General features: G+C 41.7%; 13 protein-coding genes, 4 long non-coding RNA genes and 8 other non-coding genes across 50 annotated transcripts; 10 read left to right on the plus strand and 15 right to left on the minus strand.

Annotated features, from left to right (window-relative positions):
• Positions 1-15,156: 15,156 nt before the first annotated feature.
• OPRD1 (opioid receptor delta 1) lies at positions 15,157-47,635 on the minus strand. Its single transcript, XM_031464509.2, has 3 exons — positions 47,268-47,635; positions 18,151-18,500; positions 15,157-15,698 (listed from the first exon to the last, which is right to left on the minus strand). The coding sequence occupies exons 1-3, from the start codon at positions 47,492-47,494 to the stop codon at positions 15,157-15,159; spliced, it is 1,119 nt and encodes a 372-aa protein (XP_031320369.1). The 5' UTR covers positions 47,495-47,635.
• Positions 47,636-75,897: 28,262 nt separating this feature from the next.
• YTHDF2 (YTH N6-methyladenosine RNA binding protein F2) lies at positions 75,898-102,207 on the minus strand. 2 transcript variants are annotated; one of them, XM_031464506.2, is made up of 5 exons: positions 101,862-102,207; positions 101,341-101,365; positions 100,690-100,769; positions 96,328-97,914; positions 75,898-79,776 (listed from the first exon to the last, which is right to left on the minus strand). In XM_031464506.2, exons 1-5 carry the CDS (start codon positions 101,886-101,888, stop codon positions 79,753-79,755), a joined length of 1,743 nt encoding a protein of 580 aa, XP_031320366.1. In that variant the 5' UTR covers positions 101,889-102,207; the 3' UTR covers positions 75,898-79,752. The 2 variants fall into 2 exon arrangements, with proteins under 2 accessions (XP_031320366.1, XP_031320368.1); XM_031464508.2 differs by having other exon boundaries at positions 75,898-79,778; positions 96,331-97,914; positions 101,862-102,206.
• Positions 102,208-111,988: 9,781 nt separating this feature from the next.
• GMEB1 (glucocorticoid modulatory element binding protein 1) lies at positions 111,989-139,557 on the minus strand. Of its 4 annotated transcripts, none has more exons than XM_064493868.1 (10): positions 139,444-139,557; positions 133,385-133,542; positions 127,796-127,878; positions 126,980-127,104; positions 125,789-125,892; positions 123,662-123,819; positions 121,857-121,988; positions 120,723-120,860; positions 117,823-117,945; positions 111,989-115,004 (listed from the first exon to the last, which is right to left on the minus strand). In XM_064493868.1, exons 2-10 carry the CDS (start codon positions 133,510-133,512, stop codon positions 114,304-114,306), a joined length of 1,692 nt encoding a protein of 563 aa, XP_064349938.1. In that variant the 5' UTR covers positions 133,513-133,542; positions 139,444-139,557; the 3' UTR covers positions 111,989-114,303. The 4 variants fall into 4 exon arrangements, with proteins under 4 accessions (XP_064349938.1, XP_064349936.1, XP_064349937.1 ...); XM_064493866.1 differs by having other exon boundaries at positions 127,796-127,908; XM_064493867.1 differs by having other exon boundaries at positions 127,796-127,908; positions 133,385-133,539; positions 139,444-139,466.
• Positions 139,558-150,727: 11,170 nt separating this feature from the next.
• Positions 150,728-150,861, minus strand: LOC116156986 (U11 spliceosomal RNA). Its single transcript, XR_004140951.2, has one exon. It is a non-coding gene; the product is annotated as a U11 spliceosomal RNA (small nuclear RNA).
• A 307-nt stretch (positions 150,862-151,168) lies between these two features.
• TAF12 (TATA-box binding protein associated factor 12) lies at positions 151,169-179,728 on the plus strand. 3 transcript variants are annotated; one of them, XM_010981663.3, is made up of 6 exons: positions 151,169-151,495; positions 166,825-167,076; positions 168,746-168,823; positions 173,231-173,345; positions 177,759-177,847; positions 179,247-179,728. In XM_010981663.3, the coding sequence occupies exons 2-6, from the start codon at positions 166,909-166,911 to the stop codon at positions 179,280-179,282; spliced, it is 486 nt and encodes a 161-aa protein (XP_010979965.1). In that variant the 5' UTR covers positions 151,169-151,495; positions 166,825-166,908; the 3' UTR covers positions 179,283-179,728. The 3 variants fall into 3 exon arrangements, with proteins under 3 accessions (XP_010979965.1, XP_010979964.1, XP_064349939.1); XM_010981662.3 differs by lacking the exon at positions 151,169-151,495 and adding an exon at positions 154,648-154,762; XM_064493869.1 differs by lacking the exon at positions 151,169-151,495 and adding an exon at positions 166,028-166,114.
• A 2,237-nt stretch (positions 179,729-181,965) lies between these two features.
• On the plus strand, positions 181,966-191,264 carry LOC135322895 (uncharacterized). The gene is made up of 3 exons (XR_010383910.1): positions 181,966-182,370; positions 184,427-184,543; positions 189,716-191,264. It is a non-coding gene; the product is annotated as an uncharacterized LOC135322895 (long non-coding RNA).
• Positions 185,541-187,911, minus strand: RAB42 (RAB42, member RAS oncogene family). The gene is made up of 2 exons (XM_031464505.2): positions 187,648-187,911; positions 185,541-186,970 (listed from the first exon to the last, which is right to left on the minus strand). The coding sequence occupies exons 1-2, from the start codon at positions 187,887-187,889 to the stop codon at positions 186,547-186,549; spliced, it is 666 nt and encodes a 221-aa protein (XP_031320365.1). The 5' UTR covers positions 187,890-187,911; the 3' UTR covers positions 185,541-186,546.
• A 6,086-nt stretch (positions 191,265-197,350) lies between the features above and the next one.
• On the plus strand, positions 197,351-200,162 carry LOC105090384 (uncharacterized). Of its 2 annotated transcripts, none has more exons than XR_837253.3 (6): positions 197,351-197,653; positions 198,075-198,130; positions 198,670-198,768; positions 199,040-199,118; positions 199,459-199,499; positions 200,055-200,162. It is a non-coding gene; the product is annotated as an uncharacterized LOC105090384 (long non-coding RNA). The 2 variants fall into 2 exon arrangements; XR_010383911.1 differs by having other exon boundaries at positions 197,351-197,644.
• Positions 198,176-198,310, plus strand: LOC116157029 (small nucleolar RNA SNORA16B/SNORA16A family). The gene has a single exon (XR_004140991.1). It is a non-coding gene; the product is annotated as a small nucleolar RNA SNORA16B/SNORA16A family (small nucleolar RNA).
• LOC116157040 (small nucleolar RNA SNORA44) lies at positions 198,816-198,945 on the plus strand. Its single transcript, XR_004141002.1, has one exon. It is a non-coding gene; the product is annotated as a small nucleolar RNA SNORA44 (small nucleolar RNA).
• On the plus strand, positions 199,146-199,275 carry LOC116156982 (small nucleolar RNA SNORA61). Its single transcript, XR_004140947.1, has one exon. It is a non-coding gene; the product is annotated as a small nucleolar RNA SNORA61 (small nucleolar RNA).
• Positions 199,911-199,984, plus strand: LOC116156991 (small nucleolar RNA SNORD99). The gene has a single exon (XR_004140956.1). It is a non-coding gene; the product is annotated as a small nucleolar RNA SNORD99 (small nucleolar RNA).
• A 671-nt stretch (positions 200,163-200,833) lies between the features above and the next one.
• TRNAU1AP (tRNA selenocysteine 1 associated protein 1) lies at positions 200,834-216,753 on the minus strand. 2 transcript variants are annotated; one of them, XM_031464501.2, is made up of 9 exons: positions 216,625-216,752; positions 215,993-216,090; positions 211,332-211,431; positions 210,668-210,720; positions 209,538-209,669; positions 208,404-208,523; positions 205,251-205,413; positions 204,872-204,905; positions 200,834-201,201 (listed from the first exon to the last, which is right to left on the minus strand). In XM_031464501.2, exons 1-9 carry the CDS (start codon positions 216,649-216,651, stop codon positions 201,065-201,067), a joined length of 864 nt encoding a protein of 287 aa, XP_031320361.1. In that variant the 5' UTR covers positions 216,652-216,752; the 3' UTR covers positions 200,834-201,064. The 2 variants fall into 2 exon arrangements, with proteins under 2 accessions (XP_031320361.1, XP_064349940.1); XM_064493870.1 differs by lacking the exon at positions 208,404-208,523 and having other exon boundaries at positions 216,625-216,753.
• A 2,418-nt stretch (positions 216,754-219,171) lies between these two features.
• On the minus strand, positions 219,172-234,658 carry RCC1 (regulator of chromosome condensation 1). Of its 10 annotated transcripts, none has more exons than XM_031464493.2 (11): positions 234,574-234,658; positions 226,654-226,735; positions 226,014-226,121; positions 224,965-225,152; positions 224,616-224,795; positions 223,726-223,822; positions 223,505-223,627; positions 222,896-223,051; positions 222,532-222,651; positions 222,036-222,188; positions 219,172-221,180 (listed from the first exon to the last, which is right to left on the minus strand). In XM_031464493.2, exons 2-11 carry the CDS (start codon positions 226,724-226,726, stop codon positions 221,005-221,007), a joined length of 1,374 nt encoding a protein of 457 aa, XP_031320353.1. In that variant the 5' UTR covers positions 226,727-226,735; positions 234,574-234,658; the 3' UTR covers positions 219,172-221,004. The 10 variants fall into 10 exon arrangements, with proteins under 10 accessions (XP_031320353.1, XP_031320352.1, XP_031320354.1 ...); XM_031464492.2 differs by lacking the exon at positions 234,574-234,658 and adding an exon at positions 233,881-234,147; XM_031464494.2 differs by lacking the exon at positions 234,574-234,658 and adding an exon at positions 233,881-234,146 and having other exon boundaries at positions 226,056-226,121.
• Positions 227,918-228,051, minus strand: LOC116156980 (small nucleolar RNA SNORA43). Its single transcript, XR_004140945.1, has one exon. It is a non-coding gene; the product is annotated as a small nucleolar RNA SNORA43 (small nucleolar RNA).
• Positions 234,659-243,019: 8,361 nt separating the features above from the next.
• LOC116156803 (uncharacterized) lies at positions 243,020-245,580 on the minus strand. Its single transcript, XR_004140664.2, has 3 exons — positions 245,452-245,580; positions 244,407-244,440; positions 243,020-243,514 (listed from the first exon to the last, which is right to left on the minus strand). It is a non-coding gene; the product is annotated as an uncharacterized LOC116156803 (long non-coding RNA).
• On the minus strand, positions 243,589-243,792 carry LOC116157021 (small nucleolar RNA SNORA73 family). The gene has a single exon (XR_004140983.1). It is a non-coding gene; the product is annotated as a small nucleolar RNA SNORA73 family (small nucleolar RNA).
• Positions 244,550-244,753, minus strand: LOC116154537 (small nucleolar RNA SNORA73 family). Its single transcript, XR_004138512.2, has one exon. It is a non-coding gene; the product is annotated as a small nucleolar RNA SNORA73 family (small nucleolar RNA).
• A 4,364-nt stretch (positions 245,581-249,944) lies between the features above and the next one.
• PHACTR4 (phosphatase and actin regulator 4) lies at positions 249,945-345,000 on the minus strand. 5 transcript variants are annotated; one of them, XM_010981649.3, is made up of 15 exons: positions 339,953-345,000; positions 337,666-337,785; positions 312,427-312,480; positions 274,051-274,221; positions 273,426-273,506; positions 270,431-270,595; positions 269,657-270,046; positions 265,488-266,091; positions 263,934-264,121; positions 262,488-262,641; positions 257,965-258,020; positions 256,749-256,810; positions 255,333-255,470; positions 254,653-254,729; positions 249,945-252,225 (listed from the first exon to the last, which is right to left on the minus strand). In XM_010981649.3, the coding sequence occupies exons 2-15, from the start codon at positions 337,676-337,678 to the stop codon at positions 252,210-252,212; spliced, it is 2,169 nt and encodes a 722-aa protein (XP_010979951.1). In that variant the 5' UTR covers positions 337,679-337,785; positions 339,953-345,000; the 3' UTR covers positions 249,945-252,209. The 5 variants fall into 5 exon arrangements, with proteins under 5 accessions (XP_010979951.1, XP_064349945.1, XP_031320345.1 ...); XM_064493875.1 differs by lacking the exons at positions 337,666-337,785; positions 339,953-345,000 and adding exons at positions 295,491-295,530; positions 324,900-325,083; XM_031464485.2 differs by lacking the exons at positions 337,666-337,785; positions 339,953-345,000 and adding an exon at positions 324,900-325,082.
• A 5,156-nt stretch (positions 345,001-350,156) lies between these two features.
• MED18 (mediator complex subunit 18) lies at positions 350,157-356,204 on the minus strand. 4 transcript variants are annotated; one of them, XM_031464489.2, is made up of 3 exons: positions 356,004-356,204; positions 355,245-355,322; positions 350,157-351,068 (listed from the first exon to the last, which is right to left on the minus strand). In XM_031464489.2, the coding sequence occupies exons 2-3, from the start codon at positions 355,315-355,317 to the stop codon at positions 350,515-350,517; spliced, it is 627 nt and encodes a 208-aa protein (XP_031320349.1). In that variant the 5' UTR covers positions 355,318-355,322; positions 356,004-356,204; the 3' UTR covers positions 350,157-350,514. The 4 variants fall into 4 exon arrangements, with proteins under 4 accessions (XP_031320349.1, XP_031320348.1, XP_010995201.1 ...); XM_031464488.2 differs by having other exon boundaries at positions 355,991-356,204; XM_010996899.3 differs by having other exon boundaries at positions 356,146-356,199.
• Positions 356,205-385,915: 29,711 nt separating this feature from the next.
• On the minus strand, positions 385,916-403,996 carry SESN2 (sestrin 2). The gene is made up of 10 exons (XM_010996898.3): positions 403,554-403,996; positions 396,016-396,081; positions 393,925-394,122; positions 393,373-393,555; positions 393,052-393,264; positions 392,328-392,478; positions 391,645-391,763; positions 391,109-391,299; positions 388,375-388,519; positions 385,916-387,767 (listed from the first exon to the last, which is right to left on the minus strand). The coding sequence occupies exons 1-10, from the start codon at positions 403,614-403,616 to the stop codon at positions 387,681-387,683; spliced, it is 1,416 nt and encodes a 471-aa protein (XP_010995200.1). The 5' UTR covers positions 403,617-403,996; the 3' UTR covers positions 385,916-387,680.
• A 5,068-nt stretch (positions 403,997-409,064) lies between these two features.
• On the plus strand, positions 409,065-413,847 carry LOC116156802 (uncharacterized). Its single transcript, XR_004140661.2, has 2 exons — positions 409,065-409,232; positions 413,463-413,847. It is a non-coding gene; the product is annotated as an uncharacterized LOC116156802 (long non-coding RNA).
• A 2,248-nt stretch (positions 413,848-416,095) lies between these two features.
• ATP5IF1 (ATP synthase inhibitory factor subunit 1) lies at positions 416,096-418,190 on the minus strand. The gene is made up of 3 exons (XM_010996897.2): positions 418,026-418,190; positions 417,840-417,931; positions 416,096-416,366 (listed from the first exon to the last, which is right to left on the minus strand). The coding sequence occupies exons 1-3, from the start codon at positions 418,110-418,112 to the stop codon at positions 416,219-416,221; spliced, it is 327 nt and encodes a 108-aa protein (XP_010995199.1). The 5' UTR covers positions 418,113-418,190; the 3' UTR covers positions 416,096-416,218.
• A 1,979-nt stretch (positions 418,191-420,169) lies between these two features.
• Positions 420,170-440,322, plus strand: DNAJC8 (DnaJ heat shock protein family (Hsp40) member C8). The gene is made up of 9 exons (XM_010996896.3): positions 420,170-420,295; positions 422,678-422,779; positions 430,617-430,673; positions 433,050-433,116; positions 433,636-433,730; positions 435,293-435,364; positions 437,739-437,830; positions 438,727-438,802; positions 439,831-440,322. Exons 1-9 carry the CDS (start codon positions 420,218-420,220, stop codon positions 439,951-439,953), a joined length of 762 nt encoding a protein of 253 aa, XP_010995198.1. The 5' UTR covers positions 420,170-420,217; the 3' UTR covers positions 439,954-440,322.
• An 18,970-nt stretch (positions 440,323-459,292) lies between these two features.
• On the plus strand, positions 459,293-480,522 carry PTAFR (platelet activating factor receptor). 2 transcript variants are annotated; one of them, XM_031464482.2, is made up of 2 exons: positions 459,293-459,450; positions 477,289-480,522. In XM_031464482.2, the coding sequence occupies exon 2, from the start codon at positions 477,305-477,307 to the stop codon at positions 478,361-478,363; it is 1,059 nt and encodes a 352-aa protein (XP_031320342.2). In that variant the 5' UTR covers positions 459,293-459,450; positions 477,289-477,304; the 3' UTR covers positions 478,364-480,522. The 2 variants fall into 2 exon arrangements, with proteins under 2 accessions (XP_031320342.2, XP_064349947.1); XM_064493877.1 differs by lacking the exon at positions 459,293-459,450 and adding an exon at positions 471,878-472,535.
• Positions 480,523-518,949: the final 38,427 nt, after the last annotated feature.

The raw sequence follows: 518,949 nt of genomic DNA on the forward strand, positions 1-518,949 counted from the left end.
CTGACTCCTCCACAATCAAAAGGGCGGGGCGAGGAGAATCCCGCAGCGACCCGGACCGGCTATTCTGAGGAGTTGCCGCAGGCCCCGCCTCCTCCCGGACTGGGGCGGGCTCTTGGCTCCCCTGTTAGGCTGGAGCTCCCTGTGAGTGACTCAGCAGCGCCTGCGCCTGCCGGGGCCTGATAAGTGTGCGTGCCTGGGAATCTGTGTGTGTCGGGGGTGACCATGGAGGGCTCTGTGTTTCTGAGTTTGTGCGTGGGGAGTGCACGTGGGAGTGTGCTTGTGATCCTGATCTTGTGTGTGTGTCTCATCTCTGTGTATTTGTGTGTGTATGCGGGGGAGGTAGGTGCCTCTATGGGTGTGACAGTGTGCCCTTGCTGGTGAGTTTGCATAGAGGGTGTGACTCTGTTTGTGTTTGTCACTATGTCATATAAACAGGTTGCCACCACCAACCCAGGCACTGGGGCCCTACAGAGCTTTGCCCTGCCCAGGGCCTCTTCTGCCCAGACAAGCCTGGGTTTCTTGTTGAGGTGACTTGTGCACTTGTGTGGGTGAAAGTGGCTTTGTCTGTCACTGGGGGGTGAGTGGGTGGGGTGCTGTCACTGACGGGACTTCAGGCCCCCTGCCCCACTGCCTCTGCCTGTTAAGTCTCCACCTCCCTCTCGAGACTGCAGGGAGGAGTTTGCTCCCTGAGATGCTGGCTGGGGTGGAGGTCTGATCCCACTGAATCTTTACAGCCAAAAGTGTTCTGAAGAGGGTCTGAGAGCAGAAGTGACAGCCCAGGATCACACAGCTCTTAGGTAATGGTAGGCATGAAGGTTACAGGCAGGGGGCCGATCTCTTCCCCAGACTGAGCACCCAGTTTGCCTGGGGCCTGTGGGGCCTGATAAGCTTGGGGGGCAGGGGAAGGAACCTGTTTGTGTCTCCCCTCCTCCTCTGAGTTCCCTGGGCCTCCAGCCAACTCCTTATCCTGCCGGAGCCTGGGCACTGCCACCAGCTTCAACTAGGTGATTGGGTCTTGAGTGGGGTGATAAAGAGACCAGGTGACAGGCTAGGGGCTTGGGGGCTGGGGAGGCAGGGCTGATGTGGGAGCATCTGCTCCTTCCACAAAACTTAATTGGGCACGTTACTCAAAACTGACCAATATCCTGCTCAGTCTAAGAGGGGAAGGACATCACAAGACCAGCCCACAAGGGATGGTGGAGACAGAGCTGGAAGCTAAGGGGTGTGGCTGGAATCTGTTTGAATCCTACCTCCACCATTCACAGGGAAGGTGTGGGATTCAGCCTATCATATTTCTCTCCTAACCTGTCTCCTCAACAGTCAAATGAGGTAATGGCGCTCATCCTGCCTGCGTTTCCCGACTCCGGAACATTACAACTCCAGGATATTAGACTGGAAAGCCATCTGTAAACTGAAAGTTGCTCTCCACACATACTGGATGTTCCTGTTATCATTCATGGCTTCCTAGGATGAAGGCCCTAAAGCAACTGTTACCCAGAGCCCAGAGAGGGAAAAGGACCCCATCTGAGGGATTAGGGAGATTGCCTGGAGAAGGTGACCTTCCAGGGAGACTTTTAAGGATGAATTTATTATATGGAAATGGAAGAGGGCATTCCAGGCAGAGGGACGGCCTGTGCAAAGGCCTGGAAGTAGACTAGAGAAGGTGTGCTCTGGGAACAGAAAATGGTCTCAAATATTTGGAGCACAGAGTGAATCATGAGACAAATTGTGGAAGGCCTTGAATGCCAGGTTAAGACCAAGGCAGGTTGGAGGGGGGAAAGGGGAGATACTGACATCTGGGGACAGCCAGGGAGTCTTTGAAATAGAGACAGCCATGTGCTGGCTAGGGTGTGGCATTCATTTGGGGGCACGTGAGGTGGAGAGAGAGAATTGGTGAGCCGTGGTTCAGGGACCCCTCCCCAGAAGGATCCATTTGAAGCCTGGGGAAGACCCCCAAGATGACATCAAGATGGACAAGGGGCTGGAGAGCCCCCTCCAAGGGAGAGCTGAGGGTTGGCAGGGATGGAGGAAAAGCCGAGTCAGGTCCCCAGGAGGGATCCACAGAGGGTGCCCACTGATAATACAGAAGGTCTCTGGAAGGCCCCGCTGCCCAGGAGGGCCTCTGGGTTTGCTGCAGTGTGGGGAGGGGGCCAATCCCACCAGGAGAAACCCTTCTCAGGGAAGATGCCACCTCCAGAAGCCCATGTTCAAACAGCAGCGGTTGCTAATTATCTCTCTGCTGGGGACTTCACTAACCTCTTCCCACGAGATCCCTCTAGTTTATGAATGAGGCTGAGAGAGGTGACGTGATCTATCGGCTGTCACACAGCCAGTCAGCAGCAAGGCCAGGACTTGAAGGCAGCATTCCCTGTTTCCCAGAAGGGCAAAAAGAGCTGATGGAGCTGTTGGAGAGTAAGGCTGATTCTGGCTATTTGGGGCCATGGAATCTGGGAGGAGCAGGCTCTGGGGAGAAGGAAAGCTGGTGTCTGCCGCCCCCTCGCGGTCACAGAGCCACCAGGTTGGAGGCATAGAGCCCAGCTGCCCAGGATGCCTGCAGGGAGCTGGGCCAGGAGCTCAACCTGGGGTAGGGGGCTGCTTTGGGCGCATGGGTGTCACCTCTGAGGCAGGTGGTTGTGGTGAAAGAGCATTCAAGTGAGACTCGTCTAGATTACCATCCCAGCTCACCAGGACCCGCGAGGCCCCTGGCCAGTCTCTCACCTCGGTTCCTCTCAGTGCCTTTGACAGGATTAAGAGATCACCTTTACTCCTGTGAAGATCCTTCACAGCCTTTACTCTATTTTTGCAGGTGGGAAAACTCAGGACCCAGTGGGCAGATCCGGGATTGTGGGGCCTGAAGCTTATCTGGGGGCCTCTTTAAGAAAACGAATGCAAAGTTAAGGAAACAAAAGTGCCTGGAGCCACTCAAAGCCAGAGGAAATGCAAAAGGAAAAGAGAGCAAGTCGGAGTGGAAAGGCAGTGGCCTTAACCAACTGCAGTTCATGTATTTTACTTTTGCAAATTTTATGGACACATAGGACCTTGTGAACACAAATCCAGGGTACTTCCTAGGGCCCGTGCAAGTGTGAGGCCTTGACCGACACATAAACCTCATGGTGAGTCCACCCCTAGGCCTGGCGAGGTCAAGTATGAGGTGCCTGTGGGAGATTTGGGAATTCTGGAGCCAGAGCAGGCTCTGGATTCATGTCTCCCAAGCAACACTCCAACCCCCATCCCCTATACCCATCCTCATGCCCCACAGGCAGGCCTTCCACCCAGATCTTCCAGAGCTTCTGACCTGGTGTCCATACTCAGCATACCTTCTGTGTGGCCACATCCTAACAGTTGGGTTGCTCCAGCCAGGACTGCTCAAGGATCCTGTTTTCCATCAATCAAATCTTCCTTTGCTTTCCAGGCTTGGCGGTCCAAGCCCATAAGCCCCAAGAAGCCTTCTCTGCCTGCCCTTGCCTCCCCAGGCAGCGCCAGCACTGCACTTGGCACTTTGGTCAGCGCAGAACTACTGTCTGAGTCCCTGCAGTGCTCAGTCTGATGTCACGCACGTGCAGCCAGTCTAGATGGGCACATCCTGAGCCCCTCCTCTTGCAGCCAGGCCTGGGGGATGGGGGTTGGGAGACAGAGAGACATCTCAGATCCAGTCCCAGCCCTCCTTTCCTTTTGCTCATAATCTGGTGGTCAGGTAAGACGTGCACTAAGTCTTAAAACTTTTAGGCCTAAGAATAACTTAGGGATCAACTAGTCCAAGTGCTTCTTGAACTCATTTAGCCACAGAAGCTCAGTGTAGGAAATGGAGGGAAGCAGGGCTGTTCTGAGTGAAGCAGTGGGCGTGGGGGGAATGGGGGATTCTGTTTGCCTGGTCTCCTCCAGCCTTCCTGAGGAGCTAGGATTTGGAACCTCTGTTTAAGTTCAAGCCCTTTGTTTTAACAGAGGCCTAGCAAAGGTAAGAGATGTGACCAAGGTCACAAAACAAGTTAGTGGCTGAGGCTGGATTCGAACCTGGTGAAACTGTGCCCTATAGGGTTAAAAGAAGAGAAAAAAAAAAGCATCCTGAAACCATGCCCCACAGGGTTAACAGAAACCGGTGATTAACAAATTCTTGAGCTTGTCTTACACAGCAGAAGGTGGGGAATAGCTTGTCAAAAATCCCTCTGCTTGTAACCTGCCTCCACTGACCACGCTCACCTTAATTCTTTTTTGAGTACTTAACCGAGCCTCTGACATGGGTCACTACAGCAATGGGGGGCTTACATTGTTTGCCAGGAACTTGGAGTCAGCTCCTGTCCAGGTCCAGCCAGCTAGCCTGGTTGGGACCACTGACCCTCAAACTGGGCCTGCACAGGTGTCTGATGAATGACCTTGTTACATCAGAGGGCCGAAAGCTCCACCCTCAGATCATGCTAAGCACCTGTGTTACGGAAACAACAGGCCAGCCAAGAAACAAGCACCACTCGGAGGGTTGGAGTACTCAGATTTATTACGCCGGCGGGCTCAGAGGGGCTTCTGCTCCGAAGCTCTGAGCACCTCCAAGACGTGCACATGAGGTTTTATAGGGTTAATTACAAGTATGGGGCTATTAGCCAATAAGGTTCAAACAACAAAAAGCAAGGAATCAGTACACTGGAGCTTATCAATTTGGAACAGATCACGTTAATGACACTTGTTGAGCTTGGATTTACGAGTTAGCTTGTTAGCCCAGTAAACTGACACTAAACTTTAGATTTACGAGTTAGCCCAGCAGAACTTATATCAGTAAACCGACACTTATCACACTTAGATTTGTGACTTAGCTCATTGGCCCAATAAACTGACACTAAACTTCAGATTTACGAGTTAGCCCAGCAGAACTCAGATCAGTAATCCGACACTTGTTACACTTAGATTTGTGACTTAGCTTGTTAGCCTAGCTGGGCTTTTCCTTCACACCTGCACTGTTGAACACACATCCTATAAACAAGCAGGCCATTCAGATGCACCTGCGCATAACCCTGATTACCTCACCTTTCCCTACGCCTAAGACCCTGCTTCTTTATCCCACAGTTATCTCCAGCCCCTTGCCTGTGGGGAGGCAGATCTGAGATTTGTTCTCCTGTCTTCTCACTGCCTTGGGAATAAACCATTTCTCTGCTGCGCGTAGGGCAGATGAACCTGATTCGATAACACCAGGTCTGCCTGACTCCAGATTTCAGGTTCTCTTTGCTCACCCTCAGTCCCGGACATTTGGGGCGGAACCATCCCATCCCACCCCTGGCCCTCCTCTCCCTCCAGTCTCATTCTGGATCCTGCATCCACTCAGCACAGCCAGGATGGTGAAGAGAAGTGGGATGCCAAGGGCCCATGGAAGTGAGACAAGGAAGGGGCCCTTTGGGAGCCCTACACTGAAGGAGAGAGACACTGGACTTTTGTGTTTGTTCACTGCTCCTCCTCAGCTTGAGCAAGAACCTGCCACACTGTACCCAATAAATATTGGTTGAATGAATGAGTTTGAGGCAGCAGCTCAGAGCAGGGGAAAATTCTTGGGTCGAGAAATCATTCCTCCAGCCTGACCATATCCACCTCTGGGAGCTTCTCCTAGTCCTCTGGGGGGTGGGGATCCGGGCTGGGCTGCCTGCAGGTCTCTGTAGAGATTTCCATCTTCGCTGCATCCTCCTTTTCCTTCTCTTCAATGTCCTGACTCTCAGAGGAAACTGTTGTATGACTTTGGGCAAGTCACTTCCCCTCTCTGAGCCTTGTCTCAGTTGTTAACAATACTCACTTCAGTGGGGAGGGTATAGCTCAGTAGTAGAGCGCATGCTTAGCATGCCCAAGGTTCTGGGTTCAATCCCCAGTACCTCCCTTAAAAATAAGTAAATAAATAAATAAACCTAATTACCTCCTCCCACCCAAAAATATCACTTTAAGGTGTTTTTAGTTATTTGATGGAAATAGTTAATTATGATTTTTCATGTGCCTGGCACTGCATAAGGCATGTGGGATTGAGAAAATAAATGAGAAAATAGCTTTTTTTAAAAAATTTTTAAACATTTTTTATTGAGTTATAGTCATTTTACAATGTTGTGTCAAATTGCAGTGTAGAGCACAATTTTTCTGTTATACATGAACATACAAACATTCATTGTCACATTCTCTTTCGCTGTGGGCCACCACAAGATCCTGTATGTATTTCCCTGTGCTACACAGTACAATCTTGTTTATCTATTCTACATTTTGAAATCCCAGTCCGTCCCTTCTCATCCCCCGTCCCCCTGGTAACCACAAGTTTGTATTCTATGTCTAAGAGTCTGTTTCTGTTTTGTATTTATGTTTTGTTTTGTTTTGTTTTGTTTTGTTTTGTTTTTTAGATTCCGCATATGAGCGATCTCATATGGTATTTTTCTTTTCTTTCTCTTTCTGGCTTACTTCACTTAGAATGACATTCAGTGAGAGAATAGCTTTAAAGGACAGCAGAACCTGACACACGGTGAGTCAGAGATAGCGCCCCACGCTCACTCAATGTCTCCCAGCAGGATGTCTCCCTCATTCAAGACCCTCTTTCAGGACCGAGTTCTAGTCCACAGCTTCCAGGGCTGAAGAGAGGGCGGGGCAGGTGGATGAGCTGTAGATCGCAGAGCGGAGGAGGAACCAAATAAGGGTGCTACTGCCAGGCATGGCCGGTAGGCGGCAGCAGCGTCCGTGAAATGAGCTCGATCCCCTGCGGACTCTCCGAAATTTCTCCCCGGGCCAAGCTGCGTTCATAGGCACGAACACACATTAATGCAAATAAGTGTGTGTCCCGGTGGGAAATGTGTGTACAAAGAAGTGCGTGTGAATGCCTATAGTATGAACGCATGGGTGCATGTGTATGTGAACAATATGTACACAGGTGCCAGGAGTGAGTCTGAGGGGAGAGAACAGAATGTACCCAAAGGTGTGAAGGAGCGTGTGTAGGGAGGATGTTTAGCGCAGAGTCAAGTGTGTGCTTCTGTGGCCTCTGGGTTAGATCTATTTGCATGTGACTGGTGTGTGTGGACCCCACACCCCCATCCTCATGCAGCACCTCTTAACCTTTTGGGTCCTGGACCCCTGCAGCACCCAGTGAATCTTTGCAGCAAGGCGCACAGTTGGCACACAGCACAGACCCCATTTCAGAGAGCTCTGGAATCACCCGTGGATCCCTGGAGGGTTGCTCTGGGTAAGGGAGTACATTCAAATGTTACCAGAATGGGAAACTCTGGGCAGTGTTTTTTCCCTCTTCTTTTCAAGCTTATTCTGTTTCTACAATGAACACTCTATAATGACCATAAAAATCACTGAAGAAAAAATGCCCAGTGTTCCCATGTTGCCTTCCACCGGCCTTTCCTCCTTCCCACCCTACCCTATCCCCTTCCGCCTAAGAAGCAGCTGGGTTCCCCTATGTCTGGGTGATGCTGTGGGGGGCCCAGCAGCCTACTGAGAAAGGACAGGTCTTGCTCAGCATGGGGCTGCTCTGACAGCAGCTGCGGAATATCTAAGCAGGGCAAAGGGTCAGCACAGAGCAATCAGAGAAGTCTTCCTGGAGGCAGAGGAAGTGGTGCTGACCTGGAAGTGTGATGAAGTTGGCACCTGATGGGAGTCTGTCCTGCTGCCCCGCCCCATTTCTCTGAGAATCACCTGCCCTTGGGCTAGGCCTTAGTAGTCTCCTTCCTGTAGAGGGTCCCCTTCTCTCTCCAAGGGAGTTTGAGATGGCAGGCAGGCAAGACTGAACTTAGGCCACCAGAATCCCCCATTGAGAAGGGGCATGAGAAGTCATCTGGAGTTTTCAGGCAACCAGACACTACCGAAGGTTAAAAACGGAGCGTGTTTCCCCATCAATAATAACGTGCCCCCGTTACCATGCACAGCTGCTGTCTTGTTGGGTCCTCAGGAGAGTCCTGGTAAGTTAGTTATAGTCACTGTAATCCTATTTTACAAAAGAGGAAAGTGACGCCTAGAATAGTCCTACAGATATGCTTTTCCTCAGGGCATGCCCAGAGCTGAATAAAAAATCTCTACTGTGCATGGATTCACATGCATAGACTCCAGCTCGTGCTTCCCTCCCCCCACCCCCCTTCAGAGCTGAGCTTCCCAGCCTTGGTGAGAGTTGGCTCTGGGTAGAGCAGCGGGGCCTCTGGAAGGGCTCCTTGACATGAGTAGGGTGAGGAGAGGCACCCAGGGTAGTCTGGTGGCCCTGCCCACTCTGCTGCCCACACAGTCTGCAACTGGAGTTGGATGGGGAGCCCAGTCTGGATCAGGCCAGCCCACCTGTGCTGGTGCTCATCACCTGGACACAGCGGGGCCCCAGGTGGGCAGCCCCAGGCTGGGCTCTGTGGCTCTGAAAGGAGGCTGCCCCAGAGGGGAAGAGGGGCTCCGAGCCTTGGTGCTCTCTTAAGGACCTGGTCACACATGATGGGGAGGCAGATCCTGGGTCAGGAAGTTTCCCTTCCAGAGAGTGACTTACTAACCATCAGAGCCAGCAACTATTTGAGGAGAACATTGAGAAGGTGAAGAAGGTCTTTTGAGGCATCAGGCTCTAACTCCTGATCCCCGAGCTGCCTTAAATGCACACAGGAGATTCAGGGCTTCTGCGGCCAAAGGCAGGGTCATTGCAGGGCAGGGGGATGGAAGGGAGGTGGGAGGAGAACGGAGGGGAGAGGAAGAGGTTTATCAGGAGCCTCAGGAGGCATGTGGGCAGGGCTCTGGAGGACAATTAGGGGCATGGGCCACAGGAAAGAAGGAGGAGTCAGTTTGGAGGGGGAGTCCAGAGGCCTGGTTGGGTTGGCGCGGGCTCTAGGAAGTGGCTACAGCTGCCTGGTGTATGTCTCTCCCATCAGCTGGGCTTCTTAAAGACAGTGCTGCAGCTCCCTCCGAGACAGGTCCTGAGGGTAGGGCTATCCTGTCCACTCAGTGAGGGCGAGCAGGTCCGTGTCACCACCCCCTCCCGCAGACTGGGGGCCCCCTAATGAGGAGACCACAGATGGTGAGCAAAAGAAACAGCCAGAGATGTGGACACTGAGAATCGGGCTCACTTTATTGGAAAACAGAAGGTTGGGTCCTAGGTCCCAAAATGGGACCTTCGAGAGGCAAAAGCCAGCTGTTTGAGTCAAGCTTCGTTTTTGACATGCCTGCCTCCCTCAGCCGCAAAGTGGGGAGCTGCTCCAATTACAAACACCAGACCCTCAGGAACCCTTTTCCCAGCCTCTGGACAAATGCCCAGGGGATTTTACCAACAGATTTCTGTTTCTGGGATGAAGGAACTTGAGGAAAATGTCTCTTTCTCTCCCAGGATGGCAGAGCTCTCAGAACCCATCAACTCCTACCTCTGTCCTTCATTGTGCCAAGGCCCAGAGAGGGACAGAGCTCTGTCTGGAGACACACAGCCAGCAAGTGGAGGTTGAAGAGTCACACCCACATTCCCTGTCTCCTGGCTTGGGACTCATTCCAAGAGGAGATTCTAGAAGATGAGCCCCATCAGATAGACCTGCACGGACACCTGCCAAGGGACTCCATCCCCATGACTCAAACACCCAAACCAGAAGGCCCAGGTCAGTGCCACCCAGGGACCTTTCTTCCCTCCCAGGCTGTGCCCTTCTCTTGGGTCCCTGGGAAGGCAGTCTGGGTGAGGACAAAAGGGGACAGCTATGTTGAAGGTACTTAGAAGGGATGACATCCTCTTGAAACTGCTTTTCCAATGCATGCTGTCCAACCTTCTGAAACTCAAGGAGATGGTTAAAAAGGAAAGTCCTTTGCTTCTGACCCCCTACAGCATTCAGAGACAGGATCGGAGCAGGTATAAGTGAGAACATTAGACAATATTAAAAAGCTCTGTTTGTCGAGCACTTACTATGCACCAAGCACCACATCCATCCACTTGGTAGAAGAACTGCCATGTGCCAGTTGCAGCATCAGTTGCTGGGAACACTTGTGACCAAAACAGACCAGGTCCTCATAGCCTCTTTGTAAATCTTCACAACTTCCTACCAAGTTGTCATCCATTATCGGAGAAATGGGCTCAAAGAGTGAAGTCACTTGCCCGAGGTCATACAGCAAAGACAAGGCAGGCAGTCAAAAAATCACAGAAGGAGCAGGTCTTCCAAGGCAGGGAGGGACTGGATGGGAAAGGGACCTGCCAAGGTCACAGCAGTTTCTTGGGCGGTTGGCATGTGCCTCTGCTGCCCAGGTGAGGAGGCACAGAGCCTGGCAGGGGTGGGTGAGTCTCCCTAGGACCCTCCATGTCATCACGGAGCCAGGAGGAGGAAAGCAGAGGAACTGGACGTGACAGACCCAAGACAGCATACTAGCCGGCCCAGCAGTGGACAAACCATGCGGCCTTGGGCAAGTCATTCTCTCTGAGCCTCAGTTTCCTCATCTGTAAAATAGGGCTAATAATAATGCCTACTTCAGAGTCATGCTGTGAAGGTTAGATGTTACCCCGAGTAAAGGGCCTAGAACAGTGTAGGGCATTGGGTGCTGTCTGTGTATTACCTATTATCATTACACTGGCTGCTGGCTGAGACAGGCACGTGAAAGCACTGTGTCTGGGAAGGGCTGTGCGCAGGTGGGGCTTGTGGCAGGTGGTACTGATGGAGCCAGAACCAGAGCAACCCCCAGCCTAGTGCTTCACTGTCAGGAGGTCCATCCCGAAGGCACCTCACCAGCCCCCTCTGGCCCCCATTTTGAATTTCCAAACTGCCTGCCGCCAGAACCACACAGCCCACTGTTTTAGCCCCTGGTCTCCCAACACCTGCAAGCTCAGAGCTGGGGTCCAGGCCCTGACCCTCTTGCATCACTCCCTCCAGCTCCCAGCACTACGTGCTCAGTGCCCAGAAATGAAATAAAGGATGGAATAATGACGAGTAAACAGATGATGAGAGAAAGGTGGGTGTATGTGTTTTGTTTGAAGTGCTGGAGCCAGGATCCGAGGGGATCACTTCCTAGGGGTTTTGGAGCCTCTGAGCTGGCTCCCAGCCTGGATCTGCAGTAGTTGCTGGGCAGGAAGGCAGTCAGAGGCCAGGCTAAGGGCCTGCTTCTTAAAACAGAGGGGCTGGGCTTTGGGCGGAGGCTCAGCAGGGGCCCAGCCTGGACTGCTGCTCCTCCAAGTCCTATCAGTGCATGATGATCCCTCTCCACCTTGAAGAACATTTCAAATTCCAAATCAGGCAAACCTCCTTAGACGGCAGCCTCTGGCATCCTCATTATTATTACTGAATCACCCTGTATTGGGGGCCTACTATGTTCCAGGCAACATCTCTATCCTTCAGAGAGGGCACTTGGAGGTGAACTGACTTTGCCTAAGATCACACTGCCAGCCAGTGGCCAAGAATCCAGCAAAATCAGGACTCTGATTAGAAACAGCATTATATTAGAGACTGACTCATTCCCTTGTCTTAAATCTAGGAGGAAACAAAAGCTCAGAGAGGGCAAATCCCTTGCCAAGGTCACACAGCCAGTTAGCATCAGAGCTGAGACTTAAATTCAGATTTGGGGCTTCCCAGGCCATGCCCAAGATGGAACTTGAGGGCTCTGGTTTATTCCCATCACCCTCCTGCCCTCCCCACCTAACCTCTCTTACATGACACTTGACATTATCCATCACTCCCTCCCTCTGGGAACGCCCTCCTCCCCCAGTTTCCATGGTAACACATTCTCCCCATCCTCCTCCTGCTTCTCTGGCAGCTTTTAACTAATAATGGCTACTTACCATGTACTAAGAGCTTGCTTATGTGCTGGGCCCTATACTTACATTAACTCATTAACTCCTCACAATAACCCTATGAAGGAAGTCCATTCTACAGATGAGGAAACTGAGGCACAGAGAGGGAAAGCCAAGATCTGACTCCAGCCTTAACCACCACTTCTATTACAAGAAAAGGTATGAAATTGTAGGACATTTTGAAACCAGAGGCAAAAACTTTCCTCCCACCTCCTAAAGAGGGGAGTGGAAATTTGGGAAGAAACCAGACCTACTCCACAGCTTTAAGAGCCTTGTGATGATCTAGAATTACACTGTCAATCTGGAGCTTTAAAATGCACCGTGCACAATACACTTTGAAACGTGAAGATTTGGCAAGCTTCAGGAGGAACAAAAGTTCACAGAAAATTGCCCTTTTCCTTCATATTTTTCTATTTAGTTTTAAGTCTTCAAAAACCTCATCCCAGGGTGCCAGCTACTAAAGCTCTTCTACTTCAACGATACCTGGAATTCACTGGAAATTGGGACCCTGGATTCCACCGACTTGAGTTCTGCCACCACTAACCGGCTCTGTGACTTAGAGGTAAGTGGCTTGACCTCTCTGAGCCTGACTTCTTCACTAAGGTAAGGGTAATACTATTTCCCCTACTGGGCTGTCAGGAGGCTCAGAGGGATAATCTGCATCAAGCACTTGGCACGGGGCTGGGCACACAGAAGCATTCAGCTGAGCCCTATGCTCCAGCTGCACACAACTACTCGGGTCTGCCAAGCTTCTGAATTTCCATGCTTTGGCACACACTCTCTTCTTGTTGGCCAACTCCCAGTCATCCTTTAAGGCCCTCTGACCCTTTCTACCTCTTTCAAAATTGTTGCAAATATGTGTTTCAGTAAAAATCTAGAAAAGGCGCGTCCCTGCGACACCTCCACCCCCGTCCCAGGGCTCCCTGTCACTGCACATGTCCCACTGAGGTGCAATGATCTGTTTATGCTTTGGTCCCAGTCTGGGCTTGAACTTTCTGAGGGCAGGGCTGTATGGACTCATTTCTGAGTCTCAGTGCCTAGCATGCACATGAAGTGGATTTCGACATGTTTGCTTTACCTTAAATGCAAGTGGTCTGGCCCCAGCCCCTGCTGACTCCCAGACAAATTTATATATGAGAAGTGGGAAAACGCAGGCAGATCTGTTATAGCCGCAGGAAATGGCAGTGAGTAGATCCGGAGCAGCCTCAATACAGGCCTGTCCTGGGAAGGATGGAAGGGGACACAGGCTTTGCAAGGAGAATAAACAGCCCTGGCTCCAGTAGCACCTCCTTCAGGAGTCTTCCCTGGTTCCTAAATCGTCCCCTTTCTCTGATTTCTCCCCAAAGCATGAGCAGGAGGGGTCTCAAGTGATGAGTGTCTAGGAGGTTCCCCTACCTTGCTGACACCTCCTCATTCAGACACAGAGGCCTCTATAGTGATAGAAACAGCATTATATTAGGGCGGTGAAGGTGATCTGGGTGGGCTGGGACCCGAGGCCTTGGTAGCTTAGCAGCCTGGGTCTGACTACTGGGCACAGTCTCACATCTTCCAGAGCACTGGTGAAGCCATTTCCTGAAGGACGGAAATTCCCAGGTCTGGGACTCCTGGGGACCTCACCCCAAGAAAGGGGCTGTGCTTTGCCCACCAAAGGCATCCCTACCCACAATGTGCCCAAAGCCCATCTTGGTGCCTAAACCCCCACGCCCCTGAATGCTGGTTCAGCCTCTGCTGGAGTGACAGCCTCCTAGACAGGAGAAAGGCTTTTGTTCCAAGGAAATGACTGTCAAAGGGAGAAGAGGTATATCTTTTCCTTTTTTTTTTTTTTTTTCTGTTTGAGACAAAGACATCGATTTCTTTCCATCTGTCCCAAAAAGGGAAGAAAATTAATTTGTTTTTACAAAGATGTCAGCACACTGCTTCAATAGGGAGTCAGGGGTGTGTGACAGAGGCAGTGTCTCTAGAGAGGGGAGAGGTGTAGGGGGGAGATGAAGCATGGGAGAGGCACAGGGAACAGGCCAGACCCTGATACTGGGGAAGCAAAGATCTGGGAATGGCTAAATCAAATGCCAAACAAACGAAGAGAAAAACTTCTATGCCTCACACTTAGCAACCTGAAGGAGACAGCTAGAGCAGTTGGGGGACCTGGGGACCCTGGGGCAAGGGAGAGGGGAGCACACACTGATGCTGGCATGGCAGTTATAAAGACTTCTTCCCCCCAGCTCCTTCAAAGTCAGGTCCTGGGGGAGGGAGGGCCATTTCCGGCTCACTGGAACACTGGACACACAGGGTGCAGCCACACGTTGGGAAAAGGAAGAGAGGATTTCCCGGAGGGTCTTATCAGGCACCGGAGACTGAGAAGAGGAAAAGTCCACCCTGGTGCTTCAGATGCCTCCACCACCCAGTCCCAGGGGCCACCTACATTCATGGAGCTCTAACTAGTGTGGTCCTCTGTCCCCCAGCACCTGGGCCAGAGAAGCCAGGGCCGTGGGGACCTCCAAAGCATCTGCCCTCCGGCTTGAGGACCTAATAACCTCAAAGCAGAAACCCCCTCCCTCTGCCTTAGCCCACGCCCACCAGCCCCTGGCACAGAGGCCCACTAGCAGCTCTGGTGTTGGATCCACGGGACCTCCTTGCTCCTCTCTGTCAGGGACCCTACCCACTCTGAGGTCCTGTCTGGCTACCCTATCCTGGAGCCCCTGGCCTTGCTCCACCATCCTGTCCCAAGGCTCCCTGAGACACAGTGCTGGGGACACTGCTTAGATGCTGAGGCATCCCTGCCCACTCCAGGGGAACAGCTGTCAAGGAGAGAGAAGCTATATTGTTTCTCTCTTTGTTAATGAAGATGTCAAGTTGGACCTGGTCCTCGGAGAGCCCTGCCTCTTTCTGGAACTCCGGGCTGGGACTCCACCCCAAGTTGAAGCTCCATCCTCTGCCCTCAGGCCCTATCTTGTGGTCCGGTCTTGAGCTGTAGCCACAGCCCCACTGTCCTGTCCGTCTGACTTACCCCCAAAGAGGCCTGTCCGCACCACACAGAGGCCCAGTCTTGCAGCTCAATTCCATCCCCTCCACTGCCTCTCCTGGGTCCCAGGCGTGGTAGCGGGCTAGGCCCGCACTCCTGCAAGCCCTCCTCCAGTTAGGACTCGAGGCTGTCTCAAAGTCGAGGCCCCGCCCCACCGCAGAGGCCCAGTTCTACAGCCACAGGTCCCACTGCCCAGCCCAACCCAAAGCCTTGTCCCCTGAGCTCAGCCTAGAGGCACCGCTCCACCGTCCTGTCCCCTGCGCGCCCCAATCAGAGGTCCACCCCACTGCAGGGGCCCCATCTCCAAACCAGAGGCCCCCTTTCGCCCCACTCTGCGTCGTGGCCCCCGCCCCCATTAGAACTTGGCGCGACCCCAGGGTCACTCCCGAGGGGCGCGCGGCGGGCCGGCTGGGCCGTGTCAGGCGGCAGCCCCGCCGCCGGGACCATCAGATGGGGTGCAGGCGGTGACCCGTTCGCGGGCGGTGGCTTCTCGGGTGCGGCTGAAGCTGCTGGCTTCCGGGCGGCCGCAGGGCGTGCGGCAGAGCTGGCGGAAGCAGCGCTTGAAGTTCTCGTCCAGGAAGGCGTAGAGTACCGGGTTGAGGCTGCTGTTGGCGTAGCCGAGCGCGATGCACAGGTGCAGCGCCGCCACCACGAACGGGTCGCGGCGGTCGATGTCCACCAGCGTCCAGACGATGACGAAGATGTGGATGGGGGCCCAGCACACCACGAAGGCGCCCACCACCACCAGCACCATGCGCGTGATGCGCCGCAGACTGCGGTCCTTCTCCTTGGAGCCCGACAGCAGGCGCACGCTGCGCAGGCGCAGCAGCATGAGGCCGTAGCACACGGTGATGATGAGGATGGGCACCACGAAGGCGAAGAGGAACACGCAGATCTTGGTCACCGTGTCCCAGTACCAGCTGGGGCTGGGGAACTGGAGCATGCACACCACTGCCCCATCTGGGCCGGAGAAGCAAGGAAAGATAGACAGGGGGTGAGAGGCTTGTGGGCCTAAGGGACCTACATGATCACCCACCCTTCTCGGCTTAGTCAAGTCACACTCCCTGCTCCTGGCCTTTGCTCAAGGTGATTCTTCTACCTGGAATGTCTTCCTTCACATCTGCACTTGGTGAACTCCTACTCATCCTTCAAGATCCCAGCAGGATTGGCCCTAATCTAAGAGGTCACCTTTCTATATTCTCTTCCATCTCCTTTATAAACCTCTGTGTCCATGGGCAGCAGTGATGATATAATTTAGCCCAAGCCCACTAAATGCCTGTCATTATGTTAACTCAAAACACCTCCACATTTCCAGAGTAACTCCAGTGGGGACAATACTGCTAAGATTGACTTAGCATGAGTTAAGAGCAGGACTCAGGCCCTAATAACTGTGTGGTGTAGCCTTGGGAAAATTATTCAGCCTCTACAAGAGCTTCTGTAAAGTGGGACTAGTAACAGTACCTAAACTTCATAGGATTGCCGTGAGGATTAAATGCACCATGGCATGGAAAGCATCTGTCATAGTGGGTTGAAGCACTTGGTGCACTCACAGGGCAGAGGGGCAGAAACATGTGGGAGTCCGGAGGTCAGAGCAAGGCCAGGGAGGCACATCTCAGCTTAATGTCAAGAACCTTCTGATTGCCTGACTTGTCCAAAGATAAGAGGGGAACAGGGATGGAATGAGTTCCCTGTTCCTGGAGTGTGGGCTTGGTCTGGATGAGCATCTTAGGGGATGCTGTGGGATTCAGATATAGGGCTGAGGTTGGCCCAGGGGACTCCCAAGACCTCTTGGGATTCTGGAATCTGAGAAGCCACACAGTGGACTTGGAGCCGGAGAGCTGTGAGAAAGGGACTGGGATCTGCAGACATAGTGCGTCCACAAATCATCAGGCTGGCAGGACCTCCCGTGATGACTGAACCCAAAGACTGCATTGTACAGATGACAGAAGCAGGCCCAGAGAGGAACAGCACTTGTCCAAGTGGCTTACAGAACTAAGTGCCAATGGCACACACCAGGGGAGTGTGTGTATGTGTGTCTGTGTGTGTGAAAGGTAGAGTATGTTGGAGGGGGATTAGGAGGCCCATCTGGCCCAGCCCCCAGGAGGCCTATAGTTAATGGCCCGTAAACTGAAGGTTGACAGTGAGGAATGGGGCCCGGCTGCTGAGTCAGGACTAATTACTCAGAGACTACACAAGGGCTCTACCCTTGTGAGAGTCCAGGGTGGCCAAGAAGTCTCCCACCAAGCCTGTTCCCCTTTCCCACAACACCCACAATCTGCAAACCTTCACCCTGGGGGGGCTAAAAGAAGCAACAGATGTGGGGGCAGGAACTTCACATTCTAGGCCAAATTCTACCAAATGTTGACTGTGTGACCCTAAGTAAGCCACCTGACTTCTCTGATTCTCAGTTTTCTTACAGTCAAATGGAAGTAGGAGTGCCTGCATCGTCTATCTCACAGGCCTAATCGTAGCTGCTATTTAATGGGCCTTGGCAATAAGCCAGGCGTTGTCCTAAGTGTTTCACACATATAACCTCATTTAATCTTTTCAACACCCCATGGTATAGTGTGGCTCAGATAGGTCAGTGACCAGTGTCTTTGGCAGCCTGCTAAACCACTTTTCCCACTTATTTACATCAAGTTGGGGTCACGTGACCAGCTATCATTAGGAAGAGACGGGCCATGATATTTAAAAGTGCTTGTGCTCTCACAATTCCCATAGTCCTCTGCTGGCTGGATACTAGCACACTGCATCCAAAACCATCATTTGGAGCCTGGATTCCTGAATGACTGTGTAGAATAGAGCCCCTCCTCCTCTTCTCCTCTTCTCCACATTGGATTGTGATGTGAGTGAGAAATAAACTTCTACTGTGTTAAGCCACTGAACTTTGGAGCTTGCTACAGCAGCCACCCAGACTGATACAGGTAGTTACTATACCAATTACCACTTTACTGTGAGGAAATGCACCTGTCATTCTATGCAGGCCATTCTCTAGGCCTTGCTTTGGTCATCTGGGCCAATGGTTTTCCAGTTGGGGTGGAAGGGAGTTTGGGATGGGATTTCAGGTCTTGTGGCCTTCACTGGTCAGTGACACCCTCATCCCATTGGTCATCCATCTGTCTCCCTATAGGTCAGTCACCTGTACACTTCTGGCCATTCATAATCCCATTCATAAAATTTCTTTGGCCAGCAATCCATGTGACCACTGACCAGTCATTCATCCTCACAACAGTCCACCACTCACACTCTCATTGGTTGGCTATCCACAGTCCCACTAGCCAGCTATCCACACGTTCATTGGTCAGCAATCCATACCTCCACCCATCCTGGTAAGTGGCCTGCAAACCCACAGAGGCCCGTGTGCTGCCTCCTGTGGTCAGTGACCTGTACCAAGGCCCACTCCCTCACTCACCCCGGGGGCGGGTCACGGCCATGACCATGATGGGTACGCCAACACCTGAGGCCAGGACCCAGATGCAGATGTTGATCAGCTTGGCCTTGGCAGGTGTGCGGAAGTCCAGGGCCTTGACGGGGTGGCAGACGGCAATATAGCGGTCGACACTCATCATGGTGAGTGTGAAGATACTGGTGAACATATTGTAGTAGTCAATGGAGAGCACAGCTTTGCAGAGCAGTTCCCCAAAGGGCCACGTCTCCATCAGGTACTTGGCACTCTGGAAAGGCAGTGTGCTGGTGGCCAGTGCGTCTGCCAGGGCCAGGTTGAAGATGTAGATGTTGGTGGCCGTCTTCATCTTAGTGTACCTTAAAAAGAAGTGCATGTGTAATTGCACCGTTTCAGTTTCACAGGAAACTCAGGGAGGTGAAATGACTTGCCCAAGGTCACACAAAAGGCCAGGGGCAGAGGTGGAACTATAACCCTGAACTATCTGATTCAGTGTCACTCCTTTTGACTGTAAGAGATACGAAAGGATTTCTCTGGTGGGGGTGGGTAACTTTGGCAGGAAGTATTTGAGGAAAAACCCTTCTCTTCCAAGGAGTTCTAAAGATAAAATGACTCCAGAGGAAAACAGGTCTAGGTTCTAATTCTGTCTCTTCTATTTATTAGCTGAACTCTAAGCCCCAGTGTCCAGAACTGTAAAAAAAAAAAAAAAAAAAAAAAAAGAGTGGTACTTTGACCGAACTCCTAGGGTTGTTATAAAATTTAATGAGATGATATAGTATTCAGCCCTGAGCCCAAAGCATGGTAAGTACTCAGTTAGGACAGCTGTTATTATTCTTCATACATAAGAATGAAGCTGGGGGCTAGTCCAGAGTGACCTGACCCTTTGGCATCTGCCACTGACCTGGTCTTTCAGGAATACAATTAGCCAGCTCTGAGGAAGCCAGGGCAGACTTGCTGGGGCCTTAGACAGTCTACGGTGGTCTCCATGGTAGACCAGGGCTCCCAGTCCTCTCTGTGGTCCCATCCAGGCCATCTTATCCCCACTCAGCTGGACTCACCCAGCTGTAGGGAAGGGGAGAGGGTGACAGAGTCACACATCTGACCCAGGGCATGAGCCCAGGTGTCCAAGCCAGACGTCTGCAACAAGCCGGGCACTCAGAGCTCTTCCATGTCCCTCCATGCTCAACGCTGCCGCCCTGCCAGCACAACAGCTGGCCCCTTGTTGGGCTCACATTTACAGTCTTACAGTCATTGCCCCTTCTGTAGCAGGGCCTGGGCTGGGCACCCAGTAGCCTAGAGGAGGCTAAATACACTGAAACAGACCATCCAAGGGCACTGTGATCATTGCAGAAACACATGCACAATGAGGCACTGGTGAGGATGCCTTTCATGCCCCTGGAATGATCTGAGAAGGGTTGCATGAGCAAACTCCTCAAATTTCAGAGCAGGAAGAGCCCTGAGAGATGGAAGGAAGTAACTTTACTAATGTGGGTCCCAGGATCCCTTTCAGAATGACCAGAAGAGCCTGTGAGAAGTGCAGATTCTGGAACTCCACCCCAGACCCTCTCAATCTTAATCTTTGGAAATCAGGCCTGAGAATCTTCATCTGTAACAAGATACCACACACCCATGATTCTCACGGACTCTAAAGTTTGAGAAACACTGTGTAGCCTAAAGCTCACACTGGGGAGAGATGGGAAATTGACCCCAGGTCACAGAGCAATAGTGGCAGACTCAAGGTGAGAACTTAAACCTCACCGCTCCCAGACAGCACTCTCTCCACCCTCCACCAAGGGTGGAACCACACTGCGTGTCTCCAGCCCCCTGAACTGGAATCCCCCTGACAACACGCCGAGCCCCAGGCACCCAGGATGGGCACCCCAATGTGTTTTGAGTGACTGAACAAACTCATAGCAGGTAAGGCTGTTCCTTCAAGGAGTGACTGATTTGGGGAGTTTAAAAAAATGTTTGACTCCTGCATTGTCCTCCAGGGCCAGCATCTTTCCCATTCCCTACCGAAATAGCTGTCATTTGCCCTGGGGCTGGAGAAGCAAAAAGTTTTGCTGGGAGGCAGCAGAATTGCAAGTCTTGGGAAGTCTGCCTTCAGCGGGTGTGGGATCACAGCTGTGTGGGAGGCGGTCTCAACCCCACAGCTGACTTCTAATTTCACTTCTTTTACGCAGAACAATTAGAGGCTGTTCTTTGCCTGCTATTTTGATTTGTGAAGGATCCTTCAATTCCCAGAGGGGGCTGGGATGCTGGGAAGTGGGTGATGGAGCTGCGTAGCTGGTCCAGGCGGGGCTGAGGCACAGCCGACTCCCACAGACAGGACGCCCGCAGAAGGAGGGGGTCCTCTCCCTGTGGTCCACCCCTGACTCCCACTGCACCCTGGCCTCCAAGCCCAGTCCTATTGGCCTGCTCAGACAAATCCTGGTACTCTCCTGTTCTCAGCCCCCCAGGGGCTCCCAGAAGTCCTTGCCACTGTCCACCAACTGGCCCCTCAGCTGCCAAAACCTTACCCTTGATGGATGTACCCCCAACCTACTGTTTCTTGGACACATCAAGCCCATGCCACCTCAGGGCCCGGGGACTGCTGCTCCCTCTGCCTGGAACCCTCAGCCCCCAAATTTGCATGACTTGTTCCTTCACTTAATTCAGGACTCTATTCGAGCATCACCTCAGAGAGGCTGCCCTGGCCTCTCTCCCCCATCTCCTTACGCTGCTTTGATCTTCTTTACAGCAAGAACCATCACCTGACTTTATCTTCTTTCATCTCCCTTTGTCTCTCTTACCCGTAAGCTCCCTGAAGGCGGGGCACTTTGCCCATTTCATTCCCTGCCAGATTGTCAGGCCCACCAGTGGCATCTGGCAAACAGCAGGCCTTCAGTACATTTACTGCACAGATGTCTGGGTCCAAGCCTCCAGCTCTCACGGGGCCACTGCAGCAGCCTCCCTGCCCCTCAGTTCATCCTCCATATGAGTCAGGGTGCTCACTATAAAGGGCAGCTTTGCTCACACAGATTTGACTCTACCGCTCACAATCCTCCCATGGCTCCCCATGGCCATCCGGACAAAAGCCAAACTCCACACACCAGCATTCCATCTGGGTCCCCTCCTTCCCCGCTGTGCCTCCCCCTCACATCTAGCTGCATCTGTAGTTCCCTCAGACATTCGTTCTAGCATACCCTCCTTTCTAAGAGACAGCTACTGTAGTGGTTTGGCAGGAATCCTTCCAAACCGCATATATGTGGTTTCCACCAATGTAATACAATTAGTATGAAAAGTCACATAGTTCGATAATGAAAATCGTTGCCCCTCTGCCCTACCCTTCCTCACTTCTTTGTCCTGCCCCTAGAGGCAACCATTTATTTTATTTTATATTTTTTTGCTTTTTGGGGGGGATGGGTGGTAATTAGGTTTATTTATTTATTTATTCTTAGAGGAGGTACTAGGGATTGAACCCAGGACCTCATGCATTGCTACCACTTGATCTATACCCTCCCCCACTGGAGGCAACCGTTTTTAATGTTTTTTGTTATTTTTCTAGTGATTATCATCATAATTCTAAATAATAGGCTTAGAAAGAGAAAGAAAAATACCATATGATATCATTTATATGAGGAATCTAAAAAAAAGACAAACGAACTTATTTGCAAAACAGAAACAGACTCTCAGACATAGAGAACAAACTTGTGGTTACCAGCGGAGGAGGGGTGTGGGAGGGGATAAATTGGGAGTTAGAGATTTGCAGACACTAACTGATATATATATAGAATAGATAAACAAGTTCATGCTGTATAGCGCAGGGAACTATATTTGATATCTTGTAGTGACTTACAGTGAAAAAGAATATGAAAACGAATATATGTATGTTCACATTTAACTGAAATATTATGCTGTACACCAGAAATTGACACAACATTGTAAACTGACTATACTTCAATAACATATATGTATATACACGAATAAATACGTAATAGGCTTAAATGTCTATTTCTTGATTTATCTCTTTTAGACACAATCTGTTGAAGTTTGTATTCGGGTAAGCCAGATTATGCAGCAGTAACAAACAATCCCAAAATCTCAGTGACTTAATACAAAAAAAGCCTGATTTCTTACCATTCAGTGTCTCCAGGACAACCATATTCCATGAGGCAAGTCCAGCCTGCTTCAATCCTGTGGCTCTGCTATCTTAACCCAAGGCCTCCTTGATCACCACAGAGGGAGAAGGGACAGCCACAGGGCCATGTAAGCTTCTTTCTAGCTGCAACACAGCTCTTTTACTTAAAGTTGACTGACCAAAATCAGTTATATGGCCCCACTCAACTGTAAGAGGCTGGGAGGTAGTCTTTTATGTGCCCAGAAGGAGGGAGAACCAAATATTAGTGAATACTGCTAAGGTCCTCCACAACTCTCTAATGCGATTAGATTAGATTAACTCTCTTACACTACCCAACTTCCTCTCTCCATCCTTCCAATATAGTTTAACCACAATTTTAAAAAAATTTTAGCTAAACTGACATTCAGGGTTTATATTCTTTTTTTTTTTTTTCAAGGTTTACATTCTTATGACTTTGTAGATGCTATCCACTGCTGAGCCAAATAGTATACTATAATTACATTTATTTTCTAATACTGATTTTTGTTTTTCCTGGTGTTAATAATTGCCTCTTTTTTTGTAAATCCATAAATACCTAAAACATGATTTATTGCAAGCTTGACATATTAAAAAAAAAAAAAAAACTCTAGACCTAGATACCTTAGAGTAAAACTCCAGAACAGAAAGGTAAAAATATTTTAAAAGCAACTTAAGAGGAAAAAATTATCTATAAATGATTGGCAATTTGACTGACTGCAGATTTCACAATTCAGTTTAGAAAATACGTTTATGGATAATGTTACCATACAAAAGTTTGTGTGTCCAATGCACAGTGAGGCCAAACAAACTGAAACATTGGAGTTTGAAGCAGAGAAGGGTTTATTGTAGGGCCAAGCAAGGATAATGGGTGGCTCAAGGTCAAAGAACTTGAACTCCAATTGTCTCTTTTTTTCATGTGTTCAATTCTGTGTACATATTGCTAAATCTCCTCAAACACTCCAGCAGACCCATAAAATGCCCTTTCCATGCAGTCACATAATCCATCAGTTCTTCTTGTTTTTCTAGTGATCCACTTCCTGGAGCTTCTCTCCTCCCCTTTCCATCTGGGATGGGTTGCTTTCTAGACAAGTTGTACACCTGTCCTCCTGCATGAGAGCACTTGTTTCCTGGCTGGCAAGCCTTTTTTTTTTTTTTTTTTTTTTTTTTTTTAATCTTGGTTGATGTCCTCATTTTGGTGGAGCACATCCTCTAGTCACTTCCTAAGAAAGGGCACATAGGAAATAAAATCTTTACATCCTTGCATGTCTGAAAATGTCTTTCTTCTATCCTCACTCCTGATTTCTTACTGTACGTAAAATAGTAGACAGAAAATTGTTTTCCATCAGAAAATTGAAGGCATGGCTCCTTCATCTTCTAGTCTCCAGTGTTGCCATTGAGGTATCTGAAATCATTCTGATTCCTGATGTTTCGTATGTAATCTGTCTCCCTACCCCTGAAACTTTTAGGAGTTTCTCTTTATTTCTAGGATTCTGACATTTGTGATGATGTGCCTTGGGGTGGCACTTTTTCATTTTTACTAGACCCTCTCAGTCTGAAGGTTTATGCCCTTCAGGATGAAATGTCCCCTCATCATTTCTTTGATCATTTCCTCCCCTCTGCTTTCTCTGGAATCCCTGGACAATCCACTAGTCAGATATTGAGCCTCCTGGACTGATTCTCTAATTGTCTTATCTTTTCTGTTTTCCAGCTCTTTCTCTTTTTGGTACATCTTCTGGGAAATTTCCTTTTCATTATCTCTCAACCTTTCTATTGATTTTTTTTTCACTTTATTTTGGCTGTCATGTTTTATATTCCCAGTGCACTTTCTTCTCTTATTATTCCTTTTTTATATAGCATTTATAGCATCTTATTTTATGGATACAATATCTTATCTCTCTGAAGATACTAATAATTTTTGTTTTGTATTTTCTTCTGCTTTCTACACTGTCTATTTGCTTCAAACGTTTTTCTTTATTTGTCTGCTTTGGCCTTCCTCTTTTATCCTGCAGACCCCCTTCAAATATCTGGTGATATGTGACTAAAGGTTGATCTTTGAAGCACTAAATAACTAATTGGCAGCTCTGTGTGTGTGTGTGTGTGTGTATGTGTGTACACGCATACTTGTAAGAGGGTCCTATCAACTGGTGGGCTTCATTCTAGGGGGACTGAACGAAGATCCGGCTTTTACACTAGGAACATCTAAATATCAGTGACTGTAGGTCTCTTCTTTGGGGTCTTCAGAAAAGAATCCTCCCATCTCCTGCCTGGGGAGCACACTTCTGGCTGTCAGGATTCTGGTACAAGAGCTGGAGTGGGGAGCTGGGAAACCTCCATTTTTTCCTTCAGTATCATTCTCTGACCCTTTCTGTGTCTGCTGATCCCAAGCTCAGTTCCCCTAGGTTAACTTCTCCAGGGAAAAAATCCGGACCTCTTGCAGAGTGGAGGGGTGGTCAGCTGGCTGAGCAGGGTATAAGAGATAGTGGGCTAAGGGTCTCACTGCTCCGTCTCTGGATAACCCATCCTTGTGCCTGGGTTCAGCCCCATGCCTCACCCCTGCTCAGCCTGTCCCTTCTCTTCCAATTGCTATCCATCACCCAAATATGTGTTGACATCCCTTAAGGAACCTAAACTGAGATACAAGAGGTGATGTGATTTGCCCAAGGTCATATGGCCATTAAGTTGGCAGAGCTGACATTTAACCTAGGCTGTCCAGGGCCAACACCTGGTAATGACTTTGCTATTCTGCCCCTCAGTGCTTGTTACCTTCCTTTCTCTGCCACTACCCTCTCTTCCTTGACCTTTTCAAGGAATGTGAACTTACTATAAGCTGAGGTTTGTTCACTCATCCAACAGGGATTAATCTAGCACCTGGTATGTGTCAGGCAACTGAGCAAGGGATATAGGAGTGAAGATGACAGTCTGGCTTCTTGAAATTTATGATTGTAGGGAGGGTGTAGACACTGAACAAATTGCTGCACTTTTTAAGTAGGGCAGTGACATGGTTTGTTTCATGTGTGTTTCTTAAAAGGTCATCTGACTACCATGTGGAGGCTAGACGGAGGGGAGAGCAGGAGTAGGCAAGAGAATGAACTTCCTAGAAAGTTAAATTGTTTATTTCCCCACACTTCAAAATCCTACACTGGTCTCTTAATTCTTTTTTTTTCTATATCAAAAACGTGTAAATATGACAATGGACCCTTATCTTACGCCATATTAAAAAATTAGCTCAAAATAGATGAAAGACCTAATGTAAGAGCTAAAACTGTAAAACTCTTAGAAGAAAACATAAGCGGAAAGCTTCATGACACTGGATTTGATTTCTTGGATATGATACCGAAAGCACAGGCAACAAAAGAAAAATAGATAAACTGGATTACATCAAAATTAAAAACTTTCATGCATCAAAGGACACTATCAGCAGAGTAAAAAGGCCACCCACAGAATGGGAGAAAATATTTGCAAATCACATATCTGATAAGGAGTTAATATCCAGAATATATAAGAAAAGATGCTCAACATCATCAGTCACTAGGGAAATGCAGATCAAAACCACAGTGAGATACCACATCACATCTATTAGGATGGCTACTATCAAAAAACAAAACAAACAAACAAACAAAAAACAAAAAATAAAAAACCCAGAAAATAACAAGTGTTGACAAAGCTGTGGAGAAATTAAAATCCTTGTGCACTGTTGGTGGGAATGGAAAATGGTGCAGCCACTGAGAAAAATAGCATGGCAATTCCTCAAAAGAAAAAAAAAAGGAAATAGAATTGCCATATGATCCAGCAATTCCATTTCTGAATATATACCAAAGAGTTAAAAGCAGGATCTTAAAGAGATACCTGTACACCCATGTTTATAGCAGTAGCAGCCACAATAGCCAAAAGGTGTCCATCGACGAATGAATGGATAAACAAAATGTGGTCTGTACATACAGTGGAATATTATTCAACCTTAAAAGGAAAGAAATTGGTCAACTAATCTGCAACAAAGGAGGCAAGAACATACAATGGAATAAAGACAGTCTCTTCAGCAAATAGTGTTGGGAAAACTGGACAGCAGCATGTAAATCAATGAAGCTAGAACACTCCTTACACCATACACAAAAATAAACTCTAAATGGATCAAAGACTTAAACATAAGACAAGATATAATAACCCTCCTAGAAGAAAACATAGGCAAAACATTATCTCACATACATCTCAAAAATGTTCTCCTAGGGCAATCTACCCAAGCAATAGAAATAAAAGCAAGAATAAACAAATGGGACCTAATTAAACTTACAAGATTTTGCACAGTAAAGGAAACCATAACCAAAACAAAATGACAGCCTATGGAATGGGAGAAAATATTTGCAAATGATGCAACTGACAAAGGCTTGATCTCCAGAATATATAAGCAGCTCACACGACTTAATAAGAAAAAAACAAACAACCCAATCCAAAAATGGGCAGAAGACCTAAATAAGCAATTCTCCAAGGAAGAAATACAAATGATCAGTAGGCACATGAAAAAATGCTCAATATCACTAATTATCAGAGAAATGCAAATCAAAACTACAATGAGGTATCACCTCACACCAGTCAGAATGGCCATCATTCAAATGTCCACAAATGATAAATGGTGGAGAGGCTGTGGGGAAAAGTGAACCCTCCTACACTGCTGGTGGAATGCAGTTTGGTGCAGCAACTGTGAAAAACAGTATGGAGATTCCTCAAAAGACTAGGAATAGACTTACCGTATGACCCAGGAATCCCACTCCTGGGCATATATCCGGAAGGAACCCTACTTCAAAAAGACTGCACCCCAATGTTCATAGCAGCACTATTTACAATAGCCAAGACATGGAAACAGCCTAAATGTCCATCTGATGACTGGATAAAGAAGACGTGGTATATTTATACAATGGAATACTATTCAGCTATAAAAAATGACAACATAATGCCATTTGCAGCAACATGGATGTCCCTGGAGAATGTCATACTAAGTGAAGTAAGCTAGAAAGAGAAAGAAAAATATCATATGAGATTGCTCATATGTGAAATCTTGAAACAAAGAAAGAAAGAAAGAAAGAAAGAAAGAAAGAAAGAAAGAAAGAAAGAAAGAAAGAAAGAAAGAAAGAAAGAAAGAAAGAAAGAAAGGAAAAAGACAAATGAACATAAATACAAAACAGAAACAAACCCGTAGACATAGAATACAAACTTGTGGTTGCCAGGGGGGAGGGGAGTGGGAAGGGACAGACTGGGAGTTCAAAACTTGTAGATACTGACAGGTACACATGGAATAGATAAACAAGATTACACTGTATAGCACAGGGAAATGTATACAAGATCTTGTGGTAGCTCACAGTGAAAAAAAGTATGTGACAATGAATATATGTGTTCATGTATAACTGAAAAATTGTGCTCTACACTGGAAATTGACACAACATTGTAAACTGACTATAACTCAGTAAAATTTTTTTTAAATAAAATAAAATGAAATAAATAAAATAAAAAAATTTTTAAAAGGAAAGAAATTCTGACACACGCTACATGGATAAACCTTGAGGACGTTGTGCCAAGTGAAATACACCAGTCACAAAAAGAAAAAAGCCTCTGTGATTCCACTCATATGAGGCACTTAGAGTAGTCAGATTCATAGAGGCAGAAAGTAGGATGGTGGTTTCCAGGGGCTGGTCGGGGGAAGGAAATGCGGAGTGATTATTTAAGGGATACAGAGTTGTTTCAGTACAAGATGATAAAAAAGTTCTGGAGATAGACGCTGGTGATGGCTGCACAACAATGTGAATGTACTTAATGTCAGTGAACCGTACACTTAAAAACGGTTAAAATGGTAAATTTTATGTTATGTGTATTTTACCACAATAAAAAAAAAAAAAAGAAGCTGTGGGTAATCAAGTGCTCTCACTGTGTCTGTTTTCTAAGCTAGAGAATTTGGTGAGGGAGTTCTTTAGAGCCATTCATACTTAGCTGTGTGACCTTGAATAAATTACTTCACCTCTCTGAAGCAGCTTTCTCATTGGTAATTTCAGTGCAATCATGCCTTTTAGGAGCCAACACACGTGAAAGCATCTAGCTTACCAGCTAGCACATAAACAAGAATTAGCAGCACTTTGGGGTTTATTTCCCCTGATATTTTTCTGCTTTTTTTCCCCCTCATAGAATTCAATCCTCTATGGATTGGCCCTAACCCTGGGGAGGAATTCTCTTGACTCTGAGATGCCTTGAGAAACCCGTTGCTTTTTCCCTAGGTCACAATCCCCACTAGCTCATCTTGACTTATGCTGGGAAATTTGCTCCCAACCATCCTTCTCAGACCTCAGTGAGGCTTCCTTTATACGAAACACCAAATGGCCAACTACGTTGGTTTCAGAGCCTAAACGCATTCCATCATCTGTCAAACAAGCCCCGCTGGCAGGGAAGAACACCACCATCTCTATTACTTCTCTTTCAGTCTGATGGAGGTTTGGGCAGGCTCTGTGACTGCAGCAAACCAGGGCCACATGAAAGCCACACACGCTCCTGGGCCTCCGGAGAGCTGGGCTTCTCAACTGACAGGTAAGCTCCTGGTAAGACTTTCCTCCCCTAGGCAAACCCATGCAGTTAGTTAGACTGGCTGACGTCTTAATGTGTGGAGCCCAGAAGAGGGCTAAAACATTCCCTCCTTTCTACAAGACCTTGATGGGACTGGTCTGACCACTTTGGGTGGGTCGTTTGTTTTCTTTAAGTAATATTCTCAAAGTCTCTTTTCTTTTGTGTCCCAGGCACTACACCAAAAGCATGATTTGATTTCATCCTCAATGCAACCCTGAGTATTGAGACCATGTCCCCCTTCTACAGATGAGCTAAGTTAGATGGCTTATCTAAAGACAGGCCGTTTGGAAGTAACAGTGACAGGATTCGAACTTAGACCTGGTTTCCAGAGCCCACGTTCATAACCACTTGAGTCCGTGCCTCACTGTTCACTGTCCCCCAGCCACCTGCCACCTGCACTAGCTGATCACACACTGGCCATAGAGGGGCCCCAGTCGGGAGGCCAGAACCAAAGGGAGGGAACTGGTCCAGAGGTGGGCTGGCTCCAGAGCATTCACCTGTTTTTACGCATTCCTCGACCCTGAGACGGTCCCAGGTTTGGAAACGATCTGCTCACAGTCCAGGTGGGGTCCAGGAGAGACAAACTTATAAACATCAGAACAACGTAACAGGCACCATGACGGGGCCCCAAAGGGCAAAGAAGAGAGGTCTGTTCAGAACAAAATGTATACCTCTGGTCACAAGTGAAGGGCAACCCAGATTTGTGGTACAAGCACCACGTGCCAGGTCTTTCTCAGGCATGATTTTATGTACTTCTCACACCTGTGCTTTGTTTTTCACTAGAAAATAAACATTTGTTGGACATGGACTCTGTGCCAGGCACTGGGGAAAGCATTTTACATCATTCAGTCTTCCCAGCACCCCTACAGGGTAGGTAGTATTTATTATTCCCGAATTACAGAGAGCAGTCAAGGAACCTGCCCAAAATTGCAGAGTCAGAAAGGGGCTGAGCAGACTCAAAGCCCATGCCTTCCTCTTGACTGCAGTTCCAGCTTCTCCCCTGCAGACCCAAAGGGTGTGCCCCTCACAACTCTCTTTCACAATGAAAATATAAGCTCCCAGAGGCATGGCAGTGTCCTGGTCACCACTATGCAACTGGGACTTCCAGTAGCGCCCAGCTCAGAGTAGGTGCTCAAAACACATTTGTTGAATGAATAAATGTCGATGTGTCTGTCCTCCACGCTAGACTGGGACATCCTTCAGGCAGGAACTGGGTCCCCTTCACGCTGTGCAGAGATGACACAGTGTTTACTGGAGGACGCCCTGTGGGACGGAGGGTCAGATGCCGTGATCCCTGGAAGCAGCCAGCCCCAGATCAAAGAGCTTTGGGACAGATTAGGACAGTTCTCCCCTCTTCCCTGCCCACTTTCTTCCTTCCTCCCCTCCTCCCTTCTATCCTCAACCCAGACCAACCCAGGTGTCCTGAAGGACACCTGGGTCTGCCCCCGTCTGCCCTTAATCTGAAGTGACTCAGCGCTGCTGTGGCAAAGAGAGATGTGGTCAGATCATCTACCCAAAGTAGCTCATTTGTTTTTAACTAAACTGGTATTCTTCTTTCCTCTCATGCACAACAGCTCATTGGGGTCAAAGTCAGGCCAAGAGACCGAAAAACAAAAACAACAGCAACAGCAACAAGGCAAGAGCCCCAGCCCTCAGTCTGATCAATCTCATGGCATCTTAGGAACCAATTCGAACAAAATGGCTTCAGCCTGGATCAAAACTCATTTGGTCCCAAACAGCATGGATTGCCGGAGTGTTTAGAATTAATTTTATTCCCAAGTGCGTTACGAGATCTCAAAAATAACAGCTGCTCACTATAAAAGATCCAAACAGTACAGATTTGTTCCATAAAGAGAGTTTAAAAACCACCATCAACAGTGCAGGCTATCGTTAACAAATGACAGGCACGCACTCGTGGCCGTTGTATAGAAACGGGATCCTGCTCTAACACTAGTTTTTCTGTTTTTGTCTTTTAGTTAATAGACTATTTTCTAGAGCAGTTTTAATTTTTTTTTTTTTTTTTGGAGGGAGGAGGTAATTAGGTTTATTTATTTTTTTAATGGAGATACTGGGGATTGAACCCAGGACCTTGTGCATGCTAAGAACACACTCTACCACTGAGCTATACCCTCCCCATGCCATACAGTTGGTTATATAACCTCTTTCCTCTCAAAAATATTCTATGACCATCTTTCTATAGCCATAGATACAAATTAATATAATTTTTGGTGATCGAGGAGAGTCATTATTATTCTAGTCCAGAAGTCAACAGACATTTTCTGTCAAGAGTAAGAGAGTAAATACTGTAGGCCGGGCAGGCCCCGTAAGGTCTCTGACGCATATTCTTGTTTTTTGTCTTTGTGCTTTTTGTAACCCTTAAACAGTGTAAAAACCATTTTTAGCTCAAGGACCAAACAAAAACAGACCACAAGCTGGAGTTGGTCACTTACAGATATTAAAGCACCTGAATAAAGTTACTTAATAAGTCCCCTATTGAAACTGATGCAACATTGTAAACTGACTATAACTCAATAAAAACAAATAAATAAATAAATCCCCTATTAAAAGATATGTAGGTTGACATATATAAAATAGATAAACAACAGGGACCTACTGTACAGCACAGGGAACCATATTCAATTTCTTGTAATAATCTATAATGGAAAAGAATCTGACAAAGGAAAAAAATACATATATAATAGATATAAAATTGACTCACTTTGCTGTACACCTGAAACTAACACATTGTAAATCAACTTTACTTTCACTTAAAAAAAAGATATGTGGGTTGTTTCCACTTTTTTGTTATTATAAATAATGGTGTGATAAAGATCTTTGTGCACACAGCTATCTGATGGTCTCCTTGGGGAAAATTCCTAGAATCTCCAAGCTAGAAGGCAACCTCACAGTGAGGGCATGCCCTCTGTGGCACTCCAGACAAATGGCCATGCAGTTTCTGCTTGAGTAGGTCCAGAGACAGGGAGCTCACCACCTGATGGCACAGTCCATCCCATTGTTGGGACAAGCACAGGGTAACAAGTCCTTCTTTTATTTGAGCTGAAAACTGCCTCCTTCTCATTTGGCACCATTTTTTCTGGTTCTGCTCACAGAATCACAGAATCTAAACCTAAAACCCTTCTCTCTTCCATGTGTTGGAAAATAAAGATATTAGCAGTACAACCAGCTGGAATGAGACCTGAGTTAATACAAGTAAGGGCCCAGTGCATGTTAGGGGTTACAGCTGGTTGGTGAGCTGCCTTCTCACACTGTGTGGCCATTCCTTGGAGCCCCTGTCTCCGCGGGTCCTCATGCATTCATGAATGTGATTAGCAGTAAAGATGATACCACCCTCTTAGGTTAAGGGAGGGACTCAGATGATGCAGGTAAATCACATCACAGGCACTCAGGCCAGGCCTTCTCCCATCTTTCCAGGCAAGTAAATCAGGCCAAATCCATTGTCTGTGGCTTCTATAGCCTCAAATCCATTAACGTGGACAAGGCCACAACAGGAAGAGTGGCCTCTGTGGACAAGTTTCCAGGTTTCTGCCCCATGGCTGGCTGATTCCACCACACCCAGCTGCAGGTTTTGTGTATTCATTACCTCACTGGCATCACTGCTGGTGGAACATCAGCTTAACCCACACCCTCTGGTCACATATGCCCCCCAAACTGGCCTCCCCAGCTCACAACTCTGTTCATCTTCTCCTTCTAAACCACTCCAGAAATTCCCCACTCCCTGCACCTCCAGCAGACCCTGTTCCCACCAAGGCTTTAATAACTATAGTGGGCTGAATGGTGGCCTCTGAAACACAAGTCCCTGTTCCCACACCCACTACCTGTGAATGTGGCCTTATTTGGAGAAAGGGTCTTTATATATGTAATTAGGTTAAGGATCTCGAGACCATCCTGGATTATTGGCGTGGGCCTTAACTCTAATGATAAGTGTCCCTGTAAGAAACACACAGGGAAAAGCAAAGGCCATGGGAGGATGGAAGCAGAGATCAGAGTGATGCAGCCACGAGCCAAGGACTGTGGAGCCCCCCGAAGCTGAAGAGGAGAAGGATTCTCCCCAAGAGCCTTCAGAGGGAGTGCAGCCCTGAAGACACCTTTTTGGACCTCTGGCCTCCAGAACCGCAAAAGAATACATTTCTGTTGTCTTAAGCCCTCAAGGTTGCAGTAATGTGTTAGAGCAGCTCTAGGAAACTGATACAGTAAAAGTGCAGCCGAGGAGAAGTGTGGACTTTGGCACCGAAATTTAAGCCCCAGCTCTGCTTCTAACTAACTGTATGACCTTGGGCGAGTTCTAACTTCTCTGAGCCTCAGTTTGCTCCTCTGTGAACTGGGTCTAACCATCCTGCCTCCTGAGGGTGTGGTGAGTGTGGAATGAGTCCACGCCCATGGTGTCCCCAGCACACTGCCTGGCACACTTATATCGTAGTGGCTTCTCTTCTTGTCCAGATGAGGAAAACAGGCCCCAAATGACACCTGGTGAGCTGCCCAGGGGTCCTAAGGCTCCTGACTCCTTTCCTTGCCCTTGGTAACCTACCACTGTTGGGGTGGGACACAGAGCCCTGTGCTGGAACTTCAGCACTAGAAGAGGCTCTGATCTATAACACTAAGTTCAAACCTCCTCTCCCAGTTTACAGATGGGAAAACTGAGGCATGGAGAGGGAAAAACAATTGTGCAAGGTAACATAGAGCATTGGTTCCCCTGACTCCTGGGAACCCAAGTTCTTTCTGCTTCTCCAAGCTGCCCTCCCAGGAGCTAAGTCTCAGATGAGGGTTCAAGGTGGCTGAGGCCAAAGGGAAACAGGGGCTCCTGGTGTTCCTGAGAAGGCCCTGGGCTCTTAGTAGATGCCTACATTCTACTGGACCAAGGCTGGACCAAGGCTGGGCCAAGGAGAGAACCATCCCCATCACTGTCGTCATTTCACCCCATCTCCATCACAGAAGCTCCACTGACTCAGTGCTTAACGCGGGCCTGATGTATCTACTGCGTTCTGTCATGACATTCACATAGATTGTCTCACCTAATCTCTCCAACAATCCTATGAAATTGCTACCCTTATTATCCTGGTATGGAGGAGGAAAGAAAGCCTTGGGGAATGTACTGGGTTGAATAATTGCCCTCAAAATTCACACCTGCCTCAAGCCTCAGAATGTGACCTTATTTGGAACTAGGGTCTTTGCAAATGTAGTTCATTAAGATGTAGTCATACTAGCTTAGGGTTGGCCCTAAATTCAGTATGACTGCTGGTGTCCTTATAAGAGGAGACACACACAGAGGGACACCGCCGTGTGAAAACAGAGGCAAAACTTGGAGTGATACAGCTGTTAGTCCAAGGGACGCCAAGGACTGCTGGCAACCACCAGAGGCTCGGCAAGGAACGATTCTTCCCTAGAGCCTTCAGAGGGTGCATGGCCCTGCTTGATTTCAGACTTCTAGCCTCCTGAACTATAAAGAATACATTTCTCCAACATTGAAAAAAAAAAAGAATATATTTCTGTTGTTTTAAATCACCTAGTTGAGGTCATTTTTGACAGCAGCCCTAGGAAACTAATACAGAGGGTTAACCGTTCTTGCCAACAGTGGCCCAAAGCACGGAAGAATGTCTGTTAAAATCACTCTACTCCCCAGCTCTCCCAGTAAAAGAACTATTTTTTTGCTAGGAATATAGAATGGTGGCACTGAAAGGAAAGGTGACTGGTATTTACTGAGCACTTACTATGTGCCAGTTGCTCTGCTAAGCACCACATATGTGTTCACTATCTCACTGAATCTGCACCACCACCACAGGAGGCAAGCATTAGTCTCCCCATTTTACAGGTGAGGAATGTTGAGGCTAAAGTAACTTACCCAGAGTCCCATGGCCAGGAGTGGCAGGGCCTGAGTGAGGCCCAGGTTGACTCCAGAACCCAGTGTCGTGACCTCTACCTTATCTTCTCCTCCCTACCTGTCAAGCTCAACCTCTTTCTGTTGTCTTAAGCCCTCAAGGTTGTGGTAATGTGTTATAACAGCTCTAGGAAAGCTGCTTTTACAGCTGGTTTTACAAACGGGGAAACCAAGGCACCGCTACTGCAGTGATCACAAAGTCTCTGCCCACGCCGGGGGAGGAACAGCTTAAATAAAGCAACTGCCAGCCAACCAGGGTCCAGCTGGGGCTCCCCTCTATTTGTAGACAAAGGGTGGTTGCTCTTCCGACTGGCAAAACATGCCCAGCTGGGAAGCAAGGGCTGTGAGCTACAACCCCACCCACCCTTTAACGGGAGTGGCAAGTGGCCAGAAATTAATTAGCAATCTCAGTTTTGGCAAAGTGTGAGGAATGAAAGTGGTTAATTATAACAAGGCCCAGTGAGTGTGTTGCAAGAGAAGATTAATGGCTGGAACATGGAAACACAGGGCCCCAGGGCTGCCTGTGAGTGGGGACGCTGGCCAGGGCACATTCGGCAATAAACGGGGTGACACCTTGCCCAGTTCAGTTCAAGAACCATAACGTGCTCATGCAAGGGAGGAAAGAGAAGCTCTTGTCCATCACTTCCAGCATAAGGATGGCTGGACCAGGGGAGGGGGAAGCTGGCCAAAATGGAAGCCCCAAGAAAGCAGATTTCCTTAAGTGTGGCAAGTCAGCCCATGAGTCTCCAGAAATTGGACATGTCCCTCCTACAAACACCTATTGACATGCTGCCTGGGTGTCAGACCCTAGACTGGGGCTCCAGCTAAGAACAAAGGATGCTCACCCCACCCCACACGCCCTCATTCTGGGAGAGAGAGAGAAATGAGCGATCAGGAGTTTGAAAAGTATGTGGTCTCTGCTCTGATGGGGATACATAGGACACTGTGGGAACACAAAGGAGGGATATGTGTTGGCCTAGGGGCATCGGAGAAGGCTCCCTAAAGGAAAGACTTACTAAGCTGAAAAGCAAGGGGCTGCCCTGCAGGGAACAGGCCTGAGGTTCCTGCACATCTTAATTCCCTCTTGTCTTGCCATTGCAGGGTTTTTATTATAGATCCCAACAACTCCACAGAGGGAATCTCATTAACCAAGGGCCAACTAGATATTTAAGAAATACTTAGGGATGCTGCCTCAGAGTCAGGGACTGAGCTAGGAAACAGGATACAAGATGAATGGGATGCAGCTCCTACCCTCCATGGGCAGCAGGATAAAAAAGATAAACACAGAACAAGTGATTACACTGCAACGGGAAGACACTGTTTCATGACCATTGATTTTTCTTCTGTGTCTCCCCTCTTTCTGTGTAACAGGCACTGGATGAAGGTACTTGATTTACATCATTGCACTGAATCCTCATGACAAATGACTATGGTAAGCACTATCACTGCATTTGGCAGACAAGAGGACCCTGAGGCTCAGAGAGGCAGAGAAACTTGCCCCAAATCACACAGCCTATAGGTTATAGGACTAGAACCCAAGCCAGGGTCAGTCTGACCCTGATGGTAATTAGTTCTATGTGTCCATTAGCTCTGCCTCAGAATAGATCTTACTGGTTCTTTTGTTCTGGTAGGACCCTGACTGACACAGACCTGAAAACTGTGCTCCAGGCTGAGGCTGGTGCCAGGGAGCCACACAGTCTCCTCACCTAGAAAGGACAATGACAAACACCGCCACGATGGGTTGTTCGGGAAGGGGGAGGTGGGTCAAGTGTGATGAGAGGCAGCGTAATGAAACGGAGAGGGGGCTGGCTCTGCCATCAAACACTTAATAACCACGGTGTCCTCAGGCAAAAGTCTTAAATCTCTGAGCCTCAGCTTCTTCATCAGTAAAATAAGCACATCATATGGTTCCTACTTCACAGAAGTGTTGTGACAATTACGTGTGCTTTTGCATGGAAGGTCTCCGGCATGGACCCCTATAATATGGCTGCAGCACATGCTCATTTTTGCCACAGTTGTACTTGGTGGACTTAATTATTTTGAGTCCTTGTTACTGCCAAGTAAAGGTTCCAATCCCATAATTCCATGTAAAACAATTGCCCACAAGTTTATCAATCTTAGCGACCTTATATGGACATTACCCAGTTTCTCTAACCTGTCCCTCCCCGCACCCCCAGCCCCAGGGCCGCTCCTTGAGGACAGAGGGCGAGGCAGGCCCTGTGCAGAGCCGTCCACACACAGCCGCTCCTCCACTCACACCCGCCCTGGGACCTGGGTATCAACACATTCCCGTTTTGAGCACAGCAGGAACATGTGGCCCAAGGTGGGGGGGGGGGGGGGCTTGTCCAGAAGAACAGAGTGACCAGAACTGGGACCTCAAGTCACGTGTTCCAGAAAGTCCAGGTTGCCCTCCTCTAGGCCCTTGGCCATGCAGGGCATGACTTATTATACCTCCTTCTACCTGCCACACCACAGAGTTTCACTTTTGTTTTATTTACTAACAATTTTAGTAACTGCATAAGTCAATCTATCCTGCTCCATGGCCTCTCCCTGGCTGTACAAAAAGTCATCTCGCCACACCTGGAATCAGAGTCCAACCTTCTTCACGAACATTCCTTCGTGGACACTTTGCACGAGAGATCTCTGGGAATCGAAGGGCCTCGTTTCAAAGGCCAACTCTGCCGGGTACCAACTGTGGCCTGAAGCAAGTGAATCATCACCTCTGAGCGTCAGCGGCTTCAACTGTCAAACGGAGAGAAACCTGGTACCAACCCGATAGAGTCAGGAGAATTAAATGAGATGATATACGTGAGGTGCTCAGCTGGACACAGAGCTGCCCACCTCGTCAGCCCTCAAGAAAGGTCAGTGGTGCTATTTTTGGTGTTAAATCCTGACAAGTCAAAGTGCCGGGCTATGCTGTAGACCCCTCTCTTATCTGAAAAGACCAGGCCTGAGCCCGTGGAGGGAGTATCTTGTGGCCACCTGCCCTGCCCAGCAGGACAGCCCCCTGACCACGTGTGGGCTCTGCTCCCTCCTCACTGGGAGGATTGGAAAATCACTAGATGCGGGGCATTTCCTAGCACTTCAGGAGGATGAGTTTTTGTAACCAAAGGAAACAGATGATCTCCATCTGTCCTGCAGGGGCATCTGGCCTGGCCAGAAGAAGCAGTTTCTTTCCCCTGGCTTAATCCCTGCCTCTGTTCCCAAGTCCTAGGCAACCAGCCAAAAGGCAGCATTATCACCGACAACTTCCTGTTGTGGGCCAGGCCCTGTACTAAGGCCATACGTCATCTCCCTTAACCTTTGCCCTCACTGTTCCCTCTGCCTAAAACACTTCCTCCTAGCAACTGGCCTCTGCTCAACTGTCTCCACCTCCCCAACCTCCCCACCTACATCTACAGCCCCGCCACACACTCCCCCCATGCCTTCTTGGTTGACCTCACTGCCTATAGCACTAGCCTTACACCTATGTATTTATTGTCTATTTTTCCCCACTAGAATGTCAGCTTCATGAGGACAGGGGCTGTGTCTTGATCATTGTTGCATACCTCGCACCTAGACCTGTGCCTGGAACTTAGGAGGGGCTGCTGAATGTACATCTACCTGCAATGTAGGTGTTTTTCTATCATCCCCATTTCACAGGTGAGAAAACAGGCTCAGTGAGGTGAGCCCAAGGCTGGAAGGCCCGCAAGAAGCAGACCTGGATTTGAACTCCAGTCTCTGAAGGATACAGCTGCCCCGCCAGCTGCTGGCCCTGCTCCAGGAAACTTGGGCTCTTTGGGCCTGTTAGGGGTTGTCAGTGGCCCCCAGGCTAGACTGCCTGCTTCTCATGCTCCCAGCTACTCCTATTTCCAGCCACTCTTTGGTTCTCCCTGAACCCAGGTAATCCCAAGCATGGAAAGAGATGCAAGAGGGTGCAGGGGGCAGGAAAGACAAGTTCCAGTCCTGCCTCGGCCACTGTCTCAAAAGACACAGAACCTCTCCAGGCTTCAGTTTCCTAATTTGTAAATCAGAAGGACTGGAACTGACATACAAGATGGCAGAAGACAGGGCAACGGTTAAGAATGTGGGCTCTGCGATCAGAATGACCTGGTTTCAATCTGACTCCGGGACTTTGGGCATGTTATATCGAACATTCTCTGAGCCTTTAATTTCCTCGTCTAGAAAATGGGGGCAACAGCCCTCACCTCATATGGATCTGTGAGGATTAAACAGGATAACATACATACACCTCTAAGCAGAGTGCCTGGCACAAAATAAGCATGCAACAAAGACAGGCATCATCCATGATTCAAAATTCTATGCCTTGGTGAAAAGGCTACCTCTGCAGGGGAGGAGGCCACGGCCATTTCTGCCTCTCCCTGTGTCATGTTTATTGAATGGGACTTTTGGACCTCACAGGACTCTGGAGTCTGAGTTCCTTCCACTTATCAAGAAAGACTCAGAAAGCTACAGAAGACACGATTCCTTCTGCACACACCCACCCCAGCCAGAGACAAAGCTGCTGATTTCTGCAGCTGCACGGTGAGCTATAAATCAATAGAACACAACCCAGACATCGCATCCCACCCCACACCCCCCAGCTGGTAATGGGGCTGTTGCAGCCTGCAGGATGGTAAATTGCTAATTCAAGCCGGGCTTTCTGCTCTACCCCGCGATTATCCCTCTTCCTGTGCGTGTTATGACATTCTGGGGAGCCAATTAGATTTAGAGGTCCCAGGACTCTGAGGTTAATGAAATCATGCCTTGCCCTTGCACAGCCCCCTTCCTATCAAAGTTCAGGCATCATCATCTGCCAGGAAGGGGAGAAGGGAATCTGAGATCACAGAACCAGAGACACATTCTTCCTTGAGTCTCAGCTGTGGGGAGAGGAGCCTGAAATTATGTCTATCTTTTCTTCACCCTAGTCTCCAGTGCCAAACCTCCTCACAGTGGTTTGTCGGCGCCCTCTTGCATACCTTCAGTGACAGGAAACTCCCTACATTACACAGCAGCCCATGCCTTCCTGAAGAACTCTGACAGAAAATTCCTTCTAGAAATCATATGCGATGTGGACAAACACGTGTTCAGGAATGTTCACAGATGCATTATTTAGACTGGCATACTACAGGAAACCACGTAAGTCCCCCATACAGAAAACATTCCTACGAGGCAACCATCAAAAATCATGTCTTCAAAGAATGCCTGATAACATGAGAATACACTCAGAATGTTATGTGAAAAAGCATCTTACAAAACATTATATATGAAGTGATCATTATGTTAATATAGTATGATCCTGGTATCATTAAAACACACACACACACACACACACACACACACACACAGAGTGAGAGACTGGTATCATTAAAACACACACACACACACACAGCGAGAGACATGGAAAGAGATGGGAAGGAAATACACCAAAATGACAACGCTTTTCTCTTTATGGTATGATTATGGGTAATGTTTGTCTCTGCTCAATCGTCTCCTATTTCTTTTTAAATTGGGGGGGGTGATTAGGTTTATTTATTTGTTTGTTTGTTTGTTTAATGAAGGTACTGGGGATTGAACCCAGGCCCTCATGCCATGCTAGGCATGCGCTCTACCACTGAGCTGGGCCCTCCCCTCTCCCCACACATGGCACCTCCTATTTTCTGAAATAACTACAGTGTTACTTGTAGTGATTTATGTTACTGTGTTCATTGTAAAGGCAAATGTCTAATATTGAGCTGATAAAGCTCCCTGTGGCATCCACCCCACAATTCTAGTTCCTTTGGGGCCCGATAAATGTCGATCAAATGAATGAGAAGCAATGCTTCCTCCTCTTCTAAATATATATAATAATAGAAAATGTTTACAGAATATTTATCAAGTTCCTGGTTCTGTGCTGAAGTCCTTCACGTCAAGCCCCATTAACTTCTCACAACCACCCTATGAGGGCCTATCACTAGTCCCGTTTCACAGATGAGAAAACTGAGGCTCAGAGAGGTTATGTGTGTATCGGCCAAGCTCACTCTTAGTAAATGTGATCCCAGGTCAGTCTGGCTCCGATGTCCAGGCTCTCAAGTGCTGTTACCCCACGCAGAGGCCTTGGAAGTTTGCAGACAGCAATCTGCCCTCCTCCCCGGCCCTGGTCCTCCCGTCTCTAACTAGACAGCCCCAGCTCTCACCTCCGTTCCTCATGTGTCTCACGGACAGCAGCGGCAGAGTAGCCATAGAGGGGTTCTGGAACCAGAAAGACCTGGGTTTGCCCCTTTCTGGATGCGGAAGCACCTGCTCCCTCGGAGCCCTCCTGTCCTCATCTCTTGCCCCCTTGCAGGGCCATCATGCAGCTTGGAGAAGCCTCTGGCACGTGGCAGGCACTCAGGAGAGGCTCTCCAGCGCCCTCAGTGACTCCCCTGGATTCTCCTCAGTGTGTCTGTGAGTCACACACACTCCACGAGGAATGAACCTGAGACCTGGGAAATACAGGCCCCAGGGTGTGGCCAGGAGATGCAGCAGGGGACACCAGTCAGAGCTGCTGCCTGCCCTCCCTGCTCAGCCTCACCAGAGGTCACCTGGCCCAGCCCCTTGCCTTCTGGTAGGTCCGACAGCATTCCATTTTAGAAAGGGGACAACTGAGGCCAGGGTTGCCATGGCCTGTCCAAGGTCACCAGCATTTTTCCATCACCCGAGCTGACGCCATCTAATCCACCCCACACCCACCCACATCAAATTTGTCCTCTTGAACTCCATTCTGCACAGATTGCTCCAGTCTTCTTCCCCAAGGCCTGTGACCCAAAGCTCCCTCGTTTCCCAGCACGGCTGCCTTACCGTGGGCCAAGAATCTGTCTAATATCACAATTCCAGCCTCAGCAGGGCCTCTTGCCCCTAACGTGACTCAGGCTGCTCCTCAGCCCTCCCTCCCCGCCCCATCCCCAACCCTTCCGCACCAGAATGACTCCTCCAGTTATCAGGGGCTGGTCCATGGAGTTCCTCTAACATCTGCACCTCCCCAGGAATTGTGGAAGGCAGAGACTTATCGTCGGGGTTCACCCCTGGCTGCAGGGCCTGGCCACAGCCCAGCACACAGCAGGCGCTCCTGACAACCACGGTGAGGAGGGTGTCCACTTGCAAGACCTTTCCTGCTTTGGTCCCTGAAGTTCTGCAGCCTCACAGCCACCCCAGCTGGCACTCTCAGTTCAGCCACAGTGAGCTTCCCTGCCCTCTGCAGCTCTGCCATCTGATCATATGCTGAAGCTTTCTTTGCTCATGCTGTTCCCTCTGCCTGCGATGATCCACCCCCACCTCTCCATGGAGCCAACTACTGCTCCCCCTCACGACTCAGCACAGACATCACCTGCTCTGGCTGGCTCAGGTGCACCCGCACCACCCCCCATCCCCGCATCTCAGGGAAGCGGCAATTGTCCCTGGAGCTGTAACTAACTAGGGGGTCCTGGGGGCATGGCTGTGCCAGAAGCCAGAGGCCACACTGAGGCTTAAGCTGAGAGTCTGGGCAGAGAGAGCTGAGGCTGGATGAGCCTGGCAGGGGTCAGCATCAGCAAACGCTGATTGAATGAGTGGATGTGCAGCCAATACAGGAAGCAGGAAAGGACCCAAGGTGGAAAATGTAGACAAGCAGGCCTCCTGGCTACCCGTTCTGCCTGTCTGGAGCAGCTGCGGGGGTGCTAGCTAATCTCAGCATCCCGCTTACTGAGGATCTACTATGTGCCAGGTGCTGTGCTATGACCTTTACATGCATGACCTCACTTAATCCTCCCAATAACCTACCCTGATCACCCCAAATTTGCAAATGTAGAAATGAGTCTCTGGTTAAGCCATTTGCTCAAAGCCACACCACTAGGACATGGTAGAGCCAGGATGGAGACCAGCACAACCTGATCCCCAACCATGACATTTACCACTGCACTGTGTCCCCTCACTGGGATCCCTCCTGGCTTAGGGGCCCTGGGTCCACAGACCCCAACCCGGACAAGAGAAGGGAAAGAGACAAGAAGACAAGGGGCTCATGCTGGAACTCCAAAAAAAGACGGGGACTCAGAGGTCCCATCCTGAGCACCTGTCCCAGCAACCCCTGGCAACTTGGTAGAAGACAAGGGACAACCAGAACCCCTCACTTGCCTTTTGTGGCCCCACCCCAGCCCAGGCTGCCCGGCCCAACCTCCCCCACCCTGCTCTGTGCTGCAGTCATCTGAGATGGGAGAGAAAACATGATGCTTTATCAACATCATTCTGTCCTCTTAAGGACAAAGATGCCTATGAGACAAGTGCTATGATCCACATTTTATAAATGGAGAAACTGAGGTGCAGAGCAGCCATCCAACCTACTAAAGATCTTAGCAGGTGGCAGAGCTGGCATGTGACACAAGGAGAAGAGTCAGGAGAGACACTGGCCAAGGGAGAGCTCAAGGGGCAGAGAAGCACAAAGTCTGAAACACTCACGAGGAGGCTGGTGGGCTGGTAAGAGGCAGGGAGGCCAGATGGGGTGATGCGAGTGGTGAGACACACAGCAGGGTGCAAAACTGCTGAAACCAGGGTCAGGGAGAGGCAGAGTCAGGGGACAGGGCAGGTGACAAGAGGCCAGGTGGAGAAGCATGGACTCCAGTCCCCTACCTGGATTCAGGGCAGGCAAACCAGGAAGTTCTGGGCCATGTAGAGAGAAAATGAGGTCACCCATCAGAGATGGCTAGAGGCCTCTCCACCGCGCCTAGAAGGCTGCCAGTGGCAGCTCTGAGATGCCAGCCCTGCTCAGGGCACAACTCCACCCAGGAGGAGGGCTGTCCAGTATCTGCTCTAAAGACCCACCAACCCACCTCTCTGGCCGAACTCACCCTGCAGGGCAAGGGACTGGGTGTCTGCCTGGGAACCAGACATCCCCAGAACTCCTGCTCCCACTTCCTGGGAGCCTCGGGAACCACTGGCTGTTTGCTAAGAGTATATTCCCGGAGGTCTCTTTCAAGAATCCAGAAGGATGAGCGGGCTTCTCAGGTGGGTCCATGGAGGGGGAGAGGGTCAGATCTGGCGGGGGTAGAGGGGTTAGGGAACGGAGAGTGCTTAGTGCTCTGGGATTCTGAGATTCCTGGGTTATTTTTTTTTCCAGCCCCTCATCCAGGTCAGGCTTCCTGTATTAGGCTCTTCCCTCAGCTTTTTGCTGAGTTACCCCCTCCTCATCCTTCAGCTCCTTCCTCTGAACTCCCTGACCAGGGGAGACCCTCCCCTCATCATGGGTCCCCACAGCCCACACATACTCTTCCATAGCCCTCAGGTCAGCTGCCGATATAAGTTTGTTGGATGAATGGCTGATGAATGTCTATTTCTCCCAGACCCTGAGCTCCATGAGGGCAGGGACGGTGTATTGTCCTCCCCACCGCTGTATCTCAGCACCTAGCACACAGGGCATCCATAGGATTTTCCTTGAATGAGTTCTTTTCATTCCTTCACACAGAGACCCTCCCTGTTCTCAAAGGACTTGAAAGGCTCAGATACAACATGTCACCTCATTTAATCCTCGCCATAACCCCAGATGCGTTGCTGTTACTTTCACTTTACAGGTGAAGGAATGAGCTTCAGAAAGGTGAAGTCACTATTCAAATGCACAGCAAGTAAGTGGCTTTGAACTCAGGATTTGCACGTAGATAGGTCTGGCTTCAGAGCTGCAGCTCTACCACTACACTACCCTGCTTTCCTGCCCCAAGGTCCTCTGGGTCTTCCTTTGCAAACCTTCCCCTGCCCCCAACACAGCCTGAACTCAGAACTTTCTGACAGGCAGAATTTATTTTTTCATTCATTCAACCAATCAACTCATTCACTGCACGGGGTGTCAGGAAACCACAGACACACCAGAGGCTTTTCTCCATCCTGGCCCCCCTCCCCCACTGCTTTTGGGACTTTGCCAGCAGAAGCCGAGCCCCAGGCAGCTGCCCTGTCCCTAGGCTCCCTCGCAATGGGGAAGAACCAAGGGCAGGGGCCAGTCACTCCACTCCTCTGCGGACAGCAGCCTAAATTACCGGTGCTGAATAACGATGGGTAGGGTCATGGTCTTTTTTCTTCATCATTCTCTGAGAATCCTTGGGCCAGAGGAGGGACAGGATTCTGCCCCCTCCATCCCCTATCGCAGACAGCTCTGGAAAAAGTTCTGGTCAAGACTAGGGTTCTAGCTCTGGGTCTGGGGGCAGCTGTGGGACCTGAGGCGAATAAGCCACCGTGCCTCCCTCTGAACCACAGATTCCTCACCTGTAGAATGGAGGCGACAACAGTGGGGATTCTAATGCCAACCCCACAGGGTTGTAGGTGAAGATTAAATCAGTCAGACCAGAGACACAGTGATCACATAGATGGCTGGCCTGGGAAATGTCTTAGCAACACAGGGACCTACAGGGGCCGGCTGCTGGCAAAGGATGCATCTGACAGTGTGGTTTGGGGAAGGTTGGTTGGGGGCGTCCTCGTGGGCGGAGGCCAGGGCCTTCCCTGAGTGGACCATCAGAAGTGAGAGGGCCTATCCTGGCTCAGTGGTAGTGGGGGAGCTGTGCTCACCAGCCCACCAGCCAGAGGCCTGAGGGAAGTGGAGATAGGTCGGAACACCCTGACAGCTCAGCTTTCCCCAGACTGGAGGACTTACAGCCCTCTAAAGAGCACGTATGCTGGGAACCTGGGACTCCCAGAATCAGAGCTACTCCCAGGCCCATCTTAGGACAAACACTCTCACTGTCCCTCTGTAATAGGCACTGGATTCTAATGAGTCTGGAAAGTTACTCCTCTTTATCACACACACAGCTGCCATGTACTGGGTCCAGGCACCAAGCCAGCTGCATTATATATGCTTGCTCTTTGACACTTCACAAAAACCCTGTCAAAGAAGGTTCATTATCCTCCCCCATTCTACAGATGAAGAAACTGAGGCTCAAAGAGGCTAAGTGGTTTCCCCAAGACACAGAACCAGCTCGTGGCAGACCTGGGATTGACACTCAGATTCACCCAACTCTACAGCCCGCACTACTTCTAAAGGTAAAGTGGGGGAGAATCACTGACAAAAACGCAGAGAAAAGATCACTCTTGCCTATGCTGCCTGTGCTTGGGCGAATTTTCCCACTGTAGCGGGTGATGAGTGACTGAAAGCACAGGAAATTCTTGTGCCCTCCGCTCTTCCTGGTGGCGCAAAGCCTCCCCTGGAGTCAGCAACGCCAAAGCTCCCTCACTGCCCACACATCTACCCAGTGCCCCAATACCCTGTGCTCTGCCGGGCCGAGACCCCATACTCAGGAATTCATGCTCCCAACTGAGGAGATTAAGTCTCTATTCTTCAGAAAGGGAAACTGAGGCAGAGGGGGCAGATAGTGGAGAAGGGGGAATAGGGTACCCACTGTGACAGACATCAGTGACTGTCACATCTCCAACCTCTGAATCCACAGTCTGCCTTCTGCCTTGCCTGGTGGCACTGGAGCCCAGAGAGGTGTAGGGTTGTGCCCTTGGTCAACCAGCATGGATTACTCATTTCTAAGTAACAGTAAATACCAGGGCATCTTTGTTATAAAGGTAGGAGTTTTCCTTCAATCCCTTTTGTCAGGAAGGCTGCTTCTGGATAAGCCGAGGGTATTTTAGACTCTCTGAGATGGTCCAGCACTAGATAAAAATACCAAGAAGAGACCTTTGCTTCCTGAGGTGAAAGCACAGACTCCACAAATCACCTTTGCCTTTGCCAGGAAAAAAAGACTGTTAGAGGAGAGGAGGAGGAGATGAGAGGGGGCATTTGTGAGGAGGATCTGAGTCCCCTCTGAATCACCTCCAGAGCTCAGGACCGGAAGGCCACCGGGGAAGGAAGCATACAGCGACTGGCCGCCCACTGTGCCCAGGAGCCATGGCTCTCCGCTAGCCAAGGCACACACAGGGGCACAAACACAAGTGTCAGAGCCACTCTGGACACTCTCCTCCCCCTGGGGTTTCAGGGGTCTGACAAGGAACAAAACGTTCTCATACGGAGAGAATCACAAACTGACGGTAGGGGACAAGCACACAAACCAACACTGGGACCCCAAGAGATGATCTCCAAATGTGACTTGGTAAGTGCTCCTACAGCGTGATGCAGACACACAAGCACTCGGGTGCCCCCCTCAACCCGCACAGACAATCCACACACTGCTGTCTCCCCCGAGGCCCACGGCACCTCAGGCATCTCTGCTCACCCCTAACAGGTTTTTGGAGGTCCAAAGACACATTTGTACTGTCACAAACAGAATCACACACTCACAAACTGTGACAGACACACAACTGTCGCTAAACTGTCACACACTCTCTCTCTCACACACACACACACACACACACACACACACACACGCGCGCGCAAACGCCAGCGTACCCCTCGCGATGGAAGTGGTTTCCCCCTGAGCCCTGGACGCCCCCTACAGGAAGTGCGGAGGCCCAGGGAGTGCAGGGTCCGAGGTCAGGGTCCCAGGCCCGCGGTCCCCACCCTCACCCCGGGGCCGGGGCCCGCGCACCAGCCTGCAGCGGACTCACCGGACGATGCCGAACATAACGAGCACGTTGCCCAGCAGCCCCACGGCGCACACAGCGGAGTAAAGCGCGGTGATGGCGATAGCCAGGGCGAGGGACGAGGCGCTCCGAGCGCTCGGCGGCCCCGACGCATTGGCGCCCGCGCTGGGGAAGGCGCTGGGGAAGGCGTCCGACGCGTTGGCGAGGAGCGGGGACCGCGTCTCGGCGTCCGGGGAGGGGGTCGGCTCCATGGCGGCCGAGCGGTTGGCGCTGCGTCCCTGCCTGCGGTGCGCCCTGGGCGCAGAGATCCGGTGCGAGCGGCGCGCCAAGGGCCGAGGCTGCGGCCCCGACGCCGCCGGCTACTGCGCCCCGGCCGCCCCGCTGCCTCCGCGGCTCCTCCGCCCGCTTCTCCTCCCGCACCGGCCCGGCCCCCAGCGCCCTCCCGCTCTACAAGCCCAGAGCTCTCTGAGCCAGGAGCCGCTGCGGGCTCCTCGGACGCGCCCGCCGCGCGCACCACGTGGCCCGGAGGCGGCCGCCAGTCTGCACCCGCGACCGGGGGCGGGCGCTGCACCACCGGCTTGGAGCGGAGCCGGGGAAGCTGCCCACTCCCTCCCTAAGGGATGCTCTGCGGGCTCCGTTGCACCTCTACCCCTGCCGGGACTCACCTCCCCACCCTTAGCCACTTTGGGGTCAGAAGGACCTGGATGTGAATCCCACCTCTAACCCCTGCACTGACAGTGACCTTGAGCACGTTACTTAACCTCTCTCAACTTCATTTTCCTCTTCTGTAAAATGAGGATCATCGCACCACCTCCCTCAGAGGGTTGTTGGGAAGATTAAATAAGATGATGCGAGTAAAGAATTTAGCTCAGTGCCGGGCACACAGTAAGTGCTCCATAAATAACCATTATTATCCTTGGTTTTCTTGCACCGCATTCATTTACTCAACAAATCTTTTTTGGGTGCCGAGTATAACAGCCAGATACTACTGGGGAGCCTCTAATGCGCAAAACCGGCCCCTACTTCCTTACAGACCCGTGGAGGAGAGAAACATCAGTCCCAAGATCACACTGATGAAGTTGTAGTTACACACTGAGGAAAGTGAAGGGAAGCAAGGCATTCCTGTGGCAAGACCTACAAACCCAGAGGTCAGGGCGCCTTCCCTGAGGAAATGACACTTAAGACGTGAAGTTCGAGGAGGAACTGACTTGGGAAGAAACTGGGAAAGAGCATTCCAGACAAAGGAATCACATGTGCAAAGACCCTGTGGTTAGAGGGGTTAAAAAGTTGGGGGTGGGGAGGGTCTAGCTCAGCGGTAGAATATGTGCCTACCATGCACAAGGTCCTGGGTTCAATTCCCAGTACCTCTGTTAGAAATAAATACCTAATTACTTCCCCCAACAAAAGGAAAAAACAAACTAACAAAAAGGACAGGAAGAGAAGGCAGAAAGTGAGTGTGGGGAAAGGGGATGAGGTGGTGGTCAGGGTCTCAAAATCCACCTTAAGGATCACTCTGTAGGTACAGATGCAAGGGGGCCATTTCTGACACCTTCTCCTAACCTGACCAGCCCAGACCCAGAGCCATCCTCCTTCTTGGGGCTCCTGTCCTTCCCAGAACATTCTCCCTACTGTTCCAGCACTATACTGAGGGCTTCATCCATGCATCAACACTTTGGAGTAGAGTCTGTTATTAGTGTCCCCAGTTTACAGAGGAGACGACTAGGCTAGGTACTAAATTATCCCATAGGTAATTATTTCTTATCTAAGTTTGTTTCCTCCTTGGGGAGACCAGGCCAGACTGATCCCTGGACCCAGAAGAGGACTGGGATCACAGTGGGTGCTCAGGCAATACTGGTTGGATGAATATAGGTACCAGGGGAAATGGAATGGGACAACATTGGGGTCCCCGAGCTCGAGGCTCTGAGGTGACACTCTTGGCCCTGTGAGTGTCTGGGCAAGGACTCCTCACTCATATCACTCTCTGGCTTGTATCATCCATCTACATGCAAGGCTCTTACTCTTTCCCAGAAAGAACAAAGCCAGAATTCCTGAGTTCATCCTTCTCTCCATTCTCTTTGTCCCTCCTAGTTGCTGTCCAAGGCCCTCAACCACCCATAGCAGACTCCCCACCCCAAGGCTTTCCCACTCAACAATCTAAGGACTCACTAAACGGGTGATTTTTGCTCTGTGGTCACATCTCCCTTGTCCCAAAGAGCCTGGTATTCAAGAGACTTTTCTGGTGCCGGGGAGAGAATCTGAGACAGAAAGAAGGAGGGCTATTTTACTAGAGTTCTCCCAAACCCTCCAACAGGCCAAATTTTTTTCCAGTCTCGGGACATTTACATATTCTATTTCTTCCACTTGGAAGCCTCAGCCATGTCCCCAGGCTAAATGCTATTCATCCTTCAAGTTTCAGCTTAATATCACTTCCTCCATGAAACCTTCACTGATCGCTCCCTTGAGAAATTAGACCAAGTGCCCTTGTTATTTGTTTTCGTAGAATCATGTACCTCTTCCTTACAGAATTTCCCACGTTTGTTTGCATAATCACTGGATTTTCTGCAACAGGTCTTGTGCACTTCTGTACACCCACCTTAGTACAGTCCCAGATACTCAATGAGTGATTGACTAGGAAGCTCAATTCCAACTCTGGTGAGCTCCCATTTTCATGAAGGAGACAGAGGAGATAGAGCTTGATATAGGACCTAGGAATTCTTTTACGCAAGTAAAACCCTTTGCATAAACTCTGTAGTCACATCCTATTTGGAACTGAAATACAGATCTTCCTCAACTCACGATGGGGTTATGTCCCAATAAGCCCATTGTCAGTTGAAAATATCAAAATATTGTTGAGTCAGGAATGCATTTAATACATCTAACCCACAAACATCATCCCTCTACCTAGCATCCCTTAAACATGCTTAGAACACTTACAGTAGCCTGCAGTCGGGCAAAACCACCTAACATAAAGCCTGATTTATAATAAAGTGTTGAATATGTCATGTAGTTTATTGGATTCTCTACTGAAAGTGAAAACCAGGATGGTTGTGTGGGTGCAGAATGTTGTAAATGTATTGGTTGTTTACCACTGCGATTGCAGAGCTGTCTGCTGGGATGCCCAGCATCATAAGAGAGGATTGTACCGCATACCTCAAGACTAGAAAAGATCAAAATTCAAAATCCACAGTACGGTTTCTACTGAATGTGCCTCACTTTTGCACTATTGTGAAGTTGAAAAATCATAAATCAAACTGCTGTAAATAGGGACCACCTGGACTAGTTCCCAGCTCCACCCCTACCTTCACTTTTGGCTATCACAAAGCTAGTCTACGCTCACGCCTTGGCATTGCATTTGGAGCCCTCCCCAGTTGGTCTTAAACAGGGGTTACTGCTGCCCGCTTCTGATTCCAACCCCTATCCCCCACCCTAATCGCATGCTCCAGCCATTGGGGCTGAAGGGAATCTTTTAAAATTGCATTCCACCATGTTTTTTGAGTTCCTCCTGGGTACCAAAATGCTATGATGAAAAGCCATAGCTATGGTGGAGGCAAAAGACGGAAAAAGAGCTTTCCTTAACTTCTCTGAGTCTTAGTCTTCTCACCCATTAAGTAGAGAGAGCTAGGACTGGGGTGAGGAGCTGATGAAAAAACAGATGCTCTGCCAGCTGAGGAAGGGCTGCATGAGCACGCATTATTAAACCGGGAGCATGAGTAAGACCACTGCTCTCTCAAAGGAGCTCACAATCAAGATGCTGCGAGAGATGTAAATGACCAAGTCCATGAGCGAAATAATTGCCAAGATAGCACACGGGCTATCATGGACTGCCCCTTTTCAGAGTTTGCTTGCTGTCTGTGCTGTCTCACGTGAGGATACAGTAAGAAGGCAGCAGTCTGCAATCTGGAAGGGTTTCTCACCAGATCTCAACCCTGCGGGCACCCTGATCTCAGACTTCCAGCCTCCAAAACTGTGGGAAATAAATGTCTGTTGTTTCTAAGCCACTCAGCTATGGTACTTTGTTATAGCAGCCCCAGATGATGCAGGCACACGCCAAGTGCATGCGAATTGCGCCCCCTGAGGCCGTTGGAAGGACACATGGTACCTTGAAAGGCATCTAAAAGAGTTTCCCCAATGGCCTCCCAAAGCAAATACTTTGAAGAGATTAACTCTCACTCAGATGTGAGCATTCTAGTCTACTCATCTTTAAAAGGCAGTCTCATTTCTATGGTCGCAACTCAAATAATCCTGTTGGCTACTATTTAGAGAGAGCTTGGGTACTGGACCAAGTGCTCTGTGGATTATCTCATGTAATCCTCGGCAGCCCTAGAGGTGGGAGGTCCTACTACTGTTATTCCGTGTTGCAGAGGTTAGGTTACGTGCCCACACCAGAGCTGGGATGCCAAGCCAGGTCTGTGTGACCCCCAAAGCCACTCCTGACTACCATGCTACTGCCTCCCAGACAAAGTCTAGAAAGTCACCCCCCGAAAACACAAGAACCCATGGCTTCCATCTTTGTTCAGCAGAGTTTCCCCACTGTGGAGGGTGATGAGTCACTTAAGCTCTGGGGATTCTTGAGTCCATCCCAGGTCTTGGAGGAACAGAGTAGACCCAGCCCTCCACCCCTGGGCTATCAGACAGTTTGGTTCTGCTTGGCCCCATCCATGATTTTGTTCAGGTTAGAACAAAAACAAAAACAAAAATGGATGGGAAATCCTGGGCCAAGCCAGGGCATCAGAAGGTGTCAGCGGTAGAGAAACAGAAATTACTGAAGGAGTCAGAGCAGAAAGGAACTCCCTGGGGAAGCTATTAACAATTTAGTACGTGGGAATGTGACTCCCACCTGCCAAAGAGGCACTGCCTGATGGAAATACCGTGACTGCCTCTGAGTGAGAGTGAGCGAGTGAGCGGGCAGCTTCTCCCCTGGGTTGCCTTTAGTCTGGCTCCATCTGCAAGCCCGGGGGGAGGGAGGGGGAGGATCTTAGCGATAACCATAAAATAATAACCACTTGCATTTGCAAAGTACTTTTGACTTTCCGAAGCACTTCCAGATTGATGATTTCATCTTATCTTGACACCATCTGGATAATGGGGGGGGTCAGATTTCATTATCTTCATTTTGTAGCTAGGAAGACAGACAGCTAGAGAGCCAGGATAAGATGATTTCAGAGCAAGTCAGTGAAAGAAATAAGTTTGGGACCATCCGTCAAGTTGCCCAAGCCAGAAACCTGAGGGCCACTCTTGACACCCCCACCCCCACCTCTAAGCAATCACCAAGTCCTGGCCATTCTTCCTAATAATCCCTGAATCCTGCCATTGTTCTTTATTTTTACTACCATCTTCTTAGTCTGACGCACTGTCATTTCTTGCTGAAATGATTGAAATAGCCTCTGAAACAATCCCCCAGCACCCAGGCTTTCTGCCTCCAGGCGATAATGTGGCTGTAGGATTCCCTGCACCTGCACCTCTCTCTACCTCACTAGCCTCTTTTTGTACCATCTGCCCCTTCACACGTTTATATTTTAGCCAAAGGAAACTGCTTATGGTTCTCCAAACAACCTGCTTCTCTCAAATCTGGGTTCATCTAAGTGGTCAAGAGTAGGGTTTTAGCGTCAGGCTGGCTGGATTTAAAATCCCGGCTCAGCAACATACTAGTTGTATATCTTTGGGCAAATTACTTCTTCTGTAAGTTTCATAAAGTGGGGACAACAAAAGTACCTGCTTTATGGAAGCTGGCATGCAGGCAGTGCTCCATGTGTGTTAGCTATTGGTGCAACGAGGGTGCCTCTGCTTGGAACACCCTACCGCAGGCTCAGCCCGTCCGTCACCTAACTCACTCCTACACCCCTGTGATACCTCAGCTAAGATGTTGCTTCCTTCCCTGCTCCCTCAGATTAGTTTATATCCCACACTGTCTGCTCTCCTGGGGCACATCTGCCTCCAGGAAGCACAGTCAGGTCCCGAGTTCCTAGAAAAGCCATTCCACCCAGACATTGCTGCGAATGTCTGAGTCTGTCAGGAAGAGGAGGGACTGGAGTTGAAGAGGAAGGGTGGCCAAGGCAGGAGAGAGTTGAATTCTTCAAGAAGGAGAGGACAGAGGAATCTGGAGGTTCTTCTAGTGAAGATTTTGATGGGCAGTAAGAGCCTGGGAAACTTCTCCAACAAGTTCAGGGTCAAGATAGCAGTGATGGAGTCTCGTGCTTTTGAATGGACCCCTGGGGCTTGGACAAAAGCACTTCAGAAGTGCTTGACAGACCTTGAGGGACCAAATGCCAGAGGCTTTGCTTCATGTTTCCTGGATCATGCAAACCTCAGGCAGGAGGAGGCCTAGGTGACCCCCTGGTCTGCCCTCCAAGGACTGACACTGGAATTTCCCACAACCCTGCTGGTTGGGGCAGAGGTAGAGTTCATCTTATTTATTTATTTTTACAGTTGTTTTTGCATCTGAGTGTCACGGAAATGCATATGCCTTTCAGAGGAACCATTGTGAAGCCCAGACCAAGCATCAACAAAGGACAGATGAAAATTACTCTCTTTAGAAGAGGGAAAGTAACTTGGAAAAATTGAAGCTGCAAAATCTCTCACCTGCTCCTTGTGTCTGGGATTAGCCTCCTACCCAGACACCATCAGTGGTCTGCCCACAAGCCATGTCCGCCCCTTATTCCCTGCAATTGTACCCTGATCATGAGTAGGGGTATTCCCTTGAATTGGAGAAGGGAGCCCCTTCCCTGCTTCAGGAGATAAATTGGCTGAACTGAATCATGGTAATCTGCGGTAAGTTGCAAAATGTTCACAATTCCTCATTACTCTCTGCATTGATGCCCTTTGCAATATGACTCTGCAGCTCTTCCCACCAAGCAGTGGAGTCTATTTCCCCATCCCTGTACCTGGATCAGCTTGTAACTTGTTTTGCCCAAAAGAATGGGATGGAAATGACAGCTTTCCAGACCAGAGTCCAGGCTTCAGGATGCCTTGCCTTCTTCCACCCAATCTCTTGGAACCCTATCACTGCCAAGGAAATAAGGTTGGGCTAGCCTGCTGGATGAAAGACGTAGTCACTCCATCACCCCAGAAGGCAACCAGCCGACACCAGGCACATGAGTAAGTAAGCCCATCATAGACCAGGCAACTCCCAGCTGATCCAACAGCTGACCACAGACACATGAGGAAGCCCAGCCAAGATCAGCCAGGCCTGGCTCACATCAGCAGAACCATTCAGCAATCTCCAGACTCACAGCAATAATGAATGGTTGTTGTTTCAGGTCACTAGGTTTTGGGGTGAACTGTTAAGCAGGAGCCAAAATAATACATACTTTCCTACATCAGTGATTGGTCCAGGGATGGATATGTAACCAGTGAGATATGCAAAGAGAAATCTGCTGACATCCTTTTATCCAAGATAAAAAGCAAAGCTGCATCAGAAGAAAACTGTTTGCCCAAACCCCTTGGGATGCTGGTATGATGTCTGGAGCATGGCAGCCATTCTGCAACCACAAAGCCATAAGCATAAGAATGAAAAGCCAATACAGTGAGGTTGTCAGTGGACAGACAGAACAAGCCTGGGTATTTGGTGATATTGCTGAACTCTAAATATACCAGTTCTGGACTGCCTTTTGTTTAAGCTACTCCTAGTCATGTTTATTTGTTTGTTTGTTTGTTTGTTACTTGTAATTTAAAGCATTCCTAAAGGATGTACCAGTGTGTGGATAACAAACAAAAAGAATGACACAAGAGTATGCAGACATGGTTTATTGGCATGAACACAACTTTATTTTGAGACTGGGAGGTAGAATCCTCTAAGAGACAAACTCTGAGGGGTTTGGACAGTGGGTCGGTCGCAGGCTAGTTACATGACTTTGGATAAGTTTCCCAACTTCACCAAGCCTCTGTTTCCTCATCTAGTAAGAGGAAATGATACTAGTACATATTTTATAGGATTAGGAAGGAGATAAATGAGGAAACGCAAATGCAGAACTTGTTGCAGTGCCTGACACATCAAAAACATTCAATCAGCTCTTGCCTTAGCTGGGACTATTATTACAATAATCTTGTCTAATGTTAATAACAAGCCCCACGCTTATGTTACGCCTCCTTTCTCAACCTGGTGAGGCAGAGTGATCCCAGACTTAGGGGCTCACCCCTGGCATTTAGCCGGTGTTGGGTGCGTGTGCTGAAGAGTGTGTTGGGTCCCGCCTGGAGTGTCAAATGGCAGGATTTGTTTGTTTAGAGTGGAACGTGAGGAGGGGAGGGATTAGAAGGGACTTGAAAAATGAGTGAGCAGCAGCAGGGCTGGGAGGAGAGCGTGAGGCAGGCTCAGAGCTCCCAGCTCAGTGCCAACTAAATCTGCACGAATAGAGGCCTCGGTGCTACAGGCAGAAGGGAGGGGCATCGGAGGCGCGGGGCCCAGCAGCCCAGCCCATCAAGTGTGGCCCAGTGGGGAGAAGGGCCTTCTCCAGGCTTCCCCTCCGCGAACAGTGCAACAGCGCGCAGTGCCTCCCCGCCTGCCTCCTGGTGGAAGTGAATATGCTCCGTCTGTCTCCTGAATTTCTACCAGTCTATCATTTTCCTTCAACAAAAGGCGGTTCTCCCCTTTCCCTTCTCTTTTGTTTCTTCTCTTCTCATTTCCTGCGGCTCCCTATCCCACCCCTCAGCCCCTCCTCCCCCGAATCTGATTCCCACTCCCGTCCACTGGAGTCCCTATTGCCGCCCACTCCCTTCTCTCCTCCTCGTCTCTCCTCAGTGATTACTCTCTGGAGCATCCAAGCTGCCTATCTCTCATCTCTACACTCTGATGCTGAGGTATTAAATATTGCTTTCAGTTGACCTCGTCGGATAGGTGTTCCCCACCACAGCTCCCCAGCCTCTTTCTTCCAAGGCATCCTTCCTCCCCATCCCCCCATCCCTGTCCTCCCCATGAAGCTTGGGCAGGACTCTGAACCAGAGGACACTGGGGAGCCAGGCCGAGGACTGACAGCCCCAGCCCTCATGGAAAGTTCCTGTCTTCAGGGGCATCTCTCTGTCCCACAAGGGCCCTGGGGCTCAGGGTGCTGACCTCCTGCCTGGGTCCCAGGGCAATTTTGGTGGTGAGACAAACACAGCTTTAGAGCCCAGGGACTAGCATTCTGTCACCAGATGCACAGAGCTGTAGGACTAGGGGAAAAAAGGCTTAGACATCGCCTGGTCCAATCCTCCTTTTGTTTACAGAAAAAGATGCTGAGGTCCAGAGTGGTGACAGGACCAACATGCAGCAAGTTAGTGGCAAAATCAAGACCAGAACCCACGTCTCCTGAATCCTGCAACAGTGCATCTTCCCCAACACTGGGCAGGTTGACCTTGGTTGGATAAGTGCCTCTATTCACATACCAGGCCCTTTGGAGGCACTTTTATGCATATGATATGACTTAACTCCTCACATAACTCTTTTAGGGAAAGAGTGTCATGATCCCCAGTTTACATGAGGAATCCAGGGCTCAGAGCAGTTCAGGAGCTTACTCAATGTCATGCAGGGGCCAGACTGGAACCCATGTCTCTTTGACTCCAGAGACCCTCCTGGCCATGGCACAAAACCTCCTTGTGAAACACCAAGCACCCTGAGCCTTAGTTTCCTCACCTGTGAAATGGAAGAATTGGACTCCCTGGCCCTAAGACCCACCTGCAAGGCATGGAAAGGAATTGTGTGAGAGGCAGGCTGTTTGCTAGTTGCCCACATTCATGGGAGAATTTCTCTGTTTTCCCCCATTGGCTTCAAAATAGCTCGCCCCCAGGTTTACACTGAGAGGAACTGGGGAAGGTGCCATGGCAACCACAGTGGCTTAGGGAGCTGAAATCGCCTGGCTTGGCCAAGCTGGCAATCTGAGAGACCTAAGGCCTGCCCTGCTGGAGGGGGTCAAGGCAGAGCCAGGGCGGGCCCCATGGACTTGAATCAGACCACAGTGGGCCCAGGGGAGGGGCTGAGCAACCTGCAATCTGCCCTGAGACCCTGGCAGGGCAGAGAGGGCATGCGTTTGCAGTCTGAAAATAAGGTTCTAAGGCCAGACCTGTGACATGTAACTTTGGGAATCTTGGGCAAATCATGTACTCTCTTAGCCTCAAGTTGAGTTTTTCCCCCTGACCTAGCACATAAAACGTGCACAAAATAAATAGCAGCTGCTACTACTAATATCCAAATTTTGAAGAGTTGGATGCCTATGAGACAATGAGCTTGAAAATGCTCTCCATACTGCAGCCCTGCACAAGTGCAAGATATGATTGCCCAATAAAAACAGTCACACTCCCCTGGCTGTGTAAAGCCCCTTGTTGCATAAAATAACTGAACCAAGCACTTTCTACACAAAAGCCACATTACACACTACATTTGGGGAGAAGTATAAAGATTTTTCATACATGAATCCCTTCAGACTAGAAGGCGACATATAAGATATTAGGGAGGAATGAGTGTTATGAGTGAGGGTCAGCTGAAGTTGTTGGGAGTTGAGAGACAGAGACCACAGATTGAGTTGGGGAGGGCTTTCCTGGGGATGTAGCCAAGTGGGCAGTCCACATCATCACTGGACCAGCACTGTACCCCGGACTGCAGACACCTCTGTGAAGGCACACACCTCTTGGGTCACAATTATTTACAGCCATTGTCTGTATCAGCTAGAGCTCTGTGGTTGCAAGTGACAGAAACCCACTGCAGCCAACTTAAGCAGGCAAAGATTTAATGTAAAGGAACAGGGGTATCTGAGAACCCATAGTCAGGGATGTAGACTGGCTCTGGGAAGACCCAGGAACTAAACCTCTGTTTCTTATCTCTCCTCCATTCGTCTCTCTCTCCAGACCAGCCTCCTCTGCTGCTCCAAGACATATTGAGTCAAAATAGATAAACAAGTTTATACTGTATAGCACAGGGAACTATATTCAATATCTTGTAGTAGCTTACAGTGAAAAAGAATATGAAAACTAATAATATGGATGTTCACGTATGACTGAAGCATTGTGCTGTACACCAGAAATTGACACAACATTATAAACTGATTATACTTTAATTTAAAAAAATACAAAACAAGAGAAATAACTGCTGACTGAACAATCAAAATTTTAAAAAGTCATAAAAAAAGACATATTGCGCTAACAAACGTTCTAGTGCCAGCTGCAAGCAGGGGTAGTGTTTGAACCCCCATTCAGTGGTTCTGGGTGAAGGAAATCTGCTTGGTCCTGTTTAAGTCAGGTGACTCCCCCCCACCCAATCAGCTGTGGCCACAGAGTACAAACATGGCTGCCGGGGGGCAGCAGCTGTGGCTGGTGAAAAAGTTCCAGGAGAAAGTAGGGGGTGAGGTCAGTGGTTCATAATCCAGGTAGATCTCCGAAAGGCTGTCAGCTATCATTTCTGTCTTCCCCCCAAATAATGAACTCTTTAGGAGAAAGGACCATGCCCTATTTATCTTTGTATCCCCAGAGCCTAGCACATGGCTGACAGAAAGTAGGTAAAAAGTACATGTTTTTTTCTTTCTGTTCTTCTAACACATCAAACTCGTCCTACCCCACATCTCGGCACTTGCTGTTCCTTCTACCTAGAATTTTCTTCCCCCACTCCCCAAGTGGCTGGGGTCTCACCTCAAACACCAGCCCTGAGCTCCAATCTAAATTACATCCCTCCCCCACCCTAGCACTATCTTTCTCATCAGCCTGTTTACAACCTGTTCTTACTTACTGGTTTTCTTCCCAGTGCTTATCACCACCTGAAATTATCTTGATCACTTACTGGCTTGAGTTGTGTCAGTTTCCCCAATACTAGCAACTAGCATGTGAGCTCCAGAAGGGCAGGCAGATATCTTATCTTTCTTTCATTATGTTCCCATGCTAAGTCCTCCTACCTGCCGCCTTGTAGGTGCTTAAGAAATTTCTGTTGAATGAATAAATAAACGGATGAAATGTAGAGTGGGGGGAGGAACATTCCAGGTGTGATAACAGCACCAGGTGAAACATAGCAGAGGGAATTAATTGCAGAGTCTGTACCTCGAACAGGAAGTAGCTTAGTTTGGCTTAGAGTAGCAAGTAGCAGCACAAAGGGAAGCAGGCAAGGATTTGATGAGTAGGTCAGTGGGTTAAGGCTAGAGCTCCACACCAGAGCGTCTGCTCTTAGCTTACTCATGCCTGCAGGAGAAGGTTTTAGGTGAGGCTCTCCTTTTTGTAAAAAAATAAATTCTTAGTTGCTTCACGTCACACAGGTAGTGAAAATTTCTATCAAAAAGGTCCATTTTGTAAAAATGCCAGACAGGAGTGTTTTGTAATGATGCCAGCCATGAGCAGAGACCTTTGTGGAATGTAAAATGTTTGCAGGAGAACGTCTTCTGTGCTCTGACAACAGCCCTAGGGACCACACAAGCCTGGCTCTGGTCACCGTTCCAAGAAGCCTTGTGGTAAGGTAAAAAGAATAGCTATCTGCATCACATTTAGAAGTTCTGGGCCTTCTTTTTGCAGATTATGTGACCCAAGCAAGACTCTCACCCTCCTTAAGCTCATTCATTCATTCACTCAGCCACTTACTCAACAAATTATCATGTGCTTATTGTGATGGTTAATTTTATGTGTCAACTTGGCTGGGCCACAATGCAAAGATTAGTCAAACACTATTCCAGATGTTTCTCTGAAAATGTTTTTGGATGAGATTAACATTTAAGTTGGTAGACTTCGAGTAAAGCAGATTGCTCACCATAATGTGGGTGAGCCTCATCCAATCAGTTGAAGGGCTGAAAAAAAGACTAACTTCCTCCAGGCAAGAAGGAATTCTCCAGCTTGATGGCTTTCAGACTTGAACCACTCTTCCTGGGTCTCCAGCCTGCCAGCCCACCCTACATATTTTGGATTTGCCTTTGTAATCCCCTGAGCTAGTTCCTTAAAATAAATATTTACACATCCTATTGATTCTGTTTCTGTGGAAAACCCTGAGTAATACAGCCTACTATGTGATGAATTCTGAAGACGAAGCAGTGCAAAACACTGTCTGTGGTATGACTGAAAAATTGTGCTGAACACTGGAATTTGACACAACATTGTAAAATGATTATAAATCAGTAAAAAATGTTACAAAAAAAAGAAAGATAATCTTAAAAAAAAAACACTGTCTGTGGCTTCACTGAATTTACCTTCTGAAGGGAGGAGAAAACAATAAATGAGAAACACAACATTAAACACATTAATTAGAGATGTCCGCAAGTGTGTGCAACCCCACAATAGCTCTGACTGACCCGAGTTCTGGCCAGGGAAAGAGCTGGGTAGAGCAACTTTAAGGCTAGAGTCAAGACTCATTTTGGTTTCCTCTTTTGTAAAATGCAGGAAAAAGTATCGGTTCTGTTGTCACAGAGAATGTGTAGAATAAACTCGTTTTTGTTAAAAAAAAAAAAGATGTGTCTAGCAGGATGGAAAGAATTGTCATCTTAACAAATGGCAGCTGGCTCCTTGGGGAGAGAATTGTCTCTCTTTAAGATAACACTTTGATAAACCACTTGAGGGGGAAGTGTGCACCCAAGGGCATTAACTCTGACCAGCCTGTAAGAGAGATGCACTGGGAACAACATGAACTGGGAGGAAGGAAGAAAGGAAAGGAAGGCTGGCGGGATGGGTGCCCTGACAGAGGACCCAAGGACTTTTCTTAACAGTATGTCAACATTCAATTTTAAATGGTTTGTATTCCCCATCATTGTCTGTCCTACCTAAAGAATGTTTGCAGTACGTGTATAGGGGCTTCTTGTGAAGGGGATTTTTCCGGAAATAGAGGAAAGGAACTAATTTCAGGTTTCAGTTACCACCTGGTCGTGTTGCCCCAGGAGTTACACAGCAGAACAGCCAAAAAAGATGCAGAGCAGAGATTAAGAATTTTGGTGGAGTTGGGAAAGTAGGAGCCAGAGGTGACTGGGCCCAGGTTGGCCCCCTGGAGAAACTCAGTTTTGAGGAGGGAATTGGAATTTCCAAAGAGTATTGGATAAAGGGTTCAGGCCCATCTTAGCTCCATCTTAAGACCCCAGCTGACTTCTGGGTGACCTGGATATGGATGCGTAAGAAAACAAAGTGTGGAAAGCTTGACCCCAAAATGCTAATGGGGCATATTTGGATGATGGGATGATGTGGGGGTTTTTCCCAGTTAGAGAGAGAGATATACAATCTTTATGCAATTGTCTAAATGTTTTATAATAAGCAGGAAAAAAAATCCAACAAAGCTACTTTCGTTTTCTCAGAAATCAATAAATCTCCTCCCGCTCCCAATCCCTCTGAGGGAGGGGGAGGGGGCCGGGAAGGACAGAGGCTGGGTCTCCTTCCTCCACTGCATTTGGAAACATGACTCATCTTGCTCTTCAAGCGTCTATGAAAATGAGCTCCCAAGGAGACTCACAAATCACCCATCTCTCCTTCTCTCCTTCCACAGTGAGAGCCAGAGGAACCCCACTGTCCTGCTCTTCTCACCGGAGAGCAGACTCCTGGCCCTTTGCTCTGCCAGCCCAGAGCTGCCTCCCACTCGCCCTCAAGGCCAGCAGATCTAACAAGGTGGATGTTCATTTCCATCTGTTTTCCCTCCCAGCTCCAGTCCCAGGCCTGCGACCCAGAGAAGGCCTCCTCTCTCTGCAGCCTCCAGCACTCCTGAAGCACCCAGCCTTTCCTGCCCACAGGCCCTCATGTCAGAGAGAGCTTTAGCCTGAGGAAGCCAGGCTTCCCCCATCCCTCCCTGCTGGAGACCCCACCCCAACCCCCACCCTTCCTCTCCACAGCCCATGTTTCATCAGACTCCTCCTCACCCGCCACCACAGGACCAGCCTCCTCCTCAAATTATGGTCCAGGTAAAATCTGCAGAGGTGGGGGTTTGAAAGCGAAATACAGGTTAGAAACACCTGGAGTTAAACACCAAGGTACAGTTAGTAAATGGTCCAAGCAAGAGAAACTATTATCAAGATGGTAACAGTTGTGACCTGAGAGTCCCCGGTTTTCTAATCTCCCAGGTGGCTCCCACTTCCCTTTAATATCAGAACCAAATAGTTCCATCTCCCCTTCTGAATGACTGCAGCAAGTCCAGTCTTCTTGCCAATATTTCTGAGGGTTTCTGGAGAGGAGGGACTTTAATAATAATAATAATAATAATAATAGCAACAAAATAAAAATAATGTCCCGTGTTTATTGGGTCCTTATTGGTCAAACTATATGAATTTGCCTCTCTTAACCATATCTGAACACTAAGCAGCAATTTCAGAGAGTTGAGCTGAAGTCTGTGTGGCACGCATTATACATATAGCACAGCAGTCCTTGTCCTTGGGAGATACACTCCAAGATCCCCAGTGGAGGCCTGAAACTGAGGATGCTACCAAACTAAATATATACTGTGTTTTTTTCCAATAGATACATACCTGTGATAAAGTTTAACTTACAAATTAGGCATAGTAAGAAATTAACAATAACTAATAAAAAATAGAACAATTATAATGATAGACTGTAATAAATGTGGTCTATCTCTCTCAAAATATCTTATTGTGCAAACCTAATGCTTTTCTCATCTTAACTAAGTGCTTGTCACCTATCGTGGCCATAACTTTTGCAGCTTGAGGTGTGACAGCAAGGGTAGCACAAATTTCTTTTTCCTTTTTCACAATTTCACAAAGAGAAGATTCGTTCTTACTGTAGATCTTAGCGACGTCAGCATATGAATTTTTTTCTTTCCTTATTAAGTTTAGAACTTTCACTTTTCACTTAAAGGAAGCACATAATGGCTTCTCTTTGGCATATTCGATTGCCAGCATCATTACTCTTGTGCTTTGAAGCCATTATTCAGTAAAATAAGGATTACTTAACACAAGCAATGCGACACCTCAACAGTCAATCTGATAACGAGGCAGCTACTGAGTGACCAACAGGTAGGATGCACTGGACAAAGGGAGGATGCTTGGCCTGGGCAGGACAGAGCTGGACTGCCCGAGATTTCATCATGTGACTCAGAACAGCGCACAATTTAAAACCCATGAATTGTTTATTTCTCACATTTTCCACTTAATATCTTCAGACCGTGGTTGGCCGTAGGTAACTGAAACCTCAGGAAACAAAACCTCGGATTAAGCGGGACTATTATATCTCCTTTCATCCCCACATCATCCCTGTGAGGTGAGGGACTATTTTTCTCATTTAACAGAGAGTAAAATTGAGGCTCAGGGAAATTGGGTCACTTGCGCAAGGTCACACTGATTGTAAGGTGCAACCAAGCATCAAAACCAGTCTGTCTGAATCCGAAGCTCAGTGCTTAACCATAGTCACATATCTTGTTTCCAAGCAATCTGCACAGCTGCTCTGGTTGCCTCCTGATCCTTGCAGGCTGTCTTGTAATCACTTTTTCAGGCTGCTGCCACCCTCCCAAAGACAGAGCCTCTGTTCTTCCCTCCATTCCCAACGCAGCACTAGCCCCAGGCTAATTCTGGTTGGGGTGGGATCAAGCCTTGCTGACAGCTTGGGGAAGTTGTGGGGAAATTGCAATTCTGTAAATGAAAACTTGAAATTGATGTCCTGCCAGAAAACCCAAAAATGGACGTCTTCCGGCTCCTCAGCCACGCCCCTCTGGTCCCTTCGCCTCCTCCACTACCTGCCTCGTTAGCAGGGCCTTCCCTGCTCAGACCACAGCCTCCGGTCCCCGCCTTGCCTTTTCTGTGTCCAAACTGTGCCCCACATCCATTTCTCGCGTCCTCCAGAGAAAGAGAACCAGAACAGCCTCTCTAACCAAACAAAAACAAACGCAACAACAAAACACCAAGCTAACCACCTCTCCACCCAAACGACTCACCCTTTATCTCCTGGTGCAAAGTGTTCAGCTCTTTTGGTCTCAGCGTCTCCCTCCACATTCATTCTGAGACTTGTTTGGCATCATTGAAGGCCAAGTAGGTATGTTGTCCCAGAAAAGGCTGTCTTCAGCGGACAATGCTTTCTTTTCCGGTCGTCTTTGAGAATAAAGGAAAAGACTTCAGATGCAGTGGTTTTGTGTAGCAGCTTGTCTGTCATGCTTTATAAATACTGGGGAAGCTGTGACTGTTTGACTTAGAGATGGAATGTAACTTTGCTTACAAAAATTGCTATTAAACTCCTGCGTAACATATTTTAATCTTCTGTGAGCACACTAAAAGCAAAAAATAAATGTGAATAAAATGTTAAAAAAAAATTAAAAAGGCAGTCTTTCACAAAGATGAAATGAAATCTGGCAGCTTTTTTTTCTCTTGTCAACTGTACATAACATAAACATTATCATTTCAGGCAGCTTTTTAAATAGCATTTTTTTTCTCATCCCCACTGTACCCAGCAGGTAGCAGGCACTCCTCCCTGGTACCCCCTGAGTTACTGCTCTGCCTGGCTAGTGGCCTCTCTGCTGGGAGTAACTGGTGATGAGACTGAGAAGGTGGGTTGAGGCCCTGCTGTAGCAACCTGAGATGGTACTTAATTAATGATGTGCTATGTTTCTAATCCATGGGGAGCCATTGAAGGTTCTTGAGCATGATCAGAGCCACACTTTTCTAAGATTCATCGAGTGCGAAATTGAAGAATAGCAGGCGAGGATCCCCAGGGTGGGAAGATGTGTTAAGAAATGGCAAGGGGGTAGCTGGGTCCAGGTTCTAATGACACAGGGCAAGGAGATAGAACTGAGACCCTCACATAAACCAGGACCCTCAAAGAACTACACCTTTGGTGAAAGAGATGAGGAAAAATCTCTCCTCTAGCACAAGGAAAAGAGGAAACCTGTATGTCTCGGCCTGACTTTAGAGTGGGAGGGTAAGTATTTCCCTAGAAATTTATAATCCAAGCTCAAGTTTGGAGTTTGGCTTTACACTATTCATATTGTCTTGGAATCTCAAGCTGAAGAATTAAAATAAAATGTGTTTCTCCAGAACTCTAAGCCTGCTCTGGAGAGACACACCTTCTTCCCAGGACTGTACAGCCTGGGGGCAGCACTAGAATTCCCCTCGAAGGTGAAGGGATCTTTAGCAGGACTTCCAAGGAACAGAAGGCCAGCTCAAGTCTTCTTTTTGGGGGGGGGGGGTGCGGGGGAGGAGGTAATTAGGTTATTTATTTATTTATTTATTTATTTTTAGAGGAGGTACTGGGGATTGAACTCAGGACCCCATGCATACTAAGCATGCACTCTACCACTGAGCTATACCTTCCCCACCACCCCCATCCCCGCTCAAGCCCTCTGTCCGGGTTCTGCCTAGTTTGGGTGGTCTCAGTGTAGGCACTGCCTTTGGAGATTAGACTGAAGGCCACTCAGCAATCTCCCCAGATGAGAGGCAGAGAGAGCCAGCCTCAGCCCCAGGGCCCAGGAGCTCCTTGTGAAGAGCCCCGGGCTAGATTCTGGAGGAGATGCCAAGGAGGAGGAAATAGGCCTCTGTCAGGTCTCTTTGGAAGACATACCAAGTGAGGAATTTTAAATCACCCATGGAACATGTAATACAAACATTCAGCACGAGGCTATGAAATAACCCAGTAATGGGGCTCATCCACGGACAGCATCTCAGAAGAGACATGTCTAACTAGGATCGGGAAGGAGAGAGCCCTGCACGGGGCAGAGGAGATTGAGTTTCACTGTTGGCTCTGCCTCTTGCTGGCCATGTCCTTGGCTAGTCCCTTCCCTTCCCCAAGCTTTGCTTTGCCAGCTAAGTTCTCTTTAGATGCTAAGAGTCTGTGTCAGGCTAGGGGAAGAGGGAGGTCTAGAGGGACTCAGCTTTGAGGCAGGGGAGGCTGAGAAAGGGGGTAGGGGGCCCAGAAGGAGCCGAGGGCAGTAATGGGCTGGACCAGGTGATGGAGAGCTTGGATTTGAGACCTGTGTTCTCATCCGCCTGAAACCCCACACCCTCACACCCGCTCAGTCCCTCACACTGCACACTGGCCTGACCACACCCTGAAACTGCTTTCTCCGTGGTTCCTAGTGACCCAGGTGCCAAAGCCCTTTCAGAGTCCTCATCCTCAGTCTCTCAGGAGCAGTTGACAGTGTTGCTCACTATGTCAGGTGGTCTAGGTCCAGACCCTTCCTGCTTCACACAGTCCTCTTGTGGGTATCAGGCTATTCTTCCTAAACTGCAAATAGAATGTCTCATTCCCTTGCTCAAAAACTTCCAAGGATCTTTTCTACCTGCTGGTTCGAGTACCATCTCATCACCCAGACATGCAAAGCTCTCCAAAGTAGAGTCTCAGTCTCCCTTCCCAGCTTTATCTCACTGCTCGCTTGCACAAACTGCCCCCCAAGCACACCCTCACCCCCCTTTCCTACCTCCCTGCCTTTGCTGGTGCAGCGATTCCCTCCTGGATTCCCTCCCTCCCTTCCCTGCTGGTCGAATTACTTTCTGTCATCCATGCCCATGCACTGCTTCCTTGAAAATCTTTCTCCATCATCCTCAAATGTAACTGTGATAGTTAAGTTGCTGAAGCAAAGACACCCTCAAACACACAGGCTTAAATAAGCCTTCCTTGATCAGGACTTGAGTCAAGGATGAATCACCTATTTTCTGACCCTAGTTCTCCAGTTTTCCTTTGATTCCGTGAGTTATTGGATAACCTCCCAATACACCCCTTATCTGCTTAAGCTACCCAGAATTGGTTTCTGTTGCTTACAATCAATAACCGTGATGGGTTCCCCTGCCTCCCTCCTAGATTTCTATCACCTTTGAGACCCTGTATACACGGGTGCTCTGTGAACAGCGAAACAGTGAAGAGGGGATTTATGATTCCACATGGTGTTCCCCCATCCGTTGTCTCCCATCATCCAGCAGCCTCCGACAGAAGAGAACCAGCAGAACAACTGGCAATCACATTAGCCAAAAGGAATGAAGGGCCAGAAGAGCTAGCAATGAGGCCAAAAATAGAACACTCATGTTACACTTGATAATTACCTCCCTGACTATGACTTTTGCAATTATATAATCCTAAACTTGTTTTCAATGTAAACAGAGAGCAAATAATCTCCAAACCCACTTGCTGATGATTCCTGACTCCATTTAAGTTTAAGTGCTTTGTTTAGATGCTCTGTTACTGAGCTACCGAGAGAGAAAGTGACAATTTCCCCCCTGCAGCTCCTTCTCCAGGCCACACCACCTGCCCTGTCCACTTAGCTAGAGGAAATTGATCCCTTCTCTAAACCCCTCTGAAAGAATTTTTAAATTTACATACACTTTCTGTATGTAAGATTTATGCAAATCTTAAGTGTCCAGTTGGATGAATTTTTATATATTTTGCATACTCCCAGGGGTCCGCTCCCCAGATCAAGACAGAACATTTCTAGAAAATTCCACAGCAGGAACCACTCTTCTGATCTCTAGCACTATAGATTGTTTTGCCATTTCTAGAACTTCATAAAAATGGAATCATGTGGTAGGGACTCTTTTGCTTCTAGCTTCTTTCATTCAACAGGTTTTTGAGTCTCCTGTGTTGTTGTTTTTTTTAAATACCTTTATCACTTTGCACATGAAAGCTTCTTTACTTATGTACATGTGTTCTCTCCTCTGTTAGACTTGGGAGTTAGGTCCATGTGATTGGTACCCCAACAAGATGCTCCACAAATTAGATGCTCGATAAATTCCCAAATGAATTTGCCAGTAAAGATCAGAGCTGCGGACCCACTTTCTGTGTCCCCCCCAGCCGTCTCTGTCATGATGCTGTGAGCATCTTTTGAGCACCCCTGCATGTGCCAGGCTCTGGGCTGAGACTTTATACACAGGGTCTTGAAGGTCATGGTTAACTGGCTTGACTTTTATGTAGGGGAAAGGGGAAGTATTTGAAGATTGTTGAATCTTGGCATGATCTTGCATTTTTTAAAAAGTCTCTTTGGCTACTGAGGAGAGGATGGCCTGCAGAGGGGGCAGCTCGAGATGATAGTAGGGGTGGGAATGGAGATCAGTGGAAAGATTCAGAAGATAGTGAGGGGGTGGAATGATTGGAGTCATCAGGGCTTGAGTCAAGATGATTCACACTCACACAGGCCTCCGGCTGAAGCTACAGGCTGGGTGATGCGGCCATTCACCATGATAGTGCAATAGGTGGGGAAGATGAGGAGTTTTTGTACAGGTTGAGATTAAGATGCTTAAGAAACATCCAAATGAAAAAGTCAAGCAGGCTGTTGGATGGGTGGGTTGGAGCTCAGAGGAGAGCTACAGAGACAGCCCCGAGGATAGTTGACATCTAGATGGTAGCTGAAACCATGGGGAAGAATGAGATCACCCAGGAAGAAGATAAAGCAAGAGGAGGCTAGGGTCAAGAACTGAACCTTTAATGGCTACAAAGAGGAATAAAAGAAGCTGGCAGATGAAGTCCAGAGGAGAGAGGCAGGAGGCAAATGGGAGACCACAGGGTGAAACAAGTAGGAAGGAGTCCTCTGAATTAAAAATGAAGATTGAGATATTTCCAGTGGACTTAATCAGTATGGAAGCCATGGATGACATCAGCTGCTATAAAAATACAAGCAATGATTACTGTTGTCTCAGCCCTAAGGAAAGAGATTATATTCTAGGGACAGGACTTGGGAATCCTCTAAGGAAGGCTCTGGATGCCAGGGGCTTCAGGTTATAGCAATTCTTTCCCCTTTGGGGTCAGGATTTCTTGTCTTTGGAGGAAATAAAAACTGTCTGTGAAGAGCTTCAGACACAGGAAGAATCTCGGAAAACACACTTTTAAAGCATCAACAAGGACATGTGATTAAGCAAGGAAATCACCAGAATCCTGTGATTCATTCATTCAATCAACAACACATTTATTTGAGCCTCTGCCATTTACCTGACACGGAAGTATCAATCCATTGACTATTTCATGAGCAACTACTGTATGCATGGTATTAATCAATTCCAGAAGTCTTTTGTCCTTTCATCAGAGCAGAACGTTTTCTTTATCCATTTTTCTCCCACCAAAGTGGGATAACCCCATTCTTGGCAATTCAGTCTCTCAATTTCCCATGAGTCCATTCCCTCTATCTAGAATGTCCTCCAGCTCATAAATCCCCGTTTTCAAGGCCAAGTTCAGATGTCATTTCCTCCATGAACTTTCTCTAAATGCCTCAAATGTAATCCTCCCTTCTCAGGATTCCTAAGGGCCAGAATAGCTCTTGTCTTCCTATACAGTGTTGATTTCTGTGTGAGGCTTCTGTCTCCCTGGCCAAGCTGTGTCTCTTCTTATAATCCTTAATGCCTAGTAGAGCCCTTGGCAAATTTGTCAAAAATCAGCTCCCCCTTCCCCTGGTCAAAATAGGGCTCTGCACCCCAGACGGTTAGGCAGAGCAGGTATCTCAGAAAATGCTCCTCTAGTGCCACCTCCTGGCTAGATGGGGTATGACAGCTCCTGAAGTCAGGCTTTTTCGGTTCTGGAGTCCCAAATCAACTTTATTTCCTTCCTTCTTTCATTCCTTTCTTCCCTCCTTCTTTCCTTCCTTCCTTCTTTTTCTTCTTTCTTTCTTATCTCCTTCCTTCCTTCTTTTCCTTCTTTCTTTCTTCCATCCTTTCTTCCTTTCCTTCTTTCTTCCCCTCAATGACAGGCTCTAAGTATACTGGTAAGCAAGACAGACTGTTTCTGAACTCAGAGAGTTTAAAATCCACTGAAGACAGTCTCAGACCTGGAGTGTGGTAGGAGCTGTGATCCTGAATGTTTTGACGCCTCAGGAAAGGGGGCAGCTTTGCCTGTCCCTCAGGCTGCCATCCGCAGAGGTCATGATTGGGGTGTGGCTACCTGGACTCTCACTTGGGAAGTGGACCTGTACCAGGAAGGTCCTCCATTTTCCACCCACCACACACTCCCCTTCATTTTTTTTTTTTTAGCTTATTGACAACAAGAAAGAAAAACAGTACACCACATTACAAAACAATTCTGTGTCACTTTTCAATGCCTCTAAATGGCTGATCCTGGAATCCATGTCTTATTCTTGAAACAGTAAGATTGGAATCACAGTGTTAGAGCAGGAAGAGGCCTTCATTCTTTCCTTTGCTCAACCTATAACTACTGATTGAGCACAATTAGGAGCCAGGCACTGTGTTAAGCACTGAGGACATAGTAAGGAGAAAGGAAGGACATGGTACACACACTCAAGACATTGGTGTTCTCTTCGGGGAGACAGGAAACAAAGCAAATACACAACTTTTAAATATTTAGTTATTTATTTTTAATAGGTGGTACATTATATGATTCAAAACACAAAAAGATGCACAGTGAAAAGCCTCCCACTCCTGCCCCTAGCCACCTGGTCCCCTCCATAGAGGCCAGCAGTGTTACCAGTTTCTTCTCTACCCATCCAGAGATAACATATGTATGTACAAGCAAATAAATTTCCCCCCTTATTATACAAATGGTGGTATTCTATACACTCTGCACTGCACCTTGGGATTTTTTTTTCACTTAACAATATATCTTAAGAAATTGTTCTATATCAACACATAGATTTCTCTTTTTTACAGTTGTATGGTATTCCATTGTGTGAATATTGCATGATTTAAAATGTTACATTGCAATAAATGTTATGATGTGAACAGAAAATACGTGGAGAGCTGAATTTTAAAACAACAAGGGAAAACTGGCTTTAGGTAAGATGGTCAGGAAAGGAAGCTCACACTCAGGAAATGACATTGAAGTTAAGTCCAAAAAAATGAGACGGAATCCACCAGGAGAACACGAGGAAGAACGTGCAAGCAAAACAAAGGGTTGCCAAGGCAGGAATGAACTTGGCTAATTGGAGGCACTGGAAACCACTGTGGCTAGAACCAGATGAGGTGGAGGAAGCACAGAGCCAGATGGCAAGGGGCCTCGTAGGCCAGGGTAAGGAGCTCAAGGATGATTCTAAGCGCAACAGGAAGCCACTGAAGGGGTCAAGAGAAAAATGGGCATGCTCTGATTCATACTTGTAAATTCACTTAGGCAGCTACATGGAAGTTGGATTAAAGGATGAGTGAAAAAAGATCAGTAAGGAGGCTGATGCAGTAGCCCAGGCAGGAAATAAAAACAGCATGGAGAGGAGGTGGTGGCAGTGGGGATGAGAAACATCAGCAGTGTTGGGATTTATTTTGGAAGTAGAGTTGATAGGATTGGAGAGTTAACTTCACATAGATCATTTAGGCCAGTTCCCTCGCTTCCCAGACTGACCAAGCATAATGAGTTGCTTGCCCCAGGTCACAGAGCTTCTTAGTGATAGATCTGGCCTGGAATCTAAGGTTTCTGACTCCCAGGTCAGTGTTCTTTCACTCTAGGAAAGCAGGAATTGGGATTGGAGATTAGAAACTATTTTTTTTAATTCTGTTAACCAGTAATTACAGATACATTCAATTTTTAAAAATTGTTTGACAGCTTTTGATTAGCTTCTTTGACTCCTCATCTCAGAGTAGAAAGAGACAGATCTGGGGTTGGTGGAATCTCAGGTCCACCACTGCCTATTGTAAACCCAGAGCAAGGGAGACAGGTAGTGTGGGAGGTGGGATAGTGAATGTCAATAGGATAGTCAGTGGAGACCTTGCTGATAAGGGAACCCCTGCTGAAAAAGGGGTGAGTGGGCCTTACAGATATATAAGGGAAGGGTATTCCAGGTGGAAGACTTAGGTAGGGTGAAGACTGTGACAGGAAACTGGCATGTTTGAAGGGTAGCAAGGAGGACAGAGTGGGTGGAGCAGATTAGAGTGGAGATGTGAGCAGGGAGAACAGGGAGATGGAGGTGGAAAGGGGGGTCAGATGGCATAAGGATTTGTGAGCCGTCAAAGGCTTTAGCTTTTATTCCAAGTGAGATGGGAGCCAGGAGAAAGTCTGAGCTGAGAAGTGACATGATCCGATGTACATTTCCCCAGGATTCCCTGTTGCTGTGTGGAGGACAGACTGTAGGAAGCAAAAATGTAAGAAGAGACCAGCTAAGAGATTGGTGCAGTCATCCAGGTGAGAGAGGATGGTGTCAACCAGTAAGATTTGTTGACACACATGATACAGGATGTGAGAAAGAAAGTCAAACATCACTCCCAGGATTTTGCCTGAGAAACGGGAGAGATGAATGTTATTATATAAGATGGGGCAGGTGAGAAAGGAAGAGGTTTGGGTTGGGAAGTGCTAAGTTTGAGATGTTGGTAAGACATCAGCAGAGAAGGTGAGCTGACAGTTGAATATACCAGAGTTCGGGAGACAGACCTGGATTGATTCTACATTTAGGAGTTGTTGGCACATGGATGGTGTTTAAAGCCACAGGACAGATGAAATCCAGCAAGTGTAGAAGGTCAAGGACTGAGCCCTAGATCACTGTGGCATCAAGAGAACAAGAAACAGAGGAGGAACCAGCCAAGGAGACTAAGCAGGAACCAGTAAAATAGGAGGAAAATCAGGAGGTATGCTGTGCTAGAACCAAGTGAAGAGTTTATCAAGGTCACATGCTGTTTGTAGGTCAAATAAGATGAGAGATGAGAATTAACTACATGAAGTCACTAGTGACCTTGACAAGACCAGTTCCACTGGAATGAAGAGGCTGAAAGCCTAACTGAAGTGGGTTAGAACAAAGAAGTGGAGCCAGTGAGTAACAGCTTCCTCTCTGTGGTCTTGCTGCAAAGAGGAGAAATGGGTGGTACTGACAGAAGAAATGGGAAAAACAGCATGTTTTTATGCTGATGGGAATGACCCAAGAGGTAAAATTGGGATGCGGAAGAGGGAAATTTGATGGAGTTGCGTTCCTGAGTTGGTAAGAAACTGAGTTATGGTGCGCAAATGGAGGGATTCTTTCTAGACAGAAACATCCATAGTCCCAAGAGCACTGGTTCTCAAACTCTTAAGGCTCACCAGAATCACCTGGAGCACTTATTAAAGCACAGATTGCTGGGTCCCACCCCGAGAATTTCTGATTGAGTAGGTCTTAAATGGGACCAAATAATTTGCATTTCTGTTAAGTTCCCTAGTGGCGCTGATACTGCTGGCCAGAGGACCAGGCTTTAAGAAACACTGACCTACAATTATGTGAGGCTAAGGAGATGTAGCCGAGGGAGTTGGTAATAATTCATTCTGATTGCTTCAGTTTTCTCAGTTGAGTAGGAAGTGAAGTCGTTGAACATATGGTGGGATATGAAGTATTGGAGATTTGAGGGAAGGGAGAAGGTATGAAACAGTTGTCTTGTGATAGGAAAGTGAGATGGGGCAATGTTGATGAGTCCCCTCCTGAGGTTGATGATCATGAATTTAAAATAAAACAAGTTGAGTGGTTTTCCCCAGCCACTCTAAACTTTACAGGTGCAGGTAGGTGGAGAGTTGTAAGTAACCAAGATTGTGGTTTGTCAATTAAAATAGATGAAGCAAGAGAAAGGGGCAATGGAGTTGATAAACAGGTGGGGAGGAGGATTATGATGGACCATGGAACTTAAAGCTGGGGGAGAAGAGGCATGAGGTATGGGGAGGTAAAATGAAAAGGTGATGACACACTTTTTTCAAAAGTGCTCTTTTCAAAGCCTTACCCAACTTGTCTTCATCTCTCACCTCTCTGGATTTGTTAGCATGACTCTTCCAGCCTCAAACATTTATCTCGTGTTGTTTCTCTATAGCACTTAATCACATCTGACACATTTCTCTCCACCAGAATTGAAGTTCCATTGAAGGCAGCTTTTAGTTTCCTGCTGTTGCTGCTGCAGTGCCTAAAATCATGCCTGACATTTAGCAGCCCTCCCCCACACTATCCTCCCTAACCAATCCTGGCCCACTTACTCTTCAACCACATGCCCAGGACTGCCCTAAACTTCTGCATCCAAATGATTCTATTTAGAATGACATTCATCTAAAACCAGAGTGCCTAACTCCAAGTTGAAAGGCTTTGGGAAAGCAGAAATCTGGAAAGTTTGGGTTCCAGTCCTTAGGAGGAACAAGATCACAAGGTTAGGGTTCTGCCAACTTGCTTTTGATGACAGAGACCTAGACCTGCTTACCCCAGGATCTTAGAAGGCCATCCATATTAAGCTGTTGAAGACCTGTGTCCTTCTTAAGCAGATTGAAATAGAAAAATTCATGGAATTGTGACTAAGCTGGGGAGGGGGGTTAGTATTATTTTTGTAAAATAACTTAAAATTTATGTGGGTTATATTCAGGAATACACATGCTATATATTATATACTGAATTTACATATATCATAAAGCAAGTTTTTTAAAAGGTTTAGGATAACAAACTGTTATACCAGTATATACATTTTTAAATTCTACATATGTAACTGAACTGGTTGTTTTGTTTTTTTAATTAGAAAAGCACTAGTAGTTAAAATGAACTTAAATCCCTGCAAAAATCATACATCAAGTGGCTTCAGAGGTCAATTTCCTCTTTCCAATGAGGAAACATGTGCACAGAGCAACTCCCTTACTTGCCCAACATCAGACATCTCATTAATGGAGCAGAATGCCCAAGAGGCAAGGGGCTCATGTGGTTTCTCCACTGAGGTAAGAAAAAGCTAGGAAGGAAAATCCAATATTGAAAAAGCCATCTTCTGGGTAGATGCCACTCTTCCCTTCTTATGCATTCTGTGCATATCTCCCACAACTCTAAGCCATATTACAGTGTAATCCTTAAGTTCTGAAAGGACAAAATCTTGTTCATTTCTCTTTCTCCCAGTGCCCAATACCATCAACAGGGGCTCACAAAATGCAGACTGAATGTTTGAATAGATGGAAAATTTACAGGAAAAACTCGACAAAGTAGCAAAACTGGGAATTTCTTCAGGGAGCAGCACCTTAAAGGGCAACTCTAGAGTAACTTTCTTTTTTAAGCACGTGAATAGTCCCTATGGCCAGCAGGTGGGGCCACAATAATAGTTTTCCAAACTTTAAGCCAGCCACAGATTTGAGCATTATCTCAACAGGTAGAAGAAAGCAGTAAGCCATGCATGGCACTGATGTCATCTCTGCCCTGCTGGCAGGGTAGTGTGAAATCCGTTTCCCGTCCCTCAGGCAACCTAGCTCACCTGTGAAGGTAAGGGATTTGGCACTGGCAGAGGCTTTTGCACAGGTGCAAAAGCAATGGCAACACCATCTTGAACCCATATTTCTGACAGTAAAGTAATTGTTTGGTCAGGGCAGGAAAGGTGGACAAAATGAATGGGTGTGCAGAGTGGCCCCCCAAGGCTGCAGCAAGCTAGAGTTGGCGGAATGCGGGAGCATGGAGAGAATCAAGTAAGCAGGACAGAGGTTTGCCTCCCTGTGGGTCACGATGCTGGCTACCATGCTGCCAGCCCAGGGGCTGGGCAGGAGAGGCCATCCTAAGCTCCTAGGCAGGCGGGGCTACAAAACCAGTCCAGGAAACCTGCGAAGCAGAGCCCAGCAGGTAGGTGGAACCTTTTCCAACCCACTCAATTTTGCTGTGGATGGCTTTCCATGTGCAAACTCAGCAGCTGTAATTAGTATTAGTTTCAAAGAAAGGCTTCTCAGGGGTAAGGAGTTTGACCAGCTGCCCAGAAACCACTAGCAATGAGTGATACAGTCAAAAATAAAGTGGCAATACTACCCAAGGCAAAAAACAAAAACAAAAACGATTGTAAACCAACTTTATCAGATCTGCATCCTAGGGACACTTTCACTCTCATATTCAGAACAAAGGTCCTACATTCATACAAGACTACATTTCAAATAAATCGTTTTTCAAATAAAGGTCAAAATAAGTGGCAATATTCAAGTGCTATCAACTTCATAAAGAAAAGCAGAAAACTTGAGTACACGACCATTTATTTTCTCACAGGCAGAAAAAGCTCTGAACCCCTTAATAGGTTAGGTGGAAACCACGACTTCCAACATTTTGGGTCTCTATTTACAAGGCTAAAGATAGAAATTACGGAAGGGTGCAAACCAACCCACATTCATTAGGGCTCACTCTAGGTGAAGTATTATGCCAAGTGGAAGTCCTCTCCACAACTCCAGAAGACTGATCTATATAGTCTATGAAAATGGAGGAAGAAATGAGGTGGCCAGGAGTTTTGATTAGATAAGTAAGTCTCCACCTACATGAGGAATAAAAACCCCACTTTAATAATCTGTTGTAAAGAACTGCTTTTTAAAAAACACAAGGGGTGGTTTCTATCTCCAATAAAAAGAACCTTTGTTCCTTGGAAAAATGGGGCTGGGGCACTGAAAATACAAGACTAGCCAGGAACATCTTATAGTACCAGAACATTAAAGAAGGGCTCCAAAAAACATTGGGGGCATGTCAAAAAAATACAGAAGCCAACTTGAAGACTAGTCCAATGGCCAAAGCTGGGACAGTATGAGCAACAAAATAAGTGACAGCATTGACCCATGGAACAAAATACCCCTGAGTCCATACTGATACCACTGAATAAATAAAATGGGGAGAAGGGACAGCTCCTCCTTACAGTAGAATTCCAATTAGTATAAATGCAAAAATAATAGACAATAGTGAATTAACATTTGGCAAATGCCACAGTAATACTTGTTCCAGGGAATAACAATCCAAAGATGTCAAAATTAGTGAACCAAAGATTGATAGTTTTAAAGTATATCCCTCCCACAAGTTACTTATTACAAAGGGAAATTCAGTAACTTCACAGTGGAGAGAAATCCCACAAACACCACCTCACCCAAGTGATCAAAGTTAACATCACCAGTAATACATATGGACACTATGTGTCCTGATATAATGCACTGAGAAGGGCACATGATTTTAGCAGTATTCCTACCAAAAAATAACTTCAACCTAATAATGAGAAAATATTAGGCAAGTTCATTTCAAGGGTATTCTATAAATAACTGGCCAGTACTCTCCAAGTGTCAAAATCATAAAAGATGAAGATTGAAGAACTCAGTCTACAGACTAAAGACAACTAAAAGCACTATGAGATCCTGGATTGGATGCTGAGCCAGAAAAAAAGACATTGCTTGAGCAACTGACACAATCCAATAAGGTCTGTAGATTAGTAAATAGCACTGTATCGATATTTACTGTTTTTTGATAACTGTCCCATGTTTATGTTAAATGTTAACATTTGGGGGAAGCTGAGTGAAGGGCATATGAGAACTCATACTGCTTTTGCAAAATAAATTTTCCTTCAAATGGAACATGTTGGGGGAAGATAGCCAATCAAATATAACTAAGACCAAATTAAGTGAATGAGATTTATACATGTTTGCTGACATTACAGGTTCAAAATGCTTTGAATTAACACTGATAGCACGTGGTAAGATTGTTCAGTTTCCCCTCATAGTCAACAAAGGAGAAAAGTAAACAACAATGGCTATCCAAAGTCTTACATTAGCAAATGACAGAACAGAACAAAGCATTAAGGGCAAATAGTCAACAATTTCCACTGAGAATGTTGTCATTAGCAGTTAAGAGAACTAGTTTTGCTCCATTTTGGGATCTTCACCAAACCAACTTTTGGACCAAACTCTTAAGAGTGAACATAAAGTTTTGTATACTACATAAAAGGCCAATATGGTTTAAAAAAAAAAAAACAAAAAACAAGCAAACAAATCCAACATCCTGACTCCCTCAACATTCAGGGAGAGCTAGGTGAGCAGCCTTATTAAGGGATCCAAATTCCTTTCAGTTTGTCCTCAAAGTCACCAGTATTTTCTGTGTGATGTGAAAATAAAGACTGGGAAGCACTGGCTTTAAACACTGAGGCATTAAAATTTCAAGCTGCAAAAAAGTGTCTTGAATACTCTCATATCCAACCTGAATTAAAAAGGTAGGGAAATCTAGGTTAAGAATGCTTCTGAATGTTTTTCTCAGAATTATTTTCCCTTTCAAAGGTGAAATACTAAACCATGAAGCCCATGGGAATCCTCTAAAAGTCACAGAAGTGTCAGCTAAAATTGAAAACCATGAATGTTACATTTCTAATTCAAAACTGGGCATCTTCAAACTGATGAAAGCACAAGACTCCCCAATTTGAAAAGAATGTATTTCAAAAAGCCTGGCAAATAGGAATATCTAGGCATATTGTACCATGCCTCAGGCAAAGTTCTCAACTCAGTGTCAACAATAATGCTAATTACAAACCAGCATTAATTTTATCATGCCCTTGATTTAGTAGCCTAGGCTACTGTAGAATACGACAAATAAAGTCATCCGATGGCAAAACACTGCCCAACAGCATTAAAAACTCATTTTCAGAAACTTTTCTTATTATAGAAATTTTCACACATTTAACTAACTCTCCAAAATTGGGACATCTTAAGGGCTAATAATCTTTTAAGGCAGAGAAGCCCCAAACCTTAGGAAATAAACAAGGGTGAATCAAATACCATTATGGTTATATGGTTCACAAAGACCCAAGCTCACTGGAATTCCTAATTCTTGGACCTGCACCAACGTGGAATTCTGTCTAAATAAGTCATATTTCAGATTAAACACTTATACCCTTCATACTGGGCTCTACCTACTTTGCACATAAGATACCTGGCCAGGTTTCTACAGGGTTATTACACAGTGCCTGGCACCTAGTAAGTACTCACAATCAAATATTTGTTGAATGATTTAGCAGCGGCTCTACCTTCTCTGGGAAGTACCCACAAATAAAGAATTAATGAATATTGGCCCACCTTGCTTTGCACCTCAGAGGTCGTGGTTATCCAGCCCTGGGTACAAAAGCAAGCCTGAACTACTTCATCTCAGTGAACTTTCTAAAAATGGATGCTGTCTCACCTCTTAAAACTCCTTATACTCCAAAGCTTGCATAAAATATAGCAGATCAAATAATACTAATAAATGGTACTAGAAGTGATGCTCAACAGGATCTCACGTTTATTGAGAAGTGATTAATGGTAAAAAGAAAGGCAATGCCCTTTCCTCATTGGCTGAACAGGAAACTGAAGAAACATTCACTACACGTTTTACAGTATTTTTCTCTTCCAAAATGCATTTCTGTAAACAAGTTTTTACCACTGTTCTTAGCTTTGAAATCAAATTAATCCTGACTTAATCAGTATAATGTACAACAGAACATTTCTTAGGACTCCTAGTACTTTACTTTGAGTAACAAAGGGTCAGAGAAAATGAACCACCCTTGAAGACACAACCTTGGGTAACACTGTTAAATTCTCCAAGACAAAAATTCTTCATAAAAATGTTCTTCCAGTTCGGAAGGGAAAAACCAAATTCCCACTTTCTGGGGTGGAGGCCCAAAACCTTCGAAACTCAAGTGTTCTCCAAGTGCAAATGTCAAAATGGGGGGAGGAAAGGGTTTAAAAATTAGAGAAAATTGTATGCACTTACGGACTTTAAAATCCGAAAAACATAGTAAAAAGACAAAAAAACAAAGCATTATGCTCTGAAATCACAACCAAAGCCAAAATAAAAGGGACATTTTTCACCTAAACTACCTAGAGGGATTTTTTGTTTAGTTTTTTCTTTTTCTTTTTTTTTTTTTTTCATTTTCCAGTTAAGTCCTATGTCTTTTGTGAAATTCCAATACTTAAACTGCAAGTCTGCAATTGTCTCTGAAGTCAATGAAATTAAGAAAAAAGTCCTAATTCTCTTGAAGGTCATTTTTCCTCTTAGGATATGCAGATGCAACCGTTGCTGCAGTCTGTGCAGAACTGCCTTTTATTTCCCACGACCTTGACGTTCCTATAGAAGTTAAAAAAAAAAATTGAAATGGTTAGTTAAAACTTATCTGAACATGTTTAAGAATTAAAACTTCATAGAATAATCTCAATAGAAATTTAATGATTTGTGCTAAATAGAATATTTCCCACAAATAAAAACTGACTTTTACTTAATATTTGAAACCAAAGTAACTAACACTCAAGCATCCCAATTAATACAAAATTATTTTTCTTTGACTTTAAAATACTTAATTAACTAAACAGATTTGTCCTCCTATTGCAGTTGGTTTAGGCTGATGTGTTAGTCCCAAAAATATGGGCCTCAATAACTCAAACATGTATCAATGGCCTACAGAAGGGAAGCAGAATATATAGTACACAAACAAAAAAACCTAACCGTACTAGAATCATCCCATATTAGTCCCAAGGCCTTAGACATATTTATAAGCCTCAATTTTGCTTTTTTTTGTGAAGTGAGGATATGTATCTGGGCTGTGGGAGAATTAATGAGCTGACATACAGAAAGCTCTTAGTCCACAATAGGCGAGAAAATCCTCCTCTTCCCCTACGAAGAGTTTAAAATCCACTTAAAGATGGATTTTGAAACTGACTGCAGTACTTTAGTTTTCTCTGAAATAAATCTAAATGCTCATTTTCTTATTTAGAATCATTCTTTAGGAGCCTTTCATAAATTTATCCTAAACAGCTTTCCACTCTACACTACCTCATGTATTGCAATTTTTAAAACTATGACTTAATCCATATGCCTTTTAAAGCAAAAGTATTAAGTAAGGAGCACAAAGACCTGAACTTATACACAACTCATCAATCTACCTGAGTAGCGTCATTTGCTCCTATTCATCCTATGGTAACTACAGTTCTGAAGTTAAGTATGATTCCTACTAAAGAATAGCAACTACACTTATGAGTTTCCTTGTTCCAGGCAATGGATCCTCATACCACCTGGCAAAGACTGTATTATTCCTGCCTTAGAGATAAGAAAACTAAAGCTCAAAGCTCAAAAAAGTTACCTGACCAAGGTTACCTAAGAATCAAGAATTAAACCTAGGGCTGTATGGCTCTTTTCCTACACTATGTCATTATAAATATTTATGTAAAAGTCAACAAAGTGAGGCTTTGTGAGGAACTGGCTATCCTATCACTAAATTACCCTATGTATATAAAAACAACTATTAAGAAAGAACAGTTATCTTTTTGTGATGTCCCACTTCACATATCTGGAATTCAGGGATAAACTCATCAACATACAAAGATCTGGGACATTCTTTTTAAAATAAGTCATTTTGAAATTTCAAATTTAATAAAATTAACTTAATAAAATGATTCACTCACACTCTACTTCTGGAAACCAGTCAATTCAGTAAGAAAAAAAATTCAATCCAACATAAAAGGGATCTCAAAAGTTTTGATGCTCCTGGGCTCCAGTACTGACTCCCCTTTCTGTCCTTCCTATATACTCTCCCAAAAGTTTCGATAATAGATATATTATATTATTTGTATTAGGAAAATCACAATTAAAAAAAAAAAACCTCCAGCATCCATCACAATGAAACTTCCAACAGCACCTCGATTTTCGTAACATTCTTAAACTCATCTACCTAGTTTTGTCCTTCATAATTTGGATGGATACCATTTATCTAACCTCTCTTCTATTGCTGATCAAACCTACTCTGAGGTTTAAGATAATCTGGACTCTGCTATGTGTTTGATTAAGTCCCATTCTTATGTTTTTAAGCCAAGAATGCCTAGCCTTCTGTCCTTCAAGGTACAGTTCCAATCCCTTTCCTTCTTTGAGACTTCCTTAACCACTGCAGCTTTCAATGTCCTTCTAAATCTGCATCCACAATTTAAAAAATTAAACTGTACTGTATTGTTTCATATGAAATTAGTCTCAACTAAACCAGAAGCTCCTAAAAGCAAAGAACAGGTCTTCAACTAACCTCACACACAAACTTGTGAGTTTAGCAGAGGATGGTAAGTTACAACTGACTTTTAAATAAAATTCTGGTTCTCATCACAAGAAAGAAAATGGTGATGAATGTTCACTAAACTTATTGTTGTAATCATTTCTTAATGTACACATATATCAAATCATTATGTTGTACACCTTAACGTTATGTCAATTATTTCACAAAAAAAACTGAAGAAAAAATTCTGCATATCATCTTTTAATGTAATAATAACTTCAGAAATACAAATAAACTTATATGCCCCAAATGATCAAAAGAAATTAAAAACAGCACTGTGAAACTGCACTTACTACATCATCCCATTTTTTTAAACACAAAATTTATTCCTCTTTATAATGTGATACTACATCCCACATATATCTGTGTTCGATTCTGCCTCAAACGTAACATCAAACTATTTCTGAATCTTAACTACACAATAATAACAGGGCAAGTACCACCTATGTCCTAATGAAACCTGTATGACAGGTTTACTTTAAATTATGGAAATTACAAGTGAACAAATGACATCAGCTGCCTTTATCTCCTGATCAACAAAGAAAATATCACATTGATACACTTCAGCAAGCTGACTAAATCGCTCTATTTCCAAATACAATTTTGATGTAGACACAAAAAATAAGCTTATATATTTACAAATAAAAGATAATATCCATTTTCTCAGAGATTTTAAAGATACTCAAGCATTCACACCATACTATTTTAAAGGTAAAATGAATTTGGCACCAATTTAAAAAAACTATAAATGTTTCACAACATTTTAAATACTAAATACTTCAAACATTTTTATTTAAAAAAAAAAAAGGGTTGGAAACAGGAATGAATTGGAGGATCCTGCTTAAAGGGCCTCCCAACTGTCTAAATCTGACAATTTGAGCATTGCATAATCTTAATAATAAGTAAACAATTATCACAGTAATATCTGAACTAGGCAAGAATTAGCAATGGATGCTATATCTAAAGGGTGAAAATTTGATGAGGAGCAAGATATTAAGAGTCTCAATCTATTTTCCCACTTAACTAAAAAGAAAATAGTACCTTTACAGTGGAAAACCTGGCAAATACCTTAAATAGGTGATCAAAGTTAACATTACCAATAATGGCATAAACAGACATCTTATACTTCCTAATGTGATGCACTGAGGACACAAAATCACTTGTGTTCCTGCCAGAAAAGCATAATCTGAATGTACATAATGAGGAAAACTTAAACTGAGGGATAACTACAAAAATAAATAGCATATACTCCTCAGAAAGTCATGTCATAAACAAAATGGGTAAATGGGTGGAGTGTAGGTGTGTATGTGAGTATAGCCACTGTAGATTAAGAGACTAAAAAGACATAAAACTTAGAAGATCTTGGACTGGAATCTGGACCACAAAAAAATTGCTACCAAGGACATTAAGACAACTGGTAAATATGAATGAGATCTACAGACAAGACAATATTGTGTTAATGTTAAATTTCCTTATTTTGGTAACTGCATTGTGGTTATAAATGCATATTCTTATTCTTAGGAACTACACAGCAAAATAAAATATTTAGGAGAAAAGGGCATGAAGTCTGGAATTTACTCTCACATGGTTCAGAAAAAAAATACCCATCTTCAAAGAGAATAATAAAGCAAATGTAAAATATTACATTGATAAATCCGGGTTAAGAGTATATGGGAGTTCTTTGTACTATTCTTGAAATTTCTCCGAGTTTGAAATTATTTCAAAATAAAAAGTTAATAAAATGGAGGAAAATATGAGTCTTCATTTAATTCTTCTGCAAAAATTGGTTGTATTATAAAGCTATGTTTGGAGGGGAGGTTACAGCTCAGTGGTAGAGTGTGTGCTTAGCATGCACAAGGTCCTAGGTTCAAATCCCAGTACCTCCATTAAAAAAAAAGAATAAACCTAATTATCTTACCCCCTAAAAGAAATGAAAAAAATTATTTTAAAAAACCTAATTTATGTTTAACAACTCGTAAAACTTTGAAATGTTTATTTCCTCATACCTACACTAAAAGTCATCAAACACGAGGGGATTTTAGCAAAACAAACAAAAAATCTGCCTTGCAGCTTTTTATAATGAAAGTCTTTTAGAATGAGAAAAGATGGTACACAGAGGGAGATTACACAAGGACCATTATTTTAAACCACTTCTGGACATTAAAACCTTTCAGGTTTCTACGAAAGACTTCTCTTACAGCAGGTCTTCTTTCACTTTTGTGACTATTTCCTATTACCACCGGGAATTCCACTAAATACTTTGACCGTTTATGGTCAAAGGATTTCACTTGTCAGCTGTATTTATTAACATTTCCAATCAATCAGTTGTACTGTGGTAATAATTAACAACAACAACAAAAAAGCTCGGGAGGTAGGGATGGGACAGGAGAATGATGATGGATACACAATAAAAGGAAAGCAGTAGAACATATAAAAGCAAGCTGGGACCTCCAATGGGTCCAAGCCCTAACCAAAATTGCCAAAAGCACAACATGTATTTGTGTCTTGGTAGACACACTCCAGCTTTCAAACAAGATGCTACCGACACACCATACATAGCAGAGGAAGTGGTACAAGCTGGTTTTCCCCATGGTGGTGTCACATGCAGCATACCTACCACCTTTTTTAATCTAGCGCCATGTGTAATAAGGCAGCTACAGTGAGATCTGTGGTAGAACAGACTGGAGTGGCCAGTCTAGGTTAAGGTCCTGTGTAAGATCTTCAAGCACAACACAAAATTAATCATGAAGTCCCAATTAACCAGAAAACAGCCCAAATGCTAAAAAGAAGGAAAGATGCATTCTGAGAGTTTGAGGAAACTATAATGGTAGTTAAGCAAAAAGCAGAGGAAAACAGCAAGGCAAGATTTTACTGAATTCATACTTCCTCCCAAAATTCCCACTAGAACATTGATCCTAATCTTTAAATCAGTCCACAATCTCACTGTTCACTGTTCAACTGTCACTGTTCATTGAAAAGACTAAAGAAAAAAATCTTAAATAAAGATAAATTTAAAGATATTAACTAAGAATGTATGAACCAGGCAGGGGAAGAAGTCTTTCAGCCTCAGTATCTTGTCTGTCACTTAAACAACTAGAGGTGATACTCATACCATCCATCCATCCCATCTCAGCCCCTCCTCACTTTACATCTATGATTATAAAATACAAAAGTTCATTTGTAGAGGAAATACCTAAAAGCCACAAGGTGGCAATGTTAAAGTCTGCACACTTGAAATCCCTTCCTATAATATTGTAAATCCGTTTATTTATTATTCCTCTATTTAGCTTAATATCCCTTCATTTCAACTACCACCCCTCTCCCCGACTTTAAAGTGGGCCATAAAATACAACTGAGGCACATTTATATTTACCTGTTGGGTACAATTTTACTACCTTTAAAATCAGATGTTTAACACCCCCCCCCAAATCAAACCTACTTAATAGCCTTAACTAATTCTTCCTATGCCCCCATGGGCCTTGATACAAGAAAACACAAACTCCAATGCCCCTGGCTGAAAATAAGAGAATGCTTAGATAGGCTAACATGAAAAAATACGACTACACTAAATTCACTTTCAATGCCTTATATAGTTTATGAAAGCAATCTTAATAGTCTCTGATGCTTTATGAGACTGTATGAGTTACATGAGTCTACTGCCAGAAAGACTGAGTTTATGTATAATTAATACTGTCTTCCACAGGTGAGGGAACAAAAATATCTCCAATTTAAAGCAGGTCTATAATATTTAAAACATATTCTATCTTCTCACTCCCTTTTGAGTTTTTCTAGGTGCAGAAATAGACGCTTAACTGGAATGAACTTCTGAGAACTGACGTAGGAGCACCAAGATGAAGTAAATGCACTAACCAATAACTTTGCCTAAGGAAATTTCCAAATTCTGTTCCAAGACTGTTAATTAGTAGCTGAAATCCTATGTACATTTCCCCAAAAGGGTCTGAAGTAAAAAGCCTACATAACCTACTATTTTCAAGGCCCTGAAAAACATCTAATGACAGAACAAAGGGTAAGATAGTAAGACAATGGTAATAAAGTACATTAACATTTTTTCAGCTATTCTTTGAATTACTCCTTGGCTCTCCATTAAGAATTAGATTTGAATCAAAACTAATTTCACAATAAAACCAATAAGAATGAATCAATCATTATAATATGCTTTCAGCTATCTGATAAATGATATCATAACCTCCAGTTCTACCTTCAAAAATTTCCAGTCAAACCATCCTGAATACCTCCAGTGATACCTCTCTAGTCCAAACTACTGGAATCTCAATAGGACTTTGCCACAGCTTCCTCTTAACTGATCTCCCTTTCAGTCTTGTGCCCTCTTCAGTCTATTCCAAGGATGGGATGCCAAAACAAAAACCCAGTAGCATTAAGTACCACGCCAAAAGTTACTGAAGAATTTGATGATTTATCCAAAATAAACACAGGCTATGTATGTATTTATATATATACATAAATTTACAGGCCTGAGATTATGGTTCACCAATAAGCATTCATAAAAGACGTATCTGTAAACACTTCACTTGTATATATAAATTTAATCCTCCTAACAATCCAGTAAGTTTTGTCCCCTTTTTTCATAAAATACTAAGGCTCAGAAGTTTATTTGCTCAAATCAGTGACAGTAGCAGATATGATACCAGGTCTTCTTGTAGAGCTCCTGGCCTTTTCACTACTATGTTAACTAGTCCATGGAATCTAGGATTCATGCTCTATTGATAATGTCAACCTAATGTATACATAAACCTAAATTTTTTTAAAGGCCCATTATACATACTTAATAGAATTCGTTCCCATATCGCAAAAAAAAAAAATTACTTTTAAAAAGTAGTTAACATCTTAGTTTGGGCAACTTCAGTATGGCTAGTAGCCACCAAATCTTATTGCTTAAAATTACCTAACTCTCTAAAAAAAATTACTGTGCTCACAGAAAGGAAGATACAATAAAAAGAACACTAAATATTATGTAAAACTTGAAACATTAAGGCTTCTTAGAAGTAGCCATAATGCCTATGAGGAGATTACAGCATTAAGTTACACGTGTAGGATATTAAGCCAAAGACACTGTCACCTTTTAATGAACAAATAGTACATGTAATTAATTCTTGGCTCATAATATTGATACCTGATAAAAAAAATACTATTACAAAGACCCTTTCAGCTTTAAGGTAGGCCACAGTATAGATAGGTACAACCAGGCTTATCAGACACGTGCGAATTCTAACACTGTTTCCAAATATGAAGTTTTGAGACCAGTAAGTAGACCAGGTGGAGGACTGCAGTGCAAGGAAGAAACTGCAGGAAAAAAATAAACATGAGGAATTTGAGGTGGGGGACACACAAAAACTACCTAATGACATCCATAATTTATACACAAGCGAAATCACCTATAGAGCTGTAGATAAAATGCAGATTCTAAGGCCTCACCTCCAAAGATGCTCACTCAACAGGTGAGGAACAACAATCTGCAGTGTAAATACTCTCAAGGTAACGTGTACAAACTGACAAATTTCTCTTCAATTGTTTCTAATCATTTTAATACCTAGGAACTTAATAAAATTTCAGTTTAGCAAATTGAGGGGTGGAGCCAGTTACCAGTATTTTTGTAAATACTTTCCAATTTTTGGTTTTTTTGTTTTGTTTTGGAATTTATACTGATGCTCTCCCATCAGGTCCATCCTGCTCCCCTCCGCCACCCTTTGCAGGTTTATGGACTCCAAGTACGTAACAGCTGTCATAAATGACTGAATTACCCAAGAACTTGTCTAGGATTGTAGGTCTGCCATTAAAATGTGGTAATCTTGCAGTCTGTGTACAAGAGTTAGGTAGCCTAAGACTTTCCCACTCACATTATAACCTTTAGAGTAATTATCCAGAGCTATGTGTTCTCCCTTATTCCTGCTACCTGTCCTTAGTAGCAGATCTCACAAGATTAGGTAGGGTACATCCAATTCATTCCATTCTGATGCTTGTGATGAGGGAAGTTTTAAACCTAAGTGTTTAAATAAAGGTTCATTTTTCTATACATTTCCTATATACAAACTCTTCTAGACCCAACTCAAATTCAGTCTTCCATAAAAATGCAATCTCCAGTCCTAAATGGTCTTGCTATTTTCTTCTTCTATACTTGGTCTCATACTGTAAAATCAGCACTTTTAACATACACTATCCTATACTGTTTCACTTATATTCCCTCCCTATGGCTAACTGGAGTTAAATCAGTTCAATTAGGGATTACTTATTTAGCAAGGGATGAAAAGCACTAGGGTACTATTTATTGAGCCAGTTGTTACAGTCTGTATTACCTAGTTGATATAACTAGAAAAATTTGTTCTGAAGGAGGTGGCAGCAGGATGCTAATTTAAATTGAATTATCTGTTTCTGTGGAGAAAGACAGAAAGGATGATCTCAGTCTACCACACTCAGCCTTTCTCCTTGCTCATTTGCAGACTTACAGGATTCAATGATGAAAGTGATCACTTTTATTTGTCCTAATTCAGGGAACAGAGCTTTTCGCCTCCTCTACATGGAACTCCTGAGCAGTGCAGGTATCAGTCCTTTATCATACAGTTCTTTAGGCAGTCAAAGCCAATGCTGTAGCCTCCCCAGCTCCTGTGAGATGTCTTCCTAAGCCCTCCTTCCCCCAAGACTAAATAACCCAATACACCTAGATGACATGCTGAAGCGGCAAATTCCTTGTATTTCTTCAATTTCAAGAGATTCCCTCACCCCTACTTCCATGCAACATTCCTCCATTCAAAAAAAAAAATTCATGTCATCTAGTGGGTTCTAAATTATGCTTAATAGTAGAGATGCTTCAGAGATCTCCCAGGGAAAAAAAAATTACATTGCTGAAAACTGTAACAGGACCAAGCTTTACTTCTTGCAGATAAGCAGAATAGTTCATATCTGAATAATTCTTGGTTTAAACTATTCAGAGTAAATACTGAATGATTCCAGAATTGCTAACTACCCCTTGTCCCACAACGTTGTCCCCAAAGTTTAGAAAAACAGCATTTCCCCCAGATCAATTTTAGCCGTATCAAAAACAGAATACTGACATTTTTAATATCCAACTGTATTTCAGACATTGTTACATGGCCTAATTTACCAGAACAGCCCATACTAGCTACATAAAAGCTGGTCTTCACTAAATCTCTTTAAGGCCTAGAAAAGACAGCTTGGAAGACTTTGCAGGTCAGGAAGGGCTGGAACAATACAGAAACAGCAAATACAGAGTCTGAGGAATGATGCAGAGCCCAAAACCTTCAAACCCCTAACAAAGCATTCTCATGTTACTTTTATTCAATAGACAGTGGTTGGCCATTTGCAGTCATCTGCTACCTCTCTGCAGTTTCTAAGCTGATTATATCCCACTCCCTGAAATTCTACTCAAGATATAGCCCTTTCCTTGTTCTCTTTCTCAAGCTCAGATTACTCCCTCTCAATCTTTCAACTGCTTCCTTCTTTAACTCATCTTTTAAACTGTTATTTCTGAGGGTTCTTTCTTTGGCCCTCTTCTCTGTGTGCTGACTCTCGACTGCACTGCGGAAGTAGAACATCAACTCTGCTTCTTCCTTAGCTTATGTAACTTTGCAAAGGTAATTACTCTTTTCTGTGCATCTGTAAAATTGAGATAGTTGCATCTATCTCACAATGACAATGAAAATTTAATATATACATATATATGTATTAGACACTATATACAGAATGTTCAATAATTTGTCATTATTTTTATTACCAATGTTCTTGAGTATCAAACTTGTCTTCACCCTATACTGAGGGCTGAAAACTTCGAAATTTCTATCAACAGATCTCTCTCCTGAGCTCCAGATCCTCTCACTTTACTGTCCCACAGGCAATCCAAATACTATTTCCAAAAGCCAAAATATCTCCAAACTCTAACCTGCTGCTCATCCCATATTCTCTAAGTTTTCCTAAATAACTAATCAGCAAATATATATATTACATTTTTCAACGCTAACTTCCCCATTCCCATTATCTCAATTGAGGCCCTCATTTCTCCCAACTATTATAAAAACTTCTCATTTAGTCGCTGAGTCAAATACACCTTTGACTTTATCACTTATCATTCTTTTCCATGTTAAAATTATTTTACCAGCTAAGCTTCCACAAGACCCACTCTTCTATTTGGCAAATACCTATCTCCACATATCACATAGTGGTCTATGGGCTTTAGAGCTAGAAACACTGTGACTTTGGGTATAGTTCCAACATATTTTCACTTATCATTTATTTAAGACAAAAGTAGAATAACAAAGATATATGTCAGAACTTTACTGGCTTGACAATAACTTAAGCAACTTTCTTGCTAAATTGGATAATTTTTAAATTGTAGAAGACTACTTCCTTAAATTTTTGTGTCATTCAAAATGTCAGGAATATAGACGTGACACACTCAAGTTTAATCTGCATTAATATTTTCTCCATCACTTTAAATCTAAACAAATCAAGAAAAATTAACTCCTGATTTGAATATAGCATGTCAATTCCCACGGCATCAATAACATGGTTGATTTCTAACTACCAATGGATATCACTGAACATGAGGCTTGGATATGCAACAGAACATCATATATTGATATGGCTATAACCTCAAAAGTGGTGAATTTAAATATCACAGTTTAATGGTAATAACAATGGTATTCTAAGTTTATGGAGTTTAACTGTAATTTACATTATAAACTGTAGTTTATAATGTAATTCAACATAAACAGAAAGGCATTTAAATACCTTTTAACACAATGTATTTATTTTTTAAGTTTAGGTTAATTTGTTTAATGACTGCATTTAACCACTAGCTTGCTAACATTCTCAAAAGCTGAACAGCTGGCTCACAATTAGCCAGTTCCAGCACATCATCGGACTTACGGTGAAATAACAAATCCACCACTTGTTATCTATGAGACCTCTCTGAGCCTGCTTTCTCATCTGAATATGAGAATGATGTATTAGATGAGATAGCTAAACTTTTATGTTTAGCTATGACGCTATGTGCCAAGTACTGTGCACCATTTGAATGCTTATTATCCTCTTACTCGTTCTATTTGACATATTTCAAATGTTATTTCCTCCATGAAGTCTTCCTTAATTTCTCCAAATTTATCACTTCTCCAGAAAGCAAAAACATTTCTGCATCCATCTACTACAGCTCTTATTTCATATTTTATCCATTTTGTTGTCCTAACAACACTGTCTGGTACTAAGGCAAAGATGGCACCTTGTTTATCTGTTCTAGCCCAGCAATTAATATAAACATTCGTTGAAAGATGGATACAAAGGGCATGGTTCAAAGAGACCCAAATTCATGTCATCTATTCTCTTCTGGTCCTCCTTTTAGGGAGGCTACAAAAAGGCATTTTATCTACCCACAAAGAAGGCAGATGATGAGTAATACAAATAGAATTTTCTCAACCCTTTTGGCAGAGAGACAAGTAAATTCAACCACAAAAGATATAGACGGCCTTAGAATTTTACAAAAAGTTCAGGCTTGCCATCCGATTAAAACAGGATGCCTACTCACTAGTTCTGAAGAAGCAATTTAAAACAGTGGTGGAGTGAGGAAATGTTAAAAAGATATAAAAGAGAATATATTTGGCTAAAGTAATGTTTTCTTCCTTTCTGATTTTTTGTATCACTAAAATTTGGATAATTAAAATTTTTTAATAAAGTTGAAAATGGAGCCAAAGTGATTACCTCAAATATTTTTTAACAAGGGACTAAATGTCCAGATTAAAGGGTCAGGAGGGAAAAAAAAGGCTGTAAGAAAAACACATAAACAAAAAACACTTCCTTATAAAGAGAAATATTAATTTGTGTCAACGTTATAGGAAAACTAGATTTAAAAAAAAGGAAGAAACATTTCTCTTGAATAATCCCTTCTATGTTCCTTTACTAAGTCTTGTACTAAAGGTACAAGTTTAGGTAACATAATAAACAGTAAACACATTAAGAAATAACTACCTAAATGTCTCATTTATACTAGGATTCACTGAGAATCCACCAATCCTGTCTGTCATCCAAGTCCCAACCTCAAGTCCTTTCTTCTATTTTTTTATGCAATAAGTATTTAAGCCAGAAATTAAAGAACACAAACAAAAAGGTTCTCCTTAAAAGACCTGTTAGGTACCATCAATTCCTCTCTATTAAATTCAAATGTTATCTTGGGCCATGGGACCCTCTCTTAATTCTTGGTTTCTCTGATCTAAACTGTCCCATGTGTGAATCTTCTCTATATTTTCTAGTAAAAGTTCCTTTAGTCTCTTCCTGAAATCCTATGACTAAGAACTCAACTTTTAGAAGTTCTTTTTATTTACAAAAATCTTCCTCCCTATAACCTGTATTCAATGGTTCTAGTGCTGTCTTTGGCATGGAGAATAAACCTATCAGAGTTTTTAAGCATCTGATAACAGCTATCATTCCCCTTCTAAATCATCTCTACTAAGCTAAACATCTGCTAAACACTAGGATGAGAAATAAGATAACATATACGAAAAGGAAGTCAGCTGTATATACAGAGTAATGATACCTATTATTACCAAGTACTGGTTCACCCTTACTTCAAGTTTCCCATTGCGTTTCATGGAAGGGTTACATAAAGAACCTCCATCCCAATTCAAATCACACCTTACTTGTCATTCTTTTAAATTCTACTTTTTTTTTTAAGCCAACTTTATCCCTATCTCAGTATATTCCTTCTACACCCAACAAGTTGCATAAACATTTCATTAAACTCCCTTTTCCTAATCTACTCTCCAAACTTCCCTTTTGGGAAACCCATTTCACAAACTCCAATTAGACTTGTTCTCAAACTGCATGGGAATTCCTGTTTCAAGTTATTATCTATACAGTATTATTATCAATATAGATTTGGGCTGTTCTGAACCCATGTTCACTTTCCTCAAAACACCTCTGGCTATATTCTATACATCTTTCGAGGCTCAGTTCAGAGATCACTTCTTTCAGTATTCTTCTATGATCAATCCACCCACATCCCAGGCTGAGTTAGGCAAATTGGCACCCTGCGCATACCTTGAGAAAACACTTTGTTTTGTATTGTTACCTGTCACTAATGTAAGGCTCCCTGACAATGTACTCCTAGTTTCTCTGTAGTGTCCAGCACACAGTAAAGTTGTTCAAAGAAAAGATAAATACCTTCATTTCAATTCTTAAAACACCATAATAAATTTTCAGTATATCCAAACACACTCTAAGTCACCATTTTTAGGTCTTCTGCTTGAAAATAGTAATTTTAGAGATATTTAAGAAATCTTGCTATTCTCACTCAATAATGAAATTTTTAAAAATATACACCTTAAGCTTTTGTCATGATAATCACATCTTCTCTGTATCTGTCTCTCTTCCAAACCCCCATTAGCTTTCCATTTATTCAGAAAAATCATTTACCCAAGTGTCTAACCAAGTCTAATGCTGGGATAGGCTTTAAGAGAATTAGGCAGTCCTCAGTCCCCTCTACTAGACTACTCTTATTTTTACCTAGAGTTAAAAGGCAAAAACTAAACTATTTTAAATTCTCCCTTTAAGCCAGACTATTTCAAAGTTGAGACAGAGGGAAAGGTTAATGGACTATTTGTCTTCTTCTGAATAGCTGACAATAATTCTCCCAGCAAAAAAAAATTTAAGAAAAAGGTCCAAATGGCAATATGTATCACAGTCAAGACCTTCAAAAAGCATACATTCTTTCACCTAGCATTATCATTTTAGGGTAAGTGTGAATCAATGTTTGTATTTTAGGATGTTCACTACAGTTGCTATTTTACCTGGAAAAGAATTATAAAGAAGCTGACATTCAATGACATGGATTGGTAAATAATAATAAATCTATGACAGAATACTATTAAGCCATCAAAAGCGACATCACAGAAGAATATTTAAAAACCAGGGAGACGTTCTAAATAAATGCAGAAAGTAGGTTACAAAATAGTATCTGAAGTATTTAACAAAGTAAACCACATATTAAAGATGTCATTGAAATCTGCTGGAAGTTTCAAGCCAGAAAGATCCAAGATATCCAAGCCAGACAGATCTTGAAGGTTCTGTTACTGAATTAAATCATATGACAGAACAAGGCAAAAATGGCTGCAGTTCTGCTCAGTGTGTTCTGCCAAGAAACATGCCCAATCATGGAACTTTAGAACAGCTGTGACATCATTTTCAGGATGAAGTTTTAAGTATTTCCTTACTGACTGAGGTACCATTTGGCAGGAAGATTTTTGCAATCTTGTACATAGTACCAAGGCACGTATATAAACACCCCACCTAAGGGAATCTACTGTCTCAATGAGCTAACAGTCTCATTCTCCTGAAACTTGTCTTGGAAGCCTTAAGACTGGGAGAACAGTTTACAGTCAGTTATGTAAGGATGTTAAAAGAAAACAGTGGGCGACAGAGAAGTAAGGCAATACTGACTGAAATGGTAACTGGGTTTAGAAGCAATCATGGGCCGTTCCTGAAACCCTGCAAGCTCTTCTTACAGAAGGTAAACTAAAAAGTAATCTGACACAAGTATAATCGAAGCTTTTATTTTTTATTTTTATTTTTGGTGGTTTATTCACCAGCCTGAGAACAATTAGAATACTCATTCACCAAGTCTTTATGGAAAGGTTTTAAGACGGATTCCATTAGTTGGCTTAACAAAGACCCTAAACCTTGATTATTATTACACTCACTCAATGAGAACACAAGGCTGGTCAATTTCAACATATGAATCTTACATCTACTTAAGAAGTTCAATTATCACTCGCTGAACCACTCAAGTGAATTTAATACAAACATATACTTAATTAAAAGTGTACATAAATTAAATCCTCAAACTTGCTACTTCATTTTTAAATCCAAGCTTCCCCACTGGCTCTAACAAATACAAATTTTCATAGCAGCAACACTGTACATTCCAAAAAAAGTCCTGTCTTTGTCTTCCTGCTTTTAAATCACAAGATGTAGGACAGAACGATGCAGATGAAAGCAAGCAGATTTACAATATGTGATAGATTATTACGCACATTTCAAGTAGTTAAACCAAGCACCTGGATGTCCCTCACACGTTAATAATCTGCTATGCCACTACAGGATTCCTAAAATGTCACGATCCTCTTCCTTGTTCCTCTAGAAACAGAAGCCTATGAAGACATCCTTAAAGCTGTTCAGATGATTGGCAAAAGTAATCAATAAACTATCTTTTTCTACAAGATTATGGAAGACTAAGTTAAACTGCTAAATCCTGGAAAAGGGGAGAGTTTAAAGGACTAAAAAAGAGCAAGCTTTTGACAGTCAACTTTCCAATAATCTGGCTCTACTTCCCCAATAGTTTCATCATCACTGACAAGTATCAATTCCTTACTTGTACACACTGGAAGATAAGAGTCAACCATTCTGCTTTAGTCAGACAAACATGGACTTCTGATTCTGTATTACAGAGGTAGAATCTACCAGAGTCCTCCCCCCACTGCTCAAAGGACCAAGTTTTTATAGAGGTGCAAATGCTTCCGATCCTAGACTATACAAGATCCCTATGAATTAATGACAAATTCATAGGAAATATATTTACAGAAGCTTGTTTTGTTTTTTATTTTACATTTGAAACTAACCACTCAGAATTCTATCACTAATATATACATGCTTTTAAAAACATTTTCTCCTTGCCATTATCTTTTCACCTACTTCCTATACTTAAATATTTAAATGTCTAAGTTCTAGACAATAAATGATCTGCCCCAACCAGTATTTTACCATTCTCTTATTGTCCTATAGTTTACACTCAACACACAGAACCAAGCATTACCAACTCTTTAGTGTGGAACTATTCTCCATCACTCTGCCCAAGATTCCTACTTGTTAACAGAGGAAACAAGAAGGCGAATCTTAGGGATACAACAAAATGTTAAGAGCAAGAGGTCAGCTTTTTCTGGATTATCTGTTTTCCAAGTTTTATATAATAAACATTAACTTTCCTAATGGGAAAAAGATATTGGGAAAAAAGTAATTAAGCAGAACACTATGAAGGACAGGAGCAAGGAAAAAAGTTGAGAAACATCCTCTTAACACTGCCAGTAGCAGAAGACAGGCAGAAAAGAAATGTCAGGGCTTGGTGAACACCAACTCTTGAAAATAACCGCGTACCCCAGTTAGGCCAAAAGTTAAATCCAGTTTTTTTTAATCTTCTCTGCCATATTACAGCCTAAATCTATTCTTACTTTCATTTCCAGTTCTGTCACTTCAATCATTCCCTTTGCATTTTTTTCACTCATTCTTCATTCTGTATCACACAAGGTCAGTTCCTCTATGCTTTCTGCTTTCCTTTAATTTAAACTCACACTTCTGTCCTACATTAACGTTCCCACATTCCTTCACACTAACGTTCAAATAGTAAGACCAATTATCCTTTCATAAAGGCTTGAACTGTTAAGTGATACTTGTGTTATTTAAAGAGCTTTCTGTTACTAACGTTTCAGTATACTTCTCCTGCTCTCTAGCTCATACTCCTTCCCTAAAAGTCTTAAGAAGAGTAAGCTGGTTACCTTTTTAACACTTTCTTCTTCCTCTTGGCGTTTCTCATAGTGTGAGAAGTCATCAAAAATGGAAGTGGTGTGCTTGTAGCTGGCTATGATTTTCAACACCTGCTTAGCCTTTTCCAGAGGCACTTCCTGAGTGTCCCTGGAGTTGGTCACTGGTTTATTCTCATTGTTCTCTAGGCGAATGTGTCGCAGTTGGCTATTGGGAACGTCCTTCACAAAAATCCACCTGACATCAAAACGACCCTTCCATTTGTCCTGGGACCACACACCTGCACATGTGTTGTAGTCCACAGCAGATTTCATTTCTGCAACGCCACAGAAGTGTCCACTGCCGTTGACACTGAAAAGTAAGTAAACGGGGCCTTTCCCGTTCATGGAGCGATAAGCAGCATCCAGTCTCTTGTTACCATGCTCTGTGCTGCACCAGATATTATACTTAATGGAACGGTGGATATCGTCCTCAGAGTAGCTCTTAATGATGAAAACCCGGCCATGTTTCAGATTCCAGTCAAAATCCTTGGGGTTATAGTTATTAATAGATCGCAGCTTCTCCAACACTGGATGAGGTTCTGAAGGAGTAGATCCAGATCCAGCCTGAGATTGTCCTACTCCATTACCATCCACCCCATTATGACCAAACCCACTGCCACGGTTCCGAGGTGCTACCCAGCGGGTTGGCTGAGCCGCCTGTTGCTGCACTGAGAGCTGAGCAGGCTGTGGTGGAGGTGGGGGCAATGGCTGTGTCTGTTGCCCTACTGATGCCTGAGCCACTGGTGGGCTATTGTTAGCCTGCTGACCAACAGGCTGGGGAGACCCCTGGGTTGGCTGCTGACCTATATTCTGAACCAAAGCCTGTGAGGGTGCTTTTGCCACAGGACCCTTGTTATCCCAAGTTCCAATATCCATGTTATGCTTTATTGGGGGTGGTGGAAGACTCGACCCTGCAATGCCATTCTTGGTCTTCAACTTGGGTTGCTGTTTTGCAGGCTTGCTAGCAATATCAGCCCAAGATGCTGGTTTTGGAGGCGCAATGGTAGCTGGAGGCAAACTATTGGAAGCCACGATGTTGCTAGTAATGGAACTACTACCAACAGCAGAGCCTACAACTTTTGGAACATTGCTTGCAACTTCTGTGCTACCCAACTTCAGTGCTGCCATCCCTTGGTCTATAGTATTCATGCCAGGAGCCTTATTGAGGGTCTCACTGGCAAAAGCTGACTGTCCATCAATCATGGCTCCACCTAAGGAGCTAGGTGCATAAGCATAATTGCTACTATATCCAGAGCTCTGAGTAGACTGTCCCTGAGAACTGTTATTTCCCCAAGCTGAGAAGTCAATCCCACTGGGAAAGAAATTAAAACCATGCTGACCAAGAAATGGAGTGCTACCTAGAGCTCCTGGTTGTCCAAACATTGCATCTGGTAAGAAGTGAGGCTCTCCGTTGCTCAGCTGTCCATAAGAAGTTAGATAGGGCATGGCTGTGTCACCCCCAGTAGACCAAGCAGCTTCACCCAAAGAATAGGAGAAGCCAATGGAGGGACTGTAGTAACTGGGTAAGTAGGAATCTGACATGGCAGTATATGCATTATTCTGTGGAAAGAAGGAAAAAAAGCCAAATTAAAACTAAACACAAAAGTAAATAAAACAACAATCAGGACCATTTCCTCTCCCAATTATTCTTACAATTCAAATGTTTCAACTATTACCATAAAAAAAAAAAGCAGAGTGATCTTTTCAGATGTTCTCTTCCCATAAATTTGCTGATATTTTTATAGTCTAAGATATTTGGTTTAATAATTGAAATGTTTAAACATTTAAAATTATACTGACATACAGTGAACATAGATAGGCTTTAACTTTAAGCACACTTTAGAAAAGGGAAAACCCAGCACCTCACCAAGTTTAAGCCCTGCTCTACAGAAGTGTTGAGATGATGCCTTTTTTAAAACCACCATCTCTGGACTGAAGGACTGGAAATATTGGCAGAACAGGAGTGTTGAAGAGTTTCTTATTAACACAATACTATATAACAGAACAAAAAGAACTGGAAGTTCTTTCAAGTTCTATCCCAAAAATCTCTGCAGCCATTCCTCAACCATAAACCAAAAAGCAATGTTCAATACATCTAGTTTACAGTGTAGCCTCTTGACAAATCACCTGGGAACATTTACAGATGCCACTATTTAATTATAACCTGGAAAGGAAATGCACAGTGGCTTCCAGTAGATTCAAAACTAAAAAAAAAAGTGTTGCTTTCTGTTCTGCTTCACATATAGAAGATTTAGCTGTAAACTGAAATGCACACCCAAATTTTCCATTAAAAACAGGAATGTAATTCTAAAGACACAATACAATCCATATCTTTAAAAAAGGAATCATCCTTCAGAATAACCACACAGTTATATGTAACTAGAAGATAGATTACTTTATAAAAACATTTTTAATCTTACGTTCATTTGTGCTGACAATATTTTACCTCCTTTTTAATAATTCCTATAGCTCACAGAATAGGCCCATAATTGAGGAGCCAGAATAACACAGAATGGGTCTCTACAGATGCAGATACGGCTCAACTCAAAAACAAAGTACTTTACCCTAACTTCAAAATAGCTCTGGTATCCTAAAAACCCATTAACTAGTCAAAAAGGGAATTTTGTTCTGAAGAGACTTGAATGACCATAACCATGTTAGGCTGTTAGTCTGTATTACCAAAGCCATTAGTACTTCTCCCTAACCACTAAAACACATCTTCTAGAGATGAAATATTTCAACTAATGCAGTTTGTTAAAAGGTGGTGCTTTTCTCTGCCAATTTAAAATTCTCCTCTAAAAAACTAGGTCTTTCACGCATACCCTCAAGTTTAAGAGAAATCTATTTCTCGAAGATAGTGTTATAATTTTAACAGCCCCAAATTCATTATTCACCCTATACTTAACATGTTAAGCCTGGAAGAATTATTCCAATAAGGTGATGAAAAACTGGTTAAAAAGTAGATGAAATACTCTTGACATAAACTAAAAAGGACAAAGATTCTCTACTCAAGATTTTTAAAACCCTCCCAATTTTTAAAAGACATTTAAGCTTTAGTTTACTTAATAAAAAACAAATGCACTTAATATCACAGGTTATGCCATTATATAGCTGAATGCCTACACCTGAACTGGCAGGTTCCCACATGCCCCTGAGCTCAAAAATGTGAATTACACAATGTTTCACAAGGACTACCTAGAATTATGTTTCCAAATGCTCCCACTCTCCCTGTTACAATGATTATGTAAGCAAACTACTTCAATAGCAGGAACCCATTAAAAGTTCATTCCTCTACTTCCTTCCCCACTTTTCCTGATTAGCTGGTTGTCTTCTGCAAAAACTTTTTTTCCATCATTTCCTTAAGTGGTTTCTACAGTTTTTAATATTATATAAGGGATCAAAAGTTTTATGTAAGAATTAGGCCCAAACATGGCCAAGCACTAATATGTCAAGTTTTTCAAAACTATTATACGTATCTTTTAGGATATTTTGAACAAGTTATTATCAATTTTCCTTCTGGTTTATTCGTCTAGAAATTATATTTATTAGCTGCAACTTTGTGACTATGTCTTTGGGGGCAAAAATTATTAATACAAAAGAACTGCCAAATCAAAGAAATTTCTATGTGCCTATGTCATGCTCATATATGAACCTATATGCAACTAATCTTCACATTACTAGACACATTAATTGCAAAAGCTAGAATTCCATCACTCTTGATCTCTGTACTAAACATTATTTTATCTTTCTTTTAACTCCATTTTGTAAATCCTATAGCTTAAGTGAGAAGCTAAACATATATAAAATTAGTCTTCAAAGATACAGATACAGCTCAACTTGAAGAAGAGTACTCAGCTCCAAAATAGTTCTGATAACCTAAGAACCCACTAACTAGTGACCAGAGGAAAGGAAGAAGAAATCCAGTTCCGCAGCACTAAATAAAGTTCAGGTGATTTTGTCAGCTTTTCCCACCATATAATAATCCAATTTTCCTAAAAGAAAAAAATGTTTTGGGGGTGAAAATTCAAAAGAATATTTAACACTGGGAAGTATCAAGTTTGCACTGTTATATCCTTGGTGAGGAGGAATTACTCAAACAAGTGTTGCTGTTTGCACTACACTGCAAAATGTTATCAGTACTAGACTCAAGAGAATGGTATGTTTGTTAACAACAGAGATGAAAATCTTAATGGCCTGTAACGTTTGCAACAACTGCTTTTATAACGTATTAACTGGTATGAAGAAAATCATCCCCTGAAAATGAGATTTATTGATAGAGCAAAGAATAATGGTATGTTTCATCCTGATCAAGAATGTAAATGGTTAACTACTCACGGGCCTTGCCTGTGGACTCAAGTAAGGTTCAAAATCATCATCATTTAATCCATCCTTTTGATGTACAGATCCATTTTGTACTAAAAGAAAAAAAATTCAAATTAGGAGTGTCTCAAGCGTACAACTCACTCTCCAAATTAATCAAATACCTCCTAACCAGAAACCTTACTAAACGGAGTAAGTTTGGATTTCAAAAGGATAAAGATGAGAGTGAATGCTGAGCAACTGAGGAATATCCGTCAGTGAAAATGTGTTCCTCCACCCGGAGCAAGTTGATCTAAAAAGGTCATTTTATTGGCTCCTCTGGACTTCAATTCCCTCCCGCTTCCCCTCCCCCATCACATGTGAGTACTTCCAGAGTGTGATCCACGAGGATGAAAAACAAAGGCCTTCTAAGACCTACAGGAAACTAAAGACCTGGGACATTTCAAAACCGAATCCACCCCCACCCCTAATGAATTACTCCTTGTTCACGAAAAAGCTGTTCGCCAGCTGCAGGAACACACCGAAAGGGTCAAATACTCCAGTGTGCGGCACCTGCAAACTAAGAGGCTCCCGAAAGGTCCTCCCCGGGGCGCTTCCCGAAGACCCCGCCCCCAACACCGGGGGTCCCCCCTCCCAGCCCGGGGCCACCGGCGGAGTCGGGCTCACCTTTGTTTCCTTGACCTTTTGGTCTCTGCGGGCGAAGGAAACGTCGCCGAGAAGCAAGTCGTCCGAGGAAGAAATGGAAAAGGAGAGACAAATTAAAGCCGGGCCCGAGAGGGGAATAAAGGCGCAGGCCTGAGGAGACGCGTCAGGAACGCGGGTGAGGGGAGGCTGAAGATGGGAGGCGGGGGAAGCGCGAGGCCGCCGGGGCCCGCGGAGAGAACCGGGGACGCGCCACAGACAACGCGAGGGGACCAGAGCTTCAAGGAAGGGGAAGGAAACAAGACGAAAAACGCGGCCGGCTGAGAGGAGAAAACGCGGGGCGGCCGGCGGACGCTGAGGCCCGGGGAGAAGCGCGGAGAGCGGACCGAGGGCGAGGCGCTGGGCGCGGCCGGCCTGAGAAGCTCGAAACCCGGCCCGCGAGAGGCGCCGCCTCAGCCCGGCCCGACCGGGGGCGGCGGGCCCAGGCCTAGTCGGGCTCCCTCTCGCCTCACACAATGGCCGAGGCATGCGGGCCGGGCCTGTACCTGCTCCAAGAGGCTGCTGGCCGACATGGCTCTCGGATCCTCACGGGTGGCGACGGCGGCGGACTCTCCTCAGGGCAGCGGGCGGCGGATGAGCCCCGGCAGCGGGAGCAGGCGGCGCGGCGGTGGCTTTTGTCCCTGACACTCGGGGGCCTCGGCGGACGCAGCGAAGACACAGCGCGCGGCTCGGGCTCCGGCTCCGACTCGGCGACGCTCTAGCCCGAGCGCTCAACGCCCGTCTCTATGCCTTTACGCGCGCGCTCGGCCCTCGCAGCAGAAATAAGGGCGCCGAGCGGCGGAGGCGGACGGCGCGCGCGGAGCGACGCTGACTCTCACATTCACTCACCCACGCGGAAGGAGCCCGGCGCGAAGCACCCCGGGAAGGAAGAGGCGGAGCCGCAGCGCCCTCTGGTGGGCTGGAGGAGCGGAAGCGGCGCGCGCGGCCTCCCCGCCCCCACCGCGTCGGGATTGGGGCCTAGGAGGGTCGGGGCGGCCAGGGTCGCTCCACGAGGTTTTGACTAACCCCCGGAGGGAGTAGCTTTAGCTTGAGAAAACCCACAGAAGCTGTATTTTCACTGAGGAAGCGACCCCCAAAGGCTGAAAGACCTTAAAATAAACCTGCATCCCAGCTACAGATGGCACCCCACCCCCATATGGGAGGGATCCCGAACAGGGGTCACCGAGCCATGAGGGAAAGTTCGTGGGGGCCCTGCCCCGAGAAAGACACGCCCCACCCCAATGTGGTTGTCCTCCTCTATTAGCTGACTACAAAAACACTGCCCAGAGGATAAAAATATCTACAAAAAATCTGATCCCCTGAGAAAGGAACCCACTGTTTTGCATTGCAGGGAGGAGAATCTACAATTTTTTTTAGGGATGTCGCTGGCCCCCTTGATTGTTAAAACTGTGGACTTTATTTCCAAGAAGAACGCACTTCACACATGTAACACAAAATTTTGCAAGTTCTTTCATCGAGTCCAGAGAGTCTATAAATCTATGGACTTCTAGAGGGATTGTCCTTATCTGGGGAAGGAAGGAAATTAATGCTATTTGAATACCTGCTATAGGCTTTGTTGTTAGGTGCTTTCAAATATATTAAAGGTTTTCAGCATCTTCAAAGTAACTTATCAATCTATCCCTTTTCCAACTGAGGAAACAGAGAGGTTAAGTCATGCGCCCAAGGTCACAAAGCTATTAAATAGGTGTATCTGACATTGAGAGGAACGTAATAGTGTCCCTCTGCCCCCCAGGAGAAATCCTGTATTCAGAAACCAGAATCCAGAGGAGATCCAAAGGAGAGGCTAAAGCATTTTTAATCAGAGGCAAACCTAACTCCTACAGGGATAGTTGATCCTAGGACAGCCCATCTCCTAATAGCTTTTGTTATTGCAAATAGTAGTAAACAGATAAATAATACACTATTAAATGTCAACCTGATACCATCCACTCCCTAGATAGGAGGCTTTGATGGACTCTTTGTAAAATAAATAACACAGCGTCTTGGATTTTACATCATAATTTGCTTAAAGTGCACAAAGCATTTTTTCTGCCCATGAACACATTTATGGTTGGAATGAATAAGGTCAGGCCCCAAATGTGATAGACTTCTGTCAGAGTCCAATCTCAGAGCATAGATCCCATCAAGGGAATAAAAGAAACTTAGTAAGCCTTTTTTTTTCTTTTACAATACTCATCCAGTTGACCCTACGGCCCAGATTTGTGTGTAGCACAAGCAGTTGCCTACACTTACCCTTGAAAGCAGAAGTCATATCCTGGGAGGGGGAGGGACTAAACACTGGTGTACCCAACAGATTTGCAAAATTATGTAAATTATTAAACCTTTCAGAGATTCTTTTATTTGATATAAGGGATAATATCTACCTAATTTGTCGCAAAGATAAAGTTCAAAGAACAAAAAGCCAAACATTAAAGCAAATCTGGTACCTTGTAAGTTCTTTTCCTACAATCTCATTAAGGGATGATAGTGAAAATTTAATATTTTTGTAGTACCTGAAATTTTTATTAGTTCCTTTGGGATTACATTTTGTCCTACAGGAGTTTCCAGTTAAAATGCAGATATCCTGGGGGAAGGGTCATCTCTAAACCTGAATTTGTTCACTAGATTGGCTTTAATGGGTCCCTAAACAGAACACACAAGACAAATATTTCATCACTGGGAAGAAGGAAAGGAAGCTTAGAGTGTGGGATATCATTTTAGGGAGACAGACCCCTTATGGTTTGAGAAAAGAATACTGTACTGGAAATGGGTTTGGCTTCTAGTTTCAGCTCTGCCACTGGGTGCATAAAGCACTCAATCCCTCTTTTAACAAGTATTTATTGAGGGACACTCATTGTGCTGAGGAAGTCTTAAGACTTCACTTCCTCCCATTCCTGAAGCCTATAGTCAGAAAAACTTGAGAGTAATAAAATAGTTATTTAAATAGTTATTCGATTACAGTTGTGCACAGTGCAATAAGAAAGCATAGACGACCTCACTTAGGAGACCAAGAAAATTTTCCCTGAAGTCCTAAGCTTCAGCTAAAACCTGAAGGATGATGAGAAATAGACCAGACAATGAGAGAAGGGAAGTGAGAGACAATATGTGCAAAACACCTAAGTGGGGAAGGAGCTTGGCACTGGTGAGGAACTGTAAAAAGGCCAGCATAACTGGGTCATAATGAGAGGGCATCACCAGATGAGACTTAGACCAGAATAAGGCAAAAAAGAGAAAAATAGGGACTTTAATTGTTAGCTATAAATGATGATCAGCTAGTAAAGGGTTAATAGGAGCATAGCATTCTCAGGTTTCTGTTTTAAGAAGTTCACTCTGGTTGCAGTGTGGGAACTAGACTCCAGGAGAAAAGAGCAGACTAGGAGTTAGAATACTGCAGTAAATCCAGGCAGAAGTTAATTGTCTAATATGGTGGTAATGAAAACCTTGAGAGATGGACAAGATGGGTATCTTAGGAGGTAAAATGAGAGGTCTTGGTGATTGATTGGGTTGTGGGGAGGGCATTACATGGGGGGATATCAACACAATATTTAGTTTGATTTGAGCAATTGGATGGGTGAGGTGCCATTTTCTAATGTGGGGAAAGGGAAAGATCATAAGCTTATCTTTGGACTTGCTGGGTTTCAGGAGAACATAAAACATCAGTTAGAAAAGTTCTATTGACAAAAGCTTTGGGGCTTAGAGAGTAAAATCAGGGCTGGGAATACAAATCCTGGAGTCTCTGATATGGGGATGTTCATTGAAGCCAAAGGAGTCCTTGAGATTTCCTCAAGAGAGAGGGAGAAGAGCCACAGATCCGGCACCAAACCGGAGAGATAGAAGGGAGGGGAGACAAGGAGAGAAAACATTTCCCCACTCGAAGTCTATTTCCAAGACTGTAATATAGGGAAGTTGGACCCAAATAACTTCTGAGGTTCCTTCCATTTCCACCATTTTAGACCTCTGGAAATTGGAAACCAAGGAGATCCTTCTGGATCTATGAAGGGGGCAGAGAGGATGAGAGAAAAGTAGGAAAGGAGGACAGTTTTTACATATTCTAGAATTTTGCCATGGGCTGGGCTGGGCTGGGTCCCAAAGCTCTAGTTCTCAAACTTTTCCAGCCTTTTGGAACTGCAGACCTCATAGCCCAAATCCCTCCCTTAGTAAGGCAGGAATAGAAGAGAATGCCCTTGAGAAATGTTTATCTACTTCACACAACTGACAGTATAAAAACCTATTTTTAAATATTTCTGCTGCTTCCCTACAGTCCACACAGAGCACAAAGCTTATAACTCTCTCATCCACTATATTTCTCACTGTCCACCCCATGCTCCAGCCACATTGAATTTTTCCCAAATACACATTTTTTCCCTAAGATCCATGAATTTGCACACGCAGTTCTTTCTGCCTTAAATTTCCTTGCCATCTCCCCTTCCCAGCTTCTATGTGTCCTTCAAGACCCTGGTCAATGAAGCCATATTTTTCCCCCAAGCAGAAAGCCGGTGCTCTATTCTTTGTTCAGCCATGATATTGGTCATATTTCCTCATGGTAACTTGTTTTACTGTATTAAAACTTTCTGTTTACATCAGTATTTCTTTTTCTTTTGGAAATTTTGGATTCAGTGGAGAGTCTAATGATGGCAATGAAACTTCTCAGAAAAAAATGCACATACACCCCCAAAATTTCTTAATACTCTTATTTATTTTTGTCTGTTTTTTAGGGGGAGGTAATTAGGTTTATTTTTTAGAGGAGGCACTGGGGGTTGAACCCACGACCTCGTGCATGCTAAGCATGCACTCAACCACTGAGCTATACCCTCCCCATCGTACACCCAAGTTTTTGTCTGCAGTCTCATTAAGCCCTCCCTTGCCCAAGCCCACCCATCCCATGGACCCCAGGTTAAGAGAACCAACCCCCTGCTTACACATTGCCTCTCCAGTAAATCTATGACTGCTTATCGGACAAACAACATGTTTATTATTGATCTCTATAATCCAATGCTAAGTAAATGTCAAATTAATTTATCTTATTCATTTTCAAAATTCTCCCTACTAATGTCAAGCCCCATTTTATTAAAGAAAACCTGGTGGGGCCAATATTTGTGTTAAAAAGTTAAATGTGCAGATTTAACTAGGTTAATTGAATGTTAAAGGAAAGGCACTGTGGAAAGCCCAAGATAAGTTTATGACTGGCTTTTAACATGCAGGTGTGTTTTATGAATGGCGTTTTGAAAAGAGCAAAGGCTAAAGGAAGAAAAGGCCTACAGCTGGGCCAGGTGGCCTAAGGACACTAGGAATTCTCAGCTGTGTATATACAAGGGTAGCTGTTGGAGATGTTAAGGGCAGAAAAGAACAAGAACCAAGAAAGAGCCAGCAGTAAAGGAGGCTTGAAGATTCACCTCAGAGTCTAGAGGGGAAAGCTGAAATTTTCACCAGTCCCCCCAAGAAATAAGAAAGGTAATTATAATGTAATGAGCTTTTCATAAAGCTCAACTTGTTCAAGGTAGAGGACTGTTCTTTATTTCTTGATTATCTCCCTCCTACCTTTTTGATGTGAAAATTCCCTTTATTCTCCAATGATGCCAGTAAGAACTAATCATTTTTTTAAATATCCTTACTTGGTAAAATATAATGTTGGGAACCCCATATTGGTTCCTAAGAGCTCTTTTCTTTTCATTTCTTTTCTTTTCTTTTCTTTTCTTTTCGGTCTCTTTTACTGATATGTGGGATCTAAAAGTCTGAGTAGCACCGTGCTAGGGAACAGCTTACAGTCTCCATCTAAGACAATAGGCCAGAGAGAAAAATAAAGTGTAAACAAGATTTCTAGAGATAGTGCCAAGGGGAAATGAAACCAGGGAGCCCCTGGAAGGACTGGTTCCATTTTAAGTCTGTGCCAAGAAAAAATATTTAAACCACTGAATGTACGTCTAAACTATGACAATGCTTCACAGATACATCCTTCCCTTTTAGTCCCTGGTGGCAGCTGCAGAATATGAGAGGCCATATCCAGTTTGCTCAGAATGTCTCAGTCAATGGAAATGTTAACTTAGCATTTCTGAGGCATAGTGCTTCCATTTTTGTTCTTGGAGCGGGGAATATCTGCTTTTTGCTCAGTTGGCAAAGGCTTTATTACAGTATGTTCTATGGAGTAGATTCCTTGTGTAAAAAGGCACATAGGGCGGGGTTCTACACAGTAGGAGCTTAGCAAGCAAATGATGGCGTTCTAACCAGGGCCCCTGACATCAGCATCATCTCAAGCAGGACCATTAACAAAGTGATAAATCAGTACTTCCTGATGGACAGATGATCTGGGCTCTGAAATCCTTTCTCAGGTGAGTGGACATTCCCTCCCACCACTACTCCCTTTCCAGTACTCCTGAAAGATGGTGAACAGAACTTGCTGCCCATCGCAGATAGCAAAATCTGATGGCTGCCACTGCCCCAGATCTCTGAAATCCCAGCTAAGTTGCATCCCAATCCAGGCCCAGTCTTTCAACTGAAAATGTTGAGAGACTAAAAGTTGAATGTAAACAAACACAACTTAAGAAGTGACTAAACATGTTATAAATAAAACATCATCATTATAAAATGGTTCTTTGAAGGGTTCCTTTTCGGTATTAAACTTCTCTAGTATATTTCAAGGTATATTTGATCCATAGACAATGCTTCAAATGTATCTATTGTTTAGAGTAGACTATAAATGTTAGTTTCCTCATTGTAAAATGAAGTAAATAATGCTATCCACACGTAGGATTGTCTTGAGGATCAAATGGATTGACATATGTAAAGTGCTTAGAACAATGCTTGGTCCATAGTTACCCTTCAGTTAGTATTGGCTACTATTGTTATTGTCATTCATGCATCAAATATCTATCCAGCTTCTACTACATTCCAGGTACTATTCTAGGGACTATAGAAACAGCAGTGACTGAGAGACAAGAAAGGTCCCTGCTCTCATGGAGCATCCATTCTAGTTGGGGGAGAAAAAATAAATGTATGTCAGGTGATGATAAGTAAAACAAAGAATAATAAAGCAGGTGAAGGAAAATAGGAAGCATAGTGCGTGAGGAAGTTACCACTTTTAATAGGGTGGGTGGTCAGGGAAGTCCTCTCTGATAAGGTAGCATGTGAACAGAGATGGAGGAAGTGAGGTAATAAGCTTGGCAGTTATCTGGGGGGGAAGAGTGTCCTAAGAGATTATTGAATCAAGAACTAAGCTAACCAAAATAAGTAGGTCTGCGTTTGTAATAGGGAGTGACAGAGTCCGTGAAGAAGCCATGGCCCACCTAAGATAGGCCTCAGTTCCAGTCATGTGTTGCTATGAGGAAATGTGGACTCAGTGTTGTCAGGTCTTCCGGATTTTTTTTTTTTTTAAGAAAAAATTGTTGAGGGGGAGGGCATAGCTCAGTGGTAGAGCACATGCTTAGTATGCACGAGGTCCTGGATTTAATCCCCAGTACCTCCATTAAAAAAATAAATAAATAAACCTAATTACCTCCCCCCAAAATTAAAAAAAAATTTTTTCAATTAAAAAATAAAGAAAAACTGTATCTTTAATTTTTCACATGAACTGTCCTAAAGTTTGAAACTCTGTGTAAGCATAAATGCATATATATGTTCATCAAAAGACATGTACAAGAATGTTCAGAAGCATTATTTATAATAGCTCCAAACTGGAAGCTACCCAACTGCCCATCATTAGAATGGATCAGCTGTGACATAGTAACAATCTCTACACAGCAATGAGAAGCAACCAACTATACTTCACACAACATTATGGGTAAACCTAAGATATAATGTTAGAGACCGACAGAGTGGTTACCCTGACTGGGTGAGATGCTGGGGTTTTTTTTCTTTTCTTCCTTGATCTGAAAGCTGATTTCATGGGTGTGTTCATTTTATCAAATTGTACAGTGATTTGTGCACTTTCCTGTATGCATTTATATTTCAATAAAAAGTTAAAACACAATAAAACAAAAATGTGGACCAAACAAAATAAATCTTAAGGCTGAATCAGAGCTGTGGTCTTCCAGTTTGGTCTATAATACATAGATTTCTTTAGAGAGAACAGCAGAGAAGATTTTTTAAAAAACCCCAAACCCTTATAACTTGAAGTGCAGGTAACACTTCCCCACCCGTCTTCACCCCTCCACCTTGGTGTGTGCTTTCCTCACAGAAGCACCTACAAAGCCCAATGAGGAACCTGTCTTTCCTTCTGAGTCATTACCCAGCCTCACGTTTACCTTTATGTGTATTGTTCCAATACTATTCTTTATTCTTATTCTCAAACTAGAAAAAGCAATCCATACATACCATATTATAAGCCATGACTACTAGTAAAGGTACAGAATTGGAAACCTTAGATGCAGGAGAGCCCAGAAGCAATTTCAAAGTAGGGTGTGGCCTACTTTATGTTGAGTCTTCATGTTGAGAGGCTCATAAGACAGAAATTTCAGGTAGTTGTGAAAAGCTACTAGGAATCACACTGGGCCGAAAAGACTTATCTAGGAAAGAGGCATATCTTAGCCTGGGCCACAGACCCACAGGCAATCAATCGGGTGTAAAAGTTAGGTTTTAGAATATGTGTGTTCTGGGGAACTTACCTATACTCACTGCACAAGCACATCCCAAAGGTGCTTTAATTCAGTTGATGGATGGAGTTAAGAAGGCTGTTTTAGGTAGTGAAGACTGTAGTCTATGCATATATGCTGAGGTTTGGGTCTTGGGGTTTCCTTGAGAAGAAATGATTGTCTCAAGAGTTAAGTTACTGACAGAGCAGAAAGGTAGAGTTACTAACATGGCAGAATTTAGGAACTAAGTTACATTTGGTTCCGTTAAGCAAGGGCCAGAGAAGTAGGAGTATGGATAAAGATGTTTGAGGAAAGTAGAACCTTCTAGAGGAAAGTCAAATTGCATAGCTCAGGACTAAGAAAGAGTTGGGAAGGACACATAGAAATGACTCAAGACTGTATAAGGAGAGAAATTTCAGGGGCAGAAAGTCCCCATCTAGCAGAAGTGACCCCACCGGATCCCTTGGTAGAACAACCACCTTGGTTGTTATTGTAGTATGTTAGACTACACAAGAATTTCCCAAGGAGGAGGTATCCAAGGTGTGAAGGATCTGTGAACAACTGTACGAGGTAAGTTGTCTGGAAATGCAGGGGCTAGCCTAGTATCTCACTTTTTATCTCAGAGAGGACTATTTTCTCAGGAGTATTGCCCTAACTGAATCATAACCTCATGCCTATTTTGAGAATTCAAACTTTTCTTTGTCCTTTCTACTTCCCTGCTAGAGTGAACCAGTTATAACTCAATGAACCAGTAGTTTTGTACTTCATGCTTGATATTACTATGTTTATCATCAGATGTTCTCAATACTTCTCAACATACACTTACCTTTAATGTTTTTCATGATGTTACCTTTCATGCTTTTCATGAAATGGGATAAAATGCCACCACTAAAGGGTGTCAGGCCACCTGAACCGAACATTAATTTCCAACGTATTTGGATTAACTCTAGTCCTCCTTCCCTAATATGGACAGAAGTGTGAAAGCAACTTCACACGAAGTAGCTCTAAATCGTGAATATTCAAGTCTATTGTCCCTTTTTTACTTTGGAATGATAGGAAGTTTTTTTTCTGAGGTGGGGTAGAAGGGCAGGGACAGAGCCTGGAAACTGAAAAGGGGAAGAGAGCAAGGCAGGCTTCACACAAGGACATGGCCAAGACGTGACAGTTGAACAGCTGACCCTGAGGCCTTTGTGGAAAGCACGTGGCAGAAATATTTGGAGCATTTATTTGCCTTCTAAACTCTAGTCCTGCACTAGATTCACCTGATGGAAACTCAAAGAAGCTGACACACGATTCAGCTTTCTCCGGTGGGGTGCTCTTAGGAGACTGCCTGTGCTGCTGACTCTACCTTGCTCTGGAGGCAGAAGCAAAAAGAGACTAAGGACATTTCCCCCCTCTTGTACAAATAAACCCGACTACTTGAAAATGCAGTACCAAAAAAGTAGCCAAAATGTTCTCTCCTAAATCAGCTTAGGTATTTCTCTAGAAGTACTCCCATACTTGCTGACCCCTGCCTCCCAGCTGGGTTAGGTGCTTGACCCTTTGCTCTCTCTGCTCCCAGCCGATAGCACTATCACTGTACTTACCCCAATGTGATGATGTTTCAGTATCTCACTAGACAAAGGCTTAACCTTTTTGTATCTTTGGTAATCAATCTGCTGGCGCTATGGACCAATTCTTGGAACAATGTTTTTCAACACATGAAATAAAATACACAGGATTACAAAGGAAACTAATTATATTAAAATGTAGTTCTTAACTTCAAACAACGTCTGGAGAATGAATTCCTTGAGTGCAGGGACTGAGTCCTCATCTCTGTACTGCCAGTGCCTAGCACAAAGCCTGGCATATAGATGGTACTTACAAGTGTTTACTTAATGAATGAACAGAAAGATAGATGGCTACTGCCAAGGCAGCCTGAGGAATGATTCATTGCAACTGCTTGTGCACATACCAGTGGCTTGCATGTGTCTCAGCCCATCTGAGATCACCTAGACCACGGCCGTGAGGAAACCTACACTCAACAATGGGTGCATTGCATCTAGAAATAACGACAAGCTACTGGAAGACCAGGAAAAAAACAAAGCTCATGTATTTCCACCAGCTGGAATATTCAGACAGTGAAAGTAAACAGGCTCAGTCTTTAGGAAGCGATCTCTTGACTTTGGAAGCATGACATCACACTACTTTAAAGCACTACCAACATCTCTGATGACTCTGATGGAGGAAAGAAAGGAACCTGAGCTAGCATGTAGGTGTTCTCCAGGGCTCCTCCTGTGTCCTGAATTGGGCCTTTTGTCTCTGGGAAAGATAAGTGTACCTAAAAACCACAATAGGGATATGTGCCTTTCTAGGTTCCAGTAATAGTTTTAGGCTTACATAGAAATTTTGTTTTTGTTTATGTACCAACAGAAAACCTAGAGAAGCAAGAAATAAAAGCTACTTCCCTCACTAATGACATATAACAGGCCAAAGGTTTGTTCTAAGCTGATTGCTATGTCTATTAGATACTTTGAAAAGAAAAATAAAACCCAACAATTATAAAGCTGAAAACCACAACTGTATGGGGTTTAGAAATCTCACCCTTAAGGCTTTTAAGATTGACCCTCCCAAGTTAGAAGGCTTCTCTAGCTATCCACAGCCATCTGAGGGATGACAGGACGCAGATTTCACCTGCCTAACAACAGGGTTTCCAACATCTGTTGGAAGAAACTTGGCTTCAGGTGGTGCCTTCTTCGGATTAAAAAAAAAAAAAAAAAAAGGAAACTACAGGTCAAAGTTTTGCTTTTAATTAAAAAAACCAAAAACCAAAAACAACCCTCCCACTCTTAAGGTGTGTGCTTTCTCTTTTCTGACCTATTTTTCTTTTGTCTGCAGTTTCTATATTTCTCCTAGTGCAGTAAACAATGCAATCAAAGAAATAAAAACCAGGGTCCGCTCTTGCCCCAAACACTGAAGATGGTCAAAGAGAAGAAATCACAGCATGAAAAATGGGCCCAGCTCTAAATATACAAAAACATTAAAAGAGAAAAGAAAAAAAAACCAAAATAAACCCCCCAAGACATTATTATTGACATTCCTGGTACATTTCCTGTAATGTAATTTTGCAAACAATGCTTCTTTCCCAGAGAGTCCAGCTCGCTCAGGAGGAGACATCTACTTGGTGCCTCAGGATAGGCTAGGGTATTGAGTCTTCCCTGCTAAGCCTAAGGCTTTTTTTATGAGCTCAATATCTCACAGAAACATCTGTGGTATAAATGGCATAAATGAATCTAAAAGAGAATGAAGGCAGGCAGGCACCTGTCACTGTTGTCTGAATCAGCCAAAAAGCTGAAGAGCGTGGGATCCAGGAGACACATGCTATAAACCATTGAGGGATGGAGGGTAGAACAAGAGGAAGCACCAAATGAGTGAATGCATTTGGTTCCAAAGCCAAAAAAGGGCCCCACCAAAAAGGGCAGTTGGTCTGGATGAGGAACTCCCTTGCTCCTGGAGTCATGCAATAAAAATGATGGCCTTGGAGCCCCACCCCCAGAACCAGAGCAACGTATGCCACATCACACAGTTTGCAAATGAATGGACTAATCCCAGTTTAGGAGGGTAAGTGTTCTGACAAAGTAGGGGGCAAGGTGAGCTTGAATCCCAAAACACAGCTGTGACATTTCTGGATTTCTACTTCTGCCAAGCCACAGGCCCCTGCTGCTGCTTGCTCTGTGGAAATGTACCCTTTTGCTTATGACTGGCCTTGCCTCAAAATGGCACCCATGGTGGTAACCCTCAGAGATATCAAGAGGCATCAGTTGCACTTCTGGAAGTGAGATAATTTCCTTGCCCCATCCTGGCCAAAGCACTTCCCTTTTTAAGCTGCTGCTATGCTACCTTCCCCTCCCAGCAGGGTTCAACTTACTTTTGTGTGAGAGTTTTCATTGGCCTCTGAGGGCCCTTTCCAGGATACAAAATAAAGTATCCTTCTGCATCCACATGTGAGTGCTTTGCCTTCTAATGTCAAATCTGTGTTCCAGAGTTTGGTCAATGTAACTTTATGAGAATAAAAACACATGCATACAGACTAGCCTGGAAAGGGCTTTCTGGATAGGGTTTCTGGTTATCTTGATGTCTCTACTAAAAGAAATAGCTTTCTTGCTGTAAGAGGATTAGGACATTGAGTGACCTACTCTCAACTTCTGGAAGGGCAGCTTGTTTTTGTCCATTTTTCAATGAGGGAGTGGAAGGGACCCAACATGTTCAGTTACAACAACGAGATTTTGTTTAAAAAAAAAAAAAAAAAAGGATCCTATGTGGAAATGAGTGGGACAATGATAAAAATAAACAAATAATTAAAAATTCCAAACCGAAACATATCTCCTGGCCCCCAGATCCCCAGTCAGTCCTCCAAGACCACAATCTCCACATTGTGGACTTGATGCTGGTGTTCTTCCATCTCAGCCACAACTTTCTCCTCAGTCCTCAGCTCTGTCTCCAAAATGACTGCTTTGCCCTCAGTGTCCTCAGCCTCTGGGTCTGGGGCTGGGTCAATTTCAATGATGGTCTGCCCATCCTCTGAGGTGCTTTCAACAGCCTGGATTGCTGAGGTCAGGCCGGACTCCATGGCCACCAGCTCTACAGGGCTCACCATGGTGGTCATGTTGCCCAGGGTACTCCCATCCTGCATGGCGGTGGAGCTTAGCAGTGCTAAGCTAGACGAAGGGTGGATGGTCACTGTGTCTGGTGAGCTGCTCTTGGCGGAGGAGACCACTGTGGCATAACGGAAGAGCTGAGGGCCAGAAGGCAGTGTGTGGACAGTCACAGGACTGGAGCCCTGGCTGAGGGTGGCCACTGGAATATTGCCCATGGAAAATGACTGACCCACTGGGGTGATGGTGATGGGGGAGATGACGGTGAACTGAGGCTGCTGGACAGGAGGAGAAGGGCTCAGGACTGTGGTGGAGGCTGGCCGCTGGAGCCGGGGCCTTTTGGGAGGCTTAGGAGTGCTCACAGGCATCAGTACTACATTTTGAACCGTCTGGGATTTCAGCCTGTGATCCTGAGCTTGCTTCTTCTGCTCTTCCAACTGGCGTTCCAAGTCTATGGAAAAAAGACAGACTTTGTGTGGAAGGAAGTATAATCTTGGGAACAGTAAACTGGGAGTGACTCCTTCTGGAGTCCTGTTCTGGTTTTGCCACTATGTAGCCTCAGGCAGTCACTTCATTGTTTTCAAGAAGAAACTAGACTGGATGATCTTTAAACTCCCTCCATAATTACATTTCATTGTGTGATTATAGGCAGGGCAACGATTCAGAATCTTTTCAGGCTGTGATCCTACTATAGCTCAACTCCAAAAGCTCCTGTGGCATTTTGTCACCTACCACCAAAGTGTAAACCAAAGAAGTTTCCAGTTGGTCTAGCAGCTTACATATGCTCTGCCTGGGTCTACAGATGAAAATATCTGCACAATCCCTTTGCAACTGCCATAGACCTACAAAGGAGCTACAATGGCCACTCCGATAAACAGTGATTTACAAACCATCCTTCAGGGTAGGATCACCTGCTAGTGACCTGGATGGCTTTCACCTATCATTAGCCCCAGAGAAGGCTAGACAAAGTTATAGAGGAAGTCCCTAAGAATTACAGAACCGAAGGAGGTCTTAGAGGTCTAACATATTTGTTTTGACAGAGATCCAGAGAGGTAAAGTGACTTACTTAAGGTCAGAGAGCATAAGCCAAAATAAGTCTTCTGATGGCCAACTTGGTGGCTTTTCCACCCCAATACACCTACCACTATCCCTCTCCCAAATGTCCAATCCAACCTTGATGACCACTGGTGAATCTGGTTCTACACCGGCAATTCTCTGTTGCTTAGTACCTGATAAACATCCAATAAGTAACCAATTACACCTGTAGAGCACTTTGCTCCCTGTGGAACACCAAGAGCAAGTCAATTCCTTGCTTGGAATAAAAGAAGTAGGTAGGGTAAAGAACACATTCATACACCAGAAATTGACAAAACATTGTAAACTGACTATATTTCAATTCTCTCTCTCTATATATATATAAAACAAAAAAAAAACCACATTCAAAAATTTTAAAACACTGCCTTTTAAGGTTATAAAACACTGTATTTTTTCCATCTTCAGCAATAGTCAAAGAAATGTGAACCTAAGCAAGATACCAATTAAATCTATAATTTTTAGAAAGTTAAATCAGGGTTGATGGGTTCAAACTTGTAAATCGGTATAAGCTTCTTGGAAATTTGACAATAGGTCACAAAAACCCAACAACAAATTATCAATATCATTTACCTCAAGCTTAGTCCCGTGAAGTAGTTTAAAAGGACTTTTTAAAAAAAGTTATATTCATAAAAGTTCACTGCAACGAAATAAGCTACTGAGAAAAACCTGGAAATTTAAATTCATCCCTGGGAGAATGTGTAGGTAACGTACTATGTAGCAACTTGGAAAAATATTAGCATGTCATAGTGAAAAAGTAAAAAACAAAACTTTATGTATACTATGACTATAATTAAAATAATACAGACAAGGAACCAGAAGCCTACATTTCTAACAAAAAACATTTTTCAGATGGTGTAAAGTTTCAAGGTGGAAGACAGCACTGGACTATGAATAAGAAGACAGAGTTCTGCTCTGGGCTTCACTGTCAAGTAGTGATGTGGTCCCAGGCAAATCATTTATCCTCTCTGTGCCTCTATTGGGTTATCTGTAAAATAAGGATAAGAGCCTATAATATTCCTAGAAGGATCAAATGAAAATGGGCATCTCCAAGAATACTTGGTAAACTGAATTTAAAATATAAACTGGGTATAAAAATAAGTTAAAAACAAAACAAAACAAAAAGCAAAAGTTAAAAACAACCTAAATTGTTCTCTTACCAAATGAGCTTTCTTGCCTTTTGCCTTCATGACTGACTATTATAATATATTCTATAGCATTCAAAGAATGATAATCTATACTTTTAACTTGTTTTGTATCTTTCACCTACCTTACCTCCTCCAAAAGCTTCTCTTTGATTCTTTCTGGGTATAAGTGATAACTCCCTTCATTCCATCACCATACCTGCTATATGCCTCTGTTAAAAAGTTGACTACTTTCTGTACTTATTTGTAAGTCTGCTTTCCCTTGAGTTCCTTGAAAGTTCTCAAGAGACTGAGGCTGTCTTATTCAACATTATATCTCTAAAACATAGTTTAGAGACCAGCACAATGTAAGTACTTATTAAAATAAGTTAAATTACCCATGTGCTCATAATTTCTGATTACCAGAAATAATGAAGGAAGTGCTAAATGTGTATCTATCTAAAGACTCAGTATTAATGTAAAAAAGACAAAGGCCAATTTTTTTCTTCTGCCACTTATAGTACTGGATTAATAGAGCAATCTAGCAGATATCTTAATCTTCCAAAGTATAGAAGGAGGACCCTGTTGCTGGCTTTCTTTTCTTTTCGTTTTTGCCTCCTCTGCTTCCCACCACTCCACCTCACCTGGGGCTGTGTACAAAGAAAAAGCTAAATCTGATACTATGTGAACTGGAAAAAAGAGAAATAGAAAGAGAGACAGAGAGAGAAGGAAGGAGGGAGGGAGAGAGGAAGGAGGGAAGGAGGGGGGAGGGAGGGAGAGAAGGAAGGAGGGAAAAAGGGAGGGGAGGAGGGAGGAAGGGAGGGAAGGAAAGAGGGAGAGAAGGAGGGAGGGAGGGAAGCAGGGAGAGAAGGAAGGAAGGAGGGAAGGAGGAAGGGAGAGAAGTAGGGAGAGAAGAAGGTAGGGAAAGTGGGAGGGAAGAAGGGAGGGAGGGAAGGAAGGAGCAAGCCAGTCCCCACAGAAGTCAACAAAGAAATGGCAAGACTCAAGGATATTAGTATAATATCAGCTAAGAAGAGAGAGAAGTTTACATACCTGTCAGAGTATAGAGAAACTGCTCTTCTCCCTGCTCTACTTGGCTCCTTCTGTTGTCCAAAACCTTCTTGACCGTGTCCATTAGGCCAAATGTATGTGCTACGTTGTTGAGAACAGCAGCATCTATTTAAAACGAAAGACATGTCTGTTGAGTTAAAACAGAAATGTACCACCAACTCCCTACTGTGCTGCTTATAAATACAAAACAATCCAGAAACTAGAATATTAATTGTATTTTTAAAAAATTTTAACAAAGTATTACATATGTAATTAAGTTTCATTAATTATTATATCTTTATACATTTTTCCATACAAGTAAATACAAAAATAAGGCGGAAAAAAATCTTGCATCTGGTTATAGGTTCTGACTTTTGGTTTAGAAAACATGGTCATTGTACTAGATAGAGCTAAATTTGAACTTCAGTTTTGATGTTTCCTCCTGTCTGTATGACCTGGGGTGAATCATTTCACTCCTCTGTTTTCTTATCAGAAACAAATGGGACTAATAATACTTACTCTGCAGGATAGATATGAAGACTAGAAATACCATATTTCAAGTGCTAAAAATGGGGACTGACATGCAATATTATTATTAATAGTATTATCTTTGTTCCTCTCTACACAAAACTTTGTGAAAGAACTGTCAGTAACTGTGGTCATTACTTCCCTAACTCAGACAACTTCTCTGCCTACAACTCTCTTCCACAATCATCATGACCAGTTCCACGGTTTTAAATATCATGGACATGTTAAGAACTCACATGTAGATCTCCAGCCCTGACCTCTTTCCTGCATTCCAGATTCATACTTCTGTTGAGCTGAGTGACATCTCCATTTGAAGGCCTCATAAGCATTTCATTTTAACAAGTCAAAAAGCAATTCTGATTTCCTCTCTCAGTGGTTTTCATCACAGGAAACAGTATCAAAACTCATAGCTCAGACCAAAAATATATGAGTCATTGTGAATTTCTTTCTTTTTCACCCTATACCTAATCCATCAGTTCTGCATTCAAAATACATCCCCAATATGATCACTTCTTCCTAGGTCTACACTACCCATTTCTAATCCATGCTACCATCATCTCTTGTCAAAAGTCTCCCAACTGGTCTTCTTGTTTCAACTCTTGCTCCATATAATCTATTCTCCCCACAGCAATCACACTGATCTTTTAAAAATATAAATAAATCTGATTACTTCACTCCTCAAAATCACTATAATGGCTTACCATCACTTTAAAATAAAACCCAAAGTTCTGACCAAAGCTTATCTAAACTGTCCCTTCTGTTCCTCTCCAAACTCATCACTTTCTCCACTGCCTCACTCCACTGCAGCCACACTGGTGCTTCAGTAATTCTTTGAACCCACCAGGCTCATTGCCATTCAAGATGTTTGTTCCCCTTGACTGAAATGTTCCTTGTCCCAGCTTGCCACATGGCTAGCTCCTTCAATTCAGGTCTCTACTCAAATGCCATCTCCTTAGAGAGGGCTTCCTTGACCACCCTTGTCTAAAATAGTCACTCCTGCTTTCTACACTATTTACCTTTTTTAATTCCAGTAAAAAAAAAAAAAAAAAAAGGATTTTGCTGTAAAGCTTGTTTTAAGTGTATTTACATAATGTACAAGTTATAGATGCAATAAGACACAACTAACAAATCTAAGTAAAAACTCATTAAATGCACAAGCTTATGAGATCTCATCATGACCCTTTTTATATCAGATGATTATTACATTATTTTACACTGTGCACAATAGCAAGTACCCTGTAAGTACTGACACTGAGGAACAGCTTAAGTGCACACAATAGTTCTGAAAGCCTTAAACTAACAGAATATAAGAACTGTCTAAAACCAGGTGGATTTCTCCAATTTTCAGACCCCATGTATCTATCTATTTATATCTATATCTAAGAGAGAGAGAGATTGCTTTCTGGAACCATTTACAGAGGCAAAAATTACCTGTGGAAAAAGCACTGCCAGACCTGAGTTCAAAACTATTTATGTAACACAACATTGTAAATCAACTAAACTTCAATTAAAAAAAACCCAAAAAACCTAGTTATGCTAAAAACAGAGCTACCATATACGATCCAACAATCCCACTCCTAGGCATATATCCAGAAAAGACAAAAACTCTAATTCAAAAAGATAAATGCACCCCAATGTTCATAGCAGCACTATTTACAATAGCAAAGATGTGGAAGTAACCTAACGGTCCAACAACAGATGAATGGATAAAGAAGTTGTGGTATATATATTCAAAGGAATATTACTCAGCCATAAAAAGAATGAAATACTGCCATTTGCAGCAATATGGATGGACCTAGAGAATATCACACTAAGTGAAGTAAGTCAGACAAAGACAAATATTATATCACTTACATGTAGAATCTAAAAAATAATACAAATGAATTTACTTGCAAAACAGAAACAGACTCACAGACATAGAAAACAAACTTATGGTTACCAAAGGGAAGGGGGAGGGATAAATTAGGAGTATGGGGTTAACAAATACAAACTATTATATATAAAATAGACAGGCAATAAGGACTTACTGTATAGAACAGGGAACTATACTCAAAATCTTATAGTAACATATAATGGAAGATAATCTGAAAAAATATATATAGCTATAACTAAATCACTCTGCTATACACCTGAAACTAATACAATATTGTCAATCAACTATACCTCAATAAAAAAAATATTTTACAATACCAAAAAAAAAAAAACAACCTAGTTATGAACTTTGGATAGTAACTTAACTTTTATAAGCCTCAGTTTTCTAATCTGTAAAGTGGGGATAATAATACTTTATTTCAGTGTTTCATGAGGCTAATGGGATCTGCTACAGTTGTTACTCTTCAATAAATGACCATTATTGTCAGGATTAGTGCATTTACCTGTGACCTGAAAGGGAGCCTGGATGAGCCGCTGCTGAACTCCCCTGAGTAGCTCCTCTATTTCCTTCTGTATATTGCAGACAACCTCTTCCATCAGTCCTACATCAGCTATTCCTTTCCAAAACATCAAAGTGTCCTCTGGCAAAACAGGCGTAAGACAGAGGGTAAACAAGGGATGCTACATATACTAGGCACATTTCTACAATGTTAAATTCAAAATTATTTCCGTTTGAAATGATTTTTTGTTGGGCTACTTCTGGGAAAAGAAAAGAAGCTTTTGGAACACTAGCTGCCTCCCTGAATTGGTACCTTAATTATTTGGGCTCGTCAGCAAAACAGGGACTTATGATAATTGTCTCAATTCGTCATGGCTCTGGCTTCAGGGAACAGGTATCTTCCTCCAATAAAAATATTAAAACACTAAATAAATAAATACTAAAATATTCAGTTAAACAATTTAATTTAAAATTAAATAATATTTTACATTTTAAAGTTAAATAATAATGACATTAAATTAAAGATATACTCCCTCTAATCCTATACTTAGAAAACCAAAAAACAAAACAAAAACAGTTGAATAGGTGGTTATAAGCTCCCTGAGGGCAGAGGCTATGTCTCTTCATCTATCTAGATCTAGCAACAGTACCAGCTAAAAATAGGCAGCAATAAATATTTGTTAAATGAATTAATGAATGGAGGATGATGTGATGCTTCTCTTGGTCCTTTCTAAGTGAATCATCATTAATCACCATCCTCTACATCACCCACTACCTAGTTTTTTCTTCTAACATCTTGCAGCTTGGTTTTTTCTAAGAAATGTGCCAAAGTTGGAATCAGTGTGACAGGATAAAAAGCTTGGACTCCAGAGTTAAACAGCTGAATTCAACTCTGGCACTTATTAGTTGTATAACTACTCTTACACAAGTTGCTGAACCTTTTTGAATCTCAATTTCTTCATAAAATGTGACTCTGCAGGGCTATTGCACGTTTTAGAATAAGATGTTTGCAGCTATACTTAGCATTAACATGCATAAGAAAAACCAGCACAAGTAACTGAGGCCTTCTGTGTCTATAACCATAATGGTGATAAGAGTTACAAAACCCTACAAGATATCTGAGCCCCACAGAAAGTACCTGAAATTTCCTCTGGGTCTTTCTTCGTGCCCTCCTCCGTGGCCATGGTGACAGCAGCAGTGAGAGCCGAGTTCCATTCCAGTCCTGCCTCTTCCATGCTCTCTTCTGAGATGGCAATCTGTGTGATGCTACCTAAAAGCAGTCCATTAGAGGTAAGGCCAGTGAATTTCATGAAAAAGACACAGCTATCCTCTATCTCATACAGCCAGAGACCCTGTTACTTTGCCTTTCTGGCCCTTTGCCTGCATTAAAAACTAGAATCCTAGGTAAGCCAGGACGAATATTGGATTTTTTCAAAGAACCTGTCTTGCCAAAGAAAAGGCTTTCTTCTTACTCTGAATAGAAAGTGAAAGAAAACCTATAAAATCACAAAAGAACAATCTGCTTTCTGAGCAGTTATGTTTTTGAAAGAGACTGACGGTGGGTATGATAGCCAGGTTACCTGCCCTAGACTTAGTGAGGATGAGGAGGCCCTGAAATAATTTAAAAGAAAAGTGTGATGTTTAGTCAAGAGCCCTACTACCAACCATCTAGAGTATCTGAAGTTGCAATAACTTACCTATCAGCCTATGTAAGAGAAAGCAAGACTAATGAGACCAAAAAAATTAGGTAAGAGATCCGTGCATAGCAGGTTCGCAGAGGAAAAAATTTTTGCTATCGTTTTTAAATGAAGATTTTAAACAAAGAGAATTAAGGAAAATCAAACTGATCTAGACAGAAATATAGACAAGTGTGTACTCTCCACACTGGAGAATATCAATAATCAAGAAAACAAGTATTATCAATATGGATAATCAAGTAAAGAAGTTTTGATCAAATAAAAAGGAAGTAAAGTTATGTTATTCATAAAGAGGAAAATGGCAGCAAAAAAAAGGTAAATAATTTCACAGCATTTTTCACTTTTCAAGTGAAAGTGTCACATGACCAAAAATTCAAATTGCTAGATATTTTACACTTTCATGAAAGCAACTTAGGTTCTAAGAGATTTGGCTTCTACTCTCCCAGCAGTTACCAAAGAGTTTTAGGGCTGACCAAAAGAAATCTCAAGAGGCCATTTAAAAAAAAATAAAAAGAACTTCTCTTATACCTTTTAGCATTCTTGTGACTCTGTCAGGCATATTTATAAGTCTTTTGGAAGTAGCTAAGACATAGTCTATCTAAGAATCTTAGCTGTGCTAAGTCTCCAGCTGGACTAAATGAATCCTTAATTATAACCTCACAGGGCTATATCTTTCCTAGAGATGAGCAGAGAGCTCTAGTCCCAAGCTCAACAGTGCCAAAGTTCAGTGTGTGCCCATCCTAACTCATATGTGAGGAAGCTTCAGCTTGGTTATCTGAATCCCTTCCAGGCAGAACTGTTTGAGCCTTACAGCAGAGTCTCCAGAATCCAGCTGGGCCAACGATACATTGTCTTTGACACATCTCAGTTCAACAGCTGAAAACCATTCACCATTCTAATTCAACTTCCTGCCTTGATCACTAGTAGAGCTAAGGATTTTCAAAACAATCTGATTTCAAAGATAAGCCAAGTGGCACGAAAGTGAGACCGTTAAATAAGCATTATATGAACCATCTTTCTAATGTTTATCAGGCATTGTAATCAAAAAGCAAGAAAGAAGGTTAGGCCAATAGGAATCATTTGAGAGAATACCAAATTTGTTTCTAAAGCATGGACTCCCACCCAAGATTACCATACCTTACATCAATGCTCATGAGAATTAAAATCAAGAAACACAAAGGAGAAATGAGGAGAAAAGTGTTACTGAAAAACACAGTGGGTTTTCAGGTGGTTTCCTACCCCCTACCATCAGCCGAAGTGGGTGTCTGCACCACACTTGTCTGCTGTCCTGGCACTGGAGCTCTTGCACTGCTGATCAGAAGATCAAATTTGGTGCTTCTGCAGGTATTGGAGCAAACCTTGTCATGCTGGTAAAAATCAATCTGCCCAGAGTCCATCATTTTCCTGTGCAAAGGGAGACAAAATGTACCAGTTCAGCCTGCATTTTGTCTAGAGGGGACAAACAGAAACAAAGTTGCTGAAACTAGTCTGTAGATAAGTGAAGCCTAATGGTATTAAAAATCATTGGATTGCAAAAATTCTAATTGGGACTATAAAATTTTCCCTAGTCCTGCCCACATTTACAAATACTCTTCTTCCCTCTCTAGTCTACTTACTATGAGTACTCTCTTTTATTTCTGGTTATCACTAAGTTTTAGATATATACTCCTGACAACACCTAAGTTTCCCCATGTAATCTCATTGAAACCAAACCCAAAAGGAGAAATGACAGCTCACATCCCAACACAGGTGAGAAATGCCACAGGGGAATGAGAATTCTGTGATAAGATTCTGATATATCAGTACTTGTAGACCAGCAAGCTCAGTTGCCACTTCTGGAGACATAAAACTTCAGCATATTTCTTTCCTTAAAAAAAGTAAATAAAAGATAACTCTCCTATAAATACAGAGCAAAGTTGATTATACTAAACTCTCCTATAAAATGTCCTTATAACTGTATTCACAAGACATTGTTATTACAGGCCATGAGAAAAACCAGAGGGTATTTTAATTACAGTAAACGCTGTGTTACAATGTTACGTGGCTTTCACTAAAGATTTTTTAGGCACTCTGAGTCCTTTTTACATTTGGGGAAAGTTGGCATATGCTTGTTTTTTTTGGCAAATAAAACAAGCCAAGAACAACAAAAAAGAAAGTTAAATGTATTAAACCTCAATTTCAACTACTAATTTCTACATACAAATCATCTGGAATGCACTAAAAAAATTATGTCTCTGACTATAAAAATAATATGCGAAGAAAAAAATTAACATTTTATGTGGAAAATATAGAAAACTATAAAGAAAACAGCTATTCTTTAAAGAAATCTCCAACACAGAGATAACATCAACATTTCAGCATACTTCCTCCTACTAAATTTTACTTACATATGTGTGTACTTTTTAAAACAACAAAAATCACATTGACGATTGATATTACATATTTCGTTTTCTTTCTTACATCATAAGCATTTTTCCACGTAAAAACTCTTTAAAAATATTTTAACGACCACATAACACCCCATAGTATATACTCATATACATTGAGATGAGCCATAATTTACTTTAGATATACTTTGACTGTATATTAAAGCAGACTGTAATTTTCTCCATAATAATGTTGCAGTGAACCTCTTTATGCTTGAATGCCTACAAGCACTATAGATTTTTCTTAAGACAGATTCCCTTAAAAGATGAAGACAAAGGGCAAGAAATTTTTAAGGCTCTTGATACATGTTCTGTGGTGCACTTTTAATTCTTGACCATATTTAAAAATTTTCTTTCAATAGGTGAGTGTTCAAGGAAAACTACTAATGTTAATTTTCACCAGAGGGGAAATAATTACAAGAATAAAGTTACTGCATAGAGAGATGGGGGTGAGGATATTATACATTCTAAAGTTTATTTCTGTGGTACAATGGTGGCAAGGATTGCATTGCTGGGCATAATTGTTACTCATGAACAGCACCCTTCTACTTTACCAGATTATCCCAGGATTTGTCGGTCAGCCTACATCTTCATGGTTGTCACGCTTTCTCAGCACCAGGCTTAGCTTTGCCTATGCTTAGTGATCTCAAGCAGGACTGTCACTTATTCCTGAGATTCTCTGCCCAGAGAGGATCCTACCCAACATCTTGACATCAGAAAAATTTGCCCTAGATGCTGGGAAGAGTCAATTTAATTCAATCTTCCTTCTCTCACAGGGGTTTTAAGAACAAGTTGATAAAGGTCAAATAATACATGGATTGCTCAAGTCAATCCTTCAGACAGAATAAAAATTCAAATTAAAGAGAAAAGACTAGATTCTCTGGATTTTACCATGATTTAGTGCCCCCAAGTCAGTTGAAAGGTATGAGCTTGCTATTAGAGCTCACCTGAGCATGATGCCACCCAGACGAATAGCTCTCTTCCAGTCCTTCAGGGTGGACTTGCCAGCCAGATGAACAAAATGCTTGGGGCTGATCAACTGATCATTGAACTAATGTAAAAAGAAAAGTCCATAATAATCCAATGTCAATTTAGGCAGGCCAAGAGGGAAAGAAAGAGATAACTCTACTTGTTATATACTAAAAACACCCAGATAACAAGTCATAGCCTTGTACTCTCCATTCTCCTGCCCTATTGTGCCAGAGAAGATGATCCTTCTCTGGGCACAGTGCCCTGTCCTGGTACAAAGCTACAGAAGACATGAAGAGGTTCAGAGATTAATATACTGATTAGCATCTAAAATCCATTTATGCCCTGAATCAAGCAGGTGGGTCCAATGTTACAAAGGTTGTTAAAATAAACTTAAGTACTCTATCCAGCTCTAATGTCAAGATTCAGGATGTGGCAGAGTAAGTCTGGTAGAAACCAACAGCACTGCAGAGTGTTGAAACTCTAATCCTCACTGATTCTAGGATGATGCCACTGATGGTGAGTATCATCTATGGGTACAGCTGTGGCCACCAAGAGACAGAAAAAGCAATTATTTCCACATTGTGCTATCATGAAGATTATTTATTTTTATCAATAGTAATTTTTTTAAACATTTTTTATTGAGTTAGTCATTTTACAATGTTGTAGTAGTAATTTTCAATAAACTCTACCCAAATGCACATCAGTGTAAGGCATTTTATGTATATTATCTCATTTCATCTTCTAGCAGCCTTACAGTGTGTCTATCTGTATAATTATTTGTATTTTGACACATGAGTCTCTGAAATATTAAATAACTTGCTCAAGGTCACCCAGGTAGTCAGTGATAGAGATGGGACTCCATTCATTCCTTCATTCAACAAATATTTACTGGTAAATATGCCAAACACTATTCTAGGTGCTAAAGATACACTGGTGAACAAGCCCAACAAATTCTCAGCTCTCAAAGCAATTGTATTCTGGTGGGACTTCAATCCAGGTCAATTTTACTCCAAAGTCCTTACATTTTTCTATTGTGACACAAAGGGATTATAGACACAAAATTCAAAACACTGATATGGTGAAAGAGAGAGAAGAGGCATTGAAACCATATCCTTTGAAAAGAAGGAGCCCCAATGTTGGCCCCAGCAAGGAGAAAAAACAATTACCTTGACACACTTTACATTTATTCCTGGACATACAAACTTCTTCCAAAGGAGAATGGCTTTGCTCTCCCCACAAGTTATGGGGTAAGCAATTTCCATATCCTCATTTGCTTCTATGGTGCTTGCATCTGAAAATGGATAAATTAGTAGTCATTTATCAAACACTCTTCCCCAAAGCTTAATTCAAAACCTCTAGTCTCCTGGTTCCTCTGAGGGGCTAACAGTTCATATCATTTAGGAATCTTCTGAAAGAAGTCTGGCATAACAGCTTTCTTACCAAGCTCCAACTATGTGCCAGACACGGGGCTATGTGCTTTTATAGGCTTAATCTTGTTTAGTTATAAAAACAATCCCATGAGGCAATGATTGTTTCCTAAGTATACAAGTGGAACTCAGAAAGGTGAAGTGACGTTCCCAAGGACACATAGCTTGTGTGAGAAACTGGGATTCAAGGTCAGGTTTGTCTAATGTCAGACAGAGTTTCTTTTCAGTTTATTTCCACTGACTGCCTTCCAATCAACACCTCATCAGTCCTCATCAGCAACTTATTTAATGACAGGGATCAACCTTGAGGCTCCAATTTCTCTGAGGGATTTTTATAGGTGAAAAATATTTTCAGCAACCCTAGCAAATTGATGTTAAATGTCAGAGACGGCCCTAGCGTCTTAGTGGTGTCTCTAGATTTGCCACCATCAAATTAACGGCAACAACACTGGTAGGGCATACTGGGTGGAAGGGGAGGGCAATAAGGCACAAAAGGCAAGAAATCTCAACCAAGGAAGCTAAGGTCAAAAGTACTAGAACAGCACAAAGACTTACCAATCCCTTCTTCAATTTTATGTATCGTGTGAGTTTCTACTGCCACAACTGCTGTGTTGTTCTCGGACCCAGTTTCATAAATCCTGTTGTAAAAGTGTCCATCGATAAACAAACTATATAAATCATGAAAAAATTAATATTCACAACATGGGGTTAAGAAATTTGTTTTAATCTATCTCAAAAGGAATAAAATAATACACTTTACAACTCTATGTTAGTGCTCTGACCAGCTCCCCATTGCATTTAAATTCCAAGTTGCCCAGGACTGCTGAGCAGCTACCATGGAAATAAATCAACAGCTTTCCTCATCTCAAGAAAAGTCCCTCTTGCTACTGTGTTGACACTGCCACTTGCTACTATTTTACACCAGACTTTTCCCTTCCTAACTTTAAATGCTCATGACATAAAGTGTTACTTCATGCATAAGATTAAGTCATATTACATAATTATCCTAAAAGTAGTAGTGCTAGACAATTCAAGCCAGAAAGGACCTGCTGACCACAGAAGTTGATGTCCATTGTTGGAATCTAGGCATTTCAGCCATTTTTACACTTTAGAATTTTGTAAGGCACCATAAAAAAAACAATTGTCATGAGTAGAGACTAGTAAAAAAAAAAAAAAAGTAAAAAAGATATTATGCCCAGAGTAACTAAGAAATGGGCTCAGATAACCTAACATGATACACTGACATCTTCTGTTTAATTTCCATAATAAACCTAATGTGTTAATTATTGCATGTTATAACTGCCTGAATAATCTCCTTTGCATCAGTGATTACCCACCCCCATGGTGACACCTCTAGCACAGAACTCCCTTTTGAATTCCACACCAGGACACAGTTAAATGCTAAATAAATACCTCGGGATGTCCCATAGGACTTTGTTGAATTCATTATGTATAAAATGAGCAAGTTCTCCTTCCTCTCCCACTTTCCAAACTACTCTTCTTCCTATACTCCCCATCCTTGTTAATGGCACCACCCAGCACATAAGCACATACTAGACAAGCCTGGGGATTACACTAGATTTCTCCCTTTTCCTCCTCCTCAACTCCCACACAGTCAGTCACCAAATCCTGCCAGATGCATCTCTTTTAACACTAGCCACCCTCTCTGTCTCTATCCCCACTGCTACAGCCTTAACACAGCTGTATCATCTCTAGTCCAAACTGGTCTTGCATCTACCTGATCTTCTATATTCCTGCCAGAGTGACCACCTAACACCCTCCCTAAAACCCTTCAAGAACCCTCCCCTTGTAGCTAAAATAAAGCCCCAAATCCTTAATATGATATTTAAGTCCCTCCAAGATCTGGCCTGTGATTTCAACTCACATCAAACCCCACCTGGCAATCCACGCCCCAATCATACCAAACTATTTATAGTTCCCAAAATTGCCATCTTCTTTTACACCATCTAACTTTGTTCCTCTCCCTCTTCCCAGAACATCCTTCCCCATCTGTTTGTTTTTTCTTTTTTTAATGAATAGCCTCCATGATGCTTCTCCTTCCATTTCAATCCACCAGCATAATCACCCATTGCCTCCTTTGTCATCCAACTGTACTTTAGGCTTTTGTCACAGCAACTGTAGCACTTAATACTGTATACTTGTTTACCTCTCTGTTTCCCCTTGGGCATAGTCTAAGAAGTCCCTGAGAGCAGAGATTATGTTTATTCATTTATTCAATTTTTTATGGCTGGCATGTTATATACTAACTGGAACAAGGCAAAGTATCCAATAAATGACTGGTCAATGAACTAGGAATGTGATAAACATGAGAAACCACCGCTTCAGGTAAGTTTGGTAAACTCATTCTAATTTCACTAATATGTGCAAAATCCTTTAAAAGAATAAATTCTTGTTTATACATAATTTCAACAACCAGTAAATTGCACCTGGGGTGGGGAAGCAAGGACACAGTCTATATTTTTATGAGCAAACAAGGTTTTATCAGGGAAAAATTTTGTAAAGTAACTCAGGATAGTGATGGATTTAGCCTAATTCTCTGTACCTACTACAACTATAGTCTAAATTCGTAAAATATGGGCGGAGCCCAGTGGGGCGGGGGGCAGGGCAACCTAGAGCACCTCAGGCGTGAGGGTCCCCACTTTCCCAGCGCGGCTGCCGGGTCAGGGGTCCTGGGGGGCCCGAGGGGGAGCCGGGATATGCTTGCCTCCCTGCTCAAGGACTGGGGTACCAGGCTTCTGGAATTCATTATAAATGCACCACAAATGATAAACGGTTAACTTGAAAAAAAAAAACATAAAATATGTTCAAAATGTTAAGGCACTGTAAGATACTGAGATGCCATTTGAAACATCAAAGGAAGGAAAACTATGTTTACTACAGCTCTGACGTTAAGTCTACATTATTATATTCTAATTCTCTGAAAACTGAAAATTCACATATAGTTAAGTTCTTTTTATCCAGAATGTTAAGGAAAGACATTCTGATTAATTGAATATTGGATTATTACATAAACTAAGGGATACCCTACTGATCTGAAAGAGTTTATAATCTTCCTAAGGCCTAAACTTTCTACCAGGGAAGGATATGAGCACGAAAGGGAAGGAAGGGCCACTACTCCTCAAATTAAACAATTCCATTCAGCACACTGAGTAAATTTATATAGTACTAAAATCACCAGTCCCTGATCCCACTGTTAAAAACTCTTATTATGAATCCAAAATGAAATGGAAAGGCAAGAATGGTAATGGAATCTTAGTACCTTCACTCCTCCTGAGAACTTGTTAAGTATGTTATAAGGTTTTATTTCGAAAAGTTAACAACCATCTTTTCTCCTTTTAGAGGAAGCATATGTTGAACAAGTCTATGCTGAAAAGCTCCCAGAATTAAAAGTTTTCTTAGTATCTTAGCACCTCAGTATCTGTTTTTAAAAAAAGTTGAATGTGGACATATTTTAAAGCCAATCTAATATTATTATAAAAGTATCATCTTATACAAGGTATCAGGTTCTATGTATTCATACTAGACTGTTACCAGACACTCTACTTTTGTTTCATAATATACTCCTGAAAATGCATATATGATGACTATTTGATAAAGTATAAAATGCCATATATGTAAAAGCTAAAAAGATGGATGAGAGGAATTATACGCTGAAGTCTAAAAATACTTATAAAAAACCCCTAATTATTTCTCGTCTTGTGAATATAATTTTGACCACTGTATTCCCAGCAATTCATACATATTCTTTCATTGTTTCTTTCCTTACACTTGAATTGCAGCCAATCAGGTTAAGTGTGATGAGACTGATGACTGTCACCTGATGGTTTCCAACTTTGTCTCAAGTATATTAAACTTCTGAGACCTGTACATCTTATCAATAGTCAATGTTTTTGTTCCCTGCTCATTTTTTATAAAATGAGACTAAAATGCAATAAAATACTCAAATTAGACTAGAGAAATCAACTGATAAGCATCTCAAAAGGCAATACCTCAAAATGTTTATTCACTAGCTCATATACTAAAATTTGGTGAACAATGGATTGGGGAGTCAATATATGTTGTACAAAGATACCTACACCTACTCAAGCAATGAGAGGTTTCTGGAAAACGCAATATCATTTAGAAAGAAAAAGAGACAAACAAAAGAAAAGTAAGTGGAACTAAATCTTCAAAGTAATTCTCTAAATAGAAGTGTTTGCTGTCTCTACCAGGGATAGGATAAGTGACAACTGGAGTTCTTTAGGAAAGACAGAAGTGATCACTCCATGAGAAAATAAAGCTACCAAGAACAAAAGAAACTGCCCTTTAATTCTTCTTGATGTTACCCTACCTCAAAAGGTAACAACTATAAGTATGTGTATGTATATCAAATGAAATTCCCAAACAAGTAAATCTGAATAAGCTTGCATAATCTGTTGGTGCCAATAAAAATTTAAACCACTCTACATACTATATGTCGGGTATTATTTATATCAACTTTCCCTTACAGAGCTTAGACTATTTCCTTTTTGCTTAACAATATCCAGAAATGTCACCAAACTATGGTTATATTTTAAAATCTAAAAAGAGGAAGTCCTTATCTTTTACAGATACATACTAATGACTAGGATTTGCTTCATAAAATTCAAGAGTGGGTAGATGCAGAGATGAAATAAGACTGACCATGTGTTGTAACTGTTGAAGCTGGGTGACAGAGACTTACATGGGGGTTCATTATCATATTTTCTTTATCTGGGGATGTATTTGAAATTTCCTATACTAAAAAGTTTCTTAAATTACCAAGAGAGGTTAACTGTCTTCCTCCAGCAATGTTTAAGACAAGGTATATTACTTAGTAGAATGGGATTCAATTACAGTCCTCCCTTGGTATCAGTGGGGGGATTGGTTCCAGGACACCCCCACAAATACCAAAATCCACTGATGTTCAAGACCCTTATAAAGTGGCATAGTATTTGCTTATAATATATGCACATTCTTCCATATACTTTAAGTCATCTCTAGATTACTTATCTCATACAATTTAAATACTATGCAAATAGTTGCCTGTGTGTGGCAAAATTCAATTTTGCTTTTTAGGAATGTTCTGTTTTTGGTTTTTTTTAATATTTTACATCCAAGGTGGTTGAATCTGTGCATGCGGAACCTGCAGATACAGAGGGCTGATATATGTTTGCCCAAGAACACTTCTGATGCTGTGAAGAATCTTTCATACAGTCCCCAAGATAAAAATAACTACCCCCTTTCTCTCTGTAGATCTAATTCCTATTTAATCTTCAAGACAATTTTAAAATCTTTTTTGTTGTTGTTGTTGTTTCAGTTTTTTTGTTTGTTTTGGGAGAGGGGTAATTAGGTTTGTTTGTTTGATTGTTTGTTTGTTTGTTTGAACGGAGGTATGGGGGATTGAACCCAAGACCTCATGCCTGCTAAGCAAGGCACGTGCTCTATCACTGAGCTACACCCTGCCCCCAAGACTGTTTTAAAATCTTATCTCTTCTTTCAAATTCATAGTGGTCCTCTGAATTCAAAAGCATGTCCTAACCATGCCATTTGGCACTAGGATTTTGCCATGTAAGTGATCTCTTTATTCACATTTATGTATTTTTGGTTTGCACAACTAGATTGCAAGCTCCATGATGGTGGGAACCATGTGCTTTATTTCTTCCAACACCTTTGTAATACATTGTATAATGGTAGGTAGTTGATATATATATATTTTTTGATAGACTAAGCTTGATAATTTGCCCATCCATGAGGGACCAGAGAACGTCTGCCAGGATTACTTTTATAGTTGCCTTGCCTAATCTCCTCTGACTCTAACTACACTGTCTTTTGGTAAGCATGTACCAGGACCTTGTGCTAAACAGTGTGGATAAATAAGATGAAAGAACCATGTAACTTACTTTCAAGGAACTCAGCGGAGAAGGGGAAGAGAGACAAGGACATGGCAAATTGTTGTAATAAGTATTAAATGACAAATACAGCACACAATACTTATAGAGATGAAAACAGCTCTGAGAGATTGAGGTTGAATGTTCCATTGTGCTAGGCCACCTTAAAGTTATAACTTCCCCGCTCTTTAAACCTCCCCAGTTTTTCTGAGTATCTAAATCTCTAGTCACTTACCCTTGTTGCACAGGCTGTAACTGCAAGATCACTTGAGTTTTAGTGTCTTCAGGGTTCTCCCCTTCATTTCCTTCAGTGGGTACCACAACCACATCCCCCACTGGGACACTCACTTCTGCATTAGCCATCTTTCACATGAAGTCAGATAGCTGTGACTGCTGTCAGAAACAAGAAGCACCAGTAACTTTGGTTTGAAAAGATGGCAACCACAGGAGAGGAACACTAAGATAATAACTATTAATTCCAAGGGCATCTTGGAGATCAGAGTCCTCTGAAAAGGATGGGAACTGTGAGAAGGGGCTGACATAGGTTCTGATCTTTCCAGAAATACCTTAGTACTCACTTGCTACTGTAGGTTTTCTTAGTATATGTGACTCACCCAGTGGTGTGCTGGAGCCAGCTCTATCAGCTCCTGAGAACTGACTGTGCACATTTCTTCCCAACTCCAAGTTTACTGACATCAAATTGGGCAGCACAAAATCAGTGATGCTGGGAGTATATACACCATAGAAGCTGGCAAGCACTACAAATCAGGGTATTTTTTTCTTCTAGAGAGCTGGTTTACAGCACAGCACCAGTTCCATCTCCAACAGTAAGTGCCTAGAAAGTAAGAATCATCTATTTTCTTGGCAACCAGCCATTACACCTCATCAAGTGCATTGTCCTTTGAGTTCTTAATAAGTATCTGCTGGCTAACTAAACTAAGCTCAAGGGAAGAGAAAGATGATTTGCATTGTGTGGTTGTTTAATAAATGCTGAATCCAATTGTATGACCTCTAGGGACATCTTACTACCTCTTTGCCTCAGACTGAATGGAGATATGATCTTGCCTGACATCTCCCTTGCAGAGCTGTTGGGGAAACTACTGTCCAGCACCACAGAGTAACTCAGAGAATTATCTCAATCTTAATGAAAACTTAGAGGGCCCCAAGATACTCTGCAGTGTTAGTCTTCACAGTTGAAAAGAGTCATTTTAGAGATTATAGATAAGAGCACTGTATTTACTTAGATATTCGAGTACTTAAAGATGATTAGGACTGTGCTGAACTGTGTGTAGACTCACAATGGGTGCAAGTTTGAATATGTAACTGGTACTCAGACAACTGCTTCCACATCTCATCTCTGCCACAGCAATTCTTTGCCTACACCACACACACTTAAACATAGCACTCAAAGTCTCCCTCATTTGGCCCCCAAATTTTTTTCCCAGTTTTATCTGCAACTATAATACCCCAAGAATCTTAAGTTCCAGCCATGCCAACTTCCTACTGAATTCTGAACAAATAATACATACTTTCAGGTTTCTGTACCTTTGTTATTCCATAAGCCCCAAACTCCTTTCTTCCTCATCTCCTCCTCCCTTTGAGGCTCAGTTCAAAAGCTCACTCCTCCACAAATCCACTGCCAAACCATTTTCCTTTCTGCAGTACCTCAGTACCTGGCCTGCAGTTCTCCTCTGGAGTTTATCACGCTGTGCCTTACATTGCAGGTAACTAAACAGACATCTACCTTCATAGCTGCACTGTACACTCTGCGAGGGCAGGTGCTGCTTATCTAAAAATCTTGCCTCCCACAGCCCTGCTATTCACACTGATATATGTTGGTTCAAACAATTCTTGTTTGTACTTGACCTAGTTAATATTCCTCATATCTGACTTAGACTTCTGCTCTTATGATTCTCACATTCAAACCTTTTTTCCTTAATTCAACACTTCTTATATCCAAAAGCCTCTTAAAATATCTTGTAGGCACCTTAAACTGAACTCCTGTTTCCTTTCAAACCTGCTCCTTTGTTTCCTGCCTCAGTTAATGGCACTACCCTCCACCCTTTTTCTCAAGCCAGAAACTAAGTAGATATTTTTAACTCCTCTTTCTAAATTCACCACATCCTATCCATTCTATCCCCTGTGTATCTCATTTAACCAACCCCCTACTCTCCAGCTGCCACCACCACATTCTGAGCACACACTGTTACCTGGATTTTTCCAGCTGCTTCTCACCACTACCCTAAATCTCTGGTCTTGCTGGACAATCCATTATCTACAGAGCAAAATGATCTTACTAAAGGCAATTTCCCCCACTTAAAAATCCTTCAGTGCGTTCCCTTTGCTGTTAGAATAAAGTGCAAACACCTTAATGTGGCTTACAGAGCCCTCTGAATCTGTCCCCCACCCACCTTGCTAGTCTCATTTCCCATAGTTTTTCCTCTCACTTTGTAGGCTCCTGCCATTGCATTTTTTCCAATTTCTCAACCGTGCCATATTTCCTCACCTGAGCCTTCATACTTGTTTGCTCTATGTGGAATTCTCTTTTCCTTCCTCTTCGGCTAGTCACTGCTAAACTTTTGTGACTTATTTAAAACATCACTTCCTCAGAGAGGCCGTCTGTGACTTCTCTGACTAGATCTGAGTGGTATTCTTGCTCCCTCAGCGCCTGCAGCACCCTTGTCACAACCATCATCCCACTCTGTCAACTTCTCCCCACCGGACCACATCCTGGGAGAGCAAGGATAGCTCTTCTTTTCCAACAGGCTCCTCCATGCTAACTCAGTGCTCAGGACACACACGTGTAATAAATAGTTTCCAAATATCAGACTTCTAGTTACAAAACCACCTATCTAAAACTTTCTAAGAAGACCTGGTACATAGCAGGTATATAATAAATTTTTGTGCAATGAGTGACTCACCTTACCCTAAAATACTTCTAGAAGTTTCTACGTTTTTAACTTAGGGAATATAAATTTGCTCAGGCTAAGCTGCCTTGCTTATTGCCCATCACTATGGCCAGTTCAGCAAGTATTTATTGCATCTCTACTACACATCACACAGAATTAGGGCCCTTGGACATAAAAAGGGATAGTTATCAGCTCATAAGGAATAGTATCGGCTCATAAGGAACTATGGAAGGGAAAGAGATGCATGACATTGTCACATGCTAGAGAAAATTGCAAGATATTACAATACACAATCTGAACTTCTGTGAATTAAAGGTTTAAAGCTAGGGGGTAGAAAAAAGAATCAATGGACTGGGTTTGGCTGGCTGCCAGCAGTAAAACTAAAATGATTAGGACCCTTGAGTCTAGAAGCCAATAAAGGATATGATGTAGCATAAAAATGCTATCAAATCCTAGGATAATTGAACCAACAGATATCTTCAAAGCTTGAAGCATAAAAATGTAGGGTGAATTTAAATAACCACATCTAACATGTGTTGAACAACTTGTTTGCTGTCAGGGACTATTCTGTTACTTAATAAATTTAAAAGATGTAATACTTCAGCATGTATCAATCGTAGTGAATTTATTATTCCAAAAAGTGGTTTAAATGTTAAAAAATTAATAGCTTAGATAAATTAATGAGTTAGAGGAGCAGAATTAGACGGATGCTTCTAGTTTCAACCTTCTACCTTAAGGCTGAGTCCTCTCTACAACACCCTTCATAAGTGGTTGACTTCTTGATTAATACGTTCCTCAATAGAAACTCATATTTTACTCCTTACCCCTCCCACACCTTGGAACTGAAGAGGAATGTTCTGGCTGCTTCTCTAACCTTCTGAGAGTTTATCAGAGATGATTATAATCATTCACAATGTCTCCCAGTGTCAGTTAGAGACACAGGTCTGATCCAACATGGCAATTCTTACATTCTTTGGAGAAGCAAGTTTGGGTTGAATACCTCTTATTACCCTAAATACAATATTCCTAGCAAGTAACCTGAACCAGCTCTGCAGACTACATTGGCTAATTGCAAGGTCATCTCTTTGAGCTGAATGTAAACTGAAAAGAAGCTCTTGTTTATAGCAACAAAAACTCCTAAGGCAAGATGAGTTGCTCTTTTGGGTATTTTATGGAATGAGCCTAGAGTATTCATTGTGGAATCACACAACATTCTGTAATTCTAGTACACACATAAAAGAAATACGTCAAATCTATGTGAAAAGGGAGAATTATTTGTAGTATAAGACTCCTTGAAAATAAGCACATGACTAGTCACATAAACTATTGAGAAATGAAAGAAGTGACATATGACCTACTCTGGATTAAACTCATTTTGTGTCCCCCAGTTTAAATATGGCAAGATGTAAGCACAAATGCCACACAATCATTTGAGCATCAGAGTTGGTAGCTGAAAAGGAATAATAGAAATACCAGATATTCTGAAATTTTCTAACCCCAAAATGCATTTATTCTATATTGTAATTTTTGTAGACTGTGTAGACTGTTCTTAAGAAATTTCCAAGTTAAAATTTTATTGAGGCCAAAACTCCTTGATTTTTTATTTTTTTTTTCCTTCTTTATTCCTTCTTATGTATTTAGTAGGTGATCAAGGGTGCTACTAGATGTAATGAAGCCAACAAGATCACTACACAGGGCCACTGTAAGGGAAATATCCAGAGCAAACGAAGTTTGGGATAAATCACAAATTGGTAACTACTATGTAGGTGTTTGGAGAAGCAACAGCATAAAAGGGTTTTCTATAGTCGAGGGAACTTCAGCTTAGGACAAGATCAAAATATGGCCCAAACCAAACCAATGAAGTTGAGTACAAGTTAGCTATTAAATATGTTTGTTGAAGTAAATATGAGTAAGTGGTTGACTAGCAACTAATGAAAAAGTCATCAAGTCAGTAGACATTAAATATACATGATTGGTAAAAAGCTGACTAATCAGGGGAGTCGGTCCAAACATTTAATGGAAAAGTCCCCCCAAAGCACTTTGGTAACCATTAGCAGAGGCAAACCAACCCTTCTGTGAGACTACAATTATCTGATCCTTTCCTTAGTCCTCCAGGTTAAGGTAGAAAACCCCACTTTTTGGTTCTCCTAAACAGACTCGAGTCAAAGCCCCTTTTGTGTGTGTTGGGATGTGTTTTTTAATCTTGAGAGGAGAATGCAGGTCTCCACCTGCTCCTTTGAGAACTAAGCTCTCTCATGATCCCCAGGTCAAGACTTGAGCTGCCTTAGTCTGGGTGGATCACACTCCAGGATTCTCAAGTAAGAGTCTGCCCTCACCTTTCCTGCCCCTCAGTGAGGAGACACCAGGCCAATTCCCCTGTCATTTCATAAAGAAGGAGTACTCTTCTCTTTGGTCCTCAAAAACATGGGTTTCCCTACCCCCTGACATACCAGATTACCCTGTTCTCTACTTATAATATCAGGAGGTACTCAAATCTCTAATTTATTCCCTCACAGATCTGGACCCTTTCCATTCCTTCCTCCGGAGACTCAGGTGTCGTCTTTATTGCCCTCTCGTCTCGGGGAGGGCAAGGCCTGCTAGCTTCCCTCAGGAGCCCTTCTTCTTTGTCCCCTGTTCCCATCATCCAGACCTGTCACCAAGCCTTGGGGGAAACACCTGCCTCTCTTCCCCTGAACTGAATAGCCGAGGCCTCTAAGGCGCCCCCGAGTGAAGCCTGGAGCCTCCTTTCCTCAGCAGAACCCACTCGCTGCTCTTAACAGCTCCTCCGCCAAGGCTCCGAGGGGTCCTCCTGGGCAGGCAGCGGACTTCCTTCACCTTTAGCCCCCCTTTCACCACCTCTCGACCCCGAGTGACCCAGGCCTCTCCCCAGCTCCTCATTGAAGGGCCTGTTGCTCCCCTGATCTCGCCTGGGGGGATACCCCAGGATCCCCGGACCCCTCGCCGAGGTCCTGGGCGTCCGGGCCTCTCAGTCCAGAGTCGCTCCGGCCCCTCGGCCGAGGACTTCCGGGCCCCTAGGTCCGGGGGCCCCGGGCCCCCCCCAGTGCCGGGCTCGCCGGCCCCCGCCGCTCTCGGCCGGGGGCCGGACCCGGGCGGCGCGGCCGGCCGCGCTGGGGGCGGCCCGGCTGCTCGGGCGGACCCAGCGGCAGCGTCCCCCCACCCCCCCGCGGCGCCGCGACGTCCGCTCGCTCCCCGGCGGCGGCGGCGGCACGCACAGGGCGTGGGGAGGCGCCCGCGGAGGCAGCAGCCCCCCGCCCCCTGCGCGCCCGCCCGCCCTCGCCGGCCGCCGCGCGGCCCCCGCGCCCGCCCCCCCGCCCCCACCCCACCCCGCGCCCGCGCCCGCGCGCCCACCCCTCCCCCTCCTCACCGTCTCCGTCGGGCGGGCGGGCGGCGAGCGGCCAGGGCGGGCGGGCGACGGAGCATGCGCAGAGGCCGCCACGGCCGCTACCGCCACCGCCGCCGCCAGGCCGGGCTTCAACACTTCCGGCCGCCGCCGCCGGCGAGCTGTCTCCTTAAAGGGGACGCGTCCCTATTGCCGGCCGCGCGGAAGATGTACCTCAGCCGGAGGATTTCGGGCCTTTATCCGAGCAAAGGTCCCCTGCCCTGGAAAATCAGTGTTGGGAAAAACGCCTGGGACCCTAATAACTCTTCTGACCCCACCTCATGGATGAGAAAAACGATGTCTAAATTAAAGATTCACTACATCTACAGTCGGGGACAAAGGCAGGTCTCTCAAAGGCATGACTCCCCTTGTCGACTCTGCCCCTCTTACCTCCTCAGATCCGGTTTTGAAGCTTACATTTAACAGACCTTCAGAAGTTATGATCCAGCCATCAATGTGAAATCAGATCTGGTTGAGTATAGTCAGTAAGCAAACTCCTTTACATTCTCTGTCCCCTGTGTGTTTGCGGCGCATTTTCTTCCTGATTGTGAGGTTCTGGGTTCAGGTCTTAAATTCTTAAGGGTTACTTAACAGCTCTAAGCCCCTATTCCGCATAAGGCATAAGGTTGTTGTTAGTGTTAGGAGAGATGATACATTAAAATGTTTAGGAAAATTCCTGGGGCCACGGATAGTAATTAGCAAGGTATTAAGACCTTTCCGTGGCCGGTCCTTGAGGAAGATGTCTTTGTCTCTCATATGATCCTCTTGGCAGCCCTACTAAGTAGCTTCTTTTCATTCCCGTTTTACAGATAAAAAACAGGAGGCCAAGAGAAGTTAACCATCCCTCAAAGTCACATAACTTGATGATATAGCCAGAATTTAACTCAGGCCCTTCTTTGTCCAGAGTGTATGGTTATCATCAAGATTGTTGCTATTATTAAGAACAGATGAGATGGTGGTATGCTGGCACTTTTTTGAGGGGGAAAGAGAATTGCCTTCCCATCTTGCCTCCTCCTATGGGTTGCATCTCTGCTGTCTATCCCCTCTGTCATGAAGAGGTGACAGGCAGTTTTACAGGTTCTTGATTCAAGAACAGGTGAGGCAGCCCAGGAGTCAAACAACGAAATAGAATTTGGGGGTCAACTCCAGGTCAAACCTGGATTTGAGGCTTGGCTCTGGCAGCTCAGGGATCCTGGTCAAGTCACACCTTCTTTAAGCCTTTATTTCCTCATCTGTAACACGAAGATGATTTTTGTACAGTGCCTGCCTCTTATGGTTGTTTCCAGGATCAAGTGAGGAGACTTAGTATCCATGTTTGTATCTGTTCTTATGATTAGGAACTTACACATTAGCAGATGATTCTGAATGTAATAGGAGCTGGTCATGACTGGACTCTTGACATATGTGAACTATTCCATAGTGAGATCATCTGTAGCTTTTGATTATGCATCATATGCTCGTTGAACATTTACTAAAATCTTGTCCCTACCTTCCAGAAGCTCTCAGCCCACCTTCTATAGAGACATCAAGACAGTACAGTGTGATAGATGTTAACTGAGAAATATAAACAAAGCACTTTAAAAAATCCAAAGGATTCTCTCCGGAGGATTCCTGAAAGACTTTACAGAGAAGGGGGCATTTGTGCCTGGTCTCAAAGGGTGAATAGGAGTTCATCCAAGGGAAAAGTGGGAAAGAGCATTCCACAAAAAACAACATGTACAAAGAAGTAAGAAATACTGGGAAATGGGGCTGAAGAAGGAGGCTGAAACTAAATGGTTCTCATAGGAAGGAGGGAAGGAGTGGAGGAGGGGGGGACAAGAGAAGTTGAAGCCCTCTCTAGCTCCACTGCCAACACCCAGGACCAGCCCACAAGACTTACCTGGACCACTGAACTAATTTTCCAGTACTCAGCAACCTTATCCACCCCACCCCCAAATGTTATCCACCCTAGGCACCTAAGAGGAATAATCTTTTAAAGAAATAAGTCAAATTATGTGATTTCCCTGATAAAAGCCCTGTACTAGCTTCCCATTAAACGTAGAATAAAACCCAGACCCCTCACGAGGGCCACCGTGTGATCTCCTTCCTGCCTTCTCTTCTCTGTCCCTCCAGACACAGGATGTATGCCAGGAACTCCTCTCAGGAACTTGCCACTGGCTCTTCCCTCTACCTGAGCTCCCTCAGGTCTTCAGAGCTCACTCCCATCTTTCATTCCTCACAGGCCTTCCCTGGCTTAAAGCAGGGTTCCCAGCCACATTCTTCCCTATCATTGCTGCCCCGGGTTCCATCAGGGCACCCGTCAGTTTCATTTAGGGGGCTATTCCAAGGCACCACAGCTGAGAAGACTCCCTTCCATGTCCTAATTCCTTTCACTCACCACTCCCCCTTGCTTACCTTCAGAGCCAAGCCCCCGATTTGAATTCCTCAAGATTATCTATTTACCTATTTTGTGTCAGTCTTTAACACTTAACCCACAGTACCTGGGGCAGAGTTTTGTCCATGGCAAATGTTTGTTGATCGAATGAATGAATGATCAGAAAATTGACAAGAAATGGACTAGAGAGGAGAGAGACAGGGGAAAAGGAAACTGTGGAGGATACTGCTAGGATCATCCCCAAAGACAGAGAGAGGGCCTCATGCAGGGCAGAGTTCACGGCCAGACATGGTTCCCAGTTGGACCAACAGGTGTTAGTGACCAGGTGAATGTGGGGAGTTGAGAGGAAGGGACAAGGATGAGCCCAAGTGAAGGAACAAAGCAGGAAGAGTTAGGTGGGGACTGAGGGAAAGTAATGATGATTCCACTCGGACTGCTTGAGTCTGTGGTGTTTGAGGGACATCTGCACAAAGACGTCGAGAAGGAAGTTGGACTGACTTGTCTTAGTCAAGACAGGGCTGAAATTTGGGACCTGTCGTGTAGATGGGAGCACAGAGGCCAAGAGGAGATGAGTCACCCAGGAAAAGTGTACAGGGAGGGAGGGTTCTAGAAGCCCAAACCTGGGGAATATTAGGCCTTGAGGAACCCACAGGAGCCAACCAGAAATGGCTGGAAAGGTTAGGTCCCTCGACAGAGGAGAGAGAAGCCCAGAGAGCAGGCAGGGAGCTTCCAAAAGAAGGGGATAGGCCCAGCAATGTCAGATACTGCAGAGAGCTCAGCCAAGGAAAAAGGAGAAGCTGCTGTATTTGGCAGCTAAGAGGTCATTGCTGATCCTTCCAGGGTGAGGTCACCTCTGAGGTTAGGGAGGAGGCCAGATTGTAGTGGAGCAAGTGGTAAATGAGAGGAGAAGTGACAGAAATAGTGAGTGGAGACCATTTTAAAATTTTTGACAAAAAGAAGGAACTAAGACGTAAGACAACAAGGCGATTAATTAAGAGGAGAACAAGTCAAGGGAAGGCTCTCATTTTTTATTTTTTTCACTTAATTGTTTTTCCTGTAATTACATGTTCACTGCAGAAAATTGTAAAATGCATAAAAGGATAGAGAAGTAGGGAAAAAAACACTCATTTAACATGTAGTCTATTTCCTTCCAGTCTTTTCTCTATGTATTTTTTCCTTTACCTTGGAGAATTATCTTGAATGTGCAATTAATTACATGTTATACTTTTTTTCTGCCATTAAACACTGTTTCCTAAACATGGAAGAGAATTTTCCGCCTCCTCTTCTTCCTCCTTCTCCCATGTCCCAGTCCACCCCATCCCCTCTTCCTCCCTCTCCTTTTCTTCTTCTTTCAAATATGAGACACACTTGAGAGGCCTGTCTGGTTCTAAATTCCCCTCTAGCATTCTTGGGGTCTCTCTGATTTCTGAGAAAACAATTTCGTTTGGGAGAGAATTCTGTTCACTTTGGGTGAATAAAAAAGTTGAACAGTGGAAGGGCCAAAAATAAATTTGGGGGCAGCTGGCAGGGTTAAGAAAGGCCCCTGTGTGGGATGTTCAAGGCATCCAGTCCCTCTTGGGAAGATTGTAGGTGTGAGCTGGACATAGGCCCACGGTTTGGAAAAAGCAGGGAAACTGAGGGGTAGTGGTACATAGGCCTGTGGAGAGCTTGCTCTGAGCATGTTAGATCTATACACCCTCCCAGGTCCCGTTATTAACCCAGTGTAACGTGAGAGGTTAGAACTCCTGCAGTTCGTACATCTGTTTATTGACTGGGTTGTTTTTGAACATAGGCAGTTGCACTCCAGAGCCCAGGCTCCTAATTACCCTGCCACTGTGGAGCTCCTATCCCTGGCTACACATAGAATCTCTTGGGGAGATTTGTGAAATACAGATAGCGGAGCCCCACCCCAGAAGAATTCAAGCAGGATCTTTGAAGGTAGAGTCCGGAAATGAATATTTCCTAAAATGTCCCTAGATGACTCTAATGGTAGAAGAATCATGGCTCCACTGGCTCCTTTTGTTGTTGCTGTCATTTGAGGGGAGGGGCAATTAGGTTTATTTATTTATTATTTATTTTTTAACAGAGGTACTGAGGATTGAACCCAGGACCTCATACATGCTGAGCACATATTCTACCACTGAGCTATACCCTCCCCTCTCTGCTGGCTCGTGACTCTGTTTATTCCAAGCCAAGTAACAACAACAGCAGCACAAATAATAACAGCTAAAGCCTACAAAGTGCCATGCCATTTCAAACATTTTGTATTAACTTATTTAATCCCCACGAGATAGGGACTAGTAGTGCCCCCATTTTACAGATAGAAAAACTGAGGTTGTGTAGTTGGTATGTAATAGAACCAGAATCTGGGCTCTTGACCTCAGCCTATCTTATGGCCTAACCATTCTGATTTCCTGAGACTAGCTGCTTATAGGATTCATGGGAAAAGAAACTGACATTGCTTGAACCCCTTCTCTGTGCCTGCCAATGTGCTAGGAGCTTTCCTGTAGATAAAATTCCAGGCAAGAAATTTCATTTCCAGGTAGGGAGTATTTTATCCCCATTTTCTGGAAGAGACAGGACAGGCTCAGTGAAATTAAGTGGCACACCCTCTGGTTACGAGTCTGACAAGTGGCAGAGCTATCACTCCCAGTGGGTCTGTGCAAAGTCCAGGCTCTGTCCACTTATTTGAGGTGATAAAAATAGTCCAATTCATAGGGGCAGAAAGTAGAATAGTGGTTACCAGGGGCCAAGGGGAGAGGGGCTTGGGAAGTTAGTGTTTGTTTAATGGGTACAGAGTTTCAGTTGAGGAAGATGACAAGGTTCTAGAAATGGATGGTGGTGATGGGTGCACAACAGTGTGAATGAACTTAAAGCTGCTCAACTGTACACTTAAAAATGGTTAAAAGTGTAAAATTTAAGTATATTTTACCACAATTTAAAAAATTAAAATAGAATAAAATAAAATTTAAAATGTTTAAAGAAAATAAAAGATGGTGAAGAGCAAGGTTTGGGGCATGCCTATGATATCCCTGGCACTGGACTGGAAGCTGGTCGCCAGCTGAGGAAGCTTACGCTCTAGTGGGCATAACAGTGCATATTGCCAGGTCCCTGGTAGAGAGCACGTACTCATGAGTGTAACTACTAATGGTCCCCATCACAGATGGGGAGACTGAGGCCCAGAGAAGGCCTTACCCTAAGGCCCTGTAGTCAATGGAGGCAGCTGAGTGGGCTCTGTTCTGAAAGGCAGGTGGGTGGTGCCAGTTGGAGTATTGATAATAATACCAGCTGGCATTTCTTGAGTGCTTATTACATTCCAGACATTATTCCCAGTCCTTCTGTGAGTGTGAATTACCTCATTTACTCTTCATAACCCGCTGTGAGTGAGGTACCATCATCATCTTCCTTTTCAGATGAAGAAACTGAGGCTGAGACAGAGACTGATTCAAGGTCAGAGAGCCAGCGGGACTTGAATCTTGTCCACTCTGACTCCAGAACAAGAAAGGCCACCTTTTTGCTTTGGTGGTGGACGGTGGGGGAGGGTGGGGCTAGGGTTGGGGAGGAGGTGATTCACTGGAGTGTGTCTGGATTGACCCCAGATTTTTTTTTTTTTTTTTTTTGCACCCGCAGGCAGAATTTCCTCCTTTTCTCTTTCTCTGCCTCCTTTTCTGATTCAGTCCCCATCTATTAGTGGCTTCTGGCTTCCGACAGTGTGATGCAGAGGGTGGGGTGCGCTGTGGAGGGGTGGGGCAGTAGACACAAAAGTACAGGCAGTCTTTAGTAAACAAATATTTTTTTAGTGCTACGTACCAGGCAGTGTTCCAGGGTCTGGGAGTCCCGAGTGAATAAAATGGATCTTGGGGAGTGGCGGAGGGAGGTGGGAGGAGGAGAGTGGATACAGACAAGGGACAGGATATGTCACTTATCTGGTAAGGGCCGTAAAGCAGACGTGAGAGAGAGAGTGATGGGGGAGGGGACATAACTGGACACAGTGAGAACAGGGAAGGCCTGGCTCAGGAGCCAAGAGCTGGAGGATAAGAAGATCTGGAAGCAGAGCATTCCAGGATCGTATGGGGAAACAGCACAGGCTGAGGCCATGCAATCCATATGTTGGAGGGACTTGGAGAAGGCCCGTCAGGCTAGGGGAGACCGACAGAAAGAAAAGGAGCCAGGAGAAGATCCTAGTGCCAGCTCATTAGACCCTAGGAGGAGTTCAAAGTTAATTCTAAGGGAAAAGGAGGCTATTGGAGGAATTAAGAATGAAGACTAGAAGGCAGCATAACAAGAAGTCAGACCAATTAGGAGGTTTTGGCTGTAATGTAACAGAGCAGGTGATGATGGTGCTCAAGACCAAGTGGGGATTCAGAGAGGAGGTGGTTTTAGAGCAGTCTTTGGGAAGTGACTACATGATGGAGGTGCCATTCATTTAGGTGGAGGAGACAAGAAGAGAAGCAGATTTAATGAGAGGGGATGGGATTCTATAGGGAAGTGAGAATAGCAATTATGAATTCACTTGTAGACATGTTGAATTTGCAGAGTTAGTAGCTCTCCAGGCAGCTGGAGACCATACTGGCCTGGAAGTAGATACCTGGGAGGAGAGACGAGAGGCTGCACGCTCTGGCCATACCTCTTCACAGATGGATAATGAAGAGCTCAGAGGATGCCTGAATTCTTTTTTTTTTTTTTAATTGGTTATCAACTACAAAACCAGAGATATCAAATAAAAGTCAGGATTTCCACCTCCTCTTCCAAATTGGAAGCTCTGGTCACGCTGGGCCCACATTCTGGAAAAGCCACAGTAGGCTGGTAGAGGTGCCCACTACTCCAGATGGGACATAAAGTTTTCAGCTAGTCCACCCCAGCAGGCCTGCAGCAGATTTCACTCAAGACCTGGTCCTGGTGGCCCTGGAATTTCAATCTCGGGCGTAGGCAGGGGTGATATCATAGTAGGGGAAAAAGTTGGTCTGGGACACAGCAAATATTTTCTTCCATCCTGAGGGTTGCCTTTTCATTCTCTGGATCGTGGCTACTGAGACACAAAAGTTTTGATGAAGTTCAATTTACTTATTTTTGATTTTGTTGCCTGTGCTTTTGGTGTCATATTTAAGAAATCATTACTAAACCCAATGTTATAAAGCTTCCCCCTGTTTTCTTCTAAGCTCTTTATAGTTTTAGCTCTTAAGTTTATTTAATTATTTTATTTTGGTGAGGGGAGGTAATTAGGTAATTTTTTTTTTAGAGGAGTTGCTGGGGATTGAACCCAGGACCTCATGCATGCTAAGCATGCCCTCTATCACTTGAGCTATACCCTTCCCCTTAGCTCTTAAGTTTAGATCTTTGATCCATTTTGAGTTATTTTTTGTATGAGGTGTAAGGTAAGCATTCAACTTCATTCTTTTGCATGTGAATATCCAGTTTTCCCAGCACTATTTGCTGAAAAGACTGTCCTTTTCTCATTGAGTGGTCTTGGCACTCGGCAAAAATCATTTGATGCCAGGGTTTATTTCTAGACTCTCTATTCTATTCCACTGGTCTATATGTCTGTTTTTATATCAATACCACAGTGTTTTTATTTACTTTGCTTTGTAGTAAGTTTTGAAAACAGGAAGTGTAGTCCTCCAATCTGGTTCCTTTTTAAGAGTGCTTTGGCTATTCAGGGTACCTTAAGATTCCATGTGAATTTTAGGATACATTTTTCTATCCCTGCAAAAAATGTCATTGGGATTTTTATAGAGATTGCATTGAATCCACAGATTGCTTTGGCTAGTATTGACATCTTCACAATATTAAGTTTTCTAATCTGTGAACATAGGATGTCTTTCCATTTATTTATGTCTTCTTTAATTTCCTTCAACAATGTTTTGTAGTTTTCCTGTGCAAGTTATTTTCCTCCTTGGTTAAGTTTTACCTCCTTGCTTAAATTTATTCTTTAGTATTTTATTCTTTTTGATGTTTTTGTAAATGGAATTGTTTTATTTTCCTTTTCAGATTATTTGTGTATAGAATACAATTTTCGTGTGACCTTCATTTCTTATTAGTGGTCACAATCCCAACATCTCAGATATGGACCAATAGGGGAGCTCAGGGACTGGGTTTGGTTGTTTCAGGAATGGAGCCATGCTTGCATCTTCTCACTTGAAGTATGGAAACTTGCTTTTCCCCTCTGACAAACTGACACTCTCTTCCCCTCCATCCTTCCAAATGCCAAAGCTTCATGGCCTCTCAAAATCCATCTCCCTGAACCACCTCCCCTCCCCCCACTCACCTGCAGTAAACCCATCATATTGGGAGTCTGTGATCTTATTAGAAATACTTCCATTTTAGTTTTAGAAGTTTGGCTACTTTCTTGCAAGTAGTATAAGCTTGAATACCTGTGAAATTAGAAGCTTTTTCTCATCCTACATAGGAGAGTACAGTCAACTCTCTAGAATGGACAGAAACAGCCTATCTTGTTTACTCCTATATCCTAGGACATAGTTGGTGCTTAAAAAATAGTGGCCAATGTAATCATATATACACAATACTTCCTGAATTATGAAATGCTCTACAAATATGTATTGAATGCCTATTACGTGCCAGGTACTACACAAGACACCAGGGATGCAAGTGGTATACAAGACACAGATAGGTTCCCTGTCCTCACATAAGTGACATTCTGGCTGGAGAACATTGATATTGAACAACTAACTTTACAACTAATGCATTAATGGCAATCATGATAACATTCTGCAGAGAAGTACATGGTGCTACGAAAGAGTGTAACAGAGTGGGGGGGGCTAACCTAGTGAGGTTTAGGGGTGCGTCAAGGAGGGTCTCCCTGAGGAAGTGACATTTGAAGTGAGATATGAAGAATGAGGAGGAGTTAGCCACTTTGGGGGAAGGGGGGAGGAAGACAGGCTGTTGAAAAGGAGTATTTCCAGGTGGAAGAGAGAAATTTCGGGAGGCCCTGGGTTGAGAGTATTAGCTTCCGAGAACAGGAAGAAGACCAGTGTGGCTTGAGCCCTGAGAACAAAGAGGTTGATGGGTCACTTGAAATTTACAGGATGTTAACCCAAGTTAGTTAGGTGCCATTAAAGGGTTTTACTGAGGGAGTGAGTGACAAGTTAGCACGCAGAAGCTCAGAAAACAGGAAATCCACTAAGGTCAGGTTTCTACAGCAGTGAACTTATTCCATAAACTGATTATAGATTCTCAGGCTCCTAGTTGACTGAAGTTTTCTCTTTCCAGCCCTTGATTTTTTTTTTACAGCTTTATTAAAGTATAATTTACATACCATTTAAGTGTACAATTCAATGATTTTAGTAAATTTACACAGTTGTGCAACTCTCTCTGTAATTCACTTTTAGAATATTTCCTTTACCCCAAAAAGATCCCTCATGCGTATTTGTAGTCAATTCCTGCTCCCAACTCCAGTCGCAGGCAACCACTAATCTGCTTTCTGTATCTATAGATTTGCCTCTTCTGGTTGTTTTGTGTAAAAGGAATTGTATAATATGGTCTTCTGTGACTGGGTTCTTTGTGAGTGTGATTTTATTTTTCATCATTTGTCTTTCAGTAACTATGTGCCTTCATTATTTCTCTAATCTTTTCATATACTCCATATTTTCTTAGAAAACAGGGGTAAAGCTTCCCTCTCTCAATAAATCTTACTTCTCTGACAGATTCCACTGTAGTTGACATTCTCCTTGGATTTACTGTGCAGTCAGAACAATGGGTTCCTGTCAGAAGACCTGGGTTCACCTCTTGACTCTTGCTACTTTCTAGCTCTGTGATCCGGGCCTCTCAGAGCTTTTGTTTTCTCATCTGTTAAATGAGCCAAATAATACAGCCAGCCCTCTGCTTCGGGGTTGGGGAGGGTGGGAGGCTGGGGTTGTATCCAGATTCAACCAACCGTGGGTCAAAAATGTTAAAAAAAAAAAAAATTTTTTTTCCATAAAGCTCCAAATAGCAGAGCTTGAATTTGCTGTCCCCTTGCAAGTATTTACATAACATCTACCTTGTAACAGGTATCATAGGTAATCTAGATATGATTTAAAATACAGCTGAAGGATGTACATAGGTTATATGCAAATACAATGCCGTTTTATATGAGGAACTTGAACATCTGCAGATTTTGGTATGGGGCGGGGGGAGGGTGGTGGCGGATTCTGGAACCAACTACCCCACTCCCCCACCCTGGGCAGATATGGAGGGACCACTGTGTATTTATTGGAGTAAACTATACCTTTGTTGTTAGAATGAATTAATCCTTATAGCTAAATCACCTCTTTACATGTGAGGATACATTCTTAGGACATTAATTTTTTGAAAGTTTTAGATTTTTATGTCTGTTGCCGAATTGCTCTGCAGAAAGTTGTTGCTATCAGCGATAAGAAAGTGCTACTTAACTGGTGTTTTAAATTATTGCCTCTACGTTTTTAAAGGACAAAAGCTATAGAAAGAACACCAATGCAGCTACAGAAAGTAACATGTGTATCTGGTGAAAGAGCAATTTTTACAAACTCAGTTTTGCATGATGATTCCATTACCCTCGCAGGCAAGCAGGCAACTGGGAAGAGTTCTGATATTCCTCATGGCTGCATAATGCACTGTGCCCTTGGATAAATGCATCACCTACTTCAAAAATTTCCACTTTATAACTGGGGAAAGGTACCTGCTGTTTTTACTTCGTAGAAAACTAATTTCTTAGCTATGAAAACAGTCCTCTCACATACAGAGTACTACGAAGATCCAGGTTATGCCCACATCATTTCCCCAAACTTCTTAAAAAGCAGCTAACGTACACTACTAGAAAACATGGTTAAGAAATTCGGACGAACACCCGAAACACAAAGCCACCTAAAAAATTACTAACCAACCATCACTATGCTTCCTTCTTGTTTCAAACTTAAAAGTAGGGGCGCCAGGACCAACGATCACCAGCTGCCCAAATACCAAAAAATTATGCTTCCGAAATCTCTTGATGTCGATTCCGCACACAGAGCAAACGAGCTGCCCTGCGTGTGCCACTCACGACAGAAGCCCTTTTTGCTTTATCGTGTTCAAAAGCAAGGTGGCAGTGTCTGCAAATCCCTTTTTGGTAAAGGTGAAAACAAAGCCCATGCAATTTTCTATTTCTTCTTCCTGAAGTTGAGGGGGCTAATTGCAGAACCTTCTGGTCCGGAGGGAAGTCTTCACAAGGAGACTCTATCATTTGTCTTTCGATTTTTATCTAAAACTAAAGTCAGGAACAGGAGTTGGTATGCAAATATGCGCATTGCTTGCTGGGAAGATGCCAGCGGGCATGGAGGGAGGGGCGGGGAGGAGTTTGAGGGAGCGAGTGGGAGAAGCTCTCCCTTCCTGTACTGGGTCCGCCGTGCTGCGAGATCTGCTTCTCCGCAGCTGTGGGTACCTATCCGGGGAAGACACAAATCATATCTATTAGAATTGAATACGCACAAACTTATGTCACTCAGCCATCCACCCTGAAGCTGGCCCAGCATGGGGGCACGGAAGGCACCTTATCACCGGTAAGAGCGGAAAAACTGGGAGCAACCTAATCGCTACACAACAACGGGTTAGCAGAATGCGGCGGGTTCATAAAGCTCGGAGTGCCATCTGCTGCGCTTCCAAGGAGTGAATTAGACATCAAAAAACGTTGCGTGATAAAAGTTGCAGAATAAGGTACGGCATGATACCATTAACGTACACACAAAAAAGTAATAGTGCACTTTATAAACAGATATTGAAAAATTGTGTGGAAAAGGTGTTGAATAGGGTCCTGCATGATACCATTAGCCTAATAAAGAGCACACACACATGTGCACACAAAACCCAGAGCTTTACTTCCTACGCCACGTACTTGTAGATATTAACTTATTTTTAAAAGATCTGGAAGAACACATATCAATGATTACCTCTATGAAGGAAGGAGGGAATCTGGATGGGGCAGAGATACACGAGGCTTTAGATTTACCTGTAATGTTCCAATTTTTAAAAAGCATAGTGAATTATTTTATTATTGTGTACTATGTTACTTGTGGAATTAAAATATTTTTTAAAATATTCCTTTCTATATTTTCTCTGTATATTTCATTTTTGAAGTCAGGTTTATTGAGGTATAATTTATATGCAGTAAATTCACCTTTTTTTACCCTATAGTTTTGTGAGTTTTAACAAACGCATACAGACATGTATCTGTTACCACAGTCAATCAAAACATTTCCATCACCCCCAAAAGTTCCTTTGTCCCCTTTTCTAGTCTACCCCCAACCCCCATTCCCAATCATGGCAACCTCTTCTCTGGCCCTGTAGTTTTGCCTTTTCCAGAAAGGCATAAAAATGGAATCATTCACATATGCTTCATTTTTAATATAAAAACAATATGTGCTAATTGTAAAGAAATTGAAACAGTTCAGAAATGTGAGAACGCTTTTCCCAAACTATTAACAGTTTAGTGTTTATCTTGCCAGACTGTTCCAATGTATATATACATTATATACATAGATTTAAGCAAAAAATATTACTCTTCTTAATATATTTTAATAATGTATGGAGGTCCCTAACCTCTATAAACTAGAAGCTGAAGAGAAGTAAGTCACATAAACAGCTTACACTGTAATGGAAAGTAGATGTGGAGTATAAACTGGCGGGAAGCCTAAGCCTGGATATAGGCTCTGTCAATTGTGTCTGCTGGGGGCTCCTCCTATAATCCACCAGTTATTTCTTAAAAGCAAATAATCATTTCCTGCCTCTGCTCAACGCTCCAATGCCTTCCCATTGCATCATAAATAAAATCCCATGTCCCCACTATAGCCTACAAACTCCTGCCTGAGCTGATCCCTACCTGCCTCTCCAACCTCATTGACTGTCACTCTCCCTATTACCTACTAAGCTCCAGCCACTTTGGCCACCTTGGTCCTTGAGTAAGCTCTTTCCTAGCTCAAGGCCCTCCATCAGTCAGCTATGTAAGTTTGGTTTATTCTGATAGTTTCTCCTCTTAACACTTTTGTGTACTTGCTAGTGGTCCATTTGTCTACTCCAGATTGTAAACTCTTGAAGGACAAGGATATTGTTTATCTACTATTGTGTATACAGCAAAAGACTTGGCACACAGTGAGCACTGTGTGGAATGAATGAATGTATATTTAAACTGGGTCTTAAGTTGGGGAGGAGCTCAGTGGTACAGCACATGCTTAGCATGTATGAGGTCTTGGGTTCAATCCCCAGTACCTCCATTAAAAATAAATATGCCTAATTACATCCCCCCCCCAAAAAAACAAAACAAAATAAAAATAAATTGAGTCTTAAAAAGATGGATAGGGGAGCAAAAACAAAAATAGTATGTCAGACCTTTAGGAGTGGCAAAGAAATAAGACTAGGAAGGTAGCTTGGAGCCTAATGGTGAAGGGGCTTGGAATTGAATTTGTGGCAGTGTAAGTGGATTGGGAATGTGGTGGGATGAGGATGGCAAGATATAAGCACAGTGGGTGGGGGTGGTGGCAAATTGCTGCACCAATCCAGGTGAGAGGCAGCTTTTCCTGCTGACAGTTACTGCAGCTCACTCTGGCTTGTCATAGCCTTTTGCACATTCCTTTATGTTTGCGGGTTCTTCTCCATCTTAGTGTGGGGACCCAGGCTCCAGATGGGACTTAGGCTGGAATCCCATCTTGTTTACATGTCTAGCATCTAGCACTGGATAAATACAGCAGTTCTCACTGCTACAAAAAGAAGTTCTGTCCCTTGATGCAGAGCGAGGCAAACAAACCGAAATGCCGGAGTTTAAAGCAGAGAAAGGTTTATTGTAGGGCCAAGCAAGAACAGATGGCTTGTGCTCGAAAACCCGAACTCACCGACAGTTTTCAGGGAAAAGTTTTTGTAGGCAAAATTTTGGGTGAGGGCTGCAGGGTATGTGACTTTCTTTTGATTGGTTGGTGAAGGTAAGGGGGGGGGGTGTTCCAGAAGTACTCAAGGATATAAGAAATCTATTTCTTGAGGAGGAACCAGATCCCTGCCCCAAGGGTTCACTATTTTTTCTTGACCATTCCTCCCTTGTTTCTGCATTCCCTCCCTTCCTTGATTAGCAACTGTTTAAATCTGCCTATGGAGCAGAGAAGGTCAGGGAAGCTGAATGAAACCTATTTCCTACAAACAAGAAACAGAGGTCACAGAAAGGATTTGGACCTAGGAGGACCAAACAGGGTCCTGCCCTGTTTCATTACCAAGCATTTGCTGTATTACATAATCAAAAGCATCAGCTTAACCTGTCAAGAGGACAGGTCAAGCTTACAAGTGAGAATCCTGAGTTCAAGCTGAGTCTCTGAACTTACTAGCTAGAACTTGCTTAATCTCTCATAGATTTCCTGTAAATCATTAAATGATTTACCAGAAGTAAGGGGCTTAGAGAAGTTACTGGTAGATAGTAATGGTTCTATTATTAATTGCCAATTCACAGCCACAACCGGTGTCTCTTGTCCCCAGGTGTTTCCTGTTGGGGTCCAACAGTGTATCTATGGAGTGTTGGTGTCCCAGGATACATTACTGTCCTGATTATCACGACAAAAACACCAAACAAAAATGGGCGACCTCGAAGGCATCCGAGGGCGTCAATTACTGGTCATGCTAGCCATATACACGATAGGTCGAGTAGCAAAAAAAATAGCAAGGGTAGGGTTCCTAACGCCGCACACCGCCAGTCAACCGCAAGCCGGAAAAAGCCGAAACGCCAGACCTAGCGACAGCGCAGAACCTCGACCGCGTGTCGGGAGGCAGTGTGCGCCTGCGCAAGCCAGGCGCGCGCCCGCCGGCCGGAAGATCCGCGCGTTTCCGGGTTGGAGGCGGGGAGCGGTGCCGGAAGTACTCGGGGAGGGCCGAGCAGTCGGACCGGCTGCTGAGACGAACGCTTCACTGGGGCAGTCTCCGCACATCATGGGGAGATAGACGCTGCTGCCTGTGAGTCTTGGGCCCTGGCAGTTGAGGAAGGAGAGCGGGAGGAGGGAGTCAGGACCCAGACCCACAGTGGGCAGTGTTTGAAGAGCCAGGTAGTGTAGGAGATGGGGCTGTGTGAGGAATCAGGCTCTTGGGATGGGACTGAGGGGCTCGGGGCTCGAAGAAGACGTGGCTGTGGGGACCTGGGCTCCAGACCGGACTTAGGGAACGAGGACTGATGTGAGTTCTCCGGCACCCGAGGGAAAGCGGGCTGAGAGGGACAGGATTTTGAGGACCCGCGCTCCTAAGAAGAGAGGGTCGGAACGGAACGGGGCGTGAAGACACGGGCTCCTAAGAGGTAAAAGCGGAGCTGTGAGGACTTAGACTCCTAAGAGGCAGAAGCGGGACAGTGAAAACCTAGGCTTCTAAGGGTTCGGAAACAGGGCAGCGAAGACTTAGGTTCATGGAGAGGCAGGAGCAGTAAGAGAACACTTGGGTTTGGGAAGAAACAGGAGCGGGCGGTGAAGACCGGCTTCTGTGGGGATGGGATCGAGGCTTGGAGACTCCGAAATACCTGAAGGAACAGGACTGTGAGGACTCGCGCTCCTAAAAGTGGAGAGTGTAAGGGGCCATGGCTGTGAGGAGATCAGCTTCTAAGGGAAAGGGAGAGAGATATAATGATATAATGATCAATTTTTCTCATATTCTTTGAACCGAGAGTGGTAAAGGATGTATTCAAGGGAAAGACGACTCCTTCGCGCTGCCTACTTGGCTTTTGGCAGGCGTTTCTTGTGTCAGATACATTCTAGGAAGCCCGCTTGCAAGCATCTTCGTTTTCTGCTTAGTTCTGGAGAAGCACTGGTGTGAAGTTGAAGTTTGAACTCAGTTATATACTTGATAAGTGCTTTCAATCCCATTCCACGCAACTCAACACAGATCTCTGCATCTCAAATAAGAGGATGTCAGATGGAAGAGCCAGGAAAGATGACCCTTTTTTAAAAACTCGTGTTTTACATGAAAGGAAGCAAAAGTCCAAAGAGGCAATGATTGATTGGATCATGGTTTTGATACAGGACCCAGCTCTGCACGTATATAGGAGATGCTTGGTTAATGTTCCTTGAAAACATGCTTCTAGAATCTTTGCTTTAACTTCAAACTCAAGAGGAAAATTTTTATGGATTCTAGTACTTTATTTTGAATATTGATACTGTATTGACATTGATGCAATGAATGTCACCAGCTAGGAAACCTTTATAAGAAGCCCCTTCTCAAAAATTTTAAGTCATTTAGAAAACTGCAGATAAGTAAGTTGTATTCTGTATTTTTAACGTAAGGATTTACTGGAGATGGGTGCTTTTAGATAAGAATGGTGGAGAGACTTGGACCATTCTTCAGTAATATAGGTTTATTGAAACTTAGACTAACCAGACACCATCATAAGCACTTTCAAATATTAAATCATTTAATTATCACTTACAGTCCCACAAGTTAGCTATTGTTATTCCCCTTGTACAAATAGGGAAATCAGTGCAGAGACGTTAAGTACCTTGCCTGAAATCACATGGTACCAAGTGGCAGCTCCAGTCAATTCCAATTATGTGTTTGACTAAAACTTTTTTCTGCTTTTCTAACTGGATTCCTTGCAATATCTCAGTTTGCCCATCAGCAAAATAGAAGTAATGGTTATAGAAAGCATAGCATTGAATGAACAAAGCCCCTCCTCAGGACTCCTCTTAATGTTAAGTACTATAACTTATTGGGGTACTTATGTGGTGTGGTATTTGAGGAGAACTAAATTCCTGTGTTTTTAAAGAAGCATAGATATTCAAGATAGAAAAATGGGACCTGAATACAACTTTTCCTCACAAAGGAATAAGACATTTAATTTTAAATTTAAGAGGCCAAGAAAGACCAATTTGAAGAACAAGTGCTTAAATTGCATTAACTTTTTTCTTAAAGAAAGGCAAATATTTATTCATCCATAAACTCTTCAAGTTTTGTGGGTTTCTTGTTTTTTGGTTTTTTTTGGTGGGGGGAGAGGCAATTAGGTTTTTAAAACTTATTGGGGAGGAAGGGTATTGCTCAGTGGTAGAATGTGTTCTTAGCATGCATGAAGTCCTGGTTCAAGGCCCAGCACCTCCATTAAAAAATACATAAACCTAATTACCTCCCCCCAAAAAACAAGAAACAAAAAAAAATTTACTTATTTTAATGGAGGTACTGGGGATTGAACCCAGGACCTCCTGCATGCTAAGCACACAGTCTACCACTGAGCTATACCCTTCCCCCACCCAAATTGGATTAACTTTACTACAAATTGTAACATGATATAGATGATTAGGGAAATTGGGATAATTTAGTTCCCAATAGACTAGCCTGTACTATTTGCAAGTGCCTATACTGTATGCAAGTGATCAAAACTTACACCAAATTATGAGGTAAAGCATCCCTATACCACAATTTCAAAGTACTTGGTGGTTTAAGTAATGATAATTTATTCCTGAGTTAGCATCCTCATCTGCATTTGCAAAATATACTGCTTACTTCACTCATTTGTGGCTCTAGGACTGATTGTGTTATTATAATAGGATTTCTAAGTATGTACCTGATCGGAAAATCATTTGTTAGAGCAGGTATAAATAAACATAGAACATATTGCTTTTGACCTGAGGTCTTTGTAGAAAGCCCCAAAATACTTTGGAAGCAATACGTGAGCAGTGTTTATAGCCTGCACTGTGAAACAGGAGTGTTGGAGGCAGAAGACAAACTTTGAAGTCTATACATATGGACTTAATTTTAAATCTGATACTAATTGTTAAAGCCGGAGGGGGCTTTAGAATTTGCCTGGTCCGTCTAATTATAGATGTGGTAATTCTGGTCAAAGGGAGCTCACATAACTCAGTGGCAGAACTAGGATGGCACCCAGCCCAAATGACTTAGGCCTTCCCTGTGCTGCATGCAGTACCTCTCATCAGCCTCTTGCTGACCATTTGGCACCACTATTTTTTTTTAAAATCCATTCTTCTTTTTTTTAATGTCTGTAGTAATAAGAATAGATAAAGAATGCCACCTAACAAAGCAGGATGGGTGAAATCTTTTAATTTTAATATGTTGTCTTTTATAACTGAAATTTATTTATTTTTCTTTTTAGTTTTTTGACTTACAATGTTATTAGTGTCTGGTATACAGCATAGTGATTCATTTATACATATATATACATATTCTTTTTCATTATAGGTTACTACCAGCCATTGAATATAGTCCTCTGTGCTATACAGTAGCATATAACTAAGATTTAAAAGAGGATAGCATATATATAAAATTAGCAAACATTTTAAATTGTACTTACCATATGCCACACTCTCTTCTAAGTGCTTTAGATACATAACCTCAGTGAATTGTCAGAACAATCCCATGAGGTACACTCACGTGGATGAGGAAATTGAGGCATAAAGAGATTAGGTAACTTGCTCAAGGCCATAAAGCTAATAAGTGGCATAGTTGGTACTTGAATGCAGACACTGCGACTGGCATCCATCCCTTGATCGCTGTACTGTATTACCTTTCTGTTAAGTCAAAATTGCCTAAACAGGATCAAACTAGTCAAAAAACTAGTGGAAAAAAATCCCACATTTCTGGTGCTCTCAGGTCTCAGAGACTGCAATTAATTGATTATTTTTTATTTATTTAGGCTGGGAAACATGAGCTCGTTTAGATACACCTAGGAGCCAGTGAGGAGAGAAACAGCCAGATAGAAAACCCAAATCATTAAGTCATGCACCACAGTGATAGGGCTTTTATGCCATAAGGTTGGTAGTCCCCTTCACTACACGGTTTAAAGAATAAATTCCTAAACATTTCATAGGTAAAAGGGTTTTTAAAGACAATCCAGTCTTCTGTTCCCTTAGCCTAAAACCTGTTCAGAGCAGATGCCTAGAGAAGGCCACAGTCTCATAATTACTGCAAGGTCTCCCCCATTTTCCTATCCTCTGAAAAATCAGATCCTCTTTTTTTTTTTTTAAATCTGTTTATTTATTTAAATGGAGGTACTGAGAATTGAACCCATGACCTCGTGCATGCTAAGCACGTACTCTACCACTGAACTATACCCTGCCCACCCCAGCTTAGTACAGTAATAATAGAGTTGCAACTGTATTTCTGTTTGAGGTACAAGATTGTTAAAAGGAAAAGCAATTAGGGCTTGTCGTCTTCAGCCTGTCAGCTAGGGTTTAAGTGTGATGGGTGCAGGGAAGGAGGATAGTCTTGATTATTTAATTGAACTCCCAGCCATACCTTTTTTTTTTTTTAAGTTTTTTTTGGAGGGGAGGTAATAAGGTTTATTTCTTTATTATTTTTTTTAATGGCAGTGCTGAGGATTGAACCAAGGACCTCATGCATGCTAGTCATGCACTCTGCCACTGAGCTATACTCTCCCCCCACCAGCCATACTTTCTTGTTTTGATAAAATCATTAAGTGTTTTCTACTGTAGATAACTGGGGCATGTACTTCCCCTGACTTCCTTCTTGAATCCCACAGCACATATAGTAGGGGCTAATAAAGGGTTTATTATTACAATTGTGCTCTCAAACTGTCCCACAGTTAATGCCTCTGTTTTTACTCAGTAGTTCATTCCTCTCTCGGCCTGAGAAAATGAGAGTTAGAAATTTGAGTAACCCAAAGGCAACCATGGTACATTACATAATGGAATTCAGGTTATTAACGGTCACTTCATTCCATTGTGCTTGATCAGCCTCATCCACAATTGAGCTAATGAAAGTTGTCAGTAAACAGGTATTTTAGACCATTTTGATCAGGTTGTGATTTTTTTTTTATTTTATTTTTAAATTTACCATAAAATTCACCTTTTTGAGGATGCAGTGCTATGAATTGTGACAAGTGTGTATTGTCATGTAAGGATCATAACACGCAAATTACTTAACAGTTCCACCACTCCCACAATTTCCCTCCTACTGTTCTTTTGTAATCACAGCAGTCCCAAACCCCTGGCAGTCACTGATCTGTTTTCCATCCAGATAGCTTTGCCTTTTCTGGAGTGTCATATAAATGGAATCTTATAATAAGTAGCCTTTGGAGCTTACCTCTTTCACTTAGCATAATGCATTTGAGATTAGCCATGCTGCTGCATGTATGGAGCAGTTCTTCCTTTCTATTGCTGAGTAGTAGTCCACTGTATGGATATACCCATAGTTTATCCATTCACCAGTTAAAAGACATCTGGATTATTTCCAGTTTTTGGTGATTATGAATAATGTTGCTATAAACATTCACATACTGATTTTAGAGTTTTCATTTCTCTGGGATAAATACCTTGTAGTGGATTGCTGGGTCATATGATGTGTGTATCTTTAATTTAACAGTAAACTGTCAAACCATTTACCAAAGAGACTGCACCATTTTACAGTCATACCAGAAATGTATGAAGATTTCAGTTGCTCCACATCCTTGCTAGCACTTGTCTGTTTATTTTTAATTTTAGTTATTCTAATAGGTATTTACTGGTATCTTTGCAGTTTTATTTTGCATTTCTATAATAAATAATATATTTGAGCATCTTTTCATGTGTTTATTTGCCATCTGTGTATATCTTCTTTGGGGAAGGATCCATTCAGATTTTTTGCCCATTTTTTGTTTGGGTTGTTTGTTTTCTTATTGAACTTTGAGAGTCCTTTATATATTCTGGATGCAAGTTATTTGTCAGATACGTGATTTGTAACTATTTTCTCTTAGGGATTTGTCTTTATTTTCCTTTGCAGAGCAGACGTTTTATATTGTGTGATTAAGCCCACTTTATCTGTTTCTTTCTTTTGTGGATTGTGCTTTTGATGTTGTATCTAAGAAACCCTGCCTGACTCAAAGACAGGGAGATTTTCTCCCATGTTTTCTGAAAGTTTTATAGTTTCACATTTTTACATTTAAATCTATAATCAGTTTTGAATTTATTTTGTATATGGTGTGAAATAAAGGTCAAGGTTCATTTTTATTCCTTCTGCTGTATTGTAAGTCATCTCCCACCTTGTTCCCATGGGTCACCCAGATTCTACTTACTGTTCGCCTGTACCCTTTGAGACAACCATTGTTATCAGTTTCTTGTGTATCTTTCCAGGAATAATTTATACATTTACAAGTATTTGTCTTTTTACTAAATGATAAACTATTGTCACTATTCTGTACCTTGCATTTTCAATGAACAGTGTATCTTGGAGAGCATTTCATGAGCTTCCTCGTTTTTTAGAAACAGCTTTACTGAGACATTCACATATCATACAATTCACCAATTTGAAGTATGCAGTTCATTGGGTTTTTTGGTACATTCAGTGCTGTGCAGCCATCATCACAATCTACTTTAGATTATTTTTGTCACCCCTAAAAGAAACCCCATACCCATTAGCATTCAGTCCCTGTTCCTCTCCCCCACTCCTCAGCCCTAGCAACCACTAATCTACTTTCTGTCTCTATAGATTTGTCTATTCTGGACACTTCATGTAAATGGAATCATACAGTATGTGTTCTTTTGTGACTGGTTTCTTTCACTTAGCATGATATTTTCATGAGTCTCATTCTTTTTTAGTGTATTGCATTACATGGTTATATCCTAATTTAACTCTATCACTTTTGATGGATATTTAGGTTGCAACTCCTTGTATGTATGGTATTCTATTCACATACAAGTTTAACTATAAATTGCTAAAAATAGAACTGGGATCAAAACAATACATGCTTTTCTTATTTTGGTAGATACTACCAAGTAGCCCTTTCTAGAGACATCTAAATAGTTTATATTCCCTCCACTCCAACAACATATGAAATGATTATTTCTCTGTAAAATTATCAAACACAGTTTATGTAAAACTTTTCATCATTGCCAAATGGGGCCTTGTATACTACTATAGTACCCTGTAGTTTTAATTTGCATTTTTTTACGAATGAGAATAAGGATCATTTCATTATTTTAAGAACTGTTTGAATTTCTTTTTCTTGTACTGTCAAATTTTTTCACAGTATTTCTTTTGGGTGTTTTGTGCTTACTGACTTACTTGTAGGTATTTTTTATATATAAAAGAAATTAGTCTTCTGTCTTTGATATATATTGCATATATTTTTGCCAGTTTGTCTTTTGCCCTTAAACTTTGTTTGTTGCCATGCAGACATTTTTATTTTTGTGTAATTGAACATATCAGTGTTTAAAAATTTTTTTTTTTAATTTTTTTGGGAGGGTTTTGTTTTGATTTTGATTGGTTGTTTTTTTTTTTTTTTTTTTTAGTGGGGGAAGTAATTGAGTTTATTTATTTATTTTAATGAAGGTACTGGGGATTGAACCCAAGACTTCATGCATGCTAGGCACACACTCTGCCACTGAGCTATAACCCCCACCCCCTGCTTTGTTTTCTTTTATGGCTTCTGAGCTTTGGGTCATCTTTGGAAGGGCTTTATTTACTCTCGGGAATATTGCTTTTCCAAATTTTAAACATTGAGATAATTGTAGATTTATATAAAGTTATAAGAAATAATACAGAGATCCTTTGTATATTTTGCACCACTTGTTTTCCCCAACAGTAACATTGTCGAAACTGTTGTGTAATATGACATTCAGACTGTCAACATTGATACAACCCAATAGTCTTATTCAGATTTCCCCAATTTTGAACTTGTTTGCTTGTGTATGTATATTAAGCCCTATACAATTTAATCACTTTTATGTGTTCATTTATCTGTCACCACAGTCAAGATGCTGAGCAATTGCATCACAAGGGCCCCTCATATTGCCCTTTTATAACCACCCCCCCAGTCCCTGACAACCTCACTATTTTGTCCTCTATTTGTAAACTTTTGTCATTTCAGAAATTTTATATAAATGGAATCATACAATATATGTTCTTATTGAATTGGCTTTTACTCAGCATAATTCTCTTCAAGTTAATCCAAGATGTATTTATCAATAGTTCATTCTGTTTTATTGCTGAGTAGTATTCCATGGTGTGGCTATACCATAGTTTGTTTAATGACTCGCCTGTTAAGGACATATGAGCTGGTTACAGTTTTTGATTATTACAAATAAAGCCACTATGAACATTCATGTACAGGTTTTTGTGTTAACATTAAGTTTTTGTGTTAACAGTAAATCCTAGGATAAATGCCTAGGACTGCAAATTGCTGGGCCACATAGTAGTTGCATTTTTTTTTAATTGACTTTATTGAGGTATATTTACATACAATAAAATGTATACATTGTAAGCATATAGTTTGATGCGTTTTGATAAATGTAGCAGCTGTGTAAGAATTACCCCACTCAAGATATAGAATGTTTATATCCCCTCAGAAACTTCACCCTCTGCCTCTGTGCAGTCAATCTCTGCCCATCTATCACTAGAGATTAGGTTTTAGATCATTAGATATTAGAATTCCATATAAATGGAATCATACAGTGTATTCTTTTGAGACTGTTTTTTTTTTCACCTAAACATTTTAAGATTCATTCCTGTTGTTTTGTGTATTAGTGATTTGTTCTTTTTTTCCTTTTCAGTAAACTCTTTCTTAGATCACTTTTAGATTTACAGAAAAATTGGGACAATAGTAGAGAGTTCCCATATATCTTGCACCCAGTTTCTCCATTATTAACATCTTATATTAGTATGGTACATTTATTACAACTAATGAACCAATATTGATACATTATTAACTGAAGTCCATAGTTTATTAAGATCTTAGTTTTTCTAATTAGTCTTTATGTCTCTTTAGGCTCCTCTGTGACAGTTAATGCTTAGATTTTTAAGAAACTGCCAACTTTATAGAGTGGCTATACGATTTACATTCCCACTAGCAGCGCGTGAGTGATCCAGTTTCTCTGCATCCTTGTCAACGTCTGCTCTTGTCACTATTTTTTATTTTAGCCCTTCTGATAGTTGTGTAGTTCTATCTCATTGTGGTTTTAATTTGCCTTTCTTTAATGACTAAAGATGTTGATTGAATGTCTTTTAATATGCTTATTTGCTATCTGTATGTCCTCTGTTGAGATGTCTGGTTGTTTCTTTTGTCCATTTTCTAATTGAGTTATTTTTTTAAATACTGAGTTTTGAGGGTTCTTTATACATTCTTGATACTAGTCTTTTGTTGGATATGTAGTTTGTAAATATTTTCTTAAAGTTTGTATTTTGTCTTTTCATCCTTTCTACGTGGGCTTTCACAGAGGAAATTTTTAAATTTAATGAGGGCCAGTTTATCAGTTTTTTCTTTTATTGATCATGCTTTTAGTGTCAGGTCTAAGAACCCTTGTCTAGCAAGAGCCCTAAGATTTTCTCCTGTTTTTTCCTAAAAGCTTTATAGTTGTACATTTTACGTTTAAGTCTATGATCCATTTTGAGTTAGTTTTTGTATAAAGTTTAGTTTTCAGAATATTTTTAAAAGATATCCTATATTTTATCTAGTATATGGTTTTATATTTAAAATGTAAATATTTGGGAGAAGGGTATAGCTCAAGTGGTAGAGCACATGTTTAGCATGCTAAGGTACTGGGTTCAGTCCCCAGTACCGCCTCTAAAAATAAATAAACCTAATTACTGCCTGCCCCTGGAAAAGATTTTTTTAAAAAAGATGAGGTTAAAATGTAAATATTTGATCCATCTGGAATGGAGGAGTGTATGAAAGGATTGTATATACTCCCTTTTTCCAGATAGATCTAATATTTAAATTTTAAATGTGAAACCAGCTGTTTTCCAGATTACTCAGTCATACACCATCATTTATCCAATAATCTTATCTTTTCCCTGTTGATAGATGCTATGAATATTGGTTTATAGGTTTGTGTGGGAACGTAAGTTTTCAATTTTCTGAGATAAATGCACTGGAGTGCAATCCTTTACCTAATTTAGGGGGGAGTTTGATTTATTATCCTTAGTTGTGGCATAATTTACATACAGTGAAATGCACAGATATTAGATATTCAGTGTGATGAGTTTCACAGTTGAATAAACACATGTAATTATCACCCACCCAGATATGTTACAGTGTTTTAAATCCAACCAAATAAAGAAACAGTCTAGGAAACTCAGAGCAGTGTCATTCTGGTAATGGGTGTCTGCTTTGTTTGTTTTGTTTTCTCTCTCTCTCTTTTTATTAGTTTAATTTTTAATTTTTTGTTTGTTTTGTTTTAATGGAAGAAGTAGCTCACTTACCCAAAATTATTGAAAATTCGGAAGTGTTTCTTGCTTCTCAACAAAATCAGTGAGTATAGTCTAGTTTCCTAGAGGGAAATTTTGATTTTTGTTACATTATACGGATTCCACTTATTTCATTAAAGCAGTTTATTTTATTGATAGCCATTGGAACTATTCCTTAAGATTAATTCATATTTGTATTATGTAGATAGCTATTTTTTGTCTCCAGGTCTTAATATAGAAATTATTACACAGAAATCTCTACTACAAAAAAAAAACAAAAACAAAAAAAACCTCTCACGCTTACCTTGAGCAATACGCAGTTCTATTTGGGAAGTCCATTGGAGGTTGTGGGAATGTTATTTGAGACATAGTATGTTTAGTGTGGTGAACACACTGATAATCTTTAATAAAACTTTTTCATAGAACTTGCTCTGGGAAAATAGTTTGCTTTTATAACAGTAGCACTACTATTACCATGTTAACAATCTCTTCCTTTCCTGATTCTTTCATTGCTAACATTTCTGGGTAAGGGAAAATCAGGTATGAACGACATATGGTTAAGAAAAAAACCGAGTAATCCTGATGCTGTTCTGTGCCCCGACACCCTCAGGTGGCTCTTGGCCAGCAAGTTTCTCTTTGTCTTTGCATAGTTAGTTGCTTTTATTAAGGGTAAACCAGGAGGAGATTATTTCTCATGTTAGAGAGTTAGACCATTTGTTAGGGAGGAACTCAACAATAGGGACAAGAGTAGAATAGATGCAGATACTCATTTGGGTTGCTAAGCTTTGCTAAGTTCTGAAAATCATTACCATGATTCCTGCAGGTTCATATTCCACAATTTTGGCCAATAAAGTGTTTCATATGCTGCTACTTTATCCCTAACAATAGAACATTCATTTCATTGGAAGAGAGTCTTATGTTACTGTAATACCATTAATTTAAAAAGTTGTATATGAAAGAGATGGGAGATGTTTTTCTTGGTGCCCAGTAGGAATAAGAAAATGTTTCTCTGCATCCAGTTTGCCTGGAGCCTGGTCATTGAAGATGTGCCAGGTCATACTACTGAAATGGTTCTGTGACAAGGGTGGTGCTTGATGCCAGTTGTTCATTTACAGGTAGCTTTTGAAAATGGCTGCCTCTCATTTCACCGGGCTCACAGCTGTTGCTGATGTAATTAAAGATCTAGACACTCAGATAGCTGTAAGTAAGCTCCTTGAGGCCACTGTGGGCAGAACTTGATGAATGTGCTTCTGATCTTGATGACACCAAAGCTGATGTCTACGGAATCAATCTCATGGCTCTAAAATTTAGAAGTCTTGGCTACTCCAGGCTAGGGACTCTGCACGTACTTAAAGATTGCTAACACTCAGAGAAAATTTGCTCTTGATGACAGTGAAGTGCTTACGTTTAACAGTTGCTAAAAATTGTGTTTATTGGGCATAGCCCTGACATAGACTTAAGCATGTTTTGAAATGCCAGAATGAACTAATCTGATTTCTGAAGTTTGGTGACTAGGTTTCAAGTGTGTGATTGTGCCGTGATTTATTTGAATTTAACGTTATTTGATGTTCAAAAATAATGCATGTACTACTTAACAAAGTATTCTGTTTTCACAAAGTCTTCAGAAATGTCTTGCTCATTCTAGTTTATTTTTGTACACAACATTCCCCATTTCATTTACTTCCTTCCTTATTTCATTTGTGTGGACTATTTCATTTAGCTTTTGGAGAGGAGATGGTTTCTAAATATTAGGTGGGAACAATGAACATTCTTCATTTCCTCCATTTTCAGTGTGCAGGTATCAAATGAAGACCCTTCAAAATCTGACAGATCGTATAGAATTTTACTTTCAAAATTCATCCTTTATTATAGGTGCTTCCAGAGCTAATTCTCTTGTTTTCCTTCTACAGTTGATTGGCCTTGGTCCTCACAGCTCCAAAAAGAAACAGGATCTCGATAAGCTCTATGAGCTGAAGTCCAAAGCACGGCAGATTATGAACCAGTTTGGCCCCTCAGCCCTAATCAACCTCTCCAATTTCTCATCGATAAAACCAGAACCAGCTAACACCCCTCCACAAGGCTCCATGGCCAATAGCACTACAGTGGTAAAGATCCCAGGCACTCCTGGGACAGGAGGGCGTCTCAGCCCTGAAAACAATCAGGTATCATCCTCTCTTTGTTCTCTGTGGGCACCTCTTATCTGTTCTTTGAAGCGGTAATACTTTGAGAGATGTCCATCTCAGATGCTGCCTCTTCCTCTCAGCTGAAAAAGAAGGTCTTTTTCCTCCTTTGGACTTCATGTACATTTATCCGTTCTTACTTTGTAGTATTTCTGTGTGTGTGTATGCATATATACATACATACACACACACACACTAACACCACACCTTGCCTATGACAGGTTTTTATATATTTATATACAAATATATGTGCTATATAATTGTTAAATAAAATAAAATAGTTAAATAATTAATGGATTCATTATTCATTATTCCTATAATAAAAATACTCTTGCCTCCAGTCTTTTCTCCTAGTTCATCTGGCTGCTGCCATTATTAATTTTCTGCAGTGATTCTAAAATCCGACCCCTCTTTCTACCCATGATCCTGATTCTGTCTTCCAGAGCCATAAGAAATAAGTATAATCTCTTGACTTGGGTCTTGCAGGCTGGATAGAATAGGATGAGGAGACAACATTTCAAGAGAATGAGGGGAGGGACCGGCAACAGTGAATGGGAAGGGTTGGGCAGATAGTCAGGAGGCTAACCCATGTTGAATGTGGAGGTGAGGAGATAAAATCGTATGGGTAGAATTACGGCAGAACATCCTGGGCCGGTGCCAGTTAGTTTCCACTGGAACTTTTAGTTAATAAACAATTTTTATTTAATGATGAGTGAAAGTAACATAATAAAGCTAATATGCCTTAGGAGGATTAATTTGACATAAGGGGACAAGAAAGATAGGAAAGGGAGCAGACTTTTGCAGTAAGTCAAGTCTTAAGACTTTCGCAGTAAATCAAGACGTGGCAAAGGCTTGAATTAAAATGATAATGGTAGAAAGGATAGCTCTGAGACATCATTAACAACTATTTTTTAAATTACTTTCTTTTTTCCTTATTTCCAGTGTTATACACGCTTATCATGATACTTTAGAAATACAGAAAGAATAAACAGCCCATAATTCTACCACCACCCACAATAACTTATGGTTAGCATTTTAGTGTATGTCTTTTGATCATTTTTTAGCGGCATATATATGTGATATGACATTTCCTTTATGAAACAAGGATCACAGTTTTACATACTTATACAAATATTTAGTTACGCAGAGATGAACCCATGTTCGCTGCCCTCAAGGAACTTTCATTAGTAAGTCAGAAATAGCCAAGTTTGTAAATGTATACAATGATAGAAGGGTACACAGGGTATAGTAGAGGCCAAAAGAGGAAGTGATTGGTTTTACCTGGGTGGGCTGGGAAAAGCATCAGAAAGGAGGCGCTGTGAGCTGAGCTACATTGTAGGGAGAAGGGTAAAAGAGCGAGTCCAAAGGCAGCAGAGGCACTGTACAATTTGTGGTGGTCAGAAAGTTGCAAATTAGTGTAGAGTTTAATAAACTAGCCAACAGATGTTGTCCTTTCGTCCACACTGCTCTTTCTGCCTTTCCCCAGGCTACTTCTGTCTGAGAGTGTAGCAATACCAACAGGTAGGCCTGACCAATAATTCTTTGCAAAGTAGAAACTAAACCCAACAAATGGACAGCCTTTCATTATAGGGTCATGAGTTGTTTGTTTCTTTGATACTTGGCTGAAAAATCTTCTCCCAATTAACTTTAGGTATTGACCAAGAAGAAATTACAAGACTTAGTAAGAGAAGTGGACCCTAATGAGCAATTGGATGAAGATGTAGAGGAGGTAAGGTGGGGTTGGGTATCCCAAATACTGTGTCCCTGAGAGGTAATATACAGTAGCCATTAGACTTTAGAGACAAATCTGAATTTGAATCTTGGCTCTGTGGGTGAGTCAGTTACGCTTTCTGGGACTCAGCTTCCTCCTGTGTTGGTAGGGTATGACAGTATTTATCCATAATTATTGTGAGGGTCCTATGAAATAACATACAAAGCACCTACGAGAGTGCCTGGAACTTTATACCTAACAGCCACTGCTATTTTTGGCTGTCAAAAAGGGCATAGTCGTCTCCTCAAGGCAATCCCTGGCAACAATGTTAATTGTTTCTAGAACATTCCTCTATTTCTAAATAATTACTTACACAAATACTCTTTGATTCATTAATTTTGTAATAGTTGTAGACTTCCTACTATGGTAGATGAGAATTTGTTAAACCACTCACATGTGCCATACACACCTTCCTTGCCCTCTTTTCTTCTTTTTTTTGGCAATCTAACATGTTATTTTATTTTATTAATTTTTTATTCCCTCATTTTTCCCATATGGTTTTGTCACAATTTTTGGATAACTCAGAAATCAGTATTTATATTATTCTGGCTATTTAATTATTGTTCACCACTGTGATTACCTTTCCTTTTTGGTACAACTTACCTTCCTGAAGTTGATAATTGACCCATTTTTATTTACTTAGTTTTCTATGTACCTTTTCAGCTTGACTTCTGCTATCAGCTCTCTTATAACCTCTATCAGCATTATTTTCCAAATGGAAAAAAAATCTATTGATTTGGGTTTTTCCCGTCCTAGAGATTTTACTCCCAGAAACCTCCCTCCTCTTCTGGTCGGATTAATTTTAGACCATGTACACAAACCCTTTATGGGCCTTCCTTTTGCTCCTTTTCTGTTCAGATCTCTTACTTACTAGATTCCACATCCTCTTTACTCCCTCTTGTTGTTGGAACATTTTGTTGTTGTTGTTATTTCCTACAAAAGGATAGATGAGAGGTAAATGAAAATACCTTACACTTAATTTTTAGTTTGGCTGGGTTTAGAATTCTATTTAGAAATTGTTTTTCCCTTTCAATGGGGAAGGCATTGCTTCTTTGTCTTCTAAAATCTCCTGTTAAGAAATGTGGTTCTGATCCTTTTAGGGACAGTTTTTTTCCTGTTCTGAATTTTCATATGAGATTTCTATGTATCTTTTTTCATTTGTTGTGCTGAATTCTTGGAGGCTTCTTTTAATCTGGATACTTCCCGTGTCTCTATTCAGGGATGATATGGTATGATTTGTTTTGGGATTTGGGGGAGGGGGGTGTGCCTTTTCTGAGGAATATGTAATGATAGGTAAAGGAAATGCAGGTTACAAAAACAGTATAATTCCATTGTTATTCTTATTTTATTTAGTTAGTTATTTTAAGCAGAGGAAAAATATTTGCCCCTTATATGTGTGTGGGTATTTTAGGTAGTAGCTTTATTGAAATATAATTCATGTACCATAAAATTCACCCATTTGAAATATAAAGTTCAGTGGTTTTTAGTATATTCACAGGATGTGCAACTATCAGTACAATTTTAGAACTTTTTCATCACCCCCAAAAGAAACCCATATCTATTGGCAGTCACTCCCCATTTTCCCCCAACCCTCATAGCCCTCAGTAACCACTAATCTGCTTTCTGTCTCTGTAGATTTGCTTATTTTAGACATTTCAAATGAGTGGAATCATATGATATTTGGTCTTTTGTGACTTGCCTCCTTGTACTTAGCATAATGTTTTTAAAGTTCATCCATGTTGTAGCAGGTATCAGTACTTCATTCCTTTTTATGGGTGAATAATACTCCCTTGTATGGATATACCACATTTTGTTTACTCATTCATCAGATGATAGGCATTTGGGTTATCTCCACTCTTTGGCTATTATGAATAATGTTACCGTGAACATTTATGTGCAAGTTTTTTTTTTTCTTTCCCTTCTTTTTTTAAATTCACATAACAAGTTATTGTATGGGCATACATTTTCATTTCTCTTGGATATGTACCTAGGTGTGGAATAATTACTGAATCATATGGTAACTATGTTTTTCCTTTGAGGAACTTCCTGTTTTTACAAAGTGTTTGCACCCTTTTGCATTCCCACCAGCACTGTATGAGGGTTCCATTTTTTTAATCTTGGTTTTTTGATAATTTCTTCTCTATTTTTGTTCTTTCTTTCTGGAATGATGGTTGGTTGGATGTTGGATTTTCTGCATTGATCCTCTTAGATTTTTTGATCTTTTCTCTCTTATTTTTCATTTCTTTGTAGTTCTAAGTTCTACTTGCTGGGGAGATTTTTCTTAGTTTATCTTCTAAATTTTACCTTTTTTTTAAATAAAAATTTTCATTTCCATGAACTTTTTCTTGCTGATTGGTTCCTTTTTTTCTTTTTCTTCTTCTTTTCCTAAGCCATTCTGTTCTTATTGTCTGGTTGTAATATCTTCTCTTATCGTTCTCTCTGAGGATATTAGTTACATTGTTTGACGTTTTCTTCTCTTCCCTGCATTGTCTTTGTTTCCTCTGGGCCCCTTTTTTTCTTCTTTGGTTTGTTTATGTTTTTTAGTGTTGGAGACTATCTACAAATGTCTCATGATCCTGGCTATCCATTACTAAATGATGAGCCACTAAAAAAACTGATTTAAAGCAGAACTTTTTTTTTTTTAAAGCAGGTCTTATTGACTGATGGTCTTCACCCAGTAATGTACAGTAAATGTTTAACAACCATCTGTGGAGAAAAAGGCCCTGATTTTCAACATTTCCTGATTTCTGTGGTGTAAATATTCCCACTGTGTAAATATTTTAAGCTATTGACATGTTGTCACTGAATACAGAATTGGGAAGAAATGCGTATAATGGGCCTTCATGAACTCATCTAATCTGGCTCCAGCGTACCACTGGCCTCACTTCAGAAGTTTGTCCACAGTCATCCTTCTTAATGGGGGATTCCCTAAATGTCAGAATCTGTAAGTCTTTTCTCTGGAATCATTTAGTATCACCAAAGAAAAATACTTTAGTCTCCTATCTGGAGGGTTTATCCCTAGCTTCTAACACTCTGGAAGCGAGGCAAGAGAAAGGGGCTGTGTCTCCCTTATCTCTGCTGTGTCTGGTGTACTAATCCAGAGCCACTTCTGTTTAGTTTTTCTAGGGAATAAACCTACTGTGCTGTGGGTCAGGTATGTGTGGGAAAAAGTCACTTGGCTGCCTTTGGAGTATGGGCATTGGGGGACCACTCTGTATGTAGACATAAACAATTCCCCAGTTTTTAGTTCCATACCTCAGACCAATCTTCTGTGATTAATAACATCTCCAAATCCTGGATCTCTTAGGAGCTGCAAAGGGCAGATCAGTTCAGTTCTCATTGGTGTCCCCTCTACAGGCACTTGTTTTATACCTTCTGTCTGCTAGGTCAGTTCTCACTCTTCCTTTGTTACCTCTTTACCAAAAATTTACTTTAAAGGTTTATTGGAATCTGTTATCCATTAAGATTTTCTCTCTTAGTCTTGTTCTCTTTTTGGATTTATGTCTTTTTAAAATTTATTGTTATTTTAATGGGTTTAGGGAAAGAGAGAAGGACATTTTTGGAGTCAACCTACCATGTTTAATCAGAAATCTTTCATTTAGATGGCATCCTTTTGGTTCCATAGGAAAGATGACAATGCATTAATGGTCCAACAGAATAAGAAATGTTTATAACTATGTTTTTTTTAATTTAATTTAATTTTATTTGTCAGCAGAAGAAGCCATGAGGAATGTATTCACTGATAAAAATTTCATTTTTTTTCATGTAGATTTTTAGCTTTAGAATTCTGATTTTGCTTTTCACAAGGTCTAGGAATAATCGATAATAAAGTGGAAAGATCCAGGATATGGACTCAGAACCTAGAGGTTGAATCCTGGTTCCACTGCTTAGTAGTTACATTGCCATGAGTAAATTAGTCTTCCTGAATCTTAGCGTTCTCCCCATTAGAATTACGGTCAAATCCACGCCCCATTTTTTTTCCACAGGGTTATTTATAAGCACTAGGTGAGATAATACAAATTAAAATGTTTTAAGAGAAGATGAGGGAGTGAGGATTGAATGATTCACTTTTATTTTCCTACCTAATTCAGAAGAAGGTATGATGGGGGTTTGGTTGGGCCGCTTGATCCCTGCTTGGTAGAAAGTACATCCTCAGAAAGGTGTGAGTTGTGCTCAAGCTGGTTAACACTGAGTTGATGTGTTTCTGTTGTTGTCTTCACTTCTCCCCATCTTAGCTCAAATGCCGATTCCAGGCCTTCTAATAGAAAGCCTGATTAAATGTGATTCAAGCAGATACAGTTGTCCCAGCAACAGGAGCCTACCCTGCCAATGTCATGGTTACTCTCCCCTACTTCCTTTCCCCAGATGCTGCTTCAGATTGCTGATGATTTTATTGAGAGTGTGGTGACAGCAGCCTGCCAGCTTGCTCGGCATCGCAAGTCCAGCACCCTGGAGGTAAAGGATGTCCAGCTGCATCTAGGTATGTGGTCTCATTTCCCCTTGAGGCATCCACAGTATTGCTCCTTCAGGAACCTTCATACCAGGATCAGACTTTTGGGCTCTAGGATTTATATGTTCATTCAACAGCAGCATTAAACGGAAAGAGAAATCCATCCATCGTGGGGGAATGAGTCCTGGCATTGGGTTTGCCACTTTTTGATGGTACCACCTATCCTTCCTACTTGCTTTCTCTTGGAGCCTGTTCCTAATTCGTAAATTGGGGATTATAATGTCTTCTTTACAGGGTCATTGTGAGAGTTATGGATTATGTTTGTAAAGTGACTGACACAGGATCTGGCACAAAGTAAGAGCTTAGAAAACGTAGCTGTTATATCTCCACCGTTCATGTAATGGTGTTTTCCTTCCAGTTTTTAGCCTATGATACATTTTCCCCAAGAAAATTATATTCATAATGTACATATAATTTTGTATTCTGCTTTTCTACTTAATAGACACTAAATTCAGGCTTGGGTTTTTCTGGGAGATACTCATCTAACATTGATAACTGTAATCACTTGGAAATGAGTAAGCAACCCTGTGTATTAGCTGCAGTGTGATCAGAAGAAAGGGAACAATCTGTGACTACAAAGACAGTCAGGCCAAGTCAATAAGGCAGAAGATATTAAGGGATTCAGTGCGGATCAGCCCATGACTGATTACTGAAAGGCTTTCTTCCCAGTGTCAAGGAGATACTGCTAGGCCAGTCCGGTGAGTCACTGGTAGTGGAGGTGGAATAAATAACACACTTCTGGTTAACGTTGCTGGTATTAATAGCAGAAGACAGATATTTTGATTATCTATTAATATGTAACAAACGTGGCTCAAAACAGTAGCAGTTACTCATTTTTTTCATAGGTCTGAGGGTTGACTGGGCTTGGCTGGGCAGTTTTGCTAAGGATCTCTCGTGTGATTAAAGTCAGGTGGTGGCTGGGGCTAAGACTGTTTTGAAGGAACGGGTATTAGTCTCCTAGGGCTGCCATAACAATACCACTAACTAGGTAGCTTGAAACAACACAAATTTATTCTGTCACAGTTCTGGAAGCCAGAAGTCTGAATACAGGATGTCAGCAGGGCTATGCTCTCTCCATTGCCTTTGTTGAAGAATCCTCCTAGAATCTTCCTAGCTTCTGGTGGTAGCCAGCAGTCCTTGGCATTCTCTGGCTTGTAGCTGCATCACTCCAGCCTGTGCCTTGGTCTTGGTCCCCTGTGTGTCTCTGTCTCTGTGTCTCTTCTCATAGGACACCAGTCATAGTGGACTAATGGCCTACCCTGCTTCAGTATGATCTCATCTTAACTGAGTACATCTGCAACAGCCCTATTTCCACTACATTCTGAGGGGAGTTAGGGCTTCAACATATCTTTTTGGAGGATACAGAGCTTCATCATGTCCATGTCTGATGTCTGGGCTAGGAACACTCAAAATCAGGGACTCCACAAGTCTCTGTCTCTGTGGTTTCTCTCCATGGTCCATATCCAGTCCTAGGATAGCTGGACTTCTGCATGGCAGCTGAAGGCTCCCAGAACAAGTGTCCCATAATCACTTGGCAGAAACTGCATGGCCTTTGTTAACCAAGTTTCCAAAGTCCCTAGCATTACTTCTGCTGAATTCTGTTCTTTGAGGCAATCACAAGGACCTGTCCAGGTTCAAGGGAAGGGAACACAGACTCCACTTCTTGATGGGAAGAGTATGAAGGAATTTACAGACAGATTTTAAAATCATCACAACACAAATTCATAGAGACAGAAAGTAGAATGGTGGTTACCAGGGTCTAGAGGGGGAAATGGGAGTTAGAGTTTCGGTTTGGATTGATGAAAAAGTTTTGGAGATGGATAGTAGTAATGGTTGTCCAACGGTGTGAATGTGCTTAATGCCACTGAACTGTACACTTAAAAATGATTACAATGGTTAAGTTTTATATTTTACCATACCAAAAAACCCTCACAACAGATTGTATTACTTTGAGAGTTTAGCATTGCTGTTTTATACGTGTGTGTGTGTGTGTGTGTGTGTGTTTTAAACAGAGGTACTGGGGTTGAACCCAGGACCTCATGCATGCTAACCATACACTCTACTACTGAGCTATAGCCTCCCCCTACCATTGCTATTTTAAAAAATATTTTGTATTTTAATTACTGAGAATAAAATTGGGATGTCAATTTATTCATTAAGGATAAGAAATAATTATCACAGAGACATGAATACTCAAAAGTCTGCATGACCAGAATAGCTTCTGTAGCAGGCCTAATGGAACCTGAATCATAATCAGAAGATTGCTTGGAGGGTGTGGGATCAGAGCATGAGGAGTCAGGGAACCTGGTGTTAAACCATCTAGGTCTGCTGCACACACAGTCCGTCTCCCTCCTCAGCAAGGATAAGCTTGCCAGTGGAGCTATAAACTCTTAACGCCTCTCTTCTGGACAGGTTGGGATGGATACTGTCAGTGTTTGCTTCTGACCCGGTTTTTTTGTTATACTTGGCCAGAGGTGAATAACCTCCCATTCTGATTGACGTGGTCTGTCTGTCTGCCTTCCTTCCTTTCTTTATTTCTTTCTTTTCTCCTTCTCTCTCCCTCTCTCTCTCTCTTTCTTTCTTTCTCTCTGTTTCTTTCTTTTCTGTTAAATATATTTATTTGTAGAATATATATAGTCATACTGGTTCATTATCTTTAATTTAGGCTTAATGGAATGTTTGTAAGTATCGAGGGGTTACTAAATTGATTAACTTTCTATGTATCTCCTAACCCATTTTGCTTGAATATGTGTTCAATATATATTTTTGAGACAGAGTCTTTCTTTAGAAATATGAAAGTTTAATGAGATAATGTACATAGAATGCTTTGCACAATGCTGCTTTGTACCAGCCATTTTACTACACATTTTACTCACTAAATAATTGTTGTTGCTATTATATTAATGTTACGTAAAACTTAAGTGCAGTTGACCCTTGAACAGCATGGTTTTGAACTGTATAGGGCCCACTGATACACAGATATTTTTTTTATAGTAAATATTACAGTACTGTATGGTCCACAGTTGGTTGAATGCATGAATACAGAGGAACTGCACATGTGGAGGAACAGCACAGTTGGAGGGCTGCCTATAGGTTATATACGGGTTCTCAACCACAGAGGGAGTTGGCACCCCTAACCCCTTCCTCGTTCAAGGGGCAGCTCTACACACTTAATTAAATATATAGCTACACATACTTACACATGTATATTCATGCCTGGTAACTATTCTTTAAAGTGACTTTGAATATCCATGTCCTGATCCACTTTGTGTTGATGCAAAGGTTTTTAATTCCCAGAGAATAGTCTTAGTGTCACTTTCAAGTACTGACAACAAATATTATTAGCAGAAGGTTTCAGACATTTTTATCTTCATTTTCAAAAAAATACTGGAAGAGAGCTGTATATAAATTTATCCTAGAACAAATCATGAATCTTTCATTCACACATTATTTGCTATGCATTAGGCACAAAGAAACCACTAATATTCAATTTGATTTAAGTAACTGCCTGCCTGGGGGCAAATCAAATTTGCAAAACAAATGTTTTCAGTGATTCGAGGAGCTTGATAAAGACGTCCCCATGTAACTCCTTTTGAGTAGAGACCTAGTCCTTAAATAATCTCTTGTAAGTATAATTTCTTAATGTTGGGTATACTTAAAGTGTAGTACACTTTTATTTGTGGATTTAGGGGGCCATGTAGCTATGCCAATTACTGACAAAGTGAAATAAGCCAAATCTCTGCCCTCTGGGAACTTGTAGTGACAGTCTTACAGGGATGATCATATCCAGTAGCACAAGGACATGACGCTGTGGCGTGGACATACCTGTGTCTATATCAGTATGTCTGTATTTATCCCAGGCTGTGGGATTGCATTATGCCATTGAAGGCTCTCAGTCACCCTGTCAGGTGATTATTACTGTTGCCACTACCATGTAAAAGATGGAGAAACTGAGACCCAATGTCATACAGCTTCACAATGAAGCAGCAGAGCTGGTGCTTGGCTCTTAACTCCAGAACGCTAGAAGTGCCTTTCTGTTCCTACTCCTTTGGTTTTGAGAGGGGTTACCTTGAGCATAGGAGTAAGATGATTGAAGAACAGATAACTTTCCTTTTCTGAAGAGCTGCATGGAAATATTAGGGCCCCACACTCAAAATTTTGACTCACCTCTTTTTAAGAAGGTCAGATGGTGTCCTTTCAAAACCTCGGAGGCACCATGTGATTTCCCCCACTTGTGTCCCAAAGAAGCTCTCTGAGGGTTACTGTTAATTCTTCCAGTTGATGTGCCCAGATTAGTCCTCCCTGACCCTTGTCTGAGGGTCACACTGTACCCTGATGCTGCCTTCCTGGTCTCCTTACCTCTGTGTGGCCTCTTCCTTGCAGAGCGCCAGTGGAACATGTGGATCCCAGGATTTGGCTCAGAAGAAATCCGACCCTACAAAAAGGCTTGCACCACAGAAGCTCACAAACAGGTGAGAAGCCTTCAGAGTCCCAGCTGATCCCTTGAGCTGTGTCTTAGTGGGAATGTACACAGCTGCCATCACTGCGGTTGTCACTTCCCCCAAATGTCAGAAAGGGCAGGAGGCAGCAGGGCTCCTTGGGAGGTCAGCCAGGTATTTCCTTGGTGCTTTACTGTTCCCACACAGGGTCTCAGTTTTTTCTCTTAACTCTAATGGGTGTCACTTAAAGCTGTTGATTCTAGGTTCTTCTAACATGAATAGATCTCCTTAATGAAACTTTGTCTCATTGTTGCTGGTTTGAACATCATATATGGCCCTCTGGCTAGAGGGCAGTGTAAGGAAAGCTGGGAGGTAGTACCCAGGCTGCTCTGCTGGGCGTTCTGGCCTCTGTCCCGGCTTAAAGGTTGTTCTCTGTCCCTCCTACTGCAGAACAGGGGTCAGTATGAGAACCTGTCTCCACTTCTGCTGGGAAGCAAGCTGTCCCTGTCATTTGTCAGTCTCAAAGCAATGCTGGCCTCCATTTGACAAAGCCTTAATTTAACTAGCTACTCTGATTTGAAAGTGAGCTTTTCCCCAGCCTCATGGCTACAATTGGGTGATCCTGGCAGAGTGTACCTTGCTTTTCCATAGCCTGGGATCTCTGGAGTAGGTATGTTTACAAAGTTCACAGAGGAAGCCATACAAGGAGGCTGCCAGTGGCCTGAATCAAAGGACCGCAGTGTTCTTCAGAAGGGAATCCTAGGCAATGGACGGTCATTTTGGCTCTGCTCCCAAATTATCCACTTTTCAGCCCTATTTATTTATCAGTCAACACATACATATCGTAATGTTGGGACAATCTGTTAGTTAAAAAGAGTGAGCAAAAGCAAGCTAGTAATTTGGCCAGTGGCTGATAATAGTAAAATTTGAAACCCATGATCTAAATGTTTCCCTGATGGGCTGTGGTGGAAGTTGTTAGAGTCTTTTTCCTTCATCGCAGGTCATCAGGTATGAAATGTCAGCTCCCTTTACGTGTGGTAACAGGAGTAAAACAGAGCCCCTTCCTAATTTTCTCCATCATCAGAGAAAAAGATTAGGGGTGGGGGTAGACCTAGAAAACACATACTTTGATGGCCTGTCTCTTAAATCCCCAAAAGGCAAGAGCTGTCGCCTTCTCCTTTTCACTTTATTTGCCATCCTGCTAGCATAGAGCAGTTTGGGTCTTTGGGTCAATGAAATGGGTCCACGGGCCTTTCCAAACATCTGTTGGGGTCCCACAAACTGCTCTTGAATCAGAAGGAACCTGCTGAGCTGCCCTGTACCTGTAGGTTCCTGAGGGCTCTAGCCTCTGGTGCAGACCACGCTGTCTGCTGGCCATTCCTGGATGTCCCAGAAAGTTCCTGTATAATTGCTTATTTCTCTCTCCTTTCAGAGAATGGCACTGATCCGGAAAACAACCAAGAAATAACACACAGAAAGGTCAGGGAATGGACAACAATGTATTTGGAGATACTTGAGCTGAAACCTCAGCCATCTCATCCTTGGATTTTTTTTTTTTTAATGCTTTACAGAGAAGCATATATTTTTTATTAACAGTACAGCAATATCTATAATGACTGAGAGGATCTGCCAAAAGAATAAAGCCTCCTACCCTAACTTCCGGTCCCTTTTCCCTGCCGTCTCAAAGAGGAGCAATGTATCTTTCAGAGAAGACTTTATTTGTGGTTTATTATATAAGTGATTGAATAGGGGACAAAGGATTATGGCCTTGTTTGGTCAGGCAGTATTAGCAGGATTTGTAGAGGTTTTCTGTTTCCTTCTCCCTTCCTCCTTTCCTTGTACTTTGTAATGTCAGTGTTTATATGAATATGACTTTCATTTGCTTTTCCAGAATAAAGAAGTTATCAATCAAAAGACACAGGGTGCATGGCTTACAGCCTTTGAAATGCCAGAGGAGGACAGGCAGGGCTGGGTGTAGCTCTCTGGTCAGCAGATGGCAGCACCATTATTTATGTCTGTGATGGAGGAAAAACCCGGGGACTTTCCCATTATTTTACTCCAAGGAAGGCCATACCATCACTAGGACTTGAAGTCCAGTCACTGCTATAGAAATGATCAGGATGACCTTCTCTCATGAGCCCCAAACTGAAGAGGCATCCTGGTTTGGGGAAATCCTTTTTTGACTTGCTCTTCTGGAACTTCTGGAGATCATCCTTGACCCTAAGAAAAGATGGCAGCAGCCTTGGGGAACGGCCTTTCTGTGCAGGTCCCCGTGTATTCTTAGTATCCCTGGTCTCAGTGCTTTCACCATCGTGCAGAAGAAACCAGGCCCATTGAGACCTCAGAGTCATAACCTTCAGTGGCACCTAGCAGCATCCTGTTCTATGCCTAGTGTGGCCCTGGTGGCTTGTGGGAGTTCCACGGGCTTCAGGAAGCATGGCTGTTCCACCTGTGGGTCACCAGCATGGGCACATCCACCTTGCCCTACTCTGGTCCTCTACTTCCTGAGGCTTGGTCTGAGGTAGGACCCTGCTTTTCATTCCCTCCCACTCTGAGTTTGGTCCCATGACCCCCCTCTTCACAGTCTCATAGATCTCTTGAGTGGATAGCTTAAAGGCTATGCTGAAGTCACCGCTGCTGTTGGCTGAAGTCTCAACATAGTGCTCAAAGAGGCAGCCAGCTTCTCCCTTTCCTCTGGCATCAGCTGTCCCTCAGCCACCAGTGACTCTTGTGGCCTACCACCAGGAAGAGGATGTTGAAGGGTTTTGCTTTCTCCAGAACCTCCTGATGCCACTGGGAGATGCTCTCAATGGATGTTCTGTTGCTGATTATGAAGCCGCAAAAGGCCTCCCGCCAAGTTCCAGTAGTAGGAACACTCGCGAGCCCCTGACCTCGGCGGCCAAGGAGGAATAAGGATTAGTTTTGAATCCTCCATTGAGGACAGAATGGGAGAAGGGAATTGGGGCAGTTTAATGGAAAGAGCTGGGTAGAGTCAAAAGACGTCAGTTCTTGATCAGCTGTGTGACAGGTGAGTGGCTTCATCCAGCTGAGTGGTCTTGTCCTGTGTGCACACTGGTTTGTTTGCTCAGCAAGTACCATAAGCTCTGCCCCTGCCCGTGCCAGGCATGGGCTACAACGATGAATGAAAACGGGGAGTGATCCTACCATCGGCTGAAATGAAAACTCCTTTTATGACAAGGGCTGCAAACAAGAGGCTCTCAGGCAGGGCATCTGAACAGTTGAGCTGTAATCTGAGGGACCCAGGGGCAAGGGTCCCTCCACTTCAAGGAGAACTGCATGTGCCCTGAGACAGTGTGGTGAGGAGAGATGGGCCAGGTCATGCAGCGTCTCGTAGGCCCCAGCATTGAGTAGGCTTTACCCAAAAAGTAGCAGGAGTCATTGAAGGATTTTAAGCAGAAGCATGACGTGGTCAGATTGGCATTTTGAAAGATCACTCTGGCCAGGCAGTGGAGCGGGGAGAGAGGGCACTTGTGGAAGCAAAGGTTCATGAGAAGGTTGTTGCCTGGACTGAGATGGTAGTGACAAAGTGGAGAGAAGGGCGGCATTTGACAGCTGTTTAAGTGGTGCCCTCCCAGGCCTTGGTGACTGGATGTGGGAGTACAGGAGAGAGGGATGTCACCAGTTGATCTGTAAGGGGTCTTCTGATTTGGTATCCACATTTCTGGTGCAGCTCAGCCCCCTAGCCTGGACACAAGGCCTTCTACCTCGATAAGCCAACTAACCATGCCCACTTGACTCCCAGAGCCCAGCAGAGTCTGAGTGCACAGAAGACTTAATACATGCTGAGGAACCCAAGGGGTAGCAGCCTGGTGGATTTGTGTATTCTAGTATCTTGGTAAGAGTGCTTGCTGGGTGCCATGTGCTGTCCTAAGCACCTTCTGTGGATAAGCTCATTGTGTTTTCCCAAGAATCCTAAAGGAAAAAGTGTTTGTCAAGCACTTTGTTTGCAACATCTCATTTAATCCTATTTTCCAATGAGGAAACTAAAATTTAGAGTTTACATAATTTGCTCAAGATCACACAGATAAAGGGAGGGTATAGCTCAGTGGCAGAGTGCATGCCTAGCATGCATGAGGTCCTGGGTTCAATCCCCAGTGCTTCCACTGAATATATAAATAAACCTAATTACCCCCCCACCAAATATACAGTGCTGTATGTCAGTTGTATCTTAATAAACTGGAAGGAAAAAACATTTAAGGGGGTATAGCTCAGCGGTAGAGTGTGTGCCTAACATGCACAAGGTCCTGGGTTCAATCCCTAGCACTGCCATTAAAAATAAATAAACCTAATTACCTCTCCTAACCCCCCCACAAAATAAAAGATCACACAGATAGTAGTAGTGATGGTGCTCAGATTTCAGCCAAGTCCCTTTGACTCCAGAACCTACACTCTTAACTGTGCCCTAAACTCTCCCCCAGGTCCTGTGGGAACAAAGACGGGAGTGACAGCACATGCAAAGGCATGAAGAAGTCACTGCATCAGTGTGGCTGAAGCACAAGGTGCCACAGCAGGAGAGAATGGCAGAGATGAGCAGAGTAAGCTTGGGGGTGGACAGCCCTCAGGCCTGGGGGTGGGCTCCTCCAGTGCCCATGCTTTGGAGGCCACCATGTCTGTGTCTTGCAGGGGGTGGGAGAGTGTACTGTGTAGTGTGTAGTGTGGGAGGCCTAGCAGGCTGGCTCTGGGGCTTCCCACCCCTTCACCCTGAGCAATATCTCTCTTTGTGGAGTATTTTAGGGCTGTGAAAAAGACCCCATCTGACAAAATTCTGTTGCCAAAAGCAGGCATATTAACAAAAAGTTTGAAAACGACGCACAGGTAATGGGAAGCCAGTAAAGTTTTCGATGGAGGACTGATATGATTATATTTGCATATGAAAAACCTTGCTCTGGCTACCAGTGTAGACAGCGGAATTGAAAATAGGCAGGAGGGGGACCAGCCAGGAAGTTGCTGCAGTTAATTTGAACTAAAGGTAAAGAAATAGGCTTGAGGTTTTGCTGGGGAAGAATGAACCAAAAGGCAGGGGTAGGGTGTGATCACAAAAATGGGGGTGAGTTTAGATGACACAGAAGGAGCCATGTGGGCTCCGGAAGCCATCCTGGAGAAGGTCCCACTGCATGAGATGAAGCAGGGAGGAGGGAGGCAGTTACCTGTAGTTAGAAAAGAAAAAGCCCCTAGAGTCACCCAGGGTTGCCTCTTATTTTACAGGTAAGAACATGGAGGTCTGGAGAGGTCATGTGGCCTGCCCGAGGTCACTGGGCAGGCCAGGACTCAGACCTGTGCTCTTGATCCAGAGTTCATTTTTCTCGTGGCCTCCAAGGCCCCTTCTCTTGCCCCTTCCCTTCCTGATGGGTGGGCTCTCCCTCTCAGGGGTGGGTGGTGTAGAAGGTAGGGCAGGAGCCAAGCCCAGGGCCCATGTACTGGAGCCTTTCCTGGCTAGCTATGTCCTAGAGCTGGAGCTTCACCTGGACGCCTAGGCTCTGCCCCAACAAAGTGCATAGAGAAGTCCACTCCCACTGTCTGGGAGATGCCCTTGACAGAGATGTCCTCTGTGTAGTGCCTCAGCAAGGTTGATTTGCCTATGGTTGAGTCTCCTAGTAGGGAGGGAGTGTCCTCCTTGAGGAAGATGCGGACCCTGTACTGCCAGAGAGCATCCACGTAGTGCAGGAGGCCAGCCAGGAGGAGAAGCGAGGAAGTGAGGCCAGAGCTGCGGCACAAACCACGCGACTGGGGCTGGTTCAAACTTGCAGTGAGAGACGTGAGCCAGAACCCAAAAGCGATCAGGGCTTCCCGGTCTAGGCTTCTCAGGACATGCCCAGACCCAGGCTTAGTGAAGCCTCTGGGACACCTCTGGGACACGTCAGAATGCGCCATTTGAAACCACGCTGCAGAACTAGGTCCCTTCAAGACAGAAGCAGAACTTCCCTAAAATAGAGGCCCTGATCCTATACCCATCCTGAGATGTTCCCAAGTGGGAGCTTGAAACACCGTGGGCAGCAGACCATAGTGCCCATATGCTGCTAGAATGTCCCTTCTCTCTGCTGGCCTGCGGCCCAACCCAGGGCCTGTACCTGCCGGAGCAAAGGCTATGCAATGCGAAGCTTGCCTCTTCCAACACTGGGGCTTCTGCAGGCCATGTCCCAGCCTTTAAGAACTTTGTTAGAGTCTAGAATCCTTTTTATTTCCCCAAAGTGTATAATTTGGTAGTCTCTGTTCCCTAACTGATTAATAGCAAAACCCTCAGGGGAAGAAGGAAACTTCCATCTTGTGAATTCCCGCTATGTGGCAATTACTGCCTTTGATTTCTCATCTAATTCTAAAAACCTGTGAATTAAGTAGTAGTATCCCCATCTTACAGATGAACCCACTGAGGCTTAGATGAAGTGAGTTCCCTAGGATCCCACAACTGTACAGAGTGGACCTGGGATTCAAACCCAGGTCTGACTGCAAAGCTTGCCCCATTTTTGGCAGCTAGGATCCCAGGAGAGAAGGTCTGCTTCTGAACAGTGGTGGAGGTAAGGCTCAGCCCTCCAGTGGGCCTGCCCCTCTGACTTCTTCCCTACTCCCCACTCCTGTTGTCTGCCTTTCCTCTAGCCGCTGGGCAGGGCTGCTTCCTACTGCTGGGCCAGAATCACACCCATCAAAGTCACCAGAGGTTTTTACCGCACTGAGGGAGCCTGTGAGTGTGGGACCACAGCCTTGAGGCATAAGGTAAGAACTTCTGGGCCTGGCCCGAGGTGGTGGACAAGGCTGGTGGAACACTGAGCTGACCCACATTTACTGAATGAACCACATCTGTTTTCCATCCTTCACTTACTGGCTTCACTTAAAGTCTCTGGATCTGTCTCCACATCAGTAAAATGGAGTAATAGTATCTACCTGTCTACCTCACGTGGTACATAAGTGCCCACTCAATGTCAGACGCTGTTCCTTCTGCATAGATCTCTGTTCTTGGCTCTTCCTCCTCCTCCTTCAGGTCTCAGCTCAAAGGGTATCTCTTCAGAGAGGCCCTCCCTGACCACCTGCTGTAAAGGAGCCCCATCGCCCTCAGTTCACCTCCTGGATCTGTGGTCTCTGGAGCACTTACAACTGAAAATCATTTAGGTCCACTTACTAGTTTTTTTCTCTTTTCCACTAGAATGTCAGCCCCAGGACAGCTTTTCTGTCATGTTCACTGCTGTTTCCTCAGAGCCCAGATCAGAGTAGATGCTCATTTTAAAACATTTTTGATGAAGGAATGATGATGTATTCTAAAGCAAATCATTTCCCTCTCCTGGCCCAAGCTTTCCCATCTGTGAAATGAGATAATCGTGCCGACCTTGCAATATTGTCAGAAGGATGAGTGATGTTTTAAAAAGAGGAGGCAGTGCACAGAGGCCCATCCCAGCCCGGTTGCCATGGGGAGGAAAACAAAGACACTCACCCCGATTGAAATCCTCCCAAGAGCCCCAGGAAGGAGGGATTTTCAGTCACATGTTACTGAGGAATCTGAGACTCAAGGCGGTAGAGTCATTGGTTCCAGGTCACAAAGTGAGTTAAGTGGTTGTGCTCTATTGTGTGCAGCTGCCCATGCCCTACCCATGCCCACTGGCACAATGACATCCCCTCTACACCTGCTGAGATTCTTCCCTCCAGGAAGCCTTCTGTGATTGCCCCTGGACAAAAGTGCAACAGTTTCTGTTGCAGGTTAAGTTCCCCAAGAGGCAGATTCTGAGAAGGAGATCAGTGTGCAGATATTTATTGGGGAATTTTTGAGATAAACATATGCTTTAGGGGGAAGGAAGGAAGAGAAGCAGGATTAAGTAGGAGAATTTAGCTGTGATGTCGTAACAGTGGCCTCAATCCACCCCGTGGAGAGTGATGAAGCTGGGTCTGACCTTCAGAATTGTCTAGAGTTAGGGAGAGAGGGCCAGGCCTTTGAACACTCACCACCCCCGCCCTACAGTAGTTCCAAGATTGACATGGGTTGAATATGGGTTGCCCTGGGGGGAGCTGTAGGCTGAGCTCGACCACCGGCAGCACTCTCAGCAGCTGGGAGTGCAGTGGGGAGTCGGATATGGGTTCTTCAGCCCTGACGGGAAATCTTGGTGACCAATCAGTGTCCTCTGTGTGCCCAACACAGGAGCTATTCACGGTCATCCCTGCCTTCCAGGGCACTGGGCAGCAACCTGGGCCTGAGGGCACACCTTAGGACTCATCCAAACCTGAGGACCTAAGGAGGCTTGAAGGCTGGCTTGGGCTGAAATTCCCTGCACTCACCCTCGCCTGTACAGCAGCGTCCCCACACTGAGTGGCTCAGCTTCCGCATCCAGGGATGCTGCCAGAAACGGCCGCATCCTGGCAAGGAGAGGAAAGAGCGGTGATGACAGTTCTTGCCATTTGATTCTCACTGTGTGGGAGGCTGAGGCTGGGCATATCCCATCCGTCAGCTCATTCATGCCCAGAGCCCCCTGTGAGGTGGGGTCTTTTATGAGCTCCTCTGACAATGGTGGAAACAGGTGTAAAGAAGCTGCACACCTGGCCTCTTAGACCTTTCTAGTGGAAAGGGGATAGCTCTGAAACCCCCAAATCCAGGAGGCATGACTGTGCCAGAATACTGTTTATATTATCCATTTGGATAGATTCTGCCATTTGCCCTCCACAGAGATGTTAACACTCCCTATTCCACCAGCACTTCTGAGGTTGACACTGCTTTAACCCTTTCTCTCCTGGAGTCAACACTGGCATGGACCTGGGTGTTGCTTCCTGCTGGGGGCCCTAGAGATTTGGATGTTGTGAATGAGCCGGACACCCCCCCAGTCCTCCTCCAGCTTGATGTCCCCCTGCTGCAGGGCCTGCTGGATGGCTTCAGCAAGGGTGTTGAAGGCCAGGTCCACATTGCAGTTATTTTTGGCGGAGGTCTCCATGAAGGCCATGCCCAAGGAGGCAGCCAGTTCCTCTGCCTCCTGGGCTGAGACACAGCGGGAGCTCTGCAGGTCACTCTTGTGGCCAACCAGCAGGAAGATCGCCTTGTCAGGGCCCTGAGTGGCCATGACCTCCTGGTGCCAGTCTTGGATGTGTTCAAAGGACTTCCTGTTTGTCATATCAAAGACCAGCAGGACACCCACCACATTCCGGTAAAAGGATCTGGTGATGCACCTGAAGGTGGGGGGAGTAAGCTGGGAGAAACTTATGCCTTCAAGACACCGGAACCCCCCATCCACTGACTTCCTCACACCCCCCTTTATAAGCTCATTTCACACTGCCTTGTGCTTCTCTTTTCCTAGTGTCTGTGTCTCTCCCAAGAGACTGTGTGCTCCCCAGTTAGGGGCTGGTGTTTTTGGTTTGTTTTTTGTTTTGAGTTATAGTCAGTTTACAATGTTGTGATGGCCGATTTTTACTCCCATACTCTCCTGACTATTCCTTCATTCCTGGAGGACGCCTGATGTTTTCATGATTGCAGGTCTTTGCTTTCCCATTCTCTGCCTGGCAAACTCCTAGGGATCCTTCAGGGCCAACACAAATCTCTGTCTTCCTTTCCCATCTCCTTGACACCTTCCTTTCTGTGTTCCTGTGGACTCTGTCAGCATCCAGGTCATTCATTCCTCCAAGTCTCACTTGTATGTGTAGAATGAATTGACTCAAGGGTGAAGGACCCAGATCCAGGGACTCCAAGACCTCTACTTGGGCCACTGAAGCTGTCGCCTCTGAGCGATCGCCATGGCCAGGTGGACAGGCAGTGACCCCGCCCCAACCTGGGGTTCCCTCACCCCAGCCCCCTTCTCGCCCCTCCCCCACCCCACCTCCCAACCACCGCGTCCGGCCCTGCCTCGCACCTGAAGCGCTCTTGGCCCGCCGTGTCCCAGAGCTGCAGCTTGACGCGCGGCCCGGCCTGCAGCTGCAGAGCGCGGCTATAGAACTCGACGCCCACCGTGGGCGCCGACTCGAGCTCCGGCTCCGGCTCTGGGATCCCGGGAGCACCCGCCACATAGCGACGCAGCAGCGACGTCTTGCCCACGGCCGCGTCCCCCAGCACCGCGATCCGAAACTGGTAGCGGCAGCTGGCCCCAGTCTCCATGGCCCGCGTCTCACCTCCCGCGGGTCCCACGACCAACTATCCGGGCCCTCCCGGCCACCCCGCTCGGGGCCCCGCCCCGCGGTCCCGCCCCCGCCTCGGGCTGCCTGCTGAGCTGCCGGGACCGGGACTGGACCGGTGGAAACACCTCGGCGAGTCACTTCCTCTTTCTGAGCCTCAGTTTCCTTCTCTGTAAAAAGGGGATAACAACACCGACTTCACAGGAAGAAGAGATTAAATTAGACATTGCGGGGAGGAGCACTGGGGAAGAACGGCTAACCGGCCTGAGGCTAACAGCGCCAGAACATCCACTTCATTCATTCGTTAGAGTGGTTTCTCTCTGCAGCCCCACTATTAGTCTCCCCGTTGGGCCCCTGCTGCTGGACCTGGAGACACTGCTCTAGAAAGCTGATGGTATATGGGTGCTGTATCCCCACCCAGGTGCACCTTTCCTGGAGCCCCACTTGCCCTCGACTGGGGCCTCCCGTTCAGTGCTCAGGTTCAATGTTCAACAGCCTCCACTGCTTGCTCCCTGCCTACCTGTGCTGGGTCTCAGGACCCAGGGAGGGACTTGGACGCAGTTGGGTAGAGGAAGCAGAGTAGACAGACAACTGCAAGTACAGAGGCTTGTGAACTGGACAGCTAACATTTATGAGACAATCAGTTCCTTATGCTTTGGGACAGCAACCCTTTGAGAGCGCCCATTGTAGAGCTGAGGAGACTGAAGCTCAGATGTGTGGCTTGTCTCAGGTCACAGCAGAGTTAGGACTCATATCCAGGTTTGTCTCATTCTTCATTATCTCCTTGATGCCACAAAGAGGGACTGCAGAACAAGTCGGAAAAGGACTAGAACAAGGTGGTCAGGTCCCACTTGGGTTAGGGGCAAGGGTAAGGCAGCATAACTGCATCCAAGATCCACTCCACTCTTTCCAGTCTGGCCTGGAAATCCAGAGCATCAAGGCTAGAGTTCTGACTGGTCCCAAACAGTTTGTCAATGGTTTAGCCCCACTGTCTCACTGTGGGTGGATGTTACCAGTTTAAGTGTTTTGGCAAATTGGAAGTGGGAAGCAGTCCTCACTAATGCAAACCATCATATCACATTTCCTCCTTACATAACATTGCGAGTAGGTGTTAGTCTGCCTGGTTTTTTATAGATTAGGAAACTGAGGCTCAGAGAAGTTAAGTAACCAGCCCAAGATCACTCAGGAAGGAAAACTGAGACTAGCTGCCAAGTCTGTTTCTGGCTGGACAGTTTGGGGACCTGGGAAGACCCTGGTTTTCCTGTGGCTAACTCTAAATAAATCGGTGAGAAGCCATTCTGTCAGGTCTCCTAGTAACCCTGGCCTCTGGTCACCTGCATGGTAGTACCTGAAGGGGCCCGAGCCTCTGCTCTACCCCCACCTCTAGGAGGAGAGAGAGGAACATCAGATAGGGTGTGTGTGTTGGGGAAGGAAACCTTCCTGCCAGTGCTGCCCAAACCAGGAGAGTCTACCGCACTCCCACCCGTCCCACTGATTCTTCCATCAGGATGTTCTCCTCACCTTACTCTGTTCAGCAGGAAAAATAGTTTTTGCATCAGGCCTGTGCGGATCTCTCCCCCCACCCCCCGCCCCTTCTTGAACCACCACTGGTGCTCTGAGCTCCAGTCATGCTGAACATCTTTCCTCTTCTCAGCCCTCTGCCAGAAACACTCCTCTTCTGCCCTTCAAAGGGTAACTAACCCCTACTCCAGGCCTCAGGTTTGATCCCCGTCCTCAGGAAGCCCCTCACTGACTGGTCAGTGATGTCACAAGCCCTTTTGTCCACTGTGATGTCTGTCTCCCTTCTAGGCTCAGGCCCCTTGTGGACAAGGACCAATGGCTGTATCCTCAGTGCTTGGCATAAAGGAGGAACTCGGTAAATATTTATGGTTGAATGAGTGACTGAAAGTAGATGAGTGCTATTCATTCATTCATTCATTCTTCATTCAAATACCACAACAGAGCTGAACTTGGGGAGCTACAGAGTCAGAGAAGACCTCTTGGAGGAGGTGATGCTGAAGCTGGGTCTCCAGGGACAAGTGGGAGCTAGGGAGGTCAGGGAAGAAGGGCACTGCAGGCAGAGGCAGCTGGGCAAAGGCAGAGAGTCATGAAATAGCTTGAAAGGCAATTTGAACCCAGATGTCCTAAAAGCCTTTGCGGTCAGCACATGTGGGCAGAGTGCACTGTCAGCATCAGACTCCTTGAACTTCCTCTCCTAACACTCCTACTGTGGGCAGGGGTCATGTGTCTGTCCCTGAGTGCACCTGGCACCAGAACCCAGATGTCAGCTGACTTTGCCATAGACTTCCTATGTGACCCAGGGGGCAAGTCATTTCCCCTCCCTGCTCCCCCTTCTGCTAAGTGAGGCAAATCATGGCCCCTACTTCACAGGGAAGTTCTGGAGTAACAGTGTTACATAGCAGGTAACATTATGCACATTTGCGTTAGACAGATCTGAGTTTTAGTTCCAAGTGATTCTTACTAGCTGTGTGGCCTTGGCCAAGTTTTATTCATTAATTAATGCATTCACTCAGTATTTCAATAAGTGCTGGCCATCTTTTGTATACTGGACATTTATAGAGCAGCGGGGAAAAAAGACACAATTCCTGTTCTTGGGGAGCTCACATTGTAATGGGGAAGACAGAAAATAAATTTATATATGCTATGATAGGGAGGAGTTAAGTGCTATAAGTAACCGGTGGTAGGGTGCTATATTAAAATAGGGGGGTCTGAGGAGGTGGCATTTGAACATAAACCCAGCGGAAGAGAGTGAGTAAACAGTGTGGTTGACTGTGATATCCAGGGAGGACAGTTCCAGGCAGGAAGAACAGCAAGAGCAAAGGCCCTGAGGTGGGAGCAGGCAAGGGGTGCTCCAAGAAGAGCTGGGAGGCCACAAGGAGGGAGAAGAATGAATGAGGAGCAAGTGGTAGGCATTAAGAACAGAGAGGAGGATGATCCAGATCACATGTGGCTTCAGAGGCCACCATGCGGACCTCAGGTTTTATTCCAAATGTGTTGAAAAGTCAGTGATTTGGGGGCAGGTGAATGACATGTTCTGAATTTTCTTTTGCTTACCTTTTTTTGAAAAAAAAAAAAAACTTTCTTAAGATATAACTGATACAATAAATTGCAGATATTAAAAATGTACAATATGAGTTTTGACATAAGTGTATACCCATGAAGCCACCAAAATCAACATAATGAACCTCTATTATTCCCAGAAGTTTCCCCATGTCCTTCTTTAATTCTTCTCTCCTGACTCCCACTCCCAAACAGCCCCCATTTGCCACTAGAGATTAGTTTGTATTTTCTAGAATTTTATATAAATGAAATCATACAGTATGCAGTCTTTGACTTCTTTCACTCTACAATATAGTCATTCCACTGTGTGAATATACCACGAGGTGTTTATCCCATCCCTGTTGAAGGACGTTTGTGTTGTTTCCACTCTTTGGTTGGGTCATATGGTAGGTGCATGCTTTACTTTTTTCAGAAACTGCCAAACTGTTTTCCAAAGTGATTGTACCATATAAAAATCCTGAATACTGTAAAAGATTTTCAATTACTCTATTTTCTCATCATCACCTGGTATTGTCAACCTTTTTAACTTTTGCCATTCCAGTGTGCTTGTAGTATGATCTAATTGTAGTTTTAATTTGCATTTCCCTAATGCCCAATGAGGTTGAGCATCATTTCATGTGTTTATTTACCATCTGTTTATCTTTGGTGAGGTGTCTTTCAAATTCTGTGCCAATTTTTTTTTTCCAGTTGAGTGGCTTGACTTTTTATTGTTGTGTTTAAAGAGCTCTTTATGTTCTAGATGCAAGGCCCTTGTTCAATATATGTTTTGCAAATATTTTCTCTGAATTTATCTCTTGCTTTTTATTTTCTTTTTCTTTTTTTCTTTCTTTTTTTTTTTTCTGAGAGCAGGTTCAACATTTATTCATTTTTAATTCATGAAAGCTATAAAACCTATTAACTAACCATATACATCACAGTTCCCTTGCCAACATCTGCTGAATCCTGTTTGTGCTGAGCTGGCAGTCGTCATTAAGTTGGCCCAGCTTTGGTGTAGACCAGAGAATGACAGGAGTTTAAGAGCCCACATGCTCAGATTAGGAACATGTTCGCCGTTTATGGGGCAGCCTAGTCTATTTCTCACTGTGTGAAAACTCAGATACATTTTAGGAAAACAGAGGGTGAAGATTCTGCCTTAAGGACAATGCTATGACCTTACACCTAGATAGCTCCTCACAGTTTACAGATTACTTCCATGCACACCATCTCATTAGATCCTTTTAAAGCCCCAGGAGAAAGGCAGGACAAGAGATACAATCACCATTTCAGAGGTAAGGAATTTGAGGGTCAGAAATGGGTGTTTTCCAAGGTAGTTTGGCAACTACCTGGCAGGGCGGGATTAGAATTCTGGTCATCTGACTTCTCATCTAGGGTCCTCCTCAGCGGTCCTCCTTCCTTGGGCTTGGGGCAGGATTGGGGCAGGGGTCAGTGGGGATGGAGACAGAGGCAGCAGGGTATGACACTTGCAAAATCTGCATTCCCTCTGCCTCATCAACCCTTTTATCCAACAGTTAGGAGTCTGGGGAGTGGCGCAGACATGTCCCTGACTGATGTAATGAATTTTCCATCAATGCATGCATAATAGAACTTCACACAAAACAACTTTTTTCTTTCTTTTCTGAGCCGGTTGATGTTGGAGTTCATTCACAGCCTATTTCCCTCTGCTCCAAGGGAAAAGTAAAACTCAGTTTTCTCATATATATTTGAAGAAAGCCTCTCTTGCTTCTTCAAATGTGCAGACTTCTTCCTTGTGTTTACACTCAATGTTGCCCTTTCTTATCTCCTCAAAAAGTCCATTAGCTCTTGGGTAGCATTTTAACACTGACTTGGCTTTTTCTCCTGTGAGGAAAATTCTCCCCATGTTTTCTTGTGGTCTCGGGAAGGTCCCTGGATGATGATTCCCAAGCACCCCGCGCCGCTACTCCACGCTCCCTGAGCCGCCAGCGGCCAACGGCGCCTGTGAGCTTCCACTGCTGCGGAGCTCTGTTGGAGCCCAGATCCAGGAGCAATCAAGAAGGGCCTCTTGCGTTTTATTTTCTTAACAGTGTCATTTGAAGGTCAAGAGTTTTTAATTTTGATGAAATATAACTTATTAATTCAACATTGTACTGGAGGTCCTAGCCAGTACTATAAGACAAGAAAAAGAAATAAAATGCATCCAGATGGGAAAAGAAAAAGTAAACCCATTTTTATTCTTTGACATGTGGACAAACCTAAGGAACTTACAACAAAGAATAAGTGAGTTTAGTAGGGTCGCAGGATATAAATCAACATACAAAAATTAATTCTTTATGTGTATACTAGCAATGATCATTTGGAATTTAACAAAAGTAATACCATTTACAATAGCATAAAATATATGAAAAACTTAGGGGTAAATTTGACAAAAGATATGTAAGATGCAAGACTTGTACACTGAAAATTACAAAGCACTGTTGAGAGAAATTGAAGATGACTTAAATAAATGGAGAGATATACCATCCTCATGAATGTGAAGACTCAATATTGTTAAGATGTCAATTCTTCCCAAATTAATCTATAGATTCAATGCAATACAAACCAAATCCCAATAGGCTTTTTAGAAAAATATGAGTTACCTGATACTAAAATTGATATGGAAATGCAAAGGACTGAATAGCTAAAAACAATTTAGGAAAAGAACAAAGTTGGATGATTTATACTGTCCTATTTCAAAACTTATTAAAAAGCTATGGTAACCAAGATAGTATAGTATTGGGTACAGAAACAGACCTACACATATGGCCAACTGATTTTTTTTGTTTATGACCAACTGATTTTTAACAAAGGTGCCAAAGCACTTAGATGGGGAAAAAAAAATCCTTTCAACTAATGAAGATGTAACAATTGGGTAGCCAATATGCAATAAGCAAACCTTGATTCTTACCTCACGTGATACACAAAAATTAACTCAAAATGAATCACAGATCTAATTATAAAAGCTAACACTATAAACTTTTAGAAAAAAACATAGAAAACTTTAATGTCTTTGAGTTAGGTAAAGATTTTAAAAATAGGGCACAAAAAGCACAAACTAAAAAAGAAAAAAATCTATATATTGGATTCATCAAATTTAAAAATTTTTGCTCTTTAACAACCTGACTTGTGTGTTGAGACCAGACTGTAGGGGCAATGGCAGAATCAGGGTGACTAGTTAGAAGAGTTCTGGGTCAGCAATAATGATAGCATCAGAGGAGGTGAGGCATCTTTTTTGTTTTGTTTTTTTAACAACTTTATTGTGATATGGTTCCTGTAGAGCAGACTATGCATATTTCAAATATACAATTTGATGAATTTTTTTTTTCAATTTGATGAATTTTGATAGATGTATGTATACACCCATGAAACCACTACCACACTCAAGATAGCTCACATTTCCATCACTCCCCAAGAGATGCAATTTTTGAACTCCCAGTTTATCCCTTCCCACCCCCTTTTCCCCCTGGTAACCATAAGTTTGTTCTCTATGTTTGTGAGTCTGTTTCTGTTTTGTAGATAAGTTCATTTGTGTCTTTTTTTTTTAAGATTCCACATATAAGTGATATCATATGGCATTTTTCTTTCTCTTTCTGGCTTACTCCACTTAGAATGAGAGTCTCCAGGTCCATCCACATTGGGGCAAATGGCATTATTTTATCATTTTTTATGGCTGAGTAGTATTCCATTGTATACATATACCACAACTTCTTTATCCAGTCATCTATTAATGGACATTTGGCTATTGTAAATAATGCTGCTATGAGCATTGGGGTGCATCTGTCTTTTTGGATTATATTTTTCTCTGGTTATGTGCCCAAGAGTGGGATTGCTGGATCATATGTTAAGTCTACTTTTAGTTTTTTAAGGAACCTCCATACTATCCTCCATAATGGCTGCGCCAATTTACACTCCCACCAACAGTGTAGGAGGGTTCCTTTTTCTCCACACCCTCTCTGGCATTTATCGTTTGTAGACTTATTAATGATGGCCATTCTGACCAGTATAAGGGAATATCTCATTAAAGTTTTGATTTGCATTTCTCTAACAATTAGTGATGTTGAGCATCTTTTCATGTGCTTGTTGGCCATCTGTGTGTCTTCTTTGGAGAGATGTCTATTTAGGTCTTCTGAACATTTTTTGATTGGGTTGCTTGTTTCTTTTTGATATTAACGTGTATGAGCTGTTTGTATATTTTGGAAATTAGTCCTTTGTTGGTCACATCATTTGCAAATATTTTTCTCCTATTCTGTAGGTTGTCTTTTCATTTGGTTGATGGTATCCTTAGCTGTGCAAAAGCTTTTAAGTTTAATCAGACCCCAATTTATTTTTGCTTTTATTTCCATTACTCCAGGAGCTGGTTCAAAAGATATATTGCTGTGATTTATGTCCAAGAGTGTTCTGCCTATGTTTTCCTTTAGGAGTTTTATAGTATCTGGTCTTTCATTTAAGTCTTTAAGAGGTGAGGCATCTTAAAGGTGAATACAGGATTTGCTGATGGATTGGAAATGGGATGTTAGAGTAGGAGTCCTGGGTCACCCTAGGGACTTTGAGATGGGGAAAGGCAGGTTTGGAGGAGGAAAGGCTGTCTTCTTTTTCTTCTTCTCCTTATCCTCCTCCATCTCCTCCTCCTCCTTTTTTTTTTTTACTGGAGGGATTGAACCCAGGACCTCATGCATGATAAGCATGTGCTCTACCACTGACCCACACCCCACCCACCAAAGGCTGGGTTCTGAGAAGCTTAGACATTCAACTGCAGCTGTCATGGAAGCAACAGAATATAAGGTCTGGAGCTCAGGAGAAAAGTGGGGCTAAAGAAACTGCTAACTAAAAAATTGGCACTTGCCATCTGCTTAACAAGGGTTGGATCACGTTGGCACTTGCTATCTAACTCTGCTTGGATTAAATCATGAGCCGCTGCAGCTGCTGACTTCCAACACTCTCTGAAAGGAGTTCAGGATCAAGGTCAGGAATGAGTTGCTCTGTGCTCTGGGAAAACTGGCTGAATAGGCCTTCAGTTAAAAGGTATCTTTTAAGATAAAGATATCTTCAGGAGATTTTATGACCCCAATTCTTGCATCTCCTCATATCTAGAAAAGCACTAAAATCATTAACGGTGACATCTGCTCCTCATGACTAGCAACAAGCCTCTGCCTAAGTGTGTGCTTGACTGTACGTACCCCCTTCACCGAAATCATATATAATACTGAGTCTTCCCCCTGCCTCTTTGGAACAGTTTCTCAGAGCTTTCTGGGATGATATCTCCCATGCTATAGTCCTCATTTGCCCCAGTAAAACTTAACCCACAACTCTCATGTTGTGTGATTTTATTTCAGTCGACAAAACACATTTGGAAGTCATCAGAGTTTCTTAATCCTCTTAGGGTATTGCTTTCTCTACATTTTAAACAGTAACATCTATTTTTCAAAGTGTATGTAAGGGGGTGGGGGTATAGCTTCGTGGTAAAGCACTGTACTTAGCGTGCATGACGTCCTGGGCTCAACCCCCAGTACCTCCCCTAGAAAACAAAAAGTGTATGTAAGGATAAAAATTAATGAATAGATTAAGCACAGAATAGGTGCTTAATTCTTGACAATTACTATTTGTTTTTATATTGATGCTTGCTCATTCCGTGGACAAAACTTGCACACGGCACAGTGATTATGAGGGTGGTATCTGGGGTGGGCTCCGGGATTCCAGTCCTTACCTCGTTTGCTAACTGTGGATGCCCCATTCCTCAGTTTCTGTATCTGTGTAAAAAAGGGCATAATTATAATACCCACACACAGGGTTATTATGCAAAGTAGCTGAGATAATCGAGCATAGTGCACTCAGTAAAGTTGTTTATTAGCGTAAGGGATAAGCCTTGAACAAATAATGCATTCATCTTACGAGTAATCAGTCGCCTCTTCCTAAGAAGCCCTCCCCAAACCCCCTCTCCAAGAGAACCGCACAGAGCCCCTCCCCAAAATGCATTCAGTCGCTGCTCCTCCACGTGCCCACCGTGGTCTGATCTCTGATTGGAGCCCTTTCCCAGCTCACAAGGTTAACGATTAACTCCCCGATTTTGAAAGTCTCCCTGGACTGAACTCCAGAAGTCACGGCGGGACTTATGAGCCCAAGACCTGGTACTGGACATCCACTGAATGCCAAACCAAGGCGGAGGAGCTTCTTTGGAATTCAAAGAAATCACTTAGATGGTTCCTCCAGCTGAGAGAAAAAGGTCCCGCCCCACAGGCGCTTGGGGCTGGGAGCCAACGCACCGCCCCGCGCTGGAAGGCGGACGAACTACAACTCCCAGCGGCCTGCGCGCGCGGCTCCAGTTGTCAGGCGCGGCCGCGGTAGGACTTATATAAACCCCTGCCGGCATACAGCCATCCTTTTTGCCTGCTGCCGTGTGTCGCGTGTCTCAGCTCCTGCGATTCTTGGCCTGCTGCCGTCCACGCCCATACTCCGCCGCACTCGGCCTTAACCTCGCAGCCACCGGCGCCGCATTCGGCGGGGCTGCCTCCTGAGGCTGCGGGATGTTGAGCGCGGCACGGAGGACTGGGCCTGCCGGGGCCGAGGTCGGGAAGGCAACGTTGGCCGCTTGCGCGGTGAGAGCGGCCGCAGCTCGTGAGGGCCGCGCCCTGCTCGCGTCTCGGCCTGGGCGGCCCTGCGCTCTCGGTAGGACAGGTGAGTGGGGCGGTCGGGCGGCCGTCCGTGTTCACGGCAGGTGTGGGGCTGAAGTGGCCTAATTGGGTAGAACACGTGGTGAGGTCAGCCAGACGTTGAATATGCCTGTGACAGTTGCTTTGTCACCTTCGGCAAGTGACTTCCCTACTTTCATCTAAGTTATCTGGCTGCACGACACATGTTAAGTTGGTCACCCTTGTGGGTATAAGGACAGCGTTTTCTGAAAGACGGGGTTACTCAGATTCTATTTTGAGTCCCCACTTAAGTCAATTTCTCCATTGATAGGCGACTTTCAGCAATTAACTTAATTATGTAAATTGAGGTAATGATTAAATGATCCTGTGAAGGTAAAGTGAGACAAAACACCGGCAGATAGTAAAATGGTGATTGAGACCTATAGGATGTCTGTTCTCTCTCTTAGTCTCCAGAATGTCCCAGTAGATGTATTGGTGACACGTCCTGATGCACAGGATTTAGGTGAGTCTGGACAGCTGTTGAGGCTGTTTCATGATCTCGGTTGCCTGTGGCCCTTATCGAAGCTGCAGCTGCTTCCACATAGCTGCTGTGGTCAAAAAGGAGCCCAGAGTGACATTTTTCCTTGACGGTCGCCGTTCTGTTTGCTGTAACTGATCTGCAACATTTCAGGAAAAGACAGCTATTGTACCTGTCATTTCTCAGGTATAGCCAGAGACCCTTATTAAAACTGAAACGTTTCCAGAGGCCATCAGAAATGTTCCACTGGTGGGTTCCTGCATACAGAGTTAACAGAATGAGGCATTTGAGAAGTTGCTTGCAGAAGCCAAGAACCAGCATAGAGGGGCAGATGGGAGTGGGTTAGATATCTGTACTGGGAAAATCCAGCGGCAAGCACCACAGATCTTGGCAGTGCTTTGGGTCATTGCCCTGAAAAGCTTATGACATCAGTACTGGGACCAAAGACCAGTCAGAACCTTGGTTCTGCAAACCAGATGAAGGGAGCAGTAAGATCATTCAGGACAATTGTGTTCTCATCTTAGCTGTGCCAGATGGAGAGTCCAGTATGACTGAAGTTGGTATTTCTGGTGAGTGAAGACTCGTCATGACAGTGATGACAGAGACTAGAGTCCCAGGACCTGGTAGGTTTCTTGTGGAGACTTGATTTGGGAGCTAAGTTGGGTCAGTACAGCATGTTTCCAAGGGCTGTGGCTTGTTGTGGCCATGGGATCTCCAACTGCATGCAAGAGCAACTTGGAGAGACTTTGACAGCGCAGGTCAGCTTATACCTGCAGCTGCCACTCGCCTTTCCTATATTATCTCAGGGCCTGGGTCCAGCTGTTTCCATCAACTTCATGTAGATGGGTGTACTGGATCAACTTTTTGGTTTAGAACTTCACTTCTTTCCTACAGGTTCCCCCCTGGATTTTACCGGCAGTGCCTGATACTAAAAGATACCAGCTTGTTTCTGGAGCTGAATCTCTAGAATAAGGTAAAGTTGGATGTTGAAGATGGCTTGACCCTCCTGTTCCCTTTCCCATCGGATCTGAACACTGGTCTTGGTGGTCGTAAAAGGAGGAATAGTAGTACTGAAGCTGTCCACACAGTGCTAGTATCTGCTCTAGTATGAGGGCTAGTTTCAAACAAGGTTAATTATCTTAGAATTTGTTCCTCTTCCCCTGTAAAATGGGCTAATCTTAGGTTTAAAGGGAGGCTGTATGTGAAAGTCTGGACAGTTGGCATAGTGGTTGCTGACTAGTATTTCTGTATTTGGGAGGGATTGATTGGTAGCTTTCTTGCCTCTTGATTGAGAATGTTTTTTCTGTTAACAGTGAAACTGTCTTCATCTGTGATTTTGGATCTGCAGAGTTGGGTGAGTTGAATGTCCACCTGAAGTTTTATCACTACTATGACCCCTAAACATAGCAAATAGATAAGGCTGTTCAGGTCTGTATGTAAAAGTCTTGTCTTTTTAATACCTCATTTACATCTGGCCTTCCCTGTGTGCTTTGTTGGCCGTTCGTAACCTCAGGACAAATAATGTTTCCAGTGTGGCTTGGTCTGTTAGATCGCTAACCCTAAAGGCTAAAAGCACATTCTGCTGTGAGTGAAATGTAGAAAAGGACAGCCCTGCATTTTACAGCAAAGGGCTGGTTGCTATGAAAGTGCAGTGGTGGCTTGAGCTAACGTGTGATTGTTCTGGGTAACCTCAGACCATGGAGTCTAAACCACATCTCCCTGGGGAGAGTGAGTGGATAGAAACAAAGCAGTTCATTTCAGTCTGACTGGTCCAGGATGAAACCTAATCTGAGTGGACATCTATGGATGATAAATGCGGATATGGGACTGAGACCAGCTCTTAGGAAAATGCCTCGATGGCATTGATTAATTGAGGAAATACTAACACTGGCTTACACTTCCTTTTCAGGGGAGAAACACTATGGGAAGAGACAACAGGCTTTTAAGTGGAAACCATGACTTTTTTTGGCTAATGTTTGTACCTGGCATGTAAGTGACCAATAAACTCCTGCATGTATGTTTGTGTCAGTTTTCTTCATGTCCCTCGAACTGTTGGTTATCCTCTTATCTAAATGATCCAGAGACCCAGAATGAACTATAAAAAAAACTAAAAAATGTTGATCTCTGAGGGGCAATATGATCAAGTCTAAAATTCCAATTATACCTAATTTATTTGCACGTCACAGTAGGAATGTGTAAAACACTAGCATGGAGATCTGGTTTGGTGCTGGTTGACACTTCAAGGTCAGGTTATCTTTCTGAATTACCATCCCTTGTATGTAAGTGGGTTTATACCTGTTAGTGCATTTAGTTAAGAAACAAGTGGGCTTGGTTACACAGGCCTGTCCCTAAAATTATGCAGGCCTTTTGGTCTAGACCAAGCTGGCCCCAACACTTACATGGGGCACGCAACTTCCCCAGTTCTAATAAATTCTACCTAGCCACCAGACTTGAAGCAAATTTGTTGGAGGGAGTACCTGAAAGCAAATAAAACTGCCCAGTTTGGGAGCATGACAGTGGTTACCCATGTACTCTGACCCCAGAGAATGTTAAGGATTTATGTGCGTGTCACCTATGAAGCTGATTCAGTAGCTGTTAAGATCCATTCTGGTTGTTAATCCCAAAATGTCCTTTTCTCCAGTAGTGTAGCTAACCCCCCTACCTGGATAAATGATTATTGTTCAAAGATGAAGATTGAGGTTCCAGTTTATCTCAGAACAACTGGTCCCTTGGTTTTCAAACTCAAATTGTTCAAATGAAGGCAGCAGTGTCGCAGAAATATTCATAATTTCAGGAAATAGTTGACTACTAAAATCTTACAAAACATTTCAAAAAAGGTAGAAGTTCTTGCAAGTGACTTTTAAAAAAGGAGTCTCTTATCTCCTTTACACAGTCTTTCTGGCTTGTCCTTTGTCCTGGCTACATCATGGCAGGGATCTCTGAAGACACTGTGTCCAGAGGCTGCCAGTGACAGTCCATCAGTGCATCATACAGCTCCTCACTCTGCTCCATGAACTCCTTGTTGGCCTCAGTCACATCCAGCTGCGGCATGGGGTCTGGAAGGGAAGCAAAAATTGGTTCAGGGAGTGCAGAGGGGAGAATCACTCAGCAGTCCCAGGAGACTCAGTTCCCTACTCCCTGCCAGAGTTCTCTCCTTCCTCACCAGCTGACAGCACTGCCTTGAAAGGTTTGTGAGGATGAAAATTGGGTGTACAGTTCACATCTGAAAGCATGGGTTTGAACTGGGTCCACTTGTATGCGGATTTTTTGAAGAGTAAATGCTAGTCTTAGAGAATCTACAGTTGGTTGAATCAGGATGTTGAGGAACGAAGGAAAGGTTACATGTGGATTTTCAACCATGTGGTTGGTAGGGGCCCCTAATCCCAAGTTGATAAAGAGCCAGCTGAACTGACAATGTAACGTATAGTCAGTACTCAAAATAATGGTGGCTGTTACACCTCTAGCTGTCACATGACCTGGATTTTCTGGTGTGGTCCTTTCAAATTTGTGCTTAGGAAGTTGATCAAAATTACTAAATCATGAACTAATGGAGTGACTGTCTAATGAAGGAGTTACGGTCAAGTCCTGATGTAAACCTCACTTTCTTGATTGCAAAAGTGGTATTTGTTAAATCATGACAAAATACATGATAGTATTTTTAATAAACCCAGAACAAGTAAACTTCTTAGAAGGGACTATTACAGAGCATTGAAAATGAACCTCAACCACATCCAACTTGGAAGAATTACACAAAATGCTGAGTGAGTGTTGAACGAAAGAAGCAGGCCAGTACATTCAGCACAACTGCATTACAGAAAGCTCAAAAACAGGCAAAACTAAACCATACTGCTCAGGGATGCATATGTATGATAAACCTATAAAGAAAAGGAAGGTTTGTTACTATAAAACAACAGTTTTCTCTAGTAGGGTTGTGGGTTGTGACTAGGGGAAGGAGACTGGCAATATTTTACTTGACCGGAATGAAGGTTTCATGGGCATTTTATAACTACATGTTAAACTACATTTTTTGTCTGTACTTTTCCAAGTGTTTATATTTCACAAAATTCTAAAAATTCCTTAACTACTATGACTGATAACACTTTATATTTTCCTTTTAATCTTGCTGGTTTAAAATGCACGCGCACACCCATTCATGGAAACAATTTAAAATTAACTGGAGAAATTGAAGAAGACCTTAATAAAATACGAACACATCCTTGTACTTGAAGACAAATACAGATGGTCCTCAATTTACGATGGTTCATCTTAAGATTTTTCGACTTTACAACGGTACAAAAGTGATACACATCAGTTAGAAACTGTCTTTGGAATTTTGATGGTTTCCCAGGCTGCGATACGTGGTAACTACACTCAAGTGACACTGGGCGGCAGCAGCTCCCAGCCAGCCACGTGGTCAGGCAGGTAAACAACTGATATCCTTGAACTGCTCCAATTAATGAGATAATCAACGCTAATAAAACAGGGTTTATGTTAGATGATTTTGCTCAACTGTAGGTAAATGCTAACTGATCTGAGCATGTTTAAGCCAGGCTAAGCTATAATGTTCGGTAGGTTAGGTGTATTAAATGAATTTTTGATTTAACGTTATTGTCAACTTATGATGGCTTTATCAGGACATACATACTAAGTCAAGGAAGGTCTGCATTAAGATGGCAATATACTCCCCCAATTAATCTACAGAGTCAATGCAATCCCTATCAAAATCACAGCTGCTTTTTTTTTTTTTTTTTCATAAATCGACAAGCTGATCATAAAATTTATATGGAAATACAAGGGACCCAGAATAGCCAAAACGATCTTCAAAGTTCAAGGACTCACATTTTCCCATCTCAAAACTTACTAAAGCTACAGTAACAGGCTGTGGCAGTAGCCTAAGCACAGACATACAGATCAGTGGAACAAGATTAAGAATCCAGAACTAAACCTATACATTTAGAGTATATTGATATTCAAGAAGGGTACGAAGACAACTCAATTTGTAAAGAATAACCTTTTCAACAAATGGTGCCAGGACAACTGGATAACTACATGCAAAAGAATGAAGTGAGAGCCTACATCACAACTTATACAAAAGTTAACTAAAAATGGATCAAAGTCCTAAATGTAAAACCATAAAACTCTTAGAATCAGCAACTCAACAAAAACAAAAAAACCAAAAACCAAAAAATAAAGAAAAAAAGTCTCTTAGAAGGAAACAGGTATAAACAGGCAATGGTTTCTTAGATATGACACTATGATCCCAAAAGAAAAAATAAGTGGACTTCATATAAATTAAAAACTTTTGTGCTTCAAAGGGTATTATCAAGAAAGTGAAAAGATAATTCATAGAACTGGAGAAGTAATTTCCAAATCATATATCTGATAAGTGACTAGTATACAGAATAGAATATAAAGAATTCTCACAATTCAACAATAAAAAGACAACCCAATTTAAAAATGGGCAAAAGAATAGACATTTCTCCAAACACATGGCCAATAAACATGAATGAAAAGACACTCAACATCATTAACCATCAGGGAAATGCAAATCAAAACCAGAATGAGATACAAACCAGGATGGTTAAAATGTAAAATAGTAACTATTGGTGAGGATACGGAAAGACTGCCAAATGGCTCTGGCTGAGTCTGCTCACCAAGGTCCACCCTTGCTCCTAACTCACAGTGGAACCCTGAGCAGATGAGGTGATGGTCAGCTCCCCATCTGTCAACTAGAGCTCCTGTATCTTGCCCAGCCCACTCCCCAAGGTCACTGCTGTTAGAATCAGAAGACAGCATGTATGTGAAAGTGCTTTAAAATGCTACAAAGCAGAAAGTCTGTTCTTTGCAGGTGATGTTTCTTTAAAGGATATTTGCTTACAGATCACACTTTCCCTGTGACCTCTTGAAGAATAATTCTTAAAATAGATTTTAAACTTTGAGGCTTTTACCTTAAAGTTTTATGTACACAGAAATCAATAATGTCTGATTTTATGACAACTGTTATTTTACTTCTTGAAGACTTAACATCTGTCCAGAAACACGGTGAAAAAAACTTTTAATTGGTTTTTATAGTTTTTCCAAATCTTAGTGAATCCTTTAAGATGTATGAATATCTCATTTGGAAAAACATTTGTCTGAAGGTTAGCAATTCTTTCAGTTTTACTTTTCTTTCTTTTTCTTTAGTTAAATTCAGTAAAAATGATAATAAATACTTTTAATTTAAAAAATTAATGATCGCTATTACTATGTAGCAGAATTGGGGTGATTTTCAGTTTCTTCATAATACTTTACTGTATTTTCCAAATTTTCAATCATAACTGTTACTTGAATGAGAAAAACATGTAATTTAAAACAGATGGAAGGGGGAGGGTATAGCTTAGTGGTAGAGCACATGCCCAGCATGCATAAGGTCCTGGGTTCAATCCCCAGTACTGCCATTAAATAAATAAATAAACAAACCTAATTACCTCCCCCTCCAAAAGAAAAAAAGGAAAAAAATTAAAACATGAAAAATGAATTTTACAAACTGAAAAAAATATAAGGCAATGGTATTTTTGCCACAGACCTATATCCTGGGGTAGAATGCCACACGTCTAGGGAGTGACAGGCTCCCTCCCCTGTTAGCGAAACCCCCCACCCCAGGCTCTTTGGGAGCTGCACTTCCACCTCAGGTGACACATCTTACTGTAATGATGTGTGAACTGAGTGAAGGGACTTCTTTCTTACCTTCTAATGCATCATCTCCAACTTCTTCATATGTCTGCCAAGAGACCAGAGAGGTGCGTGAGAAGCATAGTGAAATCCCGGCCCGTGACTAAGATGGTGTTTTGTTTTGTTTTGTTGGTGGTGGGGGAGATAATTAGGTTTATTTATTTCAATTGAACCCAGGACCTCGTCCGTGCTAAAGCACGCGCTTTACCACTGAGCTATACCCTCCCCCCAAAGATGGTGTACTTTGAACAAGAGGAACTAGGTTGCTTCATCTTTCCCCCAGTTTTTCCTGAAGCCCAAGCTCCCGTCCTTACCCATCCCTTCCTGGAGAATGACTCAGGTCTCTACAGGATGATGTAACCCAAGAGGGCCAGACTGGCCAGATCACAGTTACCTGCATGGTGCTCTGCGTATAGCCATACTGGGGGTAACTATAGCTGTAGCTGCCTGTGTTCTGGTCGTAGCCCCACTGGGCATAGTAGTTCTGGTACTGCTGGTAGTACTGGTTGTAGCTGTAACTGTACATCTGACTATATTCCACTGGCTTCACACGACTCCTTAAATGAAGACAGAAAAGTCAACAAACAAATGTAAGCAAACATTTCCATAACACTATGTGACCTGAGACTGTTTTAAGTGCTTTAAGCAGATTAACTCAGTTAATCCCCACAATACTGCTATGCAGTAACTATACCATTATTCCTATTTTACAGATGAGGAAAGTGAGGTACAGAGAGGTTACATAATTTGTCCAAAGTCACATAGCTAACAAGAGATTCAAATCCAGGCAGTCTGGTCCCAGAGTCCAGCTTTAAAGACAAGAGCTTTCAATCATTAGGTTTGTCTCTCTAATCAAACCTTGTCAGTGCTGACTTCTCCCATTCTCAAGATCTTGGGGGGCTGTTTTTCTGCCAGCCACAAAGGCTCAGGTGAACATGGCCTGGAGAATCTGGATTTAGGATGATCTAAGAAGCATTTCAAACTACAAAATATCTAATCACCTCTTCTCCTCAAAAAAAGGGGGGGAAAAAAGCAGCATTCCAGTAGACTGGAGCTGTAGTCATAGCGACCATTTATGGAGTAGGTACTTGGGACTTGTGCCCATTGTTTTTCATACATGGTGTCTTATTTTAAGTTCTGTACGACCCTATGATAGAGCTATTATTTATTATTCCCATTATACAGATAAGAACACTGAACTTCTCTGAAAGGTTAAGTGATTTACCCAAGACCACAGCTACAACCAGAACCAATTTTAACTCCAGGGCTCACACTCCCACCACCCCATACACACTGCCCCGGCACTGACAGACTCAAGACAGCTTGCCAGTGTCCCACATCCTGCCTTCACCAATTAAGGCTGAGGCCCAGGGTCAGTAGAAAGCTTTCTTATCCGATTGTACAGTGATCCCAGCCACTGCTAACCAAAACCAGAATGTCAAGCTTGCAAAGGATCTACTGCTTTCAAAAACATAAAGAATCAGGTGTGGTGAGCTCTTCCCAAATTCCTCATGAGTTCAATGTCTGCTTGGTGAGCAGGACTCAGAACAGTCAGAGAGACTCCACATCTGACTGCGTTCGCATCACCTCCCAATTGGGTGGCTCGATGAAGTCTGATGGCAGATTCCCTCTCCCCGGCCAGCACGAGGCTGGAAACTGCTAATGTTCGTTTCCATGACTCCACCTCCACGTGTCCAAGGAGTCTGTCCCCCTCCTGATATGTTCAGGCCACTGAAGGTACATTTCTCTTCTGCTTCTCCACACTCAGCTCCTACAGTCTAACTCTCAAAGGGGACTCTTACTTTATCAGCCTCAATTCCTAGTGCTTGAGGGCACCTCCCCAGAGGCAGGCATCAAATACTGATGACAATGTTCAGTGAAGAAACAAATATAACAGAATATAACCTCCCTGCAGAAAGGACTTTGTTTCTTATTTACAGCTATAATTTCAAAGTCCAGGACAGGGCCTGCAGAGTCATAGGAACTCAGTTATCATTGACTGAACAATGGTGACACATCAGAAACAGCCGTAACAGTCAACAACAGAGGCTGCTAGACAGAATATACAATCAAAAGAACATCCTGCAGCTGTTAAAAAATATTATAATGATGACAGCTGTTCAACTAGATGGCAAAGTGAGTGTGTACACTGAGTAAGCTGGGAGGAGAGAAGAATAAGCACTGTTATTATAATCAAAAATGAATAAAGAAATGAATCTACCACATGTTAACTGATCCACGTGAAGTGTGTGCGTGTCCATGCCCATGTCTATATCTACATCTATACATCACAGAAGTTTATGGAGAAGCTTGGAAAGGAACTCAGAACTTTTAATTAGTCATCTTAGGGTAATGAGGAAATTTCTCTCTTCTAAATGTTTTCTTTATAATGTTCTTATACATATAATAGAGTTGAGAACAAACAACATTTGGAGGGGGAGGAAGTACTCAGGCTGTATTAAACATGGGTTAAACTGTGAAGATCCTCCAAATCTTTTGCTGTTTTAAAAACCAAGATCAGTTGGAAGTCCTGCCCTAAGAGTGCAGCCACTCCTCTACTTGTAACAGGCAGTTTCTCAGTCTTTGCAAAATTGACTGTTGGGGGTGGCAGCAGGTCATTCTTTGTCATGGGGAATGTCCTGTGCACTGTAAGATGTTCAGTCGCATCCCTGGCCTCTACTCACTAGATGCCAGTCGTAGCCCTCCCCCAAGTTGTGACAACTAAAACTGTCTCCAGGTGCTGCTAATGTCCCCTGCTGAGAACCATTGCTTGGGCCAAAGAATGGAAGATTCTGTGCAAAGAAAGGCTGTCTTACATCTGAGTGAAAAACCTGCTTGGTGTTGTAAGGGACGGAGGGTTTTCGGCCTAGTGTGACAGGTAACAGTGATGTATTAATATTCTATTGTGGAGTGCATCATTAGAAAACTCAGTGTAACAAAAACCCAGGACATTTTTGGAAATTCTGTTTTCTAGCAACTTTGTGTGAATTTTTATACAAGCACTGTTTTATGAGTTATATTAAAATAGAAAAATAGAAAAAAATATGGAAAAAAAATTCCGTTCTGTTTGGAGCATTAATTCTTAGCCATTCCCATAGCAGGTGACATTCATAGGAGGTTTGTAGGTTTCACTGATATAAATAAGGCTAAAACTGGATGTAATTTTTGTCTGCTCAGTTCTTATGAATTCCGTGGATAAATTTTTAACAGCGGCACTACTGGGCAAAGAGCAGAGACAGTAACTGTGTGTAGCCAGACTGCTTTTCCAGCATTGCTACCAGTGACGTCTGAATGTATCTGCTTTCCCCAGTTAGAGCTCTCTCCTCAACCAGAAACTTCTGGAGGGGCAAGGTTATATTAGTTCCTCCCTAACACCCAGCACACAGCCTGGCAAATATCAGGCACTCATTATTTGCAGCCTGAACTGAATCTCCTGGCAGCCTCCCATTCAGCACATAGGCGATACCCTGATTATCAACAACAGACGAGGCGCATGCAGGTGGGGGTCGGTCCAGAGGCCTCTGCTCCCCAGCAGCGCAGGACTCACGCTTTAGGGATCGCCACACTCAGCCGCACTGGTTTAGACCCCAGGCCTACTGCTCCCTGGCACTCTGTCAGGGCTCGCTTCTGTTCCAGTTCATCTGTGAATTTCACAAAACCATAGCCCCTGCAGGGGGAAAAATAAACAACCCACACTATTTAGAACACAAATGTGATGAAGGTAAAGTCTAAGACTGGGAAAGGGGCTGAGAAGGGAGAGTCCATCAAATGACGTGTGAGAGCCCCATCAGTGGAGGGGTGCCACAGAGCTACCCTAGATTCAGGCACACGAGGATCCTGAGATCTGTAGGAACCCCAACTTTCACCAGTCTCCTCCATACTGTCTTGATGGGGCTTTTTCCCAAATAGTAGCTTCCCTCCCATCTACCGGCAAGTACTAGTAGGAGCAGTAGTAGTAACAGTCACAGAAGGTCAGTCAGCAAATATTTACCAAGTCTGCCCTGTGTGCCAGGTGTTACACCTGGCCCTGGGACTCAGCAATCACAAGCAGACGAGGTTCTGTTCTCCTGAACTCACATTCTACTTGGGGGATAAATGAATGATGGCTAACACTCAATGAGCACTTATTTCATCTGTGCTGAGCATCTTTCCATGGTTAACTCACCGAACTATCCCACAGCTTGATGAAGGGGGTACCCACATTTTAGTGAAGACAGAATCAAAGTTCAGAGGTTTACTAACTTGCCCAAAGTCATAGTGGAAGCAGGATTCAAATTCAAAGCCCAAGATCATAACTACAACTCAGATCAAGAATGACCCTCTCGTGAGGTCTTTCTACTTTTGAAGTAACAATAATAAATAAAAGAGGAAACACCTAAAAAGCATTTCCTGTTGCTTTATTTATATTACGTCACTTAATCCTTATGCTGCCCCCTGAGAGACACAGATACTACTGATCGGTCCCATTTCACAGATGAGGAAACAGGGTCAGAGGTTCAGTTACTCGTCTGCGGCATAAGCCCTGGGCAGCACTGAAGCTGGGATTCACACCAGGCAGTTTGGCTCCAAAGCCTGTGCCCTTAACCACCGTGCAGCATGGCCTCACTACACCATCTCCTTTTCTGGGAAAAATGCTGCAACCAACAGGGTAGGCATCAATCAACAACAGGTAAGGCCTTACTTAGACACGCCTGTCTGGTCCAAAACCACCTTGCCTCCCCGACAGGAGGGGTAGACCTTGACAAAGAATTCATACAGCATGCCATCATCCACATCTGGGGTCAGGTCCCCCACAAAGAGGGAGTACTCGGGGCTAAGAAGAGAAAGCGAAATTCAGAGACAAAGAACAAAACTTTTGCTCTTAGCCCATTCTAGTAAATCTTTTCTAGGTCTTCTTAGAGAACAACCTCTGATGCGTCCTAATTTGTTTCACTTGGCAGTCCTGGCAGAAGAGTTATGGAAGGAGTCCCCTGTCCCAAATCCCTCACCCCCTGAATAAAGCCTGTCTAGCTTCAAGTATTACAGGAGTGCAGATGGAGGGCAGGGCTAGAAGTGCTCAAAGGATAAAACCAGATATTCTGTCTATTTTTAATTCAAATGGTGAAAGACAGAGAGAATAACTGGACCTTCTCTCCTAAAGATGAGCTAAAATGAAATCTCTCAACTTTGAGGACAGAGGTCAGTAACTTCACAGAAACTTTACTATCTGGCACTTCTGTGAAGTGCCAGATAGTAAATATTTTAGGCTTTGTGGGGACACCTGTGGCCTCTGTCACATGCACTCTACCACCATGCACCCTCCCCCCAGAATATTATTCTTTTTAATTTTTATTTTGTGTGGAAGTAGACTATGTCGAATATTGTAATATGTCAATGAACACTCTTGATGTTAATCTTTATACACATCCACGAATAAGTTCTGAAAAGTAGAATGACAAGTTCAATGGCCACAAATCTATCTAAAGCCTTTGATACATTGTTTTAAACCTTTCAAAAAGCGATCTTAAATGCTAAATCAATTTATGTTGCTACAACAGGTCAGTTCTTACCTAATAAAACACCAGTACTGTGGGCAGTAACAGGGCTGGGGGAGGGACCAAATATAGAGAAGACATGGGCCTTGACAAGAAGCATCCTGGGAAGGGTCCACCAATGGGGGTGGGGGATGTCATCCTTCAGAAGGGAGGTAAAATGGGGCCAAACTCAGCTCCCCATCTCCCTCTTTGGGAATGACAGGCACAGTGACACATCTTGTCTCTATCTAGACATTTCCTGGGGCTTGAAGCTAACTTAGGGCTACTCTGTACTTACCTGTTGTCTGGTTGTTTCCCATAAGTGGCATAGTTCAGTTTAAAACGTTTTGCCTGGAAATTTAAAAACAAACAAACTAAAACAGAGAAAGGTGTTTCAAGAGTCAAACAATATTTGAGAAAAACTGAAATAAATTACCTTGGCCAAAACATCTCCCCCTTTCTAAGCCTCAGCTTTTTCTCCTGTATAAAATGAGGGGGTTGCACGGATGACCGCTAAGGGCACTGCCAGCTCCATGGTTCTATGAGCCCAGGTGTGCCAGCGCGGTGCAGCTGTAAGCTAAGTAACTGTGGGAAGAGCAGAATGTAACTCTCTTGAAACGTGTCCTTACTGCTGCCAGCCTGTTCTACTTTCTCAATCAAGCAAGCGGTCTAGATTTTCAAGTCTTCCGTTAAGGGAGGCAGCGGTGCAGAGTGGAAAGGGCATGGATTTTAGAGGCAACCAATCTTCAGTTTGCATCCTGGCTCTGCCACTACCTGTGTTGCCTTGGGCAAGTTATTCCATTTCCCTGAGCTTCAGTTTCCTGGTCTGTCAAAGATAACAATGCCTACTGTTCAGCGTTGTGATAGGATTAAATACAGTAAGTATACAGTAGGGACTCAATAAATGACAGTTATCAATGACAATAAAAATGGCAACATCATGATTATCTAAATGTCCTTACAGGTGTGGCTCCTGGAAGGGGTTTCCCATTGATTTTATGCAAACACTTCTCAGCTGTGGCCAAATCTGCGAATTCTACAAAGCAGTAGCCAGCTGGGATCCTGGAAAGAACAGAAAGAGTAAACTGTTAAAGATGTGATATCTATGTCTTTTCGCATTAGAGTTCCCTCCGGATATATAACCAGAAATGGGATTGCTGGATCATATGCTAAGTTTATTTTTAGTTCTTTGAGGAATCTCCATACTGTTTTCCATAATGGCTGCACTACATTTCCACCAGCAGTGTAGGAGAGTTTCCTTTTCTCTACACCCTCTCCAGCATTTATTGTTCATGGAATTTTGAATGATGGCCATTCTGACTGGTATGAGGTGATACCTCACTGTAGTTCTGATTTGCATTACTCTGATAATTAGTGATACTAAACATTTTTTCATGTCTATTGGCCATTCCTATGTCTTCATTGGAGAAATACTTGTTTAGGTCTTCTGCCCATTTTTGGATTGGGTTGTTTGTTTTTTTATTAAGTTGTATGAGCTGTTTATATATTCTGGAAATTACTGACTGTACTTCAGTTAAAAAAAAAAAAAAGATGTGCTATCCAGATGGGAGACTGAGTCTGGGCCTGAAGGGAAGAAAAAATGTTTTCCTAATCAGACCCTGTACTGTTTTTGCTCCCTGCCATAATCCAGTTCAGAATTTACAAACCTGAGTATAAGGACTGCCAATTTAGGCCAGTCCCAGACTCATTTATTTATGTGTTGTATCACCTACGAAGTACTTTTGCCAAAAATGTTTAATGCAATCCAATGAAACCTTTAAATCTAATGTCCAGTTTTCAGGAAATATTAGGAACAAAATAAGTAAACCACCACCACAAGGAAACAAATAAATCCAGAAAGCAGGACCAGAATCCAGAATGTAGAACCTTGTATGAAACAATTAATCTTACCTCTTTAAAAAGTCAATGTTGTGGGGAGTGTATAGCTCAAGTGGTAGAGTGTGTGTTTGGCATGCACAGGGTGCTGGGTTCAATTCCCAGTACCTCCTCCAAAAATAAATACATACATACATACATACATACTCTAATTATCTGCCCTCCACCAAAAAAAGCTAAATAAATAAAGTCATCTAGAAAATGTAAAGAAAAACAAATTTTAAAAAAAGTCACTGTTAAGAGAAAAGAAAGAAGTGGGCTTTTCTACATTAAAAAAAGAACAAAAAAACTAAATGCAATGGAGAATCTGATCTCTGGATCCTAATTCATTAAAAAACAAATAAAAGCTATAAAAATACTCTGGGGAGAATTATAAAAATTTAAATGTAGACTGGCCATTGTGTGATATTAGGGAATCATTGTTAATTCTGTTAGTGTGATATGAGCATTGTGGTTGTGTAACAGAATGTCCAGGGATTGGCAATGTAAGCTCAAATATTTAGCGGTGAAATGTCTCAATGCCTGTAATTTACTTTCATGGTTCAGGAAAGAGAAAGTATCTACCTACCTAAATCTATCTTTATTGACAGACAGGTAAGGAAAATATGGCAACATGTTACCAATTTTTGAAATTAGGTGGTAGCTCTATGAGAGTTCATTATGCTATTCTTTGAAGATTTGTTTTAAATTTTTCATAATTAAAAAGGTTTTTTGATCACCTTTCACAGGCCAGGCTGATACAGAGTTAAAGAATGTGGTTCCTATGCTTAAGAAACTTACAATCTAGTTGGACAAAGTAAACCCATAGGCCTTACCTAACTGGGGGATGTCTGTGCGATTCCTGGTGTTCTATTTTTTAAAGCATCACTGAGAAACATGAGTAGGAGGAAGTGGCTAAACCCTGACATCCTTTCCTACTTAAGAGATTTACACTGAAAACATTTAATTTTCCTTAACATCAGCCTTAAAGCTATCACCAGTAAAATAAACCAGTTTTCTGGAAATACAATATTCAGTGCAGATAACCCTACAGACACCCAGCCAAGAAGGTACAGGCAAGGGCAGTACCCAAGCCCAAGGATCTCAGAAGACAGTCTAAGAGCTCCATAAGTGTTTGCTGATGCTTAGAGGAATGGCTGGCCATTCTGTGCCTTCTGTCTTGTGTGTGCTAGAACCTTACGGCTCACAGATGTAAAGACCACCACCAGTAAGAGCTGAGCATTACTGAGCCAAACACCGTGCTGGCCACCTCACCTGCACCGGCTCATCTACTCCTCATGGAACTCTATGAGGGAATGAAACTATCCCTCCCACTCAGGTATGGAGACCGAGACCTAGGATTTTACAAGATGCCTTAACCCACACAGCTGGTGTGTGCCGAAGCTCGAAGCTGGGACTTGAATTCAGGGTAGTCTGACCACATTCTTTCCGCAATACTTTACTATGAAAACTTCCAAATATAAAAACTGAAGGAATTGTACAGCAAACACCATATATATGTACATACACACACACACACAGCCTACCCTTCAATTAACACTTTTTAGATATATGCATTTCCATGTTTATTGTAGTTCACAATAGTCAAGACATTCTATTAACACTTTATCAGCCTTATTTTATCACATAGCTATTCATCTATCCATGCCTCCACCCATTTGTCATTCTTATTTTCTGATACATTTTGAAGTTGCGGATATTGGTGTACTTCCCTCAATTACTTTAACATGCTTATTAACGAGAGTTCAATAACTATTTTTTTTCCCTTTTAAGGTTAAATTTACATGCAATGAAATGTACAAATTCTTCCAGAGGCTGAGTTATTTCCATCACAGATTAATTTTGTGTATTTTAGAATTTTAAATAAATGGAATCATATATTAACACCTCTTTCACTTAGCACCATGCCTTTAAGATTCATTCATGTTGTCACTATATTAGCAGTATGTCTCTTTTTATTGCTAAGTTATTCTATTGTATGAATATACCAATATTTATTTATCTGTGAATACCTGGGTTGCAGTTTTGGGCCATTGTCCAAATGCGTTACGCACATTCTTTTTCAAGACCTTTTCTTTGGTAGATGCATGTTTCCATTTCTCTTGGGTAAATACCTAGGACTAGACTTGCTGGCCCATATGGGAAATGTATATGAGAAATTGCGAGACACTTGCTCCAAGGGGCTGTACCATTTTATAATCCCACCAGTGATGAATGACAGATGTGGCTGCTCCACATGTGATGCATTCTTTTTTTTTAATCTTTGTTGAATTTTTAAAATTGTGGTTAAATATACATAACACAAAAATGTGTCATTTTAACCATTTTAAGTGTACAGTTCTATTAAGTACATTCACACTGTTGTGCAACCAATGACTGCATTCTTAAACACTTTGCTCTATTGCATATTATTCTTCCTTGTGTCTTTTCTTATTCCCCTATCTTCTCTGTTCTTGGTTTTTAATTTACATTTATTTATTTTACAGTATTCTTATAACCCACTTCAAAGTCTTTGTCACACAAGGCAGAATGTAAATGTAATATGTCTGTAACTGCCATCATTAAGACGCAGCTAGAGTTTAGTAATCAAGTGCAGGAAACAATAATTCCAATTCTTATTTCAATTAAGATGAAAACGTGAGAACCTATGTCAGTGTTTTAAAAAGTATAACGTATTACAGAAAGTATTTTCACACCAGTAGCTGATGTGAAACCAGTAGGGTTTTCCATCTACAAGAACAAGAGGAAAAATATTTAGGCCAGCATGATCTACTAGTCAGAAAATCTGTCCCTGGGTACAGGGGTTCTGAATATACAAAGTACCTGTTCACCACACACCCAGAGTTGGCCATATATTGCATCTCTCATCTCTATTTTTCAACTATTTGACATTGTAGCAAGCTGCTTTAGTACTTGGCACAGAGTAGATGCTTCGTAAACACTGTCAAATTGATAAAGGAATCCTGTTATTTCTAACTAGGAAACCTAAGACCTTAAAAAAGAGAAATAAGAAACTGGAGGCAACAGAGCACCACTAGCTGAAAATATACTCTGCATTTTGCTGTTTACATATTTATTGTCTCATTCCACTAGACTGTAGTAAATTCCACGAGGGGACAGACTGGCTTGTTTCAGTCATGTACCTCAGAGATCTAGAACAGTGGCACATAGTCCTGTCCCCATAGCATTAAGGGCACTCATGAGCTTTGAGAAAAGACCTGAATTAGAGTCCTGGCTTCCCAATTAAAAGCTGTGTAACTTTAAAAGTTATTAAGCTTCTCTAATAATAGTACTTAGCTCAGAGGTTTTTGTGATTTTAAAGTGCTTATTACCTAGTAAATCATAATGTTTTTATACTATATGCCAGGCAACTGCTCTAAATGCTGAATTCGAATTAACTCGCATTTAATCTTGACCAGAACTCTATGAGGCAGGCGCAATTATTATCTCCATTTTTATAGTCAAGGTGAAGGAGAGAGGTTAAGTAACTTGCCTGGTTAAGGTTACACAGCAGACAGAGCTTTCAAACCCAGACTGGCTTCAGAGTCCAGTCCTTAAGCAATATGCTATATTTCCTCTCAGTAAACCCCCAAATGTTAGTTTATATCATTATAATAACGGTTACTAGGGGTGAGAAGCTCTGACTACTATGTTTACCTTCTCCTGAATGACACTTGCAGCACGATTTATTAAGGGAGAAGTGAGAGGATGGAAGGAGAGAACATACCCAGTGAGGCGGTTTCGGATAATTTTGACGCTCATCACGGTCTCCCCCATGGTGGCAAAGGCTCTGGAGATGAAGTTCTCATCCATGTAGGGCTCCAGCTGCGTAAATACAAGAGCAGAGCAGCTCAGGCCAGCATCCAGGCTCCTCATTCCTGGATCCGGGGCCCCTCCTGGTCAGCCCAGGGTCGGCGGCACGCTGCGGGCCGGAGTGGTGTGGGGGTGAAGAATTTCCATCTGCCGAGTGATCTGAAGCCCAACTTCTGCTTCTCAATCCCTTGCCTTCCTTCTTTTCAAATTTGCTCCTTTTAGGGAGCCTTCCTCATGGACTCAGGAACTCCATCCCTTCAGTCCTGGAACCAAGGCGCCCTTCAATCTTTGGGATTCTTCCCATTCTATCCGCCCAAAGAACCTCCCTTTCCCGTCTGTGAACCCGAGCGGGGCCCCACGACGCATCCCCCTCAGACTCAGCCCCTTCACCTAGATGCTGGAGCTCGCTTTGGCGTCTCCTGAAAGAACTCCCCTCCCCATTCACTTCCACTCTTTTGGTATCCCAGGAACGCCCCCGTCCCGTCCCTTTCTTCTCATGACACTAAAATTCCTCCTCCGCAGACCAGGGCGGCCGTGCTCACTCACGTCACCCATCCATAGGCTGGCCGCCATGCCCGAAGCCCCGCCAGGCCTTTGCCGGCCACCCTGGCGGGCGCGGTGGCTAGTCAGCGGGGCCGGGACCTCCACGGAGCATGCGCCTCCGACGCTTTCTGCGCACGCTCCGCAACTCGGCGCCCAGGGCCGCGCCTGCGTGCCGCTCAGGATTTTTCCGGATCCCCGAGGGCGGGACTCAGACGGGAGCCAGCAGGGTGGGGCGGGGCAGGCGCCGCCTCGCGCTGGACCTTGGGTGGCGCGGCTGATAGGCTTTCTCAAGTTTCTGACTTTATTTAAACACACACGTACATATAAAATTAGAAAAGTAGTATATGCTCATTGTAGAAAATTGCAAATATAAGCACATTTTAAAAAAAAGTGAAAGATCCCCTTTGGGAGCCTGAACGATCCAGTTTCACTGTGTGCCCTCGAGCAGTTTACTGACTGACCGGTCCATCCCAGCCACCCCTTCACCCCGCGTTTCCCAGTTTGCAAGGCTTATGTGTGATTTCTGTTGAAGCTGGAATGGGGTTCTTCCATCATTCCCGTGTATAGCCTTAGGACGCGGGGAGGGGAGGGTTAAAGGGAGAGTAAATTCTATCACCTCAACTAATCAGTCCCCAAGCCTTGTTACTCTTTCATGCATCCCATCTCCTTACACGGGCCCAAACCTCCAGGAGCTCTAGTCAGTCCCAGAACAGTGACCTGCCATCGAAGGCCCTCAGTAAACACGATTTGATGATTAGATAACACAGACGGTTTGACTTCCTAGTCCGGGTGTCCCTGTTTGATGCCCATTTCTCAGAATGTGAAGCTTCCCTAGGTGATTGTCATCTCCAACAGTGAAGCCCCTCCCAAATGCTTGAGGATCTGTTTCCTGGGCTCCCTTTGCACTAATGGGCCACTAATGCCCTTCCTTTTCAGTTTACACATCCCAAGCTTGGGGTCTTGGGCCCCAAAGTCAACCACTCATGGTCTAAGATCCGACCATGGTCTTGAGATCCAACCATGAAGTGCCAAATTTCCAGCTTTATCCCATCCACTGCAGTAGTGGTGTATGGTTAGGTGTTTTGGCTATAGACTTGAACAAAAGGGAGCCCAAATCCCAGTCCCCTTTAATTATTTTGGCAAGTTATTTAAACTCTCTGAGTTTAAATGTGGGTAATAGCAGTGCTTACCTCATACCATGTTTGTTGTGAGGAGAAAATGTGAAGTTGGGAAAGCACTTGGCCCAAAGCCTGGCATCCAGTAAGTTGTCCAACATGGCAGTTGAAGGCATTCAAGTTATAACTGAGAACAATTTACTTAGTACTATTTGCCAGCCTGTGTGCTTTGCTCTTTGTTTACTATTTTTTTTAATTGATTTTACTTGTGGAAGACTTTCAAATTATTTATTTTTAATTTAGAATGTAAGCCTCATCAGAAAGGATTCCTTGTTCACTTTGTTTCTAATCAAATTCCCAAAACAGTATTGGGAACAGGGTAGAAACTGAAAAAAAAATTGAATTTATGTCACAATCAATAAACAGCTGTCCCTTACCCCTATCTATCCCTACTCCCAACTCCTAGTCCCTTGAAGCAAACTTCCAAATCTTCCCCCTAAAATTTGCATATTTCTAAGTAACATTTCTCATTTGCAGCTACAGATATGAGGGACTGCCCCTCATACACACACTTTTCCATCTTCTGATTATAATTTCTGTCAAAACAATATTGAACATTTACATTATTATGACTTTGTAAATATTATTTATAGCTGAGCCATACAGGGTTGATTACATTTGCCTGCAGTAACCAATCCAGGTTGGAGGATAGGGGAAATCATAAAATTGAGAGTACCTGTGTTTGAACACAAAAAAGCTCCTGAGACATTGGCAATGAATTAATGATACTTATACCAAAAAACTAAGCATGTGAAAAACAAGGCAGTTATTAAACACAGGGGAGTAAAAAATGTGCAATAGTCATAATAGCAGAGACGTATAGAGCATTTACTATGTGCCTGACACTGTTCTAATACATGTAAAGCACCTACAGAGAGCTTTATAACTCTTACGTGCAATACAAGGAAAAGGAATTGAAGTTCTGGTCTTGGGTGGAGGCTGATTTAAATTCCAGCCTAGTCTGTGCACTTGGTAGTTTCTGGGCCTCAAGTTAGTCACTTGAACTCTCAGGGACTATTTCCTGAGGGACAGCAATTCCTATTTCACAGGGCTGATGTGAGGATTTAATGGGCTATTACAGTATGTAAAGTGCTCAGCACAATGCCTGGTTTTAAGTCCCAACCCACAAGGGCTGTTACTAAGGATAGGGTACTTTCAACCTGCTATATTGTCAAAGGGAAAATTTCAGTATATCTAAACCAAATGGATTTTCTGGGGGAGTAGGCGTCAGGGAAGAACAGACAGACAAGTGCTCTTTTACAAAGAAAACATCAAAATCAGAAGTGTGATTTTTTCCCCCTTCTAAGAAGTCAACTTCTAGTCAGTATAGTACCTGCATCAAAACTAAAACTTCAAGAAAAAAACAATCACAGAATACATTTTAAATTATTTTACATCATATTCATTTTTTCAAGAGCCACTGACATCCAAAAATCTTCCTGGCACTAATAAAACTTGCCTGTCGTACATATACAGACCTTCTATAGAAATCAGCACTGTCCACTACAACTTTCTGCAATTATAGAGATGTTCTATATATTTCTATAATTGCATAGCCCAATACTATAGGCACTAGTCACATATGACTACTGAGGACCTGAAATGTGGCTAGTGCAGCCAAGGAAATTCATTTTATATTTTTTACAAATTTAAATTAACTGTAAATAGCCACATGTGGCTAGTGACCATCACACTGGACACGTCAGCTCTTTATGATTTGCTTGCTCAAATGAAAATCTTGCCTGTGAAAATCTACATCATTATGCTTAAGTTGTCTTAAGAGTTACCGTGCAGTTAATCATGTTTAATCAGTTACACCAGCTGCTGAAATGATACATCATCAAACTTTGTAAAAGTGTTTTTAGAGATGTACCGTACTCAGAAATCTTGGTTTGGGATTAGGATATTAAAAGATCTACCCCGTGTCTCTCATTATGTAGTATAATTTTTTTTTTTAAATCCAGTGATTCATAAACCATAAATACCTAAACAAAAGTCAATCAATTCTTCTTTTCTTTTTTGATTTGTCTAGAAAAGCCACTGTTCCATATAAAAACACAGCTGACTGGCACACACCAGGACCTCTCAACATCACTTAATTCCTAGTCTTCACCAGGTCCACAGGCATAGATTTATTCTGCCCTTTCCAATACAGCAGGTACTCCCTTAAAAAAGCAGGGAGTGTGTAGAAAACAAGTGGCCTGTTTTATAAAACTCTAAATTTATTCAAAGTGTTAAAAGATTTCACTCTTCCCTCCAAAATACTTTACATTAAAAAAAAATTCAAAACTCTTTTCTATTTTTTCAGCCACTGTACAAGCTGCTGCTTCCCTTTCTGGCGACCAGCCTCTGCCCCTCTAACCCTCTTCCCCTCCCTCCCTCCCTCACTTCACTCTCAGTATTGCTATAGGTTTATTTATAAAGCACTCCTTCCCTCTCTCCCAAGGTCCTCTCCTGCAGGCGTAGCTTTCTTTCCAGATTTCAGGCCCTTGGCTGCAGGTGACTCAGGTTGGTTGGGTGAGATACTGCAGTCAATGTTTGAAGGGAAGAATGCTTTGTGCTTCTGGGAGAAAGGCTGATTGGCTTTTTTCTTGATCAAGTGGAGAATCTTTTTTTTTTTTTTTTTTGCCTCATGGGCACCTGTTCAAGGCCAAACATTTGGCTTGGGGTTGCCCATGGCTGGGTAGTCCTGCCCCTTCTCCAGTTTCCCCCAGGCATAGGTCCATGACAACTGGATCTGACGACTGTACCATTTGTCTGCCTGTGGGCTGTGAAGGACAGGAAGAGTGGCACACGACTACTAGAGAGGGCTTGAAGGAGCCCCAACTCCTCAGGGTATGGGCACCAAACACCCAGCGGAGGAAGTTTTGGTTTTTGGTAGGCAAAACCAGGGTCAGCCAGGACCAAGGGAGGTAGTGATGAGGGGGAAAGGTCTAACCACATAGCTGTGGGGTGAGCAATATTCCTTCTGACAAAACTCCCTCCCCTCTGCCATATCCCCCACCCTCATCCTGTAGGTCCCAGGATGATCCCAGAAAGGAGGGGAAAAAAAAGAGGAGGAAAAGGATTCTGTTCTGCTCTAGGGGAAAAAGCAGGAGATGACAGAGTACTTGGGGCTGGGGGAGGTCTGCTGGAATATGCAGTCATCGCAGCTTCCCTGTTCTGGGAGGGAGGTGGGGGGCCGGCAACCAGGCCCTCAGAGGCTTCATCAGCTCTGCTCCTTGTCCTTGACTAGTAAGACTGTGTGCTGGCCTCCGCTGGACACAGATAAGACCACGCGGTTCTCCAGCTGCTTGCCTGTCATCTCCACAGGGCTCCATGCATCCTCTTCCTGTCCTGTGCCCAGCTGGTAGTTGGTGCCCATGCCCCAGGCAAAAACACGTCCTACAAAGGAGAGAAATGGGGGCAGCTGTCTCCAGGGTCCCTAGCCCTACCCTTCCCAGCATTCAGTGATGCTGGGAGAAGACAAGGGGGTGACGGATAAAAAAAACCTTTGTCAACCAGAGACCACAGTCCTTACACATTGCCAAAGACTTCTCCCTGCTCCTAGGCATGGCATTCAAGGCCCAACAACGACTGGCTATTCTCCAAACCCCCTTAGCACCCTCCATTCCCAGGACCACTGCCTTTGATGCTCTGGATATTCCTGGACCCGAGATGCCCTCCTTTGCTTATCATAAAGGACTGAAACTTCGAGGTGCAGGACAAGCCCCACTTCCTCAGGAATTCTTCCCAGATAATCCCTGTTCAAGCACCTCGGCCAGTCTGACTTCTCAAGGTCCCATGGCTGTTCCACTCAGGCTTTAGCAATCAATTGTCCACATCTCTGCTGTGCCTGCCAGGACCCCAACTACTAAGCCTTCTTTCTCCTAATAAAATTCTAAGTACAACTCCCTGGGAAGTTGGCACCTACTAGGTTGTAAATAAAAGGGTCACCGTGGTAGAAAATGTAAAGAGAAGCCTGAGTTAGGAGTCAGGAGACCTGGGTTCAAGTCCTACTGTCTGTCTGGTCCTCAGTGATATATCCCCCTTTGCTGTTTTCCTCCTCTACAGAACAAATCATCTCTATTAAAACAATCTGTTTACTCATTTAACGTCATCAAAGCCAGAGCTCCTGACAATCAGGATGAAAGCAATGTCATCACAAACACTGCTCTCAGTATCTCAGCTCCATCATATCAGAGCCTGAATCACAACCCTCAGACCCCAACCAGACCGACTGTGGGCAGCCCCACTCACCATCCTTAGTCACAGCATATCCCACAGAGGCCCCACAAGCCACTGAGGAGACAGGGGGCAGCCTGGAGATGAGGGTGGGTATGCTCTTCTCCTCAGCGCCCTCCCCAAGGCCCAGTCGCCCATACTCAGCCCGGCCCAGGCTGTACGCTCTTCCTGTGGGAAGAGGGAGAGAGGAGTAGCAGAGGACGTGCTCCAGGTAGGCCAGGTGAGTGTCCACATCCATGGGAACTGGTCCCCCGTTCCCAGGGTGGTGAGAAGGTCTGCAGTGTCTTTTTCAGTTTTGGGAGAGGCCTGGGAAAACAACCCATAGGCCCCTATTGCTCATATTTGGAAGAGCACCAGAATGCTGAGGGATGGGGGTGACCCTCACAGACCCACAGCTAGTCCAACCCTTGGAGCAGGCCCAGGTTCCAAGAACCATCACTCAGGAGTGTGGCCAGGTCTGTGCCCAGGGAACACTCCACCCCCGACCCAGAAATGGGCCTGGAGGTCCCACCTTCTGAATCCATGCAGACAGTATGGTGCTGGCCACCAGAGAAGCCCACCCAGGACTTGGTGGAGTTCTTGAAGGATGTCAGGTTCTGAGGTACAAAGCAAGATTCTGTGCCTGGGGTTCCTGGGGAGAAAGGCCCGGATAGAGCTGTCAGGGGGGAAGGTGTCCAAGGAGCTGTCCTTCATCCCTTCCCACAGTGTGGCCACCCGCCCTGCACCAGGGTATTCACATTCTTATTTCACAGATGACAAAACTGGGGCTCTGGAAATTAGGTGACCCCACCAAGGGGGCACAACAATGAGTGGTGGAGGCAGGACTGGAACTCAGGTCACTCTGGGCTACGTTGGGTGCTGGGCTTGCGACTCACCAAGCTGATGGTAGTTGGAGAGGCCAAAGCCATATACATGGCCCTCAGAGGAGATGGCAAAGGTGAAGTAGGCGCCACAGAAGGCATCCTGGAATCTGACATGGCCCCGGCTTCCCCTGGATTTCAGCATCACACACTTGGGGACCAGGAGTCGTTCTACAGGCAGAGAGAAGGCTTAGGTCAACGGCAGACACACATGGCCTCTCCTCTAGGCCCCAGCTCTTTCTCCTCCACTGCAAAAGCCCTCACAGGGAGGCTGAGCAGAGACTCTTCTCCCTCTTATACAGAAGAGGAAACTGAGGCCAAGAGAGTCCATTCAGACTCCCACAACCATAAGAGCTTAACATTTACATGGAACTTACCATGTGCCCAACATTCTTCTGTGTTAACTCATCTAACTTCACAACAACCCAATGAGATGAGGAAACTATGTCTAGGGTCCCCTAGCCAGTGGGTGGTAGAGTCAGGATTCAAACCTGGGCTAGTCCGGCTCTAGAGTCAGAGTTCTCAACCTGATGCAAGCCTGAACACAGAAAATCCCTTCTGCCCTTGAGCTTCACCAGGGGTGGCCTGCCAACTTGCCCCACCAGAGGGACCTAAGCCACCTACCAAGGCCCTGCCGGCCACCACGATTGGCAAACAATTCAGGCACACGGCCCAGCTGGCCCTGCTCTCCACAGCCCAAAGTATAGAGGTCGCCATCAGCTGTCAGCATCACCAAGTGGTCATTTCCTGAGGGTGAGAGAAGGCAGGGGATGCAGGGCTTGTATATAAGGCCCAAGGCTGGGCCAGCCCCAGAACAAGGTTCTCCAACTACTGCCCAGACTCACCTGAGGCCACCTTCACCACCGGCGTGCTCAGCTGCACCTGCACAGGCACCATGCTCTTTTTCATGGGCTCCAAGAGCCCGATCACACCGTTGTTGTCCTGCAAGGGAGGGATGGAACAGTTTTCAGCCTAGTACCAGCCAGATCCAGCTTTGCAGGCAGCCACAAAGCTGTCTGGTGAAGGGCACTGGTGCCAGGTAGGGATGGAGAGGTGGGCAGGAGCCAGGCCACATAGTACTCTGTGATTTGCATTAAAATAACAAAGGAGTTGGGGATGAGATGGGAGTGAAAAGGAAACAACTTTAGCCACAAGCTGATAATTGTTGAAGTGAGTAAATGGAGTTCAATATATTATTCTAATTATTTTTATGTGTTTGAAATACTCCATTAAAAAAAAGTAAAAATAGCCCCAACGAGGAAACATCAGATTCCTTTATTTTTGACATGCCAAAATAAATTGAATACTGAAGTATCAAAGCAATTTTAATGCTGAATCTCCTTTTAAAACCACTCTCCTGTCTTGGAAATTCTGTGATATGCCCCCAAACCCCTAAGAAGTGTGGAAGAGGGGTGGGAAGGGGAAGGGGGAAGTTAAAAGTAGGGAGATGGGTGAGGACAGCAGGCTTCCTGGCTCAGCCTCAGCCCAAAGGCATCGCTGACCCACCCCTTTCCCAAGACACATACTTCATAACATCAGCGTCAAGCAAACAGCCAGTGTTGTGGACAGGCCTAGAAGAAGCAGCCAAAGACCTGGGTCTGGGCCCAAGCTCTGCCCAGGGCCTTGATTTCCCCACCAGTAAGTACAACAGGGCTGTGGAGCTGAGTTATCTTTGGGGTCCCACCAGTTAATTCTGCTTGCCAGCCCCCATGCAGTTCTCCAGACCCAGTCTTACCCGGAAGGAGCCCCACAGGAAGACTCGGCCGTCCTCGGTGAGGGCCGCTGTGTGACTGTCTCCTGCTGACACCTGTACCACCTTCTCTTGCAGTTCCACTTTCCCGGGGACCATCTCTGAGCCCTCTGCTGATGTGTCCCTTCCCAGGGCACCCTCATCATTGCAGCCGAAGGAGTAGACCTGCGTCCAGGATGGCCCTGTTAGTGCAAGGTCTGGCCTCTCAGTCCACTCTTGTTTAAGCCACTCCCTGCTCATCTAGCCAGCTCCATCTCCACAGAATGTGGCTCAAAGCTCTTCCCCAAGCCCCCATCCCCAGGCCCTGTCCCATCCTGTGCCACCCACAACTTACCTGGCCACTTTTGCTTAGACACACGGTGTGCATGCCCCCAGCTTCAGCCTGCACGATGTCCTCTGGAATGGGCACCAGGGCTGGCTTCTTCCTCTCCATCACATTCTCGCCTAGCCCCAGCTGGCCCACATCGCCCTGGCCCAGTGTCAGCACCAAGCCCGGTTCTGTGCTGTGGGACCTATGTGAGACTGAGGGGTGAAGAAGACAGCCCCTGAGTGTGTAGGATGACAGGAGAGGAGAGGTCTCTGCATGGGCTCTGGGATCACACAGACCTGGATTCAAGCCCCTGCTCTGCCACAGACCATTAGCCTGACCTTTCCAAGCCTAAGTTTCCTCATCTGAGAAATGAGGATAACAAAAGTACCTATCTCATAGGGTTTTTGTGAAGATGAAAAACAAAGCATATTATTAATGTGAGTGGAAGGAAATGGAAACAGTGAGATACTGGATATTGTGAAATAAATCTTAGTGGGGAGAGAAAAAGAACAGTGAGGACATAAGATACTTTCCTTGATTGGCTGTAAGGTCTTGGTCAGAAACACAGTGACAACAGTGAGGGCATAATAACATCTACCCCTTTACTGACTGCTTACTCTACTAATGTTGAATTGCTTTGCACATTGTTACAGACCTTCCATATTTAGGATCCCATTTTATAGGAAAGGGAATAGAGCCTCAAGAGAGGTTAAGTAACCACTCCAGGGTCAGAGCTAATAACTAGCAGAAGAGTTTGCAGTGAAGCCTATGTGTTCAGGGCACAGTCCCTAGCCTCCATCCTCAGGTTGTGACTTAACCTCTGGTCACGAACAGTGACCCTCACTGTGCTCCTATCTGGGAGCAGACAAGCAGCTGAAGAGGAACTGGCAGGCCTAAGACACCGCACAGACATTTGAGGAGAGGTACATGCCAACAGGTGCGCGGCACAGGGCCATCTGCTGGCCAATGACGGCGCCCGTGGCCCCAACAGCCAATGGCATCCAGGCCCTCCCTCTGGGGGTGTGGCCACAGCTGCCCCGACTGCACAGAGGGCTCCCTGGGCAGGCAGCCACCTGGTCGGGCTTTCTGGTCAGGAGGGCTCTGCCCACAGGCACCTTGGCAGGAGCGGGCGCCTGGAATGCGGCGGGAGGCAACGGCCCTCGCTGCCTGGTTACGAGAGTCTGCAAAAGACAGACACTGTCTGAGAGTGGGTCCACATTCCCCCCTCCCAGATTAGGCGTGGCTCTCTCTCCTCCCTGACTCCCTCCAGGGTCCCAACAGAGAGGAAACCACAGCCAGCTCCCTGGAGTGCTACCAGGACACTGTCTCACTTTCCTCACAACAGCCCAGTGAGGTTGCCCATTTTATGAACGGGCTAGTCTAAGCTCAGTGAGGTTAGTGATTTGACCAAAGCTACACAGCTAGAAAGTGGCAGAGCCAGGACTTGAACCCAGTCTGGAGGTCAGTGGTCTTAACCATATTATTGCCTGGGGCAAAGCCCTAGGGTCTAGTTTTTTGGCCAGTACCTGAGTGCTTTTAGGCAAGTCTCTGCACTGTTATAATTCCCAGAAGGTGGGATTCAATGAGCTACAGGCGACCCTCCAGCTGGGTGGAGTTCCTGGACTTCCAGACCCCTCAGGAAGGAGCCCAGTCCCAGATTCTGGGGGCACCAGGAGGCCACCCATACTGAGATAGAGGCTAAAGCCAACTTACCCTTCACCTTCTTGCTTTTCGGGAGGGCATCTTCTGGGGGTGACCTTCTCTTAGCTATACGCTTGGGTGGCATCTTCCTGTCCTGAAAAAAACAGGCAAAAATGGCAATCATTTTCCTGCTCTAATTAGGCAATATTTATCAAAAACTTTAAAAGAGGTGAGAAGAAATTCCCAGCAATTCCACTTCTCAGAATTTATCTGAGAACCAAATAATAAATATAGCTAAAGACTAACTTCCACAAATATTCTCTGCTATATTCTTCTTAATATTAAAAAAAAAAAAATGGAGCAACCCATGCACTTGGGAGGCTGGCTAGGTAATATGTAGTATATTGATGATAAAACAGTAGAAAGCCATTAAAAGTGATGTTTCAGAGATTTACATATTGAATCATCGCCAAATAATATAAGCAGACTGAAAAACAGCCCACCATCCTATTTGTGGGGGGGAAGCATACATATAAAAATGTGTGGAGGAAAACATATTCAATGTTAATAAAAGTAACCTCCGGGAAATTTCGGGATTATGGACAACTTTTACTTTTTTCTTTGTATCTTATTATACTATCTAAGATACAAGGAACGTTACATTTTTTTTTTTTTTTTTCCTGAGACATGGAATCTCATCAGTGAATCCCCCCAAACCATGTTTTTCTACAGCAGGTTTGTCAACCTCAGGCCTGCCAGCATGGGGACCCCTCCCTCCTGCCCACTGCCACATGCCCTGGGAGGGACACACTGGTTGAGAGCGTCACCTACAGCTTTTGTTCGACCCTCAACAGTAAACTGAGCCCTCCACCTGACAGGGGGCCACAGTCCCCTCTGCCCCCCAGGGCCCTGGTCTGGATGATCATTGGCCCATCGACGGGTTCCACACAGGGGTCTGACCTCTGCCTCACCCACAGGGCCAATGCCAGGAGCAACCCTTTGGCGCTCCTTCCAGAATGACCAAACCGTCTCCTGCTCCTTGTCAAGGGTCCTCACAGCACAAGTGCTCATAGACCAGGTGGCTCCAGACCCCGCACAGGGAGTAATGGGTCTGGACAGGACACAGGCCACTGATACTGGCTCAGCAGCTCTCAGGCAGGCAAGCAGGTCACACCTGCCCAACGCTTTCTTCTACAAAGTCTCCCCCAGACAGACCTACTGAATGACCAAAGGAGACCCTCTCTGAGTCAATCCCACTGTGCCCAAAGCTTGCCACGTGCTCATACATCTCATTTAAACCTCACAACGAGCCTTACTCTATGGAAGAAGAAAATCGTACTGTCTGGCTACAAACCATTCTTAATGCCCACTGTTCTGAGCACTGAGTGTAGAAATAGCTGCTTCCTCTGTGCCCCGACGTCACGGGTGCAGCAGGGCAGCTGCATCCGTGGTGCTGGTAGGTCCGCCATCCATGGGGCAACATTTTTTTTTTAATATAGAAAATTAAAACACTGAAGAACGTTAAGTGAAATATCCCTCATAACTCTTCCCAACCCTAACATAACCACTAGTAACTCTAGTGATGCATCACTGTTATAATCAAACCACATGCAAAAAAAAAGCTACTTTCATTAAATAAAACCAAACTAAACCAAACCATTTGTACCCTTTGATCCAAAATGCCACCACTCCTGGGAGGAGCCTGGCTTTCCTCTAAACAGTCCAACAAGAGACAAACAACGTATATACACACACACTAACATACAAACAAGAGGTGTTACAACATGGGAAAAGGAAATCACCTACAGGTGACAAGAAGGGGATGATCCAGGGGCCTCAGCCCTGAGCCCCTTTTCTCCTTTAACTGCTGCTGCCTCCCCAAGGCTGCTGAGAACAGACATTCCTCCTGGCTCTCACAATTCCAGTCCAGCCCAGATTGTGTCCAAGGCCTTTTTTCCTCCACATATGCAGCTCTGGAAATAAACCTTTATTGAGCCCTGGTCTTTAAGGTTATGAAAGACAGTTAAGTTGTTTAAACTTGGGGCTCCCAAATTCTAAACTGTGAACCCTCTGGAATGGATGGCTAGGGTCAGGGCAATTCACAGCTATCCAGATACAAATGGTAGAGTCGTGGTTATGAAGGGCCAGAACATGTGCTCAGCTACTTTCTAGCTGTTTGACCAAAATCATTTAATTTCTTCATGATTCAGTTTCCTCCTCAGCTAAAAAGGGATAATAATAGCACCTACACCCTGTTGTAATGTGGAGGATTAAATGAGCTAACACTGTAAAAGTGATTACATAGTAAGTGCTCAATAAATCAATACTGGTGTATAACAGCAGGAACCTGTCCCGGGAAATGCTCAGGCACAGCTCTCATCTAAGCTAACCCACCTCTCCTCCGTTTTACAGAAAAGGGGTGGAGGCTTCTACCCAAGGCTACAAACAGAAAGAGAACCCCAAGAGCCCTTCTCAGGCTTCAGTGTGGCCCGAAAGAGCACCCCCCTCCCTTCTTCCTTCCAGGAGGTCCTAGAGACCCAGCCTCTCCAGCTCCCATGGTACACAAACACAAGGTCAGTGGCCTCTGCATTTCTGAGCACAGTTCTGCTGACTCTCCTGGGGGAGAACAAAGTACTAAAGACAAGGAAGCAGCCAAAGGCCTAGAGTGCCAAGCCTGTGCAGGTCGAGCCTCTGCAGGTGGAGCTTCTTCTACAGGCTGTGACGGGCCCAGTTCTCACTCTGATGACGTGGTAGTTCTGTGTCTCACCCAACTTTTATTCTCCCAGGGTGGAACCAATCAGCCTCTCTGAGACCCCTCTTCCCACACTAGAAATGCATGCTCTGGGAGTCGAGGGAACTGGGTTCATCTGCCAGAGCTTGGCTTGCCCACCCCTGCTTCTGTGACCACGGGTGGCCTCTCTGGCAGCTTTAACCTCTCTGAGCTGTATCCTCACCTGTAAAAAGGGACACAATGACTACTTCCAGGGCTGCTGTCAAGACTGAATGAATTGTTTGTAGAGGACTTTCCAGTGCCAAGCACACAGTAAGTGCTTAATACATGGCAGCATTTATTCATTCATTCCAAATATTTACTGAGTGCCTCTAACCACCCCTTGACTTTGGGCCAGGTGGAGAACAGAAAAAGGAAAACGAATCCTCTCCCTGTTCTCATGGAGCTTATGTTCTAGTGGGAAAGAGACACACACACTGGTATTACAGATGGCGCTGCATGAAAAATAGGCAAGGTGATGTAGTAAGAAATAATTTGGGGCACAACAATGTAAATGTACTTAATGCTTTGAACTACATATAATTAAAAATGGTTAAAATGGTAAATTTTGTGTTATGTATATTTTACCACAATTAACAAAAAAAGAGAGTAACTGGGATGGGGGAGGAGATATAGATCAGATAAGTAACATTTGAGCTAAGACTTGAAATACCAGCAGGGGAAGACCTGGACAAAAGCATGTGATCTGCTTAAGGATCCCGGGAGGCCAGGGGGCCGCAGCTGCACAGTGCCAGGTCAATGGCACAAGGGAAGCAAGGGCTGGTCATACAAGGCCTTGCAGGGAAACTGAAAAGGTTTAAGGAGAAAAATGTCTTCTGAATACTGTAAAGAAAATGGAATGGATTGGAAGAGGAGACAACTGCAGGCACCCAAATGAGAGAAGCTGGTGATTGATCTGGTTTGAAGCAAGAGAGAAAAGTAGACAAAACAGATTAACTTAGGAGACAGGCTTGATTTGCCCGTTGGTTAGGCGCAGGGAATGAGGGAGAGGGAGGAATCTGGAATGACATTTTCATCCTCAAAAATCCAGGGGATCCTGGGCAGGCCTCCCTGGCTTTGGCTTACTGGACTAGGTAGGTGGCATACTTCCAGTTAGGGAGATGGAGAACACTGTGGGACAGACAGGAGAGATGAGACCTAGAGGTCCATTTTGCCAGGTGTTTTTGTTAAGTCTGAAGTGTGTGGGAGCCAACCAATAAGGGATGTTAAGTATGCAGAGCTGATGGGTTAAGGGGTGTGGGATATGACAAGTACCCACTGTTTCCGGTAGACAGCTTGTACCCCTGGCCAGGTTGGCAGCCAGTTCATTGTGTCCAGGGCCCTGTCCCACCAAAGGCACATTTCCAGCTCATCAGAATGACCTGTAGGAGTTAGCTGTGCTGGGGAGGGAGACTGTAATAACATGGAAAAGTACTCACAACAAGAAGTTAAGTGAAAAAACAGGAAACAAAATTCTGTCAGCACACTGATGCTGATGTTGGGTTGACCTGTAGTCGTGGGTCATTAACAAAAAAAAATGTGTTAGTAGGGTTTGCAACTGACCCAGACAACATCCCCTTAGCCACCTGTATTTTGGCTAACAATCTGGGGCATCTCACTGCAAGCTAACCACACCAATTCCACTTTACAGACGGGGAAACTGAGGCTCAGAAAAATGAAGTTTCTTACCCAAGACTGGAAAAGGAAGTCAAGATCTGTACCAAGCTGGTCAGACCCCAGAACTGGTGCCCTTGCCTACTTCCTCCCCACACCCCCGGTCTCTCAGCCTGCCTGAGAACTCTCTCATACTCTCTCTGCTAGAAAAGACAGCAGCTTTTCTCTGGTCTTCATCCTCCCCACCCCTTTCCCATCCCATTCCACAAGCCATTCATGATCTTTTTAAACCTGGAACAAGCTGCTTTCTTGCTCAGACTTCTCAGTGGTTCCCTCGGCCCACACTTCTTGATCTGGTGCTAAAGACCTCCAGGGTCTGGTACTGACACAGCTTTTGGCCTCATATCCTACCTATCACATCCTCCCTTCTCTCCTCACACAATCTCAGACTGCTGACTATTCTCTCTATACCATGTGCATTTCTATACCAGCCCATCCCGTATCCCACTGGAAGAACTTCTACTCAAAGTCACTGCCATAGGTAAACCACCTCTGGTCCCTCTCAATCCCAAAGGAACCATTCTCTTAGAGAAATCAGGAAAGACTTTTGAATCGTAACTATTTTATTTACATATCTATCCACCATACCAATCTACTCCTTCAAATGAGTCTCTTTGGAGCACTGGCCACTCCTACCTTCTATATGCCAACAATCTTTGATGCCTCACAACAAGCTGAAGAAGGCACTGTCACTCCTATTTCACAGTTGAGGGAACTGAGGCTCAGAGAAGTAAATTTACTTGCCTAAGTTCATACAGCCAGATAGAAGAGCCAGGAATAAAATCCAGGTCTATCTGAATAATTAAAAACAAAAACAAGAATAGGTTGGCTAAAGGCAGGCCATGATCCAGGCAGGGGTGGAGACAGCCTGGATAGGCCTCCCCAGGATCCCCCATGAGCTTGGCCAAACGCAACAAGCAGGGGGTAGAAGCCCACTGAGAAGGGCAGGATGGTGGGACTAGAGAAGAGACATGGAGGTAGCTGGGGCCTGGGAGGGTGAGCCAGGTGGGCGATGGATCTGCTGAAGGATGTGCGGAAGGACAACGGGTACAACTCTGTGCTGTGGTGGAGACAGCAATGGATTTCAGTGAGTTCCCTTTGAGCCTGAGAATCTACACCTCTCTGATGGAGGACTTTAGGCACTGCAGCGCCCTAGTGTTGTGAGCAATCCTGGAGGCATGGCAGGGAAAGTGAGGGCACCTTCTAAAAGGTACAGTCCTGCACCCATCACACCCCTGCATATCCTCTACTGCACAAATCAGTCCTTTGGAGAGACATCCTGTCTAACTGCTCTGCATTTGTTTTCTTAACCAGTGAGTGTCTGGGCTGGGAACAAATTGTAGTCTCTTGTCCCTACCCCACTCTCCCCAACAAACACAGCTTCTGTCCTTTCATTTTCCAGGAATTTACAGTCTGGGAGAAGAGTTAGACACAATCACAAATAATAAGTCAGATAGAGTCAACTTCCACTAGTAGGCAACTACGATGTGCCAGCTTCTCCTGAATGCTCACACCTGCCCTCTGAGGTGTGATTATCCTGGCTTTACAGATAAGAAAGTGGAGGCTCAGGGGAAGGTGTCCCAGGCCACACAGGTGGGATGACAGCCCAGGTCTCCTGACCACTCCCCCCAGAGCCAGAGCTTCCCCTCTTCTCCCTGGATCTCAGTTTCCTCATTTGGTGAACAAAGGCACAGCAGACAGGACAGGCTACCAGGGGCCAAGTGTTTCTGCTGTGACCCCGTGACCTCAGCACAGTTTCATTTCTGCAAAGGGAGACAGAGCCCTCTCTGACCACAGCAGTTGTCCCCACCCGCCCACCCAAGTCAGGAGGCAGACGCTTGCCTGCCAGACGCAAAGGCTGAAGAATCCCTTTGTGTGAGAGGTCCCCAGGAGTGAAGGGGAGAGAGAGGCTCATCTGGCAGCAAACATTTGCTGCGCTCCTGCCGCTCCTGCCTCTGCGAGGCACAGAGTTGGCACACTTCACCCAGGAGTTCCTAGCCAGGGGATCCCCCTTACATACAGCGCTGTGCCTCGGCTTAAATGTGTTCATTCTTCCCAGGGGAAAAGGGCCGCAACTTCCCCCAGATGCTAGAACCCCAGCTTTAAGGAAACAGTAGGATATTAGGAATCCTCACCACAGGTCACTTACCTGTACAAGTAAGGAAAACAAGGCTCAGAGGAGTTGAGCGAGTGGCCCCAGGGCACCCAACTAGGAAGTTGCAAACCTGAATAGGATTCCTGCTCTTGGGATGTCTTTGCAATAAGAGAAGAACTCTTAATTCATCTTTTCAGACTCCATTCTGATGCTGTTCTTGGGTGAAACCATTGCTGCCTCCTCCACCCCCACCCAGTGTTGCTCTTTTGCACCCCAGACCTTTCAAGACCCAGCCCCTGTTGGATCGTCCTGGTCCTCCCCTCCTTGTACCCTGCGCTCCAGTCAGACTCAAACACTCGTGGTGTCCCGGATCACAACACTTACCTACACCTCCACACCTTTGCATGTGCTGTGTCCCCTGCCTGGATCACCCTAACCCCTCCACCCCATCTGTCTGAATAACTCTACTGCTCCTTCAACTCTGGCCAAGAGTCACCTCGGCTGGAAAGCCATCCCTGACTCGCCTGAGCAGGCTTGGGTGACCCCCCCAGCGTTACCCTTCACACTCCATACACTCTCCACTTCTGCTGGGGCACCCAAGTCACATTTCGTTGGAGCACCTCAGTTAGTATCTGCCAGCAGCAGCGCCCCAGCTTCACGGGCATACTCCGGGGATCACCCTGGACCGTTAATTGTGGCCCCACATGGGTCTCCCCAGGGAGACCCGGGGCTCCATCAGGGCCACAGGGGGCCCTCTCACCATATTCCCCGCCCTGCTAGCGCGGTACGGAGTGGACAGCCAATAAATAATCTGTCGACACGTGAGTTGATGCGGAGTTCACAGCACACTCTTCAACGGGTCGAACAGTTGTCGTTGTGGTGCCCGTTGTCGCTGAGATTTCTCTTCCTGCGCAGACCTTGAGCAGCCTACCCTCGTGCTCCTAAAGCAGACCTCCGTCGGGCAGGATTCCGGCCCCACTCTGCAATCCACGTTCTCCAAACCGATGCTGGACAAAGTCACTTTTTCGCTTCGGAAACGCGGCCCCCGCCAGGGTGGCTGCCCCGGCCGGGGAGGCGCGCGGATCTGCGTACCGCGGGCGCCGAGGTCACCGCGGCCGCGCGCACCTCGGCCGGCCGCGCTCGGGACGTTTGAATCTCCCGCCCGAGCGGGCGGCGCGGGCCGGGCGTGAGAGGCGCGGCGGCAGAGGGGCCGCGCGGCCCTCGCTCGGGCGAGGCGGGGCCCGGGCGGCTCCCGGCCGCCCCGCGGGGTCGGGAACCCGCGCTCCCGCACCCGCGCCTCCCGGGCGCCCGGCTTCACGTGGGGCCGGCGCCGCGCGACACGGGCGCGCGCAGGCAACGTCTCCGGCCCACCACGACCGCCGGTGCCCCGGCTGTGCCCGCCCCGCGCGCCGCCCCTCGCCCGGACCCTCGGCGCGTGACGGGCGCGACCTACCTCGCTGCAGGTCCGCCACAAGGAACTCCTCCGCTCGCCGGCCCGGCCGCGAACTGCCCCAGAGCATGCGCTCTGCAGGCCTCCGGCCCCGACCCCGGGCCAGAAAAGAAAACAAAGAGCCCGGCGACCCCTGGCGGGCACCCCGGGAAGTGCAAATGGCGTGCTCTGCTAGGACGCTCTTGACCAGGCTCTCTCCACCCTAGCCCGGGTTCAGTAGGTGTGCATTTTGGAGACCCCAAATCGGTGCAAATGAAATGACAACCAGAAAGACTACTAGGAATCACGGTTTGTTTGGGAAAATCTGGTGTGGAAGGGACTGTACGGGCAAATGAGATCCTGATCCTCCCTGCTCTCATGAGGTTCTCCGTCAGAGAAAGGTGAGAAATCAGGCTATCAACAACTACCAGGGTTGTGACAAGGGTACACACAGGGTTATCTGGCTCAGCCAGGGCTTAAGAAGGGCTTTCCAGGTTAAGGCTAAGAGGGCAGGGCCTCCTAGAAGAAGCATCACTTGCAATGACAGCGAGCGATGAGCGCCTATGGTGGTTATGAGAAACTCGCAGGGTCTCACTGGGGCAGAGAGTGCCACAGGAGTAACGTGGGGGAGAACTGGAGAGGGAGAGACAGGCCATGGGTTCAGGGTCTCTAAGGACACAGCCTCTACCCTGAGGCAGTGGGGAACTATGAAAGGGATTTGAGCACGTGAGTGACATGAGCAGATGTTTGCTTTAGAACAAAATGGAGAATGGACTTGAGGGAAGGGGAAACCAAGAGTCGGGGAGGGAGACCAGATAAAAAAGAAGATGAGGGTGTAAATTGAGGTTGGGAGCTAGAGATGGAGAACAGGCACCAAGCCGACTATGCTGTCTTGTTAACACACTCCTTCTTCAGGATGAATACAAACATTTCTTTAGGATTTCAAGGGTTTCCTGCGGTGAACTTTCAGGCCATTTGATTGTGTCTGGGTACTTCCTAGGTCAGGGGAGTGAGCGCTGCAGAAGGACATTTTCTTCATTTCATGTTGATTCTGACTCTGAAAGTCATACTATCATACCTGAACTCTAGATGGACACTTTTCATGAGTGTTTACCAACTGAATTTCTTCTCTGCAGAGCCCCTCCCCTCAAAAAAGGCAGTCCCCATCTTCAGAGTCTCTTACCTCTTCAAGTTTACTTCTGCCTCCATCACAGACTCTTCTTTTGGATGATATACTGTGAAATGTCTCCAAGTTTTAACCCTGGGATCTCTGATCTCTCTCTGCTGTCTTCCTCCAAGATCTTACTCAGTCACCTGGCTTAATATAATTATAAAAATAATTATTACCATCTATTTTGTAAAACCTTTTACTTTAACTACAGAAACATGTTCATCCATGTCCATTAGTTCATTTGTTCCTCATAAAAACTTCAACAGTTGGAAAATGAGAAAAATGAGGTACAAAGAGTTTAAGCAAGTTCTCTGGGGTCATCATACAAGTGGTAGGAGAGTAGAACTCTTGTTCAGGGCTTTTTAACTTTTTAGCCATCACCTTTTAACTGAGAGGGCAATCCATCTGGTCTGGTTCTGACCTCCACCCTAAGTTTCAGTCCTACAGTCTATGCAGAAGACTCAACACCCAAAATAAAACTCATTTCCCATGGATCTAGACACATTCCCCCTTCATCCTTCAAGCCAAGGTTAAGGTTCTTTGACAAGTACAGGTTCAAACCTTAATTTCTTTTCTGACTCGTGCTTCTCTGCTTGTCTGTTTCTGCCCCTCTAGTCTAAGCACCACCCTCTTGTGTTCCTGCCTCTCATCCTTTCCCCTCCATTTCATTTCACCTAGATCCCCAGGTTAGTCTCCCTAAATCATGAGACCTTGCCCTGCTGAGGAATCTTTAAAGACTCAGATATTGCTTTAGTGCTATGCTTGGAGCACCAGGTGGCAAATGCCCCAAGGTGTTGATTCCCATTTTCCCCTTGTCCTCTACACTGCACTCTGGACGTGCCCATGCTCATTCGTACTTTCTCACCTTTCCTAACAGGGGCCTTCCTTCCTGCCTAGCTGAATTCTTGATATATTTTAAGGCTCACTTCAGTCACCATCTCCATGAAGCCTTCCTTGGCTGCACTTATCTTTTCCTCTCTGAACCCAAATATTAATTTTAATTTTTTCACAACCTTTTATTGTTGTATTTTATTCATTGAACACAAACCATAGTAAGGAGAACAATCAATTGACCCTGATTCAGAAATGACATAGATGATAGACTCAGAAGTGAATGACATTAAAAGTTATTATAACAGTATTCTGTATGTCCAAAAGTTAAGCAGAGACATGGAAGACATAAAAAGATCCTAAGTGAACATCTTGACAATATCTAAGATGACAAATAAACTGGATGGGATTAATAATAGATTAGATATTGCAAATGCAATGGTTAGTGAATTTGATGGCATAGCAAAAAAACCAAAATGGAACACACAGAGAAAAAAATTTTATGTGAAAATAGCATTAGTGAGCTATGAAATAACTTTAATAAGTAGCCTACTCTACAGGTAATTGGAGATCCCAAAACAAGGAGGAACTGGAGATAGAAAATATTTAAAGAAATAATGGTCAAAAAAAAAAAAAAAGAAAGAATGGTCAAAATATTCAGACTATAAACCTATGGATCTGTGATTAATTTTATGCATCAATTTGGCTAGACTATACTGCCCTGTTGTTTGGTCAATCACCAGTCTAGATGTTGCTGTGAGTCATTTTTTAGATATACTAACTTTTAAATCAGTAGACTTTGAGGAAAGCATATGACCCTTTATAATATGAGTGGGCCTCATCCAATCAGTTGAAGGCTTTAAGAGAAGGAATTCTGCCAAGACTGCCTCTGGATTCAAGACTGCAACATCAGCTCTTACTGGAATTTCCAGTCTGCTGTCTGGCCCTACATATTTTAGGCTTTCCAGTCCCCACCACCACATGAGCCAATTCCTTAAAATAAATCTCTATCTACACACATACATCCTACTAGTTCTGTTTCTCTAGAGAACCCTGACCCATACAAAATCTAAGAAGCTCAAGGAACTCCGAGCATAAGAAACAAGGTACATCAAAATCAAATTGCTCAAAACCAACGATAGAGAATCTTAAAAGCAATCAGAAGAAAGACGTTACGTACAGAGGAACAAGATAAGGATACAATGCAACATCTTATGTACAGAAGAACAAAGACAAAGATACAATGCCAACAAGAACGGAGCAACATCTCTAATGTGCTCCAGTAAAATTGTATCTAGAAAAGTATATCAAGGAAAAACTGTTCACAAATGAAGGGGAAATTAAAGCATTTTCAGACATGCAAAAGCTGAAAGAATTCATCACCAGCAGACCCATCATAAAAGAAATGTTAAAGGAATACTTTTGTATGGAAGGAAAGTGATAGCAAAGTGATAGCAGGTGAGAATCTGGATCTATAGGAAGGAGTGAAGAGCATTGGAAATGTAACCACGTGGGTAAATATATAAGATTTTTTCTTTTTTGCGGGCGGAGGTAATTAGGTAAGATTTTTTCTTTTTACAAAACTTTAAAAAAGATAATTGCCAGTTTAAACAAAAATACTAAGGTATTGTGGATTTTATAACATATATAAAAAGTAAAATACATGACAACAATAACAAAGACTATGGGGTGAGAAATATAAGATTATTATATTAAGTGAAGTAGTATATCATCAATTGAACTTAGACTCTGATAGTTAAAGGTGTATACGATGAGATAAACAAGTTTATACTGTATGGCATAGGGAACTATATTCAATATCTTATAGTAACTTATGGTTAAAAAGAATATGAAAATGAATATATGTATGTTCCTATATGACTGAAGTACTGCTCTGTACACCAGAAATTGACACATCGTAAACTGACTATACTCCAATAAAAATATATTAAAAAATAATAACTGAATCACTTTGCTGTACACCTGAAACTAACATTGTAAATCAACTATACGTCAATTAAAAATTTTTTTTAAATGAAAAAAAAAAAAGACGTATATGTGAATCCCCAAAATGACCACCAAACCAAAAATAACAAAATAGTTATGGCTAAAAGCCAACAAAGATAAGATGGAATCAGGAAAAGATACTGAATTAAAAAAAAAAGGCAGAAAAAGAGTACAAAAGGAACAAAGAGCAGTTGAAACAAAAATAGAAAACAAATACCAAGATAAGACTCAATCATATAAAAATAAATGTGTTTTAAACACTTCAATTAAAAGGCAGAGATTGTCATAATATACAGAAAAAGCAAGACCCAAGTACACACTGCTTACAAGAAATACATGTTAAATATAAGTACAGTTGACACTTGAACAACACAGGTTTTTTGAAAAAATTATTTTATTTTACTTTATTTTTTGGTGGGGGGAGGTAATTAGGTTTATTTAATTGCGGAGGAGGTACTGGGGATTGATCCCAGGACCTTGTGTATGCTAAGCATGTGCTCTACCACTTGAGCTGTACCCTCCCCCTGAACAACACAGGTTTGAACTGTGCAAGTTCACTTATACTCAGATTGTTTTCAATAGATATGTACGTACTTCAGTACTGCACGATCTGAGGCTGGTTGAACCCATGGATGCAGAACTGCAGATAGAGGGCTGACTGTGAAGTTATCTCTGGATTTTCAACAGCACCCCCATGTTGTACAAGGATCAACCTTATACAAATAGGTTAAACATAAAAAGATAGAAAAAGACATACTCTGATGACACTAGTCAAAATAAAGCCAGAGCAGCTATATGAATGGCAAGGTAGATTTCAGAGCAAAGAATATTGTTGAGACAAAGAAGGTAAGTTCATGCTAAAGGAGTCAATTAATTAAAATGCACAATCCTAAACATATGCAACTAATTACAGAGCTTCAAAATACATGAAGCAAAAAAACTGATAGAACTTCTGGAAGAAACAGAACTTCTATCTACAACTACAGCTGGAGATTCCAATATCCCACTCTCAGTATTACTGACAGGACAGGTAGGGAGAAAACCAGCAAGGATAGAGTAGACTTGAACAACACTTTCAATCAATTTGAGCTGATTGACATTTATAGAACCCCTCACATTTCTTCACACTCTAACTTGATTTCATTTTCAAACATCAGTAACATACTCATTCCTTTCACGTGCACATGAAATATTTACCAAGATAGGCCAGATTCTGGGTAGAACAAGTCTCAGTAAACTTAAGAGGATTCAAGCATATGGACTGAGGCCACAATGGAATGAAAGTAGAAACCAATAGCAGAAAGATCTTTGGAAAACTCCCAAATGCTTAAAAACTAACACACTTTTAAGTAGCCCACAGATCAAAGAAGAAATCAAAAGGGAATTTGAAAGTATTTTGGTTTTGTTTTTGGTTTATTTTTAATTGAAGCACAGTTAATTTATAATGTTGTTAGTTTCTGGTATATAGCATAGTGATTTAGTTATGCATATATATATTCTTTTTCATTATAGGTTTTTATAAGATATTGAATGTAGTTCCCTGTGCTATGTATTAGAACCTTGTTGTTAGGAATTTGAAAGTGTTTTGAACTGAATTAAAATAAAAAAAATAACATAGCAGAACTTGTGGAATATTGTTAAAGCAGTATTTGGGGGAAACTCATAGCACTAAATGCCTAAACTATGGGGAAAAAAAAGAAAGGTCTCAAATCAATGACCTCAGGTTCTATCTTAGTAAACTAGGAAAAGAAGAGCAAACTAAACTCAGCGTAAACAGAAGAAAGGAAATACTAAAGATCTAAAGAGAAATCAATGAAACAGAACACAGAAAAATAATGAAGTCATCAACCAGTGTTTGCTATGTACCAGGCACAGTACTAGGTACTGAGCACACATCTATGGTCCCATTCGTTGAGGATCCCCCAACTAGTAGGTTAGATGGACATTACCTGGAAAATAATCACTTCAGAATTCTAATATCATGATCATGATGGAATGTTCAAGGTACCCACCCTGCCTTTGAGAGGCCATTCTGGATGCTTAGGGGGAGGGGAGGGGAGGATGGTGGTTGAGTACAGGCTCTTAAGATGCAGACCTTTAAGTCCTATTCTGTGACCTTGGGCAAATAATCTAACCTTGATTGTCTTTTCTATAACATGGTTGTAATAAAAGTCTCTGCACTGCATATGATTGTTGGTAAGGATGAAAGAATATCTAACACATGGCAAATCCTCATCAAGTGTCAGATACTATCATAAAGACATCGGTTCCATCCTTCTGAGGGAAAGACATGCACAAAGACAGAAAGCAGTGAAAGACAGAGGAACAACCAGGGAAGGGCTGTCGCTCCCCAGGAAACTGTACTCATGTCCATTTTAGTATTTTCAAGTCAAGTCAAGCTAGGCACATAGCAGATATATAATTCATTACAACTGAAACCGAGTTTTTATGGTGCAGTGGGTATTGCTAATTAGCTGAATTACAAGAGTTCAGTGCTTTAAACCAGGAATAGCTATTTCTCAAGGCATGGTATGATGTAGCGTTGAGTATAGGTTCTGTAGTCAATTGCACAGATGAATGCCACTTACTGGCTGTGTAACTTAAGCAAGTTCAATGCCTTCAACTTGTTTCATCTGCAAAAATGGGCAGGGCAGACTACCCACTTCGCAGAGGTGCAAGGAGTATTAGATGAGATAATGTACATATCTTACCACACTGCCTTGCTCAAAGCTAGTACGTGGTCTTGGAGTTAGGTTTAAATTCTAGTTCTGCTACTTACTAGTTAGATGATCTTGGCGATACTAAGCTCCCTGAATCACCCTCTTTTTAACTCCCCTGGATAGGTAGGGTTCTGAGTGAGATAAGCCTGGTTTAGTGGATCATTTATCTATGGTGGTGGACTTTATTGAATAAATTTACTGGATACTATATTCCTCGTCTGCTTTTAAGAGAATTTTCTCACAAGCTCATCGTATTATGAGACTGTAAGCAGCTTTTTACAAGTATTAACTAATTCTCATTAGAACTCCAAGAGGTAGGTACTTTTATCCCCATTCAATGCGTGAGGAAACTGAGGCAGAGGTTAAGTAGCTTGCTCAAGACCACAGGGACTGCAAGTGTTGGCATCAGACTGTCACGCTTGGTCAACTGACTTGACTACAGGCATACATACAGAAAAAAGCCAGGAGAGCAGGTTTGTAAAGTCTACAGGTAGATATGGTGCAATCTGAAGTTTAGCTGAAAGGGTGGGACATAGAATACATGCTGACAGCTTTCCTTCAGGTATACTTCCATATCAGGAGATACTGTTTTTCACCTACCACCCAGCCCTACCCTGAGAATTTGTTCTAAAAACACTATTCAGGCTTTTTGCATCTACTCTCCAAAGACAGTGTTTATGTGGTAATGATACCAGGTGAGCTAGACACAGGGATAATCCTGGGGACGCAAAGATAAACAGGACCCTGCTTTGTACGTGTCCACCCCCAAGGAAGTGTCCCATCAATTTATGCAGAGGCCCATCTTCCTAGTTGTAGATCTGGGCAATTATGTAGCCTTTCTTTCTGGGTTTTCCCATCAAAACAGACCAATATCCACCTCACAGAGCAGAGTAATATATGCCAAATGTTTTGAAGAACCTGGCACACGTCACTACTTGTTTTGGGAAATAACTCCCGAGACACAGTGCTACTTGTAACAATCCAACAAGTTCTCCCAGGTTTTTGTCCAATAATCACAGACACAAGTACTCCTATTCCCACATAAACTCTTGGCTTTGAGCACTTTGCAGTCCATCTGGACATCCCACGTGACCACCAAAACCAACCCCCCGAATCTTCCCCTAAGGGTGACCCCAATGGCTTCTAAATGCCTTTTCTACCTCCCCACCTTGTGAAATTCACTTAGCCACATCAGAGATTTAAACTCTTACCTTCTAGATGGTTCCCCGCTAGTCCCCATCCTTCAGGGCCTTGATTTCCCCAAGGCTGGCAGCCTGTACAAGGGCTTGACAAAAAGTTCTATTGTGACTCAACCACACCCCTTGGACACAGGCAGCAGAGGCTTAACCTAACAAGTGGTAACATTTATACAAAATCTTGTAGTTGCCAATGTCAATTTGCCATCAAGGTTAGGTCTGACCAGCAGATTTCCCGTATCAGTGGCCTACTGCATGAAGTCCGGAATACCACACCTTAAATCATTAGACAGGTACCTTAAGCATATCCACCTTTGAATTATCATCCAACAGAAATGAAAACAGGGCTTACCCAAGGAGCTTTTATCTGGGCCCTAACCAAAAAGCATTTTCCCAAGTGATGGTAAAGTGTCAATCTCAGACAAGAGCTCAGGGCCTTTTATTGTGGAACTAACCAGGCATTAACTGCTTTAACAAGCAGTTCCATTCACATAATACTCACTCAGCAGTCACATTTGCACATAAAAAAAGGAACCACACAAGTATGTATACTATCATCTTTATTTATGAGTACATTAGAAACTGACATGGATTTCTTTTAATAGGACATTTAGGTTCTCATGGGCATCTGCTTTTCACTCACTGTTAGAAAATACCACTTCAGAATGGTAAAAAAAAAAAAAAAAGGCTAAGTAGTATATTAGTGTTATCATGACAAGGTTCCAATTCATAGGAAACGTGGAAAGGTCTCTGGGCCTCCTAGGTCAAGACTATACTGTTTTAACAGACCTGCCCACACACCAGTATCATTTGGAAATCCTTAAAAATTTCAGTGGGCCCCTGGGCAACAGAACCACCTATTACTCTGCTGGGTTTTAAGGTGCAGTTCTAGGGTAAACACTGTGCCCAAACATTTTCAGGCCGTCCAGGCTTTATCTTCCAAAAATAGTGTATTACTCACTTTACCAACTCTCCCTGCCAAATAAAGGACCCCAAAGCATTAGCGTTAACTGCAAAATTAGCGAGGCTCCTCTTCTCTCCTGAATAAAAAAGACAAAGAAAGAATTAGACTCATATTTACTATCTTAACTTCAACTGTAAATTCTGGCATACTAGATGTTCCCTGCATGGTTTGTCTCCCCAGTCATTGTCCACAGGACTCTGAGAAGCTGTAGGAATATGCAGGTGCAGACTCAAGGCCCGGCTTCATCTCCAACGTTGTGGAAAGGGACTGTACATCACGGGGCAGAGCCCTATGCTCCCCTACGCCACCTGGACAGAGCCCGGGGAGAGTGACCTCCCGGGGTATCCACGTTGGAATGTGTTTTAACACCATTACCCCTATTTTCAAGAGATTTCACTTTTCCTCATACCCTACACAGATTTGAGGAAAGGAAGCTCACCATGATCAGCAACTTTTAAAATAAATTCTAAAGTCACTGCTACTATTTTGTGCTTCATGTATTTTAATTACTGTCATTCATCACAGAAGTAGGCTGGTGCACAAGCCCAACTTCACTCCCATTGTGGGAAGGTTTTATACAAGAGATCAAACCCTTAGCTCCCTTGGATAGACCGTGGGGGAGGTGGTACATACAATGTATGGCTCATGTGACAGCTTTTGACTTTCGTTAAGCCACCAAAACAGTCAAAATCATTCCATTTTCAAAATACAAATTTCTCTCCATCACAATTAAAAATGTGAGAATCAGTTTTACGATACAGGAACAAAATTAAAAAGCCATCTTTCAGAATATAACCAGACATCTAAGAAATTGTAAATATGCTCACAAAAATGTAGTAGTCTTTGGATGCATTATACATCAGTAGCATCTTCATGAAAGGAACCCAGTTCAGAAAGATCAAACCTCTTATACAAAACACCGACAGGCAAACACTGACAAGCCAAAAGCAATGTGTAGATTTACTTACCCCAAATCAAGCTATCCCGAATCCCGAATGAACACTGTAAAAGAAGGCAGGTAAGAGCTTAATCTACGACTACAGTAAAACTGAGTAAAGCAAATTTTTCCTGTATTTCAGTTCAACCCAGATCCAGATAGGTTGCTCTACAGAGCTGTTTCCTGCATGGTTTGTCTCCCCAGTCACTGTCCACAGGACTCTGAGAAGCTGTAGGAATATGCAGGCGCTGACTCAAGGCCCGGCTTCATCTCCAACGTTGTGGAAAGGGACTGTACATCACGGGGCAGAGCCCTATGCTCCCCTACGCCACCTGGACAGAGCCCGGGGAGAGTGACCTCCCGGGGTATCCACGTTGGTCACTATACTTGAGAAACTTCACCCAGTTGATAGCTGCTTCGGAGAGATATCTATAAGGGAGTAGACCCAAAACACCTGGAGTGTCAACAAAAAAATCCCAGTCCAAGACCGATAATCAGACACACATTAGTAATCTGAATTTTCAGCTAGGTCTCCAAAGAAAACATCTAGAAACCCCAACAGGCGATGAACTTCCTGCCAAAGAAATAGCGAGTGTACAGTCGTTACAGCAATTAAAGCTTCTATCTTTAATCCTATCATCTGGAATAGGAAAACCACCTCAAAAGATAAAACAACTCGCATAACTAAAGCATCCGTTTCTAAACCACTAAAACTTTTAAACAAAACCAGGAACAAAATACCCTGCATGCAACTCCACTTAAAGCGCCATCGCGCCTCCTAGGAGCAGCATTATACATGCCGCAATAAACAGTAACGAAGACGAACGCTGCGCAGGATGCCAACCCTGCAAGCCGGGGAGTTTCGGCACTAGCGCGCCTTGGTTACCGAGACTCACGGCCCATGAGGCCTCCCCGGCCCACACCCGACCCTGCCTCATTTTGCGAGTAAGTGTAGTTACCACGGACGCAAAAGATTCGGAATCATTCTAAACAGTAGATTCCAACGGAAAAAGCTGGTTGGGGTACCCGGGGTAGAAGACCTAGAGTTAACGAAGCAGGCGGTTAGGAAAACTTACCAAACACGCCACAGCAGGCGCAGCAGTCTTTCCCCAAAAGGCCGGAGAAACCGGAGGCATCGATATTTATACCTTCTATACGCGGAAGTCAAGGAACGTCTATTGCGCCTGCACTGCGTCATGCGCAATTAGGGAATCAGATTCGCTAAGGGTGCTGGGAATCTCCTGCAAGTTAAGCCCCACCCCTACCTGGCTCAGAGGCAACTCGCGATACTAGAGACTTCGCGCGGGATCTTGCGGGAGAGCGCGAGTTACAGAAACTCCGTTTTTTAAAGTATTTAGGAGGGTAGTTGTGTGCTGTATTTTATATTTATGTCTCTACGGTCACTTCACCAATCTGGAGAATATAGCATTAAATAAAGTCGCCAAAAACCCTTTGGAGTAATAAATATACAGAATAGAAAAAGAGATATGCAACCTCAAAAGGGGTTGAATCTGCCCTGTCACGTGTGAAATAAACATTTGATAAATGCGTTGGTAAGTCAGACGGAAGTGCTGAAGTGTACACTTAAAAATGGTTACACTGGTGAATTTTATGTTGAGTTTAACACTTACAAACACCTAATTTAAAGAAGGCAAGTAAAAAATCCTGAAGATAGGGGAGGGTATAGCTCTGTGGTCTTGGGTTCTATTCCCAGTACCTCCAGTAAGAAAATAAGTAAATAAACCTAATTACCTCCTCAAAAAGTTTTAAAAATTAATAGAAAAAAATTAAAACCCTGAAGGTAAATATTACATGTGAAATGTTGAAATTGGGATAGAATTTCGAACAAGTGTTAGATAAATTGACAGCCATCACAACTCGGCTATAACGAATAGAAACATTTTTGGTGTTTCTCCCGTAACATTTTGTGCTGGGTATTTTACATACTTTAGCATCACAGCAATTCTAAGACATTGGTATTATTAAGATTTAGATGTGAAACAGGTCCAGCAGTAGTTCTCAAAAAGTGTAGTTGGCAGATTCTGGGGTCCCTGAGACTTTTTGGGGGGCTATGAGGTCAAAAGTATTTCATAATAATACTTAGATGTTTTCTGACTTTTTCACTGTATTGACTCTGCACTGATGTTATAAAATGAAATTGTGCTGTGAACTGCTGTTGCCTTAGTATGTTTCAAGGCCCTGTTGTCATTGTCTTCTTGATCAACACAAATTTACAATTAAAAAAAAAAGTCAGTTTCACCGAAGAATTGTCCTTCATGAAGAAGTAAAAATCATTAATGTTACTAATTCTTGCCTTTTGAGTATCCATCTCTTTAATATTTTGTGACAAAGTAAGAAGTACACATAAAGCACTTAGGCTGCATGCAAAGGTACAGTGCTTATCTCCAGGAAAAGCACGTATACCATTGTTTGAGTTGTGTGCTGAAAAAGCCACATTTTTTTCATGGAATATCATTTTACTTGAAAGAATGGCTAACATCTTTACCAACTATATATCTCTGTGGGACTGGATTTTCTTCATTTATTTAAACCAAAACAGCTTATAGTAACAGACTGAATCCAAAAGTAGATATGAGAACTGAGTTGTCTTCTATTAAACCAGACATTAAAGTGATTTGCAAAAAAAAAAAAAAAAAAAAAAGTAAAACAAGGCCACTCTTCTCACTAATTATTTTTGGAAAATAGTTATTTTTCAGGCAGGAGGGTATAGCTCAGTGGTAGAGTGTGTGCTTAGCATAAAAAAGAATAAAATAATGCCATTTGTAGCAACATGGGTGAACCTGAAGATTGACATTCTAAGTGAACTGGGCCGGAAAGAGAAAGAAAAATGCCATATGATATCACTTATTTGCGGAATCTAAAAAAAAGGACACAAATGAACTACTTACTGTTTATAACTAAGATGATTGATTTTTTGAATATAGGTAAGCACATTTGACTGTCCTTTATGATTGGATTACTGCCTTCTGTTGATTCTTATTTTGTGGTTGGCTTTATTCCTTTGAAAACTATGTAAGTTTAAAAAGCTTAAGCTCTAATCTATTCTTAGAAACAATGATCAGTACAGACATGTAAAACTAAAATGTGCAGTATATTGTATACATGTATTTACATGCAATATGAAGTATATGTGCAAATTGTAATAATTCTACTTAATAAAACTGAAAAAGAAAAAAAAGAATTGCTATGACAGTCTACATTTTAGAACGGTAACTCTAGTGGCAATACTGGAGGATAGATTGGAGAGACAGAAGTTATAAAGTCCCATTAAAGTACGCTGGCTTTGAAGTTGCATGGTAAACAAGGCAAGGGGAGATAAAAGAATCAGAAGACATTTCTGAGGTAGAGAATGCATGGAACTTATTGTCCCACTGGGCTTTTGAGGTAAGAGAGGAACTTGCATATAATACTAAAATTTCAGACTTGGGAGGCTGAACATATATGGTGGTCTCTAATTCTGATAATTGAGAAAGTAGGCTGTACAGGTCGAGAATAAGGTCCACGTGGAAGGTATAAGTTGCCTGGGGAGCTTTTGGGTGTATATATGTCTAAACAGTAATTGGATAGAGGGTTGGATTCCAGCAAGAAATCCAAATTGTAGATAAAGACTTAGAAATTGTTGCAGGGAGGGAGGGTATAGCTCAGTGGTATAGCACATGCTTAGCATGCACAAAGGGTCCTGGGTTCAATCCCCAGTAACTCCTCTAAAAATAAATAAATAAGTAAAAACCTAATTACCACCCCCCCCCCCAAACAAACAAGTTGTTGGAATAAGTGGTAATTGAAGTCACCTTGGGAGAGCAGGGAGAGTGATGAGAGGACATGAAAACCCAACATTTAAATGGTGGTCAGGGAAGAAGCCAGCAGGACAGAGGAAGCAAGATCAGAGGAGAACCAGAAGAGAGTATGAGGTATCTGAGAAGCCAAGGAAGAAGTTTTGAGGACTGGGACATGGCCCACAGTATCACATACTGCAGGGTAGTCAGATATACTGAGCTGAAAACAGGCTTTGGATGTGGCAGTTAACTGAGGAGTCACTGGTGACCTCGGGGAAAGCCATTTTATTATGGATTTAGTTTAGATTTTAATGAGTTGAGTGAACATGGCTTTAGGAATGGAAAACAGTGTGTACAGACCAGAGGTCCTAAAATGGTATCAAGAAGCCTACTTCTTTTTCCTCCATCTATCACTCATTAAGCTCAGCTGCTTTGACTGTACAGGAATTTAAGTTGTTCAGTGTTAGAAGAGATTACCTGTACGGAGTGTAGGAAAAGCAGGAGATAGAGCAACAGGGAAGATTGTTTTTCTTGTTGGACAGGAAGGAGATAAACACTGATCAAGGCAATGAATGAATGAAAGAATGGTGTGTGTGTACACCAGTATCAGATGCAGGGAAATTGAGAGTGTTTGTTCCTGTCATATGGCCTCTATGCTTTTATGAAGGAGGCAAAAATCCTTGGGGGAAGAAATTAATGGTACCCTTTAGACAAAGGAGATAGATGGAGCAAGTGGTCCACGTTGCTTGTTGTTCCCTGATTTTCCCTTCATGCCTCCTTGAGCTGGAATTGAAACTGGTTTAGGCTGTTTTGGCTTCAGGGCTTGGCTTTTCTTGTACATCCTCATCTTTTATAAGAACACTTCCTATCCCATCCCCTTCCATTCAATATCCACTGGACTTGCCCTTTCTGATAGTTGTTTTCCAACCTCTCCCTCTGCAATTGCAGTCCTCCTTCTCCTGGGGTACGGTAATCGAAATTCATAAGGACCCTAAATTCATTCAGTTTCAACAAACACTAGGCAATATGCATCTTCAAAACACCCTTCTGGAGACAATGCGTCACCTCAAAAGGGTCAAGGAAGTTTGAGGACTCTTTTGGAAGGCTAGGAGGAGGAAAATATGGGAGCAGGTGGAGCCCAATGACAGAAGCAGTTCTGACTCATGGTTTCTCTTAACCTTTGGTAAAGGGTGGTATCCTAATGAAGTCAGTCTCTGAAGTGACAAGTAGAAAGTGAGTCATTGGTGGGGCTGCCCGGATTGAAACTGGGTTGCTTGCCAGTGAGGAGTACATGAGCTACAGACTGTCCTATTGTGATGTCAGCCTGAGGTCTAATAATGTGGTCCATATGCAGTAAGTCCTTATAGAGACAACTGATTGGGATGCAGTTGCTTGTCCTTGAATATATGAAGAGTGAGTGCATAATTTGCTTTGATTTTGGGGAAGTCACTTTACCTCTCAAGTTCTTTAATTGGTAAAATTTTCACTTACCTCCCAGACTAGGTGGGAATAGGAAGACCTAGGGCTGTATCTGCTACATAGTGTGGGGGTCACAGTTGGCTTCCTCTCTGCAGCTTATTCTTTTTCCTCATGTGTGCACAGATAGACAGATCTTTGTCTCTGACTACATTTAATGTTCTTACCATAATTTTTTCTTTCTCATCTACTTCTCATTAGGGTGTCTAGCAATATTTTAGTGATCATTATTAAGCTACCTTAAATCTTTTGGAATAAGGTAGAAGATAAAAAATAAGTATTTCACACCAGAACAGTATAGTTTGTTTTTTTAATTCTAAAATACATTAATAATTAATATTGATAGGAAGACTGATATACAATGCAATTATTTATTTTACAAGGAGATTCTGTACATCAGGGAAGCATTTTGAAGTACAATACATCAGGCTTTTATTTCTTCTTTACATTGTGATTGTGAATTGTTACTTACATGGAAAGAGAACATAAAAAACCCACTTTATATATATTTATATAAAAACACCTGAAAAGACTTGACCCCCCCAAAGTATCCTGTTTCAAAAGAACATGAATGAGATGATAATGAACTAGATTCCTTGGTGGCACATAGAAAACAGACAAGTAGCTCAGGAAATCAAATCCTGTTTCAAGCTTGGCACATTAAGGGAAAGAAAGGCAGTGAAAGAAGAGCTTGAAAAATGTCAAATGTCTGAAGGCAGAGAATGCTCGCATAAGCCAAGTAGTCTCCAAACCAACAAGACAGAAAGGTTAGAAGTCAAGTTAGCAGTTAATGTGTGGCCACCTTATATACAGACCTCTAACAATTTGTAATTGTCACTTATCTTTCCTCAGTCACACCAAATGTTAATGAGCTTCAAGGAGATGTGGGCCCAGTGTATCTCCATAGCCATGAAGCATCTGATGTTACTGAGAAATCCAAATACCTCCCTGTTCCCCATACGAAGAGAAGATATTACCTTTTAAGGTCACTTTAGCTTTTTTGTTTTGACCTGATATTCTGATTAGTCAGCAAATCTTACATGGACATGAAAGGAGAAAAAGAGAAAAAAAATCTACTGAAAGATCACACACAGAATAGGGACTGCAGTCTACGGCCATACCACCCTGAACACACCCGATCTCGTCAGAACAGGGACTGCAGAAGGAGTCAGAAGAAATCTAAAAAATAGCCACAATTTTCTGAACATTCAAGGGAAAAAGCCACATTCATCAGTTAAATAGAAACTATTTTTTTCCTTCCACTTAGTGTAGATAGGAATTAGAGGGAAATAGTAAGGCTGTATGGTTTTCAATAAAAATTCAAAGAAAGTAACTGAATCTTCTGTTTTAGGAAATCATATTAATATATATTACAAATACAAAAAGGAGTGGGAGCTGAGCCAATGCCCAGGCACCAACTACACTGGCTACAGCTTGGAAGAGGAGGGGTGAGCGAGGTGGAAGCTGCCAGAGAGGATAAGCAGGAAGACGAGGGCTGGAGTCAGGAGGGAGAGCACAGGAGGCGAGCACATAGCACTGAGGGACAGACAGGGGCAGTGGGTCATGATCTTGCCCCTCCTTGCGTCTCCAAAGACCCCTGGGGTGATTCTGGCTGGAAGTGTGGGGGCTGACAGCACACAAATGCTCCCACAGGGTTGCAACAACTCTGCTTTATGGAGAGAATGCATCTCTTGGTTAGAATGATTTAGGGTATCATTTGGTACAACAAAGTACAACAGCCTATAAAATTTAAGCCATGAGTCAGTTCTCTGCCAAGTTGGCTTTAACATAAAGGCCTTTCTTGGTTTTGTTTTTATATATAGAAAACATACATGCTTTCTTATTTTTCCAACTTGGAATCTGGTTGCAGTCCAGATTGCCTGATAGGAAAAACATAAGTTCCCATCATTCCTTCAAGATACCTTAAAAAAAAAAAATCAGAATGACTTCTGCCCAAGGGAAGAACACACCAGGTCCTGAGCTGCTCTCGGGCTGGGCTGCTGGGGGAGGACTGAATGCTGTGTTACGGGAGGTATAATACAATACTTTCAACTGACACACCAGTGTGGTGTGAAGGCTTCCCCTGGAGGTGGGGGCCCCTTTTCCAGAAGGTTTTCCCTACTACCAGTTAGATTTGATGGCTGGAATTTAGTGTCCACATAGGTGGGTCTCAAACCAGGACAGGGCAGGTTAGGCTAACAGTGCAAACTGTGCCTCAGCACAGGCAGTCATCTTGGGGTGAGGCAGAGGTGCAGCCAATTAAACTTGGAACCTGCAAGTGAGCCAGAACATTGGTGGCTGGTGAGGGAAGACCCCTCAAGTATGCTGCAGTTCAAAAGCACTGACAAAGTGTTCAGTTTTGACTACGGCACACATTAGAATCCATTCCAGTGAAATGCTACATTCATAGAAGTGCTGTTCACCCCAGAACTGTATCCCGGAGGACTCAGCTCTGGCTGTGCTGAGAAGTGCTGAAGTTCCCTCCACGTCGCTCTGGAGACTGAAGCAGCAAAGCAGTCCTGTTCTGGGGGGTTGTTTAGATCCTCTCTCAAACTTCAGCTTCATGGACGGTGGTAGCTAAAACAGATGATCACAAAGAGCCGAGTCACCAAATACTGCAGACTGCTTTGCTGTAACAGTTGACCCTTAAACAACAAGGGCTAGAACTGTGTGAGTCTACTTCTACTCAGATTTTTTTCCAATAGTAAATACCACAGAGCTACATGACTGAATAGGATGCGTAGGAAATGGAACCACGGGTACAGAGGAACCGCATATATGGAGGGTCAGCTATGAATTATACATGAATTTTCAGCTGAGGGTTGTGGGTGCCTCAGCCCCTGCACTGTTCACATGTCAACTGTATTATCTTAAAAGTAATGAAATGTTATGTTCTAATATTGAAAAACTGCCTCTCCTCCACTCTAACTCTACCTGCCCTTTCTGTAGCATCTGATACTCCTGACCCTCTTCTTTCTTGAAACTTTTTTTTTGACTTCTGTAATACTATCTTTTCCCTAGTTTTCCCTCTTTTCAATTGTTTTTCCTCAGTATGCTTCCCTGGTTCATTTTCCTCCATCCACCGTTTAAATACAAAACACTTTTCTCCTGAAGAACCACTATCTTTTCTTGCAAATTTGAAGCTTTATACCTTTTCTCCCTGGAGTCTAGGCCGAATAGTCAACTGTCTTCCAGGCAGCTTCACTGCAATGTGTCACAGGCTTGTCAAACTCAACATATATAACTGACTTTCCAGTTTATTGTCCGCCTTCCTCTTTTAGAATAAAAGCTCCTTGAGGACAGGGACTTTATCTCGTTCTCTGCTATATCCCAAATACCTTGCACCATTATCTATCAAGTACTATGTGCTGAAAAAATATTTACTGAATAAATGTCCTAAACTATTCACTTACTGACTTCATAGACCTCAAAAATTACAAGTTAGACATCTAAGAGTTATTTTGACTACTTCCTTTAATTCATCCCTGGAATCAACAGATTGCCAAATCCTGTTGATTCTATACTTGAAATGTCTTTCAAATCTATCTTCCCTGTTCTGAGCTAGCAGCATGCTATGACTATTTTAGTTGCTTCCTAACTGGCTTCTTAGCTGCTGTTCTCTTCATCCTTCCAAATCACCTTCCATAGTTCCACCGGGGCTTGTTCCCAGATACACAGAACTCCAGTGGTTCCAATATCCTAGCATAACAGTCAATGCTCTTCAGAACATGACCGTAACCCATCTTGCTAGTCTCACCTTCACCACACTGCCCTCACCCCTCCTCTGCTCCAGCTCCATTTTCTGTCAGAAACAGCATGCATTTTTCTGCTCCCAAAGTCTTGTTAAAGCTGGTCCTTCTGCTTACCATGTTCCTTCCCTCCTTCTTGTCCAAAAGAATCCTTTTACATACTTTAACATCCAGCCTAAACGTCACCTTCTCTATGACTTTCCTTTATTGTTGCTGACTATGGTACTTTACTACTATAAAATGTTACTAATAACACTAAAAACAGCTAACACTGCCATAGCTAGGACATGGTGGACTTGGGATGCTAAACCTGGCAGATTTGGGACTCAGAATGACTGGGGCATTTATCATATTGATTGTACACAGGTTTTCCCAAATTAGACTACAATCTCCTTGCTAGCAAGTATGGTTTCTTATTTGAGTTCAGTGCCCCGAATTATGTTACTGCTGTTCAAAGAATCTGGCTTCTCTACACATCTGAGAGCTCAGTACAAACAAATTCTATAGTTAAAATAACCATTTGCCTGTACTGTGATGGAAAAATATTTAATAATATCTTACTTTCCAACTTTGTTTGTTCCTTCTTTTTAGAGCAAACTGTAATTGTCATTGTATTTTCTTTCATTTAGCCTCTCCGTATAAAGGTTCCGAGAGTCATCTAGACACTTTCACTGATTCCATTTGTGGCTGGCTGAGTCTTCAGGTATGGGCTGGGTCCTCAGTCACTACAGTAATTCCAAACCAAAATGCTTCTTGGCTTGTTTCATGAAGACAGTTAATTAAAACAAAGTTGACAATTGAATTGGTAAGATCAACTTAGAAAAGACTGAAACCAGAGAGGGCAGGATCTTGTCCAGCTCAGCAACAACTTCCTCATCCATAACCCGGACAGTGAGGTGCAGAGATGAGAGCACCCAGTGGCTTTTTAGTCATTCCTTCCTTTCCCCATGTCCTAGCAGGTCAAGCAAGTTATTTAACCCTTTTGAGCTTGTTTCTTTATCAATAAAACGGGGATCTAAATACACCTGGCATCTTTGCTGCAAGGATTAAATAAGATAATATACATAAAATGCCACAGTCAGTATAGGCATGAGCTCTTAGTTCTTTCTCATCCCTTTCCCTCAATGTAGTCTTCTTGCAGTTAACCCTGCAAGTGCTGTTCTTTTCACATCACTAGAGTCCTTCCTCGCTGAATACCCCTAGTATGTCTACTTTTTGGTTAAGCTCTACTTAGCTCAGAGTATTTGGGTCTTACCGTGTAAAATGTTTGCTCTCTTCATGAACTTCCATCTCTGAGCTTTTAAATTCATTTAATTCTTTTCTTATGGCAGCCTGTAGAGTAGAAACAAATGTTTCAGCATCTTCTGTCTGTTATAGCATAGCAGTGTGATTTGCCATCTAATCTCTATGGTGCTTAACTGTGTGAGTGACTGCAACCCGCAGGAGGTTGCCCGGGGGAGGCAAGAAGCCAGGTCAACACATTGAGTGAAGCTCTGAGCCCAAGGCACACTGCCTTCCCTGACACCCTTCATCTCATAATAAACTGAAAATCTCCAGTTAAATCAAAACACTTGAAGAGCTTAAAAGAAATATTATAGCTTTTATAGTTTCCACAGCATGTAAAATAGCTTTTCCTGTTATAAAAGTGAAATATGGGTAATTACTAAAATATACCATTCAAACTCCCTCCAACCAAACAGAATGACTGTTAAAAATACATATTATTTCCTTCCAGATTTTTATACTCTGATACAGCAGGGATTTTTTTCTCTTTCATTTTAGGTGGTGGTGGTGAAGTTATTAGTATAAAGTTTTGGTTTGTACATCTTGGTATTTTGTATCTTGATTAGACTCAGAAGTGAAACTGTTTATGGTTCCCCATTCTAGTTAGTCTTGTATGCTTCAAAGAAAGACAGACAGACAGATGACAGATACCTTGTCAGCAGGGGTCAGTTTGGTCCAAGGTTTGTCAGCTCTCCGATCATAATCGTGGGCATCTGTTACCTCCACATATTCATTAAACCTCAGAATCTTCCTGGCAAGTAGTTCAGCCACAGTTGGCCTTTGACTGAGCTGAAAGAAACGGAGCCTCTTAGTTCTCTATGCCAGGAGTTAGGAATCAATCATGCTCTCAAACTGCCTCTAATCCAGTGCTTCTGCCTTTCACTGCATATTGGAATCACCTGGGGACCTTTAAACATGGCTGACCCCTGGGTCTATCTTCAGAGACTTGGGGTATCAGTTTTTTTTTTTTCTTAAGCTCCATAATGCACAGCCAAGATTGAGAAGCACTGCTATAAACCAGTGTAACCAGTATAACCAGTGCTTCTCAAACTTTAATATGCATACAAACCATGTGGGGATCTGGTTAAAGTGTAGAATCTGATTAAGCAGATCTGGGGTGGGGCCTGAGACTGCAGCTCTTACAGGCTCCCAGGTGATGCCAATGCTTCTGGTCTGTGGACCACATTTTGGGTAGCAGAAGTGTCAGGGCTTTAAGTTCGTATCTAATAATTGTAAAGTGAATACATTTAATATGCAAGCAGTATCTAGTGTGGGTAATATTAAGGGTGAATTTCCTTTCAACATGGATAATGCCCAAGGTACCAGATTCTGTAACAAATTATGATTTAAGGTTGAACAATCAGGTAACTTGCTCGACCTGAAGGCATTAAGTCCAGACACGGCCTCTAGGCACCCTCACTCTATCAAGGATAATTCCTCTGGTCCTGGGGAAGGGGAGCAGTGGGAGAAATTCAGGAAGAAAATGTCTAGATTCCTTGCTCTCCTGGGAATTCTTATACATTTCAAGAAATATCTAGAGAAACTCAGACCAACTCCAAAAACCTACAGGAAGTAATTACTATTATGGAGGGACGGAAAGGAAAAAGGGTTTAATCCCAGAGTTGAAGGATTTACCCAAGTCTGGTACAGAAAAGATTCTACCCTAATTGATCTGGGACCAATGAGAAAATCCTATTTGTTTTTTTCATATTTTTCAGGTGTTACTAAGGGTAAGTTTAGTTCTTTCCCTGATTAGAAAACAATCAGTTTGCCTTGCAAAACTGAATGCTCCACAGCCTCCTGCTACAGTCTCATACTTCAAGAGGTGTTAAGAATCTACAACAAAACCCCTGGTCTACCAAATAAAAGGTCAAAACTTGTCCAAGTATTTACTGAGCACCTTCTTGTGCAGGTTTTTCTAAACAGTAAAAATGAAAAAAAAAGTTCTTATAATGTTATATTGTTTTCTATATTTTCATCATGTGTTGTATTTTCATATCAATCTATAGCAATTCAAGTCAAATTCATTTCTTTCCAAACAGGTCAAATACAAGACGGGCAATGTACCTTTCTAGTAAGTCGACGCTTAATCTCTCGTTTTTCTGCCTGACGATCAGCTTCATTTTTAGCTACAGTTGACAGAAACAAAGATTATTACTTCAAAATGGTAATTTGCATATCAAACTTTTCAATAATTACATGGCAAGTATTTCTTACAGGCTCCACATCAGAATGAAATACTAACTTTGGGAATGGCTAATCAAGATAATTTTCTTGTCAACTGGCATAGTCAAATACTTAAGAGCATGGGTCAGCTAACTATGGTACCAAATCAAGCCAGCTGCCTGTATTTTTCCTGCCCATAGCTAAGAATGATCTTTACATTTTTAAATGGTTACATTTTGAATGGTTTGATAAGTACTTACATAATAGTTTCCTTTTGCTTTTTGGCCTGCAAAGCTGAAAATATTTACTATGTGTCCTTTAAGAAAAACCTTGCATATCTTTGCTCAAGAGTAACCATTAACAATGGAGGAAGGAGATCATACTAAGTTTCATGTCATACGTCTATAATGGTTCCCATACTTTAAAATGTACTTAGTGACTAAGCTGTGCGTATTCAAACAGTGATGAGAAAACGGGATGGGCTGGTCAAGCTGAGTATGCCCACAAGTAACTCTATGAAGCCTAATCCTCTTCAGTGTGGAGGGTTCTAAAAAAAATTAATTAACTTTTAATTGAAGTACAGTTGATTTACAATGTTAAGGTGGAGGTTTTTAAGGACAAATTTCACTCTATAATCTATAGAAATAAATCTATACTAGATTAGAATGCTACTTCAGAACGTCGACTATATAAACAGAAAGCAAATTAATTACATTACATATTTTATGACTTCAGAGGTATGAAAGTCTTAAGAGATGAAAAAGCTGCACTTGGGACTTGCTTTGGGCACAAACCCTTAGGCTCCACTAGCAACAGGAAGGTCCACTCCAAATGCACAACCCCCTCAAAAAGCCCAAGGTAGGCTCAAGATACGGTGAGAACATTAAAACGTAATTTTCTGGAGTATCCCAGTACACTAAACAATACATAATGATATCTTGTAAAGGAAGCTTGGAAGAACTTTGTTTCTTCAGGGAAAAAAGTATGAATAGTCCTTCCTTGGCTAGAATATTCTCTCCTCAGCCCTTGTAGAAAATGCTTCTCTTTTCTGTTATGCATGTTAAAGTCAGATATACAAAGAAAATCTATACAACTTCATTTCCATGGCTGGACTCACGTTGTAGTATGTTTCGTTGTTCTAGTTCTTCTGGTGTTGGTCTTTGACTCAGTCGTCTAAAAGGGAGATAAGATTATTTCTACATTAAACCTCCTAATATTGTTTACAAAGATCTGTTTGGTCTTAGTTTATATTAGCCCCTACTCTAGAAAGAAATCAATACATATTCAAACTTTTGATATTTCATTTTTTATCTGATTCATTGTTTATGAAACAATTTTCATAATGAAAGTGTTAATACAGAAATTACAACATAAAAAGGAATTGTACATGCAAACAGGAGGCTGGGATTCTAGTTCTAGCTCTGACACTTAACAAGCCCTATCACCGCAAAAAAGCTCAGTCAGACCTTGAGTGTACTCATGTGTAAAATAAAGATTTGAACGGGACTGGTGGCTCCCAAACAGATTTCCTCCTTCAGCATATCTGTTAACAAAGATCCTCAAGGATACTAACAAAAATTCTGATTCAGGAAACCAGGATGAGAACTAAGATGATACATATGTATATTTACAATGCTTCCCGTATGACTCTGATGTCCTGTCTTGATTTTTAAACCAGTAGTTTAGGAACCACTGGAATTAAAGATTGTCTTTTTTTGAAGTGATATTCTGTAAATCTACGATTTTAATTTCTGTCCTCTTTGAAATATCTGAAGCTTCTCATCGCATCCACAGTTATGAGATGTTATTCAATAATGACAACTTGTCATTTCTGCAATCAGAAAGTTCTTCATTTCTTAGCTTTAACGCATCCTCAGACAGTGTTTGAACTACATGCTAGTAACTCTTTAGTTGCATGGAAAACTCCCAGTCCCATTTTATATACAGTTTACAGGTTTATGTATTTCAAAGTCACTCAGAACAAGACCTTCTTTCTTCAATGTTCATAAAACAAACAAACAAAACCACACATAACAAAAAAACCCACAAAAACAGAAAACAACAAACCCTACAGCTTTAAGATGTGACATACAATAAACTTCATGATTTGATAGTTTGACATATGTGTGTACCTGTAAAACGATCACCACAATCAAGAAAAGGAACATATCCATCACCCTTGTATTGATTTCCTAGGGCTGCTATAACAAATCACCACAAAGTGGATGGCTTATAACAGAAATTTACTGTCTCACAGTTCTGGAGGCCAGAAGTCCAAAATCAAGGTGTTGACAAGGTTGGTTCCTTCTGAAGGCTCTGAGGAAGAATCTGTTTCAAGCTTCTCTCCTAGCTTCTAGTGGCTGCCGGTAGTCCTGGGCATTCTTTGGCTTGGAGATGCATCACTCCAGCCTGCCTCCTTAGCCACACAGCATTCTCTCTCTGTGTGTGTTTGTGTCTCTGTGTCCAAATTTCCCTCTTCACATGAGGACACCACTCACTGGATCAGAGCCTACCCTAAACCAGTATGACTTCATCTTAAATTGATTATATCTTCATAGATGTTCCTTCTAAATAAAGACACATTCACAGGTACCAGAGATACAACTCTACAACCTCCCTGACAAAAATCTCATTTCCTTTTGTAATCTCAACCTCATTACCTGCAGGCAAACATTGATTTGCTTTATTCAATTTCAATTTAATTTCTTCTTGCCCCCAGGCAAACACTGACCTGCTTTATGTAACTATAAATTAGTTTTCATTTTCTAAAATCTTATAGAAAATCATATAGTATATACTTTATTTGTCTAGCTTCTTTCAGTCAGGATGATTGTTGAGATCCACCTAAGTTGTGGCATTATAATAGTTCATTTCTGTTTCCTGCTCTGTAGTGTTCCATCACATGACTATGTTCATCCATTTGTCTTTTGATAGATATTTGGGTTGTTTCTATTTTTTTTTGGAGGGGGGACTATTACAAACAACAATGAATGGAATGGCTGGATCATACATTGATTTTCTTTAAAGGAACTTACAAATTGCTTTCCAAAGTAGTTCTACTATTTTACATTCTACTACCAGTGTATGAGAATCCAGCTGCTCCTCATCCTTAGCAGCTCTTAGTTTTATCAGCCTTTTAAACTGCAATTTTAGTCATCGTAATGGGCTTGTAGTGGTATCTCACTGTGGTTTTAATCTGCATTTCCCTAATGACAGATGATGTTGAGCAACTTTCCATATGCTTATTTGCCATCTGTACATCTTCTCTGGTGATGTGTCTTTTGAAATCTTCTGCTCCCCCCACCTTTTAAATTAAAAGTGGGTTGTCTGTCTTCTTATTGAGTTTGGAGAGTTCTTCATATACTCTAGATATAAGACCTTTATCAGATACATGGTTTGAAAATATTTTCTCCCGGTTTGTGGCTTGTTTTTACATTCTCTTAACAGTGTCTCTCACAAAACAAAACTTTTTAATTTTGATGAAGAGCCATTTATCAATTTTTTCTCTTAAGAATCATGCTTTGAGATAGTATCTAAGAATTCTTTGTCTAACCCATACTCTTTTAAAAGTTTTAAAGTTTTAGCTCTTATATTTAAGTCTATGATCCATTTTGAATTAATTTTTACATATGATACACAGCATGAATTGAAGTTATTTCTGTGCCAGCACCACTTGTTGAAAAGATCATCCTTTCTCAATAAAATTATCTTGTATCTTTTTCAAAAGTGAGTTGTACATATACGGGTGGGTCTATTTCTGGCTCTCGCTTCTGTTCCATTGATCTACTTGTCTATGTTTATATCAATATCATACTGTTTAGGTTACTTTAGCTTTATAATATGACTTAAAATAAGACAGTGTTAATCCTCCAAGCCTGTTCTTTTCCCTAGTTGCTTTGTATTTCCATAAGAATTTCAGAATCAGTTTGTCAATTAAAGCCCACTCAGGGGTATTTTGATTGGAATTCTGTTGAATCTACTGATGTCTTAATAATACTGAGACTTCTGATCCATGAATATGTTATTTCTTTACATTTATTTAGGTCTTCTTTACTTTCTTCAGCAGTATTTTATACTTTTCAGTGTACAGGTCTTACACAATCTTCTGTCAGGTTTATCCTTAAATTTTTAAAGATATCTAATGCTACTGTAAATGGTAATCTCTTATATTTTTACATTTCAGTTTCAGACTGTTCATTGCTAGTGTCCAACAAGCTCTTCCAAAAAGATTATGACTTGGAAAAAACACTCAGAGATGAACAACTAGCTTTGCAGTAAAGCAGAAAGCAATCTATTATGAAAGATACCCAATCTTGGATGAAATGTTCAGCGTGGGGGATACAGTCAATAATAATGTAATACCTTTGTATGGTGACAGGCAATAACTAGATTCATTATTGTGGTCATTTTGCAGTGTACACAAATATCAAACCACCATGTCGTGTACCAGGAACCAGCACAGTGTTGTAGGTCAATTATACTTTAAAACACAAACAAACGAAAAACAAACTCATAGAAAAAGAGATCAGATTTGTGGTTACCAGAGGTAGGGGGTAGGAGAGGGTGAATTGGATGAAGGTGGTCAAAAGGTACAAATCTACAGTGAAAGATAAACAGTAGGGATGTAATAAATAACATAATTAATATAATTAACATATACCTTATATATGAAAGTTAAGAGACTAAATCCCAAGAGTTCTCATCACAAGGAAAAAATATTTTGTGGTAATCATTTCATGATGTATATATAAGCCAGATCATTATGCTCTATACCTTAAACTTATACAGTGCTGTATGTCAAATATATCTCAATAAAACTAGAAGAAAAAAAAATCCATTCTTAACTAATTCCTAATCTTGATGGTCTCTTGATGACATTCAGAAGGCCACAGTTCTGCATTAAGATTGTCATCTCCAAAAAAAAAAAAAAAAAAAAAAAAAAAAAAAAAAGATTGTCATCTTGGCCAACAGCAAAGCCAGGTGTCTGAGGCAAGAGAGGAGAATATATTTTAATTAGCAGACATCCTTAGTTAGTTATTTTAAGGAATATGTCAAGAATTCCACCTCCTTTTCCTCACTCTACCAAAAGAAACATTTGAGGTTGCAAACACCTGTCTGTGTACCTGGATTCTACATGTATTCTATATGCAGGAAGCTGGCTTGCATTCACTTTCTCTATGCTTTTGGTTCCAGCTGACTTCAAAAATATACTAACACTTTGAAACGAGGCAGTTACATGGAACATGTGAAATAGATACAATGGAAAATATGGGTGTGATCTTGAATTGGGCTGGTACCTCATGGCTGAGCAACCGGATAAATGCCAGAGGAGCCTTGCTGTCCTGGGAACCACCCGAATTCTCTAGAAACTTAAAAAAAAAAACATATTTATGTCTGTCTTACGGTGTAAAGCTGTGAGATACGTCTACGTCATGGCTTAAAGTTCTAGGAGCCATCTAGTTACTTAATTTCCAAATTCTTAGAAAAGATACCCCAACTGTGTACAATACATATTTTTAAAAATTACACTATTTCTAAAATTTAAAAAAAGGCTAAATGAGTATTCCAGCACAAAGTAGATCTCTAACACACATACTGGCATAATCAAATCAAATCAATCTATTCTACGCAAAGACCTACCGGATCAGAGTGTTTCCAATCTGGTGCCGTATTTCATTCCACTCCTCTTTGCTTTTTCGAGGCCAAGAATCCGTGATCACCTCTGGTTCACTGGGTCTGTGGTTCAACTTCATTGCCAGTGTATCCTTCCTCTTCACTTTGTTGGCCAGAGCACCTTTGTGCAAGGGAAAGAAAAACATGTAGAAGCTTAAGGCTCAACCTCACCTGGAGCTAGGTAAGAATCTGAACAAACAGTATCATAACTCCCAGCTTTCTACTTGGCCGTCAGTGATCCACCTAACACAATGGTGGGGGTAAAGCTGGAGACATCTAAAAATCTTTTCAGCAGATAGACTCAGCTGAGCTAAAGGCATCTTCTCCCTTCTAGCAGTTCTCTCTATCAGTTTTGTCCTGAGTGAGACTTGCCAGAGGAGGGATAATCTAAGCACAGGACAGCCTCTGAATTAAAACATAGAGACACTTGCACTACATACCTCATAAGGTTCCTACTCTTTTTTTTTTCTTCTTATATATAAACATTTTTTAATTGAGTTATAGTCATTTTACAATGTTGTGTCAAATTCCAGTGTAGAGCACAATTTTTCAGTTATACATGAACATACATACATTCATTGTCACATTCTCTTTCGCTGTGGGCCACCACAAGATCTTGTATATATTTCCCTGTGCTACACAGTATAATCTTGTTTATCTATTCTATATATACCTGTTAGTATCTACAAATTTCATACTCTCAGTCTGTCCCTTCCCACCCCCCATCCCCCCTGGCAACCACAAGTTTATATTCTATGTCTATGAGTCTGTTTCTGTTTAGTATTTTTTTTTTTTTAGATTCCACATATGAGCGATCTCATATGGTATTTTTCTTTCACTTTCTGGCTTACTTCACTTAGAATGACATTCTCCAGTAACATCCATGTTGCTGCAAATGGCATTATGTTGTCAGTTTTTATGGCTGAATAGTATTCCGTTGTATAAATATACCACATCTTCTTTATCGTAAGGTTCCTACTCTTAAAGCTGCTTTCCACTTTTAGGAATCAAGATTCCATTATTTGCAGATTTGTGTTTGTGAACATGTTTTTTCCCTTTGCTCCATGAACACAATGAGTTCATTAGGCTAAAGGAGAGCATCACTTTTGTCTTCTCCACAAAGCCCAAATACCAACTTTCCTTTACTCCACATTCCTTAATACTTTCATTGTAAATTTAAAATCAAAATCAAACAGATAAAAACCTGATTGACTCAATCTACTTGGCTCCCTCTCACTGGCTTGTTATAACAATGGGAACAGCAGGGACAAGGGTCCTTCCCAGTGGCTTTTAACAGCAGTTAGCTCCTGACGGGGGAGGGTACCTGCTTCCATTCATCTTATGCTTGCTAAGACCAGCTTGTAGCTATATCCGTGAAAGAACTTTCTCCTTTGCTTTCCCTCCCTTTCTTACTATGATGGCTTTCATCTTCATCCTCTTCATCTCGGTACTGAATGGGACCTTCTGAATCAGAGTCACTCTCCTTCTCTTCCTCTTCCTCCTGCAGACGCTGTGGTGGTTTAGGAACGACGGAAGTAGATGCTACTTCCTCATCAAATGCAAACAGGTGGATTTGTTCCTCTTCTTCTTCATCGTCTGGACTAACAAATTAACATAATTACATTTTCCTTTCAGAGACATAAAGAATAACTGATTTGCAAGGCAAAGTACCGAAAAACTATGAAAAGGTCCATGAGTGAAATAATTATAGTTCCTTCCCTTAACTTTTACAATCATGCTGAGAAACTTTTTAGCACCTATTAATCTAAAGGGCTCTGAGTTCAAATCCCAGCTTTACAATGTATTTAGTAGCTTGTAAGTTACTTAACTCTTCTGTAGATGGGAATAATACCTACCTTGTTGGCTTGTTGTGAGAATGAAGCAGACAAATTCTAGAATGCACTAATGCCTGGCAAACAGGGCCCTGAAGATCTACACATAAGATTGAAGTTTGCTTTGGTCTGATTAAATGAGAAGACTACTTTGTTCATGGGCAAAACTCAATAAAAATACTTAACCCATTTCTCTTTGGTTTAACAATGAAGTAGGACAGAATGATAATCTAAAACAAGGAAGCAAAGAGAAGTAAAGATGAAAACTAACTTCTCCCCTTTGCACTTGGGAGGCATAAACCTGACTTAGTCTACTTAAAACTCCTGAACTGTCTCTTCCCAAGATGTGAAATAAGTAATACCAGCAAAACAAATAAAAAGTAAGATGCTGCAATAGCTCTGTAACAATTCTTTTAGTTAGTAAAACAAATTTCCAACTTGCCAAAAGGTATTAATCTTCTGTCACAATTTGTCTGGATTTTAAGAACACCAACAAAGTAGGTAGAAGTACCAGTGCTACTGTGAACAGATTGAGAGTTTGGGGACAGATGTGGGAAACAAGATGACCAGCGCCAGTCTAGGGGGCTGGAATACTGACCTATCTTTCAGAGCTCCCTTCTTTTTCTCTAGGCTTCTCTCTCTCCCTCTCTACCAAGTTGTGTGCCAGGCACTAGTGCTTTCAGATTTGTCTAATTTCATTCTCACGCCAGTGAGATAGGTATTATTCCTGTCTGCAGGTTAGACAACAGAAGAGCAGGTTAAGTAACAGACACTACTGCAAGCTAGTAAATAAGAGGCAGAACTGGCGTTTGAACCCCGAACTATCTTACTCCAAGGTCAACGTTCTTAAGCATCATGTTCCACTGCTTCCCTTATATCATATAAAAATATACAGTGGTTTTAATTTTCAAGTACAGAAGCTTGTAATTTCTTTTTATCATCATGGACATTTCTGCCATGGAAACAATGCTATAGAAATCAGGAGGGTAAAAAAGTCCAAATTCAAGAACATGTCCTACTTATTAAGCATTCTTAATTTAAATGTATTCATTTTCTCTTTATAAGTAATTTTTTCTAAGAAGGACTACCCAGAGTAGAGAAGAGGGAACAAGAGGCAAGCTTTAAAGGCACTCACACTTTTAGCATTTCAATAGTGATGGGAAGTGACCTGGTCCGACCCAGGGTACTGCTGTCCTCAGAAAAGTTGTCACTGTTCTCGAAGAGCAATGAATGAGCTCTATGAGAGCCTTCCAAGGGAGGAGTCATGGGGAGCGGGCTGGTCAGGGCCTGCTGGATTCGGATATGCAGTGGGAGTGGGGGCAGCCTAGGGGGTACATGGGGCTCCCCAAAACTGTGGTCCAACATCCTCTTGGGCACTTCCTTTTTCTGATTTTCCTGCTGGGGAACCTCCTGGGATAGGTCTAAGGAAGGCAGAAACTCAATTTCTGGCACAACTTGAAAAGTCTTAGCAGGGAATGGAGGGGACCGAGGGGGTTCTGGAGGTATATGAGTAGGCAGTGGGGGGGAGGGGGAGGAAGGGGGGATTGTCAGCAGTGGTTCGGAACCCACAGAGCAAGTGCTCTTCTCTCTCTGATCACTTGGTGCTTTTGTGGTGGTGGCAGCAGCAGCAGCAGACTCTGAGGTGGGTACCAAGGTTGATGGAATGCCTCTCTTAGGTGGTAAAGGTGGGGATGGTTTTGATAACAAGGTACCACTGTTTATTGCCTGGGACAGTTCAGCTGGAAAAGAGAAAGCAACACCTCAAATTAAGATGGCTTTTCAGTGCTTTGAGGGGCCAGCCCACAGCCTAGAATTAGAGCTGAGCTCACACTTAATCTTTCAGGCTAATTAGAACATTTCATGGCTTTGCCATTCCCTAGCTAGCTCATCCTGAAACAAAATTTACATTTGAATATCTAGAAGGCCTAATAAATGTACAGCAGTGTAGGAAAACCACTACCTTAATATTCTGATGAGACATTTCTTGCTTCTTTACTATGACAATAGCTATGACAACTTTGTATAACTTGATATTGGTATAGATAAAGTTAATGTGAATAGAGATAGAAAAAATGTGGCTAAGTTATTTTGTCTAACAGTATTCCATTAAAAAATTTAAACATGCAGATAGAAATAAAAAAACAAATACTACCAGGCATTGCTATCATATCCTGATAAATAATGATGCCTAGATATCTCAGCTCTGTATTATTAAACCACCAATAATGACACCTTGGATTTTTATAGCAAATGCAAAGGACTTTGAAGAAATCATAGTGCTTGTCTATCTTTGACTTCATAATATTCTTTTTATACAAGGGTCATCTTTACCATTTTACAGAAGGAAAAACTGAGGCCACGGAAGTTAGGTGACTTGCCCAAGATATACTACAAAATGGCAAGGATTCAGCTAATTCCCAGGACTCATTATAAAGTTCCATCCTCCGGATCCCACTGACTTTATTTTTATTAGTGTCCAGGCCTCTTGGTGTCCTTTATGCCCAACCTGCCATTTCCACTCTCCACTACACTACGGGCTCCTTGATGGCAGGGCAACCGTTGTCTCTATCATCATATTCACAGGGTGGGGCACAGTGTCTGGCATATAATGGGCCCTCAATACATGTTTATTAGATGAGAGGCCCCCTACCCTGTGTCATGACAATATATATCCCTGTGTGATTCCCCCAAAGCCCCAGACTCAGGTACTAATTCAGCAAAGTCCCTTTGGAGAGCTCAAATTGGCTTTTAAGAAGTGGATCATCACATCACAAAAGGTCAGTCTTCCAAAATAAATAGTAGTTCTCTTGGTTGCCAATCTCTAATCCTCTACCCAAATCCCTCACATTGGTCCCACAAATTGTTTTCAAAGATTTTATGTCTTACTTAGAGAGCAGCACCTCAAGTTTCCCTAAAATGAAAACTTAATTGCCCTAAATCCCATTCCATTGGCAGCATTCAAAGTGAAAGTCTAGCTAACCTAATAATATTTTAATGTCACTCTTTGTAAGTAAAATTTTAAAGGGCTTTCTAGAAAAATATTGCATACATACAAAAAAAAAAAGATTTAAAAAATGTGAATTTTAGGATCAATGAAAGAGATACTTTTTAGTAGACTAGATTTTTGCTGTCTGCCTAAAAATAGCAGTTAGCTATTCAATCTACAATAAAACCCATACCTGAAAGACCAAATTTGAATATTTTAATGTTTGAATTGATAAAGTAAATCAACTTTGATAATTTAAATAAAACATATAGCTGAAGTTGGTAAGGAAGTAACCTCTGGTATACAAACCCTGACGATGGCACTTGGCTGTAGTTCTGTGGGAAAGATGCCAGAATGTTTGCTGGAGGGGTTACAAATTCCCTTCATCTGTTCAGTTATTTATGGTGGTCCTTCCTTAGTCCTAATACTCCTAATTAGTCCTTAGTCCTACTACTACGCCTGTTAGTAGACAGAACAATGTCTAAAGCAATGGTTTCCAAATGTTTGGATTTCATAGACCAATACAGTTAAAAAGAAATTCTCAACCAATTACAGGTTGTCAATTTTTATTATTTTCAAGTAAGGCTTGATATTCAGTAAACCACTTATGAACATAATCATTTCATGAAAGAAATGGTCTTTTAACACCAAAGAATTAGGAAGGTCATAATTTCAGAATAAAGGATAGTTCTTTAAATCAAATCTATTTAACCTTAATAAAAGCTGTGTGAACTGTCCTATTTTTCTTTCTGCTGAGGACTACTCATGATTTGATGTCGATCCCTCAGTCACTGGGCCTATCGCTTTGGGTTATTCACCTGAGGTGAGGAGTGAATTCTGCAATTCAGCCCAGGATACAGTACACATATTATCACTTTTTAATGTTGTCTTACCCCCAAAAGGGTAGATTACTACTGGTTTAGAGCAGTGGTTCTCGTTGTGGTTCCTATATAAGCAGCATCAGCATTATCTGGGAACTCATTAGAAATGCAAATTCTCGGGCACTACCGCAAACTTAGGGAATCAAAAACTAAGGGCAGAGCCCAGCACTCTGTGTTCATTAACAAGCCCTCCAGGTGATCATGAGGAGAACACCTGTCCACACAACAGACTGAGAACACAGGCACACAGGACAGAGGTCTGTACTGCAGAGGTGAAAAGCTTATGTTTGGTTTCTATCTCTCACTAACTGCAACCCTGAGTGAATCACAACTTCACATTCTTACTGCTTTAACTATACAATAGATAAAGTAGATAAAACTTCACAAGGAGGTTTTGAAAATAAGTATATGAAACCTCCTTGATCTTCAGAGATAAGTCAACACAGTACTCCATCCAAAGGGTGATAATGATAATAACCTTCATCCTGTTTTTGTCAAGCTAATCCAACCTGTTTTACTCACAATGAAGCCTAAGCCTGTTTTTCTAGTCACTCCACACAATTTGGTTAAATTAGCCATTTAATGAGCATACTTTTTTATTTCTCCATTCAATCATTAACAAAAACTTTAAGCAGTACTAAGCTTAATATAATGTTTCCTAAAAAACTATCTGTTTTTCTGTCCTCCCTTTCTTGAAAATTCCTCTATATTTAAGAAAAGAAAATTAACCTAAATATGACATCAGGTAAATATAAAAAATTTACTAAACCAATATAAATTTATGGGTTATCTTCATTCATTCATTCATTCATTCATTCATTCATTTATGGCTGTACTGGGGATTGAACCCAGGACCTCATGCATGTGCTCTACCACTCCTCTTCAACCACTTATTTCATTAAGAATAGCATTCTTAACTCTCCCAAGATAAAACATGATTTCATCAGAACAATTTAAATAATATCTTTTGCAGTTCCCCATGAAGATATTATGTCAGACACTGAATCGTAAGTTACACTGGCATCTATACAATCATCTTTTTATCTACTGGGTTTGCTGAAGGAAGGCACTGGCAGTTTAAAATAGGTTTAAAAAAAAAAACAACCCTTTTCTCCATGTAGGTTAAACCCATCATGGTCTTCACAAGCCCAGTTCCCCAACTATAAAAAGTAGTTCAGAAACATTGTTTTAGGAAAATAAATATTAATTCCCTCAAACTTGAACCTAATTTTAGTGATCTCTGACCCCACCCTGTTACCATTCATAGCCATCTATCTACCTCATTTTCAAAACTTTTTTTCCCCTATATTGATGGCATTGAAAGGGACAAGATATGGAGAACTCTCTCACAGACCAAACCAATACTGTACCAGTTATTCAACAAAACAACCATCTAAAACCAAATCAAACCAAACCAACAGAACTCTAAAGACTTACCAATGACAGGGTTGCTATTTCTGTGAGCTGGTTTAGGGGGAGGGATAGGGGGCTGCTTGGCAGGGACTGTATGGGTGAGGCTCGGGGTAGCAGTAGTGTTAGTGCTGGCAGGAGCAGCAGGAGTCCTGGGTGCTTGGGAAGGGGGGACAGAGGAATGAACAGTTTTTGCCAGGTTCGTAGCAGCCGTAGTGGCAGTAGGTACTGTGGTGATGGCGGTTGTGGAAGTGGAGGAGATGGGTCTTGCTGTGCTGCCAGAGGAAGTGGCGTCCTTTGCTTGCCCTTCATTTGCCTCATGAGAAGAAAAGTGTCTTTTAGGGGGAAGTAGAGGCTGTTTGGTTACATTCTCAGGAATGGACTCTGCTTCAGAATTAGACTGGCTTCCAGTCGAGCCTGTGTAATAACAGATGTGATTTAAGAGAGGAGAGAGTTACAAGACAGCCTGAAAAACCTAACACCTCTACATCTACAGTCAACTTCATCCCTTATTTAACTTACAGATAAGTTTAGAGGCAAAGTTTCTCAACTTCAACATACTTAAGGTATATGACAGTTTCTCAATCAGTAAGAGAGGCTTGTTATGGTAGTGATTCTTCACACGAGAGCCGGGCAACTAGACAGAGTCCCTTGGATGGAGGAGGAGGAATGTGAAGCTTGAAAAAGCCCTATAGGTGTATCTGATATTTAACATCCTTTTTCACCCTTGAGAATCACAAATTTAGGCATTTTGTGAATGCAAGAATGAGGGGAAAATTCTACTTAAATTCAGTTTCTTACCTAGTCGCTTCTTTGGGTCCTCTTCTGGAATAGATTTCCTAAGATTTGCTACTCTTCCTGGCTCTTCCTCTACTTGGACTGGACTGGAAGACCTGGCACTCCCTATGGGGGTGGTATGGCCATTCTTTAGCATGGCATGGCTCAACTTCCCTGGATCCTCACCACCTGCAAGGTCCAAAAAAGAGGAAATTGATGGACCAGCGTGGTCAGATAGGGAGAAAAGTCAGCAATTTCTTTTTCTTTCTTTTTTTTTTTAAATTAGTGTTCTTTCTTTTTTTTTTTTTAACTTTTTTTTATTGAGTTACAGTCATTTTACAACATTGTGTCAAATTCCAGTGTAGAGCACAATTTTTCAGTTATACATGAACATACATATACTCATTGTCACATTTTTTTTTCGCTGTGAGCTACCACAAGATCTTGTAAATATAGTCAGCAATTTCTAAGCTTTCCTGTTTTAGCTTATTATTTAGATCTAAATTATTTGGATTTTATGGTAGTAATGGAAATAAGTAATTACTTTTTTCAATAAACATTTGACTGTCTATTATGTACCAGGTATCCTGCTATATGAATAACACAGATTTAGGATACATAAATAATTACAATGTTAAATGTTAAGAGCTATAATGAATGAAGTGCTATGGTAGGAATGAAGAAACAATTATCTTGGACGGGGGGATGGGGTTAGAAAAGCTTTACAGAAAGTGGTAGCAAAACTGGATCTTAAAAGGGGAGGAGAAGCCTACCACTCAATGACAAGATGAGAAAAGACTGTAGGAAGAAGGAATAGCAAGTATGAAGGTGTGAAATTATTCAACATGTTTGGGAAATAACAACCAGTTTGGCCTGGCAGGAGACTCGATATACGTAAGAAATAGTATGGATAGGACTGTAAAGACAAGCAAGAGTCAGGCTATGAAGGGTACCAAATACCATGTAAAAGAGCCTGGACTAATTCCTGTAGGTAACAGGAAGCCAAAAATTAAAGTAGGAGAGAGACGATATATTTTTAAAATTTGGCTTTCAGATTTTATTTAATGCAAAGTAGCTCTAATGAAGAGAAATGAAATGCAACCAATGTACTAGTCTTACTCTTCTGATATACTGCTTCATAAAAGTCATACATATCTTGTAATAACCTTTAATGAAAAAGGATATGAAAACAAATATATATATACGTGTATATGCATGACTGGGATAGTGTGCTGTACACCAGAAATTGACACATTGTGATGGACTGTACTTCAATTAAAAAAAAAAGTCATACATCGGAGAAAGTATTGACATTATTGAACCAACAATGAGTGCTGAAATACCAAAACATGATCTTTAAGACAGACAGACAAGATTAGGACAGCAATAGAGGCCTGGAGACAAATTTGGTTTAAGAAAAAAGGAAATGACACAGTACTGTAGCTGGTACAAAGCTGAGAATGTATAGAGAAAGAGTATGTTTGCCTCAAAGATCCTTCATTAACTACTCAATTTCAGTTCCAGAGTTAAAGACCACAGCCAGACAAGGTAGGCTCTTGGAAGGAAAGGTGAGGGAAGTTTCTTTTTAACTCAGCGAAAAAATGGACTTTAATATAGGAAATTAGGAGGTAATTACTGCAAAGAAAATCATTCATGATTACCCTGAAGTTCTAATTCCTTAAAAATAATCAATTATTCTCACTTATGTTTTAATATTTTCTCATCACTAGATATTTTCATTCTCACAAAAAATATATGCCCATTTATATGCAACAGAGGAGTGGGGAAGTGGGAGGTACAAACTACTAGGTGTAAGATAGGCTCAAGGATGTAGTGTACAACACAAGGAATACAGCCAATATTTTGTAATAACCATAAATGGAAACTTTAAAAGTTGTATAAAAAAATACATGCCTTCTTTGAATAAATCAAATATAGATGGTATGGCACTGAATTCTATAGAAATATCCTATTATTATGTAATTTTTTTTCACTGACAAGTTTAACATCAGAAAAAATGTACAAAATAGAAATGTAGGTTTCAAAGACATATTACAAGAATAACACTTGTGTGATCATTACGGACATTAAGTAAGATGTTTCCAGACCTCTGAAGCCTCCCTCTCTCCCTCATTAACATACCTCTCCTTCCCCCTCAAAGCAATCCATCACTCTCCTCTTATGCTTATCCTTTCTTTGTGTTTTTATTACAGTTTAATCACATAAACATGCATCTCCAAACATTGTTTTTCTTTATACTTATAGAAATGATACAATATGTATTCTTTCCTAACTGACTTCAATTGCTCAGTATTACTTATGAGATTCATATTAAAGCATGTAGGTTTAGTTTGTTTTCATTGCTATATAATATTTCATTCTAATAAATGTATCACAAGTTATTTATATATTTTACTATTGATGGACATTTGGGTTGTTTCCAATTTTGCTCAACTGTTAATAAATATTGCTGCTATTAGCATGTATACACATTTTTGTTGGGTATACATCAAAGACTGTACATAGGTTTACGTTCTCCAGCTTTCATAGACTATGCTGAACTATGTTTCAAGGTGATAATTCCACTTTAATACTTCCACCAACAGTTGTATATGACTTCTGCTTATTTCACACCCTCATCAACTCTTGCCCTTTGTCGTTTGATTAATTTTAGGTTTTCTAGTTTATTTGTAGAGGTATTTTATTTTGGCTTTAACGTGTATACCTTCATTACTAAGAAGCAAAAAAAAAAAAACCACCTCTTTGTGTATTGGGCATTTGTATGTACTCTTCAGTGAACTGTTCAATGCTTTTGAAGACTTTCCTATTGCACTGTCTTCTTCTTTTTTTCAATAAAAGCCTTAAAAATATATATTCTAGATACATGAACAGTTTTATTTTTTAAGCCCAACTCCCTCTAAACAATAGCAAGTAATAAAGAAAGAAAATTCAAATACCTAGTGAGAACCAAAGATCAAGTGTACAGAGACAGGCATTAGCTATTTATTTGCGAACTCACCCTGCTCACAGTCTTCCAGCAGAACCCCTCTTTTAACCAGTTCTTCTCTTGGTTTTCGCATAGATATTTTTCGCTCTAAAACTAACAGTAAATTGGAAAACACTCAGAAATGTGGTAGATAAAGGTCAACTTTAAGTATTCTAACTCCTCAGGTTAAAAGCATAAAGTGGTTCAATTTTCTATTCTTAGGAAAGAACACAAAAACTAACTTCAAATTAAAAAAACTTAATTTCTTTCACACCCTGTACTATTAGGAAAATATTATTTTCAAAAGAAACTATCCTTTTATAAGTTTAGCTTTTTCTCTTTTAATTGAAATTTCAATAATAAGGTATTTATAAATGAACTTTTTCTGGGAGGAAGTGGCCAGAGTAGAAAAAAGAAGCATCTTAGATTCACTATTGTTCAGGAGCTCCATTCACCACTCAGTTGATAAACATTAATCCCATCAAAATATAGGATATAAGGCTTAATGAATGATCACTTGGTTTTTTAATTCTAAAAGATTCAATTCCCTCTTCAAATAGGGGGTTATAGAAACTTGGGAAGAGAATGAAAAAATTAGGTACTTCCAAAATGGGGAACTCTTTAACTCAGAACATATATTTAAATTTTAACATCTTACCTTCTGATGTCTCTTTGAATTTATCACTTTTTTTTTTTCGCCATTTCCAGGGCTTGAAGATCTTGCCAAAGCCTGAGAACTTGCTCTTCCTTTTGGTAGGAGGTGTTGTGTCTCCAGCTTCCACACTGTCCATTACCATGCCTGGGTCTGCAACAGGCTGGCCTGCTTCTTCTGTTGCATGGTGAGAGGGAGAGAGGCAAGAGAACAGCTAATTTATTATTTCAGAATAATCTCGAAAATGTCCCTTCCCCTCTCTTCCTGTAGTAGTTGGAAAGGATCAGAGCAATGATAAATAATCATGCAGACAGACTCCTGGACACCACATGGACACCAAACACCAAAATCCATAACAGAAAAACTACTAAGGAGCTGATACCATTTTAGGACAAAAATTCAATGAGATGATTGTAACCAGCTCAAATCTCTTAAAGGTACACACACACACACAATGTGGATGTCTTCCCAGTACGCATGAGATCTTGCCCCAGTGTAGGCTACTTCTGTTGCCATTCTCATTCTCTGGGCATGGGGAAAGGCCTTTCTCAGCTCACATCATTGTCTCTTGTGTCACTGAAGCAGAGAGTTCCACCGCTGGTGAGTGAGTCATTATTCTCTGTTAATCACTGCCCTCTCCCTGCCCTCTTTTTTGAGGATATGACTAGTTCAAGGAGGGGGTAACACTTTAAGTATTAACACCTTACTTGTATATGTTTATCAGATTATTATCTCCCTTTGCAAAAAAGACCCTAGGTAGTTTTGGAGTACTGGAAGGTGCTATGGGTGGGGAGGCAGGGGTATTAGAAAGAGAGTGCTTCAAACAAAGGGACATTTTTTTTTTTTTTTTGGAGAGATAAGATTTCATTTCATTTACTGCAGTGTTGCTTTAAGGACAATCCTGATTCTAAAGATTTGACAAGAAACATAACTGACATGGTAAATGTGCAGGATCAAAATGAAAGGCTATGAGTCCCTCATGCAGGGTTTAGTTAGTTAGCTTTAGTGGCACGGAAAGGAGCAGCCAAGACTGGGCCAAGAGTAATTTTCTAAAAAAGCAGGAAGGCAACAAAAAAAGCAGGAAAGCAACACAATACAACTTTGCACTCCACCTACTGTCCCAGGGTTCTTTGGAGAAGTCTAGAGGAGAAGAAAAAAAGAGTCATGTGGAATAACAATCCTGGAATTATCAAGGATCATATCCTGTATAATTGCCTGTAATAAGTGAATATATTTATTGTAAACAATTTCACATTCGAAGCAAATAATGCTTTTGGAGGCTGGGGGGATAAGAGGGCATAATATATGCACTACAAGATTCTTAATTCATTAGACTTTTTTCATAAGAGAAAATACACAATCAATAGGCATTTTTTTAAAGAAACATTTGCCAAATTCCATCTTTTTTCAGTTGATAGACGTGAGTCTAGGGGAGTCCGCTGATAAAGATCAGGGTTACACAATCGTAATAATCAGAGTGACTGCAGCAATAACTACTGATACATTACTTTGCTGTGTCTAGATGACTTAGACAAAACAGGGTTCTGGTTCCTGAAGTGCAACAGATGACGGTGACAGAGAAGAGTGACTCTTTTCTTTACTTGTGGGCATCTTGGGTCTCAGCTACCTTAATTCTTTACATAAAATGCAATAGAATATAACACTGGATCATCTTTTTTAAAGTATAGTTGCTAGAGACATTAGAAGAACTCCTGCAAAACAAGTTCCCCTCCACGGTACCCTGGGATGGACCACCAAGAGTGGCACCAGGGTGAACACACGGTATTGCTTTCAAGAGTAAGTGCTTTCCCTCTTGGGGAGTGATGGAAATGTTATCTGTCTTGTGGTAGTGGTTTCATTGGTGTATACATTTATCAAAATTCATCAAATTGTACATTTGAAATATGTATAGTTTACTGTAATCAGGAATCATACCCCAATAAAGGTGTTAAAAAAAAGTAAAAAAAAAAAAAAGAGTGCTTTCACTAAGACAGTGTTTTACCAATTATGGAATGTCAATGAGAACTGAAGACATTTCAGAGCATTCATGATATCATAATATTTAACATGTTAATGATAACACTTTCAGAAATGGAACTAAGTAGCATAAGCTATTCATTCTCATACAGTAGCCTTTCTTACAGAGGCAAGGAGGGATTGAAACTTTAAATCTTCTGCTAACCCTCCCACTGAGTGAAACTCAGTTCCAAAAGACACTAAAGGAAAATCTCCTGCTAACCCACCCACTGAGTGAACCTCACTCAGTTCCAAAAGACACATAGGAAAATGCCTGTTTGGTTAAAAGTGATAGGGAAAGGGGGAGGGTAGTAGCTCAGTGGTAGAGTGCCTACTTAGCACGCATGAGGTCCTGGGTTTGATCCCCAGTACCTTTGTTAAAAAAAACAAGTAAGTAAAAGTAAACCCAATTGCCCCCCACCGAAAAAAGAAAAGTAATAGCGAAGATAATATAAAAATAAAACAAACCCCCGAAACCAAACCAAACCAAAAACAAACAAACAAAAAAACCCAAACTAACAATATGAAAGTAAAGGTTCTTAGTGCTATGTGATGCTTTTACAAAGAAAAATAGCCAAATAGCTACAGGAATGTTAGATGATAACATATTCACAGAAAAGTTCCTGTCTATGAGGTCTTTAAATGAAGTATATCCAATCTAGTCTGCTTCCACTCTTTTCTCAGCTATTTAACCACTTTCTAACATAGGACTTGGGACAGCCACATGTAAATCAATGAAGTTAGAATATTCCCTCACACCATACACAAAAATAAACTCAAAATGGCTTAGAGACTTAAACATAAGACAGGACACCATAAATCTAGAAGAGAACATAGGCAACACATTCTCTGACAGAAATTGTAGCAATATTTTCTGAGGTTAGTCTCCCAAGGCAACAGAAATAAGGCAAAAATAAACAAATGGGACCTAATCAAACTATAAGCTTTTTCACAGCAAAGGAAATTATAAACAAAATGAAAAGACAAAGTATGGACTGGGAGAAAATATTTGCAAATGATGCAATTGACAAGGACAATCTCCAGGATATACAAACAGCTCATTCAACTCAATAACAAAAAACCAAATAACCCAATCAAAAATGGGAAGAAAACCTAAATAGACATTTCTCCAAAGAATACATACAGATGGTCAATAGGCATATGAAAAGATGCTCCATATCACTAATTATCAGAGAAATGCAAATCAAAACTACAATGAGATATTACCTCATACTGGTCAGAATGACCATCATTAATAAGTCTACAAACGATAAATGCTGGAGAGGGTGTAGAGAAAAGGGAACCCTCCTGCACTGTTGGTGGGAATGTAATTTGGTGCAGCCACTATGGAAAACAGTATGGAGTTTCCTTAAAAAACTAAAAATAAGAGTTACCAAATGATCCAGCAATCCCACTCCTGGGCATGTATCTGGAGAAAACTCTAACTTGAAAAGATACATGTACCCCAATGTTCAAAGCAGCACTATTTACAATAGCCAAGACATAGAAGCAACCTAAATGTCCATTGACAGATGAATTGATAAAGAAAATGTGGTTTATATACACAATGGAATACTACTCAGCCATAAAAAGAATGAAATAATGCCACTTATGGCAATATGGATGGGCCTAGAGAGTATCACACTAAGTGAAGTTAAGTCAGAGAAAGACAACTATCATATATACTTATATGTGGAATCTAAAAAAGATGATACAGGGGGAAAGGGTATAGCTCAAGTGGTAGAGCACAAGCTTACACACAAAAGGTCCTGGGTTCAATCCCCAGTACCTCCTCTAAAAATAAATAAGTAAACCTACCTCTCTCCCCACCAATAAAAAAAAAAAAATAAATAAAAGAAATTAAAAAAATTAAAATAATAAAAAAAGATGATGCAAATGAACTTATTTATAAAATAGAGACTCACAGAAAACAATTTTATGATTACCAAATGGGAAAGGGGGTGGCGAGGGATAAATTAGAGTCTGGGATTATCAGACACAAACTACTATATACAAAATAAACAACAAGGTCCTGATGTATAGCACAGGAAACTACATTCAATATCCTGTAATAAACTACAATGAAAAAGAATATATGTGTATAACTGAATCTCTATGCTGTACACCAGAAATCAACACATTATAAATCAACTACATTTCAATTAAAAAAAAAGTAAGACTTAATTCATCCCTTTTAGTTCTTCATTATATTGAACAATATATTTCTATGTCCCCTTTCTCTTATACATTCAAAACAACAATATAATATCCTTTCAAATATATTTATGCTTGCTAGCATATAAACTCAAAATAAGTTGTTTATATTAAAAAGTCAGTGTGTGTGCAAAATATCAACTTACGATAAAAATGAATGCATCTGCTGTCATACAGGTTGCTAAGAAAAGCCCTCCTCTTTCATTATGTAAAGAAAGTCACTGAATACAAAAAGCAAAGAGTAGTTTTTTTCTTTGATGCTTTATGCAAATGTGCTTAACTTTCATGTTGATAAAACTTTCAGAAGGAAGTATGTCTCCTGCATCATGCAGTGGGGTTCAGCCACACCCAGCCTGATCCCAAATCCATTCATTCATATTCTGATGACAAACAGAACATTATTTCTGTGACTCCCAAATCTGCTGAAATACTTGGAATCAGCCCAGTTGCCTTTTCAAAACATGGAATCTCCAGGAGGTGGGACCAAGAAATCTGTTTACAAAAATTTTCCCAGGCGATTCTTAATGATCAGTCAAGTTTGTTAAATTCAATCCCAGATTATTATCTGGAAATCTTATGCATGTTAAAAGAGACAGAGATAGACATTCTCTGCATGTAACCTAATTCTCTGTTGATGAAAAATAAACCAGGAAATCACAGCAACATTCCAGTGTTTCCTACTCAAGTACTCCTACAGAATTGTAAGGATCTTTTCTGTGTTTCCTAGTCTCAGGTAGAGTTTAAATTAAAAATAAATTAAAATTTACACTTATATTTCCCCTAGATTTATAAGGTATGTTTCATGTGCACTTGGGAAGAAAGTATTGTGCAGTTAATGAGTGTAGGGTTCTATTATATGCCAATCACGCCAAGTTGGTTAATCGTGTTGTACAAATCATTAAATCCTTTCTGATTTGTTGCAGCTTGTTTTATCAGTTACTGAGAGAGGTATGTTAATATTTCTACCTATGAAAGTGGATTTGTCTCTTTCTCTATTTAGTTCTATTAATTTTTGCTTTATATACTTGGTAGATATGTCACTAGGTACACACAGATTTAGAGTTATATCTTCCTGTTGACTTGACCCTTTCATCACTAGGAAATTCCCTATATTGCTCTAATAAAACTTTTGCCTTATTTTTTTCTCTCTAGTTTTCAATTGTTGTCTTTTGTCAATATTTAGTCAATTTATATTTAATGCTTTTACTGACACAGCTGGGTTTAAAAGTCTACCATTTTCTATTCATTTCTATTTGTTATTCTGTGCATCCTTGACTTATAATTGACGTTGTTAGTACTTTTACTACTAAAGGAACAATGCAAGAATCTGACATTTCAACTGTTTACTCTGTGTTACTGTCATATATTACTTCTACATATACATAACTGAACCATAGAAAACATTATTATTGTTGTTGTTTAAACAAACAGTATTCGTTCATACTTTCTGCATGTTTGCTCTTTCAGGTACTCTTCATGTCTTCCTCCAATTCTGTGCTTCCAACTAGGCTACTTTTATTTCATTATTTCTGAATAATATTTTCACTTGGTACAGTAGTTTCAGTTGGGAACTGAGAGGTATTTTTATTTGTTTAATTTCAGCACTTTATAAATGTCATTTTATTGGCTTCCCCCCAACCCATTGGACTGCTTTTCTTTGTATGTTTCATTCTTTGGATGCTTTCTATCAAAATTTATAAAGGTACAAATACTAAAGTTAGGATTCTTATTAAAGCCTCCTTATAAACTAATTCACTATCTACTTATAATTACTTCAAATTTCAACAGGTACTTTATCATTCCTTTGTTCACTTCTCTTAGAAGTCATTGCTTTGTACTTAAATTGGATATAGCAATCAACTTTTATGATTTAGATCATTATTGTACATTATTTTTACATTGGAGTACAGATTTTTCTTTTTTATTCATAAATCATATCCTGTATTTGGAGTCTTTCTTCACTGACTGTTGTGCACCTTACTCTTTAGATCTTCCTTCAAGCTGAGACAGATTCTTTATGCTGTTGATAAGATACGTGGGAGAGGACTCTGAAGTCATACTCTTAGGCATTTCTCATGGAGATTAGTCTGGGAGTGCTCTGGAAACTCAACTTTTAGATATTCAAGAGCAACACCTATAACTGATTAAAATAAAGTGTTGATAAAGTTCTTCCCGTGTGCTCTTTGTTTAGAAAGAAAGAAATTCTGAGTTAAGGCTGTGCTCCCATGGGTGAAAGATTTCAGAAAAAGAAGAAAGAGAAGTAGATTAATCATTCCTAATGAAAAGGGAAAGAGGTAAATCACCTTCTCTTTTCCCCCCAAATCAATTATGTTGACACCAGAGGGAAATCACAAAAACCTGATTCCATCAAATGTCCTATATATGAAGGGTAGGACTGTAGGACAGGCAGCCAGTGAAGCCTTCCCTACTACATCCAAGAGTATTTATTTTAATTTAATTTATTTTATTTTTATTGAAGCACAGTTGATTTGCAATGTTGTGCTAGTTTCTGGTGTACAGTATAGTGATTCAGTTGTGGATATATATGTACATATATTATTTTTCATTATAGGTTATTACAAAATATTGAATATAGTTCCCTGTGCTATACAGTAGGACTCTGATGTTTATTCTGCTTCTTTCTTTTTTTAAATGGAGATACTGGGATCAAACCAAGTGCCTTGTGCATGCTCAGCATGCATTCTACCAACTGAGCTATACCCCTACTCCTATCTCTTCTGTATAGAATTAATTTGTATCTGCCAATCCCAAACTCCTAATTTATCCCTCACCCCCCTCCCCTACCCCATTCCCTTTGGTAACCATAAGTTTTCCATGTCTGAGTCTGTTTCTGTTTTGTAAATAAGTTCATTTGTGTCATTTTTTTTAGACTCCACATATCAGTGATAATGTGTTACTTGTCTTTTTCTATCTGGCTTACTTCACTTAGTATAATTTCTAGGACCATCCAGGTGACTGAAAATGCCATTATTTCATTCTTTTTTTATGGCTGAGTAGTATGCCGTTGTGTGTGTGTGTACCACAGCTTTTTTATCTAGTCATCTGTTGATGGACATTTAGAATGCTTCCATGTCTTCGCTATTATAAATAGTGCTGCTATGAACATTGGGGTGCATGTATCTTTTTTAATTAGAGTCTCCCCCAGATACATGCTCAGGAGTGGGACTGCTGGATCATATGGTAACTTCCAAGAGTATTTTAAATCAAGAAGGGAAGGTAGCAGATTGAAAGTAGACTAATGGTAACATTTTTTGGAAAGAACTACTCAGCAGTCTGCCTAAATCCAACTCTGAAGAATCTATGATACAGGTATTGATCTCCTATAATCAAATTCCACTTGGGCATATATTCTTTTTTTAAAAAAAAAAAATCTAACTAGGCATTATTTATAACTAGAATAGTAGCCAGGGCCATGCACATTTTTTTTTTCAAATTTTAATTCTAACTATGTATAAATTATAAAAGACCATTTTCTCTAATAAAAGCCTAAGTTCTCATTAACATTTACATAAAAATCTAGGATGCTCGGCTTCAGAAGATGGAAGTTGCCCAAAGGTGTTATTTCTGACAGTGTTATTTAGGGTGGTGACAATTGTGAATGTCATTGTATAATGATGGGTATGTAAATAAACTGAAGAATTTATATAAAATATACAATCATTAGAACTTAAGTTCCTAGAGTAACTAGTAATCCTAGATTAAAGAGTATAAACTTAGCCATAAATTATTATGTATCACATTATCTAAAGTGTACAAAAATATGTTAAAAAGGAGAATGGAAGGGACTAAATTAAAATGTAAATGTAATTTGATGGAAGGATTACAGGATATTTGTGCCTCTCTTTTCCAACTTCTTTTATACATATATATAGATATATATTTTACAATGAACGTGTATGGCTTTTATAATTGGAACAAAACCAAGTTTACTATGAAAGTGGGAGCTTTCAAACCATGACAGTTAATAAATTAAGTCCAGTAGATACATAAATACACAAAAGAAAACAATTCTTTTTAAACATTAAGCTCCTATAAAGATGAGTTATTTCCCACATGAAAATCATAGTCTGAAATATTAAGCAAATTAAACCATTAAAGGACATAGTTCTTTGGTTTTTGGCAGAGTGACACATGTTAAAGTGAGTAGATTTGGATTACCCAAACAATACTTTCTAGTCCTACAATCTTTTAAGAATACTACCCTTTTTAATGTCATTTGCAGCAACATGGATGGACCCGGAGATCATCACTCTAAGTGAAGCGGCTGGAAGGATAAAGAAAAATGCCATATGATACTACTTATATGTGGAGTCTTAAACAAAGGACACAAATGAACTACTTATTATTTATATCTTAGATGACTGATTTCCTGAATATGTGTAAGCACTGTCCTTTATGATTGGATTACTGCATTCTGTTGATTTTTATTTTGTGGTAGGCTTTATTCCTTTGATAACTATGTAAATTTAAAAAGCTAAAGCTCTAAACTATTCTTAGAAACAATGAACAGTACATACATGTAAATTTTAAAAATAAATGCATTATATTGTATACATGTATTTACATGCAATATATTGTATATGTGCAGTCAAACTGTAACAATTCTACTTAACAAAACTGAAAAATGAAAAACAAAAACCCACCCTTTTTTTTGCTATGAGTTAGAGACCAAATTTAATGGTAATCTAAATTCACCAGGTGTAAACTTTTTAGCTAGAGTGAAGTGTTTTAAAGTATGCATAAATCTTTGATGGCAGTGGCTGACTAGATCTAAGTGAAGCTACTCATCTCCGTAACATTCTTGGATCCATTAAAATTGGTACACTAGCTCAGGCTTCTTACTATGAATTTTTGTCTGACATGAAGGAAATTCAATTGCATTGCTTAGAAAACTACAATAGAAAGAGAAACTGACAGGAGAATAAATTATACAACAAAAAGTATATTCAGGTATCTAGAAATCATCTTTCTTTTTTATTTTTAATGATACAATTACATCTCAAATTTTGTTTCTGTACTCATAAACAAAGGGCTTAGAGAGGTGAGTCTGTTCATAAGCAAATTTGCACATGAACCATTTGTTCTCAACAACTCTGATTTTATTGACCATCTCCCTCCCACTTCTAATTTGACAGAATAAATACAGGCTTGGAGTCATATTTAGATATCTCATTGTTTTTGTTTAAACTATGGAATTTAAAATGTTCTTATGGCCCCCTCTATTTTCCATGAGAGCCAAACAAGGTGGTTCCTCTCATTTCCCTTTGTCCTTCAGAACACAGGGTGTAGAATGCTGGCTATAGTTTTACGATTGTGTGTTCCAAAGAAAACACCTTTTTCTTTGAGTCATGCAGCTGCAGGCCACTAGGAAAGCATGTCACAGAGTTGGAGGTCTTGGTATTTTTTGGAGGGGGTGGAGGTTGGGAGAGGAAGATAACTAACTAAACTATAGTTTGGAGTTCTAGTTTGAGTAGTATCCTGAAACTATGCCCTGGTATTTAAACTACTTAGTCCCTCCTTCAAGTTGTAGCACCTCACATTTCATAGGCTTATTTCTTATATCATGTATTATGCAGAGTTCTAGTAGTTTCTTGCTTCAATATTCAGTTTTTTCCTTGTCAACATTTAATTCAAGTTTTTTACTTCAAGTTCAGTTGCTCCAGATGAATTTCTGGAGTGATTTTTAAATAAATATATAGCATTATTAAAAAATTACTTAGCATTTTACATCTTCAGTTAAAATATTCATTACCTATTCACTGCGGATACATATTATACCTACATTACTTGCTAAAAATAAAGGATAAAGCAAGGTTAAACAGTAAGTCCTAGGTCAAAGATAGTGTTTATTGTGTTTATTCTATTTATTTACTTATTTATTTTTTTTTAGGTGGGAGGTAATTAGGTTTATTTATGTGTTTATTTTTAGAGGAGGTACTGGGGAATGAGCCCCGGACCTTGTGCATACTAGGCATGTGCTCTAGCACTTGAGCTATATTCTCCGCACAAGTGTTCATTTTAGAATCTGATTTACAACCAATTCTTAATCATCTACGTTGGAAGCAAAGGTAAGGCACAGACATTTGGAATTGATAGAGAACTTAGTTTTCAAGATAGCCTTCGCTATCCTCTCGCCTTCACTAGGCTTAGTAATAACCAACAAAATTACTGGGACTGTCTTGGTTCTATCCCTATTTCTTATACTTTACTGGGTTTTAAAAAATGTGTAGATTTAAGATGTTTAAAGTTCTTTTATTTTACCCACAAAATTTTTAATAATCAGCTATTTGTCCAAAACTTAATACATAGTTTTGTGCAACAAGACACATACTCCACTATGAAGAGGTATCAATTATCTTTTTTTTTTTTCAAGTTTAAGGTATACAGCATAATCGCTTGACCTAACATATACTGTGACTAGTTACTTCTATAATCTAATGGCTCTGTCTAATTATCCTTTATGCTCATCTAGCTTGAAACAGATCTTGCTTTTACACAAGCATTTTAACAGCATTAGAACTTTGTCAATGGAGAACAGTAATTTACGGTACTTACTCTATTGTATTTATACTCTTTTTTGCCTTCTAAAAGAAGATTATTATTGGATTTAAAGAGCTGTTTTAGAAAACTGCAACAAAGTTACAGAAAGCAAAACCTGCCACTAATGAACAAAGCAAGCTTTGTCCAGAGCAGGCCCAATAACTTTCCTTGGAAATACTGCATAGTTCTGACCTCTGGGAAGTAGAAAGAATTGGGTAAAACACTCAAGAAGATACTCAGGGAAAAGTTCTCTTTCTGTACTTGCAGGTACAGTTAGGTTTGAGATTCTAACTCTGGGAAATAGTTCTCCGATCATGACTGCATCAAGAAGTGATGCTGCTTTACTCTGGCAATTTGGTATGTATACTTTTTTGACAAAAATTCCAAGTTGAGAGAAAGTTTTTATAGTGAGGTGCCAAGAAATATATTCTCTCATGGAAAAAACCCTTAAATTTACCAAAGTTAACTTGCAAGTAGAAAGAAGGAATACATTGTTGTGACAATAGGCTATTCAGAAAACCTACTGAAGCAGAGAGAGGGAATAACTTTTGATTGGTATTCTACATTCAATAACAACAGAAAATCCTGTAAAGAGTCCATGACAGATCCCTATACTGTCACTTTCTCCTGATTCCTGGATTACATGAAGAAAGTATGCCTGTTCCTTCTTTCTCGGAAGAAAGTATTTATTTTTAGACCAAAATAGGTTTGAGAAATGTCTCTCATAATTCTGATGACCAAACAATACCAAGAATTTTTCTTCCAAGTCTCATGAAGTAGTTTATTTTTAATTAATCCATATATTATTTATTCCTATGTTAATAGTTATAAAGCTACATTAAATTTTACTCATCCAGCAATTTGCTTACTGATTTCGCCTCCAAATAACAATAAATTTCTAAACCACCTTTCCCATAACTACTCCCATTCTCATGAATGAGAACCCGTAACAACAAATTTCAGAGCAAAATGAATCAAATGGTGTGGAAAAGGAATATAGAAAGTAAGAAATATTACAACATAGTATCTTTTAAAGTAATATATTCTCATACAAAGGAAAAGTTGGGGGGGAGGCTAATTAGTGAGTAGAAGGTATATGTTGGGGCTCAAAAAAAAAAAAAAAAAAAAAGCTAGAGTGGGAACAGAAAGGCAGAGAGAAGAAAAGTTCCAGACTAAATGGTTGAGTAGAGCTTATTAAAATTCTTTGGTCTTGTGCCTAATTTAAGGACATGTGCTAATTAGCTATTCATTTTAATATGATAAATAATGAATGATTAAAGTGCATACAGAAACAGCTTTTATGTTGATCAAGAACTACAAAGTATTATTTGAACGTTTCATCTCAGTAAATCTATAGGCTTCTCCTGTGGACACATTTAACTTTAGGATAATTTTTTTATATGAAATGCTGATGATAACTGCTTATCTCCTTGAATGGACACCATAGCATAAATTTCTACTTTGCATTCAAATACTCCATTAGCTCACTTGTTGTTAGAAAGATCCTATGGTAAAAAACAATAGCTGGATACTGACATAACATCTCATAAATCTGCATGAGTCCTCATGTAAAGGTTATTTATTTAAAAGTAGACTCTTCTTGGTTAACAGCTCTACACTTCCATCATAAGCCATGGGAGTCTAATAACCTTAAAAAAAGGAGTATGTCTTATCTTAAATAAATTTTAAGTATTTTGGATTTTTACTTTTAATATTTTAAATTCTTAACTAGAAAGTAAACTTTTTAAGGGCACAGACAGGAATTATACCTATTCAGAGTCTGCCACATTCACAGTGGCTTGAAAATAATAAGAAATCATTTCAATACATTCATTCATTCTTTTATTTTTGTATGACTTGGCTTGCCAAACCCAGTATTTTAAAGTATCAATTTTAAAGCTCAAAACTAACTACTCTATTACAGGCCTAGAACTGTAAGGAAATGATCTAAGTCTTACTTTCTACATTTATCCTTCCAAAAAATCTAGTAAGATATTTCAGACACCTATTCATTGAAATGCTTTTTATTTTTTTATTAGTTGTTTTATTTCATAAACAAGCCTTTTGAATATGTTCAGCCATGAAGTGAAACAGGCTCACTAAAATCTGAGTCCTGACTGACATCTCTGATGAAAGGCTTTTTAGAGAGTAACCCAGGACACAGCCATATCAGTAAAGTACAACAGTAAAAAAAAGTGCACCCAAGTAACAATTTTAATAAATTATTATACACGTGCATTAATAATTTAACATAAAATATGTAAAACTGATGCTATTCGATATTATGTATTACTCTGGCTTATTTACTTGTCTCTGTCATAAATCTAATTTTAAAAAAATGAAACAATAGAAATAGGTGGCAGGGGAAATTAATAGCAATTACTAGTAGGACAATTTAAAAATTATGTGTTAAAAAATAAAAATTTTGTTTAATGCATTTTCACTTTATAACACTTTCAGATCTATAAAAAAAATTTTCATGAATAGTGCAGGATTTCACAAGTAGCCCAGACTCAAAGTTTCTTAGCTTACTGTATCTTCATATCATTAGGGTACAGTGTTACAATTTTATTTTTTAAACATATATATTTTTTCAGATTCTTTTCCATTTGAAATAGTTTTAAAATTTCATTTCATTAAGCAACTGTTGTTTGGTAAAAGACTTTACAGTAATGATATTCATCTTACATATCAACGTTACACCTTCATGAACTGGTCTTGATTTGCTCAAACAGAATACATTCTGAATTATAAATGATAGAGTGGAGTCTGTCCATTAAAATAGCTTATAGTCATCTATGAATTATACAAGGGAATGTGGGCACAGGAAGAGGGGTGGGGAGGGATATATCTGTTTTTAATTTCATCTCTTAAGCTGGGTAGTGGCCCCAGAGGGTCCTTTGTATTCTTCTCTATACCTTTTTCTATTTATAAAATATTTCACTTAGAAAAACAAAAAGTGAGCAACTGAATTGATATGGACTCAGCCCTGGTGATCAGGTAAAGTAAGTCTAGTCCTAACGTCAGTCCTAAAAATCTGTGGCTGAATGACTCACTTTGTGATCCATGTGCCTAGTTTCAGTAAAATATGAAAAATAATACTTTGTAGGAATTTCATCTGACAAGTTCTCAGGGAAAACATACCTTTGAAACTAAATCACATTAAATCACGAGACACATTTGGGGGTGTTACTTGTGTTCCCACACTTTATGCTTTTCTTTAAAATTGCCAACACTTTTCATTTGTGAAAAAAAGGCAGCCTGAGACTGAACATGCTTTATGCTGCTTCATAAATCAAAGAGAAGGTATAAACCTTTTTTTAAAAATATAGTATAATGTCAAGGGATGATTCATAGGCTTTCCCCTACTTTGCTTATATTTAGCAACTTTTTAATGAACACCCACTTAAATCTATCTTTCCTACCTCTCCATCTTCATCCTATAAAAAACCCCAAATGTTGGGAAAATGAATCTTCACTTATATGCTTTGAAGCTCTGGCTACACTTAGAATTCTCAGCCTAGTCTCTAGCTATTTCTGAGACAATAACACTTAAAATATAAAGAACTGACTTCAGAAATGTTTATACCAAGTGTTGCTTATGAGAAACGGAAACACCAGCACAATGGAAAAAGCCTTATTTGGAAAATGTATAACTGAGTCTAAAAAATTAAGTCAAATCTTAAAAACGGTCCTATTTATAGAAGTCAACAGTTCTAGTTCTACACCACATATAGAAACCAATTGCTAGAGCCCTGCAAAATAGCAGTAAAACACTACTGATTTCTAAACACAAGTTCCTGTAGCACTTACTTTTTCCAAGGGCAAGATATTAACAGATGGTTTCCTAGCAATATTATCTTTAAAAACTCTAAAGGGACCAAGTAAAACAAAATGATGAGTGGTAAATTAGTATAACTGAATGAAAAATTAACTTATATTTTTCATTTATTCTTCACAAAATTATCAATGTCCCAAAGTTAAAAGCATCAAAATCATCACATTCAAATCTCTATAAAATATTCAGCTTCAGCCCTAGATTTGCCTTGCCTCCGTCAAGATTTTGTTTCTTTGACTTCTATTACTCACCAACTCCATCTGGATTTACCGGTCTGGAGATGTCAGCTTGCCCCATGATTATGTTGTCTGATGTGTCTCACAACAAACCGTGCCAGACCAAAGCAAACTTTTCTTAAACAATAAATCCATATAAGGAGGGGACATGTACTCCTCTCTCAATGTCACTGCCAAGCATCGGGAAATGGCACAAGGTCAGTTAATCTGCTGGAGCTTCTGTTTCCCTGTATCCCAGACTAGGCACTCGTGGTTCTTACAAATATGTCTTCACACCGGCTCTCTTCACGCAGGAATGCCTGTCATTCCAGAGTTCGCAGTGAAGAGCTGAAGTGCAGGAAGGGGAGGAGACTGCTGACCACATTCACGCTGCTGGGCGGCACAGCCCTGAAAGTCCACACCTACTTTTCCTGACACTGAGCTTGGTTACAACTCTCCAGACTCACAGCCACAAAGAAAGGGAGGCTGCTCAAGAGTTTAGCAAAGAACTTGTAAATTTAATCACACAGAAAACATTAGGGTTACGCGTAGCAGGCTAATGGGAACAGAAGCCCATTCAAAGATATTTTGTAGACACAGGTTTGCCTCCAAATCCGACTGTTCGGACATTTCACTGCTTGCTCTAAAATTCTATTTCCTACCTATGAGTGGCATACTCAGAGCCAGATGAGATCTATGTACTGGGAATTAACATTAGGAACAAGATCTGGGGATTAAATATACCTTTTCTAAAAATAAAAAGAAATGTTTCTGAAAAGCTTGCTTACTAAAATAGTAAACTTGGAGTGAATATTTGTAAGGTATTATGCAATATTTCTCTTTCTGCTAAAGTTCAGTAATGATCTTGAAGAATACAAAATTAAAAGGAGTAGCCCTACATGCTGTATATGATACATGGGAGGTATCAGCTAACCACATGTAGCAATGAAGGGGCCAGCCTCCACACTGATTCTTCTTTTTTTTACTGAGCTATAACTAACTTACATACAGCCAAATACATAAATCTTAAGGATACATCTTGATGAATTAACATCTGAACATAAAGGGGGAATTAACAATTTTGAGCACTATATTAAGGAATTTTACAGTTTATTTCCTTTAATTATTACCACAACTAACTAGGCATTGTGAAGAATATATTATTTGCAACATTATCAGATAAGAAAACTAAGGCTAGTGAGGTTAAATCCTGTGTTTGTCAAAGCCCTAATATTCCTTTAACAAATGACAGCTACCCAAAAAAACTAGGTTTTAGTTTAAATTTCTGTTCTTCAAATTGAGCTTCCAGAAAGATTTCTAGTATTTGGATTTTCCCCTTTCCTTAGGACCTGTTCCTCATTTTCCATTATCTGCTTCTGATTTAAAAAAAAACAGCAAAGGTAACAACTAAAAAAAATGACAACACTAAGGCATCAGTAAGAAAAAATAGTGTACACTTGGGCAACATTCAATTGTTAATACTGGCAGTAGTCAAGAAAAAGAAAAACTCACTATGATACTCACCATTAAGATAGGAAAGAGTAAAAGGAAAAATACATTGAAATTTTACATTGAAAGAATGCTCCAATCTAAGAACATCAAATACCTTCTAAGCTGGCCCCTATATTTATTAGCCTAAAAGCAGATCATGTGCAATATAGCCCTTCCACTACTGTAAAACAAGAGGCGAAAGGTGGCAAATGCATTGCTTAGCATCTAGTATGTGTTCAACATATTGCAGTTATCATCATCAAGGAGACAATACAGCAGACTGGTTAAGAAGACGAGCTTTGGAGGCAGACTAACATTTTAATTCTAGATCTATCACTACATGCTAACACTAGGCATGTTACTTCACCTCTCTGAGCTTCAGTGTTCTAATTTATAAAGTAGGCATAATATTACTTATCATTACAGGGCAGTTGTAAGGATTAAATGACACGAGCATAAATAAAGCACTTTGTAATGTACCTGGCACATGAAAAGCTCTCAATAAATGCAAGCAGTACTTATCACAGTTGTCAAGATTAAAAAAAAAAAAAGTCAAAGAAGGAGAGGCCAGATCAGGAGCAGCCAGACAATGGTACATGTCAAAAAAACCCAGTCATTACAAAGAGGTTAGTCAGAAACAGAAGAGAATGACATTCTGTAGCATGAATCCAGAGAGCAAATCAGGAAGAAGCAGGCCAAGGAGGAAGTTTGAACACAATCAGGGTTGGTGTACAGAATCATTAAGCAGGTGGAACAGCCCAGACATGTGCATTATTGTGGATTAGTTCAAATCAGGCACATTAAACACACACACACACACACACACACACACAGCCCAGAAACAGTACTGCAGAATCTAGGTTATGCTGACAGAACTATGTAAGAGTAGAAGAGATAGATTTAAGGATCCTTGGATGGCTGCTGTTTACCACCTGCCAAATTTAAATGCCCATCTTAACTTGGCTCACTGTTAAACCTAGGGTATTTAAAAGTAGCAATAAACTCAAAGATAAGAAAAAAAAAAAGGATTTGTACTGATCATCTGGCTCAATCTCCCACTCCTTACAGAAGAAGGAAACTGAGGATCAAAGAAGTTAAATGCTTTGCTCAGAGACAAAACTAAAACGCAAGTCTCCAGACTCTAACTCTGGGACTCACTTTGGCTCTCATATAAATGGCTAAGGTAATATTTAATTCCTAAAGATACATTCATTTCCCAAGGAAGTCCATACTTTACAACAATGACAAAGCTCTCAGAAATTCTAATTCTGTTGCCTATGTACCAAGCCAATATATGTTCCCTAACCAGCATGTTTCAGTTTCATTCTAATAATATTTACTTTGCGTCAACAAAAGCACACAAACAGACAAGAGGGAAAGATATTGGCCTTTTGATGGTTTTAAAATTTAACAAACACTTGAATTCATTCTAGTTTTCCATGCATTGTATTTTAGAAATGCAAAGGTAACTCTCTAACTTTATAAGTAGACAACCCTCTCTTCTTATCACCTAATTAAGATATTCTCTTTTTAGAGTACTTTTCCTCCACAGTTTACTGTCTCAAGGAATGGAGGAAGTAAGAGATTAAAATTTGAGAATCTTGGGGGAGGGTATAGCTCAGTGGTAGAGTGCGTGGTTAGCATGCATGAGGTCCTGGGTTCGATCCCCAGTAACTCCATTCAAAAAAAAAGCCTCATTACCTTTCCCCACCACCCCCAAAATTTGTGAATCTCTTCCTATCTTATGGAAAGAGCACAAAAGGCCTTATAGAGTTTAACAGGCAAAGGAATCTAAGCTACAGCTTAGATTTAGACAGTAATTGAAGTCCTCTAACCAGAGCCTTTGTTTTTTTTTTTTTTTTTGGGAGGGGGATGGATGGATGGATTTATTTATTTATGTATCTATGTATCTATCTATCTATTTATAGAGAAGGTACTGGGGATTGAACCCAGGATCTTGGGCTTTAAGCACATGCTCTACCACTTGAGTTACCCGTCCCCCTCAAAAAAAAACCTGTTTCTTATAAAAACTGCTGAGCATTCAAAACCTTTAGTGACATTTACAATTCCAAAGCTTTTTGTTGGCAAGTGTTCATATCACACACTACCATGAGAACATGCACTGTATTTTCAATAAACCGTTTATAAGATCAATCACAGAAGTATAATGCTTCCATTTAAATACACTTTTTTGCTAAAGTACCAAAATAAATCGGATTACCTAGGAGAGAGTAAGCTCTTAGCTATTTCAATTACATCTCCCTCAGCTTAATTCAGCATATTGCTTTCTTAAATTTGAGATGTCTCAAGAAGGTGAGCTCTAGTAGGAGGCTGGGGAGAAAGTCACTTTCCTCTAAGAAAGGTTGACTAACGGAAATTATTAACAGGTCATATAGATACATATTCAAGTAAAAGACTAACTTTCAACTTCTGGATATATAATTGAGGGAGGGAGCAGCTTTCTATTCTTTACCCCATGATCTAACTCTAATCTAGTCTGGCTGGCTCTGCATAAGAGACAATATCCTACAGTTAATAACTGATGTCTCAAACTCCATGTGGATATGAGAAAGCCTTGCCAGTCATTTGTAAACTCTTCACTGTCTCATCTATTTGTACAAACTGCTCCCTTGGCTTGGAATTTCTCTCCCAGATCCATCTAGGGAACTCCTATCCATCCTTTAAGAATTGGTTCCAGTGTTGCTTCCACTATTATAAGCCTTTCCTCAGTCACTCAAGCAGAATTCAAATAAAGATTTACTGATCATTGATTACATGCCTAGCGATGTGCTGGAACTAAAACCAACAATTTTTGCCCGTAAGGTGCTTACAGTTCAAGTAAATAGCATCTACAATAGAGCATGATGAGTACTTAGGTGCTAAGCAAACTCATACTTGTGGGCATGGGGGTTATCTAGCTCTATCCTGAGAGATCAAAGAAAAGATCTTGAATTAAGTGACATCTAAAATCTGAAAGAGTCAATAGTCATAGAACAGATGACAGAGGTGGGAAAAAGGTACAGGCATCAAGAGATAAGACGGGAGAGGTAAAGAGCTGATTGTGACTGACAGTGCTCTGCATATCGCTCTAAATTGCAATGATCTTCAGACTTCTCTGTTAGACCAGAAACTTTCCATGGGCAGGGATCATGCTGTATTTATACTTAAACCCTCAGTGCTTGGCACAACTTAGTGCACAGTGGACACATAATACATATTTATTAACATTGACTGCAAGGAAAGAAACAGCATTCCTCAACTTTAAGCTCTGCTCACAGAATCTAGTAACAAAGGCAATGAAGGTGAAAAGTGCCACCGATGAAGGCTGGAAGAAACGTGAAGACCACAGACTATTCTAGCATTCCAAACAGTCTTGAGAACTGATGTGAACCTCTAGATTCTGTGGGGAAAAAAATGGCAGGCTCATGATGGTTTTTAAGAATTTATTGCTTTGTAAGTAGTAACAACTTTCAAAGAAGACAAATGTGTCAGGTGAATGTTTACATAAACTCTCATATAGTCACGACTGTTAAGGTGAAGATCCTCAGCAGAATGCATTTATACTCCATGTAAACTACCTGAAAGAACAGCCTGAAAGAGGCTAAAGTTAAGGGAGGGCCACTGGTACCACCAGATACTCATTTCCCTTACCCCAAATAACACTGGTTTCTTTCTGTGGCTGGCTCACTGGATGCAAAAAATGAGCACACCTGTCTCTTATTCTACATCAAAAACTGTAACTCTTATTCCCTGCCTATGCCCACTTCCAGAAGGCAGCATGGAAGAAAGGGGCTTTGGAGTTACATATACATAACAAAGTAAATTTTCAACTTTTCCATTTACTGATGAGGTGAGTGAACAACTTACTTAACTTACGCGAGATGGAGATAGATACCCAGAGTTTTTTGTAAGGATTAAATAAGAGAAATCTCTAAATTACAGTCTGATGACCAAAGGTGCTTAATATATTTGGCTCCTTCTCACCCCACTTAAGATTCTTTATATAAATGATTCCCCTAAATGCTTACCTTTAAACACCACAGTTCCTTAGGAAAAAGAGGGGAGGTTCTGATATACTTTTGTGTCACAGTGCCTGTACGTATGACCAGCATGAAGTAATATATATGCTTATAAACCTACAATACGTTGGACTGTGTTTATGGGAGAAAGAAACTGAAATGATGCCCAGAAGGACTGCTTTCAGATCCATGGAATAAAAGACCTCAGGCTAGGAAATTGGAGCTACAGAGATTCTGTCTTTTTGCTTTCTTTAAAAATTTTTGTTTTAAAGACAGTAAGTTCTTAAGGATGCCCTAATGGTCAAAAATGCTTCTAGAACTGAGGAATTAGTTATACAAAATTAAAGTAAATAGGAACATTTCAGTTAAGAAAGATGAAGAGTTTCTCTAGGTTGGGTTAAGGATTTAGGTAGTTCATCAGAGTACAGTAGAGTCAGTGGGAAAGGTAAGCCTAGATGAAAATGAGAATTAACTGAATGGAGATGTGAGGATGTGGGAAAAAATAATTGAGTATAAAGATTCACAGGTTGTGGGGATGAGGGAAAAAGAAAAGTGAGAAAAGGATACAAATGATACTGATGAAACTTTCACCCACTATGTAACATCAGGCAGTTGAATCACATTATTGCCCAGCTCCCTTCTGGTTCTCAAATTCTATAGCAGAGTCAAATCAACGATTTAACCAATTAAGTGTTCTGTTTCAAATAATGGTTCAAGAAATGTTTTATTATGGGAAAGAGCAGTGGCCATGTGCACTTTATATAGCTAATCTAACTCAAAGCTTGCTGTACAATGCAAAATACTCAGCCATAAAAAAGAATGAAATAATACCATTTGCAGCAACATGGATGGACCTAGAGGTTATCATAGTATGTGAACAAAGTCAGAAAAAGACAAATTTCATATGATATCACTCATATGTGAAATCTAAGAAAATGATACAAATGAACTTATTTACGAAACAGAAACAGACTCATGCACATAGAAAACAAACTTATGGTTACCAAAGGGAAAGGGAGGAGAGGGATAAATTAGGAGTTTGATTAGCAGATAAACTACTGTATATAAAATAGATAAATAACAAGGACCTACTATATAGCACAGGGAACTATATTCAGTATCTTGTAATAACCTATAATGAGAAAGAATATGAAAAAGGATATATACGTATGTACAACTGAATCACTTTGCTTATACCTGAAATGCTATAAATTAACTATATTTCAATAAATTAAAAAAAAAGCAAAATAAGTGCTTAACAAATTGGAGTTTTATTGGGAAACCACAATCCTCATTTATTCATTCCACAAACATTCCTGAGCACTTTGAAAATATCAAGTATTGTTCTAGGTGTTGGAAACACAGCAGTGGATACAAAGAGGGGAAAATTCATGCCTTCTTTCTAGTATGTTACATGGTGATAAGTGCTACAGAAAAAAAAATTCAGGAAAAGGAAATAGGATGGTTGAGAGAGAGGGTGCTAAATTATAAACTATGCAAGCAGAAAGGCCTCGTTGGGAAGATGATATATAAACAAAGACCTGAAATAAAAGAAATAAACAACATATGTCTCAATTAATATATTAAAAATAAATATAAATTACAGTATGGTATATTTTAATGACTGATCAGTATCAAATGGGCTCCTCAGATCTCAGATATCTAAAAATGTGGTCACTAGTTACTTATGATTTTTTGCATTTATATTAAACACAATTTACAATTCTTCAGTTGTACTAGTCACATTTAGGGGCTCAGTAGCCGCACGTAGCTACCACACTGGATAGTGCAGATCTACAATATTTCCATCACTGCACAAAGCTCTATCAGACATGCTGAACTTAGAGGATTTTTAAAGTTCACTTACAAGTCTTCCAGTAACAACAAAACAGAGTTACCTCAGAGCACTAAGTCCATATCTCATTGGTACGTGGTGTCTATTTTCCATGGCATCAACTACTAAACACCAACTACTAAAGGCAGTACACATGAAGGAACACTGACAGTTTAAAAAAAGTTTCCTTTTATTCAGTTACAAACTATTCAGCTATTTATATTCACAATCTTTGATACTCTTTAGAGTTGAATTACTACTTCTTTTTCTACTAACACTCAGTTAAAGTCTTTGACTGTTAATAACAATTCAAAGCCTAACAAAGAAGAATGGTTTTATTTCAATTTAAAGATCTACTGAGAATTATATCCATTTGTTATCAATTGAAAATTAACAACCTCCATCTTACTAGCCATCCATTTAATATTCTGCTCCAAACAGTACTTTTTCATGAGCTGAAGTTAGATTTTATGTAGTTACAGTGAAAGTGACTGAGAAATCGTAAAGAAAAAAGTACTTTATAAAACCACATGATATTCATAAAAACGAAGTGCCAACTGGCGTCTATTAAGGAACCTGGAGGTATCAATGTGTAGAAATTAGTCAGTCAGAAATCAAGGAGCTGCCTATCACAGGAATTAAAATGTTGAATATTCTCCGGTAAAGTGACATTCATTGCTGATGACTCAGAGAGATGACTACTAGCCACCGCCACTTCTCTCCTTCCTTCTCCCTCTTTCATAGCTCTTTTCTAATTCATCTGGCCCTCAGTTTCACTTTAAGAGAGTGAGAAAGAAATCTAAATATTACTCAGCCACATATCCAGTGGAAATAAGTATCTGGTGATAGCTATAACATTTGTAAGAGTTATTCAGAATTTTCTAACAAGAAATCTCCTTAAATATTCTTTTCCAGTACATGTGCAGGAGAATATAGACTTCATCTTCTACCAAATAAAAATTGTGAGTAATGAACACCTGGTTACACTGTGAGTCAACAGTAATTCCTGCAAAAGAACCAAGGATGACCATATAAACAGTGTTTCTGTCAAATTTGCTCCAGCTAATAATTCAAATGCACTTTATTCTTTATTTTCCATGTATGAAATATCCATCTTTTTTTTTTCAAGCTCATCTTTTTTTTTTTTTAACATGTCCAATTTTTATTTATTTATTTGGGGAGGTAATTTACTTATTTTATTTATTTATATATAAATTTTTTTTCAGTGGAGGTACTGGGGATTGAACCCAGGACCTCACGCATGCTAAGCACGCACTCTACCACTTGAGCTATACCCTCCCCCAAATATCCATCTCTTATATACTATTCCCTTCTCTCAAAACTCTCAATCTTTCACAAGAAGAGAACCTAGGAAGTGAAGCACAGGAGAAAAAAAATGTTTTGTATATAATTTCTAAATCCAAAGAGAAATAATGCTTTGGATTATATATACCTTTGCTTTTAAATCTTGAAAAAAAAGTAACAGTAAAACACATTAACATTTTAGGAAAACAATGTAGTGAGATGAGAAAAATATGGACAATTTGTCCCTTTGCTTACCTGTCTAACTAGTCCAAATCTTTATTAGCGCTACTGAGTCTGTTAAACTGTAATCACCAAATAAAATCATCTAAGATGCAAAGTTGATTATTATTTTTTTCAGCCTAAAAATAATTTCTTTTCAAAAAAGTCCTACATCAAACGGGATCCAATTAGCTATTAAACACTGTACCCATAGTCACCTTGTTTAAGGCCTAAGCACCTCGAACTTTTAGAATACCACCTATCCTAAAATCCAAAGAGCTGACAACCAAGTTTCTTTGCATTCATTTTCAGTGAATGAAAAGAAAAAATATAAAGGGCTAAAATGATTCTTCTGGGATTTATTCACTTGAGATAAAAAGCCTTCTATGTCTTTAAATAATTTTATACATCTTCCCAGTCTGACAATTTATTTGTGGGTCACAGATTTCAAATGTGACATCCTCATGTGTGTTTAGGGCACTAATAATTTCCTTCTTACCTGACTCCAATTTTATTCCTTTCTAATCTATTCTCAACAGTGGTGCCACAATGACCTTTATAACAACACAAATTTGATGAGGTTCTTCACAGCATATAAAAAATCCTTCAAGATCTGACCCAATGCCTGTATTTCTACCTAACCTTTTCTCTCACCACTCCCCCATGCCTGCTGTCTTTAGTCCTATTCCAAACCATATGGAGTTTCCAAACTATGACATATTCACCCAGGTCTATCTACCTATGCATTTGCTGTTCTAGCTGCCTGGAATGTCCTACCCCTCCATTCCCAATGTGGCTAACTCCTACTCCTTTAAAATTCAGTTTATGTGTCACTTCCTCTAGGACTCTTTCCTTGAACATCTACTTTTCTATACTTAAGACTGAATCATGCACCCCTCTTCTGTGCCCCAAAGTTACTCTGAATTTATCTCTACATATAGGGGTATATATCACTTTTGTTGTAATTATCTACTTACTTGTCTCTCCTACATTCTTTGAAAGCAGAAATTGTCTTTATATCCTCAGTAAGTAACATACTGCTTGCTCAGCAAATAGCAGGCATTCGATAAATAAATAATACACACACACACACACACTCTTATTTTTTTTAAATGGTGGGAGGCAAAGGGAAAGTATGATCTTTCACTAGTTTAGCCTATAGGTTCCCGTTTCAGGTTATGGAGTATTTGTGTTAGGACACATGCCAGGCCTGTAAGTACTAAACGTACTGTAACAAATCACCGAACAGTTTCATGACAAATAGGAAAGAGAAAGACAGACATAGTGAGATTATCTTGCTAGCTTAGCTATGGGTTACATATTATAAATGCACTGCCATTGATGCTTACAGCAACACAATCTTTTAATTAAAGCAGCTTTTAGATTTATAAAAAACTGATTTAAAAAAAAAAACAACTCTGCTTTTCTTCTAGCTCCTAAGAGAAACAAAAGGACTAAAGCAGCACCACCAGTTTTTAATCACTCAAGGCTGATTTGTGGTCTCTGCTTCTTCTCCCTTTCATTCCTGCTTCCTGGTTTCTGATCATTTCACTAAATGGTAGAAATTTTCACCAAAAAATCAGAACATAAAGAAATAAAATAATACTAAACTCAAAATCATCTACTGTTACATATCATTCTAATAAAAGATTTGATGAAAAAGAAAGCTAAAACTTGGAAAAGATAAACTAAGTTCAATTTCCTATGCTTTCCTTCTCCCCATTCTCTATGAATAATAACAGCTAACGTGAACTGAGCACATATTATAGTGCCAGAGACTATTCTACCTGTTTTGCATGTATGGTCTAATTCTTAAAACAAGCCTGTAAGAAGGATACCATTTATTATCCCTGTCTAATAGATGAGGAAACTGGATCACACAGAGGTAAACTTGTCCAAGGCGTTAATAGCTAATAAATGGCAAAAGCTAAGGTTCATATGTAAGTAATCTGAATGCAAATTTCCACTCTTAACTACTACAAGGCAGTTTGTACCACTAAATATACTTTGAATTCACATAATACCTCTTAGGTATTTAGATAAGGGCATTTATTTTTAACCTTTATAAAAATTTTAGAAGGTAGTACTTTAATAAAAGATTCAGGTACAGAGCAGTTATGTGAATTGCCCAAAATGACAATGTTAAAATTAAAAACAAAACCAAAAATTTGTCCTCTTAGCTTATTCCTGATATTTCCAGTATAACCACCAAACAAGAATAATGTTTCTTATCTCAAAATCAATTTTTAAAGGAATTTCTTAGAAAATAAGTAAAAGGTCTATAATCAAAAAAAGTTGGCTATTTGGGACAGAGACAGTTCTACCACCCCTCAAATCAAACCTAGAACAAAAATACTTCAGTCCCAGTGTTTCATGAGAAACTCAAATTATTGAAGCATAGGTTCACACCTTTAACCTGTATTTCTGCTAATGGAGGCGATGGTAATTACTAGCAACGTAAAGTGCGCTTCATCTACCATGCACTGTCTACCCATACTCTCAAAGGTACTTGGGAAGCCTCCAGTTTTTCCTATTTCCCTGTGTTCAGAACTAATTTTCCTGTTGGATACAAGACAGAAATAAAACAAAAAAACTCTCCTTAAAGTTGTCAATACTAAACTGTTCAAAGAACACAGATACAGAAAAGGCAATAAAGATGCTATGGAAGCAAGTTTCATTTGAATAATTTTCTTAAATACAAGTCATGTTGAATAATGGCATGAAATTTCAATAACACAATTGTTTTCATCTATGTAAAAACACTTATTCTGCCTCACATAAATAGTTCTTAATCTTCTCTTTGAGTGCTGAAACTGTATCTTATTCATTTTTTTTTTTTCTTCATGGCAGCTAGGGCAGAGTGCCAAGAAAAATTTATTGAATGAATGAATCATTCAGCCATACACCCAACTGCTATTTCACCTTTTGGTTTGGGTTAGGGTATGTAGAGAGTATGACAATAAATTATCAAGCAAAACTAACTGTACTTCATTGTAACCAATGTTAAGCCACCGATGCACTATGAGATTATAACTAAAAGTAACAAACACACATCTGTAGTATTAAGCCAAGCTCCTCACCTTAGCAAGAATGTCTTTTCTTTGGTGCCACTTTTCGTTTTTACTATTTAAGATGCAATTCTTACTTGTTCTTGCTATTCAAGCCCTTTGATTATTGAGCTTTAAACTGAAGAGGGAGAGGGAGAGGGAGGGTATAGCGCAGTGGTAGAGTGCATGCTTAGCAGGAGTGTGAATGCTGGATCATATGGTAAGTCTATTTTCAGTCTTTTAAGGAATCGCCATACTGAGGAAACCTATTTTTTAATTAAGGAAATTTACTTATCACTTAATATTAAAACATAAAAATTTCAAGAACTTTAAAGTTTTCTTTTATTTAATAAAATACACATTTTTAAATGGGAATGTGCCATACACACTGTGCTGTACGCCACTGCTCTTTATCAAGGTTATTTCTTTGGTAAATAATCAAGAAAAACGTGAAAAAGTAGGCTAATGAAGGGATATTCTCTTAGACCTTAAAAGATGTCTATGATAATAAACACAATGTCGAACTGGTGTAAAAATTGACAGATGGTTCAACAGAACAGACTATGTAGTCCAAAAATACACTTGTGATCTCACAAAACTTAGCCTGACCAAAATGGCATCATAAATCACTAAAAAAGAGTAGTCTGACACTAACAAAATTTCTTATTTCTTGACAAAATGCTTCTATTTACTCATCTATAGCAAACTTTAAGCTTTATCATATGGGTTATGTACTTCTTAAGATCATTTGTAGATATTTAGATGCAATTTATTCTACTTATATATACACATTTTTAACGATTCTTTTTTAAACATTTATTTCGCATTTAGTCAGCCATTTTACTTAACTCTTTTTCAGCTGATTCTCTTGGGAATATTTTTCGGTCAACAAATATATACTTATTTTGTTCATTAATGGAAACATATTGATCATTTTACTGCACTAAGAACCCCAAAATAATGTTAAACAAAGTAACAGTGGGCATTCTTGTTCTTGCAGTAGAGGACATTTCTTCAGTATTTCACTGGTAAGTGTGGTAGTGTCTGTTGGTTTCAGATAGCTATTGTTTGTCATATTAAACGAGTATCTAATAGCATATTATAAGAGAAAAAAATGAGCTAAAAGGATATACACAACAGTCACATTACGGGTTGTCAGTGGACAGTAGTGGTCAAAGGAGATTATATCTAACTTTTATAAAATGTGCCCTAATGTTACCAATTTTAAAATCAACTGAGTAGAAATATAGGTGCTTATTATTTAAATGTTTCAGGAAAAAAATAAATTACCCTATTCTTAGTGTAATAAGACCTTTTAGCTGGAAATAGTTGAATTTTATAAAAATTTTTTGTCATCCAGGGAGATGAGTATATCATTTTCCTCCTGTTTTTTGAGTTATCATGTACTAATGTGCTATTATTTATATTTTCTTAATATAACAGCCTTAGATCTTGAAAGAACTCCTCTTGATCATATTCTTTTAATATACTGAGAGATGTGACATATCCAATGAGGAAAAAAAGCAGTTCTAAATCAGTATGTTAAAAACATGTAACTATATAGATAACTGCTCTGGAAAAAATCATGGAAGTAGATATATCAAAATGTTATCAGTAGTTACCACGAGGTGGAAAGATTAAGTGTGACTTAAAATCTTCTTTATGCCACTTTATATTTTCTGGAAGAAATATGTATTTTTTTGAAATCAGAAAAAAATATAATAATGACTTGTTGAATTTACTCTACCAGGACTTTACACAGACCTTCTACAACTATATTCATTATGTCAGACAGGACAAATGTCAATCTTATTTTTGTACTACCTGTGTCAGCTTTCAGTTATCAAATTTCACTAACTTCATAAAATAAATGAGTATACTTTCTATCTTTTTTTCTACTGTGGTTGATACAGCTTTTAAGTATCTGCTTCTTCAAACTATGAATGAAACTGCCAATAAAACCCACTGGGCTTACGTACCATTCCTACCATGCCTATCAGTCTATATGGGATTTTCATGTCTGGAGTCACTTTGGTAAATTACATTTCTGTAGAAAATTATCTATTGCATCAGGAATTTATTAACATAGATGTAAAGTAATTCAGTAGACAATGGAGAATATTTTCAACTTCATACCATATCAAAAAGTTAACTCAAAAAGAATCATTAACCTAAATGTGAAACCTAAAACTATAAAACATCTTGAAGAAAAAAAAAAGAAAAATCTTTCTTACCTTGAGTTAAGCAATATTTCTTAGAAGATAAGGAACATTAACCATAAATAGAAAAAATTAGATTTCACCAAATTAAAAACTCCCACTACGACAAGCCACAGGCTAGGAAAAAACATTTGGATAACACTTATTAAAAAAACTTGTATGGGGACTATGTAAAAAACTTTCATAACTCAATAATAAGAAAATGAGCCAATTTTTTAAAAGAGCAAAAGATCTGAACAGACATTTCATCAAAGAAAAGATATAGATGGCAAATAAATACATAAAAAGTTACTCAATATTATTAGTGATAAGGGAACTGCATATTAAAACCTTGATAAGCTACCACCATACATCTATTAGAATGTCAAAATCCAAAACACTGACAATACCAAATGCTGGTGAGGGTGTGGAGCAACAGGAACTCTCATTCACTGTTGATGGGAATGCCAAGTGGTACAACCACTTTGGAAGAAAATTTGCCAGTTTTTTAAAAAAACCAAACATACTCTTACTATACATTCCAACAACTGTACTCCTTGGTATTTACCCAATTAACTGAAAACCTGTCCACACAAAAACCTGCACAGATGTTCATAGCAGCTTTATTCATAACTGCTGTAACTTGGAAGCAACCAAGATGTTCTTCCGTAGGTCAATGTGTAAATACGTCATGATACATCCAAACAATGGAATATTTTTTCAGTGGTAAAAAGAAAGAAGCTATTGAGCCACGAAAAGACATAGAGGAATCTTAAATGCATACTACTAAGTGAAACAAGTCAATCTGAAAAAACTACATATGAAAAAACTACTATATGATTCCAACCTTATGACAGGCTGGAAAAGGCATGAAAAGATACTAACACTAGTGATACATGCAACAACATATATGAATCTCAACAGCATTATGCTAAGTGAAAAACCAGACACAAAAGGCTACACATTGTATAATTCTAATTACAAAAGGTAAGCAGGGAACTTTTGGGGGTGAAGGAAGTACTCTATATCTTGATTGTGGTGGTATTTACACGACCTTACCTGTTTGTCAAAAAACAGAACTATATACCTAGAAGGGGTAAATTTTCTTGCATATAAATTGTATCTCATTTAACCTGACTTTTTTTTTTAAAGGAATTCTAGGGAGCATATTGTAACTGTTTAACACAGACTGAAAGCTCCGTAAGAACAGGGATCACATCTTATTAATGTTTATACCCTTAGTGCCTAGAATATTACAACTATTATATATTTACTACGTGCTTACTATGCTAAGAGCATTACAAGCATTAATTCATTTAATTCTTATAGCAAATTTGTGGGAAAAGTAAAATTCATATTTATATTTTACAGATAAACTGAAGATAAGAGAGTAACTATCTTAGAGCCCAAAAGGATATAGTCAAGAAGTGGCAGAACTGGGATCTGAACTCAAGTTCGTCTGACTCCACAGCCTGAGGGCTTAACTGTTAAGATATGCTGCCTTGCTGACTTTGCTCAGTGTATACTGAACAAATGAATGGATAAGGAAAAAGTCAATTGTGCTGAGTTTGGTAAGGTAGGCTGAATCTAGTTCATAGAAAGAATAATAAATATATATATGTATATATATATATATACATATGTAATTTTTTTAAAGGACACAATATTAAGTAGAGTTATAAAGTGGTTATTTTAGGTGTAGCAGGTAAGCTGTGAATGTAGAATGACTACAACAGTCTTTAATTCCCTTTAATGTTCTTCTATTCTCTTTCACCTCCTTTAAGAAATTATTTTATATATTTTATTATTTTTATTTTTTAACTTTTTTATTGATTTATAATCATTTTACAATGTTGTGTCAAATTCCAGTGTAGAGCACAATTTTTCAGTTATACATGAACATATATATATTCATTGTCACATTTTTTTCTCTGTGAGCTACCATAAGATCTTGTATATATTTCCCTGTGCTATACAGTATAATCTTGTTTATCTATTCTACAATTTTGAAATTCCAGTCTATCCCTTCACTCCCTCTGTCCCTCTGGCAACCACAAGTTTGTATCCTATGTCTAGAGTCTATTTCTGTTTTGTACTTATGCTTTGTTTTTGTTTTTTGTTTTTTTCTTAGATTCCACGTATGAGTGATCTCATATGGTATTTTTCTTTCTCTTTCTGGCTTACCTCACTTACAATGACTTCTCCAGGTGCATCCATGTTGCTGCAAATGGCATTACGTTGTTGGTTTTTATGGCTGAGTAGTATTCCATTGTATAAATATACCACGTCTTCTTTATCTAGTCATCCGCTAATGGACATTTAGGCTGTCTCCATGTCTTGGCTATTGTAAATAGTGCTGCTATGAACATTGGGGTGCAGGTGTCATCCTGAAGTAGGGTTCCTTCTGGATATATACCCAGGAGCGGGATTCCTGGGTCATATGGTTAAGTCTGTTCCTAGTCTTTTGAGGAATCTCCAAACTGTTTTCCACAGTGGCTGCACCAAACTGCATTCCCACCAGCAGTGTAGGAGAGTTCCCCTTTCTCCACAGCCTCTTCAGCATTTGTCATTTGTGGATTTTTGAATGATGGCCATTCTGACTGGTGTGAGGTGATACCTCATTGTAGTTTTGATTTGCGTTTCTCTGATAATTAGTGATAAGGAGCATTTTTTCATGTGCCTATTGATCATTTGTATGTCTTCCTTGGAGAATTGCTTGTTTAGGTCTTTTGCCCATTTTTGGATTGGGTCGTTTGGTTGTTACATATTTTATTTTTAACACTGAGAAATATAAAGAAGGAACTAAAATGCCCTTAAACCTACAACCCAGATAAAATCCCTCTACATTTTAAAAAACAAAAGTAATATATGTACATAGTTAGAAAATTCCAACCATACAGGAAGATACAAAATGATAACTGAAAGCCATCTATCCTTCCTATTCCTCCCTTTTAATTTTCATTCTTATAATCACTGCCTATGCAGTATTCGTGATACATTGATAAGGGCTCAGTATGTAGAAATAAATTTAGATGGAAAACCATCTACACATTTAGTCCACCTATCACACTTGTTACGATTTTCTAGAGAGTAAATAGCAGTCAGAAGTGATGAAAAGTGGTGAGAGGCCATGGGACATAGTCCAGAATGTCAGCATTACTACTTTTCAAGCTTTCATTACTACCATGATGGCTCATCTTTCTCTACTGACAGAAAAAATAATTATAGGGCATCTGTGTTATTAAAGTTTATAGAGACTGGTGTTCTATGAATTCTGTTTCCCTTAAGATTTTAAATTCTATCTCATGCAAAAAATTTAAAACCACTATGAGAAATACATACAAATATTGCCTATTATTGGGCATTGGGATATAACAGTAAAAAGATCTTGCCCTCCATAAGTTTATATTCTTATTAGGAAATAAAACGACAGAAGATATAAAATGTATATATGTGCAATAATGCTATATTAAATTTCTACTTAACACCACAGGAAAAAAAATAGAACATCATTTTTGGCATTGTTTAATTCTAGAGGAATTTATCTCCTACACCTTAAGAATCTCAAAACTAATTAAGTTCATGCTTTGTCCTTCATTCTTAAAGAGGAGGGAGGGAAGGACTGTGTTATTAGCACATTTTGAGCTTCAAGTGGTAACAACATGATAACATCACAAAAATTCTTCCCATAAACTTTAAAGTGACATTTAACAAATGCCCTTGAAACGTTAGGAAAACCCTCTTTAAAACATAATAATGATTTCTAAATTTTGATACAAAATAGGAAGAAAATAATTGGCTTTATTTATTTAGGATATGGCTTCTGTTTTCTACTTCATCAAACTGCTTCTCATATTTCCTATGTGATACAAACTAATCTAAAGGAGATACTACCCTGTAAATCTGTTCAATCTGTTCCCAGAATACCATGCATATCAACAAAGCCTTTGTAGCTAGCTTTAAATTCAGGCTTCACATCAGTAATTTATCTCATTAAATAATTATTTCATTAAACACATACCTAAACATTTTTTCCCAACAAACTGTGTTCATTTCTGTGGAAAGGAGGCTATACAGAAACTTAATGAAATTGTCAGAAGATTTAAAACACTTTGGGAAGACAATTTAGTATATACAGATCCTCTCCTACTCCAAGAAGTTTCGTATGCCAGGTTTTCAGTCCCTTTTCTTCTGGCACGCTATGGGGGAAATGGCTGTTAACCCATAAACACCTGAGAAGGGAGAGGAAAGAAAGCAGAAGCAGGGATGAGCCATTTTAAAAAGCAGTAGGAGTATGAAGCATCAGAGCAACTAACTGTACACATACACTCTCTGGACCTTTCCTTCTCCCAGCACTTATGTACAGTGTAGTCATTACTTAAAAAAAAATAAAAACAAAAACATGGTAGTATATACTAATACAGATTAACAATGAATACTTTCATTGTATTCTACCAGGTCTCTTTGAAGGGAAAGGGAATAAAATAAGGAGAATAAGGGGTAAAAGCTGTTTGATTCCTTTATCACCTTCCCTACTCCATGACCTTGAATGTCAGTCCTATGTCAACTCTGGCAGAATTCTGGAGGCCTGTTTTCTGGAAGGGATAAAACAAATGATCTCTGGACTGGAGGATTCAAAAGGCAGTTGATGGTGGGAATATAGAATGAAAATCTGAGAGGAATTGAGTAAACATGTATAATTACTATTGAATGCAGCAACCCTCCCAAGTCCTCATCACCCCTACCATCCAGTGATGAGAAGACTCTGAATCCTGATACTGGTAGAGATGTTCTTCTACAATAGGCACAGGCGCTCACCCTGCGGTAAGGCCCAAAGGCAACCCAGCCTATGCATTTACACCTTCTAATTTAAAGCTTCCCACTCTTAATCACAAGCAGAAAGCTAATTATTACTGGACTTCAGACCAAAACTCTAACATAAAAGAGATCAAAACAAACAAAGGAAAGCAACTTTTGGGGAAAAGAGCATATGCAGGGCAAAGTAAATTTGTTGAAACAATAAAAGAATATTATGAGAGAAACATTCAGAGAATTAAAAAATCCTTTTAGAAATTAAAAACATAACAGTGGAAAAGAAAAATTTAATAGAATATAAAGATGAAGAAACCTTTCAGGAGGTACAGCTAAAGAAAAAAAGAGATGAAAATTAAAGAATTATTCCACGAGATCCATCATCAAGAAGCTATTGGCAATCAAGAAAGAGGAAGAAATAGGATGTAGGGGAAAAAAAGAGGTAACACAGGAGAGAAGCAAAGTCCCCAGGTGAGAAAGGATACCCCATGATGACAGCTGTGTACCACACACAGATGGACATCTGTCCCGACTGGAGCTGTGTAACTCAAGGGACATACATGCTGAAGGGTGTCACATCACCAAGAGCTCTGACATTTATTCTCTTTTTAAAAATGAGAACATAGTGCCCAGGTGAGCGTGGCCTTCAGCTTGTCTTGAGTAAATTCTAGCAAATTTTTTCTCAAAATACTGAGTGCCTAATGAATTCAGAACACTCATTTCACCACACAGAAGTGTTCTTTAATCTATTCCTGAAAGCTGTAGGTAGAACATGGTCAACTTTGGAGAGATCACAGAGCTGCTCACTCCCTCTGATCATTCTTCTGCCAAATGTCCAAGCCCTGATCTACACTGCAGTCCTGCCCAATACAATTTCCAGGACTGTCTTGGCTCTGTTCATGACTTCCACCAAAGAGACTCTGTGAACATCAGGAAACTGAAGCAAGTATGCCATCGATCCCTGGGATCCCCAAGATCCTTTCAGGAGTCCAGAGGTATAACTATATACTTAATAATACTAAAGAATTAGTTCCTTTTTTCACTGTGTTGACACTTGTGCTGAGGGTACAAAAGCAATGGTGAGCAAAACTCCTGGTACGTTTGCACAAATTGAGGCAGCAGCGCCAAACTGTAGTAGGACTCATATTCTTCACCACTACATAACTGCAGTTAAAAATAATGCTGGTTTTAATTTAAGAATGTCCTTGAGAAAGCTGTAAACAATTTTTAAATAAATCTCAAGACTTCTGTACATGTTACTATTCTGTGTAATGAAATGGTACGTATGCACAAAGCATATACTTAAGTACAATAGTAAGTTACCTTCAGGAAAGGCACTTGAGTTGAAAGCTGAACTAGCCAGTTTTTTTCATGAAATACCATTTTTACTGGGAAGATTGAATGACAAACTATGTTATTTAGGCTTAAATATTCCACAGATGTTTTCTCAAATATGAATGAAGTAAGCCTGTCACTACAAATAGTACTTGTTGCCAGTGACATAGGTCAAGCTTTCAGGAGAAAATTAGAATTTTGGAAAACATATTCACCAGAGTGAGCTTATCAGCTTCCCAATATTAAAGACTTTTCTATGAGACCAGTGGTGAGATTAACAAATGTGATTTTAAAATATTATATAATAAAATGTGTAAATATCTGTCCATGTAAGAAATGTTCCAGAGGCCTTTAGGCCTGTCTCACTAAAACTTGATGGTTAAGGTGGGGAGAGTATAGCTCAGTGGTAGACTGTGTGCCTAGCATGCACAAGGTCCTGGGCTCAATCCCCAGTATCTCCATTAAAATAAATAAATTAATAAATAAACATAATTACCCCCTCCCCAAAAAAACCTGATGGTTAAAAATCCCTCGCTTTTATTTCTAGAATGTAACAAATAAGTCTTTTCCACTGTATCTACATAACTCTTAGCTAATCTAATCATAACAAAAATCTTGGCCAGTCTTCTAGAGCTCCTTCTTAGAAACAAACTCATTTTACATTCAGAATTCTTTTTCTTTGTCAGAAGGCACTGAATGGACCATTACTCAGTAACCAAATTCTAATCATATGTATGTTTTGTAAGCAAATTATGAAAAAACCCTACAAACGATTATGCATAAAATAAGCTACAGTGGTATTGTACAACACAGAGAATATAGCCAACATTTTAAAACAACTATAAATGGAATATAACCTTTAAAAATTTTGAGCCACTATACTATATTGTACACCTGTAATTTATATAATATTGTACATCAACTAGACTTCTATAAAATAAAATAAAAATTACAAAAAAAGAAAAAACCAGCATAACATTTAGAAGAAAGAATGGAGGAGTCAGAGGGGCCTGGTTGTTAAATACATAACTATGAATCATTTCCATTTTTTTCTGAAAACCACATTATGAATATAAATGTTAATTTACAAATTCTAAGATTAAAAATATAAGAGGAAAAAAATTTCACTAGCACAGAAGACAAACCTTTTTCCATATTAGTGGTCAAAAGCATATTCCCATTTATATTTCCACTGACCACTAGCCACCTGCAACTTTCACAGCAACTTAGCCTTTGCTGTTCTCTAGTAAATATAAGTTATATTTAAATTTAAGTTAAATTTAATTATTTTAATAAGTTTAATTAATTAGATTAGATTAAATTTAAGTTATGCTTAAGTTAGGTAGGTTAGGCGGTCACTCAGAAGGAAAAAAACAGTATTTCCTGTAAAAACCTTTGAAGTTTCATACATTACTCTAGTTTATCATATGGACATGTTCTTTAGGATTTGTCACCAGGCAACTACATCAACTCAATTTACCAAATTGTTTATTAATGATACTCTTAAGAATTAACTTGAGCGGGGAGTTCAAGTATAGCTTGAGTATAGCTCAGTGGTAGGTTGTGCGCTTAGCATGGACTAGGTCCTGGGGTCAATCTCTAGTACCTCCACTAAAAAATAAAAATAAATAAATAAACATAATTAGCTTCCCTGCACCCCTCCAAAAAAGAATTAACTTGGTAATGAAACTACAAATTTCCGAATTAAGTACTGACTGCCCTCTAGCGTTCACAGTAAGTTTCACTGATAAGCTGGATGTACTGTAAAGTACACTTCAGGGTTAAAAAAAAAAAAGTCCTAAAGAAGCCATTTAAGGTCATTAAAATCAGAGAAGAAATTCTGATTCAGCAAGTTTTCAATAGCAGTCTTGTCAAAGCAAGACAACAGCTATTAATCTGAGCTATCTGATTACTTGTACCAGTAGCCCAAGGAGTCTAATTTCAGTCCTCTCTGGTAATTGTGCAAGAGTAGAATTTAAACTTGGGTAACATTTTTACTACACTTCTTCAAGTTACAGTGGCATAAAAAGATTCAGACTCTTCCCTCTTTGGTGAAGAATCACAAAGTGCTTGAATCAAAATCTGCCTCCAGCATGCTGAGGTTAAACAAGGAAAACTGTCCCTGGTTCTTTTTTCCAGCTGATGTATATTTTAAGTAGGAAGTACTTCTCAGCTAGTCTTCCAAGTCTATAATATGTCTGTCTTTTTTTTTTTTTTAATGGTGGTATCGGGGATTGAACCCAGGACTTTGTACATGCTAAGCATGTGCTGTGCCATTGAGCTATGCCCACTTGCCTGTTTGTATTTTTTTTTTATTTTTATTTTGCAAGGGAAGGGGGTAAATTCAGTTTATTTATTTATTTTTTAAGTGGCGGTAGTGGAGATTGAACCCAGGACCTTGTCCATGCTAAGCATGTGCTCCACCACTGAGCTATACTCTCCTTCCTCATCATTTGTTTTTAATTGAATACCCTAGACTTTGAAACTACAGTCAATAGAAAAATAGAGTTCAACACACAGTGAATGACTTTTTAGTCAAGAAGGTAGATAACTAAATCTTTGTGTATCTAGATTTATATTCCCTTAACCATGTTGTTCAATACAGAATTTAAAACTTATTATTTTAACTTGCCAAATGGTTCTTTGTTTTATTTAAAGTAACTAACATTCTAGAGCAGCAGGTCTCAAAGTATGGTACAGGGACCACTGGGAATGCCTCATAGCAAGGTCAGAATTATTTTTATAATACAAAAACATTGTCTTCTCACTCTCATTAGCTCCAAACCGTATAGTCAATTCTCCAGAAACTACATGGTATGTAATAACAAAACAGACTGAATGCAGAAGCAGATATGGGAATCCAGCTGTCTTCTATTAAACCAGACATTAAAGAGATTTGCAAAAATGTAAAACAATGCCACTCTTCTTGTTAATTTTTTTTATTTTGGGAGATATTTTTCATAAAAAATTTTATTTATGTAGCATATAATGGGTTTATTAACTATTTTTAGATGAATTAATATTTTTAAAATGTCTCCATTTTAATTTGTAACATAGCAATATCAATAAATATAAGTCATACTAACAAAGCTCTCTGGGGCCCTCAATTATATTTAAGAGTATAAACGGATTCTGAGGCCAAAAGGTTTGAGAACCAATAAACTAGAGAGTTTGGCATATTAAACATGAAAAAAAAATCAATTTACTCTCAAAGCTTTAATGGAGGAAAGGGTAAAACACAAATATCATTTACTAAGAAAAGTGTAGGTGATACTCACCAAATGGATCTTCCATGCCACTACCAACTAGTTTAGGGAGATGGGATAGAGTTTCTAAAAAGAGAAAAAGATAAATGATATACTTAGAACTTAAAACCCATCACCGTTTATATTTCTTAAAAAATAAACCCAATTCAGTAATAGTGATTATAGTTTAAAATTGGAACATTATAGAAATTCACAACTTACTGAGAACACTGTCAACTAGGATTTATTTTAAGGAGGCTGAGATACAGATATATAATATAAAAATGGCATAAAACATTTAAGGCTAATTTTCATTTTAAATAGACATCATCCAAGTTCCTTTCCAGTCTCCATCTTGAATTTACTAGAGTGTAAGGCAAGTGGCAAATTTTAAATTTATTTTATTTTAGGGAGATGGAGGGAGGTAGAGAGGGAGGAGGAGAGAGAGGAGTGAAAAAGGCAAGTTTCTAATGCAAAAAAAAAAAAATCCCCCAATAAACAAACAAAACCTACAGAAATTCATATAAACTCCTGGGAAAGGACACGAGGATATCAGAGAAGGAAGATGTGCTGTGCCTAATAAGGTCAGAAAGGAACTATGACCCAAGGGAGCTGTAAGACTTAGCCAACATGTATGGGCAGGGGCCAGGGGAGCGCAAATGTAACTGAATTCTGAGGAAGCTTGAACATAAGGACCAGGACATAAGGTCACTGGTCACTCTCCCAAGATACAGGATTTAACATCCTGGCAAAAACTTCAGAATATGATATGAACTTACCACTAAGATGGTTCCTAAAAGCTAGGAAAGTCATAGCCCATGATAAGTAAAGTAGCAGTGCCAAAACTGCTGTGAAAGTGATGCTGGGAAAAATGGACAGCTATATGTAAAAGAATGAAATTAGAACATTCTCTAACACTATACACAAAAATAAACTCAAAATGAATTACAGACCTACATGTAAGATCATACTATAAAACTCCCAGAGGAAAACATAGGCAGAACACTCTGACAAAAATTGCAGCAATATTTTTTTCAAACCAGCTTCTAGAGTAAAGGAAATAAAAGCAAAAATAAACAAATGGGACCTAATCAAACTACAAGCCTTTGCAGAGCAAAGGAAACAATAAACAAAATGAAAAGACAACGTACATAATGGGAGAAAATACTTGCAAATTACATGACTGACAGGGCTTAATTTCCAGAATATACAAACAGCTCATACAACTCAGTAACAAAAAACCAAAACCCAACTGAAAAAAGGGCAGAAGACCTAAACAGACATTTCTCCAAAGAATACATACAGATGGCCAATAGGCACATGAAAAAAATGCTCAACAGTGCTAATTATCAGACAAATGTAAATCAAAACTACAGTGAATTATCACCTCACACCAGTCAGAATGGCAATCATTAAAAAGCCCACAAAAAATAAATGCTGAAGAGGATGTGGAAAAAAGGGAACCCTCCAACACTGTTGGTGGGAATGTAACTTGGTGCAGTCACTATGGAAAACAGTATGGAGATTCCTTAAAAAACTAAAAATAGATTTACCCTATGATCCAGCAATCCCACTCCTAGGCATTTATTCAGAGGAAACTCTAATTTGAAAAGATACACGCACCTCAATGTTCACAGCAGCACCATCTACAATAGCCAGGACATGGAAGCAACCTAAATGTCCATCAACAGATGACTGGATAAAGAAGTTGTGGTATATTTATACAATGGGATACTACTCAGCCATAAAAAAGAATAAAATAATACCATTTGCAGCAACATGGATGGACCTGGAGATTCTAAGTGAAGTAAGCCAGAAAGAGAAAGAAAAATACCATATGATATCACTTACATGTGGAATCTTAAGAAAAGGACACAAATGAACTTATCTACAAAACAGAAACACACTCACTGACATAGAAAACTTATTGTCACCAAAGAGAAGAGTGGGCAATAAATTAGGAGTTTAGGATTTGCAGGTACAAACTATTATACACAAAACAGACAAATAACAGGGTCCTACTGTACTGTACGTGGAACTATATTCAATATTTTGTAATAACCTATAATGGAAAAGAATATATCATTATGCTGTACACCAGAAACTAATACAACATTGTAAATCAACTATACTTCAGTTAAAAAAACAAAACAAAACCAAAACTGTGACCCTCTCCTCCTAGTTAAACACAGCCCTTCTGTCACCACTAAGCAGCATGAATCAGCTTTAAAAGAGGTGTGGCTCAATGATAAGCAAAAGTACTCTCAGGAAATACCAGTTATAAAGGACAGATCTCAGCAAGGGCAATTCATCATCAGTAAGCATGACAAAGTCTATACCCAGAAAAATGTAGCCCTGTTTCTTCTTGGCATTATATACATCACAGTTTGAGAAAATCCCCCAGAACAAAACATGCTTTTAAAAGCTATAGTATGGGAGCGTATAGCTCAGCGGTAGAGCACCTGCCTAGCATGCCCGAGGACCTAGGTTCAATCCCCAGAACCTCCATTAACAAAGGAAATAAACCTAATTACCTCCCCTGCCCCCATAAAAACTACAGTATTCAGTGATATAATGTATGAAATCTTTTTAAAAAATAATTTTGGCAGTAAACATTAGCTATGATGAGAATACTATTTTTAAAAATCTCCAAATATAGTTTTATCCCAAAACTAAAAATATAAAATGAAATTTATATTTGCTGTCAACTTTAGCTTTTAAAACAGTTACGTGATTAAGACACATGAAAAGATAAATGGCAATGATGAGGGAATTCACTGAAGAAATACAAATGTCTAATAAACATGAAAATATGTTCAACCTGATTACTAATAAGGAAAATGTGAACATACACTGAGTTTTGTTTTGGTTTTTCTTACCTATCAGAATGGCTAAAAATTTGAAGATTTAAAGTTTTCGGGAGAGAAGAAGGGGAAAAGTAAAGATATTGATCAAAAGGTTTAAGATGAATAAGTTCTGGAGACCTAACGTACAGCATGATGACTACAGTTAATAATAACATTTTGAATACTTGAAATTTGCTGAGAGTAAATCTCAAGTGTTCTCAACACACACACGGTAATTGTGTGAGGTGATGGATATTAGCTTGATGGTGGTAATCGTTTCACAATGTATATGTACATCAAAATATTTCACTGTAAACCTTAAATGCATATAATTTTGTCAATCATATCTCAAGCCAGAAAAAAATAAAAATAAAATGTCCAGTATTGGTGGTATTCAATTAATGAATAATGCTATGTACAGAAAAGTATTCTCATACATTGAATAAACAGGTAATTTGATGTATCTTTTTGGAAAACATTTTGGCAGTACTAATCAAATTTGTAAACCTCTGACCCAGCAATTCTACTTCTAAAGTACAGATACACTAGACTCAACAGTATTTTTTATAATGGCAAAAATTGGGGATACCTGAATGTCCGTCAGCAAGAAAATGGTTAAAGTATGAAATCTTCATACATTGAATACTATGCAGACATTCAAAAGAGTTAAGGATGTCTATTATGCTCTGACATAAAGCGATATACTCAACATTTTGTTGAATGAAAAGAAGAAACAAGTTGCAGAAGGAAAGGTAGGATTATAAGAGTACTCACCAAGAGGGTTAATTAGTGGTTAACTCTCTGTGGAAGTTTGGCGGGGACAAGAGTGAGAGTAAAATAGAGACAGTAAGGTGATGATAAGGACTTTGGCTTTTTATTTTATGTACTTATATACTACCTGCATTTTTTATTGTATATTTCCTTTACAATTAAAAATCATTTTTAAGATTCGCAGACCAGAATTAATCATCTTATTTCTTCTCCCGGAATACTTGAGACTAAAGTTGGGGTTCACGCAAGAAAAGTTTCTTTTTAATAGATGAAGTTTAGTTAAATATATCTATATAGTGTTAGAAATGAAGTAAAAATGATCAATTGAAAGAATGACTTAAATGGGTTAAAAAAATAGTTTCACGTATGTTGGATCATACGTGAATGAATATTTCCTCATGAAATAATATTTAGGATCACTATTTACAGGAATTTAATATGGCATAATTGATATTTAGGAGGTTAACGTGTTTAATCTTTTTGAAAAAGAAGTTGCTCAACAACTACTCCTTAATCTTTTCCTTTCTGATCTGCCCTCCAAAAGCCTTGACAACACTAAAATATTTAATTTACCAAATCCTATAAACCTTTTATTAAATAATCCTTAAATTAACATAAGCACCCTGAAGATACTTAAATGCTTGCTTTTCTAATTCACTCAAATGGTGTCTTTGCTCCAGAGAGTTAAAGAGCTTCTGATCTTTTACAAAATAAAACAAACGTAAGCACAAAGAGGAAATAGTTTAAAAAATAAGAAGAAATAAGCCAGACACAAAAGGACAAATACATGATTCTGCTTATATGAGGAACCTAGAATAGGCAAATTCAGAGAGACAGTAGAACAGAGGTTGCCAGGGGCTAAGTGGGGAGGACAACGTAGAATAGTTATTTAACGGGTACAGAGTTTGGGATGTTGAAAAAGTTTGGAAATGGATATTGGTGATGGCTGCACAGCATTGAGAATGTACTTAATACCACTGAATTGTACACTTAAAAACAGACTTCTCATTTATCTTACACCACAGTATACAAAGACATATTCATTTAACAGAATGGTCCTAGTGGTCTGTGGCTACAATGGAAGGATGAAACCCCTCTCTCATTATACAAAGATATCCCAGAAGCCAATCATCTCTTACCTAATTCTATGTAAGCATGTAGAATATATAAAAGGCTGTTTGTAAAATACCCAATCTTAATGGTATCACCACTAGGTAAGAAACACTGTCATTTTTTAATACTTCAACAAACATGCAATCACATCCTGAATCATAATGCTCTCTCTCAAATTTAATTCAGAGGAAGGAATAGGAGGCAGAGCTGGGTATGGGCAAGCAAAAGGAAGTGAAAAGTACTCTTCACACCTTCTAACTGATTCTATCCAGCTACTCTTTGGTATCTACAGGAAGTATTTTTAACAGGGATTTACCCACGAGGGAGAGGGGACACTATTATAGGCTATTCTCCCCCTTTCTACCTGTCACCCACCTGAGGAGGGGAAAAGTATTCCAGGGCTCCAATTTTTAACAATAAACAATCAATCCACCCAAAGAACAACCATTTCTATATTTTATTCTTATTTACCTTAGACTGGTAAATAAGAATAAAATATATCAACAATTATGTGAGAAAGATACTTTATTTTTTCTTATCCTTGATCCCTTATAAAGTGAAGATTTTTAATTTCTAATGACCTAGGTAAATATTAGTAGTGCAAGATATCTTCCAAAGTTTAATATCTTCACAAAACAATTAGTACTAGGAATAATTGGCAGCATTATGAAAAAAAATTAACTTAGAACATTTTTCCCATACATCAAAATTTATTTTTCCAAAAGTTAAAAAAGGAGAGAGAGAAATGGAAGTTCAGAAATCAATATTTGTTCTACCTATGGAGAAATAACTTTCTAAGGATGGAAGAAACACAAGAAACTGCAAAAGAAACAGTAAATAGCTATGGAATGAAATATTTAGATTCCTCTATAAAACAAAACTAAACTAAAAATGAGTATTACAGACTAGGGAAAATCTTTAAATAAACTTGAAAATAAATTAATACCTATAATAAAAGACTTACAAAAGTATCTTAAATTATAAAGACCTAATCAGATGAAAGAGCAAAACACAAGAACAGAATTTACAGTCATATGAAAAAATGTCTTTTTAAAAAACTAGATCAACAGCTTTATTGAAAGAGGAGAGCAGAGCCCCTCTCCCGCTATTGGTCCTGGCAGTGTTGGCCTCAGACTGAGCATCCAGGCATCTTGCAGCTTCAGAGCTTGACTTTCGTAATAATTAAAATGTTAAAGCAATTATGCATAATTTACAATTATTAAACTAGAAATATACATATTTAAAATACTAAAATCCATTATTAGTAAGACTGGTTGTCAATAAACAAATACCACAGAATATTGATGTTTGCAAACTATTTGGCAGTACAAATCAGGCATAAATATTCATACCTGCTAATCCAGTAATTTCATTTTTAAAAAGTTACATGTACAAAGACCTATGTGGCAGCATTATTTGTAATAGTTGAATAAATTGAAACTAACAACGTAGGAATCCTTAATTCAGTTTATTTTCATAAATAGGTACTATTTAGTGGGGAGAATAGAGGTAAATAAGCTACAGAGGGAAAAGTGCCCTGTAGAAATATGGACAAAGTGCTCTGGGATCACTCAAGGTAAGGATGAATCATTAACCTTTTATGCCAGTTTCTGACACTGTATTTCCAAACCAAGTACAAAGAAGAGAGTAAGCAGCTGGGTAGGGAGAATCAAGTATGCTGGTTATCAGCTAGATGGCTCCTGCAGGGTCAAGGTGGGCTAAGACAGTTCTACGTAAGAGATAAATTATGTTGCATTCCATCAGAATCAGTCAACCACAAAGGAAAAAAAAAATCAAGCAATGCACTTAAGTTCTGTAAGATATCATAACATTGTTATCTACCCTTAAACAAAATACAGTCAACATCTATTTCAAAAATACTGGAAATTTAGCTAACAAGTTTACATTTAAGAGAATGAAAAAGAATCTTTAACAAGGAAGGTTTTTTTTTTAAGTCAGATTTGATTCAAGATTAGATTTGATTTTGAATGTACACCTGAAAAAACACCCAGCAACATTATATACTACAAATAAATGTCTAAATTCAATGCACTGACTGTATACACCTTGAGAGGTTTCCCTTACCACTAAGTACTCAGGAACTGAAGGACACACTTTAAACCAGTGCTGGCTCCCTCATACAGCACTGATAATGGTACTACCCTATTTTTCTTTGTCAGGTATAATATCTTTTCTTAAATTTATTAAACATTAAACAGTTCACAAACACCTGTCACATACATTATCTCATCTGACACTTCTGAAGAAATGGTTACTATCCCTATTTTATAAATGAGGAAACTAAAGTGTAAAGAGGTTAGCTGACTTGGATATTCACAGCCAAGAAGCGATGGAGCTAGAACTAGAATCCAGCTTTTTACACTCCAAAGGTAGTAAATACATTACACTGAGTAAATACATCAGAACTGTCAAATTGTCAAAACAAATATCTGGTGCTTTAAACATAATAGAGAATTGAAACTGAAAATCAAGCTTGAATCTGAAAGCTATATGGTTTCAACCATCTCGTCCCTAAAAAATCAGTCACTGAACACATTTCCTCTCCTAAAACTCCTTGGAATATCATAAAATCCTACACTTTGAGAAATCGACTAACTGAGACCCTTTTAGAGATGAGAAAATTGAAGCACAAGACTTGTGACTTGCTCTGAGCCTCCCACTGCAATACAGTGTGTCTTCTTCTAAGGACCGCATCAACAGTAGTATTCAAGAAATGTCTGAGAATGGAGAAGACAGAATGGATGGCCTATTGGGTGGTTTGTTTGATCTCAGTTGGGCCCAAACTGTGGTTTAGCTGCCCTTTTGCTCATCTCTGGTTGGCTCCATTACCTTTTCCATGACTCCTATTTCAAACTTTAACACCCTCTGAAGTCCTCTAGCCCACCCTATCCTATTATTATTCTGCAGCTAACTTAACTTATTTCTTCAGAAAAATTAAAAAGAAGTCATTAGACATTAACAGACCCTATATAAGGTAGAAATTATGACTCTGAGCTTTGAAGCTGAAATATATCTGGGTTCCAGATCTCTTCAATTACTTTAAAGTGCCTCTGGGAAATTTAGTTAATTTCTCTGAGCCATACTTTCTTCAACTGTCAAATGGAAATGCCCACCCACTCTACAGAATTTTTGTAAAATTAAATGAAATAGCACACAGGAAAGTTCCTAGATCAGTGGCTGAGTGTAGAATAGGCAGTTAGTAACTCACTCCAATTTCAACTTCCACTTCCATCACTTCCAAACACATGTTCTCCTATTCTTTCCTTCTGTTTCCTTTTCAAGAGTCACCTCTTTAGGAGTTTTAGATTTTATTTCCTCCCAAACTTTCCTTATTATCTCCCTTTTCTTTTGTGCAGATTTTTAATATCTGCCTCTCTGATAGCTCCTTTTCCCTTACTTTCAAACATGTCAAATCTCTCCCATTCTTTAAAATCAAAACAAAACCTCCCAAAAGGCCCTCAATCCTGCCTTCTATTTAGCACTTACTCTAAATATGCTCCTGAACCCTCTAACCTACCCTGAAGATAGCAAGCAATTACCTGTCAAAACAGATCAGTTTATGTCAATTACCTGCTTAAAAACTTCTGATGGTTTAGCAATTCCCTAATCATAAAGCCTGAAGTCTTTAAGAAAGCATTCTAAATCCTTCTCAGCACAAGCCACCAATCTTTCCTTCCACCAGCCACTGTACTTTTCAACTACTCAGCCCCACTGGTCCAGAGATCCCTAAGTATTCCATAGCTTCCTAAAATGATATGCATATGTTTGCTTATGTGCAGTTTTCTGGGGTAAAAAATCTATTGCTATTCTCAAATTTTCTAGAGGGGGTACCTGAACCAAAAAATGTTAAAAACCAATTGCAATACCTTCTAACCATGCCAGACTCTTCACTCTTCCCCAGACACGTTCCCTATACTTTCACATCTCCATTCCTATGCTCAAATTGCTCCCTTTGGGTGAAATAACGTTTATAATAACTGTTCTTATTCATCACTCAAGAATAAGCTCCAAAATCATGTCCTCCGTAATGCCTTCCTTTCACTGTCTACCAAAACAATCATTCAGTCCCTCACTTCTATTATAACACACCCCTATTTAACACTCACCACACTATTAGGTGGTGTAACATTGTAAGCTTTTCAAGGCGGAAGCTATATACCTTCACATCTTTGTCCTGCCAGAACATAACCCAGATTCTAGCACACAAAGAGCAAAACAAACAAACAAAAATCTGCTAAATAAAAGAACCATTCCGCATTTGTGTTCTGGTCTTCTCCACAACTGCCCCTGCCCATTTGTTACTTATTTACTCAATTAACAAACATTTAAAAAGTTCCAATGAAATACCTGATGCTGTGTCCTAAGCATAAGAATGCAGACTAGGACACAGTCCCTAACATTAAGACAGTTAACTGTGACAACACAGAATAGTCTTATTTGATAAGCGCTATTTAAAAAGTCTACATAAAGGGTTATGGTAGCCCATGTGAAGACGTGACTAACAGTCACAGAAGGTTTAACAATGAGACATCAGGGTGGGAAGGGACAGACTGGGAGTTCGAGATTTGTAGATACTGACAGATATATATAGAATAGATAGACAAGTTTATACTGTATAGCACAGAGAAATATATACAAGATCTTGTAGTAGCTCATGGTAAAAAAGAATATGAAAATGAATATATGTACATTCATGTATGACTGAAAAATTGTGCTGTACATCAGAAATTGACACATTGTAAACTGCCTATAACTCAATTAAAAAAAAAACCAATGAGACATCAGACTCTCTCAGACCAGAGTCCATTCATTCTTTATTTTTAATTTTTTAAACATTTCTGTTGATTTATAATCATTTTACAATGTTGTATCAAATTCCAGTGTGTAGAGCACAATTTTTCAGTTATACATGATGTCTCTTTCTTTATAAACAACATTTCTTCCAAATGCTCCTTTTCCAGTTCTAACAGTTGTAACAGTAACTTACCACGGGAATGTGAAGGGTACAATGCAACCAAATTTTTATCCTACTAGCTTCTGGAAACAATTCCACAAGCTAAGTAGAACAGGAATCATTACACCCATGTTAAAGATGAGAAAACTAAAGTTCAAAGAGCTTACTGTTCAAGATTGCACAGTAAATAAGAGAGGATTTATTTAGTACTTATTAACAGTCTTACTCCTCCCTTTTACCTTCACCCCCACCTGCTGCCCCTATCAGTTTTGTTTTCACTGCTTTGTCTTCAGGGTCTACAAAAGTGCTTAAAACACAACAGGCTTTCAATAAATATTTGTTGATTGAATGAATGGCTGAATTGATTTTAAAATAGAGTAGACCAACGGCAAAAAACACATAGAAAAAAAAGCCCCTTCCCACTATGATGACATGATAAAGGAGACATTTATAACAGGCTTCTACTAGTTAGGAAGGCTAGACTAATTGTACTGATTCAATTCCATTGGCATGTAATGCATTTTACCTAAGAAGAATTTAACTGAGAGAGGTGAAGTAGGTTTATATTTCTGATGTCACATTCATGGCATGTACTGACAGAAATCCAAGGCTTAAACTGCAAGTATGAAACTGATCTGAAGTTTTTATTAAAAGTGAAAACTAAGAAAGCATTTTCTTAAGTCTTGACTCTTTGGCTAGAGAAGTATCTGAATTTCAGTTCTTTCTTCAATGTTAGTTTCCACAGCCAAAGCTGCTGTATATATGTCCTCCAACATATTTCTTAATATACCTTTAAGCAAAGATTAGTCAAAATCTTTTAGTAAGTAAAACTTTCAATAACCATTAGTTAAAACCACAGCCCAATAACTCACTACCCTTCCACACCCAGGGCTCCATAAAACTGCCATTCTGCCTAGGGACAAGGTAATCACAGCATACAGTAAGACAACGTGACAGAACCAATGTTCAGTATGTCTTATGGTTCAGTACGACACTGTTTATGGTTCTCAAAACTTCAGATCCTTCCAGATTAGTCTGCTCGATGGAAAATATTTCCATTATTTAAATTTCAGCAAATCACAAGCTGTTGGTAGTGTTATGATAAATAATTGCACTAGGTGTGAGGTAATGGAAAGAGCATTGGATTTGGAATATGGTTTACTATTTCCTAACTAGGTTAACTGTGTGACCTCGGGCAAGTCACTTAACATTTCAGAGGCTGAAAATTTAATATTCATCTACTGTTAAAATGGGAGAACAATCATCTCACAGAATTGTAGTGAGAATTCAGTTACATAACGGATATGAGCTGTTTTTAAAAAATAACGCTGATAGTACTGTCATGTTTAAACAAATAAGTAACAGCCAACTTTTAGAGTAATCCTGTGGATGCTTCTTCAAAGCATGGCTAGAAAAACACAAACAATCCCCACTTCATTGATGGATTAGAAATTGAAGAACAACTGTATTAAAGACCTCCATCCCTGTATAATATTGCTAACAATCTGGGATTCTCAGTAAATCATTTCCATTATGATATCAAACAAAGTAATAAAGTACAAAGAACTTTGCTTACCTAACTTTAGTAACCTTCCCTGATTCATGTAAAGGGGTCTTGGTTGTCCTCAATTCAGAGACTTGAAAGACTAATCTATTTTTCAAAAGGAGTATCTGCAATGGCTTTTAAAAAGCTTTACCTAAAGCTGAACCTAGTAATGTAGTCTTCCAACGGGACATACATAAAGCTACTACTAGCAAAATATGATCACACAACTCAATGGTTGCAGTAAGAATCTACTGCCTCTCCTCCATCAACTGGCTTCACTTCTATTACTTCTGTTGCTGTCTAGAAGCCACTAGGTTTCTGGTTTCTCTATAAAGCAGATGCTTCTATTAATGGACATTTGCTTTCAACTTTTTGTCTTAAGCAGAAGAAATAAAAGGATTTTAGGGGGACAAGGGGGCGAGGAACTGTGCGGCTGGATGAAATACAGTCGTCTTTTTCTGCATGCAGTGAATGAAGAGACTGCTCGTTGCCCTATAAATAAATCACTTTCTCTCCGAGATTCTAGAGGTGTGTGAACTACCATTCTGCCCATCCGCATTGGTTCTTTTATACTCTGATCATAGCTGCGACCCATAGAGATATCGCAGCAAATTTGATCCCTTCCCGGTTTCCCGAGGAGGGGGTGCTCACTTCTTTCCCACAGGCCCAAGCCTCTAACCGAGAAAAATGCCTGGAGATTAGTGCATTGAAGCCACCCGGGGCTGACGTTTAAAAGTTGGACAATAACCTAGAGGTTTTCAACAGAAACTCCATCTGCCTCTGCTTAGCTCCGAAGCCTCAGGTCTGCCCAGGTGGGATGCAGAGGTATGAAGGACGGCAGGTTTGAAAAATGGACTTTGACCCGACCTGTTACCGTAACCGGATCCCCAGGGACCGGCCCCTTCAGGGTCTGGCCCGGCGGGCTCCCCCGAGGAGGCGACTCCACGCCCGGGCACAAAGGGGTGCAAAGCAGCCCAGACAAAAGGGCCCCGCCAAGTCGCGGGAGGCGGAGAGGGCGAGCCTGCGCGGGACGCGCCGCAGGCGGAGAAGCCACCGCGGACTGTTGTAGGAGGACGGGGGAGGAGGCGGCTGCTCGGCCCGCCCCGCCGTGGCCCGAAGCGACCACGGCCCGGCCGTTACCCAGGCCCGCACCGCGACCCCCTCGCGGAGCCAAGAGCGCGGCCCCAGCCTACGAGGCGCCCGCAGCCCGACCCCGCGCACTTCCCGCTCACTTTCCCTTGCTCGCCGAACTCACCAGGGCGCAGCCGCCGCCGCCTCCTCAGGGTCCACAGTAGTTTCCTCCGGAAATCCTACCTGGCCCGCCGGCCGCCGGGAGGCAGCCAGAGCCTTTGGCCCCCAGGAGGTGGGTATAGGGAGCGGGCCGGACAGTGAGGGGTAGGAAGTGCAGCCCCGGGGGCTCACGGGACTTGTAGTCTCCGGGAGGGGCCAGCTGGGTCGCGGGCCGGACAAAATGGCGGGAACCTCTATCCCCTAGCTCTCCGGGCGGTCTGCCGCACACGGCCTCTCTGAGCATGCGCCGCCCGCTGCCCGCGTCCTGCGTGTGAAGAACTTGGGCACCTTTCCTGGTAACGAGGAGGGCACAAAGGTCTTTGGACTTGGGAGGACAAAGTTCACTGCTGGGCTCCAGGGAGTGCCTGGAGGAGGGAGCTGATGCAAGTTTGCTCTTTTAGAAAGCTGTGTCCAGTTCCTGTCTGGCTAAATTTCAATTATACACCCAAAGAAGAAGAAGAAGAAGAAAAAAACCCAAAACTATTGAGGGCTAATTTGAAGTGCAATAAACTTCGAAGCAAGTTACCCTTAATTTTGTGCATAAGGAAGAAACCCAGGAATCATTTTTATCATCTCTTTCAGCCCATTAAGCCCAGTCATTCTACATCCCAGTTCCTTACCAGTTTTTCTACTACCAGCACCTAGGTACCAGCACCATCACCTCTCCAAGTTTTTCTAGTTTCAGGCCGCTAGGCAATCTCCCTCCAAACACCTTCCTTGCTGCTGCCAGAGGAGCTTTCTAAATGCCAAACCCGTTGTGTCACAACCCCAATTAGACCTAAATGTAAAACCTAAAGCTACAAAATTTATAGAGGAAAAAACACAGAAGAAAATTCATGTGACTTTCAAACACACTATTCATAAAGGAAAAAATTTGGTAAACGGCTTATCACCAAAATTAATTTTTTTTCCTCTTTAAAACGCTGTTTTGAAAATAAAAAGGCAAGCCACAGACCTGGATGAAATAGTAGCAAAACCTATATCCAACAAAGGACTAGTATCAAGAATACACAAAGAACTCTTTCAACTCAAGACAAACAGTCCAGTTTGGAAAACAAAAATGATTTGAACAGAGACACTTTACCAAAGATGATAAGTGGATGGCAAATAAATACATAAAAGATGTTAAGGAAGTGCAAATTAAAACCACAATGGGATAACATTATGCACCCACTGGAATGGCTAACATTAAAAAGACTGGCAATATCAAGTGTTAGCAAGAATGTGGAGCAATGGGAACTCTCATTCACTGCTGGTGGGATTGTAAGATGATATAACCACGCTGGTAAACAGTTTGGCAGTTTCTCTAAAAATTAAATATACACCTACCATATGGCCCAACTATTACACTATAGGCGTTTACCCAAGATGAATGAAAGCATACATCCGCACAAAGACCTGATCATGAATGCTCATAGCAGCTTTATTTGTAATAGCCAAAGACTAGAAACAACTTGAATGTCCTTCAAAAGGTAAATGGATATTTATACAATGGAATACTCTTTGGTAATAAAAAGGAATAAGCTACAGATACATGCAACATGATGATGAATCTTAAAATAATTATGCTGAGTGAAAGAAGTCAGACTTTATCAAAGAGTATATCCTATATGATTCCATTTTTATAAAATTCTAGGGGCTGTTGTAACAAAAGCAGATCAAGTGGTTGTCTGGGGACCAAAGAGGCAGAGGCATGGCAGGGAGAGATCATAGAGGGGATGAGGAAACTTTTGGGGGTGACAGGTGTTTTAATTATCTGGACTTTGGTTATGGTTTCAAGGTTTTAAATAAATCAAAACTCATCAAATTGTACACTTTAAATATATTCTGTTTATTGTTTGCTGATTATACTCCACTAAACCTGAAAAATAATATAGTTAAAAATCTATTTTGTTGGGGAGGAGGGTATAGCTCAGTAGTAGTGTGTGTGCTTAGCATGCACGAGGTCCTGGATTCAATCCCCAGTACTTCCATTAAAAAAATTTTTAAAAAATCTGTTTTAAAAAAGGAAGCCAGTTTTTCAGTGGCTTCCCAGTACTCTAGGAAAAAAAGCAAAAATCACTGCCGTAGAAGCTCTAATTGTGGAGCTTCAATATCATCCATGGGGAAGGGGACTGATAGGGATGGCAACGGTGAAATCAGGTAACTACTAATGGTGGTAAAAGTAGTAGTAGTAGTAATAGTAGTAATAATAAAACTGCTACTTTTTCTTGAACACCTACCATGTACCAGGTATTTTACATATGTCTTAATTAGGATTCCTCCCAGAAAACAGAACTGAAGGCAACTACTAGTTGCAGGTAATTTACTTGGAACACGATCCCAGGGATTTAACATGCAAGTCTAGAGTAAAATAGGGAAGGAGGAAAAGCCAACACACACAAAAATGCATTACCAAGATGTTCACCGCTGTAGGCACCTGGGGCTAGATCTTACTAAAACTATCTGAGGATTTTCTAGAAAACCTCTTAGCATGGTGCACCTGCCAAGGACTGTCACAAAGAAGCATTTATCCATTGACTCCCATCCCCCATCGGTTAGGATTGCCCCAGGGTGTCAACTCCCATCCCACTTCTGGACCAGCTCCCACCAGTGTCCTACATCCTGGTTTAGTAAAAGCTTCTAGACAGATCAAGGAAAGAACAAGGACAATTGAAGCCCTCACTAAACTGTTTTCTGCAGCTTCAGCTAGAATCTAAGGTAAGGCTGAGAAGATGAGACAAAAGGCAAAAGAGGTCCCACACCATCCCTTGCAACACTCAGATTTGCCCATGCTCAACGTTAGATCCAGTCTGTCACCTACTCTTCAGAGTCATGGCTGGCTGCAATCTCTAGTGGTGCTCGTAATTCTTTGCAAAATGTATGTTGTCCCATACGCCTTTTGTGTCCTATGACACACCATACTCAACCAGCTTGATGATTCTCACAAACAATATTAACTGAAAGAAGCCAGACCAAGTAGTGTGTACTGTATGATTTCACATGTATAAAACACAAAGCAGGCAAAAATAGTCTGTTGAAAGTTGGGATAGCAGCTACCCTTTCAAGTGGAAGAGCAGTACCTGGGAGAGGGTAAGAGGAGGTTTTCTGAGTACTGGTAGTGTTCACTTTTTGATCTGGGTGCTGGTTACATAGGTATATTCAGATTGTAAAAATTCATCAATGGGGTATGTATAATTTTCTGCATATAAATATATAATACTCCTGATATAAGTTTTTCAATGGGATGTGGCCTGAGTGAGTCTTATCTTCTGAGAGACCAATTAACAGTAGAGACTATTTCTAGCCATTGATATTTCTGGATTTGGGGCCTTTGGGCACTATGGGAACATAATGTTGATTTAACAGCATAGGCTTTGGCAATAGAGAACTATTCTGTCATTTCCTATCTGGGTGCCATTGGCTAAGTTAACTTAAACTTGTTAAGATTCAGTTTCCACGCTCCTGTTTCTGTTCAGATTGAGTAAATCTTTCACTTTTTACTTAAAAAAAAAAGATTCAATTTCCTCATTAAACAATTGGAAACATAATAGTACGTAATAATCAACCTAATAATATATAGGTTGATGTGAGAATTAAATAAAATAACATACATAAAGTACCAGCACTATATCTGATTAAAATATCAAAAAATAGTAACTGTTATGGTGGGTAATAGTAGTTTTCATCTTTCTTTTTTTTTTTTTTTAGCTCCCAAGTTTTCAACAATTAACACAGACACAGGCTGCAGGTACAAGAATGTTCATTGTAGCACTGTTTGAAATAGAAAAAAAATGGAGACAATCTAAATATCCGTCTACTGGAGAATGGGCAAATTAATTGTGATATATTCATAATACAGAATACTTCTAAACAGTTACAATGAATAAACTAAAGCTACTGGGATCAACATGGATAAAATGCTGAAGGGAAAAAAACAGCTGTAGAAGACTATATACAGCTTGATACTATGTATATAAAAATTTAAAACATGCCAAACATTACTATGTACTGTTTAAGGATTCATTGTAGAAATACTGTATTATATTGTAAAGATATTGTAAAAATATAAAATCATGTGTGGAAATAAACTATTCAGGTAAGTGATTAATTCTTGGGGAGAGAGGAAAGGAATGGGTGAAAGGAAGGATACGTTGAGGCTTAAAACATATCTCTGATTTTTTTTTCTCTTGAAAAAGCTGTAAGGAAATAAGGCAAAACATTAAGATTTGACAAAGTTGGTGAAAGGTAGTTGAGTGTTACATAAACCTTTGTTTATTTGCCTGTTTGACAGTGTTCTCTATTAAAAAAAAGCAAGCATGGAGCAGAGCAGTGTACAAAATAGTCCACTTTTTTTTCCCATTTGGTAAAGAAAAACAGTTTATTTATATCAACAACTGCTGTTATGCCAGCCTGAGATCAATGGCTTTGGTGGGGAAGTGAAGTATTGGGGTTTGTCTTGTTTTGTTTTTTTAAACAGTTTTATTTTATTTTAATTTTTTTAGGGAGGGAGGTAATTAGGTTTATTTATTTATTTATTTTAATGGAGGTACTGGGGATTAAACCCAGGACCTCGTGCATGCTAAGCAGAAACTGTACCACTAAGCTATACCCTCCCTTCTAAATAATTTTTTTAAAAAATTATTTATTATTTATTTATTTAGTTGGGGTTTTTTTGGGGGGGGTAGTTAGGTTTATTGATTTCCTTATTTATTTTTAATGGAGGTACTGGGGATTGAACCCAGGACCTCATGCATGCTAAGCATGTGCTCTAGCACTGAGCTATACCCTCCCCTCACAAGTTTTTTTTTTAACATACAGTAAATTTCATTCTTTTTGGTGTTCATCTCTATGAGTTTAATGCATATACTTGTGTAATCACCACCATAATAATCTATGTAAGAACTGTTCTGTCACCCCAAAATATTCCCTTGTGCTATCTTTTATAGTCAACCCCTCCTCCTTACCCAACCCATGGCATCTACTGATCTGTTTTCTTTTCCTATAATTTGGGGTTTTTTTTCCAGAAAGTGGAATAAAAATATATATATAGTTTTTTGAGTCTGTCTACTTTCATTTAGAATAATGCGTGTAAGATTCATCCATGTTGTCTGATCTGTCAGTAGATTTTCCCTTTTTATTACTGAATAGTATTCCATTGTACTGGTGGACCATAGTTTTTCCATTCACCAGTTTTAAGGCACTGAGATTGTTTTTAGTTCTTGTTGACTGTGAATAAAGCTACTATAAACACTTATATACAGATTTTTGTTTTTACAAAAAATATAACAAAACATACAAAAAGACCTAAGTTGTTATTTCTCTTGGATAAACTGCTGAGTTGCATGGTAAGTATAGCATTGCTGAGTTGTATTTTAAGTGTATGCCCAACATTATTAAAAAACAAAAAACAACCAAACTCTTTGCCAAAGTGGTTATACCATTTTGCATTTCCACCAGCAATAATGAGAGCTCCAGTTGCTCTGCATGCTTATCAACATTTGGAATTGTCAGGTTTTTTTGAAAATTATTATTTGTTTTTAGCCATTCCAATATGTATGTAGTGGTATCTCAAGGAAATCTGCATTTCCCTAAGGACTAATGATATTTAGCCTCTTTTTATGAGTTGATTTGTCATCTGGACACCTTCAGTGAAGTATCTGTACTAGTCTTGTGCCCATTCTTTTACTGGGTTGTTTATTTTCTTATTATTGAGTTGTGAGTGTTCTTTATATATTCTAGGAACAAGACCTTTATCAAACGTGCGATTTGCCAATGTTTTCTCCCAGTCTGTGGTTTGTCTTTTCATTTTCTTAACAGAGCAGAATTTTAAAATTTTGATTAAGTCCAACTTATCCATTTTTTCTCTTGTGAATCATGTCATAGCTAAGAAATCTTTGCCTAACCTGAGATCACAAAAAGTTCCTCCTAAATTTTCTTGTAGAAGTTTAGTTTTAGGTTATCATTTTTTTTAAAAGATACAATCATATACTTTATATCCATAGTCTATACCTGGAAGGATACGCAAGCTTTCCCCTGGGGTGGAAAAACAGTGTGATTTGAACGTGATAGAGAAACTGACTCTACACTATGTACCCTTTTGTGCTTTTGATTTTTTTCTTAAATATACACAGTACTGTACCTTAAAAATAACAACAAAATAGGAAATTTCTTTACAAAGCTGAATCTCTCTGAAACACTGTTTCACCTAACACATTTTAAAATCACCACGTTTGTTGGACTGAATGACTTCACCATAGTTTCAAACCCTGAGATCTTTTCTTTTACAGCTGTGAAGGGCTCCAAAAGCCTGTCAGTCCTCATTGGGCTGAGAACCAAGTCCAATTAACTGGCAAAGAATTAACTGGGCCAATCAGAGAGCGAGATGCAAATGAGTGAATCTGACTACATAAAGCTTCATCACTGCTGCCTTGAACCTCGTAAAATTGAGACTGTGAATGTTGCTGCCACCTGTCGGCCACATCTCTCAACAGCAGGTTCATGGAAATAACCCACGGAATCACTCTCAATTGAATCCTCTGTGGGGTTCTGGGTTGGAGAAATGGGGATTTAAACATTTTTCCCTTTGCCCATCAGACCACTACTCTGCCACAAACCCAAATTGGTAATAGGAGTTCCTAAGTGTGGGAGCTGTGGCATCAGAATCAGATACCAGTTCTATACCTCAGTTTCCTCATCTATAAAGTGGAGATAACAGTAGCTCCTTTGAACAGATGTGAGGATTGAATTAGATCACGTAAAGTGCTTACCACAATGCCTGGCACATAGTGAGCAAACTATGTGCTAGGCAAACCTTCAGAAACTTCTTCCATTCTAACTTGACAAATTGTTCCTTGACACACAGTAGTCCAGTAGAAAGACTTTCAGCACCTGGCTCCACCCCGTATGACTTGTGAACTTGGACAAGTGTCTTAACCTCTCTGAACCTTATTTGACCTCACAGGTGGTTTTGGATTTTACATGAAATCATCTATGTAAAGCACCAACCACAGTGCCTGGCATGGAGTGGAATAGAGTGATGATTAACACAGAAGTAGTTACCAAGTATAGCCAAAGGTTGAACAGCTCAGGTTGTAAACAGGCAGGCCACCGGAGGACACTAACCTACAGATATTCTAATTTAGCCCTCAGGGTCTTACAATTTTTAAATTACTTGCCAGACAGAAATTTCACATTTCGGTCCAGATTCTTAACTTATTTTATAATGTGAAGCTCTGAAAAGGTATCACACCAGGTCTACAAGGAAGATGGCATATAACAGAGAAATCTAATTTCTTTGAAGGGAGCCAAGTAATGCTCCCTGAAGAAGTGATGTTAAAATTGAGACGGTGAAGGTTGTGTAGGGGTTAGCCTGGTAAAGAGAGTGGGGACAATGTTCCACGCAGAGGGACTAGCAGGTCCAAAGGCCTTGAATCAGGGAGATTAGTGCCTCCAGGAAACTTGAGGAAAGCCTGGTGGCTGGAGCACAGTGAAGGGGAAGGTGAGAAGAAGATGAGACTCCAGCTGGCACCTTAAGGATTTTGAGAGTGGATGTAGTTAAAGGCTGGAAGCTGGGAGGTAGCCAACTGGTGTAACAAACTGAGGAGCTAGACAGGGTCAGAATGGATTAGGGTCAGGGGTCAACAGCGAGCAGCTGAGAAAGCAGAGGTGTACTAGGATGGATAGGATCTCGATCTAACAATGCCAGGCACACACAGGAGAGCCTGTCAGGTATGATCTGGCAAACGGCTGACTTTATAAGAAACAAGCCAAGCTGGACACCAAGGTGAATTTCTTATGTTCATTTTAATAGGGGAAAATGAGAAGAATAAAGATTTGGTCAAGATATGTAACCAACGAGATACAGAGCTAGATTCACAACCCCTATTTTAAATTTGCTGCTTTTCTCACTATATTAGTTTTCTCAAGGTGAATAAACTCAGCACCAATATGTTGTTGATAATAATATATTTTATTTACTGAAAGTTTGCTAAATGTTAGGCTCTGTGTTTATGTACATTACTATTTCACTCAGTTAACAAATATAGTCCACACAAAATATTATGTACCAAGGACTGTTAGGCACTGAGGACACAGGATGAATGAGACAGACACTATCCCTGTCCTGTGGGAGTTCACAGTCCAGAAAGGAAATGGGTCATTGAAGAAGTAATTACAAAGGGTAATTGGCAGGTCCTACAGGGAGAGTGTAACAGTGAAGCCAAGCTACCATGGGCAACAGGGAAGACTTTCTGGAAGAAGTGACAGTCTAGCTGAAAAAGCAGGAGTGAAACACAGGGGAAGACTGTTCCAGAAAAAGAGAACAGCCTCTGGAAGGCATTATTCTCACCATAACCTGATGAGGCAGGTGCAAGGATTATCCCCTTTTCACACATGAGAAAACTGACGTTCTCAGAGCGATTAAGTAACTGACCCATGAGACAGCGCTGGAGCCAGGATGTAAGCCTGGATCTATCCAGATCAAAGCTCATTCTCTTAGCTGCTAAACTAGGTATTTCTATTAGTTTGTCCGTTCCTTCTAAGGGTCATGTGAGTGGAATGGAATATTAACTGAGATGCCTGTGACGCAGGAAGTTGAAATCACGGCTTACAAACTGTGCAAGCACGTCTGTGTCAGGGTTGGCTGTCTGTTTTGGAATGACAGCTATTTAGTGACACATCTCTTGTGCTAACATCTGAATGGATGTTCAGTTCAATTGAATACGATCCAACAGCGATATACTGAGTGCTCTACTATGTGTCGGGAATGGTGCCAGGCATTGTCAGAGTTACAGAGATGATGAGGAAAGTTCCCAGGTACTGGGCTAAAGATCATGGTAATTGCTAACAAATTAAAAAACTAAATCACAAAGCCATAATGCTGACAGTCAGAAACCATGGGTAACTTACCAAAATAGCTACCATGTTTTGAGTATCAATCATGGGCCAAGCACTGCATGAGGTACCTTAATGAAAATGAAAATATCATGATCATAACTAAAAACTAAAAGCCCATATTGTGAGACTGTGTTGAACAGTTTACATGTGTTATCTCTTTAACCATGTTCATTTTATAAGCTAGTATCAAATATTAATGACACTAATACTTTACACCAGAGATTGACATACACCAGAGATTGCCACATTATAATTGACTGTACTTCAATTTAAAAAATTTGACCATTTTACAGTTGTGGAAACTGAGCGTCAGAGATTTTTGCCTGAGATCCCAGGGCTAGTAAATGGAAGAGCTAGAATTCAAACCCAGGTCTGTCTGACTCCAAAACTTGGGCTCTAGACCACTGCACCACACTATCTTTGCAAGGAGAGTCAGCCTGTAAAAACCCAGGGGAATGTGGTATGATCTGAATAGCCAGGCACACGTTCAGACAGGAGAAATAAATATCAGTGCTTTTAAAACCCTCTGGGGAAGTAAAGAAACAGGGAGAAAAAATAAAACAAAGCAATGTGTCTAGGAAAGGATATATATATATATGAATCACTATGCTGTACACCAGAAATTAACACAACATTGTAAATCGACTATACTTCAATAATTTTTAAAAAGCGTCTAGTAATTAAATACTAGTTAATCCCTAAACAGAGAGCCTATCCCAAATACTTATACTATTCTTTTCTATCACTTAATTCTACTTAAATTTGCCTCTAGAATTATCTTTAAATTTAATTAGTAGCTAAAGCTGAAAACTTTTGGTATCAAGATATACCTCTTTTAATTCTTTTTCTACATCTGTGTGGGAAAGAAAAGAAATTGTTTCACAAAAGTCAGTGTCAAGCAATAAGTGACCCCATTAAGGTTGCAATGCAAGCTATGCTGTACTTTGTGAACTGGAGGAAAAAATCCCTTGTGGGAGGCAGGGGCCAAATGAACATCCTGTCTCCATGATTATTTGTGGCCGTGGGCAGGGAAGTATGTGGCCTCATTCCAGATGTTCAGACACAGCCAGAGGTGAAATCTCTGTAGCTAAGGAAGTGCCCAGAATTGGTTCTATGACACATGGACCAGGAAGATCATTGTCATTGTTGTGTTCAAACATATGTTTTGCACTGTTGTGTTCAAACAAATGGATGTTTGTGTATCCATCTGCTCATTCACCCTTTGTCCGAACATAAGAATGTAACAAAAAAACCTAATACTTATCTAGTGCCACTTTGTATATGCTATATTATTGTCTCTTAACAATTTGTTTAATACTGTAGAAATGAGTTCAAAGAGGTGGAACTTCTATCACAGCAACTATAACAAATTACTTACTATAATTATCCCAGTACTCAAACAATAATAATGGCTTCCATTTATTGAGTACATATATGTGCCAGGCACTGTACAGGGCACTTCTCCTACATTATCATGTAATTTTCACAACAACTCTGTAGTGTAAGAACTGCTACCCATTTTACAGAAAATGAAGCGGACATTCAGGAGGTTAAGCAACTTCCCAAGGTCACAGAGTGAGCAAGTGGCATCTGGTTATGTGTCCATCTCTTCACTGATTACTGTAAATTTCTTGAGGGCAAGGACTGAGTTTTACTCATCTCTGTATTGCTAGTGTCCAACACTGCCTGGCACAGAGTAGGCAGAATCCAGTACATATTTTTGAATAAATGAAAGAACAAATAGTCCCCAAGATGAGCGGTAGAGCTACCACTGGGATGCAGGTCTTCTGTCTTCAAGTCTAGTGTGCTTTCCACAATCACATATTGCCTACCTAAATCAGGATCTTGATTAGTCACTCATGTGCCTCTTTTACTCTGGAAATTCCTAGTAGACATTTTCCATATGAGTATGACAGAGTGATTCCACTTATAGGTCTTTATCTTGCAGAAATACTAACATAGGATCTATTACTAGTGCTCTTACTATTGGCATTTCAGCAAAAAAATTGAAAAATAAATGTTCATCCATGGAGGAATGATTAAATGGAACATCTATTCTATAGAGTATCATTTAACTTCAAAGAGAGTAAGGTAGATCTCCTTCTACTGATGTAGAAGAATGGACACAAGATTGTATTAAAAGAATAAGCAGGTTTCAGAATGTTAAGTAGGTTTTAGTGTGCATAACAGCAATCCTGTCTTCAACATTTATTGCAAACTTTGTTTCAAGCACTCTGTAAAGTGTGTAATGTGTATTACCATATTTCACTGAACCTCAGGTAATCATTTATTGAATGTTTACACCATACTTGGACCTCTGCTAAACATTCTGATTCCAGAGATGTAAAAATCTGGGAAAAATTTGCTTCTTAAAAGCAATTAAATATGGTATTTTGCTTAATCCTTATAATAGTATAAAGTAGGTAGCATCATTTCTTCCATTTTACTGATGAGAAAATTGAAGGACAGAGAAATCCAAGTAACTTGCCTGTCTGTAAGTAGGAGAATACGGTACAGCCCCATAAAAAAACAATGAAAGAGTTCTGGATAAAGACAATGGCTGTAATTTCTCATGCATGTAATTTTCCTTTCCACTTCCTCCCCTCCCAATCCCATCCCACTTCATAAAGGATTATTTTAAAGCATAAGGAAAGGGACGGGGGTAATAAATACAACAGAATTTTACAGTGAGGAACAGATGAATGAGAGTTAATAGGCCTGGCAGAACCAAGAACACTGAATCCTGGACCTGAGACTAGAGAAAGCTGAGAAGCAGCCTGGATATGTTCAGGAATTAACATGTCACTGGTATCCCTGGAAGTGGGGGTGAAGGGCAAGAAGGGCAACTAAAATAAGAAGGACCAGTTGAAGGTATATTGTCTTCTGTCACTGTACCCTCCCAGTGACTGCCCCTCCTCCACCTCTGCAGAAATATGGAGGTTTATTCTCTTGAGAAACAAAAGCAATCTCTGGAGTCATAGGGGTCATCAGGCACAGCTAAGAGCATCATACCAAAATAGGGGGAATCAGTAGACTTTTTTCCATACTCTGCTCCCAGAATTCTGGTAGCCAGCCCTTTACCCCCTGGGAAGATGAATCTTCTTCTTCTTCTTCTTCTTTTTTTTTTTTTTTGAGTTTTCTTCTTTGAGGAAAATGAAGTCCAATGTGACAGATCTAAAGATAATGGCATTGAGAGGTCTTCGAGTTAAAGGTTCCTCATTGTCATTGGTTCATGGACAAATGACCTCATGCACAAATAACCTCATGGTCAATGACTCACCCCTTCATGCAAAGAGTTTCCAATCAGCTTTTAGTCCCCCACCTTTATTCATGGGCAGAAAACTAAGGATTACCAGACATGAGGCTTTCCTCTAACAGAAAAAAAAGAGATGAAAACAAACAGAAAAAAGAAACTTGAAAGAAATTGAGACAATGCAGAGAAAGAAAATTTTAAAAAATATCATGCACATCCTCAAATAGAAGAAAAGATACCTGAATATATGAAATAATAATAAAGTATTCAGAAGGGAAAAAAGTCCTTTGAAATTAAAAAAAAACATGAAAGTAGAGGTCAGTGCCCAAAAGAAAGACTGGAAGATAAAGAGAAGGACATCTCCTAAGAAATACAGCAAAAAGACATAGATAAGAAAAATAGGAGAAAGAAAGATAAAAAAATTAGAGGGCCAGTCAAGGAAGTAAAATAGCTGGATAAAAGTTCCATAAAGAGAGAATATATATAAAAGAGTTAAAGAAAGCATAAAATAATTCAAGAATATTTCTATAAGATTCCAGTTTGAAAGGGTCCATGTCGTATCCCTCACAATGAATGAGAATAGACCCACATTATGACTCACCACTGTGAAACATCAGAATACTGCAGACCAAGACAAGATTCTTTAAGCTTCCAGGAAGTTAAGAAACTGATCCCATATAGAGGATCAGAGACTGGAATGGCTTCAAACTTAACAGCAACCCTAGAAGTAGAAAAGAAGGGAGGAATACCTTCAAAATTCTGAAAGACGATGATTTTCAACCTAAGATTCTATACCCTGTTAAACCACCGATACCAACAATTAACAGGTGACTAAGACACAGTCGGATATACAAGGTGTTAATAACATTTTACTTCTAATGTGTTCTTTTATAAGATACGGCCACCAAAACTAGAGGGCAAACAAAGATAAAGAAAGTTACGGAGTAAGTCTTGAAAGTTCTCATCACAGGGGGGGGAAATGTAACTATATCATTATATTGTACATCTGAATTAATATAATGTTATATGTCACTTATATCTAATTTTTTTTTAAGAGAAAGAAAGCATGGGATTCAGGAAACAGGGGAGCCAATAGAAGAGAGAAGCAAAGGGAATTCCCAAGAGGCTGGAAGGAACATTCTAGGATGACAACTGTGATCCACACATAGAGCACTGCCTATCTAGACTGGAGCAGTAGAGTGACATACAGAAGAGAATGACATACAGAAGACTATTGCATTCAAGAACTCTGCTGCTATTGTATTCTCTTTTTTAAACTTAAGAATATAGATCCAAGTGAGCCTGACCTGATTCTTACCTTCATTCAGCTTGTCTTGACCAGGTTAGTAGTAAAATGCGTGCTCTCCCAGAATCAGGCAATAGAGCAAGCAAAAAAGAGATAGTAGGGGGAGGGTTTAGCTTAAGTGGTAGAGAGCAGGCTTAGCATTCCCAAAGTCCTAGGTTCGATTCCCAGTACCTCCTCTAAAAATAAATAAGTAAATAGACCTAATTACCTCCCTGCCACCCACCCAAAAATATATAAACACAAAAAAAAGATAGTAACATCATAGCTTTGGGCCTAAAGCCACCATTACCAGCCTCTGGCCACACCAGTGCCTTCCTGCCTCTAGGATCAATCACCCTGAAGGGCCAATAGTTTAGGTCAGGGTCTCCAAAAGGTGATGGGCTTTCTGGCATCAATCATCAGATCCCTCAGATGGGAAAGAGGGTTCAAAGCAACTAAGGCTGGTTTAAGTAACTTTCTATCTTGAGTTTGCCCTTTTCAGTTGAATATGAAGGTTCTTGCAGAAGGTCCTGTGGGGTAAGAGTTAAATATCCCTTCCGCCACATGAAGGAATGATCAGGGGTGGACAGGGAGACCTCCCTGTAGGGACCATCAAGAGGGGATGACTGAGCTGTATGTTATAAACCAGATTATCTGGATTCTTGTGTTACTTGATATCACTGGCATTAAAAAAAGGAGAGGGGAGGGAAATGTTATAGAGTAAAAGGAAGCTAAGAGACATTACATTATGAGTATAACATACTGACCTTTTTTTGGTCCTGACTGAAACAAACCAATGATAGAAAGACGTTTTTGAGGCAATTAGAGAACTGTGAATAATAGTTGACTATCATGTGGCATTAAGAAACTATTGTTAAGTCTTTAGATATAATAATGGCATATTTTTGTTTAAATCTTTGTAAGTTGGAGATGGACACTTAAGTATTTAAGCATGGAATGACATGGTATCTGGGATTTGCTTTAAAATATTCCAGAAAAAAAAGTGTAGGAGGATACAGGGATGAAACAATATTAGCAAAGTATTGGTAATTATTGAAGCTGGGTGATGGGTACATGCAGGTTTACTAAACCCTCTTTCTACTTTGGGGTGTGTTCGAAATTTTCCACAATATAGTGCTCAAAAAAATTTAAAGGAGGGAAACAATCAGTACAGAAAAATGGTAAATACAGATAATCAAAATGGGAAAAAACGATATTATGCATAATCCTAGCATTCCATTAATATTTTATATCTCTTTCTAGTACACACACATATGCATTTTAAAATTGGGATCATATCTGATATATTGTTTTATAGCCTGATTTTCTCTCTTTATATATTGTGAACTTTTTTCCACGCATTAAACTTTTCTACAACAACATTCTACAAAGTTGCATGGTATTTCACTGTGTGAATTGTTTTCTATCATTACTGCGGTTCTTTCTAGTGTTTATTTATTTATTTGTAATTGTGAATAATACAGCAAAAGGTACCAGCCTTAATAGTTTTCTTGGAATAAATTCCTAAAAGAGGAGTTGTTGGGTCAAATCTTAGTTTATTTGCACAAATTAGAATTGGAGGACTCACTGTCATCTCACCTACCTTTGCTTTCTTTCATCCATGTTCTTCTCCTTATTCATTTTGAAAATATACTCATCTTTCAAGACCCACTTCCAGCCCTGAAGTCCTTATGAGATCTGTCCTCACTTCTTTAATTAGATTTCCAGTTCCTAGAAAGCAGAAAAGAGGGGACCAGTTTTGCCTCCAACCATAAGATCTAATTTCTGAACACCTGAAAATGATGTGCAGTTCTGGTGATGAGTTGCCTGGAACAATGGTTCCTAAACCAGAGATCTTCACATTCACCTAGAGAGACTGATAAGGGGAAAATACAGATTCCTAGGTCCATACCCAAGATTCTAATTGGGTTGGTTGGTGAGCTTCTGATGATCATCAGGTTTGGCCAATGCTATTTTAGAAACACTTTTCCCACTTGCTGTTACTTCTCAGTTCTCTTTATTGGATTATTATTTCTTCCTGTTTCTCTAAGTGCCATTTATTAGAGTTTTTCCAGTATTTGCATTTCAGGTGATCCATGTTCACAAGGCATGTGGAAATGCTGCCCAAACCCTGTTTCTTTACAAAATATGATGATAATTTATCATCACTTGAACTTCCTTAGGTCTCAGGGAATAAATCATTCCCTTCCCACCTGCCACGTCTTATCTGGTTAAATGACACAGTCCTCAGAGGTCTCTTGTAAGACTCCAGACATAGACAAGGAATGTTCATCACACTCCACTGTTCCCACTTTGGCCACCAATGTAACTGCCCGAGGAGGCTCATAGAGTTCCTGGCCTGGGTTGAGACTCACCAACACCAACACCAACATCCTTGCCTCAAAGTAACAGAGCAATTCCTCAAAATCCACAGTGTAACAAAGTGGAGTGTATTTCAGAAAAGGGTAGATGAGAACCCTTTTCCTCTACCTTGTCACATTTTGTCACCTGGGCCCCAGAGTAGCTCTGCCTGAGACTTTGAACGACAGAGGAAAAGAGCTTTAACCTACAGCCCCTTTCTGTACAGGGCTCAGATACAGGCAGGTCCTCAAGGCTGGGTGGGGGGCACTAATATCATACACAGAATCAGGCTATCTTTCTCGTGCAAGCTTTTCTCTTTCTCCTCATCAATATAAGCACCCTTCTCCTGCAAAAAACGTATGCAAATACGATGAGCAATACAGAGCAGCAGTTGAGTCGTGAGAGTTTACCTCTCACAGCTGTGACCTTGGCTGTTTCTCCATGAGCCTCAGTTTCCTTACCAGTAAAACGGGGATAATAATAGCTACCTCAAAAGATTGCTGAAAGAGTTTAAAATGTGACAGTCTTTGCAGTTTTTTAGCACAGTGCCCAGAACATAGTAAGTGCTTATTAAAAGGTAATGCTGATTATCACCTGTAGGACGCCTACCTCATCAGGCATATCGAATAAGGACTGAATTTCAGGAGTGGGCCCAATTTAGGTCAGTCTGGGACCTAGAACAGTATTATGACTGATTATTTTAAAACAGGACACACCTTATATGTACAAATGAATATTGTTTAGTTCAAGTTGTCATCACCTTGGAGGCAGTACACTTGCTCCAGGGATATTTCTACTCTCCAGAACATTTTTGGGATACCCAATTCAGAAATGTCTATAGGGTCTATGACACATTCTTTTTAATATCTTCATTGGTAGCAAATCTTTATCTTCGGTAAAGATAAATTCAATTTGTGAAATAATTAGAAGTTGGTGAATAACTAAGGTACAGGGGAAAATGAAGTAAGACGGATTGTCTTATATGGCTTTTATATGGATTTTGTTCTTTTAAAATAAAGTAATTTTTAAAGGTAAAAGCAATAAAGTCCAATTACATTAAAACAGAAAAAAATGATCTTTAGCTTAACTCTTTAATACAACTGCTATCATTTTGGTGTGTTTTGCTTATCTTTCCTTAATATACAGTCTTAAAAATAGAAGTAATAGTGTACATATAATTTATAACATGCTAACCTAGTTTAAAATTACATCATAAGCATATTTTCAAGTTGCTGTAGTCCTCATAATAATAATTTTAATGACTGCATAATATTTCATCGAGTGAGTATGTCAGAAGTTACTTAACCACCTTTTTTGCTGAACATTTAGGTTGTTTCAAGTTTTTGATTGTTATGAAATATATGTAGCTTTTCCCATATTTTTCTTATTTCCTCAGCCTGGATTACCAGAAGTGGGGCTGTTGGATCAAAGGGTGTAAGGATTTGATGGCTCTTGGTATTTACTTCCAAATTATTTTCCAGTAGGTTTTCACTAATTTATAATGCCACTAGAAATGTTAGAATACCCATTTCACTGCATCTAAAACAAGCACTTGCTATCATAATTTTAATAAGTTAGTAGCTAGAAAAATATTTCATACAAACTAATTCTGAAGTGAATTGGTTTGACTTCTGCCTTTCCCTTCCCCTCAAATCCAAAAAGTTATTTGAACAATGGCCAAAAATTATAAATAAGCATGTAATTTCTCAAAATTAGTACTTTAAAGGGATTCACTTGTTTAGATGTTTGTCTTCTGATATATTTGTTTTTTTTTTTAATTAGTCTCATCACTTCACAGTCATATCTCCAAGAAAAAACATAGAAACAATTATAGTCAACTTGACAAAACGCCAGTGTGATGACTCACGTCCTGTCTGCCTCTAGAGTTCAGTGTTGTGTTGATTCTATATGTTGGGTCCCTTACTACTAAGAACCTGCCATTGCCGAAGGGCATCCTGAGCGTGGGATCCTCTCTCCTTTGAAAGAGGGGAGATCACCTTTTAAAGGGAATAGAGAAGACTGACTCCTCCTCTGCAGTCATACCTATCACATCAGCTAAAAAGCAGGACACAGACAGGGTGGAAAATTCCAGATACTCTTACTCCCCTACTAAAGCAGTGATCTTTTTCTGTTTTGTTTTGTTTTAAATTATTACTACTTTTTAGTTACATAAGAAATATATATTCATCATAAAAGAAAATAAGATAAGGAAAAACAATAAAAAGTACAGCTTATTTCCAACACCAAGCAAAAGCCATTAACATTTTGAAGTATTTACTCTCATATCATTTACATTTTGAAGTATTTACTCTCGTACTATTTTCTCTTTAGTTCATGCTTTATAAAAAATAGCATGTACTAAGGAGGGTGGCTACAGCTCAGTGGTAGAGCACATGCTTAGCATGCATGAGGTCCTAGGCTCAATCCCCAATACCTCCATTAAAAAAAAAAAAAAGCAAAATATACATGTTGTTTTTAAACTTTTTTTTCATATAATAATAATTACAGCTCATAGCCACATAATGTTTACTATGGGCCAGATACAATTCCAAGTAGTTTTACACATAATAATTCATTTAGTTCTCACAAAAGTTCTATAAGGAAGGCAGTATCAGTATTCTCATTTAATGATAAGGAGACTGAGGCACAGAAGCAATTTGCCTTCGGTCACAAAGTTAGTAAGTGAACTATCTGGAATATTTTTCCAAGCCATTAAATTCATTTCTGCAGATTTTTTTGAATGGCTGCAAGGTATCTCATTGTGTGGATGAAATACCATTTAATTATTCCACTTCCTTTTATGAGGCATCTAGATTATTTCCATTTTTTCTGTTATACACATCAGTAAGATGACCAGCCTTACACTGGACCTTTGTGCACATCCTTAATTCCTTAGGCTAAATGCTCTCAAGAACAGTTGCATTGATTTTTATTTCCCCCAAAGAGGTGTTCCTTTCTCTGTGTTCTCTGTGACCTTGAATGTTATAAATCTACCACTTTTGCCTATAGCAACATTTAAAAACTCATTTTACCAGTTCTGGGAAATAAATTCAAGTGCTAAAAAATACGTGATTTCTCCAGAGTAAAAGAACCAAGGTCTAAAATCTGCTCCCTTTCCATAACCTGCTTTTTACAGATGCTGAATCTCATGGCTTATACACTAACTCATCACAGAGGAATGAGGAGTGTTAACCTGGGACAAACCAGCTTAGGCAGGCAAGATTCTTGTGGTCTACAAGTCAGCATTCACTAATTCACTCACTCACTCACTCACTCATTCAGTAAATATTTGAAAGGTTATGCTGTGAATAGGGATCATGGAGGTCACAGAAAAAAAAACTTTTTAGAACAATGCTAAATAAAACATTTAACACATTACCTGGCACATAATAATTGCTCAATAAGTCAATATGCCAACAGAAACAGACTCATAGACATAGTAAACAAACTTAGGGTTACCACGGAAGGGGCGTGAGAAGGGATAAATTGGGAGTTTGAGATTTGCAGATACTAACTATTATATATAAAATAGATAAACAACAAGTTTCTTCTGTATAGCACAGGGAACTATATTCAATATCTTGTACAATAAAAAAGAATATGAAAAAGAATATATGTATATATATGTATGACTGAAACATTATGCTGTATACCAGAAATTGACACATTATAACTGACTATATACTTCAATTAAAAAAGACATAAAAAAAATCAATACACCAGGCTCTGTTAAATACCAAATGAGTGTATGATCTCCTTTAATCCCTACAACAACCTCTAGGAACTCGGTTCTTTTATCATCCCCATTTTGCAGATAACAAAAGTAAGACCTAGAGAGGTTTGCCCAACTTGAGCAACATACCTGGGTTGGAGTTCAGATCTGAACTCAAGACTCCAGAGTCTGTGCTCTTAAACATTATGCTGTACTACAAAACATAATTCCTCCCTTTAGGAAGCATGCAGTCTTATAAATAATACTAAAATTGAAAAATAGCTAACAAATGTTAAGCACTTATATGCGCCAAGCCCCCTGGTAGGCCTTTATGCATATTGATCATTTAATTCATATGACAACTCTATGAAGTAGGTACTATTGTAGCTATGCTTGTTTTATAGATGAGAAAATAGACATTCTGAGAGTATAAATAACTTGCCCAAGACACAAACAGGTATTAAATGGTAGCAGTAGAAGCCAAGCTATACAAATTACTGTGTAGGGAACACAGCGAAATGTAAAACAAGTGATGATACTTATCTGCCATCCAATGTCAGAAGTGACAGGATAGAGACTTCGTGACCTTCTTGTGCTCGAGGAGTGATCACAGGACAGAAAGGGAAAATCCTGGCAGCTTGTCAGGCTCTGTGTTGAAAGACTTCACACAGGTTAGTTCATCATATCCTCTACATGATGACGGTATTATTATCAATTTGACAGATGAGGAAATGAATTCTCTGGAAGGTGATGCAATGTGTCCAAGGCCGTATAGCAAGTCAATGGCATGGCTAGAACTAGAACCTATTTGTCTCTCAAACCTCACACCAGTCAGAATGGCCATCATTAAAAAATCCACAAATGATAAATGCTGGAAAGGGTGAGGAGAAAAGGGAATCCTCCTACACTGTTGGTGGGAATGTAATTTAGTGCAGCCCTATGGAAAACAGTATAGATTCCTTAAAAATCTAAAAATAGAGTTACCATATGATCTAGCAATCCCATTCCTGGGTATATATCCAGAAAAGAGGAAAACTCTAATATGAAAATATACATGCACCCTAATGTTCACAGCAGCACTATTTACAATAGCCAAGACATGGAAGCAAACTAAATGTCCAACAACGGATGACTAGATAAAGAAGATGTGCTATATATGTACAAAGGAATACTATTTAGCCATAAAAAGGATAAAATAATGTCATCCATAGCAACATGGGTGGATTTGGAGATTGTCATACTAAGTAAGTAAGCCAGAAGGAGAAAGAAAAATGCCATATGATATCACTTCTATGTGAAATCTAAAAAAATGACACAAATGAACTCATTTACAAAACAGAAAGACTCACACAGAAAACAAACTTATGGTTACCAGGGGGTAAAATGGGGATGGAGGGATAAGTTGAGAGTTACAGATTTGCAGATACTAACTACTATATATAAAATAGATAAACAACAAGGTCCTACTGTACTGCACAGAGAACTATATTCAATACCTTATAACTTATAATGAAAAAGAATATGAAAAGGAATATATGTACGTACAACTGAATCACTATGCTGTATACTAGAAATTAACACCACATTGTAAATCTACTATATTTCAATTAAAAAAAAAGATTACTGCTAATCACAAAAAATAGACATCTCAAGTTAATGATTTTAGTGCTTTTCTATATATGGGAGGATTTAAGAGTCTGGACTCATTAAAATTATTCCTTAGATATACAGCCAGATATGAATCTGGAGCACAGAATGTTTCCTATTTTTCTCCATCCTGAATTCTCCTCTGGGCACACTCTGGTTGTGGGTGGGTGGTGCAGGCAGCTGTAGTAGCTGATGCCTTGATGGTGGGCAATATTTGTTACCACTCGAATGGCAGACAACATTGTTTACTGGAATGACAGGCAATGTTCCCGTTATAAGGTAACGCCTCAGAAGTTTATCAAGAAAAAGCCTAAACTCTATTCAGGGACATAAGATCTGAATAAATGTCTTAATTGGAATAACCTCAGTAATATAAATATTTAATTCATTTGTTTAACAAATATTTAGAGTGGGTCAGGCATGGTTTTGGGTCCTAGGGGTATGTACATCAGAGAACAAAAGAAAGCATCTATTTTCGTGAATCTTACATTTTAGTAGAGAAATAGTGATTATGTAATCTCAAGTTATATAGTAATAAATGCTATGAAAAAGATTAAATAACATAAAAAGAGAGTGATGGGGAGTGAATGTGCTACTTAACTTAGGGTGGTCAGGAAAGGCTTATCTGACATTTTAGCAGAGACCAGAGGTGAAGGAAGCCTGCACACTGAATTCTGGCAAAGAAGTGTTCCACACAAAGATGTCAGTTCTCCCCGCGGGTGCTGAATCTATACACACTTGATAGAGATCCCCCCAGAATTCTGGTAGTAATGTTGAGAAACTAAAATTCACTTTAAAGTGAATATGAAAGAATAAATGTCTACAAAAGCTGTTTGTTTTCAGGGGGAAATGAAAGTAGGGATACCTGCCCTACTGGTAGAACAGGCTCTACCATGAAACCACACTAATGAAAGAACCAGTAGAATAAAATGGAGAGCTTAGAAATAAAGTATATATATGGGAATCTGATATGTGATAAAGGTGCCATTACAAAGCTCTCAAAAGATTGCTTTTCTGATGGTAATAGAAAAATGAAATTACTGTATAGAGAAAAAAAACCTGGATTTTTATTTGAAACTAAGTTAAAGTGGACTCCCAATGGATTAAAGACCTAAATGTGAAAGTTAAAACTATAAAGCTAGCAGGGGAAGGTATAGTTCAGCGGTAGAGCACATGCTTACATATACGAGGTCCTGGGTAAAATCCCCAGTATCTCCATTAAATAAATAAATAAATCTAATTACTCCTCCCCCACAAAAGGCAAAACAACAACAAAACTACAAAGCCAGTATTAGAAAATACAGGAAAATCTGTGTTCCTCAGGTGTAAATAAAGACTTCCTAAACAAAACTGCAAATTATAAAGTCAAAATTTAGGACATTGCTTAATTAATAACATCATAAAGTTAATGGAAGGTGACAATCTGGGGGAAGGTATTCACAATATTTAAAACAAACAAGGAATCATGTCTAGAATATACATACAGTTCCTACAAACTAAGAAGACAGGAAATCAAATAGAAAAAAAATAGGCCAAGGATATAAAAAGGCTCTGGGAGAAAGCATTTGCCATATTTAAAACAAATGAAAGATTAATTTCTAGAATATACAAAGAATTCCTACAAATCAACAAGACAGGAAATCAAACAGAAAAATAGGCAAAGGGTATAGACACCTTAGTTTCATATGCTAAACACATACACAAAAAAAACAAGGTTCAAATTTAATTATAATCAAGGAAATGCAAATCAAAACAGCCAAGAGCTGCCACTTTACTTCTACCAAATAGGCAAAAATTAGAAAGATGGAAAGAAAACACCAAAGACTGGTGAAAATGTGGTTATAAGAATTCTTGCTTACTGGTGATAGAAATATAAATAGTACAGCCATTCTGAAAAGTAAATTCAAAATTTTTGGCAAAATTGAGCATGCTCAATTACATAGTTCAGAGGAATATTCACATCAATTTACAAACTCGCTTATTTTAGCATTTTTAATGGTAAAAGAGTTGAAGGCAATCTAGGTTTCTATTATCAAAAAAGTGAATGAGTAAAACATGGTGGATGCAGTGGTTACATTCCTGGATTCTGGAACTAGACCGCTTGAGTTGAAATTCAAGTTTCACCACTTACAATGGAAGAAAACTTGAGTAATCTGTGTGCCTCACTGTCATCTATAAAATGGGAATAATATCTACCTCATAGGATTGTTGTTAGAAGTATATGAGTTAAAACAGAGTTAAACATTATTTAAGTATTAACATTACTGTTAATACAAAAGTATATGAAAATTCAAAGTCGTGAGTTAGGTTTACATACAGAGACAAGAGAATATCACAAAAGCAATGACAATTTTTAAAAGTAAGAAAAGGAACCTTTATAGCACACTTATGTGAATTGAACATATTTACATAACTCTGTTTTACAAGACAAGCATCACAGACATATATCAAATATATCAGAATCAGTGCCTGCTGGACAGAATGAGAGTAGAGTTTAGGAATGAAGGGGCAGGCTACAAAAGAAGAACAAGGCCTTGCTTCAGTCATTTTACTAATATGCTATGGAAGGAGGAACAAGATTTACTTGTGCAATCTGCAACTGAAGAGGGGAGAAGCTAGCTTGAAAATACACAAGGGAAAGCCAACAGAAGGATCCCAGAGCCAGAGAAATAACCAGCTAATCAACTTGGAAGCTGTCCTATCTTAGAACTTATCCTTAGATGAGATAATACCATCTTTATCATTTAAGGCAGCCTGGGATATGTTTTCTGTTACTTGCCCAAAGCATCCTAACAGAGTATTCATATAATCTTTTGAGTGGCAAACTGAGGTCCAAAAAGAATTATGATTTGTCCAATGCACCTCAACTGGGGTATTATCTAAGCGGAGGTTCCAGAAGATGATAATTTTGAGTAACCTACAATTTTTAAAAAGCCAAACGCTCTCCAGTGTATGAAAAACTCTGTAAGTGTTAAAATGATCAACATTTATCCCACTAAGAACTGTTACTTAAAAAAAATCCATTAAATTAAAACTCAAATGGGAAATTATATAAAAGCTGTTTACAAATTAATAAAATGAACAATCAATGAACAAAAGGGAATTCACATAAGAAAAAAATGTCCAGTAAACATATAAAAATTTAAACCTCACTGATGAATATTTTTAGAAGAAAATTAAAACCAATCACCATTTATCATCAAATGAGAAAAACAAGTTTTCATGGTCACACCCAGTGTTGGCAACTCTGTTGGAAACCTCATTTACAACTGGTAGGAGTGAAAACTAGGACATTTCTGGGAGGCATTTGGCAATGCATAGCAGAAGAATTAAAATGGTGTATATCCTCTGACTCACCAGTTCCCTAGAGTTTATCCTGAAGACTAATCATAGAATGAAACAGAAATTTAATTAAAAGCACTAGCATTACAGGATAGCTTATAAAAACAAAAACTTGGGGTCAAACTAAAAATCCCAAAGTAGGGGAATCAAGTTACGGAAAACCCAAATGATAGGATACAAATAGCAATTATAATGATCAATATTTAAATATAAACTCTGCTAATTAGTAGCTGCATAGCTCAGGGAAAGCTAATTAATCTCTCCACACCTCAGTTTCCTTGTTTATAAAATGGGCCTGTTGTGAGGATTAAATTAATTAACATACCTGAAGCACTTTGGAAATCACTGACACATAATAAGAACTCAATAAACTAAGTTTTTGTAAAAGAACACTGTCGCCGAATGTCCCAGAAAGATGTTAATGATAAATTAAACAAAAGGGAGATTACAAATCAGTATATACAGAATATTTTTCTAAAATAAATATATCTCATATATATAAATTTCCCAAAACAAAGACTAGAAGGATATAAAACAAAACAGAAATAGTACATCTCTTTGAATAATAGGATTACAGGTTATTTTTCTTATTTTTGTTCGTATTTAAAAATGTGTTACTTTTATGAAAGGTAAAAACTATCTCTTTCAAAAATTAAAACTAAAAACTGTCATGTTTTTGCTCCAGCTGGTAATGAGACCACCCCAAATAGCAGGGTAATGGGGTAAAGAATCAGAATTATAGACATTTCTCTTTATAGCCTTTATTACCACACAATTCAAGCTCACAGTCTCTATTAACAAACCTTATACACATATGGCAAAACAAGATATTTCTCCTCCTCCAAAGCTACATTATTCCAGTCTCCCCTCTTTATGCAGAAGGATTATACAGATTCTCCATGTTATCCTTAGCCTTGAATTTAGAAAGGCTGTCATGAAAGTGAACTTGCCATATGAGGAAAACAGTGCAAAGACCCAACTAAGTTCTCACTGTCTTCCTTCCTGAGGGAAGAATGCCTGGCTGGCATGGTGAAATGGGGCAATTATAATGTCTTCTTTTTTGTCACAGGTGAGGACAAGCCCCCATGGTGGACAGGCCTTAGTCACATGAGCCTTTTGGGGTCTATTTTCTCTAGGTGAACCAGAGGTTTCAGCTGCTCTGCAAAGTTCCTCATGTCATCAGAGACCATGTCCTGCCCAGCTGGTGCAACGACACTTAGTTCCACAAGATAGGAGAGTGACAAGGCCTCCGTGCTGTCCGTGTTCCCTGGCACCAGGATGCGGAAGATCTTGTACACCATGATCTTCATGATACCCTTACGGAACAGGTGTCCCTTGGCAACAAACTCATGGTCCATGCGGAAGCCCATTTCCATCAGGAAGTCAGTGAGGTTCTCAGATGTCGCGATGTCCACACAGTTACGCACCAGGGCATGGCGGTTCTTATCTCCCATTTCTGGCTGTCCCAGGTAGCGCAGATGCCAGGGGGCCCCTGCCCTATCCATAGAGCGCCGGGCCCTCAGAACAAATGGACTGGCCTGCTGGCCCTTAAGGAGGAATACCATCTCGTGGTCAAGGAAAGTCTCAGGTTCCATGTTGTCACACAAACCACGAAGGCGGTGGATGAGGCTTTCCAAGCTATGGTCTAAAACACTTCCTGAAGAAGGAAAAAGCACTACTGAGTCCCATCTTTCATTCTGGGTAATGGAATTAGCAAAAGATTGAAAAGACCAAAATGAAAAACCCAAACAGTTTAGTGCAGTGTTTTGTAAAGCATAGGGTCAATACATGAGACTTTAAGGGGCTATACTGCAAAGATATTATGTAACAGGTTAATTCCCTTTCAGTTTTTGTTTTGTTTGTTTGTTTGTTTGTTTTTGCACTGTCTTTGGTACTAGAAAGTCTTCAGGCCTTCTCTAACAATGTTAATCTCCAGCCGGCTTTGGGCGCAGAGCATTTAACAGGCAACAGTATCTATTTAAAATAATAATACTGTTTCATTGTCATTTATTTAAAAAATGGTTTCCTATTTCCAGCAAACAAAAGTTTTCCATCTATAGAAAAAATACATGTCATTTTCATGTAATATATTTAACTAAAAGAGGATGAACTGCCTCACAGAAATAAACTAGTCTTTGTTCTTATCTTATTCATCCTCCTGGGAGCATTTCACATGGTTGTTAGAGATTATATCAATTTTGAAATCTATTCTTCCCTTGGCCTCTGGGATATAACTCTTGGTACTTCACCTAGCTCACTGACCATTTCTTTTAAGTCATCTTTGCTGGGTGTTCCTCCTCCTCCCTAAATACTGGAGGATCCCAGGACTCAATCCTTGTCCTCGTCTCCATCAACAATCTCCTCCTCCCTTCGTGACCTAATTCAGTCCTATGGTTGTAAGTATCACTTATGCCCTGAGGACTACCACATTTATATCTCATGAACTACAGACATTCCTCCAACGGTCTACTCAACTTCTCCACTTGGATGCCTAAGACATCTTCATCTAAACACGTTCAATACCAACCTGTTGATTTTTCCTCCACAATCTTACTCTTCCTGCAGTCTTCCCTATCATACTACACGGCAACTCTTTGCTTCCAGTTGCTGAACCAAAAAACCACAATCATCTTTGACCCCTTTCTCTCTCCCACATCCTATACCCAATCCATACTTTAAAATAAATGCAGAATCCAACCACTTCTCACTCCCTCAGTCATTCCCACCTAGTCCACGTCTCCTTCATTTCTTGCCTGGTCTTTGCAATATCCTGCTTCTACCCTTGCCTTCTTCTTTTCTTTTCCACTCAACAGCCAACTGGTCTTTTTAGGCTGTAAGGCAGATAATGATGATCCTCTGCTCAGAACCCTCCAATGGCTTCCAATGTCATTCACAATACATCCCAAAGTCTTTAGCATCGTCTACAAGATGCTATATATTGTGCTCTCTGCTGCCTGTCCAACAGCATTTCCTTCCACTATCCCCCTAGATCACTCTCTCCAAACACAATGCTCTTCCTGCTGTTTCCTGAAAATGCCAAGTATTTGACAAAGTATTTCTCTGCAGAGTCCTTTCCCTTAGTCATTATACTTTGAATGTTTTTCTCTCAGATATCCGCATGTCTTACGCCACCACTTTGTTCAGGTCTTTGCTCAAATGTCACTTTATCAGAGATCTCTATTCTGATTGCCCTAAGTAAAATAGCGTATCTCTCTCCAATCTCTTTCCACTTCTCTGCTTTATTTTTCTTTAGCATTATCACCTCAATTTTTAGTCATCTTTCACTGTATCAATTATGTATTGATTTTTAAGTTATCTTTCTTTCCCCACTGCTGATATTCCAATGCTGGGAATACATTCATTTATCGAATAAATCTGTTAAAGTAAATAACAATGTATTACTGTAACTATGGTAAATATTGACAGTAGGACTCAAATGACTAAATTTTTGGAAATGGGTAGTGTTGGAGGAAGAGTAACATATCAGGTCCCAGTAATCAAAGGACAGAAGATCATGGGAGCAGGGAACGAGTCCTACATTCACAATAGTGCCAGACCTGTTTTTTCATTTTTCAAACATTTGAGGAGCTTTGCAAGTGCTGGCTCATTCAATACATACTTACTGAATGCTCTGCCGGATACTATGCTAGGAAATAGGGGGTCCTGCCCTCATGAAGATTAGTTTAGTGGGGGAAATAAAAAATAAGTAAACAGAAATACAAGGAAATAAAAAGGAGATGGGATAGAGAGCAGCTGGTAGGGGTGGAGAGAGGAGACCTCTCTGAGGCTTTGGCATAGTCAGAGAAGGTCTCTCTAAGGGAATGACAACTGAGCAGAGGCCTGAAGGGTAAAAGTGAGATAGTTATTTGATGGGCTGGAACAAAGTGTGTGGACAGAGGGATCAACAAGTGCAAAGACACAGAGGCAGGAAAGTGCTTGGGGAAAGCAAAGAAGTGAAAGGATATCAGCCTGGCTGAAGTGTAGTGAGCGAGATGGAAGATGATGATGAAATGGGGGTTTGGGATGGGCCAAAGCATGCAGGCCATATGTACAGTCCTTATGTTAACAAGCAACAATATCTATCTAAAATAATAATACTAGTTGTATTTTATTCTCAGGCCATGGGGCAGCTAATAGAGCTACACTTCATTCTCCACACCACAGGGAAAGACATGACTGGATCTACATTTTTAAAAGATCATTCCAGGAAAACTGGTACGGACTCTTCAACAGGACATGGACACGGCATAAAAAGGTAGGAGGGGAGACTGGTCCAAGTTAAAAGAGACTTAAGAGGAACTTGATTGTATCCTGGATACAAAACACATTTTTGGGACAACTGGGGAAAACTTGAATATAGACTAGATATTAGATGATACTAAAAGTATTTTATTAATTTTTAAAAATAATAATACAACAGTATTGGGGTTATGAAGGAAAATATCTTTGTCTTTTAGAAATGTATACTGAAAGTGTTCAAAGGTAAAATGTTATGAGGTCTGAAATTGTCTTTAAAGACAGCCAAACCAGGAAGATATAGCAAATATGGTACCATGGTAGAAGCTGAATTCTAGATGTGGCATCCTATGAAATCCTATGGAGTGTTCATTATATTAATCTCTATCTTCTTTATTTGACTTTTTTTAACAATAAAATAATGTTTAAAAAGATGATCAGCTGTTGTGTGGGAAGAGGCAGATGATCAAAAGTGGAAGTATGGTAATAAGCACGAGGTTACTAAAACAATTTGGGCAAAGGCTGATAAACCAGGGTGAGGTACTGCAGGGGAAGAAAAAATATATCTGATATATACTTTGGAAGTAAAATGAATAGGACTAGAAATGGACTACATGTGAAGGTAAAGTAAGAAATGGGGATTCATTCCTGAATGCGTGGCAACTGGGGAATGACAATGGCACTTACTGAGACAGGAAAGACTGAGGAAGGGCAGCTTGAGGAGTGAAAATTAATAACTTTATTATGTTCACAGTAAGTCACTCAATGGATGATCTGAATTAAAGTCCAAACTTCCACTAAACATTATATACCTCCTGAAAATCATTACCCTCTCTAGGTCTTGAGTTTTCTCATCTGAGCAAGTTACTTGATCTCTGTTTCCTGATCTATGAAATGAAGCTGTAACAATATCACAGAATTGCCATATGCATTACTCTTACTTCTGGGTATATATGCAAAAGAATTCAAAGCAGGATCTTGAAGAGGTATTTCCACACCCATGTTTACTGCAGCATTATTCACAATAACCAAGAGGTGGAAGCAACTCAAATGTCCGATGACAGATGAATGGATAAAGAAAATGTGGTATATACATACAATGGAACATTATTCAGCCTTTAAAAAGAGATATACTGTCACATACTACAATATGAGTGAACGTCGCAGACATCATACTAAATGAAATAAACTAGTCATAAAAAGACAAATACTGTATGATTCCACTCACATGAGGTTACTTAAAGTAGTCAAAACCAGAAATAGAAAGTATAAACTTTGTTGCCAAAGGCTGGGGTGAGGGGAAAAAGGAATTATATAAATTTTCAATTTTGCAAGATGGAAAAGTTATAGAGATCAGCTATACACCAAAGTGAATGTTCTTAACACTACTGAACTGTACACTTAAAAATGTTTAAGATGGTAAATTTAATGTTATGTATTTGTGACCATAATTAAATGTAAACTGAAAAAAAAGAAAGAAAATTCCTATTGGGTGCCAGGAATTATGCAGGTTGCCTTTGCATAACAGCCTCTCATCTCCATGAAAGCTGAACAGAAAAGAGGAAGACAGGTAATCCAAGCTCCCTAGTTCACTTACCCTGCAGCAGGTACTCCATCATGTTAATGGTGCCCCCAGTAACAGGCATCATGGTGACTGGAGGAGCCTCCATGTTATCTGTTTAAGATGAAAACAACAGAACTGGATTCGTAGCCTCTAGTAAAGTAAAGCACAGGATACAGCTGGAGAAGAGTTCTACTTGTTAATACTTCAGACATGTGGAAAGACACCAGATCTGCTTGGGTCATTAGCCTTGACATCAAAAGATTCATTTATCCATTCAAAACTTTTTGAGTAACTGCTATAGGCCAGTTTCAGGGGCTGGGGATGACACAGAAATATACAAAGGAGACCTGATCATGGAATTATAGCATAATCTTTTAGTCTCAAGGTCTGAAACCTCTAAAAGTTTTCTGTGCAATAAGGAAGTTATCAAACCTCTCACCCTGGGGCTCAAAGTCTTCCTTATAAAATGGGGCCAACGATATTGAACCTCCAAGGCTTTGTGGCTCAGACGACATGATGGACATGCAATAACATTTATAAAAACTTAAAGGTGACTTAAAGAACCTTGTCTATCCTTCAATTTATAGACGAGGATACTGAGACTCGGGAAGGGCCAAAGGACACACAGCAAATCAGTGGCAGAACCAAGACCAGATTAAAGTCTAAGGTTCCACCTCTCTGAAAACGCCCATTAAAGCGCACCAGGCGAAAGCTCGAAGTTCTTTTAAGATGATGTTTTGGGCCTCCTACGCCAGTATCAAGAACGTATGCCCACTTACACCAAAAACACACCTCCTCGTGCGTTCTAGACTCTTCTCGCAAAGAGGGGAATTATATCCACCCGAACACCTCGGAGCTTTTGAGCGACAATTAGTGCCCAGCCTTAAACTTAAAGACCCCAGAATAGCGCAACACTTCCTCCTCCTTTTCCCACCTCCGGCGAGAAACCGCGGTCGCACAAACCTAGACACAGCCAACCTGAGACGTAAGGGTGCCGAGAGGGCACAAAAAGCCTTGCCTACCCTGCAAGCAGAAGCGCATGCGCAAAACGCGACGCTGCTTGGAAGACGGCGGCCGCCTTTAGAGCGTTTCTCTAGGAGTTGTCGGGGGTCTTGACGTCATAGGCCGCCCTCTGGGAAAGTATTTTTTTTTCAAATGTGACGACCTGGAGACGTTTTTGTCCAGAAAATCTCATGGAATTAACAGGGAAAAAAGAGAACCTGGGGAAGAGAACCGCAGAAGAAAGAGGAGAGATTGTTACAAGACAAAAACTTCCTTTGGTTCGGTACCCGAGGCTAAAAAGAAAAGCCACCGTTTACTGCTTAGCAAACTGTTCTGAACAATTAGGAGCTCAACAGTGGAATTAATATTTGTTCATTCTTCTGTGTTTATTTTATATCAATTTAAAAATATTGAGAGATAAGTAAATTCAACGAATATGTATTGAACGCTGCTTATGTGTCCAGCATATAAAATGCAGACAAAGAGGGTACCAGAGAGAGGTGACTGAGGCACTCCCTGGAGCGAAAAGTTTAAGGGAACACCAAAAAACTCAGTAACAACAACAACAACAACAACAAATTAATGCAATATGTTACAAATTTAATGCAAAAGAAAAGAAAAGTCCCGATGAACAAAATGTCAAAACTTTAAATTTAATCTTCACAGCAGCCCTATGACCCAAGTATAATTTATTACTGTAATTTTACTGATGAGGAAACTTGGGCAACAAGATATTAAATAACACGTGAGGGAGCTGAAAGGCTGGGATACAAATTTAAGCCGCTAACTTCAGATCCCACCCTCTTATTTACACTGTCCAGCCGCTTGTACTCCAGCTACCCTGCTGTAACCTACACTACCTCTCACTCATTCATTAAAAAAAAAGTTCCTTTGAACATTTACCCAGATTTGAGCTGGCACTTCAAAGTAAGATAAAAAGTATGGGTAAGACATTGGTAAACAATATGTAGAACTTGGACAAGGCCTAGAAGTTACAGGGATCAGTTTCTCTGATAAGGATGTGAGGCCTGGAGCATAGAAGGGACTCCTTTCTGTCCTCTGCCACTACCCAGCTGTGCAACCTTGGGCAATTCACTTCCCCTCTCTGAGCCTTAGCTTCCTTTTTTTCAAACAGAGTTAAAAATAGTGCTTTCTAAGAGGAAGATTGCAAAAAAAAAAATAAGATACATATGAAACGCTTAGTATAATGCCTGGCTTATTGTAAGCAGTAAATAAATGGTAGCTATTAGTATTGTACTTTATATATCATTTGAACAAGCAGGAGGGAAGGGGGGCAAGGCACAACTATTAAAAGAATGACAGAAATTAACACCAAGATGGTAAAGAATTCAACTCCCAGTAGACCTTGAGGCCCAAGATGGTGGGAGATTTAACTTCCAGTAGACCTTGAACTTCATTGTATGCTCATTGTAATATATTACTGAATATGCCTTGTACATGTCTCATCCCCTGGATAGATTGCAGACATCTCGAAGGGTTGTGGGGAGGGTAATAGCTCAATGGTAGAATGCATGCTTAGTATGCATGGGGTCCTGTGTTCAATCCTCAGTATCTCCATTAAAAAAAGACACAACGAAAACTTAAAGGGAGGAATCATGTGTTTTCTTTATATATAGCCGTGTCTTAGCTCAGGCTGCTATAACAAAACACTATAAACAGGGTGACTTATAAACAACAGAAATTTATTTTTCACAATTCTGGGTGCTGGAAGTCTGAGACTGGGTTGCCAACATGGTTGGTTTCTGTCGAGAGCCCTCTTCTGGGTTGCAGATTGCAGACTTCTCCTTGTATCCTTATATAGTGAAGATCAGAGCAAAGCAAACTTCCTCAGGACTCTTATAAGAGCACTAATCCCATTCATGAGGGCACTTCCCCCTTGACCTCATCTAATCCTAATCACCCCTCAAAGGCCCTACCTCCTGATACTGTCACATTGGGGAGCAGGGTTTCAACATAAGAATTTGGGTTGGGGGGACACATTCAGTCTATAGCAATGTACTTTATGTGTAATGAATGTTCATAGTTTTGTTGAACACATAACAATACCTACCAATCAGTGAACAGTTGCTACATGTCAACACATTTACACTATATTTGTGTAAATATGTCAAATATTGCTAAAAGGTAGATATTAACATCTCTACTTTATAGAGGAGGAAAAAGAGGTTCAGAGAGGTAAAGTCACTTGCCCAAAGCCAAATGGCCAAGCATATGGCAGAACTCAGATTCAAATTCAATTCTTTAATTTATAAGCCTTTTATCATGCTTCCTTCTGAATTCATGGGTTCCTTCTCCGCAATAAGTTTCCCCAGTTGTTACAATTAGTGGTGGCAAAAGAGGAGGAAAGTTCATACATTAATGCTTGCCAGCCCATCACTAGACTGGGCGCAAAGGAGTAAGACTAGTTCTTGGCCAGTCTTCATCAGGACACCAGACCATGACTGTGGGTTGCAGGGCACATGTACCCATACACAATTCCTTTATCAGCTTTCTACAATGGCCTGATAGAAATAAAGATAGACCTACCCCTCTGTTATATGCTCTGCTAGGATCTCAACTTTAGTGCTACAAACTAGTATTTCCCTGGGAATGGTTGCTTCCTATATGCATAGTGCTTTGGAAAAGGTGTAACTGTTGCTTTTCAACCTAATTATCTCCAACATCCTGAACAGTTCATGCCATTCCTCCACTTAGGGTAAAATCCATAGCCCTCATTATGGCTACACGATCTGCCCTCATCACCTGTTACCTCTCTGATCATCTCCATCTGTGCCGGTGCCCCCACCCCCCCACCCCATCCACTCTGCTCCAGCTACACTGTTCTCATAGCTCTTTCTTGAGCATGTCAAGGATGCTCCCACCTTAATTGTTGTACAGTCTGCCTGGAACTCTCCTTTTCCACTGAACTGCAGGATTCACTCCCTTGTGCCCTTTTGGTCTGTTCTCAAATCTTTATTAGGGAGTCCTTCCCTGACCACCTATTTCAAATTGCAACCCACTGTCTGCCCTGCCTTCTCCCATACCCTGCTGTATTTTTCTTACAGCACATTTGATTAGGTGACACAGTGCCTACTTATCAATCTATTTATCTCCACCCCCACCATTAAAATCATAAGTTCCATGAAAGCAGTGGCTTTGTTTTATTTGCTGCAATATGCCAGTTCCTGGAATGATGCTTGACGCAGTGCGGGTACTTGATAAATACTGTTTTTGTTGAGAAAATGATTGGTAGAGAACAGAGGTTAGCAGACGGATTATTAAATTATTTTCTTGATCTCCTACATTTAGTCAGCGCTGGATTCAGCGGGGGAACCTAAGTCCTTAAATTCCAGGCTGGGAACACTACATCTTTCCTCTAGGTATGTGCTTTCCAATATGGCAACCAGGAGACACCTGTGGTTATAAACCACTTGAAATGTGGCTAAGTTCAAATTGAGACATACTATGAGTGTGCGATGCACACTGGAGTCTGAAGACTTACTACAAAAAAGGAATGTGAAATGTTTCAATAAGTTTATATATTGACTAGATGTTGAAATGATATTTTGGATATTTGGAGTTTCATAAGTTATATTATTAAATTTAATTTCACCTGTTTCTCGTTACTTTTTAAAATGTGGCTATTTAAAATTACATCTGTGGCTCACATTATATTTCTAGTGGACAGCACTGCTGTAGGATCTAGATTTAAAAGTATGGCTTTAGAGCCAGGCAGATCTAGGTTTGAATCCTGGCCACTGCTTATGTGGCCCTGGGCAACTTATTTAAATTCTTAGGCCTTTGGCAGTGCCTGGCACTTACTGTATGTTGTAGGTATGCAATGAATCAGAGTTATTATTAGAAGAAGTTTAGGAACTTGGGAATGTTTAATTTGGAAAAGACTTGAGAAGGGTGGAACATAGCATCTATTTTCAAGCATATAAGATTATGACAAAGCCAGCAAGGAAAGGGTATAAAGGAATGGGAGAGGTATAGCTTCAATTGCCAGATATTTTATACATATTTATCTCATTTACATCTTACAGCAGTGGGTACTTTAACCCACTTAACAGATGAGGAAACAGAAATTAAGTTACTTGCTAATCACTGGTAGAGTCAGGATTAAAACCCAGGTCTGTCTGCCTCTGGAGACTTTGCTTACTGTTCTAAGCTACTCTGCCTCCTAAGAAAAATTCGGTTTGTTTTGTGTAGTTCCAAAGGACCGAACTAGAAATGTTGGGTGGAAATTATAGGGAGACAGATTTTGGCTCCATATAAGGAACAACTGGTCACAGTGATGGTGTCTAGAAATGAAAAAGACTGCCTGGATGAGAAGTAAACTCCTTTCCAGTGGAAATAGTCAAGCAGAAATTATGGTAGAAAGAATTCTTACCTGGAATGGGAGACTGAACTATTATACTCAATATGTTATTTTATAGATGCTGCTTCAATTCTTAGACACTATCCACTCTTAAGTCACAGCATTTACTCAATAAGAGAGTTTCAGACCATTGAGAAACACCTCCATATACACGTGTATATGTGTTATAAGACAAGGCCTGATAAACACGGACACAGAAGATATCTTAGAGTTGAAAAAATAGGGTGGTTGAAACTTAAGATTTCATAATTCATAGAGACACCTAGCCTTAGTAATTCTTCACCTTTGGATTTTTTTCCTATTATGAAAACAACAACATCATTATTAATAGTAACTACCATGAGCAAACACCTGATGACAAATATTAAATAATACAGTTCTTGCTCTTAAGGAGCTTGGTTTGCAGAGAGACAGGTAATGCATCCCAGGTTATTTTGTGCCTAGTCTTCTTCAGTGGCTGCTGACTCAAGAATTCACCTTCCTACCCCACCCTTGTATGACAGGCAGCATCAGCCGTTTCATCCTCTTAATCTCAAGGCGGGGATCTAAGAAAGTCTGCTGCAGAAGGGTAATTGGTCTATTTACTTGCTCCTTTCCACTTAGCCCAGCCACCCCAACCCCAGCCTCTAGTTGACCAGGTGTTGAAGTGCCTCGAGGCGATGGGCTATAATAGTTAATGTATTACACATATCCATAAAAGATTAAAGATTAGCCCTGTTTTAGCTGAACTGTAACTGTCTGTTTGGGTTTCTCTCCTCTCAGGTTTGTCTGGGGAAGTCAGTGTGGTTTTTCTGTCTGAGGATAATTAACCCACTGTGTCCCGGATTTCCTAGGGGAGGCCCTTGAACAGCTCCCCCTTAGTGTGTGCTTACTGGGTACTGTCCCAGGCTCTGGGATAAGCATTTTCTGTGAATCCGGATCAATCTTTTACTACTCATGGCAGCCTTCTCAAGCAGGTGGTGTTCTTCCAGCCTCACAGCTGTGAGAATTGTGAGTCTGCCATGTGGTATCTTTGGAAGCAAAAGGGTTTGTTTCTGGTCCCTTAAGATTTCATCATCATTAACTCCTTCTTTGGTCAGAGGGTCATATGTCATCATATACACTATCAACTCAAACATTTCTTGGGGGACACTCAGTGTACAGCCCAGAGGAGCTACAGAAGTCCAAGGGGGCTTCAGGGAGAAGCAGAAGGGCCTGGGTTAACACACTAGTGCTTAGGGTTTAAGATGGGCCCTGGAGTCAGGCTACTTGGGTTAAAATCCTATCACTGCCTAGCCATGTAAGCTTGGGCAGGTTACCATACCTCTGAGAACCTCATGTCCTCCTCTCTCCAGTGGAGAGATACTAGGACTTCCCTCTAAGGGTGTTATGAGGATTGACTGATACACTTGGCACATAGCAAATATCAATAATTATCTTAACTATTCCCAATATGATTGTGGGATATGGACTCTATTAAACATGGGTGAAAAACAAACACACACAGATTATATCTGGACTCAGCTTCATACTGGTGTGTGGCCTTCAGCCAGTCACTTAATCTTTCTGAGTTTGTTTCTTAATCTGTAAAACAGGAAGATGACCCACTGGACAGGATGCTGTGAAGAGTAGAGATGGTATATAACGTGTTTAGCATATAATAGGTGTTTTCAGACACTGTGTCCAAGTAGCTTGGTTGAGGAGGCAGGGCATAAACATTAAAAAGAGAGCGAATGAAAAGCAAATTTTAAGGAGCATTGACATGTCTCTACATGGACATAGCAAGGCAAGCTGTGGCATACAGTTTAGTCAATACTTATTGTGTGCCTGGCTCTTAGAATATAAGAATAAGCAAGACAACCTAAATCTCTGCCCTGACAGGGCCTACATTTTAGTGATCAAATACTACATACCATTAAAAATGATTACAAAAGAAATAATGGGGAAAATACTTGTAATGTCAACTAAAAAAAGCCAGTTATAAAATCCTAAGTGTAATATGATTTTGACTATCTAAAATCTCCAAAACATCTGTGCAGAGAGGAAGAAAAATCCAAACACTCTAATGCTAACTATAATTGTCTTTGGTTAATGAGACCAGAGATTATTTTTCCTCCATTTGTCTCTGTTTTCCGATTTTTTGATGAGCACATGTTACTTAAAAAGGAAAAAAAAAACTTTAAGCAAACCAAATGTCCAACAAAAGGTAAATGGATAAACAAATTGGGATATATTCGTACAATGGAATAGTATTCAGCAACTTAAAAAAGAACAAAGTACTGATACATGCAATAAGATAGATGAATCTAGAAACATTCTAAGTGAAAGAAGCCAAACACAAAAGAATATGTAATTTGTGATTCCATTTATATGATATTCTAAAACAGACATAACTATAGTGAAAGAAATGAGGTCTCTGCTTGCCTGGAGTGAGGAACAGGAAGGATTGATTGCAAAGAGACACAAGGGAACTTTTTGAGAAAATGGAACTATTCCACATCTTGATTGCAGTGGTGGTTACTGAGGTGTGTATACTTGTCAAAACTCATCAAGCTCTACATTTGAATGGGTGCGTTTTAATAGTATATATGTGTATGGCCACACAATTGATTAAAATAATGGAAAAACTTTCCAGTTTTTTTCTGGTACAAGAGCATGTCATGCTTATTGTAAGAAATTCTAGTATTTTTAGAAAAAAAGTTCTAATATTTAAGAAAAGTTTTCTTCCTCCATTTTGAGAAATTGGAAATTCACTGCAACTCTAAGCACAGGGTTTGGTACCCAGCAAATATTGGTAAATCAAGAAACAGCGTAAGAGAGAAAATTAAACCCAGGAGGAAGCAGAGAAGAGTGAATAGAATGGAACACCCAGTAAGAACTACAGAAATCCAAGAGAAGCCATGCTGGAGGATGAGGCTGTCAGGGACGACAGGATGGGGGTGACCTCTGCGAGACCCGCACAGGTGGGAAAGAAGTGAGAATGGAGTCAGAAGAGGTGAGCCGATAAGAAATTATGTTTCACTGGCTTTTTCGCGTGCTCTTAGGGTTCTGTCTTCCCATTCCGTTGGGGAAAGAGTGAGACTGTGGCAATGACAAAAATCATAATGGCAGAGAAAATCTGAGAATAAATGAAGGAGAAAGTGGGCACAAGGGCCGTGGTAATGACCAAGTCAACCAGGGAGCTAATCCCAGCACTGTTGTCCTTCCTGCTTAGCCAGGAGTGTTGACTGACCCCACCTATGTGTCCTTCATGAATAGAATTATATTAGTCAGCAATTATGCACCAAGAACATATAGAAAGTCTCACCTTGGCGTTATTTGTGGATGCAAAAATGGTAGAAGACTCAGGTCCCAGCTTCCACTACAGTGGGAAAAAGAGGACTACTAATGACTTAATAGTTCACATGTCAGGTACACATTACTAAATATAAAATAGATAAATACATAGGCAGAACACTCTTTGACATAAATTTCAGCAATACTTTTTTCAAATCAGCTCCTAGAGTAATGGAAATAAAAGCAAAAATAAACAAATGGGACCTAATTAAATTTAAAAGCTTTTGGACAGCAAAGGAAACCATAAACAAAACGAAAAGACAACCTACAGAACAGGAGAAAAATATTTACAAATAACGCAACTAGCAAGGGACAAATCTCCAAAATATACAAACAGCTTATACAGCTTAATAGCAACACAAAACAAACAATCCAATCAAAAAATGAGCAGAAGACCTAAATAGACATTTCTCCAATGAAGCCATCCTGATGGCCAACAGGCATATGAAAACATGCTCAATATCACTAATTATTAGAGAAATGCAAATCAAAACCACAATGAGATATCACCTCGCACTGATCAGAATGGCCATCATTAAGAAGTCTACAAATAATAAATGCTGGAGAGTTTGTGGAGAAAAAGGAACCCTCCTACACTGTTGGTGGGAATGTAAACTGGTGTAGCCACTATGGAGGACAGTATGGAGGTTCCTTAAAAAACTGAAAATAGACTTACCCTATAATCCAGCAATCCCACTCCGGAGTATATATCCAGAGAAGATTATGATTTGAAAAGACACATGCACCCCAATGTTCACAGCAGCACTATTTACAATAGCCAAGATATGGAAACAACCTAAATGTCCATCAACAGATGACTGGCTATAGAAGATGTGGTACATACATACAATGGAATATTACTCAGCCATAAAAAGAATGAAATAATGCATTTGCAACAACAGGGTTGAGCCTAGAGAGTATCATATTGAGTGAAGTAAGTCAGATAGAGAAAGACAAATTCATATGATATCACTTACATGTGGTATCTAAAAAAAATGATACAAATTCTGCTTACAAACCTAAAACAGACTCACAGACATAGAAAACAAACTATGTTTACCAAAGGGGAAAGGGCAGAGAGGGATAAATTAAGGGTTGGGGATTAACAGCACGTTACTATATAAAAAATAGATAAACAACAAGGACCTACTGCATAGCACAGGGAACTATATTCAATTTTTTGTAATAACATATAATGGAAAAGAATCTGAAAAGAAAAAAAATGTATAACTGAATCACTTTGCTATACACCTGAAACTAACATTGTAAATCAATTACACTTCAAAAAAATTTTTTTAAAGATTAAAAAAATAAATAAAATAGATAAACAGCAAGGACCTACTGTATAGCACAGGGAAATATATTCAATTCCTTGTAATGAGTCATAATAGAAAAGAAACTGAAAATATGTGTATTTATATATATATACATATATATGTGTATATATCTATCTATATATATATAACTAAATTGCTTTGCTGTACACCTGCAACTAACATTGCAAATAGACTACACTTCAATAAAGAGTAAGAATTTTTAAAAAATAGTTCACATGTGCACAGCAACGTACAGTTCACTAAGTGTCTTTCATTCATTTCAGTCCTGTCTTGCACCATCAAGGAGTAAGAGGTAAGACAAGGGGCTGTGTGGCAAGGGACAAAGAGGTAGACACACCTCACTTAGGCTGAGATGCCAACTCCACCGGATGACCTCAAGCAGTGACATCTTCTTCTACTGCCGTTATGAAGATAAAAGGAAATGTATATGACACCCCTAGCACAGTGGTATATATGGTGACTGGGTTGCTGGTACTATGATCATCTCAATTTTATGGGTGTAGACATGGCTCAATGGAAGTCATGAAAAAGTTTCAAGCAAGAGCTGAAACCTTCAGAGAAATTTCCAAGTTGGAAGAATCCTTCATCACTCTTCGTCCAGAATGGGCTTTTCAGGAAATAGAGACCATGCCAGAGGGTTGGGGTGGGGGTGGAGGTGATTTAGGGAAAGACTTGTTGACGTGAAAGCATAGGATCATAGACTTGAAAGTGAGCTTTCAGACTCTAGTCCAGCTCTAGTCCCTCTCCCTCACCCCACAGAGCATATGGGGAAACCAAGTCCTGGCAAACAGAAGGGACTTGCCTAAATGACTCAGCATAGAATGGTAAGCCCTGAACAGTGGCCAGAATTTTCTCTTGCTATTTCCTTCTGGACCCAAGCTGTTTAGTCACACAGACTTGGGGTCGATTCTTGACCCTGCACTAACTAGCTGTGGGATATAACTGATGCTCACTACCTGCGTTTGTAAAATGAAGTAAAAGCATCGACCTCACTGATCTGCAGGGTGCATGTAGTGTGCACAATGATTTAAACATGTATACCTTTCCCGTTTTACAGATGAGGAATTGAGGCTTGTTGAAACTTCCCTTAGTTCAGGACTGTGCCTAAGGTCAAAGAATGAGACAAATTGAGGAAACCATTGGGTGAGAATCAGGTGGGCACAGGGTGAGCCAAGCTCTCCTTGCACCTGTCAGTGGGCGCTACCTTCCTGTCCTGGAGCTCCAGAAGACACTAGCCACCCACAGTGACCTTCCCTGCCTCTGCGCCTCAGTGCATAAACAGGTTATGAAAGAACCTGGGCAGTGACTCAGCCCGGGGGCCTGTTCTGCTGGTCAGTGCAGGCTGGCTGGGGCTGTTTGGTTGAGCCTTGAAAGGACACCGTGTCTAACAAACATGTTGCTTGTCAAAGCCCTGACGGGAGTGCCAAGCACACACTGTGAACTCTGGTCCCTGAGGCGTCACAGATGACTGGGGGTACCTGAATTGTAGATGACGTCTCCTGGCTGTTATTCTTGTCTAACAACTGCCCAGGGCCAATGTCACAAAGAGGGGACTGTGTTAGAGGCTGGGGAGCCCCTATTTCTCAAGAGGCAGCTCGGTGTGGTGGCAAGGGCTTGAGCTTTTGGTGTCCACATTATGCAGACCTGAGTTCAGATGCTGACTCTGCTGCGTGTTGTCCTCGTGACCTTGGGTGGGTGGCTTACCCTTGCTAGGTTTCAATTTCCTTATTCCATAAAACACCCACCTCACAAAATTGTCTTTTCGAGTTAAAAGATTTGCATTTCCTGGAATGTAGAAAACTTTCCATAAATTGTTGTTGGGATCCGGTGCCCAAATCTGCCTCTTCCTCCACTTCAAACTGAAACTGTCCCTCCCGAATTAAGGGCTTACATTACAGTGGCACTTTTCCACTCAGCGAGACGTGGGGAAGAAGCCATCAGTATCGCTGTCCCAGATACATGCCCAAGGGCAGTTGCATCATTACTATTCTATTGATTACTGGATTTATTCCCTAATATCAGGAGAGAAAGAGACCTTTTTAACCAAGGGGTGTGGTAGGCTGAAAATTGGTCCCCAAAAACATTCAGATCCTAATCTCTGGAACCTGTGAATGTTTCCTAATATGGCAAAAGAGACTTTGTAGATGTGATTAAGTTAGGAATATTGAGATGGAGAGATTATCCAGGTATGACCTAAATGTAATCACAAGTATCCTTATAAGAGGGAGAGAGACAAATATTTGACTGCCAAAGACAAGTAGGTGGTGTGATGAGAAAAGTAGAGATGGGAATGATGTGACAGCAAGTCAAAGAATGTAAGCTGCCACCAGAGGCTGGAAGGGGCAAGGAATGAATTCTCCCCTGGAGCCTCTCAGAAGGAACAAGCTCAGCCAAACCTTAATTTTAGCCCCGTAACACTCATTTCTGACTTCTGGCCTCCAGAACTGTAAGAGAATATATTTCTCTTGTTTTAAGCTACTAAACTTGTGGTAATTGGTTGCAGTCTCAATAGGGAACTAATTCAGGGCTGCCTCATTAGTTATAAAAATTAACACTTGCCATATATATCTACACAGTAGAATATTATTCCATAATAAAAAGGAATAAAGTATTGACACCTGCTACAATGTAGATGAACCTTGAAAATATTATGCTAAGTGAAAGAAGCTGGTTACAAAGGGCCACGTGTTGTATGGTTTCATTTATATGAAATAATCAGAATAGGCAAATGTGTATCAGTGGTTGCCTAGGGGTAGGAGGAAGTGAGGATTGGGGGCTGATGTTTGAAAGATGATGCAGGATTTTGGGAGGGTAATGAAAGTGTTCTAAAATCTATTGTGGTGATGATGGCACATCTCTGAAAATATACTAAAAACCATTGAATTGTACACACGTATGGTATGTGAATGTATCTCAATAAAGTTATTAAAAATAATACCAAGAGCTAACATTTACTGAACTCTTGCCAGACAATGTGCTATAGTTTAAATGCCTTCTCATTTAATTCCATCATCATCATCATCATCATCATCATCATCATCATCATCATCATCATCATCATCATCATCATCATATAATAACTAACCTTAGCACTGGCTATAGGCCAGGCACTATTTTAAAGTATTTTACATAGATTAACTCCTTTAATAGTTATATCGACCCCAAAATCTAGATAATATTATTACCCTATTTTAAGATATGAAGACAGGTACTGAGAGGTTAAATAACTTGCCCAAGGTCATGTAGCTTGTAAATGGTAGAACAAGGATTTCATCCCAAGTTAAGATTTTGTTTGCCTGCAGTCAGGCTTGCACCATGGGACTGGCCCCTAGGCTGGCTGATTGGATCTAAGGAACTTTCCATTTCCTAGCTCCAGTCCTTTGCACTGCTCCAGCTGCACTTCCTGTATCTTCATAACAGAATCCCTTTCTAGCGTAAAGCTTAGCAGATTTCTGTTACTTATACTCAAAAGGGCCCTGATTCAGAAAATGGAAAATTCTACCCACACCACAGCAGAGCAGGGGTTTCCTGAGGACTTGCTGAGCCCTGAGTGTGTTCTACTGACCCTGGCACCTGTGGGCCCCCAGAGACCACATGCTGGAGAGAAAACCAAGTGCTTTGGCCTCACCAAGGCCAGCATCTCAGCAGTCTCTGCTGTATGCTTTCCAATGTGTAAAGGCCCTGTGAATATTTTTTAATTAAAAATAACTTGTATTGGAGGGTTTTAAAAAATGTACTATTCCTAAAGTTCATTTATAGGCAACAGAATATTGTAATTAAAATCCTGGCTTCTGTACTCTGGAAAACAGTTTGGCAGTTTCTTAAAAACCAAACACACAACTACCATACAACCTAGCAAATGCATTTCTCCCAGAGAAATGAAAATCTATAGGACAAAAACGTGTACATGAATGTTAGAACACCTTTATTGACAGTAGCTAAAAACTGGAAATAACCAAGATGTGCTTAAATAGGTGAATAGTTAAACCATAGTATATCTATGGAATACTACTCAGCATGGAATACTACTCAGCATGGAATACTGCTCAGCAGTGAAAAAGATACACAATGACCTGGATGATTCTGGAGAATTACACTAAATGGAAAAAGTCAATTTCAAGAGGTTACACTTGGTACAATTCATTTGTATAACATTCTTGAAATGATAAAATTACAGAAATGGAGATCAGATTACTAATGCTGGGGGTTTAGGAGTGGGTGGAAGCAGGAGGGACCTGGATGTGGTTATAAAAGGGCAACATGAGGAATCCTTATGGTGATGGAAATATTCTGTATCTTGACTATCAATGTTGTGATAATGTACTATAGTTTTGCAAGATATTACCATTGGGAGAAACTGGATAAAGGGTACATGGGATCTCTTTGTATTTTATCTTAAAGCTTCATGTGAATCTATAATTATCTGACAATAAAAAAGTTTAATTAAAAAAATTCTGGGCCATGTGTTCAAAGCATGCCTCCACCATCTACCAGTGCTGTGTCTTAGAGCAGGTTACTTTACCTCTCTGCCCTCAGTTGTTACTTATCTTACAGATTTTTTGTGAGAAACAAATGATATTATGCAAATAAAATGTTAAATATAGTACCTGGTACATTGTAAGAACTTAATAACTATTAGTATGATTATAGAAAAATTAGAAAATATAGATAATCAAAATAAAAAATGTTTTAAACAACCATCATTCCACCACTCTCAACACTTGAATCAATTTCTGTTTTAGCTGCAAGTGAAATAAAAAACAACCACTTCAAGTTCACCAGAATGACTATAATCCAAAAAACCAAAAATAAAAACAAAACAAAAACAAAATACCCCCAAAATAACAGGTTTTGGTGAGGATATGGAGAAATTGAAAACCCTCATACAATGCTGGTGGGACTGCAATTTGGTTGAACCTCTTTGGGAAACAATTTGGCAGTTCCTCAATAAGTTCAACATAGAATTACCATGTGACCTTGAAATTCCATTCCTAGATATATACCCGAAATAATTGAAAACAGGTACTCAAACAAGTACATATAGACACATGTTCATAGCAACATCATTCACAATAGACAAAAAGTGGAAACAGCCTAAATGTCCATCAGAGGATAACTGGATAAACAAATTATGGTATATATGTACAATAAAATATTATTCACCTGTAAAAAGGAATGAAGCATCCATACATGCTACAATATGCATGAACCTCAAAAAAGCATTATGCTAAGTGACAGAAGCCAGACAGCAAAGATCATATATTGTATGATCCCATTTATATGCAACACTCAGAATAGATAAATCCATTGAAACAGAACACAGATTGGTGGTTCCCAGGGGCTGGGGGTGGAGGGGATGCGAGAAATTGCTTAATGTGTAAGGAGTTTTACTCTGGAGTCATGGAAATATTTTGAAATTAGAGGTGGAGTTTGCACAACATTGTAAACGTACTAAATGCCACTAAACTGGCATTTAAAGTGGTTAATTTTACCTTCTGTGAATTTCTTCTCAATAAATTACTTTAAGAAACCAAAAGCTCTTAGAATTGTTTAAGAAAATTTAATTTTTTTGTAGATGTGATTGTTTTTTTTTGAGAAATTTCATCATTTTATGTGACTTTTTGGCTTGAAGATCATTTTGGTATGATATGTGGAAGAAAACACATCCTTGTGAGAAATTTGTTTTTTGAAATTGATTAATGGAGGTTACAGAAAAATCCCACCTTTATGGTCTAGACAAAAATAAACTATAAAATCCAAACATCCCTTGAAGTTCTTTTTCGCCTATCTATATTTTTGAACTTAATAGCTTGGGCTTGCGGATGGACAGCCCAAAGACCCTGATGTTATCTTCTGCTTGGGACTTGTATTGTCTATGGCCTTTCTTTTCAGTGTGATGACTTGTACTACATCCCGATCACTTAGGATTTGCTCAAACTATAACTGTCCATTCCACACTGATGTTAATACATTCTTCTTACTATTATCAACCCCTTTAGGCAAACTATTTTTCTTTTTAAGTTTCATTTATCTTTTTTTTTAAATTATAGTCAGTTTACAATGTTGTGTCAATATCTGGTGTACAGCATAATGTTTCAGTCATATACATACATACATATATTCCTTTTCATATTCTTTTTTATTGTAGGTTATTAAAATATATTAAATATAGTTCCCTGTGCTATACAATATAAACTGGTTGTTTATCTATTTTATATATAGTAGTTAGTATCTGCAAATATCAAACTCCCAATTTATCCCTTCCCACCCCTTTCCCTCCCTAGTAACCATAAGTTTGTTTTCTACATTTATGAGTCTGTTTCTGTTTTGTAAATAGGTTCATTTGTATTTTTTTTTAGAGTCCATGTATAAGTGATATCATTTGATGTTTTTCTTTCTCTTTCTAGCTTACATAGGATGACAATCTCCAGGTCAATCCATGTTGCAGCAAATGGCATTACTTTTTTCTTTTTTTCACAGCTGAGTAGTAGTCCATTGTACAAATATACCACAACTTCTTTCTCCAGTCATCTGTCAGTGGATATTTAGGCTGTTTCCATGTTTTGGCGATTGTAAATAGTGCTGCTATAAATATTGCATGTAGCTTTTCGAATTAGAGTTTCCTCCAGATATATACCCAGAAGTGGGATTGCTGGATCATATAAGAAAAATTTATTATCTCTTATATTATGAAGCCCTGAGGTAGAGAAGCTCTAGAATTGTTTATTGCAGTTATTCAAAGATTTCCTCAAAGACCGAAGTTCTTTCTATCTCTCAGTGTTTCAGTTCTCAGAGTGTTGGCATTCTCTTCTCTTTCATGGTTGACAGGTGGTTGCCACAGTTCCAAGCACTGCATCCAGACATAAAATCTAATTCCAGAAGACTGTAGTGGAACAAAGAAAGTATTACTGTATTACTGTAAGTATTACTGTAAGTATATCTCTCTCTTTTTAAGTAGCAGCTTTATTAAGAGCTTTATTTTAAATTCACCCATTTAAAATATACAATTCAATAATTTTTAGTATATTCACAGATATGTGTAACCATCACCACAATCAATTTTAGAATCTTTTATAACCCCAAGAAGAAACTTAGCAGCTATTAGTCATCACTCTCTGTTTTCTCCCAGCATCCTCCCCAGCCCTGACTCTAAGCAACAAACAAGGAATCTACTTTCTGCCCCTATAGATTTGCATGTTCTGGATGTCTCATTCAAATGGAATCATATCATATGTGGTCTTTTGTGACTGACTTCTTTCACTCAGTGGAATGTTTTCCAGGTTCATTCATGTTGTAAAATGTATCAGTACTTCATCTCGTTGTATTGCTGAGTAATCTTCCATTCTACAGATTTTCTTTATCCTTTCATCAGTTGATGGACATATGGGTTATTTCCATTTTGGGGCTGTCATATAGAATGCTGCTCTGACCATTGGTGTATAAGTTTTTGTATAGACAGATGTTTTCATGTCTCTTATGTATGTACTAAAGATAGAATTGCTGGGTCATATGGTAACTCTGTGTTTTCTCTTTTGAGAAACTGTCTGACTCTTTTCCAAAGTGGCTGCATCATTTTACATTCCTACCAGCAATATATGAGGGTTCCAGTATTTCCACATTCTCCTCTGTAAGTCTTTTTTTTTTTTTTAACAGTAAGAAGAAGCCCTCCAGCAGACTCCTTTTCCTGTCTTCTTGTCCAAAACAAGATCACGTTTATGGTTGCCTTTAAAACAATCACTAGCATTATCACGAGTGGCTTAGAGTTAAGTCTTCAGCTGAGCTTGGGATAGGGACATCTTCTCTAAAAGGGGAATACCTGAGCAAACTTGGAGTTCAATGAAGAAAGAAGAAAGAGGAAGGAGATGTTGGGTAGGTAACAATATTCTGTTACAATGTGTTTCAGGTCTATTTCTTATAAACTTATGTATTCTTGAACTGAGTCTATTTTTAGACAAAACCAAGAATAAGAGACATACTGTTTTGTAATGATTTATCGCCTACTGATACACTGGATATATCTTCTATGACCCTATACATTCATTTATCACATGATTTTAAAGGCTGAATGACATTTGTGAGTGTTTTAAGTTCTGCAACATACAGAAGTCTCTCTAGTTTGTCTTGGCACACTGAAAATTGGATTCATAGAAGGATTTAAGTCCTGGCTCAGGGAGAAAACAATGGATGATGGCAGACTAATTTCTTGGATTCTCTGTCTCTTTAACTCAAGGCAAAAACTCAGGTGCCCTCTTTCCCTAAGAAGAGGGATCTGGAAGGTGCGCCCTCTCTCCTACGCTTTACCCCCTAGGGAGCGTCCTGCAGTCATTGTCCTGTATCCTTCCTTTACTTTCTTGCTGGCTGTTTCCTCCCTTTCATGTCTCTCTAGAGCCTATGCAGAACTCCTCAGAATGACACTTGTGACCTCTTATAATTGTATTAATCAGAATTCTTCTAGTTGCAAGTGACAAAAAGGCTAGCCTCATGTAACTGAAGAGGATGGGTAAAGACGTCAGTCATGTCTGCATCTAGAGACTCAAAAAATAGCTCATAAAGAATTGGTCTTTCAGTGGGGGAGAATATAGCTCAAGTGGAAGGGCACATGCTTAACATGCATAAGGTCCTGGGTTCAATCCCCAGTACCTCCTCTATAAATAAATACATAAGGCTCCCCACCCAGTGAAAATAAGTAATAAAAAAAAATTGGTCTCTCTCCTTCTAATGCTATGTCTGTGTCTGTCTCCCCTTAATCTCTTAAACTTGACCTTCTCTTTCTTAGCTTCCCTGGTGAGACACAGTTCCTTTTCTTCCAAGACTTCCAACAAGTGTGCTTGGGATGATTCTCATCAGCCCAGCTTGGGTTACATGTGTGTGTTTGTACCAGTCACCATTGTGTTCTAACTGTGCTGTTTCCAGAAGGTGTGACGGAGGCCCAGATGGGTAAATGCCAACCTACTTTCCAGGATATTCAGCATGGTATTCAGTTTGTCCCCACACCAGTGTGGCCATGGGGGTTGTTTACAACTCAGTATCTGTTCTGATCAGTTGATACCTGTACCTTTCCAGTTTTTAACTATTTTGAACATCACCTTTGTCCATTTCCACCAAGTAGTTCTTGCCCCAATTTATTAACTTTCTCATTTCTCACACATCCTATGGCCCTAACCAGTGGTTATACTTCGCAGGACCTCACTCTGCAGGAAGAGTCTGGCTGTCAACTTTTAAGCCTACTCATCTTCAAAGACCACCAGCTCAACAACCATTTCCTCCATGAAGCCTTCCTGATTGCTCCCACCTGGAATTGACCTTCGCCCTGCCCTACACCCCCTGAATGCTCTTTATTAGCACCTCCCTCATGGTCTGTTTGCTTAGAATTAGACTTTTACCTTTCTTTAACTCGCTTTGCAACTCTAAGCTTTTTGAAGACAAGGACTACATTTTATTCATTTTTCTATGTCCCAAAAGTCTGTCACAGCAATCCTCTGTCACTTAATTAGTCCTGGGACATTAGGCAAAGCCCTTCCCTTCTCTGAGCCTTGGATTGAGCCTTTTGTAAAATAGGGATGATGGTAGCCCTTATCTCAAGCTTTGGGTGAGGAGTGAGACAAATACATACATAATTTATTGAGCATATGCTATGTGTATCAGAGACATGATATGCCTTATAAAGGACAAATAGCTACTTCTGGCAGACCTGGGACTCAAATGTGCTTTTCTAAATAGGCTATGCTCCTAGTCACTATTCCAGACAGCCTCCCACACAGGAGAAAGACAGTGCTGGCACACAGTAGGAGCACAATAAATGTAGCTAAATGCTTGGCTCTGTTGAACTGAACCAAAGTCTGCTTTGGCTGCACTTTCCCCTGGACTGTGGTTTGCCCCTCTCTAGTTTATCCTGCCTGTGTCATCAGATCACGTGACACCCCCTCCGTGGGGGGCGTGGCCCACTTAATTCCTGCTGACCTGGAATGTGTCGCCCCAGCACTCCCGTAAACTGGGAGAAGCCCAAGGGCCGTAAATCCTGGATCTGGGACAGCCCAGAGGTCTTTGCATCAACCCAGACAACATCTAGAACTCCCTGGTAGGGGAAGGGAAATGTCTGAGCCATCTCATCGCCGCTCCCCCTACCCGGGAAAGAAGTCCAGTGTCCAAGGCTGCAGGTCTCCTGTCTTGAATGCATTCTCACTTTTTATTTTCAGAGGAATCTGTGGTGGTAAAACCACTTCTCCATTGTGAGCTTCCTCACATTGCAACAGCCTTATGGCTAGATATTTGGGAAAAGGACCATCTAGATCTGCCACACTCATATTCCTGCTCCTGGTGACATTTTTCCCCCAAGTTATTTGTTTTCCACTTGCCAAGCAGTTGCTATGTGTCAAATGTTGCACTGAACACATTATGTACATTATTTAATCCAGAATTTCTCCATTTGGGGACTATTGATTTTTTTGGACTGGGTAAATCTTTGTTCTAAGGGACTGTCCTGTACGTTGTAGGATGTTTAGCAGCATCCCTGGACCTCTACACACTAGACGCCAGTAGCACCTGCTCATTGGTGACCACCAAAAAATGTCTCCAGACTTTCCCAAATGTCCCGTGGGGCAAAATCATCCCAGGGTAAGAACCACTGATTTAGTTGAATATACTCCACAATATACTGTGGAGGGGAAAACAGATTGTAAAACAGACTCTTTATTATGTTGCCATTTTGTCAGCATATTTAAGCATAAAAGGAAGATCTAGAATATACATTCTACAAAAAATAATAGTAGTACTCTCTAGGGGTGGGTTATTAGCAACTTTTATTCTCTTATTTCTGCTTACCTGTATTTTCTGATTTTTCTATAATGAACAGAAAACATCTCTTTGTTTTTTTCCTGTCTGGCTCTATGAAGGAATGGAGTTTACTTACAGGAAATACATGTAATCAAATAGTGAACAATAAATTAAAAAATTAAATATTGGGGCCAAGTTAGACATATAAATCAATGGAAAAGATTAAAGAAATCACACATAGACTCACACACATTTAGTCAATTGATTTTCATCAAAAGTAACAAAATAATTAAATGAAGAAAGGATAGTCTTTTCAACAGATGGTGCTGGAATAAATGAATATTTGAAGGAAAAAAAATGAACCTCTACCATTACGTTACATTATACACAAAAATGAACATGGAATGAATAATAGATTTAAATGTTAAGGATAATATTTCTGGAGAAAAACACAGGAGAACATATCTGTGACCTTGAGTTAAGCAGAGATTCCTTAGATAGAACACAAAAAGCCCAAAATATAAAAGAAAAAAATTGATATTTTGAATTCCATCAAAATTAAAATTGCCTGCTCTTACAAAGTATGAAAAGACAAGCCACAGACTGGGAGAAAATATGTGCAATGCATATATCTGACAAAGGATAAATCCAGAATATCTAGACTATATGAAGAACTCTTACTACTTAATAATAAGCTAACAAACAACACAATAAAGAAAATCAGCAAAATATTTAAAAAGACAATTCAACAGACACACAAGATATATAAAAGGCCAATGGGGGGGAGGGTATAGCTCAAGTGGTAAAGCACATGCTCAGTATGCACAAGGTCCTGGGTTCAATTCCCAGTACCTCCTCTGCACAAGGTCCTGGGTTCAATTCCCACTACCTCCTCTAAAACATAAATAAACAAAGGCCAATAAGTATATTAAAAGATGCTCAACATCATTAGTCATCACAGAAATACAAATTAAAAAATCCTGACATACCACTACCTATGAGATACCACAGATACCTATGAGAATGGCTCAAGTTAAAAAGGCTGATAATACCAAGAGTTGACAAGGAGGCAGGCCAATTGGAACTCTTATATGTTGCTGATGGGACCTCCTCCTCCTCTACAGCCACTTTGGAAAATGATTTGAAATTTTTTTTATAAAATTAAGTATACATTTACCACATGTCCCAACAATTTCACTCGTATGTTTTTACCTAAGAGAAATAAAAACCTATGGCCATACAAATAGCAGCTTTATTCATAAGAGCCAAAATTGCAAACAACTCAAATATCCATTAACTGGTGAATGGAGAAACAAATTACAATATATTCATACAATAGAATTCTATTTGCCAATAAAAAGGAATGAACTACTGATACACACAACAATATGATGAATCTCAAAAGCATTATGCTAACTGAGAGAAGCCAGCCACAAAAGATTACACCATGCATACTTCCATTTATATGAAATTCTAGAAAAATCAAAACTATAGTGACAAAGCAGACCCGTGGTTCCCAGGGGATGGGGGTTGGGGAAGGGACTGATGTCAAAGGGACTCAGGGAAATTTTGAGAGGATATTAAAATATTCCATATCATGATTGTGGTGATGACTGTACACCTTGGTCAAAACTCAGTGAGGTGGGAGAAGGTATAGCTCAGTGGTAGAGTATGTGCTTACCACGTGTGAGGACCAGGGTCCAATCTCCAGTACCTCCATTCAGAAAAATAAAAATGAAAAATAAAATAGTTAACTAAAAAAACTCAACGAGTCACTTAAAATTGGTAAATTTTATTGTATGCAAATGCTACCTCAATTCGGCTCACTTTAAAAGTTTTGATGCCATGACGAACCTATTAAAATGGCTAAAATGAGAAAGATGGATTATACTAAGTGCTAAAGAGGATGTGGAGCAACTCCTACTCTTGAACGTTGTCAGTGAGAGTGTAAGTCAGTACAACCAGTTTAGAAAACAGTTTAGCAGTTTTTTGTACAGTTAAACATACATTTGCCAGACAGCCCAGCAATTCTACTTCTAGGTATTTACCCAAGAGACAGGCAAATATATGTCCAAAAAAATCCTTATAACTGAATATTCGTAGCAGCTTAATATAAACAGCTCCGAAGTGGAAACAAGCCAAATGTTCACTAACTAGTAAACAGAGGAACTACCTGTGGTATAGTCATACAATGAAACAGCACTCAGGTATAAGCCAAAAAAAACCATACACAAAAAGTACATACTGTACAATTCCACTTTTCTGAAATTACAGGACAGGCAAAACTAATCTGCACTTGAATGCAAAACGAAAAGGAATAGCAAAATGAATCCATAAAAGATATTTAAGCAGAAGAATTACATATATGAGGCTATTTTTGAGGAGATGACTCAAGACTTGTTTGATTTGATTAGAATAGTGAGAAGACAATTTGGTTTCCTTTCTTATATAATTTGTTGATCTTTCACACTTTTTAAAAAAATAGAGATACTGGGGATTGAACCCAGAACCTCACACATACTAATCATGGACTCTACCACTGAGCTATGGTCAGTGCTGATTTTTCACATTTTAAAAAGTGTTTTTCAAAAAGAGTTGCTGTAATTCAGCCCAATAACATGGTCCAGGTATTAGCTTTCATCATGAACTATCTTAAATGTAAACATGTCTCCTGATTATTTACTCTTTCTTTGATATAATGATTGTCTTCTTATTCAACAAGAAGAGACCCCAAAATAGAACTTTATCATTTTCTCCCCTTTCTTCCTTAAATTGACATCTCTTTGAAATTTCAGAGTCATTCTTTATTTGTGCATCATGAAATTAAAGGAAGAAATCAGAAAAATTGGATAATGACTGTTGATCCCTAATTCTTTCTTTTAAAATGCCTTTTCTTTAGAAATATTTAAATTAAATTTAAAATATTGTCTTTGATGTAAGTTATCATCTCTCAAGAATCACTCAGTTTATCCACATACATTTTTCAATTTTGTAGGTGTAGTTTTTAATCAATGCTCAATCTCTCTTCACTAAATGGACATATTAAGATTACTATTAACTCTTTTCTCCAGTTATTTATTGTCAACTTATCTAAGGACTATTAAATTCATTGACAAATGCTTAGAATGAAAGCATTGCCCTAAATCTAGTGAAGTAATTTTTATTAATTTAATAATTGTTGCATTTATGATTTGTTCTATGTTTTTTGTTTTTTTCTTATCCCTACTTTTTTTTCTTTTTGCAAGGAGAGTTAATTAGGCTTGCTTATTTATTTTTTTCATGGAAGTACCGAGGCTTGAACCTAGGACCTTGTTCAACCTTGTTCTACCATTTAAGCTATAACCTCCTCCTTATCCTGTGTTTTGAATGCAAAATTTGTGATTTGCTAATAAAGAAATGAGTGCTTAAGAACACCAATAACAATAAACTAACCTGTAGTGACAGAAAACAGACAGTGGTTGTCTGGGGGGACACAAAAAAGGGGGACTGACTGCAAAGGGTCACAAGAGAATTTGATTTGGGTACTGGTTACATAGTTGTGTACTTTTGTCAAAACTCACAGAACTCTGTGCATTTAAAACGTGCATTTTATTGCATGCAAATTATACTTCAGCAAGTTTTACTTGAGAGGAAAAATAAATCAAGGTAGGGAAATGCACATGAGAGAGTATCAACATTTGGGGGAAGGAAGAAACACTCAGAGGCTGGAGGGTCCTGCTTTGGTTGGTCTGTGTCTTTGGCTGTGAGCTTGTTTCCTGAAAATCTTACCTATCTTTAAGGCCTAGCTGAAATGCTATCACTTCTAGGAAACTTCCCTGGCTTCCCCAGTCCATAGTGATTTATCTTTGAAGTCTATATTGATTCTGCATATTAATATAAAAAAATCTTCCATAAATGAATATAGTGCTTTCAGTTTATTAAATGCTTTCAGCCCATTTTCTCAGCTGGTTCTCATCTTAATCACTTGTCAGGGCAAGGATTATTCTACCCATTTTAGAGATGGGAAAACTAAGGCCTGGGAAGGGAAGTAACTTCCCTAAATCTTATAGCCTCCAATTCCTGGACCTCCAATGCTTCTTCCCCATTGGAGAGGTGGGTGGAAAGAATTCAGAGCAAAGAGTCTAGAACTCCTACTAATTTGCTTGGGAAGTTCCTGGGCAATATTAATATTGCTAGACCACAGCTTCCACAGCTGTAAAATGGGTGAAATCCCTGCCCTGTCCAGGTCCCTGGGTTGTGATTAGGATTGGCCAGAGCAGTTCCTGGCTGATGAAAAAGTGATCAGTAAGTACTTAGTGCAATCAACAAACATTTATTGAGCATTTACTCTAGCACTATGGCTGACACTGGGGACACAACAGAAAACAAGGAAGCAAGCAAGAAACAATAAAGATTATGAAAGATACTAAAGAGAAGAGAAATGAGAGGGGTAGGATTAGGTTGAGAAATAGGGATCAGGTCAGAACTCTGAGGAGATGATATTACAGGTGAGGACTGAAGGTTTAGAAGAGCCAGCCACACACAGTTCTGGGTGAAGATCATTCTAGGTAGTGGGAATTCTATATTGCCTTGCATTTCAAAAGTCCCATTTCACAGATGAGGAAACTGAGGCCATTCATCTAACAGAATGACATTGACCCAGTCCCTATCTTCCACTGAAAGAAGGAACAAAATGAGCTAAACAGCACTCTATAAACATTTTCTCATTTGATCCTGACAAAAATCATTTGTGATGGTAATGTTCCCATTTTATAGATGAGGAAATTAAAGTTATCAAAGTTCGTATGGGTACTTGGTTCTGTTTACTTATACTCTGCCTCATTCCAGATGGATTTGCACTCTGATTTGAGCCTCATCTGTCTGGTTCCAAAGTCCAAGTTCTCTCCCTGACACCAGACTGATGCTGAGAGTGTGAGAGCTGGCAATGTAACAGAAACCAGCCAGGGAGAGACAGCGCAGAGGGTGAATCTCACATGTAGGGAGGCTGTTATTTCTGGAACAGTGCTGCCCAGACCCAGCACTAGACCAGGCATCCTGGTGGATACAAACTCATATTCCACATCTACTTTATTTTATTTTTTCAACCCTTACTATGCCAAGTCCTGCTCTAGGCTCTGGAGATTAAAGCAGTAAACACTCTGGACAAAAATCTGTCTTCACTGGGCTTGCAGTTGAGTGGGGAGATGAGTGAGTCACAAAAATGATTACAATATTAGGAAAAAAATGCCTTTGAAAAACAGAGGCACTTGGTAAGCTTAGGACAAAGATGGAAGACATATACTCAGGGTAGGGGTGGGGAGCCAGAGAAACCTTATTGTTTGAGGGGAATTTTGAGTCTGGGTTCCATTATGCCCATCTGTAAAAGGGAGGTAATAATAAGCTTTCCTGTACAGGGCTGTTGTGAGGATTAAATGAGGTCATGCTTGTGAATTACTTAGTGGAGAACCTGGCACTCAGGAAGTCCTAAAAAAGTCTTAATACTTCTCTACTCCTTCTAAGAAATTTTATCTATTGTCTTACTTTGGGCTGCTATAACAAAAATTCTTTAGACTGGGTGTCTTAAACAACAGATTTTTTTAAAAAAAAACCTTAAGAGTAGTGTTGCTTCTATTGCTTTATTTATTTATTTACTTGTTTATTTTACAAATTGAAAGTCTTTATTTTTGTTTTGTTTTGATTTTTTTTTTTGGGAGGGAGGTAATTAGGTTTATATATGTATATATTTTTTCTAAATTTACTTTTAGTGGAGGTGCTGGGGGCAGAACTTAGCATGCGGAACCACTGAGCTATACCCTCCTCCACAACAGACATTTATATCTCACAGTTCTGGAAGCTGGGAAGTCCAGGATCAAGGTACCAGCCAGTTTGGTTCTGGATGAGAACCCTCATCCTTGTTATATTGTCACAAGGTGGAGAGAAAGAGAGACAGGAAGCAAACTCTCTCCTGTCTCTTCTATTAAGGGCACTAGTCCCATCATGAGGGGTCCACACTTGTGACCTAATTACCACCCAAAGGCCCCGTCTTCAAATACTATCACCCTGGGGAGTAGAGTTTCAACATATGAATTTGAGATGGACACAAATATTCAGTCAACAGCATCTATTTTGTGATAAGTAACAAAATTTCCTTTGAAGACGTCCCATTGGTGATTGGATAAAGTCCAAAATTCATAAAACGCCAGGGCTGCCCCGGGCTTCCTTCTTAACTTCCCCTTTCCTCAAGTTCTCCCTGCTCCCTCTGCCCCTGCCAGGCTGCCTTCCTGCTTCAGATATTCTCCCATGCTCTTTCCTCTGCCAGAAATCTTTTTTGTTCTACACTCCTTTCTCCCCTCCCATCCTTGGCCAATCCTTTCTCATCCCTCACGTCCCGGGTATTTCTCTGGGAACTGAGTGTGGGGGTTCCCCTGCTACACACACTCATGGTTCCCTGGGACTTTTTTTTTTTCCAATCAGGACTCATCACGTGTATTTGTGTGATGTTCACCTTTTCCACTGGATTTTAAGGTCCATGAGGGCCAGGCTGGGGTCTATCTCATTCACTGCTGCCAGCATCTAGCAACGTCAGAAGGTAAGTACTTGATACATGAACCAAGAAAAGGAGTTCCTCCTTGAAATGTGAGTTTAGAAACTCAGAATTGGGACAGAAGCTAAAGGCTTCCCCCAACAGGAACCAACATTGAGGTCAGAGGTGATTCAGACTTGAGAGGAAATTCTGCTGCTATAACCAGCGGAGACATGGTTTTTCTCAGAACCAGGAGCATCTCTCAAGAACACTTGGGCAGTGAGGGTACTTGATTGTCTTCCCAGAGAGGGAAAGTGACATGCCCAAAGTCTCCAGTCATGGAAGTGGGGATGGGGGTGAGAAACTTTTCTGGCACTTTCAGAATTGCAGTGGCTGCCTCCAACCTCAGGAAGAGAAAGTCGAGACAGGAAGTTGTAGAACTCTGACCCAGAGTGGTGACAGACTACAAAGAGGATCTACCAAGAAACTACAAATTTCAGGCTTGTGAGACCTCAAGCAAGAAATTTCTCCTCTCTGGTCTTTATTTTCACCATCTGTAATAATTATTTGTTTGTTTTTGGGAGGGGGGGCAGAGGGAGGTGATTGGGTTTATTTGTTTATTTAGTTTTAGAGGAGGCATTGGGGATTGAACCCAGGATCTTGTGCATACTAAGCATGCACTCTACCACTTGAGCTATTATCCTCCCCATCCCTTCGCCATCTGTAATAAGAGTGTCTTCAGTTAGGTACCTTGGTAAACAGATTCTGAGATGGCCGTGTGCATACAGGAGGTTTATGGGGGATCAGTATCACAGGACAGTGAGAAGCAGGACTGGGCAGAACTTAGCTGTAACATTGGCCTTAGCTCATCATGAAGGGAGCACTTCAGTTGTTTCAAATGGAGGCAAAGGGGCCAAGCCTTTGTATATTCCTCTCCCATCAACAAGTCATTGGAGGCAGACTCGACTGCCTGGTGGGGCCTAACCCTAGCCAGGTTGCTCCCTTCAACTCAGGGTAGTTCCCAGAGAGACACTCAGGTAAGATCCTTTGGCAATCAATACTCCCAGTGGAGTGGTGGGGGATGGGAAGGAATGGGTACTACAGTCTGAGTTGCACACTATAGCATCCATTACAGAAGAACATAGATTTGCAGTTTTCTAACTTCCATGGATCCTTCAGTTTCCAAGAAGGTGCTTCAGTGGGTGGGAAATCACTCTCCTTAGATGTGTTTTAGTTACTGCAGAAGCCCAACATATTTTCTGGGAAGAAAAGTCTCTGATGTTAGATTGTAAATACTCTTACAGTACTTTCTATCTCTCCTTTGAGGTGCTGATCACAATTGTAATTTATTAGTTGTGTAATGATCTGATGTCTGTCTCCTCCACTAGATTAATAAACCCCAAGAAGGCAGAAACTAAGCCCATCTTGTTCACTGCTCTGTGTTCAGGGTATTTACATGTTACAGGTGCAAAACATCTGTTGAATTAAAGAATGACCTTGGCATCAGAACACCAGGGAAGCTGTTAAAGCTGCAAAACACTGGTCCTCTAGGAGATTCTAAGGCACAAAAAGTTTGTGATCCACTTCTCCATTCCCCTGGTCCTAGGGTTCTGGTGAATGCTTGAAACCTGCTGGAGGAGACTCACCTAGCTCCTGTTTCTACCCACTCTCAGCAGTCCTCAATCCAAGCATGGCTTCAAAAGTCAAACAAACCAAGAGTCAAGCAAGCCACCAGAAACTTCCACAAACCCCAGTCTGGGTGGATGTGCCCAGGTCCTGAATTGCAGGTTGCAGAAGTCTCAGATTCATTTGATCCAAACTGGAGCCAAGAATTCTCAATTCCACATGCAAGTCAACTTGAGCATGATTTTAAAAAATGCAGACTGAGGGCATGGGGAGTTTGAGGACAAAAGCAACGCTCTGTAATCAGACTGACCAGGGTTCAAATCCAATCTCAGTTTCATGATATCAGGCAGGTATCTGAATACTGAATCGCTCACTAGTTGGAGGTGCCAGGTATCTGAACTACTCTAGGTGCTTTTCATGCACTATTTAATCCACCCTACCCTGTTGTGACCCTAGGTATTAATTCCATGCATAAATAAGGAAACAGAGGAGGGAGAATTGAAGTAACTTGCTTATGGTCAGACAGACATTAAGTGTCAAAGCTAGTATTTGAACCGGGGTCTAATTGGTGTTTCCTAGACTCTTACTTGAGGTTCCTTTTTCACATCTGTATAAAGTGGGACCACCACTCCTTTCTCACAGGGTTGCTGTGAAGATTGAGACATTATGTTTGAAACCAATAATACTCAATAACACTCAACAGTCACTCAATAATACTACTTGGAAAAGAAAACGTTTTGCCCTTGTTTTTTTTTTTTTTTTTTTTTTGCAGAGAAAACTTGAGGCACTGGGAGATGAATCAACTCTCCCCCTCCCAGGGATAAGAAGTGACTAAGTCAAGACCAGAATCCAAGTTTTATACTCTAAACCTGACTTTCTCTCACACCCTCTCAAAGGACTCTAGAAGGAAGAACAAGTGTATAGGAATACTGAAAAAATGAGGAGGGCAAAGGGGAATCAATCAGGGGAGGCTTCCTGGAGGAGACACGGTTTTCATTTTATGATGGCAGTATTTAGAGGAAGTGGGAAGCCAGTAGGAGTCTTAGCTCTTAGTCATGATGTGGTTTTCCTGATAAGCTTGCCAGAGTTCCTGGTGCCCAAAGAAACTAAGAAGCTTGACCAAGGTCACACAGCTACTAAATGGTACTGGCACAACCTGGAAGTCACACCTAACTCCTTAGGCCTGGATCTGTCTCCTTGGTGCTGGGGAGGGAAGGATGAGAAGTAAGTAAGCATAATGTGATGGGGCAGGGGACACAAGAGATCCCCCTAGAGATTCTCAAACAGACTGCCTCTGCCACAGGGGGAGCCCAGTAGTGGGGAAACCAGCCAGGTGAAATGCCGAGGCCTTAGGGCCAAGTTGACCCATGTTGGATTCCTGGCTCCACCACTGACAACTGATGTGGCCTCAGCAACATCACTTTACCTCTGAGTCTCAATTCCCTTGCAAGATTTTGGTGCAGATTCAGAGAAATGGCCTCTCAGTACCCAGCCCAGGGCCAGGCTCCAGGCTTAACGAGAAAAACCACATGGCCATTATCATTCCATAGTGCCAGGCCAACCACAGATGGGTGGCAGGGTGGGGCACCCAAGGGACTGAAGTCGACTTTCAATGCCAACCACTCCCAACCCTGAAGTCACTGGACGCAAGTGCCCAGCTGGGTAAGGGCTAGCAGGTCAGGTCCCTGATGCAATCACAGCTCCCTGCTGACGCTAAGAGATGAACCATGACCCTTAGGAAATGGAAAAACAGTCCATTAACAAGAAGTACAAAACAACACCTTGGTGAACTTTTATTTCTCATCACACAGAACTGGTAGCAAAGGCAAAGATTTCTGCACTTGAACACTGGATACCCCTCCCCATCCACCCGGGGACATTTACAGTCATCATGTCCCCTCTAGAATTCAAACTTTAATGCTGGGGCCTTCTTCCTCCTGCCCAGCTTCCTTGCAGGGAGGGCTTTGAGGCCCAAAGGGGGTGTCAGTCACTCACCCATGCCTGCATGGGTATGAAATGTGGCACAGTGACCAGGCTCCTCTCCTGCCCCACCCCAGAGAGGTGGAGGGTCAGAAGCAGCAGCAACTTGGCCCTTGCCTTTCTTCCGTCACCTCCCAGCTGGTCAGAGAGGAAGCACATACTGCCAGAAGAAAGGAAGGCAAGTCATAATTCACAGCTTGTTTGCTACAGAAAGTGCCTGGGATCAGTCCTTGGCTGCTTCTGCCTCCAAGCAATCCACATAAAAATCGAGAAGGGACAGAAACTGGGATCAGGGGTGGGGAGGTCCTTGGCAGGCAGCCCGGAGAGACTGACTGCAAGAGGTGGGGTTCCCAGAGGCCCTCAAGATCCTGCAAGGTTTGCAGTTTGCTGCTGGCAGTTTGACCTGAGGGGACTCAGACATCACAGAAACTGAGTCCTACCGCTCAGTCTGCAACTGTGGAAAGGAAGGCCAGAGGGGTTCGGCCACATAACCATGGTCACCTGGCCAATGGCAGGGCCCATGCAAGAATGCTGGGGTCTCCTGCCTCTCCCCTTGAGCCCCATGTCACCTAACCCAGCTAGAAAGTCTCATCTTTTTGGCAAATGTCTGTGGCAGAGCCATGGGAGACAGGAGAGAGGGGTGCCAGCCTCTGCAGGGCAGGTGTAGCTCTGGGGAGAACAGATTTCTCCCTGTCCTCTGCTTGGTCATTGATTGTGGCTCTGGGGCGAGGCCCTGAAGAACCTCACTCATAAAGAACTAAAATACAGAACATTTAGAATATAATACTCCCTCCTCTTCAGAAGACAAAGTGACCGACAGAGACTCCAAACTCTCTAGAGATAAACTACTTGTTTGATGTGCTTGGTCTCTCTCCTGGGGACTCACACCACCAGGAGTGGGAGGAAAGTGTAAGAGGGCGAAGGAGGTCAGAGGTACTGAACTAGATTGGGGAAACTAGGGGCCTGCGGCCAGATAGAACACGCTTTGGGGGAGACGGATGAACAGACCAGCTGTGACCCTGACTTTCACATTGATGGGTGAATGGCGGGTGAGAGGTAATGAAGTCTGAGGATAGGGGAGAGGGAGGAAAGGCAAAGTCGCTTGGAGTGTCAGCCCCTGGAGGTGTGTGTCCCTGTCCCTCGGAGGCCAGCCAGGGACTGCCCCATCCAGGAAGGCTACAGTACATGTGGTGCCCAGGGCCCTGCCTGCTGGCACACAAATCTGAGCTCAGCCCATTCTCCTTCCTGTGCCCTCTGCCTCGGTGGGGCCAGATCAGGAAGGAGGGCCTGGCCCCTGGGAATCTGCTAGTCCTCTTCCAGCTCCCAGGGGCAGAGCTGAGATCCCAGAGTCAGTGCGATGATCCTGTCCATTCCAGTGACAAAAAAGAGGGTGTGGCTCGGGGGCTGCACATCACACATGGGCCCACCCCCCGGAGTAGAGTGGGTGGGCATGGACAGGAAGGGATGAGGGTCTGTCTCCAGATAGAGAAGTCCTTGCAGGGAGAAGGATGCCCCCCAGGTCAGCTGCGCCGGGCCCAGGTGCTGCGCGCGAGTCAGGTCATGTAGCGGGTGATGGCCCGGAGGGCGTAGAGCAGGGCGGCTTGCATGCGGGCCTCCAGGAGCAGCAAGTTCACATGGACCTGAGGCACAGACCAGGGCTTGTTGGCAACGGATGCCAGTCCCTGCCATTCCCTTCCCTCCAGACTGCCACTGTCCCTGCCCGCTCACTCATCCTTCCCTTTCCTACTGAGATTCCCTGAACTTTCTGAGGCCTGGAGCAGTTTGGTGCAAGGACAGTGCATTTATCCTTCTCATCGCTAATCTCTCTCTCCCCCAAAGCTAAAAACAATAACTACACCTGAGCATCTATTTGGGATCAGGTTTAAATTCATTTTCTCATTTCATCCTCCCAGCAACCTTGAAAGGTAGATAGTTTTTACTCCTATTATAAAGATAACAAGCTTAGAGAGGCAAAGTGACTTGCCCAAGGTCACACAGCTGCCAAGTGATAGGATTTGAATCTATGTGCTTCTGGCTGCCACTGAGGACCCTGGGAAGCACATTCCCATTTTACAGGTGAGTAAATAGAGTCTGAAACTACACAGTGAAGTAGAACTTGAACCCAGGACAATATATCCCAGTGTCCCACCTGGCAGAACAGACTCAGGCTGGGGTACTTCACTGAGTCCTGGCCCCCTGCCTCTTCCCCTGGCCACTTGCATCCTTCTCCTCCCCCGTGAGCCGTACCTTCTCTGAGTGGCGGAAGTGTCTCCAGAAATGGTTGTACATTCTTCGGGTGGTCTTCTCTGGATAGCAGGCCACTGTCTTGATATAGACCTTGAGGTTCCGCTCCAGGAGCTGGTTCACCTCCCCGTAGTCGTAGTCATCATATCTGGATGGACAGGCCCCGACAGCATTACTCACCCTCTGCTCCCACAAGTAGCTCCTCTCCCCCCACCCCACCCTGCAGAAGGAGGAACAGAGAGTGGCCAGAAAAGGCAGAAGGTAGGAAGCAACTAGAAGCTTGGTTCCTCTTAGAAAAATAGCTGATGTCATATATCACAAGCCACTGGACTCGCAGGGGGATGCACAGAGAATGAGCATGTCATACTGAGTACCAACTACGTGCCATGCAAACATGTACTTATGGCATCCTCAAAACTACTGTACACTACTGTCTACAAAACTGATGTCTACAACAGACTATATTCATCAGCCTCATTTTATAAATGCAACTGAGGTTCAGAGAAGTGAAGTTGCCCGCCCTAGGCCCCACAGCTGGGAATGGGATTCAAAACCCCAGCTGTGCCTGACTCCAAGGTCATATTCACTGCTTTACAGCAAAGGCCGTGGAAGATGGGGCAGGAGATCAGTGTAAATATTTACCCTGGGGAAGGAAGAGAGGAAGGGGAAGAGAAGCTGGAAGTCATTTTACAGATAGGCAAACCAAGTCCTGGTGAAGGCAATTAGCTTGTTCAAAGTCAAAAAGCAAGTTGGTACAAGTCTAGAAGCCACTCTGTCACTGCCCAGTCCAGTGAGCCAGTGAGTCACCTCAGATCAGTGTGGATGGGGAAGACTGGTTGAAGACTGGAGGACAGATTTGGTAGACAAAGGTTTAGGAGCAAGGACCATGTTGGAGTGTGGAGGAGCCTGGACCCGGGAGCTGAGCAGGAACTGGCCTGTTCCACATTCTAAGATGCCCGTCCATTCTTGGCCTCCCCTGGATTGGAAACCTGCCAATGAGGTTGCCAAGCAAGAGGCTGGCCAATTAAGCACAGCTCAACCCACTCGGGGAAATGCGATTTACAGCTAATTATACACAGAAACACACATTTTCTACAAGGAGCATGTACCTTTTAAAAACTTTGGAGACTTTTGTTTTGGATGCTTGGAATAAATTGTTAATTGAGAAAAGCAAGGGAAAAAAATGATGTGTTCTCTAAAATATGCGCTTATGTGATTGAGTAAAATAAATGAAATGAGTAGACAAGAAAGTTTTGTTTTTGTAAAAATATATTTTGGTTATTTGTGCGTGGAAAAAAGACAGGAGGGAAATATTTGACAATAGCGAGAGCAGGTGGGGTCGTGGATGATTTTTATTTTCTTCTATTTGTTACCTCTGTTTTCTAAATTTACTAAAAATCTGGCTGTTCTCTTTACAAACATCAAGCATGTATTTTTTTAAATGAAATAACCATTATAATTTCAACTCTACAAAAGCAACCACATAAGAAAGAACAAAAGCATGGAGGAAAATATCACAGGATGTGGCTATGGCTGTGGCTGTAGAGTAGTAGCATTTGGTGAAAATTTTTTTCCTTAATTCTTTCTTACAATATTACCAGAGTGAGATTTTCTAAAATTAAAAAAAATTGTTCTGTGTATATTCTTCACAAATAACTTCACACTAGAGTTTATCTACAAGGACTGAGGTATAAAATTAGTGCACATGGTGTTTGTAACAGTGGAAAACTGCAAACAACCTGAATATTATCCAACAATAGGGAGATGGTTGGATAATTACACCTCATCCACAACAGAACACCATGCGGTGGCTAAAAAGCATGAAATATCTAATCACAGTGATGGGGGGTGGTTCACAATACATTACTAGGTGAAAAAAGTGAGTTGCGGGGGGAGCATATAGCTCAGTGGTAGAGCATGTGATTAACATGCATGAGGTCCTGGGTTCAATCCCCAGTGCCTCCAAAGAAAGAAGGAAGGAAAGAAAGAAGGAAAGAAACCTAGTTACCTGCCCTCCCCCTAGAAAACCACAAAAACAAAAAAGCAAGTTGCAGAATACAGAGTATGATCCCACCAATTAAAAAAAAAACTTACTTAAAAAATCAGAAAATACTTCAGTAACAGGATGAAAATGTAATTCATCACAGCCTCTACAGAGACAGCCATTATTAAACAACATTTTAGTATACAGCCTTCCACACATTTTCCACATGTGCACACACTTTCAGTTACAAAAAGGAACAAAAAGAAGATTCTGGTTGGTAACTGGCTTTCTTTTCTTTCAACACATTTTGAACATTTTCTCATGGCAATATGAATAAACTGTTTTTATAATTTTTAATAGTTGCATAATATTTCACTGAATGGATATGTCATTATTTAAAGTCCCCTACTGATGGGCATATATGCTGTTTTTATTTATTGTGAGAGAACTGCTACTTGGAGTGGAAATATAAACCTAACTATCTCTCTGTCTCTCTCTCTCTATACATACACACACACACACACACACACATATCTCTCTCTCCATAATTATCTCTGGGGGTGGGATTAAAGAGTTTCAAACAGCGAGCATGGCTGTTATCTTTTATAACCATGAAAGAAATATACTTGCTTTGAAAACAGTATAGGCAGGAAGAAAAGAAAAGATAAAACGAAGAGGAAAAGGAAACAACTGTGAGCTCAGATTGTGGGCTTGTAGTACACCCACGCCCTGGATGAGGGCACTTGCGCTCACCTGATGCCAAAGACGCAGTGGATGTAATTCCAGATGGCCCTGCGGAGCATGGAGGTGTCTACGCCACTGTGCATGGCGATGGTGTTGTAGGTGAGGCTATAGGCTGCCTGGAACTTCTCATCCAGCAGCTGCCCTCCCTCGGGGTAGAGCCGCTGGATCAGCGAATAGCCGTGGTCTTCCCAAGTATAATCCTGAGAAACGTGGGGAGGGGTCAGTGAGTAGAATCTTTGGGACCCAGGGCTGGCCAGAGAGACGCCATCTTCTGGAGCACAGCTTGGATCTCCATAAAGCCCCCCTCCACCCCACAGCTTCTGGACCTGAGAAACGGGGGAGGATGCAGTTTGGTGGTAACTTTCTCCCTGTGATTGGGATCCCTGAGCTGAGGGTACAGATGGGTCCCTTTGTATCCTGGGTCTCCCACTTCCCTCATGGAATCTTCAGGGAGAGAAGGGGCCCAACTCTCTAACCACACAAACCATCCACCCCTGCTTGTTTGTAAATCCGGAGCAATGCCAAGACCAGTGGGGAGAGCCTACCTGGGCGCGGAAGGTGGGGGGCGCCTGAGTCCCTCGCCGGGTGAAGTCCTCATATCCAAAAGTGGGGTCTTCCACAAAGCACAGCATGTCTGGGTTTGGAGAGGGCTCCAGGATGTCAGCTGAGGACATCAGGAAGAGGTTACAGTGAGGCCAAAGCATGAAGCACAGAGGCCTCCACTCCTGATTAATTATCAGTGGGGGGTGGGGACCATAGAGTAGCGGAGCAGAGAAAGCCCCTTCAATACAGTGAGTGGAACCAGGACTTCGGCTGGAGCCAGGCCTGGGGGAAGTGGTATATCAGGTCAATGGTCCAGGGGTTAAGGCCTCCAGTAATAATAATAGCAATCATAACAGTAGTAGTTATTTACGGAGCTGCTTACCCTGGGCCAGGCTGTGCTAAGAGCTTTGCTTCTGTTATCTCACTTACCCTACCCACCAATCCTGCACTTGGGAGGAGACAGGGACCCTGAGACAGCAGGTGACTTATCAGTGGTCTCACTGCCAAAAAGGCTAACAGCCCAGATCTGACCCCAAAGCCCATGCTTAGAACCTCTTAGAAGGGTGGCTGAGTCGTAGCCTCCAACATGCAAAATGTGGGTGCAGTGCATGGAGGTACCTGCTTCCCAGTGGAGAAGGTGTAAGGAAGGGGCAGCCCCTGAACCTGGATGCCCATGACCTTGTACCTGAGGGGGTCACCAGCAGGCTCTCCGACTTCTCCAGCTCAAAGCGGCTCTCCATCTCCTCCTGGGACGCTCCCTCGTCCCGCAGCAGGCTCTCCTGCAGCTGCCTCATGCGCTCCATCAGAGCTTCCACGTCGCGGGCGGCCTCAAAGCCCTGCAGGAGGGACCTGGTGATGACCATCCACTCCTCCTCCCTCAGCCCCAGGGCAGTCCACGCATCTTTCCCACATGCAAGGCCTTCCTGGAGATCATGGTGCCCCCTCTGCACCAGCCACTGCGCTGGACAGCTCACGTGGTCTGTGCTTCCCGAAGTGAGGTTTAAGGAGCTATAGGATAGATCTGTCTTCTCTGAAGGTCAGCTTCCCTCACAGGAAAGGGCTTTATAAAGTATCTATATTTTTGTATTAAATCAAACAAGGACACCTCACAGAATAACAGGCAAACTTTGTATTTTTAAAGTGCTAAAAACCTGGAGATTTTAAGCCTGCGGGGCTCCATGCTCAGAGGCCAGTCAGTTACATGGTCATTTCATGTAATCTCACAACCCTTTACGAAGTAAGAGTTTGTATCCTCATTTCACAGATGAGGAAACTGAGCTTCAAAGCCAAATAACTTTTCTAAGGCCTCTCAGTGTGTGACAGGGAGGCAGCTTCAGATAGGGAGGCACTGTCTTGGACCAGGGGCCATGCCAGCCTCCTCTCCCACCAAGACCCAGGCCCTGACTTACCCCAGAGTGGTTCAGTGGGTCCCTGCTGGGGGGAGTGCTCTGCTCACTGGGCGGTGAAGGGGCCTGGGGGGCAGGGCTGCCCTCTGGGTCCCCCTCGGGGAGGATGCCGCAGCCGAACACAAAGGAGGCCAGCGAGTGGCAGTGGGTGAGCAGGACCAGGGCCTGGATGAGCTCGGCCAGGGACCAGCTGTGCTCGCCTGTCTTCAGCAAGGCCTGGAGAAGAAGGGAAAGGTCAGACATGCTCAGTGCCTGCCCTGGGCCACCTGCCATGACCCTCCGGGGCCCCGTGCTCCCTGGGGGATCCGCCTCTGCCCACCGCACCTGGATGTGCTCTTTGGTGATGAGCCACGGCCGATGTGCCAGCAGCTTGTTAACCTCGCTGAGTTTGCGCAGCTTCTCAGGGGCACGGTGGAGGCCGAGCAGCCACTCAGGGTCACCGCCAGTCTGCAGAAACTCAGCCATGTGGGAGCCCACCAGGTAGGAACACTGGTGGCGGGCAGCAGCCTGTGGAGGTGGTGGACAGAGCCCAGTTCACCCTCTCCCTTCTGTGCCCTGCTGGGGGTGGGCACCCCATGGAGGGAGACATCATGCACCTCGCTGCTGCCTGAGAGGCAGGAGACTTAGGTTCTAAGCCCAGCTCTGCCACTGGTTTGCTGTCCTACCTTGGGCAGGTCACCTGACTCCTTTGTGCCTCAGTGTCCCAATCTGTAAAGTGGGCACTAAACATGCTCTCTTCAAAATGTAAAATTCAATGGATGGTCAGATAAAGCTCTGTGCTGCCTCTCCTTGTTTGTGGAATCAAGCCCCCAGCAGAGATCTGAGGATGGAACCCTCCCATGTGGCCACCCTGATGAGAGGCTCAGAAAGGCTCACCATGATGGCGATGTAGTGGCGCCAGGAATTGGCCAAGGGCCCATCTGTGTGCAGCAGCAGGTAGTGCAGGCGCCAAAAGCTGGTAAAGTAGTCGGGATGCAGGCCCATCACCACCGCCAGGTTGTCCACCCGCCCCGAGGACATCAGCGCCTCCAGCCCCAGGTGCTGCTCCAGGCTCTCAGCTCCCTCCCGAAGGACCTGCCAAGCGAAGGTGAGGAAAGGATGGGTTCCCCCTCTGCCCTCCCCACCAGAGAGACTGACATATTCACTGCAGTGGGATTTTACTAGCAAGGAACTGAAGACAACTGCTATGTCCAAAAAAAGGAGAATAGGGGAGGGAAAGATACTTCATTAAGTGATTAAACAAATACTTATTAGACACTTTATAAAATAATAGCCAATATTTATATAATGCTTACTATGTTCCAGGCACTGTTCAAACACTTTATATATATTAACTCATTTGATCCTCACAATGATGAAATTAGAGATCTGTGTTCTCCAATTTTAGGTAGGAAAACTCAGGCACAGAGATCAAAGCATAGCTTCTCCTGCTTTCATGGAGCTTCTGTTCTAACAGCGCAAATTCACCAAGTCCCTGGAGGGGGATGCAAAATAGTTCACATTTCCTGCGTGCTTTCTCCACGCCAGGTCTGAGTTTGGAGCTTTCTCTGCATTATCTCCTTGAATCTTTCCGATTATCCTGTGAGGTAAACACTATTTTCCCCAATTGACACCTGAGGAAATAAGGCCTGGAGAGGTTTCATTCCTTGCTCAAGGTTACAGATGTAGTAAATGACAGAACCAGGACTCAAATCCAGATTAACCTCAAAGCCTATTTTTTTCCCCTTTATTACAAAAGAGGAGTAGGTATTTTTAAGTGAAGAAATAAAATATAAGAACACTATGTGAGCTTAAAATTCTGGGCTGCAGACATAAATAATCAGCAAGTGGTTGTTTGCTTTCGTTTTACAAAGGGTGGAGGGAACTGGAGGGTTTAGACATTTGTTAACAGCTTATTAACTACATGGCCCACACGTTGAGGAGAGCGTAGAGGACAAGGAAACATTTGTCTTTGCTCATTGAAGGCCAAAGCAAAAGAAGGAAACTATTATTTTATAATTTTTCTGTACATGTGTTTTGAAGGCCCCCCCTCCAACCCCACGCTGCAATGTTAGTCCCACGATGGCAAGGATTTTTCCCTGTCATCTCCACTGTATCCCCGGCACCTAGAACAGTTCCCGGCACAGGTTAATCATTCAATAGATATCTGTTAAATAAATGAATGGATGATCTGACCCAGTAGATGAAAGATAACTGTTGTATTAAGTGAAAAAACAAAACCTAACAACCACCAAACCGCCCCCCCCAACCAAACAACAACAACAAAATCATGTTATAAACTATGACCTTGGCTCTGTATAAAAAAAGTGTAGAGAACAGTGGCAAATGGTTAACAATGATGATCTCTGTGGCGGTGTAATTATAACAGATTAAAGCAGCCATTCTCCCTTCTCGCTTCTGAGTGAGATGGACAACACTCTGTCTATGGAGTGTGTATCTACTTTTACTTTAAACTAAGCACCCAACTCCCACACCTCATGGCCTTTCTCTTGCCTTCTGAAACAGCCTACAGTCTATGAAGTATGTATCTCTCTAAATAAATCTACCTTTACTAAAAAAAAAAAAAGAGAGACTAAATCTTTCTGAAATGCTGGAAATTTTAAAATAGTGAGCATATATTAGTTTTGAGGTCCAAAAAAACTTTAATACATGCACAGTCAAGGATGAGAAGATAAACATAGATAGTTCTAGCTTCTTAAGGGAGAACAAATCTTGTTCTGAGAATCAAAAGTTTATTTATTACCTAGCTGTGTTTTTAATCACTTTATCTCTGAACCTGTTTCTTCTCTGCAAAATGGGGTTGATATGCCTGCTTCACAGAGCTGTTTTATGGATTAATGAGTCGGGAACCTGAAGAGGCAGTTTCAAAGTTGCAACTTCAAGAGACAGGAAAAGCCACCCACCCACCCAATGCGCCATGTCCTTTCTTCCCAGGGACCAACCATTCCTAACCCCTTCCAAGCTTACCTCCTCCACTGGGATGAAGGCGCTGGGCCCTCGAGGGCCTCGCCGAGTCCGGCTCTCCCTTGGCTCCTAGAAGGAAACATCATGATGATTGGACGTAAAAGGGAGGGCTAAGAAGACAGTGCTCTCTCCTGTTTTCTCCTCCTATCCGAGGAGGCACACTGAGCTTTTAAAATCACCTTTCTGGTGCACCCTGCGTGGAGGAGTCAGGTAGAGATTCACATCTGTTCCAGGGGTGGAGAAAGGAGAAATAAGCAAGAGGGCTTGCCCCATAGGGTGAGTCCTTCAGGAACTGGGAAGGGACTCAGGAGCCCCACTATTGCAGTATTGGGTTGGAGGGGTCTGGGCAAGGCAAATATACAGCCACCATGCTGCACGTCTCCAGGAGGCCACCTTCCTGGCAGCCCTGGAGAACCTGTAGAAGAGCTCCCCTGGTTTGTTTCCTGAAGCCACGTTACCAGGTCCCCTACATTCCTATGATGCAGCTTCAGTCTCTCTCAAACTGTCATTTCATCCCTTGCGCCGTCACCACCTTACAGAGTGCGTTGTAAGTCTCTTGTCTGGCCGACCACTGCCAGCCTCACCCATGGTCTCCCTGCCTCCACAGCCCTGCCCTCTCCTACACATTCTCTACCAAGTTAACAAAACAGATGAATAAATAAAACATCCTCCCTGAACCTTCCTCTAAGACTAGGAGCAGATTTAGGGAGTACATGACCCTGGCGGTTTCTAAAGAGGGCAAATTTGCTGCAGCCAGGGTAGACTTTCTCAAGTGCAAATCTAATCAAGTGGCTTTAAACTCTGCCTCCACCTCCCATAGGCTTCCGGATGAATTAGTGGCTCAGGCTCACTGCCCTCCTGCTTGGTCACACCTTTTGGAGAGTTAAGTCACAGTTTTCCAGGCTCTGGGAACCTTCTTCTGAACCTCACCTGTGACCCCACAATTCCAATGCTTTTGCTTCTGAAAACATTGCCTTCTAATTGTCTGATTTAGGTCTCCCTACGCCAGATCACATTTTGTGGAGAGCAAGGCCTGGTCATTCACACTAGTCTGTGAATGACAGGAACAGAGAAAACAGAGAGAAAACAGTGGAGGGCAGGGCATACAATGCTGATCGCTGATCGCAGCAGCTATTCTGAAGTATGGGCATATTAAAGCCTCAGTGGAAACCACTAGTTTTATTTATTCATTTGTCTTGATAACTGGGAAGGGGCTCTCAGCACTGGCTTCAGAAATAGTTCATCCAAATCAGAGTCATACCCTCACTGGACAGAGACAGTGTCCCCCTAACTCTCCCCTCCTCATTCAAATCCAGACTTAGTCCTAAACCCTAGGTGTCCAGGGATTAAGATTATAATTGAGACTTCCTTTTCAGATAGCCAAAAGCCCCCTGAGGGAGGCAGAGGTCTGGGGCTGTGAAAGACCACAGAGGAAAGAACAGTGGTATGTAAAAGTCCCAGGTATGAGTACCCATTCTCTTGTCACTAACTTGCTGTGTGACTTTGAGAAAGTGACCTAGACTCTCTGGGCCTTAGTCTTGGACAAAGGTAGTTTGGCTGACGGCTCAGCCCCTTTCAGCTTGCACTTCTGGGATCCACCAGGCCAAGCTGGTCCAAGTCCAGCACAGAAACCAGCACAAACTCCAAGCACTCCCATTTCAGCTTCCCTCCTCCCTCACCAAAGAGAAAAAGCTTAACAGCTCTGTCTGGGAGATAAGGATTGCTGACTCCACAAACTGGGCCTCCCCCTCAGGGGACCTGAGGACAGAGAGAAAACCACAGCCAGGTGGGGTAGGGAAGGGTGGGGAGGAATAGGGGGGTGGGGGGAATGGGACAGGGAGGGCCCTCCAGGGTTCTCGGCAGGGACAGGGAACAGCCTTGGGAATCCCTCCTCACTCTAGAAGCTGCCCCAGGAGCTGTCAACGGAAGAACCAGATGCCTGTGGGTCTTAAAGTGACAGGTCTGGACCTACCAACATTATCAGCCCTGGTAATGATGATGATGATGGTGATGGTTCTGATAAAGCAGAGTACAGTTAAAAGACAGGGGCTCTTGACACAAATTGCCTGGGCTCAAATGACACCTCCACCACCTACTATCTGCTAGCTATGTGAGCCTCAGTTTCCTCACCAAATAATGGGGTAATAGTACCTACTTTCACTCTGTGGTCACAAGGACTAATGCCTGCAAGGCCCCTACCTCTAAATAAGTCAGCAATAATTAACCTCATCGTTATTTCAAACAAGGGCTTCTCCATTCTTTTGAGAAGCTTTTTGAAAAATACCCAATGCCAAGGCCCCACCTCCAGCAATTCTAACTTAATTGGGTGGGGCCCAGCATAATTTACGGCGGGGTTGGGGACTGGATGGCCATTGTTTCACACCACTTATTGACCCCTTTCTTTCTTTCTTTTTTCCTGTATTTTCTTTTTTATTTTTTGGCAGGGAGGTAATTAGGTTTATTTATTTATTTTTAGAGGAGGTACTGAGGATTGAACCCAGGACCTTGTGCATGCTAAGCATATACTCTACTGCTTGAGTTATACCCCCACCCCTACCCCTTTCTTAAGAATAAGGCACTGCTAAGTGCTTTCCAGGTGGAACCAGAATTAATCTGTTCATTCGACAAATATTTCTGATGACTACACTGCAGGCAGCAATAGTTCAGGAGTGAAAAGACAAAGTCTTGGCCTTCACAGAATTTAACATCTATAGGAGAAAGACAAATAACCAATAGGATTTCAAATCAGAGATTATATACAGTAAATAAGATAGAGAGCAATAAGAGAGTATATGATGGGTTGGAGGGGAGTGCAATATTTTAGTCAGAGTAGACAGGAAAAACCTCTGACTGAGGACAGAAGCTTTGAGATGATATCTAAATAGTAAATATCTAAATGAGTTGGTGGGCCTATAAAGATCTAGAGAACCAGCATTCCAGTCAGAGGTAACAAAAAGTGCAAAGCCCTGAAGGCAAGACCAAGTAGATTCTAATCCAGAGCTCCAATACCCTGAATGCTTCCGCAACCTAAAACTTGAGAGGAACACCCAAAACTTGAGAGGAGGCAGACAGGGCAGGGGCCCACCGCCAAGAGATGACACCTCCAAATCAGCCCTCCCTCTTCCCTGGGGTAAGAAGTCAATAATAATAGTAGTAGGCAACAACACTGATTACCATTGGCTAAGCATTTACACACTTTAAGGGAGGAATGTCTATTACCAGAGCTTCTATGGAAAATAGGGCCCAGAGAGGTCAAGTCACTTCTGGGTCACTCAGTCAGGAAGGAGGTGGCAGAGTTAGGATACGAATCAGGTTTCCACAACTGCAGAAATGATTTCCATTCTCTAAACTTCTCAAGGTCTCAATAGCCCCAAGGTTCTGCATGTGATGTTCACCAGAAGTGGGAAACTTCCTTCTCCCTGTCCACAGCCCCAGGGGATCCACTGCCCCAGTCATAGCCCTTGTCATACTGTGTTGTTTCTTGCCTTGAGAGCACACACTGAATCTGATTCTCTGTTGTTACCTCAGTGTCTAGTACAGCAAGTCCAATAGAACTTTCTACAATGATAAAATATTCTACATCTGCACTGTCCAGTGAAGATGGTATCCTCTAGCCACAGTGGCTAAGCATTTGATGTGTGACTAGTGCAACTAAAAATCTGAATTTTTAAGATACATGCATGCCAATGTTCATAGCAGCATTATCTACAATAGCCAAGACATGGAAGCAAACTAAATGTCCATTGACAGATAATTGACTAAAGAAGTTGTGGTGTGTATCTATACAATGAAATACTACTCAGCCATAAAAAAGAATGAAATATTTCCATCTGCAGCAACATGGATGGACCTGGAGATTGTCATACTAAATGAAGTAAGTCAGAAAGAGAAAGAAAAATACCATACTATATCACTTATATGTGGAATCTAAAAAAAAAATGACACAAATGAACATATTCCAAAATAGAAACAGACTCAGAGACATAGAAAACAAGCTTATGATTACCAGGGGAGAATGGGGGTGGGGAGGGATAAATTGGGAGTTCAGGATTTGCAGATACTAACTACTGTATATAAAATAGGTAAACAACAAGGTCCTACTGTACAACACAAGGAACTATATTTAATACCTTATAATGGCCTATAATGAAAAAGAATATGAAAAGGAATATATATGTACAACTGAATCACTATGCTGTACACCAGAAATTAACACAACATTGTAAATTGACGATATTTCAAGCAATCAAATTAAAAAACTGAATTTTTAATTTAAAAAATCTAATTTATCTAAGTTTAAATAGCCACATGTGGCTAAGGGCTACCACTCTGGACAGTGTAGGTTCAGGACACTTGATAAAGGCAAGATCCCCACCTTCACTATACGGATGAAGAAAGGGAAACCAGAGAGGGCAGGTGACCTACCTAAGGTAACACAACTACTATGGGGCAGAGGGAAAACCAATGAGTTCTGACTGAGGGGACCACACAGGGCAGCAGGAACACTGAGGTCAGACAGCCATCTGGGTAGCCACTTAACAGAGAGGGCTTCAGGAAACTGGTAAAAAGAGGATAATCACCTCAGAGCTCAGTGCCCGGCTCTAGATTTGAGCGCTCACTGAAAGTCACTTTTCCTATTAGCTAAGGTGCTTGCACACCGGTTCCATCTAATCTTCATCAGTTTCGGGGTAGGGGTTGGGAGGGTGTCTATTCTGCACACAGGAAAGATTAAGGTTCCAAAGGTTAAGCATCAACTGAAAAGTGGCCAATCTGAGATTTGAATTCAGCTCAGTCTGCCTTGCAAGGGTTCTGTCCACCACCCAGATCAGCCTCTTGGAGCAGCCCCAGCCTTTATTCCTGGTATCCTATCCAGAGCCTGCAGCCCCCAGGACTCAGCTGCAGACACCTTTGAAGTCACTCTGCCAGCTGGGAAGGGGCAGAGACCCTTCCCTGTGGGCTGCTGGACTCAGATACTTTGCTGAGTTTACACCTGAGAGGGAGACGAAGCTCAAGCAGCGTCTGACCTCCAGCCTTGCGGGGAGGGGTGTGAGTGGTGCCATAAACTCATGTGCCTACCAGGGGCTGGGCACTAGGCTGGGAGCTTTACGCTTGATCTGGCTGATTTCTCACAACCACCTGGAGGGAAGGAAACAGGTCTTATTATCCCTTTTTCAGAGACAGCTCATTGAGGCTCTTTCTGAGTCCTGTTCCAGACAGGCACAGCTCAGATCTGATTTCAAAGCCTGCACAGTTCACAAGGATCAGCTAAGCCAACAAGGGGCAAATAGTTATGAGCACTTATTAGGTGTTAAGAACAGTGCTGGGGATGGGACCTACAGAGTGTTTCTGGTCTAGCAAGGGAGACAGACAAGAAACACCTGATTACACACCTGTGACACTATATTGGGATAACAGCTCCTGCAACGGAGAAGGGGGACAGGAAGCAGGTATTCAGAAAGGACTTATCTGACGGCGGAGAAAAGCCTTCCCTGAGGAAGTGATGTTTGAGGAAGTGATTCTAGAGCCCAAGAGGGCTCTGAGAACATACTACCAGTACTAGAGTGAGGTGTCTGAAGGCCTTGACCCCATGAAAGGGCGTATGGTGAAGTGATGGGAGCTGAGTGGACTGTGCATTCCTTGCACATGCTTGTCTGACTTCCCTTGGGCACTCTGCTGTGTAAGTTCAGCACCCTGCTGTCTTCCAATGATTCTATTTAAGGCAGACATCTTTCCAAGGCCCTCTTTTCTTGAGAGAGAATATGGAGAAAGGGTTCAGACATCACCAGCTTCCCCCTGCCACCTCCTGCAGTTGACAGCTGGCTTCCATTTCAAGGCCACGCCCTCTGAGCCTGCCTAGACCACCTGGGGCACTCTCGTCTCCCCAGTCCACTTCTCAAACACTGTCCCCTAGAGGGCTGGACCAACTCTCTGCTCAGGCAGGATGGACGGGCTCAGGAACCTGCCTTGTGAGACACTCTGGAAAGGGGAAATGTCTGCTGTGTGAGACAGGACCAAACCAGCAAGATATAAGCTATACTATTAGACCCAGTTTACAGGGTGAGAAAACTGAGGCCCAGGAGGGGCTATGAATTGGCTTCCTTCACTAACCCTACAGAGTAGCTCATTCTTTGGCCTGAATGTCTAGGATTTCCAAGAGTGCTTGGCACAGCAGGGAGTTTTGCTTGTTTCTTTAGTTTCCAGGCCTGGAGTGTGGTGCAAGTGTCTTACTGGGGTTGGGAATCAGACCAGTGCTAGTCCTAAACTGTGACCCTGGGAGACACTGTGACCCTGGGAGATACTGCCCTACTTTAAGCAGCATGGTTTCTGGCTGACCAGGTTTTCTGTTCGCTTGTAAACCTTCCCCACCTTGGTTTAGGAGCCCCAAGAGGAGGACTGAACACTGCTCCTGCCACTTCTCAGCTGTATGACTTTGACCTAGTCACCTTACTCTGAGTCTGTTTCCTTCTTTGTGAAAAATGGAAATAATTTTATTTATTGAGAGCACCTGGGCACTACAGCCAGCATGCTCCGAGTTTCTGTCCCAGGCCTGTCACTCACTTGCTGTGTGACCTTGGCAAAGTGACCACTTCTCTGATCAGTGACTTCCTCCTGTGAGGATTTTGTCAGATCTCCAGGGATTGTTGGGAGAATTAACTAAGAATACAAGCAAAGACCAATATACCATGTCTGGAGCACAGGTACAACGTCCTGCATCAAACACAGTAGCTCTTGTTAGAATGTGGCCACAGCCGACGTTTCCCCTTCCTTGGCATCTAATAGGTGCGTAATAAATAAGATGTGATGGGGGAGAGGGTGTCAGACTGAGACCAGCCAGATTCCTGGCCTCACTACAAAGAGAGTCCCTGCGAAACAAACTTCTGGGACGTCAGATCACTTAGTAGGGTGCAGCCAAACCGTTGCTGGGCTTCAGAGCCGCGGGCTGGGTTCCCCTCCCTCCCCCGAGCTTTGGCCGCCGCGTACCCGGCAGCCGCCAAGGCCCCACTGCGCCGGCGCCCCCAGTCCAAATCGGGGATGCAGGTGGGGGCGGGGGATGAGGTCGACCTTCGTCGGCCAGCCTCAAGTGCTCCAATCCCCGCTTGGGGACATTGGAGCAGGGACATACCCTACCTAGAAACAGTCCCTCTGCCTGCCAGCCCGAGCCTAGAGGAAGGCATCTGCGGAAGGGGGCGGGGAGGAGGAGTGGTCCGGCCGCAGCGGCCGGGATTTGCCTGGACTTGAAGACTCCCTCGACTAGAGCCCAAACCCAGATAACGTCGAGAAGGCTCCCCTCTCATTGGCCGCGAGTCCGAGGGAGCCTTGTGGAGGGCTCTAAAGCCCCGGAGGGAGGGGGAGGAGGTGGAGGGGGCCGAGACTGCCAGTTGATGCAACCCCAATGCAACCCCACTCCCGGGTTACGCACTCCACTCCTCCTTCCCCGAGCCCAGGGAGGGGGGCGCTCAAAGACTCGGCTCGGGACAGCCAGAAGCTCGGACGTGGCTTCGGGTTCAAGGGAAGAGTAACGTCGCTCGGCCGCTGCTTACCTCTCCGGCCCCGGGCAGGTAGCCCTTAAGCTCGGCGCGGCACTCGGAGTCCGCAACGATCATGGTGTGCGCCAGGACACAGCCGCGGCTCGCCGACCGCTGGTGAACCCAAAGGGTTTTCGGACAGACGCGCGCAGGAAGCCGGGACTGGAGGCCCCTGGGGAGGTTCTAGAGTCGCGGGGTGTCTCCTGGGGTTCCAGAACGCTCCGCAAGCCCAGGATCCGGGAACAACAGCCGCTGCGCTGGACTCTCCCCTCGTCCGGCTTCAGGAGGGGTGAATAGCCTCAGGAGCCTGGGATTGGCCGCGGCACAGAGGTTTTCACGGCTTGAAGCGCCTCGGAAGTCCGCAGTGGTCAGGGCTACTCGCGAACCCAGCGCTTCTCAGCATCCCCGCCGCGGAACTGCCAGTGCTCGCCCGGCTCTGACACCAGCTGCACCGCTCAGCCCGCTGCGGTCCCCGGGGGAGGGCGGAGACACAAAAGCCCTGGGCTGCAGCCAATCAGATGCCTGTTTCTCGGAGAGGCGGGGGTGACACCTCCCTCAGGAGCCAATGGCTCAGCCAATCGGCACCGGGAAACGCCCGGGAACTCTGGGAGCTGTAGTCACCCCTGGACGAATGCTGCAAACTTTTGCAAAAGGGTTTAGTCAGATAGTTGGCAATACCAGACGAGAGTGACAACCCGCAGAGTCATTAGAGCTACGTGATGAAACGGGACTTCATCGGGCTGGGCGGGAGAGCCAGATGTGCAATCTCTCTCAAGTACAGTTCTTCAGCTTTTCAGTTTCTGGAGGGACTGGTTCGGGTTAGTAGAGATGGTTATAGAGGTGAACGCCAGATCTTTGGAGATCACAGCTCACAGCCCTGTTCCTCTGGCCTCCGGGAGAGCTCCATCTTAAAATGTACCAGACACAGGGACTCCAGCTTACTTGTAGAGTCTCTGGAAAAGCTTTCTTTCATTCATTGTCCTTGGCAACCTCACGTCTAACCTCAATCCCTATTGCTGCAGTTTCCCCTCTTCTGTTCCCTTGGGGCCTCCCACCCTGCCACTCCTCTTCTAGAAACTTTGTGACAAGGTATTCTACTTTTTTTTTTCCCCTCACCTCTCTCTGGCCACTCCTTTTCTGACTCCTCTTTCTCCTCCCACCTCCTGGAACGTGGGTGTTCCCCCGGTTTCTGTTTTCTTCCCTCCTCTCTCCAGACACACTCTCCCTTCCTGATCTCATCCATTTCCCAGCCTTCAACTCTCCATTTGGAACTGATCCTTCCGCCAGCACTCAGCACCTCAAAGCTGAATTCCTCTTCTCCTGTCCCCTTTCCACAGCCTCTTCTTTCACAGTTATTCAGACCACTTTTTGTTTTAATTTTAAAGTCACTGTGTACTTGGGATAGAAAATCCTGGCAGGAGCCAAGGTGGACTGAATGACCTCCTATGTCCCCTCTGAGACTTTCCAAATCTAGACTTAATTCCAAAGATGACCCTCTGACTTGCTCTCCTCCCCCCAGGCTCTTGGGAGAAGTAAATTAATCTCACCCTCTGCTGAGCTCAGGCCCTTGGGCTGGGGCTCTCTTATAACACTATCACAGCCTACCTTGGATTGCTTTTTTCCATGTACATGTCTTATCTGATCCTTTTGGTTATAAGCTCCTTGAGGGCAGGGTTCAAATCTTGACATCTTTGTCTTCTGCCCTATGCTACCTACCACAATGTCCTGCCAATAACATGCCCCAGTTGACTAAATCTTCCTTTGAATTGAATTTCCCTCTAAATTCCCCTCTATTTCAGATTCAGCTTTCATTTTTAAAATCTACCCTGTAATATCAGTTTAGATCAAACAGCTTTACTGGCATTTCATTGGCTACAGAATAAATGTCAAATACCTAGATTGACATTCACTATCTGCCAAGATCTGCCTCAGTTTACCTTTCCAGACTTATAACCTGCCACCTCCATGTTCCTTGGTTGGTCTTCAAGTCTTTCTCTCTGCAAATCTCTGCCCACTAAAATCCTACCCAGCATTCAATGCCTTCATTAGTGATTGTAGCCAGAATGAAGGCTTTAAAATACCACTTTCTGCAGAAAGTATTGCTTCTTCAGCTCAGCTGAAAATAATTTCTCCCACTCTTCAACACTCTTAACACGTTGTTTAAACCATCGGCCTTCAAATTTAATGCAGCCTTCTTATCATGTCTGCATGTCTTACCCCTTCCCTCCAACTAACAATGGAATGTTATTGATTGCTTTTGCAAAGTGAGGAAACCTGAGCTCAGAAAAGTAAAACTTCGTGTCAAGGTCATACAATATTTTCTTTTGACTGTGCCAAGACTGTGTCAGTGCTCCTTGAAGGCAGGAACTGTGTCTTATTGTCTCTGAATCCCCCACTGGTATGTAGTGAGTCCTCAGGAAATATTTTTGAGTGAATGAGTATGAGTTGATTTCCTCTGTAGAATGACCCTTTAGAATCTTCAAGGAAGTGACTAAATCATTCCTAAGGCTTCACTTACAAAATTAGTGATTTTGTGAAAAGCAAGAGCTACTGAAATTCTCATTAGATGAGCTTTTGTGACCCAATCTTCATGAAAGGAAAGCTCAGAAGAGGCACAGATACTGCTATTTACTAGGCTTCAATAATAGCCCAGGATACACCTGTTGTCTCATGTAACTCTCACCACATCTTCATGAATTAGGCATTATGCCCTCATTTGACAGATAAGGGTACCGAGGTTCATTAAGTATGTTGGCCAAGGTCAGACAGCTTAGTAATATGTTGAATAAGGATTCAAACCCAGTCAGGAATGACTCCAAAGCAGAAACTCCACTGCACCACTGTTGAGAAAAGGCCTTGAATATGTAAGAAGCAGGCTGGTACAAGGAACTGATCTGTAAAGCAGAATTCAAATATACTAATTAGGAGTGAGAAACATGATTGTCAAGTGGCTATAATTGATGGGCCAGCACATCCCTCTTTATAGGACAGCCTCCATGAAAAGCCAAATTATCATTAGAAGGTGGCTGGGGCAATTGGAATCTGAGCAAAAGGAAGGAGTGAAAAGAAGATGAATCATTGAACCAGCTCCACTCAGAGCAAAATTGCTGGTTAGGGCTCTGGCTTCCGCCCTCTCTCTTTCACTCAGTAAACTTTTATTGACCATCTAGTGTGTACCAGGCACTGTGCTGGGCTCTGGATATCCAGTGGAGAAGATTCCAGCCCAGCAAGACGTGGCCGGGTGACACTGCCTGGACTTATTCCTCCCCTCCCCCACGCCTTGTATTTTTGGCTCAGGAAAGATCCACCTCCTGTTGCCATACTCTCCACTCTTGCATCAGCTATGTTGAGACCACTGATTGGCCAAAGCTTTTTCTATTCCTCAATCACATCCCAGTCCTGAAGATACATCTAGACTGGTTTTGAAATATTCTTGATGTGTCTTCAGCTTCAGACCCTCTCAAAGATTTTAACCCTAATGGGAGTCTCATTGGTTCTGTATTCATTCTTCCTGAATTAATTTTCTGATCCCAAATTCTGGGATCATTTTGCCATAATAGAATAATCTTTTACCCTGATCATACCTGGGGCTATGATTTATCAGCCCAGATATAATTTTCTGAGCTCTTATTGTTTGGCCGCACCCTCCCATCCCATCTCAGAATATAATTTCTGCCTTGGGGGAATTTCAGGAAAGAAACCCAACTCCAGCTGATTTATTTGATATAGCTAAAGCAGCCTCAACTTCTGTGGCTCATTGACACATTCATTCATTTAATTACTCATTAAGCAGGCATTTGGCTAGGTGCTGAGAGAGGTCCTTCTGGCTGACAGGTCCTGAGCTGGCAAGCTGTAGGAGCAAAACTGAAATTGTCTCCAGGAGTTGTGCATTAGGGGGTATAACAACCACAGACTCAGAAAACAGAGCCAACTATCTCCTAAGAATACTGCCCAGTACTCAGGCAACTAGAGCGCTAGTTTTCAGCTATGTGACCCAAAGTGAATTTTTTTCAGCTCTTAGAATCTGTTTCCACATCTGTAAAACAAAGGAATCGAAATTAGCTCAACCACTCCAGAGGCACTGTGGAAAAAGCTGGTGTTGGGCAATAAATATAATTCAGGTCCGTCGACTGTATACTGAGCACAGAAAGCTTCAGGTTTCAAAAAGCTCACCTCTCTTAATAAATAAGTTACAAAAACTGAGGAGCTGGGTGCTTTTGGATAACTCTCCAAGAATTCCAGTTTGGCTTTGTCGGCTGTGAGCCCTCAGCGCACCCTGCAGGCAAGACCCTGTTATAGCTCAGAACAGACTGGCGAAAAGAGTGCATTTTTGAGTTTATAGGATTGTCAGGTCCCGAAAAGAGGCCAGGCAACAGCTAAGTAAAGATTGTGTGGTTGCTGAGGATATCCCGGATGCCTGTAGGATCCAGACCAGGCTTACTCTCTCGTCTTACAGGCAGGAAGCCTGAGGTCCAGAGAGAAGGCATTTACTCAAGGTCCCCAGGACGTTGGTCAAAAACAGAATCTAGAACCTTGAGGTCCAGGCCCAGTCCAGGGCAACTTACACCGTAACGGACTGTCCCAGGAGTCTCACATTTCCAGAAAGAACTGTCATTGCTCTAGTGTTCTGCTCTCCCTCTCTTCTCCTCTCCTCCACGCCTAGAGGCCCCATATATTCCCATTCTCAGACAATCACCCTGAGGCCTGCCACTGGAGCAATGCCCCAGGGCCTTGCTTGTTCCTCCTGCTAATACCCTGTAAAGACATTCGTACCCCTCCCCCCCCGAGCCCCCACCCCCCCAAGTTGACCTAGTAAGCAGGATATCGGAATTGAAGGGTCCAGTGCTAACCCTTTATAGCTTTGTGAACCTGGGCAAGTCACTTCACCTCTCTGAACCTCAGTTTCCTGCTGTGTAAAATGGGGCGGTAACGTTTACCTTCACAGGGGTTATTGTGGATGAGAACTAACGTATACAAATCAGTTAACAAAGCTTGATTCAGATGAAGTGCTCAAAGAGCTGTAATTATCATTTAAATTGTTACTGTTGTTCTCATTTTAAAGTACCTAGCTCAGTGGCTGGCAGATAGTTGGGTGTTCAAGAAAGGTGGTTATAACCATTCAATTTTAAAGTTTGGAGCACGAAGCCTAGCATTTAGCAGGAACTGAATAAACGATGGTTCGTAATGCTGTCTTTTTTGACCGAAAGGCACCCCGTACGTTTGCAGTCCGAACGTCTCTCCTGAGCAAAAGCTGCAGCCCTTACTTCTTTTCGCTCAGCAACAGGCTCCTCTTACGTAAACCACGGTGACCAATGAGCAGTAAGATGGGCGGGGTTACCTGGCAGCCAATAGCAGCCGGCAGCGGTAAGTAGGCTAGGCCCAGGCTGGTTTCCAGGCTGGTTAGGGAAGCTAAACCCCGAGGCTGTTTGCGGGGCGGGACGTGTTTCCAAATTCTCCTCTCTCTGGTTATCAACTGGTCTCTGATTGGTGCAGACTGTGGTGGCCCGCCCCCCCTCCGCCCGGTGCCGCCCCTGTGGGAGGGGGTGTGGACTTCCCTGCATGCTTTTCTTTTTTTCGCCCCTTTTCCTTTTCTTCTTCTAATGAACTGTTTGTTTTAGCTCTTGTTTTCCCCTTCCAAATTATAAGTGACATATATTATTGCAGAAGATTTGGAACATACAGAAAAGTATAAAGGTACGAAAGAAATAACCCGAAATGATATTTTTCCCCTTTGTATATTTAATGTTTTTCAGGCTTTCTACCCTCAGCTGGTGTAACTCCTGTTCATTGTTCTATTTCTGTGAAAGTGTAAAACTGGAAGCAACCAAAAAGCGCATCAAAGAGGACTGGTAAATAGATTCGTCGTCCACACAATGGAACATCCCTCAGCAAAGAAGCGGGAGGTAGCTCTCCGTGCTGTATTGTAGGTGCTCTAAGTGAGATGAAAAGATGTGCTCGATTTAATAATAGGTTAAAACAAACAAAAAACCAAGTTGCACAGTGATACATTTGGAAGGATGTCATAGACATGTACGTGATGAGAAGCAACAAAAGTCTGCAAAGGTACAGTTTGCAACTAACTGGATCCAGTTACCTGTGGGATCAAGGGATAATAGAGAAATTTTAAGACTTTGTATACTATATGTATTTAATAATTGTTTAAAGCCAAGACGTATTATGTTTGTAACTTAAAAAAAAAAAGAAACCCTTTAAAGAGTGAGGGAGGAGGAAATCCCTTCAAAATTCTAATCCTACCACTAAGAGAGATTCGATGTTAACATGTTGGGTTTTTAAAGTTATATATATTATATAATATATTACTATTATATATTTATTCTTTAAATTATGTTTATATTAATAGTATATAAATTATGCATGGTTGTGTAGCCTGCTTTTTCCACTTACTACATTTCTTTATAATTTTCAAAATATAAAGTATTCCTTAAACATAATTAAAAAATTCATAACAACATGTGATTTTACCAATAGGTCATGTTGTTTTCGGTAATTCTTTTTTTGATTGTAATTGGCTTATAATATTATATAAGTTTCATGTGTACCACATTGCAATTTGACTGCTGCATGTACTATATATAGCATGCTCACCACCACAAGTCTAGTTTCCATCTGTCACTGTACATTTGACCCTTTTTACCCATTTTGTCTTTCCCCTATCCTTTTTCCCTTCTGGTAACCATCAATCTGTTCTCTATACCTATGTGTTTGTTTTTGATTTGTTTTGTTTGTTCATTTATTTTATTTTATTTTTTAATATTCCATATATCAGTGAAATAATGTGGTATTTATCTTTCTCCATCTGACTTATTTCACTTAGCATAACACCCTCAGGTTCCATCCATGTTGTTGCAAATGGCAAGATTTCTTCTTTTTTATAGCTGAGTAGTATTCCATTATATATTTATACCAACAGACCCAATGGTGCGTCAAGTGTAAATGGCAGATAGGGATGCTGTTTGGAGTCTTAGGCAGGCCTCTACAGGTGAACTGTACGATAGGCCCTTGGGATTTGGGGGCAAGGCCCTGCCATCCCCTGTGGACAATTACTCTTCTTTTGAGAAAAAGCTCTTGGCTTGCTATTGGGCCTTAGTAGAGACTGAATGCTTAACCATGGGCCTCTAAATTAGGGTGCTATGAGAACCGAAATGCCCATCATGAACTGGGTGTTTTCTCACTCACCAAGCTATAAAGTTGGGCATGTACAGCAGCACTCTATGATCAAATGAAAGTAATATATATGTGATCAGACCTGGGCAGGCCCTGAAGGCACAAGTTACTTACATGAAGTGTCCCAAATGCCCATGGTCCCCACTCCTATAATAGTAATCTATTTCCAAGCCTACACCTGTGGCCTCACAGACAGTTCCCTAAATCAGTTGGCAGAGGAAGAAAAAATTCAGGCCTGGTTTACAGATGGTTCTATACAATATGCAGCATTATAGCCTCTTTCTTGGATACCCCTGAAGGCAGGGGTGAAGAGAAATCCTCTCAGTGGGCAAAACTTCAAGTGGTGCAAAGTTGTTCACTTTGTTCAGGAGAAGTGGTCAGAAATGCAATTATATACTGGTTCATGGGCTGTAGCCAATGGTTTGGTAAGGGAGTTGGAAGGAACATGATCAAAAAATTGGTGAAGAGAAAATTTGGGGAAGAGGTCTGTGGATGTCTCTGAATGGGCAGAAAATGTGAAAATATTTGTGTCCCATGTGAATGTCACAAGGGGTGATGTCAGCAAAGATAATAATTAAGTGGATGGGATAACCAATTGTGTGGATACCAGTCCATTTCTTTACCCAGGCACTCCTGACATCACCTAGTGGGCTCATCAATGAAGTGGCCATGATGGCAGGGATGGAGATTATGCCTGAGATGGAGATTATGCCTGGTCTGAGCAACATGGACTTCCAGTCACCAAGGCCCATCTGGCTATGGCTACTGCTGAGCGCCTAGGGTGATCAGCCAGCCACCTAGTGGTGGGTTGATTACGCTGGACCTCTTCCTTTATGGAAGGGGCAGTGTTTGGTTCTTACTGGAATAGACACCTTGGATACAAATTCACCTCCCTTGCATGCAGTGTTTCTGCCCAAACTACCATCTGTGAACTTACAGAATGTGTTATGCATCAGTATAGTATTCCACACAGCATTTCTTCTGATCAAGAAACTCATTTCACAGAAAATGAAGTGCAGCAACGGGCCTATGCTCATGGAGTTCACTGGTCTTACCATGTTTCCTACCATCCTGAAGCATCTGGTTTGATATAATGGTGAATGGCCTTTTGAAAACTCAGTTATAGTGCCAACTAGGTGGCAATACCTCCCAGGGCTGGGGCAAGGCTCGTCAGAAGGCTGTATATGCTCTCAATCAGTGTCTAATATATGGTGCTGTTTCTCCGGAAGTCAATATTCACAGGTCCAGGACTCAAGGGGTGAAAACAGGAATGACATCAATCACTATTATCCCTACTCACCCAATAGCAAAATTTTTCTTCCATTTCATATATATATGTTTGTTTCTTCATATGTATATGATTTGTTCTCTTCTCTCTCATTCTCTTCTCATGTAACAAAAATGTACTGACATTATATCCTAGTTTTAAAGTATTGTTAATTTTACATAATAGTATTTAAATTTTGGGATATCAAGGAGAAGAGTAAACATCCTCAAAGACTTTTTCCTCTTCTGGGGAAGGGATTAGTGTGTTTCCAGTTGTTCTGTGGAGAACCCTGACTAACACATGGGGAGAATTCGATTTCCAGAGTCACCTTGTTATAATGTCAAAAATGTCTAGTTTTCAACAAAAAAATTACAAGGCATAGAAATAAATAGTAAAATATGTCCCATGCACAGGAAAAAAAAATAGAAACTTTCTCTGAGGAAGCCCAGACGTTGGACTTACCACACAAAAGCTTTAAATATTATTCTTAAATGTGTCTACAGAGCTAAAGTAAACCATGGATTAAAAAACTAAAGAAAACCAGGAGAATGATGTCTAAATAGGGAATATTGATAAAGAGATAAAAATTATGGAAAGGAATCAAACAGAAATTCTGGGAGGTAAAATATATAACATAATAAATAGTGAAATAATATATAAATTGAAAATTTATAATATATAGTATAAGATAAAAATTTTACTAGAGCAGATTTGAACAGGCAGAAGAATCAGTAAACATGAAGATAGATCAATTGAAATCATTCAGTCTGAGAAGCAGAAAGAAAAAAATGAAGAAAATGAACAAAACCTAAAGGACCTATGGGACATTGTCAAGCATATCAACATGTGCATTATGAGAGTCCCAGGAGAGAGGTGAGAGAAAGGACACAAAGAATATTTGAACCCCCAATGGCAGAAAACTTTCAATCCAAGAAGCTCAATGATCTCCAAGTTGGATAAATTCAAATCCACACCTAGACACATTATAATCAAACTGTGGAAAGCCAAAGTCTACAAGAAAATCTTGAGAGCAGTAAGAAAGACACACTTGTCACATACATGGGATTTCAATAAGATTAACAGTCAATTTCTAATTCAAAACCATGGAAGCCAGAAGGCAATGGGATGACATATTTAAAGTGCTGGAAAAAACAAACACCTCCCCCTCCCCATCTATCAACCAAGAATCCTATATCTGGCAAAACTTTCCTTTAAAAATGAAAGAGAAATTAAGATAAAAGCCAAGGGAGTTTGTTGCAAATAGATGTGCCCTAAAGAAATAAGGAGGGTTCTTAGGCTGAAAGGTAAAGGACATTAGATAGAAAATCCAAAGCCATATAAAGAAATAAAGAACACTGGTTTTGGTAACTACATAAGTAAATATAAAAACTAATACTACTGTATTTTTGCAGTTTTTGTATTTGTATTGCATTTTGTATAATTGTATTTTTGGTTTTTATCTCCTCTTTTAGTTTCCTATCGGACTTAAAAGACAAATACTGAAAATGGAATACAATACACAGGATACACAGCAGTGCATATTCAAGAATAGTGGAATAACCTGGGGTCATCTCCTGTTGTCCAGGCAAGCCCTACTGTCCCCACCTGTCCCATCTGGAGAAGGGAGCTAACAGACAGCCGAATATACTGGTACTGCAACTCAAGATTGTGGGAACAGGAGTTCTGACTCAGCACAAACCTGGTTGTATAACCTTGACAATGTTACTCACAATTCCCTGCTTCAGTTGCTTTGGTTATAAAATTAAGCTAATGGTATGGACCTATTTACCAGAAATATCATGAGATTTAATAATTGTAAAGTGCTCTGTAAATAAAAATTGTTGTGCAATTGTTAAATATCTCATTACATAAAATTTCATGGAAATCTTTTTTTTTTTTTTTTTTAAAGCACACCAGTGTTTCTGACACAGACGGTTACAAAGCTGCTTAGATAGATCTGCTCCTGCAGTTCTCAGAGCTTCTCTGGTCCCTGTCTTTCCTGAGTTTTGTTAATGTCTTCTTGAGATTGCCTGTTCTTCCAGTAAATTACTCTTTTTCTCCTCCTTAAGCCAGCTATTGCTGGTTTCTGTTACTTGTAAACAAAAAGGATTTTAACTACCACAATAAACCAGTGTAGCATTTTCCAAATTGTATTCTGTGGAATGCTGTGTTCTAAAATGCTAATATGTTTTGTACAAGAATAATTCTTAACACTTTTTAAGTCCTAAAAATAGCATTCATATTAAGTTAAGAACTATATTAAATATGTAGTTATTCTTATTATACTTAATAACCTGCCTTTATGAAAGCGTTCTGTACCAGAGAATGCCAGCAAATTTCATGAAAAAATACTTGTAATACAGTTGTCCTTAAACTTCAGTGCACATTAGAATCACCTGGGAGAGCTTGTTAAACCATATTGCTGGGTCCCACCCTCAGATTCGGTAGGTCTGTGATAGGGCTTGAGAATTTGCATTTCTAACAAGTTCCCAGGTGATGCTAATGCTGCTGGCTTGTGGACACTTTAAGAACACCTGCTGTAGTATTTTCCAAATTCTAAGAACCAGCTGGGGGTGCTTCTGAGTCCCAGGTAAATCTGTGTCTATGGTCACTGGTACAAATCACATAAATTATCTTAGGATTTTAACATATATTTGTTTCAAAAAGTCTATTTAAAATATTTAAAACATATTTATATCTTGCTTTTACTACAGCATGATAGAAAAATTAACCACAGGTATGTCCTAACAAAAAGACTACCATTTTTATAAAGTTCAGGTGGCCTTAAATCAGGCCGCTCCAAAAATTCATTTAACCTTTTTAAGAACTCAAACTTGTGATTCTCCATCTTCAAATTTCCAACTTCTTGCTTGTTTTATTCAATGGTCATTAGACTGATTTTTATTTACAATAAAATACATGACAAGAGCAGATGGTACACCGCTGTTGAAGAATCAGCTCCGGAACATCACTCCCAGTAAAATGACTGATTACAAGATGTCACAAAAATACTGTCTTCTTCAAACTTAAGAGACTTTGTATGCCATTTGGGGGGGGGGGTCACAAAAATGCAAAATGCAAGATGTTACTCGTTCCTCAACCAATTTTTAAACTTTTCAAATTTTATAGTGTTCTAAAATTTTTTTTATAAAAGGTATATAACTTAGTATGACCATTTCCTGCACTTCACTTTTGAGATCGTTTTGTTGCTGCTGCTTGAATCTCAGCACTCACACCTCGAGTATCTATAAACGACCCGTCAGCAGCATCATGAACAAGTTTTTTGGAAACAGCCATCAAGTGTCTGGTCTGTAAGGGCAGGGTCAATGACTTGCCCAAGCTGTTATCACTCAATGGCCCTAAAGATTTTTGTGTAATAGGGTCTTATAACAAATGACTCATCACCATTCTGGGGCAAAAGATCTACTGAACTGGTGAACTGAAAATGTCTTTCCAATGGCCCAAATGTCACTTGAAGGTTTTTTTTTTTTTGTCTAGAGGAGTTACACCACTAGTTTGTACAATAACTTAAGTTAAACAAGACCTTAAAGCCTAATTTGACTTAAGAGCATACTTGGTGAGGTAAAATATAACCTAAGAAATATTTCTGATTCTGTGCTAAGACTTGATTAGGGGTCAAAACACCTGGACTCCAACTCTCAAATCCCACATACTCAGTGACCACAGGCAACACGATTTCTAATTTCAGCCCTCTCAACCTGCACAAGGATAATTAGAACAAGGACAACTAGTTCATATGAAGAGTTCTCCAATCCATTTTATAAATGCAAAATGGTGTTATTACTGATGGTGTCTTGTATTACACCTTTTTCAGCAATCATTCTTCTGCTTTCTAGGCTGCTCTTGACCGTACACTTTGGACTGGGGTTTATGCTTTAAGCTTTCTCTGAACACCTCTTGACTCGTGTCAGATAAGGTAAGGGGCCTCTCATTCCCCATGTCAACCCTCCCCCGCCTTGTTGCATAGTACTTATCACACTGTGCTTTGTCTCCAAGTTTCCTACTCCAGGTGTCCTGTCTGATTCATTTTAGCAGTCCAGTACTGTCCCCCTACCCCTCTTCAGATAAAAGGTATTAGACACAGTTCATTGATGACAATTTATTGTAATTTGTTGGCAGCACACAGATTGATATTAATTAAACCAGAACTATGTCTACATAGAAGTGGGCAATAATAGGTAGCCATTCTATGGGGAACTGTGTGCACTTAATCATCATCATGTTGTTTTAGTTTCTTGATAGCTTGCTTGTGCCGCTCAATTTCTTTCTGCAGGTGCTCAATCTCCTGATGGTGATGAGAGATCTCATTTTCATGGTGTTTCTTCAAGGCTGCCAGTTGTTCTCTAGTTCGAGCTCTAGAAGGACACAGTGTCTCTGGGTTTAATCCTAATCCTTTACCCCAAAGAGTTCTCTAAGCATAACCTGAAATACCTAAGGCAAAGAACAGGAGTCCCAGTCCGATGGGAGTCTTGCTGGTCACCCTCTTCTACCCTCTCAAGCCCCGCTATGAAAAAACACTCCATCTTAAGATGTATAATTTTTAGGAGATGATCAAAGTAATTCCATTTTCCTGGCAGTAGTGCCTGAAATTCCATCACTAATGAGCTATTCCTTTCAGATTCCTCTTTAAGTAGAAAGCTCCAGAGGTGTGACTTAAGCCCCTAATAAGGGGACTTATTAGAAGAACAACTCAGAAACTAGAATCCCTTTTGGGGGGAATAAAGAGCAAAAATAGAGGGGCAGGGAGGGGGGAAGGGGCAGGATAACAAAGGGGATAGTTAAAGGACATGTATATGTACCCTGTCCCAGTTTCTCTAAGGCTTCTTTGCCTGAGAAATGCAAGGCCTACTGTAAAGTTCAAAATGAAGGGGGGAAAAAAAGATAGGGTCTCTTACAGTACTTGGCAGTCCAGGTTAGGTCTCAATAAGAGATGATTAAAATGTTGGTTCGGCAACATATGGGCCTCAGTTCTCCTTATCAGTAAAATGTAGGAGGCCAATTTGATGGTCTCTAAGGCTTATACCTTGTCTCTCTGTTATGGTAGGTGCCATGGTGATAATTCTTAAGAGTGAGCAAGAGAGGGTGGAAGTGAAAAGATAACCCAAGGAGAAGCAGAAGCAAGATTAGCTCCAAGCTGCTCCCCACTGTGGACAGAAGTCAGTGTAAGATTACTCAGGGTTTGCCCAGCCCACTCCATACTCCTAAATGCTAGAGAAATCTATCCAGCCCAGAAGCTGAACTGGGCTGGGCGGGGCAGGCCAAATGTCTCCAAGAAGCAGGGGAGAGGGGGGTTCCAAACATGAGCAGCTGCCACCAGCTCCTAGACCCACTCGCACAGGCGAGTTGGGGAGACGTGGGGGTCTTGAGATGGGCTTAAGAGTTAGGGGATCCATCCATGTGGAGTTAGCAAAACTAAAGTCTAGGGTGATAGCTGGGTGAGGGCCGAGGGAATCAGGCTCAGAGGGTCTGCAAGTATTGGAACCGTCGGATCTAGGTACTCTGGGAGGAATCTGGGGGGCGTTTCGCATGACGCTGAGAGAATTCCACGAGTGGGGATGGTAAGTGATTGAGGAAGAGTTGAGCCCTGGTTTGCAAGTTCTGGAGACCTGCAGGTGGAAACGGTTTGGGGGCTTTGGAACTATTAGGCAGGGCACTGGGAGCACCCTATAAGTGGCAACAATTGGGCCCTTAAGCATTAGGTGTAATGGGTTCTGTTGGGGTTGGGGCGCCCCAGGACACCAGGGAGGGATGGGTGGGGTGATTGGGACTTTAAGGATTAGAAGGCTGTGAGAGATCCAGAGCTAGGATGGGGGTCCCGTGGGCCTCACCGGAAATACCGCTCCTCTTCAGCCTGCTCTCTCTTTCCAAAGGCCCCACCGGCATCCCGGACAGCACCCTCGCTGGGGCGGACACTATCTGGCTGCGGAGACAAGACGAGGGCATTGTTTAAAGGGCGGAGGGGGAGACCGGATCTGCGCTCAGGGTTGGGGCAACGGGCGATGCCGCCGGCGTACCCGATCCGAGCTGAAGCCTCGGCCTTGCATGGCCCAGACGCTCCACACGCCGAACCGCGTCCTCACCGCCAATGCCGTGGCTGCCATCGCTGTCAGTGAAGCACCTCTCCAGTGACCGGACGTGCTGCTCCTCCGTAGGCGCTAGAAGCGCTGCTGTCTAAACAGCCAATCGTTTCGCTGGAGAGGCGGGATGACCCTAGAAATAGCGAATCATAAGAAGGGGAGGCGGGGTTCCTGTAGTTCTCAGCGAATCCTGACCGAGAGACGAACCTATTCTTAGCCAATCCCTAGCAAGGGCTCCAGGGTCAAAGGACTGGAGAAAAATAATGGAGGATAGTGGGGAAAAGCTGGAGCTGAGGGGCCGAAGCCGAGGTTCGGCTCTCGGCTGTATCAGAATTAGGTGCGGCGTCCACCCCTACCTCAGATTTCAGTCCCAAGGTTATTATTAAACCCCCAAAGGAAGCTTTCCCTTTCCTGGACTACTAATGTCAATAAAATGGGCAATATGGGGGTTGGGGGGCGGCTATGTCCAGGATACGCTGACTTAGTCATTTATAGCTGGGAGAAAAAAAAATTTTTTTTAACATATATGCATATGATCAATGTTCTTTTGTTGCATTGACATTTCAGTCTCAAGTCTCAGCTTAAACATCAGCTCAGAGAAAACTTCCCTAACTTTGTCATTCTATCATAGCTTCTGTTTAGTTCCTTCTCTCTTTTTGCACCTTTGACCTTAAGTTATCAGTGCCTTGATCAATCAAGTAGGCACTGAATATGTATTTGCGAAACACATTGACATGTTATCAACTGGGCTTGATAACGGGACTTTTGGCAATGTGGTGCAATGAAGTGGAAAAGAGCATAGGTAGGAATCTAAGGAAGGCTTGCCTTGACCTTCCTTTAGCCATCTGATAAATATGAACAAGACAGTAGTGGCTTACAGGTCATTTTCTTTATCTGGGTCCAGTTTTTTATCCTTTAGATGCAAGGTTTGGGCCAGATCTTATTCATGATTGTAAAAATATATTCTTCGCTGTCTATAAAATTGTAGAACAGTTTTTATTGATCATCTTTTGGTTGGAAAAATACTAGCCCTGGTTTGTATGATTTAAATGGGAGGAAATGGCTGCGGGGTACATTTTCAAATGTTCAAAACAGAAAAAACACAAAAGCAGGATAGGAATAATGATCACTTATAAGCCCACCACCCACTGATAATAATTTGGTGTGTTTCTAGATATTTAAGTGCCATTCCTTCTTCAGAAGCTCTGTTTTTAGTTCTCAGATACTGCTGTTTCTTAATTATCTCCTAGCTGGGTATCCAGTGGAGGGTCTTGCTGGATGCAAAAGATCCATCTAGGCTGTAATTTTTTTTAAAACCGTAAAATAATAAGCATTGGTGAGGATGTGGAGAAATTGTAGCCCTCCTACACGGCTGGTGGGAATGCAAATGGTTCAGCGGCTGTGGAAAACAGCTTGGCAGTTGCTCAAAAATTTAAGTATAAAATTACCATGTGACTCAGCAATTTCATTTCTAAGTATATATCCTCCCCTCCCCATCCCACCAAATTGAAAACTGGTTCTCACACACATGTTTATAGCAGCACTATTTCACAATAGCCAAAAGATGGAAACAATCCAAATGTCCATCATCTGATGATTGAATAAACAAGTTGAGGTATATGCATACGTGGAATACTATTCAGCCATAAAACGTAATGAAGTGATGGTATTTGCTATGCTTCGGATGAACCTTGAAAACATTATGCTAAGTGAAAGAAGCTAGGTCACATATTGTACAATTGCATTTATATGAAACGTCCGGAATAGGTAAATCCATAGAGACAGAACACAGATTATTGAGAGGGGTTGGGAAGAATTGGGAGGAACTGCTTACTAGGTGCCAGGTATCCTTTTGGGGTGATGCAACCGTTTTGGAACTAGATAGAAGTGGTGGTTGCACAACTCTGTGAATGTACTAAAGACCACTGAATTGTTCCTTTAAAATGGTTAATTGTAAGTCACATGTATTTTACCTCAATTTTAAAGAGTTTACTTAGATTAGACGTCTAGCTGAGCTGCGAACCCTTTAAGGGGCTGAAGGAAGGGGGCGGGGCTAGAGAGGCGGGCCTGTAAGAACCACGTGAGGCAGCGCCTGCGCACAAGAGTCACGTGGTGGCTGGGCCGGGGAAATGGCGGCTCCAGGAGAGAGCGGGGCTTCGGGTGGCGGAGGCAGCACGGAAGAAGCATTTATGACCTTCTACAGCGAGGTGAACACAGAGTGAGAAATAGTGGCACTGGGGCGACCCCACCTGGGGCTACCCACCCAGCTGGCGAAGGCAGTGGCCCTCCTGGCCTGGACCGTTCGGCGGCCCCTCCTGTCTGGCTTTGGGGGCGGTGGGTGGCTGGGGGTGTGTGTGCGTCTCCTGATACTGCTGGGAAATTCCCTGCGCAGCGAAAAAGGGGAGGGGGTCAGTGTGGCCAACGAAGTGCCTGGGCGCGCGCATAGTTCCCCAAGTCCGCCTTGTCGAGGGGCTGGGGGGCTGGGGGGGGGGTGCTGGCGGGGGCTGGGCTTTCCTGGGAGAGACTTAACCTGCTTGGCCCTCATTTTTATTCCAAACGGAAGCACTCTCTACTCTTAGTCCTCGGTAGTGAGTTGTATTAATAGTTTTTTTTTTTTTGCCGTTCGCGAACGCTAGGCACTGTGCATCATGCCAGGTAGGCATTATTTCCGTTTTACAGATGACAAACCTGAGGTTTAGGTAGGTGAAATAATTTGTTCTAGTTCTTACAACAGGTAACAGCTTGATATCATGTTAAGAGGGGAGTAAATTTGGTCTGAGCCTCGTTTACTGTAGCATCTCCAGCGCCTAGTAAAAGAGTTGCTCCATAAGTATTTGTTGTGTAAATGAATGAATAAATTAAAGAAAAGCTTACCTTTTGGGGTCAGAGGAGCTCGATTTGGATTCATGGAAGGTAATGACTGTGATTGAATTCTTCCAAGGCATTGATTTTACTGATCCTCAGTTTCCACGTATGTAGAACAGGAGTTAACATAAAAGCAAGAGTTTTCATGAGGGTTAAAGGGTTTAATGTATAAGAAAAGGTTTCATTAAATATAAAGTAAAAGCATCTTTCTAAGAGTCGAAAGACGGCTGAAAGTGGACCTCTTTAAATTGGCATGGATATGAGGAATGGAGTTGCTCATATCCATGACTGTGAGCTGCTCAAATTTAAGCACCATGTCACATTGATTTTTTATCTCTGGTATTTGTCTTTTTTTTTTGGTGGGGAGGTAATTAGGTTAATTAATTAATTAATTAGTGGCGATACTGGGGATTGAACCCAGGACCTTGTGCTTGCTTGGCAGGCACTCTACCACCAAGCTATACCCTTTCCCTTATCTCTGGTATTTGTAACAGTGCTTGTTACGTTGTAGTTTCTCCAAAATATTGAGCTTAAAAAAAGGAAATGCGTACCTCCATTATAGTCTGTCCTTTTGAAATGACTAATTCACTTGAAAGGGACTCAGCAATTATAGTGGAATTTGTTTTAATTAATATTTCTTAGTTCAGTTTTTTTTTTTTAAAGCAATCCTGGTTTGTTTAATTGGAGGAGAGAAAGTGCCTAAAGGAGGACTCTTTAATATCATTCAACCACTGTTTATTGAGCCCCTCATGTGGACTAGTATACTGTTTAGGTCCTGGAGATATGGTAGTGAATAACAGAAAAATCCTGTCTTCATAGAGCTTGCATTCTATAGAGAAGGATAAACAAACAGATGCACAATGTACTGTCAAGTAGTGGTAAGTGCTATGAGAAAAAAATAAGTCTGGGGAAAAAGTATGCAGGGGAATGGCGTGCTGTTTTACAGAAGAGTGAAGAGGGAATATGCTGAGAAAGATTAGATGCTGGGGAGGGTTGACTTTTGTATGTTACTGAAATCCTTTTCAAATTCGTTTTGACTATGGAAATAAAGATAGTGTGCAATATACCAGAGATTCATTCCAACTAAAATTCCAACTCTGACAGTGGCACAGTGGATGTTTTCCTGGGATTACCTGGTACTTGTTCTCCTTAGCATTGTCTTCAGGTCAGGGATTTTTCTGTTACAAGAGTCAGATTGGCAGAGTTTTTTGCTCTCTCCTATGTACTTTTTTAGTGCTGCTTTTAGTGTCTATTTCAGTGTAATTGTATTTTTCCTTAAAAAGTTGTAAATTTAAGTGTGAATACACACAAGTATATTTTCCATTTATAGAGTGGAAGCTCTTTGAAGGTAATGGCTATGACTTATCTTTGAATCTTCTTGCTGCCTTTTCTGTAGTTAGACTGATGGGGTTAAAATTCTAGTTTACAAGTTAGGTGATTGGGAACAAGTCAGTTAACCTCTCTACGTCTCAGTTTTTTTAATCTGCGAAATAGGGATAGTAGTGGTACCTACCGTATAGAATTGTTGAGAGGAATAAACACCTGTTTATATATTAAATTTCAGTAAATGATAACTTGTAATTATTCCTCAAAATGTTTAGCAGAATACCTTGAACATGTAGATACACAAATGTTTGCTGAACATGTCAGTGAGTAACTTAAGATGACAATTCAGAGTTTGTTATTGAGCTTTGCTAATGAAGTTGTTATCCTCTTTGTTTTAGGTGAAACAAATAGAGAAGAGAGATTCAGTTCTAACATCCAAAAATCAGATTGAAAGATTGACTCGTCCTGGTTCCTCCTACTTCAATTTGAACCCATTTGAGGTGAGCTGCCCAATGTTGCTGTGACCTGTGACAGGGACCTTTACATAGCTGTAGGCAGGCCGACTTTGGAACACATACCTAATTTGTACTGTGCATAGTTGGAATTGCCTGTGGGTGATTTTATTGTGAGCAGAACTTTCGTCTTTTAGTAACCCCAATATATATGGATTTATTTTTAGATGTGGAGGGGTAGCTAGCCTTGATAAATTTAGGGTCTTTGATTTAATTTGCTTGTTAAAACTTTTCTGTTTTACCTCAGTGAAAAACCTCAATCAAAAAATGGTCACAAGATTATAGGCAAGCAAATACTCTTCTGGGTTTCCTTAGTTTTATAACTTTAAACATTTCCTGTTTATAGTATCTAGATTAAAAACAATTTTTGGGGGGGGAGGTAATTAGGTTTATTTATTTAGTAAAGGTACAAGGAATTGAACTCAGGACCTCATGCATGCTAGGTGTGCACTCTACCACTGAGTTATACCCTCCCCCCAAACATTTCCTGATTATAAAAACACATATTTCTTACAAAAAAATTTGAAATATAGAGAAAGTAAGAATAGTCATGTATAAGCCCACCTAAGAAAATGCCTGTTTATGTTCAAACTGTTTTATTTAAAAGTTTTATTTAGTGGGGGAGGGTATAGCTCAGTGGTAGAGCAGCTGTTTAGCACGCACGAGGTCCTGGGTTCAATCCCCAGCACCTGTATTAGCAAACAAAATAAACCTAATCACCCACCCCCACCCCATAAACAAACAAACAAACAAACACATGTGTTATTTAAAAACAGAGGGTCATACATTTCATGCTGTTTTATTTATTTATTTATTTTACTGAAGTACAGTCAATTACAGTGTGTCAGTTTCTGGTGTATACAACACAATGCCCCAGTCATGCATATACATACATATATTCATTTTCATATTTTTTTCCATTAAAGGTTATTGCAAGATATTGAACATAGTTCCCTGTGCTATACAAAAGAAACTTTTTAAAAAATCTATTTTTATATATAGTGGCTAACATTTATAAATCTCAAACTCCCAAATTTATCCCTTCCTACCCCCTCTCCCTAGTAACCATAAGATTGTTTACTAAGTCTGCATGTCTGTTTCTGTTTTGTAGATGAGTTCATAGTGTCCTTTTTTTTTTAGATTCCACATATGAGTGATATCATATGGTATTTTTCTTTCTCTTTCTGTCTTATTTCACTTAGAACACTTTGTGCTATTTTAAATGCTATATGGTTATATAAATTATTATACTTTTTAAAAGTAATTATTATTTCAGTAATTCCTTTATTCTGTGATAAATTGGTTTCTAATTGTTCACAATTGTAAGCAACTTTGAAATGAATACTGTTGCATCTTATAAAAAGCACTTATTGAGCACTTATAAAAAACTTTTCCCCCCACTTTTTTTATTGTAGTAAAATATACATAGCAAAATTAAACATTTTAACCATTTTTAGGTGTAAAGTTAAGTGGCATTAAGTATTTCACAGTGTTGTGCAAGCATCACCACTCTCCATTTCTAGAAATTTTCTGTCTTTCCAAATTGAAAACTCCCCAGTCCTCCTACCCCCAACCTCTGTTCTACTTTCTGTCTGTGAATGCCTGTTCTAGGTGCTTCATGTAAGTGGAATCATACGATGTTTGTCTTTATGTGGCTTATTTCACTTAGTGTAATAATTTCAAGGTTCATCCATTGTTTCTATTTTTTTAAGAGAATTTTTCAAGAAGTTTTTTCACTTTAAAACAATTCAAGAAATTTTTCATTTCAAAACAATCTCTGATCTGCAGAAAGAAAGATTTGCAAGTACATTATGAAGACTTCGTTGAATTATTTGAGACTAATTTGTCAATATGATGACCCTTTTCCTGGAAGTACTTTCAGGATATTTTTTAACAAACAACATTCTCCTACTGAACCACAATGTAACCATCAAAACCAGGAAGTAAACATTGATACATTGTTACTATGTGATCCTCAGGCCCCATTCATATTAGCTAATTGTCTCAATATCCTTTAAAGCAAATGGATTTGGTCCAGAATCTCCCATTACATTTAGGTGGCATGTCTCTTTAGTCTCCTTCAATCTCCTTGACTTTCATGACCCTGGCTTTTCTGAAGTTTATATGCCAGTTATTTTGTAGCATCTTTCTCAGCTTGAGTTTGATGTTTCTTCACATTAGATTCAGTTTATACAATGTTGGCAGGAATAGTGCAGAAGTGATACTGCGTTCTTCTCTTTGTAACCTGTAAAGTGGTAGGTGATTTTGATTTATCCCATTACTGTTGATACTAACTTGGTCACATAAAAAGATGCGTGCTAGGTTTATTCATGAAGTTACTTTTTACTGTTTGTAATTGATAAATGTTTTGTGAGGAGATCCTTTGAGACTGTGTGAATATACTGTCCTTATCAAAGTTTCAGTGTATTCATTTGTCAATATAGACTTGGGGTTTCCTATTTTATTCAGTGGGTTATAATTCGATATTTATTGTGATGCTCAAATGTCCCAAATTTGGCCAGTAGGTTACTTTCAAGCCAGCTCTTGTCTTTTTGATATGTCTTCTTCATTCTTTGATTATTGGGCATTCTTGTACTTTTCCTGACCCAGCCTGGTATTAACCATTTAATTGAGAAGCTTTGATTCCTTTTAGTGAAGAGTAATGGTATTTAGAAATCAAACGTGGGTGCTCGGTATATTCAGTGCCACTGGAATGTCACTACTTCCAGACCCTGTTGTTAGATAGGACTAAGGAAAGGGGTGGGGGGGGAGAGGGGGAGAGAGAGAGAGAGAGTGTGTGTGTGTGTGTGTGTGTGTGTAAATACACATATTTACATAGAAGTTCAATCCAACACCACAGAGTTTACTCTAGGTTTTTTTTTCTTTCCATGTTCATAGTTCCCTTCTCTGATAATGAGAAATCTGCCTTCCACTATCTTTAATATATATATTTGCTTAATTGATCCTCCTGTATGCAGCTGATCTCCCATTGCCATTCCTTCCCTCGTGTAAATGCCCTCTTCACACTGCTTTACTCTGACACCACACCAGGTTGCCTCACTGTGCAAAAACCCTTCTCCCCACACCTGAACTCTAAACTCCCCTGCCAGGTCACCCTTTGCTGTGGGTATGTGGCTCTGGCTCCCTGTGGCTGCCCTCCACCACCTGGGAGCTCTTTTCATGCCTTTTGGGCTCTGGCATCCTCCTCACCAAGCAGGCGTTCTTCCTTCCCTGCTCTGGCTTTTGACACCCTGAGTCAGGCTGCCTTCTTCTGGGAACACCCTCCTCATCTTACTTGGGCTCTGACTCCACAATTCTGGTCATGTGGTACGTGGAGGGCCTCTTCATTCTGCTCAGGTTCCAACTCTCTGTGCCAGGTATACTTGGGCACCTGCATCCAAGTTGGGCTGCCCTGTTACTTTGGATGCCCTCCTACATGAGCACCCATGTCACCATGCATAGGCTTCCACACCCCATGCTAGGCCACTCTTTGTGGAGATGTCCTTGTTTGGGCTCCTGTACCCTGTGCTGGGCCATTTTCCCATAGTGGACATTCCCTTTATCCTGTTTGGTCTCAAACACCCTTTGGGCTCTACTTCCATCTTTCATGGGGATACCTTCCTTATCCCTCTTGGGCTCTGATGTCCTACACTGGGCTACCTTCCATATTGACAGTGTCGTCCTGCTTAGGTTCTGACAGCTTGTGGCAGGCTACCTGTCAATGGAGAGGCCCTCCTCATCCCATTTTGGAATTTATCTTGGGTTACCTTTCTGTGGATGCTATCCTCACCCCATTTAGGCTCCAGCACCATGTGACTGGCCAGTTCTCCCTGTGTGGCTTTTTGTCTTTGTCCCGGATGGGCTCTGACACTCTGCTCTGGGCCATCTTGACTTTCCACCCAAAGTAGATGTGTACTTTGCCTAGCCCCACTTAACATGTTTGGATTGCATTCCTTAGGAAGAGAAGAGGAAGATAAAAGGTTTAGAGAATATTTTGATATGATTTGGTGAGGGGGAGATGCGTAGAGGGAGATAATATGTTTGAAAGGTGATAAAGAATTGGCGGTATGTTCTTTCTGTTTAGTCATACTTTTAAACTGAGATAGTATGTACCTTGAAAAAGGGACACATGAGCAAATAACTTACCCATTTATTTGTTAAGATAATTATTGTTTCTTGTAGAGATCTGATTGATGAAGAGTAACAGATCATTGGGATCAGTATGAATGCTAGGATTTTACTGCCCTACCAGTTGATGTGGCCCTGAAAGTGGAACTCATTACCTTGTAGCTCCTGTCCAGATTGTAGAAGTATGTTTGGATGTGTAAAGAATATGGTAAGGTTGGGGGGAGGGTATAGCTCAATGGTAGAGTGTGTACTTAGTGTGAACAAGGTCCTGGCTTCAATCCCCAGTGCCTTCATTAAATAAATAAGTAAACAGATAAATACATAAAATAAGTAAACTTAATTACTCCCCCTTCCAAAAAAAAAAAAAAAAAAACAAAACCCAAACAAGCGAAAAAAAAAAATAGAGAAGGCGTAAGATTGTGTTTGAGGGGGCAGGACTCCATGACTGTCCCTTAAAATTTTTGTCTTTTCTATTTTATACAAATGTGCTGGCTGCTTTGTAGGGTGGGTGTCATTGTCTTATAAAGTTGCTTTTTGACTGTAAGTCATAGTTAGGTGTTCCTAGCAATTTAGGAAACTTTCTGTTGTTTCATACAACAACTATTGAGACATCTAGGTGAATCAGACTTTTCTAGGAAGGGGAAGTGATGCAGTAATAGCTGTTCTCTCAGCTGTAAGTTGATACATGAGTAGTCTTCCTATATGTCGTCTTACTGAGCAGCAGGTAGAAAAGGGAGAAATTAGCCTGGGACTCTGAGGGGTCTTATTATAGGAATCCTAATCCAGGGGCGTTTTCCCCCCTTCCTGCCATCTCTGCAGCTCCCTCTTTGGATACATTTCTAACCTTCAGCCATTATGCAAGCGTCTTACGTAGCCTGCAGTTGTTCTTAGGTTAAAGGTCCTCTCCCACTTCTTTCCATAAGCTTAGATGAACCTGTGCCCCTGCTCAATCCTGCCTTTTTCGTGTTCCTTTTTTCGATTTAACTTTAAGGCCCCAGAAGGCAGTGTCACAGACTTTGTATTCTGTTTATCTTCTTTAGCACGTTGGAAAGAAAGGTGTTTACCTCACAGGACTCTGGAGCTTGCACATTATTAACAGATCAGAGAGTTCAGTTATGACTTAAGAGTGAATTCTTCTTAGAAGCAGAAGATCCCAGAGGAGACTGTTGCCCCTTATTTGAGTTCAGGAACTTATAAATGCCACAGTCAAGCATTTTTGTGTGATGATTGATTAATTCTTCGAGATCCAAGACTGGGTTTTTCATTGCAGTATCCCCAAAGTTTGAGACATAGTAGGCATTCAGAAAAATCTTCCAAGGATCTGAACAGACCTGTGTGCTTCCTTAGAGCCATGTCAGTAATATGGCATTTATCATTTTGGTAGGAATTACTTGTGGTTTGTCTGTTCCTTCCATTGTGCACCTTAAATTCTGTGAGAACAATAGTGAACACAGTATATAGCACACACAACCTCTAGCACAAGTTCGTGCTGAATGTATATACAAAGGTGACTTCTAAGAGATTTGGGCCACAGGGATAGACCTATTGTCTTCACTGTGTTTCGTGGGCACATATGGCACCTCCAACTCTCAAGATAGAAAATAAGTTGGATTAGCTCGCTTTGAAGGCACTCAGTGAATATTTGTTGCCAGTGATTAGTGAACATGAGCTACGACTCTTGGAAAAATAACTTTTGGGGTGTTTGTGTGTGTGTGCGAGCACATGTATGTATTTATACATACCTCTTCGTTTTTGCCAAATCATCTGAAAGTAAGCTGCAGACATTGATGCTTCATGTGTAAATACTTTAGTATGCATCTCCTCAGAACAAGAACACATTTCCACATAACCACAACACCATTACCACACCTTGGAAAGACAACATTACTGTAATTCAGTAACATCGTGTAGAGTCCACACGCAAGTGGCCCTAGTTGCCTAGAAAACCCTCAATTATAGCTATGTTTTTTTAAACCTGGGAATCTATCAAGGTTTATGAATTACATTTGGCATGAGTATTTCTAGCCTACAGCTTTATTGAGGCTTTTTTGTGAAGGTGGGATGATTTTCATCCTTTCACATTCATTTTGTTGGGTTTGGTGGAGTTTGGTTTGCTCCAATACATTCCTTTTTCCCAGAAGCAAGGAAAAGTAAAGTTCTCTGAATATTTGTGTATGTACAGTTACCTTCCTTTGTCTGTAAATCTTACATGGCTGCATTTTTCCTCTTGAGTGACTTTTTCACAATTCCTTTCCCCCTTGGGAAGGTATGAGGAGGCGCACTCACTCTTGAAAAGTCTTTGTTTTGAAGTTCCCTCACCCCGATTATATGCCTGGCATTTGAGAATGGGTGTGCTCTTGTAAAACCTTCAGAAGTCTACTGAATGCAGGGGTGATTCAGCTTCACTGCCTGCCAGTAACTCTGCTGCTGTAGGTGGGCTCTTGAATGTTTTGAAAGCTTGCTATAAACCTTGACAAGTTTTCCTAAGACCCTCCCTGTAAGCATCTGACTAAGCCTGGCAGATTACTTTTCAGTTTTGATTTCTCTGGTATGTATTTTCCATTTCAAGGTTTCTTTTCTTTTTTTTCTCTTTGCCTCTCTTGATAAGTGATTGTCAGTTCTTCTGGCTTCAGATGCACTTACTTCTGACCGCCGTCATCATTCCTTACGAGTGCTGCTCAAACTTTAATATGATTCAGTCACACTGATGGGGGTCCTACTCTTCTGAATTTCTAACAGACCTCACCCGCTGCCCTTCAGTACTTTTCTCTGGCCTTGGATACTAAGTTAATAATAGGTGCTGTGTTGAATCCATGGACTACACACTATAAAGTCATCTGGTTTAAATGTTTATCACATAATACTCCCTTCTTTTAAAAACTAATATGGTAATTAAGAAAGTTTCCCCTGCTTATTTGTCTTTGCATTTCTAGCGTGTAGCAGCATGTTCGGCAGGTAGTAGCTGCTATGTAAATGTTTGGATGAATGTATGTGTTTGTGGTGATGGGGTCGGAATCCTTCATGAGGAATGTCAACTCCAGGATACCCAGGGTTTGAGAAGAATGATAAAATTTAATTTTAAAGCACTCTTGCTCAAAAAATACAGATTTTCCTCCATTTGGCTGTACCCCAGTTCTGCTGAGCTGGAATCAGACTTTCCTAGAGTGAGCCCCAGGCTTCGCGCTCATGTTTCCACAGGTGATTCTGATGGCCATTGAGAACTACTGGGCCATGTAAATTATAGCTGTAAAGTGGGGCCAAGTGGGCATTTCTGGATTGAGATGAAAATCGGGTAGCCAGCCTAATTTTTCCCCTGTTGAGTTGTGCTATGCTTTTTCCACACTTGCAGAGATGAGTTGGAGATGGGTACTTTTCTTAATGAATGAAGGAGAAATGCAACATTTTTCTTATGTTCTGGAAACATGTCCCTTGTTCGTAGGATAGTTTATTATTTTTCTGATGGAGTGAAATAACCATTGTTTTAGTTGAGAACCCTAGAACAGTATAGCTGTTACTCTGTTATTAGTTTACTCATTTATATTTCCTGAGTGTTTTTTAGAACTGTGTGCCAGGCTCTGTTCTAGAAGGCTGAGTGCTGTTCTAGATGCTCATTATAATATGTATAGTTACTGAGCATCTCTACATTTACAAATCCTTTTAATAATCTCTTTTACAGTTTTGATTTTGATTTTTTTAGGTCCTTCAGATAGATCCTGAAGTGACAGATGAAGAAATAAAAAAGAGGTTTCGGCAGGTATGGTACTATATTCTTGTAATAGATGGAGTTTGAATCTTTTGAAAATGTATTGAACACATGATTCTCTTAGGACTTGCTTTTATGACTTTTGGGCCAAAATTTAACTTTTTTTTTTTTTTTTTAAGACTATGTAACTCTTAAGAGGGAGGGGTACAAGGTAGAATAGTAGAGCTTACTTGGAGTCATACTTACCAAATCCCTTGGCTTCCAGGAGAGAACATGTCAAAAGATTCATAATGTTTTTTTATTTTTAAGACTCCATTCTTCAATAATTTTATCTTTTGCAAACTGATACCTTGTTTTCTATAAAGAGTGCTTTCTGAAAGTTCTCTGTGAATGGAGATCCACAACCTCTGATTCTTGCCCATTCTAATTAATAACTCAAGCTACAAAGTTTTATAGTAGCCTTTTAAAACACCCTTCCAGTTTTAACAGCTGAGTAACCCCCAAGCTCTTTCTTCTTTGAGTTGAATAATCATATTCCCTGTAATGTCTTTGCAAAGTAGGTTTTCTGTATATTTCATGTCTTTTTTTTTTTTTTAACTCTCCTCTTTCTTATGTACTTCATATTTTAATAGAGCTGACCGGTGCTGAATATAATTCTCAGCTCCTGCATGGCAGACTTTTTAATTCCAATGTTACGCTTGCTTTTTCAATATAGTCATTGCCCCCACATTGCTGACTCATAATCATCTTCTGATCTGCTGTTAAGCCAAGGTGTTTTTTACTTTTGCCTACTCAGTCATTTCCCATTGTATAACCGTATAACTTTTTTTCTCCCTGAGTTCTACTCTGCACTTACATTCAACTTTTTTCCCTTTTTCTAAAATTTCAAGTTTTCTGATGTAATACATTAGTATTCTTTCCCAATTAAACAAGCAGTCATTCAGATTCATAGTCAAAACTTTTAAATAATTTACATAGCTATACAAAGAACTCAATAAGAGTTCCTATTTAGTCATTAATAGGGCCTAGTAGTTGAGTGTGAGTGTTGGAGCTGAGTGTTGGAGCTGTATGACTTGAGTTTCAATCGTGGCTGTGCCTCTTACAAGCAGTGTGAACTCTGGCAAATTACTTTCAACCTTTCTGTGCCTGTTACCTCATTTGTAAAATGCACATAATAATGGTGACTACCCTTGGGGTTGTCATAAGGATTTGAATGGGTTAATACACATAAAACACTTAGACTAGGTCTTGGCATGTAGTATATCTTCTTTATATGCTAACTGTTGTCTACGTGCGTTAGACAGTATGCTAAGTTCTTTACTTGCATTATTTCATTTCATCCTTACAGCAACCCAGTAAGATATACATATATAGTATTGTCCCATTTAGAGAGGAGGAAACTGAGGTAGAGATAGATTAAGTGAATTGCTCAAGGTCTCACAGCTAATAGGTGATTGAAGTCGAAATTAGAACTCAGAAGTCCAGTTCCACTAATGCTGAATTTAGCATTAGAGTCCCACTTGCTATCATCCCCGAACACAGTCCCTCTGTTCGAACTGTTTCTGTCAGTTGGCGATGGTAGGTCAGTGGTTCTTAATCCTGGCTGTCTGAAAGAATCACCTGTGGAGGTTTTTATTTTTTAATTTTTTTATTATAAGAAATTTTAATTCTATTTTTAAAAGAATAAAGCAATGAACTCTCATATACTCATCATCTGTGTGCCACAGTTTGCTTCATTAACTGTCTATTTTTGGCTGAATTGTAAAACAAATTACAGACACCACAATACTTCACCCCTAAGTACTTCAGCAGGTACCTCCCCCCCCAATAAAAACAGACAATTTCTTACATAACTACTTGTCACACCTAACAACACTAATTTCTTACTATCACACGATACCCAGTCTGGCAGAGGTTTGAAAAGTACAGATGTCGGAGACTGATTAAGAAAGTCTCAGGCTAGAAAGTAGACCTCTGTATTTCTGAAAATCTTCACAGGGTTGGAGCACAGCCTGAGGTGAGAGCCACTGCTTGGTATTAGAAGTTCTTTGAGGAAAGAGATGATACCTCATAACTGTTTTATTCTCTTGAGTGTTCAGTATAAGAAATATAAAAGGAACTTGGTACTTTTCGTTCCCTTCCCTCCCCCAGATTATCACAACATCCTCGTGATGCTAGGCTTACATTTGTTCTCAACCAAATGTTTTCCACCTGTGTGTCTGGTTACCTTTTGGTACTTGAATTTTGTTAAGGACCAATACTTCTGGTAATTTTATGATATTTTTTAATTTTTAAAAAGTGCTTCTTCTGGCTGACAGTTTTTGCTGTAATACCTTAGAGCTTTTGGCTTTCTGGAGAGGCATGGTGCAGGCAAAAAGTTACTAAATGTTTCTGTTATTGACAAACCTAACTTTTCTCTTATTATAGTTATCCATATTAGTGCATCCTGACAAAAATCAAGATGACGCTGACAGAGCACAAAAGGCTTTTGAAGGTATTTGTAAATTTACCTGCTTCTAAGTAATATATTGTCAATGCTAGGGACTAACTGTTCCTAATCCTGGATCAAGAAAAAAAATGTTAAACAGTTTTGTCTTCTGGTCATGAAGAAGCTGTGGTTTTCAGTAGAACAGCTGTCATTTCAAAGCAGAATGTTGCTGTTTAGAAGTAGACCTTAACTTTGCTTTGTTAAAATTTTTATGTGCCAACAAAGACTGTTACTGCATAGGATCATTTTTTTCCTTTGAACATAAAAATAATTGAAAGTATTTGATCACTGAATTAAATCTTGATGTGGTGTATTTAGCCTGGAGTGTCTATTTAATTTTTTCCAAGGCGCTCAAGGAAAGTCATTGTTATAGTTGTATGTTTTTAAATTAGTTTAACAACAGTAAATACTTTAACAAAGAAGGGAATGCTTTTAGATGGCACAAGTCCATTTACACTGCCTGAGTATAGTTCAGACTTTCAGAGGGTGTTTGCAGAAACAGTTAATTTCAATGTTTTGCATTAGCTGTGGACAAAGCTTACAAGTTGCTACTGGATCAGGAACAAAAGAAGAGGGCCCTGGATGTAATTCAGGCAGGAAAAGAATACGTGGAACACACCGTAAGTATTTATAGTGCTGCTGTGTTTACAGGAAGTATTAGTAAGCCTCGGGCACCTTGTAGGAGGGTAAATGTTAACACAGCAATGCCTGACTGGCATGACTGCTTCTGTGGTCTCCTCCACTTTGCTGTGGCGGTCATGAATAGTGCGTGCCTAAAGTTATCCTTGACCCCTCGAGCTCAGGACAAGGAGTGACTAGGACACTGCTCCTGCCTCTTTCCTTACCAGTTCCAGGTTGTGGAAAGAGGACTTTTCTTGCCCTGTCATCACATATTGTTGTATTACCCCATTCTCAGTGTGGAAAAGTAGAGTAACCATGGTGCTACTTGACCCTGAACTTTTATTCTTGCCTCTGTTGTGGGGTTGAACCATGGGATTGAGAAAGGCTGACAAGGGGATATGAGTAGTTAAAAAAAAAAAAAATAGGAGAAGGTACATGTCTGTATTAATAACAGGTTTGGGGAGGACTCAATTGAAATAAAGTCAGTTATAGCTGGCTTTATTTTTTTGCATTACCTAAATCTCCTGATTGGTGGGAAATGTTAACGTAGCTTCCTTGAGGTAAGAAAGGTCTTTATTTTAATTTTTTTCATGCTGGGATAAGAATCTCGAGGTTGTTTATAAGAGCTGTTTCAGTTGGGAGTGAATATGGATGTAACTTTTCCTCTGGAGAACTGTGGAATCAGAGACAGCTGTATAACCAGTAATAAAAATGAGTCCAGTTTAGGTGAGGAAAATGAGGAGAGAGAGGAGACGGACTGCCATAACGGTATCTTGCTGATTGTGTGTTGGAAATGGCATCTGAGGGCCAAATTCTGGTAGAAATCAGAAAAGAACCTGCCAGCTTGTCCATGAATTATTGTGGTGGTTACCCTTCCTCTATATTTTGCCTGTAAAGGAGCCATCCTCAGGCTTTCAGACCACAGGGTGGCAGTAGGGCCTTTCTGAGCTTAGAAGGCACATGGCTTTTTGCTGGACTAAATGGTAATTTAACGGAGTAATGTCATTCTTGTGTGAATGGGTATATTTATTTTGGGGGAGGAATCTCAATGGTGGCCAAAGTGATAAAAACATCAGTTAATGTAATGTGAAAATTACTGGCTTAAGAAGGTTTCACAGTGAAAATTATCCAGAATGCAGTTCTAGAAATGCCAGAAAACAGTGATACTCAATGCCACAAATTCTGTAGCTTCTTCTGAAACTTGACAAATATACTTCCTTGCTATAAACACATAACCACAGGCTATGAAAAATAAATCCATAATTTGTTCAGTGTATCAAAGGCTCTTTGGATCTGGCCTAGGATCTGATGAACTGGGGACAACTCCCCTGCTGGTCCCCTTGTGTTGCATTTTGGGTGAGGTTAGAGTAAGGACTCCTGGTTCCTAGTTTTCTTTGATTGCATTGCTGTTTTGGAGGGGAGGGGAGAGGCTTATCTTTTACTCACTGCAAACTTTTTGTATACCCATAGAAAAGTGCACATAGCATTTGTGTGCAGCTTAAAAATGGATATTCTCAAAGTATGAGTGCTCATTTTTTGATGGAAAAAAATTCTTTTTTAGGTGAAAGAGCGAAAAAAGCAATTGAAGAAGGAAGGAAAGCCTACAAATGTGGAGGAGGATGATCCTGAGCTGGTAAGTTAAACGTGGGAAAAGGCACTTCATCTTGTGGGACTGGGTTCAGTACTTGGGTGAAAGAAAGGGAAGCCTAAAGAATGATGCATATGTGCTAGAAACATTTTAATTTAAAATATTTAAATGTATATTCATCCACCTTTTTGAAAATTTTACATTGTTTTGGACATAGGGCTGTGGCCTTTTCTTCGAGGGTGTGTCTGGTCATTGGAGTTCACAGTTGACTTTATTTTATAAAACACAAAGCATTATCCATAGTGTCTAATTTCTTTTGATGTGCATTGAAAACTTAGGTACCTGTGAAGCAAACCAAGAGCAAAATCCTAGGTTCTTTTTTCAGTCTTTTCCAGATGTCTCACCCGCAGTTATTTTTAGGGACTTACGTTTATTGAATCTTTCTAAAGTATTCCACTTAGTTTTAAAAGAACCAACAAGCATTTATTTTAATAACCACAATCATCAATTTCTGTGATATTTACACCACATAAGTACACTAGTCATTGCAACTGGGATAGGCAGCTTTGGGAGTAACCACAAATGACTCTGGGTGAGCAGCTGTCTACTAGCCGCGGGTACTCACTGTGCTCCAGGCAGTGATGTGCTGCCAAGAAATGGGGAGCATCGGGTAATCCCAGGGGTTCTTCAGTGGAGGCTGGTTAAGAGGGAGATTTTACTCACATATTTGTGTCTGATTGCCTCACTAGCTTAAAAAAATAATAAAGGCATCTTAATCTTGCCCCAAGTTAGGTCAATAAGTAACCTATCCGCATACTTACCTTTTTTTATTTTTTTAAAGATTGGTTGAGGAGATGCTGTCTTGCTAGGGAAATCTCCTATCAACTTCTTCCTTCAGTGGTTTTACTTACAGTGACTGGTGTTCTCTTCTGTGTGGGAACTCTGCTTGAGAACTATTATGTCATCTTTTCCACTAGCCACCTGTTTTGGGTTTACTCCATTCCAGTATTTTAGTTTTTTCCTCCTCAGTCCTACTTTCTCTTCTCTTTAATTATACTTTTTAGTCTTTTCTGAAAAACCTCTTATAAATACTCCTTGGTTCTAAGTTATTGAGAACCTTAACTTTTTTTAGTTGTCTTTTTTTCCTGATTACAAAGAAACATATGCTAATGATAGGAAATTTGGAAAAGGCAGGAAAATATAAAAAAGTAAAAATCACCAGTAACTGTTCATCTAGAAGCTTTTAAAAATATTGAAATATTCATTACAGATTCTTTCACCTCTTTGACGTGTGTCCTTATTAGGGACTGGAATTTGTCAGCATTGCTTTCATTGAGTAGTGCCTGGCAGGTAACAGTATTAAAGAGAAGTAACAGTAATTTACTTCCCTTTTTCTTCATATATCACTCTTTGCTCCAGTGTCTCTGATTTTAGCAAATAAACCCCATGAACTTAACGTGATGTTTTTTTTTTATTTCTTTATTTAAAATACTTCATATTTGGGGGAAAAGTTTTAAAGATAGAGTTTTGTTTTCTGTCTAATGTTGTATTATCTGTTTCTGCCAATGTATGAGTTAGAATTTAAGTTCAACTGCATACAACTGAGACCCCAATTGATGGTGGTTTGAACCAGTTAGTGACTTTTTTCTCTCTTGTTTAATAGTCTTTGAGAAGGTGGCTGCTGGTGTGGCAGCCCTGGACCATGTGTCATTCAAGGACTCAGTGTCCTCCTTTCTGTGGCTCTGCCAACAAGTGTATTGGCCCCATCCTCACAGTACAGGATGTGTCATCAACTCAACACGTGTTCAAACAGCAGGGTTAGAGGAAGGGGGCAGGAAGGGACAAGTGGGCTCCCTCTAAGAACATTCCCGGAAGTTGCTACATCACTTTTCGTGATAACTCATTGGATAAAATTTAAGTTACATGACTACACCTAGCTACAAAGAAGCCTGGGAAATACAGGCTTTTATGCTGTATGGCCACGTGCTTTAACAAGAGGTTTTACAAGACGGGAGATAAGGGGTTTTATAAGATAACGGGGCATGGATGGGGGACATCTACCTGCCCTGCCATAGTCAGTAGACGCCTGAGACTAGTCTGCCTGACAGCAGCTGCATAGCTCTAGTGTCTCACTTGGTTCCTAGCACAGAGTAGTTAGAAAATATCTGTGAGAAGAAAATGAAAATTCTGGAGGAAAGGGCCCTCTAGAATTTCAATTTTTTTTTTAATTGGTACTTTTTACTAGCGCAGGTTTCTTCTGTATCATTCACATGGTGAAAGTGGAAAGATCGCATAGGCAGATGTGTTATTTATCTCCTAGGAGAGAGCCATCATCATTAAGTGGTTCTCTCGGAAGATTTTGATTTAAGTTGCTGGTAAAATTATTTACCTTTTTTTGTTCTTAATTTTTTTTTTGTAGTTCAAACAAGCAGTATACAAACAGACCATGAAACTCTTTGCTGAGCTGGAAATTAAAAGGAAAGAGAGAGAAGCCAAAGAGATGCATGAAAGGTATATATCAGTATCTTTGTTTAAGCCATGTCTAAATGCCTAGATTAACCAAGACAGTCTTCGGAGATTTTCCTGATGAAGGAATTTTGCTGTACATCATTTAAGACACTGTCTAAAATAGTTACCTGAAAGAGCCAAACTTTTGAGTCACTAGGGTAAGGAATTTTCTCTTACTTTTGGGAAATATTGAATAGGCCTTAGGGAGTTTATAATCAAGAGTGCTATATGTTTTCTTCCCAATTTCCTGGAGTGAAGTAGGCAGTTACTGAGGCCAGAGCCTTTTGTGTGACTAGTGGCTACAGCTTTGGTGAGGGTGTAGTATTGTACAGTGTAATTACTTACAAAATGTTTTGTGTCCTAAAGTGTGATTTTCCTTGCTCATCAGAAATCTTGAAGTTAATTTAGTTTATGTATTTTGTATTGTTGCTTGGTGTTTAGCAATAACTGGGTCATGTTAGTTAAGGTTGTGTGAAATGTCCTTGTTTCCTTGTTTTAGTAAAGGGTTTTGTCCAGAGAGTCTCTTGAATAAGAACCTCTGCTGTTGTAATGGTCAGTCTACTGAAGTAGGTGGCCTAGGTCCTGGAGACAGCTCTGTCATGGACTGAGCCCAGAACCTCCGATTAGTGTCGGCTGGGCTTTGATGACCTTATCTGTCTTTCTCTGTAACTTGGTTATCTGTATCTTGCCCACAGCCCTCCTTATGGTCTCATCTGCATGTTTTACAGTGAGACATTCATGAAGAGCTTTTAGCCCTTTCCAGGCAGACAGCCATCCTTGGAGAACCCTAGGGAGCTGACTTACTTTATACACTTGCTTCTGTGGGGAGATGCCTAAGTTGTGTGGTTAACACAGTCTCTAAGTATCATATAAATCCCATGGCCTGGTTTTCCTCCTAGGAAGCGACAAAGGGAAGAAGAGATTGAAGCTCAAGAAAAAGCCAAACGAGAAAGGGAATGGCAGAAAAATTTTGAGGTAAGTTTCCAAGGTGGCCAGGGGCTCTTATTCCAGAGTAAGAAAACTTCTCAGTGTGGAAACTTGGTTCCTAGGCATTCCTGGGGCTGACTGGGGCTGACGAGGAAATGGCTTATGTGGGGAAGAGCGGGGGGTTTGGAGAATGAGTCCTGGCTCAGCTGCTTTGATGCTCTGTAACCTTGGCAGCGGTGTGATGGGCACAGCGGCCACGTGGGCTCAGGGACAGTGTACGTGTAATTTCGGGGGTAACCTTGGAGTAGTGCCCTACTTAGTAGAAACTGAGGTTCTTCTGACCCCGGTATCCTGTCTGTGGCGGGATTTAGGGCTTTTAAACTTGATTCCTCTTTGACATCGTGGTTATATCCTTCAGGGGCTCAGCCCGTTTCCTGAATTGGGCAACATTTGGTCTTATCTTCTGTAAGATTTAGGACTCAGGTAGGGATTGGCTAACCAGAATTGATGGCTTTGTTTCTGTCCCACTGTGTGTATGCAAAGAGAGAAAATGAGTAGTCCCCTCAGTAAGATGGAGGGACACTGGTGGCCCTCCCATAGCAGCTGGCTAGGCATTGTGCTTGCTTTGCGTCTCCATCCAGGTTTTAGAGGGCAGGAGGAAGGTGTAGGGGAAAGAGAGGCTATCCTGTGGCTAGCCACATGGCTTTGAGAAAAGGATTCAACCTCTCTTAGCCTTGGTGTCTTCACTTATGAAATGCCAGTGGCACAACGCACCGCAGTCAGCTTTTTGTGAGGATTAGAAACAGCATGGCTGAATGTCTAGCCCAGACGTCCCCCAGCACACGGTGGCCTCCTTGTGATGAGTATTACTCATCTTGTCCTCCTTTTCAGCCTGTGGCTTATCCTGCCTTCTGGCATGACCTTTCCCTGGGCCCATGGAAATGGGAGGAAAGCTCTGCTCTGTTGTGCTCTTGGGTTATTCCAGAGAGCTGGGCTGGGCTCCAGGGGAGCGGCAGAGCGGGCTCAGGCCCTTCCTCTCAACTGGTTTCCTCACCTCAAACCTCTTTGGTGCTTAGGAAAGTCGAGATGGTCGTGTGGACAGCTGGCGAAACTTCCAAGCAAATACGAAGGGGAAGAAAGAGAAGAAAAACCGGACCTTCCTGAGACCACCAAAAGTAAAAATGGAGCAGCGTGAGTGACCACCTGGGGTCACAGCCACAGAACCTTCCCTCAACTGTCTCCCCTCCTGCTTTGAAGGACTCATTCTTTCCTCCCATTTTCACCCCAACATAGAGTAGTATTTGCTTTTTAGTCCATTTTGTTTTCAATACAATTTAATATCAATCAGAGTAATTCTTTTGTACATTGAAATGAGGGGCTTGGTTTAAAAAAGAAAACCTTCCCCCACCCCTACCCCTAGAACAACCAGGACTGGAAGGTGCCACCATTGGTGCTGCCTTCTCTTCCCACAGCCTGTAACTTAATGTTTTGTACTTCACTGGATTGTGACGGTTAGAAACTTCATGTATAGTTTGTGGAAATCATCCAATTAAACATATTGCTTAAAACGGTGTTGCCATGACTTCAGACAAGCCTGGGCCACCTTAGGAAGCCCCTTTGCTTCAGTTGCTTGCTTCTGGGTGTGGCATCCTTCGAAGCTCCAGATCAGATGGGGAAGGCAGTGGGCACACAGCAGTCACTCGATGCCCTGACATCCCGTGGTGTTTGGCTCATGCTTTCTTGTCTGACTGACCAATCCGCGTGGCATGAGGCTCCAAGCCACCCAAACCTGTTCACTTTCCAAAGAGCTGGCCACCCACCATCCAGTACTGTTGAGTCCTAGCCTGTCTGCATTTGTTAGTGGTAATATTCTGTATGTGTAATAAATTTTTATACCCTAACCACTGCTGGACTCTTCCTCAGGTATTATTCAAGGGTGGGTCTCTTGTCCGGCTTGGCCCAACCGCAGTACACTTTGGAGTTGGACAGACCTGGCTCCCAACCACTCCTTTGCTGAACTTTAGTTTCTTCATCTACCAATGGGAATAATACATCACTGGCAGCTTTTAGAGAGGATTAGCTGTGGCATATATAAGGTAGCTACCATAGTGCTCAGTGGGTGTTGCCAATATTATTTCTGCGTGACATAAAAATACTGATTATTTTGAGGATTAAATGAAGTAATGTATGGAAGCACCCCACTTACAGTATGTACTCCAATGTCCCGCTGGTTGGAGAGACAGGGCCAGCCCTTGGGAGGGACGTAAGCTGAGAATGGAATGGTGACACCTAGAATGTGAAGATAGAAGCTGGGTGACTTGAAGCTAGACTTTTGCAGTGTTTTGTAGATGAGTAAAGAGGTACAGCGAGCACAAAGTCACAATGTCTTGTAGCGTCAAGGGATCCTGCAACTTTGACCTGCTTCTCTACGGGATGAGACAGAGGCTTGGGTGTCTTACTGTTCTTCCAAGTGCAGCTGAGCTCGTCCCAACTGCAGGTGGATTAGACCACAGAGGGTGGGCAGATGGGGCTCTAGATAAAACCCAGCCAGAGCAGAGAGAGGGAACCCTTCAGTCACCCTGTGGAGTGACACATGTCGTGAGGTAATGCTGTGAGGAGTGACACCCACCTCATTCCACACACACACACACACACACGTGTGTGTGTGTGTGTGTGTGTGCATGCACTAGCGTGCACGCCCACCCCTACCTTAAAGGTTAGGTGGTGGTCACGGTTCAACTGTCTTTGCATCTCACGAGGGCCAGGCGCTGTCTCTGCCCTCAAGGAGGTTGTGCCAGCAGTCAGCTACAGGTATGCTTATTTGTTCAACAAATACACTGGCTTAGGAATAAAATGGTGAACACCGCGGGGCCCCTGCTCCCTGCCTCACAGCCTCCTGGGGCACGTGAGCGGGTGAACCACTGCAAGGATCAGGAAAGGCACAATTCAGCCACTGCTCCAAGGAGGGGGCCCTTGATCCTGTTCTCAGCAGCCAGGGAGTGTTTCCTGGATGAAGTGACCTTTTTAAAGTTGGAACCCAGGGGCTGACACGTCAGGAGTGTCTTCAGCTGCAAGGAATAACTAGTAAACAAGTGAGGGACTGCTTTCTCACATGAGTCTGGTGGCAGGCAGTTTCAGGTATTGTCCATGGCCTCAACAGCACCACCATGGACCCAGGCTCTAACTCGGCTTCCTCTCCATCCTCTCAGGAGGGCTTGTCATCTTTTAGCTGCAGAGTCTCAGAGAAGGTTGTGGTAGCACCACACTTCATACCAGTTGCCAAGCAGAAAGAAGTCATCCAGGAAGCAAAATTTTCCCTAAGGGGCATCACTGACCACAAAATGCGTGATATGGCCACCTCTAATTGTAAGTTTGGGAAAACAAAGGACTTGCCCCTTGGGACCAGGCACCTACTGTTTCCAGTAAAGACTTGTTGGCAAGGAAGGAGGAAAGGAAGATTGTCTGGCATAGGTGAGGTAGGACTTGAGGGTAAGATGTTTCAGAGGGAACAGTGGGTGCAAAAACCCAGAGATAAGAGCATAGCCTGTTCATGGAATTGAACATCACTTACCGTGCCTGGAACAGAGAAATGGGGGGAGGTGAGACCAGGAAGATCAGAAATCATACCAAGGAATTTGGGTTCCAGCCACGACATCGATGGACTAATGCCTTCCCATTTCCTTACTGGCACTCTTTTGCCACAGGCCCACCTGGAAGGTCAGCAGTGGTCCCAGCCCACTCCCATAACCCTGCCCAGAGCAATCTTTCCAGCAGGCCCCTGAGAGGGGTACGCGATGGGCATTGAAGTGAGACCACGTTACTCAGAAGCTTCCAGGCCGGGGCTGTGGTTGTGGCAGGCTGTCCAGCCCCTTCATCGGTGAATAGGTCAAGGGGCTCCTTGGGCAGGAAAGGCTGGCTGGAAGGACGCCAGAGCTCAGAGAAAATGAAAGCCTGGATGAGCTACTTCACTCCTCTTCCTGCAGTTTACTGGGAATGATGGAGTGGAGCCAAGCGTTCCCAGCACCACCCACCATGCTGCTCACTGCCGCCTGTGGGGCTACTGAGGGCCCAGCCGGACAGGTCGGGCTCGGTATCTGGCATTTAGGCCAGAGACTTTAACTCAGCCCCAGCTTCCTCACCGGTAAAGTGGGACTTGTACCTTTAAAACAAGATGTAACCACCGAAAGCATCAGTCATCACCTTTGGCAGTCCAGACACCCGCACCCCCCTCCCCACCCCTTCAACCTCCGGTTTCTGTGGCTGTGGCCTCTCAGCAGCTGTCTGAGGCCACTGCAGCCAGGCTCCACCTGCTGGCCCCTCTCTCAGGCCCCAGTGAAGGTCGGAGTGTGTGTGAAGGCGGGCGGCTGCCGGTGAGTCTGGGCCTGCCCTGGGGTGGAACCTCAGTGAAGCAGGATTCACCTTTCTCCATTTCCTTCTCCCTCTCCTCAACCCTCCCCTCCATCCCAGCACATCTACTTCACCTGCCCCCTTGCTGGAGTTCATCTGTGCTTCTCACGGTTGGATTTGGGAATAGTGGGGACATTGGGCCCTGAGTAATGGGGAGAGAGGTTGGAAGGGGTGCGGAGTTACCTTACTGAGTGCCTGCTCTGCCTCTCACTAGCTGGGTAATCCTGGTGAGTCATTTTGCCTCTCTGGGTTTTAGCTTCCTCCTTTTTGGTACAATGAAGGTGAAAATACCTCCTCTGTCCCTGTTCCAAGAAATCAAGTGAAATTCTGTTTATCATAGAAAGAACAAACCTTGCCAATGGAGGCGACAGGCCTGCCTTTGGCGTCAGGCAGACTGGAGTCTTGAAACTTCTCTGAGCCTCAGCTTCCTCATCTCTTAAATCTGTTGCTCTGAGGGTTACAGAGATCAGGGAAACCTCTGGCTGGCATAGCGTGGGCAAGAGTGGGTACTCCTCCCTCTCCTCTCTTCCGGCAGGGTGGTTCCTGCTCCAAGAATTGGGTAGATGAGCAGAGGATAGAGGACACCTGGGAAACTTGTTAAAAAGACATTCTCTGGTCTCTCTGAAGATTTGGATTCAGGATTCACGGTGGAGACAGAGAGTTGGATCTTTATTTTTCCTTTTAAAAAAATTCTTTTTTTAACTTTATATATTTATTTTACAATATCATATTTTAAAAATTGAAGTACAGTTGATGTACAATATTATATGTTACAGGTATACAATATAGTGATTCACAATTTTTAAAGGTTATACTCCATTTATAGTTATTATAAAATATTGGCTGTATTCCCCATGTTGTACAGCACATCCTTGCAGGTTATTTTATACCTGATAGTTTGTACCTTTAAATCCTCCACCTCCATCTTGCCCCTTACCTCTCGCTCTCCCCACTGGTAACCACTAGTTCCTTCTCTGTATCTGTGAGTCTGTTTCTTTTCTGTTATATTCACTAGTTCATTATATTTTTCTAGATTCCTTTCATGTAAGTGATACATTACAGTATTTGTCTTTGTCTGGCTTATTTCACTTAGCATAACGCCCTCCAAGTCCATCCATGCTGTATACCAGAAACTAATACAATATTTTAAATCAACTGTATTTCAATTAAAAAGAAAACAAACAAACACTCCACTTAAAATATGGGCAGAAGAACTGAACAGACATTTTTCCAAAAGAGGAAATGCAGATGGCCAACAGGAACATGAAAAGCTGCTCACCATCACCAATATCAGGGAAATGCAAATCAAAATCACAATGAGACCCCATCCCACACCTGTCAGAATGGCCATCATCAAAAAGAACACAAATAACGCATGTTGGTAAGGATGTGGAGAAAAGGGAACCCTTGTACATTGTTGGTTGGAATGTAAATTGGTGCAACTACTATGGAAAACAATATGGAAGTTTCTCATAAACCCCCAAACAGAATCACCATATGGCCCAGCAATTCCACTCCTGGGCATATACCCCAGAAAAACAAAAACGTTAATTCAAAAAGATACATACATGATTAACAGCAGCACTATTTACAATTGCCAAGACATGGAAGCATCCCAAGTGCACATCAATAAATGAATGTTTAGAGAAGATGTTGCATATATATAGTGGAATACAACTCACCCATAAAAAGAAGGATATTTTGCTCTTTGCAGCCCTTCATTCAATTTTTTCTTCTTTCTTTTTTTTTTTTTGCACTTCAAAAACCAGAATTTTATAACTGGCATAAACATTTCCATTGCACCAAAAACAACAAAATACCTAGAAATAAACTTAACCAAGGACGTTACCTATATTCTGAAAACTGTAAAACACTGATGAAGGAAATTGAAGATGATACAAAGAAATGGGAAGATATTTTGTACTCTTGGATTGGAAGAATCAACATGATCAAATGGCTGTAAACCCAAAGCAACCCACAGATCCAATGCAACCCCTGTCAAAACACCCACGACATTTTTCACAGAACTAGAACAATTCCAAAATTTATATGGAACCATAAAATACCCCAAATTGCCAAAACAATCTCTTGTAGGCTTTTTTTTCCTTTTTCGTCTTTTTGTTCTCTTTTCTTATAGTTTGATGACTAGAGAAGTTCCTTTAACATTTGTTTTAAAGATGGGTTAGTGGTGCTAAATTCTTTTAGCTTTTGTTCATCTGTGAAGCTTTTGATTTCTCCATCAAATCTGAATGACAGCCTTGCTGGATAGAGTATTTTTGGTTGTGAATTTTTCCCTTTCATCACTTTAAATATATCGTGCCACTCTTCTCTGGCCTGTAGAGTTTCTGCTGAAAAATCTGCTGATAACCTAATGGAAGTTCCCTTGTATGTTATTTGTTGCTTTTCTCTTGCTGATTATAATGTTTTCTCCTCATGCTTAATTTTTGTCAGTTTGATTACTATGTGCCTTGTGTGTTCCTCTTTGGGTTGATTCTGTGTGGAACTCTCTGTGCTCAGACAGTTAGACCTTTAACAGCTCTTGGGTTAACCCATCTGGCTTCAGTCAGGGAGAGCCAGTCCACCAGGAGGTAGGGGGAAAGGAAGGCCTGGGATTCTGATAGAGATGCCCAAATCCTCGCCCTTCACCTGTGACTCAGTGCAGGTAAGCAGAGCTAGAAAGAGCCCAGAAGTAATGAAACTCTCCTTGCCCAGTCCTGGTGGCCTCTGGACTCCCTCCAAGCCTGCTCTGGAATGTGGGCCTCTTACTTTGGAATAACCTGGATGCTTGTTAAAAATTCATTTTCTGGCCTCAACACTAGCACTGATGCATCAGAATCTCTCAAAGTAGAATCTGAGAACAAAGAACATGTTTTTTTTTTTTCTTTAGTGGAGGTACTGGGGATTGAACCCAGGACCTCATGCCTGCTAAACATGCACTCTACCACTGAGCTGTTTCCTGTCTTCCTGTTTTGTTTTATTTTGTTTTGTTTTTTAAATCTTCATTTTTAATAAGATCAACTGAGTCTGTTGTGGAGAAAGGATTTGACCCTCAATTCTGGGACACAAGGCAGGAACTTGGGTAAATAAAGTGATTTTCATTTACTGAGTTCCTGTTAAGTGCCAGGCGTCAGGCATAGCACAGGGAGTCTGTGTGGCTGTTACTGACCCAGGAAACTGAGGCTCAGAGGCGCCTAGGGAGCTCCAGCTGAAGACCAGAGGTGGCAGTCAAACCCTGGTCTCCTGGATTCTGAGTTGATATTTGACAATGTCCACCTATGCCAGGGGCCCAGTTTGCTTTTCTCTGTGGCCTGACCCCTCTGCTTCCTGCTAAGGCCAATCAGATATTTTGGGGAGGCGGGATAGAGGGTGGAGGCAGACGGAAGTGGTAACTCTCAGCACAGAACACGCAACATTGGAGCTCCAGGCAGAGTCCTAGGCTTTGGCAGAACGCTGGTCTTTGCTGTGGTCAGACTAGGCACCTCTCAGATTAGGGGCTCAGGAGGGCAGGGATGGCTGCATCTCCCCTCACATGAGGGTGGCTTCAGGAGGCAGAATAGTCCCTTTCCTGACAGACTGGGCATCCCTGAAGGCAGGCTGTGTCCTCCTTGGTTGGGGGCACATGTGGGCAGGCTATGTCATATCTGCTGGACTGGGTCTTCCTGTGGGCAAGACAGGGGTCTCTTCTGAAAACAGCTTTGAGTCTTTTCCAGCAGTGTGGGGCTCACTGGAGTCCTCCCACTGAAGCTCAGGCTCCTGAGGACGGGGCTGGGAACTTCCCTAGGTCAGGGCCCAACTCCGCCTCAGACAAGGGGCCCAGTTCCTCCCCTCTGTCAGCCCAGGCCCAGCCCTTCCTCCTGGGAAGGACCAGCCCAGTGTTTCTGACTGAGCTAATGTGCACAGAGAGAGAGTCCCTGGCTGGATGTGAGTATTCCTGGTGACCTTAGGTTTGCCTCCCACCCCCTGCCCCGCCCAAGTAGCTGCCTTCCTGGCCTTGTACCCTGAGCATCCAGCAGAGCCTGCAGGCGGACTCCCCTAGTCCTGTATCTGCTCAGGAGGTATTGGAGCGTAAAGTGAGTCACGCAGCTACGTCTGGGCGTGCCTTCTGCCTCTTCTCCACTCCCTGTGCCACTTCCTGAGTTCCCTGAGAAGCCGTCCAGGAAACATGCTCTTGGTGGCCCCCACCTTCCCCTCAGCAATCTCTGTCACCTCCTAGACCACTGTCCCTGCAGTTTCTCAGGTAAGAGGTTGGTGGCCTGGGTGAGAGGGTCAGGTTTGGCTGCTTTGTCTGGCTGCTGCTTAGGCTCTGGAGGGGTCCGCAGAGCTCGATTAGGTCTGATCTCCCTCCCATCAGCACCCTTCATGGACGCCCAACCCCTTCATCACTCACAGACACGGCACACATCCTTTTACCCCTCAGAGACATTGAACATATACAGTCACCAACAGATGTGGCATTCCTTCCCACACCTGATACAAAACGCACCCTCATCACCCACAGACACAGTTCATGGCCCTTCACAGATAGACATCACACGACAGACCCTCAACATCCGCTGATCCAACCCATGACCCGTCGCTACGCACAATGCACAAACCGTCACGATGGACACAATACCCCCTCATGTGATGTATATTGCTACTCACAGAATGAAACACACATCCTTACAGACACACATCCTTACAGACACACAACACGTACAATAGCACTGATGCACACAGCATATGAACAACTCTTGCAGCAGGCAATAAGCCCAGACACGAAAGACCCTCCACTCACTCACGGCAAACAAACTTATTTCATGTAAGCACACAAACCTCCCCTGCCCCACATGCACACACACGTATCAATGCAACCGCACATACATATCATAGAAACTCCTCACACACTTAAATAGGCCTCCAAGATCCTTGGGTGGTACTGTTCAGCTGAGTCAGGGGCCGAGGCCCAGTCAGCAACACCTTCCCCATTTCTCACCTCTCCCCTTGGGCCCTGCTTGTGCACTGGAGCGGCAACCAGGAGCAGAGCTAGAGGTCCCGGCCACATCATGGAGCGTGATGAGAGGGGCCGCCTCTTCTAGCTGTCTGAGTGCTGCTTCCTAATGGCCCTGGGACTCGGCACAAGCTGATAATAAAAAAGCTAGCTAGCACTTATCACGTCCTACTGTGGGTCAGACATCATGCTCCCTGCTCTTGTTAGCATTATCTTATTTAATTATGCAATCCCCTTCTGAAGCAGAGGGATACTAGTCTCCTTACTTTACAACTATGTTTCGGTGTAGGCTCAGAGAGGCTAAGAAATTTGCCCAATATACCACAGCTAGGAGGCCACAGTGGGATTTAAACAAAGGTAAGTCTGATCTCAGTCTCCACCTCTTCTTTTAATTTATCTTAAAAACTTTTTATTTTATTTTATTTTTATTAAAAAATTTTTATTGACGTGTAGTTGATTTACAATGTTAGTTTCAGGTGTACAGCAAAGTGATTCAGTTACACATGCACATGCATATATACATTTTCTTTTTAGGCTCTTTTCCATTATATGTTATTACAAGATATTGAATGTAGTTCCCTGTGCTATAAAGTAGGTCCTTGTTGTTTACCTATTTTATATAGAGTAGTGTGTATCTGTTAGTCCCCAACCCCTAATTTATCCCTCCCCACCCTTTCCCTTTGGTAACCATAGTTTGTTTTCTATGTCCGTGAATCTGGTTTTGTTTGTAAATAGAATTTGTATCTTTTTTTTTTTAGATTCCACTTATAAGTGATATCATATATTTGTCTTTGTCTGACTTACTTCACTCAATATGATCATCTCTAGGTCCATTCATGTTGCTGCAAATGGCATTATTTCATTCTTTTTTTATGGCTGACTAATCACCCATTGTGTATTTATATATATCATGTCTTCTCTATCCAGTGATCTGCTGATGGACATTTAGGTTGTTTCCATATCTTACTTTCTTTTTTCATTTTTTAAAGTGGTAACAAATGAGCAAGCTAAAAGTTCAGTAGATACAAAAGAACGCACAGTGCAAAGGCTCCCTCCTATCCTTGTTCTCCAAGCACCCAATTTCGCTCTTGGAAGACACCCGCGTTATCCCTTGGAGACCTCTCTTTTGACTGTCACAGAGCACTCTAGAAGTGAGAGTCCCAAGCACAGTGCCCAGACTCCGGGGGCTTCCCATGCCCTCCGCATGCCCAGGCACACAGCCAGTTGCCTCTCTGTGCCCATATGAAGAGCAAGGCCGGAGCTCTAGGGCTCCATCCAGCCCAAGTCCTAAGTCCTCTCCTGCCCTAAACCCTCCAGGAGACCCCTGCCCTTGAGTCCCCCAGGCCTGGACCTTCTCACCTTTATCTCACTGCTGGGGACGCTCGCCACACCCCTCAGGCTTCCTTACAGGATCCAGCCACAATGAGGGGCCCCCTCTTAGAAGCTGGGGGAGGGGAGCAGTCCTCACTGCTGTCGAAGGTGCGCCCCAGCTGGACAGGGAGAGCAGGTGGGACTCAGCCCTGACCAGAGGAGGGAGAGGATGAGGGAGAGGAAGAGGAGGGAGGAGAAGGAGGACTAGCTGCCAGGCACTGTCCTTTACAGACCTAATTCCATGGGAGGTTGTGGTGTCATCCCCACTTTACAGAAGTAGGCTTTGAGACTCAGGCACTCATCTGTTAAGTGATAGAATTGACATTCAAACTCCCAAAGTTTGAAGAAGGATGAGTAAATGAGAAAGAGAGAGAAAAAGAGTCGGAGAGAGAAACTGAGGTTATGAGGAGTAAGAGAGGTTTCGGTGCTGCCAAGCCATCCCGGAGAGGCTCTCAGAATGAACCTGCTGCCCAAGTGACTTATGGGCTCTGAGGTCTCTGGTTTGGGAGTAATCCCCCTCCTGTGATTCTTTCTATTCTGTTCCTTTGCACCATTTGTCTGCCCTTGTGCTTAGTGCAAATACCCTCCTATCTTTTTATTTTTTATTTTTATTTTTTAATGGAGGTACTGGGGATTGAGCCCAAGACCTTGTGCATGCTAGGCAGGCGCTCTACTACTGAGCTACCTCCTATCCTAATTACTGAAACTTTGTAGTAAATCTTGATCTACTATGTGACACTTATTTGACTTCTCATTCTCCAAATTATCTTAGCTAATTTCAGGCCCAGGTTTTATATATATAAATGCGTGTTACAAATTCCTGTGCACCTACTGCTTGCTGAATTAAATAGATTATTGCAGATATAATAGAAGCCTCCTGTGTATCCTCACTAATCCTGCCCCCCCTCCCTGAGGGTAACCATATGTGAACTTGTCTTTATATATTGATGCATATGTATTGTGTCCACCAGTAATAATAATGTTTTAAAGTTTTAGGAAATAGTATCATGCTATATTTATCCTTCTGCAACTTGCTCTTTAAGTTTAGCATTGTGTTTATTGTCCATGTTATTACATGTGGCTCTGTTCGCTTTAACATCTGTACAGGATTACATGATAGAAACATACAAATTTTGATATTTCCAGTGTGTACCTAGGAAAAAGTTGCACATTTTCAACTTTCTTATGAAATTAATTTCCAAAATGGTGGCGCCATTTGTAGCCTCGTTTTAGCAGTGTCATAAGAGCTTCCATTGTTCTACATCCTCGGCAATACTTGGAATTGGCAGGCTTTCATTTCTTTCCAGTCTGGTGGTTGGTTGTTTTAATTTGAATTCCTGATTTTCTGAGACGTTGACCATGTATTTATGTTTCTCAGCCTTCAGGCTTTTTCTTCTGTAAATTGCCTACTACTTCCTCTACCCATTTTTCTATTAGGCTTGTCTTATTGTTATTGATTTGTAGGAATTCAGGTTACGTTATGCCTAAAGTTTCATGATACATGTTTTACAAATATCTTTTCCCAGTCTGTGACTTTTCTCTTTACTATTTTTATAGTATCTTTCGATGTACTCAGTTTTAAACTTTATATGGCCATATTTATCCAGATTTTCTTTGTTACTTGTAATTTCTATGTCTTAATTTAGAAAATTTCCCTGACCTTAGATCATAAAGATATTGTCCTCTATTTCCTTCCAAAACTTTTTATATTTTGCTTTTCATAGTTAGGCCTTTATGCAGGTTGGAATTTAATTCTGGATGTGATGTAAGATAAGCATCTAATTTTATTATTTTTTTTCCCTTAATGGATAGCCATGTATCTTGCACCAATATCTACTCCTCTTTTACTGGTCTGTAATGGTAACTCTGTCATATGTATTATTTCCATATGTATGATTTCTATTTGTTTTTTTAAATTGAAGTATAATTGATTTACAATGTTGTGTTAATTTCTGGTGTACAGCATAGTGATTCATTTATATATATATATATTCCTTTTTATATTTTTTTCATATAAACTATTACAAATAGATAAACAACAAGGTCCTGTTGTATAGCACAGTGATCTCTATTTCAAGAACATCTGTTCTGTTCCTTTGGTCTGTTTGCCTGTCCCTTTGTTAGTACTACCCTGTCTTACTACTGTAACTTAATAATAAGACTTGATAGGGAAAACTCTATCCCTATGTCCCTATTGTTCATAAATTCTTGTTGTATTTCAAAAATTTCTTGGCTAGGCTTTGCTCTTTGCTTTTCCATTTGGAATTTTAGGATCAGCTTGTAAAGTTCCTTGCAGAACTCTATTAGGATTTTTTAAAAAAGTGCTTTACATATGCCATTTCCCCTCAAGCTTTACTGAGATGTATTTGGCAAATATAATTGTAAGATCTTTAAAGTGTGCATCATGGCGATATATGTACACATTGTGAAAGGATTCCCACTATCTGGTTAATTAGCATCTATTGGGATTTTGATTGGACTGGCACTGAATTTATAGGTTAAATTGAGGAGAACTTACATCTTTATGATATTGACAGTCCCATGCATGAATGTGTTACATCTATCCATCTAGTTCTTGTTTAATTATTTTTCAATGATTTTTATAATATCCTCCATCAAGACCTCACACATCTTTGGCAAAAAAATTGCCAAGTAGTTTTCTTGGTATTATAAATTGGGTCTTAAAAATGACATTTTCTGTTTATTGCTTCTTTATAGGAACATGATTAATTTTTATTGTTGATTTTATATCCAGAAATCTTGCTGAAGTCTTTTGTTGATTCTAATCATTTGACCATGGAATTGCTTTAATTTTCTGTGTGGACAATCATACTGCATGTGAAAATCACAGTTTTGCTTTTACTTTCCAAACTTCATAACTTTTTTTGGGGGGGGGCGGAATCCCATATTCTTCACAGCAGAATAAGGTACTTACAATTATTCTCAATTTGCAGGTTGTGGAACTGAGGCTCAAAGAGGTAAATTGGCTTTTCCAAGTTCACACAGAGAGTTGGTGGCAATCAGGATTTGAATTCAAGTCTCTTTGATTCTAAAACCCCTGCTCTTTTCTCTGTGGTATTCTTCCTCCCACATTACCCTCCATTTACAGATGAGAAAAGGACTGCTCACAGAAGTGAAGTGTCCACGTCAATCCACGTGAAGGACAGCTCGAGAGGGCAGAAAGAAGTTAATAAAGCCTTTATAACAGCTGTCCAGGACTGAGATAGGGTTTAGGATATCTGGACTCTAATTCTAGTTCTGCCACCTACCAGCTATGTCACTTCCTTGCTCTAACCTCATTCATTCATTCAATAAACTTTATCAAGGAGTGCCTGCAATGTGCCAGGCAGTGTTACAGGTAATGAGATACGGTGATAAACAAACAGACAAATCCCTGCTCTCAAGGAACTTACAATTCCACTGGAGAGACAGATAATAGCAAGGTAAATAAGTAAAATATATGATATGTTAAATGTCATAAGTGCTGTGGAGAAAAATAAAGCAGGGTAGGGGCCAGGGCATGTCAGGGGATGGCTACAGTTTGTTTGGGTTATTAGGAAAGACTCCACTGGGAAAGTGGCATTTGAGTAATGACCTGAACTCTGGGTGTCTGGGGGAGAGTGCTCCAGGCAGAGAGAACAGTAGGTGGAAAAGCCTGAGGTAGGAGTATAGGAGAGGAGGAAGGCCAATGCAATTAGAGGTAGGGGGAAGGCAAGAGGTAGGAGAAGTCAGGTCAGGTCTCTACAAGGGCCTTGTGGGCATTTTAAAGGACTTTGGCTTTTCCTCTACGGGAGATGGAAGCCACTGGCAAATGTTGAGCAGAGGAATGATGTGATCTGACTGATGTTTCATAGGCTCAACGGCACTGCTGTGTTGAGAACAGACTAAAAGGGGCATGAAGGTGGAAGCCGGGAGACCAGTGGGGGGAGCCACACCAGATGAGAGATGGTGGTTGGACCAGGGCCATGGAGGTGGAAATGGTGAAAAGTGGTCGGATTTTGGATCCATTGATGGATAGATCCATCTGTCAATCATCTATCATCATTGAAAATTTGAAGTAAATTTATTTATTTAATTTAAAATTTAAAATAAGTTTATTTGATGAAGGAAAAATGAAGATATCTTATAAGCCCAAAGAAAAATACCGTATGATATCACTCATACGTGGAATCTAAAAAAATAAAAAAGAAGAACTAGTGAACTCATCTACAAAACAGAAACAGACTCACAGACATAGTAAACAATCTTATGGTTACTGGGGGGGCGAGGGTGGGAGGGGATAAATTTGGGAGTTCGAGATTTGCAAATATTAACTACTATGTATAAAAATAGATAAAGAACAAATTTCTTCTGTATAGTGCAGAGAACTATATTCAATATCTTGTAATAACCTTTAATGAAAAAGACTATGAAGACGAATATATGCATATATATATGACTGGGACATTATGCTGTATACCAGAAACTGACACATTATAACTGATTATACTTCAATTAAAAAGTATATATCTTATAAGCCCAAACATAATGTTACTCTTTAAATAAGCAATCCACTATTTTCCTGATAAGATTCCCAAAAGATGTTTTTAGGCCAACTTGTATATATAAACTCTTTGGACTATAGGTGATTTAACCCAGAGTTTCTCAACCTCAGCGTAATTAACATGTTGAACCAAATAAATTTTTGTTGTAGGGACTGTTCTGTGCGTTGTAGGTTGATTCGCAGCCTTGCTGGCCTCTACCTGCTGGATGCCAGCAACACCCTGGCCCCTCCTCCCCTGCCAGTTGTGACAACCGAAAGTGTGTCCAGATATTGACAAATGTCTTTGGAGCGCAAAGTAGTCCCTGTTGAGAATGACTGGTACAGTCAAATGCCTACTTACAATATTTAATTTATTTCAGTTACATCCTTAATCATTTGGGGCAATAATTTACTATTTTATAAATAATGCATCTTTACATCCTCAAATTTTTGAGACTAATTTATTCACACCCTTTATGTACACCATTGATGTCAGCATCTTTATTGTTACTGTTCTCTTCTGTCATTTAACAGAATATTCCAGGTTCCATCATTTCTACTTCTGTTTACATGGTACGAGACACAGCACCTAACATCCTGATAAGATGCTATCATAGGAAAAATTCCAAGACACAATTATTCATTTTATAACGTTGGGACAGTTTTATTTTTCATTGTTGCTCTCATCTTTAAAATCTAAACAAGTGCTGAATTACTTTAAAGAACAAACAACAAAAGCCCCTTTCTTATAAAAGTTAAAAACACATACAAGAGTGCACTTAATGGTGTAATGGCTCCCCATTGACTATCAGCCAACTTCAATAATTATCGACCCATTTTTTCAATTGAAGTATGTCCCCTATTATTTTGAAGCTATTCCCAAATATATAATTTCTTCTGTAAATATTTCATGTGTATCTCTAAAAATTAAGACTTCTTTTTAACATAACTATAAGATCATTAACCTAACAATCAACATTAATTCCTTAATATAATTAGATATCTAAAGTGCTCAAAGTTCTGATTGTCTCAAAATTTTTTCTTTCTGTTTGTTTCTTTCTTTTGCTTCTTCCTTTCCCACATACCCCCCCCCCTTCTTTCTTTCCAGTTTGTTTGAATCCAGATCCAAAAAAGGCTCATAGCAATTCGGTTGCTATGTCTCTTAATTCTCATTTAACCTATAGGTTCTTCCATCATCTTTCTCCCTTGTAACTGACTATAATTCAATTAAAAATAAACAAATAAAATATCCTATAAGCCCAAACGTAAAGTCACTCTTTAAATAAGCAATCCGCTAATTTGTTGAAGAACCAGGTTGTTTGTTTTATGTTTGTTCTATTGTTCGAGTTTGCTCAGTGTATCCCCATGATCTCTTCCTTTTCTATCTTTCTTATAAACTGGTAGTTGAACTTGCTGATTCTGTTTCTGTTTCCTTGGCAAGACTATTTCAGAGGTAGTGTTGTGAATTGGGCACACACAAAAACAGCTTTAATAGGAAAATTTCCAAATACACACACAGAGGGGGAAGAGTAGAATAAATTCCCGTATACTTGTGTTAGTTTCCAATAGCTGCTGTAACAAATGACCACAAGCTTGACAGCTTCAAACAACATATTTATTCTGTGACAGTGCTGGAGGCCAGAATCCCCAAATCAGTATTAACAGGCAATGAGTCAGCCCCGTCACGCTCTCTCAAGACACTAAGGCAGAGTTTGTTCCCAGCCTCTTCCTGTTTCCGGTGGCTGCTGGCATTCCGGGTTTGTGACTGTGTCATTTTGCCTCTGCGACCGCATTGCCTTCTCTTCTGTTTCTGTCAAATTTCCCCTGGCATCTCTTCCATACAGATGCTGGTGATTTCATTAAGGCTCACTTGGATAATCCAGGATAATCTCCCCATCTCAAGAGCATTGATTTAATCATACCCACAAAATCTTTGCCATATAAGAGCACATGTACAGGTTCCAGGGATTAGGGCCTGATACTTTTGAGACCCATTGTTCAGGCTCCTACAATACCGATTCCTGAGAGTCAATATTTTGCCTCTCTCTCTCTCTTTCTTACCTTTGTTCCTTTCATCCTTCCCTTCCCCTTCCACCTTTCCCCTTCCCTTCCCTTTCCTTCTCTCTCTCTCATTTTACTGTAATATTTTCAAACAATTCCTTGTAATTTCATCCTTAAATATTTCCATATATATGAACATTTTCTTATATAACCACACCACCATTATCACCTAATAAAATTAACAACAATTCCTGAGAACCATCTAAAATCTTCTGCATATTAAATTCTCCCTGATTTTCTCAAATATGTGTCTTGGGTATCTTCTGTTTTCCCCTCCAGATTTACTCTCCGCCCTTCTTCACTCTATTTTGTGTCCTCTTGGAGGTTGATTTGTGTGGACTTTATTGTCCATCTCCCTTGCTTCTGGTTGGGCTCAGCCAGTGGGAGGCACTGGTAAAACATCAGAGGATGGAAGAAGAGAGAGATTTGGGTGTTTATTTCCTGGTTCCCTCTCTGCCTAGTCATTGAAGATCTGCTGCAACTTCCTACACAAGATCACGTCTCTTGTCAGGCAGCCCTCTGTAAATAGCTACTCTCTTTGGGTCCAGGAACTGCTCCCTCTCCTCAGCCCTTCAGGTGAAAAGGGCACCCCACTCTTGGCAGCCTTGGACTGCTACACTATTCCTTTTGGTTCTCTAGCCCTGCCCACGTCTCTTCAAGAAGTCCTTTCATCCTCAAATTGCCCCCGTTGACTGTGCCATCTCTTTCTAGGACCCTAACTGATACATGGTCAAGGTCACTTTTTACAATTGATTGGGTTGATCCAGGTTCCCAACAAGACCCACGGGTTGCATTTGATTTTTATGTCTCTTAAATCTCTTTTATGTTTGTTTTTGGTCTTGTTTTTTTGAGGGGGGAGGTAATTAGGTTTATTTATTTATTTACTTTTTTTGGAGGAGCTACTGGGGATTGAACCCAGGACCTCATACATGCTAAGCATGTGCTCTACCACTTTGAGCTATACCCTTCCCCCCCCTTTAAGTCTCTTTAATCTAGAGATTCCTAGATTAAAAGTCCCCTCCCCAACCCCCCAGCCCCCACCATGAAGTTGTTCTGTTGAAGGAACTAGATCAGTTGTCCTGTAGAATGTACTTGTCCCACATTCTTGATTTGGCTGATTGCTTCCTTGAAAAGTCCTCTAATTTGTCCCTCTGTTGCCTGTATTTGCTACAAACTGAAGGTTGGTTCTAAAGGCCTGATTAGATTCCGATTTGAATATATTTTAAAGCAGAACTGACAGATTTGCTAACAGAATGGATGTGGGGGTGAAAGGGAGGAGTCAGCCTCAGTTTCCTTGTTTGTGAGATGTGAATAATGATCTCTGCCCACCTGCCCTGCTTCTTGATAATCTCAGAGAGGTACCGAAAGGCAGCTGCTCTGTACACATGTGTAAGGGACTGTTGAAAAACAGGCATAAGCCTAGTGTTGAGCCAGGGGTCCTGGAATCTGTGGTCAAATGGGGGCTGGTTGATCCTGGAGGTCCCTCCATGTCCCTCCTGAGTGTGGCAGCTGGAGGATGGCTGAGAAGGAGAGGTCAGTCTGGGGAAAGAGGATCTGGGTTGGAGCAGAGCTAGGACCTTGGCTCAGATGGACAGTTGCACAAAGGTTGAACGTGATGAACAGAACATGTTCTCTCCTCTCAAGGCTCAAAATGCCTCCAAGGGAGCCCAGGAGGGATGGCCAGACTGGGCCTTTTCAAAGTCCCTTCTGGGATGCCTGGGCCACATCTTGGGGTCTGAGGAGAGTGTGTGTAAATGAGAACGAGGAAGGAGGTGACACCAGGCAGGTGTGAGTGAAGGGGAGGCACCCGAGTTTATGAGTGTGCAGGTGAGCGGGGCACATAATTGTGACTGAGTGTCTCTGCATGATGATGTGTGTTGAGTGTACTGACCGTGCAAGTGTTGTGCACATAGTTGGTTTGAGTGTGTCTGCCTGGGTGTGATGGGGTGGAGCTGGGGAGGGGGGTAGTTTTGGTCCTAGTTCATGAAGGCTGAGGCACATGTTAAAGGTGGTTTGTCCTCTAAGGTTTGTTTTTGGCTTTGATTAGAAACAGAGGTGAGGTCCCAATGAACAGGAGGAGGCTAGTCCAGAAACCCAGGCTGGAGCTGAGGCTGGACCTTGTGTGGGCAGACAGGAGCCTGTACGCCCGAATCTACTTGGCACCTGCCTGGCTGAGGGACCTTGGTCCTGTCTAGACCTGTTTTCCTCCCCATGTAGGAGGCTGTTGGATTGGCTGACATCTGAGGGACTTTCTTCCTTAGACAGTGTCCGCTGCAGTGTCTAGTGTTGGAGGGGCTCAATAAACGTTTATTGGTTGAATGAAGTAGTGGATAAATGGACTGGAAACTGAGGCACGGAGCTCGGGCCCATCCCTCACTAACATTCACACAAAGCCTCCACCACTGGACACACACACACACACACACACACACACACACACACACACACACACAAGCTCAGTCACAGACTCACCTATGTTCAGCCCCTCAGTTGCCCACACCTACTCACCCTCACCTTTTCCCAAGAACTTACTTGCTGCCAAATTCCTGCTCAGGGTCTCAGGACCCTTCCTCCCTCCCAACCCCACCCCTGCACGCAGGGCTCTGTCCCCACGGGTTCCTTGGGCTCCCTGCTCCTTGGTTACCGGGGACGCCCAACCCAGATGTGCCACTGACCATAGAACTGTTCTGAGTCCCTCCCTTCTCATCCTTTTTATGGTCTGTCTCTCCCTTTTCCTTTCATTTTTTTCTCTCCTGCTGATGCACACATACACACACGCACACGCAGCCCTTCCCACTGTCCATCTCACCTTTTACTCTTTTAACTCCCTTGGGTTTTGTCCTTGTATCTCCTCATTCCTCTCACGCTCTCTCCCTCTCTCTGTGTTTACATCTGTCTGTCTTTCTCTGTGTGCGTGTCTCCCTCCACCTCTCATTCCCCCTCTGACTCTCTCTCTCTCTCTTACTCTGTTTTCTCACTCGCATCTCCTCTCTCTTCCTCACTCTCCTGCTCGGAGTCTCTCTCTTGAGTGCACGCTTTCTCCCTTCTTGCTGTCTCCCTCTCTGCTTCTTCTCCTTCTCCTCCCCAGCTCCCAGCACTGTGGTCGCAGCCTGCCCCCTGCCCTGCCTCTGTGGGAACCCCCCTGGGCAGTGCCCACGGCCTGGGTGACCCAACTCGGAGGTTCCCCGGGCATCTGCTGGAGGGGCCCTGAGGTCACGGCATTTCCTTCTAGGGGTGACTTGGCTTGATGCACTCTGCTTACTTCTGCAATTCCAGATAGCACTGAGGCTGGGGCTGTGGACAGAGAGCTCGGACCTCACAGCAGTGGCTGCTGCCCTGGCACAGGTAAGGGGGTCCCAGTCCTGGCCGGGCAAGGGGGAGGCCCGTGAAAACATCCTCAGGAGAACAAGGCCATGCCCTGGGACTGCGCCTAAGCAAACGGGTATTTCTCTTTTTAAGGGACTGTTTTGACATCTTCCTCTGGCCCAGAGGCTCTTGTTTAACAGGAATTTCTCGTCATCAAACTTTCCCAGGGAATCTGCTCCCCTCATGATCAAACTTTTCCAGGGAATCCACTCCCCTCTGTTTCTCTGAGGCCAAGGCAGTGCTGATGTGACCTCAGGGACCTCACTGGGAGTTGGTGATGGTGATGAGAGGGGCTGCCTAGATCTCAGTGATCTCATGTTCTTTACTAGCTGTGCGGACTTGGCCATGTCACAGCCCCTCTCTGTGCCCGTTTCCTAAATTGTCGAATGAGGATAATGCCATCTCCCTAGCAGAATGGTCAGGAGATGTGAAGGGTCTGGTGCAAGGCAGGGTATTTAGGAGCTCACTAGATGCTAGATTTTCACAGCGGGTGATGAAGATAAATGGGTTGTTGGTACAAAGGCTCACAACCTGTTTCCCCCATCAGGTCCCAGGTGGTAGGGACAGAGCACAGGCTGGTACCCCGGTCCTTTGCTGGCAGGAGGTCCTGATGTGGGCGTGGCAAACTGAGTTGCTGTCCCGACACTTGCTTACCTGTGAAGAATGAGGGAAGCAGCAGAGTCTCTCCCCGAGCATTCAGGCAGCTCTGATTTAGCTCTGACTGGATATGCAGCTGTGTTCCAGATGGTTAGAGGGTGTGTGTGTGTGTGTGTGTGTGTCGGGAGGTACGAGGGAAGCAAAAGAAAGAGACGTCCTGAACTTTAGGCACTGACAACCCAGCCAAGGAAAGAAGCCTACTCCAGGGGCAAAGAGATGGCTGTGGGCCTGAGGTAGGCACCAAGGTTTTGGTATCAGCTCTTGCTTACTGTAAGGAGGAGGAATTGGTTTGTTCCTTGTTATAATCTCACCCTTAGCACAGAGTTTGGCATGTCATACAATCTTGGAACGTGAACTGAGTAGTGGATGATAAAGCAGTATGTTGTACTAGGAAAAGGATAGACAGCAAGTCAGAGACCCAGCCTCGGGTACCAGTTCTGCCCCCGAGACTGCTGTCACCCTCGGCAAATCCTTTCTCTTCTCTGGGCCTCAATTTCCCCATCTGTCCAAGGAAGATTTGGGTGAGGGATTCACAGTCTATGGTGCTAATGACAAAATGTGTCTCCAAGACTGAGTTTCTGTTCCTGACTGGTGTTGGGATGGGAGAGGGGTGTGATGAGAGGCTGGGATCCTGTTTGCTTGTCCTTTTATAGGGAGACCTTTGTGTCCCCATCCCAGGCCTGTGAACAAGCCCTTGTTGAGGAGAAAGGGATCCTTCTCTTTTCCAGTGACAGCCCCTCCTTTCTCACCCAGGTCCCCATAGGTCCGCCTAGGAGGGGCCACAGCTGAGCTATATACCTGGCGTGCCTCCTGATGGGTCCGGGGAGAGCGTGTCTGGGTTAGGAGTGGAGCCCGTTCCCCAGTGCGGCCGCGTCTCTGACCAGCCGCCATTGGGGTCCTTGGCAGCAGGGTGGGAGGAGAGAGAAGCCTCTAGTGTATCTCTGTGTGTCTGTGCTAGTGTGGGGTGGACTGGGGAGTTGGCTCTGGCTATATCTTCGTGTGCCTGGGGCATGCCAACCTGTGGGTGGGCCCAGGGCAGCCCAGCAGTTCCCAGCAGCTGATCGTCAGCAAAACCAGCTGAGAAGTTGGTAGGCCTTCTTTCCCTCATGTCTTCAGCCAAAGAGAATCCAGAGCCTGTGTGTGTGTGTGTGTGAGAGAGAGAGAGAGAACATGTGGGGGGCAGACCACCACTCGGCAGCCCCTCCCCACCTCCCTAGTTCCACAGGCAGGAGACCCTCAGGGCCTCAGTTTGCAGTGGAGCTCAGCTGACTGATGGACAAAGCATGTGAAAAATTTGTGCAAATCCGTGTATACTTTATAAAACCTGTTTCAATTTCCCAAGTGCTTTGCTATTTACCAAGCTCTTTATCACTCCCCACAATTTTCCTTTTCACAACAATGTTTGAGGTTGGGGTGGGGGTTGGGTGAGGGGAAGCATCGTGCAGAAAAAGATCCTAAGGCTCAGAGCTGGGAGGAAACTCACTCTCAGTGGTGGATGGCACTGCTGAGGCCGCAGTCCGGACCCTCTGATCACAATTTCTATGATTTCTCTTTAGTCACTCTTGGTTGCTGCTCCCAAAGGACGAGAAACGGCTGCTTCGGTACACGACTGATTCATTTGCTCATTCATTCATCAACAAACATTTTCTGAGGGGGAGGGTGGAGATCACAGTTACTGAGCAGGAACCACGTGCATAAATTGCTTCATTCTGTACTTACGACTGCCTGGTGAGGAAGGTTCTATTATTACCTCTTTGCAAATGAAAAAAAGGGGGCTGTGAGAGCCAAAGATCAGCTAGGAAAGAGCAGAGCCAGGTGCAGATCTGGATCTCTGTGGCCACAGGACCTGTGCCATGTACCCTATGTTTTCCCGAAGGCCAGACCCTGAAGATGTTGGAGTCATTCTTGGTATAACAAAGGGGCGTGCCCCGTACTGGGGAAGCCCAGAGGAATAAGTGCCTCCCCCCTCCCTCCTCCCTGCCCTGGCTGACTTCCAGGAAACAGGGTGCAGGGGGAGTGGTTTGGGGGTGGTGACTCATAGACAGATACTATCTGGGCATCTGGGAGCCAGAAGGAGAGACCCAGGCCAGGCTCAGGGTCCCCCAGCTCCCCAGGGATGTCCTAGGCCAGCTGAGCGGAGACTGAGTCTCATCAATGTAATATCCATACCTGGGATCAGGTGGGCCCCAAGTGAGAAGGAAAGTTGGGAAACTCTGGTGCACAGGCCACCCCTGTCTCTGGGACCCTAGACCCTGTCCCTGATGTCCTCCTAGACAAGGAGCTCCATTCATCCACCGATCAATGTTCCCAGCATGGTGCTAGGGTCCTTGTACTGCAAACTGTGGGGAGCCTAGTGCAGATTCCCCAGAGGTCAGGATCCTTGCTCCCTTAATTTACCCCTCAAATTCACCCCTCAAATTCCTCTGCTTCCTGGACAAATGGTAATGAAACCACTCCATGAGGGGACTGTTCAGAGAGTATGAGCAGCTTGGCCAGGCCAGGACACAAATATCAAGCAACAGGAGAGGTCGAACTAGGAGGTCACTTGTTTATTGAACACCTTCTATATGCCAGGCTCTTTAGGGATTTTACAGCTTTCAACCTCAGAGCTATACTGTGAGGTCAAGGTCAATATTATTTCCATTTTATACATGCAAAAACTAGGATTCACAGAAGGGAAATGATTAAACTACAGTGTTTCAGTGGCCCCAGGGAATCTATGGACTGGGGGTGGCTGAGGCTGGTATGAGAGGATTTGGAAGTGAAGGATGAGGGACAGTGTGACTCTGTGTGTGTGTGTGTGTGTGTGTGTGTGTGTGTGTGTGTGTGTGTGTGTGTGTGTGTGTGTGTGTGTGTGTTGTCTGAGCCCTCACATCCAGGGAATTCCCAGCCCAGAAGGAAAGATAAATCAACAGCCATTAAAATGCACTGTGATATATTCTGTTACGGGAACCAGAGGCACCTTTAACTCTTTCTTGAGTAGAGAAGTAAGACTAAAAGTAGCCAACATTCACTGAGCTCTTACTAGGGATCAGGCAGTTTCTGTTTAATCCTTACAACAACCCTATAAGATAGGTAATATTATTATTAGGTTTTTTGTTTTTCTGTTTGTTTTTTTACAGATGAGTAACAGAGGTTCATGACAGTGAAATTGTCTTGGGTGAAAATTGGCTGATAGCATTTTTGCCAACTGTCCTTAGCTGTCATAAAAAGATGTGACTGGTTCCCAGAAGCTTTCAGGGTTAATAATATATCTGGAAGCCTGATATAGGTGGCATCAAGCTGGGGTGAGCGTGATGTGAGCAGTTGCAATGACAGTGGTGCTATTTTGAGAAACATTTGATCTGATCTAATTGGCAGATTGTCTGGATTTCCTGTAGATTCAACTTTTTAGAGCTATTGATCATGAATACCATACATTATTCATTGAATCTTCACACCAGGCTGGGGAGATATGTGCTTGGAGTATTATGGGCTCCATTTACAGGGGAAGGACCTGAGGCTTAGAGACTGATAAGCTTGACCAAGGTCATGAAGCCAAGATGTGACAGAGGCAGGATTTGAACTGAAGTTTGTCTGACTCCAGAGTCTGTGGTCTTAACCACTGTCCTTTCCAAACACTTTATATCTTTCATCTCACTGGATGCTCACCAAAACTCTAGAGGGAAGATGTGTTATTGTCCCCATTTTATAGATGAGGACCAGAGAGGGGAAGCAGTTTACCAAATGTCACACAGCTATTAAGTAAAACAGTTGAGACATCTGATTCCAAATCAAAAATACACAATGTATTTTCAAATCTGCTATGTCTGAGGCCCATTAATTTTTTTTTTATTGTGGTAAAAAAATATGTAATGTAAATTTACCCTTTTAACAGTTTTTCAAGCATTATTAACTATATGATTGGCACATGGTTGTACCACAGATCTCTAGAATTTTTCATCTTGCATAACTGCATCTCTATACTCTTTGAACAACAGCTCCCTGTTTCTCCCTCCTTCCAGCCCCTGGCCACAACCATTTTACTTTCTGTTTCTATGAGTTCGATTAGGTACCGCATGTAAGTGGAATCATTCAGTATTTGTTTTTTTGTGATTGGCTTATTTCACTTATTAATATCTTCAAGTTTCACCCACATTGTAGCATATGATAGGGTTTCTTTCCTTTTTAAAGCTGAATAGTATTCCATTATACATGGATACCATGTGTTTTTTTTAAATTTTATTTTATTGAGTTATAGTCAGTTTACAATGTTGTGTCAATTTCCAGTGTAGAGCACAATTTTTCAGTTATACTGTTTAGCCATTCATCTGTTGATGGACATTTAGGTTGCTTCTACCTCCTGGCTATTGTAAATAGTGCTGCTGTGAACAGGGGTGTACTAATATTTCTTCAAGATCCTGTTTTCAGTTTTGGGGGAAAATACACCAAGGAGTGAGATTTCTGGATTATATGGTAGTTCTATTTTTAATTTTTTGAGGAACCTCCATATTGCTTTCCATAGTGGCTGAATCATTTTATATTTCCACCAACAGTGCCAAAGTGTTCCAATTTCCCCACATTCTCACTAACGCTTGTTATTTTCTGCTCTTATGATTGAGGCCCTCCTAATGGGTGTGAGATGATATCTCATTGTGGTTTTTGACTTGCATTTCCCTGATTAGTGATATTGAACATCTTTTCATATGCTTGCTGGCCATTTGTATATCTTCTTTGGAAAAATGTCTTTTCAAGTGTTTTGCTCATTTTTAAATTGTTGTTGTTATTGAGTTGTAAAAATACTCTATATATTCTGGATATTAACCCCTTATTGAATATATGATTTGCAAATATTTCCTACCACTCTGTAGGTTGACTTTTTACTCTGATTGTTTCCTTTGCTATACAGAAGTTTTTAAGTTTGGTATAGTTCCATATGTCTATTTTTGCTTTTGTTACCTGTGCTTTTGGTATCATACCCAAGTAATCATTACCCGTTCCAATGTCATGAAGTTTTCCCTCTATGTTTTCCTCTAGCGGTTTTGTAGTTTCTAGTCTTATGTTTAGGTCTTTAATCCATTTTGAGTTAATTTTTGTATGTGGTTTAAGATAAGGGTCAACCTTCATGCTTTTGCATGTGGATATCCAGTTTTCCAAATGCCACTTGTTGAAGAGACTATCCTTTTCCCATAGTGTAGTCTTGGCATCCTTGTCAAAGATCTTTTGACTGTATATGTGAGGATTCATTTCTGGGCTCTCTATTCTCTTCCCTTGGTCTATATGTCTGTCTTTATGCCAATACCATACTGTTTTGATTATTGGACTTTGTAATATGTTTTGAAATCAGGAAATGTGAGGCCTCCAACTTTGTTATTCTTTCTCAAGATTGTTTTGGCTATTGGGGGTCCTTTGAGATTCAATTTTAGGATTTTTTTTTCTACAAAAAAAATGCCATTGGGATTTTAATAGGACATTGAATCTGTAGATCACTTTGAGTAGTATGGACATTTTAACAATATTCAGTCTTCCAATCCATGAACACAGCATGTCTTTCCATTTATTTGTGTCTTCTTTAATTCTTTTCAGCAATGTTTTGTAGTTTTCAGTGTGTAAGTCTTTTGCCTCCTTGGTTAAGTTTATTCCTAAGAATTTTATTCTTTTTGATGGTATTGTAAATGGGATTGTTTTCTTAATTTCTTTTTCTCTTAGGCTCATTTAAAAATCTTCATTTTACCAATGAGAAAATAGAGACTCAGAGTCATGGGGTGAGTTTAGTGTTTGAAAATTTGCTTCCAACTTCAATGCTGCCTGGCAGGAGTGAGAAGGATACAGAACAGACTCCCCCACACTCCTCCACCCCACCTTTGCCCCATTCAGTTCGCAACTTTGGGAAGCACAGGTAAAAGCAGGGCCCCAGATCAAAGGCATCTCTTCCCTGGGCCTTGCAGCATCTGAAGAGCCTATTCTCAGCCCATAGTATAGATCTCTGAATGGAGAAGTTGGCCAAAGAATGGTTTACTTCTTGCATCGGCCACAGCTCAGCCTGGAAGAGACAGGATGGGCCTCGGAGTTCAAACTCCCATCTGCCATTTCCCAGCTATGTGACTGTGGACAAGTCTTTTCTCTCTCTGACCTCACTTTCTTCCCTGGAAAAATAGGCATTTTGTAAAACTCACCTTGCAAGTCTGATCTGAGGAGGAAATATGACCATGGGTAAGAAGTGTCTATACATTTAATTAGTAAATGATGTCCAGTGTCCTGAGCTTCGGTGGACTGGCACCAGCTCTCCTCCAGTCATGTCCTCCCCGACAGAGCACAGAATCCTGGGATCCAGGAGTGAGTGCTCAGTGGGAGCCTGTGTCCTTTCCACACCCCCAGGCTTGTGGGACTGTGAGGAGCTGTTAGTACATGGAATGTGCATGAACTTGGATGTGACTGACTTATAGCTTATAAATATTTAGACATTTGTACTCTTGACCTCAAATGGCCCCACAAATTTGGGGGCCAGTGTGATTGGTAAACCCAACTTCCCAACCCACAGTCCTCACTGGGGAAGTAACTAGCACATAATTCCTTCTGCCCAAATCCTGGTGGCCCCTCCCCTCTGAATGTCTGGCTGAGGATGGGGGCCCTTCCTCCAGGTCCCCTAGAGGCTGGGAATGTTTCCAGGAAGGATGGGAATGGGAGGCAGTGTGGGGGTTGGGGTTGAACACTCTGCAGGGCAAAGGGTGGGAGATCCAGATGGCAGGATTCTTGTCTCCATGAAGATTTATGGTCCCCTAGGCCACTGCCAGCTAAGTGCTGGGCCTGGGCCTGCTGCCTGGCCTTACCCATCAGGGAGCCGTGCCCACACATTAAGCTGAATGGTATGACTCCCTCCTCCTTCTCCCTCCAAATGCTCATTCCCTTCCTGAGCTGTTGAAAGCTCTGTTGGCATTAGCCTGAGGCCCTGTCTGGAGCTGGCAGGAGGCCAATATGTGGGTTAGAGCCCCTGGGGTCACTGGCAACCCATATTCCCCTCTCCTGGCTTCAAGGGCTGGCCCAATCATGAGAGGGAGTCCTGGCCATTTGTGACTACTTTGCAGGCTTATATTTGGAACCATTGTTAGGTTTATAAGATTTTGCAGTTGAAGAAACAGGCTCAAGAGGTGAAGTCACTTGTCCAAGGTCACACAACAAGTAAGTGGCAGAGCCAGGGATGAACCCAGGTCTTTCTGACTCCAGAGGCCTTCTCCCCACCCTGCTATGCCTCCCCCAGAGAGACTGGACACCTTTCCTTCATACCAGTTTCCTCTCAATAATCGGCAGGGGCTTGATCATTCATTCATTCATTCAGTCAGTCCCCAATGTCTGACACTGAGCATAAAGAGATAAAAAAGATCTAGTCCCTGCCCTGTAGAAATTCCCAGCCTGCCAAGGAAACAGCCACAGAAATCAATACTTACAACATATTGTGTCAGTTGCTATGGTGGGGGTTGAGTACCATGGCAACCCAAGAAAGAGGCAACTCTTTCTGCCTGGGGCAATCAGAGAAGGCATCCCAGAGGAAGCACTCTTTAGATTGGGTCTTAAAAAATGAGTAAGATTTTGCTGGATAAAGCAATAGGCAAAAGGCGTCCTCAGTAGGGGTAACAACTTGTGCAAAGGCACAGAGGTTTGAGGAAAAATAGAGGTTTTAGAGAAGTTCAGTGTGGCTGAAGTAGAGGGCAAGTCATAATAGAAGCTGGTACAAGGTGAGAAGGGAAAGGAGCTTGCACTTGGTCCTGGGCAATGGGGAGCCATGGAAGGTGTTAGATCACACAAGTATGTGGCTGGTAGTGTGTTGAGGCACAGCACTGCTCAAAATTCAGTGCGCACATGTATCTTATTAAAATACAGATTTTGATACAGCAGCTCTAGGGTGAAGGCTGAGATCCTGCATTTCTTACAAGCTCACAGGTGACGCTGATATGGTCCCAGAACCATAATTTGAGTAGTGAGGTTGTAGAGGGCTCACTCTGCCTTGTCTGGAGGCTGCTCTGGGGAGCAGGCTGCCACTGGTGCTCTTATGTCACTGGAGAGATCAAACCTCTACCATCTTCTTGGGTCAGCCTTCTTGCGGCCGCCACAAAGGAGTCAATCTTGTTGGTTGCTGGATATTTGTTCACTCGGCAAAGGTTTATCATGCTCCTACTCTGGCCAAGCTTGTGCTGGGTGCTGGGGATGGAGAGAGGAACTGGAAATGCTGCTTCTCAGTCCATGTCACCACCCTCTTTTGCCTCAGAAATAGTCTCTCTGCTTTCATTCCTGTCCCTTACCATCTATTCTCTGCCCAGCAGCCAAAGAGAGTCAAATCATGTTGCTCACCTGCTCAGTGTACTCCAGCGGCCCTCTGATACTTATAGAATAAAATCCAAACTCCTTATCGTGGTGTAGGAGTGATTTGGGGCTGTTGCCCTCTGATCTCATCCCACTCTTCCCATTTCTCCAAGAACACACTGACCTTTCAGTTCCTTGAACATGATGTGTTTATTTATTAGCTCAGAATATGATGAACTTATTCCCACCCCAGGGCCTTTGCACATGATACCCTTTGCCTGGAATACTCTTCTTCCAGATTTTCTCTTGATTTGTTCCTTCTCACTTTTTAGATTTTAGCCAGGAGAAGATATAGGTTTTGCAGGACTCTAAAGCTTGTACAATTTTGGGCCCCTCTTTGAATAAAAGATACCAAATTATACCTATACAATTGCAAACAAGGCCTAGGCAGTGGCCTTGAAGCTTAAACTTCATTGGCTTCATGGTAAATCTGCCTCTGGTTTCATTTATATGTCACCTCTTCTGAAGCCTTCCCTGGTCACTGTATTTTAAGCAGCCCCCTATCCAATCATCCTCATGTCACTATTTTTATTTCTAGTATTGAATTTATCATAGTTTGAAATTATCTTGCTCATTTCTCTCTCTATTTTTGTCTATCTTCTTTGACTAGATTGTAAGCTCCTCAAGGGCAGGAATCTTGCCTGTTTTATTCCTGCAGGGTCCCCAGCATTGTGCCTGGCACCCAGCAAGATGTCAGGTGAATGAAGGGACACGGTCTGTGCCCTCCAGGCCTAGTGGCAGGAGCATGCACACAGGCAATTTCAGTGGGATAAAAAGCTCTGAGCTTTGGGAGCCCAGAGGGTGGGCACTTAACCGGGCCTTGGGGGGAGGGGGCAGGGAGTGAAAGAATTCAGGAGGCTTAGAAAAAACTACCTGGAGAAGAGGAGGCCTGAGCAATCTTGAAGGATGAGCAGTAGTTAGCCAGGCAGAGAGAGGGGGGATGTCTGAACGAAGGCGTGGATGCACACGCCCCCAGATCTGGACGAGACTTGGCTGGTTACATTTTGGGTCATTTCAGGGGTTCTGCTGATGCTGGGTACCTAGTCTAGGATGAGGGCCAAGGGAGTGAGAGTCACATGGGGACTTGTGATTGGACAGAAGGTGGCAGAAGTAGGAAGAGCCTGGGTAGTGGGTACTGGAGGCACCAAGGACAAGGCTCTGGGCCAAGGAAGGGGGTATGCGCAAGACTTCCCCCAGCGATTCTGGTCCTGTATCTGGAAGGAAGAGGCCTACCTCTGCGGGGCCTCCTGTGTGGGCTGGGTGGACTAGGGAGGCTCTGGGGTCAAACACACCTGAGTACACATTGTCACAGGTTGCGTTCCTGGGAAACTGACTCTTGCTTGAGGTGTGTTTTTCCTGGAGTATTTTAAACCCAGATATTGTGTAATCTCACCTATAACTACTTCAACATGCGTATATAATAGATAAGGAATTAAAAATGTAAAAATATATAACTAATATATCACAATTACAACCTCACAAAAGTAGCATCAATTTCTTAAATCCATCTAGGACTTTGGGTTTGCATTCTCCCAGTTGCCTAACAAATTCTTTTCTTGACAGTTAGTTTGAATCAGGATACACACAAGGTCCACACACAGCATTTATTTGCTCAACTGAACTTTTTTTAAAAAATTGAAATATAGTCAGACAACTGAACTTCTTGACCAAGAATTTGACATTCCACTTCCTTGCCTCTTTCACTCCTCAATACATGCTTCAGAAACTGCTCTCCCTCTGATCATGGGAGAGAGGTTTCCAGGGGGCCCAAGGCAATGTTGGCTTTTCTGTCTGCATTGTATTTGATCTCCCTGTGGCTTTTCACACAGTTGGCCACTTGTTCCCTCGCTTTTGAAACTTTCCTCCAGCATGGCACTCCCGTGGTCCTCCTGCCTCTTCACCATCCTGTCCCTACCTCCTTCATAGGTTTCCCCTCCTCCTCAGACTTCTCTTTTAATGTTGGGCTCTTCAAGGTTTAACCCTGGGTCATCCTGGCTGTTTCTCAGGCACTCCACATGTGGTACGTCCTCTGCAGAATTCACCTTCCCCACCCCCACACTCTTCCTCCTCAGGGTCACTTTCACAAAGACCGACACCACCCAGCTCCAATCATCTGGGCCAGAAACCTGGCGGTCCTTGACTCCTCCCTTTCTCTCAACCAATAACATCCCATGCATCACTAGTTCTGTACATTCGACCTCCCAAATAATTCTCACAACCATCCATTTCCATCCACTCTGCCATGGCCCAAGCCTCCTTCGGCCCTCCAGACAATGGCAGTTATCTCTTTGCTGTCTCCCTCCCTCTAGTTTGATGCCCCTCCAATTCATTCTGTACACAGCAGCCATACTTATCTTCCCTAACTCCAGATCTGGCCTTGTCCCTTCCATGCTCCGCATGCTTCAATGACTCCCCATTTTTTGCAGAATCAAGTAAAAATTCCTTTGGCCCAATATTCAAGACCCAACTTCAGTTGACTGATGTTTACTTTGTAGGTCCTGTCTCTCCTCACCCCACCCTCCTGCCCCCGTTAAGTTTTAGCCAAACTGAAGGTCTCAGTTTCCCTGAGAGCAAGGTACCTCCTCTCCTATTCTTCCAGGCCTCTTCCTCTTTCCCAGCCATGTCAGGCTAACTCCTTCTCTCCCTTCAGCAGAGGCAGGAGTCATTCTGGACCCTCAAGTCTGGGCTAGGGGCACCGTCTCAGAATTACCCTGACGTCTAGAACCTCCACCATCATAACATTTATCACTTTTCTGAATCTCTGTTTTGCAAAATAGTCTGTGAGCTACTCACTGAAAGCCAGAGACTGGGTCTGTTCTCGGAGGCCTCAGTGCTCTGCCCGGGCCTGCAGCAGTGAGCGCTTATCCAGGGAACGCATGGGTGAGGAACTGAACGGGTGAGTTTAGCTAACCTGTGTGTGTGCCCCACTAACGTGGTGAGATGATTTAAAAAAAAAATTAATGCCCCCCCCAATTAAAAACCATGATGAACAAAATATCAAAATTTTAAATGAAGACAAGATCATAGTATCTGTCAGGGCCATATTAGAGCCTGGGGCAAAAGGGAAAATCAGATTTTGATTCTTTAAAACATTGCATTAAAATATTATTTATCTTGATTACTGAGGTTTTTTGCTCTCCTTTAAATTTTGCCCCCAGGTGAGCACTTTGCAAGCCTTACCCTAGCCTGGTCCTGGTGGGAAGACTCTCTCAGCAGGCCTGGGAGGGCATGGCACAGGGGGTGGGGCCCCAGAGGATGTCCTGGGTTGAGTCATCTGACTGGAGAAAGACAGTTTCTGGAGGACAGTTGTCCCTACCCCACTGAGCTGGAGCCTAAACCCAAGAAGAGGAAGGGACTTATTTAGTGGTGGGGGTAGGGGGTGGGGGTGGGAAGAAATGTGACTTCCTCAAAGACCCAGAGTGAGCACCACACACTGCCCAGTTGTGGGCTGCCTCTCCGCCTCTCAGGCCCCAGGAACAGGCTCCCCTAAGACATGTGGGTCCAGCAGGAGAAAGAAATAAGGCTAGTCCTAGATAAATGGGCATCTTAGACTCAAAGGAAAGAGGAGGGGAGGGGAGTGAGCTGAGATTGTGAAGCATCTATTATCAAATTTTCTGGTCTCAAGATCTCTTTATATCCTTAAAAATTATTGACAGCCCCACAGAGTTTTTATTTACATGGGTTATACCTATCAATATTTAGCCTATTCAACATTAGAACTAAGATACTCTGAAACTTTTTGTTTTTAAATATAAAAACCAATAATAAATTCATTTCATGTTAACATGAGTAATCTCTTTACTGGAAAATAGCTAAATTTTTCAAAACAAACAATTTAGGAAGAAGAGTAGCATTGATTTACATTTTTCTGCAAATCTCTTCAATGTTGAGTTTAATAGAAGACAGCTGGATTCTCATATCCGCTTCTGCATTCAATCTGTTGTGATATGTTGCTCTGGTTGAAGAATGTGAAGAAAATCTAAAAGAAGGAGTATTTCAATCTCTTTTGAGATAATTGGTGATACTCTTTGATACTACATCAAAACTCCACAAATGGTATTTTCTTAAAGGTCAGTTGCAGTGTGAAACATGAATCTTATCAATGAACTTTTTGTCATCTGTTAACACCGCAATGTGTTAGTCTGTCTTGCCCTTTGAATCTTTTACTTCTGTGTAATTTTGAAACAGCATACTTTCCTCATTTGGAAAATATTGTCCCACTAAGATATGCAGGTCTTCCAAATATCGACCTTTCATTATAAGATATCAAAAAATTGCATTCATTAATATCACTAAACAAGCTCATCAGAAAACTCTTTAGATATTGAAAAGCTGTCAAGCTCATGCTGGCAGATACAAATTTTCCAGAAATTCTAATTTTCTCTTGAAAGTTCAAATTTTATCACTGGCAAACCGCCCCCATCATTTATTTTCCTTGAAGTGACAGGTTCACTTTATTTGTATTTGAGAAAATGTCTGCCAGATAGTCTCTGAAAAACATAGTTTGTCCGTCATTTTTTCAAATAATAGTGGCAATCCAAAAAACGGTTCAGCTCACAACTCGAACAAAGGCATTGGTTCTTTTCCTGAAGACAAGCACTGTACCCCAGTTTGCAGCAGAAGTGTACACGTGTTTTTCCCATTCTGATACACAGACTATTAAAAAGATGCATACTTAAGAGTTAATAAAATAAGGGGAGGGTATAGCTCAAGTGGTAGAGCACATGCTTAGCATGCATGAGGTCCTGGGTTCAATCCCTGGCACCTACTCTAAAAATAAATAAGCAAACCTAATTACCGCCCCCTGCCAATAAATAAATAAACAAACAAACAGACTAACTAACTAACTTAAAGAGTTAATAAAATGAATCATTTCCTTGCTTTATCATGGACATTTTCATGAGAAACTGGCTTTAAAATTTTTTTTCACATTGAGTGCATGGCTGTTAAAAATGTGACTTCTACGTCAGTGTGGTGTTTCTGCTTTGATTTGTGCTAAGGAGCCAGCAGTTTTTCTCACTCCTTTGTACCATCAGCACAAATGTCAACACAGTAAAAAAAGCGAACAGTGTCTTGGTATTATGACAACTGTTTTGACCTCACAGATCCCCTGGAAGCTCTCAGAGACAGTCCTCTCTTGTCCCTCATTTACATGGACCACCCTTTGGAAACTATTATCCTACAGCTTTGGGATCAGATGGCAGGGCCTCCTTTAGGCGTGGAAAAGATCTCAGCCAGGTAGAAGCTAGCAATTTTGCCGCTGGGGAAGCAGCACAAAACTGGAGTTCAAATCAACTGTGTAATTCACCAGGTGATTTGAGGGTGAGTTTTTTGTTTTTAAAGGAATAGCATTGATTTATTGAAATAATGGAACCTACATTTATGTAATTAACATAGACAAACCACCACCACACTAAATGAAACAAAGAACAAAACTTTTTCTCAATCATCAAAATTCCAGTTACAGCCAGTGGTTTGTTTAAACTCATCTGTCAGTATCTATAGACTTCAAGTGTTTCTCCTGCCCTGGGGCTCCCTAAGGGATGGGTATAAGTAACAAGGCTTTTTATCCATTCCTTTTCCTTCTCTCTCTCCCTCTCCCCCCACCCCCCACCTCCATTGCTTTTATTTATTGGTTCACGGTGCTGGGAATAGTGTTGAATAGACAGACAAGGTCCTCAATCTCCTGGTGCTCACAGTCAAGTGGGAGACTGGGAAACGGTCATACAAATATGAGTACGAGGTCAATGGCGCTTAGATTTACGACGTACAGGGAATTTTGAGATGGGACCTGACCTGGTCTGGGGCCGGTAAAGACATACTCCCTGAAGAAGTGATATTCAACTCAGGTCTGAAGCAGGAGTTGGAGTTGGCCAAGTAGACGTGGGGTGTGGACAGGGAAGAATGTTGAGGGTAGTGGTATGGGTATGGGAGGAGGCTGAGGCAGGAAAGTTCTGGGTGGGTTTGAAGACCCAGCTGGGAAGTCCATTTTGAGTGGAGCCTTGTGAGAAGGTGGCACAAGATGAGGGTGGAGTGGCAGCCTGAGGGTCAGGGCAAGGGCCGTCAGGTGGCCTTTTTTTTTCACTTTCTGGAACCTACCAAGCTATTTCCTGCCTCAGTCCTAGACCTGTGGAGATCCCTCTACCTGGAACGCTATTCCTAGGCTCCTCTCTCAGGCTCAACTGAAGTGTCACTTCTTTTCTTTTCTTTTCTTTTTTTATTTTTATTTTGGTGGGGGGAGGTAATTAGGTTTATTTATTTATTTATTTTAGAGGAGGCATTGGGGATTGAACCCAGGACCTCGTGCATGCTAAGCATACACTCTATTGCTTGAGCTATACCTTCCGAAATGTCACTTCTTTTCTAAGTAGATCCCTTTTCTATTGTCCATGCCAGCACCCCATTCTCCTCGTACAGCAACTATGTTTGTTTACATTGCCTTTGTCTGGCTGCCCCAGGAGACTGGGAGTTCTCCTGTGCTTACAGTGAGACTGACATGCTGTAGGTGCTGAGATACGTGTGGGATGAATATGTGAACAAACAAACGAACACAGAGCTGGATTTGAGATCCTGGCTCCATCATTTAACCTTGAACAAGTCATATAACCACCCTATACTCAGATTCCTAGTCTGTAAAATGAGGATTTTACTTCCTGTCTCAAAGGGCTTTTGTGAGACTCAAGTGAGGTCGTGTATGTGGAAGCAACTAGCAGGGTGCCTGGCTGCAGAAGAGGTTCTTCTTAGTGTTAATTGTCTTCCTTGCTTCTCACTGCCAATTCTGGGCTCCTTTCACTGTGCTGTGATGCATGATGAGCCTTACTGAATCTCATCTGAGTCTCTTGACATCCTTTCCTCCTTGGCTGCAACATCAGAGGGGCTTCCAGGCTCATGTGATGGCAACAGAGTGAGAGGGACAAGAGGGGAGGGGAGGGAGAGACTGATTCTGATGGAGAGTGGATGGAGGCAAAGAACTATTGAAAATGGACCAGACTTTGGGTAGTGGGATTACGGCAGTTTTTAATTTCTTCATTATACAACTGACTCAAACAACTGAGGGGTTAGGGTCCCAACCCTCTGCGCAGTTGAAAATCTGCTTATAACTTTGCAGTCGACCTTCCCTATATGGGTTTCCAGATCTGTGGATTTAGCCATCCGTGGATCTTGTAGTACTGTAGTATGTATTTAATTTTTTAAAATCCACATGTGAGTGGACCCACACAGTTCAAAACTGTGTTGTTCAAGGGTCAACTGTACTTAAACAAACAAGAAAACCCTTTTTGTTTTGAAATAGTTTTAAGCCTCCAAAAAAGTTGCAAAATAGTACAAAGAATTCATGCATGCCCTACACCCAACATTCTCTAATGTTAACAGTTTATAAAACCATAATACAATGATCAAAACCAGGAAACAAACATGGCTACAATATTATCTGAATTGTAGACCTTATTTGAACTTCACAAATTTTCCCCCTAATGATGTTTCTGTTCCGGGATACAATCCATGATGCCGTATAGCATTTTGTTGTCTTGTCTCCTTAACATCCTCTGATCTATGACAGTTTCTCAGTCTTTCCTTGTCTTTCATTCTCTTGACACTGTTGATCATTTTGTAGAATGTCTCTCAGTTTGAGTTTGTCTGATGTTTTCTCATGACTAAGTTGAGATCATGCATTTTTGGCAAGAATACCATGAAGTGAGGTTGTGTCCTTTTCAGTAACAGGGGTACATGATGTTGATGTGTCTTACTAATGATGATGGCACTCTTATTTTTTCACATTCTTTTTTTTTATTGAAGTGTAGTCCATTTACAATGTTAGTTTCATGTGTCCAGCAAAGTGATTAATGATGTTACTCTTAATTGCTTGGTTAAAGTATTGTCTACTGGGTTTCTCCAGTGTATACTTTTCTTTTAAAATTCTATTTTAAGCCAGGGAGGGCATAGCTCAGTGGCAGAGCACGTGCCTAGCACGCAGAAGGTTCTGGGTTCAATCCCTAGCACCTCCATTAAGGATAAATAAGTAAATAAACCTAATTATTTATAAACCTCCCCCTCCAAAAATATTTAAAACATTTAAGTACTAAAGCAATCAGTGATCCTAAAATATTCAAACAAAAAAGAAAAAGTGTAAAGTAAATAAACTCCCCACCAAGCCCACCTCATCTTCCCAGAGGTTACTCACCACTTTTTGAGGTGTATCCTTCTGGATCATTCTCTGTATCATACACACATATATCATGGTGTCATACCAACTTTTTTGTTTTGTTTTTCTTAACAATGTTATCCAGGGACAACTTTCCTCATCAGGACAATCAGATCTAACTCATTGTTTCTAATGACTGGCTGCTATTTCATTCTCTGGGTGATCCTAATATACTACTCTGCATTTTCCAGATTTTGTATGAGCACATGAATTAAGTTTTAACCTAGAACATTTTACCATCAACATTTTTGTTTCAAGTGTCATCAGTAGCAAAATATTCAAATGTCAGAATATTAAAAATTTTATAAGATAAAATTTTCATATATTTCATCACCAGGAGTAGATTATCTAAAACTTTAAGTGATGACAAGCTCAAGAATAAAAATAAATTTTTAAGTGGAATAGGAGAAAAAAAACTGAACTGCGACGGGTTTTACTGAATCTCAGATACCATTCATTTTAAAAACACACCATTATTTAATGTAGGAAGAAGAAAAATTAATTGGAAGATGCCATCAATTTTAAAGTTTTTCAAATGTGCAAAATGGGAGTCTCGGAATTGAGTAAATAAGATAGTCCCTTGTTGGCCCTTCGTTAACCAAAATTCCTGTGTGGTCTTCCAGGCGCGAGCAGGATCGTATGACCAGCTGCCCCTTCCAGCCTATGGTGATGGAGCCAAGTGATTCCTCTCGTGTGGACTCTGAGTTTCGATACACCCTCTTTCCGATTGTTTACAGTATCATCTTTGTGCTGGGGGTCATCGCCAACAGCTACGTGCTGTGGGTCTTTGCCTGCCTGTACCCTTCCAAGAAATTCAGTGAGATAAAGATCTTCATGGTGAACCTCACCATGGCCGACCTGCTCTTCCTGTTCACGCTGCCCCTGTGGATCATCTACTACTACAACCAGGGCAACTGGATTCTTCCCAAATTCCTGTGCAACTTGGCTGGCTGCTTCTTCTTCATCAACACCTATTGTTCAGTGGCCTTCTTGGCTGTCATCACTTATAACCGCTTCCAGGCAGTGACACGACCCATCAAGACTGCTCAGGCCACCACCCGCAAGCGTGGCATCTCTTTGTCCCTGATTATCTGGGTGGCCATTGTGGGTGCTGCATCCTACTTCTTCGTATTGGATTCCACCAACACAGTGCCCAACACGACTGGCACAGGCAACATCACACGCTGCTTTGAGCATTACGAGAAGGGCAGCGTGCCGGTCCTCATCATCCACATCTTCCTCGTGTTCAGCTTCTTCCTTGTTTTCCTCATCATCCTCTTTTGCAACCTCGTCATCATCCGCACGCTGCTCACACAGCCGGTGCAGATGCAGCGCAATGCAGAGGTCAAGCGCCGGGCGCTCTGGATGGTCTGCACAGTCTTGGTTGTGTTCATCATCTGCTTTGTGCCTCATCACATTGTGCAGCTGCCCTGGACCCTGGCCGAGCTGGGCTTCCAGAACAGCAGCCTCCATCAAGCTATTAATGATGCACATCAGGTCACTCTCTGCCTCCTTAGTACCAATTGTGTCTTAGACCCCATCATCTACTGTTTCCTCACCAAGAAGTTCCGCAAGCACCTCAAAGAGAAGTTGTACAGCATGCGCAGCACCCGGAAATGCTCCCGGGCCACCACAGAGACGGTCACCGATGTGGGCATGTCGCTTAACCATATCCCTGGCAGTTCCCTCAGAAATTAGTCCCTGACTGTTGGGGCTGGGCACAGAGGCTTATCCTCCTTGGACATCATGGACTGACTTGGGGAAAGAAGGGGTGTCTGCTGTGGTCTGGGCATGTCCTCCCTTGTCACTGGTGGCCTATTAGGTATAGAGGCTCTATCACCCAGGTAGGGATGGTGGCAGAGCCAGACTGCTGGAAAATCCAGAACTTGAATGAGCCCCTTTAGCTGCCTTTGGACACATGCCATGATAACCTTGGCTGGTACCCTCATCCTGACTCCTGAGCCTGATAGCTCTGGGAGGGATGTCAGGGCCAGGGGCAGTCCCTGGGGACAGACTCGGAGCCACCCAGTTTAGCCTTCCAGGGCAGCATTCCCAAATGAGTATGGCCTAAAGTTTTGGGCAACCACTCCTTTTATCACTAAAAAGGCCGAGAAGGGGTTTTGGGAAAGGGATGCCCCCTTGGCTGTGTGGCACTGCCTTTGGGACAAACTTTTGAGTGAGGATGATGCCACTTGGTCTCCATCCACAGGCACAAGGTCTTTGTGACATTTCTTAGGGGAAGTGGCTTGGTGGGACCTTCTTCTGACTCATGCAACAACCTGTCCTGAATGGTGACCAAAGAAGAGAAAATATGTGTAGACCAAAAGCTAAGATGGGGAACCTGTCTCCGGAGGCAGATGTGTCTTTCTGCACAGGTCTGGATCAGTTCTGGGGCAGAGGGTGAGACACAGGTGCTCCATCTTTCCATCTCAACAAGGGACCCTGATGAAATAACTCCCCAACTGTGGGTGGGCAAAGGCTCTTCAAAGCCAAATTGGGGCCATTTGGGCCACTGCAAGGCCCACAGGCTTCCACGGGAAAGGACGCTTAGGCTGAGAAGTGCCGGCTGGTGGGTGAAGCCTCCAGAATGGAACTGTCAGCTCTTCTCTCCCACCTCGATTTCTAGGGGGCCCCTCCGGATTTAGTTTCCAGGAGGTGAGAGGAGCAGCTATAATCCCAAGGGCAGGCAGGCGCTTTGGACTCTGGGCACAGAAGAGAGGGGAAAACTTCTCTTGAGGATCTCTAGATGCCTGAGCCTCCTTTTGCTCCCTGAGCGCCTGCAGTGTGAACTTGGCAGCCTCAGGCCCAGGGGCTTGGAGGAACCTTCCCTGCTTTCCAGAAACCTTCCTCCCTTCCAGCAAGTGTCCCCACAAAGCCAGGATTCTTGTTTCCTGCTTACTGGGCTGATTCTGATAAATGCCTCCAAATGGACTGGTAACCTGCTTAGGTCTGGGATGGTAGCCATGGGCTGGACTTAGCGGATGGTGACTAGGTGAATAGTGCAGCGTACTTGAACTTTGGTGTCCCACAGACCTAGGTTCAAGTCATGGCTTTGTCACTTCCTACTCAGGGACTGGGAGCTGAGTTTCCTACCTCATAGAGTTGTTATGAGGAGCAGATACCTCGTGGTCAGGGCGACTGCTCATCCCATATTGTCCCTTTTTCTGAGAATTTGTCCCCTCTTATCCTCTGACAAGAGCTAAAGGGATAGAAGGTGAGCATCTGACTCTTGTGGTCCAGTTCTCTCTCAGGAATAAGCAGCAAGATTCAGGGATGCTCTTTCAAGCTCTGTAGGCCACTTGCCTGAAGACATAAATTCTGGAGGTGTGTGTGTGTGAGAGAGAGAGAGGGAGTGTGTGTGTGTGTGTGTGTGTGAGAGAGAGAGAGAGAGAGAGAGAGAGAGAGAGAGTGAAGAGAGAGAGAGATGTGTATTTGTGGCTGGCAGGGGGTAGGTATCTGCATGAACATAGTAGAGGAAACAGCTCTGCTCAGAGAGGAGAGGGAGATGTGCAGAGCAAGGCAAAGACCAGAGAGGGACCACAGGGACCTGGAGAGAGGAGGGAGTGGTGCTTCCAGGGCCTGCTGGCTCTCTTCCTCCCGGCCCAGCCCTTCTCAGAGCTCCACTTCTGCACTCCTTCCTTTGGGTCCTTGTGAGATTCCCCTGTTAAGATACATGCCCTTACTTCACTTAAGCTGATTTGAGTATCTATTACTTGCAACGAAAAGAGCTCTGAATGCAATAGATGCTCATATGCTGACGCACAGTGTTTGTTGAATTTCAGTTGTTTGTATACCCCCTCGTAATTTTTGCACTGTCCATGTGTCATCTGTTTACTCAATAAATATTTTTCTCGAAATCAAGTCATTTTTAAAAACTTAAAACTATTTAGTGTCTACATCTATCAAGATTCATCAAATTGTGCATCTGAAATACATGTAGTTTACTGTGCAGGAATCATACCACAATAAATGTGTTAAAAACAAAACAAAACAAAACAAAACAAAACAAAACAAAACCCTTAAACCTATTTAAAAGGATGCTTTAGAACTAAATTGTAAATGAAAATGAATGCCACCAGCCACATGTAGAAGGTAAACATAAACATAAAGCATAACTGTTAAAATCAAAATGTTTTTGGTGTCCTGTGTACAGTCACCTCCTATGCCCCACTGACTTGTACATCACACTTTAGGAAACATGAATGGAATGTATATAAATACAAACAGTCTGTACTCAGTAAGTGCTCAATAAAGAGACAGACAGTTCCGAGATGGTAAATTGTGATTGCCCCATTGCTACTCTCAGAATATTGCCCCAACACACAGGCCAGGGTCTCACAGGCCCAGGGCCCAGAGGAGTAGGGGCAGTATGTTAGGTTGTAGCCCATGCTACGTCCCTGCTGATCTCATCACTCTGAATACAACCACCTTTACTCCTCCGTGACCTCTGCCTGGTTTTGATCTTCTCAGATGCATTCTCCTCTTTTTAACCTAGCCCAGAACACCTCCTCCAGGCAGCCTTCCTAAATTCTTCCATACAGGGTAATTGACCAACAATATTTTAGGTCTGGGAGGGTGCAACTTTTTTTTTTATACCTTAATAACTATTGAAGTTTATCCATTTCAATGTATGTCTTTCATACCCTGAGCGCAGGAATTGAATCTTTTTTTTTTTAATTGAAGTGTAGTTGAAGAAACTGAATCTTCATCATCAGTGTATCCACATTTTTCATACAAAGCCTAGACTTGACCTCTGTCTGTCTCCAAAGCTTACTGCTTCCCCAGGGTGTAGCATAAACAGGAACACTGACATATACATGCACTTCATTTAAAAAGGGTTTAGGAAGATTCTTTAGGGACAGATGAGGAAGGAGTTTAATGTATATTCATATTTTAAAGAAAGATGTCAGGGATTTTCAGAGGATCAGAACACTTTGGAGCTGGGAGGGTCCCATCTCTTCATCTTACTAAGAGAAACATGGGGACTCAGAGGGGCTATGCGACTGCAGAAATTACACAGGGGGAAAGTACCGGTGTCTCTCCCTTCTTGCACAGGATTATGGCAAAAGCTGAGCTGTAATTCTTTCAATGAAACACCACCAATCAGGATTTCCAAGCCATCTGCACACTAAGAAGTTTTCCTGCTGCATTTTCCCCTGATCTCAGTCTTGATCCCAGGGAACTACCAGTGTTCTCACTTAAACAACACTGGCTCAGGTAAGACCTGATTCCTTACCTCATCCAGATCAGTCACAGACACAAGAGTAGTAAGTGTAGGTCACAATTGACTAGAACTGGGCACACCTGTGCCAATTTTTCTCATCTACGTTGTATCTGTGCTTGAGACCTAAGGCCACAGATTAAATAAAAACCCATCTAACACTTGTTTTTTGTGCAGGCTTGGTATTTCTGTAATACAAATCATGTTTCCTCTGACATCCTACGAGAAGGCCATCCTGTCTACCTCACCTACCCAGTCATCCATCCAGCCATCCATCCATCAAGATATCCAGTAAACACCTATGTAGTACCTATTTTAGTCCAGTAACTATGCTAAGTATGTTTTTTATCTACTGTCTCTCTGTAACCTCACACCCTCCTTGAAAGGTAGGTGTTTCAGTCCCCATAGAAATGAACAAAATAAATAAGGATCTGAGCTGACCGAATAAGACAGTGGATGCCTTCCAGGTACTTGGTACAGAAGGACAGGGGCTTATTTTTTGGTGAGCCCCAGATATTTGCTTGCCACTTTCACAAAATCTTATCTCATTGAGTCCTCACAACCACTGTACAGAATTGGTATTTTCATGCCCACTTTACAGATTGGGAAATTGAGGCTCACAGGGCTCCAGTGATTGGTAAGGGCTAGTAAGTGGCGGAGTAATATTCAAACCTAGATCTGTCTTAGTAAATATGGGTCCCTTTCCTTTTCTCCTCTCCCTGCATGGCTGTTACCTCGTCAAGCCCGTCTAGGCAGTGTTCTAGCTTTGATGTGTGCAGGGTAGGGGAACCTCTTTAGGGGAATAGCGGTTGATGAGGGCCCTGCCTTGCTGTTTCCAGCTTCCTCTTTGAGGGCTCCTGTGCTCCCCATACCAGTGGAAGCCCCAGCAGCAATGACTTTTTTTCTGGACTGAAGCTCCTGTGGTCAGCTAGGGAGGGCGCTCCTGCAGGTGGCTGGTGTACATGATGCGATGTTACGAAGAACTTCTGAAGCCAGAGTGTCATTGTCACTGAAGTGAGAAGGTACACCAAGTGGTCACCTGGAGCCTGACAGTTCTGCAAGAGGAGGGAACGGGGTGAGTGAAACCGTATAGCAGGCTCTGTGAAAGGAACTTCATGTCATTACCTATGGATGGAACTGACTCCTTTCCTGAATTACGTTTTTCCCCAGGGATCCTTATGGTTCATTCCCTTGCCTCCTTCAAGACTTTGCTCAAATGTTCCCTTCTCAGTGAGCTCTGTTTTGACCACCTCATTTAAAACAGAAACTGAGTGAGTGAAGTGTTTCCCAAGTACACATTGTGAATGGTTGGGTCATGTCCAAAGGTCATCCACTTTCCATTCCACCACGTTGACCTCCTCTGTAGATATCCTTCATGACACAGGATGTAAAGGCCCATATCAACCTTCCAGATAAGAAAAACAAGCATCAAGGAAGGAAATAACTCCCTGCAAACCTAAGTCCTGGACCAGAGGGCTTCACTGGAAAATTTTACCCAACATATAAAGAACTTATACCAATCCTCCTCAAACGTTTCCAAAAGACTGAAGAGGAAGGAACACTCCCAAAGTCATTGTATGAACCCACCCTGTCATCCATCACCTGGATACCCAAACCAGAGAAAGACAATACCAAAAAGAAAATTACAGGCCAATATCTTTGATGAATATAGATGTAAAAGTTCTCAACAAAATGTTAGCAAACGAAATCCAGCAATGCATAAAAAACATCATACCCAGGACATTTTTCACAGAACTAGAACAAATAATCTTGAAATTTATATGGAATCACAAAAGACCCAGAATTGCCAAAGCAATACAGAAGAAAAAAAAATGAAGCTAGAGGAATAATCCTCCCAGACTTCAGATAATACTACAGAACTACACTAATCAAAACAGCATGGTATTGGCACAAAAACAGACATATGGCTCAATGGAACAGAATAGAGAGCATAGAAATAAACCCACACACTTATGGACAATTAATCTTCAACAAAGAAGGCAAAAACATATGATGGAGAAAAGAGCCTCTTTGGCAAGTGGTGTTGGGAAAGCTGGACATCTGCATGCAAGTCAATGAAGGTAGAACACACCCTCACACCACACACAAAAATAAACTCCAGATAGCTTAAAGACTTAAATATGACATGACACCATAAAACTCTTAGAAGAGAACATAGATAAAACATTCTCTGATATAAATCGTAGCAACATTTTTTTAAACTCCTTTTTGCAAGGTGCTTCTCTTGTCCATTTTTTCCATCTGAATGCATGTTCTTTTCCATCACCATTCTCTAGACCCATGTTCCATGATAGTTCTTACGCACTCAATAAATGTCTTTGATTTTTATGTATCCTTTTGCAAAATGTAGCATTATTTTCTGTGCATATTCATTTAAAATTTACATAAAAGACATGATTTACATAAACTGGGGTATGGATCTCATTCTGTGTTTCATTTTTTTCCCACTCAGCATTGCTTTTACAATGCAACCATGCTGACGTGTATACACCCAGTTCATTGATACAAACATCTGCCTGGTCCTGTGTCGTGTGCATCTACACTGTACTTACCTATTATTCCTCTGGCAATGGACACTTAGTTGACTTCAACTCCCTTTTCTGCAAACCATGCTGAGCCTTCCAGATGTTCCCCTGTAGACCAATGTAAGAATTTCCCTGGTATGTGTACCTAGGGGTGACAGGTCTAGGTCATAGGCTACATTCATACTTAATTGGATGAAGAGCTCCCAGATCACTTCTGGAATGGCTGCGCCTGTCAACGCTCCTACCCATAGTTACATCAGTGTTTCTATTTCCCCTAGTTTCCATCCACACTTGGCATTGTCCAACTTTCAAACTGCTGGTAAGTGTGAAGTAAAATCTTGTTTTTAGTTTGGATTTCTCTCAAATTACTAATGGGTTTTTCATCATGTTCTTGTTAGTCATTTGAGTTTGAATGCAAATAATTCCACCTCCAAAGCCTGCAGTGTCACATAGTGATCAATAAAGTGGCCTTTAATTTCAGTTTAATTTCAACTTCTGATTCCACCTAGTCTGTGATTTCACCTTGCTGGGGCCTCTGTTTCTTCATCTATAAAACGGGAATAATTTTACTGTCAACATAATAGGAAGGTTTTGAGGATTTAAAATTGCTTTGACCAGTGCCTGGCAAGGAACAAGTACTTAGCAAATGCTATGTCCTATTCTGGCAGATTTTGTTGTTCTCCACACAGTCTTCTTTTCCACTCTAGCCCACAACCCCATTGAACTCAGGTTCAGCTATTTGCCACTCAAAAATCAATACCCAAGAGAGGCAAATGATGGTAGAAAGGAAAGCTGCTTTTAATCAGAATGCTGGCAATCTGGGGACACGGTGGCCTCAGTGTCTGCCAAAAATCGTCTCCGAAGAGTTTGCTCAGCCATGAAAGTTTTTAAAGGAAAAAAAGGGAAGTAATCTTGGTAAATCATTGAGATGGGGGTCAGAATCATTCCCATCCCCCCTGCGTGCAGGCTTGTCGACTTCTTGTGATCTTTCCTTAGATGCTATCTTGTTTACACAGTTTGCTCATGAGATTACTGAAGGGGAAGCTAGGGAAGAGATCTGGTCATCCGTTAATTACTTAGTCTTCATTTCTACTCCTTTGATCCTTGAAAGAGTCAACAGGTTAGACAAGATATTGTGTGATTTAAAGATTTGAAAGGTGTTCTTGGACTGGAGATGAGTACAGCATGGGGGTGTCTGGTTGAAGGTTAGTGACAAGACAAAAAGGGCCTCCTGCAGAGAGCCCTTTCCTGCAAAGAGCTCTTTCCTGCCAAAAGCAGCTTATAAATCTCCAGTTGTCAGAATAGCATTCCATTTCTGTGGGATCATGGGCAAAGTTCTGCCTTCTGGAAACTCTTCATGCTGACATAGGGCATCGTATTCTGAGAGTGGAAGATGTCGACATGGGTCTATAGCATCTCTTTGCTGACAGTTGTGGATAAATGGTAAATGGTTACATATATGGGCAGAACAAACCACAATTATCTTGATGCCTGCAAAGATATAGATTACTATGAGCAATTGTGTTAATCCCATTCTCTTAAGGCCAGTTCTTGAACTGTGCCAGCCATAGATTCATTCTGCTCAAGATGGAGCAGCGTCTGCCATGGCTGCAGTTAGCTTTCTCCCTCTGGTGGCACTTACAGTGTCTGTAAAACACAGAAATGTGCATCAGACAGTGAGTCTGTGACTCTATTGTCCTCATCATTAGCTGCTTGAGCCTGCTCTTTTGTGACTCAGGGAGGCCTGGGAGACTTCAGCTTTTCTATTAATGAGAGGCAGGCTGTACGGAGGGACCTTTGTACTTGGACGGGGGGTTTGCAGGGTTCTGCTCGGTTCCACCATCTCCTCTGCCCCTTTTCATGAAATTCATATAGCATATTCATATTGCATATTCTTAAAAATTTTCCTTAGAATGGTGAAAATGTAAAAGAGAAGTTAAAAACAAGACAACAGACCCCAAATGGAGTCAATTATGCTAATCTCCAAGTTACCAAACCAAGACCTAATATCTAGCTTAATTATAGTTTTAGCCTCTCCCAGAAATTGAATCTTGAACCAGCCAATCTGAAATTACCTAATCAGCATGAGTGAGGTTATCTACCTATAAACCCCTGCCTTCCCTGGCCCCATAAAGGAAGGTGACCTTGCCACAACCATGTGCTTTTTGCTGGGAAAACTTCCTTGTCCCCGTTCCCTTCTGCCTATAAAAATGCTTCATTTGTACAGCCCCTCAGAGCTCCTTTCTGTCTGCTAGATGGGATGCTGCTTGATTCATGAATCACTGAATAAAGCCAATATGATCTTTATTATCTACTCAGTTGAATTTTGTCTTTTAAATAAGAGGAACAGAGTATGAATTAGTGTGGCTTTCTTTTTATTTAACTTCCTAGATCATTCTAAAATACATTCAAAGGGTGTTTTAAGAAGAATTGCCACATGCATGAATCAGGGGATTTTGGCCTTTGGAAGGAAATAAAGAATCAATTCCTCAAAAGAGAGGATGGGGCATTAAAGGACACTATCAACAGCATTAAAAGGCAATCCACTGAATGAAAGAAATTATTTCCAAATCATATATCTGATAAGGGGTTGATATGCAGAATATATGAAGAACTCCTACAACTCAACAATAAAAAAAACCCAACAAGTTATTTAAGAAATGGGCAAATGACTTGAACAGGCATTTCTCCAAAGAAGATATACAAATGGCTAATAAGCTCATGACAAAACTCTCAACATCAGTAATCAATGCAAATCAAAACCACAATGAGATGAAAACAGAAAATAATAAGAGTTGTCAAAGCTGAGGAGAAATGGAATCCTTGTGCATTGCTGGTTGGCAGGTAAAACAGTACAGCTGCTGTGGAAAACAGTACGCAGTTCCTCAAAAACTTAAACAGAGAATACCATATGACCCTGTAGTTCCATTTCTGGTTATACACTCCAAAGAACTGAAAGCAGGGACTTTAAAGCCCAAAGTTTGTAGCAGCAATATTCACAATACCCAAAGGTAGAAGCAATCTTAAGTGTTTGTCAAGGGATGAATGGATAAACAAAAGTAATGCAAACATACAATGGAATATTATTCAACTGTAAAAAGGAAGGAAATTCTGACACATGCTACAATATGCATGAACCTTGAAGATAGTATGTTAAAAGAAATAAGCCAGACACAAAAGGACAAATCCTGTATGATTCCACTTGTATGAAGTGCCTAAAGTAGGACATACACAAAAACAGAAAGTCGAATGGTGGTTATCAGGACCTGGGGAGAGGGGGAATGGGGAGTTATTGTTTAATGGGTATGGAGTTTCAGTTTGGGAAAATAAAACATTTCTTGAGATGGATGGTGGTGATCATAGCACAGTAATGTGAGTATACTTAGTGCCACTAAACTGTACGCTTAAAAATGACTACAACAGTAAATTTTGTGTTCACACACATTTTACAAAAGAGGAGGATGGGGTAGGAAGAAGTAGGGTGAGGAGAAATTCAGACTCCCAAAGGAGCTCGTCTCACAGTGGATCCATCATGTTCAAGGTGGTTGCCTGTCATGGATCCAACAAATTCTGCTTGTGTTACTGTGTGTGAAAGAATTTAGCCAATAAAATTCTATACACATGTGCTATTTTTGGTACATGTGACCGTTTGAGGCAGGGAGGTCTAGTGGAAAGAGAATGAGTATCCTTCTTTCACTCCACCCATGTTTAATGACTGCCTATCATAAGCCGCACTCTGCCACACGCTGTGGGGACAAACAAGATGAAGGTTCTGCCCTGGCGCTCTTGCAAGTGGCAGGCAGATGTGTTAAAAATGCAATCAAGCGTTATGTTTTCTGCTCAGTGGTGAGAGGGCCAGCTCATCCTGGCTTATGAGTCCACTGTGAGTGTCTCCTCCAAACTCTGCATTCAGAGATACCACATTGGTAGCTTGAAATCAGCTGTGTCGGGAGTATTTACAATCCAGAAATTAGCAAATGCTACAAATCTTTTGAATGTCAGCTGTCACTGGCTATGTGATTCTGGGAAAATCACTTCACCTCTCCAGCCTCAGTTTCCTTATTTGTAAAATGGCTCTAATCAACGTCAGTTCTTTTCTCTCTCCCAGGAAGAGGATAATCGGACACTTGGAATGCAGCATTGGTTGTTCTTGGATGGCAGGACTCCTGTCTCTCCTCAGATTAACTGCTGATAATGCTACCTCATCTCCTCAATTGGCACCAATGTTGCCCCAGGCTGGGGGTTGTCCAGAGAGGGCAGTAACTGCACAGACACTTATTAATTATCCTGTGGCACTAGGGAGAGGGAGGGCTGGGCTAGAAAGGGAGGAGATGATAATTGCTCTGCACAGCTCATTGTTTCATTGCTTATACTTGATCTCATGGCCTGATGATGGCTCTCAACATTATGAGTGTTTCCAACAAATGAATTTTAAGTACAGCAGCAGTCAAAGATTGTTCGGCAAGGCAAGCTAGGGAACGGGGAAGAACTTTGGCCTTGGAGTTAGATTTAGATTTGTCTCCCAGTTCTGTCAGCACTAGTTGTTAGGTCTTAGGAAACTGATTGCCTACATCTGAGCCTCAGTTTTTCCAATTGCAAAAATGGAGATGATGACAACTACTGCACAGATGGGTCAGAAGGTGAGGGGGAGGTAACAGAGAGAAAACCGTTTTGTACTCTGGCAAGGACCATTAGAGTTGCCATAGAATGTGAGCGATTAACTGTGGCCGTATTGCTGGTTACCTAACATCTACACTCTCTCTGTATTCCAAACTAGAAGAACTCTTACTTAATTTGCAGTAACACTGCATCTAGCTTAAAGATTACATTTCTTTACAGCTATGGGTAGCTAGCCTTGTGACTAAGTTATGGGCAATGAGATGTACTTGAAAGAGTTGATAAGACTTATGGAAATGTTATTTCAAGGTTATTGACTCAGCTAAGTGAGCCTCTTCTGTCTTTCCCTCCTTTCTCTTCCTGCCTGGAATTTGGTGCTCCATCTTTGGCCTTGAACTGACCTTGAAAATGGAAGCTATTCGCCGCAATAGTAGGACAGAATGAGACAAAGAGCCTGCGTATTGTACACGGGCATGATATTGGTGGAGAATTATTCCTGCCCTCTACTGCCTACCTCTGGACCACTTTTATTTGAGAGAGAAATAAAATTCTCTTTTGTTTAAGTCTCCGTTATTTTGGATTTTCTGTTACATGCAGCTAGGTGTAACCTATAAGAATATTGCTGGATGGAGCTGTGGGAGACATAAGGGGAGAGGTATTACCACTTACTGAGCACTTGCCATGGGCTCAAGTAGCTTACACATTTACATGGTTTCAGTGCTCCCACTTGACTGCTCAGCAACATTTGACTCTGTTAACCATTTCTTTTTTCTTAAAACTCTCTCAGCCCCTGGCTTCTGTGACCTCACATTTTCCTGCTGTTTGTGGGGTCTCTTTTGATTGTCAAGCGACAGAAAGCTTGACTTCTACAGGCTTCAACAACAACGAGAAAAGAAGGTATTGTCTCAAGTAACTCTGTAATAGTTCAGGGGTCGATGTTTGGACCCAGTTCAATAGAGGGATTCAAACCATCATATTAGGACAGGAGTGACATTCAAAATAACAACTGGCATCACATTGTCATTGACCCTCAGAACAGACACCAGAGGGGGTGTCCTGGAAATCCCCTGCTGGTCCTGGCGTTAATTCTTTAGTTGCTGGATCATGGGGAGGTCCTGGGATTCCAAAGGGTCACTGGGAGGAATTGGGGGGAATCACTCCTATTCCCAGAGGTTCTGGGCAGCATTTACTTTCTTTTTGTTGTTATTGTTTTTGGTGGGGGAGATAATTAGGTTTCTTTCTTTCTTCTTATTTTTAATAGAGATACTGGAGATCAAACCCAGGACCTTGTGCACGCTAAGTATGCACTCTACCGCTGAGCCATACCCTACCCCCTCCCTCCCTGGGCAGCATTTACTTACCAACAGAAATACTTCAACAGTAATCAGCCATTGCATTGTGTACCAGATGAATAACAGGATTGCATTAGGATCTGATTACTTTTCCCCCCGTGTCTCAGCTGTTCTATTTCATGTTGAGTCAGTTCTCAGCCTTTCTCCCATGGTGGCAAGATGGCTGCCAGTGACATCCGGGGCTACATTCTTCCTCATTCACATTCAGCAAAGAGGAGTGAAGCTGTTTTCCACAGCAGCCCTAAACAAATCTTGAGATTAGCATAAATCCTGAGATTTGCTCTGATTGGGCTGGCTGAGATCATATGCCCAGTCCTGATTGATCAATGTGGCTGGGGTGGGGTGGCGGTGGTGGGGTTAGGAGGGGAATGGAATGGGAGACTGGCTTAGGCTATGTCACCTACCCCACCACTGGAGCTCCACCTTGGAGTTAGCGTCTTTGGAGTATTTAGGCTTAGAGTGAGGCTTTTTTCCCCAAAGCAAAATTGGGGTACTGTCGTCAAAGAAGGGGCATGTATTGGTTTCCTATTGCTGCTGTAACAAATTACCACAGACACAGTGGCTTCAAACAACACAATTTATTCTCTTTCAGTTCTGGAGGTCAGAAGTCTGAAATGGGTCCTATGGGGCTAAAATCGAGGTATTGGCAGAATTGTGTTCCTTTGGGAAGTTCTAGGGGAGAATCCCTTCTCTTCCTTTTTCTACCTCCCAGAGGCTACCTACATTCTTTGGTTCATGGCCGCATCACTCCAACTTCTGACTGTGTTATATTTCTTTCTCTGACTCTGGCCCTCCTTCCTCTCTTTTATAAAGACCTTTGTGATTACTTTGGGCCCCCCTGGATAATCCAGGGTAATCTTCCCATTTAAAAATCCTTGACTTAATAAACTCCACAAAGTTCTTTTTACCATGTAAGTTAGCATATTCACAGAGTCCAGGGATTAGAACATGGGCATCTTTGGGCCAGGGAAACAGGGTGAGGGGAAGGCATTCCTCTGCCCACCACAGAGTGGATGCTGGATGGCAAAAGAAACAAATGGCTATTATCTCTGCTTTACTGGCCACCTCTCTGACTACTTTTTTGTATCTTTTGCAGATTCATCCTCCTTTACCTGACTTTAAATATTGAATTTCTCAAGTTTCAGTGCCGGAGGTGGCTAATAGCTCAGTGGTAGAGCACATACTTAGCATGCACAAGGTTCTGGGTTCTATCCCCAGTACCCCCGTTAAAAAAATAATAATAAAATAAGTTTCAGCTCTACATGTCTTCTATCCTTGTTCTATATTCTCTCCCCAAGCAAGCTCACTGAGTCCAAGGCATAATAAAAATGTGACAATGAGTGTGTATATGTCCATGTATGACTGAAAAATCGTGCTGAACACTGGAGTTTGACACATTGTAAAATGATTATAAATCAATAAAAAATGTTAAAAAAAAAAACAAAAGCTATATAACAACAACAACACAAAAAAAAAATAATTACCAACTGTAGTTACATATCCACATCTCCAGCCCAAACATCTGAGTCCAGACCAATTTATCTAAATGCCCACTTGACATCTCCACTTGGCTATCTCAGTAGCCCTCCAAATTCAAATATCTAAAACCTTTTGTTCAAACCCAGCCCTAACTCAGCAAATGGCATCGCCATCCCTCCAGTTATGGCAGCTAGAAACTTAGACAATCATCCTTGATGTCTATCTTCTCCCTCCTTCCAATCCAATCCTTGACTGAGTCTTTCAGTTTTACCTCCTTGATCTTAAATCCATCTATTTCTCTCAATCTACTCACTTTCCACTCCAAGCCACCACTTTTGTCTAAACTGTTAACTCTTCTTTCCTGGACTTCAGCACAGGCCACCTAAACTAGTCTTTTGGGACCATTATGACCCACTTCCAGTTTGTTCTCCATACCATTGCCAGGGTTATTTTTCCAAAATGCAAATCTGATCACATAACTCACCCAAACAAAACACTGGCTTTCCATGGCTGTTAGGAGAGAGATCAAAAACCTTCCCATGGTGTCTAAGGCTTTGCAGGGTCTGCTCTCCATCTATTTCACTAGACTTGCCTCCCATCAAGATTCTGTTTGTCTTATTCTCTGTTTTCCCCAAACTTGCCATGTTCTCTCTCATCATTTAACCATGGCGTATTCTGTGAAGTCTGCCACCTCTAACACATCCTTCGTATCTCCCATGAACCCTTCTTCAACCTGCTGGAATAGATCAAATTCTCCCATCACTGAATTCCATTACTGACACTGTAATTCACCTAGGTAGTGCTAGCACAATTCCAATTTTCTGTTTACTTGTCTGCTCATTTGATTAATACTTGTTCTCCTCAACAGAACCACTGCTAGTCTGTAAGCTCCAAGGGAGCAAGGGCTTTGTCTGTGTCTTAAATCCCCAACAACCCTGTTCTGCAGACATTTCATGTCTTTTAAAAACACAGATGCACACGTTCATTTTCAGATCAGGACACTGAGATTTGTTCCAAGTTCATACAGCAAGCAGAACAGTAAATCCCAAATCTGATTTCAAAACCTGCCCTTTCTTCTTTTCACTCTGCTGTCCTTTGAGATGGGGGAAGGGTTGGGATTGTGCCATTTCTGGCTGTGCAGCTTTAGAACCCTCATTTGCTTCCTGAAGTCTTTGAAAATGGATCTGAAAAGGCTGACAGTTTGCCTGACCCTTCAGGGTGGAGGGAAGTTCTTCTTTTCCTTTTCTTCCATTTACATCTCTTTTTCTTTCTTTCCTCTCTCTGTCTGTCTTTCTCCTTCCTTTCCTTTCTTCCTTCCTATTTTCCAAAACATGCACAGAATTCCTGCTCACTGCCAGACTCTGTTCTGGAAGATGGTGATACAGAGATGAATCAAACAGAGTCTCTGCTCTAAAAAAGCTCAAAATCTAGTCTGTTAGAGGTCTAGGTCAGGTAAGTAAATTCCAATCCAGTATCATTTCTCCTTCTGTAAAATGGGCATCATCCTTACTACACCAGAGTTTTTGGATGCAAGTAACTAAAACTGACTCTTTTTTTTTTCCACTGAGTTATAGTCAGTTTACAATGCTGTGTCAATTTCCAGAGTAGAGCACAATTTTTCAGTTATACACGAACATACGTATATTCATTGCTGCATTATTTTTCACTGTGAGGTACCTCAAGATCTTGTATATATTTCCCTGTGCTATATAGTATAGTCTTGTTTATCTATTCTACATATGCCTGTCAGTATCTACAAATTTCGAACTCCCAGTCTGTCCCTTCCCACTCCCCTCCCCCCTGGCAACCACAAGTTTGTATTCTATGTCTATGAGTCTGTCCCTGTTTTGTATTTATGTTCTTTTTTTTTTTAGATTACACATATGAGTGATCACATATGGTATTTTTCTTTCTCTTTCTGGCTTACTTCACTTAGAATGACATTCTCCAGGGACATCCATGTTGCTGCAAATGGCGTTATGTTGTTTTTCATGGCTGAATAGTATTCCATTGTATAAATATACCACGTCTTCTTTATCCAATCATCTGTCAATGGTCATTTAGGCTGTTTCCATGTCTTGGCTATTGTAAATAGTACTACTATGGACATTGGGGTGCAAGTGTCTTTTTGAAGTAGGGTTCCTTCTGGATATATGCCCAGGAGTGGGATTCCTGGGTCATATGGTAAGTCTATTCCTAGTCTTTTGAGGAATTTCCATACTGTTTTCCATAGTGGCTGCACCAACCTGCATTCCCACCAGCAGTGTAGGAGGGTTCCCTTTTCTCCACAGCCTCTCCAACATTTGTCATTTGTGGACATTTGAATGGTGGCCATTCTGACTGGTGCGAGGTGATACCTCATTGTAGTGGAACTGACTCTTGAATGAAGCTTATTGGAAGGCCATTGGATGGATCCCAAGATTGAAAGGAAAACGGGAGGACCAGACTCAGGAAATAGGAGGGCCAGCAGTTAATGGAGCCAAGTCCACACTCTAAGAACTAGCTTGTGAGGACAATGCTACTGGCACTGGCACTGTCCCCACTGTTCTTCTGTCTTTGAGACTGTGTCCCAAGATTCAAAGACCCATGTGGGAGCATCCCATGAACCAAGCATGGGTGGGACAACTGGCCAGACCCCAGCTGCCTAGATGTAGGAAGAGGAAATAATTGTCCCCTTTCAGGGCAGAATAGGGGTCAACACTCAGAACTTTGACATTGTTATTCTCATTTCCATGTGGTTCTTAGGTGGCATCAGGGCCAGAAAACCTCTTGGGAGGTCACCTATTCATCAAGACCCTGAACAATGATCAGCTGCCAAGTAGTGGGGCTGGGACTTGAATTTGGGTCTAGCTGGCAGAGTAGCAGTTAGGGTTCTTGGCTGTAAGCAACAGACACCACCTCTGCCAATTTTCAGCAAAAAAGAATTTATTGGAGGGATGTGGATGGACTCAGAGAATGTATGGGTAGCTGGAGATATTAATATCTACTTCATGGGGCTGTCATAATGATTAAATAAAAGTGCAAAGAATAATACCTAATACATGGTGAATACTAATCCAAGTCCATGGATTCCAGGTCACAAAACTTGGATCCTTAAAATTAATACCCCTTCCTCATCCCCACCCCCTCTTTATCAGGAAAAGCACACTTCAGTGAAATGTTGATTCCATGCAAAAAATCTGAACTAATACCGTTTTCCCCTGTGAAATGGGGAAAGTTAGGGATCTTGAGTTCTTAGAGGGGTAGTGAGGATGAAGTGAGATGAGTAAAACCATCTGTTATCATGCAAAATTATTACAGTATTACTGATTATATTCCTTATGCTGTACATTACATTCCCATGACTTATTTATTTTATAACTGAAAGTTTTAATCACCTTCACCTATTTCGTCCAACTCCCTATCCCTCCTTGGAAACTACCAGTTTGCTCTCTGTATCTTTAAGTCTGTTCTTTGTTTTGTTGCGTTGTGTTTTTTAGATTCCATATATAGGTGAGATCATATGGTACTTGCCTTTCTCTATCTGACTTATTATTTCACTTAGCAAAATACCCTCTAGGTCCATCAGTGTTATCAAAAATGGTAAATTTCATTCTTTTTTATGGTTGAGTTATATTCTGTTGCATATCTATCTATCTACTGATATTTCTTCTTCTTTACCCATTCATCTATTGATGGATACTTAGATCCCTTTATACCTTGGCTGTGTACATCTTTAAGGATTAGTGTTTTTGTTTTCTTTTGGTAAATACCCAGAAGTGGAACTGCTGGATCATATAGTAGTTCCATTTTTAATTTTTTGAGGAAACTCCATACTGTTTTCCATAGTGGATGCACCAATTTACATTCTCACCAACAGTGTACAAGGTTGTCTTCTGCATCTATTTGCCTTTGGTTGGGGCAGGCAGGAGGGTGATTCCTCAGAGAAGAGTCAGCTGTTGTCGTTGTCATTGTCATTGATCCTACCCCTTCTCTCCTGTGGGGAAAACAGTTGTGGACACAAAAAAGGCCATAAAGTTGGAGGATGCTCCTGGGGACTCATAAATCCATGGTGCCTTCTCCTTCTGCTTCTGCCATGTTGGCCTCTGTCCTTGACTGGGATTCTGTCTCCCTTTCCCTATGTAGTTCTCCACTTGCACATGAGCATAGCTTTAGACTTTGCAGATTACCCTCCTCTTAGTTGCACTAGTCAAGCATCTGCCAAGGGCACACCAAAAGCCCCATCCCTCCTGGGATCCCAAACCTGGGACTGCTTGACTTCCTGTCCTGGAGCTGTCACTGGAGCTGGGTCAGTGTCCCCAGGACTCATCTGCCAGACATCCTCCCCACCTCTACCAGCCCAGCATTCCCCATCCCTGAGTCTACTACAGTGGTTATATTTTGAATCTCCATCAAAGAGAGCTTGGGCAAAGAGCCTGGGTTCCAGAATCAGACACTCTGGGCTAGGTGGGATTATGGGCCCATTATCACTTACTTGTTGTGTGACCTTGAACTGGTCACCTCCCTTCGCTGAGCCTCAGTTTTCACACCCACGGAAGAAGCTAAAGATCCCCTTTCTTGGTACTGGAAGGACCTAATGAGATGACCTGTCTATATTCCCTAATGGAGGCTGAAGAAATGGCCACCCACTGCCCCTTCTCTACACAACTTTGTAGAAGGGAAAGGAGTTTCTTATCATCATTATTCTTCAACTATTTAAGTCACTCCTCGCTGAAGCTTTTCCTAAGCCTCTTATCAGACCAAGATATCAGCAGCATGCCAAGGGTGTGTTCTGGGGACAGGAAACTGCAGTGGAGCAGAGGGTCACTAAAATGAGACTTAGCGGAGGCAGCAAGATGCACTGGTGAAACATGTGACCCTGGGGGCGGACTGCTTAGGTTTCAACCCCAGCTTTAACTCTGTTGAGCTATGGGTAATCCACAGTATCTCCTCAGCTTCCCCATTTGGTACATGAGGGGTAAAACAGCATGTGCTGCCTAGACTTGTTTTGAGGATTAAATGAGATAATCCCTGTCGTGTATAACATGGGGCCTGCACCAAAGTGAGCACTCAAAACACCTTTGACACTTAAGTCACTTTAAAGTTTTTGCTACTTTATTTTTTGTCTCTTTATATGATTTAATTAGGATAAAATTCCAGGAGAGGAATTACTGCCTCTTAAAATAGATTGCCAAATTGCACCCCTGCAGAACTCTTATTAGTGCTAGTTATTTCTCAGTTGACTTCTGAGAATTAATTATTTCCTCCATAAATAATGATGTTTTTAAAATAGTTTATTCCATGATTATTGGTCTATTCAGAATTACATTAGATTGGAATCATTTTTGCAATGTATTCATCCAAAAAAATTATTCAGGCATAGATGGTCAAATAGATTGTAATAAAGGAATGGTACAAAGTGAAAAAAAAGAAAGAAAAAATCGATTGCCAAATCGCTTTGAAAGGGGTTGAGCTCTTTTAAAAGGGCTCCAGGCTGGGCTCCCGCGCTCTGTTTGGTCATTGCGGAGGGAGTAGGGGGAGGGACAGGGAGAGACGGGGTGGGGAGGGAACAGGCAGCAGGAGTGATCGCCCAGTGGACTCCGTTGAGCAAAGGAGCAAAGCGATGGCTCTCACCCGCTCAACCACCCTCTGGGTTGGGGACCCGTGGCACCGCTTCCTCCCCTGAGAACGAAAGGACTCGCGCCACGTGTCTGGGTGGTGCCGATTCTGGGGGCGCTGCAGGTTAGGGCTGCTGAAGGCCGCTGTGGAACGCACAGACCCAGAGCATCTCTAAGCACAAAGAATGCTGTCTCTAGAAAACTCCAAAGCTAACCTGACAGAGAAGATCCCACGGATGGCTTTCAACCACACAAACCAATCTTCCATCAGCGCAGTGAAACTATCAACCACTGGTTTCCTCAGTCTCAAAGAATGCGATAGTCTCCACCTTGAAACCCATAGCAACATCCAAAATGACAGCACCAGGGGTCTCAACAAATATGATTTCCACTACCTTAAAGTCTACATCCCAAATTACAAATGTTTCGCAAAACACATCCCGACTGTCAACATCCACCATGTGTCACAACCCACTGTGGTTCCATGACATCTGCTTCCTCATCAATAATAATTTTAGCAGCTATTAATTCTAGAAACAATAAAGGATCAAAACCTGATATTGGCAGCTTTGTTGGTGGTATTGTATTTATACTGGAAATTTTACCTCTTCTTTACATTGGAGGCAAAGCGTGTTATTCAAGAATTGTTAAGAAATGTTATGAACATGGCACCATCATTTAAGGATATCCAAGAACCAATGGAAAAAAGAAAGATTGATGCAGCCCAATTAATTGATTTTGGTTTATTCTTGAAAATAGTATCAACAGGCCATGCATATAATGTACAATGTCATTTATGAATATGTAGATTCTTCATGATTACTAAAGGTAAAAAGGGTTCGGCTGGGTTTTTTTAATGAACATTTGGACCATACAGTGAATGCAATGGTTTTAATAACTTTTAGAAAATATATAGAAAGACAAGTCCTGTCCCATTTTTTTCCCTGGTGTTGGTCACAGAGGGCCAGTAAATGGAAGACATTGTCGCCGAAGGGCAGGATGCCATCTGGGCATACAAATAAGGAGCTTGTCACAGCAATCAGGACTTTGAGTGTCTTTGTTGCTTGCACAAAGAATTTTAGTGCTATTAAGAGCTGAATAAATATATATATATTTACTAATGCCACACAGCAGAAATTATATGAGTAAACCAGATTTTAAGCATAATTTTAATTTGTGTCTCTTCAGAAAACATCAATATTTTATATGTTTTAAAGCTTAGTACTTGGTTTAGAAACAAAACGAATCAAAACGAATCTAATAAACCCAGAAACAATACCTGGGCTTAGCACTGTTAGAGAGCCATTAGAGAACCAGTATTTTTGAGAGCTTGTTTGTAGGTTCCAGCAGGGGAGTGCAGCTACTCATATACCCTTGACTGAGAAGAACTGTCCTCCTCTATTGCAGATGGCTGTCCTCTTCGACTGACCGAGTGCTCAGCTTCGGGAGGGACGCACATGGAGCGGTGAGGGAGGAAGGGGGCACCCGCCTAGCCAGCCAGATCAGCCAAATCAACCCTGGCGATCAATGGGGTGACAGATGTAGCAGCCAGATCGCCCTCCTATCCAGAGACCCAGTATTTTTATCAATAGCTTCTTTTGAGATTTCAATGGCCATTTATATAATTATCTTTTTCCTGTGTAACTTCAGTAGCATGATAATATTTTTAAAAACCTAGTTAGTATTAATAAGTTGGATCATTTGCTGCTGTGAGAACACTGTCACCACTAGACATTGCTTTATTTCACACTCAGCTGTTAATTTTCTTTTTAATGAATATTTTAAAGAGCCATAGGGCTGCTTTCTATATCTGGAAATATTTGATGTAATGTAAACACACCTAAATTAAAATGAAAAAAAAAAAAAGCCTGTTATATGATTTGCAAAACAACACTTAGAACTCTGAACTATAGATAAATGCTGTGTTTATCATCCAGAGATGGTGGGGCTCCCCTCAGACTACTAAACTTATAGGATGAAAATGCTGCATTTTCATGCACTGTCGATTTTACTTAAAGGTTTGGAGAAAGCATTTCTGTACTAAAACACCAATGTATTTTGGAATAAATTCTTATGAAGTTTTATAGCTGGATTTAAAAAGAATTTAAGTATAGTTGATTTACAATGTTGTGTTAGTTTCTGGTGTACAGCATAGAGCTTCAGTTATATGTATATATTCTTTTTCATTATAGGTTATGACAAGCTATGGAATATAGTTCCCTGTGCTATACAATCGGACCTAGTTATTATTTATTTTGTATATAGTAGTTTGTATCTAAAGAAGGAATTTTTAAGACAGGAAAGCAAATCACACCAATTTCTGATAGTCCAAAAATTAGCTAAGAAGTCCTAATGAACATGCACCTACATTTAATAGGAATTAAATGTGATTCTTGTGATCAGCTTTTGATTTTCAGAGAATGCCATATGTCAAGAATTTTGATATAAAAAGGCCATTTCTACTCACTGTACATTATGGCTTGATGTGATGAATATGAGTGACAAAAATTATCCAAAATACAGATATGATAAGATGTACATGATGAATGCAGTGTGGAGGAAATACTATGAAACACCTGTGTTTACATTAGTTTGAAAAGAGATGTAAGTGATAGGTAAGTTGCCCCTACTGTCTTTCATCTACCGCTTTAATTTCTTTGCAAAATATACTTAAGATATATTTTATCGTAATGGGGCCTTTTTAAATTTAACTTGTTTTGTCTCCTGCATTTTTGATATTTCAGGACTGCAGGTCAGTAAGAACTTTGTGGACAGACCTGAAATTTTCTTCAATATGTGTTTCTTTAGAACTTCGAAGATATAAAACTTTTTAAGTACCAAATATCATTATTTGCCTTTAAAGTTTCCTATGCTTTGGGTTGAAATAATTTGATTATCTCTTTCCTCTGTGTATAAATTGTATAATTCGTTCCTTTCAAATACCATACTTCTGGCTGTATAGCTCAGTGGCAGAGCATTTGACTGCAAATACTATACTTCAATACAGCTAATTTTTTTTTGTTATCTGCAAAAATTCAGAAAAACTGTGATGCAAAGCAATATTTCACTTTGGAGCACATTTCCTAAGCATCAGTTTATCTTCCTAGTTATGTTTAATTAATGTTCAATTTTGTTTGTATTCTTTAAGAATATATTTACTGGGAGATAAAAACAATCTAGGTATATGTATAAATATTCAGCAGAATCCAATCTATGATTTTAAAATTTCCTTGGATAATTCATAAAATGAATCATTCAAATACAGATAAATGAGAACTCACAGTATATTATAGTGATAATTTTGTATTTTTCAGAAAAAAATGTAATTTTTATTATAATGACCAGCTTTTGGTATTTCACTGTTACTGAAATCTATTTTTAGAATAAAATTGTGTTCTCTATATTAAAAAAAATCTGCTTTTAAAGAGCTATGTCAGTTACAATGTCACCAGCAAATTGTGTAAATACTCATTTTGTCATATCTTTTCCAGCACTGATCATTGTTAAGTTTTTGTTACTATCTAAGGTGCTTCATAGTTGATTTCATTTTTGTCCCTTTCACAGCATAGGTGACCAGGGTGTGCCAAGAGTTTATCAGAACTGAGCAGGGATAGTTTCTTTGAAGAGGGAACTTAGAAAAAAACACATGCACACTTAGTAAATATCTTGAAAATTGCGGATGTTGTTTTTCCTGTCAACTGCTGCTACTTCTCTTTTCTGAGACATCCATTTCTATATATCTTGTTCAGTTCCTTTGGCTTTGACACTTGTAGATCTGGAATGTAGAATTACCCTGAATGGTGATGATGAGTTAACAGCTTGAGATAAACTTTTGATGGAATTTCAGATTAATTTCTGTGTCCCTTTGGGCATGCATTTTCTCATGACAACTTTCTAATTCAGAGGAGAAGCTTAAATTCCTCTACAAAATTATTGAAGATGATAAGACTCAGTTTCTCCATCTGTAAAATGAGGGGAGGGGAGCTGGGATGAGGTAATCTCCAAAGAGCAACATCATGGGTCTGCAAAGACCTGCAAGACTTGGTTGGCAAAACATGTCTTGAGAGAAGGAGGATTTAACCCAAGAACAAGCAACATCATGATTCTCAATGGCCTGCTTGTTCATCCCAGGAAATCATCAGATGACAAAGAATTAAGAAACCAAGAAAAGGGAAGTGGAGCCAGAGCTGACCAGAAGCCATGGAGTCACTGTCCTCTATCGTGTCCTTAGAGTTACTGAGAAGGCCTCCCACTCTCCAGGAGCTGAGAGTTCAAGCTAATTTTACTTAACTTCCCCCAAATTACTGTTTTATTCTATTTTAGCAGCCCCTTGCTTTTTTCCTTCATTGAATTTATCATTTGCATTATTTTGCATTCTTCTCCTTTGTCATTTTTACTTGTTATTGTCTGTCTCCCTTACTAGAACATAAATTCACCGATGGCAGGGAATACATCTGCTTCATTCGTTATTGTTTCTGGAAGATGCTAGATGTTCAAGAAATAGTCATGGAGTGAAAGATGACCCTAGTGGCCTGGAGTGGTAGAGGACACCCAGGCTGCCAACCCTTGGGTTACATACATTCATTTCCTTTCTAAAAATGTAATTATGTAATTGGTAGAGATGGGATTTGAAAACAGGCAGGCTTTGGTGAAGCCATTATGGAAAACAGTATGGAGATTCTTCAAGAAACTAAAAATAGACTTACCATATGATCCAGCAATCCCACTCCTGGGCATATATCTGGAGGAAACTCTAATTTGAAAAGATACATGCACCCCAATATTCATAGCAGCACTATTTACAATAGCTAAAACATGGAAACAACCTAAATGTCCATCGACAGATAACTGGATAAAAAAGATATGGTATGTTTATAAATGGAATACTACTCAGCCATAAAAAAGGATAAAATAATGCCATTTACAGCAACATAGATGGGCCTGGAGATCGTCATTCTAAGTGAAGTAAGCCAGAAAGAGAAAGACAAATACCATATGATATCACTTATATGTGGAATCTAAAAAAAAAAAGGCACAAATGAACTTATTTACCAACAGAAATAGACTCACAGGCATAGAAAACAAATTCATGTTTACCAGGGGGGAAAGGGTGTGTGATAGGATAAATTAGGGGGTTGAGATTTGCAGATACTAACTGCTATATTTTAAATAGGTAAACAACAAGTTTATACTGTTTAGCACAGGCAACTATATTCAATATCTTATAGTAATCTATTATGAAAAAGCATATATGTATGACTGAAACATTATGCTGCAACCAGAAATTGACACAACATTGTAAACTGACTATACTTCAATTTAAAAAAAAAGGAAGAAGAAGAAAAGAAAACAGGGAGGCTGACTCCTGAATCCATATGCTTAGCCATGAGGCTTTGCAGCTGCGTAAAGGAAGACTGTGCAGACATTAAATCCATGTGGCGAAAGAACATGTATTGATGGGAAAATATTCACAATATGTTGGTGAGTGGAAACATCAGATGAAACCACACAGAGTTATTGAGGGGATTAAATATTAAATGAGCTAATAAGTATAAAGCACAGGAAACAGTATCTAGTACATGGAAACTTCTTGTTAGGTGTTGCCAAAGTAGTTAGTGAGCCATCCTTCATTCTCAGTATTTCTTTTTTCAGTAGAGGTGCTGGGGATTGGACCCAGGACCTTGTGCATGCTAAGTGTGCACCCTACCACTGAGCTATTACCCTCCCTGCCATCTTCTGTATTTCTTATGGAGAAGTCAGTCTCCGGCGCAGTGCTGAGAGACATCCTGCCATTGAAGAACTGCCTCCCGGGCTTGAAATAATGTATGCTACTCCTCTCCACCTCTCTCCCTTCCTACGGTGGGCTGGTAAGATGGTGGAAACAACAGTACAGACAACAGCTCTCTCCAGAGATAGCTCTTCATCAAATCTTCTTCCCCTTCCACATTCTGATCAACTTTTAAAATCTTTGATCTGGCTGAGAGGTCTGAAAGTGGTAAAGCTGGTTCTACACTCACCCTTTCTAACATCTATGTAGGAGGTAGCCTCACATTGATATGGTATTTATGTTTTGTCATCTCAGTAGAAACAGAGGCAGGGAAAGTCCCCTTATCAACATCCTATTACATGGCGGTGATTGTGACCTTGGGTTCTATGAGGACCTTGGGCTCTCATAATAAATTCTCCCCTTTTAGTCATTTGAGCGAGTTTCTTCTACTTGCAAACATGGGATTGCTGACCAGGGTACAGGTCCTAATGATCTGAGCTTGGATGGGGTGTTCCTCCTGAAGTGGGCAGAAGTAAGAGGAGCCAGAGCAGAGAGTCTGAGTCAAAACCTCCCATACATTCAAAGGCCTGAAATAGGGCAGGGAATGGAAGCCAGAGTTAAGCGTCAGGGCCAGGGTCCCAGAGCTGCACTACAATTAAAGAGGGGAAGGTTGAATTCGAAGTGAGGTAGTGTCCTGGGCCACAGCCCACTCCTGCTTTTCATGATTTTCCTTTTGGACTTTGTAGCCTGTGATGTGCAGTTGGCTTCAAGGTACAAGGTCAGGGATGGCAGCCACCAATATTTCTGGGCCTCTGGCCCAGTCATTTTTGGAGTGGAGCCAGAATATCTGACTCTTGGGTCAGCTACCAATGGCTTTGTCCAAAATGGTGCCAATTAGCCCTGCCATTAGCCATGTGTGAGCATATCAGGGAGTATGAAGGTGCAGAGTTATAGATAAAGGAGTGCCCAGGATGTCCCAGGTAACTTTATACCTTCAAGGGAAGGACCAGCTGCAGGTGGAGAAGCTAGAATAAAAATAAGTAGGGGAAGGCAAGGCACTCACGGGCAGTCTAGCGTTCCTGACATTCCTTTGGCTTTGCTACGCTGTGGATTCCTGATTCCTTCTTCTTGATTATCCCCAGTTCCCAGGATGTGTTCTTTATAGGTTAGACTTTTTCTAATCACACCCCTCTCTCCCTTATCTGCTGGCCAGTCCTGCATGAGGGAAGGGTCACTGGTTCCTGCCAGCCTTTGCCCTTCCAGCCAGGAGTGCTTCCTTTGAGCTGCTGAGTCCACTCTGAAAGGCCTACTGGACTCTACCTAAAGGTTCTATCTGGCCAGGGCACCCCACATCTTCATCTGGTCTCTTAACTCTTACTGAGGCAGGATAACAGAATGGCTAAAAGCATAGGATCTGGAGTTAGACTGCTTGGGTTCAAATGCTGACTCCCCCTGTTATGAGCTAGTAACTCAGGGCAAGCTACTTTGCCTCCCTCAGTCTCAGTTTTCTCTTCTGCAGAATGGGGATGAGAATAACAGCATCTAATTCATAGAATTGTCAAGGGAATTAAACAGTTCATATAAACAAAGCCAGGGATACTAAACTAACCACAAGAGTGAGATGGACAGTCCAGTCTTTTTAGGTGGGAAAGACTCATCCCACCTAAAATGCCATTAATGCTCCTGGCTGAGATACAGGGGCTAACAGCATGGGACTTGAATGCCTGGGTTGAATCACAGATGTACCGCTTACTAGTTTTATCATCTTAGACACTTACTGAACCTTCTGTGCCTCAGTTTTCTCATCTGTAAAATAGGAGCAATGATACGATTTCTAAAATAAGAACAATGACAGCCTACTTCATAGGGTTGCCCTGAGGCTTCAATGAGTTAATGTGTACAAAGTTTTTAGGACCAGGCAGAGAATATAATAAGCTTTACATTTTAGCCACTGTCACTATTATATGTTCCCCGTATCTGACATTTTTGTAGGCATAACTGCAGGTGGCATGTGATATATCACAAGCATTTTTCTCACAACATACAATAAATCTTGGCTTCCTTTGAAAGTTCTCTGGGACTTGAAATACTTTGACATTATTTTTATTTTATTTTACTTTTTAATTTTTTTTAAGGGTGGGAGAAAACTTTTATTTTTAAATTTTTTCAACATTTTTTATTGATTTATAATCATTTTACAATGTTATGTCAAATTCCAGTGTAGAGCACAATTTTTCAGTTATACATGAGCATAAATATATTCATTGTCACATTTTTTTCTCTGTGAGCTGCCAAAAGATCTTGTATATATTTCCCTGTGCTATACAGTATTATCTTGTTTATCTGTTCTACAATTCTGAAATCCAAATACTTTGACGTTATTACTAAGAGAAAACATTTTCCTAACACAGAAAATGAAACTGGTCATGTTCCAGATAGTGGTGAATTAGACCAGCCTGAAGAGCCAAGGTGTCAGGGATGGTTCAGTTGCAAATAACAGATTCTTTTTCACACACTAGCCTAAGGAAGAAAAACATTTTGGGGGAGAAAGAAATGGGGGAATCTGGATGAACAGTCAGGAGCAGGAAGTAGACGGGTCTCATGAGGAACTAGAACCAGGAACTGGAAGCTTCTAAATAGACCCAGACTCCCACTCTTGGTCACCACTCCCTCCACACTCTCCTAGTCCTAGCCATCATCAGCTCTTGCCTGGATGGTTGCGACATTCTTTCTGCTTCTACCCTTGTCCTCCTACGACCCATTCTTCATATAGCAGTCAGAGTGATATTTTTAAAATGCAGTAAGATTGTGTTGTTTCCCTGCACAAAACCTTTCAGTGGTGTCCCATTATACCTGAGGGCAGGAATTCATCCTCTATCCCTGGTATCCCTCTATATCCCTGGCTGTGGCACATAGTAGGTGCTCAATAAATTTGGGAATAATAAATAAATACAGGGATCCCTGCATCCCTGTCCTCTGTATCCACTGGTCCTCTGTATCCACTGCTATATCCCTGACCATGGCTCATATTAGGTGCTCAATAAATTTGATTGGTTGAATGGATATGCACCAGGATTCCAGGCCTAACCGCTTTCTCCTTCTCCCTTTGAGACTATGGGGTTTCTTGTTACTCTTTTTGAGACTTCCATGATTCTCTCTCTGGTTTCTCAGCACCACCCACCATTCAGCAGCACCAAGTCACCACTCAGCCTGGAACTCTGTCATCTCTCAGCTTCAGCATCACCTGCTAACACATCCCAGAGTCCTAATTCCAAGTTTCTAGAAGAGAGAAGTTGCCTGGTGCAACGTGGATGGAGGTGGGGTGTCTACCCCTGTCCATTCAGTTATGGCTGGGGACTGCTGAAGCCCACTCCTGTGGGAAAGGCATTTTTAGAAAAGAGGAACGTGAGGTGACAGACCACTCCCTAAATTGTGCACTACATTTAGGGCAAGGCTCAGTTGTGGGGAATCCTCTGTCCTCAGGGAGTCCAGCACTGGGTTTGGGTGGGCAGTTCTGCCTTGTCAAGAAGATTCCAAACAGAATCCAGGATATGAAATAGACAGAATAAATTAGCTACAATTTTTTTAGCTATAATTTTTTGGGGTTAGTAATTAGGTTTATTTATTTATTTTTAACTATAATTTTTGTTGAACTATTGAAGCACTTGCCAGGCAGAGTCTAAGAACTTTATAGGTATCAACTCTAGGTATCAAAGCATACAGTCCTCCCCAAAACGCTCTGAAGTAGATACTATTATCCCTATTAAACAGATGAGGGAGTGGAGGCACAGAGAGATTGTCAGTGACGGTGCCAGAATTCCAAGCATCCCAACCCCAGATTGCCCCTGTCCTTTCATCACCTAAACAAGATAAGGATATAATACCCCTCTCACAATGAGGAAAATGCAGTGCAGAGAGGTTAAGTAAAAGATGTACTCAAAGCTGCCTGGCTGCAAAGTAACAAAGTCTTGACTGCAATTGATCTACAGCCCTTAGATCAAACTTCCCCCATCACCCAGCCCACTCCAGTGAAAAACAAACAAACATACCAGCCTGGTTTAGATTTATTTTACATACCATACAATTCACCTATTCAATGTACAATTCAGTGGTTTCTAGTATAGTCACAGATATGTACAACCATTACAGTCAATTTGCCACTACCACTTAATGATAACTCCATCCCAAAGTGGGGAAGTGATTAGCCAATGGTCACACAAGAGTAGACAGCAGAACCTGGGTCACTTTCCCAGCCACGGTGAGAATGCTTCTGGAAACCCCCATGTGAATAACTATGTGTGTCAGAAAAATGTCTTGTTGTGGTGTGATGGCGTGGGGCAGAGCTGGGAGGAGACAGCACGAGAAAGCCCCTACCCCATGGAGACCGTGACTGTCCAAAGCTGAAACTCTGGCCTTTGTGACCTCCTCTGTCCAGGCAGACAACCTCTTTCCTTGCTTATCTCCTTTATTCCTTTGACTAACACTTATGGTCCTTTAAGACTCAGTTCAAATATCTCCTCCTCCAGAAAGGCTTCCCTGATTCATAATCCCAGGCTGGGCTAAGTGCTCTGCCATGGTGCCTGGTGGACAGCTTTCACTATCACAACAGTAGAGCTCCTCTCTGTCTTGGCTTTTCTACCTTTCTCAGGCCCCGCAATGCTAAGTGTATGGACTTTGGAACTAAAAAGGCATGGATTTAAATCCAGGTTCTGCCATGTCCTAGCTCTGTGACCTTGGGAAAGCACATAGTAGGCCTTCTAAAAATTCCAGCTCCTTTGACCCTTTCCTTCTGGTTCTCGGAAAGTGCCTATTAAGCCTCAGTTTGCATTAGAATCCCAGTGTCCTCATGTCCAACAGCCTTCTGGGATACGGCAGACACATTTTTGTTGCTCTGACTGTCTTCCAATGGGAAATCATTCCTCCTCCCCCAAATTCAGCTCAGTCCACGTGGTTTGGGTGGTCCTGAGCCCAAGTCGCAGGGGTGGGCAGAAGACCCCAGGTTGGCCAATCCAAGGTCTATGCCCTTTGTTTCCAGTGACTGGTCCAGGGATAGGGACGGGCCTGTGACTTAATCAGAATCTCTTCATGAAATCTGTCATACGGACATTTGAAGAAAGATCTCTCTGTCTCTGTTTCTGTCTCTGACTCTTTCAGCATGAGATACATGGCATACCAGCAGCCATCCTGCTGCCTGGCTGAGAGTGAAGCAAAGCAGAATCAAATAAACTTGAAAGATAGAAGGAGAGTTCTGATGGCATCCTGGATTCAGACATGACTGAAGTCTCCTCGGACTCCTGTTTTCTTTAAGTTCATCTAGGTTGGATTTCTGACATTTGCAATCAAAAGAACTCTGACCAACGTGCATGGTTTCAGTTTAATACGCAAACAGGGTAGCTGCATCTACAGTGGCCCACAGGTAAGCCAACAAGCAGCAGACAGCAGAACAGCAAGAGGCAAAGAACCTCTGGCCCCTGCTGACAACATCAAGCTGCTGAATTAACCAGCCCTGAAGCCGATCTAATTTGGGAGTTCTTGTTATGTGAAACAATCCGATTTCCTTATTGTTTAAGTAATTTTGAATTTTTTTTTAATTACATGCAGCCAAAACCATCTTTAACTTGGTCTCCAGCTCTTTCCCCCTAATTCCTGAGATTTTAGCAAGGGATCGAGCAGACCTGGGGCTCCATCCCCCTGGAAACTGTTTATTTGTCACTGTTACTCTTGCTCCTTTGGTCCCATTTTTTCTCGCAGGTCCTCTCAGCCCCTTCTGGACACATTACTGATTCCTTCATTCCTCCAAGTATCTCTAACACTTAACAAGCTCTACTGGGGCTTCAGGGAAACAGAGGGAAAAAATTCAGCAGTGTATATGCATCAACTTAAAATTATCTATAAGACATCACTGTCCTAGAAGTTCATGGGCGATTACTGCCAAGAGGAATGTCTTCCTGGCTGTGCCCCTGCTTGGGAATCAGCTTGCTACTGTCTCCTCTAGCCTCTCTCTAGGTTCGTTCTAGTCCCAGCTATCCCTCCAAAAATTTCTCTTACTCTGTAACGCAAAGTATTTTCTTCTCTGTTCTAGACCCCAGGCTGAACCTCAGGCTGAAGCTGACCCACTGAACATTCATTAAAGTGCGCTTTGAAACAAAGGACCGAGTATACTTGAAAATCACAGGGTTTTTTTTTCCTTTAACAAAACTAAGTTCTTAGACTGGGCTCCCTTCCCACTAGTTGTGGGGAAGTTAAAGAGACTATTATAACAAATAATTCCCCTTCTATCTCAAGCAATCTTCCAGGGATTATGAGACTCCCACTCCCCTGCCTGCGCCCACTTCTAGCTACATAACCACTAGTTGCCCTCATGTAAATATACATATATTTAATAACAATTTTATCTGAGATATAACTCACATATCACAAAACTTACCACTTTAAAGTGAATAATTCAGTGGCTTTTAGTACATTTGTTCAAAAGGTTGTGCAACCATTGTTACTATCTAATTTCAGAATATCTTTATCACCGCCCCAAAAAAACCCTGTACCCATTAGCAGTCACTTCCTTTTTTCCCCTCCCCCAGCCCCTGGCAACTACTCATCTTAACAACTGATCTTAAGGGAAAACATTCAGTTTTTCGCTATTAAGTATGATACTTTTGGGAGTTTTTGTAGATGACTTTATCAGGGTGAGGCAGGTCACTTCTATTCCTAGTTATCATGAAAGAGTGTTGGATTTTGTCAAATGTTTTTATGCATCTATTGAGATAATCACTTTTTTAACACCATGTTGCTATGTTAAATCAGCACATTGGTTTATAAGCTCAGGTGGGCCTCATGTTAAGAAAATTTGATAACAATTCAGACTTACACAACTATAGGCTTGGTTACTTAGGTTAACAATTTTTTTTTTCCTTAACAAAGTTTTTCTGATGGTTGTGTGCATATAAAATATAAGGCAAAAATATATGTTTAGACTTTTTAGAATCTATTAATGCCAGTCTCTCTGCAGCTGAGAAAATCTACAGCATGCATGATGACATGTGGTTCTCGGCAGTGGTCAAAATGGGCCTCAGTGGGAAGTCTACTGCCTCCTCAGGGCCTCTGTAAGTCACCAAGTCAGCTGTGGAATTGATTGCTGGCCTGTAGGGTACAGGAGTCTCATCTCTTGAGCAGAAAACTAGAATGAGGTTTGAATAAAGACAGTGATTCACAGGAGTCCACCTGCTATCCACCCCAGCCCACCCTCTGGTCTTTTATTTTCTTTTTAAAAAAAACTCTCTCTTCTGGAACTTTCTGTTTTGAGAGGAGAAGTTGCTGCAGCAGATCTTGCTGCAGATGGAGAGAGTTGTGCATTCTGCTGGGCCAGTTACCACTCTGAGGACATCTATTTTTGTCTGTCCAACATTCCTTCCTTTGGGGAACTTCCCTCCCACCCCCACCCCCACCCCCACCCCACGTGAATACACAGGGCTGCCAATCACAGGACTCTACCTCTCTGACCACAGGAGAGACTCAACTCTCAGTCGGGTAGACTTTCTCAGGACTTTGAAACCTTGAGTGGAGACTCTTGGGGATGGAAGGTAGTTGGAGCTGGTTCCTTTGATGTGTTTACCCTAGAGAAGTGGTTCTCATATGTGGTCCCTGGACCACCAGCATCAGCATCTGGGAACTTGTTAGAAATACGAATTCCCAGGTCCCATGCCACATCTACTGAAGCAGAAATTCTGGGTGTAGGCCCCAGAAATCTGTGTTTTAACCAGCCTTCCAGGTGATTCTGACCTAGGGAAATTAGAAGTTTCTGCTAGTGGGATTCCCAGAGCTTACCTGGATCTTGTCTTTTCCTGGAACTTGCCTGTCAAGATCTTCCTTAGATTCTTTCATCTCATTGTCCTTCTAATAAATTCCTTTTTTGGTTTTGTTTTATTTGAGAGAGTCAGAATTGCCTTCTGTTGCCTGCAACCTAACCTGTTGATGACCCTCTCACCTAATTCATAGCTACACAGACCCTTCTTGAACCATGGGTGTCCATGCCATACACAGGCTGCACTGCTCAGCTTCACCCTGGTCTTTGTATTTAGCTTCAGTCCCAGCCATATTAACTCCATTCTAGGCCAAAGCAGAGCCCAGCAAGGCTTTTGATCAGGCTCCATCAATATCCTGCCTGTTAATAGTTCAGATGCCTCCCCCGGTAATGCAGGCCTTTGTATCTTCCAAGACCTCTTTAGAAAAAATCTCCTATTCCTGCACTTATTTGATTCCTCTCTTTTCTCATCTTAGCCCTCAACTCCCTTTTTAGCTTTAATGACAACCATTAGCATAACGCACTATGTTTTTTCTATTAGTTGGAGAGCAGAATAGCTGTTTTAATAAAAGGATTCAAAAATACAGGATACTTCAACAAAAAAAGTGTATCTTGTGTAATAGTTGTTGTTGTTTTATCTCTTTAAGCATATGAATGGGTCAGAGTGAGTCCAGAGGTGAGTAAGTGGCTCTGCTCCAGGTGGCCATTTAAGGACAGAGGTCCTTCTATCCTGTTGCTCTATGCTCTCTGAGGACAGTATTGAAGTGAGCTCCCCACCACTACAACCATATTCCCAACCTGTGGGAAAGGGGTGCAAGAGGAAGTAGATGGCTAACAATTTCCCTTCAGGATATGATGTAGAAAAAGTAATGCTCCTATCAATTCTAGTCACTTTCCAACGGTGAGTACTTGCATGGTCGCACCCAACTAGCTGCAAGGGAGGCTGGGCAGCCATATACCCTGCTAGTTCTTGGAGTGAAAATTGCTTTGTTACTAGAAGAAAGGTATGATGGCTAATGAGGACAACTAGCAACTTTTTCACATTTTCTAACCCTGAGTTTTATATTCATGTGTTGAAAGCTCAGATGCCTTCAGGGACTAGCAGATGATTAACTGAGTAAAGCAATCTGGGTAGAAGACTAGAATGAGTGAGGTGGCTGTTACTGTGACAGAATGGGTAGCAACGTGTCCTGTCAAAAGGGGACAACAGCTAGTTGTCTACCCAATGTCTCTGTTCCCTTCTTTGCTAACAAACCTCCAAGTTTGCTTGGGTGGTTGTGTAACTAGGGCATACACCATGATTTTCTAAACCAATCATAAGATTTCTGTTTCTAATATCCCCAGCCTCCCTTGCAGGTGGGAATGTTCATGTAAGTCAGCCAATAAAAGTTAGGGAAGTATAGTGGGGGACTTCTGGGAAAGCTTTTGCTTTCCTAGTAAATAGTCAGCCATGACTAGAGCTTCCCCTTAACTGTTCTTCCTGCTTTGAATATGTGTGTGATTCCTAGAGCTAGGGCAACCATCTTATGGCCATGGGGGTGACAAGCATGAGGGGAAAACCAAAAGAACTGTGGTGATACTGAGCCAGAGAGAACCAAGGCCAGAGGCTGCCTACATCCAGACATCTTGTCATGTCAAAAAAACCCCATAAAACCAGGAACACATACCTGTTTGTTTGAACAATTTAAAATTGGTTTATCTGAACCTCGTGGCCATTCAGAACTGATTAAATCCTTCCAGACTTTTTCTATGTGTATATTTACTTTGTAAAAATATGAAATACATACACTGCTTTGTAACCCACTTTCTCAGATGTATAATAATGTGCAATATTGTACAATATTAAAATAATGTACACTATTATAAGCATCATTTACTGTCATTTACTATTGTTCAACATTTTTCACTTTAATAACTCCAGAATATCCATTGTCTGACTGCAACTTAATGCATTTAATCAGTCCTTATCACTGGACATTTAGGGAGTTTAAAAGTTAGTTGGTTTTGTTTTTGAGGGGGAGGTTTGCTATTGAAAACAAGTCTATAGAACATCCTTGCAACTAACTTGTAAATTTCTGCACATATTCTTGTAAGTACATTCCTGATTATTTCCTTGATTTTCTAGAAATTGAAATGACTGGATAAAAAGGTGATAAACAGTGTACTCTCAAGCAAAATGATACATTTGCCTTTGGTTCCATTTCTGCTACACTGAGTAACCACTCATTCATTTGTTCATTATCCATTCACTTAACAAGCCCAATAAGCCAGTGCTAGGCACTCAGGAACACTAAGAAGTGAGTAAATTGTAGTCCTGTGCTCGTGATGGACTGACAGGACAATAGACAGTGACAAAATGGAGTAGGTGTGAAAATTATAGGAGGCGGCTTCTGACAAGGTTCCAGATGATGCCACCTCCTGATATTTATGACCTGGTGTATGTAATTCCCTACCTATGAGTATGAGCTAGACTTAGTGAGTTGCTTCAAATGAATGGAATATGACTGGATTGATGGGGTGTCACTTCTGTGATTAGGATGCAAAGGACTGTAACTTTCACCATGCTAGCACTCTCTCTCTTGCCCTCTCATTTGCTTGCTCTGATGAAGTCAGCTGCCATGCTGCTTGATGGAGAGGCCTACATGGCAGGGAACCAAGGGAGGCGTCCAGCCAGCAGCTCTTGAGGAACTGAGGCCTCAGTCCAACAGCCTGTGAGGAACTGAATCCTGCCAACAATCATGGGAGCCAGGAAGCAATTCTCATCCTGCTGAGCCTTAAGATGAAACCATGCCTGGATCACAGTGAAATAATGTGTGTGGTTTTAATAAGCTACTACAGTTGAAGAAATGCGTCATGCAGAAATAAATAATGCACAAGTGGAGTGGTCCAGATAAGCACAGTGTATGACAGGTGACAGGTGACAGTTGCACATGTGAAGGTGAGACACCAAACAACTGCGGCAGGGAGGGGATGCATCTGGTAAGATGTCTGAGATGAGGGCTAGTTGGCATCGCGTTTTGCAGGCTAAAAAGGCATTTGTTAGGAGAAGAAGGGAGAGAGGGCATTTCCAGGCAGAATTTGCAGAACAATAAAGCTTTGTGACCATTTCTCAAACCTGTTACCACCTGACTTCTCACACTGCCGCGGATTAGAAGCGATTTTACTTGATTAGAGGTGAAATCAACAGAGCTTACACTTCAGAACTTCTCACCTGCACATAACCCTTCAAAGCCAGGAAAGGCCCCAGGATATTGTGGTAATACTTTTGCATTGTTTTTCTTAAAGCAATCCCCTGACTTCAGGCTTCTGCCTCAGTGGACCCTTCTACTGCTCCGCCACTCACTCCTCCCAATCTACAGCATCGACTTACTAACACTGTATTTTTTTGTATTTTGTTTGGCTTCGTCTCTTTGGAAATGGTTTCTCAGCAGCCCAGCCTTCCCCTCCTGCCTTCACTTCCTTAAGCTAAACAATCTAGCTTCTGTAGTCTTTCCTCACAGTCCCTACTCTCTCTTTAATCATTTTTACTGCAGTTTTTGAAGTCTCTCAGAGTTTTCCTTTAGGTAGTGGTGCCCAGAAAGGATGTGTTTTTCCAAGCAGCAAGTCTGGCTCCTAACCAAATGGCATCTGAGCAGGGCCACTTTGGGGCTGGCTATGTCCGAGGACAGCCTCTCCTTTGTTTTGCCCCACCCTCAACTGCCGAATGACTAAGGTTCAGGAAATAAAAGGAGTGACTAAATGAAAGGTAGAAGGTGCAATAGGAGAGAGGGAGCCTTGCTGTTTCCTTAGGAATGGGACCTCTCTTTTCCGATGCTGACGGCAGTATTTCAAGACAGTGATGAGGGAAGGAAATTGACATTATCCATGCCGACTCTGTGCCAGGCTCATGAGCTTTCCAGCCTCTAGCTTATGGAATCCTCACTATATCCCTGCAAGTTAAGAACTAAACTTCCCACTTTATAGCTGAGGGAACTGAGCTTCAGAGATGCGAAGTAGCACGCCTACCTCATAGCCAGCAAGTGCAGGGTCAGGCCCAGCTGCCCTGAGGCCCAGGCTCCAGCCCCACCTCACAGCTCCCCATCCTTTATTGGTTCTCTCAGGGGCATAATATCTACATCCATGTTCTAGGTGGGCACTGCAACAAAACTCCACCTGGCAATAAGTTTAATAAATGAAAATATCAGGAAGACTAAATTCTTGTTTCTGGAATATCTGTCAAAATGAAAAAGACCCACTAGTCTTTCTTTTTCTTTTAGACTGGGAGCCCTCCCAGAGTTTGGATTCACTGCTGGACAGAAAAAGAAAAAAAAAGAAAAGAGAAGGCAGGAGATTTAGACCCCAAACCAGAAATTTGGGTTGAGAGGCTGGACAGACTACAGCATGGAGATAACAATGAAAGCAATGAAAATAACAACCGTTGTTTATCAAGTGCTTATCAAGCTGCACTGTGCTTTCTATAGGTTAGTGTATCTCATCCTCACAACCCTACTATAAAGGTAGGGTTATCATTCCTAATTTTAGGTTGGGAGCCTGAAGATGAAGAAATTTACACACAAGTAGGCAGTGATGATGCAGGGACTTGAACCTAGGCGTGTTTGGCTCCAAAACCATTGCTTTTAGCCATTAGGCTTTACTAAGTCAAGGAGAATGGGAGCAGAAGAAACCCACTTCCTGTGGATGAAGTTAATATGGCGAAGTAGGGGTTAGCAGATGCTTTTAACTTGGGACGGTGTGGCATAGAGGTGGCTAGGGCTTCCCCAGACCCAGTTCTTGTGGGTAACAGAGGTTAGGGGACCGTAGAGAACCAGGAGTTGAGTGCTGTGGAAGGTATCTGTAAGGGAAGCTCCTGGGTCCAGAGTGGGTAGAGAGAAGCAAAGTTTCTCAGCATCCATTAATGTCTCTCCGGATTGGCTCAGGACCTTGAAGAGGAGGGGCTTAGGCCTCTGGGATGCTGAGCTGAGGCTGGACCCGGAAGCTGGAGCTCACTGGCCCTTCTGGAGCTACTGCCCCAGAGTGCTGTTGTCACACTTTTGAGTTTGGGTCCTGCCCCTCCTCATTCTGGGATTTCGAATTAGAGATTTAACAATCTTGAGCCCCCGGTTTCTATAAAGTAGGGATAATCAGAGTATATATAGGCAAATAACATACAATAATTTTGCCATTGGGAGAATTCAGTGAGGTGATGGACATGGACTAACAGTGCTTCAAACGGCGAGTGCTTGGTAAATGGCAGCCTTATTATTGCGAGATTCCATCCTCCACTGAGCAGATGAAGCTTTCCCTGCTTTCAGCTTAATTTCTGTCCCATTGCCTACTTTGGTAGTAAAGTGAGACCTCATTCCAGGGAGGGAGTAAATTTAATAGCTGTCTCACTTTTCATATGTTCAAACCCTAAATTTTTTCTTCTTTTTTTAATGGTTCACAGCTCATTTCACAACTGTAATTTGTCTCTGGCCTGGAAGATTTTAACTGCCATATAAAAGCAGTGGATTTTTCGTGCTAGGAATTGTCTCTGTGCTGTTTCTCTGTGGGTTTGTTTTTTCCTTTTATTGTAGACAAAACCTTGGATTAGTGTTAAAATGGCTCACTGGTTTAAAACAGTGACCAATTCTGGTCTTTATTACAACAAAAACAACGATATTTTATTGGAAAAAATGGGATAGCTCACTGAAGCAAAAGCTAAATGTCAAGCCTCAGAAAAAGCACATAGGGTAGCTCTGGGGATCTAGGAAGCAGGAATTGATGAGCAGTATCTCTAGGCACCAAGTGTGACTTGTTTTAATCTACCCAATTCTTACAAGGGAGCATTTGATTGACCTGACCTAGGCTGTGCACCTACCTCCTTGCTCAGGGAAGGAGAGGGCACCTAGATTGAAATTTAGAATGAGTGAGCATACACTAGGGGAGGCTAATGCCCAGAAGGTAAATGGAGGTGCTGTTAAAGAAAGAAGGTTATGATGCTGGGTGAGTACAAACAGCAGGTGTCCTCTATAAATATTCTTCTCCCTGTAATGAAATATCAAGATTCTGAATTTTTCAAGTATTCTTAATTATGCAGAATAGTTGAAAGAATAAAACAATGAACACTCATATCTCTTCATCTAAATTCAACAACTGTTAACATTTTGCTACCTTTGCTTTAATTTCTTTCTGCATTAAAAAAAATTTTGTGAACTATTTGAAAGCTGCAGACATCATGGCCCTTTAGCCTTTAAAGACTTCATGTATGTCCTGAGGATAACAATAGTCACCTACATAAACGCAATACTATTACCACACCTAAGAAATTTAAATATTCCATACTGTCTTCCAGTTGCAAATTCACACTCAAATTTCCTTTATTAATAGAAGAATATACTTTATATATATATATTTCAAATCAGTATTGAATCAAAATTCACTCTTTGTACTTGGTTTTAGGATCTCTTTATTTTCTCTTTTTTAAAAATGTATTTATTTTTATTATTTATTTTATTTTCATTTAACTCTTGTTGGGGGTGGTAATTCGGTTTATTTATTTATCTATCTATTTATTTATTTATTTAACAGAGGTACTGGGGATTGAACCCAGGACCTCCTCCATGCTAAGCATGCACTCTACCACTAAACTATACCCTCCCTCCCCACTATTCTCTTTTAATCCAGAGCAATTCCTCTACATTTTTGGATTTTTCATGTCATTGATATTTTAATCCAGGCTAATTGTTTTGTAGAAAATTTTACATTATTTCCTTTTAATTGTTTTTTTTTCAGTAAAGTATTTTTCATTGCGTTAAAGTATACATAAGAGAAAAATTTCCATTTAAACAATTTAAAAATTGTTTGGGGGGAAGTAATTAGGTTTTTATTTTTTATTTTTAAATTTTTTTTGTTGTCAGGGGAGGTAGTTAGGTGTATTTATTTATTTAACTTTTATTTTTTAATAAAGGTACTGGGGATTGAACCTAGGACTTTGTGCATGGTAAGCATGAACTCTACCACTGAGTTATACCCTCCCCCCCTTATTTATTTATTTTTTAATGGAGGTACTGAGGGTTGAACACAGAACCTCATGCATGGTAAGCATGTGCTCTACTATTGAGCTATACTCTCCACTCTTTAACCATTTTTAAGTGTACAATTCAGTGGCATTAAATATATTGGCAATGTTGTACACCATCACCACTATTTCCAGAATTTTTTCACCATTCCAAACAGAAACTCTGTACCAATAAACCATAACTCCCCCTTCTCCCTTCCCCCAGCTCCTGGTAACCTTGGTAACCTCTACTTTCTGTCTTTATGAATTTGCCTATTCTAGGTGCCTTATCAGGTGGAACCATACAGTGTTTGCCCCTTTGTGTTTGGCTTATTTCAAGGTTCATCTATGTTGTAATGTTTTCAAGGTTCATCTATGATGTAGTATGTATCAGAATTTCATACTTTATGTTACTTTTTAAAATTAATTTGTTAGAGTCCTATACTTATTTTTTTTATAAGGTAACTTTTTCACATGAAGGAATGTACTTAGATGTATTACCAAATTTAAGAGAATCTGTCTAGACTTTTATATCCTTCAAGTTAATTAGATCTAGATTAGTGAGATCATAGTAACGGGGCTAGTTTATCACCGAACTGAAATAAAATTAACATTCTATAACTAACATTGTTGGGGGAGGGAGTAGCTCAGTGGTAGACTGCATGCCTAGCATGTACGAGATCCTGGGTTCAATCCCTAGTACCTCTGTTAAAATAAATATATAAAAACCTAATTAACCCCCCCAAAAAAGAATTTAAAAAATTGTTCACAGCTTTAAATGAGTAACCACTGTTTCCTACAACATTCTTTTAAAAAATGTAGTTTTCTATAGCAAGAATTATTAGCCTCAGGTTATATGTAAATACTTCCTGGAATTATTAAAACAAAT

The sequence above is a fragment of the Camelus dromedarius genome, chromosome 14 (assembly GCF_036321535.1).
Source record: "Camelus dromedarius isolate mCamDro1 chromosome 14, mCamDro1.pat, whole genome shotgun sequence".
Lineage (NCBI taxonomy): Eukaryota > Metazoa > Chordata > Mammalia > Artiodactyla > Camelidae > Camelus > Camelus dromedarius.

Excerpts from the sequence above, each read along its gene's own strand:
- OPRD1 (XM_031464509.2), bottom strand. The coding sequence starts at position 47,494 with ATGGAGCCGACCCCCTCCCCGGACGCCGAGACGCGGTCCCCGCTCCTC. Across the intron at positions 18,501-47,267 it reads GTTATGTTCGGCATCGTCCG|GTACACTAAGATGAAGACGG; the intron begins GTGAGTCCGCTG and ends CTTCTTTTTAAG. Across the intron at positions 15,699-18,150 it reads GGCCGTGACCCGCCCCCGGG|ATGGGGCAGTGGTGTGCATG; the intron begins GTGAGTGAGGGA and ends TCTCCGGCCCAG.
- YTHDF2 (XM_031464508.2), bottom strand. The coding sequence starts at position 101,888 with ATGTCGGCCAGCAGCCTCTTGGAGCAG. Across the intron at positions 101,366-101,861 it reads CCAGCAGCCTCTTGGAGCAG|AGACCAAAAGGTCAAGGAAA; the intron begins GTACAGGCCCGG and ends CTTCGCCCGCAG. Across the intron at positions 100,770-101,340 it reads AAAAGGTCAAGGAAACAAAG|TACAAAATGGATCTGTACAT; the intron begins GTGAGCCCGACT and ends TTTTTCTTTTAG.
- GMEB1 (XM_064493866.1), bottom strand. The coding sequence starts at position 133,512 with ATGGCTAATGCAGAAGTGAGTGTCCCAGTGGGGGATGTGGTTGTGGTA. Across the intron at positions 120,861-121,856 it reads AGACCCAGAGGAAATTTCAG|AGGACACTTTGATGTTTTGG; the intron begins GTACTTTCTGTG and ends CTGTTTTGCCAG. Across the intron at positions 117,946-120,722 it reads GGCTCCCTTTCAGGTCACAG|ATGCTGCTGTTCTCAACAAC; the intron begins GTAAATGCACTA and ends CGTTTTAAATAG.
- TAF12 (XM_064493869.1), top strand. The coding sequence starts at position 166,043 with ATGGCTGCCTCTCATTTCACCGGGCTCACAGCTGTTGCTGATGTAATT. Across the intron at positions 167,077-168,745 it reads TCAGCCCTGAAAACAATCAG|GTATTGACCAAGAAGAAATT; the intron begins GTATCATCCTCT and ends AATTAACTTTAG. Across the intron at positions 168,824-173,230 it reads TGGATGAAGATGTAGAGGAG|ATGCTGCTTCAGATTGCTGA; the intron begins GTAAGGTGGGGT and ends TCCTTTCCCCAG.
- RAB42 (XM_031464505.2), bottom strand. The coding sequence starts at position 187,889 with ATGGAGACTGGGGCCAGCTGCCGCTACCAGTTTCGGATCGCGGTGCTG. Across the intron at positions 186,971-187,647 it reads GCGGGCCAAGAGCGCTTCAG|GTGCATCACCAGATCCTTTT; the intron begins GTGCGAGGCAGG and ends CCCCACCTTCAG.
- TRNAU1AP (XM_031464501.2), bottom strand. The coding sequence starts at position 216,651 with ATGGCGGCCAGCCTATGGATGGGTGAC. Across the intron at positions 209,670-210,667 it reads GGGAAACAACCAGACAACAG|CCCCGAGTACTCCCTCTTTG; the intron begins GTAAGTACAGAG and ends TTCTCTTCTTAG. Across the intron at positions 205,414-208,403 it reads AGTGTGGCGATCCCTAAAGC|GAGTCGTGTGAAGCCAGTGG; the intron begins GTGAGTCCTGCG and ends TCTTCATTTAAG.
- RCC1 (XM_031464492.2), bottom strand. Across the intron at positions 222,652-222,895 it reads CTCCAACTACCATCAGCTTG|GAACCCCAGGCACAGAATCT; the intron begins GTGAGTCGCAAG and ends CTTTCTCCCCAG. Across the intron at positions 221,181-222,035 it reads ATATGCTGTGACTAAGGATG|GACGTGTTTTTGCCTGGGGC; the intron begins GTGAGTGGGGCT and ends TCTCCTTTGTAG.
- PHACTR4 (XM_010981649.3), bottom strand. Across the intron at positions 273,507-274,050 it reads ATTCAAAGAGACATCAGAAG|TTTTAGAGCGAAAAATATCT; the intron begins GTAAGATGTTAA and ends ATTTACTGTTAG. Across the intron at positions 270,596-273,425 it reads GCTGGAAGACTGTGAGCAGG|GTGGTGAGGATCCAGGGAAG; the intron begins GTGAGTTCGCAA and ends TGGACCTTGCAG.
- MED18 (XM_031464489.2), bottom strand. The coding sequence starts at position 355,317 with ATGGAGGCTCCTCCAGTCACCATGATGCCTGTTACTGGGGGCACCATT. Across the intron at positions 351,069-355,244 it reads GATGGAGTACCTGCTGCAGG|GAAGTGTTTTAGACCATAGC; the intron begins GTAAGTGAACTA and ends TTCCTTCTTCAG.
- SESN2 (XM_010996898.3), bottom strand. The coding sequence starts at position 403,616 with ATGATCGTTGCGGACTCCGAGTGCCGCGCCGAGCTTAAGGGCTACCTG. Across the intron at positions 388,520-391,108 it reads CACTGCGTCTTTGGCATCAG|ATATGATGACTACGACTACG; the intron begins GTGAGCGCAAGT and ends CTGTCCATCCAG. Across the intron at positions 387,768-388,374 it reads ACTTCCGCCACTCAGAGAAG|GTCCATGTGAACTTGCTGCT; the intron begins GTACGGCTCACG and ends TCTGTGCCTCAG.
- ATP5IF1 (XM_010996897.2), bottom strand. The coding sequence starts at position 418,112 with ATGGCAGCCACGGCATTGGCGGTGAGGACGCGGTTCGGCGTGTGGAGC. Across the intron at positions 417,932-418,025 it reads GAGGCTTCAGCTCGGATCGG|CCAGATAGTGTCCGCCCCAG; the intron begins GTACGCCGGCGG and ends TTGTCTCCGCAG. Across the intron at positions 416,367-417,839 it reads GAAGAGGAGCGGTATTTCCG|AGCTCGAACTAGAGAACAAC; the intron begins GTGAGGCCCACG and ends GTGTCCTTCTAG.
- DNAJC8 (XM_010996896.3), top strand. The coding sequence starts at position 420,218 with ATGGCGGCTCCAGGAGAGAGCGGGGCTTCGGGTGGCGGAGGCAGCACG. Across the intron at positions 422,780-430,616 it reads TCAATTTGAACCCATTTGAG|GTCCTTCAGATAGATCCTGA; the intron begins GTGAGCTGCCCA and ends TGATTTTTTTAG. Across the intron at positions 435,365-437,738 it reads AGGAGGATGATCCTGAGCTG|TTCAAACAAGCAGTATACAA; the intron begins GTAAGTTAAACG and ends TTTTTTTTGTAG.
- PTAFR (XM_031464482.2), top strand. The coding sequence starts at position 477,305 with ATGACCAGCTGCCCCTTCCAGCCTATGGTGATGGAGCCAAGTGATTCC.